At 39.2% G+C, this 576716-nt stretch overlaps 6 protein-coding genes and 1 long non-coding RNA gene across 15 annotated transcripts; 3 read left to right on the top strand and 4 right to left on the bottom strand.

The window, feature by feature from the left end:
• Window positions 1–25140: 25140 nt before the first annotated feature.
• On the bottom strand, window positions 25141–42176 carry LOC105010532 (TBC1 domain family member 12). 3 transcript variants are annotated; one of them, XM_020047666.2, is made up of 13 exons: window positions 40575–42176; window positions 37109–37241; window positions 33809–33930; window positions 33427–33509; window positions 33204–33321; window positions 32867–32973; window positions 32286–32366; window positions 32069–32163; window positions 31579–31650; window positions 29124–29252; window positions 28936–29045; window positions 28529–28787; window positions 25141–28152 (listed from the first exon to the last, which is right to left on the bottom strand). In XM_020047666.2, exons 1-13 carry the CDS (start codon window positions 41888–41890, stop codon window positions 28084–28086), a joined length of 2694 nt encoding a protein of 897 aa, XP_019903225.1. In that variant the 5' UTR covers window positions 41891–42176; the 3' UTR covers window positions 25141–28083. The 3 variants fall into 3 exon arrangements, with proteins under 3 accessions (XP_019903225.1, XP_019903226.1, XP_028976352.1); XM_029120519.2 differs by lacking the exons at window positions 25141–28152; window positions 28529–28787; window positions 28936–29045; window positions 29124–29252 and adding exons at window positions 30664–30978; window positions 31239–31337; XM_020047667.2 differs by lacking the exons at window positions 25141–28152; window positions 28529–28787; window positions 28936–29045; window positions 29124–29252 and adding an exon at window positions 30662–31341.
• Window positions 42177–45283: 3107 nt separating this feature from the next.
• LOC105010531 (D(5)-like dopamine receptor) lies at window positions 45284–46624 on the top strand. The gene has a single exon (XM_010869864.1). It carries the CDS (start codon window positions 45284–45286, stop codon window positions 46622–46624), a length of 1341 nt encoding a protein of 446 aa, XP_010868166.1.
• An 11134-nt stretch (window positions 46625–57758) lies between these two features.
• On the top strand, window positions 57759–60982 carry fgfbp3 (fibroblast growth factor binding protein 3). Of its 2 annotated transcripts, none has more exons than XM_020047206.3 (2): window positions 57759–57891; window positions 59752–60982. In XM_020047206.3, exon 2 carries the CDS (start codon window positions 59786–59788, stop codon window positions 60341–60343), a length of 558 nt encoding a protein of 185 aa, XP_019902765.2. In that variant the 5' UTR covers window positions 57759–57891; window positions 59752–59785; the 3' UTR covers window positions 60344–60982. The 2 variants fall into 2 exon arrangements, with proteins under 2 accessions (XP_019902765.2, XP_034148792.1); XM_034292901.1 differs by having other exon boundaries at window positions 57760–57893; window positions 59634–60980.
• A 4929-nt stretch (window positions 60983–65911) lies between these two features.
• tspan14 (tetraspanin 14) lies at window positions 65912–82200 on the top strand. 2 transcript variants are annotated; one of them, XM_010869861.3, is made up of 9 exons: window positions 65912–66415; window positions 67108–67196; window positions 70193–70243; window positions 70789–70935; window positions 72322–72492; window positions 73149–73274; window positions 73458–73508; window positions 77007–77120; window positions 77209–82200. In XM_010869861.3, exons 2-9 carry the CDS (start codon window positions 67116–67118, stop codon window positions 77275–77277), a joined length of 810 nt encoding a protein of 269 aa, XP_010868163.1. In that variant the 5' UTR covers window positions 65912–66415; window positions 67108–67115; the 3' UTR covers window positions 77278–82200. The 2 variants fall into 2 exon arrangements, with proteins under 2 accessions (XP_010868163.1, XP_010868164.1); XM_010869862.4 differs by having other exon boundaries at window positions 65912–66428.
• A 2542-nt stretch (window positions 82201–84742) lies between these two features.
• sh2d4ba (SH2 domain containing 4Ba) lies at window positions 84743–94876 on the bottom strand. The gene is given in 9 exon segments (XM_034292709.1): window positions 84743–84978; window positions 88142–88362; window positions 90485–90612; window positions 90928–91150; window positions 91331–91469; window positions 92889–93036; window positions 93306–93465; window positions 94709–94778; window positions 94781–94876. Coding segments are annotated over 9 exon segments (1278 nt in total). The 3' UTR covers window positions 84743–84885.
• A 4117-nt stretch (window positions 94877–98993) lies between these two features.
• Window positions 98994–100614, bottom strand: LOC114829925. Its single transcript, XR_004575799.1, has 2 exons — window positions 100004–100614; window positions 98994–99450 (listed from the first exon to the last, which is right to left on the bottom strand). It is a non-coding gene; the product is annotated as an uncharacterized LOC114829925 (long non-coding RNA).
• An 80018-nt stretch (window positions 100615–180632) lies between these two features.
• Window positions 180633–555223, bottom strand: LOC105010528 (pro-neuregulin-3, membrane-bound isoform). Of its 5 annotated transcripts, XM_020047032.3 has the most exons (10): window positions 553120–555223; window positions 326605–326737; window positions 254800–254873; window positions 223684–223710; window positions 210569–210671; window positions 209228–209354; window positions 207662–207771; window positions 204231–204407; window positions 194070–194153; window positions 190254–190995 (listed from the first exon to the last, which is right to left on the bottom strand). In XM_020047032.3, exons 1-10 carry the CDS (start codon window positions 553835–553837, stop codon window positions 190986–190988), a joined length of 1563 nt encoding a protein of 520 aa, XP_019902591.2. In that variant the 5' UTR covers window positions 553838–555223; the 3' UTR covers window positions 190254–190985. The 5 variants fall into 5 exon arrangements, with proteins under 5 accessions (XP_010868161.2, XP_019902590.2, XP_019902589.2 ...); XM_010869859.4 differs by lacking the exons at window positions 190254–190995; window positions 194070–194153 and adding an exon at window positions 180633–184837; XM_020047031.3 differs by lacking the exons at window positions 190254–190995; window positions 194070–194153 and adding an exon at window positions 180633–184837 and having other exon boundaries at window positions 223684–223707.
• Between the last annotated feature and the right edge of the window lie 21493 nt (window positions 555224–576716).

Below are 576716 nucleotides of genomic sequence, written 5' to 3'. Positions count from 1 at the left end.
GTCGCGGGGGCAGCAGTCTAAGCAGGGATGCCCAGACTTCCCTCTCCCCAGACACTTCCTCTAGCTCATGACCATAGGTGAGAGTAGGAACGTAGATTGACTGGTAAATCGAGAGCTTCGCCTTGCGGCTCAGCTCTTTCTTCACCACGACAGACTGATACATCGACTGCATTACTGCAGAAGAAGTAACCCAATTTAACATATTTTTTTAAACTGTTAAACCATGACAGCTTTGCACAATAATGGCATTCTCTCAACCAGCTTCATGAGGTAGTCACCTGGTATGCATTTCAATTAACAGCACACCTTGTTAAACGTTTATTGGTGGAATTTCTTCTTAATATGTTTGATCCAAATATGTTTGATCCAAACTGTGTTTTGACAAGGTAAGGTTGGTACACAGAAGACCATCATCATGTCTGTACTGTAGTAGTCCCTACAACAGCAAGGATAGCTCAGAAAGAACCAATAGTCCATCTTTATTTTTAGACATGAAGGTCAGTCAATCTGAAAATGTCAAGAACCAACAGGCACTCTGTTGAAAGTGTCTCTCATGAGGACAACCTCATGAAAGGAAGACGCAGAGTTACCTCTGCTGCAGATTATAAGTTCATTACCAGCCTCAGAAATCAGCAACTGCTCCTCAGTTTGCAGCCCAAATAAATGCTTCAAAGAGTCCAAGTAATAGACATCTCAAAATCAACTGTTCAGAGGAGTCCTTTATGGTTGAATTGCTTCAAAGAAAGAAGGCAAAACTTGCTTCAAAGAAGAAGACAAAACTTGCTTGGGCCAAGAAAGACGAGAGATGGACATTAGACTGGTGGAAATCTGTCATTTGGTCTGATGAGTCCAAATTTGAGATTTGTGGTTTCATCTGCCGTGTCTCAGTGAGACGCAAAGTGGGGTAATGAATGATCTCTGCCTGTGTGGTTCCCATTGATTTATTAGAATTCAAGACACACTCAACCAGCATGGCTACCACAGCATTCTGCAGCGATTCGCCATCCCATCTGGTTTGTGCTTGGTGGAATCATTTGGTTTTCAACAGGACAATCTCCCAAACCACACCTCCAGGCTGTGTAAAGTCTGACCAAGGAGAGGGATGCTGCTGCATCTGATGGCTTGGCTTACACCATCACCTGACCTCAATCCAGTTGAGATGGTTTGGGATGTGTTGGGCTGCAGAGTGAAGGAAAAGCAACAAGTGCTCAGCAAATGTGGGAACTCCTTCAAGATTGTTGGAAAAACTTTTCAGATGGCAACCTCATGTTGCTGGTTGAGAGAATGCCAAGACTGTGCAAAGCTGTCATCAAGACAAAGGGTGACTACTTTGAAGAATAAAAAATTCACAAACATACTTGTATTTTGATTTGTTTCACACTTTTTCTGGTTGCTGCATAACATAAAAATAAAAACCTGCTGCCCCCAAAAAAAAGCTTTAGAAAAGGTGATGCCACCTTTGAATTCGATTAAGTGTGCGAACTTGGTAGAAATTTAGAAGACTTCAGTATTCTCTTTGCAGGAGATTGATGGCACAAGCATGGAGCGCTACTTTACATGTGATAAGTGCCTCATGGTAATTGTTTGATTTTAAATCACTACTTTGAGTATATAAACAAACAAAGAAGAAATCCTTTGCTGTCCCAATAATTACAGTGGGCACTGTTTGAAGTACTCACTGTAGTGTTTTGCAGATGTATACTTTAAAATGTCCTAGGCTTACCTTGGGCAGACAATGATTTGATTTAAAGCCTGGGGAAGAAAACTATTTATCTGAAGCATAGAGTTTATAAACTAGATATTGTTTGATAGAACTTATAATTTAATTACACTTGATATGTACTTTCAGATAGAGAACCAATGAAGATAAAGCTTCTAAAGTTGGTGTCTCTACCATTATGAACAACCTGGCATTACAGCATGAGCTGGTGTTTGTGGTTTTCATGCTGGAGCTGCATTGTAGTCAGCACTTTTTCAAAGGTTAGACAAAATTTAAGCCTGTGCCTAACTAGTCACTCAACAGATCCTTCCAATCCCCTGGATTACGGAATGGAAACCCACTGATGAAGGATTTTACCTCCCACTGCCCCCCACTCCTCTTTCCTCCTCTCCTCAGGGAACAGACTGCTGCTGTGTCATGTCTTGTGTCGTGTCTCTGTGTCTCCATCTCTCTTCTCCTCTGTGTAAAACACAAACACACGTCCATTTCCTGTCACTCTGCTGGGTATTATGCAACGATGGAGTGCCTCAGTTCAGGTCAAACGATTATCTCGTGCTGATAGGTGCACAACAACTGCCTTCAGTCTGACGAAACAAACACCAGCCTCACAGATTCCAACATGAAAGATCCCTAGCCACAAGCCAGGTCCATGCACATGAAAGGCTATAATTTGATTGTCGTAGAGTGCAGCTTGAGTTCAGCACATTTCCACAGCACACCTTCCCTCCCTTTAAGTCCTTTTTAAAACCTTATATAGTTCACTCAGGGGGTTTGATCTGCGGATGAAAACTAGCCAGTAAACCTGAGTCCTTGCAGTTGAGGCCCCCAAACATTAAGTGTGTGATAGGTCAAGTCCCACGCAGTGTGTCCTAATAAGAAAGGCCCCATGAGCGGAGCAGACTGCAGAGAGAGAAAATCCTGCCTGTCAATTAGAATCTCCCTTCGACTGTTACGCACCAGTAATCTCCTGCATTAATATAGAAAGTGGCTGGATTCTGGGGACACGTAACCGTAGAAACGGGGCCCAAGGACTGCTTAAGGCTCTGCTGGGGTGCTTTGTGTCAGGGGATGGTGTGATATGTCTAATGGGGTGGCTTGTGTGGTGTTTGGGACCTAATGTTCAAGGAGGAGGCCCCACTGCATGACTGGGCATATGCCCTATATACCTGGGTCATGAGGTGGAATTAAAACTGGGGAAATGGGGAATACCATAGAAGAAGGCTGACATCAAATAGACCACATCTTAAGGAGAGTGTGTGGAGGGTTATGATTCATTCCAAGAGTTTCCAAATGAAACTATAATTACACAAAAATTGGATTCATAAAAAATTTGCCAAGATAATTGTATATCCTTCCGTCACATTTTGTTAGAGCTGTTATTATGTTATTGTTTTATTAGAGCTGTTATTATTTTATTAGAGCTGTTATTATTATGTAACGGTTTATTTTATTTTAGAAGTGATTAATCTGACAGCATTAATACAAAAATACTTCTCAGACTGAATACTCAGAACACATTTACTGAACTTTTGGCATGGGGCTCGCCTATCATCCCGAGAAAATGAATCAGGGACCTCAAAAGAGTAGCTATCCTCAGTGATAATTTTTCAAACTTTCAAATATTTTTTCATGAAAACCTAAATAAAAACAACAATATGTCTTACTTACTTACTTACACAATTAAAAGTAAGGTATGCATTGGAACACCCACTTTGGATTAAATGAAAAGAGTTGATAAACAATGATGCAATCCAATAAAACTGAAAGGGCTATTTTACATGTTTTGTCTACTGGGCCTATATAATTTGTTTTTATTGTGTGCCAAATGATCATTATCTGTCTAATAATGGGGCCCCAAGAACAAACAGGCCAGTATGGAGGCCCTGGGGGAAAACATTTCCCATTGTGGGGGCCTCAAGGAAAAAGATGGGCAAGTGTATTAGAAATGCCGGAGCCAATATCTGGTCCCAGTCTGCCCCTTTGTCAGACAACACCCTATGAAAGCGTCCCTTTACCACAGAAGTGTCTGTGGGTTGATTTGCGACTGTAATGCCTGTGTGTGTTTGTCTTGTTAAACATTGACACCCAGACCTTCCTGCTGCCCCCCACACCCTTCCCCGGGAGGTAGACAGTGTGGGAGAGTGTGTAAATCACTGGGCTGAATAGGGAAAGGTCTGGCGGTGACATGTTGCAGCAGCTCTGAGCGTAGGTCTCCCCACTGACTGGAATCACTCACACTGTTAGTCCACATGCTGAGAGAGAGTCCTAAGTATTAAACTGACAGTGTAGACTAGACTGGTATTCCCAATTCTGGAATTTGATTAGGATTGGCAATGGGAAAGAGGGTATTTTGTGAGTTTATTTTGTGACAATAATTTTTGAAAAGCAAATGAAGCCTTACTTTCTGATGAGGCTGGTCTCACAAAGAATGACCCTTGTCAAACCCTTAGAAAACACAAAACTTAACTGTGTATGTTGTTGTGCTGTGTTCTGTTTGTCTGTCCTCTGTTTTACTTGTGTGTGCTAGGTGTTTTTTAATATATTTAAATGCTAATAACACACTAAATTAAATTCATGACATGCATTTAAAAAAAACATATATAAATAATTGTAAGTAGATAATGTATTACAAAGATCTAGCTTGGGCTGTGCCAGCAGAAATCATTTGCTGTATAGAACAGTCCAAATCATGACAATAAGCTCTGTCACTTCAGGCTAGCAAATGACTATGGTAAACTATACCAATCCCTCAGATCCACAACCAGACCACTATGTTCAGGTTACAGCAAAAGGCTACAGCAATAGGCTACGTCTGTCCATCTAAGGTACTCCATACTGTATAAGACTGTATAAGTTTGAACTATGTGCATGTCTTCCTTGCTTGAGAAAAATCATAGATGTTAGGTTGGCAAGGAGTTTTGTGTTCAATGAATATTAGATGTTTACATTTTTGGCCTGTATTTGGTCCCAAAATGGAACGATCACTATGGATCATGACTGCATTGCATTTTACAGTTTTCTCCTGTCTAAATGTATAAAATGCCAGTGGACCAAGGACAATGCTCATTTTAGGCAATGTTTTAATTAACTAAAAATGCTCAATGAAGTGTTTTTGACTTTGTTTTCATGAGGACCAAAGGTTTTGCTGATTGGAACTTGTTTGGAGTTGCTGAGCATGATCTTGTTCCCATTGAGTTTGAGGATGGGTGTACTGGGTGTCTTGAATTAGGGGGAAGAATGGGGTGATGGGTTTGATTTAAAAGTAGAGATAGGTGTCATCAACATAGCAATGAAAGTTTACTTGGTGATGTCCCATATTTTATTTTATAATTTGACAGATGCTGTTATCCAGAGAAATGTTCAGGACCAATCAGGACTTTGCTCAAGGGGCACAATGACAGATGTATTTTACCATATCAGCTGTGGATTTGTACCCGTGTCCTTCTTTTATTTTCCCAACGTGGTTGACCACTCATTTGCAGCTCCTTACAGGGGGGTAGGAGGTATATGATGAAGAGGAAAGGACCCATCGCTGACCCCTGGGGGACAACTTGTGGAATGCCCTGATCTGTGGTTTTTCAGTTGCCCAAACTGTTGCCAGTCACAGGACGGAAGTTGTTCAGGTCACTGGGATCTGCATTTGGCTTTTTGAGGGACGGAATAATGGTAGAAATCTTGAGAGTGGAGGGTACAGTTGAGAGAGTAAAACACAGTCAAGTAAACATAGTCATTGTAGTGGGTGATTAGTTCAGTGGGGGACAGTGTATCTGGACTGTGATGTGTTTTAATCAGGTTTATGAAATCAGTGACATATATGTTCTAAAAAGTAACATAAAAACCATCCACTAGTGAAAAGTTGTAGTGGCATTTCTTTGGATATTAAAATTATCTACAAGCAGTTCATGACATCAACAAACTCTTGTCCTTTGAGATTCTTTGCCTAGCCTTTACAACACCCAATTTTAGTTCCAGAATGGTGTCAACCATTGCAATTGCTACTGTGATTGGTTGATTCTACAGTATTCCAAAATACTGTTCTAATCGAGTTGAATGGCAGTTGTATTGATTTGAACAGGTGTCTTCTGCCCAAATCCGAATGTGTTAAGTTATACTTAACACAAATGGCCATATAGCTAAAATCTTTTTGAGTATGTATTGTTTTGTATTTTTACGATTTCAAAAATGTTGTATGCTTTAAACGACAGAATGTCACAACCTCTACTTTTTCTAGAAAAAATAGCTCTATGATATTGAGGCATCAAAATATGCATGTGTTTGACAACAGTTGATAATAAGCTGGCAATCAGCTGTGTTTTTGACATAAAAGCCAATTGAACTAGTTATTCAGCCTTTGGTCATGTCCCATCTGTTCCTGTTTGAACTGGCAAAGCTACAACTATCTCAAGGCAAAGCAGCTCATATTGCCCTTAAAAGCAAACACATAACTAGATGTAATAGAAGTTTGATTCTCTTTTATGGTTGAGGATTAAGTATAGTTTTCATAACAAACAAACACACACAATCTACAGTAACACACACTCTCACGTTAAAAACCACAGACACAATCTACACACAATGTATTTTATTGTTTTTACATTCAGTTTTCAGTCTATCAATGTTTTAGTGTCTTATTATATGTTTGGGGTTTTCCGTGGAGCCCAAAAAAACTGCTACAGTGAGGGGATTTTGGTTTGCATTTTAATTAGTGAAATAAGTATTTGATACCCTCTCAGTCAGAAAGATTTCTGGCTCCCATGTGTCTTTTATACAGGTAATGAGCTGAGATTAAAAGGGAGTGCTCCGAATCTCATCTTGTTACGTGTATAAAAGACACCTGTCCACAGAAGCAATTGATCAATCAGATACCAAACTCTCCACCATGGCCAAGACCAAAGAGCTGTCCAAGGATGTCAGGGACAAGATTGTAGACCTACACAAGGCTGGAATAGGCCATCGCCAAGCAGCTTGGTGAGAAGGTGACAAAAGTTGGTGTGATTATTCGCAAATGGAAGAAACACAAAAGAACTGTCAATCTCCCTTGGTCTGGGGCTCTATGCAAGATCTCACCTCGTGGAGTTGCAATGATCATGAGAACGGTGAGAAATCAGCCCAGAACTACACGGGAGGATCTTGTCAATGATCTCAAGGCAGCTGGGACCATAGTCACCAAGAAAACAATTGGTGACACACTATGCCATGAAGGACTGAAATCTTGCAGCGCCCGCAAGGTCCCCCTGTTCAAGAAAGCACATGTACAGGCCCACCTGAAGTTTGCCAATGAACATCTGAATGATTCAGAGGAAAACTGGGTGAAAGTGTTGTGGTCAGATGAGACCAAAATCGACCCCTTTGAATCAACTCAATGCTGCCTATGATCCCAAGAACACCATCCCCACCGTCAAACATGGACGTGGAAAAATTATGCTTTGGGGGTGTTTTTCTGCTAAGGGGACAGGATAACTTCACTGCATCAAAGCATGGACTGGGCCATGTACAGTCAAATCTTGGGTAAGAACCTCCTTCCCTCAGCCAGGGCATTGAAATGGTATTCAATGACCCAAAACACACGGCCAAGGCAACAAAGGAGTGGCTCAAAAAGAAGCACATTAAGGTCCTGGAGTAGTCTAGCCAGTCTCCAGACCTTAATCCCATAGAAAATCTGTGGATGGAGCTGAAGGTTTGAGATCTGCAAAGAGTGGGACAAAATCCCTCCTGAGATGTGTGCAAACCTGGTGGCCAACTACAAGAAATGTCTGACCTCTATGATTGTCAACAAGGGTTTTGCCACCAGGTACTAAGTCATGTTTTGCAGAGGGGTCGAATACTTATTTCACTAATTAAAATGCAATTTCTAACATTTTTCTGGATTTTTTTGTTGTTATTCTGTCTCTCACTGTTCAAATAAACCTACCATGATAATTTCTTTGTCAGCGGGCAAACGTACAAAATCAGCAGGGGATCAAATACTTCTTTCCCTCACTGTATTACTTAGGCAGAAGATAATACGGTTGCAAATATACGCTCACCTAAAGGATTATTAGGAACACCTGTTCAATTTCTCATTAATGCAATTATCTAATCAACCAATCACATGGCAGTTGCTTCAATGCATTTAGGGGTGTGGTCCTGGTCAAGACAATCTCCTGAACTCCAAACTGAATGTTAGAATGGGAAAGAAAGGTGATTTAAGCAATTTTGAGTGTGGCATGGTTGTTGGTGCCAGACGGGCCGGTCTGAGTATTTCACAATCTGCTCAGTTACTGGGATTTTCATGCACAACCATTTCTAGGGTTTACAAAGAATGGTGTGAAAAGGGAAAAACATCCAGTATGCAGCAGTCCTGTGGGCGAAAATGCCTTGTTGATGCTAGAGGTTAGAGGAGAATGGGCCGACTGATTCAAGCTGGTAGAAGAGCAACTTTGACTGAAATAACCACTCGTTACAACCGAGGTATGCAGCAAAGCATTTGTGAAGCCACAACACGCACAACCTTGAGGCGGATGGGCTACAACAGCAGAAGACCTCACCGGGTACCACTCATCTCCACTACAAATATGAAAAAGAGGATACAATTTGCACGAGCTCACCAAAATTGGACAGTTGAAGACTGGAAGAATGTTGCCTGGTCTGATGAGTCTTGATTTCTGTTGAGACATTCAGATGGTAGAGTCAGAATTTGGCGTAAACAGAATGAGAACATGGATCCATCATGCCTTGTTACCACTGTGCAGGCTGGTGGTGGTGGTGTAATGGTGTGGGGGATGTTTTCTTGGCACACTTTAGGCCCCTTAGTGCCAATTGGGCATCGTTTAAATGCCACGGCCTACCTGAGCTTTGTTTCTGACCATGTCCGTCCCTTTATGACCACCATGTACCCATCCTCTGATGGCTACTTCCAGCGGGATAATGCACCATGTCACAAAGCTCGAATCATTTCAAATTGGTTTCTTGAACATGACAATGAGTTCACTGTACTGAAATGGCCCCCACAGTCACCAGATCTCATCCCAATAGAGCATCTTTGGGATGTGGTGGAACGGGAGCTTCGTGCCCTGGATATGCCTGCCACAAATCTCCATCAACTGCAAGATGCTATCCTATCAATATGGCCCAACATTTCTAAAGAATGCTTTCAGCACCTTGTTGAATCAATGCCGCGTAGAATTAAGGCAGTTCTGAAGGCGAAAGGGGGTCAAACACAGTATTAGTATGGTGTTCCTAATAATCCTTTAGGTGAGTGTACAAACCAATGATATACCAAAATGAAATCATGGTGGAAATGTGTTATTAAATAATAACCTGTTCCATTAAGTCACTAATGTTTTGTGACATGTGAGGTCACCAGTAGTTAATGCCAAGGTGTGTCCTGTAGTGTATATACCAGGTCCTAATCTATTATGATCCAGAAAATCAAGATTATATTATCACCACTGGGAATACCTAGGTTTTCATTTAATTGGCTCAGTGTAGTTACGTAACATTTCGATTTGAATTGTTTACTATTATTACTATTATTATTATAAAACACAATTTACAGGTTTATCTCAATTATGGGGTTTTCACAGGTAATTACAAACCATCAGTTGAATAGTGGTACAATAAAATACATATTACCATTTGTAATTGAATATGTGAAGATCTTCAACAATTGGATGAGTAATTAAATTCCAAATGTGGAACTAATAACTGATACCTCTTAACTCTATTACCACCTAATTAGATAACAGTACTAATGTCACTACTTTGTTACCACACTTTCTTACCACATCAATTTAATGTTTGTCTATTCATTTGTGTGTTTATTTGTTTGTCTGTCCGTCTGCCTGTGTTTGAAAGGGCAGGCCCGTCTCAGTCTTTTTTTCCAGGTGTTGAACAGTTATACTGTGTGCGGTGGTGGCCATAAAAAGGGGAAACTCAGATCCCATCCAAAATAAGCAACATCTGGTACATTGAATTAGGGGTAATAAAATATGATTTGCTGTAGAACAACCTTCTGAGAGTGTTGAACTTCCAATAGGTAAGAGTTAGCTCATTTCCAAAGTGTGATTACTCTGTGTGCGTGCGTGTGGTGTGCATTCGTGCATGCCTGCCTGTGCGAGTACAAAAAGTTCCAAACATTCAGAAAACAGTTTGAGTCAACAATTTATATATATATATGTATTTTTAAATATGTTTTGGGTGGAGAACGTTGCATTAATTAACTAGATTGCTTTTTCTGACTGTCCCAGTGCATGAGAAAGTGGGTCTGTGGCAGAGCATACAGTAATTGTGAAACTGCTATGTAAAAAAAAAAAGAAGTTTAATAATTCAGTGACATTAAGTAATATTCAAGTGATAAGATCCATAATCTTCACTTTATTAACACGCAAACACCCAAACATTCTGAAAAACTAAATTCTCACTGTCTCGCTCACCAGCCAAATCAGACTTTAAGTCACTAGTTATATCAGTGACTATAGGTCACCATGCTACTCTAGCTTGGTGGTGTTTCTGCTACCATGATGTGCAATTTTTGTAAAGAGAAAACGGTCTATTTATCTATTGCTGATAGCAAAAACATAATATGTCTTAGCTATTAAGCAGCAAATGGAGCTGGATTTGGTGAGGAAGACAGGCCTTTCCTCTTCCTGCTGAGTTTTATTTTTCCATAAATCTAATATTAAATCAATATTTGCCGGTTTGGGGTGAAAAGTTCTCAGACCTTGTTTGGCTTTAAAAGGGCCAGCTAATCGACAGGAAGTTTCACTTTCTACCGTAGACAGTGAGCGAGAGGGAGAGACAGAGAAAGAGAAAAGGACTGGAGAGAAAGAGAGAGACGAGAGGGTCAGAAGTTGACATCTGTCAGAGGTGGCTGAAATATAAAACCCAGTGAAGGACCACACCACACAGACTTATAGGAAAGTCGTGAGGCCTCAGTCAGGTCATGATGTCTCTGACAGATGTCTGGAGCTCTATGTCTACCTTCAGGAGCCCTTTTAACCCTCAGCCATCAACAGAGTGAAGAAAGACACACAGAAATGAGGCCTTAAAGTTACATTTCACCTCGATAGGAATGTATTTTCCCTCTTGCAGAAATCCTTTGTACTGCAGAGTTCAAGCATACTCACATGAAAAGACCCAACCTTGCCCAGCAGGCGACAGTGAAGGGTTATTATTAGTATTATTCAATGCATACCAAAACAACAGCCGTAATAAACTGGTGGCATGCTCATATCCATTACCTCATGGTTAATTTAACTAGATTATGAGAACAAAAATAGAAAAAACCTAAGTGCTCAAATATTGGCGATAAAACACAGCCACACAGATCAGTGTACGAAGTAGGATTCTGAAAATACTAAAACAGAAGTTTAAAGCCTGCTTTTGGTAAGTTCATACCTGCCGTAGCTATTTGGGGAACAACATGCTTATAAAATGCCACTTGCCACGTTTTAAATGCATGTCAAATATTTTTCTGGTTGGTTTGAACATCGTAGTTTATGCAGTTCATAACTCTCAGTAGAGGTTTTGGAGTGGCTTGTAGTGGTTAAAATCAAATAGTTAACTTTGACCATCGATGTACTTCATAAGGCAGGTAAAAAAACAAAAAAATTTATTTCTCTAGATGCAGGGAGGGGGTTTTATGTGTAGTATAGAGCAGCTATTTCATTTGCAGCTAACAGTTCTGAGGTGTCATCATGTGGTCAGAATAGACTGTTGTCTTGTCTGCTATGATAAATGTGCTGGTTGTGGTTCATCACTGCAATATTGACATTGAAAACACCCCCTAATGGCTATTTCATTTCAGTGCCAAGCTATTCCAACCAAAAATAAAATATAAAGGCAATGAGTAACAAACATGATGCACACAGCATCAGAGAAAAGAGTGAAAAATGCTTCAGTAAACTACACGCATCATCAGGGAACATAGTAGAAAAGCTTTTAACCTACCACATGTTGTTTTGATAGCTAAACATTAGCCTGTCTATCAAAAGGCTCATGACCAATATCTTTAGATTTAGGATGTAGAATTTAGTGGCATCAATGTTTCTAGAAGAAACTGATACTTAACAAGCCAGGCATTAGGACATGTTAACCATTACAATGGCTACATGACATGCTCTATAATACTTAGTCACATTCAATATATACTTTGAGCTGTATACACCACTGCTAATAGGTTATATGCTTCAAAACAATGTATCTAGTGAATCTTGTGAATCTACTCTCTAAATTGAGCTCAGAAGAGAGGTGGCAACAGAGGTAGCTACCCTTACCAGTTGTTTAAAAAAATCACCAGAGGTTTGTTGTTGGTTTTCAGCATGGAAATGCTACCTACGTGCTGATGTAGATGAAATTACGTTTGTTCTTTGGCATAAACTCTGACTTGCTTGCTACTCATTTTAAAGTCTGATGCAGTTTGTGGCTGCAGTTTGTGGGTGCAGTTTGTGGGTGCTAAGTTAAACAGCTGTCAGTCAGTTGACTGATAGCTAACGTTAGCTAATGTTAGCCAAGGGCTCATTTTGAAAGTTGGATCTGTAGATGTCAGAATTTCTGTATCCTTGGATTATGACATTCAGACAAAATAACTAACTGGGATTGGTTAGAAAACATGTTTCTCTACAGAATTCTGTGTCAGACTCACAAATTTGCAACAAGCGGCTGATTTTGATAGAGCAAGTAACATATCAGTTATCAGTGTGAACGTATTGAGGATGGACTCTACTAATTCATTCATAGAGTTCTATTTGAAGAGCTCGGTCATGATGGACTGGGTTATTTAGAGTTTTGGGCTACATCAACTGGTGTCTTCTTGGTGATGATGGTGATATTTTCCTCCCACCCGGCTGTGATTAGTATCAGTTGTCTTTGTGATGGTGTCCGAGATGCAGACCTGCGCCTGTGTTTAATAACGGTAACACTGAATCCCACCTGGCCACAGGTAGTGTTTATGGATTGTGGTGTACTTTTAATGTTTTCACCTGATTCGAAAAACCCTGCCATCCCATACCTTCCTCCCTCTGGCTCTCAAGAATTCCACTTCTAAATCGGTAGTCTCATTTTCATTGCCAGGGACATTGATTCTTGCACTGTTTCATGGTTCCTTATTACACTGATCTGTGATATCTCCAGTCTGACTTCCTTCTACTTTCAATTCAAACAGTTTTATCACACCCTAGTCAAGCCACTTATGAACCTTCTTTCATGTGCCCACCATTCTATTTGCAGAGTTTACGGTCTTGATTGTTGGTTATAAAATTCTTATTTTATAGTTACTGCCTAGTAAAATGCTAAAAGCATTTATTTTTACTTCTGTAAGCACAAAAGCTTTTATGCCTTTGAACATCCAGTCTTCAGGAACCTTAATCAGTCTATCCAAGTCCCAATAAAATCTCATACTAATCTCATACTGTCTCAATTCGGCAAAAAAATAACAAACATTTAATAAGATCTGGGAACACTTCTACCTAGCATTCTACAATGTATCCCATTTCTGATTGTGTAATCAGGTAATACTTCTTTGTGTTTTTCTGGGCTCTGTAGCGACCCCTTTGAAGAAGAGAGAGTCGTTTTTGGGGGTGATGAGGTACGGAGGAATGCTTGTTTGGAGGTGAGGGCTCTTCTTCTAAGAGTGCCACTGCCTTTTCTTCCCTTAAGTGTGCTTGTCCCTTCTTATCTGTTCCTCAAACTCAGGGGGGCACCACATTATCAATGATATGCTTGGGTCATCTTGGTCCATCTCCACATCAGCCATAATGTCTAAGCTGCCCTGCTTAAAGAATGGAAGCTCTGAAGTGGAAAGTTATTTTTGGCCAAATTAGTTTATGCAATGAGCCAGAGTGTTTGTGAAATAACTGGCATGACACAAGATTGAAACATTTACACAAAAAATCACAGAAAAACAAAAACTGTAAACACAAATCAAATTCCCAGCCCTATAACACATCAGTAATCCAAATGCAATCAAAAGAAACAGTGAGGTCCAAATATATTCATATAAATAATATTGATTGGTATGTGAGACCAGGACAGTTACCCAATATTGTTTTGGCTCCGTACAATAATTAATTTTAAATATTACAATTACATAGTTAATATTACAGTTTTTTACTAAGTCCCCACAATTCAAAGAGATACACAACCGTTTTAATTTGTTGGTTTCTCTATATTGGTTTCACTAACCACTATAGACAGTTTCAGTAATCCATGCCTCTGTTTATTTCCCAAAAACTAATAGTTTAGAATGTATGGCACAAATCTAATTAAGACCTGGGACTCAGATTAGCATTTGTTGCATATTAGTATTATCATAGTATCTTAAATTATCTGTTAAGCACAAAGTCACATTTAGATTATTTTAGCAAGATAATGTACCCAATGGTTTGCAGCTGCATCTGAGAAGTCTTTGTAGTGTGTTCAGTGCGGTGAGTTCTTTTTGGCAACTAGCCTGAGCATGTGTGAAAGTACAGGCTACGAGTCGACAATGTCAAACATGTATTATTCATTCGTTATTCACTGCTCACAGGATACTCAGACAAATGGCGGGAAAAAAACCCAATTTATAGTAAACTGTCAGTGACAAGAGTTGAAAACACATGCAGTCTTTTGGCTCAGTAGACTAACCCCAAAAAATTTAAAATGCCAAAAGTCCATTAGGGGCTCTAACAGCACATGGGGCTAACTTGCACTGCAGGCAGGCCATGACACTGAACTATGTGCTGCCCTGGACTGAATGTGCTGGATGCTGTGAGAGCGGTATGCTTGGCCTCTCTCTAAGCCAGCCAGAGATGGTTGTGAACTCTAGGGGACCGCAAGACTGATTAGGCCATGTCCCAGCGCTGTCATTAGCGCACAGTGGAGACACTCAGCTTAATGGAGAGACACATAGTTGCTAATTGCCTCAATTTGGATGAAGCCTTGTGACAGCTCTATGGTGAAGAAGGTCAATTGTCTTGCATTTGAATAGTGAACTCATTTCTGATGTGTTATGATTGACTAAGATGACGCAAATGAAGTTCGGAGTGATCTTCACAACAGATACCTCTTTCCCCCTCAATGAATCATTTCAATTGATGTAATCATATCATTTTAACTTTCGCAATCTTGACCTCACACCTTTTCAATTGAAAAATTACTATAAAGTGTTATAAATGATATTGGGATGTATAAGCATGCTTAAGTATTCTTAAAAATACTACAAATGCAAATAATGTACTTTCAAATATGAAATGTACTTTTCTAGAGTACCTTATGTATACTATATAATGTATACTATCATCACACTTTAACACAGTTTGAACATGTACTATTAGATGGAATAGGGTTAGGGTTTAGATGGGTATAGGGAAAGCCCTCAATGGCAATTACTGATTATCCCACAAAAGCTTCACAAAACCTTGACTGTTCGCAAAATAAATAAAATAAATATATGTCACCATTCTTTTCTGTAGCTGAATATTTTAATTATCATGTTTTTCAACATTTTGTTCACATTTCAAATTAATAATTTTGTACAAAAAAGTTATTTAACTAAAACAGAATATACCACTTGTGCATACTTGTTTTACGTGTAGTTTGCTGCTCCAATCACAATTGCTGTGTAAACATTAGGTAAGAAAATGCCTTGATCAAATACCTGTTCACAATACCCAATGATTATTCAGAAATGTATACTTGATACACAAAATAAATAATCCTAATTAAATTTAACTGATCATTCTAGTTCACTGAATTTGAATATACACGAATGAACTTAGATGAAATTAAGTATATTTGTTTATATTGATATATATATTGTTTATATTTTTGCAATATACTGAAATACTAATAAAACACAAAATAAGTTGACTTAAAATATATTTAAATGTTTTGCATTTAGATAATTTTAAGTATATTTATTGCAGACATACCGAAATATATATTTTTGCACTTGAATATTATGAATATGGAAATCATATTATGAATATGGAAGATTTGGACAGTAAAAATCACCTATTGTGACATGGCTATGCAGTAATGTTGCAGAGCTCATATAGTGCTGTGTCTGTTTGACCGATGGCAGTTAAGAGAAATGTATTGTCTGAGTGAGGGAAAAGCAGTAAATAAAGAGAAATATGTATATTTTGAAAGATAAGACACTGAGTATTATTATAAACACACCATTGGTGTAATAAAGGCAAGCAAAACAAGTGATTCCTTCACACTTCCAAATCATAGTAAACTTTTATGATCACTTTGTTTGATGGACAGTTAAAAGATGACTTGGCATCACACCCTGGCTTGTGCTGAACAGAATCCAACATTTTTGGTTACTGTGAAGAAAAGTTGTCAAACATGCAAAAAACACTACTTTCTAGGAACACTCACTCACTACAATCTGGTTCTCTGAATTGCTTGGGAAAGTAAGAAATCATTTTATAACTTAAATAATAATGTAATTACTTATATCCTTACAGAATAACAATCACTTGGCTATTTAGACTAATAGTCAACTGTTCACTTATAGGCCTTTCATAAAAAATGCAGATATTAGTAAACAAAAACAAGGTATATCAATACCTCAATAATACTTTAATAAGCATAACAATGTGCAAAATGATCAGAACAACAAATTCTTGGCTATTTACAGAGACTACCAGTACAGAGTTTGTGGTTACAAGGTCATTTAAATTCACAAATGTACATATAGGAGTTTTGAATATATAATACATTGTAATAGCAGCAATGTACAGTACATGAGTGTGAAATGTGTGCAGTAGGTTTGAGTATTTGAGTTATGCATGTTATGTGTGTGTGTGTGTGTGTGTGTGTGTGTGTGGAAATAATCAATACTAAAGGCAGACAAATCCAGTTAGCCAGGTAGCCATTTGAAAATAATTTGGCAGTCTGGTTTAACAGCATTATAGGTTGTGAGTAAAAACTGTGTTGGTTCCTGTCCATGGCACTCTTGAGGCCCTTGTACCTTGCTCGACCAGTAGTGGTATTAAAGAAAGTAGTTTATGACTGGGGTCATTTACACATTTTGGGCCCATGTGATGAACTTGATTTGTGCAAGACTGTGTTCCAAACTAAACAATTATGCTTGTACTGTACAAAAGGTACCGAACATTGTTATGTTTGAATTCACTCTTGAGTAAGTGAACTATTTGGTCTAATAATTTCCCCAGTTCCCTTTCAATTGCTCTCATGTTAAACATAAGGAAATCATAATTCTTACAGTTACGTAAAATAAAATGTTCAAAACGGGGCAGTACTAGTTTTACAGATTCTCAGCAGCTTGCTATTCTTATAACGATTTTAATGGCACATTATATGATATGTTAATAAAATGTTAATTGATATACTCTATATAAGAAAATATATCCTCAGTGAAATTTCCCTCAAACTCGACTCTGGACTTGGAAGACAGTTCCATTACGTTTTTCCATTTCAACCCTCTAATCAGGGACTGATTAAGACCTGGGACACCAGGTGGATGCAATTAATGATGAGGTAGAAAACCAGCAGCACCTCATAGGGTAAGAGTTGATTACCCATGTTGTAGTATATTTAAAAATGCATTTCCTGCTTGGAATTTGAAAAGGTGAATGACAGCCATGTAAAAGGAGTTGTTGTGGACAGACTTCAGATGTGCCCACAGAAAACACAGCTAAACACAAAAAAAAGGCTGCACAATAAAAAAAAAAATATTTCTAATGTAAAAGCTCTCATTAAGCACTTTATTGATTCTACCCTATTTCTAATATATATTGTATATTAGAGTATATAATGTATACTGCAATTTAAATATTAACATTAAAGTGGTGATAGAAAATATTAGCAGTTTACCAGAAATGCAGTGGAAAGGACTAGGAACAAGCGTGAGGAGCGTAGAGGATCATGGAATAATTGAACCTGACAACAGAGAGAAGGGCTGTATGTTTTTTTTTCTTTCTGGAGACACCAGTGGTGGCACATTCACCCGCTAAACCTGCTGGCCAATCACCTCCTCCCGTTTGGCCTATCACCCTACATCAGAAAGGTCAGAGGGCTAGGTGCCTCACAATTAATGAGGCAGCACTGTCTCAGCTACATCACAAACTTCAAAAAAATTTACCAATTTAAAGTGTATTTAACCACACACTCTGCTCTTTAAGAAATAATACATATATTTATATCTGCAAATAAATGTGTTTATATATATATAACACTTTATTTGTAATGGTATCTGTAACACAGACTTAAAAAAATAAGTTCAGTTTTGTTAGACAAATAAGCATACAATTCCCCGTTGTAACTGTTCACCCTTGTAATCAGATCATGCTTCATGAGGAGTCAGGAACAAAGGGATGCAAATTTTAATTAAATCTGCAGCGGGGGATTTGACCGTTTGATCGCTGAGCCCTTTCATGCACTTTAATCACTTCTGACAGCCCTTTCCAACAGATTCTGTGACAAACTTCTCAATTTTACTTCGGATTTTTGAACTTTACTTGATCCTCCGGGTCTGTCAAACAATCCAAATCAATGACCCAATTGACCAGTGGGCCCCTTGTTGATAACCTCAATGAGCTCTATGTGCCATTCATTGTGTGGGGCAAAATGCTGATAGCATTTTCTGGTAATTAAACATTCATTTCCAGCTGAATACAAACACTGGGTGGCTGATTCACATCAAATATGGGGACCTCCACTGCACAGTAGCGGCGCGGAGCACAGCTCCAGGTGCAGGGGGACCGCACGACCACAGACTTTCCCACATACTGGACAACTCATTAGGTCATCATAATAAGGAAGCACATTTTGTTTTATCAAAAAATCTCATTATTTCTTCAACAAAGACGCCCAGTGACCTAATTGATGCGTAGCTGCTCCCTTGTTATCTGAATATCCTTTATATAATGCCTGTCTAATTGCAACTTTGAGCTAACTGCTTCTGCGCCGTTTTGTGCACATATTCTCCCTGTGCAAGTGTAAGGGGAGCTAAAGAGAATTGGCCAGGACCTCACCCACTATTTTTCCCCATGACATGTTTACTATGCTGTGTGTTACAAGTCACTACATATTATGTTTAGCAGCTTGAGTGTATTCTGTCCTGTTGTTTCCAAATAAAATCTCTATAATAAAATGTTTTGTCATTTTATTCCACTGGACCATTCTCCACCACTACTGTTCTGTCTGTTGTTGTGCATGTCAGGGTGATTTCAGTAGGACCCCCCCCTCTTCTCTCTACAATGAAGGCTAATCCATCTGCATTGACTGGCTGAACCCATCCTGGAGCAGGAGCTGAGGGATCAAGTGAGACCTGAGGATGGCGAGGAATCGTAACACCTCAGTGGTGGGGAAGTCTATGGTAGGTTCTGGACATGAAAGCAGAAGGGATTAGGGAGGTTAGTATTATAAAGAAGTGTCACAAACCACCATACAAATGCTCATAGAAAATGTTTATTTTAAGTAATTATTTTTTTTAAAGATAGTGCTGTCCACAATTATTTATCCCCATGTAAAAGATAAGCAAAAATGGCTATGCCAAAGAACATCAGGTCAGAAACCAAAAATGAAATGAAACAAAATGGCGTTAACCTTTGTCAATTAAACAATGGCTACATAAAACATGCTGCAGATCTGGCAATAATGATTCCCACTACATGCAATAACAAGGATGTTTCCATTAATTTCAGTTGGTGAATTGCGGAAGTTGGTTGAACACCAAGGCTCAGAAACCAGGATTAGACCCCACCTTCATGCTAACATGGTGCTTGGATGTATTGCCAGGAAAAAGCCTCAGCTTTCATTCAGACATAGAAATCAACACCTAGTGTTTACTAAACGTCATTGAAACTTGGAACCAGAATCCAGTGATTATGGTCAGATGAGAGTACAGGCTTTCTTCTGGCAAAACAGATTGGTTTGGTTTGTTGGGTTGAAAAAGTCTGATACTATGTTGATTTTAATTACATTAGAGAAACATTTTGATCTATTGTAAATAATACAAACTAATAGGGCTACTTTGTAAAGTGTAATTGTGTCTATGTAACCAAGCCTCCTGCACTAAACCCTAGAGAGGGTGCATGGCTGTGTACAATAAGTAAACATTCGGGCCACTTGAGGTGGGGGATGACAAAGCAGTTGCCTCCTCTCTTCCTGTTTCTCCTTGCATGCACAACCACTCCTTGCCCATTGCTATAGCAGACGTGGAATTGATAAATCAATGTTTAATGTTAATACTATAACACTTATTCACATGTGGATATTGGCTTTGGTATTATTGTATGGATTTGTTTTCTAGCTACCAAGCACAGGTATGAATTACATTACCCAGCCAGCCAGCCTATAGAACATTGCATTGTGGGTTTTGTAGTTGATTAGTCTTATTAGATGGACAAACTTAGTTTTCTAAAATACAGAAATGTGAAACACTGTAAAAATGTTTATATTCCAGCACTTAGGATTTGAAATTATAAATTGACTACAGTGTAAAGTAGACTGTATTTAGTACATATTGCCCTTATTTTGGCTATGAAAAGTATTTGGACAGAACATCATGTACTATTATCAGGTTTAGCACCTTGGTCGGATATAATTTGCATGCTTTGATTGTCTGTGAACATTTTGCTATCATCTTTCCTGGTGATGCTGTCAGGCCTGTACTGCAACAATCTTCAGTTAATGCCTTTTTTCTCCAAACTCCTCTTTCCATCCCTGTGTTACATGTTAATCTTTGTCTCATTTGTCCAATTCTACAGAACTCTAAAGGATAGTTTGGATATTTTTCAATAAACTATAAATCATTCTCTTCTTCAGGCTTACTAGTATTTTGCATCCTGTGTAATTGCATTAATAATGTGATTCATTCTGAAGTGTACTGAATCATCTTTGCTCAGATCCAACCAGATGCCTCAAAAGTCATCAGACGGCACTTCAAAGACCCAAAACATTCTGCTAAAGCAACCAAGGTGGTTTTTCAGAGCCATAAAGTAGAAAGTTCTTGACTGGCCAAATCAATGACCCAACCTGAATCCAGTTGAGCAAAAACAGGAACCGAAGATGGCTGTCAGGCAGGCATGGCAGAGCATCACCAGGGAAGAAGCCAAGAGTCTACTGGTTGCAGACTTTAGTCACTTATTGAACACAAAAGATTACAAAAGATAACTTTTGGTCCCCTTAATTTAGTAATTCCTACACAGTTCACAGATGTAAATACCCTCAAATTAAAGCTGAGAGTTCACTTTAACCTCTCACAGTCATTGTTCCTTATCAAATCCAGTGTGCTGGAGTACAAAGCCAAAACAACACAATTTGTCACTGTTCAAATACTTATGGAGTGCACTGTATATGATGCCAAAGAGGCCATTCATGTCATTATTGGGGCCTACATGACTGCCAGGACAGAAAAGAAGGGATGGGTAGTAGAGTAATGGTCAACATTCACCTTCCTGTCCTCAGGGGGTGGGAGGCCTAGGCTGAGTGGATCACTCATCTCCTGGATCTCCCCAGGGTAGAGCAGGCGGCTGTGTACCCTAATCTAGTCTGCCTCTGGAACCCTTCAAAGGAAAGACATCTCTCAAAGCTCAAATGGCTCTGTTACTGTAAGAAAATGAAACAGAGACTAAAGATAGACAGACAGCATATACAGGCTGTTGTATAAACAGTAATTTGAGTCCTTCTAGAGTACAGTTTTGCAAACTCCATTTACTCAAGTAAAAACCAACCACATACAATGTAGGAGACAGTGCTATGAGATAAGTGGGTGGGGGCCAGTAATTCCTACACAGTTCACAGATGTAAAAATAAAAAATACTATAAGCACATAATATGAGCTCAAATGACATCCTCATATGCAGACATCCCAATGAAGAGACAAAACAGGAGAACTGTATACAAGAGTACAAAACCGATGCTACTGAACAATGTTCACAAAGGAATGTTTTGTCATGTAGGGTGTTCAGCAAGCGACAGGCTGTTATGTTATACTCCCCCTGGTGGATGTAGCCACAACCTACATGAGATTTATTTAATACAGCATTATTTGCATATCATAATGGCAAATCCAAACCTGAATCAAATATATTTGTGAGTGATTATTAGAAATGGCTTGTGTACTGGGGGGAAGTACACAAGCGGCACTTTAATAGGATCCTCATTAGTGACAGTCAAAGCAACGATTTAACTTCCTCGGTTACGTTAACGAAACACATCAAAAACATTAAAGATATAACAGTATACATATTCACAATAGCAAAACAGTATAATAAAAACCACAATCCAAATACAATACATAATACCAACTGTTGGTGTCCCTCTTCACAATTCCAGTTTGGACACTAGATGTCGTTTTATTTCTGGTGTTATTGCTAGCCTGCGTTACTTGGGGTGGCAGAGAATTCCACGTAGTCATGGCTCTAGTTGACACTGTGCCTCCAAGTCTTTCTCCTCAACTCAGTGATGGTAAAGACACCACTAGTTGCATGTCTGATGTGGTACTGATGAATACCCAAATTGTGTGCTGGGTTTTAAACAAATTGTTAGGCATCTTCAACACACTTGACACAAGTACAAATAGTGAAGCAGTCAAGTTTGAGCCACAAAAGGCTGACATGCAAGTCATTGACATCACCCTAAATGCATGCATGTCACATTGTCCTGGACCAACTGCATTTCGCCTATGGCCTTCTTTGCCCGACCAGGCCACAGCAGGGCAGTAGATAAGACGCGACAAAACTAGTAAATGTTTTGACCATGCCACATTATTCAATAATATTTCTAGATAAGGCTTTGGGTTGAAAAATGTATATGCCTGAAAAACATTTGTCTTTTGAGATATAAAGGACAAATCGATTGCCAGTATCCTATTCTAAAATCGTTCCATAAGTGGGTGTCAGTTCATACATTCAGTGGTAGCAGACATTTACACTACTGAGCCAACGGAGTACAGACACACAGGCCTTTTCAAGGTATTGGAAGCTCATCTGAAGACTGAGAATAATAAACGGTCCAGGTTAATGGTCCATGCCAACTGCCCTACAGCACAGCCACAACTGAAATGCATTGCTGAGGCATTTAATGAAACCGCCTGTTTTCTATCAAACATAACTCAATCCATGATATGGCAGAGCATGTGAATCCATTTTTTTTTTCAGCAATCATTTATAATCAATACAATCAAAGGCTACACAGAAGACTAACAAAACAGCTCCCACAATCTGTTATATAAGTAAAACCCAGTACAACAATTGTTGTCCATATATTTATTTACACATTTAACTAGTGCCCAATAAGGCATATGAAAACTGTACAGATATACATTTGGAAAAAAAAAAGTTATTTTATGAAGTAATTATACAACTGAAATAGTATGCATACATACCTATATCTATTTTATATTTAGACAATGTGTAACTGTAAAATAATCAAAAGTCTTGAAAGATTTTCTGCATTACTATAAACATATTTAAAGCACTAGAAATTACTAGGCAAGACTAGAAGACACCACCAAGTGTGCCATAATAACTGCAGATACTAAAGTATTTTTTTAAACAATTTTATGCAGCCCAAACTAACTGTATTCTTCCTTAAAAAGCCATTACAATGTCTTGTTAACTTTAACCAGTGTAAACTGAACATGAATGGAACATTACCTTTGAAGGGACATTTTACCCCAAAACAATATTCAGGTTTTACTTTACAATCCATCAGGCATAGTCTCATATTTTAGCATGCAGGTGCATAAGCCATCAAAATGCCATATATGAAAAAAATCTGAATAAAATAAAGTTACATAACGTGAAATTGCCACCAGAATTTGTACTTTGACCATGCTCTTCAATACTACTAATTCCCAATTTTTAACACATGCTAGTGGACTCCACTATTCACTCTGTTTAAATGTGTATGTACATTTCCTATTAGCAGACATTGCTAGTTAATAATTAGAAACAACGCTAACATTAGCCAATGACAACATTTACATCTAAAGTATGTCAGTTGATGGAAAAGTTGTTTATGAAATATACCTACTTCAGGTTTCATATTTCAAAGCCTCTAGTACACTGAATAAACTGGTTTTAATTTCAGTCCTTGTGCAATCGCTTCTGTAGAACATTGATAATGCCATTGCCATATATATATATATATATATATATATATATATATATATATATATATATATATATATATATATATATACTATACATACATACATACACACACACACACACACACACACACACACACACCACACACACACTCACTTAAAGGATTATTAGGAACACCATACTAATACTGTGTTTGACCCCCTCTCGCATTCAGAACTGCCTTAATTCTACGTGGCATTGATTCAGACAAGGTGGCTGAAACCATTCTTTAGAAATGTTGGCCCATATTGATAGGATAGCATCTTGCAGTTGATGGAGATTTGTGGGATGCACATCCACGGCACAAAGCTCCCGTTCCACCACATCCCAAAGATGCTCTATTGGGTTGAGATCTGGTGACTGTGGGGGCCATTTCAGTACAGTGAACTCATTGTCATGTTCAAGAAACCAATTTGAAATGATTCGAGCTTTGAGACATGGTGCATTATCCTGCTGGAATTAGCCATCAGAGGATGGGTTCATGGTGGTCATAAAGGGATGGACATGGTCAGAAACAATGCTCAGGTAGGCCGTGGCATTTAAACGATGCCCAATTGGCATTAAGGGGCCTAAAGTGTGCCAAGAAAACATCCCCCACACCATTACACCACCACCAGCAATCATTTGTACCACCACCAGCCTGCACAGTGGTAACAAGGCATGATGGATCCATGTTCTCATTCTGTTTACGCCAAATTCTGACTCTACCATCTGAATGTCTCAACAGAAATCGAGACTCATCAGACCAGGCAATGTTCTTCCAGTCTTCAACTGTCCAATTTTGGTGAGCTCGTGCAAATTGTAGCCTCTTTTTCCTATTTGTAGTGGAGATGAGTGGTACCCGGTGGGGTCTTCTGCTGTTGTAGCCCATCCGCCTCAAGGTTGTGCGTGTTGTGGCTTCACAAATGCTTTGCTGCATACCTCGGTTGTAACAAGTGGTTATTTCAGTCAAAGTTGCTCTTCTATCAGCTTGAATCAGTCGGCCCATTCTCCTCTGACCTCTAGCATCAACAAGGCATTTTCGCCCACAGGACTGCCGCATACTGGATGTTTTTCCCTTTTCACACCATTCTTTGTAAACCCTAGAAATGGTTGTGCATGAAAATCCCAGTAACTGAGCAGATTGTGAAATACTCAGACCGGCCCGTCTGGCACCAACAACCATGCCACGCTCAAAATTGCTTAAATCACCTTTCTTTCCCATTCTGACATTCAGTTTGGAGTTCAGGAGATTGTCTTGACCAGGACCACACCCCTAAATGCATTGAAGCAACTGCCATGTGATTGGTTGATTAGATAATTGCATGAATGAGAAATTGAACAGGTGTTCCTAATAATCATTTAGATGAATGTGTATATATATTATTAATTTTTTTTAAATATTTTTTTTAAATCACATGCCCCCATTTCATTTACGGCTAAAGTTAGCTGAAGTTTGTAATGGCCGTTTACAGGAATCTGAACCATGAATTACATTTTTTCATTGTCCATGGACTAATTTAACACTGAGAACCTAAGTGGTAAAATAGTAGAATTCACCTTTCAATCAACAGTAATTAGTCATTCAAACACATTTCACTAAAAACACCATATGCCCCTTGAAATTCATATTGCACTATTAAGTCTGTTTTCTCATACGCTTTAGGGGATGCAATAATCAATCGTGTATGCACAAATGTGCATCAATGTCTTTGTAAATTTATGCAAACCAAGTGCTAGAACACAAGAACTGCTTTCCAAATAAAGACTGGCAAATTTGGGGAAATATTTTAAATGCGTGGGGCAATATTTTAAATGTGTGAATGAAGTTGAGAATAATTTTGAATTAATTTTTTTATAATTCATGAAGGAATGCAATGTTCTTATAATTTGTACACATTTGTTAATTACCTATGATAACAATCCATGATGTTGCTTCAATTTCTCTGGTGAAAATCTGCCACACTGTGCTTTGTATAGTGCTTTTTTATTTATTTTCATAAGCCTTTTGGGGTTTATTAGCTTGAATTGGATTGCTAAAAATTATTAGTGGAATAGCTAGCATCCAGACTGCCATCAAAGCTCCATCCCAAGGCGTTCAACTGATCTGTGTGATAAAAGCAGCTTTGCATTCACACTGTTAATGTGGTTGTGAGGCGACAGGTTGAATACACAACTTGTTTATACCAATGATGGCATGTAGACCAAAGCTACATGATGCAACTGTTAAGGATGGCTGGACTATGGGTGGTTGTTGACAAATTCAAGGTACAGTACATGTGCTAAATGAACTTGACTTGTCCTAATTGGACTCACTTTAGCACTAACTCTCGCAAATAATAACAATGCTTCCATATTGTTTGGTTCTGTGTGAGCTCATTTTCCTTTTTTGTGACTCAGAACAATCCAGAGCTTGACTTGAGCCAGAGCTTTCCGAAGCACGCTACCAATGCAAATTTGTCTTTTGCAACCACATACAGGTATCCTAACCTTTGGGTGCTCGACTAGTGCCGGAGCTGTCCGGAGTGCTTCATCGATATATATATTTTTAATAGCAATGTAGGCATTAATGTAGTGAATAATGATTTCACTTTCTACCTGCCACTTGTCCATGAATTCTGTTTATCAAAGTGTTAGTAAACATCTGTAAGTAAAGAAAATGCGCTGTTCCGTTTGAATTCTTTGGGTCTCCTATCCCCGTATCCCTACAAAAACGCAGTGACTGAGAAGGCCATAGGCGCCTCCTCTCTGACCCTCGTCTCCAACGGGTCTCGAGAAGCTGTGCATGCAAATTCTCTTGCGTATTGTGTGCCAGTACGCAAATCAGATGTTGCTCGAGGTGAGCGAATGGCATGACTTAGCCTACAAAATAATGACAGACAACAAACTAACTAGATACCATTTTAACAACTGACTAAGTTATCATTATTTCAATTTTTTTTTTAGCTAAGCATTAAATGTCATCAGCAGTAGTCACACCTCCACCAAAATACAGTTAATTAGCAGAATCAACAAACATGCTGGGCCTATATAACAGATCACTTCTGATTAATGTTTGTAGAAAAACATATCTAGTCACCATGGCTACCCTATACATATTCAAGTAGCCTAGCTTATGCATTTGGTCCACGATTCAAGTTGGGGAATCATTTAATAAAAGACCAGTCTTTTTTTTCCCCTTTCTTACATATCCATTGAACCCATCCATTTGGAGAACTATTGTGCGCAGGCCCCCACCCAATCCCCACTAACTACATTGTAGCCTAACCATAAATTACAAGACAATACCTTGAAAAGCTTAGATGCGATTCAGGGTTGGATCTAGTGTCGGTACACCAAGCAGCTCTTCAGACAGAGGGGCTGATGGGTGTTTTATACAGCAGCCTAACATAGTCGTTATTTTACTTGGTGCACTGATCAAGAGCACAATGGTAGAAGATGATAGAAGTATTGGATCAGGGTCCAGATCCGTTTGTAACTGCACATTTATTGTAGTTACTGTTCAGTATTGATAATTGAGCCACTCAGGGTTCAATTATTTGGATATTTTACACTTAAGACAGGAAAGTAGGAAAACAAATTGCAGATTGGACAGTGGGTTCAAATTGAACCCATGGTGCAGAAGTACATGGGAACAGGAGGCCACTGCTATATTTATGACATTAGTGTCTCACTTTAGTTTACCAATGGTATTTCTTATTTCAGAACCACTGTATGCCAAGGGTCCTCTTTAATTAGTGTATCTGGAAAAAAAATACCATATATCAATACTTATAAACATATACTACATGTATACAAGTAAATATCCTCAAGTTCACATTTAAAATATGGAGAAATGTTGTTTAACCCAGGGGTGGACAAACATTTCTGATCAAATAACAGATCAGGATTTTGAAATTCATGTTTAAGAGTTTTTTACCCAAACCTACAGAGGGCTGGATTGCATTGGCCTGCAGGCCATATCTGGCCCCTGGGCCTTAGTTTGTCGACTCTTACCTTATAAACACATATTTTCACACAAAAATAATTGAGCTTTACAGGCTTACTAAAACATACACGTCGGATTTCAAGCTTCACAGCTGTTATTGGTTCTCTGATGCACTCTGGGTGACAATGCCGGTGCCATCTTTGAGTATTGCTACTTTCTCATTAGTCCTAGCATTTATCCATTTGGTATCCATTTCATAACCAGTCAAAGCAATCCTGTTCTAAGCAATACTACACAGAGGAAATTGAATGAGTCCATGTCATACATTCAGAAAAACATTAGGTACCGGGTTAATCTGTAAACTGTTAGCTTCTTAGAGCAGGACTGTGGTTGGCTATTTCCTTATTACCATCCTTCGTCAATGCAGAGAAGACCTAAAGGAAAGATGTAAATGTAAAATTAAACCATATGAGTTCTACACACGTCCAGTGGAAAACACTGTTTACCAGAACATACAAGCTTTTCACTGTTTTTGCCAAAAAAAAAATCTATACAGTACATACATTTTTATTCACTCCCAAAATAGGAACGTGAAACTAGAAAAGTACATTTCCCACAGAAAATGTGCTTGCTAACTTGTCTTGACCTATACATAGTTGGTGACAGATGTTATTGTAGTGGTAGTGACTACAGTAGTAAAGATAAATGGAATATGATAGGGTAGCCTAATCACTGCTTGACTTGGTGGATCTAGCTTGAACAGCTGATGGTAGACATACTGATGCGACCAATTAATGGGCTCCAACTGACCTGGCCCCACTTGCGGTTGTTGCTGATCATGTGTGTGGCAGCGATGCAGCTGAACAGGCTGTCAGGGGCCATGCCTTCAGGCAGACGGGTGAGGAACTGGGCAATGTGGATGAAGTCCATCTGCAGTAAGACATCCTGGTACAGGCGCAGGATGCCCAGGGCTGTTCGGAACAGAAACTCCTCCCCGTCCCGACAGAACACATCCCACACACGACAAGCCACGTCCAATGGCAAGGACTTACTGTACAGGGTGAAGATCCTGCCGGGTTGTGACGAGAGACACAGTGACGTGATTCATTGTTCATCTAGAGCAACTTAAAAGGCATGTGAACAGGATCACAAGAGAAGGTCACTTTGACAATGGAAAATTGTCCATTACATTTTATTTCAAGTAGTTCTGCACTCACCAGTCTATGAGATAGAGATCTGGGGTAAGGTTGTTGATCTGAAAGTGACTGAATAGCCGAGGGAGGTTTTCTTCAAAGAACACCTCAAAAGCAGCAAAGTATTTCAACATCTGAAAAGGGGAAAAGGTTTAAAACTATAACACGTATAACATGTGTGCATGTGTGTGGGTGTTTGTGTGTCTTAGTACCAACTCATGGTCCACTCTAAAGAAGGCCATCTGACAGGGCTTGTTGAGCAGGTTAGCGAAGGCAATGAAAGCATCAGCTTCCTCCAAATTTAAGATAAGAACTGCAGCGATGAATGACATTCCCTGGACCTGGAGAACAGAGGTCTCCCATTATTTATATATAAAAATCAACACTTTTTTACTTGGGACAATGGAATTAAATTCCATTTTGGGAGAAATATGTTAAATGAAATATACGTATATTCAACAAGGATTGAGAAAAGAAAAAAATGCAATTTAATATGACAATTAATTACAATTTCAGTGACATTGTTCCCCTTAATAAAAAACATGCAGGTGCTGGTAATAACATTAGAATATCATCAAAAAGTTGATTTATATCAGTAATTCAGTAATATATATATATACTTTTTATGTTGGCCAACTGAAAAGTATGAACATGAAAAATATGAGCATGTACAGCACTCAATACTTAGTTGGGGCTCCTTTTGCCTGAATTACTGCAGCAATGCGGCGTGGCACTGCTCAGGTGTTATGAGAGCCCAGGTTGCTCTGATAGTGGCCATCAGCTCTTCTGCATTGTTGGGTCTGGCATATCGCATCTTCCTCTTCACAATACCCCATAGATTTTCTATAGGGTTAAGGTCAGGCGAGTTTGCTGGCCAATTAAGAACAGGGATACCATGGTCCTTAAACCAGGTACTGGTAGCTTTGGCACTGTGTGCAGGTGCCAAGTCCTGTTGGAAAATGAAATCTGCATCTCCATAAAGTTGGTCAGCAGCAGGAAGCATGAAGTGCTCTAAAACTTCCTGGTAGATGGCTGCGTTGACCTTGGACCTCAGAAAACACAGTGGACCAACACCAGCAGATGACATGGCACCCCAAACCATCACTGACTGTGGAAACTTTACACTCGACTTCAAGCAACGTGGATTCTGTGCCTCTCCTCTCTTCCTCCAGACTCTGGGACCTTGATTTCCAAAAGAAATGCTAAATGTACTTTCATCAGAAAAAATTACTCAGCAGCAGTCCAGTCCACTCTTTGTGAATCTCCCCCACATTTTTGAATGGGTTTTGTTTCACAATCCTCTCCAGGGTGCGGTTATCCCTATTGCTTGTACACTTTCCTACCACATATTTTCCTTCCCTTTGCCTCTCTATTAATGTGCTTGGACACAGAGCTCTGTGAACAGCCAGCCTCTTTAGCTATAACCTTTTGTGTCTTATCCTCCTTGTGCAAGGTGTCAATGGATGTCTTTTGGACAGCTGTCAAGTCAGCAGTCTTCCCCAAGTTTGTGTTGCCAACAGAACTACATTGAGAGACTATTTAAAGGCCTTTGCAGGTGTTTTGGGTTAATTAGCTGATTAGAGTGTGGCACCAGGTGTCTTCAATATTGAGCCTTTTCACAATATTCAAATTTTCTGAGATACTGAATTTGGGATTTTCATTAGTTGTCAGTTATAATTGCCAAAATTAAAAGAAATAAACACTCGAAATATATCAGTCTGTGTGGAATGAATGTATACATTATACAAGTTTCACTTTTTGAATGGAATTACTGAAATAAATCAACTTTTTTATGATATTCTAATTTTATGACCTGTATATGTATGAACAATTTCACAAAGCAAACTTGAGATGGCGTGGGCCTACCTCAACAGCAGCATATGATATAATAGTTTATAGGACATGTCTCTGGGCTTTGAAAGGATTTCTGGCACTATGGATCCAAAAGTCTCGATGCATGAATGCTCTTTCAATTGTCTACATGCTCTTTGGTTAGCTGTTGCTTGCAGTCCCCTTTCAGCTTTGTGACACATCTGTTGCTGAACCGGCCCGGTCTCTCTCCTTTGACTGAGCAGATTTTGACAAGTTTCAACAGATGATTGTTGTAGCCTGAAACACGTTAAAGACCAGTAGAGTGGGCCACGCCTCTCCTACTTCTCTTACTACAATACAGCCTTAAGGGTTCAAAATAGAAAATATTGTTGCCTACGTTTTTCCGTTCTGGAATGTTCTTCAACTCTCACCCTACGAGGTTCAGAGTCTACTGATTTTCTGTTCTACCTCATCATTAATTGCACCAACCTTGTGTCCCAGCTCTAAATAAGTACCTGATTAGAGGGTTGCAATGAAAAGACGCAGTGGAATTGGCTTCCAGATCTGGATTTGAGTTTCAGGGAGCAATTGGGTAATTTCAACACAGTCGGACCCTGGCTGAGCAGTTACATAAAAAAAGAAAAAAGGGAAAGGAATAAACAATGTGATCCCCACATGTGCGGAGACGTCTGGATCCATAGCTCCAGGAAGTCAGAGCTAAACCGTCCGTTTAAGCAAATGTTTTACCTAAAATGTTTTCAACACCGTTTGGTCCGAACATGAATTCAAAGTAAGGTTTTCACAACGAACAGAGAATGATTTAGTATTGGGATTAATTAAATGCTTGCCACTTACATAGCCCACATCTGGTCTATAACACGTGTACGCCCCCAAAACACTGTGCAAGAGGTCATGATAGGGCCCACCCTATAAGAGTAGAAAAGCAAAATTCACATGTAAACTTTTACAAAGTTCAAGTAAATATTTCCAAATACTCCTTCCTGGTGAAGGAGCTTCAGCATGGAACCAACTTAGTTCTCACATTATACCAGCCCTAGCGGCCTTACATCTGTAGGCTATCCAAACAACTTGCAGAGATTACATTTAAATTCATTGTTTGTTTGAGCCATGAATGAACCGATAAAAGCTTAATCTGTAGCATAAAGTCATATTCATAGCATTTAGAATGTAATGAGATGGGAATATTGGCAACAACAAAATTATTAACAGCCACAGCAATTTGGTCCTAGGACCAACCAAAAACTACAAAATAACCTCCAGGGGTCCAAGGAAAAACATCATCATAACTTATTTGGGTGTCCTGGTGATGACAGGAGAGACCTACCTTCTGAAATATAAACAGAGAGGGAAATGTCCTGGAGATGTCCAGCTTTATCAGGTCGAGACTCGACTCTCTATCGGCTTGCAATGATCCCAAGTCTATTTTGTGAAAATGTTGGCTTTTTTAGTGCAATGCAAACATACATTTTCAGAGGGGAATGGTAAAGTACAGAAATGTGTTGAAATGAAGGACTGGACTTCTGTTTCTCTGAGGTACTTACCCTGCACGTCATTATCCAAGATGGTCTCATTAAAGCACCTCCACCTCTCCTTAGCCCGAGACAGAAATATCTCATAGAGCTCTGAAGCAGGTAGACACAATCAAAAAGAAATAGTGGGTAAAACATCGAAATAATTAAAATGAAATACCAAGAAAAGTATGGACAATCACACAATTTAACATCAATGTATGTTAGCTGCATTAAAATAAGACGATGTAGATGGTAATGAGCTATACCTAAATATGCACTGTGGTTCGATGAGAACACTAAACGTGTGTGACAGGGCTGGAGACCCACTGGTTAAGATGGGCAAAACTCAACCAAAAAAAAGTTAGTCGTTTATCAGCTTACTTTTACACTCTCAGTATGTGAAAGATTGCCTTTAAATATAAACATTTGACTGGCGGTTTATACTTTAATGGCCAGGAAAGTGGTGAAAGACTGAGAAAGATGGTTTGCTGAAAGAGCACTATGTCAGATTTGAACCCATGCTGCAGCAGTACATGTTCGCCAGAGGCCGTGGCTTTTTGGCACGGCCATTTCACATGGCAACAGTGTTAAGCAATGTGCCGAGTGGTTACCAGGGGTGATATTGAGCTCGTTGCCGATGGCCAGGCTCCAGACTCGTCCTCTGATGCTGGGCGGGAGGCCTTGCCACCAGAGCTCTCTGACCCGGCGCGTGTTACGCCTGCCAGGGGACACGACAGCACGAGCCTATTAACGTTGATCCTGAACAACCGGCGGTGTTAAAGCATCTGAAAAGTCTACGTGTACATTTGTACATTTGACAGACAACCTCTTTCAGCCTCGGGTAGTTTGTCTCAAAGACAACGTTCAGTAAGATTATTCCTGATAGAACATGTTTGTGCTAGAAAACCAAAAGCTTCTCAGCTTTACTCAAGGTCTCAGGGTACTGACATGCAGTTCCAGTTGGGTAGGATGTCATTATTCCAGATGATCATGGCGTTGGCAATGCTGTCCTCCTGTTTAAACCTCTCCTTCATCTGACGTTTCTTCCTCTGGGCCTCCTTCATCTCTGACCGGACACAGACAGAAAAGGGTTTGTGTGTAACTGGGTGTGTGTAAGTGTGTGTGCATGTTGGTCTGCGTGAGTGTAGTTAAAATAGCGGTTCGGGCAAACCTCTTCTCTTGGCTCCTGCCACCATCTCATCATACTCCTGTTTGTGGCGCAACGCCTCCTCAACCGACTTAGCAGGAAGGTTCCTAAAAAGAGGAGCCGGCACCGATGCTTACAGGAAGACGAGCATAGACTGGCATACCAACTAACACACGGTTCACCTACAGAATGGGTAAGAATTAGCATTTGCACTGACATGGTACATTCCTGGAAACTGGCCATTCTCCTGCATGTCAGCAGTACACAAGCGCGCACACACACAGATTTGGGATGTCAATGTTTTCCCTCTGTTCAGAGTCAACTCAGAATATCACGGCCAGTCGGGTTCTTCTCACATTGTACAGACATACGGAGCGTTTCCACATGTATTTTTGGAAACACTCACGGTGGCCTATCCTCTAGAATTAGAGCTGTGGTGGAGAGGGGCTCAAACTCCAGGTTTTTCCTCCGTGTTACAGAGACCTGGGCCTGTGGGCGTGTGGACGATCGCTCCTTCAGTGAACACTCCTTTACAAAAGAGAACACAGGAAACAAGGGACAGTATTAAAGGACAAAAATATATGTTTACAACGAGTTAAGTATACAATAATAGTATACAATTTGTATATGACGAGACTGCTTAAGAATGGTTATTGTCAAAGTAAAGTTTTACTCGGAATGCATCGACTCTGTTGCACAGTCTCTGCTGACATTTACAAGAGCCAAAGTTAAAGTTTTGAAAACATTCAACCACCAAAGCATACAAAGTGGAATAGGCCACAATGAACTCCAAATGTATTTGGCCAATAAGACATTTGGTTATAGCTCTGGATTCATGATACAACTTAGGAGTAAAATGGCTGATTCACCATATCTGAGTAGGTGTGTTAAATCGTATGTCCATTCATATCAAATGAACCATTTAGAAATTAAAGCCTATTTTGTACATAGTGCTCCCATATTAGGGTGCTACAAGTATTCAAAAACATTGACAGGTGTGTTTTTGCAGCATTCGTGCATACACATAACAGCTGTCAATGTCAAGTCCATTTCTGTCTTGATAACTGTTGACAGATCAGGAGCCTCCCTGGAGGTATGCTTAAATGTCAAAGCCTTAACAGATTTATCGTGTCAAGCATATGAATCCAAAAAGGTTCCCTTTGGCACAGCTTTTTGTTGATTAACATATCATGAATTTAACCACAGCATTGGCAAAGTTATTTAAAAAATGCACATTAAAACCTGATACATCGGACACCTTATTTCATAATATAACGATGACAGAACTTGCGACAAAGTAAAAAATAGCTAAAGTTTGCTGCTAAACCAACAAACCCAATTGTATGTTGTAATTGCACATCCAATAAAGAACTTAGCTGGCATTGCTTTGCTTTTTTGCAGAGACAAAACAAATATTTTCCAATGCACAATTGCTACGATAATTAACAGAATGTTGGCATTTTTCCATGTAATAATTTCTTTCTATTGAATCATAGATTTAGATGGGTAAACATGAGGGTAAGAATCTGTGATGGTTTTGATTTTCTCATGCCTAATAACCTCTTCAACCTTTACAGCTTTTGAGGACTCATGGTGCCAGGCACAAACCTTGATTAGGCTGTTGCAAAACAGTAAATATGTTGCTTTTCAGCAATTCTGATGTAGACTGTAGTTTTTGATCAGTCTTTCTGCATGACCCAGGTGAGCTTTAGATTTAGCTTATGGAAAAATGGCCTGCCGATAGAATGTCGAGTTGCTATACCGACACTGGTCAGATGTGTAGCACTGTGGTGTAGTGGTTGAGGACACAGCCACTCATGTGGGACACCTGGGTTCGACTCCAGTGAGGGCTACAACATTTATAAATGTTTATTGCGGCCGGGTGAACTAGGCTTCTCTTGTCCCTTTTCTGTTTTTTTACTCATAGGACATACTGTACATACCTTCACAGAACATACTGTACATACTTTTAACAAATTGATAGGAGTCTCAATTTGCATTTCTGGCTTGCCCTTTTAACTTTCAATCTCATTTCCCCCCAGTCGACTTGGGGGTTCAAGGCATCAACCTTTCAGTTACTGCCATGTTTTGACTGCATGTTTTGAGCGTCTTTTGCTCACAGGATCTTGGGCTAAATTTGGTGGAACGACTTGTCCAATTTGGATTGCAAGCAGTCTGAAACGTGTTTTGGTGCACCAGATTCGAATTTTTGCCATTTTATGTGATTTTAAAGGTAGGGGTGTACAGAAATTGAATTTCTGTTATTTAATTGCATAAACCAGGGTTCGACAGTAACGATGGCCTGGTGGCCCCAGGCCAGCAAAAAGTAAAGTTGGGACTAATAAAATGACCAAGGCATTGCAAAAAAATCTGAGATTGAAAAATAATAATCGCATTACAAACTTGACATTCTCCAGTTGTTTCATAATCTGGCACACACACAAATACCTTGCAGCTCTTTGGGCGTGCTGTTGGCCAGTCAAGAGTTGAGCAGTGATGTGACACCTGGCCATTTAAAAACATGTGCGAGTCACTCAAGTGAAGAAGGCAAACGAAGGACAACTACGAGCTCAAACAAAAGCGATAATTTTTATCGTGCAATAAATAATATACCGCTTCTACTTCGATGGAACTCTGACGTAAGTTCCGGTTAGAGCAGCCAAATGTGGGTCTTTTTACAAAGGCACTAACAACAGTCCCTGACCAGCCATGCCAACAGCAAACAGCGCCTGGTCAGCATGACAGCCAAGCTGGTGATAAATTACAACTTTTGGAAGGAGGGACAGTAAAAAGTTGAATATTGTGTCATTTGTTAAATTGGGTTACTTTTATCAATGTGGCTGATATTTAACTCAAATATCCATGTGCCCAAATAAGTAAAAACCAAAGATGACTTTCCAGGGAGTGTACTTGCACTATATGGCCAAAGTTTGTGGACACTCTTACTTATTATTGAGTTTCAGCCACACAGGTGCATAAAATCCAGTACATAGCCATGAAATTGCCATTGACAAACACTGGCAGTACAATGGGTCAGATTGAAAAGCTCAGTGAATTTAAACTTTGCATTGTAATAGGATGCCACCTTCGCCAAAAGTAAGTTCATGAAATTTCTGCCCTACTAGATCTGCCTGGTCAACTGTAATTGTGAAGTGGAAGCATCGAAGAGCAACAGCCCAGACACGAAGTGGTAGACAATGCAAACTCACAGAGCGGAGCTGCCAAGTAGCGAATCATGGAAAAATCGCCTATTGTAATAGAATAGAGTAAAACAACAGATTTTTTTTGAAAAACAAGTCAATTAAAAATGGCCTTACATTGCAGTCATTTGGTTAGAACATTTTACATCTGCATTGCTGTTGTATGAGTAGATTCATTATAATAAAATTAAATGTGGGGAGGGAATGAAGGAAAGAAAGGAAGGAAAATGTGGGTCCGCAAACTTAAGCGGAGACCAATGACCATTTTTGGGATATAATGAATTATACCCCGCACTTCCATCCAGACTCCTGTCTCTTGCTTCAATTCCCAAATATTGTAGCATAACCAAAAAAAGACCTTCAACTGGTTATTGTTCCTGGCATTTCTTATGCAATATGGTTACAGTGTTTACACACCATATGAAATAGAAATGTCTTTATCTTTATTTCTAGTGATTACTACTTGCATGTCGTGATGGAGTCCGATATACAGGAGTGTAACAAACCTGCTGGATGGTGAAGTTGTCTTTAGTCTCTATATCAGTCTTCTCTCTTACAGAGACCTTTCCAAACAATTTCCACCCTGGACCAACCTGGGAAGGTGACTTGGGCTCTTTGGGCTTCCTAGAAAACAGGCTCCTGGAGGTGAGAGAAAGTGATGAACACTGAATGAGATAATTAACAGTTAAGGGAGAAAGAAAAGGAGAACAAAATTAAGAAAAAGTCATGGAAATGCACTCGATAATGACGCACAGCAATTTTTTACTTTGTATATATACACTCACCTAAAGGATTATTAGGAACACCATACTAATACTGTGTTTGTCCCCCTTTCGCCTTCAGAACTGCCTTAATTCTACGAGGCATTGATTCAACAAGGTGCTGAAAGCATTTTTTAAACTGAACTCATTGTCATGTTCAAGAAACCAATTTGAAATGATTCGAGCTTTGTGACATGGTGCATTATCCTGCTGGAATTAGCCATCAGAGGATGGGTACATGGTGGTCATAAAGGGATGGACATGGTCAGAAACAATGCTCAGGTAGGCCGTGGCATTTAAACAATGCCCAATTGGCACTAAGGGGCCTAAAGTGTGCCAAGAAAACATCCCCCACACCATTACACCACCACCACCAGCCTGCACAGTGGTAACAAGGCATGATGGATCCATGTTCTCATTCTGTTTACGCCAAATTCTGACTCTACCATCTGAATGTCTCAACAGAAATCGAGACTCATCAGACCAGGCAACATTCTTCCAGTCTTCAACTGTCCAATTTTGGTGAGCTTGTGCAAATTGTAGCCTCTTTTTCCTATTTGTAGTGGAGATGAGTAGTACCCGGTGGGGTCTTCTGCTGTTGTAGCCCATCCGCCTCAAGGTTGTGCGTGTTGTGGCTTCACAAATGCTTTGCTGCATACCTCGGTTGTAACGAGTGGTTATTTCAGTCAAAGTTGCTCTTCTATCAGCTTGAATCAGTCAGCCCATTCTCCTCTGACCTCTAGGATCAACAAGGCATTGTCGCCCACAGGACTGCCACATACTGGATGTTTTTCCGTTTTCACAACAATCTTTGTAAACCCTAGAAATGGTTGTGCGTGAAAATCCCAGTAACTGAGCAGATTGTGAAATACTCAGACCGGCCCGTCTGGCACCAACAACCATGCCACGCTCAAAATGGCTTAAATCACCTTTCTTTCCCATTCTGACATTCAGTTTGGAGTTCAGGAGATTGTCTTGACCAGGACCACACCCCTAAATGCATTGAAGCAACTGCCATGTGATTGGTTGATTAGATAATTGCATTAATGAGAAATTGAACAGGTGTTCCTAATAATCCTTTAGTTGGGTGTATTTTAGCTGCATTTAATTTTGTTTTATTTAGAGGAACCTATACATCAAATTTTGAAACATACCCTCTGAAAAGTATTTTTTACTTGTATAATGATTTTGTTTTTTTACAGTCGTTTCTCAGCAGATTGTCATTTGTCACTATCAAAATCACCTGAGGAGCCACAATGTTAGGCAGGTGTTTATTATTTTGCCCAATGCCACTGCACCTACTCAGCTGTTTTGTTATATCTTAAATAGTAGAATCAGAGGTGGTTGTACTGGCATAACTCAGCATATCTCTAAAGCTCAGGTGTAGGCAACCCAAGACTCAGAATGCAACAGGCGGTTTTTTTCCAAAATACAATTTGGAATACCTGGTGATGTTTCATACTTTGGCAAGCAACAGGGTTGCCTATTCCTGCTGTAGCTTGTTTTGAGAAATTGCGGAAATCCCTGATTAGCAAGCAAAACGTTTACTACACAATATGCGTTTGGCAGAACATTTACTATTCTGTGAAAAATACTTTTTGTTTACAGGTAATGTGGTGCTAGTACACTGTAGGACACTTCAGTGAAGTGTAAAGTGCATTTTCATTAGTTTTTCCACATAGTTTTTTCTTTCAACTTTTACGTCAAAGGTTGGATTGACATTTAGCGTGAGATAATACTAAAACAACAATAACATTTCTTAGCCTTTTTTAATTCACAAAGAGGGACAATCATTCTGGAGGGCACTATATTTGAGGCGCTAACTTATGCTTCCTCAGCATGACTAAACAACAACTGTCAATGAGGGTACTGCATGCAGTACTCCAAAGAACCTTTGAGCTCAGTTTCAGATAATTGAAAAATGAGCTGTGATGATACACAGCCTGTAACCCATCTGAGGGTTCATTTTTACTTTAGTTAGCCTGTCCCTGCTTCTCTTCAAATGACAGGTTCCAGGTTTGTCCATGAACAAAAGATCAAAGCACTCATGGCTCAACAATGACCAGGACATTCGTCACAGCATCTTTCACCAGCAGCTCTCCATAACAACTCACCTGCGGTGACAACACCAACTTCTCTCACAGGGATGAGAATCTACTTAGGATATTTGACTTTAGAAGGACTATGCTATGTGTATGATGAGCTATAATGGACAACTGCTATGAAGGCCTATCGGTTTGGCCTTTACATTATGAGACTGTCACCTGCATTGAAAGCAACTCAAAATCAATACTCTGCAATGAGCATAGAACTGATTCAATTTGAATTGTGAAAAGTAACTATATGGACCAAAGTGGGGTAGGCAGAAAATTGTCTGCAGTATAAGGGCCTGGTGTATTATGAAATCAAGGCCATAAGAGACTGAACAATGTCATTTTCACCACATTACCCTTTGCTGCAGGAAAAACTGGAAGCCTCCAAATCTTATTTAGTCAGTCCAGCGAGGGACATGGGAATAGTTTAACATGTAGACTGTTGTACAGGAGGTCTTAAAAGCCAGCTTGGTGTATGAAAAAATAATCTAACTTCACCTTTTTCTCAATTTGAACTGACAGCTGGGATTTAACTAACTTAATTTAATTGTTGTACCCAATCAGAGACTATCCAATCTACTAGTTTTACTCCAATGTTTATTTTAGTTGTTGTACCCAATCAGAAACAATCAAATCTACTAGTTTCACTCAATGTTTGTAAACAGAAAGGATAAGAAACACTTAAACATGGTTAAGGCACTGACTACACCGCAACAAACTTTTTTCAGTAAGTTTGAGGAAAATACTAATTACTAAAGCATTTCATTCATGTATTATTTGATTTCCTATTAGGTTCAAAACATTAAAACATTGTGGCATTCATTTCGAGCCCGCACACAATCCAAGCTTTATCACAATAACACAATTGTTATCAAAATTAATTAATGTGTTTAATCCCCAAGGCAGAACTGCACAGGGCAAGTTATATTCTATAGGACAAAAACTATATTTTGGTCATTCTGAGCAATGTGGATGAACACTAATGAATATGGGTAACCAATAAATCTCTGATTTCTGGTAAATTGAAACGCTAGGTAAATGGTAAAATGCCATTTGCAACAATTTCCTGAAGGAAACCCTGGTGCATGCTTATGCAGGGATATGCATATTAGGCCTACCTGGTGAAAAATTCTGAGATTCCAAACTTCTTTGAAGAGGAGGGCAGAGATGTCAACCCATCTGGGAGTTTCTCTGGGGCACTTTGACGACGACAGTCGATGCACCCCTCATCCCTGAAAAACATGTCTCCATCTTCAGGGCTGAGAGGGGTGGCATCGCAGCTAAGAGTGACGGTGATGTGTGGGTCCGTCCTGAGGTTAAGAGGCCTAGTTGGGAGACTGCACTCACTCAAGTCCTCTCTAGTGCTGGGCTCAGTGATGCTGATGTGTTCAGAAAGTGTTGACAGGCAGGGAGACTGGAGTTTGGCACTAGATTCTGAGGGTACATCCTCAGGGTTCAGAACATCGCTCCCAGCATTAAGGGTCTTGGCAGCAGCTAGTACTTCCTCTGTATCTCCATGCCTCAACCCCCCACTATTCCTCTTACATGATGGAGGTGACTCGATGTTTTGGAGCTGCGGATTAAAAGCAACCTCATTTAAAGGAACGTTTGAGGAAACAGCAACACAAGCACTTGTTGCTTCAGCATTTGCAATATGTAGGCCATCATTTGCTACATTTACTTCCTTGACAGAAAAGTAAAGCTGGTCTATGTCTTGGCATAGCAGTTTGTGGGTGTCTACCTGGCTACAATAATCTGTATCTACATCTGTAGACCAATCGTCACTGGATAAATAATCCGTTTCGCTATTGGAAATCTTCATGTCTGAATCACCAGGGGTTGTGCAAGTGCAACTCTGTTCAAGGTTGTCTGAACATGACAGAGATGGAATCAGTGGTCCTGGATTAGAATCCCCCATGTTCAGTTTGTCCGAATTTAAATCTCGAGTATCCCCCACGCAATCCCTAAATTCACCTCGCTCTGAAACATGACCCAGCTGCAGTAACATCCTGTTACCCTCTTGTCTGTATGCGCTTGTAGCGGTGTCTGGGGAGGAAAGGGCCCTTCTGTCAGCGTCAATAAATCCATTACATCTGTGGTCGTTGCACAGGTCTGAAATTACACAACTTTCATGACTCTGACTAGGAAGAAATTCTGTAACCAAATCCAACATTATTGTATTCCCAACTCGGACTTCATGCGAGGGCAAAACGACGCAGTCTACGATAGTATTCTTCCCCTTACTGGCTATATAAACATAACCCGCTTGACCATTCTCGACAGTGCATGGCCGGCTTCTGTTGTCGTTGAAAGGGTGAGACTTCGCTATTATATTGCAGTCGACGTGTGAACCGTAAGATGTAACTGCCTCTTCATTTTCGTTGACATCGATTGGAAAATCAAGAACCCCATCTCCTAGTTCTGCTGTTTCCATTTTATTTACCGTCCGCGAAGCTAGTCAGCTGCAGCTTCGGACAAAAATCCTGCAGCGTCCCCACCTCGGACGGCTCAGCTCCCACTTTGTCGTTGTTCTTTGACAGAGTTAACATTATGTCTGTTGCTTTCACTCCAGCAGGCCCACAGACATAGCCTATTGTTTGGACTAACGTTAAGCGAAATATTATTTAAATGACGATAGGGCTGCAGACCTGACAAAGTAACTACATATCTTAGTAGCACTCAGCAACACCTCCACAGCCATTTTTAAATATTCATGACGTCATCGTTATCTTCACGTTCATCCCAAACCAGCCCCCCCGCCCTACGTAGGTCTTTGGAGTGCGGTCCATTGTTTCGTGGTAAACTCCTAGGGTAACTTCAACAGCCGTAGGAGATCAATGAACCCATCTTTGGGACACCTGACTTGAATGATGCAATAATAATTACAAGTATGAAATACAACAAGTGTGAAATTAAAATGCACAATTAACTTTTTTTTTTTACACTAAAAAGTATTTACAGACTAAATGCTGAAAATCAGACCTAAACAAATGCACGTGTCATATAATTAAGTACACCTAGCCCTTATTAAAGTTGTGCAACCTCAAAAATACCAAAGCCTTGCTTGTGGAGGGTGCATTATTGCAAACTCCCTGGAAGGGGCCTCTGGAGGATCAAATTAGCCTTTGTACCCTTTGATAATTTTCACTGCCTCAGTTTTGGGACGCTGGTGTAAATGAAGTATTCAGGATGGAGAGGAGGGAAGAGGGGTCAATTGGGGATTTAGCATTTGTCTTTTTCATTGTCTTCTTCTCTATCCATCAATTACATGTACTGCTGCCCCCTGCTGTGTGTGTATATTTATATATACTGTGTGTACACACACACATATCTATATATATATAAATATATTTGTGTACATATATATAAGGAAGGTTTTGAGTGAGGAACAGATGTGTTCAATTTACAGTGGTCTCTTTATTTTAAACCTTCTGTTCCTCACTCAAAACCTTCCGTTTTCAACGTTTTTGGAAAGGAAAGAAAAAGGTGCAGTAGTCTCTTCATTATTTCTGGATCTGTATCATAGACTGTGATCTGTATATATGCCAGTGTTCTTTGTTGCCAGCCTCACAGGCTGCTGGCGGCCCCTGGTGGCCTTCAAGTGTAACCCTTGATGTGACCCCACATATTGAATGAAGTATTGCATTTTTTTGTCTGCCAGCCCTCAAACTGGTGCCTTATCAACCAGAGTGCCCCCTATTGGGAAATTAGGGAAGAACACTGTGCATTGTCGGACTTAAAGTTTTCTCTCTTAACACATTGGTTCAAATGCCATTCAAAGTTGTTTTCCTGGAGGTAGCTAAGACTATTATTTGTATTGACCAGGGACCACAATACTTTAGCAAAACATGTTCACTGTAAAATGTAGATAAGGCGCAATAGTTATTCAGTAAAGTGGAATTGCACCCGAATACACTATGGGAAGAAGACAAGCCAGCTGAGGCAGTGTGACGCTTTGGGCAATGTTCTGCTGGGAAACCTTGGGTCCTGCCATTCATCTGGATGTTACTTTGACACGTACCACCTACCTGAGCGTTGTTGCAGACCCTGTGCACCCTTTCAAGTATTCCCTGATGGCACTGGCCTCTTTCAGCAGGATAATGTGCCCTGCCACAAAGCAAAAATGGTTCAGGAATGGTTTGAGGAATACAAAAACATGTTCAACGTGTTGACTTCTCAATCCAATTGAGCATCTGTGGGATGTGCTGGACAAACAAGTCCGATCCATGGAGGCCCCACTTCACAACTTACAGGACTTAAAGGATCTGCTGCTAATGTCTTGGTGCCAGATACCACAGCACACCTTCAAAGGTCTAGTGGAATCCATGCCTTGACGGTTCAGGGCTGTTTTGGCGGCAAAAGGGGGACCTACACAATATTAGGCGGTCATAATTTTATGGCCAATCGGTGTATATTTTGAAGGCAAAACACAAATTAAATGTTTGGATTAAGCTCTGCCCCTTCTTTCCAATTCTTTATCAGGAAGTAGGACTACCCTCCACTCATTTATCCCAAAGACATTATGACAACATTGGTGGATATAGCACTTTATTTAGTGATCCATTATTTTAAAAAACTAGCAGTCGCTTTGATGAACAATGCATTGCAAAATGATTCAATTCCTGGACCAATTCATCTCATATTAATGAATGTACTGCGAAATTAGTGTATATTAAACACTATTACAATTGTCCTCAACCATTCAGTTCTGGATAAAAAAGTACAATTTAAGATTGGTCAGGCTTTGAATGAAGACCAAAGTGCCTTCTCCTGAGGTCAACACATCAATCGTAGAGTGAAACCATCCTCAATGGCTCCATCACAGTCGGGTTTGGGTTTGTGTCTGCCCACTTTAGAGGTAAACTGCAACGTGTTGTAAGATTCTGCCAGTTGTGTGATTTAACTCAGTGGTATTAAAAACTGGCCCTTGAAGGCAGTTCCACTCCATTTTCCATTGCAACCCCCTAACCAGGGATGTCTGTTCTACCTCATCATTAATTGCACCCACCTGTTGTCCCTGGTCTAAATGAGTCCCTGATTTAATACTGATTTAAGGGCTTGAAAGCGTGCTGCCAAATTGTTGCTGAAAAATCCTGACCTCGTCAACCACTGTTCTAAACATACTCCTTTGGCAGTCAGAGGACATGGGCGGAGTATACAAGTTAATCAGGACCAAAAAAAACATTCCCACCGAGCAATTGATCTTTGCTGTGGTCCTTAGCAACCGGAAATACACCTGCAAAAGATTGACAGGACTATGCTAACCAAATCAGGACACCTTACTGTTAACTACAAATATGTAACTGCACTATGGAAAATTAGAAAATTGTCATTTGCACAGGTGGCCAAAAATAACTAGTCATTAATATATAAATTATGACGAAGAATTGACTTATTACAGTTTTGCTGTAAATTGAATGCAGTTGTTGCCTACTGTGTTAATATTTTCTTTCTCTGGTATTACATTCAAATTTCAATTAGCCTACTGCAATATTAAATTCAATAACTCAACCAAAGCTGCCTGTAAGGTACGCTACCACTGCAAACCCTTTACAGTGTATTCTACATACGAGTGGATGAGGGACAACTGGTGCTGATATTAAAGTGGACCTCTCACTAAGATGTCTAGCCTGTTCATATTTGTCTCACCTGTTATGAGTCATACCATATCGCGACAGAGAGAAGCATTGGACAATTTTTGAAATTGTTTTTTTTCCTGAGGCTAGACGAATTGCTAGGGTTTTGGAACCTGTCAGCAAGGACCATAAATAAATAAGTGGTTTAATGTGAAATCAAAGCGTTTTTACCAAAACATAGAAACGTGAAAATGGAAAATTATACTGAAAATCCAACGCAAGTTCGGTCGGAGTCAGACAGCACAGGCGATGAGACCGGTGGGAATGGTGTGCGAGCGCTAATTGGATGCATTTTATTTCTCCTCATCGTGTCTACGCTGTTGGGAAACACGCTCGTTTGCGCGGCCGTCATTAAATTCAGGCACCTCAGGTCTAAGGTAACAAACTTTTTTGTGATTTCTCTGGCGGTATCTGACCTCTTCGTTGCAGTCCTGGTGATGCCATGGGAGGCAATATCTGAGGTTACGGGCACTTGGTTGTTTGGTAGATTTTGTGGCATCTGGATTGCTTTTGACATAATGTGTTCGACTGCATCTATTCTTAATCTGTGTATCATAAGCGTGGACAGATACTGGGCTATAGCTAGTCCTTTTAAATATGAACGGAAAATGACACACCGATTGGCATTCATCATGATTGGAGTTGCATGGATGCTATCAATTATCATATCCTTTATACCTGTTCAACTGAACTGGCACATGGCCGGGGAGGAAACGTCACCAGAAAATGTTAGCAACCACTCTGATAACTGCATAGCAAACTTGAACAAGACCTATGCTATTTCCTCATCACTGATTAGTTTTTACATCCCAGTGGTCATCATGGTTGCCACTTACACGAAAATTTACCGTATTGCGCAAACACAGATACGGAGGATATCCTCATTGGAGAGAGCCGCGGAGCAAGCGCAAAATAACCAACACCCGAACGTTTGCGCACACGAAAATGCATTGAAAACTGCTTTTAAAAAGGAAACAAAAGTTTTAAAGACACTCTCCATTATAATGGGTGTGTTTGTGTTTTGCTGGCTACCCTTTTTTGTCCTAAACTGCATGGTACCTTTTTGTGATCCTCCGTGCGTAAGTGACACCACATTTACCATTTTCGTTTGGTTTGGTTGGGCAAACTCTTCTTTAAACCCTGTCATTTACGCATTTAACGCGGATTTCAGGAAAGCATTTGCAACTATTCTAGGCTGCAATAAAATGTGCTCAAGCAATACAGTGGAGGCTGTTAATTTCAGCAATGAACTGGTGTCCTACCACCACGACACAACGCTCCAAAAAGACGCGCAAGTATTAATGGCTGCGCAACATCCTCCAGCAATCCAAAACCTTGGTGAGGACACAACAACCCCGCAGTTCGACAAAGTTTCTCTTCTCTCAAACACATCCCGCAATCACAAGAACCTGTTGCTGCCAAACGTCTTCCAAATCCAGTGTGACGGAGACATTTCCTTGGATACCATAACGCCGTTTACTTCAGCCGGAGCGATTGAGTGCAGCACAATCCCTGGTCAAATCCAAAATTAAATTCGGTCACAAATATTTGTATTTATTATTTTAGATTACTTACTTTATACTATGTACGTGCATGCAACATGTTTTAATTTAGTTGATTTTCTCACTTTTTAAAAATATCTGTATATTGTTTAAATAAAAGTAATTATGTAAATAATCTGCTGGACAAAACGAAACAATATAACAATATGTAATTATGTATTGTAAAATCAGAAAATGCATTACATTTTGTTTCCGATTTTTTTTAATTAATGTCAAAGTATTTATTATTGATATACTTATTAATACTTATTAATATTTAATTAAATTAAAATTGTGTTAGTATTTCTGTTGCCCAGAAGCTATCAAATAGAATGGAAGTAACATATATATATATATATATATATATATATATATATATATATATATATATATATATATATATATATATATATATATATAAATACTAGTTAGATATCCTGTATAATAATAAAAGCATATCTTCACATTATTCTATGTGAAAGTAACCAGAATTCAGGCTTAACATCAAGTCACATTATATTAAAAATATATTATCAAACACCTGTGTAAATAGAAATAAATATTTCCAAATTAGTATATTCTATCCCATGCATTACTTTAATTTTATGATTCAATTGTCATCTGTATAATCCCATGACAACAGAATGTAACCGTCTTATTCTCTGACAATTGCATCTCTTTTTTTTTTATTTTAGGATTATTTCATTGTCTAAAGCAGCTTTTCATGATAGGTTACCATAAATGGGATGACTCTTTATTTTGAGTTCCAAAAGTGTTTCTGTAGATGCTTTTAAGATTGTTTACTGACTATCAGAGTCTTGTTGTGATCAAAATATATTCCCATTAACAGTCCTATTTTCCCTAACCTAACATCAATCTTTCAACAAACTATCTATTGAACAATCTAAACATTCTCTTATGTATATAATGAGTTCATTGGAAGTGTGTTGATCTTTTATTAGCATTTATCCTACTGTTTTAGAACTAATACATTTCATTTCACATAAACAAGGACTCCAGATTCCTAACAAGAGTGCACCAAATTACAATACTGCCCCTTTCATCTTCAAAGAACAGAGTGTTGACAAATTGGGCAGTCTTCAGTACACTGAGTTGTCTGACCTGGTGAACCACAATGCAGGTGGGTGGAATAGAGTGGCCTGACAGGTGTGTTTCAAAGATACACAAGTCAGCCAGTGTTGTAGTGGTGATGACTGGATAGCCAAGGGGGGGGGGGGGTAGTCTCTGAAATTTGGAGCATTGACTACGCTAGACTTCCGGAGGGAAGTCTCTGAGTTTGTTTGTATTTTGGCCAAAAAGTTTTTAAGGTCAAGTTTGACATTAGGAAATGGGACTGTTAATGGGAATATATTTTGATCACAACAAGATTCCTAGTGTAGTGAAACAAGCATGGGTGTGTGTGTGTGTGTGTGTGTGTGTGTGTGGGTATATTGTGTCTATTGTGTGCATAAAGTCTGTTCTGAAGGAATAGTGCAGAACGTGAGAAAGGTGCGGATAGCTGGATGGCCATTTAATAATCATTTGTCAGCCTTGTTTAAAAGAACAATGTAGGAAAGTGTACATGCTTTGTAATAAGGAATATACCTTTTCATCCTCTTGTTCTAGGCCAGGGGTCATCTGCAGGTTTTCTGTTCTACCTCATCATTAATTGAACTCACCAGGTGTCCCAGGTCAAGATTAGTCCCTGTTTAGAGCATTGCAATAACAAAAATGGAGTGGAACTGGCTTTGAGGTCCACAGTTGAGATTGAGAGTTCTAGCTTAAAACATGCATCCACTCACCTAGACCTATAGATTATTAATGGTTTCAGCATATAGTCATTTTATAGATCTCAGTCTCCGTTTGTCAGTGTCAAACTAACCAGTCTCATAGAAAATGTGTGTTGTATTTAAAGTCTCCAGCCATGTAAAACGGCATAACATCAAATGGCTTTACAAAAGGTTGACCGCTCCTCTATGCTATACTGTTATGCAGATGTAGCCAATTAAATACATAGACATTTAATACTGGTATTATTAAAATAAGCCAGTTCCACTCCATTTGTCCATAGCCTTCTGAACTCATCATTAATGGCATCCACCTGGTGTCCCAGGTCTGAATAAGTCCCTGATTAGTGGGTTGCAATGGAAAAAATGAATGGAACTGTCTTCAAGGGCCAGATTTGAATTCCACTGTCTCCAGGTGTGGTATTTAGTGACCCCAGAGAATCAGAAAACCCATTTAATTAATTAGCCGAAAGACAGATATATATGGAAATCTCCACACGTCCCATTAATGGACGTAAACACATTAAGTTAGCTAATACTTTATTTGAATAGTCAATCTGTGGATGCTTTAAGGACTATCAAACTAGTTTACTGAAATCATCTACTGACCCTAACCTTAAACATTATCCTATCCTTAACCTAAACACTTAAACCCTTTCCAAAACTTTTAACCTAAAATGTATTCTAAACCTAACCTTAACGTGTTTGTTTTCAAGGGGTGTTTATAGTATGAATATCTGTAGAGCATCTTCAAATTGTAATCTTGACTATCCAAATAAATTGCAACGCGAATTGTTTGTTTAATTTCACCTTTAGGGAACTGCCCATTTACTTCTGAGCAAAAGAGATGCAGAGAAGTCCATGTAAAAAAAAAAAAAAAAAAAATGTCACAGGAGCTCTCTATGCATCTATGTGCTCTGAACACCCCTGTAACCAATTATTTTAAATATCTGATTTCCTATGTGTTAGTTCAGATAAAAATAATCAGTTTTTAACCTCCAGCATTTATTTTATTTCCTTTATTTGTTCCTATTCCTTTAACAAATTTAGTTATCCCATGTAATTCACCTTTTCCTTTCATGCATGTAAATGTATGTGTGTTTACTGTACATCTGTGTATAATTAAGATGTATACACTTATAAGGATTAATGTACCTTCTAAATGTTTTGGAGGATATTATGGCATAACTTCAGACAGTTCAATAATGGGTTGATTGAATTATGGTTTGACTATTCTAAGATATTTATTGTGTGCTCATGATTTAATATGACAGTGTGGATTCCTTATATGAAATAACCTGAAGCAATGTTTTTCCCTTTTAATCATTTTTAACACAAAAACAAATGGAAAATGGAAATAAATGGAATAAATGGGAGATGGACCTCCACCTCCATCCTCTTCACGTTTGACCTCCTTCACCCTGTGCTTTCTTAAAACACACAAACAGACACACGTGTGTTTGTTTTTCTATCCTTGTGTGTCTTTGAAACCCAGAAATCCATGTTCCCATGTATCCTGTAGCCCATGTATCCTATAGACCTAAACCTAATCCTAAACCTAACCTCAATTACATAACCTTTATGTTTAGATTTTACTTAACCCTAACGCCCAACACTAATCCATAACACTACACTTAAAAGTTACCTTAATTTTAACACTGTTTTTCCCTAAACATAATCCCTAAGTGGGAAATGTAGATGTTTACTGGGAAGGAACTCCCAACAGATGTGTCAGGTTTTACTTCATGGGGACATTGGATCTCCATATGGATATGTGAGCCTAGAACACATTCACTCACTCTCTTGGAATTAATAGAAGAGAATGGAACTACACCAGGGCAAACGCCAGACTGTCAATAGGTCTGTGTGCCTCCTTATGCAATTTAATGAAGCACTGATTATATGTTGTCACCATGGAAACTTGTCCTGAAGGCAATCTTCACTATATTTACATACACTATGGTAACTTTTGTGCAGAGCACTTTGCTTCTCCTTTGCTTCACAATTAGATTCCCTCTGTCATTTCTCTCCAAGGGGTAAGGATAGCAACCCCACTTCACACCCCAATCAGTGTCTAATCACAGTCTCTGGAATTTTAAAGGCAGTTGGCTAGCTTTGCATTGATTGCGAAAATCTCTTGACAATGGAGATTGTTTTTCTCAAAACCTACCCTCTGAAAGTCTCTCTGTGTGATCATAATAATGAATCAAAATATTATATCTTGACAAATCTAATGTAATTTTTGGGCCAACAGTATACCATGTTAAATCTTTTGACTACAACGTGAATGAAACAAAACTGTATTCAAATTCAGTCTAAACCTACACATATAGGCCTAGCTTCATGCTTTTAAAGTATGTTTTGATGAGTGGTGGATATTTTTGCAGATTAAGTGTGGTGTGCTCATTAGGAATATTAAGACTGAATCCAGTTTTGTTGGAACTTAATGTAAATCAAGGCCAACACATCACACCCCTAGAGGGGGCTAGTGTTGCTGCCTTCAGCTCCCTTCTCATACTGCTGTCTTATCCCTTTATATACAATACCGATTATTGGATGTTGATGAGGTCAGGAAAAGGGTTTGAGGAAAAGTTAATAGCAGCATTTTTTATATATGAATGCCTTCAATAGACGGCAAAGACAAAGGTATTTGATAGATTGAATGATCTGTAAATGTGTTCATGAGAAGCCAGAGAGGAAGGAACAGCCACAAACCATGGTACAATGTTAATGTTATTTTTGTGTACATTTGGTGCCCTAGAAAAATGACTGTGCAGCTTGACCTATTAACACGCTAGCATGCGCAAAATAACTACTATTCTATTTTCTCTGTGCCAATTTAACTCCACCTCCCTCCCCCAGACTCAACCGGCTGGCCTCTGGCAATGGATTGGAACACATTATCACTTAGTGTGAAATTGTAAGCCTTTGGTCATTCATTTCCACAAGATACTTTTTCACACCATGTTAATCTGTATGCACACTGATGAACATAGATGGAACTTCTTCTCAAATGAATTGGAATTAAATCAAGGCTATAACACCCACTTAACTAACTAAAGCATAATAAATTATTGTACAATAATAAAATGCTTTAAAATTGAAGTACAAAATGATTAACATATTCAAATGCTTTATCTACTTTCTGTACTCTCAGCCCATTCAAATCAGATTTCCCATGTATTGTTATGTTTTTAATTATGACCAATTTCAGTGTGTTTTTGTGGGATTGTACTTTTAGCCTAGAAAAATCTGACTACAATAGATATACTATGAAGCAACATAGAGGAGTTGTCAAAGTAACATTTATCAACTTTAAGTTCAAACTTGGGCTAAAAGGTCACACAATTGTCTCACCCAATGATCCCCATACTTTTCTGAGCAGGGACACTGAGTCAAAATGCAGAGATCTACTGCTAAAACTATGCCTATGCTATTATATTATACCTATTAAGAAGCATTATTTAGTTATGACATTTGTGCACTAGGACATAGGCCCAAAATATTTTCACAGCATATTAGCAATACATGATTTGCCCCGCCAACCTTTTTTTTTTTACTTTTTAAGTGTGTCGTGAGCAGTTGGAGGGTACTGTCACATACACAGGACAAGCCCACAGCCCCCGCGTGTCCACAAGGTCTGGACCCCCCCACTCCAGGCAACTCAACCATGTCCAGTCTAGAGGGATTTACGGGCCAACATTAACGCAGCTGGGATGGTGTGAATTAGACGTGCGCAACATGAGGTGACTGCCCTTCGTTTAAACAGTCAGCATAATTTCAATCGTGCAGGGTAGCATGAAATACTTTTCACCTTTTGCTTCACCTTCTTCTGCTTTACCTTCTTCAGATTTTATATGGTGTTTGGCAACCATACTTTAAGGTGCATTACTGCCACCAACTGGATTGGATTATGGACCAGAGACAGAAAGGTCTAAACAACAGGTGTCGAACCGGTTCCACAAAGGGCCGAGTGTCTGCAGGTTTTTGGTTTTTCCTATAAATTGGTTCCTAGTTCATACCTACACAACCAGGTGAGGGTAGAAACTAACCAATCAGTGACCTAATTAACCAATCAAGTACAAGGAGAGAGCAAAAACCTGCAGACACTCGGCCCTCCGTGGAACCGGTTTGACACCTCTGGACTAACCGTCATTGGCTTTTGTCATCTTAAGAAAACAGATTATCTAAGTAAATACACTGCTCAAAAAAATTAAGGGAACACGGAATCATCACAGTGTAACACCAAATCAGTTAAACTTCAGGGATATCAGTCTGTCCAGTTAGGAAACCAACCCCCAAAAGGAAATGAATTTGCACTGAATTGAATGAATCTGACTGATTCTTCTGTAGTTTTGCATTTTGCTAGTGACCTTGTCACTACTGGTAGCGGTAGTAGGAGGCGGTACCTGCAGCCCATTCAGGTTGCACAGGCAGTCCAGCTCCTCCAGGATGGCACAGCAATACGTGCCATCGCAAGAAGGTTTGCTGTGTCTCGAGCATGGAGGAGATACCAGGAGATGGGCTGTTACACATGGAGAGCTGGACAGGGGCATAGAAGGAAATCAACCCAGGAGCAGGACCCGTATCTGCTCCTTTGTGTGAGGAGGAACAGGAGAAGCACTGCCAGAGCCTTACAAAATAATCTCCAGCGGGCTACTGCTGTCCGTGTTTCTGACCAAACTGTCAGAAACAGACTCCATGAGGGCCCGACATCCTGTAGTGAGACCTGTGCTCACAGCCCAGCACTGTGCAGCTTGATTGGCATTGGCATCACCAGAGAACACCAGAATTGGCAGGTCCTCCATTGGTGCCCCGTTCTCTTCACACTGAGCACATGTAACAGACGTGAAAGAGTCTGGAGACGCAGTGTTGAATGTAATGCTGTTTGCAACATCACCTAGTATAACTGTTTTGGCGGTATGCATTGGTGCATCCAACGCAGCCAAGTAGCGCCACAGACTGTGGAAGAGCTCACTGATGCCCTGATCCAAGTCTAGAAGGAGAACCCCCAGGACACCATCAACCATCTCATCAGGAGCATGCCCAGATGGTGTCGGGAGTACATACAGGCAGGTGGGGGCCATACGCACTACTAAGTCACATTATGAGTCGCCGTGTTGAAATTCATGCAAGTTTGAACAGCCTGTGATTTCAGTTGTTTACTATGATTTTCTGTGTGAGTTTGAATCCAGCCCTCAGTCAGGCGAATTTGGTTTCCATTGACCGTTGTTACATCATTTTGTTCTCAACAAATTACACATTGTACAGTAAAGATTTTGATCTTTAATATATTTCCTTCATCAAGACTTGATGTGTGATTTAAGTGGTTCCTTCCCTTTGAGCAGTGTACTACTACATCCCCTGAGAACCCACTTAACAGTTCACCTTAAACTCGGTTCTTCAAAACCATTATTCCTTAATTCCTCCACTTTCTCCATCTCCTCCTGGTAATTGTCACACCACAAATTCTGATGTTTTCCTACCATTTTCAATGTACTATTACGCCATGTGTGTCACAGCCTAATCCTAGTAATTACATTTTCCTCTGTTCTCAAACACCCTGAGGTTCTTCCTGCCCCCACCTTTTCCTAGAATTTACGCAGGTGTCATCCCTTGGCCTTCCAGTCCCAACATCTGCCTTCTCATAAGCATTTGCTCCTATGACGTCTTCCAACTGACTTCGAAACCCAAGTTTTAAAAAAGAGCTTCTGCCTCATGCCCTCATTCATGTTGTAACCCCTCTGATGAGAGGAAGTGAAATATTACAAATGCATCAATATTAACAAAGCAAGCCTACTGATAAAACGATCTGCTTAAAAAGCTGTAGTGCTGTTTGCAGCGTAAGTAGATAAGGGTGTTATATGGCTTATAAAATGGTTTAAAATGTGTTGAATGTGCTGATTAAAACAAAAATATAATTTGTTGCTGTATTATATACTCGCTCCTTATGGTCTTGGTCTTTAGACATTTTGAAATCTCACAGTATAACTGATTGATCGGCCAACTGGGAACTTCAAAAGAAAAACACAAGAACTGTTGAAAAATAACAGGCTCCATTTTGGAAAACCTACAGTATCAGTCAAATGTTTGGACACACTGGCAGGCTCGAGTGGAAATGAAGAGCAGGAAGACGAAATCATACTTGTTAACTGTTATTTAATAGTTAATATAACACACAAAGACAGGGGAAGCAGAGGGAACATATTTACTGGGGGGAATGATGAGAATGAGGACCAGGTGCGCTAAACAAGACAACAGATGAAATTATTGAATGAGATGGGCGGTCGTGTTAGAAGATCGGATGAGGTCGACCGCTGGAGCCTGCCTGCTGCAGGGGGAGGACAGGCAGCAGAGGGCGCAGTCATCACAGTACACCCCCTCTGCCGCCTGACAACACCGGCCCGGGGCCGACCCGGGGGACGTGGAGTAGGGCGATCTGGGCGACGGCGATGGAAGTCGCGCAGGAGGGCGGGAGCCAGGACGTCCTTCACCGGGACCCAGCTCCACTCCTCCGGGCTGTACCCCACCCACTCCACGAGGTACTGGAGGCCCCCCGCCCGACGCCTCGAGTCGATGACGGAGCGGACGGAGTACGCCGGGGCCCCCTCGATGTCCAGAGGGGGGGGAGGGACCTCCCGCACCTTACACCTCTGAAGGGGACCAGCCACCACCGGCCTGAGGAGTGACATGTGAAACGAGGGGTTAGTATGGTAGTCAGGGGGATGGCGTAATCAATATGTCACCTCGTTGACTCTCTTCAGGACTTTAAAAGGCCCCACAAACCGCGGGCCCAGCTTCCGGCAGGGCAGGTGGAGGGGCAGGTCCTTGGTTGAGAGCCAGACCCGGTCGCCCGGACGATACACCGGGGCCTCCATGCGGTGGCGGTCACGTACAGGTGATGCTCCAACAGTCTAACAAGCACTCTGCGCACCAACAAGACATGCTCAGCGCAGGTAGCCGTGTATATCAAGATGTCATCAATATACACTACCACGCCTTTGCATAACATGTCCCTGAACACATCGTTGATGAAGGATTGAAAGACTGATGGGGCATTTATCAAACCGTAAGGCATCACTAAATACTCATAGTGTGCGGAGGTGGTGCTAAAGGCTGTCCTCCACTCATCCCCCTCCTGGATACGTACTGGATACGCTCCTGAGGTCTAATTTGGTGAAAAAGCTGGCCCTGTGCATCTTCTCCACCTCCACAGAGATCAGAGGAAGAGGGTAGCGGAACGGGATGGTGATCTTGTTCAGCGCCCTGTAATCGATGCACGGGCGCAAACCACCGTCCTTCTTTTTCACAAAAAAGAAACTCGAGGAGACTTGTGACTTGGAGGGCCTAATGTACCCATGTTCCAGTGCCTCCTCAACGTACGCGGCCATCGCCGCCTTTTCGGTAGGGGACAGTGGATATATGCGACCCTTAGGGAGTGTGGCTCTGTCAATGAGGTTTATCGTGCAATCCCCCAGTCTGTGCGGTGGTAATACAGTGGCCTTAGCCTTGGAAAAACCGGGAATTGGCACGGCGGGAGCACTGTCTGGACTTTCCACCGTGGTCGAGCCAATGGAAACACCTAAACACCTACCTTGACACTTCCGCAACCACCCGAAAGACCCTGACTAGACTAAGAAATGACGGGGTCATGGAGAGACAACCAGGGGAAACCCAACGTGGGAGAGTCGATGACGTGGAAGGAGAGGGTTTCACTATGCCAGCCGCCAGTGACCATGAGGAGAGGGATAGTGCATTGGGTGACCAAACCCAACCCTAGTGGCCAGTTGTCCAAAGTTCTCACGGGTAGGGGGGTGGTAAGGACCTGAAGGGTGTGAGCGTAGAGCCAAGGACTTATTAATGAAATTCCAAGCCCGAGTCTACCAGCGCCTTACACTGGGCAAGCAACGGAAAACCAGAGAACTCAACAGGGACAGTGCACAGAGAGAGGAGAGGCAAGTGGTGAATGGGCATGAGCTACCTGGGGTGATGCGGAAGTGCCATGCCTGTCGCCTCTCGACTTGGGGAAGGAGGTGTGGTGTGGTGCGGCGGAATGGCCTCGTCTCCTTTTGGAGGCACTCCACACCTGTCCTCCCCGACCTCTGCCCGGGAGCGCCCCCAGGTCCATGGGGAACGGCCTGGCCTCTTCCGGGACGTCCTCGGGCAGCCAGCAGATTGTCAAGACCGATAGACAGGTCCACCAGCTGGTCGAAGGAGAGGGTCGTGTCCCGACATGCTAAGTCCCTCCGGACATCCTCGCGAAGGCTGCACCGGTAGTGGTCGATGAGAGCCCGATCGTTCCACCCAGACCAAACTGCCAGGGTCCGGAACTCCAGTGCGAACTCCTGCGCTGATCTCGTCCCATGCCGTAGATGGAAAAGCCGTTCACCTGCCTCTCTCCCCTCGTGTGGATGGACGAACACAGCTCGGAAGCAACGGATAAATTTGGCGTAGCTGCCCTGGGTGGAACCCTCAATGTTCCATCACTCAATGGAGGTCATTCATGCCACAGCATCGCAATTGTCCAGGTCTTGAGGCAGCAAAGCAGCCCCAAACCATGATGCTCCCTCAACCATACTTTATAGTTGGAATAAGATTTTAATGTTGGTGTGCAGTGCCTTTTCTCCACACATAGTCTTGTGTATACCTTTCAAACAATATTTGCCTTTATTTTCCTGCTTTCTTTGCTATTATGTGATCCCCACAACCTTTGTCACATTAGCATGGCCAATTAATTAATAGAATGCATGATTAAATATCTATCAATTTTTGAGAACACTCAGACACCCCAAAGCAACACATTACATCAGAATATTATTCTGGATATTGTCTCTGCTATCATTATTTTTCCAGTGTTCCAGTGTTTTTTCTTTAAACATTGATCCGTGCTGAGAAATTATCTTGAATGGGATTGTGATGTACTGTTACGTGTTTTGGAAATTTTTGTATTGTAGCATATTATTAAATGCTTAGACATTTTCAGATTAGATTTAATCAATTGCAAGGGATGATAAAATATTACAACCAATTCTAATTTTAATGAAACAAAATATTTGTTTTAATTACAAGCACAAAAAGAGTGAAATTTAAGTCACACAAAAGAAAATCTGATAAACTTCCCCTTTAAGAAGACTGTGTTGCGAGGAAGCATTAACCAGTGTGTACATTGTCTTTTTATCCATGAATAGGCAGTGTGTTGGGTGTACAAGGCAACACGTCATGACCCAAACCACAACTCCCACCTCACCCCCACACATACAGATTATACAGTCTCTAGGCTGGAGGTCTTGAGGCGTATTGTTAGAAGGGGCCCTAAGGGAGGTCTCTGGGTAGACCCATTTATTCTTCAAACACTCCCCTCTCTTCCCCTCCCAATTCTCCTTTATCCCTGTGTAACCCCCTTTTATGCTAGAGTCCCAGGACCGCATATTCTCAAATAGCAGTAGATACTAGGGTTTCTGTTTGCAAATGGTAAGTGCAACATATTTCTTTTTGAAAAACTTAATCTAAATATATGCAATTAAGTGTACTGCATGTCTGCATATGTATGCATATATTGTTACTTTAATTGAAGAAATTCTGGGCCATCTTGGGGATGTTTGTTTTGGTGCATGTCTTTGTTATATATACTGGACCACTCAAGTGTGATATCTTTCATATTGGCAGGATCACTGAGTAAGGATATGTCCTGTGTAGAAAACATGCTTATTCATACTCTAACATTTTTGTAGTGGTGATTTTCATACAGATTATTCACATGTTGTTGCATTATTTCTCCATCTCCCCCTTTTTTGGCTTGCTCCTATTCCATTGGTAAGAATTATATGTACAAGGGGTAGACAAAATAACAGAAACACCTAACAATACATTAATGTCAAATACCTAATGAAGAGTAAGGCCGCTGTTTGCCTTCAGAACAGCTCCAATCCTTCCTCGAATGCTATCATTTACAGTGGGGAGAACAAGTATTTTATACACTGCCGATTTTGCAGTTTTTCCCACTTACAAAGCATGAAGAAGTCTGTAATTTTGGTCATAGGTACTCTTCAACTGTGAGTGACGGAATCAAAAAAAAATATCCAGAAAATCAAATTGTGGGAGCACCAACTTAAGCTCTGACGATTGGTCTTAGGATTTCATCCCGGTTTATAATCGCAGTCAGGGTACCGTTCGCTAGCATGTGGAGGTCTATGCGACCCACCAAGGATGTGCCTTTCCAAACCATCACTGACCCACCGCGAAACTGGTTATGCTGGATGATGTTGAGACGTTATGATGGATGATGTGCAGGCAGCATAACGTTCACCATGGCGTCTCCAGACTCTTTCATGTCTGTCACATGTGCTCAGTGTGAAGCTGCTCTCATCTGTGCAGAGAACGGGGCGCCAATGGCGTTCCTGCCAATTCTAGTGTTCTCAGGCGTATGCCAATCGAGCTACACAGTGCTGGGCTATGAGCACTAGAGGACTTTGGGCCAGTTTGGTTAGAAAGATGTACACAAGTAGCCTGCTGGAGGTCATTTTGTAGGGCTCTGGCAGTGCTCCTCCTTTTCCTTCTCCCACAAAGGAGTAAATATCGGTCCAGCTGCTGAGTTGATGCCCACTACTGCCCTGTCCAGCTCTCCTTGTGTAACAGCCCATTTCCTGGTATCTCCTCCATGTTCTTGTCTCTTGTACTGGGAGACACAAACCTTCCTGCTATGGCACATATGGATCTGCCATCTTGGAGGAGCTGGACTACCTGAGCAACCTGAATGAGCTGCAGGTACCGCCTCATGCTACCAGTAGTGACAAGGACACTAGCATAATGCAAAACTAGAGAAGAATCAGGCAGGAAGAATAAGGAGAAAGCAATTGTCTCTGGTCACCACCTGCAAAACCATTCCCTTTTAGGGGTTGTCTTGATGTTGTCTCTCCAGTGTACCGGTTTTCATTTAGATTTGCATCAAAACAGGTGACATTGATTCACAATTGTTTATGCCTCCTAACTGGACAGAATGATAAGTTTAATTGACTTGGTGTCATACTGTGATGTTTACATGTTCCCTTAATTTTTTTGAGCAGTTTATTTAAAAACAATTATGTTTCACTTAAAAAAAAAGCTGTGAAAACAACATCAAACATTGCAGGTTTCCATGCATTCTGTGCATAAAGAAGTTTTTAATTCACTCATGTTTCACTCTGTTTTTCTTCTTTTGCCCCCATCCGTGCAGGTTTTTTGATCTTATGGTTGGCTTTGTTTGAAAGAGGAACATTTGAAATAGCAGTAATCACCCCAAGCCATGTTCTTGTGTCCTCTGTTTTTCCTCCTGTGCCTCCCTGTCCTGCCCAGCACCAACCCCAGAAACCACAATTCTGATGACGTAATGTCACAACCCCCATCATCACCACCGGCAGGCAAGTCCAAGAACTCTGTCCCCATCACAGGAGGTTTCAGCACAAAGGTTGGCCACGACTGTACCTGGGATACATCTGGTGATGTTGTGGTGAACCTGCTGGTTAGCTGTAGGTCTGGGGAACAGACCTACTGGTGCCGCTATGCTGGACAGCCAAATTTGTGCCAAGCCTACCATAACAGAAAGGCAAAGGTTGGGCACTGGAAACAACTAATAGGCAAGTTGAAGAAGAGGAGGAATGCATGTGACGGGAAGAAGGTGCTGAAGACCCGCAACTGCAAGGCCCCCCTTAAATCACACATGAAGCTCAAAGAGAAGGGGAAAAGCACAGGAAATAAGGATACCGTGATCAAGGTTCCTGAAAGGGTACAGAAGGAGGGGAGGAAAGAGAAAAATGAAAAAAGGACACAGTTGTCAGAGGAGAGGGAAGGCATTCGGGAGTTGAATGATACTGAGCTTGTGGGAAGTTACTGTGCAGAGGGATGGCATTCTGTTTGCTCTTTCTTTGTAAGGTTTTTGCTTGGTTAAATCTCTTGTTTTTCAAATGTTAGAAAAGGGACACAGCTGATCAACTCAGTTGGATAAGTTCAAAAACTAAAGATCAGGTCTTAATTCTTTGCAAGATAGCAATACATGTGTATAAAGCATAGAGCCTAAACAAGAGAGAATTTTACTTTCAGCAACTCTGACACAATGTAAACCAAATTCATATTTGGTCCAAGAAAAGTCTGGAGGGTGCTTCTGTGTATTTTATTGTGAAACTAATCTTATTATCTACAGATGTTGGGTAGACAATATTTAGCAAATTTGCAGTCACTACACTTATGTATTTTGTAACTTTACCCCAGCATATAAAATTTTACCTGTGAATAAATATCCTATATCAAATATGAACAGTTATCTGTTAGTTGGGAATAAAACAATAGCATTTTAAATATTCATATGCCAATAATTATTAGTTTATTTGGATCCCAGTTTGCTCAAGCCAGTACAGCAGCTTATCATTCTGAGGTGCAGAGAAAAAACATAATAAATAAAAAAAACACTAACTATGACCGCTGATGAAAATGACAATGTATAAGTCATTTCAGAATGTCTGAATATAAAAAAGACATTTGATTTGGTGTCCCTTCCTAAATTGGATCAATATTTGGTGTTAGTTCATTTATATGCAATGATTGGAACTTTAGGGTTAGCTGTCGTGGAAAACACTTCAGATTTCCAGACAAAAAAAGATGCAAAGACTCAGGAGCCTTCGAATCCAAAAGTAGACTTCATTGACGTCATAAAGCCGTGCTGATCTGCAGAACAACCGACTTCCAAACATTAAAGACACATTTATATACAGTATGGTTATACAATGATATTAGGTCCTCCCATTATGCTAATTTCTGGATGGATCCTTCTCGAATCTTCCATCAATGTTTTTCACAACCCTCTGGGATTCGCTCCCCCAGCCACTACTCATCATGACTCAGCATATTCTCTGAAATGGAAAGATATCCTTATCTATGGGCTCACTCATCCTCCCAAGATTTTGCAAAGACAGTCAAGGACAAGCTACAGGTTCTTCTATCCTCAATATGAGATAACAACAACCACTCATTGCACTGACCATGGGAACAATAGTTCATCACTCTCTCTTAACAATTAAACTGTTTGGGAAAATAATATGAGCCCTGGTTAAATGTTTTATCAATTAACACTCAATTAATATACAAGTGATCACATGAGACATTCTGTCTACTCTTCATCAGGTTAATGTGAAAAAACATTTTATGAAAATATCCCTACAGGAGCTCAACTGGTAGAGCATGGTGCTTGCAATGCCAAGGTTGGGGTTTGAGTCCCATTCTGGACCAGCAGTACAAAAAAGCAAGAAAAGAAGCTGAACAAAATACAGTGGCTCATGGAAGTATTCCACCCCCCTGAACTATTCAACAATTTGTGTTACAACATGAAATAAAAAATTATTTAATTAGTTTTTGCCACTGGTCAACACAACATAAATTAAATCTCAAGAAAATCTACATTTATTCAAAATGTAAATTGTATTGATTGATTGCATCAGTTCAGTTAATTGATTGCATAAGTTTTCACCCCCTTCAGTCAATTTTTAGGCACCTTTGGCAGCAAGTATTAACATAATTATTACCATAATTGATGCTCTTTCCACATTTACTTAACTGGATTGCAGTCCAGGCCCATTTAGTCCATTTTGTGAAGTACGCAGCCTTTTTTTACAGTATGTGCAGTCTCTTCCTGCTCAGACTGTAATTCCTTGACATAGGCCTCAGTGTGGCCTCCCTAATTAGTGCTTTTCTTGCCCAGATTCTCAGTTTTTGAGAATGTCCTTTTCTAGATAGATTCACTGTTCCATTTTCTCGAAATGTTTTAAAAATGCCTACCCTATTCCAAATTTGCTATGAATGTTCCTTCGTCCTTATGATTGTTTTTTTGGGGGGGGGTTGCTTTAACCAACTGTGTGATCATCCACAGACAGTTGTATTTAACCTTAAATCATGCATAATTCCTTAATTGCAAACAGGTGGACTCAATTCAAATAATTGAGTGCATGCAGCGCATGCAGGTTTGTCAAATCAACAGAGGTGATCATTTATTAAATTAAATACAGTGCATTTAGATAGTAATCAGACCCCTGCAGCCTTATTCTAAAATGGACTCAAATTATTTTTGTACCCATTAATCTTCACACAAAACATCATAATGACCAGGCAAAATCATTATATATATATTTTTTTCACAAATATATTTATTTTAAAGGCATTTGAAACCAATCTAGCTGTATGTTATTTAACTTTGGCCAAAAGCTTTGCTAATAGTTAGCAAAGCTTTGCAAAGTATTCCTGGAGTGTGCAGCCACACAGACATGCTTTCTAGTAATGACTATATTTTTCCAGGTTATGAGCATATTACATATTCCTATGTCTTTGGTAATTTGATGCTGTAGCTTCTTTTATACTTTTTTATCTTGTCCAATGTGTCTATTTGTATCCCTGTGTTTTTTTCCATAATGACAGTTAATGAGTGACTATATTGTTCGCTCTTTGGCACCTGATATAGAAGAGCTACATGAATGAATACAAAGTGTTCCATTAACACTGTGCAGCAAATGTCATGTGATGATAGGTCACTGAGTGAGGTAACAGAATAGCTTGTTTTGATGTATTCTTTTTTGAAACAGTCTAATGTAAACACCAGTTTTGTAACATAATCCATAATAAGAAAAAAAATCGATATATTTTCTTACAATCACAAGTGGGGATCTGCCCGTGAAAACCTAACATGCACACCGCCACTGGAGGGTGTGGAGGTTCAAACCCTCTTTTGTGAAACCACAAAAATAACAAAAATTGGACAAAAGCATAAAATTGAGAAAAGTCTGTTACTGGTACTGTACTTTCATTTCTCGAGGACATTAATGACAGATTTCATCAGATATATGAACAAATGCTAATCCTTTAAAAAAGATTATCTTAATATAAATGTATATCCCTGACACAGATTTATTTTAAATTTGTAAAATCTCTGTCTAACAGACTCCTTCATTGGTAGGCAAACTAATTAATTTGAATCCTACTGGCATCTTCAGCCACTCGGTTGAAGATGCCAGTAGCCACTTGGCCTCAGCCACTCGGTTTTAGGTGTTGTTTTAGACATTAACTAATGTGGACCTCTTGATTCAGACCTACCTACACTGCAATTTATTTTAATAATGAACACATAATCATCACCGTTTAACACCAAATCAATTAAACTTTAGGGATATCAATCTGTCCAGTTAGGAAGCATAAGCGATTGCGAAACAATGTCACCTGTTTTGGTGCAAATGAATGTGACAACAGGTGCACTGGAGAGGCAACAGCAAGATAACCCCCAAAAAGGGAATGGTTTTGCAGGTGGTGGCCACAGACAATTGCTCTCTCCTTATCCTTCCTGACTGGTTCTTCTCTAATGTTGCATTTAGCTAGTGTCCTTGTCACTGCTGGTAGCATGAGGCGGTACCTGCAGCCAATTCAGGTTGAATGGCCAGCTCCTCAAGGATGGCACATCCATACATGCTGTCGCAAGAAGGTTTGCTGTTTCTCCCAGTACAGTCTCAAGAGCATGGTGGAGATACCAGGAGACGGACCGGTGCACAACGAGAGCTGGACAGGGCCGTAGAAGGGCATCAACCCAGCAGCAGAACCGATATCTACTCCTTTGTGTGAGGAGGATCAGGAGCACTGCCAAAGCCCTAAAAAATGACCTTCAGCGAGCTAGTTGTGTGCATGTTTCTAACCAAACTGTCAAAAACATACTCCCTGAGGGTGGCATGAGGGCCTGACATCCTGTAGGGGGACCTGTGCTCCCAGCCCAGTACCATGCACCTTGATTGGTATTTGCCAGAGAATACCAGACTTGGCATGTCTGCCACTGGTGCCCCGTTCTCTTCACAGATGAGAGTGGTGGGAAAATGTTGGTCTGGGGAGGCTTATCGTTGGATGGTCACACAGACCTCAACGTGCTAGCCAACAGTACCCTGACTGCTATTAGGTACCGAGTTGAAATCCTCAGGCTCATTGTCAGAACTTACGTTGGGTTCATCCTGGTGCAGGACCATGCCAAGTCTCATGTGGCCAGAGTTTGACTGGCCCTCACATTCCCCAGACCTGAATCCAATTGAGATCCAATAGATGTTATGTATCGGTGCATCCAACGCAGCCAAGTAGTGCCACACACTGTCCAGGAGCACACTGATTGGAAAAACCTGTGATTTCAATTGTTTACTTTAATTTTCGGTGTGAGTTTGAATCCAGCCCTCAATCAGTTGGTGATTTTGGTTTCCATTGACTGGTGTTACGTCATTTTGTTCTCAATGAATTACACAATAGCCAGCAAGGAGTTTGATTGTGTGATTTAAGTGTTCCCATAATTTTTTGAGCAATGTATATACAGTGAAACACCATAATTCATTGAAGAGTGACCATGTTTTTGTTATTTTGGTTCTGTAATCTAGCCCTTTGAGTTTGAAAGGATACAATGACAATATGAAGTGCAGGCGGTCAGCATTAATTTGAATGTATTTCCGTACATATCAGAAGCATTTAGAAATGATAACCTTTTGTACACAATCCCCCCCCCCATTTTTGTGCATCAAAAAACAATGGACAGTTTAACATAATTTAGAATAATGTAATCATTGTTCATATTTGGTTGCATATCCTTTGCATGTAATGACTGCTTGAAGTCTGCGATGAATTGACATCACCAGGTGCTGGGTATCTTCCCCGGTCATGCCTTAACAGGCCTGTATGGCAGCAGCCATCTTCAGTTCCTGCTTGTTTCAGGGACTTATTGCATTCAGTCTCCTCTTCAGCATGTGAAATGCATGTTCACTTGGATTCAGATCCGGTTTTGGCCAGTCAAGGATTGACCATCAAAAAACCCTTTGTTGCTTTAGCAGTATGTTTAGGGTCATTGTCTTGTAGCATGATGAAGTGCCATCCAATGAGTTTGGAAGTATTTGGTCTTATCTGAGCAGATAAAATATTTCTGTAGACTTCAGACTTCATTGTTCTACCTCTGTCTGCAGTCACATCATCAGTGAAGACAAGTGACCTGTTTCGCTGGCAGCCATACAGGCCCAAGCCATAACTCCCCCTCCACCATTTTTCACAGATGAGGTGGTATGCTTTGGATTATGGGCATTTCTTGTTTTACCATCACACTTTCTTTTTTCCATCACTCTGGTACATGTTAATCTTTGTCTCATCTGTCCACAATACTTTTTAGTTCAGAAATCTTGGGGCTCTTTTAGGTGCTTCTTAGCTAACAGTAATCTTGCCTTTCTGTTCTTCAGGCTTATCAGTGGTTTGCATCTTGTAATGTACCCTCTGTAGTGCTGCTGGTATAGTCTTATCACCATAGAGAGTATTCTCAGGTCATCCACTACAGTGGTCTTCCTTGGTTAACCTGGTATTTTGACATAATTGAGTTCACCTGCCTAACGAAATACACCTGTGAAGCCAATTAAAAAAATACTTGTACTGCCTCAAAATGAAACCTTGTACAAGAGGTGCTGTCATTTCTAAACGGCTTATCCGAGATATATGACAATACCCTCAAATTAAAGTTGACAGTCTGCACTTCAACCCCATTGTATCCCTTAAAACTCAATGTGCTAGAGTACAGAACCAAAATAACAAAACATTTTGGTTCTGCACTCTAGCCTCCGCACCCGTGGGAGAGAAAGCTAAGCTCCGCCCCTGGTGCTCAATGTGTTTGTTCACAATGTTAAAAAACGCCCGGCCTGATTTTCCACTGAAAACCCGAATTTCCTTTTGTCGAGCATGCTCTGAAGGGTGTAACCGCGTAACTGTATTTTGTGTGGCCATGTTATTTAGTGTGACTTCGCATCGATCTAATACAACGCAAATATAAAACTACTCGGGGAAAATCATTTTATAAACAAATATTACATTTCGCGTCGCCGCCACTGCAGTCCATACGGAAAGTGGAGTAAAAAGTCGCAAGAGTTCAACTCTAGCCTTGACGAGTTGAGTCAAGGAAGCCGTAGAGCCGGAGCGAAACAAAGCGGTGAGTGTTAATGGTACGATAGTTGATAGTTTTCAACGAACAGTATGCATGTAACAAATTGACTTAATGTTGTTAAATGTTTTTCTGAAAATTGTGTATATTTTTGTAGATAAATGTATACAACTAACAAACATGTTGCTGGTTATTACGCCAGTATAAGTTAGCTAGCTAGCAGAAATGAACCTGACGAGTGACGTTAGCTAGAGTCCTTACGTCGTAAAGTATCCCTTGCTTTGTCAACAACAATGGCTAGCTAACATATTTAACATAATTAACCATCTACAGTAACTAGGTAATGTAACTAAATGTCTATCGTCATGTTCGCTAACGTTATCTAACTAACCTTGCCTAGCTAGTTGCGTACATTTGATAAGCTAACCAAATTGCTAAATAGTGTGACGTTCTCCAGGTAACGTTTGTCTAACGTCGTTAGTTAGCTAGCTACAGTTGGATCAAATATGGTCTGTTTTGTAAGTGACAATCTAGCTGTCTATCCGTGAGTGTTTCCGTTGAGTTGGCTGCCTGGAGGCTTCAGTAATGTTCTTAAACGTAGTAGGCATTCAATCTAACTGGGTAAACTGAATACATAACGTTACATAGCTGGGCGGGCTTGCTAGCTAACTGCTTAACTTTTCAAATTATGTGGTATATACTATGTAACTACGTGTAATTGTCTTCTGTCTCAATACAAGGAAAAACGATGCACTACTATCGTTACGAAAATGCAGAGGTCAGCTGCTGCTATAAGTACCTCATGTTCAGCTACAACATTATATTTTGGGTAAGTATAGTTAGCAGGAGCCCTCTAAATCATGATCAACTCAGACAATTGCTAGTATATGAGTCCCGTGGGTAATTTGCTAAACTATGAATGTACCTATGAAGTTGCCATATGAGGTAAATGTCATGTAATTGTCTATACTCGTGTTTCATCACAAAAGAAAAAAAAAACACAATATGGAACCTTGTTTGATTCTGTGTTATTAGTGAGATACAAGTTCAGAGGTTCACAGTGATGTTAATGTCAATTATGCTGCATGGGAATTGGTGGCAACAGAAGCTAAGATTTAATTTATAACTAAAATGTTGTCTAATTTAGCTTTTTCACATTTATTGAAAGCAGATACCCCTCAGTCAGGGCTTCCATTAAGACATTTTGTCTCCAGGCAATTTGTCTGGCAGCATTTTATTTTCCCTGACCTTTGAGAATTGTACTGGATACATGTCGCCTACAGTGCTATTAACACATTAAAATTCTATGACTTTTATGTAATTGTTTTAAAATGTTTGCCAAGATGTTCATCCGATAAAGTAGAAAGCCATGTTCTTATAACCAAACAGGTTGTACTGGTAAGCAAAACATTTCCCAATGCGTATGCTTTACTGCTAAATCAAAAATGCTTTAATGGAGAAATACACCTATAGTCTGACTGTTTTAAACCAGCATAATAGATAACAAAACAAAGCTATTTGTGTAGGCCAATGTAATTACTTTAGTCTTGAAATGCAGAGGCAGTCGTTTTGCCCATTTGAAAATTAACCCAACAATTGCCTCAGCCAGGCCCGGTGCCAGACCTGGCTTTTAGGTATTGGGATCTTTTTTTTTTTAGCGAGTTGGACATTATTGCAACTGGTGTTATGAAACACAGACTTCTCAAGAAATTCACTTGTTTGGCATATCCAGAGCATTTTGGGGTTGCGACTGATCTTGGCATGCACAAATTTCTATCAGCCTTCAATGGGCATTTCCCTGCTAACGCTTTCCTCCTGTAGACAGGATCTTGAGGCCATCTTTATTTGGTTTTTCCTTTTACTCTGGGCACACTGTAAATCGAGATTATTAAGGTAATATTTGACAGTTTTGCCCAGTTATGGTACACTTCTTTGAAGTCTGTTATGAAGACTCTGCGATCAATTTGGAAGTTTTGGAAACTTCACAATTCTATCCTGACAATTTGGCCTGCATCCAATAATTTTACCGGCTTCAATATTCAAAGTGTACTTGTTGCTATCCCATAAACACATTGCTTAAAGCTACTTATTAACCCTTTTCTGTAAATGTTTATCTACATTTATTTTTATATACAGCTCTGTAAAGAAACGACGCAAGTTGGAGAACTCTAATGCATGCAACATATTAAACATACTGTTACCTAGTCCTGCAGATGAGTTGCGGCAGTATAGATTGCATACCAATAACATTTTCTGCTCAAACTCAGTTTGACCAGTTTGCATGTGGCGACAGCGTTGTGCAGGAGTAATCATAGCTATTTTTTGCCCTTATCTTTCAAATAAAAGTGCAGTCAGTGTAAGATTGGCACAGATCTGTGGCCTCTATGGTGTAGGTGATCTGTGGCATGATTTAGTTTACTAAAGGTTTCCTCTCTTAGCCGTGAAAAGAATGACCTATTTCTGGGAAAAGTTTGCCAATAGCAAAGGCAAATCAATGTCAGGTGTCAAATAAAATTTGTTTTATTAATTTGAACTGGACTTTTGTCAACGTGCCCAATTTAGAGTGGAGAGCGCCAAGTGCTGTCCAAAATGTAATAAATGGTGTAACCCCCCCCCCCCTTCATGATTTCCAATCCAATTAATCTATTCTAATCTCATTCAATTTCATAAAGTTGTTTGTGAAGTTAAAAAATATGAGCAAAAGCAGGCTACATAATCCATTTGATGAAATTGTTTGAGGGTTTAGAGGACGAGTAAAGACAAACTAGAATGTGTGTAATTGCTGTATGATTCAGGACAAATTTATAGAACAGTGTTTCCTCAGGGAGGGTGCCACTCTGGATTCGTAGCCTCTGCCTTCCTTTATATGTAGGAAACACATTGATTCACTTAATGTTCCCCGTCCTGCTGGCTGACCTGGTGTTCCCTGCCCCAGTCTTTCCATGCAGAGCACTTTTTCTGTAACCGCTCCCTGTGATATATCTTAAGATGTTATATCGCAGCGTCTGTGTGTTTCTCAATTAACTGTAAATCGCTCTGGATTTAGAGCTTCTGCTAAATGACGTAAATGTAATAATTGCTTCAACAATTTGTTTTGCTTTAGCCTACATCTCTAATAATGCTGTACCAGCACCAAGAGTTAACAGTAAACCTTCAGAGCCCCTACTTCCTCTTTTAGAAAAGACACTAGGCTTCCTCTTCATCTGTTTCAACAGGATATTGAGAAACATGTTTTTTAAATACTAACTAAAAGCATTTCATTCCAACTGAGATTGCAATAAGTAGCTGATACTAGAGAATTATCAATTTGAAATGGAATGTAGGTGTAATACGTGAGGTGATGTTACTATGGATGTAGAGGACGTTACATTGTCAAATGAAAACAACACTCGTTCTGCCATGACCCTTTGACTGGAAGGTGATAAGGGAAATTGTTGGTATTCTTTAGAATCTTTCAGAAGGTTGACTAAAGTAGCCAGGCCTCCATTATGGGCTTGCTGGACTGACAGAGGCTATATTGTGCAAATATGATGTGTGTGCAACTGTTTAGCAAAATGGTGCTTGTGGGTGTTTAACAAGCAGTTCTTTTGATAGAGCAGGGTGTGTAGTCATGAGTCCTAGGATCCATTATAACCACTTCCGGTGTCTGACTATTTCTGTGAAGTCTTTGCTGAGTTCCCCCCAGTCATTTACAGTGTTATCAGTGTTTACATTTGTATACCTTATCCTTGGTTTGCTTAATAACCTTGTGACAATATTGAATATTAAGGTAAACTATTACTATTAAAATATTCAAAGACTAAAGGCTGTCTGCCTTTTTCTCAGCTGGCTGGAGCAGCATTCATTGCCATTGGTTTCTGGGCCTGGAGTGAGAAGGTGAGTGATCAACTTTCCCCTGGCTATGTGCATGAGTCACCATCATAGTCATCTGAATGCTACCCTGTGACTATTCTTTTGTGGTTAATGTGTTTGAATCAGAGTAGCTCAAACTGATATGCAGTGAATAATTGAACAGGATTGTCAGTTCTCCTTATAAGCTTTTGAGATGTTTACAATCATTAGTCGACAAATGTAATTTCCCCCCCATGATACACACCCCTTGTAGCTTAATTTCATAAGAGATTTCTGTAATTTTGGTTGCGTATGGTGTAACTGCTCTTTAGGACAGTTTGGGTTTTACAGTGTATACTGAACCTATAGACTTAATGTTACAAGATCACATTCCAAATTGATTCACAGATTATAAAATGTGAGAATTATTTCCTGTGATGACGGGATCTGGGTCTGCCTGCATGTTACAGTCCAGCTGTGTTCGAAATAAAAGGCCTGGATTTCATCCTTGTCTGAAAGAAGATTTCACTTGCCATATGCTATAGCCTAACACGGTCTCTTAGTTCACCTTACTGTTTTGTCTCCTGTAGGGGGTGCTGTTGGACCTGACCCAGGTGACACGGCAGCATGGCTTTGACCCTGTGTGGCTGGTGCTGGCTGTGGGAGCCATTACTTTCATTCTGGGCTTTGCCGGATGTGTAGGGGCACTCAGGGAGAACATTTGCCTCCTCAAATTTGTGAGTACCACACTGCCTCAACGTTCAGTTTTTCTGGCTTCCTCTCTGTCTTTCCCATGGTTCTCTCGTAGCACACAGATGGCATGCTGATGTGCATTTTATCTGCTATTACAAGCACCTATCTGTTTGCCCAGCTTGTGCTCCATGAGTCAGACATTCTCCTCTGTTGACACTTCAGGCTAATCGCACATGGCATGTCTGTCTTAATGGGTTTAACTCCAGGGTGGGAAGTTAAACAAGACCCACATGTTTAACTTAATTGAATGTACAGTAAATGGCATTAAAGCATAGTTTTGTATGTGTTCCTTGGGCCTGTTACTTTTGTTTTCTCATATGCTATGTTGTTTTTCTTTGTACATTGGTGGTTGCTGCATAAGGCTGTCCTTATGCTCAACTGTTGGGGCAGTAAAATAAATGTTGCTGGTTCTAATCCCCAACCTAACAATATGAAGAATCCTAAGCAAGTTAAACTTCATTTCCCCCAGGTTGTTGCTGTGAATAAGAATGTGTTCTTTGCATCCTTAAATGGGCTGTTGGGTGTGTCAGTTTCAATTGCATATGCAACTAAAAATGGATGAGTGATCTTATGAAAATAATAGTGTCGATTTCTACCCAACACAATCTGGCCAATAAATTCACAATTTTGCTAATGCCTCCCTTGTTGGATCATCAACTGATAAGTGCTCTCTGGCCGGTCTGCGCGCCATCCGTAAACGCTATGTCAGTGCAGCAATTGAACAGTACCTGCAACGCTACAAACAGAACGTAACTTAGATCTGTTATTGGTACAAAATAACAGCTACCGTTGGCTTCCTTTATCAAAGACCACACACTCCTCTTTTGCTGGAAGCACAGTGAAAGGGCCAGCATTGCTATTAATGGACCGATGCGATGAAAGAAATCTGAATTTTTCCAGACCTATGTTAATTTATTCTGATGTTACTGAATCATTGAAATGGTCTCCCAAATGTTATATGCCCCTCCTTAGTACTTTATTAATCCTTATATGACTGGGTATGTTGACAAAATGTAGGGCAGTCATTTCTCTTGTACAGTAAAGACCTGGGGAAAGGTTGCAGGGGAGATAAGTGTGTGGCTCACTCTCCATGTTTAAGTAACTCTCATTCCAGAAAATGTTGGAGACATCTCTCTTAAAACTCTAACATGACAATTTGCACTCCTGAATTTTTCAACGTGTTCCTAGCAAGAAGAAAAAATCCACCATTGCACACTGGTTAACCTGTTTAAACAATAATGAAAATACAATGATAATGTCTGGCTGCTACTTACATACTAACACAGGATGTCTTTTAAATCACCACATATCTCAAATAACATTCCACCTGTCTTAATTATTTTAAAGAATTTTGTTTTCCCCCTCTTCAGTTCTCAGGGATAATCGGATTCATCTTCTTCCTGGAATTGACAGCAGCTGTGCTGGCGTTCGTTTTCCAGGACAATGTCAGGGATTGGATCAATGAGTTCTTCCTGGCCAACATCAAGGCCTACAGAGAGGACATCGACCTACAGAACCTTATTGACTCCCTGCAAAAGCTGGTGAGGAGGGAAAGGGGAGGGACAAAATTGCCAGTGAGAATTTGAGTTCATAGGTGTCTTACTAATCAGCTACTCCTCCCTTTGATAACTAGTAACAGCTGTTTTGTCATTTCTGGATCTGTTACCTGATGTCCCTTGTCGCAAAGTGTTTTTCCCCCCTTCACTACTCAAGATTGTTCATACAATAGTGTTTGTGTGGTTGTGTTTTTGCTTGCAACAATACCCTGTTCTCTGGGGAGTAGGGCTTAATGATATAGGCAAAAGATTATAACGCCATCTATTCAAGTCTTTTCCATATGGAAGGTACATTTTTTAAAATATGGTACATTCTGTGGAAATTCAGCTTAATTTGGGGACTGAGCGTTTTTCCCCCTTTTCGCTACTTTTACATTTGGGCTTATAAACATTACATATTGTTTATGGATCATCATGAATCTGGCCTCCAAAATAACACTGACTGTATTCTCTGCTGTGGAAATATAAACAATGTATATAAAGATCATGAAATTGGTATGGTTTAAACATACGGGTATGGGCCAAGATCAGAGAGATTCAGATTCAAAGCCCTCAAAAGGTTTATTGTATGCTCAGAAGGGAAACACCTCTGGGGTTGGAGTTTCCCTCAAACCCAACCTCCACACTTTTGCCTGTCTTAGAACCACTGCTGCGGAGCCAAGGACCCTGATGACTGGGACTTAAATGTCTACTTTAACTGCACCGACAACAATCCCAGCCGAGAGAGGTGTGGGGTGCCCTTCTCCTGCTGCCTCAGTGACCCTGCAGTGAGTAATCTGCATGCATCTCTGCATCTTTGTTTCATTGTTCTTTCAGGATCCATCTCTCCTCTGAATAAGTTACTTTTGTCCTTGTTATAATCCTTAGATATATTTGTTTTCAAGTATGCCCCTTATTAATCCTTGACAATGACGTGACTAAAATGCCTTTTCTGTAACTCTGCCCCCCAGGACACAGTTTTGAACACCCAGTGTGGCTATGATGTCCGTAAAGTTGGGAAGGTATGACACTGTCTATTGAGCTCATTAAACAAGTTGACTGGGTTCTGAAATGTATGTACTTGATCAATATGATAAAAAATGACTACTGTGTGTAAAGTCACTGCCTCACAGTTACTTGCGTCATTGCAAGTCCAGCTTTTGGATCCTGCATGCAGGTTAGTATAGAGGTTTGGCCAGGTTGGGGGAGGTTTCTAATCGAATATGGTTGCCTTGCCTTGTGCTGGCTTTGGTGCCTGTGAGCTAAGTTGCGGTATAAGGCTGATAAGTGCGTTCCTCCCGGCACATAAGGATTCCAGTGTGGACTTCCTTGAGCTAGCAACTTGGTGAGGAACCGAATATCATTGGGTGTGTTTCAGAAGGCACAAGTGTATACATTGAGTCTGCTGGGACTTGAAGCAGTGCCTTAATCACAATTTGGTTGTAATGAAAGTGGGGACAAAAACGGGATGCCTTATCCCAGCAGTTTCCTTTTTAAATGTTGATCCTTTGGCAATTTATGACTGACAAACAAAATTACCATTGTGCAGCATTTGTTGATAACTGTTGATAAGTACCTTTATTAGTACCTAAAACAAAATGGTAATTTACTAACACATTCACATGGGTGTGCTTTTACACACATGCATATAAGTACTGTAAGCCAATGCTTATCTTGTTGAAACAAGCAGATTACAGACACTATAAATACTTGTATTCTAGAACATTCATATCATCCATGATGGTGTTAACAGACATGTATTTATATACATTCAAATGACAAATGTTGGTGCACATGCTCAGGAAAATTAGTCTTGCTAACCCACACTATCTCAGACACTACTGCCAATTCATTTGTGTTGATTTCTGAGACCATATGTGTCCATAGTATAATAAAACAAGCAATGTGTTAAGTCATTTGTTGATAGGGGGATCCCAAGCTTTGACCCGGTTTAAACACTGCCATGGACTTAGAACATCCATCTCTCCTTTTCAGTCTGTGAACTATCATCTGAAATACAATGAACTCAAAGCGCCTCCTAAATGGCACCGTGGTCAAGCTCACTGCATTGCAATTAAGTATTCAAATCATGTTTGCCAATCTGGTCTTACACTCGTTCTTCAGATCTCGGGCGGAATTGTCTGGTAGCTACTAGCTAGCGGCATTATTTGTGTACTGACGGTGAAACGGTTAAAATATTTGAAGCGAGAGCAATCTCCTAGACTGAAGGCTCTACCGTTTTCAGCTTCGTTTTCTATACTTTAGATGTTAGCTATGGTAATGCTGCTGCCTGTGTTTTAGTTTTGGGGATAATAAAACAGTGGGTTTCTTATTTTGCCTGTCAAACCATGGAAAAGGGCAAAATAGCATAATTCTTTCTCTAAGAATAAGGGCCCACAAATGGAAACTACATCAGCAAGATGACCACAAAGCCTAAACATTTCACTGACAAAACTTTTTAATGAAATGTTATAAAGTAATATTGCCTTCATTTCAATACTTCATTTCAACAATTCTGTCCCAAGTTTGTCTTATCAATGTAGGTAAATATTTGTATTATTCTATTCACATTCAGAAATAACCCTAATATCCAACAATGGAAACTCATTAATCAGTAGGTCTCTAGTGCAAATCTTCCCTTACAAAATCTCATACTGTTACCTGCTAAATAGAATTGTTTATGTACTGGAATGCATCAGAGCTTGACTTTCAATAAAAAAAAACTTTTAAAACCCAGTGGGGGAGGATAATAGGACTACATTGCTGCCCTGCAGTGTCCCTTACATAGGTAAGCACCAAGCTGTTGGACACTCCACTATCACTCATGAGCTAGTTGGACATCCCATTCCAAAACCATGGGCATTGATAGAGTTGCCACCCTCTTTGTATTTATAACCGTTGCCACTCTTCTTGGAAGGCTTTCCGCAAGAGTTTGGAGTGTCTCTGGGAATTTATGCCCATTCAGCCAAATGTACATTTGTGGCATCAAGCACTGATGTTGGAAGAGAAGGCCAGGCTTGCAATTACCATTCCAATTCATCCCAAAGGGCTCTGTGCAGGCCACTCGTTCATCCACACCAACCCCATCAAACCATGTCTTTAAGGACTGCAGAGACAATGTTTGCACTGCTCCAGAGTCCCGTGGCAGCGTGCGCTGCACCACTCCTGCTGTCGCTTGGCATTGCGCATGTTGATGTGAGGCTTGCGTACAGCTGCTCGGCCATGGAAACACATTTCCTGGAGCTCCCGCTGAACTGTTGCGCTGTTGTTGTTTCCAGAGGAAATTTGGAACATTGTGGGGAGTGATGAAACAGGTGATTTTTTTCTTTCCAAGCTTCAGCACTCTGCGACCTTCTGTAAATTTATGCGTCTCCTGGACGCTTCCACATCACAATTATAGCATTTACAGTTGACCGGGGCAGATCTAGTAGGGGCAGAAATTAAATGAACTGACTAATGGCAGAGATGGCATCCTATGACAGTGCCACAATTAAAGTCACTGAGTTCTACAGTACAACCCATTGTACAGCCAATGTTTGTCTATAGAGATTTTATGGCTATGTTTCTGGATTACATGCACCTGTGAGCAGTGGGTGTGGCTGAAACACCTAAACTCCGCTATTAGTACGGGTGTCCACATTTTCGCTGTTTCCTCAGGAACAGTAAGAAGTGTATGTTTTGGAGAATGCGACATAGCCCTTGTGCTATACTTAATTTTTTCTTATGTAAGTGCACACATCTGGAAAAGGAAAATGAATCCGTGCCTCTGCAACATGACAAACTGTCTGGAGTACTTCTGTTGAGGAGAGAGAATGCTTAACGCAGTCTATTCCCAGTATGTCACAAGGTCTTTGTGTTGCACAATCAGTGCTAAGTAATGACTTGCTCCCTGTTGTCTGCTATTACACTCAACTAATGGACATGCTGAGAGAGACCCCCCCCCCCCACCCGCCCCCACAAATAAATAAATAAAATGTGTACATTGTTACACTATGTAACATAGCATGATTGCTTGCTTTCAGATAATTCCCTTATTTTTGCAGACACATTCGTTAATTATAGTGATCCTCTAATCACTGTGAATGTATGCAAAGGAAAGACCATGTAAGCTTGTTATCCGGCTAGTTGTTTCAATCTACTGAAAAGATCAGGCCTGTTACCGGCTAAAGTGTTTGGACGATGCATTCCATGTGACATGAACTAGTCGGTAGACAAGACTGTGGGCTAGCTAATGTTAATTAGGAGCACATCTTCATAGCCAACAACTAGCTAGATATCTATTTTTGTACGTATATAACCGTTACTAATAGAACATGGAGCATACTGCATCATGAAAAATAATGCGATGTAGTCATTTGAGTTGTCACTGAAAATGCATGCCCATTTATTGCAAGGCATTTCAAAGTATATTTGCATTTTAAATTGAGTTCTTAGTCAAAGCTTTGTACTCCATGGAAGGTAATCTGAGGCAATCGGTGTATCTGAAGGTTTGGGATAGAAATTCTAATTTCCTGTTGCAGGGAGACTGGAGCAACTTTATTTACGTCAAGGGCTGCATCCCAGCCTTGGAGGAGTGGCTGCCTCGGAATATCTACATAGTGGCTGGAGTGTTCATTGTAATATCTCTACTTCAGGTAAATATATGTACATAAACTAGAGAATACATGTTTATGTTGAGTCATATATTGTAAGCTAATACTGTGAATTCATCCCTCTTATTAGATGGTGGGCATCTTCTTGGCTCGGACACTTATTGGTGATATTGAAAAGGTCAAGTTTAACTACTATTGAGGAGTGTGTATTGCGTAGGAGATGGTACAGAGAGAAAGTTCCCACCAACTTTTCCTTCAGTTTGATCTCCCTTTTCTGAGGTCTTCTGGGAAGGGAAAAGAGAAGAAGACAAGAATACTTCTACCACATCCAAGGCTTGTTATCTTCGAACTCTTCTTTCAGTCTCTGGAGAACGATACCGCTGCCTAGTCTGCACAGTGGACATGAAGCTGCCTTATTCAACTAGAGACTCTGATGTGCCTTTTACAGATTATTGCAGTCTGACTTTAAGGAATCTCTTAAATTAGCCCCTGGGTTTCCCTTTAACTATGTTTTTGTACGTAGATACTTCGTGTTTTTTTGCCTCAAACACTGAACGATTTTCGTTTTCCTCAGCACAGCTTCTTAACCAATAAATCCAGGCAGAATCCTGGGTGTATACATCATACCTCAACAGTGATCCCAAAACAATAATGAAGGTGTTGCATCTTATTGAATGGGCTGTTCTGTGCAGCCTTCCATTAATCCGCTGTTGTAAAGTAAGATAGGGCTAACAGTCTACCGTTTCATTGCAGCTGTAATAACTAGGATGAGATTTAATTCTAGATCTCAAACTGAACCAACAGATCCCTGCACTGTGTTGTAACAGACTGGAACCGTCATTGTGTTTTACAGCTCAGTGAAACGTAAAAAATTTAGTTTGATGTTTAAACCACTAGAATCTGGAAAGTCTCCAGCCAATGAAGCGCATGTGCATAGCTGAACCGTAAACATATGGGTTTGTCTTGTCTCACGTAACTTAAAAGTTCATTCCACAATGTGTTGTGCATCATATGTTACTGAGCATATGTTGAGTATTGATCATTTGGATGCATACAACTTGCATTAAGGGAAACAGAACTGTGGATGGTGTCTGTAGGTTATTTAAATATTTTGTTAGAAGATCCCCTGAATGAATTAAGTTGTAAGCTAATTCCCTTAGAGTAGCTAAGTTTGATTATTTTGTTGTGATGACAACAGAAAAGGAAGTTTTGCCAGGTGCAGGTAGGGGAGACAGCCAGAGCCGAGTTTCAAACCCCCCCAACAGATAGCTAGAGCAGCAAGGGCATTTCGAGGTACAGGTGAGTTCTGATCATATCCCTTCAAGCTGGTGTCTGTGATGTGGTCACCTCACTAGAACCATCTTTATTTGTCGTTATGGTGAATGTGCAAATTTTGCTTTTATCATCTTGATGATGACCTATTTTCTTCACACAAACCCACCCACCACTACAGCCGTTGTTCTCCATGAAAGTGTTATCGGATGTGGCTGCTCAATGATCGTTACAGGAGAATGGATACAATTAGGATTGTATGGGATGGGAAGTCTAAACGCCTAACACACCAGCAGTGTCTGTTTTCTCCATCTAGCCTACACATTTCAACATACCTGGCCCCCAACCAAGTGACCTCTCACTGTAGAATGAGCACATACATCCTGTAACATTGCTCAAAGAGGGGTTTGTCGGCTGTTAAGTGCAAGTGTCTACTTACATTGAGCTTTCTTGAACTCGATCCTAATGAAAGATACCCTGCTTATCTTTGTTATGGGTATTCAGCTGATGAATGCTTTTGTTATTATGGGTATACAGCTTATGAATGCTAGAGTTGAGCTACATATCATACATGATCAAATAAGCAAATACATGCAATTACCTAGTTTCCATCCGCAGTTTTTATGCAAGTAATAACAAAACAGAGGTGTGATGGAAAAGGGACATTTCTGTAAAATATGATTATTATCAAAAGGTTTTTAATTAACATGGTGAGGTTTTTTGATGTATAAAATTATAAAAATGCCTCTGGGTATGCCTTTCATGCACAACTATGTATAGAATAGCTATCTTAATCATGCAGTGATTGTTTTTAGGTTCTCCACCATTTAACAGGGAAGGTCCTATCTTCATTGGGTGCTGAAAGTGCACAGGGATGAGCTTGATGCTTATTTACTTTAATTATCTTGAGTCTCATCAGGACATGCATCACTGCCTTTTGACAAGTACAAATATTCATGCTCTTATCTTTAATAGTCTCATAAAGCCTAGTGCAGTCCACCCACATCATATTTGTATACTTGTGGCTTGTCTGCACTTCATAACACACAATTTGTGAACAGTAGAAGTGAAAATGCAATGAAATTACTCAGACGTTAGGATTTTAATTTGGTACATGAAAACACGCAAAAGGAGCTTATGACATGATGTACTGCATTTTAGCTGCAAAAAGTGAGCTTGGTGGAAACCCCACTGGTGGGTAAATAAGCGTATTTGTCTGCAGATTTTCAGATACTGGCATGAGTATGCAAGCCTTCAACTTCATATTTGAATGTCATGTAGTTTGACTTCCATTTTGTGTGTTGTATTTGTGTTACTGATTTGTGATCATTTTTAACAAAAGGGACTTACATATGTAGATCTGTTTTAATTACATTTTGTAAATGTGAATTTTCTTACTTCTGGGTAGGTTTTTATATGCAATAAAGTATGTATGTCCATTTGTTAAAATTCTGTGTTATTGGTGATCACAGATGACAATGTAATTTAGTAATGCTTGCTTCACAAGGTGGTCCTTTTGGTATTTTGTTTGTGTAGTTTCTCTGATGTAGTATAATGTAGTGTAATAAAAATTCCCTTTTATTTGCTAAGTAAATTTACATATATTCAGAATTGTACTTGTTACACAGTAGCGGAAGCTGTGTTGTCTGTGTATCTACCCTAGAAAGTGAAAAGGACCATCCATGGGCATATTGAAATGTTTTAATTTAATGGGACTGAAAGATTCATGCCAAATGTAATGTCTTATGTTTTTGCCAAAATGATCGCAAACTGAAAGCTTTCAGACATTTTGTGAACATATTAAGATATAGCTAGCAATCTATATACCAACTCATTTGATTTCTTAATGTGGTACTGTGTGCGCAACCATAGCATAAAAGTGCCTGTTAATGCCTGTCAATGCATGTGTTGTGAAAAACTGTCAAATGTTGCTCTGTACACTTATATTTTGTAAGAAATATAGCTGCAAGCAGCAATATGCGGGTTCCAGCCTTTGCAGCATAAAACAGGAAAGCTTGAAAAAAACTACATACATAACACAGGACCGTGTGGCAAGACAGGGGCAAAAGTATCAAATGTGGCAGCTTTCAACAGGCTGTTGCTAGGCAGCCATGCAACGGACGTATCCCATCATGACATTTGTGGAAATCTGCATGTATACACGGTTTGGTTGTCTCGAAGCAGAACGAGTTCAAATCTATTCTGTTCAAATCTAGAAGATTAATAACAAGCTGTTGCTAGGCAATAATGCAATGGATCCATCCCATGACGTGTGTGGAAATTGTTCCCATTATCTAAAGGTGCACATGTTTTAGAGAGATTTCACCTAACAACAACAACAGATATAACCATCCAAAATCGGGAAGAATAACATAATGCCACTAACAGGCCAAATGATTTGGCACATGGCCTGACATCTTCAGGAAGGGGATGGTTGGGTGTGTGTGACTTTGCATGGCAGTAGGAAATTGTTTTCATGATGTTGGTGTATCAGAAGCCACAAAAGATAAAAATGATAGTATTTGATAGGCCTGCCTATTGTTGCTTCACAAATGATCTAGAGGACAGTATAAAGTACACGCATACAAACCTACAAGTGAGTTTGACCAACGGTTCATGAGAAGTTTTAAGGTTTTTCACAAATTTCTAAATGATGGCAACTTATGGATCCTTGAGGCAAAATTGTTCTTGAGCAACTGGACCTCCCAATTGCTCATGAAGAAGTTTCAACATTCCGGGTGTTATACGGTGATGGGGCAGAATTTCGAAATGTGTCAGTGTTTGACAAGCTGTTGCTAGGCAACCGTGCCACAGATCCATCCTACAGTTTTATATATGGAAATTGTTCCCATTATCTAAATGTGTACAACGTTTGGTGAGTTTTCACCAGAGCAATAGTTATGGGTTCAAAATCTGGAATAATAGTAAAAATATAAACCAGCACAAATACAATAGCTTTCCTGCAGCTTCGCCGCCGCAACCCCAAATATATTTTGTTGCTGAACAAAGGGATACAACGACTACCGCTTTTTGAGGTGTACGGAGGATTCCGTTAATGAATAGTATTTAGCAGCTTTACAATACAAATTAGTTATAAAAAAGAGTAATGACACAGGGAAATATAACAAATATTGGGCTACTGTCGATTTGGCTCTTAAATCAAACTTTTGCTGCCATAATTACAATGTATAATGTATGACAATGATATTCCCAAATCACCTTTGACAAGGATAGCCTTGATCATGTGGTGTTGAAGTGGTCTACAATTTTGCCTGTTAAGTATCATTGGACACATTGACTGTTCGTTGACTGATTCATGTATTACAGGTAAAAATGACTTAATTTCAATTTTCTGAAGAACTGAAATGTGATACCATAATTTAGTAACATCTCTGTGTTTACACAGCCATCTGACCAGCTCCCTTTGCTGCCATCGTGATGGCCCCCTGCAACCATCCCTAAAATATGTATTATAATCTAATCCTTTTCTATACTTCATGTGTCAATGTTACATTGTACTTATAGTGTATGCCATTTGTATGTAATTTGTAATGTGTTTCTTTTTCATTTTCTGTATAAGGTAAGGCAAGTCATTGCTATGTTGTGGAATTAATGCTGGGGAATTGCTCCACCCACCTGGTGAAGCAGCTGTGAGAGAACCACAGTGAGGACTGGCTACAATGTCTGTCTAGATACCTGGTAGAGTGTTTAGACCAGCTGTCCAAGCCCTGACAGAGAAGTGTCCTCACAGCTTGATTCTGCCACCACCACGCTTCATGGTGGGGATGCTGTTCTTAGGATGATGTGCAAAAAAACAATAAAACTCACAACACATCTCAGTTTGCCAGAAGGTATGTGGAAGCCTCTCTTTTGTGAAGTGTACTGCTGTTTTTGCTACATGCAGTGTCTCTCAGTTCAGCTGTGGAAGACTGTAACTCCTTATGAGTTGTCATAGTCCTCTTGGTGGCCTCCCTGTGCCCTTTTCATCCGGCCACTCAGTTTTTGAGGTGCTCTATTTCAAAAATATTCACTGCTGTGCCACATTCTCTCTATTTCTGAATATTGGACTTAACTGTGCTCCCGGGTATACTTTTGCTTTCGCAATTGCCTCAGGATTGTTATATCCTACCCCTAATTGGTTCTTTAGAAGAACCTTTGTTCGGATTTGCTTTGAATGTTCCTTCAACAATTTTGTTTTATATTGTACTAACTTACTGTGGGGTCTCACAGAGGCAGGTGTATTTAATCTGAAATCATATGAAACACCTTAATAGCACAGGTGAACTCCATTCCACCTGCACAACCTCCGCAGCTCATTCAGGTGTGTCATAGCAAAGGGGTTGAATACTTATGCAATTAATTGTGTACTGTTTCATATTTGTTGTTAACTTAGAACATTATGCAGATTCTCTTCACTTTGACACATCTATTTTAATTTCATGTTGTTACACAATAAAATGTTGAATGGTCCTATGGGGATGAATACTTTTGATAGCCAAATCAGTAAGGCATGTATACAGAGTGGAAGCAAAGAATAAACCCAGGATCTCCCTGTCTGAGCTCAAACCTGCAGATGTCCTTGAGACACTAAAACTAATATATAGTTTACCCAGTTATGTGAATACCTAATTCACAGATTACGAGCATAGAAAACACAGAGCAAGCCATGACCACTAAGATATGACCTAGATCTATAGGAGATCTGAGCTGTGAGAAATGTTGTCTGAAGTTTTCAAATGCTATCAGAAGGAAATGTGGTCCTAAGGTTCACTGGGAATTTTACTTTAAGAAACACAGAAAATGTCTTCACAACTGCTCATGTGGAGGTCTGGACTTTGGTTCACTTTTCATGTTTTATCATTTCATCAGAGGGCCTCTGTCATTTTCATGTTATAATGTGGGTGCTTGAACTTCCCTACATCCAACTCATCAGTCCAGTGTTTATTGCTCCAATCTCGGTCATCAGGAGGAATCAGTCAATGAAGCTGAATGTTCCACTTAGTTGACTACATTAAATCTGTGGATGACTTCAATGGTTAAGCCCATGCTGAAACCTTTCGGCTTTGTATTTGTAATGTAAAAACTCATTATCCTTTCAAATATTGTAGCCTATGCACAACGTGTGAACTGTTGGTACTTCAGTTTCTTGAAATCTGTTGCTTAAATATAAATGATTTACTGGCTCATTTCGTTTTTGTAATTATTTTTATTAACAATTTCATACATTTTAATTTCAATCCTTTTAAACCAATGTTTCAATTCTGAACCAATGTTTCATTTCTGTTTGAAACTATTATTTTTATGTATACGACTTCATTTTTCACTTTTACAGTATATATGTATATACATACTAATGTGAAATTGACTCCATAGGCATTGGGCAGACATTCAAGGCACCCCAAGAAGCTATGTTATTCTAAAACTCTGAGCAATATTGGAATTAATCAATAACAAATGTCATGACCCACAGATGTTTTTGTGGCCTAAATTCCGTATTGTTTGGACATTCCCTAACCCTTTTTCAGTCCCCTCTGTGTCTTCTGTGTCTTCGCTAGATTGCTTACCCCTTCCAGGTCTCAGTTTTCTCCAACCTCACTCCTACACAGAAGGTCATGCACCATCACTGTCTTTGTTCTCTCTCTCTTTGTTACTCTCTTCCGCTTTGTTCTATCATCTATCCCATTTCCCTAAATACTTTCTTTGGTGATTCTGCCTCATCGACCATACTCTTTTCCCCATCCACATCCTGTTACTCTTACTGTCCCCTTTCCTTCCTGCCAACTTGACCCTCCCCTCCCGTTCTGTGGCTAAATGGCTCACTGTGGGCAGCTGAGCAAACATTTAGGACTTAAAAGATTACTAAAATTAAGCACAATTTGTTTTATCACATTAACATTATAAAACCAAATTGCAAACTGCTAAACAAAATTGTAGCAATTCTGCTTTTACATCATAATTTGATCAAAATGTACTAATACAATTTGACACTTGCAACAACAGAACAAAATAACTTGCAATAAAATATAACCACACATCAGAACATTAATTTAGTATAAGACCTGCCATGTACAACATTAAGCAATTGTAGTTTTGCACACAGTGCCACCCATAGAGAGATGTGAGTCATCCTGTAGGGAACAAAGTCTCTTGTGGAGGTAGAGTTTATAGTTAGAATTAAGCTTGGCTGTACTCTGGTTCCTTTCGCCACAGCTGGGATCTTAAAATCCACACATTCATGGACACAACAATTAGTTAGGCAATCATTTATTTCACAAGCATCTCAAAGCAAACTCTGTTCTTCTTACTGCACAATTTGAATAGAGGTCTTGAGTTTCTAGATTTCCCAAGTTCACAACATTTTACCCATCTGGGCTGGTGAGATCTACACCGTGTTTACTCAGCCTCAATGATGTTAGTGTACCATTATGAGGTGCTATAATTATTATTAGCCTCAGTGTCATCTAGAATCCTGGGTTTTGTAACTGATGGAATTGAGTCTCGATTTCCTGTAGTTCACAAAGGGTTTTTGAGATGGTCAATGAAAGAGAACCTCACAGTCCTTAGGTAAGACTGTCCATCTGCATGCCTCCTGAAGAAGCTCTCCTCCTGATGTAGTGATTACCTCCTCCTAGATTCAGACAGAGTAACATATTATCATAAGAAAACCCTGAAGTCATTTTTTTTTTTTTACATGAGGTAATGTTGAGCTTTTCATTAGTCATCAACAGCTGTTCTTTTATTGGTGTGGTTGATCAACATTTGTTTCTCTTGGTTATCCAGGATGTTTCGCCTCTACAGGTATGTGGACATTTAGAGCTGCACACAGTGCTTCAGTTCGAAGGAGAAACCCAAGAGAGCCTTTGTTGTGGTGTATAATTTAGAGATCAAGACTTTGTTGTATTTCAAAAGTAAGTGATTTATTCCCTGTAATCCAATTCTTCAACTGAGCAAATTTTTTTGTCACTATACTGTATGCAATTAACGTTATAAAAACAACCATATTGTAAATTGCCTAGCAAAACTTCAATAATAATGTGTTTCATAAAATGATTTTGTAGTTTATATTTCTTCCTCCAGCACTGTATACAATTAAACAATCTGGAGGTGGATCAGTAAATCAAATCCAAATCAGTGGCATTTGTCTCTTCCTGCTGATACGCAAAATAATTTGTGATGCCTCAAAGATCCCTGCCACAGGTGTGTGGTAATAGAACTGGATTTTTACCTGTTTTAGATTAATTCCAAATAGTCAACAAATTAATGTAACAAATTTAATGTATAAATAGAGTATTACAATTACAATACAAGTATCAAAGATAAAAGTTCCCCAGAGATTTGAAATGTTGGAAGAGCAAAGATGCAGGCAGAGGTGAGGAAAATGCAGATGAGCCCTTTCCCAAACCCCACTCTGGTTTATATCCAAACTGAAGTTGTTTCGGGTTGGTCAGATAACATAAAAAAACAAAGACTAGTCCTACAGAATAGTCCCCTTATCAACTAGGGACACATTCCAATCTGTTCCTGGGGCCATCTCATATGGCAGAGTTGTGTTATCTTGAGGATCAAGTAAGCTAGGCAGTTAAAGTAAACCTTTTGGTCCTGCATTCACACCTCACAGAAACATCTGTTAACCATTAACATTCCAATGATAGCCGACTAGGAAAAAAATGAATAACATTATTACATGTTAATACTAAATAATGAAGAATCATTTTATATGTAAATAAACATAGAATTGCCATTTCTTGGTTCCTTTAGTGGCATCTTATAAAGGGCCTGTTGGGGGCTGGCCAACTGCAGTAGCGCTGTCCTCTAACAGGTGGTGCTTAAACAGATACTAAAAGTGCAATGTAAAGGCCACAGTAGTGGCTTCAGACTGTCCAAAGAGAGAGCAACAACCTTCAGCTGTGTATACTTTAGGTTGCTCTTGTCTACTTTGTTTTGCTCTATTTTTTATTTTGACTCCCTTTGACCTTGGTGTGGGTATTTATTTGTTTGCTTTGTTTTGGCCAAATTTAGTGGGTATTTATGCTACATATCTATCCATGGTGCATATCTTAGCATATTTATTGGTTGTCAAATGTATTTGGATGAACCTGTGCATGCTTTTCCAAAACTTTTTGTTTCCATTTCAGATTTGGTTAACAATATTTTTGGTTCTTTTGTAGAAAATGTGTTAACTGCTATATTACTTAGCAATTTCTTTCTGATGGTTTGATTTTGTGCCTTTTAAGATTTGATGTGATGATCTGTGGAGAATTGTATTTACACTGTTTATAAATATTTCACTGCCGATTCCAGTTCCTCTTATCTATTGTCATGTTATAATGAATGTGTAATGACAGACAGACATGGTCCTTGTTGAATTACAGTGGTGGTTGGAAATGGCATTTGAGGAAAGGTTAACAGAACTTATATATTGTATTGGATATATCTGTTAATGGTAGTAATGTGCTAGCTGACTTAAAACATATGTTAATATAATAATCATAATAATAACATTAGAAAACCAGTAGGATTTGTAACACTAATTATGCATTGGTAATTAAAGGTGACAACAGCTAAATACATCATAAAAGTATCTGCAATAAGATTTTGGTCAGAGTAGGATTTGTATCTTTGATATAACACTTGCAAGGCCTAACAACCAGTCAATATGTTTAGGGAATTAAGGATTGTATGAAAATTCCATAATTTGAAAAGTTTTATGTTACTTGATTTAAGTACACAGAAGACTGACATGCCAGAAATGTTTGCTTTTGAGAACACAATCAGAAAACCTTTACATTTTCCAGTTGATTACATCTATTCCAGTGAGAAAAGAATACAATGCTGTTATAAAATGCAGTATATATGTCACGTTGTTTGTGCCACACAGGTAGGGCCGCCTTCATCAGTGGTCAATCCGATTTAAGCAGCAGATTACACCTGTTGCTGCTAATTCTGCATCGGACTGACAAAACAGTGTGAAAGTTTGTACAAGGAGGGAGCTTCGCCAGACTGAGGATAAGAGAAATTGGACTCTGGAAAGTAACATCCGCCCCTTTACCTAGCTATTAGCTGCTGTGCTGTATAGTGCCTTCGTTTTGCACCTGTTATTCAATGTTTTTCCTGGTACAAGCTCCTAGACTTTATTCAGTAAGCTCTGTTATTTGCTGGTTTCAGATTTTGCCAGAATCTTGTTTCCTTTGATTCTGCCGTTATGCCTGTTTTGTTGTATTTTTGGATTTTGTGTTGTGCTGAACAAAGATTGCTTTGTTGACATTCAAGAACTGAGGGTCATAAAGGTCTGTATCTGTTTCGTTTGGAGCCTGCATCATTTGGTTAGAGGGCAAATTGGTTTCCATCATCAACTTTCTATTTAGTGTGTGTTGAGGTATGGGCACTGCTAGGTGGATGGTAAAGTAACTGTGTCTTTCATATGTATACACTTGGAACTTCCGCAGGACAGGGGTTGGATACATATGCAAGCCACATGTTTTAGTTTATTTATATTTCCCATCATAAAACCAAAGTCACCTTAGAATAATAGATTGAGTGTCAGTGTTGATGATATGATATGAAAATAAAATAGATGTATTGGAGCTTTGTGATAATGGTTACTCACAGACCTTTGCTGGCTGTCACTTTGATTGTAATTTACTAAGTAACCTGATTTGCACGTTATAAGTTACCATCTTGACCAACAGCACTGAAATTATTTAATTTGTGATCTGACTACAGCTTAACACGGTTTTACCCAGCCCTCAGTGTATTGTGTGAGACCTTGCACTTACTGTAAACTAGCTCACCTTGTGGAAGTTTATAAGGTCAGCCAGGGTGGCATGGCGGTTCTGGTCCACACCCAGGAAGCTGTAGTAGTCCCCTGACGCGTCAATCAGAAAGTGTTTAAAGCCGTCGACTGTGCGATAGGACAGCGTGTAGCCCCAGATCCTATCACTTACCCTTACCAGGAATGAGCCCTCTGCTGTGTTCATCAGCAGGGTTTCAGACTCCTGTCTGGAAATCAGACCTAGGGAGGCAGTTTCAAGGTTTTTTGGTCCCAGACATGTTATAGCATAAAATGCACAGTGTCCTTCATGACTATTGGCACCCATGGTAAAGATGAGCAGAACACACTAGTAAAAAAGTATTGTTGTTCATCATCTTGATCTTACACTTAGAAAAGATTGCAGAAATTGACCCTTTAATTGAGATAAAACTGATTCGTAATCAAACACTACGCCTGTTGTGGTTATTGGCACCCCGGGAAATTAACATTGCATAGAGAATGGGTCAGTCGTCTGAATCGTTTTTCAAGGTACTGCATATTTTCAAGTTCATCTGAGGCATTAGGAACTCTTAAGTGGTCCTCCATGACTTCCTGTTTCACTGGGGTATTATTATGGAGGAGGTACATGTGCATAACTCCCAATGTCATCTATCAACATGGAGGAAGATCAGAGAACACACAAATTGCGTGAAATTAGGCAAAAGGTTGTTGAACTTTTCATCAATGGTTTTAAAACAATAGCTACATCGCCACTGTTAGGACAATAATAAGGATGTTTAAATAAATTTGTCCTGGGTACAGTGAAAATGATGGATCACAGTTGGAGGACTGCAAAAGTCGGTTGAATTCTGGAGTAGTCTCAAAAACCTGTTGAGTGAGCTAAAGATGTGAGTCCATAAAAGAGGATTATGGACTGAGTTGGAGAGATTCTGCATGGTTGAATGGTCTCAGATCCCATTATAGGAGAAGACTCAATGCTGTTATCTTGGCATGGGAAGAATGGGCAAATATCTATAATGCAAAGTTGCCAATACATTTTTGTTTTTGTGAGACATTTTTTGAGAACAAAATGCTTAAGAATGCCTTTTTTACCTTAACTATTGGTTAGATTTCTTACAGTGTATGTATGCATGCATGTGGGTTCATTTGTGTTTATTTGTTAGTTAATGTAAAACTTAGGAACTACCTCCCTCTAGAAACTACTAGTGAAATAGCGGAAACAATGTATATAAACTATGTTGTATATGGTCTAATGATAACCAAGCCAACTAATTATTTTATGTTCCACTATAGTTGTGCAGGACGGACAGAGCTTCCTATGTTCATACTGTACTACTACGTAGCAAGCTTGCTATTTAGATGGAAGAGAAATATGGCCACCATGTCACTTAAGATCCATTTCCGCCTGTGTATTCCTCCATCGCTTCAAAGCAATGCCTATGTTTATTAGAGTTCACTCTGTTGGTTTATCCCAATTGCTTTGCAACAGGAAATGCTACTCAACGACTCCACCAAGAGCTTTTTGTGTAATAAATGAGAGAAATTAATCGAAGGCAGCGAATCTTTGAACACTGAAATAAACAAATTATTTGTGTAGTACTTTCAAATACCATATTATAATTTGGAATTTCTTTGCGTGGAAATCTTAAAAATGGCGTCTTTAAGAGTTGGAGTGAAGAGGGACTGTGGGTGTTAGGGTAGAGTGTACAGTTGAGTGTGTACATGAACGGGAGTGTGAATTTGTGTGATTCAAATCAGGGTGCAGGGTAGATAGACAATTTAACAATCTTGTGGCCTGGGGGTACATTTCTTATAAAGTCTCTGGTGATGATTTTCCTGTATTGTCTATCTGCTAAACGGTCACAGTGTGAACCACTGGGGTCAGTGGTTGAATCCAAAAGAAAGTGAAAGCAAAGGTCCTTGCGCCAAAATCTTGAATAAAATCTGAACATTTCCCCTCTCGTTCAGGATTTTAAAAAAATCTTTGTTGTTTAACACTGTTATTGGCTAAAGTTAACCAGAGCAATCTGGTTTATGCCAATGGAAATATGGACAGTGGCATGAACGCAGGACTTTGATAAAACTGTCAAACAGGCATCTCTTAAGATTTAAGATTTGTACCACATAACTAGGAGCTGCAGTCTGTGACCTATTATAGAATAAGGAATGGCTCAGTGCCACTTGCCATAGAGTTTAGTGGGGTCTATGGATTATCGAAGAGCTCCATTCCACCATCCACCAAGCCAACCACTTTTAACTTCCATAGTTTGTGTGACAAAATTTGTGAAGAAAAGTAGTTTGTTTCATGGAGGGAAGCTAGGAGAGATCCATGTTTGGTCAAGAATACCATCCCAGTACTGACCGTGGAACCAGGGGGCGAAGGTGGTGCTGTTTCGCTCAAAGCCAGCCTGTTTGGGCCTCTGCTCCTCTTTGAACCACAGCAGAACACACTCTCTGGATCCGGGCCTAGGGGCTCTCACCCAGGCAGGACTAGAGAAAATTGGGGAAACGGAAGGAGTGCAACAATGCATATACAAGTGATTTATAATAATACGAAATTAAGAAATGCACAGCCTTTAAATGCCGTCATGACATATCTTATGCTTAAGATGAGTTAAAGGCCCCAAAACAGCCTTGCAGGCCTATGGGGTCTGCTTCTGTGCATCTGTCAATATAAACTCAAGTGCTGCACCTGTCCTGTACCTGTCCATCAGTGGCTGTGTAACGATGGTGCTGTGTCTTTTGCTTTGCTTTCTGCGGTGCAGTGGAGCAGCAGCAGGCTGGAGTCCAGAGCGCTGGGGACACTCTGCGCTATATGTGACGGACGAGGACGACTGGAGCATGGTGCTCTGTCTCCTGAGGGGGGCTGCTGTTGGTAGGTTCCCCACTACCACGCCCTCCTGGAACAGCTCACTGAGCCCAGCCACACGTCCCTTCTCTATGGCTCGCAGGGACTGGTGCTTGTACTCATCCCGCGCTTGCCTTGCCTTCCTCTGCATCTCCTGGTCGGCCATCTTAGAGCGCCTCACTTGAAGTGGGAGATGGAGGGGGGTTTGGTGATTAAGTAACTTTGCTGTTATCTAGTACCATGCAGGAGCCTGGTTTGGAGTTGATATTAGAGAGATATTGAATGAAAGTAGAAATAAAAAGGTGACCAAATGAATGGAAAAAGGGTGTAGTTGGAAAAGGCAGGCTAGCCTTGACTTACATTGCTCCTTCCATTCCTTGTCATCCCTTTCACTCTTTCTGTGCTCCCGCTCTAGGGAGATATACAGCTCTCTGGCTCTCTTTTCCTCTGCATGTTTTATCTCCTTCTCACCTTGCTGTCTCTCCTCCTCCTCTTGTTTCTTTCAGAACAGAAATATGAGGAATAGGAAACGCATAAAAAGGGGTAATGCATAGCCCTGCAAAGGTTTAACATACGACACATGATTGTGATTTTTGTATAAACCCTACTTGTGATGAACACACATTTAGCTAATCATCTGTACTGAGGTGGAAATAATGTACTAAATAATTTATTCCTGACGACATCCATGTGGCATTGTGGAAATTTGAACCACTTAAGCCCTGTAATTAATTGCATGAAGTAACTATTATCTAGGTATGGAATGAAAAAAGCCAGCTTTTGATCATTGGGGCCATAGTTAGTTGATATGTTTTGTAGTGGATAAAAGGATTTTTTCCTTCCGTAAATTGGTGAATGATTTTTCTGACAGTTTTGACAGAGAGAGTTAACTTGTGTTTGCTGCTGTGGACATAGCATTCAGTGTATACAACTCTTGTAAACATCTTCACTTGGGTCACACAGTGTTCTGCTTTGGCATGGCAAGCATTCCAGGTCAACCCAGTGACTGTTTCTCTAAGTGACTGTGTTTCTCTAAGAGGTCAAAGGCTAGGCTACTCTGCTGTAAATGTTCAAACCAGTGTTACAAGCTCAGTAGATTCATCAAATAAGACAGTCAAATTGTATTTGTAGACACTGCTGAGAAAGCCGGGACTGAATTAATTGAAAACTGAATTCCTGGGAGCACAATGGCCAAACTTATACCACCTCTATATTATTATTATTTTTACAGTTTTTCAAGAGGTAAGTGGTTAATGATTTAGACTAGGTCATCATAAACAAGTTCTGTAATATTTGAAACGTTTGTTAAGGTTTAATACATCCAGGTTTTACATCAGCCAAAATGCAAGGCTTCAACCGGGTATACTGTAACATGATTACGTTTGATGGAAATCAAACTCTATTATATGATCCCTCCTAATATAAATATATGGTATTTCTAAACATGCATGTACGTTTAAACACGCATGCACGCGCACACACACACGTCGGGTTTGTGATGTATTCCCTAGGAAATCCTTTGCCTGTGCCTGATAGATCCCTTTAATAAGGCGGATTCACTCTCTGCTATTATGCTTTCCAGTTCCCAGATTGGGTATCGATTGTCTGATCTCTCTTTCATATTTCTCCCTCTCCTGTAGAGCTGGGATGCAGGCTAAAGGGAGGTCCTCTAACAGCAATGTGGCATTTCACATTGCTGCTTAAAGGCTTAAATATTTAATGGGATTTTTTCTGGTGAGCAAGACCAGCAAATAAATAATATGCCCTCAAGGTGGTCTTTAACACAATTCCTGGAGAAGACATTGATCACTTGAATTCTTATAGCTAATGTAATCAGACCCGCAAATGTAAGATCCAAATTGCAACCAAACCATTGTTTAAAATAAATACAACCAAATACACACCACCTTTGCCTTACCTTGAGCTCCCCCTGGATGCGTTCCTCTTCCTGCTTGGCAGCCTTCCTGTCCTCTGTATCTTCTTTCCACTTCCCAGCCACAAAACGGGCCTTCTCCTTTGCCATAGCATCCCGGAACTTCTTCTCAATCTCAGCTTCTTTGGCGCGCCTGGGCAGGTTTTTGAAAGACAAATCTCTGAGTTGGAAACCTACCTACAGCCCTATTTCAGATGGTTCTCTTGTTGCATCGAGTTGCATGCTGTTATGTATCACGTCTTCAGAGAGATTTTGTCTAGTTCTGGCTCTGTAACACATAGGACACATCTCCTTATCTCTCTCTGGCACATTGTCCATTCGTTCCATAGCACTTTCACAAATCAATGGTTTACCTTTGGCATTTCAATCTCTACACTGGGTTATGTGGGCGGACTCACTCACCAGAGCTCCTGTGCCTCCTGCTGAGCTTGTCGTCTGGCTTTCTCCGCCATCAGCTCCTTGATGATGTCCTCATAGGACTTATCTCCAGGAGTGTCACCCATCACCCAAACCCACACATCCCCATCTCTGCCCTTCAGCCACTGGATACTTCTTCTGCTGTCTGAGTGGGCCCAGTGGGGGCCTGTTAGCATCCACATTTTCTGTGTCTGATACATAAAACCATACCAAACACAACCTCTACAACAGGGGTCGGCAAGTAAATTTGGCCTCGGGACAATTGTTTTAAGCCCCTAGATGGCGGCCCATGAACATAGTCAAAGGATCATTAAGAAATTGATGAAAAACAGGCAACTCGAATTGCCTGTTACAGTGTATTTTGTAACTGCTTAGTCAACTGGGGTTACATTTTGTAGGCCAGTCAGAAACATAATGCCACAGTTGTGTAACGGTGTCCGGGTTTTGTGTTGGATTAATTAATACAGTACTACTGACACGTGGGCCAAACCCGGCAAGTGTCTTCATTCACCAACTTGCAACACAGACCGCCTTTCTAAGACACCGTGGGAAATGCGTAATGTATACATTTTGTTAAAAAAACAAGAAATAAAAACTTGAATAAGCCCATAAGCCGGTTCAGTCATGCTTTTAACGTGCTTTTTTTCATATTGTGAATAATAAATGTGTATCATTTAATTTGCTTGTTTATACACATCGGAGCTAACCTATTGTAATAATTATTTGACGAGGACTACATCGTACAGACCTAATGTACTACATAGCATTTTTTAATTGTTTGCGTGCTGGAGGTAGGGTACGCTATTACGTTGTGTGCAGATCTTAACATTTTAAGCTAACTATACACAAAATGGCGTTATCAAGAGTCCTAAAGTAGAAAGTTGAAAGCGAAAATAGGGCATTCAACATGAATGGAAAGACAAACTATGCCTTCATCCTACCTATTCGTGAATGCAAACCCGGTGTGTCTTATTTACACTGACGTTGTCGTTGTTAGCAGAGCATTTCAGACGTGCAAGACACAATTGAATGCACTTCAGATGTTTTCAAAGTAAAAACTCTTAATTGAACTCAAAATAAAGCATCGTTGCAAAAAGCTTTCTCGCAATTTTATTTTGTAGGCAAAATCACTAAAGAAGAAGTGTTTATGTGAGTTAATGTTGCTGTCATGACTGAGATCTATTTCAGCACCAGCCGCGGTCAAAATAATCATGACGCGGGCCAGATATTATTGCTGACGGGCAGTTTTTTGTCCCGCTGGCAGTTTTTTTGCCGAACCCTGCTCTACAATCTCATCAATTTCTTTATGGTATATTCTAAATATTATTAGGAAATCATAATTTAAACACAGCTAGCTAAAACCAAAAAACATTACACCCACACTTAACCCTTCTTTCTTATGACCTGGTCCTGGTTCTCCTGTTTCTCCCTTTCATGCCAGCGTCTTACCTGACTCTTGGTCGGATCTTATAGAACAGGATCTGCTTCTGCTCCTCATTGAGCTCCGCCAAAATGGCTGGATCAATGTACATGTCTCTCAGAATCTGTTTCATCATCTTGGCAACCCACTGATTCCAAACACCCAAAATATCTTAGGTTGAACCTGAGATTACACTTAGTGTTATGAAGCCATGAAAAACTTTTAAGAGTTCACTTAATTGTTTGGAGAAGTACTATCTTCAGTATCCTCTTTTGACTCATCACCTAATGTCTAGTTAGGGTGATTCCAGAATTTAACCTTGGAATGTAACTAATTCTGACTGGTAGCTCTTCAACCTTGCTCCTTTTTACATTCCCTCCATCTACACTGTGTTCATTAGGCCCTCCTCATTGTTCCTCTTCTCTATTTTCTCATGCTCCCAAACAAACATAGGTGGCATCTTCTTTCCCTCTGCCCCATGTGCATAGAAGCAAGGCGTTTTAACCTGATCTCTGGTGCGTGTGTGCATGCATGTGTGGGAGCACCTACTTGTGTGAGCACAGATCCCTTTACATGATGTGTAACACGATATGTCTTAACTGCAACAGCGGGAAAGAATTTAACTCATAACCATTTTCCATACAGAAACCAATGGTCATTTTAAACCATCCTATTAGTATTACATGAGTGTCACTTTCTGTCCCTTTTTCGTGTTATCTTTTGATAAAGCGTGTATTCACTGTATATGTTTAATTCATGTTTTCAGAGCAGGTTATTCAGTGTTATATAATGAAATTACATAAGCTGCCTAAATCCAGTGAAATGCCTTATTCATGAAAGTCAATATACAATATATAGCAAATAGATATGCCCTGTAATCTGCTTATATTCAGAACAATCTCTCTGGCATGGCTTAGTAACAAAATCTTGTGTCTCCCTACAGCTAAATAAAACCATCCCACAGTACACAAAATAGGGCAGACACAAAGTGTCCCTCTCCCCCCTTGCTCGACTCTATTTCACAGGGTTGTCGATATAAGAATGACTTCCCCTTCCTCTACCCTTTCCTGTGCTGTTATCAAGCTCCCTGACTGTTCCATAGTCATTTTAGACAACACACACGCACACACACAAAGTGGATAGGCACCCTGTTCAGGGGCGGACAGGGGCGGTTTTACCTTCACAGGTCGACACTGAAAACTGATACTGCAGCAAACCCAGGTGGCCATGACTGTCTGCTCTGTGTGTGTGCGAGCTTTTGTGTCGGTGTGTGTGAGTGTGTCTGCCTGCCTGCTTGCCTGTCTCACAGCGTGTTAGTATTCAGTAAGCATACAGCCCAACATAATGTGCTGTGCTGGGGACTGTCATCCACAAACTGCTACGAAGCACATTTTTCCCTCTTCATATATTTTCTCTCACTGTCTCTCTCTCTCTCTGTCTCTTAAGGAAGGGGTGTAGATTGCCAACCTGATTAAGTGTTCTACTCAAGGCTGGAAACTCCGGGAGGACTGACTGATATGTGAAAGTTCTTAATGCTTAGCTGCCATGTGAAGAATTAGACTCAAGCTTAACTTCATTTATATTATCCTCGGTTACAGTCACTGTCTACTGACAAATGTGCAATGTCATTGATTTCTCTTTGCTTGTCCCTACAGTACATACTTTCAGGAATTTAAGGTGCCATCAACTGGGCTTTGTATTTAATTTCTGTCTATTTGGTCAAGCCAACCACAACGCTAATTGCTTACATATAATGAGACTTGAGATATATAATGACATTGTCGTAGAAATTGTTGGAAATATGGCCACAAAGGGTATGACAGCAATTCGAGTAACCAAAATATTTGATTTTAACTTGCTGGTTTTGGTTTGCTTATACAATGGGCTACTCCCCTCTAACTTTACATACATTTCCTTATATGGTAAAAACATATCTTCCTCCATATCGAATGACTAACTAACTTAAATGATGTAAACAATTTGAGTATTCAGAGTATTTTGCTCATCTTTTCTGAGGGGGCCAATAATTCTGGAGGGCACTGTATACGAATATGTGTATTTGTGTCCACCCCTAAATGCCTTACACTCTACACAGTTTGATTCATGCAGTGTAATTGGTCATCTGGGCCATTACTATCCACATGAACCTGAGTTCTTAACACAACAAACAATGAGTTGAAGCTGCTCATTCTCAGGAAAATTTCTCAAGCAGGTCTATATTTCAACTCTGTATTTCTCCTTTTCATCCTCCCCCTGAAGCACATGACACACAGAACATTAAGCAGCTTGATTAATGAAGGCATCTAGGGTTGTGAATATGTAGCCATGTCCCCAAATGGAAGGCATCTGTAACATAATTCCACAGCGGTATAATGAATCAAACTTCGGATTTCACCTTCCATTTAGTGCAGAAGAAGGCTGGTATGCATCCATAAACATTTGAATATGTGAAAACACAATGAGAAATACAGTACATGGGCTCATAATACAAGCCTATGCATACGTCACCGTTAGTAAGGCATGCATACACAACATTTATTATGAAATATTTTCACTAAATGTTACCGTTAAAGGGGAATAACAACAAGTTCATAAATCGCTTGCATTTGTAAGACTCTCTCCATGCATACAACTCCCTCGGAGAGCAGATTCGAGCTAACGTGAGTGCAGTGTCATCAGTTCCTGTTGGTCTCCCCCACTAATGTAATTTGATAGAACTTTGTAAAATAAAAAAATTCTATGTGAAAAGGGATGTTCTGTCACAGTGAAAACACGATATTGAGGAACCTCAAAATATTGTGGTACAGTTGAAAGTATGTGAACCCCTTATGCAATTATAGCTTTTGTTAGTATTCACCATGAAACCATTATTAAATCAGAACCAGTCAATTTTTATCTGACATAACATGTTCATACTGTATTTACCAATTCCATACGTTGGTTTAGAGAAACCATGCATGTAGTAGAAAAACTAAATTAAAAAGGAATTAGTGCAGGTGTAAAAATAAGTGAACCCCAATCTTCATTGATTAAATCAAATAGATAAGTAGAATCAGCTGGGTAAAAAAATTGAGTACTAAATGAAGCAATCAAATAATCTTTTAAGATTGAGTTTGGATGGGACCCTGATAGAGACAAGAAACTTGGCCAGTTTGGTGTTAACCTGTTATCTTAGGTGCAAATAAAGTCAATTTCCGCCTAAAATGATGTACCCAAATCTAAATGCTTGTAGCTCATGACCTGAGTATAGTAGAAACATTTATTTGGTACCATTTGAAAGGAGACACTCTGTAGTTTGCAGGAATTATAAATTAATGCAGGAAAGTATAACACAATAGATTTGGCAGAAGATAAAACAAACCAAAAACATACGTTTTTTATTTTTTTTATTTTTATCATCATGTTTGAAATGCAGTGGGAAGGCCATGCATTGAGATAGGAGGCTGGAGACACTTCAAGTAGTGTCCCTTAGAAGGCAGGAGACTGTAGGTAAAGTTTTAGGCAGCTACATTGAATGACCATAGAGCTGCAGAATATTCTGTAAGAGGACTCCCAAGTGTCCTTCCCGAGTGTCCCCAAATCTACCCAAGTGGCCAAATTGGATAAATGATTAAATTCCAAGCATATGACAACAGAGATTATTCAAAAATACAAGTGTAATAACAAATAAGGTTTACACACTCCCAGAAATGTCATACATGGTGGATCATTGGTTTCTCTTCATAAAGGTACTGACAGGAGGCCCAACGAGAACGCTGATCCAATGCCCCCCAAAATAAGTGAACGATTTACAATAAGGGCTAAGTTAGAAGCCAACACTGATCTAATGTCAAAAGTGCAAACAGCAAACCACAGCAAACAAAAAGTGAAAAAAAAAACTTTGTACACATTGAGGGTCCAGATCACCCAAGTCAACCCTCTACATAATGTTATGCTGCTGATGCCAAGTACCATAAAAGTATCTTTCTGTTGTAAAGCACAGGGTGACACCACAAGTTGTGCAGGTAATAGGTGACTTTTTATGGCACAGGGTACAACGGCGCCTTCCAACTGTACCCTTTTGGCCTTGAGGCACATTCAGGTCTGCAACCAGATACTTTGGTATGTGCGCACCACTGGAGGCAGGTCCTGGGGCAGGAGTGCTAGAGGAGGCAGGAATGCTAGAGGAGCACAATCCCCATGTAAATGACCAGTGATATGTAGGAGTACATGTCATTGATGGAAATGGTCTTCCATGCCTCTTTTTTTCAAGCTTGCTTTTTAGTCCCATACTTGTTGGTGTTCGACACCAGCGTCGCAAGAACAGAGGTAGTAATAAACAGCTGGAACAGATGGAGGGGGCTGTATGTCCCAGTCATGTCCAGCTGAGGTCCAGGCTGCCTTTTAGGCCTGAATGTGGGTGGACGTGGCTCCACATCCTCCTCCAGTACTGTGTGCCAACGGTCCTCTCCCTCAGTGGGGGTGTCAGCTGGTGCACTGGCCCGTCTTTGTCTCTGGGCTGGTCTCTTCACACCTCTGGATGGCCGGACGGGGGTAGGTGTGGATGACATCGGACCTGGAGTGATTTTGGAGACAAAAGGTGTGCTTGTTGTAGACCCAGAAACAATGGCAGATGTAGATGCTCCTGAAGTAGTGAGGGCAGGACTGCTTGATTGTGGTTGTCTCTTTGCAGCCGGCTCCCAGAGATCATCCGAGTCTGAGTCGCTTCCACTGTTAAAAAAATAAAATTTAGATTTGACTAGAATTACATATGGGGACAAATACTACAATTATATATTGGGACAACAACATGTTATAGCCATATAACAAATGTGTGTGTGTGTGTGTGTGTGTGTATATATATATATATATATACTATATATATATATATATATATATATATATATATATATATATATATATATATATATATTCTAATTTAAACTTTATTTCAACAAGGCATGCAGACTGAGACTAAGATCTCTTTTACAACTGGGCCCAAAACAGGACGGAAAAAACCCCAGACAAAACAAGACGCTCACATATAGCACAGGACAAAGAACAGTTCTTTCAATCTGTATTTATATAACTTTTTATATGAAAGTTTAGCTGAAATATATATTTGTGTATGTGTTTATTTGTACTGTAATTGTATATTTGTAATATATACATATTACTACACTTACTACCCAAATAAAAATATTTTTCAGGTGTACACAAGCATATACACGTACACACATACATATGAACATACATATAAAGAACAATAATTTATTTTACTCACCAATCTAAAACGGGATCCTTTCCTTCCAAGAACAATTCTTCCTCGCCAGAATCAAAACTTAGTTCACTAAGAGAGTCCTTGTCTAGCTCTCGGTCACTCTCTCGCTGAATCTCCTCAAAAATCTCCTCCAAGTATGTGTACTTGGTCTTGGATTTCGCTTTCCACTTTTAGGAGCCATGTTCAAATTCGAAATGTTTAAAATGATCGAAATAACAAGAAGAAGTAACTACTAAGTACTAGCAACAATGTGCGTAACGAAAATACTAGCGCGCTCTGATGCTCTCTCAATTCGAAATGATGCAGGGGTGTCTGGTTGAGCACACCTCTAGATTCCAGCCCATTCTTCCCACAGTGCACATTCCCACATCACAAGAAAGGCCAGCTCATTGGCTATCTAGCTAGCTATGTTTCAAATTAATTGGTCGTCATTGGAGGAAGATATTGTCCTTCAAGTTTGTCTTGGTCCATCTTATTGGTGCGTAACGTGAGGCGCGCTACTAGGGTTTACTGAGGTATTGCGCAGCCAATTCGCTGTGTAGAATCTCGGAATAAGGCTAGTTATCTTCCTGAGTGTCTAATCATTACAGACATACCAAATGTCACGGGGAAAATACTTGGTTACGGTCTGGATAGCATGAATAGTTTGGTTGCATGTTGATCGAGTCATTTTTCATTCTGTGACGCATGGATACTATGAAAATTAAAACGGATTTTACCAAGCAAAATATGCTTCCCGTCCTCTCTGGGAACAGAGGTATAAGAAATCTGCGGAGGTTCAGTAATGTAAGTACAAAATTTTCCGTGATACATGAAAAATGAAACCGAGTGCCTACAGTAAAGTATTTTGTTTTTGTTGACTGTCCTGAAACAATTGCACCGTGTTTGGTCGTCGTAATAGCTTTTTTAAATTGCATATTATAATTAGTTTAACGAGATTCCAAGCTTTCTGGCGATATAAGACATGCCTATGACAAAAAAAAATATATTTTACGAATCGTCGCAGTTTTTACCACATGCCGCAAATGAGTATGAACCGTCCCGTAGACGGGACGCCGGTATGGTTCAGGTTAAACATACAGGTGATTGCAAAACAAACTATGCTGTGAGGAAAGCAGATCTCATATTACATCAGCAAGATGGTAGTGAGAGCATTTTTCAAATGGCAAGCAGCTTGCCCTAGAAGTGGATACCCTTCAAAAATATCCCAAAGAGCCACAAGAAAAAGTAGGTATGCTCCATCAGGTAAATGCCAATCCGAACATAACATCTGGAGATTTGAAGACCTCCCTTGCTGCATCTCAGGTTGCTGTGCAATGTGTGCATGCTTAAACAATAATAATAACAAAACTTCCTGTTTTAACTTTGCAAGAGACCACCTGGACAAATCTGAAGGTTTCTGGAAGTCCTTTCTTTGGACAGATGAGTCCCAAATTGACCTGTTTGGTCATAATCAAAACCGCTATGTTTGGCAAAAACCAATCCATTGCCTACCCCTGAAAGAACGTCAAACGTGGTGGTGAGAATGTCAAGATATGGGGTGGCTTTTCATCTGGACCTGGTTCACTGCACATCATCAAAGGAACCATTAATTCTGTATACCAGGAAATTATTGAACAAAAAATCAGGCCATCAGTCAAGGCGCTAACACTGGACCGAAAATTGGTCTTTCATCAAGAAAACTAGCCATTCAAGCAAATCTACTAAAGAATGGCTCAGGAGAAAGGAAATTTGTTTTTTATATTGGCCAAGTCAAAGTCCTGAGGGTGCTGTGGGAGGACCTGATGCAGGCCTTACATGCCAGACACCCCTCAAACCCCACTCAATTGGCTGGGTTCTCTAAGGAGGAGTGGGCAAAAATCCCCCAAAAGACGATGACTGATTACCGGCTATAGGAGACATTTACTCAGAGTTATAGTGGCTAATAGAGGTGCAACAAGTTATTCAATTAAAGGGTTTACATATTTTTGGACACATGAAAGCTTTTGTTGAATAAACCACCTTTGGAAAATAAATGATGAAAATATATCATGTGTTTTTTGTTTGTGTCCTTAATTTTTAATGTCTTCATTATGAGTTTAGATAAGGATATTATGTTATTATTTTTTTTTAAGTTTGGATGCTCCATAAAATGCAAATAAAAACAGAATGCAATGATGTGCAAATCATTTATCCCTACATTTAATTGAAAATAGTACAAAGACAACATATCATTGTTTTTGGAAACATTTAGAATTTGATACCCATTTGATGCCAGCAACAAAAAAAGATAGGGGCATCTTTACCACTGTGTTGCATCACCTTTTCTTTTAACAACACTCTGTAAACTATAGGGAACTAAGGAGACCAATTGCTATAGTTTTGATAGAGGAATGTTGTCCCAAACTTGCTTGATATAGGATTGTAGCTGAAGAAGATGTTGTCTGGATGGCAGCATATGTTGCTCCAAAACCTGTGTATATTGTTCAGCAATATGGTGCCTTTACAAATGTGCAAATCACCCATACCATGTGCACTAATGCACCCCCATACCATAACGGATGATGGTTTTTGAATTGTGCACTGATAACAAGATGGATGGTCCTTCTCTTCTTTACCCCAGGGGTTGTGGTGTCCATGATTCCCGTAAATAATCTCACATTTTGATTTGTCAGACCACAGAACTGTTTTCCACTTTACCTCAATCCATCTAAAATGGATGTTGTTTATATATGTTTTCTGGTAGAGGTTTAACTTGCATTTGTGGATGCTGCTACATTCTGTGTTCATAAACATTAGTTTTCGGAACTGTTCCTGAGCCCATGCACTGATGTCCGGTGCTGCCTGAGGGCCCGAAGATCACCGGTTTTAAATTTGACCTTTTCTAACATGTCCTCCATAAATGGCTCATGGGCTTACTGCACATCACATGGAGGCCGATCTGCCCTGATTACAGAAATTAATATGATTGATTGACTCAATGGAAAGAACGGTTGCTTTTGAAAACAGAACTTGTGGGCTGAATGCTCCAAGTAGATATTTGACCCAGGTTAATGCTTGTCCCTACCCTGAACCTTAATGTTAACACTTAACCTGAATGCAATCCCTTTTCCTGTTGGCAAAGAGTTTTAGAATTAAACTCAGTGATTTCAGAGTTGGAACATATAAGTTCTGCCATCTCCATTAAGTTAACCAATCACATTAAGTTATGCCTTCTGGGCAAATCTGCCTTCAGGACATATTTGCGTAAGTAAACTCCTGACACCTAAGAGATTTCTGTAAACATCAGAATTCATCCTGTTGCTGCCATCAGCAGTCGCATCACCTATAAAGACAATTGAGCTCCACAGCCAGCCACACACGCCCTATCCACAGAGTTGGGGAGTAACGGATTACATTTAAAAAGTAACCTACCCAACCCTGCCTATCCATAACACTACAGAATGTCCACCACGCCTGGATCATGAGCAGTTCCTTTTTTTCTCCACTCTTTTCCCTTTCCATCACTCTAGTACAAGATAATCCTTATTCATCTATACATTAGACTTTACTCTTGAACTCAACAGGTTTTTGTAGCCTGGATGGTTTTTTCTTGAGGATTAACCAACAGTGTACATCTTGTGGTAAACCCTCTGCGGTTATGCTGGTGTACTCTTCTCTTTACTGTACTCTTTAACACATCTACTTCTTACACTCTGGAGAGTGTTCAATTTAAAACACTCTGATTATCCACACAGTGGTCTTCTTTGTGTTACCAGGTTGTTTGCTATTGCTGAGCATTCCAGTATGCTATTGTTTCCTAAAAATGGATCCAGCAGTTGCTTTTGACACACCAAATGTTTTGGCTACGTATCAGATACATTTGTTGCATTTTTTTCAGTCTCATGATGGCCTGCTTTATTGGCAGCAACAGACTGCAAAAGCAAAAGCCACAATCAAAATAATCTCTAAACCTTTTGTTAGCTCGCTTTTGCATGAACTAATGATACAATGACACACACCTGGCAATGAAACCACTGAAAAGCCAATTGTCCTATAACTTTTATCCTGTAAAATGGGAAAATGTATAAAAACTCTGTAAATCTTACTGTGACTGTCCAAATATGTATGTCCTCTACTGTATGTGTCAATGGGAAGTGTTTCTATCATATGTGGTTCATAAGAACTTTTGCCAATATTCGTGATGCAGGCTTTTGTAAAATAATTCTTGAGATCAAGCTAATATACAACAATACCATTTTATCAAATAGCCTTTGTGCTCATCTTTAACTAGGCTGCACATAATTGTGACGTGCGCTAATTCCTTAATGTTTTTAAGCTGGTAGACCGCAAGCATAAGTAAAACCCTCTGTAAAGTTAATGCTGCAATTTACTTTTCTCTCTTGAATCTATATTTTTCCTACTTCAGAAGCAGAATTGTGCAGGAAGAGAGAGAGAGATCTGGATTCAAGAGAAAAAAAACAGAAACACACAGTAAGACAAGATTGAAGGATGAAGAAAAAATTGAGTGGCAATTGGGAAGCAATGAAAAAGGGTTTAGGGAATGTGATAGCAACAGAGTGAAGGAAGCACATGGAGATAGAGCTGTAAGATTAAACGAGTGAAGGTAAAGAACAGATGGTAAGAGAATAAGTCTTTCATTTAGTAAGAGGCTCCCTCCATCTTCATGACCTTTCCATCTTTCTCCGAGCCAGATTAAAAAGAGCCTTTGGTATGATACCACATTCTTATTAACGTGTCTGAATATGGCCCCTGTACAGGAAGAGAGGTCATTAAGACTGAGGTGCATTAACTAAGCTGTGTCAAAGATGATTCAGTCTGCAAAAGACAAGGCCTTTGAAATACTATATTCTAAGTGTTTAAAGTTTTCTGATAGGGGTGTGCCGAGTACTTTGACAAAATGAGTATCGTTAAGGATATGAGCAATTTGCCTGATACGGATATGATCCGATTATTAAATGTCATTATCCGTGATCGGACTGTTACTGAAAACCAGACCTTCTCACGTCCCTCACACAACGTGACATGGTAAGCGCTTAATTGGAATGATTCTGGTGTCAGTGAAGACAGGTTAGAGTTTTTGTTGAGCCTGCTGCTACGATTGGATTCTCAGAAAAGGTCTCCAACACACACCACATACATGCGTAACTGCACCTGCTTTCACTTTAAACCATTCATCAAGTGCTGAACTTTCTCCATTTCAAGTTTTGTCTAGATTAATCAAGGTTGACCCAGATCTAAAATTCTACATTATTTGGTCAGCTGTGTGAAGGTGTTTTTTTCGATGAAGTTTTGAACATCAGTAAAATCAGCCAACATGGGATAGCAGTTAATAAATAGCCCTTATTTCACACAAACCTCTGAAGGATGTATCAGAGTACAGTTGTAACTGACAGCACATAACAACAAATCTTGAGCTCTTTCTGTATTTCACAGATTGAGGGAACCTACTGAATCTCTGACAGTGGTTGGATATCTAACTATGTCTCGTAAAAAGGAGAACAGCCACTACAGGATGGACCCTCCAGGCTTTTATGTAGTGATAAGGCCTTGGCATTGAACATGGACATCCAGCGCTTTGCCGAAAACACACTTCAAACTCTTATCTGAAACTACAGAGGAGAGGAGGATTTTAGTGAGCAGGTGCAGAGAAGTGTCTGACTAAAGGGGTCACTAAGAAATGTGATCCCTCTTTAAGAATTTGGGATATTTTTATGATGCCATGATGTGTACTGTAATCAGTCAAAGTCATGAAGTATCATAATACTGTAAGTGTTAGCTCAGGGGAATGTATGGCGAAGCGACAGTGCAGCTGAAAGTACTGCATTTATCTAGTTGGTAATATCCATAATATTACCTACAGAAGAACTTTGGTTCATTGACAGGTTTGTGGTTGTTAAGATATTCATAATAATAATGCATCCTCGTTTCCTAGCTACTAACAATGACAGTTTTAGATGTCATTTGCAAACTACTATGATCCTCTGTGATGATGGTCAACTGAAAATAATCTTACACATGAATGGCACTCCCATAATATTGGGTTGGTTGAAAATAACTACGTTTTAGGATTAAATACAATGTATAAGTATTTGGATAAGTGACACATTTGGTTTTGTTTTGACACTGTACACCAACACATTGCATTTTAAATTAAAGCATAACTAAGAGTTTAAAGTGCAGAATGTCAGCTTTAATTTGAGGGTATTATCAGGTCCTGACTATAGAGATGAAACTAGTTATCTCTATGGGTGTCTAGTGTGATAGTCAGGGTCTGACAGCGGGGATACCTCTAGGCATCTCTGTGTTTTGTTTCGGTTGTCCCCAATTAGAGGCAGCTGCCCTGCGTTGCCTCTAATTAGAGATCCTATTTACACCGATCAACCATTACATTATGACCACTGACAGGTGAAGTGAATAACACTGATAATCTTATTATCATGGCACCTGTCAGTGGGTGGGATATATTAGGCAGCAAGTGAACATTCTGTCCTCAAAGTTGATGTGTTAGAAGTAAGAAAAATGGGCAAGTGTAAGGATCTGAGCGACTTTGACAAGGGACAAATTGTGATGGCTAGAAGACTGGGTCAGAGCATCTCCAAAACTGCGGCCCTTGTAGGGTGTTCCCGGTCTGCAGTGGTCAGTACCTATCAAAAGTGGTCCAAGGAAGGAAAAGCGGTGAACCGGTGACAGGTTCATGGGCGACCAAGGCCCACTGATGCAGGTGGGGAGCGAAGGCTGGCCCGTGTGGTCCAATCCAACAGGTGAGATACTGTAGCTCAAATTGCTGAAAAATGTAATGTTGGTAATGATAGAAAGGTGTCAGAACACACAGTGGATCGCAGTTTGTTGTTTATGGGGCTGTGTTGCCGCACACCAGTCAGGTTGCCCATGCTGACCCCTGTCCACGGCCGAAAGTGCCTACAATGGGCATGTGAGCATCAGAACTGGACCACGGAGCAATTGAAGAAGGTGGCCTGGTCTGATGAATCACGTTTTCTTTTACATCAAATGGATGGCCGGGTGCGTATGCCTCGTTTCCTGGAGAACACATGGCACCAGGATGCACTATGGGAAAAAGGCAAGCCTGCCGAGGCAGCTATAATGGTATTCCCTGATGGCATTGGCATCCTTCAGCAGGATAATGCGCCTTGCCACAAAGCAAAAATGGTTCAGGAATGGTTTGAGGAACGAAACAAAGAGTTCAAGGTGTTGACTTGGCCTCCAAATTCACTAGATCTCAATCCAATCGAGCATCTGTGGGATGTGCTGGACATACAGATCAGATCCATGGAGGCTCCACCTCACAACTGCACACAGGACTTCTACCTGTATGCAATGCTTCACTAGAAACCGCCAAAGCTTTCTTAGCTTTTCTAAGGGGATGTCAGACTCATCGCACACAGTCACAAAGTCCTGAATAAATTCTTGTTTTGGATCTGCTGATGCGCTTGCTCTAGTAATGGTTGTTTGAAGAGGCATGCTCTAGTAATGGTTGTTTGAAGAGGTGTGCTCTGGCTAACACAGTGCTTTCCTTTGTCCTTCAGATGGGCTTTTGACTTTAAGTGGTCATTGGTATTATTACGTGTCCAATCAATAATTGACTGAATTTGTAAAACAGCTTATCGCCTGACCCAAAACTCCTTTGGGTATTGCTCAGCTCTGAAATTAGTGGTTAGGGATGACATTTTTGTTTTCTTTGATGACTCTTCAATATTTTTTCAAAGTGACAGCCAAGTTGTGAGGTGACGTACAGGTCCGACACACACGACCAAATACTACTTAATTACAAACCCCTTGTATTTAATGACATGACTACCTGAAGTTTGCGTCCCCTAGAAATCACCAGAAGCTGGGTGCCTTTCCTGCAACGTAAAGTGCCGTCCAACTAGTTTTAAAGCATTAAAGCATTTGGTTGTAGATTGTAGAATTCATCCTACAACTGCAGTTAGCATTTACACAATCAATGAAGACGAGGGCCAGTTCCACTAACAGCCATACATGCCCAAAATATAGCACCCCCTCCACCTTATTTCACAGATAACTTGGTATGCCAATTCCTATTTCTTCTCCACACTTTTCTAATGCCCTCACTACAGTATGTTCGTATTTTCCCAATTTGTCTACAATACCTATTTCCAGAACTATCCTCTTTTGGAGGTTATTATTTTTCACCTTGCAGTCGAATCTCAGTAGTTTAGCTATTGAAGTCTTCTGCAAATTATAGTGACTGACATAAATGGATTCATCAGATAGTTCTCTGTTGTTTTTTTCTTAATTATGCAGACAATTTTCTGGTCATCTACTGTAGACGTCTAGCATGGTCACCATGTCATTTGGTACTTCGTATCTAACCTGTGCTTTCTTTCTTGCTCCTAATGTATCATTTGATATTGGCATGCCTATTGTTTTAGCTATGTCTCTGATTGTTTCATTCAGATGTATCTGCACCAAGATGGCCAGCTTTGACTTGTACTGGCACTTCTTTGGTCCTTGTATTGTCAGACACCATTAACTGACTCAATAAGCCAACACAAAACCATGTATTAAAACAAGACATTGACAGCTCTCTTGTGCATTCACAAATGATGCCAATAAACATCAATGCCTAGAACAGTGCTTCCCAATCCTGGTCCTGGGGACCCCAAGTGGTGCACGTTTTGGTTTTGCCCTAACACTCACCCACCTGATTCAAATGAAAGACATGATGTTAGGTTGACTACGTTGATCTAGTGTGTAACTGGTAGGGCAACATTTGAATCAGGTGTGTGAGTGCTAGTGGAAAAAACTAAAATGTGCACCCCTTGAGGTTCCCAGGACAAGAATTGGGACACTGTGGGCAAATAAAAGACAACCGTGAAGCCAATTGTTCAAATGCTTTTAAGGAGGACTATGTACAAAACCATTGTATATTACTTGGAATGCATAAAGGAGAGTCAAAAACGAAAGTAACAAAACAACAGCGACACAAAGACTGACGTTTCTTGACTTTATAGGAAAAGGCTTACGGCACCACACGGTCTCAGACAAACATGGACACAATAACCCGTGAGGTGCGGGTGACAACGAGGAACCTAAACAGACATCATAATGGCTAACTGAAAACAGGTGTGTCCGTGGGGGGCGCTGCTGCCATCTGCTCCAGCCGGCCGTTAGTACACCGGTGAGGTGGAGCGCCGGAGAGGGAGAGAGCAGGCGGCGCCACGCGGGGCCCCCATCACATTCCTAAATGGTTGGTCTGATATGGATGAAAATACCCTCCAATTAAAGCTGACAGTCTACTCAACCTCATTGTCATTGTATCTTACAAATCCATTGTGCTGGGATACCGAGCCAAAATGAAAAAACTTGTATGACTGTCCAAACACTTTTGGACAGCACAGTATCAGGAGCAGTGTCTGTACTTTCTGGTAAGGTCACATGAAATAAATTCTTAAACAAAAGAAATCTAAATATCCATCCATCCATCTTCTTCCGCTTATCCGGGGCCGGGTCGCGGGGGCAGCAGTCTAAGCAGGGATGCCCAGACTTCCCTCTCCCCAGACACTTCCTCTAGCTCTTCCGGGGGGACACCGAGGCGTTCCCAGGCCAGCCGGGAGACATAGTCCCTCCAGCGTGTCCTAGGTCTTCCCCGGGGTCTCTTCCCGGTGGGACGGGACCGGAACACCTTCCCAGGAAGGCGTTCCGGAGGCATCCGAAAAAGATGCCCAAGCCACCTCAGCTGACCCCTCTCGATGTGGAGGAGCAGCGGCTCTACTCTGAGCTCCTCCCGGGTGACCGAGCTTCTCACCCTATCTCTAAGGGATCGCCCGGCCACCCTGCGGAGAAAGCTCATTTCGGCCGCCTGTATCCGGGATCTTGTCCTTTCGGTCATGACCCAAAGCTCATGACCATAGGTGAGAGTAGGAACGTAGATTGACTGGTAAATCGAGAGCTTCGCCTTGCGGCTCAGCTCTTTCTTCACCACGACAGACCGATACATCGACTGCATTACTGCAGAAGCTGCACCGATCCGTCTGTCAATCTCCCGTTCCATCCTTCCCTCACTCGTGAACAAGACCCCTAGATACTTAAACTCCTCCACTTGAGGCAGGCACTCTCCACCAACCTGAAGTGGGCAAGCCACCCTTTTCCGACTGAGGACCATGGCCTCGGATTTGGAGGTACTGATTTTCATCCCCACCGCTTCACACTCGGCTGCAAACCGTCCCAGTGCATGCTGAAGGTCCTGGTTAGAAGGGGCCAACACGACAACATCATCTGCAAAGAGCAGAGACGAAATTGTGTGGTCCCCAAACCTGACACCCTCCGGCCCCTGGCTGCGCCTAGAAATTCTGTCCATAAAAATTACGAACAGAACCGGTGACAAAGGGCAGCCCTGCCGGAGTCCAACATGCACTGTGAACAAGTCTGACTTACTGCCGGCAATGCAGACCAAGCTCCTGCTTCGGTTGTACAGGGACCTGACAGCCCTTAGCAAAGGACCCAGGACCCCATATTCCCCAAGCACCCTCCACAAGATGCCGCGAGGGACACAGTCGAATGCTTTCTCCAAATCCACAAAACACATGTGGATTGGTTGGGCAAACTCCCATGAACCCTCCAACACCCCGTAGAGAGTATAGAGCTGGTCCAGTGTTCCACGGCCCGGACGAAATCTAAATAGTTAAAGTTAAAAGCTTGAGTGGACATGGTATGCCTGTGGTCCATTTAAACACTGCTTTTATATTCCCATTCCCTACCACAGTCAACACAGTAAATATTTTCCATTAGACAAAAAATACTGGTAGACAGTGTGTAATGAAAAATACATATATTTTTATGCATTTCTTCATCAGCAACAACAAAAACAAGTTTCTTGATAGTTGTTTGTTTCTTCCACTCTTGTTCCCTCTGCTCCATTTCAAAAGGTTACAGTTGTCCATATGGATGTGTTGAATGATCATTGCATATTGCAAATAAAATTAAACAGTCTTTCAATTTGTTTGGATTGTCCCAATGCATATGCAACAAGTGTGAAATGGCTAGTCAGTAAGTTCCATCGTCAACACAGATAGCATTTCAGCCAAGTAATGTAATTTGCTCTGAGACCTTGAAGTAGTTGTTTCCTTTGGGCAGTAAGGGCCGCAGCTTTTGTGAAGAGATGATAATGACGTTTTGTGGGTTTGCTGGTTTGAAGTAAAAGTGGGCAGTGGTGCAGTGACCCGGATGCCTCATTTCGGGTCTTCCCAGCAGCTGGGGTTGCTCTGGAGAAGACGGAAGTTAATTGGTGGTGAATGTAATAGGTGTGAAATGACCATTTAGTAAATGTCGTGTTTGGTTTTGATGGCATTTCATATAGGTACTAGAACAGCAAATAATTTAGTTGATCAGATGCAACTGATAGAAAATTGAGATGCTGCTGATAGTCTCCTGCTTGTTGATGATCTATTGAATGGTTTGGCATTTGTGCAAGTGTGATGATATTCTGTTGAGGTATTATTGACAGTCTTCAGATATGCTGTTAAAATGCTCCTGATAGTTTGTAGAACATGTGGACAATCTGTAGATTAACTCACATGTTGTTGATAATCTGTAGATTTTAGTGAATCTACAGAGGGTCTATGAAAATAAATTGTTACTGGACAGGGAAATAAAATCAACTGACTAGCTTAGCATCTGGCTTATTACGAAGCTGAAAGTCAAGGTGACAGCTATCCCAATAGTGTGTGCATCAGTGTCTCTCTCTCATCCACACAACTCTGTTATGAAGCATCCTGCATGCTGAGCAGCCCACAATTCCCATCCGCATCATATTACCTGACATAGAATGGAAATTATTCAAATGAATTTCAATCCATTCCAATGAGCAGAGATCACAACTTAACTTTGAACAATTACCCTACTAATAGCCTCAGTGTACCAAATTGCTTTTGAGGGGGGGAAATGTAATTAGGCTAGAAGGTGAAAAAAAAGATTAAGAATGAAAAGGATGCTCAAGGTACTCTTCCAGAGATTGCTCACTCTATAACAGTTGATATCATGTTGTGATTTTTTTCAAGGTGCAGTTATTTTAGAATATACATTATTTGATTGGTGGCTGTTGGTAGGCCTACGCAGATTGACTGGCTTGTTAGATCTAGTATTAAGAGCATCTTTTCCACTACAAGCCAGATTCAAATTATCATTAAATTTCACTTGATGACCACTTGTCTAAAAATCTCCATATTTAAAAAATAATCTTCAACACTTAGCCTAGGCTTCCACTCCTTTGACTGTAAAACACAAAACACGCTTAAAATGTAGGCCCAAAATATACATTATTTATGATTTAACCAAAAAAAAAAAGGAACTTCCCTGGTAGGCCTATTTTATTTGATTGAAAGTGAGCTACTGTAATTTCATAGTCATATGCTAGAATACCATCGTGTTTGCTTATTTGACATGAACAAGATTCATACTATACTCTGCAGTGAAATTAGGCTACATTATATAATTTTAACACCTGTCTTGCCAAGGCCTACCTTGGCAAGACAGGTGGATATGTTTGCTGTTTGAAACAAGTGTATTTGTGTCGTGCACTGTGAGCTTTTGATCTTTTTTCATCTTTGTGGATGTGCAATATGCTGTTGAGCATATTCCAGCACTGAGCTTGTGTCTTGCAGCTAGGGCTAATGTGCTGTACATCTGCTGTGAGTGTGAATAGTTAATCTGATTGATGTTGATTGTTTCATAAGGTTGGACTTTCTGAGTGAAAACACTTAATTTGTTATCCATCTTGTGTGACAGTATACGAGTCTGCTGCTGTAATCTCTCTCCCTTTCTCCAATTGTGTGGCATGGGTTTTGTCAACAGTATGTTCTGAGCAGTTGTGTAGTTGGAATGCCTACTTGGTTGGCAATGATAATGAGCTGTTTGTCAAGGATATTTTTTTCTGTTGGTGATTGTATGGACTTTCTGTATAAATGTCAAAGTGTTTGTGGTGCATTTTTACTGGAACATTTAATTGAATGTTCCAGTAAAAACACAGGCACATTTAATTGAATGTTTGCCTACACCCCCGGGGGGCAGTAGCCTGACTCAGAACAACACACTGAAAGTGGTCTGGCCCTCTATTATCTTCATCAGTGGAATCTTCAGAACGTCCCAATTCATCAGTGTCTCCCTCTGCACCCTCACAATGTATCTGAAACGAAAAGCAAGAAAGAGAAAGTTAGCAAGAAAGAGAAAGACAGCACGAAAGAGAATTTTCAATCTTAACATGTCACAGTAGCCACTACTGGAGACAGAGATGTATTGGTTTGATTACTGGACTAGAAATTACATGATGGGTGGGTGATGGGCAGCAGTTTTTAAATCTTTCAAGGAGCAGCAGTCATTGTATGTATTTATACAGCTCTGGAAAAAATTAAAATTTCCTTTCCAAAAAAGTAGAGAAGGAAAGTTTTGAGTGAGGAACAGAAAGGTTCAATTTGCAGGTCTCTTAATTTTTTCCGGAGCTGTATATGATATATTTCTATATTCAAGAGCTAGCACACAGTAATTCACAAATTAACAATTAACATTACATTTGTGAAAGTTAAACAAATAATTATTACAAATTCCTAGCTTTGGTATAGTATTTTAAGTTGTGTTATACACAACAGTGGATATGCATTGAGATGTTTGGTCTTAGTAAAACCTTTGTAACAGTAGAAGGATAAATACTGTATTTCTTAAAGCGCTAATCCACACCCTAGAAACAAAAATCATTAAACTATTAATTTGGTTGAAGCCTGTGTTCTGTTTGTACCTAATATTAGGAAATAAAAATGGGGGACATTATCAGCATAATTATATATTTTTCCTGTGCTATGGATCCCTAAAACAGCTGGTAAATGTTAAGAGTATACTTGTGTAGAACGCATCCATATACAGCTCCCGGAGACAATGAAGAGACCACTGCAACTTTTTCTTTCCTTTCCAAAAAAGTTGAAAAGGAAAGTTTTGAGTGAGGAACAAAAGGGTTCAATTTGCAGTGGTCTCTTAATTTTAACCCTTCTGTTCCTCATTAGAAACCTTCCTTTTCAACTTTTTTGGAATGGAATGAAAAAGGTGCAGTTGTCTTTTAATCTTTTTCTGGAGCTGTATATGTTGTTACATTTTTCTCCAAGTAGATACTGCATAATACGATTAATATACTGTCTACCATGAAGCAAAGCAGACTTTGATTTACTCTGTCTCCCTGCTTCAGTGTTGCCATGTCCACTCTATTCCCGGCAAGGAATTGGGTAACTTTTGCAGGCCTTTGGGAAGTGTTGCGTGGATCATTGGGCTGGAAATGACAGCTGAATCATTTCACCTGCTTTCAGACTTGTGTTGTGCGTTGCTGTGGCTACCAGTTAAACTGAGATTTCAGCTGAACCTTCCCAATATTTCTGCTGAAGAACTAACACAATTAAATGGGTTAGCTTCCAGCAATGACATTGGTTTTGCCAGAATGTCAACACATTTATACAAAAATGATTTTACCAAACTATATTCACTCATCAACCCATTCATCTGGGATTATAAAACACACAGGATAGGCAAAAAAACACCTATGTGAATCCAAGATGGAGGGAGGATTGCTTTCCCAAACACTACGTCTGGGCTGCTATCATATGCAGTGTCATGTTTTCTTTTTCCAGTTGCCTTAGGATGAAGTGCGAAGATTGCAATGCATTTGCTACTGAAGCTTTTTTAAATCTGGACAGATCAATTTATAATCACAATCCCATCACAGATATCCCTCTGTGTAACTGAAACCAAATCAAAGGACATTTCAGCATTAGACTAATAGGATTTTTTCCCTTAACCTCTTCCCTCCCTCTTCCCTTTTAACTTTGACAAAAAAAATTATAATGGAGAAACCTGGGTATTCATAGTGTAGGAGATATAAAAGGCCACTTCTCCTCTTTTGAACCACAGAGGAAGACCTATGGCCTTTCCCGGAAATTACTTGTTTAGATATCAATAGATTAGAGACTTTGTTAGTAAACATCTTTCTGCATTTGAAAATTACCTTCTTTATGAAAATAGGCATTCTCTGTTTGATGGGTGCTTCAAAATGTGTATAATCTGAATTAGTGACATATACTTAGGCCCTCTAGAGGACCTTGAGGTGTCATATAATTGTCCCACCTATTACAAGACAATTGGTGATTGGTTGAGTCTACTGTCATTCCAAAATGCTGCTCTAATAAAAGTCAGTGTCAATGATGTTGGCTGATTTCAAAGCCTGAGGGCCTAGCCAATAAGCGTTGAGATCAGATAGATTATGGCTGAATCTCAAATTGCATACTTGCATTCTACATAGTATGCTAGATTAGTTTGCGAGAAAATTAATATGTCCCAAACCATAGCATGCTGAAAATAGTATGCCATAAGTTCCCTGATGGTATACTATTTCTGGTGGATTTTCGAATTATGCATCCATGCATGCTTTTTGGGGTAATATAGACCACAACCCCTTGCCCAGTAAAAGAGGGGTTTCCACGACTCTCGTCATTCAACTTGAAGAAGAAGTCAGTTATCGTCACCTATATTGATACTTATTGTGTCACTGTCATTCAAGTATGAAAGAAAAACAAATATTGTTGTGCCATGAAATTAAATATTTTTTGGCTGTGTAAAGTTTGACTTCAATCTCGCTAGCAATTACTCAATTCTTATGACTATTCCAAGTAGTAAGTTACTAGTATTACTGGCTTGTAAACTATTAAAACGACCAGTGGCATAGATGATATTTGTGGTGGAGGTAAATTTCATAACAATGCTTAATGATGTCTAGCTAAATATTCAAACTGGTGTGATGTTTATACGCAACAAACTGATCTAACGTTGAGACGCAATTTTATGATGAGTTAGTATGTCACAATTGGTAAGTATTTCACCATCACCTGCAAAATACGTACTTGTAGTACGTAGTGTGTAGTATGTGATTTGAGATTCACGTATTTCTACCAAAAGACTACCAAATAAAAATTCTGATTAGATATTTTTTTCTCTTGGATATTAACCCTTCTTTTTTCAACACAAACTGAAGAAATTCAATAGGAAGATCATTACAATTAAGGGGAAAAAAATGACAATGAATTAATGGTAAAATTCAGAATTCCAAATTATAATATATAAAAATATATACAGATTCTATTTATCCTTAGGTCCTCTCTGAGGGCGTAGCGGGCCCTGACGGTTCCCTACTGACATGGACTGTTCTCTACATTCGGTGGCAGCAACTCCTCCAACATGCGATTCGTTCCATTCTCTTTTATCCCCAACAGAACATCTCCCTTTGACTCTGAAAGTCCATTGAAATTTTCAGAGAATTTTCAGCGAACTGAGACCGCAATGAAACTCTTAAATTCTTGAGTAGAGAACTTAGTTCACGATTGCGTACCTTCTGTAACTCTACGACACCACAGCAATATTTTTTTTCCAAGCATTTATTCCACTATGTATTGCATTATATCCACGATCTGGATCCACCAAGCACCAAGCACAGGGACTGATGGAAATAATGTATGTTCCCTAATCATATACGTAAATGTAAAATTCCAATCTCCCCCTAACCAAAAAAGTGTTAAACAGATCCAAATACATTTTATATTGTAGATTCTTCAAAGTAGCCCCCCTTTGCCTTGATGCCAGCTTTGCACACTCTTGGCATTCTCTTAACCAGCTTAATGACGTAGTCACCTAGAATGCTTTTCCAAGAGTCTTAAAGTAGTTCTCAATTATGCTGAGCACTTGTTGTCTGCTTTTCCTTCACTATGCAGTCCAGCTCATCCCAAACCATCTCAATTGGGCTGAGGTTGTTTACTGTCTTCATTATAACATAATCAATGCATATTATTGTCATAAAAGAGTTTACAGAGCTGAGGACGTCTCCTCACACGGGTAATAGGTTCAAGTGAAGTCATACAGGCATGACTCATTAGAAGGAAAATAATTCCAAAATCATTACTGCGTTAACAAATGCAGACAATGTAGTGCTTGTGTTTGCATGAGTAGTTTTTTGTGTGAGAGAGAGGCGAAGTGGAAGGCAAAGCTCTCGATATACCGGTCAATTTTCCTTCCTACCCTCACCTCACCTATGGTCATGAAGGCTGGATCATGACTGAAAGAACAAGATCGCGAGTACAAGCGGCTGAAATGGGTTTTCTCAGAAGGGTGGCAGGCTTCTCGCTTAGGGATAGGGTGAGAAGCTCAGCCATCCATGAGGAACTCAGAGTAGAGGCGCTGCTCCTTTGCGTCGAAAGGAGCCAGTTGAGGTGGTTTGGGCATCTGGTAAGGATGCCCCCAGGACGTCTCCCTAGGGAGATGTTCCAGGCGCGTCCAGCTGGGAGGAAACCTCGGGGTAGGCCCAGGACTAGGTGGAGAGATTATATTTCGACACTGGCATGGGAACGCCGCGGGATCCCCCAGTCAGAGCTGGCAAATGTGGCTCGGGAAAGGGAAGTTTGGGGTCCCCTGCTGGAGCTGCTGCCCCCGTGACCCGATACCGGATAAGCGGATGAAGATGATGATGATGACGAGAGAGGCGAAGCAACTGAAAAGACATACTGTACGACCATAGCTTCACTGGCCTCTTCAGGACAGGACAATGTGTGCTCTGTCTGTGGCATGGCATCATCTACCGCTTATCCGGGGCCGGGTCGCGGGGGCAGCAGTCTAAGCAGGGATGCCCAGACCTCCCTCTCCCCAGACACTTCCTCCAGCTCTTCCAGGGGGGACACCGAGGCGTTCCCAGGCCAGCTGGGAGACATAGTCCCTCCAGCGTGTCCTAGGTCTTCCCCGGGGTCTCCTCCCGGTGGGACGGGACCGGAACACCTTCCCAGGAAGGCGTTCCGGAGGCATCCGAAACAGATGCCCAAGCCACCTCAGCTGACCCCTCTCGATGTGGCATCTTTTGTAAATCAGTGTTTTAACAGTGCTGGAAACCCTGGCATTCCCTTCAGGAATTAAGATACAAGGGATAAGGTCAGCACTCTGACTGTCATCAGCGAACCCAAAAGCAGTCATAATAAGAGGTGATGGACTACCTTAACCACTATGTGTTTGTGTGTGTGCATGTGTATGCATCTATATACAGATCTTTTAAATGTTTGTTTGCATATATTGACAGTGGTAAACAGTATGCAGTAAGTGGCTGTCACAATAAGTCTTTTGATAAACTGTTGTTAAATGTCCCAGAAAATGTGTTTACTTAGCATCTGCCTTCTCTACGAGATAAAATATGAAAACATGCATAAAGGCTGTCATGTCCTTTCTCTTTCATGTATCCACTGACTGAAGGGTTTTAGCAATTTGTGATCTAAAAAACAAATCGCAACTTGGTCATCACTTTGAGTTAGCACTGGGAGCCAAAGCTCCAGCTTGTATTTTACGGTTATTGATGCATCTCTCTTGATGGTTTCTTATTAGAGAAATTCTGTTATTAATTAAACCAACATTAACAGCCATTATATCATGGTGTTATCATTTCATCTCATTGAACTTTCACTAAAGTCACAGACATGCCTACTGTAGGAAAACCAATGTTGAATATTCATAAAGATTAGATTCCAGAAAGCTTGCCTCCCACGGTATGGCTGTGTTTTTCAATCGTCTTTGGTCTGTACGTTTTTTCTGGTTTGGCAGTGGAGAATAGGGGTTGAAATATGCATGGAACAAATTGGTTCATCACAATGGAGTGTGTAACTGTCATCAAAGCTGCATCCCAAACATGCTTGCTATGATAATAGAGAGGAAAGTTTGTGACGTGTCTGTATGTGGCCAAAAAGATTATTCAACTCCATTAAACTGTCCATCTACTACAGACATCTAAGCCCTGGAGAAAACCAATACCTGTGAGGGGAAAAATTACAACTCAATTAAAATATACTGTCTGTAAGCCTGCCCTGCTCTTGTGCAGCCTTATCTAAATGATGTCAAGGTCTGAGTAAATTAACATCTCTTGTGTGTAGTTGGGCTGTGCTCTGCTGTGCTCTGTAGTGTATGGTTTTGGCCACTGGGGGCTGCTGTTTTAAAGCCCATAGATGCCAGTTGTGCAGCCAATCCCTTTCCAAGGAGTGTTTAAAGAAACTGTGTGAACTCTTTATACTCTCTCCCTCTCTGTCCTTCCAAAGCACAGCATCCTCTGGGTGTGATTATAATATTTACATAATGTGTCCCAATAGCCACAGTATTTATACTTCTGAAGCAGCATGACTTGTATTTAAGCAGGAAGTATAGAGGAATGGCACAAGGCAGTCAGAAAACCACCATAGTTTGTCATGCTCACCCAAAAGAAAATATTGATACTTCGAACCACAGTGTTGAATGTGGGAAATAACCATTAAACACCTGCGAGCAGATGAAAAAGAGAGATGGATAGAAAATAGCTGAGACTAGGAAAGTTGGGAAAAGACAAATGCTGGTCTTCCCTATGCTTCTCCTCTGACTCTCTCTTCTTCCCCTTTCTTCTGTCTATTCCTCCAACAGTACATTAATTATTCAAAATGCCTCATTAGCAGTATAGCACAAGGACCACTGTGGTGAAAGAATAATCTTATACTGCCAACCTCCTACAGACCTGAACAATTGTCTTCTCATTATTCCAAATGTAATCCGATGAGAGTCAATTGTCATTGGTATTGAAGTAATAAAGACAAGAGAAGTGAAGAAAAGCATACAACTGATTGATCGACTACACATTCTAAATTCAGATGTTCATCACAAAACCACAATATTTCAATGGGTGTTTTCTATGTTTTAGCTTAAATAAGCTCAATAAGCTAGCAATGTGGCACACAGTACAAATGTAATGCCTCTAGTCATTTGGCTGAGGTGAGGGATACTCTTCTGGGTTGCCTCTGTTTCCTCTGTGCTCTTTCCATCTCTTCTGGGGTTTGATGGCTTAAGCTAGCACCAGCAGGTACAGATACTGTGTGATGAAGGCCACACAGGAACGTAAATCATACACGCTTGTGTATGGCCTAAAGCCTGGGAATACCCTGAGTGCAACTCAATTGGACTGGCTAGACACTGGGGACTGGTGAGTGTGGAAGATATTGCAGAGAGATTTTACCAGCCCAACCAGTGACAAATATAGGTAGCCATGTTTCACATGGAGAGGGACCTTGACTGTCTCCCTTTCAAATTTGATGTACTTCAAAATCTCTGGTTTCGTTACCTTTATACTATTATATATTTTTGGCTTCATTATCTTTTTGGATCAGGAAATGTTCTTGCAACAATATGTTCCTCCTAGGGTACCTCCTAGGGTACCATAACTATTTGGAGCTGTAACAAAGTAAATTATAGTAATTTGTATTTTTTATGTGAATACATGAAGGTACGTATTTTTCATTGGCTCTGTATTCCAGCACTGTGTATGTGAAATCCTACACTGACTTTGTGGTTAAGGTAATTACTGTCAACTTTAGATTGAAGTTCAAAAATTGGAAGTTACAACACATTTTGTAAAACATTCCCCTCATTTAAGGGTACCAAAACTATTTGGACAATTGGCTTCACAACAGTTTCTTAAGAGGTCAGTGTTTGTTTGCATTGTTGATTGATGAAAACAAGCTTTTAATGTTTAGTCTGAATTCTAGGCTTTTTCTTTGCATTTGGAGTTTGTTGCAGGTGTCAAAAAAAATTTGGACCAAAGAAAGGTCAGTGCAAGTCAACATGTCCATTACAAGGCAGCTGATTCAGAATAAATTGATTATAAAGACATTGCCAAACTATTTGCCTTCACAAAATCAAATGTTTGGTACGTTCAGAAGAAGAAAGCAAGCAATGGTGAGCTCAGAGACGTCAAACAACCTAGTAGACCATGGAGGTCCCCTTGGCAGAATGAATGTGGAAAAGAATACCATAAAAGCACACAAGCTGAAGCAAACCACTAGTAAGCCTCAAGCATTCCACAAGGTTACAGTCTGCTGAAAAGTACCTAAAATATCAAAACAAAAAACATTCTAAAATGTCAAAATCTAATTGTTTTAAATTAATTACAAAGGTAAAACAGAAAGAAATTGATTGCATATGTGTTCACAACCTTTGCTTTTACACACCTGATTAAGCTGTGGTGCAACCAAAGAATCACCCCCCTTTAAAATAATCACATTTTGTTGTTTTGCAGCCTGAAATGAGGACAGACACAGTTTTTGTTTCATTCAGCTGTATTTACTCAGTGCAACTTATAAAATCCAATTTTCGGAGATACTGAATTTGGGATTTTCATTAGTTGTCAGTTATAATCATCCCAATTAAATGAAATTAACATTTGAAATATATCAATATGTGTATAATGAATTAATATAATATACAAGTTTCACTTTTTGAATGGAATTACTGAAATAAATCAACTTTTTGATGATTTTCTAATTATATGACCAGCACCTGTAAAGTGGCAGGTGAAATTACTTACTTGTTTGTTCCCTCATGACAGTGCAGCAATAATACAATAATGAAAAAAAATGTAAGAAATGAAGGTAGACAGGTTTGTGTCACCAATGACGTGAGGTCTATTGTACTCCTCAGCAATGACCATGAAGCGTAAAGAAAGCTTCAGAATGTTGGATTTTTTGCAGTTAAAAATATAAATTGTATTATTAATTGCTCTATAATAGTTAATTTGCTATAGAACAATGATTATCCTCCCTCAAAATTAAGAATATACATTTACTAGAAATGTTTAGCTAGCTAGCAACATAGGTACTTATTGGTTCAGCTGATTGGGTGGGCAGCTAACAGGTTGGATCTGGCCGATTAGATAAACAAAACAAGGCAAGACTTATTGGACTATGAAATAAACGCCTATGGAAAGACCGGATTGCTGAATTTTGCTTGAAAGCAAGCTAACATTACATAACAGTACAACGAAAGCTTGAATATGCATTTCTGTTGTCCAGTTTGTCTCTAGCGTAAAACAAATACATGTTCAGATTACGTCAGACTAATCACTGGCTCAGTTGGGTATTTTAATTGAAAGTGTGGATGTTGTTTTTATTACTATTTGAAATATTAAGCTGCTGAAGTGTAAGAATATTTTCTCTTTGGCTCAGGCTAACTGAAAAATGTGTAATGCCACCTCTCACAAACCATAAATAAGATGAAAATAGTGGCCTTGTCAATGTTTGCAACTATTAGTAGCAGAGCCGCCGGCAAACGTGTGGCGAGCTGACATTTGCCCCAAAACCTTTCAAAGTGGTGTTTTGCCGCCCCACCACCTCCACAGTGGAGTATCGAGTGCCTTCAATGTATCTACTGTTACAGTTGATAAAATACTTTAATTTCAGCCTGTTTACTCTGTTGAATATAACTCACTACCTCAAATGCTTGCTGCACAAATTATTGCTTAGTAACACTAGTATTCATCAGAATCGAGTCAGTGTTACTAATGATTTTCTTTGCTCACATTCCCCTATTGCCTGCCTTCTTGTCAGGTTAAAATGCAAAGTCTGTGGACATTTTATTATTAAAAAAAAGTTGTCAAAGTCTTCAACTTATCCCCATCACAAATGAATGAACATATCCATAAATGACAAGCTGCTATTATTACATTTAGTAGCAAGAATTTGTAACTACTACAGTTCCAGGTCCAGAAATATTTGGACAATGACACAATTTTCATAATTTTGGCTCTGTATGCCACCACAATGAATTTGAAATGAAATAACAGAGATGCAATTGAGGTGCAGACTTTCATCTTTAATTCTTGGGATTGAAACATTTAGGAGTTGCAACCATTTCATTACACAGTCCCCTTATTTCAGGGACAAATAAACACATTTATGAATAAAATGTTCATATTTAATACTTCATTGAGAATCCTTTGCAGGCAATGACTGCTTGAAGTCTGGAACACATGGACATCACCAAACGTTGGGTTTCCTCTGTTGTGATGATTTGCCAGGCCTTTACTGCAGCTGTCTTCAATTGTTGTTTGTGTGTGGGTCTTTCTGCCTTAAGTTTTTTCTTCAGCAAGGGAAATACATGCTCAATTGGGTTGAGATCGGGTGATTTACTTGGCCATTGCAGAATATTCCACTTCTTTGCCTTAAAAAACTCCTGGGTTGCTTTCGCAGTATGTTTTGGGTCATTGTCCATCTATAAAGTGAAGCACCGTCCAATCAATTTTGCTGAATTTGTCTGAATCTGAGCAGACAATATATCCCAATATACATTAGAATTCATCTGGCTGCTTCTGTCTTCTGTCACATCATCAATATACCCTAGTGACCTAGTGCCTTTGGAAGCCATGCATGCCCATGCCTTCACACTGCCTCCACTGTGTTTTACTGATGATGTGATGTGCTTCGGATTATCAGCCTTTCCAAGGCTTCTCCATACTTTTTTCTTCCCATCATTCTGCTACAGGTTGATCTTAGTTTCATCTGTCCAACGAATACTGTTACAGAACTGGGCTGGCTTTTTTAGATGTTTTTGGCAAAGTTTAATCTGGCCTTTATATTCTTGAGGCTTTTAAATGGTTTGCACCTTGTGGTGAACCCTCTGTATTTGCTCTCGTGAAGTCTTCTCTTTATGGTAGACTTGGATAATGATATGCCTACCTCCTGGACAGTGTTCTTCACTTTACCCTCACATTAAAGATGAGAGACTGCACTTTAAGCCCATATTCATTATTTAACTGTAACTTGAATATATTTTGGTAAACAGCCAAAATAACAAAACTTGGGTCAGTGTCCAATTATTTCCGGACCTAACTGTACGTGTTGACTAGGGAGCTAGCTTACATTACATTATTAGCTAGCTATGTAGTATTATTTTAAGCTCACTGATTACATTTGTTTGCTACAGGAAAAAGATGAGTACAGATGACATGATCTGCTGCTAGTGGTCCCCAAGAAAGGCCCCTGATGTGTCCCAAATATTGACCCTCCACTTTTGGACTTGTGGTTCCTCCTATAATTACTAGTAAAAAAAGAGCCAATTAAATCCATTCAATTAAGTGATAAACGGGAACAAAAAAAGTTTTATTTGAACTTATTTGCATGCATGTCACATCTCTTTAGGTGAAGATATTACTTTCAATATTACAGTCTGGCATGTGCAATTTATTAGCTGTGTTCTGTCCATCTTATTTTTTATGTCTGTATCTGGCCTGGATCCTCTCTAGCGATTGCATGACATTTTGTTTTAGTTATTAAGTATTTTAACAAATTCTCACATTACCGCAACAACCCGGTGGGGTGGGTTACCCACGTGGAGTTACACACATGGATTACACACATGAAAATCAGTTTTCACTATGCATGATCGAAGACCGAAGAGACTATTCAAATTGAAATCTTGCAGGATACCTATTTTTGGTTTCCATGATTTCCTGGTCACACTGCCTATGCTTGTTATATTAACACTCCTCCCAGAAAGTTTCGGTTAAGTTTTTTGGGAGGATGAGAAGAATCTTCAAAAACTCCAGATCACGATGGGTCTTGCAAGCGATAAAGTGTAGAGTAATTTGACCTCTTGGCCAACCCCACATTTACCAACACCACCCTCTGTTTGGGGGACACGCACATTTCCCCATTTTACCTATTGGCCCACATTGAAAAATGGAGAAAAAAGGAGTTCCGGCAACTATTTATTATTTTGATTCATACCTTGTATTAGTCACAAGCTGTCCGTAAACTATTTGCCTTTGTCTTTCTGCTGCAGAGAGATGTAGATATTTCAATATACTGGATACTGAGGGGCTTCCCTGCCACCCCCTTCTTAACCGTGTCGGAGAATATCTCGACAAACAACCCCACCATATGCAGTGGCCAGTGATGTCAAATCCAGACATGTATTCGTGCCGTATTGAATCTCCAGGTAATTTATTGAATCTCCAGGTAATTTATTGAATCTCCAGGTAATTTATTGAATCTCCAGGTGAGTGTTTACAACACACATTTGTTTTTGACAAAGCTGGGTTCCACAGGTTACCTGAGACATAATCATGTCTGATGATCCGGAGCCACAGCACTCACCACTGGGACTCTGTTTTTTAATTTGGTAGCGCAAAAAACCAAGGTCTGGGTATTTGCACCCATTAGAGTTACATTACGCGACAGTCAGTTAAATTTGGCAGGCAGTCAGATCGGGCGCTGACAATCTCAAAAATGAAAGAAAGTTTATTTATTTTGGTTAGACTGGTGTAATACACAAGACCTGCTGCGCTCAACCTTTCTGAGTTTAGCAAATACTGTTCTGGAAAACAGTTGGGCTGAAACCATAGCAGCTACCTCAGGGTTCCAGCACACTACATCACTGACAATTGGATTCAATGAAACAGAAGAAAGGCACTACACTGAAACATGTGCTGAACATTTAATGGAACATTGAACATGAATTGCTTTGTGTGTGAGACATTGATCAGTGGAAGTATGCCTACCTTAACCGTGGAAGCAAGATAAGCTTTAAATTACAGTGAATTTAAATCCTGCAGCACCCGCAATGTCCCCCTGCTCAAGCACATGTATGTATGTACAGGCCCGTCTGAAGTTTGCCAATGAAAATCTGAATGATTCAGAGAAGAACTAGGTGAAAGTGTTATGGTCCAGTTATGGTCTTTGGCATCAACTCAACTCGCCGTGTTGGGAGGAGGAGGAAGGCTGCCTATGATCCCAAGAACACCATCCCTACCATCAAACATGGAGGTGGAAACATTATGCTTTGGGGTTGTTTTTCTGCTAAGGAGACAGGACAACTTCACCGCTTCAAAGGGACGATGAACGGGGATATGTACCGTGAAATCTTGGATGAGAACCTCCTTCCCTCAGGCAGGGCATTGAAAATGGGTCGTGGATGGGTATTCCAGAATGACAATGACCCAAAACACACGGCCAAGGCAACAAAGGAGTGGCTCAAGAAATAGCACATTAAGGTCCTGGAGTGGCCTAGCCAGTATCCAGACCTTGATCGAATAGAAAATCTGAGCTGAAGGTTCAAGTTGCCAAACGTCAGCCTCGAAACCTTCTGCAAAGAGGAATGGGACAAAATCCCTGAAATGTGTGCAAACCTGGTGGCCAACTACAAGAAACGTCTGACCTCTGTGATTGCCAACAAGGGTTTTGCCCAGTACTAAGTCATGTTTTGCAGAGGGGTCGAATACTTATTTCACTAATTATAATGCAAATCATTTAATAAAATATTTGACATGACATTATTTTTTTGTTGTTATTTTGTCTCTCACTGTTCAAATAAACCTACCATTAAAATTATATACTGATCATTTTTTTGTCAGTGGGCAAAATCAGCAGGGGATCAAATTATTTTTTCCTCACTGTATATGCAAGGGACAAGGGCCGAAAGCCAATATTGGATGGCCGTGATCTGTGGTCCCTAAGGCGGCACTGCATTAAAAACATACACAGTTCTGGAGTGGAAATCACTGCATGGGCTCAGGAACATTTCTGAAAACCATTGTCTGTAAACACAGCACGTTGCTGCATCCACAAATGCAAGCTAAAACTCTACCATGCAAAGAAGAAACCATATATAAACAAGATCCAGAACCGCCACCGCCTTCACTGGGCTCAAGCTTGTTTTAAATGAACTGAGGCAAAGTGCAAAACTGTCCAGTGGTCGGAAATTATGAATTATTTTTGGGAATAATGGACACTGCATCCTCCGGGGTAAAGAGGCGAGGGACCATCCATCTTTTTTACTTTTTAAAACTACAACAATTGATCTCCTCAGTTCCCAAAAACGTACAGAGTATTGTTAAAAGAAGAGGTGCAACACAGTGGTAAACATGTTTCTAAAACATCAAATTGGCATGTATTTTTCCAAAAACAATTATATTTCAATGTTTCAACATTTGATAAGTTGTCTTTGTACTATTTTCAATTAAATATATGGATATATTATTTGCACATAATTGCATTCTGTTTTCATCTGCATTTTACGCAGTGTTCCAACTTTTTTGGAAACTGGGTTTTATGTTATATGGTGTTTTTACATGCAATTAAACACTTACTGCCTAGATACTTTTAAAACATTCTTAGCCCAAGCCCAGCCCAATACCTTTTCACAATATTGTATGCCTGAATGTGTCTGTGCAAGCCCATTAGAGTTAAAAAGGAGTGTTAGTATATGGCTCTGGGTGTTTGTGTGTGTGAGAGAGAAATAGAGATTAGTCAAAACACATTTTTCATTGTCTGTGGTGTACATTCTCTCTCTCGCACACATACGCACTCACTTCATAAAAATACAGTCCCATCTATTTCTTCATCTCGTAATATACTGATTCTAGAACATTTCCAACACAAGCAATTACTTCAAAACAGTAACCTTTACAGAGTCTTTACAGTTAATCGTGCCAACTGGGGTCTCTAAGATGTTCACACACACACACACACACACACACAAACACAACAGTGGTGGATCATGATTAGCTGTTTAGCTGGGCGGTTAAAAATGGTGACTGAATTTTTATATACATACATTGCAGTCCCTTCAAACAATACATTATTACTAAAAAAACCCAGCTTATACTAATCATTGGCTCTTTTAACATGCATGGCAAAAAAATATATACTGTGCAAAAGTGGCAAGCACAGGAATACCTAGCGACATAACAACAGATACGTCGACAATGGAATATCAATCAGAAAGCTAAAACACTGCATACTACAGTATACTGTACAGAGGGGAAAAAAACAAGTGAGAGGCTTCCTTGCTAGCTAGCTACACTGTAATATTTCTAATAATAGTTTCAGAAGCCAAATGCCGATGCAAAACATGAGCAAGCTGGTTAATGTAAATAAATTACACATTTGAAAATAACTCATGGCTAGTTGTTTTAAAAACATTCAGGTCAAGGCTATAGCTATGCTAAATCCCCCGACAAGTGGTCAGACAAGAAACATGAAAATACAGTTAGTGTGCTATGACTGCACTATAACAAAAGCATGTGACTCAATATTTTACGTATACAATGTAATATACAATATATTTCTCAACATTTTTGAAAATGATCTGTTGATTTATTACCCTTTGTGAATACTTTCCAGCATGCACTTTTTCTGCATAGTTTTTCATTGATTTCTGAAGTGTTCCCGAAGTGTATAGACTCAAAGCCATGTTTTCTCTCCCTTTCCAGAAACTACTACATATTTCCAAGTTATTAGTCTATTGCTTTCCTCTGTAGTTTGATGCTGTAGCCTGTTTCATGCAGATGTACTGTCATCTGGTTCAATCACCCTTTTACTAGTCCTGTGGTATCTCCATGATGAGTGACTGGGTGACTATATTGGTTCCATCGAGGCAATACCTGCCATAGAGAACTAAGTTTAAAAGTACACAGAGACCTGGTGGTTCATTTCAATGCCCCAAAGTGGTCCATTAACACTGTGTTGTAAATGTTATGTGATTAAATTCCTAGTATCTCTTTGGTGCAGCCCTCCCCAACAGGCAAACAATTAATATGCAATCTACGCTGCAGATGACAGTATATTAGGTAACTGAAAGGCTTGTTTTTAACAATATATTTTTGAAACAGTGAAATGTAAACACTTTTACCACACTCATGAGAATTTTTAACATAATCCAAAATATTTATAGTCAAAAGTGGGCAACGCCCCTAACGCTCTAATGGGTGTGCTGCAACTGACACACACACACACAAACAGCATTGCACAATACGGCCCAGACTGTACCAAAGCAACTGTTGGAGTACTGTAGGTTACAGGTTATTCAATCAAACAGTTTAATGTTGTTGTTAGGAAATGGTAAGCGGCTGGTTATCTTCAATCAAACGTTCTTCTCGGCCCCTATGATTGGCCGGCGTGGTTGCCGCATGCCCATCGCACTCATTAAAGCCCCACCTCTGATTAGAATATCCCACTGCGTCGAGACGACAGCTGTCACCTTTCCACAACACACTTTCATTCCCCTACATCTTTGTGAGTGCACTCTTTACTAAAAACATTCAGTGTTTCATCAAATCTAGCAGTAACATTACATATTTGAGGGGTGTAAAACAATGTAAAACAATCATGTTATATGTCAATATCAGCAAACACCAGTACACATGAACTTCATTTAAAATGCAATCTTTGAGTGAAAGTGCAAAAACAGTTTTCTTTACTATAATTTGAAGTACATTCAACACGCAAATGTGAAAATAGTGGTTTAAGCTCTTTATTTATTACTGTTATTCTATGTACATTCAATATGCTCACTTAGTACAGTCAAAATATATATTTTCTCAAATATAACCTAGTGTAAGGTCCTATAACAGTGGGCAAACCTTTTGGCTCAATGCGTCACATTGTGATTATTTAATTCAAGGAGCACCAAATAAATTTCTTCTTTACCTGATTTGTTTGTAAAAAATAGTTGAGTTAGTTTAATAGTTTAAAAATATATTGGTCAATAGTTATTTCTTCCTATTTTTGTTCTAGTTTTGAAATGCAAAATGTTAAGTGTTGCACCCACAGTTCAGGTTGCTCAGACGCCTATTTTACAAGTGTGACATTTCACTCCTTATTTACCTACATTCATACTGAGAAGTCAACTGAGGCCAAGGACTCTTTTACAGCGGAGCCCTCTTACAACAATAAAAACACACACATTTTGCCCAGTTCTGAAGAGGTCCACGGATGTATTTTCATGACCCCCCCTTATATAAAAATGTTCAGTGTCTGGCCATTCATTATGTCAGTGACTCCCAGCCAACAGAAGCATATAGCATTGATAAGTGCGATACAGATACAAGAGATAACACTGTCTGCCCTTCGTTGACAGGCCTTAATTACCAACCACCCGAGTAGACAAGTTTACTCAGTCTCCCATAACAAAGTAGTGTAAATCACCTCTAGAAAAATGAAAGTCATCCATCCCGTCTTTGTCTCTAAGTTACAGAATGAAAAGCTACAAGATGGACTAGACCTATTGACCATGTTTAGCACATTCATTGACTGTAGCCGCAATCAACTCTGGGAACAACTCATAACTTGAAGTCATGACATCCCAAGGCCTACATGCATCTCTGTTGTAGAATACTTTTCTTGACAGGTTCTGTGCCTACTTACTTCACTGAATTCGTCCTCATCCATTTTATATCAAAGCTCCAATTGTGGCCTGCATTCCTCATTACACGGCAAGGCCAGGCTGTGCACTGGTAGTGAACGGTCGGTAGCCAGCAGCGTCTCTCTAACTCACACCGATGATTAATAAAGGAGGTGCCCAGCAGCTATATGTTTCATACCTCCTTGTGTCCTTCTCCCTCCTCCATGGAGTCGTTCCTGCTGCAGCTGTAGGCGTCCTAATAAGCCTCTCTGTGAAGGTGCGTCTGGTTCCGCTTTGAAAAAGAATGAATTGTAGTTCAAAATGCATGGTGCACAATTATTTTACCAGTCTGAGACAGTGGCAGTTGTTCAATAGATGCAACGTTCAGATCAATAGGACAGAAGAAAAAAAGGCAAGATCAGATGCTTTTCTATCAGAATACTGCATCCATTGAAATACTGTGACTTATTGTGCGGGCACGCACTGGGACCAGGTTTCCTTTCAGTTGTCAGTGTCAGCCATCTGATTGTGGAGTTATATATTCATGGCTAAGGAATATGGCAGTGTCCCTGTCCTCAACCTTTACATGTCAACACATGTCACAAAGCAATCAACTGTTGCAACAACTCTATGTTTTTTGGAGAATTTATTTTCCAAACAGCACAGTTAAGGCTTTCTTTAAACACATCAGACATTGCATCAATTAATGTGCCTATTTCCGGGGTTGACAAAGAAAACAGAAGCTTGAGAAATGCCAACTGTTTGTAAGGAATGAAGATATAGAGTGAGAGACTTACATTGGCTCTCAAAAATATTTACCCTCCTTGGATGCTATTGTTGGAGCTTTGAATCAAAAAAGAATTTGCACTTTTTATCTGTCTATCAGTGTAAAATTCCCCTGTTTAATTCCATATATTTCATATTGTAACACAATAAAATGTGGAACAATCTAGGGTGGGTGAATACTTTTGAGAGCCACTGTACCATACACTAGGCTTAAGATGTGGCTACTTGACTGGCTCATTACAATCTCTTTTCATAGGAACGGGTGGGCATTCCAACATGCAGATCTGTAGAAGAAGATGCTAATGGTAATAAACCCGCCAAAGCTGCTACAAGATCATCATTCATCTTTCATTTGGGAACCGACCTCATCTGTTAGGTCGGTGTCCTGGGGTAGAAAGAAAGTGACACGGAGTGCGAGTTACAGAAAGAGAAAGAGGATTATGGGAGATGTTCAATTAAGTTTCCCTCGCCACCCAGTGGCTCGTTAATCAAGTGGAGATAAATATTACACCACATTAGCTCCATTCATTCTGAAAAAAAAATCAATTCTTTCCCAGGCACATTTCCCAATTCTTCCCCCCCAGCTAAGGGGAGAAAATAAATTGCAGCCTTTTTAATAAGTGTCCCTAATACAGATGAATGGTGATGGCTAGCTGTGCACAAACCCGCTGCTATCCACCATCTAAGTAAACAGACATTTAAGCATAGAGAGAGTCCCTCAGTCCTGATGTCAGTCAACTGCTTATACCTTCCATGACTTACACCTTTGTTAATTTAGACATTCTCTGCTTCCACCCGCACAACACCCACGTAAGGCAGTCTCTCCTTTCACCAAGCATAAGAGTAATAGCTCCTGCTATATCCAATACACTGAGCTCAAGGTGATTGAAAGGATACAAGTTTTGAGGGGAACTCATTCTCAATTCCCTACATCTGTATGAGAATTAGAGGAATGCAGCAGACAACCAGCTGGTATTGACCCATGGGGGTCAGAGAGCTCAATGTCAGACGTGTGCTGTTTTCTGGAAGACAGAGCCTCATGAGTCTCAAGGTTAATGATAAAGATGGATGGGAATAGAAATGGCTATAGCCATGGTTGCAGCCGGTATACCTACATCTCTCATCAAATTCCTCCACAGACCTTGAGAAGGACAGCCCCACTGTAAGGACACGGTGGCATAGCAACCAGAGAATACATTAGGAGATTTATCCTGCATAATATATTAGTGATGAAGATTGCAGAGCTTTCTGTACATATTCATGAATGCAAAATATACATGTATTTTTAGGAAGTACAAGTGACTTCTGAAGATGAATGCTAGCCGTAGGGTGATTATAGGAATTTTATTCCACTCTAAGCAGCCGCTTCAATTGAGAATATGGCACAAGCAATAGAAATACAATCATTTCTCCTGTAAAATGAGCTGTTATTGTGAGGCATGAGTAACAAGAGAAAGAATGTTTACTTATTCAGTCATTTATTCAAATTAATCTAGAACTTCTTTGAGCTATAATATAGTATATACAGTCGCAACCGAAAGATATTCACACATATTTCAGTAATTCCCCAGTTCATTGAAAATAAGTTGAAAGTAGAGAAAACAGTTATATGTACATGTTCTTTAATTTGTGCCACAACTAAAGTCTATCAGATTCTAGTCTTCTCTGTAGGAGCTAGGTAGGCTGCAGAACCGAGAAAATTGTATCATAACTAATTCTATGCAATTTTGAATGAAATAAATCCAGTTAAAGATTGTCCACCATTCTGGAGAATTCTAAATTGTGTTAAAGGCAGGTGATTGTTGTTTTACTGTAGCTTATCACCTCTGATAAGCTACAGGTGCCTACATCGTATAAATTGACACTCAACAGAACATCTGCTCTCTTTACCACTGTGAAACGATGAAAACCAGAAACAAAATAATCCTCAAACATAGACATTCCCAAGGTTCCACGTCCATCTCCTGGGACCTTGGTATTCCTGTTACCACAGTCCACATTATTTTCAATTTTCAATCCCATGGAACCATGGAAAGTACATTTGCACAAACTCACAATGTTCATGAATCTTCCACCACCTCTAGGGTTTTTGTGTGCCATCATTTTGACCAAATGAGACAATGTGACCAGAGTGTTATAATCTGCAAACTTGAGCAGCTTGACAGCTGTTTTGATTGAGTTATAGTTATGGATATAGTGTAAATACAGGTGTGTGAGAACATGCATCCTTGCCATGCTTCAGTGCTAAGGAATAGTCTGAAATGTTCACACCTGTATTTACACTATGGGTTTTTGTAACGGTGACAGAAACAGGAAATAGTAGGTCCTGGTGGGTATTTTATTAACAAAAATGTTAGAGGGAAGAGTAAAACAAAACTGGATAAATGAAACACTAGGTGGGAAAGGCACCACACGTTCGCCTTCTACCATTGTTGCCTGAGGCTGCTTTTCTGTGGCCCTTTTATTCTCCCCGTGACCTGGCCTGATTGGAGGCAGGTGTGCATCATCCAATGGAGGCAGCCAAGCTGCTATCAAGGGCCCTGTTTTGCTTAAATCCCCCCTAAACGTCGGACCACACCCCACTGAACGTCTCGTCTGACATTTGCAAGTGCTCTAGACAGCTCGCCTGGGCGGCCCCACATGTGCTGTGGTCATTTGTGTAACAGTCCGACAGGGACTGGTGTCAGTGGCGCTGAGGTTTTCCAGTCCTGCCACCACTGCCTCACAGGCACGTCCCAGCCAGACAGTGACCTCCGCCTGTCAGTTATGGTTTTGCGCGGGACAAGACTGGGGAGAGAAAGGGCGAAGCGAAGGAAATTCCTGCCCTCCTTACAGGAAAAGCTATGTCTGTTGTTTAGCAATTATGGTACAGATCAATTGTTGTGGGTTAAATGTCAGTACAAAAACTGCACTTACTAAAGTTGCTCTGGATAAGAATGGCGTCTGCTAAATTACTAAATGGTAAAAAGTCCAGCTACTGCCTTTATGAGGTAGAAATAAATATTGTCTGGGCCAACATAATTTTAGAATGTTATATTATTCCATGAGCCTACAAAGATGAAACATTCCCACAATTGCTGACATGTTGTGGTTTAGGGCTGTTTGTTTAAATGTTCAAGTTTCCCTTAGAATTTGTATTTTAAAGTTTAGCCTACTGGTGATGTTATCCTAATTATTATTAAAAGGATGAAAATGATGATAGTATGATCAACCAGATGAGGAAATAGATTAAAAGAGATGAAAGTGAGAATTGCTTGACCCATGTACAGCATGTATAGGTAGGCCTATTATTAAATATATAATAGCTGGAGCTTTTAATTAAAAAAAAATGCTAATTACAATAAGCATGGCTGTTGCAGAACTATGTTCAGTGTCTTCATGTTCTGTGTGGTCTGTTTTTATGTTCTGTTTGAATCCCGTGTTCATTGATTTCACCTGGGTCTAGTTTAGTCTTGCCACTTTAGTCTTTTTTTTCAGTAAGTACTACTGGAGGTTTAGCTAATTTGTACATGTAATGCTGTCCGTAGTCAACACAGTATATATGAAAGTGAACTTCACTCATTTGTGTTGTAATAAATATGGTGCATTCTCTAGTTTTGACCTTTCATCTACCTTAGAAGGTTTAATATAAACAGCAGTGTCCACTAGGCCTGGCTGTACATCCTGTTTAATAGATCTCCAGCAGGCCTGCTCCAGCCCTGACCCACACCAACCCTCTGTCTATCACCTGCCAAGGTGAGCTCCAGCTGGGGTGAGCAGTAATGGAGGACCCTGGGATGTCTGCAAAGCACCACAGGAAAGATTAGATAAACATGTCTGAGTCTGGCACCTCACTGACCCTGTTGTAGTTGTGTGGAGAAAGTGATAAACATAATATGGACAAACAAACTTGTTTGAGAATCAGTTGGGCTGGGGTGGTGAGATAGGAGAATAACTATTTCAGATACTTTGGTCAAATTCATCCTACATATCATTATTCATATTTTATACAGAGATGTTAAGGTGAGACAGTTGAGCCATGTATTACACGAATAATAAAAACATATACAAGCATGAAATAAACATTAAAATGTGTAACACAGGAATGTAGTTTACCATTACATTTTACTTGCTTTAAAGGCATCAAAATGGCTACCAAAAGGTTACTTTGCAAGACATTACATGAATGGAGGTCATATCAGCAACAGCAATTTTACCTAACTCTAAATAAATATATCTAGCACTAACTTAGTGTAGATACAGCATTGGTGGTATTGCGATAAGACAGGAGGTTTCTGCAATACAGCCTTATATACACACATCAACAAATATATATCACTTAGAAATGTCCTTGTTTTTGAAAGATTATAATTTTTTGTCCTCAGTCGGAAAAGGGTGGCTTGCCCACTTCAGGTTGGTGGAGAGTGCCTGCCTCAAGTGGAGGAGTTTAAGTATCTAGGGGTCTTGTTCACGAGTGAGGGGAAGGATGGAACGGGAGATTGACAGACGGATCGGTGCAGCTTCTGCAGTAATGCGGTCGATGTATCGGTCTGTCGTGGTGAAGAAAGAGCTGAGCTGCAAGGCGAAGCTCTCGATTTACCGGTCAATCTACGTTCCTACTCTCACCTATGGTCATGAGCTTTGGGTCATGACCGAAAGGACAAGATCCCGGATACAGGCGGCCGAAATGAGCTTTCTCCACAGGGTGGCTGGGCAATCCTTAGAGATAGGGTGAGAAGCTCGGTCACCCGGGAGGAGCTCAGAGTAGAGCCGCTGCTCCTCCACATCGAGAGGGGTCAGCTGAGGTGGCTTGGGCATCTGTTTCAGATGCCTCCGGAACGCCTTCCTGGGAAGGTGTTCCGGTCCCGTCCCACCGGGAGGAGACCCCGGGGAAGACCCTAGGACACGCTGGAGGGACTATGTCTCCCGGCTGGCCTGGGAACGCCTCGGTGTCCCCCCGGAAGAGCTGGAGGAAGTGTCTGGGGAGAGGGAGGTCTGGGCATCCCTGCTTAGACTGCTGCCCCTGCGACCCGGCCCCGGATAAGCGGTAGATGATGCCATAATTTTTTGTCCATTAAAGTCATATCAAATTGATCAGAAATACAGTATAGATATTGTTAATGTTATAAGTGACTTTTGTAGCTGGAATTTTAATGGAATATCTACATAGGCGTACACAGGCCCATTATCAGCAACCATCAGTCCTGTGTTCAAATGGCACATTGTGTTTGCTAATCCAAGTTTTTCAAAAGGCTCATTACAAAACCCTTTTGATCAGCACCGCTGTGCTGATTAAAGAAGCAATAAAACTGGCTTTCTTTAGACTAGTTGAGAATCTGGAGCATCAGCAATTTTGAGTTCAGTTACAGGCTCAAAATGGCCAGAAACAAATAGCTTTCTTCTAAAACTTGTCGGCCTAGTCTGGTTCTTAGAAATTAAGGCTATTCTTTGCTAGAAACTGGAGATCTTGTACAACACTGTGCACTACTCCCTTTACAGAACAGCGTAAATAAAAAGATAGTTCTCAGACAGGTCAATATACTGTACAGTGTAAGATTATAAAAGAAAAATATGGACAGAAAAGTTTGAGTTGTTTGGATCACAAAGAAGAACATTCGTCAGACACAGAGCAAACAAAAATACGCTAGAGAAGTGCTTGTCGCCATCTGTTAAAAAATGTTGAGGCACTGGGATGGTCTGCGTGTGCTTTGGTGGTGGTAAAGTGGGAGATTTGTACAGGGTGAAAGGGATGTTGAAGAAGGAAGACTATCACTCTAATTTGCTTGATGTGCTTGATTGGAGCAAATTTCCTCATAAAACATGACAGTGACCCAAAGCACAGCTCCAAACTATGCAAGAACTATTAAGTGAAGAAGCAGCCAGCAGGTATTCTGTCTATAACGGAGTGGCCAGCACAGTCACTGGCTCTCAACCCTATTGAGCTGTTGTGGGAGCACCTTGACTGTATAGTTTGTGCCCTTGGAGCCAATCCTACTTGTGGGAGCTGCTTCAGGAAGCATGTGGTGAAATATCTTCAACAAACCTCAACAAATTGACAACTAGAATCAATCAATCAATCAAATGTATTTATAAAGCCCTTTTTACAACAGCAGTTGTCACAAAGTGCTTTACAGAGACACCCGGCCTTAAACCCCAAGGAGCAAACAACAGTAGTGTTGAATTTCAAATGTACAAATGTACAAAGGTCTGCAAGGCTGTAATTGCTGGAAATGGAGGATTCTTTGATAAAAGCAAAGTTTGCAGGAAACAAATATTACTTCAACTAAAAATCCTTATTTCTAACCTCGTCACTGACTATACAGTATACTATTCATTTAGCAATATTTCCTATTTAAACTCATTTTCATGGAAAACATGGACATTTCTAAGTGACCCCAAACTAACTGAACGGTAGTGTATTTATTACAATTTATTTGAAAATTCAATTAATGTAGTCCTTACTGCTATGATACACAGGAACGTATTGTAAAATGTATATACATTATTGGTTTTGAAGTGTATTCCCTATATAGGCATTGTTTGAATTTTATTCAGATTTTTTTTTCTTTCATTTAGACCAATTGTTGGCAACTTTTACTGATCCACATGCACCAACCAAGCTCAAAGTCATTGAGGTCACTTGTTTTGCCCATTTTAACATTTAATCAAACAGTCTCCCACTCTTCCCGTTGATGTCAGTTAATGGATACCATAACAGAGTATTCATTGTTGTGACAATAATGCACAGCAGTCAGACATTTTCCAGAGGTATTTCAGTTCAAAATGTCATTACTGTTTCTTTACTTCACCACTTGGGGGCATTGTATTCTATATTGTTTTTACTTTGCAAGTGTGACCATATTTGACTCAATAACTTGTTTAGACATAACTTGAATGCTCTTTTTTTACATTAGAATTTCTCAGACTGAAAATGGTATCATACACCATTTAACTAGAAGTCACACAATGGCCTGAAGTAGTGAAGAGAAAAGTAATGATGTAGTATTCCTTCACAGTAGACAGCAAACGTACATAATACCTTGCTTACAGAACGTCAGAAGTTTAAGGCACCCTAGACAAGAACATAGATTCATTCTTCAAGTATCATCTTGACTTTTATTTAGCTTGGTCAACTTCTCACATTAGCTATACCCCTCATTCCAAATGATTCCAAAACTCTGTCAAATTTCTCCAAGACTTTCACTGTATATGATCTTTAATACCTGTGGTAGTACTATATCTACACACATTGACAAGGGAAGCCCTGTTGGCAGAGACCTGGCACAGATATCCTGGCACACAAACCAGAACAAATGTTTTGGCTTGTCAAACCCCCCACAGTACTATGCCTGGTGCAAAGATCTCTGTATTTGAAAAAACGCTGTCCTGCTGCGTCATGGCTTGGTATGAGAACTGTTCAGTATGCCTTGTGTCTTCTACTCATAAGACCATTTACACTTGAAACCTTTCAGTGGCTAAACGAGGGATCATTATTAAAAAATATATATTTACAAATAAAGCACAGGTTTGTTATTATGTTCATGCAAAAACATTCAATGCTTACTGTAAAAAATGGGTGTCGTACACCCAGGTTCAACAATCTCTATTGATAGTGGAAAGTGCTTGTCACCAGCCATCCCAAATGGTTGAAGACAAATGCTAACTTTTTGACAAGCAAAAACAACAGGGTAGAACGTGACAACCTAAAGTTGAAAGCAGTTGTTTTTAAAGAAAATCATGATGTGTCAGTATTAGGACTTGATGTTGGCCCAATACTCATTAACTGCGGAGGACACCGTGCCATCAAAGTAGCACAAAACTCTGAAGTTTTTATTGTTTTTATTTTTTTAAATCCTCAAGTGATACATGTATCGCATTTGGGCTTCTGAAATGAGGTTAAATTGTGGTTCAATTTAACTGTTAAATGAGGTTAAATTGAATTAACACAAAAACAAACTGAATGATGACATGAGAAAGATCCAGAATCTTGTCAATGAGGTGTAAATAACCATCAAAACCAAGTGAGTGTTTGGTTGGTGACCCAATGATGGTTGTGTCTGAAATCACTTGTGCAGGTGAATTTAATGCATATTGATTACAGACGGGTTGAGATTGAGATCAGCTGAAAATATTTGTTATTAGGATTCAGGTTGACTATTGCTAAATCACAAATTGTGTTTGGTGGGTTGGTAATAGAATATGGTTGCCTTCCCAGGAAGAATAAGGAAAGAGCAATTGTCTGTGGCCACCACCTGCAAAGCCATTCCTTTTTTGGGGCTTGTCTTGCTGTTGCTTCACCAGTGCATCTGTCGTCACTGTAATTTGCACCAAAACAGGTGAAGGTGACCTATGCTTCCAAAGTGGACAGACTGATATAAGTTTAATTGACTCATCACATACTGTGATGATTACCTGTTCCCTTTATTTTGAGCAGTGAATTTGAGGGTCAGGGGCATGACACATTGTGAAAACTGGTTGAGAACACTTGTTATAGCGAGTCAAGCAAGTCATAACAGCTTAACGGGAGCTCAAAATCATTGCCCCTCCCAGCCCTTCTCACCACTGAGTGCAGTTGCTATAGCAACTTTGTATTCTTAAACCTAACTTGGTAACTCACACTGTCAAACAGTATCATTAGTCATAGGTGACAGTGAAAAAAGGTTGCACAATCTGTGGGGTTCAGACAAAAATCTGATTTGAATGGATTACGGGATGTGTATGACGAGGACGTTTTCTGGATGTGTATTACAGGAGCAATTTCGTTGGACTTGTTGATGTGAGAACTGACTGCCTTTTGTCTGTTAAACTCAAGGCTCTACCCATCAATCGTCTCATTCTTTCAAGGTGAGAAAGACTCTCATGGTTGAAGTCGGCTCTGCCAAATGAGGCAGATACTATTAGACTCTCAAGGTATCTGTCAAGTGCCGGGAAGAAGGATGACAGGAAGTAAGATAGAATGACAGTGTTGAAAAATGTTCTCAAGTTGATATGTTCGTTTCTTTTGTTAATGTAATCTTATGGGTGATGTAATCATGATATTGGTTATTTGATCATATTTTATACTGTGTTTAATTAAGTTTTCTTAACATTACCGTATCTTTCAACCTTTAAGGTCTCAAATCCAATTTCACCAGGTCAGTGATTGTCAGTAAAGTAACCATGTTCTCAGATTGTTCGTGTGTACATGCTTTTAATTGTGTACATCTGTATTCTACCCTGTACTAGTTCATGAGTGTACTTCTGTGAGTGCAAAGCTAGAATTATATACAGCACAAATAACTTTATTTTATATGAACAGAATTTCTTATGCAGAAGCACAAATGAAAAAACTAAAATATAACTACTGATGTTTATATAGGGCCAAATGCCTTAATATTAAACAATTAAATGATTAAATAAAAAGACAATTTTATAATAATAGGGTGTAATTAGAAAAGCCGATCTGACTTTTTTTTACAATAATCACAGATGGCAGGTCAATCAATGCAAGTGGTTGATACCTCCCAGAATCGATTGTGCGATTTCATTAGTCATTTATTTTGTCACAACTCAACCATGGCTGAGCTTAAAGCCACAAGGTCATTATTCCTACCATTTGCAAAGGAATTAGACTCAAATTATGTAGCCTGGACATCTTTTGAACTAGATTGGGAAAATGATCCATGTTGAGCAGCGAGTGTTGGAGAATATGGTGATGGTGAGGCTTGTTGGACCTTGAGGCTTGTTGAATGCAATAGGAGAAATGTCACCATGGACCATTTCTTCATTGTCATTGGTGAACCCATTGCTTGCAAAGACAACAAGCCTACAGTAGCTGGAAATATGAACAAACTAAGAGCTCCCCTCTCTGTGGGAAATATGGCACCTACACTCCAATTGCTATACAACATACAGTACCAGTCAGAAGTTTGAACACACCCATATTGTGTATAGTTGAACATATTCAAGCAACCGTTTTTCTTTCTATCACAAGTTGCTTTTCTAAACCAGTTTTTCAGTAATAATCCTAACCCTTCCAACCTACTTTATTCCACAGGTTTATGTGAATTATTTGTTACAGTTGGCATGGCTGTATTTGATGACAGGAGGAACTGGCCATTGGCAAGTGGGTGTGGTCTAGAACATTCTTGACTGCTGTAAATGCTCACAAATTGTTCAAGTAGTGCATGAATAGCACCTTAAGTAGAAGAGGCTTCATCGTGAGTCCGGCATTAGGACTGTGAGAGACTGTGAGAGGCATATAAGGGCTAAGACAGCAGCAAATATTCCATCTACGCTGGAGCCAAGTTGTGCATATCTCCCTGGGAGCAGAAACTGCCAGATGGCAAGATGCACTTGGAACAAAACCTATGACACAGCTGTAAGCATGAGCAAGGTCATAAATACTGTGCCTAAAAATTGACTGCCTTTATATTTCCACTTCTTCATCACTACATTATTGCTTTTGTGCAGATTTTCACAATTAATCAGGGACACTTGGGACTTATATTCCACAGATATTTTACTAATTTGACAGTGTTTTTTGCTGATACTGCAAGACAGACAGTGCATCCGGGTGGCATTTTAATTAGGCTTTCTTCATCTTGAAAATAGGCTTTTGTGTTTAAACTTAGTTTCATAGTTGCAACAAATGTATAAAAACAATTGATTTCACTACAGAGATTCATTTTTGGATGTTCTTTCATTATTCCATATACCCTACAGCAGGATAAACCAAATACAATGATGAAAAGTATTTTAATATTCTATTGCTCAAAATGACCTACATAAACACAACCAAATGATTCTTCTTCTTCTAATAGTATATCATTTAATTAGACTGTTACAATGCTGACAACAAAAAGATGTGTCATTAGCCTGAATGGGTTGGGCCTGTTAATTCTAGTACAGGTGCTGGTCATAAAATTAGAATATCATCAAAAAGTTGATTTATATCAGTAATTCCATTTAAAAAGTGAAACTTGTATAATGTATACATTCATTCCACACAGACTGATATATTTCGAGTGTTTATTTCTTTAAATGTTGATGATTATAACTGACAACTAATGAAAACCCCAAATTCAGTATCTCAGAAAGTTTGAATATTGTGAAAAGGTTCAATATTGAAGACACCTGGTGCCACACTCTAATCAGCTAATTAACCCAAAACACCTGTAAAGGCCTTTAAATGGTCTCTCAGTCTAGTTCTGTAGGCTACACAATCATGGGGAAGAGTGCTGACTTGACAACTGTCCAAAAGACGACCATTGACACCTTGCACAAGGAGGGCAAGACACAAAAGGTCATAGCTAAAGAGGCTGGCTGTTCACAGAGCTCTGTGTCCAAGCACATTAATAGAGGTGAAGGGAAGGAAAAGATGTGGTAGAAAAAAGTGTACAAGCAATAGGGATAACTGCACCCTAGAGAGGATTGTGAAACAAAACCCATTCAAAAATGTGGGGAAGATTCACAAAGAGTGGACTGCAGCTGGAGTCAGTGCTTCAAGAAACACCATGCACAGATGTATGCAAGACATGGGTCACTCTTGAACAAGACACAGCGTCAGAAGCGCCTCGTCTGGGCTAAAGACAAAAAGAACTGGACTGCTGCTGAGTGGTCCAAAGTTAAGTTCTCTGATGAAAGAAATTGTTGCATTTCCTTTGGAAATCAAGGTCCCAGAGTCTGGAGGAAGAGAGGAGAGGCACAGAATCCACGTTGCTTGAAGTCCAGTGTAAAGTTTCCACAGTCAGTGATGGTTTGGGGTGCCATGTCATCTGCTGGTGTTGGTCCACTGTGTTTTCTGAGGTCCAAGGTCAACGCAGCCATCTACCAGGAAGTTTTAGAGCACTTCATGCTTCCTGCTGCTGACCAACTTTATGGAGATGCAGATTTCATTTTCCATCAGGACTTGGCACCTGCACTCAGTGCCACAGCTACCTATACCTGGTTTAAGGACCATGGTATCCTTGTTCTTAATTGGCCAGCAAACTCACCTGACCTTAACACTATAGAAAATCTATGGGGTATTGTGAAGAGGAAGATGCGATACGCCAGACTCAACAATGCAGAAGAGCTGAAGGACACTATCAGAGCAACCTGGGCTCTCATAACTCCTGAGCAGTGCCACAGACTGATCAACTCCATGCCACGCCGCATTGCTGCAGTAATTCAGGCAAAAGGAGCTCCAACTAAGCATTGAGTGCTGTACATGCTCATACTTTTCATGTTCATACTTTTCAGTTGTCCCAAAAAACATTTTGGTGTATTGGACTTAAGTAATATTCAGATTTTCTGAGATACTGAATTTGGGATTTTCATTAGTTTTCAGTTATAATCATCACAATTAAAATAAATTAACATTTGAAATATATTAGTCTGTGTGCAATGAATGAATATAATATACAAGTTTCACTTTTTGAATGGAATTACTGATATAAATCAACTTTTTTGACCAGCACCTGTATGTACTATTATTATTGTTATATATTACTGCACCTGCTCTACAGCTTAAACAATTAAGTTATTGACGCAAAATTAACCTGCAAATGAAACTACATGGTTTAAGTTATTTTCAAAAGATGATCCCTAAAGACAAATTCCACAAAAAGATTAAGTTATCAATTCCCAAAAAACTTTGAGATGTTTTGACTGGGCCGATTAAGGATGTTTGTATTCAGCCTATTCACAGATTTTTTATTAAGCAATTGCCAATTGCATAACATTAAATTAGTTTAAATTAATAACTTTTGAAAATAATAAGCAACAATACAATCTCCAATGCTTTAAGGCATCTTATATTGACAATCTATGAAATGTTTATATAAACTATTAGAAACTATTACAAAGCATTAGCTTTGTAACGGTCCCATCTGATCAGGACATTTACGGTTCATGTTTTCTGTGTCTCCTGGGGTTTGTCATGTCCTTGTTTGGTCTTTCCTATTCCCGGTTCAGTTAATCATTTCATTCTGTTCACCTGTGTTGAGCCCTCTCCTGTTTCTGTTCTCCTCATTAGTCTTTGTATAAGTTCAGTCCTTGTCAATCATTGTGATGTGGTAACGTTCCTGTTTGTCTTATATTGACTATCGTGCTTCAGTATCGTTGTATTTCCAGCGCATGGTCATTCAGTTTTGTTTTGAGTGCAATAAAAAACTCCTTTGTTCATGTGTTTGCTTTCCGCCTCAATCCCGTAAATGTTACATGCTTGAATTTGCCTACATTTAGCTACTACAATAACTCTTGAAACATTTGAGCTAGACACACCAAACTTTTCATTTTGCTATTCCAATTAAAAATAATTTAGAACTAGTGTTGTGTGTGGTTTATTACATAATCTCCTGTAGTTAATCAAAGTTTTGCACTGCTGTGGGTTGACAGACCAATGTGAGAATGCAGTTGTTTGAGTTGTTTTTGGGACTCACAAACGTTTTTGGGCTTAATGTCGAGACATTTCACATTACATAAATTTACAATTAGAGCTTCCAAATTATGTATCATACATCACAAATGGATGAAAGATGGTAAATAATGATGTCTTGAATTTTTAACCCAACTTCTAATAAATGGTTGCAATATACTGAGTTTGAGATGTCCAGATCCAGTGAGGGCGGAGTGAAGGATCTGATGGTTCCCTGTGTCAAAGGCAGCAGATACAGGTCATGTACGTTCAACATCTTACCTAGCACAGGCCGAAAAGGACTGGCTTCACTCAGAATATAGCTCTTCTCTAGGTTTCCTTCTAAGTTTTGACCTTACTAGGTTTTTTTCATAGCAACTATGCATGAACTCTTTTTGCTTGCTCTTTTGGGTTTCTGCACTGGGTATCCATAGAAGGACTTTGTAACAAGTACTGATGTAAAGGGCTTTATAAAATACATTTGATTGATTAAGAAATCCTTTCAGACCTTTTACTAACCTTACCCCTTGATAGTCCATTGGATTTAAAATGGGTCTCAATACATACAGTTATCGAAGCACAGATATTCAACAACTGAATAATACCTCAGAATATTACAGTTGCCCAGTTTAATTATTTATTTATTTTTTGCTAAAATGTAAACAGTGTTGAATGACACAGCTCACAGTGGTGAAATTGCTAAACTACTTTGGCCAGGCAGGATATACTGTCTTCCAGAGTGAAGCGGATGTTGTGCCTTGACAAAGTCCTAGTTCGCTCTGTTCTGGTGACACTAGGATTGTCATTGTTTGATGAGGCTCTGCTAATGGATTCCTTTGATGTATAAATAAGACAAATGACTTTGTCTTTAACAGCCTTACCACAGCTAATTACACATCAGCCAATATTAGCTCTGGTTTGGCGGTCCCCATTCCGCACTAGTCACATCTTATTAATTATGAGCTCTTTAAGACAAGCTTAAGCTATTTGTGTGTGTGTGTGCATATGTGTGTTGTAGTTGCATGTAAAAGTATATGTGTCTCTCCTCTATACCTGTTGGATAGTTGTCTGTGACTGTAAAATAGTACATTTGATTTATACAGCTCCATTCTGCCAACTGAGGGACTCAAATTGATTAACAGGGGAAACCCAACTCCTGCATCACCACCTGGGTTCTCCACAGCGTTATAGGGTTCAAGAGGTTTTCAGAAAATGACCATGCACACTTCTGAAAATAGATTTGCTTAAAAAGCTTGAAGAGTCAGGTCTCCTTGCTGTTCTGAAGGCAAGCACCCTAGTCTTGTAGTGGACCTGTAACCAAGAACACTACTGTTCACACCCCTACTATAAGTGCCAATGAATTATTGTGTGCCCACAGATATTAAGGACACCCATTTAGCATTCCATCACAGGGAAAAATTTGGCAAGCCAGAAGGTGCTGTGCTGCTGGCAAAGTATTTCAATGTCTGGCCACATGTCATGGGTAATTCCGGGGTAGATTACTAAACAATCAATTGACTTCTGTCCTTAAATTATGCCAGAATTGAATCAACCTTTTCAGACTTCAGTGATAACTGCTTTTAGGCTCGGACTACATGTTCATATTGTAAGAGTCTTGATCTAAATAATCAGCATCTTGACTATAACCGTTTCCAAAGAAATTGGGACACTATGCAAAATGCAAATAAAAACAGACTGCAATGATGTTCAAATCATTTCATCCCTATATTTAATAGAAAATAGTACAAAAGCAACATATCAAATGTTGAACCAGAGAAATTTTATTATTTTTGGAAGAATACATGCACCTTTTGAATTTGATTCCAGCAACACATTTCAAAATAATTGGGACAGGGGCATGTTTACCACTGTGTTGCATCTCCTCTTCCTTTACAGAAGAGGGGAACTGAGGAGACCAACTGCTGTAATCTTTAAGGTGAAATGTTTTCCCATTCTTGCTTGATGTAGGAGTTCAGCTGCTCAACAGTTTGGGGTCTCCTTTGTTGTATTTTTCATTTCATATTGAGCCAAATGTTTTGGTGAAAGGTTTGGACTTCATGCAGGCCAGTTTAGCACCCAGACTCTATTACTACAAAACCATGCTGTTGAAATAAATGCAGAATGTTGTTTGGCATTGTCTTGCTGAAATAAGCAAGGCCTTCCCTGAGGAATACATTATCTGGTTGGCAGCATATGTTGCTCCAAAACCTGTATATATTGTTCAGCATTAATGGTGCCTTAACAGATGTGCAAGTCACCTATGCCATGTGCACTCTTTTAATGATATTACGTACCGTAGATTATGAGATCGCCAAAATCGTTGCAATTTTACGTTGGGAAACATTATTCTTAAATTGTTGCACTATTTGCCAGCACAGTCTTTCACAGAATTGTCCTCTCTGGGATGATCTTTTAATACCCAATCATTTTACTGACCTATTGCCAGTTAACCTAATTAGTTGTGAGATGTTTCTTTTTTTATATTATATGTTGTCTTTCTACGATTTTTGTAATAATATAGAGTTTAAATGATTTGCACATCTTTGCATTGTATTTTTATTTCCATTTTACACATTGTCCCAACTTTTTTGGAAAGAGGGTTGTATGAAAGTACAAACCCGATTCCAAAAAAGTTGGGACACTACAATTGTGAAGAAAAACAGAATGCAATGATGCAAGATAGATGACATATCAAATGTTTAAACTGAGAAAATGTATCACTTTAAGGAAAGAATAAGTTGATTTTAAATTTCATGGCATCAACACATCTCAAAAAAGTTGGGACAAGGCCATGTTTACCACTGTGTGGCATCCCCTCTTCTTTTTATATCAGACTGCAAACGTCTGGGGACTGAGGAGACAAGTTGCTCAAGTTTATGAATAGGAATGTTGTCCAATTCTTGTCTAATACAGGCTTCTAGTTGCTCAGCTGTCTTGGGTCTTCTTTGTCACACCTTCCTCTTTATGATGCGCCAAATGTTTTCTATGGGTGAAAGATCTGGACTGCAGGCTGGCCATTTCAGTACTCGGATCCTTCTTCTATGCAGCCATGACATTGTAATTGATGCAGTATGTGGTCTGGCATTTTCATGTTGGAAAATGCAAGGTCTTTCCTGATAGAGACGACGTCTGGATGGGAGGATATGTTGTTCTAGAACTTGGATATAACTGTCAGCATTGATGGTGCCTTTCCAGATGTGTAGGCTGCCCATGCCACACGCACTCATGCAACCCCATACCATCAGAGATGCAGGCTTCTGAACTGAGCGCTGATAACAACTTGGGTTGTCCTTGTCCTCTTTAGTCCGGATGACATGGCGTCCCAGTTTTCCAAAATTAACTTCACATTTTTATTTGTCTGACCACAGAACACTTTTCCACTTTGCCACAGTCCATTTTAAATGTTCCTTGGCCCAGAGAAAACACCTGCGCTTCTGGATCCTGTTTAGATACGGCTTATTTTTTTACCTATAGAGTTTTAGCCGGCAACGGCGAATGGCACGGTGGACTGTGTTCACCGACAATGTTTTCTGGAAGTATTCCTGAGCCCATGTTGTGATTTCCATTAAAGTGTCATTCCTGTATGTGATGCAGTGCCGTCTGAGGCCCCGAAGATCACGGGCATCAAGTATGGTTTTCCGCCCTTGACCCTTACGCACAGAGATTGTTCCAGATTCTCTGAATCTTTGGATGATATTATGCACTGTAGATGATGATAACTTCAAACTCTTTGCAATTTTTCTCTGAGAAACTCCTTTCTGATATTGCTCCACTATTTTTCGCCGCAGCATTGGAGGAATTGGTGATCCTCTGCCCATCTTGACTTCTGAGAGACACTGCCACTCTGAGAGGCTCTTGTTATACCAAATCATGTTGCCAATTGACATAATAAGTTGCAAATTGGTCCTCCAGCTGTTCCTTATCTGTACATTTTACTTTTCCGGCCTCTTATTGCTACCTATCCTAACTTTTTTGGAATGTGTAGCTCTCATGAAATCCTAAATGAGCCATTATTTGGCGTAACATTACAAAATGTCTCACTTTCAACATTCAATATGTTATCTATATTCTATTGTGAATTAAATATAAGTTAATGAGATTTGTAAATTAATCCACTCCTTTTTTACTCACAATTTGTACCGTGTCCCAACTTTTTTTTAATCGGGTTTGTACATTCTTACAAACAATATGGAGTCAGATTATAAATATCAAATTATTACAAAAGTTATATTTTTCTGCACTAGCTTCCTACCATTCTCCTCAACCTTCTAATGCACATGTAGTCACATGTAGTCACAGCTCCTCCAGGTGGGGTGATGAGATGTGATTAACTGTCATCACTTCAAAGTCATGCTCATCATTAACATGTTGAGGAGTGGACATCCTGGGAGAACGAGTGTCAGCCAAGTATATGTTGGTTGGGGGTACCCTGCGTTTCCCAGAATTACCCTAAAGGCATCGCTTTGCTGTTGACAATATACATGTAATGGCAATTCCGTGAGGTTTCTCATCATGGTTTTGTTTGTCGTAATACATTTCAACTTGACACGGGGGGCTACCTTCCTGTTATTGGTCCAAAAAAAGTACGAAGACATTATGAAGTGTCCAGTTTGCTTATTGTCAGAGCTGTGACAAAAAGGATGGTAATGGCAGAAAGACATATTCTTTATACAGGGAGATTTTGCGGAAGACAACACTACTCCATGCCTTTGCTCTGTGATAGATTGATGGGTGATTGAGGTAGAGCAAGACCTAGAAAATACCAATTGACCTACTAGTGTTATTCAGCTAAATACAATACGTTCGGAAAGTATTCAGACCCCTTCGCCATGCTTCTCCAGACAGAGCTCCGATGAATCCTGTATCATTTGATCATTATTGGGATGTCTCTAGAAATGGATTGGAGTTCACCTGTGGCAAAATTCAATTGATTGGAAATAATTTACATAGGCACACACCTGTTTGTTTCATTGTTAATCAAGAACCCAATGGCCAATCGTTCAGACCTTTAGAGATTTTCTGTAGTGATCGGAGAACATACCATAAGTAAAACGTCATACAACCACCACCATTAGGGTAGAGTGGTTTGACGGAAACCATTCCTGAGTAAAAGGCATATGACATGCCTTCTGAAGAACTCTGAGAGCGTGAAAAATATAATTTGAGCCATTAGGTCTGAATTCCAAAAGCTACATCTGGCAAAAACAAGGTACCACTCAACACCTGGCTAATACCATCGCAAAGGCGAAGCACGGTGATGGGAGCATCATGCTAGAGCATCACAGTTCGCTGACGCTCTCCATTCAATCTGACAGAGTTTACTAGGTTCTACATGGAAGAATGACAAAAACTGGCCAAATTCAGGTGTGCAAAGGGGAATACCCAAGAAAACTCATAGCTGGGATCCTTTGACAATCTCCTGTTAACCGCTCTGTCAGAAGTGGGCTGGTCACTCACCCAGTATGGGGACTTATAAGTATCAGTACGCCAGCTTGGGGCTGATAAGAAATACGAATATGGTGGACTATTTCTCTCGACTCAAATCCTTAACACCAATCTAAGATTATCAAAAAATAGAAGACAAATCTAACATTCACACACCCCGATAACATTGTTGTAGATGTGGACTTGCTAACTAGCTATAGGATTTCTGTAATCTCATTTGTTTTGTACTGAACGGCTTTCTCGTCACGACGGTGATACTGTAGCTAGGTATTGTTAATATATGCAGCCAGAGTCTAGAGCAAATGCTAACGTACAGGATGAGCTGGCTCATAACCTGAAACTTGAATTTAGGTTTTAAGAAACACCTTTGAGGGTAACACTTACACAGGATTTGATTATAAAGGAAATCAAGATCAATTTATAAGAATAATATTAATAAACATAAAATATTCCATTACACAATTTACTACTGATCCGTGATGTGTGTGACTTTCTCATTCCAAAACGTTTACCCAACTCCCTCTTACAGATTACATCCCAAACGCAATTGGGGATATGATCACAATGGTACTCTCACTACAAAGCTAAGCAACGGTTTCCTTGGCAAGCAGAAAACACTTGACAACTAGATTACGGCATCTAGTTAAATCTAAGTGCTTACATGAAATTAAATATCATCATGAGTGGACTGAAAACATTAGACACTCTCTGGTGATAAGTAGCATAGAACTTACTTGCATTTTTGATCTATTTGAGTGAGAGTAGGGTTTGATTGTTTTGCAAAAGCTCTTTAGTGAAAAAACACCCAACTAAACAACTGAAACAAGTATATCAACATCTATTTAGAAATGTTTCAAGAATGGAAGTGGCAGTGTAGAAATACCCATACTGGTGTCCAAAACGGTAGTCTGAGTATTTAAAAAAGCTGAATAAACTCTAGTTGTATAATATCTGACTATATCTGCCCAATATCATACACATTCCAGCTTTTCATCCATTATTTTGTTTCCATTTAGATATACAAGTTATTCAGAACAGGTAATTTCTTTTTACAATAACAGCCTGAACACAAAGTACACATGATAAAGCCACACATTAATGTATACATAAATATAGCAGAAATACAAATAGAATGTCTCAAACCAACAAACAAAAAACTACTAATCACAAGTAGCCACATATTTCTTCAAGTGAGACCTTTTGCAGTATTCTAAATTCTTCCAAGGGCACATGGCATTCAAGACTGAGCTCATTTTGCGGCTTATTCCACTTCTATTGAGAAAGAAACGTGAAGGCAGTTTTATCTAGCTCAGCAGCCATCCTTGGCATATCAAGTACTAATCAATACTGTGTTCTATGCTATAATTCAGTGTTTTAACTTTGATAAGTGATGTGAGATATGTGGAAAGATAGTGATTATCTTGTGTTATAAACAGAGAGGCCCATCCCTCCTTTTGATAAAAAAAGAGAAAAGGATTCTTCAATCTGTTACTAGAGATAAATTTAAGGGATTAGTGAAAGACAGTATTTAATGGTTTGAGTGTAGAAGAGGCTGCTTGCATAGTGTAGTGATTATATCCCCATAATACAAAAACAGACTTAAAACTTACATGGTCATCAGCAAAATACTCAGGCACAGACATACTGTATATATATGTATGTGTATATATATACACACAGATCAGCCGTAACATTATGACCACCTCCCGAATATTGTCCAGGTCCCCCTTTTGCCGACAAAACAGCCCTGACCCATTGTGGCATGGACTCCACTAGACCTCTGAAAGTGTGCTGTGGTATCTGGCACCAAGACGTTAACACCAGATACTTTAAGTCCTATAAGTTGCGAGGTGGGGACTCCATGGATCGGACCTGTTTGTCCAGCACATCCCACAGATGCTCGATTGGATTGAGATCTGGGAATTTGGAGGCCAAATCAACACCGTGAACTCGTTGTTGTGTTCCTCAAACCATCCCGGAAACATTTTAGCTTTGTGGCAGGGAGCATTACCCTTCTGAAAGAGGCCAATGCCATCACAAAATACCATTGCCATGAAAGGGTGCACATGGTCTGCAGCAATGCTTAGGTAGGTGGTACGTGTCAAAGTAACATCCAATGCTCTGTGGTCCAGTTCTGATGCTCATGTGCCCATTGTAGGCACTTTCGGCAGTGAACAGGGGTCAGCATGGGCACTCTGACTGATCTGCAGCTACGCTGCCCGATATGCAACAAACTGTGATGCACTGTGTTTTCTGACACCTTTCTGTCAGTACCAGTGTTAAACTTTTCAGCAACTTGAGCTACAGTAGCCCTACGGGCCAGCCTTCACACCCCACATGCATTAATGAGCCATGGCCACCCATGATCCTGTCGCCGGTTCACCGCTTTTTCCAAACTTTTGACAGGTTCTGTATATATGAAGAAATGTGTTCTGTCCATGATCTGCCCAAAGTAAACATTTCAACATTACTTACATTTGAGTTATGAGACCTACAGAATATAATGTATTCATTTTTCTGTAATGCTGGGACTGTAAATGGGCAAAGGCTGGTTTAATAGAAGTTTCAGTGGAATACATTACTGTATCATAAACATAAAAATGAATGTTAAAAGTTCCCAGTACCATTAACATATATTATACAGCGTGAACCACAATGCACTTTGAATGGATCCCTGGGGTACCCCTTAATGCACTTTAAGAAATTTAGATTTTAATCCTTCAGTCAAAATAGCCTGAGTTCTATCACAAATATAGTCCTGAAACCACAAGCAATCATCAGGATTTATGCCTCATGACATCAACTTGATAATTACACATGAATATAAGTATCAACAACTGACATGTCTTATAACAAGCCAGCATAATAAAGCTTAACATCCAAGGATCTGGCAGTGTAATTTACAACCTGTGTGGTTGCAGTCACAGAGGTGCCACCACAGTCACTGTGGTCTCAACAATACATGATGCATGATTTAAATAACATTTCAGTTAACGAGGAGCTCATCTATGTATTCACCAAGGATTATAAAATCTTTCCAAGACAAGATCATTTACACTATCATTCAAAAGTCTGCAGTCACTTAGAAATGTCCTTTGTTTTTCGAAAGAAAAGCAAAAAATTGTGTCCATTAAAATTAACATGAAATTGATCAGAAAAACAGTGTGTTGTTAATTTAGTGAATTACTATTGTAGCTGGAAATGGTTGATATTTAATGGAATATTCGGCATATACAGGCCCATTATCAGCAACAACCACACACTATGTACCAATTGCAAATCCAAGTATTTCATTTTAAAAGGCTATGTGATCATTAGAAAATCTTTTTGCAATTATTTTAGCACAGCTGAAAACTGTTGGGCTGATTAAAGAAGCAATTAACAGACATTCTTTAGACTAGTTGAGTGTCTTCAGCATCAGCGTTTGTGGGTTCGATTACAGGCTCATAGTGACCAGAAACAAAGAACTTTCTTCTTCTGAAACTCATCAGTATATTCTTGTGCGAGAAATTGCCAAGAAACTGAAGATCTTGTTCAACTGTACTAATCCCATCACAGAACAGCGCAAACTGGTTCTAACCCGAATAGAAAGAGGAGTGTAAGGCCCTGATGCACAACTGTGTCTAATTTGAGAAATTTGTCCTCAACTGGCAGCTTCATTAAATAGTACCCGAAAAACACTAGTTTCAGCATCAACAGTGAATAGGCTACTCAGACATGCTGGCCTTTTTTTTCAGTATTACTCTGTCCATTGTCTGTGCTCTCTTGCCCATCTTAATCTTGTCTTTTTAATGGCCAGTCTGAGATCTGGCCTTTTCTTTGCAACTCTGCCCAGAAGACCAGTATCCCAGAGTCGCCTCTTCACTGTAATGGGGTTTTTGGTGATCAAAAAGCAAACCTTGTCCTTTCTGGCCAATTATGTGTGAAACAAATCTCACTGCCCCAAATATCTTTTAGACATAATACACCACCTAAAGTCCCCTCAGGGTGTAGTGCTCATTTAAGGATTGCCAGATTAAATACATTAATCTTAATTAATACATTAATAGATTAATTAAATAAATAATAACATCTTTATAAGTAATGGGGCCAGAGAATACATTCCCTGGTTGTAACAGAGATGAAGTACTGTTTATGTCCAAATATTCCAACAGGTAAATCACCAATGACCCATTGATTTAAAATAATTTTCACTCTGTCTTGATAAGGACATACTTCTCTCTAATTGCACTAAAAACTTTTGAGAAGTTGCTTAAAGGTAATCTACAACAATTGTCACTTATATCCAGAGAAGAAACACAATGGGCACCATATCTCTTTGTTATAGCTGGCTTTGGTGTAAACTGGGTCAAATTTAGTTTAAAACAGAAATCCATGTTACTGTCCTGTGTCCCCTTAACCAAATACAAATCTCAGAGGATTATCAGCTCTGGTGTAATGTATGCTATTCAGTCTGTAAATTAAATGAGTTCACCTCTCTTGGCAGACAGTTGACGATATACATCCAGAATTGTTACTAGAGACTAATTTCCAACAAGAAGACTTTGCTTCATGTTGCTTGGTCACCTTAGATGTCACATTATGGATTCAATTTTTTCTTAATAAGTCTCAACACAATAAATTCAGAAAGTAACCTACACAACCCTGAATAACATTACATCCCATTCCATCATTGTGCTATATGTTATCCTTGAGGTGATATTATTTGTCAAACAATACATAAAACAAACTGTCTGAAAATAGATGAACTTGCTTTTTCCTCTCAGTTAATGTAAAAGGCACATGGGTCAAATACATTTGTAAAACGATTTAAGTAGTTCAATGAAATCAGTAAGACAGTGTCAAGGATCAAGGTGTTTGTGTGTGTGTTTTACTCAAGGCAAATGCACTGAGGGACATTTTGCCTTCCCAAATTAGGTATTCATAGATGTGCACTTGTTTTCCTCCTTTGAATATCCTATTTCAAAACAAAAAAACAGAAACCACTAAAGCTAAACCAAAAGTAAACTGTATTCATATTATGTATAGAAATTTGACAAATAGAAATATCTAAAACTAGCTAAAACAGTTTAGAAACTAAACCAAAGGTTTTAATTAATATTAAAAAGCACTTATAAAATGAATGGAAATAAAACTAATGCAAAACCCTAAAACAATAATAACACTGTAGCCCATGTCTCTCCAAATCTATATATGGAATATTGATGTACTGTATATTCATTGCACTTGAGAAACTTTGTGTCACTCTTGTGGAGGCTTTCTACATGTTATTGGGCTAAATTATACTGTTTGAGCATTGCCTAAAGATAGGGAGGTGTAGTTACTCTTGCTGCTCCATTGGCTAGCACCTCTGTTCTTTTAGCTGATGCAAACTTCAACTGGATGCCAGTGGAGACTGCTAAGGAGTTCTTTCATCTTTCATTTAGCCCATCCGGGTTAGGAGGACATTTTGTTAAAATGCACAAGGTGATATGGCCCAAAACATTTTTAAAATAATTAAAGGATATTTACACTGTTTATAACAAATCTCTACCTCATCTCTTAGAATGATGATTACATTACATTATGTACATCATGATCCAATCGTAAGTGCTTTAGATATTTGATAAATTAGGCCTACAGCCTTCAGGTAATATAATTCAGTTAATGGACTGTGATAATTTGCTTACAGTCAACTATGTTTTTAATGTTTTCAATATTTCAACTGCCACCACCCCTCTTTAGAGGCTACATTTTCATTATCATTGTTATGCATTAATCCCTTATAACACAAAAAGTACACAGCCTTGTTTTACTGTTTTATCTCTTCACATACATTATTACAAACTGTTCCAACAACAAAAAAGGACAAAGCCTGCTAAGAAATGTGCTACTTTTTACTGATTCTTTTGGTAAAACCTAAAAAAATAAAAAAAGCAATACAGTGGGGGAGACAAAATAACGGAAACACCACATGGAAAATGGCTGTTATTTTTAGTTACAAAATTTCAATTACAAACGCAGCTGCAGAGGTCACATTATGTTGATTGTCAATTACCATTACATGTCAGCAGTACAAGAGGCCTGACAATTAGCACTTTGATATTTGAGTTTTCAAAGCAACATGAGCCAACTAATAGAAATCCAAAGAGGCCAAATAATCGGTGCCTAAATTGCAGGTGCATCGGTCACAAAAACTGCAAAATCATTCAATGTGTCGAAGAGAGCAGTATCAAAAGTCATGACAGCATGTCCTGAACGTGGAAAAAATGCTTTGTCAAAGAGGAACAGGGAGAGGCAGTGTTTAAATGGACATGAAGAAATCAAATTCAAGGACTTTCAAGTACTTTTAGGCAGCATTTCTGAGGAGCTAAGTAATATCACACTATATTTTTTATTACATTTAAGCATTTCAAATAAACAGCATACTATTTATCTTAAGAAGTACCAAGAAGGTAAACAAAGTTTAACAAATCATAAAAAAGTTTTTTCTTTCAAAGGAATTATGCAATTAAAATAATAACTAACCTATATTTAATATCACATACATTTGCTAAAATTGCAATCCAAACAAAACAGATGCAAATGATCAGAATAACTTGGGACTGTCCAGTCATCCATAAAGATTAGAAACCTGGTCTGGTTTGGTCTTGGCAACACATCATGCCAAGATCTGAGGTGCTCAGAAAAAAGATTATTGATGCCCATGTGTCTGGGAGGGGTTACAAAGCAATTTTCAAACCAATTTGAAGTAAATCATTCCACTGTCCGACCAACTAAGATGGGTGTGTCTGGGTAATGTAATACACATATATTCTCTGGAATTTGTCTTCTAAATCAGTTTTTGATATTAACACTGTTATACATACGGCCTCATGTGAAGATATGGCTGGGTCTGGGGTGTGAACAATTAAATGGGCGTAGACAAAGGCCACTTAGGGGTTTGACCATTGAACTAAAACTTTGAAGGTCAATTTCTCAGCAGTTGACTAACAAGTTTATAAAATGTCAATGTATTATTACAATTACTTTTTCGTAAATAAGAGTATTTCCATTTTGTTTATGTTAAGCCTGAAGATATTTCAAATGTTTTTCTTTCAGTAAAACAAGAAACTCAAAGTAAAGCTCTGAAAAAGTTGACGTGAACGAGTGTGGAATACAGAGACAAAACAGATCTGGCATTTAAACTAGATGTTATAATACAAACATATATATAGTTAAATGCAGTTCAAATATTAGGCCAAAAATATTTGGTATATGTCCACTTTTAACAAAAGTGGACATATACCAAAACCAAAACCCCTCTCTGACTTTTTGATCAGAATCCTGAATGTTGATACTGCTTATTCTTCATTAAACGTGGGCTGTGACAAAATTAGTCGATCTAGAAGATTCAGGGTAACAATTATCGATCTTGGCATTCATTTGAATGTAAATGAAGTGCAAACATCAATAGGTGACAGAGCGTCATACCCCAAAATGCCTCAGTGGCTAGATGCTTGCCCATACTGGTGTGAACTAATCACCAAAAACTGAAAAAGCCCTATACTAAGTGTCATTGTAATATTAGGGTGTCTGCCGAGAGACAAGTATCTGCATTAGCTACCCAGTATTAGCCAGAGGCACAGAACTAATTTGGAGGTAATACACACACACAGGATGCCATCCCTCAGGCTTGATTACGTTAATGTTCTAGGGAATTCTGATTGGCTGTTAAGACAGAGACAACCATATGGAGCCAAATTGAGCTAAAATGTATTGACTGTAAGAAAAGAAAAACGTAAAGGAAATATTTTCTTAAAAAAACAAATCATGTAAACAAATAATATTTCCCCTTATGAAAAAATAGATTATAACGTGGTAAAAGAGTATGCTTAACTCAATAAATGGATTTTGTGTCCATTCTCAACATTTCTTCGTTCAAATACGTCTTCCCACTTTCGTTCGAGTCATCTTTTCTTAAAAACACGTTTTGATCCTCTGTTGGCATAGATCTGAGCATTGAATTATCGATTTTAGCCTTTCCATGCACTGTTTTGCCAATGCAACCAGTGGAGAGTTTTAAGAATTGTATAAGCTAGGATAAATGTGAAAATGTAAACAGAATAAACAATTGTTAGTCCCAGGTTGCACCTACATCACTGTTGCCATGGTCGCAGACACAAACATTGATGAGTTTAATGTGTTCCATTTATTATTATTTCCAAAAATATTTCAGTTAAGTCATTTTTTTTCTTACGTTCAATACATTTGAGCTTAATGAGACTCCATTGAGCCAACATTCTCTTCCTAGTCACTACCAATGGGGGCTACATCCCTCAGATCGACGCGGACGTCCACTACGGTCACATGGACGTCCTCACTAGTGGGAGCCCTCGAGTGGATGTTTAGCAGGACGGACAAGCGACGAGTTACGCTGAGAGAGATGTTGAGCCGGACGGATGGGAGAGGCAACTAGATATGGGGGGTGGAGTCTGCGGCGTAAGGAATGTTGAGCAATTCTTCACGTGTACACCTCGTCACTACGCCGCCTACATGACATCTTAAAACCCGTGTAAAATTGCATGGAGAAACAGACGTTGGGTAGGCGTTCACTAGCTTGGTTATCCATATAAGTATGGGGGGTGGATTCTGCCACGGAGTGGCTAGCATCTCTGTGTATTTGGCAGAATCCACCCCCCATAGCGGTGTAGCGACGGCGTTATAGACGTTGTCAACATTTCTTACGCCGCCGTGAGTGATTAACAATGTGGTACGTCGCCGTGATTTATTAACAATGTGCAACGTCTGAACGTTGTCGTGAGTGTCGCCAAGAGTAAAAGAATGTAGCAAAATAAATATTTAACATTTCAATCGTGGGTTTAACAACAGTTTTGTAAAATACTAGTGTAGTCAGTGAAAATAATTGACACACAAATAGTTTATAACAACATGATATTACAACATAAAAAATTCTACTCATATTAACATATTTTTGCTTGGTTAACTGTCTGAATAGCTAGTAACATAAAATGACAACACAAGCCTAGGTCAAAATATCACGGAGCCCAATCATACACTCTCAATTCATGAAAATACTAAAGAGTAAATGTTACAGAATACAATGAAATGTACAGTGATCACTGCATATTTACAGCTAAATCCAAAATCTAAATGTACAGCTGTAATCAGTCAGTGTGTAGTTCACATGTTTAGCCACATGGTGGTATCAGGCAAACGTCCTATGGCACAAGTAGTAAGACAATTATAAAACATTAACAAACATAACATAAAATAGAAATTAAAAAGATCAAATAAAAAATAATTCACCACAAATTATGTGGTTTTACTATGGATCAAAATACACTGTTGTTAATATCTAACCTCCATTACTGTTTATTAAAGATATATTTTCACTCATGGTTATTCAGAATATATGCTGCTAAACGTGCATTTGTATATAGATATGTACACACCCAGAAAAGTGGTTTTTTGCTCAGATGTGTACACATTAACATGAATCTCTTCAGATACCGTTTTTATTCTTATCTGCACTGTTGCAGAGTACGGAAACTAAGCATTTCATAACAAATACAAACACTTCGAACTTGAACAGATAAAGGTAACTTAATTCAACAACTGACACAGAAACATTAATACTTGGCAATCACTTACTTTCCAAAAATAATGCAATTTCAGTCAGGACCAAATAAGTACACCAATAGCTTCAGTAATGTTACAATAATAAATAAATAAGTATATGTTAAATCCATGATTGACTCCATGATGGCAGGTTATTTTCACTCTTATAAACCAGTTACCAATCTAGTTAGATCTGGATGGCTCTGTCCATGTCTGGCTGACTTTGGCAGTATATGTTTGTAGAACTGGTCAGCTTAATAAACCTCTGCATCATACCTATTTCAGATTTGGTTGATATTGCTAAACCTGTTCGGGCCCTTGGGAGTTGATTTTGTGTTTATTTACAATTTTGCATGTTTTTAAATTACCTGTTTTGTATATGAATTTCTGTGTTTTTCAATGTAATTTCTCATCTAAAAATTGGATTGGAGTGCAATGATTCCTTGAATGTATTATTATTTACAAACTAATTTGAGTGCTATGTTCAGAACGCATTTTGTTAATATTTGAGCAATGGTGCATTTTGGAATGCTGTATTGAAAATGTGCAAGGATTCATTGAATCTCCTAAACAGTTTTTCGAGTTGAGCACAACATTATAGACTACAAAAGATATCTGTGTTGGATGACAGAATAATTATTTCCCAGGTCAATAAAAACCCCTCCTTGGCCGGATCAATATACCCTCAGTGATTTAAAAGAAAGATGGCAAGGGAGGAGTAATGAGAAGGTGAGCAACTGCTTATGATCCAAAGTATACCACCTCTTCTGTGAAACATGGTGGAGGAAGTGTTATGGCACCTCTTAACGACTCTACTTCATTTTGGATTTTGGTACTCTGTGTAACTGTATGTTGTCCTGCACGTTTGCGCTTTGTCTTGGCCAGGTCGCCGTTGCAAATGAGAATCTGTCTCAATCGGCCTACCTGGTTAAATAAAGGTTAAATAAAAAATACAAATAAACTGTTCTGTGAAGCATGGTGGAGGAAGTGTTATGGCACGGGCATGTATGGCTGCCAATGATGTAACAGTTGAAAAAAGCACCTGTCAATCATCTGACCTGCATGGATGTTTTTGCTGGAGACAAACCTGAAGGCAAAAGGCACCAAAAACAAGCAGAAACTGTAGGAGGTTGTTTCCACATATTGGGAGGGGGGACTATCCAGTGATATACTGTCAAACAGACTGACTATGAAAAGTGTCTAGGCTCCAAGAGATATTTGGGACATAAAGTGTTATCACAGGAACACTCTCTCCTCCAACTGGTAGTTATTCTAGTAGATGGGTGGTAGGAAGAACCACCCATCTACTAGAATATTCTATTTTTTATTAGATGCACCTGTATACAATGCTTAAAAAGGACATGTAAATTACACCTGCCCAATAATGGCTGACCGGTCCACAGGGATGTCTGGGCTGTGGTAGATGGGCCATACATTGGAGTTATACCTGGGTTTACTGTCTTGATATTCTTCCAATATATATTGAAAGTTCAAACGTTCTAATTTACAGTGCTCTATATAGGAACTGTAGAAAAGGGTATGTTATTCTTAGAGGAATTACAGAATTTGAATGTTGATGTAGCCCAACCTTCAATTTGTGTAGATTACAAGTGCAGTATGCAATGAACAACCAACATTTGTAATCTACTAAAGCCAAAGAAATTCACTCACGGCGACGTTAAACCCAAAGAGATTCACTCACGGCAACGCAAAGCATAGGAGATTCACTTACGGCGACGTTAAGCCAAAGAGATTCACTCACGGCGACGTAAAACATAGGACATTCACTCACTGCGGCGTTAAATGAGAGCAAGCAGTGTTGCCAACTCCTCAGTAAGGAAAGTTGCTATTGGCTGTCCTAAAAGTCGCTAGAAGTCGCTAAATGACGTCATCGCCTAATTTGCCTAATTTCCCATCAGCATCATGAATGGATTATTCTTTTTTAACATACAAAACTCTCGTTGGGGAAAATAATATAAATGCGTATTTACTAATGTTGTCCATGTACAAGAAATAATCACCTGAGCAAAAAAACTAAGAACAAATCAAAAAAGGGAGCGCTATTTAAGTCAAAATCAAAAGGCTAGAAAAAAATAAGAATTTAGAGTGACACACAAGGGGAGATATCATCATGGTCATGGATTAATAGAACTGCAGCAACTGCACGTGATGTGAGTGGAATCATGCAGAGTGCTTTCAGATGGGGGAGGGGCCAACGGCGGCACCCGCTGCTTGTTGAGAAGAGTAAGAACAAGTCTCCAATAACACCACAAAAAGTCGCTAGATTTGTAGCTAGTCGCTTTTTTGAAAAAAAGTCGCTAAAGCTAGCAACAAAGTCGCTAAATTGGCAACACTGAGAGCAAGTTGACGGTAGGTCGCTTATCTAGATCTTTATGGCATACTCAACCCCTCATAGGACTCCACCCCTCATACTCCCGACCGTCCGGCTTAACATCCCTCTCAACGTCACTCGTCGCTCGTCTGTCCTGCTAAACCATTTACCCGAGGGCTCCCCCTAACGAGGACGTCCATGTGACAGTGCTGGACGTCCACGTCGCTCAGAGGGATGTAGCTGCCTCTCCAGTACATTCACAGCATCAGCACTCACCTCGCCAGATCACCTGGAAAAATGAAGAAAAACATTTTCACAGCTAGGCTGCATAAAAGTTAAGTGAAATGAGAACAGATTATTGATGTCCCAATACCATGGCATTGGGTCTATTACCTGATGTATTAAACCTGATGTATAAAACAAGGCGTGTTCACACTGTACCTTAGACTGTATTTCTGTTTCGGTCCTTTCTATCTGCAAAATGTAGTTGTTTCCGTAGACTGGCTTTATCCTAGCGTAGTAGTTGCTGCTGCTTGCTTTTGAATTAAATCTAGCAAATATGTCAAAAGAATAAAGGTTGACTAGTTACAATATGTTCTTATGTTCATATTTTAATTTCATTTCATGTTAATTTTTCTCTTTGTGTAGTTGTAACAATGTTGTCAAAGCATAATTTGCATGCCAGTGAGAACGAATAATTTGTAGATTGCCATAGATATAATGTAAAATAGTCTCATGTCCTTGTTTGTCCGTTAGCCCAGGGCTTGTGAATCCTTAGCTTAGGCTTAAACCTTAGCCCAAGGTTAACAAACACTTGTGTGAACACAGGCTAAGCTAACACTGGGCCAGTCTTTGACATGGCAGTAGGGGCCAACATTGTATGACCAGAACAGTTACCATTATTAAGTTATAACTCCCAAGATATAGATGTAGACGGGTCAAGTGTTTCACTGATAAAGATGGGATTCCCCTTCTAACATTAATTAATATTTCTGATAGAGAACATTTCTGTTTGACTGTTGTAGGAGAGATCTATTAAACCTCTATTACGATGGTAATATGTGGGCCAATTATAATCTTTATTTTTCTAAAAACCTAGCCCTGATACCAGATATCCCTTGGACTATTGTGGTCTGAGTAGATCATAAGTGTGTGCAGAGCTCTCCCAATGAGATTGTTGAGGCTAAGTTGTTGTTGAGGATCAGTACTTATCTCCACACTTTTCAGTGAAACAAATGATAACCTCCTTTGTTATTCTGTTGTATGGGAGTCCGTTCTGAGAGGAGGTGTTATATAATTTTAGACATCCAGAAAGAAATGTAGCAGGGCAGAACGTCCTCAATAGGAAAGACAAAGACAATTACTGGAAAGGGAGAACTATTGTCATCTTACTATAGAGAAACAAACAACGACTGCCTTAAAACGAGGATGGAATTGGATTAAAAAATAATTTTGGCAACTAAAAGGTAGAGAATCACTGTTCACCTTGTATGTGAGTAGTAGTAGACCTAAAGTAAGGAAAGATGGGAGAGTATTGACTCCTGAAAAACCCAGACAGTTGAAACACTTCCCTTAGCTCCTTGAGCTTTGCTCCGGTGCATAAACAATATAATAATATTCCTATTTGAATGCTAGAAATTATTGTTTAACTTGAAACATGGTTAGGGTTTTTATTTTTTGATCAGCTTTTAATGCTAGAAAATGTTGGATACCACTGATCTACTGTTTGTTTGTGATACTAGTTATGTGCCCATTTTCAAGATCCTGCTAGTTTCTTGGCATTATGATCTGCTCACTCTGGTCTCTGTGTTTCCACAGATGTCTGGACACCTATTGACTGACCCAGGTGCACACTGAACCTCATAGGCTGTCACATCCCATCTTGTCATTAGCTGGCTGCTCCATATGGTTTTTAGCGGGGGTTCTAATGTTCTCTTTCTATTCTGCTCAAACAGGCCAACATACAGTAAATTCAGCCAGAATAGATAAAATACTATTTTATGGCCATTTATTGTTTTTTGTGTGTTTTGGGCTGGCATTTTTCAAGCCTGACTACTTTAGAAATCCATCAAAGGGAATAAGCTCAACATTTCCAATTGATCTCCCAAAAAACGTTAGTAATTCCAGTCAGTGCAACAATTGTATGTCATTCCTGGTAAATTTTGACATCCAGTGACAGGTCCGACCAAACATTTCAAATGAAGCCTTCAAATAAAAGGTATATACTGTATTTTACGTACTGACATCCGGTAGGACAAGTTTAAAAGTGACAGCTCTTTCATTGCTGGCTGTGATTGATAGAATGATATCAGGTGCAACACCCACAGAATAAATATACAATATCCTGAACCCAGGCAGGAAACTAAGATTTTGTAAAGTATAAACAAAAGTATCTAATTAAATGAATCATTTTTTCATGACCTTAGCTAAGTTATCTCTGATAATGAAACCCTGTCATGTCAGGGGACATCTTAAGACATTTCTGCCTGAGGATCTTGTCAGGGGAAGTAACAGCTACACAATATGCAACACTGCCATGTTTATGCCACAGAAGCAGTAGGTTTTGTTTCCTTCTTGTGTTATTACTGGCTAATGATAAGCAATAAAATATTCAGAGGTAGAAATGCAATGCCCATTTCCGCTCTAACACACACACACACACACACACACACACACACACACACACACACACACACACACACATACATATACACACACTGCGATTTGCTTGCATGAGCGCACAATATTCCCACATTGATTTGTCAAAACTTTGCAATAAACAAGTTTGGTGGATATTAATAAGTCCTGGTGCATCATTTGTAAATTAACCTTTTTGTCATATCGATGAAAGGTGCATTATTTGGTTAAGAATTTTTTAGCTTGAAACCATGATTAGAAGTTATAATTATTTTTGTGAAGCTGGTAAAAACTTATTGCAGAAACAATAAACAGTAAGGAGAGTGTTTCATTATGCAGTAGTTTGCATACATATTTGTATTGCTTAATAAATACCTTTATATGAACATATGAACCGATTTGACATGCAGGTAGACTCATTTTTGGGCATAGAAATGATTCCATGGATGACTTATTGATTTCTCCCCACTCGCACTTTTGTCATATTCTTGGTTAAATTCCATTGTATATGTTAACTTTCCTCAGTGTGCCATTATTTGACTAATGACAAATGCACATAATGGGGCTGGGATTCACTTAAACAAATCATTGCAATATTTATGCAGTATCTTGTTTTATTCTTCCAGTGCCCACACACCTCTTTGACCAGGAACTGAGCAACTGCAAGGTGAACAATCTGTCATTTTGTCCCTGAGCAATGCAGTTAACCCTAGGTTATTTTTCCCCTGGGTCTCATCCGGGAAAGTGCACTGCTCTAATTCAGAGGGGTTGGATTAAATGCGGAAGCCAAATCTCAATTGAAGCATGTGTTCAAACTGACAAATATCCTCTTTCCCCTTACCCTAGTATTCACCCTGAGCTTTTATGGTTGGGATCCCTGCAAGAGTCAAGACCATGCCAAAAAGTGTAAATAATGGCATCAGATATGTCTGTGCTTGGCTCTCAGAATACAGTATTCTGTCTGTAAGTATGCAAGAAATTAGCAGTTTCCAGTGAGCATGCTCATACATCAAATTGCTTCATAGTACAGAAACAGGAAATAGAGACTGCTTTGAGGCATTCTGGCTGGTCTACTACTACTACTACTACCACTACAGTTAGATAAGCTACTCCAATTCATTACAATTCAGAATCTAATAACCACAGATTTAGTAATTTCAGTGAAATTGTGAATGTTCACTCCTGTCTCCTTAAAAATCAGTCGATCACACAGAAAGATACTCATCATCACATTAATCAATATTAAGATGTGGCATCTTTTACTATCCCCTTTTATGGATTTCTACATCTGAAGAAAAAAAAAATACCTTCATGCTGATGCACCTGAAGTTGAAACACAAACCCACTCACAATGATTGTGAGAAGAAAAAAAAACAGAAACAAAATGGTATTGATTAAAAACGAGTGAGTTATTGTCTTTTTGAGGACAGATTTAGTTGGTTGAATAAATAAGAACTTTGTCCCACAAAAAATTCTAAAGCTTTTGCTCATGGTCAAAGCCTCCCTGTGGGTGTCTACTAATGTACCTTGACCGAAATGGCATTAAAAAACATAGATTTTTGTACACCTTAACACCAAGTCAATTGTATGAGTATGTAATCCTTTGGGATGTTTAAAGAACATATTTTTCAGTGTTCCAGTAATTTTTAAATGCTTGATGAGAACTGTATTCTTATCCATGAATTCCATCTCTGTCACTCAATTGTGTCATTGTTATCTTTAACATTCCACAGGCGCTGCAGTCATATGGAGGAATACAGGTTTGAGATATCAATGACATGGTGACCATTATTTACCTTAGCAACAGACACCTTTCCTGTTGATTTGCCCGTCCGTCTGCATGACATGCGTCAGGTACTCTTTGTTACAAAGTTTCTCAAACTCTGTCAAGGTGAATGAGGACCTATGGTGAATATTATTTTCAACTCTATCCAGTTATTCTAAATTGTATTCAGGTTTGGACTTTTACTCGGCCACTCCAGGACATGGCCTTTTTGTTTTCAAGCCACTATAGTCTGGCTTTGGCTGTATGTTTGGGATCATTGTCATGCTGGAATATTAATGTTCTCCTAAGTCCCAGGTCTCTCGAATACGTCAGCAGGTTTTCTTTCAGAATTTCTCTGCACTTAGCTGCATTTATTTTGCACTCTATTTTCACATGTTTTCCATGCCTTTTGGCTTGTGCCAAACATAACATTTAGCATTGAGGCCAAAAAGTTTGTTTCATCAGACCATAGAATCTTCTTCCACTATGTCACAAATCTCCCATATGCCTTCTTGCAAACTCTATGTTTTGATATGAGTTCTTTTCAACAATGGCTTTCTTTTGGCCTCCTTTCCATGAAGGCCACTTTGGTGAATCACCCAGGCTATTGCTGAATTATCCACAGCGTTCCCCAGCTATGCTATGGAAGACTGTTGCCATATGCCTCTTGGTGTCCTCCCTGACTAGTTGTCTACTCTGTTTTAGATAGATTCACAGTTGTATCATTCTATCAATTTCTTTATAATGGACTTTACTGTGCTGCAGGGGATGTTCTCATATCCTACCTCTAAGAGGTGCATTTAAGACAATTGTTTGCACCACATCTCATTTAGGTGTGTCAGGTGTGGCAAAGATTGTGTAATCAACAATTTTCTAATTTCATTTTTTTCTGTGTTGATCAATGGCAATTTATATTGCCATATTAAATCCATTTTGATTTCATGTTGTAACAATAAATAGTCCAAAGGGGGGTGATTACTTTTTAGAGCAACTGTATGTTATTGGTTTTGCCAAAAGAAAGAGAATACGCTGCTGTGAGACAGTTGTAACTTTTTGCCGGACCGCGAAAGCGGAGCTGACCAAGAAGAGCGAATGTCTCTCAGCAGCGTATTCTCTTTTCTACACATCCGTGCATGCGTTTTGGGTCAGGATAGACAATCACATTTGCTGGCTACAACATACATTAGTTATGTTATAGTAAGACTCAACTAAAACTGTATATGGTTATATTGTGACTGTTTCTGGCATGGAAAAGTGAATCTTCAGTCTTGCTAGAAATTACTCAATTCTTATGATTATTCCTAGGAAGTTAGTTGATATTAGTAAGCCTATTACTGGCTAATGAGCAGTTAAAAGCCATACCGTTCATAGACTCTATGGTGGAGGTAAACTTTGTAAGAAACGTTAGTCAGTGTAACTGTATCAATGTCATTCACGAAAAGCCAATTAACTGTCATAACGGCCAAAAGATAACTTGTTCAGGATAGATACAAGAGGCTATACTGACACCAGGTAAATGTACGGCTCTGTGGTGTAATGGTTAATGATGTAGCCTTTCACATGGGCGACATTTTCTACTCTGGGGTCGCTGAACTAGGCTTGTCTTGTTTCAGTAGGCTTTAGAGTTTCAATGCAAATGTTGCATAAATGGCTGAGGGCGAATCACAAAATGTGATAAAAAATGAAATAACTATGTGTAAATGTTGTCAGGGCCAGTCGTTATCTGAATAATGTTTTGTCTAAATTACACTACAGAGGCTTGGAAAAAAGGTGATATTGCTGAAGTGGGCACATTTTTTAGAAAACAATCTGGCCTTAATATTGCCATTAGCTAGCAATGCTAACGTTAGCTAGCAAAAATTTGGAGGACTCCTCTCAATCTTAGTTAGCTAGTGAATGTTATACTGCATCAAAAATGTATTTGTTGGCAGGAACCTGACAACAATGTGTTCAGCTACTAATTATTAGCTTTCTTTACTTAGTGTTTTTAAGCCTTATAAAGACATAATTCATTTTGCGCCGACCTTTCCTCAATACTAACAGGGATACAGTGAGTAGAAAGCTCAAACAAACATTCTGAAGAAGTACTGTGATGAAATGTTTCTGATCGTTATATTGATTACCTAATTCAGCTGTCTCCTTGATGCCATCCTTGGCCAGGAACACAATGTATCTGTAAAATTGTAATTGCTTATGTTGACTGTACTGTTACCTGGGCCACTTGCACTCTTGACAGAACTCTGATTGATAGAACAGCAACCTCTTGGTCATGCCTGTAATATCAGTTGTCACCAAAAATGTATATAACAGATGGTCATCCCCCAGTTAAGCAAAAAGTTATATAACCTAGCAGTTAATAACCAAATGCCCTAGGGCTGTTTACAGTAAACAGAACGAAAGAGATTCCTGATTAACCATTTCACTTAAAGTTGTAAACGAGCAGGATGCAATTGTTGTAGCTGTTGGGTTGTTTTGCTTTTGAAACTAGCCCTTTGGTATTCATGGACTGGGAGTATTCTGTCAACTTTTATTATATTGCATTTTACCTGATTGTATTAGCTAGCATGTGCTTTCAAATTCAAAGCCTGTTCTGTCACTTGAGAAGGGGCACTAGAAATAAAACAAAATCAAAGTTGCTAGTGAATCCCACAGGATGGAGGCACATTTCCCAGTCCGTCTGACTGCCAGGAGACAAAGACCCGAAGAGAAATAGAAAAGAAGGTTATGTGTTGTATGTGGGAAAATTGTATTACATAATCACTATTCAAATATGCTCTTAGTACCCTGTGATTGGTTAAAGTAAAAGGAAACACTCCAGGGAATTTCTGCGGTGAAATGCTGATTTGCTCCAGTTAAAACTGTAAGACGTCCCCAATCATGGGATATCTTTGCTTTATCAATAAAAGAAGTGAACGCCTCCAGGAATGTATATGGAATAAATATTATTTTAGATGAAACCGGTTTCTGAAAATAATACGTCTTTAAAAGGACCACATCACATTTTCTCCGTCATATCAAATCCCACTCGAGCCTGACCTCGTTACTCAGTTGCAGTAAGCGTGCGGAATGGAGGAGGTGGAGCGAGGAGGTGGGATGGAAAAACATATGAAAGAGCAAAGGGGGGTTTATCTGTAAACCTGAACCACTGGCTTCCCTCCCTGATCTGCCCATCATCCTGGAGCATGTCAGACTCCAGACAGGAGGCCTGTTGTCTCGTTGGAGATAGGCCCAGCCTAATAGGAGAACACAGGCGATCATCCGAAATCGCCCCTTCATGGCTGCTTCAGTAACTGGTCTGACATGGAATGACAGGGATGCCACACCCGGAGGCATGAGAGACAGAGATGCAGGGTGTTTTGAGGTGGATGTGGATACAGAGGACAGCAGAGGATAGGCAACAGGGAGCGATAGAGACAAAGACAAATGTCACACCTGCAGCAGGCTCCCTGTAGTGAGACTGATAATGTCTGCTAGCATAGCCATCCCTTGGACCCTGATCTAAGGTGTATTAACTGAACTAGAGCCAAGGCTGAAATAAATCCAGAATCCCACACAAAACTGTGTACTGTGGCCAATACCTATTAGGATGTTTACCTAAACAAATCATCTGGGCCCAGTGGATGACAACGAGCCCACAGGACTGTTGATTAAGAGATGTTACTGAACAGCAGCAAATGAAAACAGCTGAGAGACTGGCATTTGTTTTTAAAACAATTATAAGAAATGGTGCAATAATATTATTATTGATTTTCGTCTTGAGTTACGGGCTATTGAATGCACCAACTTATTTTTCTATAGCTAACAACAGGACTGGGAGCTATCGCTTAGGAGTAATGACATAATTTGTAAGGAGCCTCTTTTTGTGTGTACCATTAATGTATTTTGGAAAGGAGATTAATCAAATAAATTTTATAAAGCCCTTTTTACATAAGCAGTTGTCACAAAGTGCTTATACAAATACCCAGCCTAAAATCCCAAAGAGCCAGCAACAACAAGATATTGATGGACATGAGTAGGAAAAACCCTAGTAGAGCCGAAAACCTAGGTGGAAACCTAAGAGAGGACCTGGACTCTCAGGGGTGGCCGGTGGTCTTTTGGCTATGCCGTGAAGATTATAGGAGTACATGGTCTTATAAGCCCACATTAGTATTGTTGCTTGTTACAATGACCAGCAGCTCATTAAATGTAGGTGGACTGTATCCAAAGTATTTTAGGCAGAATCAAGATCAGCTACACTACCAAGTCGAATTTAGACAGGGACGGCCAGCAGTCATCTGGACAGGTGGTCCTAAGGTGTAGTACAAACCCATTTCCCAAAAAGTTAGAATGCTGCGTAAAATGCAAATAAAAACAGGATGCAGTGATTTGCATATCATTTATCCCTATATTTAAATGGAAATAGTATGAAGACAACATATCAAATGTTGAAATTTTATTTGTTTTTGGACATTTTGAATTGGATGCCAGCAACACGTTTCAAAATTTTTTTGGACAAGGACATGTTAACCATTGTGTTGCACCACCTCTTCTTTTAACAATAGTCTGTAAGTGTTTGGGAACTGAGGAGACCAACTGCTGTAGTTTTGAAAGTGAAAAGTTTTCCCATTCTTGTTTGATTTAGGAGTTCAGCGGCTCAACAGTTTTGGGTCTCCTTTGTCATATTTTTTGTTTCATAATGTGCCAAAATGTTTTCAACGAGTGACAGGTCTGGACTGCAGGCAGGCCATGCTGTTGTAATACATGCAGAATGCAGTTTGGCGTTTTCTCGCTGAAATAAGCAAGGCCTTCCCTGAAAAAGACGTTGTCTGGATGGCAGCATTTGTTGCTCCAAAATCTGTAAATATTTTTCTGCATTAATGGTGCCTTCACAGAAGTGCAAGTCACCCATGCATGTGCACTTATGTACCGCGATACCATCACATATGCTGGCTTTAAACTGTGTGCTGATAAGAAGCAGGATGGTCCCTCTCCTCTTTACCTCACTTTGCCTCAGTCCATCTTAAATGAGCCATGGTCCAGAAAAGTCAGTGGCTGTTCTGGATCTTGTTTATGTAGTCTCATATTTGTAACTCGAGTATGACTTGAGTCCAAGTCTTCTGACTTGAGTCCAAGTCTTCTGACTTGAGTCCAAGTCTTCTGACTTGAGTCCACACCTCTAGCTTGAGGTACTACTAAGATTCAACAGGACACTAGCGAGGGAAAATTAGTCCTCTTGACCCAAATGAATACCTCAGCAGATTATTCAGACTCCAGTCCCAGGTCAAAAAATCTATGCAGTTTGATAAATCTGGACTGAGACAGGACACACTGACCTTAGTCCCCTGTGCAGCATTAAAATCTAGACAAGGGATACAGGGAGGGTCTGGAGACATTGTGGCCCCATCTAAAGACAACCTCAGGCCGGGCCAACCAAGCTGGAAATAACTCAACAAATGTAAAATTTCTACAAATGTAAATGTAGAGAGGAACATTCCCCATACCATCCACTGCAGCTGTCTACCTACATGCTGCATTGCAGTTGGCAAAATGAATAAAAACAATCATTGGTTAAGGAAAAATATGACATTTCTTTATCCAGTCATAAGAATGTAATTAAGAAAATATTAAGCTATGTGTCGGTCACATCAATTAATTTTAACATAAAACACAAGGGAAATATTCACCACATGGTCAAACAACAGTAGTTCCCTGTATATTTGCACAAGTGCACATTTTGTCAGTGACTACCGCTGCTAGGGACATTAGTACATGCATGTAGCATTACATTAAGTCATATTTTGTCAGTAACTACCGCTGCTAGGGACATTAGTACATGCATGTAGCATTACATTAAGTCATATTTTGTCAGTAACTACCGCTGCTAGGGACATTAGTACATGCATGTAGCATTACATTAAGTCATATTTTGTCAGTAACTACTGCTGCTAGGGACATTAGTACATGCATGTAGCATTACATTAAGTGATGTTTTGCTCAGGAAACGACAGGTGTTTTTGCCACAGTCTAGAATCTGAATGCTTATGATTTTGTCACAAGATGTACAGTTGTGCTCGTAAGTTTGCTTGCCCTGGCAGAAATGGTGAAATATTGGCATTGATTTTGAAAATATGACTGATCATGCAAAAATACTGTCTCTTATTTAAGGATAGTGATCATATGAATCCATTTAATATCACATACAGTGGGGAGAACAAGTATTTGATACACTGCTGATTTTGCAGGTTTTCCCACTTACAAAGCATGTAGAAGTCTCTAATTTTTATCACAGGTACTCTTCAACTGTGAGTGACGGAATCTAAAACAAAAGTCCAGAAAATCACATTGTATGATTTTTATGTAATTAATTAGCATTTTATTGCATGACATAAGTATTTTAATATATCAGAAAAGCAGAACCTATTTGGTACATAAACCTTTGTTTGCAATTACAGAGATCTTAAGTTTCCTGTAGTTCTTGACCAGGTTTGCACACACTGCAGCAGGGGTTTTGGCCCACTCCTCCATATAGACCTTCTCCAGATACTTCAGGTTTCGGGGCTGTCGCTGGGCAATACAGACTTTCAGCTCCCTCCAAAGATTTTCTATTGGGTTCTGGTCTGGAGACTGGCTAGGCCTCTCCAGGACCTTGAGATGCTTCTTACGGAGCCACTCCTTAGTTGCCCTGTCTGTGTGTTTCGGGTTGTTGTCATGCTGGAAGACCCAGCCACGACCCATCTTCAATGCTCTTACTGAGGGAAGGAGGTGGTTGGCCAAGATCTGGCGATACATGGCCCCATCCATACTCCCCTCAATACGGTGCAGTCGTCCTGTTCCCTTTGCAGAAAAGCATCCCCAAAGAATGATATTTTCCACCTCCATGCTTCACGGTTGGGATGGTGTTCTTGGGGTTGTACTCATCCTTCTTCTTCCTCCGAACACGGCGAGTGGAGTTTAGACCAAAAAGCTCTATTTTTGTCTCATCAGACCACATGACTTTCTCACATTCCTCCTTTGGATCATCCAGATGGTCATTAGCAAACTTTAGATGGGCCTGGACATGTGCTGGCTTGAGCAGGGGGACCTTGCGTGCACTGCAGGATTTTAATCCATGACGGCGTAGTGTGTAACTAATGGTTTTCTTTGAGCCTGTGGTCCCAGCTCTTTTCAGGTCATTGACCTGGTCCTGCCGTGTAGTTCTGGGCTGATCCCTCACCTTCCTCATGATCATTGATGCCCCACGAGCTGAGATCTTGCATGGAGCCCCAGACTGAGGGAGATTGACCGTCATCTTGAACTTCATCCATTTTCTAATATCGCGCCAACAGTTGTTGCCTTCTCACCAAGCTGCTTGCCTATTGTCCTGTAGCCCATCCCAGCCTTGTGCAGGTCTACAATTTTATCCCTGATGTCCTTACACAGCTCTCTGGGCTTGGCCATTGTGGAGAGGTTGGAGTCTGTTTGACTGAGTGTGTTGACAGGTGTCTTTTATACAGGTAACAAGTTCAAACAGGTGCAGTTAATACAAGTAATGAGTGGAGAGCAGGAGGGCTTCTTAAAGAAAAACTAAGAGGTCTGTGAGAGCCGGAATTCTTACTGGTTGGTAGGTGATCAAATACTTATGTCATGCAATAAAATGATAATAAATTATTTAAAAATCATACAATGTGATTTTCTGGATTTTTGTTTTAGATGCCATCTCTCACAGTTGAAGTGTACCTATGATAGAAATTACAGACCTCTACATGCTTTGTAAGTAGGAAAACCTGCAAAATCGCCAGTGTATCAAATACTTGTTCTCCCCACTGTTGTTGTTTGGCTCCTTCTTAAATCATAATGATTACAGAAATCACCCAAATTGCCCTTATCCAAAGTTTACATACCCTTGAATGTTTGGCCTTGTTACATGTACTCAAGGTGACACACGCAGGGGAAAATGGCAAATAAATTTGAAATTCCCACACCTGTGACTTTTTAAATAGTAATTAGTGTCTGTGTATAAATAGTCAATTCGTTTTTTAGCTCTCACGTGGATGCATTGAGCAGGCTAGATACTGAGCCATGGGGAGCAGAAAATAACTGTCAAAAGACCTGCGTAAAAAGGTAATGGAACTTTATAAAGATGGAAAACGACATAAAAAGATATCCAAAACCTTGTACTGTTCAATCACTTATTAAGAAGTGGAAAATTCTGTTTTTTTTTTTATACCAAGCCAAGGTCAGGTAGACTAAGAAAGATTTTTACCAAAACTGCCAGAGAAATTGTTCGGGATACAAAGAAAAACCCATGGGTAACCTCAGGATAAATACAGGCTGCTCTGGAAAAAGACTGTGTGGTTTCAAGGAGCACAATACAACGATACTTGAACAAAAACAAGCTGCATGGTCGAGTTGCCAGAAAGAAGCCTTTACTGCGCCAATGCCACAAAGAAAAACTTTTACAATATGCCCGCACAGCCTCTGGCACACTGTACTTTGGAGTGACGAGACCAAAATAGAGCTTTATGGTCACAACCATAAGCACTATGTTTAGAGAGGGGTCAACAATTCCTATAGTGAACAGATTACCATCCCTACTGTGAAGCATGGTGGTGGCTCACTGATGTTTTGCGGGTATGTGAGGAATGGGGAATGTCCATTGTTGTCTAGCTAGCCAAGAGAGTTAGCTAGATAACAAAAGCTGCATGAGCCTGTGTGTCAGTTTGTGTGGATAAAACTTCAGTCTTTGCACTCCAAGCTAAAATCTGAATTTTTTGCTTCCAGGGTCAGGTGTGTGGGAACGGAAAAGACATGGAGTCAGAACAGAAGTCAATGTCACCATCAATGATGAATATACTTAAACCACCACAGATTCTACGCTTAGATAGTGAGATCTCAGAAAACTGGAGACAGTGGATAACAAAACCAAGGAAACTACAATTCTCAGTAAATTTTCAACACATTTGTCTTAGAGAATTAAGATAGGGACAGAACAGTTCAAATTTTCAAACATTTTAGGACTACTGGACACCGAAGAAAAAGCAAACATATGAACATCAGGTTTTTAACAACAGAACACAGAAACCAGGCAAGACATTTGATCATTTTGTTACAGACTAACACTACTATATCGCATCATATGACCTTCTATTATCGAACGCATAAGAGATAATGACACATGAAGAAATCTTATAAGAAAAGAGAAACTACCTGTGGTCAGATGTATTGATACATGCCTTGCAGCTGAACTCACACAACGCCAGATGGAACATAACTATGAGTGAGGCAAGTGAAGAAAACAACATACATGCTGTAATACAGAGAATTCTCAGAAACTCACAAAACCAGTGCATTGCCAATTTCTACCGAGCTGGACGCACAACACATTATAGAGCGGATCAGACAATGTGAAATTAAGAAAGTGAAAACAGATAGTGGTACTGACCAGAAAAATATGCTACTATTTTGTGTCACTATTTTGGCAAAATGCACAATGCACAACAGACAGATGTGCCACACCCATGGGAAAACGTGTGCTAACTGAAGAAGCCTTAAAGAAGGATGCAGAATCACAATTGTGAATGAAGTATTGACAAACAGTAAGGACAAAGAAGAGGTTGATTTCATAATTGATGCGGTCAGCAGTCACACAAATGCAAACACATAGCTTGTAAACATAGACTTAAGCAGTACTTCTAAATTCAATGTGGACACAGACACAAGCAGATATTGCCACAAAGCAGCTTGCAAGTATGTTTATTAGACATATCTTGTTATATTAGGCAGACTAGGAGTTGAGGGCAAGAAGCTACCTGGAAATGTGTTCTAACATGCACACCCAAGGCAAATTGTAAATGTTTGAGTTTTACATTGTGAATGTACAGTGAATCAGCCATAACATTATGACCACCTGCCTAATATTGTGTAGGTCCCCCTTTTGCCCTGACCCGTTGAGGCATGGACTCCGCTAGACCACTGAAGGTGTGCTGTGGTATTTGGCACCAAAACATTAGCAGCAGATCCTTTAAGTCCTGTAAGTTGCGAGGTGGGGACTCCATGAATTGGACTTGTTTGTCCAGCACATCCCACAGTTGCTCAATTGGATTGAGATCTAGGGAGCCAACACCAACTCGTTGTTGTGTTCCTCAAACAATTCTGGAACTATTTTTGCTTTGTGGCAGGGAGCATTATCCTGCTGAAAGAGGCCAATGCCATCAGGGAATACCGTTGCAATGAAAGGGTGCACATGGCCTGCAACAATGCTCAGGTAGGTGCATGAATGGCAGGACCCAAGGTTTCTTAGCAGAACATTGCCCAAAGCGATCCACTGTGTGTTCTGACACCTTTCTATCAGTACCAGCATTCACTTTTTCAGCAATTTGAGCTACAGTAGCTCACCTGTTGGATCAGACCACATGGGCCAGCCTTCGTTCCCCATGTGCATCAATGAGCCTTGGTCACTGTTATGGAAATTCTTGAATGAGTTCATGTATTTACGGCAGAGATTCTTCAGAGGATTATTCTGTAAGCTTTTGACGAGTCTCTCTATTTGCAAATAAACTGCTAACTATGCAAAAAAAATATTCTCTGTATTTACTCCTTTAAGAGTTCCTATAGATGGAATTACCATCACACCCTGTCGCCGGTACACCCCTTTTCCTCCTTTGGACCACTTTTGATAGATACTGACCACTGCAGACCGGGAATACACCACACCTGAAATGCTCTGACCCAGTCGTCTAGCCATCATAATCTGGCCCTTGTCAAAGTCACTCAGACCCTTACGCTTGCCTAATTTTCCTGCTTGTAACCCAACAACTTTGAGGACAGAATGTTCACTTGCTGCCTAATATATCCCACCTACTGACAGGTGCCTTGATAACGAGATTATTCACTTCACAAGCCAATCCTTGCACTTCAAGAATATGTAAACATGGACAAAGGGCTTCATTATGCTGCATTTTTTGATACGAACTGAAGAAGACTCAAGATGCTTGATTATTTTGTTGTGTTAACTTGCAGATATCGATAGCTCAAGACACTACCTTCTGAGGTAGCGCGCATACATTCAAACGCAATGGACATTATTACGCAAACAAAGACAAGTCTAACCAGCATTTTATTCTCTCTCTCATAATGTAAAAAAGCCCTTAGTCATGCTCATTAAGAGTGTGGAGTAAACAACAAACAATCTCACTGGAATAGAAAATGAACTGCCAGGAAGTTTTCAGGGGCTTAGGTCGTCTTGAGGAACCAAATCAGATTCAACCAAATCAGCATGGCACCATTGTTGTTCAAGGACCATGGAAAACATTAATATTCCTTAATACTCTGAAAATGTGAATTACCATTTTGTTTAATGTTAGTCAAACACTACTCACCTAGTCACAAAAGTATAATTTCATTTGGTGAGGAGATGTAATACGAGGTTATACATCCACTAGATGGAGTGAGGGAATGTAAAAGACAGTTGATTAAAGATGGCTGTCTGATAGCGTGAATGCTTCAGAATATTACCATATTGTGTAAGGCAGCGCTCAAGGTGAAGGACTGGCCTCCGTTGGAAGAGCCTGGACAAGGTATTGATTCTGCCTTTTCTTCCTCGACGAAGAGTTTTGACTGCACAGACCCTCAGAAGGACAATCTGGTCATGTTTTCTACTTGCTGCCAATGCACTGTAGTTCATGGGCTGGATGTTGTATACAAAGAAAATGATATTTTCCACTTTTAAGGCATGTACGTTTTTCACAGTAAAAATAAACACACATACTAGACAATTGTTATTTCACCAAGTGTTATCAAATCCCTTTGGTGAAGGGAGGAGAGCAATGGAACCCCTGTGACTCTGCAGCAATGTAACCCCTCTGACGCTGCACTCATGCTAGCTTGACCCTGCCCCTGAGTGGGAGACTTGCCTGCATAAAAAAACAGTCTCTTGGGATTTATGAACTCAGAGTTTTATATGTTGGTAATTATTCCCCTTTTTAATGAGGACATACAATATCTTGGGCCCTGCTTGTTGATGCAGACCATGCCCATGCTATCAGAACCATCCACTGAGTAAGGACACTGTTTAACCTGCTGCTATAAACCAGCAAAGTTATAGCGTCTAAATTACCATGGGTTGTTAACTATTATACATCCAGACACAGAATCCGGTATTTTGTCTCAAAATAATTCAAGAGTGTACAGAAACATCTTATCTGTTCAGACACAAGCAAATGTCTAATTTGACAGCGCCTTATTACGCAGAAGGACATGCCCCAAGGACACTTATCCTGTAGCTACCATGGAGGTTTCCAAGGCCAAAAAGTGGAAACATCCTGAAGTGAATCACCTGTTCTGAATGCATTTGTATGTGGATTTCACATTCTGAACAAAAGTCTGAAGGCGAAAAGGCTAAACAAGCACACACTGAAGTATAGCCCTGGCAGAGCATCACTTAGGAAGACAATGTCTATGGGTCGCAGACTTACATTACATACATTTTACATAATGTTAATCTATCCAAATACTTGAATGGCACTCTAGAACTATATGTACAATATACAGTATGTAAGAATTTAATGGTTACGTATAGTGATTAAATAATAGAGAAACTGCACAAAGCAAGGGAGAAAATACATTCAGTATTTATTGAAATAATGCAGCAGAGTTGTCCTTTTCAATAAATGTTCCAAAATGTTCTTACTGTAAAGATGGTTGCTAGCGGTTATATACGTTGAAGGGTGCCAGATTGTCAACGTAAACTTTTGACATTCCTTAGGTTCAGAGCGTGACCCTACTGAAATGGAGAATCTAAACACAGATGTTTCTATTGTCCTCATTATCTGGGTGCATGAAACATACCTTCATAATACATTTAGAATACTACATTATTACACAGATTCCACAAGTACCTTGCAATAGCATTCAACCCTGAACATTTCTCCCATACTGCTGAATTACAAATGCTGCGGTTAAATGTGGTGCTGTTTGATATTTCATTTAAAAACTTTGACACTCAAAATCTCTTATGTTACGAAAGCACTTGAACCATTAAAGTTCCTGCCCTGTCTTGATAAAAAAAAAGTTTAAAGTGTATTGGTCAAATCTGAAGAAATCTGAAGATCAAACAGCATTCTATGGAAGATGATGTAAGACAAATACATCAATTAGAAGAGGTGTTTGGATATCCCACTGAGGATTGTTAGATCAATAGCCAGGAAGTTGAAGCTGCATCCCACTACCCATGCATCAAGAAAAGGCCATCCCTCAGAAACTCAATGCTGAAACATGGAGACTTGTGAGATAAGCCATGGGGATGCCAACAAACACGAAAATGCTGCAAGAGAATCTGCTTCAGTCTGCTAAAAACTGAATACTGGGAGAAAATTCACATTTCATCAGGACAATGATCCCAAGCACTAGGCGAAAGCAACATTTTGTCGCTCAAGGAAAAAACAAGTGAATGTCCTGCTGTGTCCCAATCAAAGTGCTGATCTCAATTCCACAGAAAAGCTTTGTCACTGAAAAAAAATAGTAGTCCACCAACCAACCCCTACCACCTACTGTACAGAAAATATGGAAAGAACAATGGGCCAACGTCTCCCTTAAACTGTGTGCAATGCTGGTACAGTACATACAGTTTCTTTTTACGAGGGGTTGGAATCTTGTTTACCGGATATCTCAGCCTCTAACAGATTTGAACCAAGTAAATTGCACAGCTGAACAAAATACATATGGTTTTACCTCTGTTTCAGAGATTAGTGTGTTATTAACTTTTGAATGCATAAAGTAGGTTTGCCAAACATTTTTGGTCTTTAATCCATTGGTTGACCTACATTTTATAAAATCCTTCTGTAACTCTCTCTCATAGCCAATAACTAGTCTCTTTTGTTTTTATGAATCAACCCACATACTCCCACACACCCTCCCAACTTCAGGATGACTTCACCATGAATCTTCTAATATTATGGTTATACTTTATACCGTATGGATACTTTACCTTTACTTGACAGGATTTCATGACATTAGTTCTCAATCACTCATGTTAAAGTTATAATGAATGATAAGACATTCTAAGGCATGGCAAGACATTCTGTAGTGGTTACTGTGGATCTAGCTAGCTGGATGTAACTAAATATATATTTTTAAATAATTCTTACTTTTACCAGGCAAGATTGGCTGAGAATGAATTCTTACTTGCAGCAAAATGACCTGTAAAGATTAACAACAACAATCATGTAATATATAAATAATGGTCAATTCAATAATAGAATATGACAGTACTTGAAGGGAGCGTGTTTATCAGTGATCACATTGAACACACCTGAGAAGAGGTTAAGGCAGGGGTATTCAAGTCTTACCCTTTAAGGGCCGGAACCGGTTGGTTTTCTGTGCTACCTCATCACTAATAGCACACATCTGGTGTCCCAGGTTTAAATAAGTCCCTTATTAAGAGGTTGCAATAACTTGCTTTGAGGGACAGATTTGAATACCCCTGGGTTAAAGGATAGAAGCACTAAAGGTAACTGATACTTGCAAGAAGGCTTGCCCATTGAAACTTTTACAGTTTCTCTAAGAGATCAAATTAGGTTGGGATACTCTGATCCTTGCATGTCTCACAAACAATGGGGCAAAGATCTCTGACATCCATGGCAAATACCCCACTGGCAGTAATAATACCTTACATTATGAATTTTCTATACTCTCCATAGTATATTAAATATCACAGATATTTCTTTCATTTTCATTGTATGTACACACTACAATAAATAAGGAGTGCAACACTGAAGACTCATCTTTATTGAAAAAAAAAGATAAAAAAATAAAATGAACAGAAAAAATCCACTATATAATTTTTTGAGGGGTATCAGTGAAATAAGCTTCCTTACTGGCATGAATAAAAAATGACATTGTAATTCATCACAACTGGATTTCTTTTTTTACCTTTTTTTGTTGCAAGGATTCTATGGGAAAACTATGAGTAAACACACATACTGGCATTGAACAGCTCTAGAGTTCATAAATTGGATTCCAAGACCCATTTCAGACCCATTCTTACATCAAACATTAACATGTTCTGTGGCATGATACAGTATGAAGCTGTATCATATAATGTATTACCTAACCATGTACACTAGCAGACTGATGAGCATATGAATGAGTGACTGGATAATTCACACATTTTGAGGCAGCAGGGTGTCAAAACAACCACAGTTACCACTTCATATCAGGATGCTATTGCAGCATCTATTTGCACATCAGTTATCTTTGTTATAAGTTCAATTATCTATATTGTCTGTATTGTAGTAATATTTTGCTGATTCAAAGGGATATCAGACCTGGTCTGACATTTGAAGTCCATACTGTTTCTAAAATTCCATGTCTATTGCTAATATCTCTCCCATAAATATTTTTACATGTAACACAAGTTTGTTAATTGGTTCATTGTAATAGTGAAATTTTTAACGCCTTCATATCTTCATATTTGATTGCAATAGTCAAATCAATTCAAAGTGTAACTAGATATCTCTGTCTCTGTGTAAGTTCTTGAATAATCAGAACATTTGTGATAGAAGATGAATAACAACACCAGTATCTATACTAGTGCCTGTACCTGCTGAACATCGCTATTGTTTTTCACACATATAAGCGTACACATGTATTCTTTATGAAATGAACTGTAAGCGCTTACACATACACCAGCACACACACAACAAGTTAAAGTAAAAGCAGGACTAAAAGTGGATTGTTTCTTTCCATGCACTGTTGCTTCTTTCCTTGCACTGTCACTTTGAAGGCAGATCAACTTTAAAGAGGGGTTTACCTGTCCACTGGTTTAGAACTTTCACCAGGGATTAACTTTTCCTTCTGCCTCACTGCTCAGAACTGAATAAACTTTAGAAAAAGAAACACAGACCTTTTCAAATGGAAATAAGCAATGATGAATACTTTTTTCTGCTATGAGAATGCATCTTGGATTTGCTCAAACCGAAACCTGGATTTGTCTCAGAAGACAAATTATATAAAAAAAAATGATGCCCACATTTTTAACATGGTAGGCCATATATGATTCTGAAGCTGTGTGGCTCTAAGCAAGTGTTGGCTCTAAACTGCTCAAGTAATATATTTGGCCTACCATTCTCTGATCTGCTGATCAACATCTCCTGCACAGACATATGGGCCCATGTATAGACTGCATGACTTTATATTACCATATGCTCGCTCCCACGCACACACACACACCAATAAGCAAATTATTTTGACATAAACGGAGAGACTGCAGCGCTCTATATACGTATCTAATATAGATACCCTATGATCAACTTAGTCTTGAAACATTTGCCGAAAAGGACAATACATTTAGCAATTATTAGTTGTGGTCATAAATTATGACATGTGGTCATATGTCTTTTTTTTTTTTTTTTTTTACTGCTGCTTCTCTCATAAAGTTAACCAAAAGTGGAATATAGCAGACAAGAGAAAATGAATACTTGAAAATGAATTTTTATAATTGCAACAACCAGCGTGGTAGATATATAGGAATCATGACTGCCAAAGACACAATGTTGAAAATGGATTGCAAATGTTGCAGGTAGAGTAATATGTTTTAGAGGTTTACAGATAATGGCTCATTTCCACTTGATGACTGACAATGCTTTTATAAAACTGGTGCTTTGTACATTGAGCAAAAAAATTTACATTTTGTTTGAAGGGCACGCTGATATGTCCTAAAAGAAATTGATTGCTTTTATCTGTAAACCTTGAGACTTTATTACTGCGACATCTGGCTTGACCTCTTTGAGGAGATCAACAGCAAATATAACGTATAAAAATAACATACAACAAAAGCTTTGTTGGCAGTATGGAAAACAACCTTCTGTACCTTCCCATGCCCTTGCCACCTAAGGCCTGTCTGAAAATCTCTTTGACAAGGGCTGATTTTATATGGAAAAGGACTGTAGTAAATATTGGACAATTCCAGGCATTGTGAGCGAAATCAGCAACTCACTATAGAATGGTGTTAATCTGAAAAACAATCATTATCTGCATGCACATTTTAATGGGTTAGGGAGGGTATGTGTGTGTAGAGGTGGGTATGGGGTCGGGATTGGCATAACCATTGAAAGCAATCAAACAGCTTCAGCAAAATATTTTTTTTTCAACATTTGGTTGGAAATTCAAACAGAAATATAAGTCCCCATTCCATAAGTACCGCACTTCTCATGAAAATCCCTGACCCATGTCCCCCCCCCTCCACAGAAAGCAGCTGATTGTTCATTAAGAACAAATTGAAAAAGAAAACACAAACTCCTCCACTTACTTCAGCCTGTTGTCCTTGGTCTCTCCATTCCTGCCACATACCCCAACACACCTGTACACATCGTTGTGTAGTGAGGGAATGTGTGCGTGTACCAGAATTGTGTGGGGTTAGACAGTTAGTATGAAAAAGTATGAAAATGTATATGCACTAACTCCTGTAAATTGCTCTGGATTAGAGCGTCTGCTAGATGACTAAAATGTAAATACAGAGGAAAAAAACACCCATGCTCAACATAAGACTTAGTCAGCACAGGAGGAATTCCACTCACGTACAAAAAGGTATAAGACACCAAACAATCCAACCACATTAGCATCAGGTCGGTCTTATCTACCTGCTGTCCCAAGCCAGTGACTTATCACTAGGTTAGACTGGAGTAGCTAATCCGCAAAGTCTCTTTTATACCGCTCGGTAATGATTCCTCAGCGTACTGCTGTCGTACTGCTGAGGGGAACCGTTAAAATCCTTGGCTGGGTAGACTCACAATCATAGTTGAGAGATTGTTTTAGAGTAGACATTCTTGCTTTATTGTTCCTCTGGCAGCCATGTTTTTCTGTATCGTCGATTCACAACATGTAGCAAAATGGAGGGGTAAGGGTGCATGGGGTCCATACAACCATGCTCCAAGCCTGAAAAATGTGGAGGAGTTGTTACAAAAAAAAGAAAGAAGGTACATCATTCCTGTATTTCTCAACTGAACTTGGTCACCTTTTTAATTCCATAAATGTATATCCATATATATTTATATATATTTTTTTTACAATTAAAAACACCATGAAGATGACAGACTATTTGGTTTATTTCGTCTAAGAAGCTTCTCATTTAAATAAATGCATATACATAATTTCTGTCTTCACAACTTCATAGACCATCCCTCTGTTCATCCTTCAATACAATATGCACATTGTTTGTTTTTTCCATGATATTTTTTTCTCTATTCAGTATCTTCTCATCCCTTTTATGCAGAACTCTGCAATCTTGACAAGACACCAGGGTTATTTTATTGTAGATCCAGACACGAAATTATGGCCTAAACACTGTTGTATTATTGGCAGGGTTGGGCTGAGTCTCTGTTCGGTTCTCTAAGGCTCAGTAATTGGGTTTCAGTGGGTCCATTAGCGCTCAACCCCCCCGCTGCTCCACCATTGAGTGTCAGGAAGCACACAGTGTCTCTGGGCGGTGGAGGGGCGAAGCCGCCACTGTCTTCTTGCTTCCTGTGGGCCAGAGCCCTAAGATGCTCCTGAGCCTTCACCAGAAGAAGGGCCACCTCATCCTGCTGCTGGTCTCTCACAGAGGAGGAGCAGGGTGTGGAGGTGTGGTGAAGCGTGACGAAGGAGTGCTTTTCTTCTAGTTGTCTACTGTTTGTGGTGCTGCAGGTAGAAGGGCCAGCGGTCTTTTGCAAGCATGAAGCCTCTTCATGGTGGCCCTGGACCGAGGGGATGATGGGGATAGAGCAGGTCCGGAACGGAGGAGGGGATGAGCAGCTGGGACGACTGGGGGGCCTGAGGCTCATGGTGGAGGTGGAGTTGTCATGGTCCCGGTTGGGTTCCAGAGGACTGCAGGTCTCCTCCAGCCTTCTCTCCCACGACTGTTCTAGCAACAAGGGGGGTTGCATATTTTGAAAGGAATCCTGTCGTCGGTCACTCCTCACCCCTACAGTCTGACACCTGAAGAAGAAAAGAGAGAATAACAGAGAGAGAGAGAGAGAGAGAGAGAGAGAAGCGAAAGATCATGAGGAAGAAAGGGAAGAAAAAAAATCCCACACAAAAAAGTTGTTTTGCGTTTCCTTAAAACATCTGCCGAAACAAAACAAGGGTACTCCAGTAGACCAAATTTACCTTGTAATCTCATAGGTATGAAGAGTAAATAAATTATAAACTTCACATTTCTCTTTCATTTCTTTATCTAACCAAATACTCACAAAGTCTGAACTGGATTATGAGTTGTGAGAGGTAAGAGAGCGTTAAAAACTAAATTATTGATCTGACAGCTTGAAATAGGGATACTTCATCACATGGAGCATACCATGAATACTTAGTCCAACATTTTTTTTTTTACATATTTATTTAAATATTAGGATGAAAGCAATGATTAACAACGTCCCCATGTGTTTTTAAACATGAGATTCTCCATTTGTTCCTGACCAAGGAAATACTTCTGGTCTTTATGAAACACTTTCAGATTTAATGTATATATATTGTGTTTTCTTTTCTTCCTCAAACGGGTGTGGCATAAGCTACTATACATTAGAGCAACATGTAATATAATTGTCTCAATTGGAAAAGGTGGGTCTTGTTGAAGGCTTAGCACGGTTTCACTATTTCTTTGAACTGGATAGAACACATTTCCTGAAAGTTTTAAGTTCCTACCACGGTTGCAGAAAATGGCAGTAACATGTTGTACTGTTTTGGAAGAACTGTGCTCTACTCAAAACACTGAGTCAGTAAAGCCATTACAGCTTCTCTGCTCAAATGCTGTTCTGAAAAAAAGAGATGTTTTGGCTTGACTTCCTACAGGCAATTGTTCGTTAGGCAAACATCTTTTGGTACATATGGGGGTTGAGACTGCTACATCACCTCTTTCTACCTCATCCACTCTTCTTTTATATTTCAGTAGAAGATTGCGACATTGCGACAGGAGCCACATACCGCATCAGAAACCCATCATTCAGGCTGAATGATTCAGCGTTACTGGTCCTATTATATCTCCTAAAGCTAAAGTGCAGTCCGGTCGCAATTACGACGATTTACCTAGTAACATTTTATGTTTGTTTCTCCATGACTGATATGGTTCAGCACAAATGCGACATAAATCCACAGATTTCGATTGGGTTTTATTTGGCTATTTAGCTGCCATCTTCACTTAGCTAGCTACTGTTGCACTAAAGGCATTATTCTCATGAGCATCTGTATAAGACCCTCCCAAGCAGTCAATTTGATTGGGATAATTAGTTTTGAGGCATTAGCCCAAGCAATTAATTTGATTGGCAGCGGAATATGGACCATATGCTAAGTGACGCGGAGATGCTAAGGAAATTTGCAGTTCGACGCGGAGATGCTTGACTGCTTCTGCAGCATAACAACCCCTGACTACATCACAGACAACCTGGGTGGCCCCTCTTCCCTGCTGAGACTTTGCCTTAGCTTTAATAGATCAAATACGTAATAGCAAATATTTTTTTATGCTGCTAGATTGTATAGGTTATTGGAATAAAAGATATACATGGTACTTGTCAAATGTTGAAAAACTGTTAATCATATGTAATATCTATATCAAATAAGCTACTCAGATGAAACGTGTCCAAGTGAAGTAGTATGAATCCAATCCGATAAACAAATGTAAATGCTTATATTATGTCTCTCCATAGGATTGTGACATACTATGTAATCCAACATAGTCCGATATATTTTTTTCTTAGTGGTTCCTCTGATATTACATAACAGCCTTCAGAGCTTTAAAAGTATTAATTACCTTTTTGCCAGGTTACTTAGTTCGATCGGACGACCATCTCTAGAAAGAGTGTTTCCACACTTCTTCCATTTCACAAGCCTACTGTCCTAGGAACTTTCAGTGCTATAGCAACTTTTTATAACCCAGATCTACGACAGGACTCAATTCCACTAATAGTTCCTTGGACTTCATTGCTTGGTCTTCGCTCAGTCATGCACTGTGATGTGTCCCTTCCAGACATCAGAAGTTGTTGACAAGTACACAATGTTTAAAGCATACAGAGTACAAGATAATGTCTAATAGAATAATGAATAAGGATGCAATGATAAATTAAATGTCCACATTAAACAGACAGTTGTGTGCCTTTCCAAATTACTGTATGTCTAATCAATTTGCCCCAGATGCACTCCAATTAAGTTTTAGAGACATCTCAAGTATGATCAAAGAACAAATTGTGTTCAATACGTGCACAGGATAGAGCTTTTAATCATACAGTCAGATTCTTACTTGCAAGCTCTTCATTAACAGTGAAGTCTCCATATCATGTGAATGTCATAGAGGCAGTGCAAGCTTTTATTATTTACCTTTATTTAAACAGGCATATCAGATTTTTCACTGGCTGTTCACAATAAAGATTATTAAACAACAAATTGGAATGTATAAAATAAAATAAAAAATTAGAACATATTTATTAAAATACAAATATATAATCTAATAATATTATTTCACAATCAGAATGTTTTCTTCAAGCAAAATATTAGCAGTGCCTACTTCCAAAACTATCCTTGGTATTTCATGTACTAACCAATCCTGTGTCCTGGTTCAACAATTATTTGAAATTATATGTGAGGTCAGATCTAGCTGACTTTGCGCAAAGCTTTAAAGGGAAAAACATTGTCAGAATTTGGCACATGTTGTTTGCATTAGTGCCTTGTAAATAAATATAGTTAGAGTGCATCTCCTTCCTCACATACACAGGCTTAAAATTATCCTAAAGTATAAATTGAAATGCACAGTGAAAGACAGCGTCTAATGATTTGAATATAGACGCTGCTGCTTGCATATAGATTATAACACATAATCCAAAACAGACATAAAATTGTCATTGAATATTACAAGCCTGGACCCCAATGACCCGAATGACTGATAACTCGCCCCTTAGTGAGGGACTGGGTCATCCGCATCAAACATGAACAAAAGAATCTCGGCAGTTTTACACCACTGTACCACACAGGGCATTCACATTTATATCTTGACTTTGGTAGAGGATTTGTAAGGTTCTTGGCCTTATCTATGAATAACTGACTCAAATCAATCAAATCAAGAAGTATTGGCACCTTTCATGAAATTGAAAAAAAAAAAAAAACACTAAACAATTAATCATACTTGGGCATTTAGGCACTAACCTAAAGGGGAGCCATATATTTTTATAAGAAGGGCAATAATCAAAGAGTTTCAGAAGTCTGGCAAATTTGACAACAACAGGACGGCCCCACACACAGTGAGGAAGATAGTGAGGGAGGCAAAGAAGACTCCCAAGGATCATAGCTTCAGAACTGCAATTTCTAATGGAATCTTGGGGTTATCTAGTCTCAAAATCAACCGTTATATACCACCTCCATGTCAACATGCGTTAGAAGTGTTGCATGAAAGATTTTTTGGACATGCACAGCATTGACGTATTTGGCGGCAAAAAGGAACTACATACAAGGAGAGGAAGCTGCTACTGACAGTAGAATATGGAAATAGATCTTGTTAAGATTAGTGGCATAATGAATTCCACAAGAACTAAGATATTGTGCCCAAAACCTGATTACCTCTACCAGGAGATTGAGAGTTGGCCATGGATGGACCTTTCAACAAGACAGTGACACCAAAAATACATCAAATTCAACAATTGATGGACAACAAAATATTTTTTTTACAATGGCCTCAATCTCTGGACTTGAATCCAATTGAAAACCTTTTGCCTGAATTGAAAAGGGCAGCCCACAAGTACAAACCTAAGACTATATAAGAATCTTTACATGCTACATAGAGGAGCTGTCCTCCAAAAAAAGATTCCTCCAAAACTGTGTCTACCAGACTTCACAGAAAGAGGCTCAGTGCAGTTATCCTCTCCAAGGGGGGCATCCAGAAACATGGATTGTAGTGATGGCAATATTTCTGAACCCTATGTTTTGCAGGGAAAAAATCATACACAATACAATGTTTTATGTTTGAGAAATGTTGGGCTCCCCCATATGTATTAGCCCAAAATATGACTGAGTTATTCTTTTTTGCATTCACTTTTGCTCCTGGGGGGTGTGAATACTTCTTAAGTTGAATGTACACATTTGTTATTTTATCTCAGGCAGATCATCTCTAGGAAGGACAGCAGCATTGTGCAGTCAAAGCTGAAAAACAGGAAAATAGAAATAAATACATTAAAATAAAACCTTGCGTACCAACTTCAATATAAATCAGTCGATACATGCAGTTAATATACAGTACAAAGGTAATACAATAAAATAAAAATGATATTTACCTTAATTGCTGGTACTGCTTGATATGTCAGTGTCCTAGAGTATGGTGTTGTTGCCAGCTAAAACTGTTCACTCCTGCTCAATGAGGAGCAGTTATCATCCTTGCCTAGCAGTTATCAACCAGTTATCAACCTTGTTTCAAGCACACTTTTCAAGTATAGAAAATAAAAACAATAAGTCTCCTTTTCTGAGTGAGATGCTTGCATATAGAATCCAGACTCAAGTCTTCAATTTCCTGTTCACCGGTAGAGGGTCCTGTTACTATATAATGTAAGATTACTACAGCTAAATCAACCCAACAATAATGTCAATTTATGTACAATTACTCTATTAGGTCTAGCCATTATTACATTCTTAATAAAAAACATGGGGCCCCTCATCGCAATCCTGTTAACTGAATACATTTTCATGTAAAATAAATAGTTAAAATCTTTTAAATCTTGCTGGTTCCACCTAGTGAGAGATTCAGTGAAAGTTCGTCCGGAGCACTGATCCTTGTTGTTATGTTTGGGTTAAACCTTTTCTGCAGTGAGCTGTCTTTAGCTATTCTTAAATACGGTTTTAAGCAAAACTATACACCTAACACACTTAAGCATAAAATGTACAATGTCAAATAAAGAGTGGAAATGTATGAAAGTATGAGCTTGACTCCCCATGTATAACTTTATATACAAAAGACAAGTAAACAACAAAATTGCTAATCAATTAAGCTGTACACTGACATCACTATTCAGAGATGCTCAACAAGTCAATATTTCCCTTGAATAATTCCCCAGCATCTTAAAAACTTTGATCCATAACAAGGCTTCCCCTTGTGGATTACTCTGCAAGTTTTGATGTATGTCCTACGGACAGCTGGTCATTTATGAATCTGTGACAGAGGGGAGAGAGACTGATAAAGATCTCCTGCGCAAAAGTTTGAGCGTACATGTGAAATGTGTCATTTCTGTGAAGTAAGTGTTTATTTGCTTGTACAAATATTATAAAACATTAATATGAATACATATATAATCCAATAAACGTAATAATAAGAAATTGGTATTTTAAGATGGCATCATTAAAACATTAACTGGTTAAGTTATCTGCATCTGAATAAACAGCACTTAAAGGTCCTTGAGGAACAGATGCAAATCCTGTCTTTGTAAAGCTTCTAACAAGATGTCAGGTTTCATCTGGTACCAAAGTACACACTTCAACTGTAAGAAGAAGTCTTACAAGAAATGGTATTTTAGGTATTGAAACCATTCTTGCAATCTCTTCTGACAATTGCCTTTCCGCAACAATGGTCAATTTGAAGGGACACGCCTTTCTAGTAGTAGTTCTAGTTGTTTTTATTATTATTCGTTTTATTTTAGGTTTCTGTGATGTATTTAGAGTGCAATATTGGAATTCTATCTTAAAATAATGCAACTCATTGTCTGACATTGTTCAAGTGTGTTCATTCTTTCAAGCATATATTCACATTTGTGAGTTTTAAACCTTTTCACATTTATTTTATGAAGCCCTTTTTACATCAGCAGTTGTCACAAAGTGCTTTTACAGATAACCAGCCTGAAACCCCCAAAGAGCAAGCAACAACAATAACTTGATGCACAGCACCCGGGTTAAAAATAATCTAGAGAAGATCCGGACTCTATGGTGGGTCCCAGTCTTCGGGCTTTGCATGTTCAGATAACCAGCGGGTCAATAAATACAAATGTCCGGAGTCTTTCGGGCAGAGTCCAGATCAGCTGCACAACCAGGTGGACAAGGACAGCAACAGGGACGACCAGTTGGGCTGTGTGCAGTGACAGCAGGAATCATCAGGCAGAAGCTAGATCCTAAGGCGTGGTCCAAGGACTCAGGTCCTCCTAAGATTCAACAGGACACCAGAAAAATTAGATGGAGCATCCCTGAGATCCAAAAGGATACCTCAGCATAGAATTCAGACTGACCCTTTCCTTTGGCGCATAAACATATGACAATATGACAATAAAAAACGGATATTGAGATGGGGGTTTGGTCTGGATACACTGTGACCCCGTCCAAAAGAGTGGAGGGTGTCTTTCCCTGGAATTCCAGACTGAGGGCAGTCCTCCCAGAGAAATGCATAAACCTGCACTACACTTACTCAAAGATGATAGCATAAACAATTGGGACTGAGACGGTGGATGGTCTAGAGACACTATGGCCCCATCCCAAAGGATGTTGTAATAGTTAGGAGGCATCATCCCTCGGGTCTAAACCCTGAGACTACACTTAATCATAGATCCTACGGAAGACATGGGCAAATGCTTAAAGTTATCAATCTCTCACAGGGATTGGCAGATTATTCCACAATAATAGTGCTATATGGGAGAAAGCCCTGCCTCCAGCTGTTTGTTTAGAAATTCTATGTACAGGTATGTACAGCAGGACCAATTCAGATAAATAATTTGGAGCAATTCCATACGCATTGTAGGTTAATCTTCAGGCAGTCGGTGTAGAAAGGCTAGTACTGGAGTAATGTGATCCATATCCTTGGTTCGAAAACACAGGGTTTCAGGGTAGTCAATTTTGGGGATTTTCTATGTTTTATTGAAATGTATAACTGTGTATCATCTGCAGAATAGTGAAAATGTACATTGTTTTTCCTGATAACATCACAGAGAGGCAGCATAAAGTGAAAACAAAGTGGCCCAGTATCAAGCCATGAGGAACAAAAAATACTACCTTTGATTAATTGATTCCGATTGATAGCTTCCTGATTTATATGATCTAAACCAGGCAGGAATTTGTCAGTGAAAACCAATATGATTTTCAAATCTTTCCAAAAGAAGGGAGTGATGAGTGTTTTTGAAAGCAGAATTATGGTCAAGAAGCACAATGACAATCATGGAGCCTTGGTATGATGCCATTAAAAAGTGATTTAACAGATTCACCATTTCAAGAGTGACGTTTTAATACAATGATGGGTTCTAAAACCAGACTGCAGTGTTTTATAAATATTATTTGTCTTCAGGAAAGAAAGCGAGTTACTGAGAAAGAGCTATTTCCATTTTAAAGGAACAGGAGTTTGGATATTTGCCTTCACTCATTTAATTTCTCCAAAGAAGTTCTTGAATTCATCACTGCCGATGAAAAGGCCACTTCTAGTGGAATGCTGCTTTTTAGTTAGCTTTGCAAATGTATCTGAAACACATTTTGGATTGTTTTTTCTCTCCTAATTAAGTTAGGAAAATCAGGCTGATCGAACAGATGTAAGCCTCTTTGATATTGAACTGTACAGTCTTTACAGGCTAGTATAAATACAATGGGGAGAACAAGTATTTGATACACTGCTGATTTTGCAGGTTTTCCTACTTACAAAGCATGTAGAGGTCTGTAATTTTTATCATAGGTACACTTCAACTGTGAAAGACGGAATCTAAAATAAAAATCCAGAAAATCACATTGTATGATTTTTAAATAATTAATTTGCATTTTATTGCATGACATATGTATTTGATCACCTACCAAACAGTAAGAATTCCGGCTCTCACAGACTTCTTAGTTTTTCTTTAAGAAGCCCTCCTGTTCTCCACTCATTACCTGTATTAACTGCACCTATTTGAACTCGTTACCTGTATAAAAGACACCTGTCCACAAAAGTTCAAGATGATGGTCAATCTCCCTCGGTCTGGGGCTCCATGCAAGATCACACCTCGTGGGGCATCAATGATCATGAGGAAGGTGAGGAATCAGCCCAGAACTACACAGCAGGATCAGGTCAATGACCTGAAGAGAGCTGGGACCACATTCTCAAAGAAAACCATTAGTAACACACTACACCGTCATGGATTAAAATCCTGCAGCGCACGCAAGGTTCCCCTGCTCAAGCCAGCGCATGCCCAGGCCCGTCTTAAGTTTGCCAATGACCATCTGGATGATCCAGAGGAGGAATGGGAGAAGGTTATGTTGTCTGATGAGACAATAATAAACTCCACTCGCCGTGTTCGGAGGAAGAAGAAGGATGAGTACAACTCCAAGAACACCATCCCAACCGTGAAGAAGGGAGGTGGAAACATCATTCTTTGGGGATGCTTTTCTGCAAAGGGGACAGGATGACTGCACCGTATTGAGGGGAGGATGGATGGGGCCATGTATCACCAGATCTTGGCCAACAACCTATTTCCCTCGGTAAGAGCATGGAAGATGGGTCGTGGCTGGGTCTTCCAGCATGACAACGACCTGAAACACACAGCCTGGGCAACTAAGGAGTGGCTCCGTAAGAAGCATCTCAAGGTCCTGGAGAGGCCTAGCCAGTCTCCAGACCTGAACCCAATAGAAAATCTTTGGAGGGAGCTGAAAGTCCGTATTGCCCAGTGACAGACCCAAAACCCAAAAGGATCTGGAGAAGGTCTGAATGGAGGAGTGGGCCAAAATCCCTGCTGCAGTGTGTGCAAACCTGGTCAAGAACTACAGGAAACATATGATCTCTGTAATTGTAAACAAAGGTTTCGGTACCAAATATTAAGTTCTGCTTTTCTGATGTATCAAATACTTATGTCATGCAATAAAATGCAAATTAATTACTTAAAAATCATACAATGTGATTTTCTGGATTTTTGTTTTAGATTCCGTCACTCACAGTTGAAGAGTACCTATGATAAAGATTACACACTTCTACATGCTTTGGAAGTGGGAAAACCTGCAAAATAGGCAGTGTTTCAAATACTTGCTCTCCCCACTGTATGTGCATAATTTCTGTTCCAATTTTCTGGAGGCTTGTTTTTCGGGTTATTAATGGCGGTACCGCATCTAAGATATTATGCGGGGTTAAGTCTACATTCTTGGTTAGACTCTTAACAGATGTACCAATCTAAATGTGTTCTGTGTTTGTTTTTGGATTTAGAGGCAGACAGAGAAGTCTAGTAGACGGTTATAGATCTGTGATGTGTAGACCAGTGATGAGTGAGGGACTTACCACCGACGGGGGTAGAACAGCCAAGGTCGACCATTGCTTATAGAAGCAACCTTGTCAGTGGAATCAATTACATTGATGGGTGACCTTGAAGAAAAGAGCCGTTACAGCTAAAGCAGGTAATTTGATGTCTGATTCGTGCTGAAGTATCTCCAGATTCTGTCAACAACAATTTCACAGCAATGACAGGCAGGTATCTGCATATTTCAATTATGCCTGTGTGTATTTTTTACCTGGGGGATTTAAAGAAAGCCCTTGGAAATCTGACAATTTTACCTAAAAGTATGAGTAAAAGTAGAACCTAAGGGATGCTATGTGTCAGTGTAAGACTTTCTGGAAAGATGGCAGATGTATGAAATAAGCACTTGCCACTAGGCACAAACACATTGAATAAACATTGTTACAACATCATTTGTGCCGTTATATCTAAGTGGAAAATACATTGGATTCTGAAAAAAAAGTAGTCTAACAAAATTATTATTTTCAAGGTGAAATCACAGCATTGTGTAATTATGTTAAACAAAGATCAATATAAAAAAAAATTCTGATCTTAAATGTTATAGCCATGTTATATACATCATTCGGCCCTCCCTGACCATTTGAAAAAAGTGTTATAGGCCCTACCAAAATAATACTTTTATTTGGCACGAAATGCCAGAAAATGTGGCCTTTTGTAAATGCATTTCATGCAATGTTACATAATATTACATGGCGGGAGAATTATCATTTTAATACTATACAAATGATTGAAATGTCAGGATACTCTGACAAATGGAAAATGTAAGATATTTGTTGTATTGATGTACTACTCTTTTCAATATACTATGCAAATGTTATGTCCTTTATTGTGGGCTGATTGCCTAGCACAACAAAAAACATTATATTCACACTCCCGGTCCAGTTTTGGATAAATATTCGCAGAAAACCAAATGGAAATTAGACACAAGTGATGTGCCCTGCTGACTGGGACTGTTGGAGATCAAAATCTGCAACCAGCTAAAGGCTATTTGGTGCTGTCCTCTGTAGCTGCCCAAAATTATTTATTTTGAGTAAATTTCTCACCCAGCACCTATGCTAATAAATATCCAAATATTAACTATTTGTCCAGGCATCCCTAAACTTTTAAGGCCGAACAACACAGATGAGATTGCGTTGGTCACTGTAGTAACAACGCTGTGGCGTTGCTAGGTTTGGTTAATTTCATCTAAACAGAAGTAATACATTGGTGTTTTGTACATTAAATAAAAGTTGCAGACAAACAAAGGATGATAATGATTACCATCAATAAACAATATAGTTATGTCTACATGGACAAAGCCATCCAGTCAGACCACTATGAAGGCTATTATACAAGCTGATGAACCCACAACCACACCAACATTCCTCTGAGCTGCAATTGTTTTGTTTAGGTCACTGTGGAAAATAGAATTCAGCAAATATCCAAAACAGCCAGGATTAATTTATCTTGTGTTGAATGTTGACTGAGTGTCAATAAATGAATGTTTGATTGACAAAATGAACTCTGTTCATTGGTAAACATGAGCGTCGGATGCTCAAGAGTTAAAAAACTGAACATTTTGGATCCGTGAGCCAGTGCACACAGAAAGCGGCACCACTCATGGGATAAAGCATGACGTACCGTGCCACTTGCAAAACTTCTTGTGTTATGCCACCTAAGCCCTACTTTCATTGAAAGTCTATGAGACCTTCACCGCTAGGGGGCCCCGTCTGAATATCCAAATAAGCCTATCCAAAATAAACAATATTTGGGCTTAGAGACTGACCACATAAGCCTTGTCAGTAAGGATATAAAAGCTCAAACAAGCATACCTTTCGTAGCATGTAAACTCTACTGTCGGCCAGGTTTAACTATCATCATATTAGTCAATGTTAACGGTCACTCAAATCTTCCTCTGGTCCACAGGTCTTCTAACTTCACCGAACCCCTTGAACGCTTTCTCTGACCTACCTCGATTGAGCTATCAGGTGCCCAAGCCACCATTAAAGTTGCTAGAGTTCAACAAGGCCAGGCAACCATATTTGATTACTAACCCCCCCCCCCCCCCAAACCCAGAGGGTGCCTGCCAATTCCAAAGCCCTCCATGTCACCCCAAGGCTAATCCGCAAATAGCATTCAAACCCTGGTCTCCCAGTGACATTTTCTACCATTACACCAAATATTTGTACTTTTAAAAAATCATTTAAATGTTATTATGAGACTACAAAAAAAGAAGAAGCAAAAACTTTCCCCTCAGGCTGAAAAGGAGTAGAAAGAGTAGATACAGTGAGGATTATTGTTTTTTTGATCCCCTGCTGATTTTGTACGTTTGCTCACTGACAAAGATAAAGTTTATTTGAACAGTGAGAGACAGAAAAAAAAGAAAATCCAGAAAAACATGTCAAAAATGTAATAAATTGATTGCCATTTTAATTAGTTAAATAAGTATTCGACCCCTCTGCAAAACATGACTTAGTACTTGGTGGCAAAACCCTTGTTGGCCATCACAGAGGTCAGATGTTTCTTGTAGTTGGCCACCAGGTTTGCACACATCTCAGGGATTTTGTCCCACTCCTCTTTGCAGATCTTCTCCAAGTCATTAAGGTTTCGAGGCTGACGTTTGCTCAAACATTCAGCTCCCTCTACAGATTTTCTATGGGATTAAGGTCTGAAGACTGGCAAGGTCACTCCAGGACCTTAATGTGCTTCTTCTTGAGCCACTCCTTTGTTGCCTTGGCCGTGTGTTTTGGGTCATTGTCATGCTGGAATACCCATCCACAACCCATTTTCAATGCCCTGGCTGAGGGAAGGAGGTTCTCACCCAAGATTTGACGGTACATAGCCCGGTCCATCGTCCCTACCTCCATGTTTGACAGGGGGGATGGTGTTTTTCGGGGTCATAGGCAGAATTCCTCCTCCTCCAAACACAGCGAGTTGAACAGATGCCAAATAGCTAGATTTTGGTCAGATTTTGGTTTCATATGACCACAACACTTTCACCCATCATTCAGATGTTCATTGGCAAACTTCAGACGGGCCTGTACATGTGCTTTCTTGAACAGGGGGACCTTGCGGGCGCTGCAGGATTTCAGTCCTTGATGGCGTAGTGTGTTACCAATAGTTTTCTTGGTGACTATGGTCCCAGCTGCCTTGAGCTCATTGACAAGATCCTCCCGTTTAGTTCTGGGCTGATTCTCATGATCATTGCAACTCCACTAGGTAAGATCTTGGATGGAGCCCCAGACTGAGGGAGATTGACAGTTCTTTTGTGTTTCTTCCATTTGGTCTTTGGCCATGGTGGAGAGTTTGGAATCTGATTGATTGCTTCTGTGGACAGGTGTTTTTTATATAGATAACAAACTGAGATTAGGAGCACTCCCTTTAAGAGTGTGCCCCTAATCTCAGCTCGTTACCAGTATAAAAGATACCTGGGAGTCAGAAATCTTTTTGATTGAGAATGGATCAAATACTTATTTCACTCATTAAAATGCAAGTCAATTTATAAAAATGTTGACATGCATTTTTCTGGATTTATTCTGTCTCTCACTGTTCAAATAAACCTACCATTAAAATAACTGACTGATCATTTCTTTGTCAGTGGGCAAACGTAAAACATCAGCAGGGGTTCTAATAATTGTTTCCCTCACTGTATCCAATTACCAATAAAACAACAAGGTCCACTCCACACAAAGCACGCACAACCAGAAACATGTGAAAGCATGTCATTAATTTATTTGGGCGTTAGCAATCAGATCCTCTAAAAAATCTACAGCTGGACACTGAGCATCTTGACAGATTGCATCACCACTTAGTATAGCAACTGCACCACCCTAGGTCTCAGATGGTCAAGTTTATCTCAGATTGGGACCAAGCTTCCTGTCTACCAAAACCTTTATACTTGGCTGTGTCAGAGGTACTGGACTGTTCTGTCACAAAACGTGTTCCTTCCAACAAATACGTTGGGATTTGTTTAGGTGATAATATTAAGAAACTGACAATTAAATGTGTTATTTTATGAAAAAAAAACAAGTCTGTCATCTCAGGATAGCAAATACATTGTGCAAGCCACTACTATGTCGATACTAGGTCAGGGTGATGCACTATATTTTCATGCTTCAGCATCATCATTGAAATATCTGAATATGTATATTATTACTGGTGCAAACCTTTATACACATTGTTGTCTTTTAAACAATTTGGTTGGTTGGGACTCACTGACTTCTAGACGGGCCTGACATTGGTTAATGTTTGTATATAAGGCTGTCCTGCAGAAAAATCTAAACCATTTCACTTAATTGGAAAAACAGCAGTTATCAAACATGCTAACAAGACTGGATAGTTGTAGAGATACTTTGGGCTTATTTGGAGTCAGATAAAAAGGATTTTGACTACTATTTAATACAAATGACTGATTTAATACAAGGCTCTAAAGGAAACATAGGTCTCTGTTCAATTATCATTTTAATTAAGTCAAATAAAAATAAAAGTATCCCACAGAAAGACTAAATACTGGTGCTCCATGTAAATAGCTAAGTTACGGTTATTATAAAACTGCATATTCCTTTAATTTGTTATTGTAGCACTGTGTGTATTGTGTGTGTGTAAGTTATATTGTCATTGATCAATGTCTCAACCAATTATCCAACCAATTACCTAAGTTGGCACGACATGCTGGTTGTCTGTAAATCTCTAAATACTGTTGGTCAGTATTTCCACCTAATCGTGTTATCCTGCCTTCTGGGCCAGCTGGAGTCCATGGCTACCACCTTGTACTATATGTCAACTGAGGTAGACAGTTCATCTGTAATTGTGTATTCTATAAAGGCCCTAACAGTGGTCTGCACTGCATCAACAGTTTTCAGGAAATGCCAACAATTTTAGCCAATTTGTTGACCTGAATAGTCCCTGTAATGTGAAGACCTCATCCACATTTGTAAAGCAATCCTGCTGTTTTTGTCAAAATTCCTGCTCGGCTGTTACAGCATTTAAAGAATATAATGATAACACTACCCATTCCATCTGCGATTATACTGAAATTAATATTGCCTGCCTGTCTGTTTCAGTGAGTCATGCCGGAGGTCAAGGACTCAATGTTCTGCCAACTGAATCAATCCCTCCATCATGTACTGACTAACAAATACACCTTTCAAACCATAATGAAAATGACTTTTCTTTAAGGCAGCATCTACAAAAGTTGTTACTCTTTTCCCCTTCAACCAACATGGTCGTGATTGTGGCAATAGTTTCGAAATAATTGTTTGTTTTGTGATATAATAGGCCTATTATTTTGACAAAAAAGCCAGTTATTGTTAAATGCTGTCCAAACATTGTGGGTAGAAATGGTACCATTGTAATATTCTGCAATGGGGAAGACGCAAGATGACGGATTCTAATTATACATTGGAAGTCATACACTGGTCAAGAACTTGTTAAAAAAGGACACACATTGTATACAAATATTTTATTCAATTTGTATACATTTATATTGGCAATAATAAACAAAGTATTAAACCTATTTTGTGTTGTCAAGTCTTGTTATCCAGATTGAATTTTGTAGGGTATAGAGAGCTACACATTATTTTACAGCCTACACAGAAATAATGACATATTATGCTTAACTTTTAAAAACATAGATTTATTGAGTAGCCTTAACATGGATTTTATTATTTCATATTCATCAATCTACAGTATTGAACAATCTATCCATTTGGCAAATGTTGATGTACAACAAACTATCTTTATGAATGCAATATTGTGAATCAATAGTCTAATTATATTAGGAAATAAGAACATCTGATTGTGTAGTTGTTGAATAATATTATAAATCCAATCCAATTTAGCCTACCAACAGTGTATGCCCCTCTCCCACTACAGGTGCAGTAAACAAGCCTATTGAAAGCTACAGTATCTCAAAAGTGTATATCACACTCAGCAAAGTATCATTTCGTCAGTGTTGTCACATGAAAAGATGATAAACAAATGTTTAAAAAAATGTAGGGGTGTACTCACTTTTGTGAGATACTGTATGTAATAAACCACAGGTGTCAAACCGATTCCACCGAGGGCCTAATCTATGCTGATTTTTAGTTTTTCCCTTTAAATTGGTTCCCAGTTCAGCCCTAAACAACCAGGTGAGGGTAGAACCTAACCAATTAGTGACCTAATTAATCAATCAAGTACAAGGTGAGAGCAAAAACCTGCAGACACTTGGCTCTCCGTGGAACTGGTTTGGTACCTGTGAACTAAACCATACCATTTTACCTGCCACAACATGTGTGATGCTGAGGTGAGGGTTGCAGTAGAATGTCAGTCCCTTTAAAATGCGCTCTTTATACCTGCAACATTTTTTGCACTCACATAAACTATGTGGGCATCCGATTCTGAACTGTGTCATGTACTCACAACATGATAAAATGAAAGAGATGAGTCTTTGGCAAAATATGTAATATTTTGTCATTAAAGACTATACACTATAGGCCAACACAAATAGCTGTATTTTTCTATAAGCCTGGTGGGTTTTAGATTTGTAATATAAGTTTTGATTCATGAAAAAGCAGTTGTATTTTGAGTAAATAATGTAAAAATGAACACAACGAATTTCAACAAGAAAAAAATAATATAGTATTATACTGCCACATGCTCAACCTACTTAGCATGGCCATATTGTGTTCAATTTATCATAGTTTGTTCATTATCCACTTGTTATAATAGGGTGTTAAAGGTATATAAATCGGATGATTGACCTGCAAAGCTTGAGTGTGTGTGTATGTGTAAGAGCCAAGATTATTTGGAGTAGTCCCAAGTGTTCCTCGTCTGTTACCATGCTGAAAACAAGGGCATAATTACAACCTGTTACAATGATGCCAACATTTTCTGGCAGATCTTAGAGCAGGGGAGTGGGTGAATGCTTCTAACGCCTGACTGGGTCTAACACCACACAGTATGCGTCAATGTAATGTTGTGTGGGTTTTTCTGAACCGTGGAAAATGCAACTACTTTCCAAAAGAACACATTTCCGGATGTTGGGGGCCATAATCAAGGTAGGAGTTTTTTATGCTAACATTACTTCACTTTAAAGTGTGTGGGATCCTGCAGCAGAACATGTCACTCTTTATAAAGTGCAATTTTACACATTCATCTATTTCACACAGTGGGTTATGTCACCTGGCATACAGTAGGTGAGTATGTCACAAACGTTATGGCACTTTCTTTTCGCTTACCGTTTAAACAAATGGAATTTCATGGCCCAATTAAACAAAAAAAAACGTATTATGACGTTGCACAAAATTGTCCCTTAAAGTCCTCAGGATGTTTTGTCATTGTCCCCTGATATTTTTGTTTGCTCACTCTTTAATCGCTGGAGAATCCCAAAAGATGTTTTAAGGCCATTATCATAAGGTTTTTTTCATAGTTCCCTGAAAGCCCTTTTCCTATTCCTCTTTGTTCTTGGTGAAGTTGCCAAAACATTTTAGGGCATTTTGTGGATATTAAGTTGTGGTACTCTGAAAGGTTTGTTTGGCACAGTCTCAGAGTTACTTGTTGAACTTGACATGTAATGAATGTGTAGCAAACCAATAAGGGACCATTTTGTGCCATCCAAAGGTCCTAAAATTGTTTTATTTTTGGGTAATAAAATGGAAGTCCTTAAATATTCTCCATTGAGTTACTGAAAGTAGGGAACCACCTAAATGTCCCTGAGGGGAAGTCAATTTGGGATCTTCACATATCGTCACCTCAATCAAAAAAACTCCTCTGGAGAATGTTGTTCCAAAACCAAATAAGTTACCGATGGGGTAGTGACCGAATGTCCTTAAGAATATCCCTTGTTTGTGGGATGCGGATTGTAAGATAACACAAACATAAAGATGTTTGCTCAGCATATTTAAGACAACGGCACGAGGAACATAACTTTAGTGCAGTGAGTCCCATTTCTCAGTTAAAAAAGCTGCCTCTTACGTTTCCCCAGCTGAAATGAAATCTAAAGCTTTGTCAGCGCAGACGCAGCAGCGTGCCACATTCTGAGGCTTTATTTAGAATGACTGGGGGAAGAGGGAGCAAAGGGAGACAGAGAGAGATGCAGGAATGGAGCAAGGGAGACAGAGAGTGGGATGAAGAGAGACGGTGATAGAGGGTAACTTGAAAAGGAGAGAGAAAGAGAGGTGACGTGGGTAGTAAAGAGCTAGAAAGGAAACCAGATGGAGAAAGGGAGTGACAAATAGAGAGAAGTAGAGAGAAGTAGAGAGAGAGAGAGAGAGAGAGCAAGTGGAAAAGAGCAAGCAGCCATAGCCCTGAGGGATTTGGAGACAGGGACTCTTGTTTAAAGATTACAGGTGGATTCATAAATCAAAGATGAAAGCTGTCAGAGGTGTGATGACAGAAGCAGACAAAAGGGCTGCACAGCCTGGTGTAGGAGACTGTGATAGGCTGGGTTCCTTATGCACCATTTCTTCTCTCCAAAACAACCACAGTGGTGCTTGCTCTCTCTTTCTGCTGTTGAATAATGACTCTGACACTCCTCCAGCTAACAGAAACAGTCTATGGACAAGTTCCCAAGCCCCGGAAGCCATACTTGCATACATTAGCACATGTTTAAAGTCAGGATGGCTGATCCATCCTGTAATCCTTGTCAAACTATTGAAATTGTGAAAGTCATTGCTAAAATGCTACATTTCAGCTGCTCCAATCTGATAACTTGTCACACTAAGCCCTATGCTACAATACACAGCAGAGATTAATAATTTACATGGACAAATCCTGAATCAGACAATCTGATATTTTAGACTATAGACATCAGTAGACAACATCATTTCAGGCTCTAAACAGTGTAAAAACCTTAGTCTATGAAGAAAATGTCCGGATAAATGTTCTTCCCATTGTGCATTTTCACACAGGACCTGGGTTTCTGTAGACCAGTGCCATTTGGCACATAGAAAGTACTTGTCTACCTTTTGAATGGTTTAAGCTGTCAACTACCCCTTAAATTCAAGATACAATCCTCATGAACACAGTCATAACTTCTCTCCTCTATGATGCTCCCAAGCTTTGTAGCATCAACAGTTACTGTGTCAAAATTGCATTTGAAAGCATTTCATTTCTTCTTTTTTACACTCAGTGGTTATGGGATCTTCCTTAAAATGTTCTTACCAGTACCTTTTAGATGCATTTCAGTAACTACAAACAATAGATCTAAATCATTCAATCAATTCAACGTACCTACTTTAAAAAGAGTTGGTGTTATTTAGGTTTTCATAAATTATAGATTTTGACCCCAAAACTGTATTAATAAGATTATTTATTTTACACATAGCTTATTTGTTTGAATAACAATTCATGTTCTGTTTTTTTGTTTTTTGTTTGTTCCTCCCTCTGTACCATGGACTGATGTTCACATAACAGGTTTGGAGAATTAACATAGAAGGTTAAGACAATGAATGTAGGAGGTTAGGAAAATGAAGACCCAATGAAGTTAAAACATGATTTCCCTATTTTCTGAATGACATGGCCACACTATGAGGTTTAAATAACACTGAAATGTATAAAATCATGACAATTCTTTAGTTGTACAAGAGCTGTTTGAATCCTGGAATTGAAGCCTGTCCAGGTGAGACAGACATTTTGGACTACATGGTTAGTGATGGTCAAACGAGGCTTCATTTGCGTTATTTTAGCAGGCAGGATATTATGCTGGCAGCACTCAGATTTTCTTTATCACAATAAAAGCCTTAATTGAAATTAATACGGTAATATGGTTAACAATATAGTCTGTAAAAAGAACAGACACAAACAATATTGGCACAGAGATTAAACACAAAATGTACAGACTAGATTGCTAACTATATTCGCTTATATATTTCAATGATGGCTTTTATTTTGAAAATTAAAATCTGTGTTAGCGATGCTAGCATAATATCTTGCTGCTAGAAAGAAGGTAAGGTAATGAAGACTCATATGGCCATCACTACACATAGTTACTTCCCCAGACTACAGGTTTAAGGTAAGACAGTGCTTGGCTAACTTATAGACAAATGTCTCAAAAACAGTAATCAGAGGTATGGTTCGCAGAAGTAGTATTCAAGTTGAAGGATATGATGTATGACAATAAGTAGAATGACAATAAGATTTCATCAGTACTAAATATGTTTGATAAACCGGCAAATAAAACATACCCTTCGACCTCCTTCTGAGACGACTCCAACTCTTGAAGATGTTGGTAAGAAGGGCCAGAATACTTGGATCCTCCAATTGGATTAATCATTCCTCTGGGTATTGGCGGAGTTCTACGAGGTACTGCCCAGTGATTGGCTCTACTTCTCTGGTCCGAACAGTGAGCAAGGGAGCTACATCTGAAAAAATCCACAGGAAAAGCAAAAAAAGTTAAATTTAATCCATAAAAGTGGATTTTTATATGTGTCACTCACTATTTGATACACCACATTTAGGGTAGCTCCCCATAGCAATGGATCCCTGAATACCTAGTTAAAATCCTGTGACTTTCCAGAGGAACAATATCACTAAAGATATCCCTACAGTGGATATAAAAAGTCTACACACCCCACAGGTTCTTGTGATGTAAAAGAATGAGACAAAGATAAATCATGTCAGAACTTTTTCCACCTTTAATGTGACCTATAATGTAAACAATTCAATTGACATACAAATTGAAATCTTTGAGGGGAAAAATACAATAAACTCACAATAACCTGGTTGCATAAGTGTGCACACCCTCTTATAGCTGGGGATGTGGCTGTGTTGAAGGAACTTGCCATCATTTCTTTATAGCTAATCAATGCCGATACCAAAAGTTAATCTGACTCTGGGGAAGTAGATAAAGAGCTTAAATACCAGAAAACCTAAATTCCCTCTTTAAATACAATTTGCATTCTGTCCTTTAAACATATCTTAATTTGCTTAAAACTGTATCCAAATTATACTTAACCTGAATGCAATCAAACTGAAAAGGAACCAGACAAGCCTAGTTTTGCTGGCCTGCCATTAGAAGGGATGAATGTTGTTGCCCAAGCTGGATTTGACCCTCGCTTTACTATGTGACAGACTGCGTCTTTAACCACTACACTATTTAAACAGCAGGTGTGGGTGCACGTTATACGTGTGTTGAGATGTGGTGCCTGTTCACTTGCATTGTCAATTCAATTATTTGAAACTCCACTGTTCCCTACATTAGGTCAAAAAACAACCAAACCAACAACAAGTATAACAGGATCGCTACACTACATTCAACACGTTAAAGAGATTACTGTAGATGGCTAGCAAATAGCTATGCAGTACCTATAATGAAAACAATGACTCCAATCATTCCATGGTTGGTTAGTTTCTTTAGAAAACAAATAGACAGTTAAATAGCTAAAAGCTATGCAAGTGAACTACGCTATGTAAATTGAAAACGAGAGCAATATGAACAAATCCTAATGCCAAATTTGTTTGGTGTGTTATGAGGATCGGACCCCGGTCACCAACGTGACAGTCCATGTCTCTATGCTATGTTGTGGATGGCTACCTGGTAGCTATACAGTACCTACAATGAAAACAATGACTCAAATCACTCTATGGTTGGTTAGTTTCTTTATAAAACAAAGAGCAATATGTGCGTTGTGCTGTAGTTCTTCCATTGCAATATAAGTCCTAGTCTGTCCAGAACAAATCCTAACACCTAATTTGTTTGGCACATGGCAAGGATAAAACCCTGGTAGTCTCCATGACAGTCTCTAACTGCTACGCTATCTAACAAAGGGGAGTCAGTCGGTCAGTCAGTCAGAGACATTTGCTCTTCTTAAAAGCCTTCGTTGCCATCGCACATCGATGAACCTTGGGCGCCCAACACCCTGTCGCCGGATTGAGGTTTGTCCCTCCTCGGACCACTGCCAGTAGGTACTCACCACTGTTTACTGGGAGCACCAGACTAACCTTGTAATTTCAGAGATGCTCTGACCCAGTCGGCCATAACAATTTACCCGTCGTCAAAGTCGGTCAGGTCTTCTGCCCATTCCTGCATCCAAAATGTTTACTACTGAGAACTGATTGTTTGCTTACCATCTAATCTAACAAGACCTTGACATGTGCGCTAGTTAAGAGAAAATCAACATTATTCGCTTCACCTGTGAGTGGTCTTAATATTTTGGTAGTACAGTGTAGTATAACATAGTAGCCTCCTAGCCCAGGCCACCGTAGGCTTGGTGCAATCAGGTTGAAAAAAAAAGAGTTTAAGGGGTGAAACGAAGGGGTGGAACCTTGTTTTAATTAGTAATGCCTCACAACACATAAACCCAATCAAATGCCTTGCATGAGCGGTGCTTCAGATGATGTTTGCTTGACGGTGGGCATACGGCTCAATGCCTAGAGCTGCTACTGAAAGCTTAGTAGGTGACTGAAAAGCTTGTTTTTAGAAATATATTTTTTGAACAGTAAAATCTAAACACATTTACCCTGTATATGTTTTTTACAAACCCCAAGTGGAGAACCACTACCCTGACTGACGAGACTTATGTTCCTGGCAGCTCTGGGAGAGCTGGACAGGAGCCTATTGTAATCTCAATATTCACTCAGCATTTTGGTTCTTATTTAGTAGCTATTTGCATGAACAACGCTGCGAGCTTCCTCATCTATTCACTACGCCATATACTTTGGATTGAAATGTAACATCCAATAGAAATCTTAGCTCTGGTACAATTCAGTTTTTCATATAAATGTTTTCTGGACATTCAAGGAGATGTGAAGAGATTGAGGTGTGGCCTTGCAAGACTATTGGCATGGTAACATACCCTGTTTACAGTCCGTACAACCTATTGCTTTTCAAACTCTAACAAAGATGTACAATTCTAAACCTAATATTCTACAAATGTGTTCATTTTGACATGGGAAGGGGAGAACATTTAGCACTTCTACATATTTTATATTTCTTATATACCAGGGGACAATAAACAAGCTCGCAGCACTTTATTATAATAAGCATTATTATTGGTTGACTTCAAGATATTGTAACCGATCACATGAAAACAGCCATCATTCATCACTGAGTGTAAAAATTGGCAATAGCTAAAAATAAAGCAGCTAATATCAATGTAATGTAAAAGTAAGAAACACTCTCACCAAGGTTTAAAATTTGTCTGCCAAAGTTGGAAGTTGGGAGAGTATTCAGAATCATGGAGTTTTCATTTTTCTTAAACTGTTTTACATTAATGCTGTAGTTGTACATTTTCACATGAATTTAACATTATTAAGTTTATGAAAGTGCTTTAGCGGTCACCCTGATTTCTACACCAGCTTTCGTTAGCAACTCACTTCATGTTACTGTGGGACAGCAGTGCTCAGAAAGTGGAGGAAAGAAACAAGCGCCAATCTTCCAATCAGGTAGGATTTTCCATGTTGACATATGGTTACCAGTAAGATACTAATATAATTCAATTATATAAGCATTTTCCTAAGTCTACATTAATGCTACAAGAGGTATGAAAGGAAATGTTGGCTACCTTAGCTACAGCTGCATTGGTATATCATTGTGAAATCCAGGTGGTAACCATTACTTTCCGTTATTTTCACAAGTTACAACCCTTCTAGTTACACCCCTTCATGAATGTCCTACCTGTAATGTTTTTCTGGACCTCTGGAGTTGTTGGTAGGGGTTTCGTTGCACTGGGCAAAACTGGACTCACTGACAGCTCCCTCGATTGGCTGGGAGGACCTCTTGAAAATCTGCAAATCATCCAGAATGTACAGTGAAAATTAAGTACTTTGGATGTCAAATGTACAAGAGGGTCGATGTTTGATTAAGGAGTTGTACTGTGTAGAGTCAATGTAATTGGATATTAACCCCAGAAAGCCGATTAACCCAAGGACGTTCCCTTACAGTAAGTGCAAGGAACACACCAGGAATCGTACATGCATTAATCCAAGATAAGATTATTAAATAATTATTTTAGATATTTTGATTATTGTCACATAGAGCCTGAAGCACAAGTGTGATTTAGTAGGAATTGTGCACAAAGAGTCTGATAATGGATATCCGTAATGAATTCACTGACACAATGGAAATATTACATGTTTAAGTATAAATGGTGCCATATAAGGTTGTAAGAATCCAGGTCAAATACACGGACACATACAGTGGTTAGCCATCCAACCAGGTAAACTTGTTGGTTGTCAGTTAATGGTGCATACAGAGGAGGATAATCCGGAATTCCAGAGTTAACAACTGGAATTGTTTCAGCAGAGAACTAGACAACTCCATAATGTTATGAAAAGATATGTCTCAAAAACCACATTAAGAAATTACAACATTTTAATAAAATACTTTACTATGTCTAAATATCATTGTTGTAAAATTTTGTAGCCAAACTGATGTCAGAAGTGAAAAGCAGACAATAATGTTGCATTTAATTGGAAATACTACCACTGTTGATGTTAATTATTAGGCACATTTCTTTTCAAACATGTTATTTATCAACTATATATACAGTAAGAAAAAATTCTAAACACCCCTCAACACCTACTCCCAGTGGGCTCTGGAGAGTTGTAGATTGGGTCATGTCCTCTGAATCATGTCACACCAAATGTTCTGCTTCTTATCACACTGATTGAGCCCACAATTAGCTTGCAGGTGTCCCCACCACGAGATAATGTGACAAGGCAACCCTAGCTAGCCATCCAGAACAAAGGGTTCTACATGGAACCTGGAACCATAAAGGGTTCTTTGTTTAGGAAACACCCCACAAAAAAACGTTTGGAAGCCTTTTTTAGCGTACTCTGACATCACCATCTTTCTCCGGTGCATTGGCACCAACTCTGACTGTCATTCAAATGAATGTCGTGTTTTTGCCATGCAAACAAATTAGATTGGCATATCTGTTGACAGAAGCTATTGAGCAGATGATGAATGGTAACATCACCCAGTCCAATGTCCCAAATGACTGAGCACTGTTCTCTGAAATTCATTAGTGCTAACAGTGCTAACTCCAAAGAGTATGGTTTGGGTGTAACAGGGTGGAATAGTCAGTTATAGGCAGTTGTTCAACATGTCAATAGGCAGTTGTTCAACATGCCAATAGGCAGTTGTTCAACATGTCAATCTCCAAAATGATCTGTCACCCTGAATACAAGTCTTCAGCATGAAGGATGTGAAGGAAGGGCAGAATACCCGCAGTATACTCACATTTTGTAGCTGCAGGCTTGTGTTAGGCTTCCTGCTGGATTTTGACACCAAGGCAGAGGCATTGGCGCTGTAGTTCTTCAAGCTGCGACTCTCTTTCAAGTGAGCCTGGAGTTTTTCCCTGCGTCTCCTTAGAGGACGAGAGCATGTACATTTCAGGATAACTATTCTTTCCTTGGCCTTTAAACCTCAGACATCACTATGTAGCTCTCAATCCCTGATCTGTGTTGTGAAAAGTGTAGATTGAAGGGCTCTGATGGAGCTGATATGTTCCTGTGCTTTAACATTATAGATTAAATCCGAATAGCACTAGATCATGGTTTGATCCGATTGTCTGGTTGTCAGGCTGCTCACTCACTCACATCATTATATTACAGACCGTATGAAATTACAATGCAATTTATCACTGGGATTTTTGTGCCTTATACCCTGAATGACAGTTTGCCTTTACAGGTTTGATGTTTGACCCCAGTACTTGATGAATATATAAAGGATATTCTAGAGAGGTGCTTTCAGGCATAAACAGGATGTAAAGCCTGCAAAGACATTTAAAGGGCTGCTGAACCTCCTGATTTGATCTTGTATATTTTTATTTGATTCATTACGAAATGTTAGTGACCTTGACTGAATTCAATCATGAGTTGGTTTCGGGGTATGGTTTAATGTGGGTGTCTATAGTGTGAATTCCCAGGTGGATGAGCAAGCCAAATTATTTTGTCAATTTGCTTCAGGCTGGCTGGTGTGCGAGCGTGGTAAATTTGGTTGACTTTGGATGGCCAGTGTGTTTAATTTACTGATCGTCACCATCTAACAGGCTCGATAGGACAAGCCAAAGAGAACCCAAATTTCGCACCCGGCATTACTTATCGGTCATGTGCAGCTGCGCTTCAAATGGATGAGTACTTGAGTGTTGCCAGCTGTAAGAATGTGGGCAAATATCATTCCGATCATCTTGCAAATCACTGTTTTGGACAAAACCGCTTTTATGACTAAAATTATCTTATCTTGTTGTCAATTTTGACATGATTTTTCTGACTCATGTCGAGTCCACATAGGCCTTAAGAATGTAAGTTGTTTTTAGTTTTCTTTAATGTGTGCACAGCCCATACTGATAAACTACAAATAACATTCTGACCATGTCAGTGGCAAACTGGAAAGTTGGTACTCTACATGTATAATTAGTAGAAGTAATACCACAGTGAATCCAGAATCTAATAGTAGGCTATTTGACTGTTTGCTGAAACTGCAGTAGATCTAAATCCTGTAGTGTGTTCTGTGGGTTTAAGCATGAACTGTACTGAGATCAGATCCTCTGGTTAGATCAGATTCCTCATGGCTACTAACTTGTTCCGACAGTAGAGAGCCATACAGAGTGTGCCCAGAATACTGATCCCCACAGCGATGCAGGTGATTGACAACACCTGTCTCTTATACACCTCCTTACTCTCTGTAAATAAAGAGAAGAGAAAACCTGACATTGACGGAGGAACAAAAAGCAAAAATAACTAAATCCTTTGACTGAAAGTTATGCAACAAAAAACTGCACAATCTCCTAAAACCAAAACAAGGACCCTTTCATGTATTTTATTCCAATTTAAAAACCTAAACAATCCCACAGTTTATCTTAATATCATTGTTATCAACCCCACTTGATGCACAGTGGCTAGTTGTAATCCTTGTCTGAATACAGAATGATCCAGCTTTAATGGTCACCACAAAAGGTTACAAATGTCAGTCGTCTCTTTTCATATGAAAAAGTGAATTATAGTTGCCTTCAAAATGCTTAACAGGCAATCAATCAGATATTAGGGATATTTAGCACAGCAGACCTTGAGGAGAAACACCACACATTTTACACATTTGGGGAATATTGTATGAATGCATTGATTAGCTGTAATGTATACATTAACAGAATAATTACATAATTTTCACAAAAACGGAACATGGATTGAAGGACACGTTTGATTAGGACGCAAGGCAATTAGGAATGACAACGTTCATTTCCTCAGATTACACCATTTAAAAAAGAAACACTTGAAAGATCTCACACATGATTTTCGCACAATACGGACACATGTATTTTTCACTTGATTCAGACACATTTGGTGTACGTTGTAAGTTGTACATGGGAGCTTTCTTTAAACATGTTTGAAGTACATTGTCTTTTATCTCATTGGACTGGTGAAGTAAGAATTAGTCTAATCCTGGATAAAACAACATCACGATCAATGGATATTTCCAATGAGCTTGATTGTTTTAGTGCAGGACGAGGCTTAATCTATGTCCACAGAACCGACCCATTGCCATTTTTTGTTTCTAATTTGTAGTTTGTAAGTGTGTAGATTATGTATGTTGAATACTTTTAGACCATGCAGTTGATACAAATACAATATTGGAACTAAAATGACAAAAAGTCAAATAAAAAAAGTTGCCAAGGCTTTTGGAAGCAAAATATCCAAACAATCTCACTTACCCATTACCATACGTCACATCGGGAAGCAGTTCTTTTTCTGCATGACTATCCCTTTTTAAACGTCACATCTCGTGTTTGTAGCAAAAAGTCTGTATTTCTGTCTCATCTGACCATAGAACCTGGTTCCAATAAAATGTATACAGTATGTTTTGAATATAGGAGAGGCTTTCTTTTGTCAACTTTCCCAGTAACGTTTAAGTAAACACAAAGCAAAATGAATACAATGAAAATAACAATAATCCAACACATCTTAAATGATGGTGGGGCTGGGTCTCTGAAATGCCAAATCTAATACTTTGTGTTCCATCTGCAAACATATGCACCAAGTAGGTCTTAGAAATCTCTGCAAAGTGTTTGGAGTCATTACCGTGCTGGGAGACTTGTGAGACCTTTTCTCATCGTTGAAGCATAAACTCTTGAACACAAAACCATTATTGTTATTATTTGTATTCATGTTTATTTATATTTAGTCCAATGTTATATTGTGTATTTTTACAAGGAAACAAACACTAATTGCTCAGATTGCAACTTCCTCAAGTGGCTTTATACCTTTGCACATTACTGCCTATCAATGGGAAGATATAGTGGATACAAAGACTACAACCAAAAAATATATTTTTCACCTTTAATAAGACCTTGTAACCAACAATATTTAATTGAAATTCAACTGCATAATTTCTTAGATAATTAATTATAAATGAAAAACTGTCATTGCCTTGGTTGCATGGCTTGGAGTACACACTCCTGAATTTGTTCTTGGAAACAGATTTTACATAAGTTTAGTTCTCGGTGAACATAGCACACCTGGATTTTGCAATTTTATTTCCACTTCTCTTTGTAGAAGAGTTGTAGCTCAATCAAACTGCTAAGGGATATTTTGTGCACAGCCCTCTTTAAATCAGCACATAGGATTGAGGTCCAGGTTCTGCTTCCTTTATGCATACCATTTCTTGTTGACTTGGCTGTGTGATTGGGATCCTTGTTTTGTTGAAAAGTAAAATTTGTTAACTTCAGCTTTTTGTAAGAGGGCAGCACGATTTGCACCAAAATACCTTGAAATTTGTATTCAATTTCCCCTCTATCCTGACAAGATCCCCTGTCCCTACTGAAGAGAAGCAGCCCCATACATGATGCTGCCACCATCATACTTTGGGTGAGTAACTGTTTTAGCTTTTTGTCAATATATATCTTCTGGAATTTAAACCAAGATATTATCATCAGAAATAACATTTCCCCTCATATTTTTGGGAGAAGAAATATGTCTACTTGCAAAATGTATACATGCCTGGATGTTTTTTTGTTGTTGTAAGAAATGGCTTCCATCTGCCCTACTATACACTTCTGCATCAGAATCCTTATACACCAGAAGGAACAATCTCTTCACTTTCTACATCAACTTAGCTCACAAGCAACCAAGCCATCACAAGGAGTCGCTAGAGTGCAAGAGACAAGACAACAAAATTTTATTACTTAACTCCCAAACCCGGACAGTGCTGGCCAAGTGTGGTGCCCACCGCAGGAACCCTGGGACCAAATATATATTGACAGCAAGATATTATGAGCTGGGCTAATTAACAGCTCCCTCCCTCTCTCTTACCAGTTGTTTTCATGGGAAGTAGTGTAGTGTTGTTTTGATGACTTATCAGACACTTTTGTTTTGATGTCTCTAATGAGTCATTACATAACCTTGTTTACTGTAATTACTGGTATAAGAAGAAGAACTCTGTGGGAGACATAGGAAAGTTGCACCTGCAATCCATGACAGCTACTCCTACATGTCATTCCAAGCCATGCCTCTCATGCTACCAAACAGCAGTACTGTTAAAACATGGACTACTTTCTTTCATACAGTGGTCCTTAAACTTTCTGCACAGTACAATACACCAAAAAGGAAATGATTTACTATGTTCCTCAAATTCCCATTGTAAGTTATTGGAAGTAATTCATTATGAGAGTTTGGTCAAGAAAGGTCTACAGGATAAAAATATATTTTAGTTTACTGGTTGTCTGACTAGTAACAAAAGGTTTTTGTCATCAAACTCCAAGTTAAAAACCTGTCCTTGTCTATGTTTATCACTCTGGATAAGAGTATCTGACTAAAAGAATAAAATGTACACATAGCCCTGTGCTCTCATTAACTAATTCAGAATCTGTTGTGGATTTAAATTAATCCTGCCCTACTGTATAGTGCCCTCCACTAATATTGGATCTTTGGTAAAATGAGCAAAATGGTTGTGATTATTTTCTCTTTATTATTAATCCTCTTTATTTTATATGTATTATTTATTGATCTTTCATTCAAAATATTAAGAAAATTCTAACCATTAAACTAAAAGAAAATCAATTCTTATCATAAAAATAAATATTTTTCTCAAATATATGTGTGCCACAATATTTGCACCCCTTCATTTAATGCTTTGTGCAACCTCAATTCGCCAAGATAACAGCTCCTATAATGCGTAATGAGGTTGGAGAACACATGGCAAGGGATCTGTGACCATACAGAATCTCCCACGCTTGTGGACTCTCCACTTCAGCTCAACCCAAAGGTTAACTATGGGGTTTAAGTGAGGGGACTGAAATGGCCATGGACATAGTTGATTCTGTGTTCAGTAAACCATTTTTGTGTTGATTTTGAAGTGTGCATTGGGTCATTGTCCTGCGGGAAGATCCAACCACAGTCAAATTTAAGCTTCCTGGCAGAGGCAGTCAAGTTGTGATTAAATATCTGCTTGGTACTTTATGGAATCCATGATACCGTGTATCCTAACAAGTTGTCTAGAGCATTTGGAAGAAAAACAGCCCCACAACATCAAAGGTCCACCACCAACATTGGAAATGAGGTACTTTTCGTCATGGCCATCTTTCTGTCTATGCTAAACCCACCTCTGGTGTTTATTTCCAAAATACTTTGTTGGTCTCATCTGACCATAAAAACCAGTCCCATTGAAAGTTCCAATAACATCTGCTATTCTCCATCTGTGATTCCTGTAGATTATTTGGTCACTCGCACCATCCTACTCATTGTGCGTGGGGTCAGTATAGACAAGTCCCCTTCCAGGACACTTTGAACTTGTAGATTATTGCCCTGATAGTAGAAATTGATATTTTCAGCAATTAAGCTATTTTCCTATAGCCATTTCCTGATTTGGTAGCTCAACTACCTTTGGTTGCTCATCATTACTGTATTCTCAGGCCTTTGCCACAGCGATGGATGTATTTGGGAATTTGGAATGTGTGTCACTTCATTTATACCCCAGTGAACAGACAGTCATGGCTCACCACTTGAGTGTTCCTTATCACTCAAGGGGTGGGATGATATGAGAATTGCATTTTTTTTTTATTTCACAATTATCCTGGTCAAAATTATCCCGATTTACTATTTTATCCTGTTTAATGTGAGGCTTGACGGGGGACTCCTAAAAGCCAGAGAGGCTGTCAGCCCAGTAAGAATTCTCCATTACATAACTTTTGTTATTGTGCATATAAAAAGCCATTACAATAAAATACCAAACGTTTTTATTGCATTAATACAATGTAAATCTCTAAATGTATATGGTTGCCCACTAGCAGAGCCATTTAGCTTCATTGACAATACATTGCAGAGGACGTTTAGTGGCATAGTACAACATGGGATGAGATTTGCGCACCACTTGTAAAATAAAACACCTAGTCAGGGTCACTTCAGCGACTCATGTGAGGATTATTCTGATATACAATTATATGATTCCATCCCGATATACAATGTCATGATTGTGAGTACTTTCCATCGTGATTAGTACTGACATCGTCTATCGTCCCATCCCGACACACAAACCATAAAATAGGAATATACTAAGTCACACTAATGTGTTTTCAGATGGTTCCAAGGGCCTTTCTCTCTTTTCTGAGGTGGGTCTGTTTTGCAACAAAGTGCAAATGTGAAAATAGGTCAGCCAAACACATATCTGAAGTCATGCCGTAGGGCTGTTTTTCATCTGTCTGGAAAGGTATCAGACGGATTACAAACTACTAACAAAAGGCGCCTCTTGTTGCAGGCGAAGTCAGTTCGACTACAGATTTTACTCACAGGCCCCTTAATCACCGGAGCCCTTCACTACCTCGCCTTTTCCACATTTGTCACTAAAGTAATGCAATTTTCCTGCCAGTTTCAAATCTTACACATTGTTCCAGTGCCGAAATAATGTGAGGTGTCCTGACATTTGGCCGCCAACTTCTGTCCCTTCACAAAACCACCGACACCTCCCTTAATGCACTGCAGTTTGCCTCCCAGAGCCAACAGGTCAACATTGGCTTTTACTGTACCCTCCAACACCTCAACAACCCAAAGGCATGTACAAGAATGTATTTGTGAACTCTAGCTCTGTGTTCAATACAATCATCCTAAATATACTACATGACAAATCACCAAGCTGAATGTGTGCAGCTCCATTTGTCAGTGGATCAACACTTAACATTGGTAAGCATATTTTTTACTCTTTATTCCACGGCACCAGAACATGGCAAGAATGCATAATCTCATCCCTCAGACTTCTGCAGTACGAACATGAGTCGCCTACAGAGATGTTAGAAAAGGTAAAATGTAACAACCGCCACTGACATTTATCACGTGTATACATGCGTAACCTACAATCAATTGAGGTTCCCCGATTTTGCTGTGACTGAACATTTGTTTTACATAGATAATTGTTACAAATCTGTTACAAATCAAACAAATCTGAGGACGCACTTGTGCTAGTTCACCCTGCTCTCACTGAGAGTTGCATGCGAAGAGAGACAGTCCAACGTTAACTTTAAGCAATGTATAAAGTATTTTATGGATATGGACTTGGGCACCACAAAACGGTTATGACTTAGTTATATATCTTTAAAGTCACACTACTAAAGATGTACATTATGATTTATTAATCCTTTCCATCCGGAGCGCTCTAATTTCAGAATCCTAATTCCGAGGGTTTTACTCTTAATATCTCTGTGGTCCAATCACATATTTTAAATCAGAAAACTGCCATAAATACTAAACGACATAAGCTACAAACTGATGTAATTGGTTAGTGCATTATAGGCGGAAACCTTTTTTATTCAGCCCATAAATATGACAGAGCAAAATCCCCATTTTCCTGAGGCAATTTTAGACCACGGTCAGAAGAGTGGATCTGGAGTTTTACTTTTGCAGATTTGATGTGCAAACGAAGTCAATCATTTCAGGTAATATACAATTGCTCATTACAATTTCTTACTAATACTGTCACTGGATAGATTCAATATATATTTATTTTTTTCAGTGCTGAATGACTACCAGTTTGACATTTGCTAAATTAGCTTGACGGAAGGTGGTTGGCCTGCTCTTAGATACCCACTTAAACAGATTCTGAATGAATATGTGGCTATTTCTCGATATATGATGATGTAAATGAACAAAAATAGTTTGTGCACAGCAATGGGTTGATAACAAAGCTAAGTTAGTCACTAGTTTGAGCAAGTAAACTTACCAAGCTAAAAACCGAGCCAGAATGGGAGATAATTCACTGTTTCAGTGCTGGCTTGCTAGTAAATCGTCCTTCTAACGTTTTGCATATCTAATTCATGAGGTGTGTATCATGTGATTTTGTCAGTATGATGTAAATATTGTTGTAGAAAAAGCATGTCTGATTGGACATAACTAGCTGCCATCAATGTAAAATATATCTGCAAACCAGGCAACAAGTGCTGTCATCAGTCTGACGTGGTATTCCATCCTAGTCATTATATTTCTACTACAGTATGGCACTGTTACCGTACTTAGTTTTCTATTACTTACTATTACATTACTAAATCTAAATAGTTTTTATAAAAATGTCATTCTGTTTTTGGGCACTACTATCACTTTCCCTGGTGTTTGTATCCATATGATAATGATATGAGCCTAGTTAGACACACAGAACATGATATGAGCCTAGTAAGACACACAGCACATGATATGAGCCTAGTTAGACACACAGAACATGATATGAGCCTAGTTAGACACACAGAACATGAAAGTCCTTTGTTTTATAGTATGTGTTATGGATTTATGAAACAATTATACTAAAGTGTAATGTTGGATTGTGTATATGTAGGTAAAGATGGATGGAGATGAAGGTGTTGATGCTTGCTTACTAGTGTGTGCAGAGGAAGAGATCACTGACATCCAACTGATGGCTGCCCACCTGTCTTCCTCCACTCCCTAGGTCTGCCAGCCACCCAGCATCTCTCCCTGGCCTCCCATTGCCCCCTTAAAAGACCAAATCCACCCTCGCCTCGCCTCATCTTCCTCAACTCCTTCTGGTCTTTTCTTTTAGCTCCCCATTGGCCCTGCTTCCTACTGCTGGCCAACCAGCCATCGACATTGTCACAACTACTTCATACACAGTTTTGAGAATTGTAACTCCAGTTTGTTCCTCACACTTGTATGTTTTCCTTTACTTATTACATGCATTCTGCATGACAACCTGTCAGATTCATAAGAAAGTTGGAAAATACAATACATTTCCTTTAATATAACTATATATGATACATTTGTGACTTTGTTTTTAGATAATGTATTCTATTTTAATATGGTTATGATAATAATATTTTAGCTTTTTTAAATCTATGCTTATTATGGTAGACTAAATGCTATTTGTAAGAGATTTTGGTGAAGGTAAGTTGTAATATAATATTTATATAAGAAGGTACTGGGCAGCGAACATTCCATAGAATAAAAAATAACCACTAAAATGGCTGTAACTTGTTAAAAGTAACAGGTATTTATATTCTGATGTTCAAACCTTACAAAACAAGGAAGATTCAGTATACTATAACTTTTTATCTATCTTCATTAGAAAGTTGTGTAAATGACAGTTGTTAGGGGAAAATAAATATAGATTTTGTCTGAAATATATATTTCGCAGGTATTATTTCTTAACTGATCACCAGTTCCTTGACTGGGTTCCTATAGTGTTTCATATAATTTGAAAGGGCTGTTTCTAAGCTTTCTTTAGATGTGTGATTGTTTTCAAATAGGGTGTCCCCAAACCAAATTACTTATTAATACAACAACAACTCTTGTGCAATAAATAAATGGAACATTCTGCTCAGGCTTGAAAGGGTTAATACCTATTATTATTTTTAATGCCATTTTCATTGAAGATGGTCGTATTTGGACCTGGTCTGTTAAAGACTAGCTGCTATGTTATGTTTTGCTTTGGGGCATTGGGGCACAGTAGTTTTATTTAAATAGAACAAAAGTACTGACTAGTTTAATGGATTACGAAATCCTTAACAAATATAATCTTTTGTGGCCATTATGTACAGGCTGATTGTATTGGTTCCTGCATTCATTTGCCTCCAAGATGTTCCACATTCCTCCTGGACTTCAGTGTAATGTCAACTGCAAAACCTTTACTGTTCATGTCTTAGTTACATATGGTACAGATGCTTTTAATTTGCCACAATTCTGCCACAGTTCTCTAATAACTGGCTACCAGTTGCTACTATCAACATGTTATTATAGTGGTGTTCTATGTCTGACAAGGGTGCATGTGTAAATATTGAAGTAATAGTTATTACATTACACATGGAAACATTATTATGTCATTTGTTTATAATTATACATATAAGAATATGTATTAATTAGATTATCTGCATTTATTACAGCATTCATTATATAATTTATATTATAAATGTTATCATATTATTAGAAAATATGACATTATTGGCAATTATTCAATCAATCAATCAATCAAAATTTATTTATAAAGCGCTTTTTACAACAGCAGTTGTCACAAAGTGCTTTACAGAGACACCCGGCCTTAAACCCCAAGGAGCAAACAACAGTAGTGTTGAATTTCAGTGGCTAGGAAAAACTCCCTAAGAAGGTCGAATTTTAGGAAGAAACCTAGAGAGGACCCAGGCTCAGAGGGGTGACCAGTCCTCTTCTGGCTGTGCCGGGTGAGATATTAAGAGTCCAATTGGAATAATAAATAAATTTCTCTTGGCTAAATCCAGAGTATATTTGATTTTAGACTAGGTCAGAAGTATGACCAGTATGAATTATTACATTTTCAATTGCTACACACCTACAGCGTTAATAAAAATGAGACTCATTCAAAATGTCTCACAGTACAGCATCATTATGTACAGCTTTTTTGCCCATGATTTACACCTTTGCCATGTACCAAACGGAGACAGGCTGAAAGGAAGATGAGAGAATTTCCCACAGACGAACAGTGTGTGCATTGATGCTGTTAGTAACTGAGTAACTGTGCCAACAGTATTACATTTCCCTCACTGTCTCCTGTCTCTCTGTTCTTTGCTGTTTCCAAGGAGACTGAAGAACATTATTATTCTGTGTGTGTGTGTGTGCGTGTGTGTAGGGGGTGGGACAAAAAACTGTTAGAGAAAAAAGTGGGAGATAAAGAGATGAAAGGGCATTATCGTATCCCTTAGTGAAAAGAACTTTGAGGAAGTAAATACATTTAGCTCTGGAAATAATTGGACACTGACATCAGTTTTGTAATTTGTGCTGTTTACCAAAATATATTGAAGTTACAGTTAAATAATGAATATGGGCTGAAAGTGCAGTCTCAGCTTTAATTTGAGGGTATTCCCTTCCAAATTGGTAGAAGGGTTTAGAAATTACAGTCCTTTAATATGTATTCCCCTCTTTTTCAAGGGACCAAAAGTAATTGGACAACTGACTCAAAAGCAGTTTCATGGCCAGGTGTGGGCTATTCCTTTGTTATGTCTTCATCAATTAAGCAGGTAAAAGGTCTGGAGTTGATTCCAGGTGTAGCATTCGCATTTGGAAGCAATTGCTGTGAACCCACAACATGCAGTCAAAGGAGCTTTCAGTGCAAGTGAAACAGGCTATCCTTAGGCTGCAAATATAAAAAATCCATTAGAGACATAGCAGGAACATTAGGAGTGACCAAATCAACAGCTTGGTAGATTCTGAGAAAAGAAAGGACGCACTGGTGTGCTCTGCAACACAAAAAGGCCTGGACGTCCATGGAAGACAACTGGTGGATGATCGTAGGATTTTTTCCATGGTAAAGACAAACCCCTACACAACATCCAGCCAAGTCAAGAACACTCTCCAGGAGATAGACATATCATCACATAAGTCTGCCATGAAAATACTTCACAAGAGCAAATACAGAAGGTTCACTACAAGGTGCAAACCATTCATAAGCCTCAAGAATAAAAAGGCCAGATTTTGCCAAAGAAACATCTAAAAAAGCCAGCCCAGTTCTGGAACAGAGTTCTTTGGACAGATGAAACTAAGATCAACCTGTACCAGAATGATGGAAGAAAAAAGTATGGAGAAGGCTTGGAAAGGCTCATGATCCGAAGCATACCACATCATCTGTAAAACATGATGGAGGCAGGGTGATGGCACGGACATGCATGGCTTCCAATGTCACTGGGTCACTAGTGTTTATTGATGATGTGACGGAAGATAGAAGCAGCTGGATTAATTCTGAAGTGTATAGGGATATATTGTCTTGTCAGATTCAGCCAAGTTCAGTGAAGTTGATTGGACAGCATTTCAGTTTACAGATGGACAATGACCCAAAACATAATGTGAAAGCAACCCAGGAGTATTTTAAGGCAAAGGCTGCAATGGCGAAGTCAATCACCTGATCTCAACCCGATCGAGCATGCATTTCACTTGCTGAAGACAAAACTTTAGGCCCACGAACCAACAACAACTGAAGACATCTGCAGTAAAGGCCTGGCAAAGGCCTGGCATAAGGGAGGAAACCCAGCATTTGGTGATGTCTATGCTTTCCAGACTTCAAGCAATCATTGCCTATAAAGGATTCTCGACAAAGAATAAATAAAATTACATTTACTTATGATTGTGTTGATTTGTCAAGTTACATTAAGAACATTAAAAAATGTGTTGCTTGGATAAGTATTCAACACTTGAGCTGTGGAAGCTTCCAGTTAACACATATAAGAAATTGTCCTAACGAGGACACTCTTTCCTTACCGATGGCCTCCACTTTTGAACCACAAAAGTTGCTGTCACATTTTTCATGAAAAAACATTTATTGGTAAGAGAGACAGCCCAAAACACCCAGAACTGAAACAAGAAGTACAATTGTGAGAGAAGTCACAGTGAGTCCAACAATAATTTTGAAGGAGCTACAGATTTCAGTGGCTGGGAGTGGAGTAATGGTGGACTGATCAATCTTATCAAAAGCTCTGCATAAATCTGGGCTGTACTGGAGGTAGAGGTCTACACGGATCCATCAGGACCGTAATTCCAAGATCTGACCAAGGACCAAAGTCAGTCTCGGTTCAAATTGTTATAGTTCTGTGAGATATAGCCAATCGGAGCTAAAATATACCTATAGGCCAATAAGCCATGAGGCGGCATTAGTGTGACTGCGGGAGTATGTGGTGAGGAGGTCCCTTCTGAGGGCTATGCAATCACTGTACGTCCAAAGTGAGAGCTGTGTTTGGGTTCTTGGTAGTAAATTGGACTCTTTCCAGGTGGGGGTTGGCCTCCGCCAGGGCTGTGCTTTGTCACCAATCCTGTTTGTAACTTTTATGGACAGGACATCGAGACGTAGTCGGGGTGGGGAGGGGTTGCAGTTCAGTGGGCTGGGGATCTCATCACTGCTTTTTGCAGATGATGTGGTCCTGATGGCATCATCGGTCTGGGACCTTCAGCACTCACTGGACCGGTTCACAGCCGAGTGCGAAGCGGTTGGGATGAGGATTAGCACCTCTAAATCTGAGGCCATGGTTCTCAGCAGGGAACCAATGTAGTGCCTCCTCCGGGTAGGGAATGAGGTGTTACCCCAAGTAAAGGAGTTCAAGTATCTCTGGGTCTTGTTCGCAAGTGAGGGGACAATGGAGCGGGAGATTGGCCGGAGAATCGGAGCAGCAGGGGCGGTATTGCATTCGCTTTACCGCACCGTTGTGACGAAAAGAGAGCTGAGCCGGAAGGCAAAGCGTTCCTACCCTCACCTATGGTCATGAAGGCTGGGTCATGACCGAAAGAACAAGATCGCGAGTACAAGCGGCTGAAATGGGTTTTCTCAGAAGGGTGGCTGGCTTCTCCCTTAGGGATAGGGTGAGAAGCTCAGCCATCCGTGAGGAACTCGGAGTAGAGCCGCTGCTCCTTTGCATTGAAAGGAGCCAGTTGAGGTGGTTCGGGCATCTGGCAAGGATGCCCCCAGGACGTCTCCCTAGGGAGGTGTTCCAGGCACGTCCAGCTGGGAGGAGACCTCGGGTTAGGCCCAGGACTAGGTGGAGAGATTATATTTCGACACTGGCCTGGGTACGCCTCAGGATCCCCCAGTCAGAGCTGGCAAATGTGGCACGGGAAAGGGATGTTTGGGGTCCCTTGCTGGAACTGCTTCCACCACAACCCGATACCGGATAAGCGGATGAAGATGAGATGAGTTCCAGTTTATCTTTTGTATTAGTGGGGGCTTTCATTAACGTTGGGGGTGAGGCAGGCAGATGAGACGGTCAACAAATTTTGAGGTTAAGAAATGTTATCATCCACTTTAGTGGGGTTTGAAATCATATTATAAGATTCTTCCAAGCACGAATATAGTAAATATATAGTAATATGTACTATTACAAAATCAATTCAAATTCTCGCTATATTTCAAAATTCACAGTCCACAATTGTCGTTCAAATAACCTGAAAAAATGGTTGCAAATCTCCCAAGAAGAATGAGACAAAATCCCTGGTACATACCAAAATACTTAAAACTGTTATTGCAGCACAAGGTCACTTATGCTAGCAACATTTCCAATGTTTTTTTTTTTTACACAAATATTTCATAAAATAAAACCAATAAAAAAAAACATATAGAGTATTTCTTAATAAAAAAAATATATTTAAATTACATATAACCAGCAAACATGAGTGAATGCATGAACATTACAAACATGCAGTAGTTAAACAACTGACATAAGTAAACATGATAGCAATGCAAAAAAGGACAAGCTTTCTTACCCATAAACTCAATGCCCAAATGATCTGCTGTTCCGGTGTAGAGAGAAGACAGGGTCACCAGGGGAGGGAGCGAGAGAGAAACAAAGCCATTAGAAACAATCTATGTAAGCATCCTGTCACAAAATCTAATACATTGCATTGTCAAGGACTTATTGTTTTAGTTAAGGAAGCTCCATAACCTTCTGTATCCATGTCATATAGTGTCAGCAGACAAATGCCCTTTTGGCGTAATCCAAGTTGACACTTAGACTGTAGCTTAGTTTCCATGCTCTATGTGAGAGATGGATTGTCGTTAATGTTTTAATTTGGAAACATTTTAATCCGTGCTTGATGAGATTTCGTGGTGTGTGACATTTGTCTATTATTGTTTACTGAAAGAAGAAGGTTGAAAGAATAATAGTTTTTTTAGTTTTGACTCTCAAGGGTAGAAACTCAAACATGTTTTTCTAAACCTTTTATTTATGATCCTCTACCTGTCTTTTGCTCTGATTTTGGAGATGTTCAAGGTAGACCGGTGAAAAGAAAGGACGTAGGGGTGCAGCAGATACAGTGAAGAACAATAATGGCTGCATCTGTCAACATTATGTTCAGAGTTTTTCAAATCATGACTCTTTTCACAAAATGAGAGTAGGATAATCAACGCAGATGTTCGTTACTCCCTATGATCGATTGCCTTTGACAGTTTTGGTTGGTGGTTAAATCAAGCTTTTAAAAATGCCATTTGATTAGTCTTTTGTCAACTTCATCTGCTAAATATATTAATTAGGTTAAGCTCAGCCATTGTTGAGTCCTGACAAAAAAGCATTACTAAAAATAACACTATTAACATTTACATAATCACTAACCTAAAGGCAAAAAGCAATTGTTTGCTGGAAACGACCAACTGAATTGATTTGACGTGCTCTCTGGGAGTATTGTGAAAACAGTCATGAATGTAAAAAGTTGCACTAAAACATTAAAAGAATATATATAAAAATAAACACTTTGGAAATATAAATGAATACAATTATCGTAAAATTATTGTGCAAACTGCAACTATTAAAATTATTGTGCAAACTGCTAAATATTGTAAATGCTATATTTACATTTTTAATTACTTAATTTATGTTGGCCCATAACTGTATAGCTGGTTCATGTGAATCACTGCCCTCACCTATTCAGATTTTTTAAAACACTTTGTACATCTTTTTGTAATGCATAGAAGAGTCTTTCCAAATGTTACAGAGTTTAGAACTATGATGGGAAAAAAACAATAATGCTTTAGGTCAGGACAGTCAGGAGTAGCCTCTGGAAAAACATATTGGTATACATGAGTAAGTGTCTGAAACACCCCTAACACCAATGGCTTTCCCACAGTGGAGATGTTGTCTCCTGAGCGAACTGTCAGAGGTAAGATTAATTGAGCTGTATGGAAGAGCGCCAAGGGATCTGGGAAATCTGAGCTTAATCTCATCACTGTAAAGAGCGATGTCATAGCATCATTTCTCAAGCAGCAATCCTGAGACCAAATCATCCATTCAAGATATCTCTTTTCAATACACAGTAACTGAACACAACAGAATGAGAATTATTTTAAAATGCTGTTAATGTATATTATTTGTATTTGTAAGTAAAGAGAAATGTTACTGATGTCCTCCCTGGATTTGCTGTATTGTTAGTTATTCAAAAACAAGAATTATTCTTATTCTATGGTTATTCAGTCATTGCATGTTGACTGCCTTTCACCTCAAGTTGAATTTAGAAAAAAATAAACATTACATCTAGCTAGCTCCAGAAAAAACATCAGTAAAGCAATGTTTAGATCCTTTCAAGATCTGTTAGATTGGATGGGGAGCATCGTTGAACTGCCACCGTCTGGTCGCCTCACACATGTTCAATGGGATTCGAGTCTGGGGTTTGGCTGGTCCACTCAAGGACTTTCACAGACTTGTCCAGAATCCCCTTCAGCCTTGTCTTTGCTGTGTTCTTCGTAACATTGTCATGCTAAAAGATGAATCTTCACTTCAGTCTGAAGTCCTATCCTGTGTTTTTGCTTTATCATTCTGGACTACTGTGTTTAAATTGATGGCCCAAAAAAATGTAATCAATTACAAGTTAAGTCTATAACAAAATACGATTTATCGAAAGTGGAGGGGTCTGAATACTTTCAAAAGGTACTAGAAAGTTATATTATGAATGCTGCATGACACCGGAGTGTCTTTAGCAGATGAACGGTTCACATTGTTATTCACCTGGAAGTGACATTTGTGAATGCCTTCTTCCTGGCGCAAAGCCCCAGGTAGAACAATATGGCAGTGTATGTAAAGGTGAGTGCTCCCTGATGTCCCTGTGTGATTGTGGCCAGACGGAGAGGCAGGTGCAGACAGTGGGGTACTGGTGACGTCCGCTCATCATACTTCCTTTCCAATCCACGTCTCCCTGAAGAACACTCAACATGCCAACATAGCTCTTCTACCTGTCTGCAGGTAAAACGGAATGACAAAACTCCCCGCTTACTTTATAATATCTACACTCACAGAATTTATGCTTACTGATAAGTAAGCAAAACTTTAGCTAATATATATTCTAAAACGGAATATTGATATATACAGTACAGTACTTTGTATGTATGCCAAGAATAGAAGTAGGTGGGAATGTATCAGCAACTAACACTTGCAAAATACTTTTTTAGAAAAAGATATAGTGGACAGATGGGAAAGATCATGTACCTATTCTACCAGTGATGGCAAGAGGAGAGTGTGGGGAAAAAAGACTTCCTCAGCACACCACCTCAACTATGAAAAATGATGAAACGGGTGTTATGGCTTGGGTATGTATGGTTATGACTGTAGCCTAATTGTCTAACTTTTCTTAATTAATTAAAGGTACAGTATTCTCCTCATGGCAACCCCCCCCCCCCAAAAAAAAATCTTAGACTAGATAAAAGATACCCTGACTTATACTCTGAAACAAGGTTTCTATCTATCAGAGTTTCTGGACAGACGGCTATTGTGCTGTACTGGCTATTGAGACTAGCTGTTATTCAGTGCTGTGATACCTGGAGGCTAGTATGTCCTTGGCTACGTCCCTCTCTTTCTCGTCTGGCTCTATTGCTGGAGGTTTTGCTACAGTGTGTGTTTGGGGAGTAATTTGTTGTGGTGTGGTGCAGCAGTTTGGGGCCAGTCCCTAGTGGGTCAGGCCTAATAGTGACAACTGTTAATTAATGTTTGAACCTGATGAGGCAGCCACAGTATTTTGGATTCTGTTTATGTGTTTCCATGTTTGTTAGTTAAACTTCGAAAGGCAACAAAAATGTAGATTTATTAAACACAGAATGCACTATTGAATATTAGAGGCTCATTACCAGCTAGCTCTTGACCTGAATATCTATCATCACTCGAGGATATATGATGCACGACTCCACTGTCAACAACTCAACAACTCAAATTTCAAGCTGCATCCATGCAACTGAAAAACAGGGACGTAGATTCAAGCATCCCAGAGCTCGGGTTAGCATGACAGTTTTCCCAGGTTTATTTCTTTCAAAGGTTTACACAATTAGCAACAAAATGAATGAGTTACAACTACTGATGTTTTAAAAAAAAATACCTCTTTCACATATATGCGTGGAATCTGTTCCAGACAAAGTGTTGGAATGAACCAGATTTCTGCAGTACCACACTGATCATGACACAGATTTAAATAATAAAACCAAGGATGGCGGAATGTATTTTAAGGGTCAATCAGGGTGTGTGCTGGATGTCACTATAATGCCTCAGTTCTGCTCTCCTTACCTAGAATCTATCGAAATTCACAACACACCTTACAATTGATCTCTGCTTAGTCATTTTAGCAGGAGTATACATTGCTGCAAGTATATAAACTATTGCCTGACCAGATAACTAGGAAGAAACCAAACCCAAATTCTACATTTACTATTATGGTGGATTTTAACCACCAAGCCTTAACAAACACCTTTCCAGATAAATGCAACTGTTTTAATGACTAAGACATAATAAAATACTGAACCAGGTTTACAAACCTTTTAAAGGGGCATACAATACTGCCACCCACAACCTGGAAACCTCTGCCCAGGTATTGCTATAACTCATTCCTGCATAGAGACAGCAACTTAAAACTGCAAGGCCATTCAAGAGCTGATGGGTTTCTTAACGCTACAGTTTGCGACATTCAAACATTCAAAGCAATGCTAAAATACACAAACACACTGACAGGTTCACTGAGTCAAAAAGCAACCGAGATTAGAAGTCATAGCAACAAGAAAAAACAAGCCCTTAGGGCTCTCTACTCTGCGACAGACGAGGAGCCCACGATCAGGTATAGATCCCTCTTCAGAGAGGCTATGAAAATGCTTGAGTCAGAAATTGTGTCTCTAAAACCTAAGAATGGAGTCAGGCCGGAAAGGCATTTATCTTCGCTGTATCCTTCAGCACTGGAGCACTGCAAAGATGCGTGCTCTCACCCCTCCTCTATTGATTTTACACCAACAACTACCTTCAACAGCGTATCTGTCAATCTACTCAAGTTTGCATATTAAACCATTCTTATCAAACTCATCACTGATGGAAAGTTTATGTATACTGGAAAGGTTAACTGACTTGTGGCCTGACGCAGTAAAAAGAACTTGGCAGTTCACAAAGGAAAAAAAACATCAGAGGCGTGTTTGGACTTCAGAAATGGCCAGGCTTACATATAAATTGTAGAGTTCATCCTCTTCTCCATCACTGTCTGTTATGAATAATGTGTCTGCTTGCTTGAGCGGTAAACTATACCGTATCTTATGGTTGGCAGAAAGAGCCACCTGCCCTCTATCAACGCCCCAGTCATCTACTATGCAAAAAGCAGCATCTGGCTGGCGGATAGCCAGGCAGTACAAATGAAGTCACCTGAACAGTTTCTTTCATCTTGCTGTGGCACCTACCGCAAAAAAAACAGTACCAAGCTAGCCCCATCAGGATAGGTAACTACCAACTGCAAATTAAATAGCTTTCCTAACATCTACATGGATTATTTTACTATCTGGTTAGGACTGCAAATCTGTACAGTCTGTTAACACTGTCTTCATCCCACATGGTCGACTCTTAACATATTGTACACAGATGTACAGTATCTCACAAAAGTGAGTACACCCCTCACATTATTGTAAATACTTGATTATATCTTTTCATGTGACAACAATGAAGAAATGACACTTTGCTACAATGTACAGCTTGTATGATAGTGTAAATTTGCCAAGCCCTCAAAATAATACAACACACAGCGATTAATGTTTAAACCGCTGGCAACAGAAGTGAGTATGCCCCTAAGTGAAAATGTTGGTCCCTCCTTTCCTGCTATTACAGTGTCCAGTCTTCTGGGAAGCTTTGCCACTGGAACACTGATTGCAGGGATTTTTAACAGTATTACTGAGGTTGGGCGCTGATGTCGGGTGATTAGGTCTGGCTCGCAGTCAGTGTTCCAACTCATCAAACAAATGTTTGATGGGGTTAAGGTCAGGGCTCTATGCAAGCCAGTCAATTTCTTTCCATGACAATCTTGAAAAAACATTTCTGTTTGAACCTCACTTTGTGTATGGGAACATTATCATGCACGAAAGGTCCTTCCCCAAACTTTTGCTACAAAGTTGGAAATACAGTATGTTCTAGAATATCCTTTTGCTTCAGCTTTAAGATATTCCTTCACTGGAACTAAGGTGCTTCTTCTGAACCAAGAAAAACACCCCCAGACCTATATTCCGGTTCCCTCAAACTTTAGAGTTGGCACTATAGATTCAGGCAGTTAGCCTTCTCCTCGCATCTGCCAAACCCAGATTTGTCGGTTGGACTGCCAGATGGTAAAGCGTGATTCATCACACCAGAGAACACGTTTTCACTGCCGATGATGGCAAGCTTTACACCACTACAGCTGACACTTGCATATGATGATCTTAGGCAAGTGTACGGGCTCCTTTCGAAAAGTTATTGTGCTGATGGTTTGGAACTTAGTAGTGAGTGTTGCAACCCAGGACAGGGAAGTTTTATGCGCTACTCACTTGAGCACTTAGTGGCCCATTACTGTGAGCTTGTTTGGCCTACTACTTCATGGGGTCATGATCTGTGTTGCTCAGAGGCATTTCCACTTAACAATAACAGCACTTACAGTTCACTGGGGCTACTTGAGCAGGGCAGACATTTTGTCAAACAGACTTGTAGGAAAGGTGGCATCCTATGGCCGTGCCATGTTGAATGTCTTCAGTACAGGCCATTCTACTGTCAGTGTTAGTCAACGAAGATTGCATGGCTGAGTGCCCAATTTAATTGACCTGTCAGGAATGGATGTTGTTTGGCCATGTTATGTATTTGAGTGGAGGAGAATAGAGGAAAAAATACACAAGCAAAGAAGTAAGACTAATTCAATATGGAAAATAATTTAGATTCACAATGAATTACAAGTTCAAAGTATCTTATCTATCACCCTTATTTTTCATTTACTCTTTTTACTAACTATTCTGTTTGCTATATATTCTGTTAACATTTTCCTGTCAGGACTCTCTTCTCAGGATCAGCATTTAGCCTCTCCCTGTATCTCTGTGTTTTCTCTCCACTTGATATCTTTCCCCCTACCCCAGAGCTGCCTTCTTGGGGCCACTTTCCTACCCCTGATGAATTCTGATTGGAGGCAGGTGTGCCTTGCCAAGGTGTGGAAGCTGAGCTGCAAGGATAGCAGTTGGGCTGTGTTCAAGGGCCCAATTTCGCAGGCCCGGGTCAAGTGACTCTTTGGGGCACTGGCCTGATGCTGATGCAGGACGTGGATTGTTTGCCAACAATATAAAATCAAAAACTCACTCTCTGATAATGCCATTTGCACCATAGATGCCTTTGGCACTTCCTGTTTGAGTAAGGACCCTCCAAATTCAATGGTGTCCAGATAATAGTCTGTTTAAAAGCAGCATTTTCTCAGAAAATGTTTCTAGATGGATTGGGAAACATTTCTCTCAAAAATAGACTGTGTATCTGTGTCAACATTGAACTATCTTTCTTATATTTGTATATAAGTACATTTGAAATTTCTGATACTTGCCTGGGGCAATCAGACTGTAAGACGTTTTACAAGTTTAGCTGAAAAATGCATTATCAGTCTACAGATGATCCAGATTTTTTCTCTTTGTCATAAAGTTAAGCATTTTCCCAAAAGTAATTCACTTGTGCTTGCTATTGACACACAATAATCAAAAAAAGCAGTGGCACATCAACCACCCATATTTCCCAATGTAAAAGTAAACATTGTCAATTGTTGAGCCCAGTGTCTTACGCTAGAGACTTCCTGTGTTCATTGCATAGGCTTTGTTAGAGTTTACAGATAGAACCTGTTCACTTTTTCCAATTCTATAGCCTGGGGCTAGTGAATGTATTGTTTTTAAGACATGAGAGGATGAGGGGAAATACATTTTGCTGGGGATTTTCCACTGATCTTGCCTACTATACCCTGACTACGCCCAGTGTAGTCAGGGTATAGTGTAGTCATTGCATAATGTATGCAATGGGATAATGTAGGTAGTGAAATAAATAAAAAAACACATTTACATTATCAAGTACGGAAATAGGCTGTTTGAGAGGTTTGAATCCTTATCAACCCATGCAATGTGTGTACATTTGTTGTTGAAGTGAAGTAGATCAAAACAATTACAGTACATCAGCAAGTGTTAAAAAGCATGTCAAAACGCCTAATTAATGCATTAGACAAACTGTCTCAAGTTTTTTTTCAGTTGTAGACAACATAAATCTTAAAAACAAATGTAATATGCATGTAGTCAAGTATCATTTTAATTTGCATAGCACAATTTACCATTATGATCTGGATTAAAATACCCCCCCACACACACAGCCTAAGTGCTGGCAATTTGACCATGTTGTGAATTATATGCAGTTTTTTTATGTATGAAAGGTAAGCCAGAACTGGCTCCAGGACAAAATGACTAGGGGGGCATTTTTTGTTAATGAGGGGGCATTAATCCATCGTAGTGCCGGGTCTGATGTAAGCGAAAGGAGCCAATACATTGATTTCCTGCAATGGACCTAGTGATTTTTACCAAATGCAAAAATAGTGATACATGCTTTGTTCACAACACCAAATGTGAAGAAAAACAGAATGCAAAATTAATTTTTCAGAAGTAACAATGGGGAGGTGTTCATCACTCTGTGAACGACTGCATGGGCAAATAGTGCAACAATTTAGGAAAATTGTTTATCAAAGTAAAATTGTGTTTCGGGATCTCATCATCTACGGTACATAAAATCATTAAAAGAATCAGAGAATCTGAAGAAATCTCTATGCAAGGGACATGGCCGAAAACCAACATTGAGTGGCCGTGATCTTCGGTTCCTCAGGCGGCACTGCATTAAAAACAGACAGGATTCTGTAGTGGAAATCATTGCATGAGCTCAGGAACATGAAAACCATTGTCTGTGAACACAGTATTTTATTTGCATTTTACAGAGCGTCCCAACTTTTTTGGGTACAGGGTTGTAAGACCAGAAGCGGAAAGACGAATGACAGCCCAAACTACGAGGTTGATTCAGGCACCAGCACAACTCCGGGACAGTAACATTATATTCATTGTTTTCTATCAAAAGTAACTTACAAAGTTATCACAAAACTGTGTAATAACAGTTTAATTCATGCACAGAATATATTTTAGATATTTGGTCAGTGCTTTTTTGCAACTATAGTAGAATGTTTGCCAAAATAAGCCAAAGTTTTGGAAATGGATTTTGACCCACTTTAGTCAACAGATTAATGTAACAACTGAATTGAATATGTAAAGAAATAATTACAATTACTGTACAAATGTTAAAGTTCTCTGGAGATTTAAGGCATTGCAAGAGCAAAGATAAATGCAAAAGTGAGGAAAATGCAAGCGAGGCAACCTGCTTTTCTCCTAAAAACTAAAGTTGTGTGGGGTTGGATAGCTAAACAAAAGATAAAAAGACTAGTCCTGAAGAATAAACCCCTTATCAATTAGGGAAACATTCCAATCTATGCTTCCTGTCACCATATTGTAAAACTGAGTTATCTACTCATGGGTCAAGTTAGGGTGACTAAGGCATGACCTTACTGTAGGTCCTGTAGTCAGACCTGAGATTTTTTTTAGCACACTCTAATAAAAGCACATGACCAGACACACATGGTGTAGGCTAGGGCATAAATTGAGTACATTTTGAAGAATCAATGAAGAATCAGCCAAATGTTCTAAATGTAACGTTTAAGGTTTCTGCACTTGCAAAAGATGATAATTTGTTGTTGCATAGCTAGCTAGTGAAATTAAAACTGAATGGTATGAAAACAATACTATTAGGCCAATGAATGATAGGCCACACTATGAGGCTGTCACTTTTTCTGAGTCTACCATGCACGAGCACAACTCTGGCACAATAATGTTATATATTGATTGTTTGTTTTCAAAAAACAAACTTCAAAGGTTGACATAAAACTGCTACACACACACACACACACACACACACACAAAGCCCACTGTGTCTTTATAATTTCGCATTATATAGCTAGTTTATCTATTGAGGTCTCTTTCCACTGAGAACCCACTGTAATTTGTCTTAGCATTAGATAAGGCTACATGCAGGCAGCCATTTTGAAGGCTGTCCCACTTGGTGACTGGCTGAGGTGAAAAGTGGTGCAGGAGTAAATTAAACCCACTGAGTGAGCAATGTGTCTATCCTTTTCATCGAACGCTGATCTGAACCCAGCTAGAACCATACAGTACACCACGTTTCTGCTATCACTGCTACCACTGACCACCAGCCGTGTCATCCCCACTGGCACACTCAGATTGTCTCTCTGTGCAGTTTATGTGGTGATGTAAGCAATGCATCCACCTTGAATTCTCAACACTCGTTTATTTTTCTGTAGCACTTTACATCAAGTTGCCCCTGATCCGATGTAACTACATCATACTAACTGTCCTAAAAAGACAATAGGTGTAGAATTACTTATAACAGGTTTAAGCAGTGTCAGTTATTACACATGTGGAACAATGTGTAATTACACATCCAATTGCTAAAGGCTTAACCTTGCACATTTTTGCATATAAAATGAATGTAATATAAGGAGTGTTAGATATGTAGGCGGTTTTAACGCAAAGAAAACAGGAAAGGGTCATGATTTTATCATTTCAGTTAGAGGGAGGTTTTGGATTTTTCATTTACAACCATTTCCATAAAAGTTGGGACATTGTGTAAAATTGTAATAAAAATGTGCAAATCATTTAAACAATATATTCAAAAGAAAACATATTTAGCTTTGCAACCGAAAGTAACATTTTCTTGAGGAAAATTAATGCATAAATATTTTGGGAGCAATCCTACCACAGATGAACATGGAGCCAAAATGCTCACCATATGCAGTATAAATCCGAAGCCTCAGGTTGTCATTTCTACTCCCCATGAGGAGAGGAAGCCCAGTGGTCCAGCAGTGGAAGCCCTTGGAGTGAGAGGGCGTTGGGCTGACAGTCTGCATCTGATCTCAATACAGTTTTCTGTTCCAAAAATGTCCATATGTTTTGAACAGAAGTTTTTTGTCTTTACCCTAAGTAAAAGTTAATAAAGTGCAGGATAAATCTAGATATTACACCCAGAGTACACGGTTCCTAATAGTTCCCAGGCACCATGGGGATCACATTTAGCTCAGTCTGCAGAGTATGGCGTCTGCCACACCAGGCTTATGGTTTTAATTCCCACAGGTGGCCACTGCAAAAATGTTGAAAATGTATGCACTCATTAATTTCACTCAGGATTACAGGGTCTGCTAAAGGAGGACCGCAATGTAAACATGTCTTAGACTTTATTGTGATTTCATCCTCGATAGTTTGAGGTATGAGTATCTGTTGATTGGTGTAAAATGTTTCCAGTATTTTTGACAATGGGGTTGCACAATGGGATGTCAGATCACAATAGCAGCTTCTGGTCACCTCTTTTACAATGTTCTGTCCACTCTTGAATAGCCTTCCTTCGGCAATGACATCATCTGAGATAGATTGGTTCAGTTATACAAACCTTTCACCAGCCCTATAGTCCACAAGCCTCAAATGGTCCCTTCTCTCACTCCTATTTCTTCTCAGGCCATACAAACCAGGGCAGCCCAGAAACACAGTAGACGTTCCAAGCTGTGCTTGTTTCTATCGACATGCAGATATATTTCCATAGCAATGTGTTTGTTGCGTCCTGTATGTTGTGCATGCAATTGATATGAGCGGATTTGGTGAACTGTCTTTAGTCCTAGGTATTTTCATTAATAAAACTTGAAATGCAGGTGGATGCTAACATTTAAATAAAACCTAACCCAGAAAAAAAATCTAGGCTGACTATGTTTCGCAACATCGTGTCAAATCATGAATGGAATTTCATAGTTTTCTCTCTGTTATATTTTATTAACATTGCATTCAGTTGAATCAGTCACATGCATTTCAATTCTATATCAATCAATGGAACAGTGACACTTAACTACAGCTTCCTTATGTGACAAACCACGACTTGAACATACTACATGCTGTTTCCCTGACCATTGAATAAAGTCTATTACTCTCACTAATATTAATCAACTAATCTCTTTGCCTGAAAATATTGACCAATAAGAAAAAGGAAATTTCTCTCCACAAGTATGTGCTGAATAGTGAAGGGGGTTGGCTTTCATTTCAGTGATACAGAGGATTGGCTCTGCAACTGGTGTATTTGCTTGCGGGCAGTGGCTTGAATAAAAAAGTAAAAAAAAATCTTGACATTTTTGTTTGAAATGTCATAACAGTAATGTTGTGTTGTCTTGAGGTAGACAGACGTGTATGACAAATTGAAACGGTACCGGAAAAAAATATATTAATCTGTTTATAAATTTTACATTTTGTGTACATTATGATGACTGTAAATCTTTGTCATCAATCTTATATACAAAATACATGCATTTAATGTATTTGGTGTGTTGTTGTTTTAATAATTAAATATGTCAACCGTTTATATTTTCACATCTTTAAAAAAAAAAACTCCCAAGTCAATCTCAACGTTTTACTAAAGAGGCTAGGGTCTTAAATCTAGGATTTCTGCTGGAGGCTCAACCAAAAAAAGGCAGTGGACATACTGTAGGCTTGTAGCACTCTCATAAAAACAGCTAACTCCAGACAAGTATAGTTGGAGTGGGAAGAGATCTTGATACTGCAGTCTCAAGCAGAATTTCCCAACCCTCTCATCGTGGACCACTAGACATTTCCCATATTTGTTGTAAAGTAGTCCTAAACTATCTCTATTTTACATTAACTTACACTTTACATAACTTGCCCTACTTAGTAACAATACACAGTAATAACGGTTGTAACAACATACTAGTTACATAGTAAAATGAAGACAACTGGAAAGTAAAATAACAGCCTGGATCTGTCAATGCATGACTCATATATGCGTTATAAAACCTCGGCAGCCCTCTGTTTGTGTGCAACATATGAACTTTTTTTTTTTTTACCTGCCATCATTTAGTGCATGATATAAATACTTCTTCAAGCATTGTAGTGTCAGCACTGAAGCAAGGATTTCCTGTATGTTTTAACCATTCATTATTCTGATAACAGCAAAAATACCATAAATAGTTGTGACAAAATTCACGCATCAAAAGGTTTTTAACATGCATAAATCATGATACAGAACATCATTTTTTCTTTTCATTATTTAGACATCCAACATCCAGCCAAATAAAATAATTGTATGTCATTTGACCATATTATTGCAAGATGATAATAATGCAACACTATAATTGATTGCCACCACACAAATGCTATATATGATAATTTTTCAACTTTCCAAGAGTCACCGCTGTATCTGTCCAAACCTTGAGGTACAATGTTGATTGGCAGGTGGAAACATATTGGCAAAGCACAGCTGTAGATGCTCAAGAGCAATTACATAATGACACAACTTTCTGGGACCTTATTTAGCTCTTCAAGGCTGCGTACAGAACTACCGACTAAGAAATATAAAAAAGTTATGGAGAGTGCCTTTTATATCAAAGTTCGCCACCATTTCTACAACAATGACTCAAAGGTACAGTAGATTGAAATATATTAATCAGTAAAAATGAAGTACACCTGACCTTGGAGGTCCCCTGAAGCTAGTTCAGTTATGTTGGTTAGGAAGGAGGTTTTGTCCTCTTCTGGATTAAATTAAATGTACTGCCTTTATTATTAAATCTATACACATTTATATCTGCACATGCACAAAGCTCACAAAAAGGGTAGTAAAACAAAGAAGTGTGGAGGTATGCTTTACTAGCATCTAATTCCTCTGATATTTTGTCTTTCTCTGGAGGTGCAGTATTACAAAAACTGGGCGGATATCTCCGACCCTGCCACACTCTTCTTGGTTACATTCACACTGGCAAATGTGTGTTCTAAGCTCAATGTGCAACCTGGTCTTCATAAAACATGACTATTTACAGTGCCTTTTACAACCTTGTTTAGTTTTTCCAAATAAAAAACATAACTATGGAAATACCATTAAATACTTTAACATCATATCCAATAAAATGTATTTTATTAATGTTTTAGGCCAGAAACCTGCTCATAAAGCTCTCTGAGGCCCAGGCTGTAAATGCTCATTATCTTGCTCCCAGCTGGAGGCCTTTCTCAGAACAAATCTCTGCCACCCTCACAGCACCGATCAACCCATGCCAAAAAAATAACTATATTGCCCATCATTTATTCGTTGTCCATGCAGCCTAACACACTTGTGTTTATCCATTTAGGGCTTATAGGGTGGTTTTTATTTTGGTGCTCCTTTCCTGTCAGCTCACATCCATCAGGATGGGCAGTGAACTGGGGTTATAAGGATGCCTCACTGACAAGGACTGGAATGTAAATGCCAGAGATGCTCTCAGATTTGAACGCAGAGTGATGATGTAAGCTTGTTCACCACTTCTATAAACCCATGGCCTTAATAAGGGCCTGGATTCTTCCCTGTCTCACTTCTCGCTCGCCCCACCACCTCATGGTCTGGTGATAAAGACTAGAACATCCGTGCAATTGTTCTGCACTTTCTCCTTGGACACAGCTGGGCACTGTCAAGCCACTTCTACTGGCACCACTTCTGTAAATCACATATTAACTTTTCGAATGTTTTGCTCACATTGCACATGTTACCAACCTGCCAAATATCATTAATGTCCTCAACCTGCTAAAAAACAATCAACTGAAATGCCATAACTAAAGCAAATGTATAAGGACATCACTCTTCAGTTAGGGTTCTTTTTTCTAGAGCAGGCTCGCATGATTGATATTTAAATTTGATTGACTCATCAGGAAGTATTGGCAGACTTGGTTAAACATGAATGGAGTTGCATGGGGCAGCCCTTTTGGGGCAAAAAAAAAAACATTAGGGAATGTGTTTTGGCTCATTGTCCTGCTGCTTGATAAATCACTGTACAATGAGTTTAAAAGCATTTGGTTGTAACTGATCAGACAAGATGTTTCACAATAATCATGGTACACTGCATTCAGCAGTAACATCATCAACAAAGACAAGTGAGCCTGTTCCAGCGGCAGCTATACGTGCCGAAAAATAACACATAACAGTTTGCTAGCTCCTTTTTTCTGTTTTATCCGTCCACTATATCATTTCGCAGACCACTGCAACCACTTTTACATGCTTCTTGGGTAACTTGTTTTGAAGCTAACAATTTATTTTGCACCTTGCAGTCCAAATGCTGTCGTTTGTCTGGTGAAGATTTCAGCCTTTTTTATTTATCTTCCTAATTGATTGCTTGACTTGCACTGACACCTTTTTGGTCGTCATGTGCTCAGTCATGAGGAACAGCCACCAAATGCAAAACTTAGGCATTGACATTGCATACAAACACACATACTTCATAAGTAACAGCTATGAAGGCACCTGTTCAAAAACATTTGGTGCCATAACCGGGGGTATGATGTACAAAATGTGCTGCAATTTCTAAATGTAATTTACTAGAATGCAAGTTTGGAGATCACCATGTTTACACCTTACCTCTTACTCCTTACATATTTTTTTCCCCAAGTTAAGCAAAATGTTACTTTTTCAGGTAGAAATATCATATCTTTCCGTAAATGGAGGAGCATGACCTCTTCAGCTCTTCTTTTAATCGGAAATTGTGACTCAATCTCAGAGGCTTGAGTCAGATATCAATCATTGACAGAGCAATTTCTCAACAGACCAGCCCTCCTATTGTATCCCTCCTATACACCCTGATAGGTCTTGTGTGAGGCACCATAGAGTCAGCAAAGCACAATAGTTACATAAAGATGTTTAAAGACACAACCATTCATGAGATACAACAATCAAATGGATAAGGTCAAAAATGTTCTACTCCTTGGGGAAAAACAGTCATATGATCGCTCACTTGGCCAAGCTTTTCCAAAAACACACTGTTCTTAAAAAGTGATTTCAAATTTTCTCAGACATATCACCAACAGTCACAATAGCAATGATTTTCAGATGTGCAGTCGGTAAGCAGAGGATGGGGATTACTGGCAGAGTCTATTTCAATACACTAACCTGGAAGCTCCACTGAAGTGTCCTACGTTGTATACAGCCAGTAACGAGTGCCACCACTAAACCATATCTTCTATACTAACTGCTTTACGTCATGTCCAACTGCATTGTCCAAGGTTAATGAAATGCGACAGTTTGATTATCGATTGCAGGTTTCTTGTGTTGTGAACACAAATATGGAAGAACAAAAGGTTTATTTTGGTGGGTTTTAAGTGAAGCTGTTGTCACATTGACAAGATGCTGATGGCAAGGCAAAGCACGCTTGTAGTGCATCTAAGCGTTAAACTGATATTCTTTGTGTGTATGTTGTTCCCCTTTAATGTGGAGATAAGATATAATATTGCCTGTGGATATTCTCCCTTTGAAGACATCTTAATAACATTTAAAGAGCAATCTAAAATTAATACCATTAGATGTGAATATCAAGTAACATTTACATTTGAGCCATTTAGCAGACATTCCTATCCAGATCAACATACAGTTTCGGCTACCATGATCTTCACATTTCTAAAAATGGTACTGCATGTTTGGTGTTAAGATAACTCTCTAATGACTTGTACAAATTGCTAGAAACTTAATTGAGCATGGACAAAAGCTATTTGGTATAAACTTCACTGAGCATGGACACTAGCTATTTGGTAGAAAATTCACTGAGCATGGACACAAGCTATTTGGTAGAAACTTCATTGAGCATGGACACTAGCTATTTGGTAGAAATTTCATTGAGCATGGACACTAGCTATTTGATAGAATCTTCATTGAGCATGGACACAAGCTATTTGGTAGAAACTTAATTGAGCATGGACACTAGCTATTTGGTAGAAACTTAATTGAGCATGGACACTAGCTATTTGGTAGAAACTTCACTTAGCATGGACACAAGCTATTTGGGAGAAACTTCATTGAGCATGGACACTAGATATTTGGTAGAAACTTCATTGAGCATGGACACTAGCTATTTAGTATAAACATAATTGAGCATGGACACTAGCTATTTGGTAGAAACTTCATTGAGCATGGACACTAGCTATTTGGTATTACTTCATTGAGCATGGACACTAGCTATTTGGACTGTTTCTTGTTTAGAATACAAACAGACTGAGAGGATCCTTGAATAACACTATGGTGTTTGCTTCTAGCGAACTGACTTTCTAGCAAACACTCAGTTGGTGCTATAAAGAGAGTGAGAGACATCTATTTGGCAAAATATCATCTACATGATGCATGCAGCTTGTAAAAAGTACAATCTGACACTCAGGCATTTCAGCACTCTCTGACTCCTGTCACTATCTGACACCATTTCACCGGTAAAAACACAAATGGAGGTTATATTGTGTAGATAGTTGTTGGCAACACTAAACTCCATCCTTCCGAAATATATAACTTGTAATTCATTAACATTTTGCTAGAAATGTAACTCACACATTCTTTAAATATATTTTCCACATTAAGTAAGTAGACTATGTTCTTGAAGCAGTGCACACCCATGGTCATGGTTGTGTGTACATTTCCGAACATTGTCATGCAAACGTTCATACCGATGAATACCACCCCTTGTGTAGAAATTATCACATGCATGGTTTACACACAGATTTCTGCATACACACATTTGATAAATGAACCCCCAGATGCTGATGATTGTCTTGATAACTATATAGGCATTCTTCCAATACTGTATTCCCATACTGTATTTTGAATGCAAGATATATATATATACAAACTATAATTTATTTCATAGCCATTTATTGCTCATCTTTACCAAGGGGTCCAACAATTATGGAGTGCACTATAATGAAATACTGCATTTTATCAAATGTTTTCCCCCATTACTAATTGGCAGTTTTTTTTAAGGAGGCACAAGTCTAATTGTGGATGGTCTATCTATTCATCACACATTCCTCATAAACAGATCATAACAGTTAAGCTAGTGAAGAGTTATCAAAGTAGATACTTCCTGCCTTTGTCATAAAGTGATAAAATGCCCAATAGATTATAACAAAGTATGTTTCTTCTCAATAGTTGTCTACTTCCTTTCATTAGTGCCTAGTCTGTGTGTGTTTGTACTGTACAATATGTGAAAGTAAGAAAATTGGAAAGAGTGGAAATTGCTGTTATTACTATTGCTTTTAGTACACACATTGGTGACGAATTGGGAGTATGAGTCAAAATAAGAGAGTGTGTTTGTACACGTACAAAATAATGGCTGGTCACCCTTGGAAGACTGTCTCTTCTTCAGAGACGCCCTGACTAGTGCCCTTCATGTGTGAACATTCCCTTTTTGAGGACGCCCTGTTCTAGACAAAATAAGAGTTGTGTCATATACTATCCATTTCATAAAAAATACAAAATTCATTTTATTTGTAGTTTACAACCCTGTTTCCAAAAGGTTGGGACGCTGCGTAAAAGGCAAATAAAACAATGCAATGATGTGTGAATCATTTTAGGAAATACTGTACAAAGACAATATATTGAATGCTGAAACTAAGACCTTTTATTTTGTCTTGAAAAATACATGCCCACTTTGAATTTGATGCCAGTAACATGTTTTAAAATGTTGGGAGAAGGGAGAAAAAAAGACTGGAAAAGTTGTTGTGTAATGCCAAAAAAATGTACATGGTGGAATATCACACAAATAATTAGGTCAATTGGCCACAGGTCAGTACCATGATTGGGTTAAAAGATCATTCCAGAGAAGATGGGTCTGTCAGAAGTGAGGATGGGGATGTTTTTCAATGTATAAATGCAAAGAGTTTGGGGATTTCATCATCTGCAGTACATAATATAATTAGATATATTTTCAGAATGTCCAAAGTAGCCATGACGAGGCATTGGCAACAAGAGCACAGGTTGTGGCGAGTGGCTAGATGTTAGCTAGCTCAAACAAGCATTGCTCTTCCCAGTGGGTCCTCTGAAGCTGAGAGTAGTGCACTTTGGGTAGTTCCAAAGATATATGAAAATCAGTTGATACATTTTCAAACCTCCAAAACTTTATTGCTTTTGGAGTTATCCAAAACCAGATTGTGACAATGACTACATTACAATGTGTTGGACCAAACTGCATTGCTATTGAGGTGAGTACAAATGATGCTACCTACCCTTTAAACACAATCATTTCTTCCACTTCTGCTTCTCACAGTACCAGACCAATTAAGTCTTGGCTCTTCCACTCAATGAGTCAGCCTAATATCAACATCACTGACTGGCCATGGTTCAGTAAATATGTTGGATTAATGGCTTGTTTTAGAGAGAAAGAAAGAATGCTTCACAACCTACTGACAACCTGCCATTTGAAGATAAATGTAATTTGATATATCATGTCCATTTCAGTACTGATCCTGATGTTGAGGATGTATCTTTTTCTGTTTCTGTTAACTGTTAACACATTGTGGAATCCAATGTGAGGGACAGATTGTGCTGATTACAGATCTCAGCCACTAGAATGTCCCGAAAAGTCTTGTTTAACCCTATAACATCTTTAGCCACAGATTAAACTTGAATCAATGTGTAGCTTTTATTTCTCATTCTTTTAAACACAAGGTTAATTAAAGTTCAAATTAACATCTGGTGAGAAATCTTTTGGACAATATGTTTGCTATTTTGTAGTACTCATTACAAAAAAAGATTAGTTCAAGACCTGCTCATGCAGTGTGAACAGTTCTATTTGTCTGTTAACACATATACAGCTTTCTTCCAACTAAAAATTAATTAGGATTCCTCTAACCTGATAGCGTCTGACAGCGCAAACTGTCCCAGTCTCTCCCATTCTCCTCCTCCATGCCCTCCACATTGTACCCCAGAACACTATTACTGAATGCAAGGCCTGCAAGGAGTGCAAGGAGTTTGCCACCATTGGAATGCCAGGCTGATCCTGGCAAGGTCTTTGTCAAAAATGGCACAGTGGGTTTTAGGGAAATCTTTGAAAAGCCGCAGTAGGACTGCCATCATTCTCAAAAGTTCCACTGAGACCCCACTCATGACATAATCTCTCCATCGAAACAGGAGAAACTCAAAATGTACATAGTAGCAATTGCCTCCTGCTAGCATACTGGGATCCTGGGATAAATGCCTGTCAGGACAAATCTTACACAAAGCTCAAGGATCCTTCTATTGATGAAACTGATCATCATAGATTGGCTCAAGTTTGTTTCCCAGTGCAGTCTTATATTGAGCTAGAGTTGGGGTTCAATCAGTAAGGGACTAGTATACAGTTGATATAGTCATCATAAGCATTTTTGTTAGTGAAAAGTCTAGCTTTTGTTAGTGAAAAGTCTAGCTTTTGTTAGTGAAAAGTCTAGCATCTGTGCAAACCGATACAATCACAACACTGACAATTAAAAAAAAATAAAAATACAAAGAAACTATCCGTTTGTTGCTCACTTAAATATTGTTGATTACAAGATCTTACTAAGGCGAAAAAAAGCTGCATTATCAATTAGAGTTTTTAGACTTCTCATATCCACAATATCAGACACTCCGATACTCATTCACACTTAAATAAAAATCTAATTGAACACTGAACATTGCATTCTAACTGCACTGAGAATTGCCTATGCAACCCATTAACTGTATATATGTCTTATTTGACCTAGATGGTTATGTCACATTTAACACTGGCATTTAGAACAAAATATGGTTTTAGGTGCTTTGTAACGCATGTATGTAGTGCTTATGGAGGAATTCAGACATTATGAAACATTTATAAGCTCAACAATGTTTAAAGCTTCATTCCAATGTCTTTGTGACTGGCAGTGCTACAACACAGCCCAACCAAAATGAAAAAGAGAAAATCATTGGGAAGACATAACGAATATGCAGACCAACCTTTTGGGAAGTACATTATTTCAAATAACCTTTTTCTCAATACACCTTATTAGATATTTCACTTTTTTACTGTTTTGATAGTGGTGGAAATCTTACAATGCAAATGGCTTCTTTACATCAGACTTCTTCCCAATATGATATTTTTTGTTACCATTTTGGTAATGAAAAGGACACAACTTATCTGAAATCTTTTTTTTTTCACAGGAACTTGAAAATATTTTTGTAATGAGATGTAGTGTACAATGTTATTTATGGAAGAACTACAGAAACATACAGTTACATTCTTCAAATAAAATATTAAAAGACCCAAAAATATAATTAAATTAAATCAGTATGCATTTCAGTAATGTAAATTTGTGTTGAAAATGTATATGTTAACTGTATAACTGATAACTGCACAACTATATCAAGTCAGTTAATACTTAAAAAATTGCGTTGTTTCACATCAAACACATGGTCTAAACAAAACTCCAACAGAACTCTTCTCTATCCATTTAATTCCTTCTCTTCATCCAAGAGTCAGCGGTCTGCATTTCTGTAGACTCCTTAAAGCATAGTCTTGCCTCTCTTAAGCAGGTTTAAAAAGTAAAGTCTGATATCCTTTACACTAGGCATGAAAGGAAAGAGATAGTTTAGCAGCACTCAGCACCAATCCGCTCCGTCAAAATATAAGGAAGACATTCTGTATGTGTTGACTCTCCATGAACCAAGGCGGGTGTATACCTTACAATGAGAGGATGTGGAATAAAGTACAGTGGGTAAAATAACCTTCCCCTGTTGTATTCCTACATTCAAACAGTTGTGCCTCATCTCTTCTGACAAATGAGCACTTTTCTAGATGTTCTGCTTGTAGAGGCAAGTACCAGTGAGAAAAATTACACAGATTGCTTAATAATAGGCCATTGAAAATGAATAAATTACAGAGCAAAACTCCCAGTAATTGCTATCAAAACGAAAAGGTGTATTGATAAATAGTATCAAACACATACACTGTAGTATTAAAAATGTGCCACAAACTTGGAATAATGTTGAAGCGAGGAATAAGCCTTAAAGAAATGCATTTTATATCATTCAACGTCCATCACAATTAAAATATTAAGCAATGCAAAAAACAGGGCAGGGTTAGTCACCTGAATCATTCCTCCGGAGACACTTTCCACAAGAATGGACTTAGTGTTGGATAATAGCTTAGTGTCCCTGAGGTTTCTGTGTGGCTGCAGATGAAATCCATTATACCAGTTCAGAATCAGATTTTAAAAAGCAGTCAAAAACAACAGTGTGTCGATTGTCCCACAAATCACATTCCTCCCACAGCGGGTGAACTTGGTTGCAAATGCAGAACGGACGATGCAATCGATGTAATGGAAAGTGATTGCTAAAGCCAATTTACCTACTCTGCGTGGGAAAAGAAAAACAGAAGCGCAAAAGGAAATGCAAATTGATTGCGGCAATTCATCTGGCAAGGCCTTGTGCATTCACTTTGTTCACACATGTATAATATTTATACAAGTCCATGGTAATGGTTTTGGATGGCACATTTACAGTGAGATATGGATCTTGTCAGCTGGACTGTAATGAAGAATATGAGAGTTTTATGCAGATTTTCGTAGTGCATTGTAATGGCCTGCTACATGGGGATTATGCTCTCACTCGCAATGGGCCATTAACGCTGGTTTGAGTGAAGATGGGAGGTTGTTCCATCCCTCCCTCTCACTCTCTGATAGTGGAGAGCTAACCAGTGGAGTAAGGACAAAATTTCAATGTACCATTTTTATTATTTAATATCAGAGAATTGGTAATGGGACGGAATATTTTTGCAAAGCAGTATTTATGAATTTCTTTTGTCAATTCATTGTAGTCAATGGGAAAATGAATTACTCAGTAACATACACTGAATTAATGGTGAAATATTGTAGTCACATTAAGGTTTTCTCAGTACAATTATTTGGTGGAGAAAGATTACAATCTCAAAATATTGCATTCATGGGAATAGACGATTGTCAAAAAGTGGATTTGTTTTGTCAATAAGCACCGAACAACACAGCGTCATCCTGTACAATGAAATTCTTATGACATGGCACCCGACAAATATGTAGTGAGAGTTAAGGAGAAGAATATTTAAGCAAAAATATAACTAAACAAAAATATAGCAAGAAGATAAAGCAATATTATGCATAACACTGTGCATAGTAGCAGTTTAAAAAGAGTACTGTAAACAAGCACCAATATTGGTAGTGGTATTGAGAATTACAGATATGGCAAGTATGGCAGTAATACACACGTAAGCTAGCATACATTTTTGAAAGAGTAGGATGGAAGTATGGTAGACGTATTGAGTATAGATACATTTGAGTGTAATATGCTTATGTATGGTACATGCAAGGGAATATACAAGCATCGGGAAAGCACATGTGTGATAGGTATGATCATGGATCAATGTTGCTTCTGGATGTATGAAGTTAAAGCTCTGCAGCCATTTGTAATGATCTTTACTAACCATTCTTTACCATTCTTGTGATCAGCCTATACTTAATATGCCAAAAGGGAATGTTTCCACACTTTTGACTGGTCCTGTGTGCTTGTGACTTTTGCATCCATATGTAATATTTGGTAAGCTGAAGAAGCCATCTTTGAAGGTGAAGTTTTTTCAGATTGAGGAAAACACGTCCTGTTGTGTGAGGGCTTTCTTATTTTTTTCCAAAAGACTAGATATATGTAAAATTTTATTCATTGCATTGCATTAACCAAAAACATTCGTTAAAAGTGATCTCAATCTAAGTGATCTCTATCTATAATCTCTTGCACTTGGGAGACTTCTACTGACCCCACATCTGCTTCTCACAAATGACTGTGCAGACTCTATCTAGGAAAGCTATCTGAAGCAGTGTCTTGATGCCCCTAGCATTAACAAGGACCAAACACAACCCAGCCATGGATGAAGGAACTGAAAAAGAGAGACGTAGTAAAGACACTAACGACTATTAGGGGTGAAACGGTACGTGTTTTCTTGCTGAACCATTGGATACAGGGTCCACGGTGCACGGTTCGCTAAGCACTGTGAACCCAACAATACATGAATCATAGCTAGGAACATATATATTATATTGTAAAAAAATATTGCATAATCCAATGGTGTATTAATGAACAGGGGGAAAATATCCACATGGTAATAAAGTTGTCTTAAAAAAAAAGAATGTTGTTTCATCTCGCAGCTCCGCTCATTGGTAATTTCACTCAGGCAAGAACGGAGCTGAGCCGTGGTCACAGCTATTGTTTTATGAAGGAATTTGCAGTTAGCTAAATGCAAAAGAGCTACATGGTCAGCATTGGCAAGCCAGAACTAAGACACCCCAAATATTATTAAGGGCTGCCTTCTGGGAACATTTCTGTTTCCCTGTAAACTATAACTGCGATTGCCAATGAGTGGTAGGTAAAACTTCTACAACATTGAGTCTATGTTCATTGGCGATAGCCTATTTGAGGGGCAATTAGAGTAACATGACTACTCTTTTATCGTAATCCCCTGTTTATATCCCCCACTGTGTATAAACCGCACCAATCATTTTATAGCTTTGTGTGTATACAAACCCGAGTATTAACCACACCCATATATAAATCATATGTGCCCAGAGTATTAAGATTCGTACATATACTGTACATTTATATAAATAATCTGTCAGAGGCCACTACCAAAATGTATTTGCTGAAGAATAAAATATATTTTGGAAAACCCTGTAACGCCATCTTTGCTAGGTGAGTTTCTGAGACCTCAATGTCATCAAGCAATCATCTGTGAAAAGGTCTGTAGGTGGAAACGGTTTTAAACTCCTGTATTAGCCACACCCATGTACCAACCCATGTTGAATTTTTTTTCAAAATCTGTTATAAGCCGCGGTTTCTAAATGGGAAATTACAGCATTTCGTGTTATACATTGAAAATAGAAAATACATTTTCTCAAGTACAAATAATACTTGTTTCTTCTTTGCAAGAAACGTGTTTGAAGTGGTCCTATTTTGTGGCACTGCCATCTGACTTCAGTTTGAAATATGCTGTTGGATGATGCACTCTTGTTGAAGTTCTGATTTCAATTTTTTAAAAATCATGTTATAAGAAAGACACTCCTGTTTCTTTTTGTCTCTTTATTTCCATATGCTCCTGGGAATTTAAGCTACCCATGTTTACTATTATTATAAACGGATCAGCTAAATACAAATTACACGTGTCGGTTTTTTCACCTCCACATGCCTTTGCAGACATCTCAAATCTCCAGAGAACTTTTAACTGTGATGCTTGTACTGCAATTGTAATACTCCCTTTATATATTAAATTCATTTGTTAAATTAATTCATTGACTATTTGGAATTAATCTAAATTGGGTCAAAATCAATTTCCTTCATGGTCTATTCATCTGCATATCTTTGGACTGATCGAGGTCTGTATCAAAGCACGAGATCCCATACCGCCTCATGCAGGCTCAGAAGGCTGGAACTGGAATGAATGTACACAAGCACACTTCCTAACTGCTACTAGCAGAATCCTTTTAAATGTAAGTGTTATGTTTGCTCATACTTTCATGTTATAATCTTTTACTATCTGTCTTTTTATTGTTGCATTGTCATGAGGGATTCGGCAAATACACATTTTCACTTGACACTGAACTGTTTGAACCATATCTTTAATCACATTACTGTCTTCACTCTTCAGTGTTGCATCCTTGCTACATTGTATTATTTACTTTTTATAACAGATACAGTATACTTCTTTTTTATATACTTTTTATTTGCATGGGTGGGTGTAAATGTGTGACCAGTCGAGGTGGTCAGACAGGTCAATGGTTCAGCAGTCTGACAGCTTACAGAAAGAACGTCTCCAAGCCTCTTAAATATCAGATCCTATGCTTCAGTACAGCCTCTTTCTGACCGATGGTAGGTGAAAAAACAGCATGTGGCTGGGGTGTTAGAGTCCTTCATAGTCTGACAGACCTTTTTCAGGTATTGTTCTGGATAGATGTCTGTATGCTGACCTGTGGTTACCAGCCATGTGCAGGGCAGTTCCCATAAAAGGCCGTCACGCATATGGTCAGGATTCGCTTGATGGTGCAGTGATACAATGTGGAGGGGCCCCAGGGTGGAATGTCAAATTTCATTACCCGCCTTAGGGAGTTCAGTCTATGTCATGCCTTCTTGACAACTTTCTTGCCATTGATGGTCCATGACAAGTCCTCATGTGGATGCAGGGGAATGTAAAACTGCTAACGCGCTCTACTGCAGCCTGGTTGACGTGGATATGTGATGGGCATGTTCCCTCCCCTGCAACCAACATCTTTATTCCGCTGACACTGAAGGAAAGGTTGTTGTCCTACCATCAGAATGCCAGTTGCTTAACGTGTCCCTGTAGGCTGATTTAGGATTAACAATAGGTTTAGCTTTAGGGCACTATAGTAACAGCTCCTTTTTGATCGCGGATGGTGTGCTGTGTTATTACTGGTCCAGTGTTAAGTCAGGTGTAGAGTCCAGTGTCCCTAGTTGCCACAGCAGTCAGAACTTGCGAAGTGATAATGACAGGCTGCTATGTCTATGTGGAAACAGGTATAATTGTCTGGTTGTGTGATTTGCATGGATGAGATATGTATATGTGCATGGATGCTATGAATTATGACATCCTTGTAGATCATAATGGGATACACATGCATACGCTGACACTCAATTTTAATTTTCTTGTAAATGACTGGGGGGTGTGATTAACATCAAAGAGTATCGTTGCAGGTACATGTCAGCCAGGCGAAGAGCAATAATAAATTAAACAACTTTGCAATATTCTGCAACAATCTGATATTCCAGTGCTAAGGCACAACATGGCTGTCCCTAGTAGAAATGACACTACTAGGTTGGTATGCAGGAGGTACATCTTTTGTACTTGCATAAGAGGGAAAAGCAGTCTATCAGCAGTAATATTCTAGGTGTGTCTCATGACTGAGTAAGAGTTTGGAGTTGAAGAGAGTCAATGGAGGATAGAAAGCAGCTGTCTGGCGTTGAAACAAATTAAACTTGAGAGGGAAAGTTGGATTACATCCTTAAAGTACTCAGGGATGAGTTTCTATGCACCATGAATTCTTGACATTTTAACCTTAAATATATATATATATATATATATATATATATATATATATATATATATATATATATAGCTCCAGAGCTGTATATATATTTAATATCATATTGAAACACAAGCCTTCACCCGTTTCAAAAGAAAAACATTGGTGATACAGGATTTGCTCATCTACACTGCAATTAAATGCTATAAATCCACAAAACATCCCACACCCACACAACAATCTGAACAGGACTTTTTCCAGGTCAATCCAATCCTCTATGTACTGTGTCGATATCTGGCAAAAGTTTTGTCAAATATCGGAGTGTGACTAGGCCATTGGACCCTTGTGTGTACCAAGCCAATGGTATGGCATATATTGCGCAACCCATTTTGTTCTAGCACTGACTTCACTGAGTAAAGAAATGTACATTTACTGTATTGGATTGCTGTCCCACCTAGCTATCTTAAGTTGATGGTAGTAGACACACTCTGGTGTCTGCTAAATGATTAAATGTTTAAAAACAAAGTCAATGAAAACACACAGATTTTTTTATACTGTAGCTAAACTGTCATACCCATTTCTGTACCTTGCTCATGTTGGAATGGTTTCTCATGGCACAATCAGCACAATCCATTGCATTCTATCCATTGGGTCTATTAATACCCTCCATGAACCCTGGTTTTCAAGGGGAGCCCCTTTTGAAGTTGCTGGCTTGACCAGCCGAGGGGAGGGGGGGGGGGGTAAATGTGTGACCAGTCGAGCTGCGTTACCGTAGGTGGTCAGACAGGTCAATGGTTCAGCAGCCTGACAGATTACAGACAGAACGTCTCCAAGCCTCTTAAATATCAGATCCTATGCCTCAGTACAGCCTCTTTCTGACCGATGGTAGGTGAAAAAACAGCATGTGGCTGGGGTGTTAGAGTCCTTCATAGTCTGACAGACCTTTTTCAGGTATTGTTCTGGATAGATGTCTGTATGCTGACCTGTGGTTACCAGCCATGTGCAGGGCAGTTCCCATAAAAGGCCGTCACGCATATGGTCAGGATTCGCATGATGGTGCAGTGGTCCCAGCTCTCTTCAGGTCATTGACCAGGTCCTGCAGTGTAGTTCTGGGCTGATCCCTCACCTTCCTCATAATCACTGATGCCCCACGAGGTGAAATTTTGCATGGAGCCCCAGACCGAGGGAGATTGACTGTCATCTTGAACTTCTTCCATTTTCTAATAATTGCACCAACAGTTGTTGCCTTCTCACCAAGCTGCTTGCCTATTGTCCTGTAGCCCATCCCAGCCTTGTGCAGGTCTACAATGTCCTTACACAGCTCTCTGGTCTTGGCCATTGTGGAGAGGTTGGAGTCTGTTTGATTGAGTGTGTGGAGAGGTGTCTTTTATACAGGTTACGAGTTCAAACAGGTGCAGTTAATACAAGTAATGAGTGGAGAACAGGAGGGCTTCTTAAAGAAATTCGGAATTCTGGTTGGTAGGTGATCAAATACTTATGTCATGCAATAAAATGCAAATTAATTATTTAAAAATCATACAATGTGATTTTCTGGATTTTTTCTGTCTCTCACAATTGAAGTGTACCTATGATAAAAATGACAGATCTCTACATGGGAAAACCTGCAAAATCGGCAGTGTATCAAATACTTCTTAGTTCTCCCCACTGTATATACAGCTCCAGAGCTGTAAGGCACCCTGCATGACTAAACTAGCTTTAAATAGTCTCTTTTGAAGTGCTAGGTTTGAACAGCTGGGCCAAACTATGGCACCTGTCAGCCTTTTATCTTCCTGCAAAATGTCAGTGTACTTTTCTTTGTCCAATAATAGAGTAGTGCCCTGATTTATAGCATATACATACAGTGGATATAAAAAGTTTACACACCCCTGTTAAGATGCCAGGTTCTTGTGATAAAGAATGAGACAAAGATAAATCATTTCAGAACTTTTTCCACCTTTAATGTGACCTATAACGTGAAACATTCAATTGAAAAACAAACTGAAATCTTTGAGGGGTAAAAATAAATTTAAAACTCACAATAACCTGGTTGCATAAGTTTGCACACCCTTAAACTTATTTTTATGTTTTCCCCCTTGAAGATTTCAGTTTGTATTTCAATTGAATGGTTCACATTATAGGTCATATTAAAAGTGGAATACGTTCTGACATGATTTATCTTTGTCTCATTCTTTTACATCACAAATACCTTCCATTTTCACAGGGGTGTGTAGACTTTTAATATCCACTGTACATCCTCATAGATTTTTTTTTTTACTGAAAACTAATACACCCTAATAACAGAATCTGATATTAAACATGCATCTTGAAACCAACTTGAATTAAATAATTCTCTTTGCCAGTGCTCTGCTTCCAAGTCTCTGTCTCTTTTTTCTCAGGCTGAACTTGGCTTTCAGCAAAGCGTTCTCAGCTCTCTTTGACCATTCCCATCAGACAGACTGGTGTCTAACTGAATTAAGAGAAGCTACTTTAATAGTCAACCTTGACTCTCTCCAGGTCCCACTGCCTGCAGGCACCGGCAAACAGTCTCACAGTCTTGGCGGGCAGTCACTTCCCAAACTCACTGTTCCATCACCCTCCCTCTCACCTTTCATTGCGCTACTGGTGAGGCAAGTTGGTTTATCATTATCACTCTCATGGGCCAAACAGACCCACCTGGATCAAGGAAGTTGAGGATGTGACTATAGGGCTGCATACCATTCCAAAAATCCATCCATTCATTTATGTCAATGCACACACCAGTTCATGGATTTTGAACAACTGGCTTGGCTCCAGCCTACAAAATATCTTGTGGCAATTACATTTTCTGTAGTCATATAATTACACACAAGGTCCTTGCTTCAGCAAAGACTCACAGATTTGTTTTACACTATCTGTGCCAAGATTTGATGTAGCAAACCTTTAGTTTCGGGCCCTAGCGTACTAACCTCTAGGCTATCTATTGGTTGGAGCTAGAAACAGTTAGACTTATTTGTGTTTGCAGTACAACATGTATGTAAAGTCCATCCATCTAAAGGTAAGCAAGGTACTGTATCTAACCTTGCTTATTGAAAGACACTTATAACATTCATATCTCACATCTTCCAGATTTGGAAAAAATCTACTTTAAAAAATGTTGGTCACAGGTTGTGGTAAAAGCGGTGCTGTCGAGCCAAAACGGGTCCCGAAAAGGACATACTAAAGTATTTCATGTTTGTGCCAAAATCCCTTGCTTTGAAACCTAATAACTGATGGCTAGCTGAAGTATGATAGTGATTCTACTTTATTTTGCACAAATAAACAACATACGACCGAACCAGACCACAATGTGAGGTTTCAAAATAGGTTGTTCGTGAAAGTCCCATGGTTTATTCATACTTTTTTTGATATGTTACAGCATTTTACACACACAATATGGCCAAAAGTATGTGGACACCCCTACTAATTATTATGTTCAGGTGATTGAGCCACACCCATTGCTCACAGGTGCATAAAATCCAGCACATTAAAACTCTACATAGGATTCCACCGCTTTTAAGTCAGTCCATGAAATGTCTGCCCTGTTAGATCTGCACGGATGCCCTGCAACTGCAAGTGCTATAATTGTGAAGTGGAAGAATCTGGGAGCAACAACAGCCCAGCCATGAAGTGGTAGACCATGCAAACTCACAGAGTGGGGCCGGCAAGTGATAAAGCACGTAGAGCATAGAAATCACCTATTATCTGTTACATCACTCACCACAGAGTTCCAAACTGTCTCTGGAAGCAACATCAGCACAAGGACTGTGTGTCAGGAGCTTCACGAAATGGGTTTCCATGGCTGAGCAGTTGTACAGAAGCTTCACATCAATATGCGCGATGCCAAGCATTGGCTGGAGTGGTGTAAAGCATGGTGCCACTGGTCTCTGGAGCAGTGAAAATGTGTTCTCTGGAGTGATGAATCACGCTTCACTATCTGGCCGTCTGATGGATGAATCTGGGTGTGATGGATGGCAGTGGAACACTTCCTACCCTAACGCATAGTGCCTAGTGTAAAGTTGTGTGGAGGAGGGATAATGGTCTGGGGCTGTGTTTCAGGGTTTGCGGTAGGCCCCTTAGCTCCAATGAAGGGTCATCTTAATGCTATAGGATACAAAGACATGTTAGACTATTGGGGGCTTCCAACATTGTGGCTGCAGTTTGTGGAGGGCCCTTTCCTGTTGCAGCCAGACTGTGCCCCTGTGCACAAAGCAGGGTGCAGAAAGACATGGTTCGACAAGGCTGGTGTAGATGAACTGGAGTGTCCTGCACAGAGCCCTGACCTCAAGCGCACTGAACATCTTTGGGATGAATTGGAATAAGCCAGAATCAGTACCTCATAAATGCTTTATTGGGTGAATGGGCCCAAATTCCCATAGAGACACTCTAAAATCTTGTGGAAAACCTTGAACAGAACAGTGGCAGCTGTTATAGCTGCAAAGGTGAGGCCGGCTTCATATTAATGCCCATGGTTTTGGAATGTCCACATACATTTAGCCATAATGTATTTTATGATGCATTTCTATGCACCATAGCAGGAAACCCCAATTTAATTGAAAATGTAGATAATGGTCCTAAAAGGAAGATCACAAAATCACAAAGGGCAAAGATGATAAAGGGAAAGTTCTTACTTGGATCAGATAGGATGGAGTCTGTCTTTGGCAGGAATTGGTCACAGCGTATACCCTGGTAGCCTTCTCTACACCTGTAAATAAAAATACAAGCCAGTCAACACAGTAGGAACTTGAGATAAATTCATTTTAGTATTAGTTGTTTAGGTATAATTTTGATAGCTGCTTGATTATATGGCATAAACAGCTAATTTAACTGGCAACCTATCATATATATACTATATATATATACACACACACATATATACGCATATATACATATACACATAGATATTTCAAAATGACCTCAGATATATTTAAATAATTTTCTTTTGCAGCTTCATGTGTAGATTTACAAAAAACAATAGATGCATAAAATGAGACTGTAATTCCACCTATAGTAACAACAAAACCGGCTTCTGGTGATAATAATTTGTTGTCATGTCTAATAGCCAGGCGTGTTGCTGCTGTAGTCAAATGTGTGAGTTTAACAAAGCAAAACACTCAAGAGAGAAAATGGTCAACAACAGTATATCTATTTTTTATAGTTATATAATAATAATATACTATAACAAAAAAAAGGGGGTTCTCTCAGGAAGACAGTGACAGTAATAATAATAATAATAAACCATGAAATGTATCATTACTTTTCACACAGACAAATGCTTGCTACCACTGTCTTTGCATCCACATCTTGTTTCCCTTTGAAAGAGCATTGGAACCTAGGGGGAAGAACCTTCACTCCTCTCCACAATGTGCTTTGAGAGGGAAAAGAGGAATGGATGAAACAAGTTGAGAATCTCAATAGCTTTTCCTTGATTTCTCAAATCCCAACGCTGACCTCACAACCCATTAAATGTTTACAAAGTTGTGCCAATTTAAAGAACATTTCCAGAACATCGTGCCATGGAGCATTCCCACCAGTAGTATCCCACCAGAGTAGCATTCCCACCAGTAGCATTCCCACCAGAGTAGCATTCCCACCAGAGTAGCATTCCCACCAGTAGCATTCCCACCAGTCAACTTGAAAATAACAGTCAAAATGTAAAGTGACCATAATCTTAACTGAAGATTCCTCCAGTCTTAACCAGACCTAAGCTCTCCAACATTTGGCAAGTATTGAGCCCAGCACAGAAATTTGTATCACAAGCCAGGTAATATGTTTGCTTGTGCCTGAGCTGAGTCACCGACCGATCTACACCTGCTTTGGGCACTTTGCTAGGCAATTAAGGTACAATCAAGATAACAGGTGTGGAGTGAGTAGGCTAGCCAGGCTGACGAGACCAACGTGAATCACAGCACTGAGAGCTGATGCGACTCATTGGTCTGGACTGCAGCCAATTGTATCTACAAAAATCTCTCCGAAAATGTGTCAGCATTTTGATTGGTTCTTATTTACTAGCTTTTTGCATGTGCAACGCCGCAAGCTTCTTCGTCAATTCACTAAGGCAGAGATTTGAAGTAGAAAAAATGAAGTAACAAACATGTCAGTTTACTTTTATAGGTGCTTTATTAACATATTTGTTATGATTCGGTCAACTTAAAATTGAGATATCCAACCAGCGGTGCACATCCGCTTTATTATTTACACCTTTTGACAAAAACATCAAAACTCCCCTTTCAGAATCCTAAGTCAAGAGGACTTCTACTCTGATGTCAGCCAGCCTATCAGTGTGCAGCATATTGGATCATTACAGAAGGACTGTGATTTCACTATTTATTAAGGCTATAATGGGTGGGCATTAATAAAAGCAATCACAATTGATAATAAAATTGACATTTATCAACCATTTGAACTGCCCTAAAGGAAAACTTCAACAATTCTCTGGTGTTTCTGGTAGTCAGGGAGTCCAAACCAAAGTTTTTAAAAGACTATGACGTATGTAATAAAATGGAAAATGTAATTTCTGTATAATATCTGATTTGTTTCTAAGATAAAGACAAACTAGGCAATGTGTATTTCAAAAGCCAGATCATTATCTAACCAAATCCCAAGGAATGTCAATGAATAAACACATCCTATGACAGAATTTTCCAGGGTAGTAATTTTAAAATCATCCTTGAATAGATTTTGTAACCTAGAGAAAATCATATTGTTTTCATTTACATTTTGCTCTAAATTAGTGTAGCCATTGGAGTGGTAATTGGCCAGCAAAGCATAAGCTGATGTTTGATTGCTCCTATCACAATATCAGATTGTTTCCCAGTCCATTTAATCATCATGTTACTCACTCTGTCTGATGTGCTGATGCATGTGGGTGTAATTCCAACCACCACCCCAGTATCCACCTGTATGATTCTGTGTTTCCTTTGTGGGGGGATCAGCCTATGATTTGCCTAAAGGGATTGCTATTAATAATATTATGGTGATGTTCTTGTTGGTAGTCTCATATACAAGATCACGTCATGGCATTAAGTTACCCCAGTTGAGCAGAACCTAATGCCAAAACATTACATGAACTACTATGTCCTGTTTTCTGTCTGAACCAAAAATCCTCAGCCCGTAGTGTGTACTAAAAATATACATACCATCTCAACTGTGAAGAATATTGGAAGGGTTATTTATTTTGGACATGTATGGCTGCCACTGGAACTGGCTCAGTTGTCAACATTGACAATTTAACTGCTGACTGCAGCAACATAAAGTATTGAAACAAATCTTGTCTTCTCAGATACAATGAAATACCTCTGAACTCATTTGATGGTGCATCATCTTGCAGCAGGACAATGACCTCAAACACACTGCTGTAACTACCAAAGAAGTTTTCAGAGACAAAAAGTGGAAAGAGTTTGACTGACAAGTCAATCAACCATCAGAATCCAATTGAACATGCCTTTCACATGATGAAGACAAGACTAAAAAGCATTATATAATAGAGCACTATGTATGAAGATGGCTGCAATTCAAGCCTGGCAGAACGTCACCAAAGAAGGTACAAGTGAATTGTGATGTCTACGGCTCGCGTACTCCAGGGAACAATTGCATGAAGGATCTGACCAAACACTAGACATGGCTCCTATGTCGAACATAATGTTAATCTCTACAAATACTTTTGGCACACTAAAATGTGGGGATTACAGTATGCACAAAATGTGCTATTATTTCTAAATAGTTGAAAATATTCTAATTTTTTCAAAACAAAATCTCACGATTAGCAATTTTGTATGAGACAAATCTATGAACGGTACGTTTTGAATCTGTGTCATTACAAAGCCCTAAGAGGTCATCAAAAACGTCTTCCTTCAATGGGGTATACACCGATCATTCATAACATTATGACCACCTGCCTAATATTGTGTAGGTCCCCCTTCTGCCACCAAAACAGGCCCATCGAGGCATGGACTCCACTAGACCTCTGAACTTGTGCTGTGGTATCTGGCACCATGCGCGGTGGGGCCTCCATGGATCGGACTTGTTTGTCCAGCACATCCCACAGATGTTCGATTGGATTGAGATCTAGGGAATCTGGAGGCAAAGCCAACACCTTAAACTCATTATTGTGTTCCTCAAACCATTTTTTGCTTTGTGGCAGGGCACATGGTCTGCAACAACGCTCAGATATCTGGTACGTGTCAAAATAACATCCACATGAATGGCAGGCCCCAAGGTTTCCCAACAGAACATTGCCCAAAGCATTACACTGCCTCGGCCGGCTTGCCTTCTTCCCATAGTGCATCCTGGTGCCATGTGTTCTCCAGGTAAGCTACGCACAAGCACCCCATTAGACCAGGCCACCTTCTTCCATTGCTCTGGGGCCCAGTCCTGATACTCATGTGCCCATTGTAGGTGCTTCCGGCAATGAACAGGGGTCAGCATGGGCACCCTGACTGGTATGCGACTACTCTGCCCGATACACAACAAACTGCGATGCACTGTGTGTTCTGAGACATTTCTATGAGTACCAGCAATTTGAGCTACATCTGTTGTATCAAACCACACGGGCCAGCCTTTGTTCCCCACGTGCATCAGTGAGACTTGGCCACCCACGACCCTGTTGCCAGTTCGCCGCTTTTCCTTCCTTAGACCGCTTTTGATAGTTACTGACCACTGCAGACCAGGAACACCCCACAAGGGCTGCAGTTTTGGAGATTCTGTGACCCAGTCGTCTAGCCATCACAAGTTGGCCCTTGTCAAAGTCGCCCGGATCCTTACACTTTGCCAATATTTCCTGATTCTAACACATCAACTTTGAGGACAGAATGTTCACTTGCTGATTAATATATCCCACCCACTGACTGGTGCCATGATAACAAGATGATCAATGTTATTCACTGTTCATAATTTTATGGCTGATCGGTGTAAATATGAGGTAAAAGGGGGCCAAACTGCTTTGTTCATCTATTAACTTTGAAAGGTCAGAAAACACACATAAGTAAACTAAACAAAATTAGACAAAATGACGTTGACCTTCATAAATTAGGCAATGGCTCTAAAACATAGCTACATGCATAAATAAATAATATTAAGGCAATAACTAAAAGATTCCAATCAACTGGAGCTATGATTTAAAGGAGGCACCAATGAATTTAGGCCTGAAAGAAGGCCCCATTGTATTTACACCTCTCACCCAATTACGAGGATGGATTGAGAGTTCAAAATTAGCCATGCATTACAGTTGCAGAATTGCAATGGCATCAATGCCTTTGTCATCCAGGAACTGCTTGCACACAGTGGCCACATGAGGCCGGGCGTTGTCCTGCACCAGGAAGAACCCAGGGCCCGCTGCACCAGCGTAAGGTGACGATGGGTCTGAGAATTTCATCCCGGTACCTAACAGCAGTCAGGGTAATGTTGGCTAGGATGTGGAGATCTGTGTGACCCTCCAAGGATATGCCTCCCCTGATCATCACTGACCCACCACCAAACCAGTCATACTGGCAACATAACATTCACCACGAAATCTCCAGACTGTTTCACATCTGTCACATGTGTTAAGTGTAAACCTGCTCTCATCTGTGAAGAGAACAGGGCGCCAATGACAGACCTGCCAATTCTGGTGATATTTAGCGAATGCCATTCAAGCTGCATGGTGCTGGGCTGTGCATACAGGTCCCAGTAGAGGACGTTGGGCCCACCCTCATGGAGTCTGTTTCTGACAGTTTGGTCAGAACAATGCACACCAGTAGCCCGCTGAAGGTCACTTTGTAGGGCTCTGGCAGTGTTCCTTCTGTTCCTCCTTGCACAAAGGCACAGATACCAGTCCAGCTGCTGGGTTAATGTGCTTCTACGGCCCGCCCAGCTCTCATCATGTAACGACACAGTAAACATGGAATGGCATGGATCCTGGAGGACTACCTGTGCAACCTGAATCGGCTGCAGGTACCACCTCATGTTACCAGTAGTGACAAGGACACAAGCAAAACACAAAGCTAGAGAAGAATAAGTCAGGAAGGATAAGGAGAGAGCAATTTTCTGTGGCCACCACCTGCAAAACCATTGCCTTTTTGGGGGTTGTCTTGCTGTTGCCTCTCCACTTCACAATCGCTTATGCTTCCTGACTGGACAGATTGATTTCTCTGAAGTTTAATGGTGTTATACTGAGATGATTACATTTTCACTTCATTATTTAGACCAGTGTATTTGGATTGCATGCCAGAAGAAAGTCTTTAGTCACATTAAGGCATAAATGTCAGTACCTGAATTTTTTTTAAAGTAATTCGATCTTTGATTGGAAATTATTCTTTGGTCAGATGAGACATTAAAATAAATAAATATCTTTGTTGCCACAACAAACACCAGAGGTGGGTTTGGGGTAAATTAAGGTATAATTAAGGCAAAAAATAGTGTTATACCCACAGTGAAGTATGGTGGAGGATATGTGATTTTGTGGGGCTGTTTTGCATCCAAAGGCCCTGAAACCTTGTTAGGACACACAGCATAATACACACTTTCAAGTATCAGAGGAGTTTAGAGCACAATCTGGCTGCCTCTTTTTTTAAAGAAAGCTAAAACTAGGTCATTGTTTGAGCTTCCAGCAGGACAATGAACTAAAACAAATCCTGCAGTTTTAGACAGAAATGTGTCACTGACCACAGAATTCTTTTTTTGGCACTGCCATTCTTGTCGCCTCTCCTAAACCCCATTGAAAATGTGGTGTAAGCTGAGGGTCCACAAGTGAGGAACAAGGCACGGGCGCCTGCAGTGAATCCAATGCCCTCTTTCATCACAGACACCTGTTTTTGTTAATTATTGCCTGCACCTGTTTTCCCTCATCTCAGTCCCTATTTAAGTTCCAGCTTCCCCAGTGTTCTTGTTGGTCTTTCTCTTGGTTTTACCACATTGTTCCGTGTTTTATTTTGTTCCTATCAATCCTAGTTCTTTTATCCAGTATTTTGTTTTGTTCCTGTCAGTTTTGTTTCATTTATTAAATGTGCTCCGTTCTCCCAGCGCCTGTGTACTGCTTCCGTGCACAGGATTACAGACTGAAGGATCTGGAGAGATTCTGTAGGATGAATGAGTGAAAACTCAGTGGTGTTATTCTGCATGAATTACTAATTGCAATGGTGCTAATAATCGTGCCACACGATTATATATACAATTTTTTGTTGAGAAAAATATGTATATTCTTGAACAATTTGACCTCAAATGTTACATTTCTCTCATTTTGAGTACAAAATCAAGCTTATAAACAACAACTACATTTTTCATAGCCTTTTTTGCTAATCTTTATCAAATGTACCAATTTTGGAGTGTACTGTGTCCTTTTATAATAGCTAGCATATCTAATGACTGCTTTGAAAATGTTATTAGTAGTAGCCTACATCAGGGATGGTGGTGGGGGTTATGTACAGTTATGTACTGGTCATCAGGGAGCCGCAGATTAACTTGGAACACACACACACATGTCCATGTATTGTATGTAATTATTAACAAATGCATTAAAAGTACACTAGGTGCTAGTTAATGTATATCTGGAAAAAAAAAAAATATTGATCAACGTGCCCCACTTACAAAGCAGACAAGCCTACATGCATTTGCGACCCCTCGTTTCGGGAATCTGCTGCATTATTGTCTTGGACAAATAAATGGTGCATATATCACTAAAAGAGGCAGAAGGTATTTGAGAGCTGTTCTTGTTTTAATTATCACCAGAGTTATTAATTAGAAACTACAAACAGGGAAGGGTGTTGTAGAACGAGGTGTAGATCTCACTTACCATTGGAGCCTGATGCACAAATCTCTGTAGACAAGAAATAAATATAAATATAAGGCATCAAGCTGTCGGGTTTTGCTGAGGAACACACCACCGCATGTGCAGCACATCATAAGATTCAAGTAACATCGCTAGTCACATTGTATGGGAAAACATGATTGGGATCATTCCCCCGCGGTGTGAGATTTTTCCATTTCCACGTTTCCCTGAGAGAGTTTGTAAATGTACGCGCAGCCATGACCATGCATACACACAGGGCAAAATTTTGCATCAGCTGCTTGTCAGACATAGCGTAGTTAATGGAATACACATCTATACTGATGAGCCAGAACATGACCATACACAGGTTAGGCAAATTATGTTGATCATCTCCTAACAAGGTCACATTCCAAGGTCTGGGTAGATTAGATGGTAAGCGAACAATCGGTTCTCGTAGTCAACATGTTGGATGCAGGAGAAATGGGCAGGAGTAATGACCTGAGCAACTGTGACAAGGGCCAAATTGTTATGGCCGGACAACTGGGTCAGAGCATCTCAGGAATGGCAAGGCTTGTAGGGTGCTACCGGTCAGCGGTGGTGAGTACCTACCGACAGTGGTCCGAGGAGGGACAAACCACATAGCAGCAACAGGGTGTTGGGCGCCCAAGACACATCGATGCGTGATGGGAACAAAGGCTATTCTGGTCAGAACATACTGTGGCACAAATCACAGAAAATGTAAATACAGGAGGAATGTGTCACAACACACCCTGCTGCTTATGGTCAAAGTGGCCATGATGACCCTTGTACACCCCTTCATGGCAATGGTATTCCCTGATAGTAGTGCCCACTCTCATCAGGATAATGCACCCTGTCATTTTGAGTATAAAATCACTGCACAGATTTGTTTGGGAATGGTTTGAGGAACATGACAAAGACTTCAAGGTGTTGCCCTGGCCTCCAAATTCCCATGATCTCAATCAGATTGAACATCTGTGGGATGTGCTTGACAAACAAGTCCGATCCACGGCGGTTTTACAGCACTTGAAGGATCTGCTCCTAATGTCTTGGTGCCAGATACCACAGGACACCTTCAGGAGTCTTGTAGAGTCCATGCCTCGGTGGGTCGGCACAGTTTTGGCGGCATGCAAAGGACCAACTGCATATTAGGCAGATGGTCATAATGTTTGGGCTCATCAATCTGTGTGTGTGTGTATATATATATATATATATATATATATTTATATATATATAGAACGCAATGATGCAAATCATTTAAACACCATATTCAATAGAAAATAGTAAAATGGTGGATGCTCACAAAATTGTTTTGTGGAAAAAAAAACATTTAGCATGGATAGCATTGAAGCGCTTTGTGCAGTGAGCCTTTTATTAGGCTGAGGTGGACTAATCCCAGGGGTCTGACAGGAATTAGCTTTTAACGCTGACTTAAGCAGATAATCCTATTAGAGGCAGTTAGCTATAGATACAGGTGCAGAAAAAGGGTAAAACATTATATGGATAGTCTACCTGTAGATGCTCCACAAATGACATGTCAGGCACCTTCCTGCTAGAAAGTGACTTCCGTAGTAAATCGATAAATGATCAAATACATTTATATTCTATCAATAGCATTTAAATATGATCTCCTTTATTAACTGATATTGCAAATCCTTTTCTCTGCAATTTCAAGATATCAAATGTGTGGTAATAAACCTTACTGCAGCATCTAACAACACCCTCTGGTACATCTCCTGTGAAGCTGCTATGCGTCTTTTCACGACACACAAGCTACCAGGACGTAGGCAGAATCAATGCATTTGTGGTAATGCTCTATGAACTTACAACCTCAGTTATGCTACAGCATGGTCTTAAAAGGAAATCCCTGACTGGTTTCTCTCTCACCACTCTGGGCATGCTCCTAAGGGAATTCCAGCTTAGCTGATGGTAACCTAGACTATAGTACTGAATTGCACTGCAATGCATTTGCTTAGAACAGGGTCTGTAAAGTATTAGTTGAACATCTACAGATGGACTATCCAAATGAAGCATTACCAAGATAAGTGCTATAGGCCCCTAAACAGTGGATTAAATGAAACCTGCATTAATAATGTTTGAACACTGTGTTTGTGTATGTGTGTGTGTGAGAGGGACTGTGCTTCCATGCATGAGAGCGCAAGCATACCATGTGTGGCTAACAGAAATCTCTTGCCTTTCACTGGGTCAAGCTTATTTGACTACGTGCTATGAGATTATACACAAGTGAAATGGCCAAGAGGGAAGGGTCAAGACGATTTAATCATCACCAACCTTTTCTGAGAATCCAATGTTATGCTAGAGAAGGAATAGCTTCATCTTTATACACCTTCACGCTTGACTCAGGGCCATTGCTAAACATTTGACTGCAGACCAAATGGCCAGACAGTAACATCAGGGAACTTGTTCTGATCCATAAACATACTTCTATGGCTTGCTCAGCTTAGAAGACCTGCTGAAACAAATGTATCCAATGGACTTTCAAAGACCCATTTTCTCAGCCGTGAGGGCAGCCATCATGCTCAATGGGGCAGCTTGACACAAACACAGGAATGACTAGAGCAATGGCCGCTCACAAGTGGCTTGGCCCTCATGCTCCCATACGCTCTGGAGTATCCATCTAGCCGTGGCCCTGACAGCATTACTCACTTCAAAACTACTACAGTTTCTCCTTCACTCTGAATGGTGAACCTAAGCAGCTAAGTACAGCACTCTTTAAAGGAGGTAAATATGTGGCTTTTACTGTACGTGGTATCCTTTGTGTTAATAATCAGATGAGGGTTTGCTGGACCTCACATAAGTGTAATTTCTAGCTGATACTCTCCTTTCATAATTGGAAAAGCATTCGTTGAAGAGACAGCTGAGCAATTGGGAGGATTGGAGACACAGTGAAAAGGGTTCTCACAGGAATTGAACCCGGTATCAGACGGGGAACAGGCAACATTTTTCCAATACTTGGTCAAACTAACAGACAGAAGATAATTGAAATGGGGGGGTAAATGATCCAACAAGTTTCTCTCAATTCCCCTTAATGTTTCTTTGTTAACTACACTCTTAGAGAATTCATTGTTGATAATAACATTGTATTACTTAGATCCACATTTTGGGATCCACATTTCTAGTTCCTGATGTTAAAATGTGTTGAAACATTAAAATCAATACTGCACAACCTGAAGAGTGTATCTACCCCACACTGTGATCTAAGCCACACAGCCCAACTGCGTCACTGGCCGGGTTTTCAAACCCTGATCATGGCATGCTGGTAATGCCTGAGGGTCCAGCATGGGGAGGTGCAGCATGGGGAGGTGCAATGTGACTCAGTACTGCCCACGGTTGGATGTCGGACAGGGCTGCCAGTGGCACCGTGCAGTAAGTTGCCCGCCTGCAAACCCAATCGTGGGGGTTGGCTAGGGAATGTGAGCTACAGGGAATATGTATCAGCAGAAACATCTTAGACACTTTCCTTTGAATAATAAAGGAACCTAATTTGTCTTTAATTACTGATGACCAGAAGCATTGGAGAGTTTATTCATATTTCCCAGATGATGTGATCGGAATGCATCTAGGATGCAATGTTTCAGTAACAACAGGGTGGGAGCCAGACAGGACAGGCATGAGGAGGAGTATAGAAGACGACAAGGTGAGTCACCCATTGCCTTTGGCTTTGCTAGGTGAGAGGTTACCCCGAAAAAGGTTCCATAGCCACACCAGCCAATACTTTAAAGGGCCCGTCATCTCACAGCTCTTTAGACTAGAAAGGACCATAAAATGTTTAAAACACTCAGATTTTTTTCCCATGCCCTTGGGATTTCATAAATATATTTTAATCAAAGGTATGTAGGAATTGTATTTAATTAACATAATTTGTTATTTCTTCCTTCCTCTGAAAAGAATATGTTGCAATACGCTAACTACAAACCCAAATCTGTAACCTCATAAATGGGTCATTTTTACACTACATTGCTTGGATCTTTTGGCATTCATACACTCTAGATACTGAGAAACCTGTGCATGCCCTGGTAAAACCTCAACTTATATACTGCAGTGCACTGCTGACAAGAATATCAGTTAAGCTTGTGTCTCATGTCTCAACTCCAAATAATCCAGAAAGCAGCGGAAAGGAAAATCTCACAAACCTCACAAAAAAGTCACATCACCTGTGTTTTATTCAGCCTCCACAGGGGGTGCCTGTTCAGCATAGGATTACATCAATATTCTGCTGCTCACTTGTAAGGCCCTGAAGTGTGATGCACCTAAGTGCATACGTTAACTTCTTGAGAACTACCACAGCATGCATTCTACGTTCATCAGACTCAAACCTTCTAGTCATAACAGCCACAACCCTGTGGTTTCTTACATCTAGAGCATTACACTTACATTTTAAGGAAACTTTAATTTCTTAATTTGAAAACCAACTGCCTATACCTATCCAAATTAGATTCTAATGTTTTGTCACTTAATTTACTCTGTATTCTTATAAGTATGAAATGTTTGTATGTACTACAATCAATGATGATTATTTTTCTTCTACTTTGGGTGCACTGATGATGGAATTGGTCTCAACAAATTTATTTTATAAATATTTTTGAGTAAGAGACAAAAAATAAACGTTTCACTCACAGTTTGTCCCTGCTTTCTGTTTGCTGTGTCCATGTGGTTTAAATAAAAATATGTATGCCATTGAGATTTGTATACTCTGCATGGAAAACTAGTGGTGAACCTTCTCTCACTCTCAGCTTCCGTTTTTCTGTATCGCTCCACCTCGATAGCCTTTCAACTAAAAGGACATGTCCTCAATAATTCACCAGTCACTGGCAGCAGGCCTGAAAATAAAAGACAGCATGACTTTGCTGATGTTTCCAGTACCTACAGATGACCCAGGAATCTCCATCTATAACCCATAGGGCTCAGCATGAAAAAAGACTGGCTCCTGCCTCTACATACATTTAAAGAAAAAGTGGGATGCCGGCATTATTACAAAGGTGTATCCCTTCAGAGAGACTTTTGCTTTTCCAGTTGTGCAAGGAAATGTCTAGTTTTTTTAGAGCTGTATTTATACAGACCAGGGACTCATTCCCAATGGTGCCCTGTGAACAACGAATCACAGCCTACTTAAAAAAACAAGTTAACCATTCACATTTACAAATGTATAGAATATAAAATGTTACAAAACAACAACACCACCCAGTAAGCATCAAGCAGGTACTGTACAATTACCACCTTCCTCACTAAAGTCTTAATCTGACCAAGACAGACACAGAGTCTAGTCAATACATTTAATAATCGCTAGATTTTCAACTTCATTGTGAGGCGAGGTAGAACAATAACCTGTCAGACCATCTGCATTGATTCAAATAGGAACCCGTGCACTATCTCACTATATCATGTTTTGTCTTGAGCATCCTGTGCATAGACCATTAAAAAACATAAACATTAAAACTGTCTTTTTTCAATATAACAGTAGAAACAACGAGTCGCTGGAGCTACAGAGGTAGTGGAAGTTTTCACGTGAGAATCCAGTGCTCAGCTGCTGGTACTGGTGTCCAAGATAGAAAGGTGTCAATGTCCTTGGTTCCTCACCTTACTAAAATATGACCCCATATAATAAAGCAGGACATCCCAAACAGGAAGTGACACCTAAAGGACACCTAAAAAAGCAACAACAGCAGCACCTGTGTTAAAACGTTCATTTTTATGATGACGGGACACCCACGGCCTCAGAGAGTGAAGAACAACTGTGTCCGAGTAGAACAGGAAAATAATCCTTATCCCCCAATATGATTTCCCCAAACACCTTCCCTTGCCTCTTCCCATTGCTACTTAACTGAACTCTGGAATGGGGTAGTGCAATGATACCGGCAGCAAGCCTAGAATCCAGCCCTTTATCAGGCATCCCCAGACCCGACTTGCTAATCACAACCATTGGCCCTTGGTTGATTCGGAAAATTAATTTTAAAGTTTTCAGCCCAGGCTGCCTTAATATTTGAGCTATTCCAGTGTAGTGTATTCTCGAAGGTAGCAACAACTTTACTGGACTATCACTTTTTAGTGAAAAAGGCGACCATATTTTGTCTTTCAGCTCAATATTTTGAATTCACTTTGGACACACACAGAATAGGAAACAGGCTTCCTCTATGACCACATCATCAATTGCCATAGTTTACCTGTCATGGCTTTATAATATAACTGTCCAGCCACTGAGATTGGAGAAGCCATAGAGATTGAGAGCGCTCAAATGTAAATGTGTAGATTAGAAGCCAGCATAAAGTTCAGGAATATGATAAATACTGTTTATGATGTAGTAGTAAAATATAGACTATACTCTATTTTCTAAGTGAAAGTGATTCAAAAAGTGATGTGAAATTCAAATTTACAATCCTGTGGTGAAATCCAGCAAATCCAGCAAACAGGAAGCAATAAAGTAACAGATTATATGTTCATCCCTTCTCTTCTTCACTCGCTTCCAGTTGCATTATAACATTATATCACTAGACAATATCATTACACATAATATTTGTTCATCCTTCCTAACTTATTTTGTGATGATTTTCACAGTTTTTTTCATCTATTCTGTGATTCATGAAATATTGCATTATCGAGTTATTTGTGGAATAAAGCAACACCATCTGCCTGAATAAATATAGTCTCATACCTTTGGAGGTCTCGTGCAAAACACGTAGTGCTTGTATAGATACACTAGACCCTGTAGTTTAACTGCGGTATTTTACACTCAATTCCATCAGTATGCAGGTACATGCACTTGTACTTTAGTATGTCTGTAGCATTCAGTTTTCAGTTTATGCACAAATACATGTGATATAAAAGTAATGTCTTGTTTAAATACAGGTAATTCAAAGGATTGACAGTAATACTATATATTTTTTCATACATGTTACAAATCAACCTCTTGGCTTAATGTAAAAAGAACACAGCTTTTCCATTGCATAAAAAGACAGACGTAGAACTTCAAAGTGGTATATAATATACAGCAATTGAGGAACAAAGGGAATTAAATCAGGCTTTCACTGTCTGTAAACTCAACTTCTGAGACATTTTCCTACAAATGTTTTGGTTGGATTTTCACAGTTCTAATAGAGGACATCTTCCTTTACACCTCTTTTGAATCATTCACAAAGTCTTAGCCCTACTCATATTTTCATTAATCTGTGGAAAATGTGCTGAAACAGAGTATTAGATTAGATTCAACGTTATTGTCATTGAACAGTACAAGTACAGTACAATGAAATGCAGTTAGCTTCCAACCAGAAGTGCCAATAGAAGAGGGCAGGAAATGTACAGGTTTTAAGTGAAGTGTACAGTATGCTACAAGTGGAATGTATAGATGTGCATTGAAGGCAAACACAGTGCAACATGGCAATTCTCAATGAGCAACTGGGGAGGGCAGAACATTTACAAATTTACTAATATTCAGTATATGTATGTGCAAGTGGGAATGAATAGTTGTGCGATGAGGCAAATGCAAGTACAAATGGCAATTCTGACTGTGCAATCGAGCAAGATTGGAGGTGTAAGTGAGTCTGTGCAACTGAAATGCAACTTGGCAGCAATGAGTGATAGCAGCAATGAGGTTCCCAAGGTAGACATGTTCATGTAACATCTGAAAAAAAGAAATGCAAGTACAATGGCAGTGCAGGCAAAATGTGCAGTGCAGGCAAATTGAAGGTGCTAGGTGGTATGTGCAACTGAAATGCAGGTATAGCAGCAATGAGGTTCCTGAGGTAGACAAGCAGTACAAGGGTAGTGCAACAAGGTCCCTGAGGAGCAGTACTAAGCAGTGGGTGGGTGGGTATGGTTAGTGATTGGATGAGTCACAGAATTCAGCAGGGTTACACTAGATGGAAAGAAGCTGTTCCTGAGCCTTCTGGGGCAGGAACGAAGAGACCTGTACCGCCTGCCTGATGGTAGGATGGCAAACAGTTTGTGGCATGGATGTGAAGGGTCTCTGCTGTTGCCACATGCTGTGCCTAGACACTGGTTGCGCTGAAGGTGACAAGTAACCAAAGAACTGGATGTGGCTTGTATTAAATATGTCTTACCTAGACAAACCTGCTTATGTTGATGGGTCATAACATTATGTAACAAATAGAAAATGTTGTCCTTTTTTTTTTTTACATTTACCGTTGCCAGGGATGGGCAGTGTTTATGATACATGCATTTAAAATACGTATTTCAAATACAAAATAGTATTTTGGAATTTGTATTTGATAGGGTTGATGAAAATGGCATCGAATTGTGTATCAAAATACTTGAGTGTTTTGTATTTTGTAGTTTAAAAATACTGTAAAATACTTTGTGAGAAGTGTACATGATGACATCATAAAACTGCTGCCTCTGATTGGTGCCTACTCAGTAATTTGCCCAGACTTGTTGAGATTAGAACAGAAAATGTAACCACACCCGAAGAAGGTCAAGGTGAGAAACGTGTAGGTTGCCAGCTTGCCATCGATTTTAGCATAAATTGCTAAAAAAAAAATCTGTTTATTTTAAGTTTTGGTGATTGTATTATTAGCCTGGGCTGAATCATTTATCATTTTACATAATGTTCTAACTAACTATTTGATCCAGCTAGAAGCCCTCACAGTTAACGTTAGCTTGCTACTTAAGCCTATGTTATGTTTCTGTCAGTTGTGTACGAAAGAAATAATAATAAAGCGTTTCAGTGTTGTACAACATTACATTTTAATGCCACGATATGGTGGAACTTGTTAAATGCACAGACGTGTGCCTTATGGTCATTAACACTCACTCAGTCACACGCTTTCTCTCTCCCCCACACAGTTTGACTGTTTTTGGTAGATCTTTTCAACTGACTATTAATGTGTTTGTGTCCTCTATACCTATATTCTGAGGCTCTCAATAGATTCAGTGGTTGGAGTTAGGTTACTACTCACTGTTCTGTTCTGTTGCTACTTTCTGATCATGTTTCTGGCTACATTCAAAATCAAAACATATTGATCATTTACAAACCTGATTCCAAAAAAGTTGGTACACCGTACAAAAAATAAGTTGATTTTAAATTTCATGGCATCAACACATCTCAAAAAAGTTGGGACAAGGCCATGTTTACCACTGTGTGGCATCCCCTCTTCGTTTTATAACAGACTGCAAACGTCTAGGGACTGAGGAGACAAGTTGCTCAAGTTTATGAATAGGAATGTCACATTCTTGTCTAATACAGGCTTCTAGTTGTTCAACTGTCTTAGGTCTTCTTTGTGGCACCTTCCTCTTTATGATGCGCCAAATGTTTTCTATGGGTGAAAGATCTGGACTGCAGGCTGGCCATTTTAGTACCTGGATCCTTCTTCTATGCAGCCATGACATTGTAATTGATGCAGTATGTGGTCTGGCATTGTCATGTTGGAAAATGCAAGTTCTTCCCTGAAAGAGACGACGTCTGGATGGGAGCATATGTTGTTCTAGAACTTGGATATAACTGTCAGCATTGATGGTGCCTTTCCAGATGTGTAGGCTGCCCATGCCACACACACTCATGCAACCCCATACCATCAGAGATGCAGGCGTCCCTGTTTTCCAAAATGAACTTCAAATTTTGATTTGTCTGACCACAGAACACTTTTCCACTTTGCCACAGTCCATTTTAAATTATCCTTGGCCCAGAGAAAACACCTGCACTTCTGGATCCTGTTTAGATACGGCTTCTTTTTTGACCTATAGAGTTTTAGCCGGCAACGGCGAATGGCACGGTGGATTGTGTTCACAGACAATGTTTTCTGGAAGTATTCCTGAGCTCATGTTGTGATTTCCATTACAGTATCATTCCTGTATGTGATGCAGTGCCGTCTGAGGGCCCGAAGATCACGGGCATCCAGTATGGTTATCCGGCCTTGACCATTACGCACAGAGATTGTTCCAGATTCTCTGAATCTTTGGATGATATTATGCACTGTAGATGATGATAATTTCAAACTATTGCAATTTTTCTCTGAGAAACTCCTTTCTGGTATTGCTCCACAATTTTTCGCTGCAGCATTGGGGGAATTGGTGATCCTCTGCCCATCTAGACTTCTGAGAGACACTGCCACTCTGAGAGGCTCTTTTTATACCCAATCATGTTGCCAATTGACATAATAAGTTGCAAACTGGTCGTCCAGCTGTTCCTTATCTGTACATTTAACTTTTCCGGCCTCTTATTGCTACCTGTCCCAACTTTTTTGGAATGGGTAGCTCTCATGAAATCCTAAATGAGCCAATATTACAAAATGTCTCACTTTCAACATTTGATGTGTTATCTATATTCTATTGTGAATTAAATATAAGTTTATGAGAGTTGTAAATTATTCCATTCCTTTTTTACTCACAATTTGTACAGTGTCCCAACTTTTTTGGAATCGGGTTTGTAATAATTGTTGAAAAAGTGCTAACATGTTTGTTTTCAACTACCAAATAGGTGTCCAGTGATTAATAAATAAATAATTGATTAATAAAAAGTCCCTGAGAGGCAGGGACCTTGATGAAATGAATGCAAGTTGGAACAGCCTGTGATTTCAATTGTTTACTTTGTTTGAATCCAGCCCTCAATCGGTTGGTGGTTTTGGTTTCCATTGACCATCGTTTACAAGTCAAGTACAAGTTCAGTTCACTTTGTTCTCAACGAATTACACAATATCCAGTAATGATTTTGATCTTTAATAAATATCCTTCTACAAGACTCAATGTGTTCCCTTAATTTTTTTGAGCAGTTTATTTATGATTAACAATCAAATGATTAATTACTTAGAAACTAGTTGCTATGAATAAAGGTGCCATCAGTTGTCTTCTTATGAATGACTTTTTAGTCATTGAGTCAGTGTTGCTGATGCAAAGTAGGCCCTTCATTACCAAACACCAATAACTAAATTATGATACAATTATGAGTCATTAGTGATCTGTTAGTTAAACATTAAACTGTTGGTTACTTTAAAACTAACCTTCATCTGGGTGATCACAGGGAGGTGAGAATATTCAATATTTTAACTGGTTGCATATGTCAGTTAGGCAGAGAAAAGCTGTTGCTATGAAACATTTTCTATTTAATCAACTGAGTCAGTGTACTGGTGAAGGGACAGATCAAAGAAGGCCGATTGATGGAAGGTTAGCGAAGTGATTTCATGCTCCCTTAAAATACAAAAATACAGTAGTTTAATTTGATACATGGTGTGGCTGCTGAATTTTGTAGTTTATTTTGATACATTTAATATATTAGGTATTTGGTATTTTATTTTAAAATACATCTTGATGTATCTTTGCCCATCTCTGACTGTCGCTAGGCAGTTACCTAAACAATGAACCACCTCCATTTTCTCACCCAATAATGGAAGTGCTCAGTTTTTTCTGTGGTTTCAGTGGTTTCATTTCTACAAGGCTTGAGATTTCACACTCTAATTAATATTTACAGACTACACAGTCCTTTTATGAAATTCACATGTTCTAGTTGCCATTTATGTAAGAAATGTTTGTTCTCGTACAATTGCTTCCACTGAAACAGAGGTGGAAGAGAAGTTAATTGTTTTTTGTGATATCATACAATTTTGTAAATTGGGATTTTGTTTCCCCAACATAAGACTGAAATATGAAAAGGGAAAAACATCCAGTATGCGGCAGTCCTGTGGGCGAAAATACCTTGTTGATGCTAGAGGTCAGAGGAGAATGGGCCGACTGATTCAAGCTGATAGAAGAGCAACTTCGAAATAACCACTTTGAAATAACCACTTGTTACAACCAAGGTATGCAGCAAAGCATTTGTGAAGCCACAACACGCACAACCTTGAGGCAGATGGGCTACAACAGTAGAAGACCCCACCGGGTACCAGTCATCTCCACTACAAATAGGAAAAAGAGGCTACAATTTGCAAGAGCTCACCAAAATTGGACATTTGAAAACTGGAAGAATGTTGCCTGGTCTGATGAGTCTCGATTTCTGTTGAGACATTCAGATGGTAGAGTCAGAATTTGGCGTGAACAGAATGAGAACATGGATCCATCATGCCTTGTTACCAATGTGAAGGCTGGTGGTGGTGGTGTAATGGTGTGGGGGATGTGTTCTTGGAACACTTTAGGCCCCTTAGTGCCAATTGGGCATTGTTTAAATGCCAAAGCCTACTTGACCATTGTTTCTGACCATGTCCATCCCTTTATGACCACCATGTACCCATCCTCTGATGGCTACTTCCAGCAGGATAATGCACCATGTCACAAAGCTCGAATCATTTCAAATTGGTTTCTTGAACATGACAATGAGTTCACTGTACTGAAAGGGCCCCCACAGTCACCAGATCTCAACCCAATAGAGCATCTTTGGGATGTGGTGGAATGGGAGCTTTGTGCCCTGGTTGTGCATCCCACAAATCTCCATCAACTGCAAGATGCTGTCCAATCAATATGGGCCAACATTTCTAAAGAATGCTTTCAGCACCTTGTTGAATCAATGCCACGTAGAATTAAGGCAGTTCTGAAGGCGAAAGGGGGTCAAACACAGTATTAGTATGGTGTTCCTAATAATCCTTTAGGTGAGTGTAGTTTACAACTGCCCCAAATGAGAAGGGTCTGTCTGCAGCCTGCGGCAGGGAACATCCACCCAGGGAAACTCCACCCATATAGAACCCGCCCCCCCCCCCCTTCCGATTGGTTCCTCAAAGCTTGCGGCGCCTGTCTTTTTTCTTACATCCTTGAAGATGAAGAACGCTGTCCGTATCTAATGATTTTATCGCATCTAAAATAGTGTAAATCCCATCATGTCTTGCTTTTTTAAAATCTAAAAACATGGATATAGATTGAGGGCGATTTGAGGAAATATGTTAAAAAATAACAATGTGTTTATTATGATAAACTTGAATAATCTTAACAAGATTTTTTGCAATTCTAGTAGCGCACAATCGATATAATGAAAAGTCCTTTTGAGTTTGCAAACTTTTCTCTTGACTTCGGTAGGATTTTATGACTTGAGGAAGGTAAAATTGGAAAGGTGCACCGTCACGGGAAGTGTGAGATTAACCCTTATTGAAACAAAGGTGTTGGAATACAAGGAGAGACATTCAGAACAAATACCGCAATTAATAACAAAACAAACCAGATACAAAAAATAGACAACCTTCTGGGGTGTAATGGTACACATCTCCGTACCGTTCTGTACAGGACGTTCATTTCGGTATGTGTTGTGATGCAAATGAATATGGTCTAGTTTAACGCTGCACATATTTCTTTTTTTTAAGAACTAAAATTCTAAACTCTGAGTTTCCCCCGGAGATGGATCTTGGAGCCGTAACTTAGCTACTGAAGAAGCCAAACCTTTATGTGCCTTCTTTTGTTCAGGGAATTACTTCCAATTAATCACTGTGTACAAGTTTATAACTTCATAATAAATTAAAAGAAATGTATTATGAAGTTATGTTTTGCCTGTCTTTTTTCCATTGCACCCCCAATAACCATTGTTTTATAAGCCTCCCTAACCATTCAAAGGGAAGCGAATTTCAGTAGTATACCCTACTAATATTATTTTAGGGAAAATCACTGATATAGGCCAATATAGCCCATTGGATATGCAATCTGTGCTGTCGATAAACAATCTAAGCTGGCAATGTAAATTGGACATGTAAATAAACACATTTCTTTGACTTGGTCATTTTGGCTGTTATAGTGACGGAGCATCCACTGACATGGTCATTTTGGCTGCAGAGGAACTAATTGGAAGAGGGGGAGGGTGTTCAATATGGGCAGAGCTTCCATTTGGAGGTCACGTGCCCCCAGGTGGTTGCACTCCCATCTATGGCTGAATTTCAAATTGCATACTACTGTACAAGTATGTACATCCCAGATGAGAGTGAAGTATGCTCTGTTTAGTATATAGTAAGTAGTATGTCAGTACTGGGACATACTACAGTACTTCGTCATAAGATTGCTTCTCAACATTAGATAATTTTGTCATACCTTTACATCATGCCAAGTATGAATATTTAGCTAAACACCATTAAGCATAGTGTTAAACTGACTAATGTTTCTTATGAAGTTTACCTCCAACACAAATAGCATCAATGAACTGTATGGCTTTCGCCACTGGCCATTTTAATAGCTTACAAGCCAATAATTCTAGTACTGCTTGGAATAGTCATAAGAATTGAGCAATTTCTAGCGAGACTGAACTCAAACTTTACACTGCCAAAGCTAGTTAATTTCATGGCACAACGTTTGTTTTCCTTTCATACCTGTTGATGCAACAACTATCAATATTGGTAACGATAACTGACTATTTATGTGAAAAGATGAGAGAATCATGGAAACCCCTCCTCTTTTATTGCACAAGGGGTTGCAAGGATGCATACTTCAAACACCACCAGAAATTGTAGACCATGGAACGTTTGGCATACTATTTTCTAGTGATGGCCATTTGAGGCTGTTCTTCTAGCAGCAGGACTTCATGCTAGCAGTGCTAACTCAGATTTTAATTTTACAAAATAAAAGCCATCATTGAAATACATAAGGAAATATAACAGATTTTTAGACATCCTGAAGGCGAACGAGCTGGATTCCGTGCGGCACGGGTACGGACGCCCAGCAGCGTTCGATGGGAAGACACGAGCCTTCCACGCCCATCGATCTGATTGTGGCGGGTACTGCGTCTTATCCCTGAATGAGTGCATGTCCTTGTATAATGTTTGTTTTCGATGGAGGTGCTTCTCGACTGCTGCAGGTCTGACACTGACATTTCGTCGTTGTTTTCGGTGTCTTTGCTTCCAGGACATAAACAATAGTATACTACTGTTCCCACTGCTAAGCGCAATTGCTGGGTTTATCAGGTTATGTTTCTGTCCGCGTCATTCCTCTCGGTATTTCGCTCATTCGGCTATAGGCACTATTAGATTGTATGGTTGTGGCACACTTGGAGAAATTGATAACATGCTGTGTCATCCGATGCTATGCTACTCGTTTTGCTTATGTCATTGCTATTGCCTACGGTAGCTTCAGGTGGTTGGCCAGGGTATTTTATTTGAACTTCATGATGGATTATCAAGATGGCTGGTTCATCTTGTTCGGCGATGCGCTGGATGGGTTTATGTGTCTCATACTTGGTCTGTCTGCGCTTCCTCTGGTGTTATTAGGGGACCGGCATCGGGTTGGTCGGGCATTGCATCGTTTTACTTTACTAGGACGGCTGATTGATCATTCTGGTTTGGGGGTTTACCAGGCAAGGTTTAGATTAGAATAATGCTTGGTATGTGGTGCACTGGATTAATAGCCTACGCTGGTCGGGCTGCAGCTACGAGTTAGTGGCCGACCCAGGTACGATAACGCCAGGTTCAATTTACTCCCATTTAGCAAGATGGCTGGGTCACATTGCCTCAATGAGGCACAGGGTGGTACATATGGGATTAGATACTTGGTTTTAGTGTGTGGTAAGGCAGGGCTGGCAGGCTGTCTGGATCACTAACGTAGTTGCATCTCTTGCATCAATAGGCATAAATGTTATGGCACACTTCCATACACATGGAAGTGTCTGTCAGTGGTTTTGGCGGATTGGCACTGCATTATCTTGCGTCACAAGTTGCACTTTCAAGCATGCTTGATATTGCAGAGTGATAAAATATTTTACAAAGGTCCCTATGTCTGTTATGTATCAAGGGTATTCTTGTAAATGCAGAACTGGTCTGCTTTGACTATGCTGTACGTGACCGTGTCATGAATTACAAAAAGTCTGCGTTTTTCTACACTTTAACCAGCATTAATTGTGATTAAATTGCATATTTGATCATTTGATTAAAGCAGAGTTATTTAATGTTTTTCTCATTGCACTGACAATTTCACATCTTGAAAGGAGAATTACTTCTCATTTCAAAGTATTCATGTGATAATTAATTTGCAATGTTTCAGATCAGTGGCTTTTAACAGAGCCACATAATGCTTTACATTTGGCTTGGTGTTGGATCCAGCAACAGCTTGTGAGAAACAGAAAAGGGAAAAATAATTGCATTAACCTGAAGAAATTAATTCAGTGAACATGTCTTTTTGATGAAGAAGCATGTGCTGATGTGATGACTCTTTGCTGGACTTCTGCCCAGTTGTGTGGTCAAGTGCAGCAAAGAAGTACATTGGCAAATTGCACCTGGCCCAGAACTGAGCAGTGCTTTAAAGGACTTGGGTGTACTGTAAGTGGAGGACAAATCCCATGCATGCCAGTTTCTGCTGTTTCAGATTATAGACTGCATCATTGTTGGTCTTTGTGCTGAATTTGAATCTATGGGTGTCTGACTTGTTTGTCAGTAAGTTGAAACACAGTTTAGAAACACATACACCTTTTCACAGCTCCCAACTCAGAAAGGATGCTGGAAAGTGTATAATTCCAAATAGAGCCATGACTACATGGAGGTCTCTGTCACATCACTCAAGCTAGCAATAAAACCAAATAAAAAAATATGAAAAAACCCCTTTCAGCAAAATGGGTTGTATTATTTGGTGTTATGAATAGTATATATATTATGTCTTATTGATACTTGTTTGCATCCTAGACAGAGCAACCCCTGCAAAGACAACAACTGATAGTGATCTTAATAAAATCAGTCTGTGTACAGTATGTGCTCAGTAGTTCATTACTAGCATCTACAGTATGTCATATCTGAATCGACCTAGAAGCATACATGAATAGACATGGGTATGGAAGATTTCCAAAATAAAAACACTGAAACATTTCTGTTGTTTACAATCTTCCTTATTAGGTCAGGGTTGATGATGGAGAGAGAAAATTCAGTATGACAACAAAATAGAGAAAATGATATATTACATAACAAGAAAAGATGTAGACAGGACTTCTTCCTTGCCTCAGGAAGAGGGATTTAGTGCTTGGATTTAATTTTCCCAAAAATATCTTTGCAGCTGGAATGAAATATCGCCTGCAAACCCATCCTTTTGGAAAAGACAACGCCAGTATGACATAGCCAAGTCTTTATTCAACCCTGTCGACAGAGCTTTTTCTTTTTCACAGGGCAGCTCTGTAAGATTTGCCCGCTGTTGTTTGTTAGACATTTTTAATCTCTGTGACACACTGTGGAATGTTACAGTGTAAGCACCCAATTAACATTCACACAGAGACAAAAAAAGAGAGGAAAATCCTCATGGCTCTGAATGTGTAGGTCCACATAGTATATCACTTCAATTTGACAAGGACATGTTTTACATTAGTAGAGGGAGGGGGGATTACAGAATGTAAGATATGAAGGAATATGAAGAAGAGAGATAAAAGGGTGGAATAAAGAGAGGGAGAGTAATTTAGTGGTTGAAGTTTTAATAACACAGGTAAGATAACTCAACTCTGCAGCGTCATAAATGTGTTAATTAGGCCACTGTATTTTGCCAGTGACCGTCAGCATGTATTTGTCACCATGATGAGGAGACAATGTGAGAGGAAGAGGGAGAAATAGACAGTGAGAGGCTGATCGAAAGTGGGAGACAGCCATGAGAGAGAATGGGCAGACAGAAAAAGCTTTCTGATAAAAGAATGAAGGATTTGTGATCTTTGTATTATGAAAGAACTGCCAATAGAACTGTTCTTCCTAATTCAACTTAAATTAAAAAAAAGAATGAAATACACAAAAGTTACAGTACATGAATTCAGCCAGTGTAAAATGATCATAAATCTCTGACAAAGGAAAACTGCTTACTAGGAAAGTAATTTTAGCAGACATTCTTTTCCAGAGCTACTTTACAGGAGCAATTAGGATTAAGTGCCTTGCTTAAGTTTAATTGCGATCAATCCAAGTATTTGAATGGTTTACAACAAAAGGTTAATGAAATACGGTATGAATGGACATGTAGGCTTAAGACAGGACATAACCTTTAGACTGAATAAACAAACAGACCTGATACTTTAAAGGAGGCATGTGCTAAAGACACCAGTGCATCTCAATCATGGAACAGCACAATAACTTTCTTTAAAAACTAAATAAATTAAAATGCAAAAATGTTACTGAACTGAAAAAGAAATGTGTTCATAGAACTAGGAATTTGGAATAAAGCCTTCTGTCTCTATATGTTACGTAATAGTTGGCATACATTTACAATAACAACATTGGAAACAAAGCACAAGCTGTCCATAACCCAATGGTCAGCCATTGATACATTCTTGTGAAAAATCTGTATGGAAATGTCAGCGAAACATCTGAATGGAGAAACGTTAGTCATTTTAATGCTGTAGGATATGCATGTAAGCCTACAGTAAAAATGTTTTAATGAAGTGGGAAAATATTTTTAATTCATGAAATGCAATTCAAAGTAATTTACGTGACTCAGGGTCATATTTTTATAGATCAGGAAATGTCTGAAATGTGTGTATATTTTGACACTGGTTATTTGACAGAAATTATTTAATCTTGAATGCACCCCAGGAAAATCAAAACACATGATAGGCTACAGTATTAGTAGAAGTGGAAACCTTGCACTTGGATGCTCTGGATACTTCTGGCATCCTCTGAGAACAGTGAAAAAAGCCAAACAATGCATGCAGAGTGGAATTAGAGCAACTACATTCTACAACCATTTAAAAGTGCAAACACTGCAATACATGAATGACCTATACAGGCAGATTCACAAGAGCATGAGATGGCTGTGGAGACCTTTTCCCATTCCTCATCTGGACTACTTCAAGTCACCTTTGGTAGGCTTGCTACTTTTGGCATCAAACCCCAGCAACGTATTCAGAATGCAGCAGCCAGGCTGGTGTTCAACCTTCCCGCATTTATGTCACCCAGTTCCTCTGCACACTATACTAGCTTCCAAATTAAGTTGGAATCAACTACAAGACCATGGTGCTTACCTATGGAGAAGCATGGGGAGCTTTCCATCTCTACCTTCAGGCATTGCTCAAACTCTTTATACCGAGCTCTTCACAACCTCTGGTCTCTTGGCTATGCAACTCTCCCCCCAGGCATTTCCCGCTCACCCTAGGGATTGTTTGTCATGGACCCAAATGGTGGAACCAGCTTTTCCTTGAAGCGGAGACAGCAGAGTCCCTCTAGATTTACAGAAAACGTCTGAATTCATATCTAAGCATCTAAATTAACTCCCTAAGCAGTTACTTGGTTGATGGGTCACTCTGGCCTGGGCAATTTAGCCATTGGGCAGAGAGAACATTTTGCAATTTTATGTTAAATGTTATGACATTATACTGACAGCTGCAGTCAGCAACTCGGGCCTGCCTCTTGTCTCAATAGGTTCCTCCCCTAATAACCACCCAAGCCATCTGCACAGACAGAAAGCTATTTCCCCTGGTCCAGCGTTAAGACAGAGTCCGTCATCATTTCACTGAGGATGTCCACAATGCCACAAAGCACATGGAGCCACTTACATCTAAACCAGAGCATTAAAGAGATAAAAGCGACAAGTAGCTGCACAATTCTGAAATGCCAACCCCCTCTGTAGTGCAGTGCAGACAACGTTAATGTGATAGAGCTGTCCTGTTATGATGTGTGTGCCGGCACTCACTCCCCTTACTCAGCAGCACCGCAGCATCTGTCACATTGTCCTAAAGGGCGTCAGACGTCGACAACATCTCTTGGACACAGTGCACCGTGACCTTCCATTGCTTCACTGAACCATGCTTGTCATACATTGGCAAATAGGGGATAACAATGACACTAATGATGGTGGCTTGGTCACGCAATGAACTTCCTCTGTCTTCTTTGCTTACGCCAGTTTAATCTGTCAACAAAACATGAGGCATATGGGACTGTCGTGGCCCGTGTGCCAGTCATTTTTTTATGTTTAGGGATTTGGAAGCGCTGTGTTTCTGGCTTTATTGCCATCCTCTTCCTTGATAACAGCCCTATTAACAGGCCCATACCAGATGGGAGCACACAACCCCAGAAGCCCAACAGAACTTGGATGTGACACCCATGAACAATTGTCTCCATTATTCCTATTAAAGTCTGACTGTGGTGCAGGAATCACACATGACACTGTGTTCATTAAGGCAACTGTAAAACCTACACCAAACATCTGGTAGCGGTAATGCAATCAGACAAGCAATGCCGACCGGTGGCGCTTCCCGAGGTTTGATAGCCATCAAATCAGCATAACGTCAGGTTCATGGCAACGATGATGTCCATTTCCACTGCCTTTAAAATCAACCTACACACAATTATTCACTTGTTCTCTAACATTGCTAGAACAGAAAGTACCTGTCACTCACCACATTTGGATAGCTCAAGTAGCCCATGTTTTGCTTAAAAACTGAAATAATTAGTCAGGAAGTGGCAAGGTTGGGTTCATCTATATTGAGCACATAGAGTGCATAAAGCATTCTGAGGCACTGAAAGCACATGCACCACAAACCTGCAGACTACAACACAAATAAATAATGTGTTTGGGATTTTGCAAATCTCAGTTAATATGCATCAGTAATTGTTGTCATGCAAACAATGTTTATATTTCTTATAAAATGCTACTAAGAATAATAACATACATGCTTATGTCTGTGTGGAGTTGAACAATTACAAATTCATTTCTAGAAGAGGCACCAGAAGAATAAAAGTAATCAAGGCTTTATTTCTTTCACCAGATTTATTCACCCCAACTGGGCTGTTTCTTTTGGTCTTCAGTCTATACCTCTCTGTAGATATCTAACCTCTTGTAGAGCCTTTGAAACAACCTTCTACTTAATGATCCACCGTGACCTTAGCTGGCCTTAATTGAATAATAAATGACCAGATCGTATAGACGTCTCTGCTTGAGGAGCCTTGCCTTGAACAGGCATAGACTGGACATGCAGGTAGACACAAGAAGGTGCGGCAGTGCACTCTCTGTGACTGCTTATGCGGTTGACTAACTCACAGAGCACCTACATCATATATTAATGTCACTGAAAGTGTTATTAATGTCACTGAAAGAGTCTTAATGTTACCAGAAAATGTTTCCCCGTTTCGAAGCTGCGTAAAATGCAAATAAAAACAGAATGCAATTATGTGCAAATCATTTATCCCAATATTTAACTGAAAATAGTACAAAGACAAAATTGTTGAACCAGAGAAATTTTATTGTTTTTGGAAAAATACATGCCCATTTTGAATTTCATGCCAGCAACACATTTAAAAAAAAGTTGGGACAAGGGCATGTTTACCACTGTGTTGCATCATCTCTTCTTTTAACAATACTCTGTAAGTGTTTGGGAACTTAGGAGACCAACTGCTGCAGTTATGAAAGTGAAATGTATTCCCATTCTTCATTGATATAGGATTTCAGCTGCTCAATTGTTTGGGGTCTCTTTTGTTGCGTTATTCGTTTCATAATGTTGTTCACATTAATACAGAATGTGGTTTTGCATTGTCTTGCTGAAATAAGCAAGGCCTTACTTGTAAAAGACATCGTCTGGATGGCAGAATAAGTTGCTCCAAAACCTGTATATATTGCTCAGCATTAATGATGCCTTCACAGATGTGCAAATCACCCATGCCATGGGCAATAATGCACCCCCATACCATCACGGATTCCTCCCCCCTGTAGCCCGGAGGAGGGCAACATGCATGATTCCTGATTCATTTCAAATTTTGATTAGTAAGATTTTCCACTTTGCCTAAGTCCATCTTAAATGAACTTGGGCCCAGAGAAGGCATTGGCGTTTCTGGATGTTTTTTGTGTATGGTTTCTTCTTTGCAAGGTAGAAATGTAACTTTCATTTGTGGATGCAGCGATGTACTATGTTCACAGACAGTGTTTTTCAGAAGTGTTCCTGAGCCCATGCAGTGATGTCCACTACAGAACCATGTCTATTTTTAATTTTTAATGCAGTGCCACCTGTGGGCCCGAACATCCAATATTGGTTTTTGATCTTGTCCCTTGCATACAGAAATGACTCCATATTCTCTAAATCATTTAATGATATTGTGTACCATAGATGATCAGATCCCAAACTCTTTTTTTACGTTCTGAGACATTCTTGAATTGTGGCACTATTTGCCCATGCAGTGTTTCAGAGTGGTGAACCCTTCCCCATTCTCACTTCTGACGGGCCCATCCTCTCTGGAATGATCTTTTAATAATAATGTTACTGACATGTTGCCAGGTGACTTAATAAGGTGTGTGATATTCCAAAATGTTTAGCTTTTTAGCATTACACAATGTTTCCATTGTTTTGGTGCCTCTGTCTCAGCTTTTTTGAGATGTGTTGCTGGCATCAAATTCACAGTGAGAATGTATTTTCCAAGAAACAACAAAATGCCTTTGTTTCAACATTTGATACATTGTCTTGATATTATTTTTGAATGAATATAGGGTTTAATTGATTCGCACATCATTGCATTCTGTTTTGCTTTACATTTTACGCCGCGTACCAACTTGTTTGGACATGGGGTTGTACTTACAGTGAAATATTATGGCTGTGATGATAACAGTATTCCATCTATACAATTATGAAGTAAGGTGGAAGCACTGTCCTACTAGATACAATGCAAAGAAAAAAGCCAGGAAATATTTATTTGCTCCTCTGCAGCAAAGCAACAATATAGATTATAGTGAGCAATCAACATCGACTTATTCAGCAATATACAGTACAATTACATGTACAATTGTATGTCACTTAAAAAAAACTTTTCAAAATGCTTATTTGGCAATGTATAATATTGTATTTATACTGAAACAAAATTTAAAATAAATCTCAAACCAAGCTGACGACACAGCAGACTGTATGTAAGAGCTGCTAGGGAAGTACATTGAAAAATGTCCGGGCCAAGCAGTTGGAGGAAATGAGTTTACCCAGGGAAAGGATTCCGAAATAGATACTTGTGTGAGGATAAGAATGTGAATGAGAGATGGCCAGCTAGCACTTAAAGGAGGGGAATTTCAGGGATCCAGTTTTATCTGAGCAGCTCAGAGCCTTATTACAGCCCCATAACCGGATTTCCAGTCCCAGCTCAACTTAATGGATGGATAAGGGCTTTCGTCCCCGTGCCATACTTCCCTACACATTTCTTGCCGTCAGCTGACTGGGCACAACACAAATGCACCATTCAGGGACACAAACAGAACCTGATGTGGGGAGAAACAATGCATTTTGAAAAATGAAAGGGAACCAAACCGTCAAGTGTTTTAAGAAGAGTTTCAAGAACCCACAGCACAAACGCTGCTTCTGTTTCTAGCCATGGGGTGTCTGATCACATGTATAAGGCAGACACAATGTCCTGAGGCACACACTCAAGAATCCTTGTGACGCACTTCTGAAATTGTACCTTTTTATGGTGCTGCACTGTTAGCAGGGATGTCCTCGCACAAATGCCCAGTGTCCACAGAAAAAATTTACGCAAAAGCAGCTTAGTGGAACTGATTTAGACCACTTGTTGTGTCCCAGCCCACTTTGCCAAGAACGCTAACCAATAACCCTCTGATGCACCCTTAGAGACCCAGTCACAGCAAAAGAGCTTTGGACCAGCTTCTATTTGAATACATTACGGGATAAAACTAGTTAAAGCTGCAACTGGATTAGATTAGAAACTGGTTTTGAGTGACTTCTGCAAAGGTGATGAGCACTTATTGTAGTCTGCGAAGTGCATTGCAAAATCTCTGTGAACAGTATGTTATGATTTATGAGCCCAGGACCATGTCAGAATCCTGCTGGTGATTATGTGGTCAGAGGATTAAACCAACAAAATTGAACAAGTAATTTAAATTGAATCATGACTCTCAAGTTGAATCGTTTGCAAACCATACATCACTACTTGTTGAATCTATCCCACTGATGAACCTAAACAAGTTAGCTGCAATTACATTTAAACCACCTACCTGCTCTTTCTTCTGGAATCTAATGGCTTTTCTATTCATTCAATTTTCATAGGCAGTGGGCCTTGAAATAAATTACTATTCACAGTAGCCTACAAATTAAACGCATTGACTCGGAGTGCTGGAGAAAACTCTTCAGAGAGTAATCTGCCCCTCTCCTTTTGGCACAGTTTATCTCCCACATAGTTACCATAGCAACCACATTCCCAGTGAGATATTGGCAATGTGTCTGCAGGCTTGTCTACACCTTGTCTACACCTTGTCTACACCTTGTTCCACCCAGTCTTATCTGAGGAGTGTCTTAATGTCCTGCTAATTTGAGCAGTTGTAGGACACTGTGACAGTGATCCACTCTCAGTCAGCTAATACAGTGGACTAGAGTTATAGTCTTCGGCAGTGTTAGCCAGCCACTGATATTTCTAACAATGATCAGAGGCTTTAAACTAAATCCTTGTGAGTTTTCAGTAAGCCCAGTCAAAAGCATCACAGCTTGATCTGCATTGTCACATGTTGAATTTACAAACGTTGGTAAACAAATCTTACAAACAAACCTTACAATGCACAACCCTTTTCTATAATGGCTGTGCTAAGAACACAGTCGTCAAATCAAGGGAATCTAGCAAATTAGTGTACAGCTGGAAAACCTCAACAGACTGGTATTTTCAGGTAGAGCATTCAGTTCCAGTTTTTCAATACAGGTTAGGTCAAGACATGGTCCCATAGCATCTTAGTTGCTACAGCATAGCTCTTGCATCACCAAGGTTGTGGGTTCAATTCCCACATGGATCCGACATAAAAACGTAGAGAGACCTGTGGTAACAAGACAACACTTTCCCTTATCGTCAGCAAAACAAATGAGCAGATTGTGGACTACAGCAAAGGCACAGCAGGAAATTCCCCCATCCACATCAACATTGTAGAAGTGGAGTGGGTAGAGACCCTCACGTTTATTGATGTCCACATCACTAAAAAACAAACAAGCTCAACACACACCCAGAGAGTTGTGAAGAAACATGTCAGCACCTCTTCCTCCTAAGACAACAAAGATTAGGGTTTGGTGGGCCCCCAGGTCCCAGAAAAGTTTCACAGCTGCAACATTCAGAAACGCAGTCTGACAGATTGCTTAGTATGGCAGCTATTCTGCTCACAATTGCAATGCACATCAGAGAGTGGTACAAACGGCTGGGTTCATCACTGAGGCCAAGCTCCCTGTCATCTAAGACCTCTACACAAAGCAATGTCAATGTACAATCACTTGAAAGGCGATACCCTTGTCATAGGCACTTAACCAAACTGCCAAATGATTATCAAAGGGCTATCTTTTTATCCACCTTTGCCCCCCTATTTGCAATTTTTATGTCTATAATATGGACTATTTGCACATTGACTATTTCCACACACAAACTCATGTATATCTACATAATGTACATAATCTTACATTACCTTGCACCCTCACACGTTGACACGATACTTGCAACCTCTGTAAATAGTCAAGATATTGTTCTTCATATCATTTTTTATTCAGTACTTGTTATTGTTATTCATATCATTTTGTATGCAGTACTATGCAAAAGACTTGCACCACTTGAGATTTGGTTTTTTAAGTCATTTATCAGAGCAGTAAGTGCTTATTTGTTCAAAAAACACAATATAAATTATGTAAGCACAAATAAACATTAATACAATGAAAAGTATGAGAAATGTATTTGTTTGAATGCAGTCATGTGGTAAATGGTTCAAAACATTTTGCAGGATTTTCCATTATGTTTCTTTTGACTCACTGCATTTTGTTCTTTTCCCTGTTCAAGTGATTTCACGGAGCAGTCAGTCAAAGATGGCCTTTTCCTTAAAGACTATTTCTATTGGTCGAATTTGGGTACTTTGGTATCAAATACTCTACAAGATCCTGAGCAAGAACTTCACTGAATTCCCTTGTGTCCCTCAAGGAAGTGACTTTTAAATATGGTTCATTAAATATAGAGTCTTACATCGGGTTGGGTACTCAAGGTTCCCGTGGGTGAACTGCAAAAAAAAATCTGCTACTGGGTGGAATGAAAACTTGGCATTTTCAAAATGTCACTACTTGAATGTTTTACTTGTGTAGCATTGTTCTATTCTGTAGAAGATATTAGTTCATATCATAGCTTATCAGCTACGATGCTATGACAGAGTACAGAGTAAAAAAAAACATTGTCCAACCATTATGTCCATTGGCTCCGTGTGAGAATGATTGGCAAAAACTGCTTTGCCTGGTCACACAAAAAAGGGTAACTTAAGGAGAACTGTACAAAATAACATGAACGTTTATAATGGGGGAATATACTTTTGGGCAACTTGTAAGAGCAAAATCCACCATTTTATATTATTTTGGGGTAATGGTGGTTGACGACATCCAACGCAAACAGGTAGGAATGTAGACATTTCAACCATGATAAAATAGCGACACGAGAGGATCAAGGCATATCACATTTTTTTACTTTTTCAGTAAAAAAAAAGGGGGACCTTAAGCCACCGAGCCAGGATAACAAGGATATAATTTGAAAACTGGCTGTAAATATGGTTAGCATGGAGGTGAGGTCATGTGAGTATGTAAGCTGCACTGGGTTTGGGCCAAGACTGTATTTTCCAGGGAGCACGCGCGGATGGATAAATGCTTTGCAGCTTCTTCCTGATCCACCAACTGTATCCAGAATATTCGAATGTGCAGATGATTATGGAAACCCTTGCCTTTCGTCAGGACAGAAATTGGGTAAATACAACGGTGCAATTAAACTTGACATGTGGACAGACTGTTATTGTAAAACAGGATACTTACAGCCCATTACAAAAACAAAAAGTGGATACTCTTGGAGAGGGCGCTCTCTACCATTCAGTGGGACAGTTCTCAGCACAAAACTGCAGATAACATGAGGCAGGAGAGGAAGAATTTCAACCTGGACACGTACTACGAGAAACTAGGTATATCACCGACTGGTATTCAAACATGGTGGCAGCTCTACATAATATTACTAGACTGAGTTATGCTGCCCAAATCCTGAACACACCCCACAAAAGACAAATTACTAAGGGGGATATGTTTGGCCTGGAGGTCCCATACCTGATTGACACAGCTGCAGCTTTAGTCACGTACTTCAAGTACAGCGCCCTCCAATGCAGGCTAACAAATCAAGCCGCAAATGTAAAGATTTACTCTGGACGAAAGGGAAGAAGAACACTGCCTGGATGACCAACCAGAATAATAGTTGTAGACCTTGTTGATTTCCTCCATTGTTTCAATAAGAACACACTCAAAATGGATGCAAGTTAATAACCCACTTTTCACCTAATAGTTGCATGGTTTTAACAGATAAAAAAAAATTGCTGGATGCAAACTATGATAGCAAAGCACTCATTTTACTAAAAAGGAAAACCAAGATTATCCTTCATGAGAAATGTGAAATCCACATGTGGCACAAGTTGTCCATGTTTTTTCACCCCAAACTGAAGTGTCCTAAACCTCTAGAGAAACAGGGCCAGGAACGTCCTAAAATCCACCCAACATGTAATGTCTTGTTCAGGCACACACCCAGAGCACACAGCCAGCTACTGGCACACGTGCACACTAAGGACCAGACTGCTGTGGCGAGTATGACACAAAAACCCAAGAAACACAGAACTGAGAGGTTGTTAGATGTGGAGGACTCTGACCATGAAGACCTGTCAGAGGTAGATGAAGTGGGGAGATTTATTGACTATAAGCCAAAACCAAGTGAGAGGACTTTGATGTTTTGCACTGTTGGAAGGATCATGCCCAGATGTTCCCCTGCCTGGCCAACGTAGCCAATCAATACAGGACTCTAGGTATTTGACTTTTTGCGGCCAGTGAGCGAGACTTTTTTTGATAACTGGATCTGTGGTGTCCAAGAGAAGCCAGCTGCCACAACCGGGTAGAGCAGATTATATCCTTGTTGTGCATCGCAATTTAAATAAATATGTGTAATTAATAGACAATTGTTTTACTTATTATTTTAGCATTGGATGGTTGACTGACTTCTGTCCAAGTTTTGAATAGAATATTATGTCTTGCAAAAGTAATCAGACCCCTGACCACTCTTCTTATTGCACTGAATTACAAATGATTATGGAAAGTTAGGGGCAAAATATATATATATATATATATATATATATATATATATATATATATATATTTGATACGAAAACACTGATTTTAAAATGAGAAATTAACAGTTACTGTTTCTAGCAAGTGGGAGTAAGTCAGAGCAATTTGGCTCCAGACCTGGAGAGCTGAAACTTCTGCATTTTCTTTTGACCTGGTAGGCAACTGCACTTACCTGGTGTCCTAGGTCTGAATAAGTCCCTTGTTAGAATTGGTGGATGAAAACCTGAGTTAAATAGAACTGAACTAAGATAACAGCGTGATCCTGGAACAACCAAAGCAGGGCAACGACTTCAGAGAGAACCAGCAAGTCTTCTGGTTGTTGATGGGACAACGCTCTATCCCTTTACAGATGGATAATCTAACATTGAATTTATTAATTGACCTCAACCGTAATACAACCATATTCTTAACACTTTCCCATAAACTGCAACTGGAGACAGCTATAGATGATAATCCAAAGCAGCTCTCTCCCTAACCATATCCACTCATATAAAACCTCCCAGCCAATCATTCCTCGGATGTCACTGACACATGCACACTGGTCCTATGACCCATAACATACAAGACTACAATAAATACGAGCACAGCCTGCCCTAAGACACCTGTGATGATATCATGGAATGCAGAAAGAGATCATGTTACGGATCGTGCTAACAAAAATCACCTCTGCAGCAGGAGATTACGGAGCACCACAGGCAACATGCAAAAGTAACTACAGTATCGGCATGCAAAAGGAAAGGCCCCTTCTCCTTATCTCTGTTTACTTGGTTTAGCTTCTACTGTTTTGGGGCAAAGAGAAGAGCGGGCAGAGCTTGTCTTCCCACAGCTTATTCAAATGAGATGCACTTCTGCACGAGACACAGCAAGCAGATACATTTTGGTAACAAAAGCCTAAAGAAGTAAGGCCTCTGGGGTTGCAACAGACTTATATTCATGACATCACTGGGTTCATGGCGTAATACTGGGACTTTATTGTCCCGGTGGTTGGTGTTGAGTTTTCATAGGGGATTAGCTGCAGCAAATGGATGGTCTCTAGTCGTAGTGTGCAGTAGCCATCGCTGCAGTGTTTGGGTCACCATAGTTTCTAGGTGAGAGTGCTAAAACCTTCTGAACTGGGTTGAATACTCGACCAGAGGAGGGCTGTGAATCAAATCAAGATGTGAGTTATGACTTCTCTCCGAACCATGTCTTTTTGTCAACGTTATTTAATCTGGCTGGTCACTTGACTACCAGGCCAAAGGCATTCAAATGCAACACAATATAGTACACAGAACAACAATAACAGGGAGAGAACAGATTCCAGTAAGCCGTTAGCCAGGACAGAGACACTGATACATACAGTAGGCCTACATGTAATGAATCTGTTGGCTAGATATCCTTTTAATCTGAAACACACTAACTTAAATACTGCTATTTGAAGTATATCCATAAATGTTTCTTATTGATTAAACAGCTTTTATTGTAATTGTGAGAATGCTAAAATATATAAAACCAGGCCATAAACCACAGGTTCAGTCAGAGCTGAGGTTCGGCTGTAATGACAGCTTTATACAGTAGAGGTATTCATTGTGGCGTGACAGAGCTGACAGATCCCACCCCTTCTTTCTGAAAAGCATTTAACCAGAAACAATAAAATAAAATGTAAAATTGTGTGAACTGGGGTTTGGAAGCCCACAGAGAACAGCAAGAGACTTTGGATCTATACCATCATGCTACCTGTGCACATCTGTACACATCAAATGACAGCATAGACAGTCAGTCCGACAATTCTCCAGGCCTGGCAGAAGACATAGTTCCAGTGGGGCAATGGCTACAATGGTGAAAGACATGAATGGCATTTGTGGCCAGATTTCCATTTGATATACATTTATTTATGGTATGCACAGGTGTAAATCTTAATTGTTGAGTGTTACCTTCCCGAGGTTATGTGGTAGCCTTTCCTGATATACACTGAACAAAATTATAAATGCAACACTTTTGTTTTTGCCCCATTTATCATGAGCTGAACTCAAAGATCTTCCTCTATGTACACAAAAGGCCTATTTCTCTCAAATATTGTTCACAAATCTGTCTAAATCTGTGTTAGTGAGCACTTCTCCTTTGCTGAAATAATCCATCCACCTCACAGGTTTGGAATATCAAGATGCTGATTAGACAGCATGATTATAGCACAGGTGTGCCTTAGGCTGGCCACAATAAAAGGCCAGTCTAAAATGTGATCCATCACAGAGCACAATGCCACAGATGTCACAAGTTTTGAGGGAGAGTACAATTGGCATGCTGACTGCAGGAATGTCCACCAGAGCTGCAGTCAACCGATTGTTGCAGCAGCAGTCCTAGTGGCTGGTCTCAGACAATCTTGCAGGTGAAGATGCTGGATGTGGAGGTTCCTGGCTGGTGTGGTTACACATGGTCTGCAGTTGTGAGGCCAGTTGGATGTACTGCCAAGTTCAGTTTAGGGGTGTTTGGACTATATTATTTAATTTCTTGGGTCCAGCTCAGCCCCTTTTCCCTAACCTCTTTGCCGTGTTTTTATATTAACGTTTTATGTTTGATGGTAGCTTTGGTTTTCTGTGTCGCTTGTTCCCAATGTTCATGTACACTACATCACTTTGCATGAGTTTTATGTTACGGGTCTCTGTACCATCCACCCTAGACTGCTAGAGCCGCAGGGTTCGTAACAGCCATCATGTCTTGAAAGTGGATTACTGTAGTGTAAGCAGCCAGGCCAGTATTCATCTGCTAACATATACTGCTATAATAGGAGTAATGGTGGTTCTAAGACATAGCTGGAAAAATACAGTACACTTGCATGAAGAAGCACATTATCCTCTTAAAATCTATTGAGAATACTTCGCAAAGCTAATCTAACTATTTGCAAAGTTGTTAGCCAAAGCTAGGAACATTGTTCAAACAAACTGACTATCAAGTTCAACTTTTTAGTTTCCAGTTTTCGCACAGAAACCCAAGAATTAGAACCCATGGTGGTTGAAAACTGCATTTTATCATCCTGTCATCGTCCTTAGGTTTTGTCTAGTACCTACAGGTTTACTCTGTAGCCTAAACTTTGTTAATTGTTTAATCTGAATCTAAAAAGTAATATTATATAAAATACAAACTTTCTTTTCAGTCCTTCATTTTGTCATGCTCTTACTCTTGCACATCTGAACTCACTATACAATGCCACCCTTCAAGGCAATAGCCTACATGTTTTGTGTCCTCTCTTCTGCTCTCTCCCTAACTTGCACCTTTTTGTGGTTAAGGGAACTCAAAGGGAGCCAATAAGGTGCAGGAGGCTCAGTGTGTTAGCCCATCTGTACGATTGCCTGGTAGTGGAGTCACAGAAATAGGCTGTGATGCACACCTCAATACTCCTTTTCTCATGTTGTTCAATGTCTAAGTTTCAGAGGGAACCAAGAGAAAAGCAGTACAACTCGTCTCAGGGCATTCTGATCCTGGGGCTTGAACTGGTCTCAGTGGGGTACAGCATGTACGTAACCATGCACGAGGCAGACAAGTCGCATTTCTGCTTAGTCCCTTTGCGGCTTGTGGATACAGCCGGTTATACAGCCTGGATACAGCCATATGCGTCAGCCTACTGGGTTCACAGTGTCTTTCAGCTTGTCAACTGGGTATTGATTGGGAAACCCCAAGAGGCCTTCCCGGGTGAGGTTTTTTGTGCTTCCTCAGGCTGGTTTCTAAACCGCGCTCACTATCTAGACAAAAAATATACAAATACAAAGGGTTAAGGCCAGTTCTTTTCATTACAGTTTTCATCTGTAAGCGTCAGTTATACATTAATTTCAGTAATTGCGCCAGCCCTAGTTCAGAGTCGGCAATGTTGTTTTTGCCATGAGTTAAGTCCTTCTGATCAGTACAATATGAATTGCTTGTCACACCTCTACTATCTCAATCACACAAATCTGACCATCCATGTGAATATTATGTACATATAATTGTTTCACTTTTCTCAACCAGATGTTTCTCTCCAATCCTATAATTGATCTTTATAGCCCACGTCAAGAAATGAAAGAAGACATTTTTTGTGTAATCACCTCTTGAACATCTGTTGGTGGCTGCATGGCTGGGCACCAACAAGCTTAAAAACACAGGGATGATCAGCTCTTCTTGGGAACACAGAAAAAAAGGAGCTAGAGATTGCCTGTCTATGAAACCCTGCAACCTTGAAGCTTCAAAAAGATGACTGACCTATATCCTGAGCATTTCTGCCATTCCCAATGGTGTTGATGGACACAGTTTATTAATTTAAAATTGATCATAGAGAAAATGTGATAAAGAGTGAACACACCAACACTAGCTTTCCTGAATAACAATCTCTCACTCAGCTGGTGGAGGGCTTGTGGTTCCATATAAAGAAAATGAAATCTGTTTCAAATATTTATATTACATGCACATGCGAAAACAGACAAGGAATTTAATGAGGTGTGGGCTTTTTTAACACATTAACCACATTTAAACACAAATACCCTCCCTCCAAACATGTACAGGAAAATCATAAAGGCATTGAAAATCACAAAAAAACAAACATGAAGTGAAGCCCCTTCCCGCAAAACAACTTATTTAGTCTGTGTTATCTTCTCCTAGCCAACTGGTTTTGGGTGACGACAACGAACTGGCCCCTTAGGAAGTTGGTGCTCACAACAACAGCCGGACTAACTGAAAAACCACAACGCACACAACAGAAATGTGAATAGTATAAAATAGTATAAAAATGTTGTGTCGCAGGCACTATACACTTACTATCTGTTTTCATCTATCACCTCAGACCATAATCAAACGCCTGCTGTAGATATAGGACCACTATATCTACATCAGGCATACAGTGGGGAGAACAAGTATTTGATACAATGCCTATTTTTCAGGTTTTCCTACTTACAAAGCATGTAAAGGTCTGTCATTTTGATCATTGGTTCACTTCAACTGTGAGAGACGGAATCGTAAACCACATAAATCACATTGCATGATTTTTTTATAATACATTTGCATTTTAGTGCATGACATAAGTATTTGATCACCTACCAACCAGTATGAATTCCGGCTTTCACAGACCTGTTAGTTTTTCTTTAAGAAGCCCTCCTGTTCTCCACTCATTACTTGTATTAACTGCACCTGTTTGAACTCGTTACCTGTATAAAAGACACCTGTCCACACACTCAATCAAACAGACTCCAACCTCTCCACAATGGCCAAAACCAGAGAGCTGTGTAAGGACATCAGGGATAAAATTGTAGACCTGCACAAGGCTGGGATGGGCTACAGGACAATAGGCATGCAGCTTGGTGAGAAGGCAACAACTGTTGGCACAATTATTAGAAAATGGGAGAAGTTTAAGATGACGGTCAATCTCCCTCGATCTGGGGCTCAATGCAAGATCTCCCCTCGTGGGGCATCAGTGATCATGAGCAAGGTGAGGGATCAGCCCAGAACTACACGGCAGGACCTTGTCAATGACGTGAAGAGAGCTGAGACCACAGTCTCAAAGAAAACCATTAGTAACACATTACGCCGTCATGGATTAAAATCCTGCAGCACACGCAAGGTCCCCCTGCTCAAGCCAGCGCATGTCCAGGCCCATCTAAAGTTTGCCAATGACCATCTGGATGATCCAGAGGAGGAATGGGAGAAGGTCATGTGGTCTGATGAGACAAAAATAGAGCTTTTTAGTCTACACTCCAATCGCCGTGTTTGGAAGAAGAAGAAGGATGAGTACAACCCCAAGAACACCATCCCAACCGTGAAGCATGGAGGTAGAAACATCATTCTTTGGGGATGCTTTTCTGCAAAGGGGACAGGACGACGGCAACGTATTGAGGGGAGGATGGATGGGGCCATGTATTGCCAGATCTTGGCCAACCACCTCCTTCCCTCAGTAAGAGCATTGAAGATGGGTCGTGGCTGGGTCTTCCAGCATGACAACGACCCGAAACACACAGCCTGGGCAACTAAGGAGTGGCTCCGTAAGAAGCATCTCAAGGTCCTGGAGTGGCCTAGCCAGTCTCCAGACCTGAACCCAATAGAAAATCTTTGGAGGGAGCTGAAAGTCCATATTGCCCAGTGATAGCCCCGAAACCTGAAGGATCTGGATAAGGTCTGTATGGAGGATTGGGCCAAAATCCATGCTGCAGTGTGTGCAAACCTGGTCAAGAACTACAGGAAACTTAAGATCTCTGTAATTGCAAACAAAGGTTTCTGTAACAAATATTAAGTTCTTCCTTTCTTATGTATAAAATACTTATGTCATGCAATAAAATGCAAATTAATTAATTAAAAATCATACAATGTGATTTTCGGGATTTTTGTTTTTGATTCTGTCACTCACAGTTGAAGAGTACCTATGATAAAAATGACATACTTCTACATGCTTTGTAAGTGGGGAAAACCTGCAAAATCGGCAGTGTATCAAATACTTGTTCTCCCCACTATATGCACAGATCCCAGGTGCCTTCCAATTCTGTCCTTTTGCTACAAAATGTCACAACTATGTCCACTCCCCGGGATTTTGGATCTTAATGCTATGTGAGATTCTCACTTGCCAATCAAAACGATTATTCAGCCTATATTCCAGATTTTTTTTCATATTATATCCTATGTCTGTGCCTTACCTGCTGGCAGTCTGCAGCATGTAAGTGAAATTCCAGAAACTAGGCAAATAAAGGGGCATTCTGATTCTGCGTAATCAATGACACTAATTAGCCAGCTCTACGTGTGTGTGTGTGTGTGTGTGTGTGTGTAGGGGGGTATACAGCCATTAATGAACACAATATATGGGCAGAAGTTATAAGTACTCTAACAGACAGCTAAGATCAGGAAACGTACTTTACTCCTCCAAAAAAGAATACGTGATAACAAATTGTCATTGACAGCTTTTGATCTACAGATCCCACTTGCATAGCTGTATTCACAGACCTAGAGCTGATCAATCTTATCAAGCAGCCACACAATTCTTTGATTTCCAGGGATCCCCTGTCAAGAACAATAAGCCTGGTCAAGAATAGGAAGGGGTCTGCGTATGTGCAGGACTATTTCTTTCCCCCCAGATGTCATGAACAGGGACCACTGGAGGAGCATGTAGTACCCTTGACAAGTCTCGTCCTATCCCATCTTTCAATCTGCTTTCCCTTCCATACTGCCAGACTGGCCAAGCTAAATTATTCAAACTATGGACAATTCTCATGGATTAAAAAAAAAACACATTAGAATAGAAAGCAGAAAAAGGGGAAGTTGCTGAATTCTTGAAAAACATATGAACATTTAAAGGGGGCACAAACTTAACTCTGCCTGGGTTCAATGTATTTATTTGATTTGCTCCAGCAAGGGCTGACATGATGACGAAAATAGGCTGCACTCTCATGCAAATTTTGCATTAACTCTCTCTGCAGCCTTCCTCGTACCATCTGAATGTATTATCATTTCTGTGGCCAGCAGTTCAAAGTCACCAGTCAAGCTTGACAATGTGGTCGGCATATTCAAAACACTCTGCCAGGGGATTACATTTCCATCACAGAGCCAGTGCTCATTGCAAAAGCAGTTAGAGGACTCTAGGGCAGCAACATCACAGCACACTCACACCCTCTCCACAAAGCCATTCGATGTTTAGATTCAGGGGTGGCATTATGGTAAAAGTCTTTGTTATAAAATGTCACGTCTTTCTTTTAAACTTAAACCTTTAAACTGAGGCAAACACTATCAAAAAATGGGACAGAGAGGCGCACCCAGCTGAAGCTCCCAGCGCTCTCATTTTTGTACTATATCTTTACAATGATTGCATGCCCAGTACACTCTGCCAGGGTTGAGTGCTGGTGATGGCCAGATACAGGATGAAACATTAAAAGGAGTTTTAAAAGATTCAGACCAGATCAGATTTGGAAAGCTTAGAGCAGCAGATTCACTACAGGTACCCACCATATAGCTTTTTGGTGGATCAAAAGATTGACAGATAACACACACTGCAAAATAACTGGTGTAAAGCTTGACCATTCTCATCCAGTGATAAGACTGGAGTTCTAATTGCAAGCATACCCTTTTAGAGCAGTTAACACTTCATTTACACAACTCCGATATCTGTTGTAAACTTGAAATCCATTAAAGCTATATACTTAGAGCTATTTTGACTTTCTAAACAGCTGCAACAAAACATTCCTAAAATTCACCATGGGCAATGTCAAAAATGAACAGTAGATTCACACTGAGCACCTCAATGTCCATAAGGAAAGGAGGGGACATTTATAGACGGTTGAAAAGACAATCCTATTGAAAAGGACTTAATGTTCCATTTACCATTTCCTCTGAATGACATTTAAGTAGATAAAGTGCCACTTTTCACTGCAATAACATATTTTAGTCTTTTGGAAAGTTTTTGGTAATTATCTGTATGATTTTTGGCCCATTCTCCTGGTCAGATTTGCTTCAGGTTGTTCAGCTTGGTTCAGATTGTTCAGCTTGGCGATTTTAAACCCAACCACGATACATCTTCAGTGCTCTTACTGAGGGAAGGAGGTTGTTGGCCAAGATCTTGCGATATATGGCCCCATCCATCCTCCCCTCAATACGGTGCAGTCGTTCTGTCCCCTTTGCAGAAAAGCATCCCCAAAGAATGACGTTTCCACCTCCATGCTTCACGGTTGGGATGGTGTTTTTGGGGTTGTACTCATCCTATCTTCTTCCTCCAAACACCGCGAGTGGAGTTTAGACCAGAAAGCTCTAATTATTTAAAAATCATACAATGTGATTTTCTGGATTTTTGTTTTAGATTCCGTCTCTCCCAGTTGAAGTGTACCTATGATAACAATGTAAGTAGGAAAACCTGCAAAATCGGCAGTGTATCAAATACTTGTTCTCCCCACTGTATGACCTGATAAAGATCCCTACAAGATTGAAACAATGGCCCTCATTCATGAAACATGTACGATCAAATTTGTTCTTAAAATGATTGTACGATCATTTCACCGACAGAGCTGGTATTTATTAATATTATCTATGTCGTATCCTTTCGATCAAACTCACGCCTGGTCGGAGACCGTGTAGGCCAACGTCAAAGAATTTGCAATGAGACCATCATTAACATGAGAAAACAACAATCAATACAGCCTCAGTAACAACAACCACAATTATAATAATAATTAAAGCTGCAAGCAGCATTGACTGTGTTTCAGCATTCAGCTACTTTTGTCCTTTTTGCACCACTTGTGCGATGAGATCCACATGCTCCATTTATTCATAGATTCAACAAATTACATTAGCTAGATTTATAACCCTGATTACAGTATACACCAAATGTAAATCATACTCACTGATATAGATAAAGCGATAACGCCATGTAACCCTTATGGTGCCCCTGCGTGATCGAACTGAATTTACTTGCATATATCACTTTATAATACTGTTGTGGACATTAACATCAATTGATTTTATCATATGATCAAACGTGTCTGATTTATATGCATACAAGTGCAAAACCACACACGCATAATGACGTATTGGTTAATATGCATGTTTTTGTTTTCGTACTGTTCTGAGGTATGCATTGATGATGGATCTTGGTCCATAGACGCCAAATATCAAGTCAAGTGAATATCTGACAGATCGGGTACTACTGAAGTAGCATTTCAAGCATTATTCACATAATCAAAATGTTAGAAAATCCATCAAGGCGGAGCTAATGGGTCCCAGTAGCAAATATGTTCCCTGTGAAGACAAGAAGTTATCCCCCATTTTTCCCGTCTCTACGTCCAATGGAGTGAGTGGCATGAGCGTGCAAATATTACTGCCTCAAAATTGCCTCAATGTGGTCAGTCAAAAAATGGCCGCACACAGTATGTCCTATCAAGGTTCTGAATAAGTGTACCAAGTTGTTTTATAATGCGATCAACGGTGTCTCATTAATATGCTTATATGTACAAAACTACAGCTACTTGAATGTTTATTGGTCAGTAGTAGCTTCATTTCTGACATATTCATTTGGCTTACCATAGTTGGCTGATCCATAGATCCCAAATATGTAAGTATGTGAAAATCAGACATTCGGTGCTATAGGCGTATCATTTTAAGCGTTTTTCACAAAATCCAAAGTGGCAGAAAATCTAATAGGATATACTTTATAAGTCCCATTGGCAAAACATTTCCTTGTGAGGAGATGAACACATAGAACAAGTCTCATGGAGTGGGCGTGGTGGGACACATGGCATGGGCATGGTGAGCTGTCAACCTTGGCAACTGGAGGTTTATTACACGCGCCACCATGAGTCCGATTTGCATGCCATTGCACCAAAGGTTGTGGCCCTTTTTGGCCCATTCTATCTCAAAAGGAATCTGCAAAAAATACATTATAATGCTGGGAGAATAATAATAATAACCAGTGGTAACAATAACAATAGTGTTTCACCAGTGAAAGGCTGAAAAACTAATAATAGGTAATATAAAATAAGATGTCAAGGAATATAGCACATACAAACGTACCACAATGTTAATATAGCACTACCTTATTAATGTATTATTTATCTCTTCCACATTATGCTGCCTTTTTCATCTCTTATTTCTGTGGTTCATGCATTTGTTAGGTTTGAATTGCCTTGGTGTGTGTATTGTGCTAGACAAAAAAAACTTGCTTTGACTTGCTTTTCCATTCATGCCTATAGTAGCGACATACTTGGGCAACAAACAGGCGAAAACAATCCAAAAAAAAGAACAGGCTACATTCAAAAACAATGGAAAAAAAACAAACAGAACAGATTATATTCAAGAACAAACGCAAAAACAACCTCACAGTTACCCTAATAATGGCTTACTTACTGTTCTAAGGGACTTAGGCTCTGGGCTGAGACACGCACAAAAGGTTGTTCCATGACCACTGTGATTTTTTCATGGAGAATGATCAATGGCTAATATGTGGTTTAAGACTATAGTTTATGCTGAAAGCTGTCAATTTATAGGATGAGAATCGCAACACCGGCATAAATTACAGGTATGTCATACGTAAATGGGGGCAGGTGTAGCACTTTCTCATGTCCATCGATGTATCCGATTTATCAATTTGAATGATGACGCCTACGCTCATTTGGAAGAGGTGCAACAGTTTCGTAAATCACACATTTAAATGATCATACGTCTCTCCCCACACTTGGATCTGTGATCTTTTCTGAAAAGGTTTCATGAATGAGCGCCATTGTCTGTTTGTGAATAAAGGTAGGTGTTAAAAATGGAATGGGCAGACCCTATTTCTTTTAGAGCCTAAGCATACATCAAGACAGAAGAAGATCCAATCCATGGCCCCTTAACTGTGATACACAGCAGGGCCAAATCTCTTTAACATAACCATTGCAATTATCATACCCATTATCGTAAAGGGTGTTTCCAAAACAAGCATGTATGAAAGAGATTTTTCTCCAAGTGCATTGCTAGACCATGTGTCAATACTCATAGGATTGAAATAAAAGCACCGATGCTCTCAGATAAACTTACTCCATTTATATTCTACGTTAACAGTGGAGTCTTTCTACAACACGATTACGGATCAGCTCCAAGAGATAGTTTACCACCTGTGGCTGCAAATAGGCTAATGAGGCACAGTGATGTGCCAAATCTGCAATAAATGTATTCATTATTGATCAAACATGCAATAATAAGCTGCCACATAATATGCAGTGATACAAAAAAAATTGGTGGTTAATACTGTCAAATATTTCAAATGTTTGGGTACATTTTGATGGGCAAAAGCTGGTCCTAGAGCCATACATTTGTTTTCCTTCTGATCCTCCTGGGCAAATGTTGTCTGCGGAGCGTTTGGGGAAATGCATGTCTAAAAATTGGCCCCTTGGACTGGAGCCGCAATATGTCATATCACCCCCCATGAACAGAGGTAAACTCAATTGACAGGGTATGCAGGGACAGTTAGCACTGTGACCCTACACACTTACCAATCATCCACATTCGGGTTCCATGTTCCATGTGTAGCACCATCAAATGTAATTCTGATGTAAAAGCAATGAATCATAGTAATTTAGCAAAGGACAAAATTAATAGATATGTAGAGACAAAAATAGATATTATTGGAGGAAAGAGGGAGAGAGGGATCTTTTTTATGGCAACACATTGATAAAGGTTGAGGTAGCCCTGTGAATAAACAAGTATGTTTACATGACAGAGAGCGAGGAAAGAAGGAATTGCTAAGAGAGGGAGAATATAATTGCCAATGTATTTAAAGGGGATTAAGAGAATATAAAATGTGCCCCAGCCTATTGATCACTCTAGTGCGGCTGAAAGGGACTTCATATCTGGGAGATTCAATTACAGTCCAATAATCAGCTCAGATTCCCAGGATACTGAGCCGGAGATGACTAGCTGGGCCATGCTTGTACTGCAATCTAGCTTCTGCCTCAGCTATATGGTGATCCACTCTGTGTTCTCTCTGCAAAGCTATTCATCACCTTCTCTCTCTCCATCTCCCTATCTCTTTCAATTCTGTGTCCCCTCTCTTCTATTTATGTCTATTCCCTGCTGTTCGCTCTCCTTCTGCAGAGTGGTGTATTATGGTACCTTGTTCTTATTCTCTCTATCCTTGTTTTCATCTGCACAATACTCCTCTTCCTTCTCCAATTGCAATGTGTGCTTGTCTTTCCATTCATCTCCACCTCTCAACTCTTCAATAATTTCCCCACTTTTTCCTTATTTTCCTCTCAATGATTTACAGTCACGACTGAATAAATGTAATGATCTTCTCCTAAGATTGTTCTCTATTCCACGCATTTCTAGTCACCCTAAAGAAAAAGGTTAATTATTCTAGGTTTAGCTCAGACTCCAACATGAATAACCTTTAAACTGTTATAGCCCATGTCTAGCATGCAGCAATGGTGAAACAGGGACTGTGATGTATATGCTCCTTCGTTGTTTAATGTTATCCAGTTGATCCCGTGTATTTGACGAAACGTTTTGCAACTAAACCCAGTAAACAGTAAAACACCCCAGTAAACAGTGTGGGGTATCAATTTCCATTGCAGTGGAAAGCACCACACCCAATATATAGGAAGGTAACAACGTAAAAATGTGTCCATAAAAGCAGTTTATTTGGGGCTTGTATACATTATGCTACATTTTCTGGGACATTTCGGAGATGTCTCAAGACGCTAGATTATATTATTGTGTAAACTTGCAGATATCGACAGTTCAAGAAGCCATTTTCCGAGGTAACTTGCACAAAGAGTTTTGTATGTGTGAAGACAATTGTGCTGGAATCAAGTTTCTGTCAACTATCCCATAAGCCTGCATGGTACATCTCGAACATCTCAGTGTCAATTCAAACGCTATGGAAATGATAACGCAAACTAAGGTAAGTCTCTCTAGTGTTTTATTCTCTCCCTCGTAGTGTAAACAAGCCCTTTAGCTAATTCCAGATTGATATTCATGTCTAGTGCTATGGAACATGATACAACTTAGCTGGATAGAGGAGCAGGAGTTTCACTCCACATTGATAAGCTACAGTATCCTTTCAGCAGCACCCTTTCCAACATTTCCAACATAACAGATAAATATTAGTAGACTCATCTCCCTGCATAGGCAAACATCCCACTGTTCAGATATGTCATCTAACCTTTTAATTGTGTTGTGTATGAATCTATATTGCCGGTGAATCACAGGATAAACGTATATATTATATAAATAAGCTAGTTATTTAAAGGGGTGTACAGTATGTGTGGATATGAGTCACTAGTATGAGGCTACAGTTATGAAGGTCACCTAAAAGACCTTAGGCTTAATGCATATACGTTTCTTTATTTGGCTTCCATGGTCACAACCAGTGTGCACCTCGTATGGCTTCCCTTTCTCTATCAATGCAAGATCAACTTCGGTACCAAATACATCAGAATTAAACTCATAATCAGAACTGTTTGGCTGTCCAGGACCGGATTAGAAAAACACAGTTTTTTCTAGTCTTTAATGTTTGGTTGTTTTACTCATGGGTGAAAGTCAATAGTTACTGATATGGAATCTACTGTACCACGCGTTGAAATGTGTTGGATAGGTATAACCATATAGTCACCTAGATTCCGTACTGTAGTCTTATCCTTATTCATTCAGTAGCCTAAGAACTCTGTTGGCCTAGGCCTATTTGTCATATAACATTAATAATTTATTAGCTTGTGGGGCATAAACACAACCCTTCCAACTTCTTTTTTATTTTGTTCCAGAATTCTGTCATCATCCAACAGTACATGAGCTGGATTTCAAGCTGTGTCTATGCGACTGCAAAGCTGAGGCAGCAGGGGAAGGAAGCCGAGGTTTTCAGGTGATGGCCGGGCATTCTGCTTTCCAAGCTTAAAGGGACAGCTGGTTCCACAACATCCAATTGTTGATTAATGCCCTGCTTTATCAGTAACTCCCAGCGGACTCTGTAAAGTTGATGTTGAGATATCTGTCTTCCAAAGCACATCCGATTCCATTCGGGTTCTTATCACGCTGCTTGCTCAACCAAGAAGTCCAGACCGGAACCATAATGTGTTGAATGGAGTGTATTACTCTCAACCCCTTTAACTTCCAAGGCACCCAAGCCGGCACCCTTCGTGAAACCCCTTTGCTAATCCATGAACAAGATTTGAAAGCTGCTCTTACAATAGCGTAGAGCTTGTACTGGGCTGAACAAGAGCTGGGGATGTCCACAAAAGGAAGCACAATTTAAATGTAATTATAAACATGCTATGCTTGAAATTAAGTTTCTTAATACGTTTTTTTATAATAACTTTCTTTAATAAAAAAATAATAATAATTGTAAGATTGGGGGGCTATTGGTAGGGTCTACTCAGTTATAGAACATTTTAAATAAAACATACAAAATGTAAATATAAAGTATTTAGTGAATAAAGATGATTCTGAGTCTGTCTCCATTCTCTCACACCCCCGATGAACCAGAACCCTAGGTCTCAAGACTACCTGGCCTTTCCTTTCCACAGTTCACCAGGTTGCATTGCCATTTCCTATGAGAAGAAAACAAAGTCTTTGACATTTTGTTTCTTCCATCCCTGTTTCTGCCCATGCCCTTTTCTCCCAGCATTTTTGCATTATTTTTGATTCAGTAGAATCAATGAACATTGTTATTATTACAGCACCAGGAAGTAGTTAGGATTATTAAGGGCTAACTCTCTAAAAGTGATATATATTCCATTATTAACTATGCTAATACACTACGCCAAAAAGTATAAAGACATTTGCTGCCTACTGATGTATTGGACTCAGAATGAAGCTAAAATCATAGAAAGAAGGAATCCTGAAGGTCTTACTCTTGAGATCCGACTAAAAGACTATAATTACACAAATGTTTTATGTCCCTTTATCTTAAATCGGCTGCTAAGACTCAATGCCACAGCACCTTTTCTGATGTGTCTGTTCAGGGTTTTTTTCCTCTCTTTCTTTCTGTCTTTTCATCAAGCTACAAAACCAGGATTCAATTACTACTATATAATCACATTTCATCCCCAAGGCTTGATGTGTCTCTTGGTCTGGAAAGAGAAAAGAACGTGGGTTACCGTCTGACCTTGACTCTCACACGCTCTCTCTTTCCCCCACATATGCACACATGCACAAACATAAAAAGGTATTTTCATAATTTACTCCAACTTAATACCACCACTGTTGTGTATCAGTGAATGTGAAAACAAAAAAAGTTGCTTCTGAAGCGTTATAGAGGAACAATTTTATTTACATTCCATACAAAACTCGTAATCCAATTCAGAGATTTCTTTTATATTTTATAATTTCAGTTCACGCCTTGCAGGACTGAGTGCCATGCTTGGGACATTCAAGTAATAACTTTACTTCAGCGCCTGAGTTTTCATTCATGCATCTCAGTACTCATCTTCAGTGTTTAACTGAAGATCTGCAGAGGACAGAATAGCCATACTGAATTGTAGGTGCTTACATACCCTAACTACAATATTGGTTTACTTTACTGGTTTTACAGCAAGACAAAAGGCATGCGTACAAAAGGCACAGCCATGTTCACATTATTTTCTACTGAGACTATCGGCCTACAGTGTTCAAGAATGACGATCTGCTATCTTCTTGTCTCAATTAAGATTGTAGTTTATTAAGATGGCAACATGCATGAAATCTCAGTAATAATCAAGAAAGCAGCCAATTCTTTTTTTAAATTCAAAGCAACGCCTGCTCATTTTGAGAAAAAAAAAATTATACAAGGCACTGGAAAAAAGTTTGCAAAGGCAAAAGGTGACCAAGGCTGACGTGTTCAGAATGCCACTGTGCTGCCATTCAAGTGGGTCTCCAAAGACTCATAAATAAAGATAACACGCCACAGACGTGTCTGGGTCAGGGGATCTACAGAACCTCAGGCCATGTGTGGGCTTCTTTTTAAACAGGGAAAACATCTGAAATCCTCTTGAAATATGAGCATAGACAGAGAAGCTAGTCTGGGAGATATCACACACACCACAGAGGGGCCTTCGTCTGTGTAGGCACTCCACTGTGAGAGATCCAAGGGACAGTTAGGATGAAAGAACAGTTTGTTCTTTGGTCCTTTTTTAAAAGCACCTTCCCAATGGTCATTATCTGAAGAGAGAGATTGTAGAACGTGGTGCACTGTATGGTGTGTTATTTATATTTATACATTCTATACTAAAGGTCTAAACTGTAATACTCCCATGTATGGGTGGCCTTTTTGAACATCCTCTGGAGAATCTTAAAAAATTAAGTGTATATATCAACTACATGCAATTTTCTCTTTTCCTGTTTGTGCATTCCTGATCTAGTCTTTGATTTCTCTTCAGAAAACCTGACCTTGATCTTCTGATTTTCTCTCCCTCTATTTTCCTTCTAATTCACTCAGAAAGATCCAAAGAATCCTGCTTCCATCTTTTCAGAGAGCCATTTTGTCATGGTTGACCTATAGGAGCAAACTCATCTCCATCGTTTCCACCTCTTCTCTTCCAGGCTTTACTTTCAAAGCCTGTGCTCTGAACACTCCAGTCAGTACATGTCTGTGTGGGTGTATAAGAGAGAGACACAGAGAGAGTAAGAGAAAGCATTTGCGTATGACCTTGCTACCAGGCAGTTACAATACAACACCTCATAAAAGGTGAAAAGAAATCACCGAATGAGATAGTGAGGGAGATACAGTGCCCTCCATTAGTATTGGCACCCTTGGTAAATATGAGCAAAACAAGCTATGAAGAAATTGTCTTTGCTGTTTATCCTCTTGGTCTTTCATTCCCATAAATATGAGGTGATACACAGGCCAAATCCCTATATTCATCCATCACTTTGGGAAAAACGTGAGAATACATTAAGGATGATCAATAAAAGTTTTTTGACCTGCAAAAATCTGAAAATGGCTATAAGAAAATAGCTCAACAGAGGAAAACACCTTTTCCACTATCAGGCCGAAAAATAAGAAGTTTAAAGTAACTGGAGATGTTAACAATTGGCCCTGGAAGAGGATGACAGAAAGAGCTCTGAACCCCAAGAGACATGCTTGTAGTTCAGGAGTGACCCGGACATTCACAATCCTCCCTGAAAATAGTCACACGTCCTGCACAATTTGATACACAGTCCAGATATGGTGTTAACATGCATCTCCAAAAATAGTTTTGTCACAAATCGTGATTATTGAGTTGTGACACCACAAAAGCTGTACGTCTAATAAAAAAATGGCCTAGAAAATGCTTTGTACACATTGTCTCAAAAATAACAGCAGTCGTATATATCAGCATATGGCATATGAATAATAAGGTAAAACAAACAAAATGCCTGGTCCTAGGTATATTAGAATAATATCCCCAATAAATACAGTATTGTGCAAAGTATTAGGCCACAGGAGGATGTTATTTAAAGCTACTTATATAAGAAATAAACACTAATACAATCAAAGATAAGAAGAATATGTTGTCCAAAAGGAATTTATATATTGTGAGATCTCTAGAAGTAGGGGCATAGCATTTAGTTTGATATGGGGTGGGAACATTTGATTGTTTTCGCAGTTTACAAGTGTTGTCCTTATTTGGGGGGGGTACCTGCTTCTAACATGGGGGACAGATCCCCCCACCCACCCTGCTTCTACACACTGGGCTAGGCACTTTGAAATTTGCTCTTTGCACAATACAGAAAGCATCTAGTCAGTGAGGTGTCTTATAAAAAAAATGCCATTTTTAAATTCTCAGCTTTATCTATTAACATGATAATGTTTGCGTCAAGTACATCTTAAACCATTTTGCAAAGATGATTAAGACCTACTTGATGCAAAAGTCTGCAGTTAGAAGACAATATTGTACTGGCCACTGGAAGAGGGAAAAGACGCAAAAAAAGAAATAGGTGGCTGTTAGACCCCTGGAAGTATTGAGCACTATTTCAGTATAAGTATTACAAAACAGTCTAACAAAGCAATTACCTCACATTGTGTGTTTACTTCAATGTTATTTAGTGTTTTTTTTTTTTTAACAATAAACCCTTTCTACTCAGATAAATATATATATATTTTTTAATTCAGGTGACCTAAAACCTACTGTCTGTGCCGTACTGTTTGACAAATTACTTAGGAATTTAGAGGCTTTTATATACCACTGACATCCTTATTACTGTGAAGTGATTCATAATTCATGCATTGACTGGTACAATGAATAATCTTAAAATGTGTTTTATCTTAAGTGGAAGCTTTATAACCCCTGAAGAGAGAGGGAAAGATGTGAAAACAGTATAATAAAGGTTGAAGCGAGACATTCTATATCTAGTGCAAATATCTGTTTGTTTGATTTTCTTGAGAATATATTTTATTCAGATAAACACATGAAGTGCATGAGCTATGCTGTATTTATCTCCGATTGTACAGTATGTACATATTATAAAAGTGCATGTAAATCTCCATTAATGATAGGGTAGAACCTATTTTCCACAGCCAGAATCATGCATCATAATAATCTATGTAAACATTCCAAAATTACAAACTAAAATATTTGTAAAATATAGTCATGTTTTTCTAATGGTTGGGATACATTTTCAGCCCTGACTTCAGAAACAGTCCTGCAACTGAATTAATCCAACAAATGTTGAAGCTATTTTTAGAGCAGGTAATAAGGTGGAATTTTCTGGATTGTGTTACACTCACAACTAGGTATGATTTTAGCTTCTATTATAACAATAGTAATTGTTATAGACAGACACGTTTAGATGTGACAACATAACAAGACCCAAGAATAGCATAACATTCAGTCTGATAGCCATACAGTAGCAACATAATATGCTAATTGGTATAATCATAGTCATAGTTATAGTTACACTTTTACAAAATGTAGGTTTTGATCTGCTAAACATGTGAAAAAGATTTGGTTTAGTTTTTGTTGCTTGTTGAATTCAGGGAATACTATTTAATGGTTGATTCAGGCAAATTACACTAATGAATACACAACCTTGATCGTGTAAGAATTTGAAGTTGTGATAGCCTAAACATATTTAATTTGGTGTGTCTAGCATAACATTACAAGATGATGGATTAATTTGTGTGAATTATGTGAATAAAGTAAATTAAGACTGTAATAGATGATTAACATTTAAGAGTTTGAATTTGGGATAGCCTAAACGTGATAAAAGTTAGTTTGGTCTCTACATTAAAATTAGCATTTTTGTCACTACATTTGAGTGACTTAAAGTGCATGCATTTTAAGAAAACTAGACAAAACAACCACACAGCTGTTTCCAGAGTAAAGCTGTTTCCAGCTTGAGAAGCTGCTTCCAGCTTGAGATGCCAGAACAAAAATGACTGCCTATCAGAAAGGATGGGATGGCCAAGAGCCTGGAAGTGGCAGAACAAAGAGCTTGCTTAGGGATGTAGGATTTCAGCATTCCTTCAAGGTAGGAAGGAGAATCACCCTGACGTTGTAGCAGATACAAGCTGAACAAAGAGATGGGGTGATATGGGACAACTTGGGAAGGTTAGCCCACCTTGGTGGCACATTCTGGGAGCTAAACCAAAAATGTGTTCCAGTAATCCAGACAGTGAGATGTAAAATGGCTCAATAAGCAGATGTGCTACTTCTTGTGTGTGGTAAGGCGGTACTCTATGAATGTGGTAGAGCATGATCCTGCAGGAACAAGTCACTGCCTTGATGTTAGTAGACAATGACAGCATGTTGTCTAGGGACACGCCAAGGTTCTTTGCACTCTGGGACGGGGACACTGTGCAGTTGTCAACCATGATGGACATATCCTGGAAAGAAGAGCAGCTCATTCTTGTCAAGGTTAAGTTTGAGGTGTTGAGCTGACATCCAAGCACAGATGTCAGCCATGTACCCATGAGATACATATTGTCACATAGGTGTCTGAAGGGGAGAAGGAGGAAAAAAAAAGCTTGAGTGTCATTTGCATAGCAATTATAAGGAAAAACACATGGGAATTTCACAGAACCAAAGGACTTGGACCGAGCCTTGAACCTAGCCACGAGGAACACCAGTAGTAAGAGGCTATGTGGCAGACACTATTCCTCTCCACGTAACCTGGTAGGAGTGGCCTCCCAGGAAGGATCTCTCTAGCATGAATGGTTCAAGAAGTTAATTATGCAAATTATGTTCATACATTTATTCGGGATAGCCTAAATGTGGAAAAAAATATACATATTGTGTTAACATTTAGAATCATATAAATACAAAAGTAAACCATCAAAACTCAGAATACAAGCAACTGAAGTGGGGCCAGTTTCGAATTTTTGGTTTTGTTCCAATTTAAGTCTATGGTACCCTTTGTCCAATTGAAAAAATAATAACCATTTCTTAAGCAAGTTGGACCAAATGGACATTTGAAAGTAGTTTTTTGTCTTAATTACTGATATCGTTTAAGCTCTAAAGTAAAAAATCTAATAATAGTAGTAAGACAATGACATTTAGAGCTATTTTTGTAGCCCTGGTTGTCCTGACAAGAATGTGGGCTGTGCGCGCAGGTAATGGAAAATAGGGCAACCTCTCCAGACTGAAATGTGGGAATGATAGAGTTAATACAGCACCAACTGCATACATGACTGGTAGGGTCCATTATCTGCCACCTGAACCTACACATTTTCTGTTTATTTTGTAGGTGGTCTTATGTGTGTGGATCTTTATGATAGCCAGGTCTGGGGATACATAAGCAGGTGCCCTCCAATAGCGACAGTCTTTCAGTCACAAGTTGATTTACAGTGCATCATGAAAGCCAAGTTCCATTCCAACTGTACAAAATATCGATTGTCTCCTTACAGTACATCACCATAAGCCACACTGCTATTAACTAATAGTAGGATATAAAGTAACTTTGTGACAGTAATAAAACCTTCAGCTCTGGATCTGGACTGCCCACCATGCCTAATCCAGGCCCACTGGCACCTCCACACAAACATAAACGAAAAAGCCTATTTATCTTTATTGATAATAACATTTTGAAGTGGGTTATCCTATAACTTTTATCATGTTCTAAATCCACAGTCCCATGGAATTGCTGACTTTCTACTTTCAACTTTTTAATAAATAAAAAGATAGAATCTCAGTGAGACTGGAAGGATTGTGAACTCAGAGTATATGGTGTAGTGACTCACTAAAATACAAAAATGAAAATAAAACAATCAAACTATTTAACTAATAACATATCAACCTATTCTGGATGAGAGATCTCTTCAAAGCTCATATTGATTCATAAAGGAGTACCCCATCTGCAGGTTTTAAATTTGACAGTTAGGGAACGCGCCTGACCCTGGACATGGTGAATGGTGCCTTCCATGAGACCTTGGTCAAGTCTAAGCCAAAGCCTAGAGAAAGTACAACATGATGTCTGCATTACAGCAGCCACCAACATGGTTTTCCATGCCACACAATTACCCTGCCTTTGTTTCCCCAGTGTACCTTTACTACACCACACCAGCAATTACTGTCACACACACTAGTCAGGCCCTAGCACCTCACTAACAGGCAATGTCCTCTAGGCACTAGGGGGACCAGTCACGTGTGTGTGTGTGTGTGTGTGTAGAAGCCAATCATGACTGAACGTTTCTTTCCCCATGCTGTGGCCCCTCAGCAATCTGCCATCTGTTCCATAGAGATTAATAGGACCATACTCACCACATCCCCACTGTAAACTAAATAGTGGCGCTACACTGCACTCAAACTCTATACACATATTTACCATACTGATACTGTAAATGCATTCATAAACTGTAAATCCATGTATATTATACAGTGTATGCACCACACTTATCTTATTAGCTCACCACCGCCCATTTGTATGTAACTGTATGTCAACTTTGAAATGTTGTGCATTTTGTCTCTGTTGTCTACCACTAGAAAGACCACTACAAAAAGCACAATACTAGAGTATTACTAGATAAACCAATGAAATAGAGGCGATTCTGATTCTATGTAACATTCTTATACTGTATGCATTTGTGCAAAGTAAGCAAGTAAGTATATGTGTGTGTGTGTGTGTGTGTGTCTTGTTTGTTGGCACTTTACTGTGGGATGTGTTTTATTTTTTTTCAATTCTCTGCGAAGCCTAGTTAAAAATAATACTAACATGCAAGACCTTAACCACAATACTGCTGGGGTTTCACTTGGCAACACAGCCTTGTCAGGTTAGCTAATAATTAATCGTGTTGTACATTATGTTCCCCGGGCTATTTTTGACAGACTAAAGAGTAAGGGGAAAAAATGCAATTAACACATTTTTGGGCTTCTCATTTCCTCTTTTGTTCAACTTATACTGCAATAGGAAACAATTTCAGAGAGGGGATATTGTTTCACTTCATTCTCATGAGCCCCTTTGGTTTCACTACCACCCTCTGTTCCTCCACTTGTTTAAAAGTAAAGAATATCTAAGTTGAATTGAGAAAATAAGTAATGTCTCTACTAATAGTATATGCTTGTAACATCCATGAAACATTTTATTTGAAGACAGTTTTGTCATTATTAAGTAAGTTATGGAAGTGCTACTTCATTCTATTGGTCAATTCACAAGTTAAAGACAATGTTTGGTATTTAGAACAATTAAAGAGTAAATAGCTTAGTGTACTGCAAAAACATGCTAGAAGTCAAGCAAAGGTAAGTCACATTTTCCAATACATTCTGTCATATTTTACTTTAAAATGTAACTTACATTTGAACAAACTGATAATTTTTTTAGAAATGTTATTTTTATATCAGGTGGGCTTAAAGGGTACATGTGTATTAAAATCACATCTCCCGAAAAAATAAAATATGAATATATCATTTTCATCATGCTCAATAAACAGTACAAGTTATTATGCTGTTGTAGTTTCCAGTGTATATTTTTTACTAATTTATAATGTTGAAGAAGAACAATTTACAAATGGGATTATAAATTAATATCAAAAACAGTTGAAAGATGGCAGAAGCTAGAGTGATTGAAAATGTTGTAGAATTCTTGACAAAGTTGTCCAAAGTATGGGACAAAAATTAAATAAAGACTTTTTCTCATTGCATGGAAGCATGACTGTGATGCATGTTGTACCTGAAGAGAAAACACATTAGAGCCATTATGACAGAGGAAGGAGAATAATAACAATAATTTTAATATGAAACAAATGTGTCATTGTCTGCATTATCAGAGATCTTATTTGAGTTGAAATTCAGAAGTGGAAAATCATTCATCTCAAGTTAAACGTTAGCTACACCAATCTGTTGAGCTACTTGTGCGTGTAGAGTTTGATACAGCAAAGCAGTGTCTGTTAGCCAAACATTCTAGATGTTACTGATGGACCATATATTTAGTGTCAAAGTTGACAGATCACATGTTTCCATTAAACCATTAAGGTTAACCTTTAAACCAATTTGTTCTTATTAATATCTTAACATATGTGTATTTATGACTATGACAATGTTATACACACACCTGTCAATGATCATTTGTTTAAAGAACAAGTTTGTGTGTCCACAATTTCACATATATTGCTCTGTAATTATAAACAAGACTGAATTGTACATTGCCCTAGACTTATTTATCCATCTTATCCAATCAGTAAAATTATATTTTTCTTTGTTGTTTACCTTTATTTATACATAGAAATCTAGCCGAGATCTAGGTCTCTTTTAAAGTTGAGACCTGTATTTAATTTTAATAAAATTGAATAAAAATACACACATAACATATTTAGAAATGCATGTTGAAAAATAAAAAGGAAATGTATCAAACATTTCAGGTGTCTTATTCGAACCAGAATATGTACCCTAAGGTGACTTTGCAAGACACGCCAAGAATCAGAGGTGAGGTAATCAAAAGCAATTTGGCCAGCACAATAGTATTTCTATGCTAAGATGACAGACAGCATTTGTTTCTATCAAATAAACACATTTCTATCAAAAAGGTTTCAGTAATCTATTTAACAAGAACATAAAAATCTACCACAGAGTTAATGAATGCCAAATTATTTGGAAACCTATGATAGAGTATGGCAACTAAGTACAAATGTTTTATTCCTTTACCATAGAAGTTGTGAATCCCTATTGCTTGGACTTCCTCTTGTCCAGTGGAATACTCGTGGTTATCCCTGACCCTGGGTAGGTAATTATATCTTACTTAGGGGCCAAATCGTAGAATATCTCATGTACCAGAAGGTGTGAAAAGTAGCAAAGAGAAAGGATTACTGGCATCCACCAGATGTAAACCAGAGGTGTCACAAGCCTGCAACAACCAGACTTGATCTCTGACGAGCAATCAAACATAAAAAAGAACAATATAGGATTAAGATGGAATCCCCCTACACTGTCTCTGACACTTGTCAGATGTGGCAGGGCTTGCAAACTATTAAGGATTAGAAAAAGGAAACCCAGCTGTGTTGCCCAGCGATGCTGACTCCCAGAAGAGCTAAATGCCTTCCATGCTCACTTTGAAGTAAACAATACTAAACCAAGCATGCGAGCCCCTGCTGTCCCGGAAGACTGTGCTATCTTACTCTCTGTGGCCAATGTGGTTAAGACTTTTAGACAAGTTAACAATTGCATTGCCTCGGGGGCAGACGGAATACCAGGACATGCTCCCCGGAGCATGCGCAGATCACGTGGTGCCTCCACAGATATTATCAACCTTCCCTTTCCCTGTCTGTAATCCCAACAGGTTTCAGGGCAGACCACCAATTCCCTGTACCCAAGGACTCCATGGTAACCTGCCAAAGTAGTACTATAGCGCTCACATACGTAACAATAAAATGACTTGAAAGCCTGGTCGTGGAATGCATCACTGACATTATTACATAACATCCTGGACTCATTGGAATTGGAATAAAACAAGCCGAACAGAAGCAACCTCCATCGTACATTACACTTCTCCCACCTGAAGAATAGAAATGTACATGAGGAGGCTGCAGATCACCTCCCTCTGCGACTAAATCTTGGGCATCCTGAAATGCCGGCACCTCAGGGGGTGAGGGTAGGCCAAAACACCCCCACCCTGATCCTCAGGGGTGTGTGTCCCCCTTCCTTTACTCCCGTTTTACCCACTACTGCCATGCACAACTTCAACACCATTACACAATGGTGGTAGGTCTGATCACTGACAACACTCACAGCTTACAGGGAGGAGATCAGTGCAGAGCCACCTCAGCAACCTCTCCCTCATCATCTGCAACAACAAAGTACCTGATTGTGGACAACAGGAAATGAAGAGTTGTACATAAATGGAATTGTTTGACCGTTTCAAGTTCCTCTGTGTCCACATAACCAAGGACGTTACGTGTTTCAGGCATGCTCACAGTGTTTTTACTTGTCATCATTAGAAAGGGCTTGTATCTAAGCACTCCATGGGAATGCCTGCACCAGATCGGTTAGAAAAAATATATTTGGTGAACAATGCTGATCGGTTGTGTTGATTAGAAGGTAAGATGTTGGAACACCTCTTTTGCTATCACTCTCTCATTCATGCACACCTACACACACTACAGAAATAGATTTCATGGCAAGTGGTCAGATAATAGAGCAGATAACCACGTCAAACCGAATCAGATGAATAACGTGACATTTTTATTCAGTTATTTATCGGTTTTCCAATTAAGTCTACGAGCAACTTAGATCATTATATACTTTTCATATTCACTATGCCCTTCACTGGATGTCTGACGGCACCATACCCACAGCACAACTTCTAGGTCAGCTGTCAAATTACCCTGCAGTCTTTCCTTCTCTTTCTCTCTAACTGGTGAGAAGGGTTAGAAAGCACAAGCAATTGTTTAGTATGGGACTAAAAGCACCTTTACATCCAAGCACATAAACAACTGGTGTCAAAAAGCTCCTCCAAAGGTTATAAATAAGCCCAACATCCCAAACAAACTGGAAAATAATGACTCAATTATGCCTGTTTCTGTAGAAGATGCCAGGAGTGATTTTGCTCCTGTTTGATCATTGCCCCAGCTCCAGTTGAGGTTATTCAGCTTTCATTAATCACACACCAACACCTGCATAATTGCAGCAATCAGTGACAAGACGTAGAAAGTCATTAAATTGAATACCCATCAGCTTTCAATGATGACATATCTTCCTTGATTTAAAACCACACAAAATGATCTTTTAGATTCACAAGACTTTATTTTCATAAAAGGACAATGTCTGAAATTTCTGAACATTTTAATAGCAGTTTTAACATTGGAAAATGAGAATAACACATTTTCCTCTTTGAGGTCCTTTGATTTGGGGTCTCCTTTTAACCCCTTTGTTGTTATCTCTGAACCTTAGTGTCTCTATATTATTGTGCTTTTTATTATCCACTTATTACATAGGTCAGACCAGCAACTGATTCAAATGAATGGAGAAGTAATACCCTATGAATTGTAAAAAAATAAGATGATGTAAGGATGACGATAGACATGTTTGATCTACAGAGAGAAACAATTGCGGAACATTAATTTGAGATGGGTATTGAAAATTAATAACTCTAAAAACAAATTAAAAAAGCCCCCAAGGCTCAGATTGCCACAGTGTTCCTTTATTCATAAAGCATGGTCATATCTCTTCATTATTTTGGCAGGCAAACAATCACAAAGAAGTATACAATGGAAAACATACTGAAACCACCACAAGGGAAGACACCAAACTGTCCAGTGTCCCTAAAATAAATGAATACAGAGTAGTAAATGAACACTGTGAAACAATCAGCATGATGGATTTATCAATCAATGAAGCCCAAACAAAACAGTATGGAAGGGGTTAGGAGAGAGAATAAATCACAAAGTGACACATATTCCAAAATATAAATGTTTTATGCAAGGGACACTGTCACTTTCCCCTACTAATACATTATATCCTTGACCTTGATTTGGGTGTTACGCAGGTTAAACCCTGCTTAAAGTCCTTTTTATGACATTATTGTCTAGAGGGCTAGCAGTCCGCAACAGGAGACATTAGATAGAACTAGGGACGGACATCTGTCCCCTCCAGCTTGTCTTTCAAACAACTTCTACAACTCTCACATCTACTGCAGAAAAAACAGGCACAAAACACTATCAAACGACCTCCACAAATTGCATAATAAGGATGCATCCGCTGTTTGTTTGAGCCTAAAAATTATAAATGAACGTACTGAAACTCTCCTCTCCCTCTTTCAACCATAGATGTAATTGACACAAATTAAATCATACCTTTGCCCAAAGCTCCACCTCACTCCAAGGTAGCGGTAAAACTGGTTAAACAAAAAATCTGAATCTGCTCTCTTCATTTCCTATCATTTGTGTAGATAGTACCCTAGCTTGTAATCAGATTGCAGGCCTATTTCACCTCCTCTACCATTGGTTACACAGCACCTTGACTACTTCTGGCACAACATTTCCCAATGTTTTAAAGAAAATCACGTCTTAGTTTAGTGAACATTTACCAGGATTTTTTCCCAACTGTTTATTTATAGTAAAAGTACTCAGTCTTGCAGAGGGGCTATATAAACTCAATAAGTGTTTGGGCAAAAGGAGGGATAATTTGCATACAGTACATTTGCATGTCATTAGCACATCAAACCTGCTGACTTGAAAGGGATTCCTTGATTAGAAACACCACAAAATGATGTTTCCCTCCTCACTCTGTCTCGGACTCGCTATCTCACTCTGTCTCGGACTAGCTATCTCACTCTGTCTCGGACTCGCTATCTCACTCTGTCTCACTCTTTGTTACTTATATCACTGTGTGTGCAGGGATGTATGGTGGAATGTTTTCCATGTCTGACTGAGATTGCGGTATAGTTAGCAGCTTGAAGTAATTACCTCATTTCTAAAACAATCTCTGTATACCAACCCATAACCCCCTCCTCCTTTGAACTGCAGTGTTATTTGCCATTTACTTGTTTGAAGGATAACTACCAGTTGTCAGAGAAAGGTTAAACTAGACAAGCATCAGCATGGCTCTCATATTGAAGAATGTTTCTAAAGGGATAAGGAAGGATTAGAGACGCAGGGCCTGCTCAAGCATGAGTGTTTGCTACTTCTAAGTATAGGAGTATGAATGTGTTTATCAGGATTTGGATGTGAGCTTGCATACATACATCCCTCCTTGTGTTTGTACTTAACAAAGCATAAACTAGATTTCCAATGAGGGCAGATTGGGTAGGGCATTCAAAGTCGTAGAATAATTATTTTAGTGAGCCTGATGGCTCTCGTCAGCTTTAGGACCTTAGATTTTAAATCGCCTCCGCTGTGAGTGTTAATTGGAAAACCCTTGCTATTTATCAAACCCAAAGTGTTAACACAATTGGGCAGTTATCTTGTTAAATCATATTAATTAGAAATAGCAATGATGTCAACACTAATCAAGTGAAACTTCAAGAGGAGTCCGAACATGAACCAGGCTTGAATTACTACAGTGATCTTAGTCTCTAAACAGGTATGATAAATGATTAGCCAAAAATTGATTTGTTGTGGAAGGTCCAGATCTTTTAGTACCAAAACATTCCCTCCAGGTTATTAGTCAAAGTGGCTGCCTGTGGTCTGAATTCACTGCTTTTGCAAGTATGTACAGTGGGGAGAACAAGTATTTGATAAAATGCCGATGTTACAGATTTTCCCACTTACAAAGCATGTAGAGGTCTGTAATTTTATCATAGGTACTCTTCAACTGTGAGTGACGGAATCTAAAACAAAAATCCAGAAAATTACATGATATGTATGATTTTTAAGTAATTAATTTGCATTTTATTGCATGACATAAGTATTTGATACATCAGAAAAGAAGAATGTCAGGGTTTTGGACATATCTTTGGCCACTAGGGGCCCCATTGTATCTCTTTTTGGTTTTCAGTCTTTGTCATTATGTCCTATTGTTGTCACCTGTGCCTTGTTGCATGTTTGTCTATGTAAGTCACCCTTCTCCTGAGCAATTTGCTCAGTGTTTCCAGTGCCATGACCAAGTCTAGGTCTATCCTTTGCTGTGCCTCATCTGGATTCTATAGCTACCTTGTGAAACTGGTATGGTTCTTTTGTTTTTTCTTGACTTTGAGCTTTGACATTTTTGAACATTTTTGGAGTTTGGACATTCCTTTTCATCCAATAAAATATTTGCAGACATTGCACAGAACTGTCATCTGGTTTTCTGCATTTGGGTTCACCATTTTGATCTGTTCCAGTTCTCACACTGGTTCTAACCCTGTGTTTCTGACAAAGAACTAATTTATTTGGTACAGAAACCTTTGTTTGCAATTACAGAGATCATACGTTCCCTCAAGTACTTGACCAGGTTTGCACACACTGCAGCAGGGATTTTGGCCCACTCCTCCATACAGACCTTCTCCAGATCCTTCAGGTTTTGAGGCTGTCGCTGGGCAATGCAGACTTTCAGCTCCCTCCAAAGATTTTCTGTTGGGTTCAGGTCTGGAGACTGGCTAGGCCACTCAAGGACCTTGAGATGCTTCTTACGGAGCCACTCCTTAGTTGCCCAGGCTGTGTGTTTCGGGTCGTTGTCATGCTGGAAGACCCAGCCACGACCCATCTTCAATGCTCTTACTGAGGGAAGGAGGTTGTTGGCCAAGAACTCACAATACATTGCCCCATCCATCTTCCCCTCAATACGGTGCAGTCGTCCAGTCCCCTTTGCAGAAAAGTATCCCCATAGAATGATGTTTTCCACCTCCATGCTTCACGGTTGGGATGGTGTTCTTGGGGTTGTACTCATCCTTCTTCTTCCTCCAAAGTGGAGTATAGACCAAAAAGCTCTATTTTTGTCTCATCAGACCACATGACCTTCTCCCATTCCTCCTCTGGACCATCCAGATGGTCACTAGCAAACCTCCGACAGGCATGGATTGCCAGTGTATCAAATACTTGTCCTCCCCACTGTACATACTGAATTTATGTAAAGTGTGAGCTAAGTAATATTTTGGTTTAAAGCTTCAGCATGCATGCAAGACCACTGACCATCATTGCGACCTACACAATCTGGTGAATTGGCTCTGCCAGTAGATTTAAGTATGGGTACATGTTTTTGAGCAAGGCAGTGCTGAGGGTGCTCACTATATAACTTTTCTCACAACTATTTTTGTTTTTTCCAAAGCCTCCGATCTCACTCTGTGCTCTCCTTCACGGTTTCAAGGGCAAGGTTTGAAATGCGGAAACAATCTTTCTCCTCTAGTGTTCATTGGTCATGGAGAGAACTAAAAAATAACTTAAAACTGGAGGAGTGTAATATTGTTATATTTTAAAGATCTGATGGAACATAATGTCACTGACACAGTAATACTTTTTCATATATTACATTGTTTGTTCTATGCAAATGCTCCTTATAGCTTGCCATGTCCCCTTAGCAAAAGAGGTTTCTAACCATATTACTTTCCTGGTAAAAGGAAGATTCAATGAAACAATACTTGTAAATGAATGGTCCAGTGCAGAGAAGATGTTCACTTCAAATAAATATTGGTAATGAAAAAGAGAAATGACTCTCACACGCACGTGTTGATCTAACCTTGAACAAAAAGCTGATTAAAACTGGCAAATGAACATCAGGTCTTTAATTACCAATAATTGCTATGCTTTAATCAGTGCCTCTGATATACAAGACTATGAGCATGTGCTCTGCAAACATTTACATACTTAACACAAAATGCAGAGATACTGATCCTCTCATCTCTCCCCTCCTCTATCTGAATATTCCCATCCAGGTCGTCTCTCCCTTGCATACTGAGTTTATTTAACTAGGGTTCAGTTAAAGACACTCTCTGTCTAGCCACAATATTGCGACTCTTATTCTTCTAATTTCTCCCATCTCGAAAACATGCAACTGCATCTGAAGCAGTCATTACTCACAGAGTAGACTCAGGCGAGCTCCCACTGATACACAATCAATTTCACACGCCAATGGCATCAAGAACAGGCTGGAAAAATTGATTTTCATTTTTTTTACTCAAACAGATGTGTTTGTCAGAGAGCCAAAATACAAACAGGGAGTGGAATTGATCTGCTGTTTGTTTACTGTACATAGCAAACACAGAGACATGCATACATACACACACACACACACACCTGAGATCAGTCTACACACCACAAACACACCTTTACCCTCAAGGCTTAATCTGTCAAATCTGACTATAAGAAATTACAGGCTGTCAAAAACAATATACCACCTACTGCAATTGTCCCTGTCCACATACCTGACACATGTTTGCGCTTAAGCACATTGTAGGTACTCAGGATCTGGTTGGGCAATGATCTCAAGGCAGGGAAATTGCATTATATATTTAGAGCAAGCAGCTTCACGTAACATCCTCTGGGCTGGTGTCAATCCAATGACTGTCTGCCTGTCTGAATTTACTTTTCAGGAAAATTCCAAGGAACTGGACAGTACCTGAGACTTGTTTGTGAGTTAATCTGATCGTAAGAAGTGTAAATCCTGATTGAAATGCACTAGTCAACAAACCATCAGGAAAGACAATCTAAGCACAAATGCATTCCTTCCCTCCTCCTCTCTTCCCTTGTGTTTTCTAATCTTTGGTTGAGTGTCAGAAAACCACTTTTCTGGAACAGCAGTTGACTGCAAGAGTTAGATTTCTATGTACCATAAATGTATATTAAGATGAATAAACAAATGCAGTCACACATGACTGAAAGGCACCCAAATGCTTCTGAAATAAAACAATGTCTGGAAAGGATTTCTGTTTTTTAGCCAATGGCTGTACAACATTCAGTGTCAGCAAGGGACTTGTCCTTTGGAGTGAAATAGTCAAAGTGCACCAATTAATTGACTTAAACCAAGCATCACATGGCATGGGAAATGTGTTTTCTCAGCCCTAAAATTATGGACACTTTTCGGCACCTCTGTACTTTGAGCTCCTCAGTCTAACATAAGTATAATGTTAACTCAGAGTAGTAATAGGCTTAGTTACTTTGTGTAAGCCCAAGACCCCCAATTAAAGTCAAGACTACTGCTATCTCCAACCGGTTTGAATGTTATCATTGGATTGAATAGGCGTTATCAGTGGTTATCAACCTCATAGATATGGGTCAGAAGGGGCCTGCTACGCCTACTGGTAGGCTCAGAAGGCTGTTATCATCCATTCGCATGGTTAATCACGGATAAATACACAAGAAGACTCCAGATCCAATCCCAGATGAATTCAAGTCGCTGCTACAAGTAAGACCATTAAAATGGGTTAAGGTTAGGGTTAGGGTAAGTCCACAGGTAAGACCATTAAAATGGGTTAAGGTTAGGGTAAGTCTACAGGTAAGACCATTAAAATTGGTTAAGGTTAGGGTAAGTCTACAGGTAAGACCATTAAAATGGGTTAAGGTTAGGGTTAGGGTAAGTCTACAGGTAAGACCATTAAAATGAGAGCCTTTAAACTGTGATGATTTCGTCAATACTAAATTATCTAAATACTAAATTAACCATGTGAATGGATGATAACAGCCTTCTGAGCCTACCAGTAGGCGTAGCAGGACCCTTCTGCCCCATATCTATGAGGCTGATAACCACTGATAACGCCCATTCAATCCAATGATAACATTCGAACCGCCTGCTATCTCTCAAAGCAGCATATCAATCCATTACAAATGGCATTATGAAGCTATAGAAATTGCAGGCATCTGTTTATATTTTGTATAAATTGATCTAATTTCATAGCTTCATCCATGATCTCTTTGCTCTTTTATCTAATTCAGTCCGGCTACAGATATTTACGAAAAAAATAGATGTATTACTTTAATATTTAAAAAGGATGAGTGAGCAAAGTAATAATCAAGGCTGTGTTCAAACAAAATCCTACTGTACAGCAATTGTATTGAACAAAGATTAAAAACAAGAAATGCAGTTGTAAATAGCAGTTTGTTTTAGCTTCTTACAAGTTGAAAATCCATTGTGGATAATCCTATTACTCCCAGGCTACATTTGTCCACTGAATATGTTTGTGAGTGCCTGTGCCCATTGTCATGTTTGATGGAGGTCATGTTCATGCACAGGGGGCTTGAAAGGAAAAACCTTTAAGAACCACTAGTGGAGCCCAGTGGAGGGATGATAAGCTATGTATAATCACATTGCCTATTATACATACAGCTCCGGAAAAAATGAAGAGACCACAGCACCTTTTTCTTTCCTTTCCAAAAAAGTCGAAAAGGAATGTTTTGAGTGAGGAACAGAAGGGTTAAAATTAAGAGACCACTGCAAATTGAACGCTTCTCTTCCTCACTCAAAACTTTCCTTTTCAACTTTTTTGGAAAGGAATGAAAAAGGTGCAGTGGTCTCTTATTTTCAAGGATGTATATGATGGAAATCACAGTGCTGTCTTACAATCATGCATGTCTTATGGCAGTTATGAATGCTTCACAAATGTCTGGATTTATCATTTATTGGATTTATTATTTGCTCATGCAACCATTTGTATCCCAAAGACACTTCAAGATCAGACAATCAGTTGAAATCAAGAGCTGAAATTATTGAGATTGGGATCGCTCAAGATATGCTATTCCATATTTGTTATTCAAAATAGTTTTGAAGCAATTAATTAACCACGAGAAGTAAACCATGAAGAAAGGCTAATAGCATGATTCCTTGGTTTTTTTGTTTATGTTCAAGTGAAACTTTTTTTCTTTTTCAAATCAATATTTCCAAGTCATGTACTTGAAGATCAAAGGGAATTTAATCAATTGGAACAAATTAAAATCTAAAATACTTTTAGTTATTAATGTGCAGATATAGCCAAATAATATTATAATCTTGAAGCAGAAAGTAGTGGGTCGGAAACGTACCAAACCCATAAGTAAAACAAATGATTATATTTTTGTTGTTGTCTTAAAATCTCTTAATAGGAAAGGATTTAAAAAGTATCCAAGTTACACTACTGAGTTTGCATAATCCTAAATTTGCATCACTGATTAAAATTTTCAACAAGTAGTACAATTAAATTTAGAAAGTAGCCTTCCCAAACCTGTATGTGTGTGTGTGTGTGTGTGTGTGTGTGTGTGTGCATGTGTATGTGTGTGTGTGTGTGTGTGTGTTTGAGAGAGAGAGAGACAGAGACAGAGAGAGAGAGAGAGAGAGAGAAACAAAAGTCAGAAGCACACATATCTAAAATGCTCTCTCAAGATCCTACAAAATCTATCCAAAATGTGAACAATGTCAGCAATATATGTTGGAACAAATATGCCACTGCAGCCAAATTATGCTGAAGGTTGATCATTAGCTCCAGATAAGACCCTTATTCGACAATGGAGAGGCAAACAGGCCCAGCTGCCTGGTGTCTCAGCCTCAGTAATATTGGCAGGGGCTTTGTGGGGATCTCAGCTCTTGTTTCCAACATGTACTGCTGCACAGTGACAGATGGAATTGCCTTGCTCTGTTGCCACAATGGCTAGGAAAGGCTTAACGTCCCCTTGTTACTAACTAGACAGAGGCCCTTACAGTTGGTTTCAGGGGAAATGAAATCGAATTCCCATCTCAAAGATAGAATAAATAAACATGGTAGTGTGTTCAAGCCCTGGGTCTCCCTGGGAAGACCAGGTCGGGCCTGGCTGATACAATTAGGTCCTGTTTTTTATTCAAGTAAGAAATAGGAAAAAGACAGATAGGGAGAACTGGGCGGATAAACTGCTAACGCAAAAAAAATAAAATAAAACATTCTATGAAATTGCATTACAAAATTACAGTTGCAGTACTTCACTCAAATCAGAAAGATAATTTGAAGCCAAGTCATGTACTATAATTACCATAATCAACAATGACTACTAAACTCCAAATTGCCATGGTTAAGTGTATGTTCTCTTGTGATTATTTAGGGTGGGTGCAATTCATAAATGTTTATTACTGTATCGACTATTTACTATTTATAGTCAGATCAACTCAAATTATTTGAAGGATTGCTACTCTATGCTGCCCAAAAACCAAGGTATGCTTGTATGTTAATTTTGGCGAACAGTCCTCCGTGATTTAAAGAGAGTCCATCCCTTCAGGCACAAAGAAACCACATAATTCTTCACTAACAGTAGTAACATTTGATAAACTCAAATAACAGTTTCTGAGTTTTCAGCTAAGTGGATTGGTTTTGACATCACAACTGATGTACAATATTTCAAACACCACATATCACTACTGCTAGAAACACAAACCGATCTGGGTACTACAAAGAGATACCAATTTTAGTTTGATTTGTTCATTTGCATAAACTCTAAATTGTGCTTAAGCCTAATTCTATATTGTTCATAGTACTAACAAATACAGTTTGGGTGTTTTGTGGAGGCAATTAGCCCTTAATCTAGAAATCTCCAAATTCCATGTGACGCACGAAATATGGATTTTACAGTCTTTTCTGTTGTAATTTAATTTGTTGAAGGCAAAGCCGCCAATTCGGCGACCTCAGCCTCCCAATGCATCAACTCCTGCAGTTCTTTAAGATAGTGTTGCCATGGCAACAGGTGGCAATGAAGAACACCTGATATGTCTTGAAAATAAACATAGTTTCAGCTCTCTGACTTGTAGAGATCTGGGCCATACCTGAGGTTAGTCGACCACAGTCACATTAATATACAGTAGAATTCCCCTAAAAAAAATCCAGGGCTTTTTGAAATTCTCTCTGATGTGTACTCTTGGCAGCATTTATCCTGTGTGTGACATACTTTCACAGTTGTTCCATGGCTGGCACAGGAACCACTCTTCAGCATTAAAACATCAGGACTTCAGTGACCTGGTCCCTTCAGAACAAAAACCTAATGCTTTGAACAGCCAGCCGACTGGAAGTCCTCAGGTTATGATTTTAAAGGCGTTTGTTCTGAGACTCAATTAACGAGGCTCAGCATTTCAACAGGACACGTAAGTGCCTTCAAGCACGAGTGAAATAAGAAGGAAAACTAAAACTGCTTCACCAATTACCAACACTGAAACGAGGACATTTTGTATCTTGTTTCCTTGGCTCATTGATTTAAAATATTTATTTCTTTATTTTTCCACTGCGCTGATAACTAGGAGGTGGGGAAAGATCCAGTGGCATTGATCACTTGAACTCAGAAATAGCTGTACTGCACAGTCGGGAGATTTTAAGCTGTGACTCCAAATAGCCACACAAAATTATAGTAATGTTCAGTCAGACCAGCCTGTGGGGACTAACTGTAAAATGGCCACTTTAGATCTGAAAGTACTCTATACAGTAAGTCAATTTAAAGACCTTTTATCAAACTGACCACCTGACTGACATAATCCCAAATTATTGTTTCTTGGCACAAGGATGTTGAATACCTACGAATCTAGTAGAGAAATTATTTCCTTTAGCCTATTTCAGCCACACAGCATGTGTTTGTCTTACCTGCAATGTTTGTGTGGACCACTCAGCGTCTCAATGACAAAGCATTCTCCATCGTTCAAGCAGTAGGCCAAGTCCTTCTCGTGACATTGCTTGAAATGTTCGGATCGCAGTGGAGGAATGGTTGGTGATGCTGCTGGAAAAATAGACAGAAACAGAGAGAGGGAAACAGAGAATGAGACAAAAAGATACAAAATTATATAAACGACTAAAAACGAGGAATACACCACCAATTCCAATTAAATTAAAACCAATAAGACATACTGTATATAATATGTAATAATATATGACATCCCTGAAAATGCATTAAAGCTGGCCATCGTCGGTGAACACACATTTCTACAAATTATCTGCCAAATCTTGCCATCTTAAGTCTTTGACTGGTGTAATCATATGACACAATGTTCTTTATTGTGAACTGATTATTAGTTTCTTGCAATTTCCATATGCGCCTACTCTACGTCAGTAGCCAAGCAACAGAGGACAAGTTGCTGGTCACATTGTATTACACGAAAGCTGAGATCAGACAGGACACTTCTGTCATGTCAAAACATCAATCGGATGTATGAGGCAGAAAAGAGGGACCACATTGCACACAATGGCTTTTACCCAAATCACGTTATGTCAACCTACAATGTTATGGCCAGAGCTTACAGCACTGGGATTTACCTGGGATCACTGAAACTTGCCTTGGATCCCAAATAATGGCCAAACAATAATTTAAAATATTTTATTATATAGCCAGCATGGACAAATCCTATTACCATCCTATTATTCCTATTACTCTTATGTTCAGGCTTAATTTGAGTTTACAGAGGACATGCTGTAATAAACTATATCAAGTTAATACAAAGCTTATATAGCGTTTGCTTAGTTCCTGGTATAAGTCATTAAAAGCAGATGAATGAGTGCTGCTGATAATTTGGCATCTTGTGATTAATACTAGAATGTCTGCATTGTTTGGGAACTTGACTCGTCTTTATGATTAATAACCACAGGCCTGGTTTACACAGAGCTGACTGTACTCTGTGGGAAAACTTTGCCTAAATGATCCTTGGCCCATCATGCCTCCAAGGTTCTTCATATGTGCAGAAGTAGTCAAAATTAACCAGGTTTGAGCCATGCTATAGTATTTTAAGAGCAGGTTATTTTAAATGAACATGACTATTGCTATAGATGACAAAGTTTTAATCAAAAATAGTTATTTTATCATCATCAAAAGATTTTAAGGTTGCCTCCCAAATGGTGTTTCCAGATCCCTCCACAGGTTTTCAGTAGTTAGATCTGCACCCACTGCTGGCCACTTCAGGTGTATAGACATTTTATTGGTACTGTACATATTAAGTGGATAGCAAAAGTATATACTCCCTTGTTGCAAATAAAGAAACCAACAGGAGTTATAAAAAAAAACAATCTGGGGAACAATACAATGCATCATTGCAGGAGTTACGAGCATATGTAAATATCTTGAAAAAACAAGACCACATTCCGACCACATAACCAATGATGGAATCAACCAACTGATGGAAGGAAATGACAAAAGGCTGAATAAGCCTTTTTATCATATAGAAAATAAGTATTGCATTCTCCATGGACCAATCCAAGGGCCTGATTTTGTAATATATATTTAGAAAATGCAGTATCGGTGAACAACTTATACTTAAATATCTAAAGGAAGCACTATTTTCCGGGCTGTAAATCATGAGAAACTAAGGGTAATGTTCTGTTTTTTGTTCTGTAGAAGTTCAAGTGAAAATTCTACACCTTTCAATAGCTCTCATCAAAAGGCTAATAAGACAGACAGCCAACAGAATTTTGCCTGTCCACTCTATTGTCATTTTAACCGGCAATGTTTTGGCTCTAACTTCATGCTAGTACATTGTAATATGTCCCTTGGGTCTGAGAGTTTCTCCCATTGGCTCTGGTAGGGTTACACTTTGATTCCCTGGTATAAAAAGCAATTTCAGTAGGAATGAGAGCACTTCCGTTTCTTTGCCAGCCATAGAGAGACACTTTTACTGGAGGGATATCTTCTCTGTGCCACAACACACCTATTAAATGAGCGGCAGTTTCTCTGGATGACATTACATTTTGCATGCAGAGGGACTCTGAACCAGAGATTAATATTATTAAGTAGCCAACATCATTTAAGCACTTTGAAAAGCCTCTATTGTTTTAAGCGACAAAACTGATTTAAAACTTCCCTTTTGGGTATTCAGCATCACAAACTACCAAGCATAATGGAAGTACTGCAAATCTTTTTTCCTCTTCATAATGAATTATGGAGATATTCCAACTCTTTGAAATGAAGTTGGGCATTCAAGGACATAATTTCATAAGGAGACTGTTGCCTGTCAATCTCAGAGGAAATCATATGACTGAGTGACAAATGTGAGAAGTCCCTCCCACCAGATCAATGTAGAACTACTAGGTCATGGCTAACACATTTCCACTCTTGCCTCATCATTTGTTTTTCTTGCTAGCGAAAGGCAATTTTCTTGCTCTGAAGTTATTCTACTATGTGGCAACTGTGCTAATGATTGAAGCAAAGTCACCCAGGGGTAACGCCATACAAAGCTTCACTTCAGGGAGTTTCTCTGAGCACTCCAAACTGCAAAGATTGCAAATGTCATTCTGTTTTGTCGGTCTGTCAGCTCAGAGTTCGAGTGTTTGGTCTGAGATGGGTGTTACACCACTCACGTAGAGAAGAGATGCAGTGATGCCAAGGTGGGGTAAGGCAGGGAAGACACGTTAGGACACTGTGCTTTCTAAGGTGAGAAACGGATCCAATGCTTTCTGTTTAGTCTCAGTTTCTCTTCTTTTGGGAGTTTGTTTTTGTTGTGCCAGGATGTGTTGGGGGAGTTTAAGGGATGGGATTCCCGTGGGCACCGTGGTAATAGCGTCTTTCAAAAGTGACATTCCCCCAGAGTGCATTGCCTGGCAGGCTGACTGATAGTGAGGATCGCTAAGTATCGATCGCTCTGAGGAACACAGAGTGGAATGACAACACAGAACCAACTGGGACAGAAAAACTAAATGCAGTGAAATCATTTTGATCCCACTTTATACTCCACCAGGTTAACTATTGTGTAGTAAGATGGTAACTATTATGGCTTTAATAGATATTTATCTCTTAGTTACTATTAGTTATTACAATATCATGGAGAGGGGTGGAACTCTTGGTTCTTAACACATACAGCATGGACTCAAAACTGGGTCAAACACTGATCTAATATGGTAAGAATAAGCAATATGACACAATTCATCAGAAATAGTTATATATTTTTGATATATACTGATATTTTTGAGCATAGATATTGTTATTACATTGAAATAACCTGGGCTGGTTGGGAGGCAAGGACAGGATTTGGGAAAACAACATAGTAATAACTGTGGGTAACTAATGGGAATTGCTAGCAAATTGGCTAGTAAATACATGTTATTAAAATGTCATTTCCTAGTTATTACTAGGCTGGAATTAAAGTGGGAGCATATGTTTAACAGCAGGAATGCCATGGACTGTGCTCACTGCTCACAAAATGTTATTACTTTTCTGTGACATATAAGTCAGTTATGTGGAGTTTATGAGGGGATTATGTCTAACATTGCTTCGATTGATTACTCTACATCTAGATAATACCAGCAAACCCAAATGCATGCATGAAATATCTGATTTTATATTTTTGAAGCCAGTTTTCAAATAAAAAGGAATAGTTAAATGAACATCCCCTGAGGTTAGAGGAACAACCTTTATTGCTTCTCTTTCCTGTTTGGGTTAGGCACAAAACTTAATGGTTATGGTCTAAATCCCTTTCCACGATGAACCATAAAGCTCGGTCTATGAAATATTTATTTATTTTTATCTCAAAAGACACCAATAGCTGAATATGGTTTTCAGGTTGATTCTGTTATTATGGTAAATCAGTCATAACCAATATTTTCCTTTATTCTGTTTATTAAATTAATGACTGGTAATTCCAACTATGTTAGCTGTTGATCCAAATAACCAAGGTAAGACTGTGTATTGCAAACGTGGGCCCAATGAATAAGGACTTTCGGTGCTGTAACTTCTTTCTTGCTCACGATAAAACAAATGTTATAAAGGGGAATAATGACATCATGACATTGTAAAGTTCAGATTGCAGCCTCTGATCCACTGGTGACACTTTGTCACTGCCCTTGCCAACTCCGACATCATGTCAATAACGGATGTCACACAGAAGCAATCACTCAGGAAGTCAGAACATTCCCAGCACTGGGGGGAAAGTTGTTTGCTTGTTATGTGCTCTCTGTGCTTTTCTTTTCACACTCAATCCTCCTGCCATCATCCCTTTTTCTACCAATCATGCCATCCTGTTCACCTCCCTCCGGGTCACCGGCAATTTCCTGGCACAAAAGGAAGGGCATCTCTCATCCTCTCTCTCCCCAGGCCACACACAGCCTACTCTCTATAGATTGGCTCCGCTCTGTTTATGCAGCCAATGATGGACAAAAGAACAACAATCTCTCCAGGACAATGGCCAGGCTATAGGTACCCAAAGGTAAGTAGGTAAGTAACGTTTGTGTGTGTGTGTGTGTGTGTGTGTGTGTGTGTCAGAACAGCTAGAACAATTCAGTTCCCATATTTTATTTTATTTTTTACATTTGGGCTGAATTTGTTTTTCTAGAAGCAGAAATGAAATGGTGCATACTAAGCCAGATCAGATTTAACCAAGAACCTAGAGTACCTTCACTAGTACAAGCTGGTAAAACAAAATAAAATAAATAATGTGTAAAGTGAGAAGGATGGATTGGGCTGAAACATTACCAGAATGACAATACCTAATCCACAAATTCTCAAATTTTCGAGCACACAGCTTTGGTCTCTATGTTTGTCTATTGTATGTCAAACAATGTGTAAGCATGTTGCTTAGAATCCAAACCTTTAATTTGTAGTGTTAGAGAACGCACTCCTCTAATAATGTGATTTGTACTGTATACAAGATGAAATGCTGGATAGTTTACTCAACATTAATACATTATCCATTTTCAAGCTAACCATTTTAAATGAGCAAGCTTTCATTCTTATATTTATGATTGTGGGCCTTTTATTAAGCCATTTAAGCAATACAATACATAGAGGGAAAAATACATTTTGTCAGTAGGTAACCAACATAATAAAAAGTCTGTTGTGCTTGCATTCCTGATTTATGTAACTGTTGCTGTAAAATATACATGAGACCATACAGTTGAAATTACAGTGAGATCGGCCTTGACATCTATTTAGCATTATAAAACAAAAATAACTGTAAAATAAATAACTTTCTAAACAGTTAGTTTAACTTTTGTTTAAGTTTCCCAGAGTATCTCTTACCTATACCATATAAGGAAACAAACAAATACTTTTAATATACTCCTGATTGTCTCATTAATGAATTACAAATGAAAAATTGAAATGTAATTCTGTTTGACATATTACTTAAAAACACATAAACATCAATTATTTAAGGGGTTTTGATGCTGGGAAATATTTCTAAGAAAAATACTGCACTACTATTCCACTCCAAGCCATTATTCTGTAACCCTTTTAAAGTGATTGTAAGATACTCTGGGGCTTTTCTCACAAGTCTCATTCTTTGAGGGCAGCGTTTTGAGAGCCATCTTATTCCTGAGTCTCTATTGAGTTTCAAAATTGTTTTTTATGAGTTTGTTAATGTCATTCTGTTAATGAGACTTTGAACACATTGGTATAAGGCTTCAGCTGGGAAGTTCTTAGACAGAGAAACTTGCATGTCAGAGCAATAATGATTCATTGAATGAAAACGGTTGTACCTACAAATGTCATTGGGACAATTTATAAGTTAATTTACCGCGTGGGCACTGAGGTCTTGTAATCCAGCATCTAGAATTGGAGCTAGGATTAGGCATTAATTTGTCTGATAAACCAATTGCTAAAAACCCTGTCAAAAATCTGGTATAGTGGTTCTCATTAATGGCCAGACAATGGGTCATGACAAGAGGTGTTTGTTGATTACCTCCAATCATGTTTATTTGTGCATTTCCATCTACACTGGTTTTATACAATGGTAGGGAGATTAAATTTAACATTGAATTTCACCCAATGACTAATAACACTAAATGCATGCATTTGACTAATGCATTCTACAGAGATAAAGACCATAGGGGCAACTTAAATAGAGACATTAGTGCATTGGTGAGGGGGTTCAGTATAACATTATTACTGCACAGTATGATCCAATAAAGATAACACTGCACCATCCTTGACTCTAGCTCAGAACATTACATATATATGGCTGATATATTTCCGCTGATTCAACTTCAGAGATATTGTGGCTGCTCAGACAAGCAGACTGCTCTGGACGGGTCTCTTTCTATATTCTGAAACCCAGTATGCTCTGAAAACCTAGCTTTCAGCCTGCAGGCACACAGAGGAGCGTACTCCTCAAGTCCACTTTCTATTCAGATCAATGCGAGCCAGGCAGCGTGGTAAAGCGGGTCGATAGAAGGGAGTGAGAGAAAGGGCCAGAGAAAGGCTGAGAGGTAAAAGTCTGCAGAGTCACAGTGAAAACAGATGGAAAAAGAGGACCTTGACAGAAATGGAATCAGGCTCCATGCTGAAGCAGGATGCTGTATACTTTCTGGAAGTGTGTGTGTGTGTGTGTTTGGGTGCGCGCACATGTTTCTGTGTATATGTGCGGCGTATGTGTGTGATACTGCTCAGCAGAGTCGGGGAATTACATTATAGAGCAGCAGTGTAAAGCCATGACTGCTACTGCATTGCAGATGTCTGGCCAATTGCACGAAGTGTGTGCAAGAGCATGCCCGGTCTATACTGCCCTGTGGCAAAGGTGCTCTTGACAATACAACCGAATGTGAGGATATACAGTTATCTCAAAATAATTGTCACTTTTGATGAAGATGTGCAATAAAGATTGTACACCCTAACACAAGTAAGGTGCTGGGAAAATGGATGACTTTCAATACCAAGTACTAAGACCTAACAAGACAAGAAAAGAACAATGTCACTATAGGAAGGGTTTTCAAACAATGACCCACAAGATACACTGAGGAAGGAGAAACTGAAATTGGGACTGTGATCAGAAACACAGTTTAGGACAATAATAACAAACAGGTGTCCGTGCTCCAAATGAGGGTAAGAGGCAGGCCATCCGTGCCAGGATGTGACAGACACCCCCGTGGAGACACAATCACATGCACTCACTTTGAGAGACTCCGTTCCAAGCTTGCTTTGAGAACATCTGGCAGGTGGTGAAAGGCTGACAAACTGCTTTATCTGTCTCTGGATGTCTGTCCAGTCTCTTTTTGCTTCTTCTTCACCACAGCCTACTGATATAACATCCACCTGCATGGCCACAGCAATGTGTAAGCTGCCAGCAAGCGTAGAACACAGTTAGTTACCTTATGGCCTGATTTTCTAGATTCTGCTAGAAATGGCGTTGGGCTGCCTGCAGGGGGCACTCTTCTCTCTGGTTTACAGACCAAAATATCAAGGGAAGTGAAGCGTACATTTGAAGGCATCTTGAGACATCTTTAGGATTTTTAACAACTACCCCGAAACACTGTGGTCACTAAAAATCCCATGACACTTATCATCATAAGAGTAGTGGTTTTAATCCTGGCATCACTGCAGAATATTTCATGTGGCCCTCATACCAACATGGCCACCTAATCATGCCCAGCATCCAGTTGGCTCATTCAAACTTCTCCCCATGTAACTATTCCCCAGGTCACTGTGGTAAAGCAGAATGTGTTCTCATCTAGTGTACATTCATATCCTAGGACTTCCTCCGCCAATATCACATGTCAACATTGCATTAGACACAGCACTCGTAAATATGCCAAGCACTCGATAATGCCACTATCTATATGCTGGTGCCATCCACCTATGTTCTCCTTTTATCTATCAGCTTACTCACACCTGGCTCATGGCATTAGGCCAAGGATTAGAGGAAAGAGGGATAACTCATGGCTGACTTCGGTCGACCACTGATGCCTGTCTCAGTGATACTGGCCTTCAGCCTCAGAATCACTGTTTGGTTTCTCTGGAATAGTTGTCAGTGTTGGAGATGGGATTTACGTAATGGCTTCAATTTGTAGTCTTGTTCAAAGATCTTGTTTAGGCAGAGTGCAAAATAAATCCCTTTAAGCTAGATACAGGGGTGTAAACAAAAAGACGATGAAACCAAGAGAAGATAAAACCCACAAGTCAATGGGGTCATATAACGTTAGGAAAGTTGTCTTCATTAGGCAAGAGCACCATTTCACACCAATAGTAGGAAATACAGTTCTATGTGAAACTTACCGGAAAAGGCACCGGAAAGTAAAGCCATTTATTTGTGCAGTAAATCAACACCATATTTGGTTAGTAAGTCTTTGTTTCTTTTCAAAATTGATTACATTTTTAGCATTAAAATGTAGATTTAAAAATGATTGTCATTAGAGTTATTTCATCGGGAGTTTGGATGCCACATGTAATGTAACAACTCTTATTAAGCCATCCATCTCCAGTTTAACAATAATGCTAATTTAACTATTTGGAATTGACATCAGTGATGTTGACCTTGTACTGGGGATGCTGTTTATTAAAGACACATTACAAAAAGCATCTATAGTCTTTTCATTTTTATTAGCATAATAATTGCTACAGGAAGTTTGAGTCAGCAGTCTGTCAGTCTAGTGCCTCAGTAGCTTAAAACGGTTGCCCAAGAGATTTTGAATGAATTCAGCCAATAGTTCTGAAAGCATTGCTTACTGGGCAAAAAGCATGCACAACTGTGTAGTATGTCATTCTTTTCATTTATGGTATTTCCTGGAATAAATGCAATAATATATTGTCAAGTAATAACATAGATAATTTTGACATCAATATACACACAATACCCCATAATGACAAATAAGGGGGGGGGGGGGGGGGAATTGTGAGCAATTTTACAATACACCTGCATTCACAACCTTTGTTCAGTACTTTGTAGAAATGCCTTTGGCAGCGATTGCAGCTTTGAGTCTTCCTGGGCAAGAGCCTTGGGGGTTCTAAACTTCCATTTCACAATGATGGAACCCACTTTTCTCCTGGTAACTTTCAATAATACTATTGCAATTTTTTTAAACCGTACCCAGATTGACTTCTCAACACAATTCTGTATTGAAGGTCTAAAGAGAGTTCTTTGGTCTCCATGGCTTATTTTGTTCCTCGGGCATGCACTTTGAAGTGTGAGACGTTATATTAACAGCTGTGTGCCTTTCAATCTTTCAATCACATATATTTTATAAACCCTTTTTTACATCAATCAATTTAACTTGCCACAGGTGGTCCAATCAAGGTCTAGAGAAAATCTAAAGGGGCACTTCACCCTGGGAGGACCCTCCTTAGTGTGTATCATGTTTGAGAGATTTCTAGTGCAGTGAAATGTGTTTCACACATAATTGGCTAGGAGCGAGGTTTATGTTTTTGATGAACAAAAAGCACATTATATTACAACACTGTGTATTGAAGGTTGAGCGAGATCTGAAAATGTAATGTTGTTATATTTTGTTTCATTTTGCTAAGACTCCATTTCGTACCGATTGCGATACAAGTCAATTGTATATGCAGTTGTGATTGTCTTTGATTGATAGAGCCATCAAATGTCTTGGAATTCATCCCAGGGACTACCCCACCATCTCCAGGAATCTAAATGACAATTGTAAATGATCCTTTCAAGAGAGATGAGCTATATATTTACAGAACAAAGGACAGATACAAAGCAATCCTCAAGTCAAACCAAGATCTCTTTAACAGATAGAAAGAGAGCACTATGATCTGTTAATTTCACATATTAGAGCCATAAACAAAGGCCTGTTCATAATATTCATGCCTATTTTTTTATAGAACAAAGTTTCCACGGCAGTTTAACAAGATTACTATATCAAATAACTACGTTAATTCTATTGATTTGTGTGTTGCATCTTGCTAAACAAGAAATGTGTTGCTGCTTATTTCAGCTATTTTATTCACACAAAAGTACAGTGGGGAGAACAAGTATTTGATACACTGCCGATTCTGCAGGTTTTCCCACTTATAAAGCATGTAGAAGTCTGTCATTTTTATCATCGGTACTCTTCAAATGTGAGTGACAGAATCTAAAACAAAAATCCAGAAAATCACATTGTATGATTTTTAAGTAATTAATTTGCATTTTATTGCATGACATAAGTATTTGAAACATCAGAAAAGTAGATCTTAATATTTGGTACAGAAACCTTTGTTTGCAATTACAGAGATCATACATTTCCTGTAGTTCTTGACCAGGTTTGCACACACTGCAGTAGGGGTTTTGGCCCACTCCTCCATACAGACCTTCTCCAGATCCTTCAGGTTTCGGGGCAGTCTCTGGGCAATACGGACTTTCAGCTCCCTCCAAAGATTTTCAATTGGGTTCAGGTCTGGAGACTGGGTAGGCCACTCCAGGACCTTGAGATGATACTTACGGAGCCACTCCTTAGTTGCCTTGGCTGTGTGTTTCGGTTCATTGTCATGCTGGAAGACCCAGCCACAACCCATCTTCAATGTTCTTACTGAGGGAAGGAGGTGGTTGGCCAAGATCTTGCGATACATGGCCCCATCCATCCTCCCCTCAATACGGTCCAGTTGTCATTAATTAGTTGTGCAGCGGTGAAATGCACCTTTAAGGATGATATATATATATATATATATATATATATATATATATATCAGTGTCCAAATACTCATGTAAAAGAAGTAGGCTATATCAATTACATTATATTAACCTTGCAGAAATTATAGACAAATTTGTAGTATTGAGCCCAAAGCCCAAATGTGTGGAAATAACCAATAAAACCTTCAATCTGTTCACACTGCCGTGAAGATGGAGACCATGAAAAAATTGAGATAGAGCATCAAGTCTCAATTAAGGCTGCCAAAATGCTAAAGCACTAATAACAACCAAAATAAATCCAACACGCTCTGGCACAACTGGAAACACCAATCAGTTGGTTCAGAGTCACAGTTACCCAAAGAAAAGACCTTCAATATCCCTGGGAAAAATGGTCAAGCCAATTATTAAGGTGAAAGGCACTACCAGAAAAAGCTGTCCCTCCAAACTGGATAAGAGACTGATCAGAGAAGGAACCAAAAGGCAAATGAAAACTTTAATAGAGCTACAGGATTTTATGGCCAAGACATTTCAAAGCGTGCATGTGACACTTATCCCAAGCACACCACAAATTTGACCTGTATGGTAGGTTGGCAATAAGGAAGCCAATAACAAAACCCACGTTGAATCCCATTTGAAATGTGCAATAAAACACTCAGTTGATTATGTAGCTATGATGCACAAGGTTTTGTGGTCTGACCAAACTAAAACAGAACTTGTTGGGCTAAGATTCACATGTGACGGAAACCCAACATGGCACATAACGCAAAAAGCCCCATCCCTGTTAAGTATGGTAGTTGCAGACATTGTTTGGGTCTGTTTTTCATTTTCAGAGACTAGGGCACTTAACAGGATAGAAGGATCGAGCAATGTACAGAAAAGTCCTTGATGAAAACCTGCAGCACTCTATATGAAAGCTGAAACTGGGACGGAAGTTAATCTTTCAGAACCACGCAGAGCACACAGCCAAAGCTACAATGGAGGGGCTAAGGAATAAAAGGCAAATGTCCTTGAGTGGCCCAGACAGCTCCGCAACCAAAACCAATCGAAACTTGTGGCATGACTTGAATATGGCTATACATCAATACTCCCAAAGGAACTTGACAGAGCTTGAACAGTGCTATAAAGAAGAATGGTCAAATATTGCCAAATCTAGCTGTGCAAATTTGGTTAAGACGTATGTCAACAAATTCCCAGTTGTAAATATTGCCAAAGGAGGTTCTACTATGCATTAAATCAGAAGAGTGGAGACTTTCACTTTTGTATTTTGAATAGAGGAATGCATGAAACTCTGAGAGACTGACACAACAAAATGTGAAAAAGTTCAAGTAAATTTTCTGTAGGCACTTTCACTGTATGTGTTTAAGAATGTGTGTGTTTGGAGTTGTAGAAATGTGTGAGCTCTGCTAGATCCGGTCTTGCACTCTGGATTAAACTAAAAAGTGCAAGAGAGGAAATATGATTTTCCATTAGGGCTGTATTATAATATATAATATGAAAATAATGTGGGAAAATGTGTTTGTGAGGCTCAAAGAAATCTATGTAACAAAGAAACACAAGTCTCCATCATTATTGCCACTATTGTCAATGATGTAAAACAGTATAGTTAGTCCTTACACCCTCACCCAAGCGCTTTGTTATGCAACATCTGTAAGGTCTGTCTCCAGTGCATGCTCTTGACCGCGGCACAACTTTTCTGAACGCAGCTCACTCCCCAGATCACAATCACAGGAATTCTAATCACCTGTTTCTCATCAGAGCCCACAATTTAGTTCAGTTCAGTGCACTTTTTTCTTTGTGAGGAATTGTTTGTACGTTACGACATTACTAAGCCTGTTTATCTGTTAATCTTTTAGCTAGCCTTTAGGTGAATCAAGTTCTCTAGCCTCTTTTCTTTGACAACATTTGTCTCTACCCAGCCTGTATTTTCGCTCTAGACACATGATTTTAACTACCTGCCTTTTTTTGGATATACAACTTCTGCCAGCCATCCTGCACTTTTGCCTGATCTACTTACCTATTATCGACTTTCGCCTGTTTCTGATGAGTTTTGCTTGCCCCTGGTTCTGTTAATAAACCTGCATACTCGGCAGTTAGAACCACATCACCTGCCTGTCTGAGTTGTATTCATAGAATGTTTAGTCTCTCTGCTCTCCAACCATCACTCCCAGTCCATGTTCTTAGCTGTCCTGGCAGCTGATTCATCTAAGTTCAAGTCTGTGACATGTCATGTGACAAAGCTAACATTGAACATAATTGAAAATAAGACAATTGACCACTGCCTGACTCCTTCTGAATCTGAATTCCCTGATCAATTTGTCAGATTTGTTTCCCTCCACATAAGAATACAAACTGGCTTTCTTAATTAAGCTCAGGAGGAAGGCATTACTTCTGGGACAGGAAAATTGTCTTCCCACAGTAGAGTCAGTGACTCTGGGATTATAATTACATTAACGAGAGAGAAAAAGACGTGAGAGCAGGGAAGAGATGAAGTGAATAGAGTGAATGTGCCTGTCTGTCTCTGAATGATGAACATGTATTGTATAAGGACTTAATTGTAGAAGATATCATGTTAAAATACCTTTATAATTCCATTCAAATTGGCTTTTGTCAGTCCATACAAGAATGGCATATCTGTTCATTGAGGGCATGCATTCTCATGTACGGTCTCCAAACTGTTGATTGCGTGTAAGGCCACTTATGAGTGGCTTGACGAAAGAATTGAAGCAATTTTCAGATATTATACTTCAAATGATTTAAAACAAAACTCAATATTAGACATTGCAATCTCCTAGCTACTATAATCAATGTATCTTGAGTTTTTTTACCCCTAATATGTCACTAAATCTGGTAAGTTATTCATAACAATATTGATCCTGTCTGGCTGTGTGTTTTTGCATTCATCTACTACACCATGTACAGCCAAGATACTAATGACAGAATCCTGTGGGGGAAAAATACTTTTAATGTACCCCAAAATCATATGTAATATTTTTTATTATAGCCAACTTGTCATAAAATAAACAGAAGCAATATAATATTACACCATGTGCCATGTCAAAATATGTATAGATTGTTTAGTGTTCTCCATTTTTATATGTTAATACTTATATCTGACAGCTGATGTATAGTTACCAATTACATATTTGGGTTTAGAGGAAATCATGCAAATACTAAAAAAATAAATGAGTTCAGGTGCAAACATAAGTGAACCCCAAGTGGCATTGGTTAAATCAGGTTGGTAAGTGCAAACCCGATTCCAAAAAAAGTTGTGACACTGTACATTTGTGAATAAAAACAGAATGCAATTATGTGGAAGTTTCAAATTTCAATATTTTACTCAGAATACAACACAGACTGAGAAAATCTATCACTTTAAGGGAAAAATAAGTTGATTTTAAATTTCATGGCATCAACACATCTCAAAAAAGTTGGGACAAGGCCATGTTTACCACTGTGTGGCATCCCCTCTTCGTTTTATAACAGACTGCAAACGTCTGGGGACTGAGGAGACAAGTTGCTCAAGTTTATGAATAGGAATGTTGTCTCATTCTTCTTTGTTGCACCTTCCTCTTTATGATGCGCCAAATGTTTTCTATGGGTGAAAGATCTGGACTGCAGGCTGGCCATTTCAGTACCCGGATCCTTCTTCTATGCAGCCATGATATTGTAACTGATGCATTATGTGGTCTGGCATTTTCATGTTGGAAAATGCAAGGGCTTCCCTGAAAGAGATGATGTCTGGTTGGGAGCATATGTTGTTCTAGAACTTGGATATAACTGTCAGCCTTGATGGTGCCTTTCCAGATGTGTAGGCTGCCCATGCAACCCTATACCATCAGAGATGCAGGCTTCTGAAATGAGCGCTGATAACAACTTGGGTTGTCCTTGTCCTCTTTAGTCGGGATGACATGGCATCCCTGTTTTCCAAAATGAACTTCAAATTTTGATTTGTCTGACCACAGAACACTTTTCCAGTTTGCCACAGTCCATTTTAAATTATCCTTGGCCCAGAAAAAACACCTGCGCTTCTGGATCCTGTTTAGATACAGCTTCTTTTTTGACCTATAGAGTTTTAGCCGGCAACGGCGAATGGCACAGTGGATTGTGTTCACCGACAGTGTTTTCTGGAAGTATTCCTGAGCCCATGTTGTGATTTCTATTAAAGTATCATTCCTGTATGTGATGCAGTGCCGTCTGAGGGCCAGAAGATCACGGGCATCCAGTATGGTTTTCCGGCCTTGACCCTTACGCACAGAGATTGTTCCAGATTCTCTGAATCTTTGGATGATATTATGCACCGTAGATGATGATAACTTCAAACTCTTTTCAATTTTTCTCTAAAAACTCCTTTCTGGTATTGCTCCACTATTTTTCGCCGCAGCATTGGGGGAATTGGTGATCCTCTGCCCATCTTGACTTCTGAGAGACACTGCCACTCTGAGAGGCTCTTTTTATACCCAATCATGTTGCCAATTGACATAATAAGTTGCAAATTGGTCCTCCAGCTGTTCCTTATCTGTACATTTAACTTTTCCGGCCTCCTATTGCTACCTGTCCCAACTTTTTTGGAATGTGTAGCTCTCATGAAATCCTAAATGAGCCAATATTTGGCATGACATTACAAAATGTCTCACTTTCAACATTCAATATGTTATCTATATTCTATTGTGAATTAAATATAAGTTTATGACATTTGTAATTTATTCCATTCCTTTTTTACTCACAATTTGTACAGTGTCACAACTTTTTTAGAATCAGGTTTGTAGAATAAAACCAAACTCATGCTGAAACAGATTGTTCGATCCTCTGCCAGGTCAATCTTTTCAAAGAAATATACTATTGAGAACTGTCTGTGTGCTGTTTCTCTGTTGCTACTCAAATATAAAACCATAACCATTTTCATGTGTCATATTAATCTCTGTGTGAAAAGATGTCCCAGCTACAGTGCTCGCCAGAATTATTAGTCCCACTGGTGGAGCAAGAAAAAAATGAAAGAAAAGGAAGGCTTGATCTTGCATTCAAAATATGATCAAAATGTAACCTTTAATTGAGTTAATCTGGGTCATTTGGGAATTTTGAAGTGTTGCGACTTCCTTTTTCACTTGGGTATAAATAAGGTGAGGCAACATGTCATAATCCCTTAGTCATCTATCAACATGGGGAAAGTAAAAAAACAAACAAATAAAAAGAGATAAAAGTTGATACAAAACTACATCTTGATGTAACCTTTATCAGCGGTTGCAATCAATGTACTAGTGACAATTTAGCAAACTCTTGGTGGTGACATTTAATTATTGACGAGTGTAGGCTTTCTTCTGGCAAGATGTCCAAGGACCTAATGCTAAAGGGCAGATGCAGTCGACTGTGTCGCCCCTTTCATCACATTCTATTATGTATCTTTCCAAACAGACTTCCTGTTTTTTTTTTTTACTTGCCCATCAAGTTTTGCTGTCTGGACACACACAAACTTTAGAATCCATCTAAATGTAAATCAAGTACTGTTGTGGTAACAATTGCGAACACGCATATAGGATGAAAATAAATGTAGGAAAATATGGGTATTTCTTTTTTTACATGCAGTGCCTTTGGTACTGCATACTAAAGTATATAAACCCCATCACTTTCCACATGTTGTTGGGTTAAAGACTACAATTAAATATATATTTTTGCCTTCAATCTTCAAACAGTACCCCATAAAGTGAAAGCAAAAACATATATTTTGAAATATATGCCAATAAAATTGAAAAACTGATATATTTTACGTATTCAGACCCTTTGTAAAGACACTTTACGTTGAGCACAGATGCTTCTTGGGTCCTTTGGTCATCCTTAAGATGTTTGTGGAACTTGGAGTCCACCTCTGGCCAATTAATTTGATTGGACATGATTGAGAAAGGTAGACATCCGTCAATATAAGGTTGCCTACTTTGCAGTTTATATCAGAGCAAAAAAAAAAAACAGGAAGTCCAAGGAATTCTCTGTAGACCACTGAATTGAATCAAGGAATAGATCTGGGGAAGTTTGTAAATAATAATGGTAAAGAATTTAAAGTTCCCAGGAGCACAGATGGCTCCCTCATTTTGAAACTGAAGAAATTTGGAAACAAAAAGACTCATCCTAGGATTTGCTGAATGGCAAAACTAAGTAACCGGGCAAGAAAGGCCTTGGTCAGGAACCCAGGGGCCACTCTAACAGTGCTTCAGTTTCTCTACAGTTATGGGATAACCTGTCAGAAGGCCAGCCATCTCCATCCATCGGCCAGATGACTCTTGAGTGCACTGAGAAAATGATTCTCCTGTTTGAAGAAACAAACATCATTGTGGTCATCGCAAGATTCTGGATACTTTCATTGGCAGCTGGAAGTGCCAGCCCCACCACTCATTTTCATTTCAGACTGTAAGGCAAAAAAAGGGGCAGTGATTTTCTACACCCACTGTATATGTGTTTTCTCACATGACTTAGCGGAGAGAGCCACACTGTGCGCAGATTATAGGTCCCATGAACCCTTGAATGTATTTCAGTTATAGGGCACATCTCAAGTTCTGGTTTCCTTTTCTTTTCTGACTTTTAAGTCTTTGGTTTGTATGTCAGGCTTTGTATGTTCCTTCCATCTTGCATCCTTGCTTTGCCCTGGTGCACATTACAAAATGTGTTTGCTAAATTATAAAATGGTTTCATTTGAACTGGGCAGTCCATAAGTGCAAATGTTCTTCCAAAACTTGTTAGCATACTGGCTTGGAAAACACCAGCTTTCAAAAATGATATTATGGAAATATACATCATTTAGATGCTAATGACCAATGTTAGCTAGACCGTATACACCAGCTGTGGTACCCACTAGCTAGCTAGGCACTTATCCAAATCACTTCAATAGAATTCCGATGGTGGGTAGCACATAACCATTACACCATTTCATGTTCCAAAGGTTACTAGAGTTAGCAACCATCTACCGTCAAGATGCAAAATAGTGAAGGGCTCTTTTAAGTAATATATATTAAAACCAGATAAGGAACCAGGCAAGCCTAGTTCAGTGATAAATGTTGTTGCCTTCACTGGATTCAAACCCACATTTGCCACGTGAGTGGCTGTCTTTAACCACTACACTAAAGTGCTATACAGTGTCAGTATAGCATCTCGACATTAGATTATTTTGTCACATGTTAACGTCCCACCAAGTATGGATATTTAGCTAGACACCCTTAAACATTGTGTTAAACTTCTTATTAAGTTTAATTCCACCACAAATAGCATCTATGAAATGTATGGCTTTTGCCACTGGCTGTTTAAACAGCTTATTATCCAGTAATAGGCTTACTAGTATCTTAACTTACTACTAGGAATTGTCATAAGATTTGAGCAATTTCTAGCTGGACTGAATATAAACTTAACACTGCCATAGCTAATTCATGGAACAAAAATGTTTTGTTCTTTCATTCGTGAATGACATTGATACAATAACTATCAATCAAGGTGACGATAACTGACTTTTTCATCAAGTGAAAATATGAGAGAATCGTGGAAACCCCTACTCTTTTACTGCTCAAGGGGTTGTTATCTAGCGTATATTACCCAGAAATCTGCCACAGATGTGTACTTTGAAAATCCAACCGACATATATACAATATAACCGTGAACCGTTTCATTTTAGGCTTACTATTGAAGGCTTTTAGCTATTGAAGGTTGTAGCCAGTGAAGATTTTACAAATCCTAATGCATAATTTGCTTTGACTGTGACAAGATTCAAACACCTATTGGTTGCAGGGCCGTAGTCACTCACTCACTTCACTTACACGGTGCGGCAAAAAAGCAATATGTAAGATCTCCATATCATCAGAAGTAATATACTTTCAAAGTTGTATTGGAATTTAAGCTATTGAATTGAGGGTAGCATTTATTTTTTTTTATTAATGATTATAAAAACATAATTAATCAAAATAATTAAATCAGACATTGTGTCTAGGAAAGAACTTAAAAAAACTAGGAAGGAACTAAAAACCTACAGGAAATGTGTTCTATCCAGTTATAAAGAAATAGTGAAACCACGCTAAGCCCACTAGCCAGCATGTGGAGGTTTGGAAAACTAACATCCAATAGAAATCTTGCTGCTGAGATTCAGTGGCAAACATTTTTAATAGGTAAGTTTCCAGACCTCCAAGGAGGCCAGATGAGAATGGAGGTGTGGCCTCGCGAGACTTAAAGGTAAGTGACTCATTTTGCTATGGTCTACTTAAGGAGGTGATCTTGTCTATGTAGCTCATTGACTTCAATTGAAACAGGAAATATGGGGAGCTGTATGTCTCGCATCACTGCTCTACACTTTACTAACAGTTGCCACTGAAGGAACCCCTTCCAGGAGAAGATGAGGGAGCAGTATTCCGTGTCTTGTCAAATCAATGTGTCCCCCAAAAAATTTAGTAAATAATGATGATGAAAGAAAGCCTAAATATGAAGTTCAGTTATTTATTTCACATCAGAGTGTTTTAAAACTGAATAAATCGAATGGGGCACATGTGTGGTTCTCTATATACATGACACTTCTGACTTGAACTTATGGAAACTCTCATGCAAATATATGTGAATAAACCACCTTTGTGCAATGCAGTGTAGGCCTAGGTCATAGATAGATATCATATTTCGGTATAAGTCCCAATGTACTATCTGTGATGGTATGGGCGGTGCATTTTGGCCGACTCCATGATGTAGTCAGTAGTAGGCATTTCACTATGGCATTGGATGATCTCTTGATGACCTTGGTTGGAGTCATTGATTAAATGACCCGATGAGTCATGATCAAATGGATCATCAGAGTACAGCAAGTCTTTACTTGCCTTTCCCTGACATTGTCAACTTGTTTCTTTCTGACAATTCATCCCAAATATCTTTGGCTAACAAATTTGTGATGTTAATTATACATGAAAGCTTTGACATCGCCTTTTGTTTCATATGAAGTTTGACTGTCTTCGTCAGTTATGTTAGCTAGTTTAGCTGACATTAGCCTAAATATAAATAACATTGGCCCTTACCATCAGATTTGTCCCATAACACAAGATCTGCACACAGGTTCCAAAACCACATCATGCCACAATCAATATAAATTCCTGAACACTTTAAACAGTTGTTGATGCATTTGTCTGGAAAGGTTAACAAAGCCATTTTCAAGCCACAGAGCAAACCACAATCAGAGCCATTTCTCCAAATGGAGAAAGCTTGGTAACCAAGGTGCTTAGTGGAAATTACAACCTATGTCATTACAATGTGCCTCTTATTCACGCACTCTCTTTCCGTTACTGGTTAGACACATTTACAGATGGTTATTGTTTCAGAACATAATAAAACATGTTTTGTTAGTTTACTTTTTCATTAACTAGTTTCTGTAAGTTTTTAGCAAGTCAAGCTAGCCAAGAAAGAAACTGGGCTGCTAACTTCCTGTTATGTTGATGAACTCTAGCTGAGCTGAAATCACATAGAGTTGGAACATTTTGGCATGCAGTGTCCGTTTTCTTCTACCACAAGTTGGCCTTCCAATAAAACAACATAACGGAATGCAGAAATTTAATTTAACATGGCATAAGATGGTAGTGTCACTCAGGAGCCCACAGCAAGGGCAATATTGATTAGTAATCTCTATAATATGGTTGTTACTGTGTAATAAAAATCACATGAAATATGATCATGTGCCAGAATTATGCTTTAGTACACCTATTTAAAATATGTATTTAATTTTCCCATATAAATACAAGATAGTCACCAAATTTCACTAGAATTATCTCCAATATTTTTCTGACAGTATTGTCTTCACTAATCGAGATGCTTTTCATGCCAGATCTCATCTATCACTCCTCAGGTTACTTTCAGACAAGGAAATGTAATCTCTCTCTCTTTCACTCCACCCCACACACACCTGCTTTCCTCTCGCCTCCCAGTGATACTTAGGACTGACTCGCTTGACCTTCCCAATAACCTCTACTCCCCATCTCACACTGTTGCAAGAATGCAAAAATATACCAAGCTAGATTTTTTTCCATCACACCCTCACACAGACAGGACTGTTTAATGTTAAATGTGTTAAATGTGCCATTCTTTAATGCGCCATTCTTTAAGGCCATCTTTGTGGCCACAATTTAGAACTACTATAAACACATCCGGATGGGTCTGAATGTAACATGTTTTTGTGTATGATACAAACAGACCAAGAAGGACCATTCCTCCCATAATGGCTGTTCTCATCCTGTCCTCTTTGCAGAAGCTCACATCAAAGACTGCCTCCCCTCGGGAGCACTGGCTTTGCTTCCCATAATGCATCAGTCAGAGAACACACACCACAGTTTGTTTTAGAGCCTTGCTGTTTCAGAGAGAATTCGACACCGCTGTAAATATATGGACATAGCATTGACATAGCAATACAACTGACATTTGTAAAAAAAAACAACAAAAAAACTAATAACTCTTAAATGTAAGCTACAGTAGGTCCAGGAATGTAATCTGACTTCTATCCATATTTCACCACACACATTAGCAGTTTACAAAAATAACAGATACATCATGACAAATATTTATTTCTTGTAGGATTTCACCTTTTCAATTCTCCTTCTAAATGTTCTTCTTTTAATTGGAGCATAGAAAAGACTCACAAACTGTTTGTTTTCTTCCTCGGGCCATAAGGCTCCTCAACCAGCAACACTGAGCCATGATCATACTGATCACACACAAACATTCCAAATGCTCTGATGTCCTTTCAGGTACTTTTAATGGGCATTAGAACAGTCCATAAGAATATTACACTCAAATGTATCTATAATATTCAATGCTGCTATCATACTGCTCATAATCCCCATCCTACTCTGCCAAAAACTGCTGATAGTTAACATTGTTATGTATAACATTGACAGACTTGCATTGCTATAATTTCAATACTACTACCAATATTGCTGCTAGTTTACAGTACTCTTTTTAAACTGTTGCTAGTGTATAACATTGCTTTATCTCCTTGCTATATTTTTGCTGTGTATATATATATTTTTTAATTCTCACTATGTAGTTGTTGTGTGCTATGCCACCATTCATAAGCTTATTACTCTCATATGTATCTAAAATATTCAATAATTCTACCAAATTGCTGCAAGTTTACATTGTTGTGTATATTACTGCCATACTTGCCATATCTATAATGTACAATTATACTACCAGATTGCTGCTAGTTTACAGTACTATTTTTTAAACTGCTGCTAGTGTACAGTGTTATGTATACTGTTGCTTTATTTATTTTTTGTATGGCTATATTTTTGCATATATATATATATTAACTCTCACAACACCTCACTACAACTCTCACTACGTATTTGTCGGGTGCCATGTCATAAGAATTTAATTGTGCAGGATGACGCTGTGTTGTTCGGTGCATTTGACAAATAAACTTTTAAACTGGCAGCATCAACCAGGAAATCTATTACTTCCATGCCAACACATGGTTAACTATGGCAGACAAGAGATTGGGATTGGCTAAGCAAGGTCCAGGACCAAGTTTTAAGTTTATATTGTGCACAGGCTACACAAAGCATACCACACAAGGGTACACTATTGTTATTAATGAATACTACTGATAATGACCAACAACAGATCCTCATATGCAGCAACAACCTGCACAATATATGTTAAAGCCAATTTAACACACTGCACAAATGATAAACTTTCAACAATACAAAAGCCAAAAACAATCACAAAAAACAGACAAAATCCATAGATAAAAAGTGTCGCAGCAATATTCCGAAGCGCTGTAATGGCACCAATTCCTCCATCTTAAAAGTGCATTCCAACTCATTTCACTTACAATAATGAGTACTAAACCTGCCGCTGGAAGTAAAACATAACGCCCTAACTTGTGAAAATGCACTTCATTGAGAAGACAGGAGTGGCTACTCACAAGAGCGGCCAGTGGGTCACAAATCTTCAAATCTGAATGTCTTCATTGGAGCATATCAGCAACAGAAGTAAATATACTTGACAACTGTTCAAGGGCACGTTTGACCTCTGAGATATTATTAAAACTTGGTAGATTGGTTTTGCTGGCAGAAGTCTGATTCCCTGTGCTCGAGTCCTGGTCCAAGCCTGAGGCACTAGGCCCACATTAACTCAAAATAATGCAATTGGTCTGGTAAAATATAGTGAATTGGCAGGAATGTTTTCTATCCATTTTCTACCCCTTATCATTAAATGGTTTTCTATCCCGTTTCCTTTTTTTGTGTTTATGCACTACTGTTCAATTGTTTGGGGTCACTTAGAAATGTCCTTGGTTTCAAGGCAAAGTTGCAAAGAAAAAGCCATATCTCAGACTGGCCAACACTGGACAGAGGAAGAACTCTGCCATGGCCAGCATCCCGGAGTTGCCTCTTCACTGTTGACGTTGAGACTGGTGTTCTGCGGGTACTATTTAATATAGCTGCCAGTTGAGGATCTGTGTGGCATCTCTGTTTCTCAAACTAGATGCAATTGTCCTCGTTCTCAGTTGTGCACTCCTGTTTCTATTCTGGTTAGAGACAATTTGCGCTTGCCTGGGAAGGGAGTAGTACACAACATTGTATGAGATCTTCAGTTTCTTGGCAAATGATTGCAAGTAATAGCCTTCATATTTCAGAACAAAAATAGACTGACACGTTTCTGAAGAAAGTTCTTTGTTTCTGGCCATTTTGAGCCCACAAACACTGATGCTGAAGATAGGGAACTAATCTAAAGAAGGCCAGTTTTATTGCTTCTTTAATCAGCACAACATTATTCAGCAGTGCTAAAATAATCAGGTTTTCTTATGACAAATTTGCCTTTTAAAATTATAAACTTGGATTAGCGAACACAATGTGCCATTGGAACGCAAAGGAGTGACAGTTGCTAATAATGAGCCTGTGTACGCTTATGTAGATATTCCATTGTAAATCAGCCATTTCCAGCTACAATAGAAATTTACAAAATTAACCATGTGTACACTATTTCTGATCAATTTGATGTTGTTTTAATGGACACATATTTTGCCTTTCTTTCAAAAACATTTCTAAGTGACTCCAAACTTTTGAAAAGTAATGTACAGTATGAAGGGTCAGGTGCTAAGATATTTTGTCTCCTTTTGTAAGAATCTCAGCCTCAGACGGTATGACACGGTTTCATTTTTTCCCCTTCTAATTAAGTTCTTAATTGGCGCATTTGCTCTATTCTATTGTATTTGACAATTCTGTCAAATTTGCTTGTATTTCTTTTCCAAACGATCAAGTCTAAATTACCTCTCCTCTTTCTAAAGACTTAGGAAAACATATAAAACGATATGCTGAAATAAATTCAATATTTTCCTGACATTAGTGTATATGGCATCTACATTTGCAGTGAGCCTGTAATTTTTATGCCGAGGTACACCATTTCAATTGGAATCACTATAAATTCACCAGAAAATTACCTGATTACCTTCTGGTGAAATTAACCATTGCAGCCGTCCTCTATGTCAACATATACCTCATTATATTTTATAGACTTACAACTACTCCAGTCTATTCCTGTTTTACATGTATGCCAGACTATTTCACTTTGAAGTAGTTTTAAAAGACCTGTAACTGTCATTGTCTTTACAGTGGTATTAGGGTAATACTCTTCTTTGTGTATTACTGTATGTTATCAAAGCATGTTGATGTTTATGCAACATTATACATTTACTTTCATGTGTCATTCAAAACACAACCAAGCAAAACAGATGAAAGTTTCTGGAAGCAAGTGTTTTGATCATACATTATACTTTTTATACGACAGAATATTGTAGAAATGTGAAGAAACTTAAAATAAACATCACATAACCAAGCAGTGACAAACCTTCCAATGCATATGTGCACACATACACACACATCATTGGTTAATGTGAATGGTTTATGATTTTCCTTCGAGCACATCCAAGTACAACGCTGATTAGGATTATGTGTAATTTTACTTAGCAATTAAATGTGATTCCATTTCCAACACAGTCTCCTAAATATGAAGGTGCAACTATAAACAATAGTATGAACTGCCAATGATGTGTTCTGGTTCACTTATATAAGTTATGTATGGAGAGTCCGTCTGTGTTGGTGACATCAACTCGCAAATACTGAGGGAAGTGCTGCACTACAAACCATAGTTAATGCTTCAAGTTTGATAACACATCTAGTGGGGTTAAGATTAGGATTAAGGTTAGGGGAAAGGCTAGACAACAAAAAAGGTTAAGGTTATGTAATACTCCAGTGTGGTTAAGTTTAGAAAAAAAATCCCTTGTGCTAAATTACAAGAATTGGGGTCCAAGTCGTTAGAGTTTATGCCCAGCCTCCACCCCCAACCATGACTCCCTAACAAAACTTTACTTGATTTAAAGCTACATGGGTGTACTACTGCCCCTAACAGTGGTACTTACTGTCAAAATTATTGTATTATTCCATCATTTAAAAACAATGTATATATTTTTTCTCAATTTCTTTGGACAGGAAACTACACCACGACCAGATCAAAATAAAGAATAGTATCATCGGGAGGACGCATCATTTGCACTAATTTTGACTACAGTCACAAAACTAACTATATTTGGAAAGTACTACATTTCAAGTAATATCTTCACCCTGTTGCATTTATTATATAATTCAACATATTCTGCTTTTGTTTGGTGACAATCTGACAAAAGGCTCCTTTAATTCTCAATTTGGCTACTTTGATTAAATGAAATGTTTCCAGCCTATAAATAGCAAAGTCATTAAAAGTAGGCTACAACAACATTTATGTCTTACCGTTTCCAGTGCCATTTTAAGTAAATTAATCAAATCCCTTGTGACTTATGTTCACTCAATATGGAGCACAATAAACTACCCCTTTGAAATATGAAAACAATACATACATACTATAGTTGGTCTTAATAAATAAGTAATGGATGTGTTAGTTGCTCTCTCCAAACATAGAATAGGGAAACCACAGCTATACCCCTTAAGCCAGTGAAACCAATTCCACATTATTCACATACAAATCAAGATGTATGAATAGGTCCTAAGATAATCTGTGGCTGTTTAGCATCGCTGCATGTAAGTCCAACCAAAGGTAACACAGTACCCTTACATCATATAAATGGATTAGGAACCAGAAAATATAATTATTATGTGTTAGTATGATAGAATCCCTAGAGCTTGGTTGCTGAGAAGGCACACACACCTACTATATAACACATGGCAGATTGAAATGAATTACATGAGAATGTAAAAGGCATAATGATAGAGAGAAGAGTCGTGTTCATAATCCTAGCAACAACATTTCACTAAGATGCCTAACATATGTTTTTATTGTATAGCAATTATTCTAAAGTAGGCTGGTAAATTATTAATGAAGTGATGTAGAGCTCCTGAATATGCAGGTTATGATAGATCAACACCTGACTGATCATAATTACAATCCTACAGCAATTACTGATTATTTTCCACATGATGAAGGACTACATCGTCTGATATGGACCTGGAAAGTAAGCTGTTGACCTTTTTTTTTACAGGAAATCTAAGTAAAAAGCAAGGAACCTAGTAAGACTAAGCTACCCATAAATCTATGTCCGATGCAACCTGCCTGGGACAAGTAAACAAAATGTATTTGCTTGCTATAGGGAATTCTTAATCACACATTGCATGGAGTAGGCCTACTATAGCTAAAATGCCATGTTAGCTTGCTATTACAGTATGTAGTTAGCTCCTATTAGTGGTGTGCAGTTTGAGAACGATATGTTCGTTTTGAACACATTTTTGTAGTGACTCGGGATTCACAAGTACTTTTTTCTAGTGACTCGTTCAATTGTAACAATTATTTGAACGTTTGACAGAAGATTTCTACAACATAATCACTTGCTTCATTCCCGGTCCTCCAACTCAGTTCTCCAATCAACGTCTACGTACATTCGCCGAGAAAAACAGGCAGGACCATCATAAAGACGTTTATAAATTCAATGTCGACTTTCATAATTAATATAGTTAGTACAATACTTATCTTGAAAAACACAGATGAAAAAAAGGAAAGAGCTTTTGCCTAAGTAAAAAAAAAGTTTACATACCTCACAATTTAGGTTTACATGGCTTGTTACAACAGACAAGGTGACACACACAGGTGAATTTGGCAATTCAAGGTGAATTTCCCTCACCTGTGGCTTTTAAAATTGCAATTAGCGTCTGTGTATAAATAGTCAATGAGTTTGTTAGCTCTCACATGGATGCACTGAGCAGGCTAGATACTGAGCCATGGGGAGCAGAAAATAACTGTCAAAAGATAATGGAACTTTATAAAGATGGAAAGGGATTTAAAAAGATATCCAAAGCCTGGCAAATTCCAGTCAGTACTGTTCAGTCACTTATTAAAAAGTGAAAAATCTCTTGATACCACGCCAGGGTCAGGTAGATCAAGAAAGATTTCAGCCAAAATTGCATGGTCAAGTTGCCAGAAAGAAGCCTTTACTGCGCCAATGCCACAACCTGGTTACAATATGTCCGACAATACCTTTACACACCCCACAGCTTCTGGGACACTGTAATTTGGTTGGCGAGACCAAAATAGAGCTTTATGGTCACAACAATGAGCACTATATTTGGAGAGGGGTCAACAAGGCCTATTGTGAACAGAATACCATCTCCATTGTATAGCATGGTGGTGGCTCACTGGTGTTTTGGAGGTGTGTGAGGTCTAAAGGCAAGGGGAATTTAGTGAAAATTGGTGGCAAGATGAATGCAGCATGTTATCAGAAAATATTGGCAGACAACTTGCATTATTCTGCACGAAAGCTGCGCATGGTATGCTCTTGGACTTTCCAGCACGACAATGACCCTAAGCACAAGGCCAAGTTGACTCTCCAGTGATTACAACAGAAAAAGGTGAAGGTTCTGGAGTGGCCATCACAGTCTCCTGACCTTAATATCATCGAGCCACTCTGGGGAGATCTCAAACGTGCGGTTCATGCAAGACGACCAAAGATTTTGCATGACCTGGAAGCACTTTGCCAAGACGAATTGGCAGCTATACCACCTGCAAAAATATGGGGCCTCATAGACAACTATTACAAAAGACAGCACACTGTCAATGATGATAAAGCAGGTAATACACAGTATTAAGAACTACGTTTATGAAGACTTTTGAACAGGGGTCAGTTGATTTTTGCTTTGTTGCCATGTTTTGTTTTATGATTGTGGCATTTTGTAATGATCTATAGTTGAATGTGAATCCCATAAGAAATAAAAGACGATGTGTTTTGCCTGCTCACTCATATTTTCTTAACATATATTACCAATTCTCCAAGGGTATGCAAACTTTTGAGCACAACCGTATATTACAAGTGGAATGTATAGATATGCAATGAAGGCAAATGCAGTACAAATTGCAATATTAAATGTGCAATAAGGCAAATGGAGGTGCAACAAGTTGAATCAAAAGATTCAAACTTTAAACTTAATGACTCGGCAAGATACGAGTCAGTAGCAAGAGTCGAACTTCCCATCACTAGCTCTTATATTGTGAAACATATGAAGCTCTGTCTGTCCTGCACCACTACAATGAGACATAGAAAAAAGTGTTTGTTAGTTCAGTAATCATTATATCAGAAGCAGAGTAAGCTATGAAAACGATAAAATCAAACTAAACGTTCTAGCTAGATCGTTCTTAGCTAATTTGCTGCTAAGGCTATCTGGATTTTTTAATACAATGTTCCTGCAGACGCTAGAGGGAAATTTTTGCCAATTTCTCTTTTAATCCATACCATTCCAGACCTATCTGTTTCAGAGAAAAGAACAACCTGATGCCGCTTCACACCTCCATCTTCTCCCCCCTTCGCACACTTGCAGATGACAGCCTTATCAAACATGTATGTTGCTGAGATGCAGTTTGCCATGGATGAACCTTTCCCTGTGAGCCCACTTACACCTCAAGGCTTCTTCTGCTGGCATGTATAAGAAAAAAGGGATTTGTAAATTGAATAAAAACAAATCCGTTATTGTCAACTGAAGTAAGTGGAACTGATTCTCAGTAGAAAGCCTGCTGGTTAAAAGTAGAGCTACTGAGTAAAGATACGTTTGTTGACTGACAGGAAGGTTGAGTGGAGGATCAATGGGTGTTAGAAAGGCCTACAAAAGCATAGTCATGTTTTTAAAAACTTGTTCCAAAAAAATGTGACTAACAAAATGGCTAGAAAAAGGTCTTAATCCAGAAAACAGCGTCATTATTGTATAAAAAGGAATGGCTAAAACGCAAGTACAGCCTGTCAGATGAATTCTGAAGGTAACTGATTTTGAGCAGACAATATGTCACCTTGCTGCTTCCATTAGTAGTTATCATCAAGAATTGTAGATGTGAATGTAATTGAATCCAATTGTCAATGAAGGATAAAGAAAATCGTACATAAAACAAGATAATTAAGAAATTAAGAAGTTAAGATTCCCAGTTAACCAGTCATGTGTTAATTGCGATGTGACTTTTTGGCTAAATTTCATATTGCATACTTGCATACTATATAGTATGCTGAAAACAGTATGCCAAAAGTTCCCGGATGATCTACTATTTCTGGTGGATTTTCACAGTATGCGGCCGTGCATGCTTTTTGGTGTAATATAGACCACAACCCCTTGCGCTGAGTAGAAGTGGAGGGGTTTCCACGATTCTCATTTATCTATTGATAGGCTAGTTATAGTATCAATGTCATTCATTAATGAAAGAAAAACTAACGTTGTGCCATGAAACTGAAAACGTTTTGTCAGTGTAAATCTAATTTTCAATTAATATGAATATTAAGACACTAGGCCTATACTGGCTAATAAGCTATTAAAATGTCTAGAGGCAAAAGCCATACAGTTAATATATACTATTGTGGTGGAAGTAAACTTCATAAGAAACGTCAGTCTGTTTAACACAGGGTTTAATGGTGTCTAGCTAAATATTCAAATTTGGTGTGATATTAATGGGTCTCAAAATCATCTAATGATAGAAGCAACTTTAAGACAAGTAAATATCCCAATCGGTCCCAATACTGGCATACTAGCTCACTATCTACTAAACACTACGTACTCTAGCATCATCCGGGAAGTAGGTACTTGTAGTACGTAGTATGTGATTTGAGATTCAGAAGAGTGCATCGTAAGTGTGACGTTACACCCGTTTGGAATGGAATTAGACCATGTCTGGGGTTTGGAATGGAATTAGGCTATGAATATGTTTTAAAATATAGCCTATTGCATTTCGATAGAGCTTGATTACTGATCAGAAGCATTTAATATCGCTGGTGATGTATCTACTACAAAAAAAATTTAAACTCTAAGAAGAAGTGAAATTTAGGGTGGACGAAACATATACCGATCAGCCAATCAAAATCCTATCCGTGGAAATCGATCACGTGACAAATTATCAGTTCCTCTGGTACCTACACATGTTTTTAGGGACGAAACCTTAGTTTTTGTTTTGTTTTTTTAATTTATTTTGCAAATAAAATCCTTTAATCCTGTTCAAATGTTAGTGCAACCCATTCATTGAGTAAATGAAAGGTACACACCTTATATCTATAAGATATAATTTGTTTTTTATGCACTGTATATGTAAAAAAAAAATAATAATTGTTGAAATTACATGCCACACTCGGAATGCCCACTAGTATTTGACAGCAATGTAAGAAAGTGTTTTTTCCGGGAAAATGATTTGTCCACAGAGGGAAAGGTTTTATAATGTACTGAATTCGATGCTGTGCACGGTCTGTCTCATGGGCTTGTGTGACGTTCTGACTGAGCGGAGTGTGCGCATGTGTGGCCATGATATTTTCACTAAGCATGCTGAAAGTTATACTGTTAGATTTAAAGGAGCCTAGTTCACGTTCTGATTTCAGTCAAAACTCACAATGTTAACAAATTGTGTAACCACTGGTCTGTCTAAACACCCCTACTAATGGAGGTGACACCAATTCCTCATTATCTTTTTTTAAGTATTTCTGTGATCGGAACTACGGCACATTTGCTGTGACTGTGACTGTGATCTTATTTTGGAAGTCTGAGTCATAACATTTGAAAGTATTACCTAGATTGCATAATACTCATTGACACAAAGTGATCTTTTAACCCTAAAATGTGTCTATAACGTTTGTTTTTTTGTTAAGGAAGTCCATTTTACGTATCACAAAAGAGTTTTGTGCTTCAGCAAAGACCACAATTACAGTGTGCTCAAAACCCAGCTTAACTTGTCACACTTCATATAAAATGTTATGTTGATTCGTCCAAAAAAGCTACTTAGCTACTGAAATACATTGATAACACTATTCAGAGTTTTCATCTAATGATAGCCTTGGACTTATGGTTTTACATTGTTGACATGAAGTAGATCTGCAACAGAATTTACAATAGTTGAGTAAAATTCTGCTCCCGTACCTACAAGAAAAACTAAATGTGTGTACTGAGAGTAATTTTTTTTACAAGTCACAAGTAAGTCTGAAGCATTACCATTCAAGTCCCAAGTAAAGTCCCAAGTCAAGACAGGCCAGTCTGACTCCAGTCTCAAATCAAGACCAACAAGTCCCAATTTAAGTCCTAAACAAGTCCTAAACATTGATTTTCAAGTCATAATGGGCTTGACATCAAATATAATATTAATTTCATATTTTTAACAAAAATAATGTTAGTATATTACATTGACGCAAATCATGAATGGTTTTAAAAATACATACTTATTACTTTTCAAATAAACGTTATATTTCCATGGAAATACGTTGGCAGTCTTGAGAAAGATATATCGATAAGATAACCAAACAAACTAAAAAACTCTCCAGATATGCTCTAGACACTTTTGTGTCACAACGGTGCCATTAAGTTATCATCAATTATTAAAAGATAGATCAAAAGAAGTGCTACTGAACTTCAAGTAGGTCTACAATTTGGACAACAATCAAGGATCACTATGGGGCACAATTGGGCGATGTAGGCTTGTACACAATCGCCAATCTTGACCCCCACACACACACACACACACACACTCTCTGTGTGTGTTTACAGCAGGCTACATACAGTATCTCACAAAAGTGAGTACACCCCTCACATTTTTGCAAATATCTGATTATATCTTTTCATGTGACAACACTGAAGAAATGACACTTTGCTACAATGTGAAGTAGTGAGTGTACAGCTTGTATAACAGTGTACATTTTCTGTCAAAATAACTCAACACACAGCCATTAATGTCTAAACCGCTAGCAACAAAAGTGAGTACACCCCTAAGTGAAAATGTCCAAATTGGGCCCAAATAGCCATTTTCCCTCCCCAGGTGTCATGTGACTCATTAGTGTTACAAGGTCTCGGGTGTGAATGGGGAGCAGGTGTGTTAAATTTGGTGTTATCACTCTCACATTCCCTCATACTGGTCACTGGAAGTTCAACATGGCACCTCAAGGCCAATAACTCTCTGAGGATCAGAAAAAAAGAATTGTTGCTTTAGATAAAGATGGCCTAGGCTATAAGAAGATTGCCAAGACCCTGAAAATGAGCTGCAGCACGGTGGCCAAGACCATACAGCAGTTTAACAGGACAGGTTCCATTCAGAACAGGCCTTGCTATGGTCGAACAAAGAAGTTGAGTACAGGTGCTCAGCGTCATATCCAGAGGTTGTCTTTGGGAAATAGACGTATGAGTGCTGCCAGCATTGCTGCAGAGGTTGAAGGAGTGGGGGGTCAGCCTGTCAGTGCTCAGACAATACGCCGCACACTGCATCAAATTGGTCTGCATGGCTGTCATCCCAGAAGGAAGCCTCTTCTTAAGATGATGCACAAGAAAGCCTGCAAACAGTTTGCTGAAGAAAAGCAGACTAAGGACATGGATAACTGGAACCATGTCATGTTGTCTGATGAGATCAAGATAAACTTATTTGGTTCAGATGGTGTCCAGCGTGTGTGGCGGCAACCAGTTGAGGAGTACAAAGACAAGTGTGTCTTGCCTACAGTCAAGTATGGTGGTGGGAGTGTCATGGTCTGGAGCAGCATGAATGCTGCAGGCACTGGGGAGCTATAGTTCACTGAGGGAACCATGAATTCCAACATGTACAGTGACATACTGAAAGGGAGCATGATCCCCCTCCCTTCAAAGACTGGGCCGTAGGGCAGTATTCCAACATGAAAATGACCTGTGAAACTCTGGTGAACTCCATGCCCAAGAGGGTTAAGGCAGTGCTGAAAAATAATGATGGCCACACAAAATATTGTCACTTTGAGCCCAATTTCGACATTTTCACTTAGGGGTGTACTCAATTTTGTTGCCAGCGGTTTAGACATTAATGGCTGTGTGTTGAGTTATTTTGAGGGGACAGCACATTTACACAGTTATACAAGCTGTACATTAACTATTTTACATTGTAGCAAAGTGTCATTTCTTCAGTGCTGTCACATAAAAAGGAAAACGGAATTTGCATTTTACCTTATGGGTTTTGTACAGCGCCTTTGGAAAGGGTTTATAAACCATTGCTTTCTACTGCTATATGATTGGGCTACATTTCTACATTAGACACTAAAGGTCTGTAAGATATTCAGTCATTCCAATTAATCCAATAAATCTCATAACCCTTGATCTTGCAGAATCTGACTGTTTATCTGAACATAACCCAAAATCGAAGGATTTGTTAGCCTTTTCTGTAATTTTTTTTATTTATGTTTTTATAGCTTCAAAACATTGTTGAAAAATAAATGGCAGTTTCTCAGGGTATTGACTTTGTTGTATATAAAAATCAGATATCCGTAGCTTTTCACGCCTACACTAAATCTGCAGAAGTTTGAAGTTTTGCTCCAAAACCACCAATATTGTCAAAATATTGCTGAAACCCCAGGCCTGCAAATGCACGTTTGCAATCGTGAACATCCGCACACAAATACGTTTTACCCGTGGTCGCGTCAAATGCAAATAATCCTTCGGCAGAGTGCTTCCCAACTCACCTTTTTCCTTAAATATTATGATTTATTCCATGTTACAGCTGTCTAACAAATAGTTGCCTAATTTTCAAAAACATTTCCTGTTAATTGTTCAGTGCAACTCTTCTTGGCTGTTTTGTTCGGTGCATTTGACAAATAAACCTTGAAACTTGAAATATATATAACACGAGGTAGGCCTATCGCCTATTATTGTTCTGAGAAAGATGCTTTGAATAGATAACTAAATCATATTTAAATAGGTTGGCTAATATTATGGTAGATACACTCTGTTTTTACCAATTAAACAAGCGCTTCATCAGTCACTAAACTGGTTAATTCGTGTCCACCTTTGAGCGTATGACAATCACATACACAACAACTGAGGCGCTAAATTTGTATTTTTTTTCAAATAACGATATTTTAAAAACATTAAATAAAAAAATCAGGCATGCACTGTGTAATAATGATTTTAAAATTTTTCAATTGAAGTAATCCAAAAATATCTGTAATCCGTTTTCTTTGTAATCAGTTACATGTAATCCTTGACTGTTTCTTTGTAATCCGGATTACTTATATTCCGTTACTCCTCAACTCTGCTAGAGATTTACCTACGGAATGGCAAATTAAGAAATCACTTTCACTACTCGTGCGGTAATTTGCTTGGCCCTCTATTCAGCCTATTCCTAATGAACACATGAGAGAGAGCAGCATTGTTATCATCTTAAATGACAGAACTAGGTTTTCATTTTTTATGGCGGATGCTTAATATCACAATTTTTATTTGACTTCTATGTCTTACAAAACAGATTGGTTAATGGACAAGTGTTGCGGAGGAGTAATGCCATCTGATGTAAGACAAAGATTGGCCCTGTCTGTGAGTGAGTATCCAGAGCAACAAACATAGCAGCATACATTAGAGGGCTAAGTGTTAGCCATCAGCTGCTGTCACATTTGAATGGTAAAATATATCTTATTTCAAATTAATTAATCATCATAATAATAATAATAATAATAATAAAAGAAAGAAGAAAAAGTACTGTACATCTAAGATTGAAACTGGGGACTTGCCAGTAACTATATTCAAATATTTACACTACTTTCACACATTCCACAAAAAAGTAGGCCATAGAAAAAGACAGAGGAAGATAGATGGGAGAGAAAATGTGGAGAAGTAACTGGAGTAGAATTCATGTTTTATTGCTGATTGTCAGGCTCACTTCTAATTATTGTGGTGGGATTAAAGTGACAGAAATAGGATATGCATTTGGATAACTGTCCTCTGTTCAATGCTCTATTTTTAGAGGTTCTTTAATGACAGATGCAGTACATGCTGGCATATTGGAGCCACAACCATCTGTGGTGATCCTTATTCACAGTGGTGAGTCAACTGACCGCAGAGGTAAGAAATATAGTTTTTTACTATATTACTGCATCAATCTAGCAAGAGGGCAATCTTTTTAGTAATGAGTGGTATTTCCCCTCCTCATTTATTTAATTATTTCCCCTCCAGGTGAAGGCTTCCTAAGGCCTTCTCCTGGAGTTAATAAAATAAACATTGGTTTCAAAGTTTTGCAGAGAGTTCAGAGTTCTTGTGGACTACAACATATGCAGTCACTTTACTGCTGCCACATGTCTTTCCTTTGATACTAACTATGCTAGCCAGCCAGTGATTAGTGACTCTTCGTACTGTAGCTAGTTGGCACAATGTGGACGTTGGCTCTACTAATCATTACTTTACCATAGCCAGTTCCACCTGGAAACCCTAGTGGTTATTGGCCAGTGTTGCAATAACTGATATCTGCTATCCCAATATCAGATTCCATAGCGGTCTATTTAATCGGTCAGGTCACTAACCCAGTCTGATATGCTGATGGTCATAATAGCATTCCAGTGCAAATCGACACACCACCCAAACCTCCAACAGTTTGGATTCCTTTAGGGGGGGGGCATGCTGACTCCTATATAATTTATATTAAACCATAATACATAGTCAATTCACCGCACAAAAGATAGGATTTTTGGATTTTAAAACATCTTTAATTAATTAACTCTGAAACAGTATCTCTTTACCAGTTTTATAGAGACCAATGCAATGCTGTTTGACATGTTTAGGCTAACCCACTTTAAAACAATCGACAATTACTATATTAAGTAACCTAACTTACATAGTTATAATTTAGTCTGTGACTAATTTGCATAATTTGCATTAAGTAACCCTAAATCAGTCTCACTTCAACCGTTCAAGCTATAGAGACCAAGTGTATCAAAACTTAAAATTCCTAAATGTTTATCAACAATAACTACATAAATAATAAATAAATAAACTCATATAATTAGCTTAAACAAATACTGTAATGGTATTTTTAAACTGTTCCACGTTGAGCGAGCACACCAACTTTGTTTCACAGGTTTACATCATCCCAATGTGAAATTCTTTAATGTGTATCGAGTATGACTGTACTAATTAGTGTACTTCATCATCAATTCTCCTCAATTATTTTCCAGTACTTTTTTTCCCGTAAACAACCTGGCAATCACACCACATTTACTTCTGTAAAAGTATTTATGAGTGGTAGTTTTTTTTTTTACAAATATGACATTACCAACATATCTCAATAAAAATGCAAGGAAAACCTTTTAGATTCTGGAGGAGAGATATTTATTGGAACCGGGATACATAAACTAGGAGCATGGTCAGGAAAATATAATCTCTAGTTACAAAAAATGGATTACAAAAGTGGAGAAAATGTTTTCAATGACCCAATTTACATATGCAGACCTCCAAAATTGTAGAATTACCTATTTGTGTGTTTTTACAACCTTTGTTCATGTTGTTAGATGCTCTGAGTAGCCTCAATGAAGCACAGAATAACAAGGTAAGTTACTTTAAACCTACCTTTAAAAAACATGGTGTTTATATAAAACTATAAACAGTATTCGTAAACACTGAAATTGATCTTGAAGGGGTGAAATCATCTGCAATTCCAGACTGTAAATGCTACCTCAGTTTTTGAGCAGCACTATGTATGCAGGTATGTGATACACGTTTAACACACTCATCCAGAACTCTAGGCAAGCAAAATACAAATGGCTAAAGTAACTCTACTCTAGTCCACACTCAGTACCTATGATTCACAATGCTTAAAGACACACTTATTTCTGAAACCAATTAGCTGACATTTAACTGGAGAGCAGAGAAAAAATGCTGGATGACAAGTAAGTAAAATAATTAAAAGATTAAGAAAATAGAGAAGAGATTTGGAATGAAAAAGACAGTCTTGACTTAAGTATTTGTAAGCAGTTTTTTTTTGTATGTTTTAGGAATATGACATTGAGATTTTTTATTGTGACACCAACATTGTCTTGGAGAAAAGAACAGTCAACTTTTGAACAGACAACCACAAAAAAGGTGAAGGTAAGTTATTACAAGTACCTCCTACTGAGCAAATAGAATGTATTTTTGAGAATGACAGCATTTTCCCCCCTATTTACTCTCACACAGCTCAAAGAAATTAAACAAGCTCTATTTCTAAAACCACAAAGAACAAAACCACTGGGATGAAAAGTATAATCTTCAGTGACAATCAACACTGGCACACAGCTAGAGTGTTTCTTGTGAGGGTTAAATATAAGGCATTTGTATGAGACCATGTAAGAAATTCCAGTGTAAATATCAAACATTGACACATCCAAGGAAAATACTTGGCAGAAGTATATAAGGTCATGTCCAGTGATCTTGTCACTGATCTTATATTGGGAGTCCCCTGGCCATCAAGCCTGTCTATTCTGTTTAGCCTGCTGTGACCCGGACAGCCTCACATATCACAGGCTGCTGTCACTGTTGAACCCTGATAGGGCTTGGGATCGGAGATCCCAATGTAGCGCTCAGTCACTCACACACCCAACCAGACCATACACAATCACAGAAAAATACAAATGGATACATTAAAAATTGAAGGCACTGTGAGGCATACAATTTAAAAAACGGCATACTATTGAGGGTTTTATGAACATACATGCTTTTGTAGAGAAAAAGGATAGAATGTCTACTCACAATCATCCAATGTTCTATAAATATTTTGGAAACACGCAGACTACCTTCACATTAAAAAAGTTGCTTTGCGTGCACACTGTTATGGAACTATATTATTGGTTTTTGCAGGTAAAACAAGAAAAATAATTTAGCATATACTGAATTTGCGGTATCTTGTCACCTGGAGGGCACCACTGCAACCAGCCTGAACTCAGTTACCAGAAACGGCATTAATTTTTTATATTCTTAGCAATGATGTGGTAATCCTTGTGACTAGTCGTCACTTGTTGTTCTAGTGAATGCATTTTTGGCTCATGAAAAACAGATTTGTCATTTAATTGATGGACAGTGTAAACACATGGAGGCGGGTTTTACAGACAGCCAAAACCGGATCTGGCATATTTTTCCGGATCTGGCATATAGCCTACATAAATAAGGGATGTCTGCTCACTGTGGATCTTTAAATATAGCTTTGTCGATTAAGATTTATTTCCAAATGGATGCAGAAAACCAAACCCTGTCAACGGTCAAGACAATTGCATTGGGCATATTTTGAGTAAAATGCATTCTTGGTTTATATTATAATAACACAAAAAATGGAAACAAAATATATTTTTTTAGGTCTCTAAAGTGTTTACAAACACCAACGTGTTTATGGTTTCATTCTGAAATAAACACTTTACATCACACATTTTAAGTAAATATTTCAAACATTTCCACCCGTCCCATTGAAGTCCAGCCAAGTTGATATAGTAGTACACAGGTCCATGCTCAGCAGTTACAAATTAGTAGAGCACTCGCTTTTACAGGTCAATGCACCGACAAAGACATTTTAGACACTAATGTTGCGTTAACACCCAATGAAAATAAAGACCAATGAGTCAATCAATGGTTGTTTCAACCCCAACTATCAACTATTTTTGTTATGCACATACTGTACACAAGCAAATCACACTTCTGTCATACAAATACTGGACATCCCATCATGTCTCTATATTGTTTTTCCCAGGATTAGGTATTATTATGAGATCCTACGAGATGAATACATCTTAGTGTGGCAGGTCAGATGCGTATGAGTGGGTTGGGGGGAGTGTACCCAGAACAGGGCCACAGCACACTGATACAAAACACTTCCTGACTGCTCTATTAGCCTTTAATGTCAGACTCTTCACAGCAAAAGAAGAAAGAATGGCCCCTGTTTTCTGTGCACTGGACCACAACATCTGGGGACTGATAGGAGTGCCTTTTTTCTTATCTCTTTTTTCTTTTCTCGTTTACCTACATCAATCTCTCTCTCTCTCAAAGTATTGTAGGGCCTCTAGGTTACCATCTCTCTCTTCTTGAATAAATATTTCAATTTTATCTGTTTTTATAAATTAACACACTGTCCTCTTCCATTTTCAATGCTACAAACAATAATTTTTGTTATAATCTGTAAACTGTTACATTTAATTACAAAAACACTGGAGACAGCCTAGAGGCTAGAGACAGGTAGCCTAGAGGCTTTTAGGTATTATAGCAATACCTAAAAAAAGAGAGAATTATTGGTTTTTTTCAGTCTTTGAGTGATCATAACTAGGTAGCTGGTAAGAAGATTGTTCTCTCTAATTTCTCTCCATGGTAATTTGTTTTTGTCTCAAATGGTGGGAAATAATCTAGGTAGATTGCATGATTGTACATCCATCTGATGTTCGAAGACAATTTGCAAAGGTGGATAAGAAATGTTCATGACCTGATGCTGTCAGACACTTCTAACTTTGCCAGCATGTTCCTTAGAACTCTCCTGTTAGTTGCATGCAGTTTTACAATGTTATGTCATTTATTTGGGGATTTACGATCATTTCAAACTATAAGTTTTAGGTAGCACAGAGGCCCTATCAGATGGACCAAAAATACAGATAGTTTTATTACAACACTTCATCTGTTGTGGGAATTGATAAACTTATTATAGGAAATGAATAGATACAATCCATATTCATTCCAAACAACTGTAGATATGTGTTATATTATGAAAAATATAGTGAAAATAACTAAATTTAGGAAAATAGGAAATCTTGGAGACCATATCCTTAATGCTGTTTTACAAAATGAACGTTTGGTGTAGAATTTGTCATTATACACAATGTAAAATGTGAATGAAAGTTCCCTTTTTAGTTTTTGCTAATCATCCGTTTACATCGCAATAGGGCCTCTTTTAGACCTCTCTAAATTCTAACCCTAACTCTATTTCACAAAATGATCTAAAACAATATCTTAACTCTATTTTTCCAGCTTTATAGTGATAGATGATTTAGAACATGATATGACATAGCATGAGAAGTGTAAATGTAAACAACATCATTTTACTGTTCTCAGATAATCATACCTTTACAACCCAATAGGGCCTCTAGGAGACCTCTCTTAACCCACACCAAAAACAACAATAGGTAACATTTCCAACCTGGTAACCTATTTAATAGACACTTGTATCTACAAGATATTACAGTATGAGTCAATATTACTGTGGAATTTTGATGTTATTGATCCTGCAAATTACCCTTGAAATTGTTCAATTGATTCATATTGAACAACCCCTGACCTCTGTGAAAAATATGAAAACTTAGCAGTTGAGACTGGTGCTTTGGATATGTCAACAGTGGGCTATTTCTGAAGAAATGGGTGAAGTGGCTAAGCTAAAATTTCATTAAATAGTTATCAAGATGTATATACAATGTTGACTAGCTGAGACCGCACTAAACATGCAATCATACCAAAATAACAATAGGTAACAGTTTGGAACTTTTAAATTTGCAACTACACAGTTGTATCTATAGGTTGTAACAAGATGAGACAATTTTACAGTGGAATTGTTCAGTTATTGATCCTACAATTTACCCTTTTAAATGCACAATTTACCCTTATGGAACGACCCCTGACCTCTGAAAGCCTAACAGTTGAGACTGGTGCTTTGGATATGTCAACTGGGGGCTAAGTCTGAAGGAGTAGCTGAAGTAGCTTGCCTGTATCTTTATCTAAGGCCAAGATAAGGCCAAAAATCTATAAAGTTATTGTCAAAATCGCCATGCAATTTTGATTGTTTGTGACAATACATTTGTAGATTTTTGGCCATATCTTGACCTTAGATAAAGATACAGGCAAGCTATTTCAGCAACTCCTTCAAGACTAGTTTCAAGGTGACATATTCTAAGCAATAGTCTCAACTCCCAAGCATTCATATTTTACACAGGGGTCATTCCATGAGGATGAATTGAATGCTTTGCGGGTTACTTTTCAGGATCAATAACTAAAGAATTCCACAGTAGAATTGTCTGATCTGGTTCCAACCTACAGATAACAGTGTGGAGTTGCTAGATTTAATCCTCCCAAAATGTTACCTATTGTTATTTTGGTATAGTTGCATGTTTAGTGCAGTCACAGTCAAAAATGCATGGCGATTTTGACAATAATTGTATCGATTTTTGATGATATTAATGTGATGTTGCTGGATTTTATACTCCCATATAACGAATTTGAAGATTTGTTGCATTCCAATTGTTGTTTTTGCAGCATTGCCTGTTTTTTCTAGTTTTTCTAGATTTCTAGTTTTAATGGTTTGTAGTTTACAGGGCATCATTACAAATAAACAGGAGAGATATGTAATCTTACAAGGAAGAACTTTTGGTCATATGTGTATTTTTTCATATAAAGCTGTAATGGCCCACTGACATGAATGAGAAACAAGTATCCAGAGTGCATAGATATCCAAACAATATCCAAACAATATTCAATACTAAACAATTGTAGATACCAAAATGGTACCATGCAAAGTAAAAATAAAAGCTTTTTTACGTTTCAGCTATAATACAATTAATTTTTTGTACAGATGAACAATATAATAGGTTATGAGTAAAGATTTTGAGTTTCTATGTAGTAACCCTTAATTTAATTGCACATCCACTTGCAAGCAGTGCAATTCACATTTCATTCATTTAGCTGACGTCCTTATCTGGAACAACAATAACGCATATGGGAACAGGACCCAGAATGCTGGCGTTGCATGTGTCATGCTCTACCAACCGATCTGTAGTCTGGTTTGCAAGGTTTATTATGGAGTTTGCATAACCCGTTTTTGGTTGTTCTTGTTTTTACATCACACCACACATGGGCATATGTGTCTGTAGTAAGTTGCAGGGAATTCTAGTAAGTTGCAGACAATTTTGTTCATCATTTTGGAAAAGGACATCTTGGTCTACTGCACATTCAACACTAGACTCTGCTTTGCTATCTCTTTCTCTCGTTTCCACTCTTTGCTCCCTTTCCTACTTGCAGCATTTTACTGTTCTGTGGAGGACTCAATACCTCTCTCTTATGTTGACAGCAGACCAGACCAGTAGAATACAGATGAGGTGAGATGGGAGGTCACATTGCAGATTCTGGCCCCTGGACCTTTTATCATGCCAAGATGGGAATTAGGGAATTAACAACAGAGCTTAACTTGACTGTTAGTGCACAGTTAAATCACTGTTACAGTTTCTACCAGGTGTTATGGTCGATAAAGAGACTTAAAGGCTATCTCCACAGTGTTAATGATTTTCCACTTTATATTATTTTCCAGAATGCTGGGGCATTTATTAATATGACAACATAAATAAAGTATTGTGAAGTATTATAATTCAAATCATTTTAGAATGTGTAAAACAACTGTATTCTCCAAAAAATGTATTAGTTAAGTGAGTGCAGGGTGTAAAAATTGAATGCAACTGGACAGATTTTGCTAGCAACACCTTGTTGCATAATGCTGTATGTGCGCTTGAAAAGAAAACCTTAGTGAGGAATGGAGAGGCGGCACTGATGCAGGCATTGAAGCAGTATCTCACTTTCAGCCATCTGTGGGATGCCGTGCCCCATTTAATCTAGAAATCAATGTCTGCTAGGCAGATATATTTTTGTTGTTGTTGTTGGACTGTGCTGGGAAATGCATTTAGAATGTTCAAAATTAGCTTCCTCGAGAGCAGAGGTATTGTTGAGAAAGTACTTCATATGGGAACATATACTGTATGGATCGATGTTCCATGTTCCACAGTTCCACAGTATTAAATGGGCCTGCAGGAGTAAAAATATTTTCAAAATTTTGTATTGTAGAGTAATTAGTGATAATTCATTTTACGTTTGTCATGTCTTTGTTGTTAAATGGTGTCAATGACAATGCCATGATTTTTTTGGTGGCAAAATGGAGGCGCCTTCGTAGAAAGCATTACTGAGATTGATTGGCCATTACAGGAAATGGGAAAAAGATACAGACAGGCTGGAAGTTTGGGTGTTCAAGCATCTCTTTAAGCAATAGTGTCACTTATTGCTACCGGAGAGTGATATCCATAGCTGTTTGAATTCTTCCTTGACACAGCCTCAGTCCCCCGACGAGATTCTGGTAGTCCGTTTGTCTGTAGGCGAGACACTCGGGACTTTGGCCAAAGGGCATGTGTCTCTTGTGCGTTCTATATCCATTTAAATCCACAGCACCCCCTGCTCGAAACATCGCCTCGCAGCCATGGTGATATCCCGAGAGTAGTCAATTTTAAGTGGTGTAATTATTAAACAATTCATTTGTGTTAGATGTGTAATGTATATAACATTATGCGTAAAATTATTTAATCAAAATTTAAAATAATCATTGTCTTTCAATATTTACAAAGTTTAATTTCCTCTTTTTATTGCCACTCTCCATCTCTGTGCAATGCTCTTCTTGCTCCATTCTCTGATCCACTTTATTTTCATACATCTATGAGGATGGACTATAACTTAATTAGCCATGAACGCCTATAAAGAACATAAGGCAAAGGCAGCTCCCCAAAGGGCAGTTGTCAAATTACCTCCATCAAACAGAGGCTTAATCAAATGGAATAGCCCTCTTTTCTCACATATTAATTTGTTTTATTACTGTACCCATGCACCACTCTCTTATATATCACTTTCAGCCACATTATTTACCTGTTTAGTTTGTCATGCCTGTAAGCTATCATGTCAAATTTTATGCTAGGCTGAGAGGAAAAAAAAGAATCGGTTGGCCAATCAAGGACCTCTGTAAACAAACAAGGCAGCAAAAGGGCTTTTCGGGAGCTGTGGCCTTTACATCAACCATGACCATAACCCACTTTTCCATCATCCGTTCCCACCAAAATGCCCACCTCTATCCCCCTACACCAGCGATTTACAGCTAGGTTCGGTCTTACCCTAACTTTTTCAGACATAATTTTCTGCAAGCCAGAATGTAAATGTCCTGGTATGTTCTGTGTTATAAAATGTCAGATTTGTGTTTTGGCTACCGCAACTCATTCTACCAAAAAAGGGGCATCTTACATTGTCATCACAGTTTAATGTTCAACCCGGTTCAACAGGGAGTTATTTCCTTAATAAAGGGAGCTGAGACATGCAGGTACTGTAGCAGCCTTAGTCAGGGCAAAATACCCCCTTTTTTAAATACGTTTTATTTTTGTCCGTGCTTGATTTGTGAGCTTCGTTAAACAAGAAATTCCTTATTTATTGCCTTTTTCAATCAGGCAACTGCCTTCAGTGAGGATTGTAGCATATTTTAAATGGCTCACTATTGCCATAGCAGTTTACAAAGCCTATTATAGACATAACATGATAATGCATTTATTATTCCAAAACTGGAGCTCATGACTGGAAACTATATTTTCCAACTTTAATCAAGCAGCGGTTTTGCAATAAAGTCATGACTTGGCTAATAGATTAATCTTGTCAACACATTTGTTTATTTATCCCATCAGTTAGATACTTAATTTTAATAGACAGTAGTTTATTTTTATATATATATATCCCATTATCGACATGTTCTTTTGGTTGAACCCAAAGCTACCCAAAGCGACTACTATTACGGCATTTTACAATATGCTTAGGCTACTCGTCACACAGGAGGCATACTGAGTTGTATTATTTGCTTGTAACTGCTTAATATGTATTTTTCCTGTCAGTGGAGAGCAGTGACCAGAGTATGTGAGCATAGCTGAGCATCAGAAAGTCATTTTTTTTCCTACTCCACAAAGAATAGCTCCATTCTCACTGAAAAAATAAATACCTCATCATATTGTTTTGTTTAAAATCAGAATTTAACAACTTCCCATAATGCATGATTATATAGGCTACTATTAGTTTTCAATTAGACTATCGAAGAAGCACTCAACATTGAACAATTACGCAGCCTAGCGTGAACATAAATCTTAAGAAGGGTGACTGCACATAATTGTTGGCTATGCTTACACACCTAGTGCAGAAACTGGCTTAATATTGCAACTTTCTTCTATAAGTGGCTGAAGCACTGTCATGATAATGAATGCTTTTGTTCTGGGCATGAATCAATATAAAGTATTATATTGATTTTTGTGATCTTTTTGAAACCAAACAATGAATATACACAGTATCAAATACATAGTATGTATGAATATACAACCACATTTTTACAGGGTTGTGCACTCAGCTATAATACTGACAGGTTCAGAGTGAAGGCTAAACAAGAAAAGAAAACTAGGTCAGCCTAGTTTGGTCGGGCCGCAAGTAGAAGCGATTGTGGTGAACAAGGTAGGGGGTTTAAAGAGCAGCAATCCATGGGCCAATGCCAGCTTTGTTGTGAGAAGTGGCCAATACACTGTTCCTGTGCTAATCCAAAACCTAGTATATGGAATGCCATTTGTGTATCAAAAATTTACATCTAACGCGTTAAATTAAAAATTGATTACTTTAGATGGCTAGCTAAAAGCCATACACACAATGAAAACAATGACCGTCAACCAGTTAAATTCATGATTTGGTTTCAGGTAACAATATTCACTTGTTCTATTAAAACAGTTATAAACAGTATACAACTCCAAGAAAATTGTGGTGGGAAAAATACAGCTCCGGAAAACATTTTGACCACAGCACCTTTTTCTTTCCTTTCCAAAAAAGTCAAAAAAAGGTTTTGAGTGAGGAACAAAAGGGTTAAAATTAAGAGACCACTGCAAATTGAACGCTTCTGTTCCTCACTCAAAACCTTCCTTTTCAACTTTTTTGGAAAGGAAAGAAAAAGGTGCAATGGTCACTTAATTTTTTTCCCGAGCTGTATATATATATATGTATATATATATATATATATATGTATATAAAAATGTCCTTGTTTTCCGTGAAGGGAGGTAGGTCACAGCGTTGTATGAGATCTTCAGTTTCTTGACAATTCTCAGAGGGAATAGCCTTCATTCCTCAAAACAAGAATAGACTGATGAGTTTCAGAAGAAAGTTATTGGTTTCACACCATTTTCAGCCTGTAATCAAACCCAAAATTGCTGATGATCCAGATACTCAACTGATCTAAAGAAGGCCAGTTTTATTGCTTCTTTAATTAGCACAACAGTTTTCCAGTTTGTCCCAAGGTTTGTCCTGAGATTTTGCCATCACATGACAAAACCTCTAGCAAACCATGACACAACATCCTAAGAATGTCCTCTGGAATGTACTCCAAACAGATGAGGAACCTGACAAATCTTCCAGGGGACCATGAGAAACTCCCTGTGACCAACTGAGAACAAAATAAGTTAATTAATTCACTGATGGGCCTGTTTCCAAAACTCAAATCGATCCATTCATGTTAGCTGGACTCTACCACTTGCTAATGTGTCTGTCTTTATGGTTACAGTTGACTTCACTGTAAGGAAAAGCTTTTTCATTCCCATTATCATCCTCATCATTATGTTTGTTATCACCATGGTAACCTTTGGGGGTGGCGTGGAGGATGGTTGTGGTTTATGTGTTTAATTGCATCCACTGGGATTTTGGTGCTGGCAAAATTCTCTTAATAATCACACACCCTAAAGCTCCACTCATATAGACCTCAGAAACCACCCGCACACACACACACACACACACACACACACACACACACTCTCTTATCCCATATTTGTGTGTGATAGAACAGAGGTATTCAACACTTACCCTACGAGGTCCGCAACCTGCTGGTTTTCAGTTCTACCTCATCATTAATTGCACCCACCTGGTGTCAGACGTCTAAATAGGTCCCTGATTAGAGGTTTGCAATAAAATAAAAAAATGGAGTGTAGCTGGCTTTGAGGACCTGAGTTGAATACCCATGGGATAGAATATGCTGACTACAAGTATACAGCCTACTAATTTTACTGTCATAGAATGCGTATTGACTATTAGTATATATCTAGTCTTGAGAGGCCATGTCTCCAAACGGAAACGTTTGTAATTCAACCTGTTTATTTTAACCGGAAAGTTAAAGGAGAACAAATTCAACATTGAATTATGCATGAATACAGTCAAAACACTATGCACAAGGGAGTAGGCAAGAGGTAAGTAAATGTAACTATATGAATTAATATATGGCTCGACATAAACATCTGTTCGAAACAAGTAAAAAAGAATCTAGTCAGACAAGGAGGATGTAGACTATGCTCTTTCAAATTGACAATTGAAAGAAACCCTATTTTAAAAAAGTACTGAGATTGGGCTAAACAAATTCAGCTGGAATTCTGCAGATTATGTGCATAGAAACAACAAACTGCACATCCAGTCCAAAATAGCTGTCCAAACATATTTTGGCTGGTAAGAAAATTTTATATTTCTTGTAATGCTGCCAGTGTCTGGTAAACCAAAAGGTTAGTTTGAGGTGTAGTTATGTGATGGTGCTTTTAGTAATGTTATTTACAACTTACATACATAACCAACACTTGGTATTTTTATTATGATATACACCATATTGCCAAAAGTATATGGACACCCTACCATCACACCTATATGAGCTTGTTGGACATCCCATTTTAAAATCATAGGCATTAATATGTAGTTTGCCCCCCTTTGCAGCTATGACAACCACCACTCTTCTGGGAATCTGTGCCCATTCAGACAAAAGCGCAATTGTGAAATCAGGCATTAATGTTGGACAACAAGGCCTGGCTTGCAAGACAGTTCCAATTCATCCCAAAAGGTGTTCAGTAGGGTGGAGGTCAGGGCTCTTTGCAGGCCACGGAAGGTTTCCACACCAACCTCGTCGAACCATTTGTCTTGATGGACCACACTTTGTGCACAGAGTCACAGTCATGCTGGAACAGACAAGGGCCTCGCCCAAACTGTTGCCACAAAGTTGGAAGCACCTAACTCTCTAAAATGATTTTGTATCCTGTAGCATTAAGATGACCTTCACTGGATATAAGGGACTAAGCTGAAACACAGCCCCAGACCCTTATGCCTCCTCCACCAACCTTAACAGTAGGCACTATGCATTCCAGTATGCATTCTCCTGGCCACACCCATATTTGTCCATCAGTAGGGCCCTGTAATTTCCATGTAGCTACAATCGGCTAGAAATTATTATCATCATGCAGGCAACATTACAGATTCGTCAGCAACAATGAGACCTCCGGTCTTCGTATTTTGCCTTCCAAATAATAGTCTGTGGTGAAACATTGTATACATTCGGCAGTAACAATAGAACTTCAAATTATTTTATTGTGCCTTCATAATAAAAGTATGAGGTGTATATACACTGACCTAAAGGATTATTAGGAACACCTATTCTATTTCTCATTAATGCAATTATCTAATCAACCAATCACATGGCAGTTGCTTCAATGCATTTAGGGTTGTGGTCCTGGTCAAGAAGTCTCCTGAACTCCAAACTGAATGTCAGAATGGGAAAGAAAGGTGATTTAAGCAATTTTGAGCGTGGCATGGTTGTTGGTGCCAGACGGTCCTGTCTGAGTATTTCACAATCTGCTCAGTTACTGGGATTTTCACGCAGAACCATTTCTAGGGTTTACAAAGAATGGTGTGAAAAGGGAAAAACATCCAGTATGCGGCAGTCCTGTGGGTGAAAATGCCTTGTTGATGCTAGAGGTCAGAGGAGAATGGGCCGACTGATTCAAGCTGATAGAAGAGCAACTTTGACTGAAATAACCACTCGTTACAACCGAGGTATGCAGCAAAGCATTTGAGAAGCCACAACACGCACAACCTTGAGGCGGAGGGGCTACAACAGCAGAAGACCCCACCGGGTACCACTCATCTCCACTACAAATTGGAAAAAGAGGCTACAATTTGCACAAGCTCACCAAAATTGGACAGTTGAAGACTGGAAGAATGTTGCCTGGTCTGATGAGTCTCGATTTCTGTTGAGACATTCAGATGGTAGAGTCAGAATTTGACGTAAACAGAATGAGAACATGGGCCCATCATGCCTTGTTACCACTGTGCAGGCTGCTGGTGGTGGTGTAATGGTGTGGGGGATGTTTTCTTGGCACACTTTAGGCCCCTTAGTGCCAATTGGGCATTGTTTAAATGCCACGGCCTACCTGAGCATTGTTTCTGACCATGTCCATCCCTTTATGACCACCATGTACCCATCCTCTGATGGCTACTTCCAGCAGGATAATGCACCATGTCACAAAGCTCGAATCATTTCAAATTGGTTTCTTGAACATGACAATGAGTTCACTGTACTGAAATGGCCCCCACAGTCACCAGATATCAATCCAATAGAGCATCTTTGGGATGTGGTGGAACTGGAGCTTCGTGCCCTGGATGTGCATCCCACAAATCTCCATCAACTGCAAGATGCTATCCTATCAATATGGGCCAAAATTTCTAAAGAATGCTTTCAGCACCTTGTTGAATCAATGCCACGTCGAATTAAGGCAGTTCTCAAGGCGAAAGGGGGTCAAACACAGTATTAGTATGGTGTTCCTAACAATCCTTTAGGTGAGTGTATTGTGTGTATTCACTACATTTTCAAAGGAAAAACAATGTGGGAAAATATAAACAAAACTAAATTACTTTTTCAATAATACTTTACATCAGGTAAAGAATATAAGGTGAAGCACACTGAGAAATGGTTAGAGCATAAGCAAGTTAATATTGGACTCATGGATATTACTAGTGGACACAAGGATATTACTAATGTAAAAAAAAAATCCTATTTCAATGTTTTTACTGTTGTTAATCTGTTTGTGTGCATTATGTTTGGAGAGGGATTGTGTTATAAATCCAAGCACATTATATTGCCCCTCGCCACTGTAATGTACAAGTGATGCTTTTGTTGCGGAAAAACTGTATTTGTACGAAAAACTTAGGAGAGATTGAATTGCTTGAAAATAAGAGCTCAGTCTGCCAAAAATGAAATTTTATTTAAGTTAAGTAGTTGCATTGTATTGTACTAGTACCATTTCTGAAAGCACACACTAAAATACACTTTAGAATGTCTGGGAATCACACAACTATAAAACGGAAAAAATAGAGCCCTAATTCAGACTGCCAGATAGTAATGCATGATTCATCACCCCAGGGAACGTTTCCACTGCCCCAGAGTCCTGTGGCAGCGTGCTTTGCACCACTTCAGCCAACGCTTGGCATTGCACATGCTTGCTTACAGCTGCTTGGCTATGGAAACCCATTTCGCGAAGGTCCCGACGAACAGTTCTTGTGCTGATGTTCCTTCGAGAGGCAGGTGGAACTATGTGGTGAGTGATGCAACAGATGGAAGAATTTCTTTACACGCTATGTGTTTCAGGACATGGCAGCCCCGCTCAGTGAGTTGGCATGGGTTGTTGTTGCTCCTAGATGCTTCGACTTCACAATTATAGCACTTACAATTGACCGGGGCAGATATTTCATGAACTGACTTATTGCAAAGGTGGCGTCTTATGACAGTGACACGTGTAATGTCACTGAGCTCTTTAGTATCACCCATTGTACTGCCAATGTTTGTCTATGGAGATTTCACGGCTGTGTGCTGTATTTTATGCACCTGTGAGAAATGGGTGTGGCTGAAACACCTGAACTCAATAATGTGTAGGGGTGTCCACATAGTTTTGGCCAAATAGTGTAGCTGAGGAGGGTAAGGCAAGCACAGAATAGACTGCCATGTATGAACCGCATATTCCTAGCCACAAGTTTGTCACAAGTTACTAAATGTTGTTCCCAATGGCCTTTGTACCTAATTTGATAAAACTCTTATTTGTGATTTCCTAATGGATTTCTACTAATAAAATGTCATAAAGCAATCCAATAGGATTATTTTTGGGCTTATAGGAACCAGTCCTATAAGATTTCAACTAGACCTTTCCTACAGGATGTTCATAGGAAAGAATAATCCCATATGATTGTTCGAAATCTTGATAAAAAATCCTAAAGGTTTGTTTGCCTACGTACTTTAGGCCCAAGTAGGTTGGTTGTGACACAGAGATGTACTGCTCCTTATTGCAGACATGCAAGGTAATCAAAATACTTTTTTGCTATTAGATAGGTAAAAAATCCAACCCATCCAAAGAAGTTAAATTGAAACCCTGTAATACATACTGATAAGGCGCTTAGCAGGTGCAGTCATCAGATAGTAGCTCATACAATTTGTTTTTGAAGAAGTAAGGAATGATGACAGTGTCAAGCTTGAGAGGATTGCAAAGTTCCACCCAGTCATTGGCGACAGAGAACTGAAAGGAATTAAGTGCCAAAAGAAGTGTTGTATTAGGAATGACAAGTTTGAGGCATCTACCAGAGCACAGCTTTTTATTGGGTTGGCAGATATTTAGAAGTTGAGGTATAAGGGATTTGACTAAGAGGGACTTGTCAAAAAGCTGGTACCAGTGAGTCTGGTGACAGGTGACTGTGGGTCTGGAACGAGCGTGATTGGTTGAATAAAATACCAAGTTATGGGGCGGTAATATCCATATTGTACAAGTTTCAATTTAAAAGTAAATATCATACCAACCATTTCATACTACATTTATCCAAAATTCTTAACGTGGGCACATCTCTATCATGTCCACTCAATCATCACCATCATTCCTGTGACTGTGTGTGAGACTGTGTGACTGTGTGTGAGACTGTGTTTGAGACTGTGTGACTGTGTTTGAGACAGTGTGACTGTGTTTGAGACTGTGTGAATGTATTTGAGACAGTGTGACTGTGTTTGAGACAGTGTTACTGTGTTTGAGACAGTGTGACTGTGTTTGAGACTGTGTTTGAGACAGTGTGACTGTGTGTGAGACTGTGTGACTGTGTGTGAGACTGTGTTTGAGACTGTGAATGTGTTTGAGACAGTGTGACTGTGTTTGAGACTCTATGACTGTGTTTGAGACTGTGTGACTGTGTTTGAGACTGTGTGACTGTGTGTGAGACTGTGTTTGAGACTGAATGTGTTTGAGACTGTGTGACTGTGTTTGAGACAGTGTGACTGTGTGTGAGACTGTGTGACTGTGTGTGAGACTGTGTGACTGTGTGCAAGACTTTGTGACTGTGTTTGAGACTGTGTGACTGTGTGCGAGACTGTGTGACTGTGTGCGAGACTGTGTGACTGTGTGTGAGACTGTGTGACTTCGAAACAGGGTGCTGTAAAGTGCTTCGGGTGCCTATAAAACACATGAGTCCAATTAATTATTATTATACAAATGTTTGTACTCCAGAGACGTTTTGCTCTGTCTGTATTTAGATCAGGTTGGTTTTAGCCTTATTGCTTATTTGACCTATTTTATTTTGCTTTATTTGAATGCATTATTTGAAAGGATTGAGTGTTCATTTATGAAGGGCCGAATGTCATCATTTGCTGCATGATGCAAAATTACTTGCTATTGTACGCATAATTGCCATAGTAATTTCGAATGTCCAGTCAATGAGCATTATGGGTTATGGCCTTGTCATTCTAAACATAATTGTCCACTTACATCAAATGATTTATGACACCATCATTTCTTATTGGGTAAAAGTGCTGTTCCAGACACAAGAAAAGGGAAAAATAACAAGCAATCTAAAAATAAAAATAGAAAATATTTAATTTATTTAAAAATATTCAAATTACTAAAGTAATTAGCCGTGATTAATCACATAATCTTCTGTAGTTAATCGTGATTAATCATATCTTTAGAATGTGTTCAAATTCTGCCCTTAATATATACTTTTCTGTTTAAAGCCAGTGCATTATGTTAAATACATATTGTTTTACTGCAAAGAATGGACTTGACTTGGAATTATATAAATTAAAGTTGTTACAGCCCTTTGTTTAGTTTAATATACATACTCTATAATGTCAGTCCATAAGTCACCACAATAACTGTCTGCATCTAAATATAGCCCATATAAACCCCAATAGAAGGTTGCAGATCTACGATCCTATAGTTCTACCATCTCATATTGTTCTCAGGATAAACACACAAAGGAGAATAACTGCTTATGTTGTAAAAAGAAAATATCAGCCCCTCTTATCTGGGGATTGTCATGGTTGATGAGGCATGGACACATGTGCAGGGAGAACAGGTGACGTTAAATAACAGAACCTCAAATTATAACAAAAGAAGCACTACACAACTGGACAGCACAGAACAACCGATAAAAAAGCCAAAAGGCATGCGCCAAACAAAACTGACAAGATACACTGGGAAAGGAGGAACTTAAATAGGCACAGTGGTTAGGCAAACAGGTGAGGGTGAGAAAACAACAAAACAAGAGTTTGTGTTCCAAACAAGGGAGAGTGCTGGAGTGCACTGGATCTCACTGGCACGGCAAGCCTGCAGTACCAGGACGTGACAGGGAGCTGTAGGGTGTGCAGGCATTTAACTTAGGGTGTGCTGTAGGGTGTGCAGGAATCACACTTAAGATTCTCCTTTGATGTTAGGCTGAAATGTGGTTAGAATGGGGTTCAGGTGGGGGCCTGTAAACATTACAATAGATCTCCTGAAAGATGGTAAGTCGCAACCTAATGCTTGTGCCTCTATTAAAAGATTCAAAAATGCAACCAAATGCATGAGGTGGGCTACTTGAATAGGCAATGGCATAAGGTAGTCATGGTGGCTAGAGATGTTATCTACTTTAATCCGGAGACATCTGTAATTAATTCAGAGCACATACGTTGTTTGTCAATTCTACTATTAGAATATGCTTTGGTGGAAACATTAATGCTTAGGTTAGATTAGCAAAACATTAAATAATGACAACTTACAATAATACAAGCTAGGTGTTAGCAGGTGGATTCATGTAGCACAGCCCCTCGGGACCAGTTGAAGAGTTAGGAAAGATACGGCTAGCATTTTAGTTTGACAGGTTTTTGGAGTGAGACTGAGGTGCAGGTGCAGGACACAAGGAGAGATATTCAGATTTCCTCACATCTATTGTACTAATGTGTAGCCTACTAACATGTTGTTAAACTAGTTCAGATAAGTTGAACTTAAACCAAGTTACAGTATCTCACAAAAGTGAGTACACCCCTCACATGTTTGCAAATATTTGATTACATCTTTTCATGTGACACTGAAGAAATGAAACTTTGCAAACATTTTAAGTAGTGAGTGTAAATTTGCTGGCCCCTCAAAATAACTCAACACACAGCCACAAAAGTGAGTATACCCCTAAGTGAAAATGTCCAAAATGGGCCCAATGTGTCAATATTTTGTGTGGCCACCATTATTTTTCAGCACTACCTTAACCCTCTTGGGCTTGGAGTTCACCAGAGCTTCATAGGTTGCCACTGGGCAGTATTCCAACAGGGCAGTATTCCAACATGATAACGACCCCAAACACACCTCCAAGACGAACACAGCCTAAAGAAGCTGAGGGTAAAGGTGATGGACTGGCCAAGCATGTCTCCAGACCTAAACCCTATTGAGCATCTGTGGGGCATCCTCAAAGGAAGGTGGAGGAGTGCAAGGTCTCTAACATCCACCAGCTCTGTGATGTCGTCATGGAGGAGTGGAAGAGGACTCAAGTGGCAACCTGTGAAGCTCTGGTGAACTCCATGCCCAAAAGGATTAAGGCAGTGCTGGAAAAAAATGATGGCTACACATAATATTGACACGTTGGGCCCAATTTCGACATTTTCACTTAGGGGTGTACTCACTTTTGTTGCCAGCGGTTTAGACATTAATGACTGTGTGTTGAGTTATTTTGAGGGGACAGCAAATTTACACTGTTATACAAGCTGTACACTAACTATTTTACATTGTAGCAAAGTGTGCTTTCTTTAGTGTTGTCACATGAAAAGATATAATCAAATATTTACAAAAATGTGAGGGGTGTACTCACTTTTGTGAGATACTGTGTGTTAGCCAGCTTGAACAATCCACAAGCACACCTGACCAAGGGCCAAAACATTTCAGTTCTAATTTAAATTCTACTGTTAATGTGCCAGCATGACAATTCATGTGAGTATTGCTGTCTGGAACATGCATAAGAGTGAATACTTTAGAGGCCGGAAACACATTTTCGATTTCTATGCTATATCACAGATTATTTATAAGTGTTACAAAACCTCTTAGGAATTACCTACAATTCTAAAAGCAAAAACTCTTAAGCAGAAATTGGCCATTAACTCATGAATTAATAGTGGTAGAGAGGGGGAGGGATGAAGAGAGAGAGAGAGAGAGAGATAAAGATAGAGTAGATAGAAAAGGGAGTGAGGTGAGTCAATGCACATCAACATCGTATTACACATCGTTAAAGAACAGAACACTAAATAATTTGTAACTATACAGTCCAATAAAATGAACTACTTGGATAGAAGGCCTGTGGTACATCACAACACTCTGGTTTGAAGAGGCCCACCCCGGACTTCATGTCCATCACTCCACGGTCCAGTGTCAGGGACACCAGCCTGAAGCCCACAGAAGTGGGTCGAAAGAAGATCAGAGGGGATATTAACTGAGCAACAGCGGAGCTGTGTCATGAGAAATTGTGTCACTCAGAACAACTGGAGTTAAATCAGAAGTAGATGCTTGCTGTCAGCCTCATAGGACAGCAAAGAGTCGAAGTAGCAAAGTGTGGGAAGAAGCTGAGTCTTTTCCTCAAAAGCCTGTAAGGAATCCTTTGAGGCAGCTAACTCACATTAGGTTAATGCTACATTAAGCACAAGCTGTATTTTCCCATGTGAATACTACATTATGTGAGCTCTACCATGTAGTCTACGAGAGACAGAGTTTGCGTCACTGTACTGTAGGCACATGTACTGAATATGATGATCTGAAAGAGCCCTTCAGGCCAAACCATTTAACAAATTAGTTAGAAGTGTTCAACAACTTTGAAACAACTTACAAAAAGACAAATGCAGTTGATGGAGAAGATCGGAAATGGCCTGCACCTTGGTGGGAAAACTGATTTATAGAACTGCACACACAGTTTACTAGTCAGCCTAGAGAACACAATACTATTGGGCTTGATAACTTACTAGTGAAGAATAATGATTACATCAAAATGTAATAAATATACAACCCTGTTTCCAAAAAAAGCTGGGATGCTGCTTAAAATCGAAAGAAAGACAGAATGCAATGATGTGGAAATCATTCAAACACTATATTCCCTAGAAAATGGTACAAAGAAAACATATCAAAAGTTGAAACGGAGAGATTGTATTTGATACCAGCAACACATTTAAAAAAAGTTGGGTATCTGTACCTTTTTTTGTTGTTCTATTTCCTGAATGTTTTTCAAATGGATCGGACTGGCTACTACTATACAGACAGAGAAAGTAATATAAAGAGATATGAAATTGATGATTCTGTTTATCTATTGATTAATTAGCAATCACTGTTGTTGTTGTTGTTGTCTGTTATATGTCTCTGTGAGGCAAAGATTTCCTCATGGAAGGATAAATACAGTGTTTTCTCTTGGGAACACATAATAAAATACAGTGTTTATAGAGATAAAATACAGTGTTTATAGATTGCCATGCAATGCACAACTCCAAATAAAATTCTCTCATAACACTGGCAACACAATTATATCCCAATCCTAACCTTGCTAATAAAAGTGCTTCAATAAAAACACGGCATAGGGGAGATTTTTATGAACCGATCGATTTTAAGATATATCACCAAAAACAGGCAGGAGAAAGACTGAACCAGATGATCAAAAGAGGACTGTTCCATGTAAGAGAATGAGATGGATGCAAGCACACTTTTTTAGGGGGGGGGGATTAACTGTCATAATCAAGGGGACTTTGGATGGGGCTACGTTGTCCCCTGACCCACTCTGTCTCAGTCCCTAGTATCTTTGCTGCAATAATCTATGTGACAGAGGGCTTGAGGGAGTGTCCTGTCCGATGTAATTTCTTCTGTCCTAGCTGGTGTTCTGTTGGATCTTATGCTTTCTCTAATACTCCTGAGTCTATCTTCCTGTGTCTGTCTGTCGGTCTCTCTGACTCAGTCTGCCAGTCACTCACTCAAGGAGGACCTAAACCCTTGGATCATGCCCCAAGACGACCTGGCCTGGTGACTTCATGCTGTTCCTGACCCTCTGCCTGATGACTGTTTCTGTCATTGTCCAAACTGTCCACTGCTAACTAGTTGTATGAATTTTTGACTGACTTAACAATATGGCCTTAAAAGGTGTAAAGGATAATGCCAAACTCTGTATGCTGGGAATATACTGGGAAGGACTTAATAAAAACACATCAATGGACTAAAGTTCTGGACTTTTGACTTCTTCAACCCAGGAGAGCTATTGCACTTAGAGAATGTGGAAGAGAAAGGACGCTCCATCATTGGAAATGTGGAAAAAGGAACCTGTTTGGGTCTGGATAGAATAACGTACATTGCTAAGGGAAAACTGAAAGACTGTACCATTTGGAAACTGTAAATGGACTTTCTGAATGCAGGGAATGATGGTACTGCCTGAAGGGAAACTGTATACAATTCATGATGATTTTTTTTACATTTAAATGTATTGTACGTGGGTACATATATAAATATAGCTTAGGGGCAGATGTTTGCAAGATGATTTTGACAGCATACATGTTCTTTGGAGTATGTGTGATATCGCTAGCTCTCGTTCTAGCTTTCTCACTCTCTCCTAAAACAATGTTCAGTCTCGATTGGTCAAGTGGAATGCCCTTTTAAATTAGGTAGAGCACAGCCACAAGGGAGTAACATTTTATACATCCCAAAAGCAGGATAAAAACAGTACATCCAGGGCTTAGGGATACTTTGTGCATTGCCAAGGCGTTGGTGAAAAGGACAAAAAAAAGAATTCAACCACTGACTTTACATTTGTGTTATGTAAGTGTGTTCTTGCATTATCATTATTTTTATCCAAGTGGGCCCTCAACCAGTTCTGGGTAATGCGTCATTTTTTATATTTTCATCGTATCTGCCTGTCTTCAACACCACAGCGTAAACACATTCATTTGCTACTGGAACAATGCTTTCAGCTTCTGTCTAATTTCTGCCACCACCGGGAGGTCACCTGCAGATTATGCTGTCTAAGAGCCCTGGGGAGCTTTCTGCTGGGGAAAGAGGCGGCAGTGGAAGGGGAGTTGGTATAGAGACAGAGTGGCAAAGGAAAGAGATGGAGCAAAAGAGAAGGGAGACTTTCATCTGAAGGAGTTAAGATTAATGTTGCCGTCAGAGTGGGGTGGGACTGGGAGTCCCAATGTTTCAATCCATATTTGGCGGTGACTGGTCCGTTGACTGCTCCGTTTGGCCCCAGCCAGCGCCACTGAGCGGGACAGGGAATGGGAAACTCGAGGATGCCCTGTGAAGCAGCTCAGAGAGAACCTAATCACACAGACCTGATCAACTTGTCTCTGCTCAGGGGGACTTGGCTCCTATCGTTCCCTCTGGCCCCCACCAGCCTAACCACACAGAGTAATTTATACTGTAGTGTTGCTGCTTTCACTCGCTTCTTCCCTCTCTTTTTTCTGTAGTCCGTCTCTGCTTTTTCTCTTTTATTTCCCAGCCATAGAAAAGTTTCCTGTCTCACACTTGCTTGATTCTCTTCCCCTTTGTAAGGTTCTGTTCCTTCCAGGTTTGTTTCTTTTTTGTCCATATTGAAAAATTGGAACAATCTAGTTTATTGTATATCTTTGTTCTACTTTCTATGTTCCTGTATTTCTATGCAGAGGTTGGTTTTTCATTTGGTTTGATAACTTTCACCTGCTGCTCGTTAGTGCACCCTATTTATTCCGTTTGTTTCATTGTGAGGTATTGTTTGGTGTCTACACAACATACTAAGCTGTTGAGTTCCAGTATCGTGAGAGCCTGTCTGTGGTTCAACCGTCTAGCCTGTTTATAACTAGTATTAGATATTTCTTGACCTAGTCCCTGCCTGCTCTCTTTCTTGAGTATATTTTGGCATAGATTACCAGCCTGACCATGATCATGATTTTTGCCTTAGACTTTGGCCTTTTGATATCCTGGTTCTGGCCTCTGCTTGTCTGACATCCGAGTTTGCCATCAATCCTCTGCTAAATAAAGAAAGCACTCGGTGTAAGGATCCGTTCTCCTGCCTACCCATGTTGTTTTCTGACACCCTTAACTGATCTCTATCCCCTCCTTTCAATAATCATAGGATTTAGTTTTTGGTCATCTTATGCTAGTATGTCACACTGCATATTCTCATACTTAACTTGGGCCTGGTGTGATACAAAGACCACTAGAAGACAGTCCTCTAACTATTGCATTCCTGTTCTGAGGATACTACCAGACACCAGAACAACATTGTAGGTAAGGCAGAAAAAATATGAACAAATTGTTTCCCGTGTACTGGGTTGTATAGTATGAAAAGATCCCAACCCACAATGTCACACATACATAAATGTCAAAGGTCATGTGATGCCCTCACAGTTGATCCATTGTAAATGCAATCTCTAAAACAGGAATACATGCAGGGACATCCAAAGTACTCTTTGCCGTAGCCTTCCAAGTGCTCAATTTTGGCTTTGGCCTCTTAGTACTAGTAGTTGTTGCATGACTGGGCTTAGTCTGAATGACAATACCGGTGTTATGATCCCTATTTATGGACCTATTAATGGTCAGCAAGTAGCACATGGGTTTACATTAACGTGTTATCAGCTCCTTAACCTTTGCCTGTCTCATTTATATTACCAGGCCGTGTGCACACGGCTCACTAAACCAGCATTGTTGCAGATTAATTAGAAAGCCACTGATGATTCCCCCATGGACAAAACAAGGAAGGAGGCTCCAAATTAGTTTCACAATGCTGGAAACTGAAGTTCAAATGGATGATGAGAGAAATAGGGAGAGCAAGTGAGTGAGAACAAGATAAGAGAGGGGGAGGCAGTAGTTCATACAGTAAGTAAGTAGAGGCTGTATTGCCTTTAAATGGCACCATTGTGGAGATGAGTGTGTTTCTGCTGTCTGGGACTGAGCACAGGTTAGCACTGTTTGAAATTTGTTCAGGTCCTCATTAGCTATTGCTACCTTATTCTTCTTGGGCCAAACTATTATAGAAAGAAGTTAAAAACAATATGGTCAGATTGATATTTTGTGTCAATCCATAAATCTTGTTTATTTGCATCACAAAATCTATACAGCACCCTCCAGATTTGTCTTGTGGATTCTCCTCTTCAGCTAACCCTATTGGTTTGCAATGAGGTTTAGATCATGTGATGGTCTTTGCAAATGTTGATTCTGTTGTCTGTATAATCTATGTACTAGCCCTGTGCCTGGTCATGCTGTATCATCTATTTACTAGCCCTGTGTCTGGTCATGCTGTATCATCTATGTACTAGCCCTGTGTCTGGTCATGCTGTATCATCTATGTACTAGCCCTGTGTCTGGTCATGCTGTATCATCTATGTGCTAGCCCTGTGTCTGGTCATGCTGTATCATCTATGTACTAGCCCTGTGCCTGGTCATGCTGTATCATCTTCTTACTAGCTCTGTGTCTGGTCATGCTGTATCATCTAGGTACTAGTTCTTTGTTTGGTCATGCTTTATCATCTATGTACTAGCTCTGTGTCTGGTCTGGTCATGTATAATTGGAATGTTTATTTGTATCAGGTTTCTCTCTCGGCGGTCTGGATGCAGGTCTGGATGTCTTAATTACCCTAGTTTGACCTGACTTAGACCACTCTGTTTTATGATATGGCGCCAGGAAGCATAGATTGAAATGTGTCCCTGGTTGATGAGGGGAGTATTCTCCAGGAATAGTCCTGTGATTCATCCTTAGGTTAGCCAACCTCCATGACTTTAGTTTTGCAGATGTAAACCCGAGCGGTTTTAAGAAATGGTATCCCTTGCTTTTTCCCCAGCCTCTCTGTTTGCATCTTTGGTCCCAAATCTCCAGAGAACTGTTATCTTTGATACTTGTAATGCAATTGTTTACTCTCTTTACTTTTTAAATGAATATATTACATACATTTGTTGACTCCTTGGAATCATCTATAAAACAGGTCAAAATCCAGTTCCACCAATATACAGCTCTGGAAAAAATGTAGAGACCACTGCACCTTTTTCTTTCCTTTCCAAACATTTTTAAAATGTAGGTTTTGAGGAACAGAAGGGTTATAATTAATTGAACACTTCCTCACTCAAAACTTTCCTTTTCAACTATTATGGAAAGGAAAGAAAAAGGTGCAATGGTCTCTTAACTTTTGGGAAGATAGTTTTACTAGATTTAAAACAATTATTACAATTTCTAGAGGTGCCAATAATCATGTTTCTGAGGAAAGTTTTTACCTCAATTAAAGGAAAAATTCCTCTTATATTTTGAGTTTAAGATTAAGCTGAACAAAATGTACATTTATTTAAATCTTATCTTTATCAATGGGTCTAATGATTGCGGAGGGCACTGTATCAGTCTCTACCACATTATTTTTATTTTGTTTCTCCATCCTTCTAACGATTAACTTAAAGGACATTTTTTAATAAGAGAGTTTAGGTTTGAATATCTATATTGTGTTCAGAAGGAAAGAATCCGAAAGAACTTGGAAACTGGAGGAAACTCTGACATGTCGAGGTCCGTCAGACCCAAAGCCAAAACAGAATCAGAAGACGTGGCTTACAGAACAAAAGCTTCAACATCATAACACTGGTCAAAGTAAACAAGTCTCAGTTTCAACTGTTAAGAGAAGACTTTGAGCTGCATGTTTGATGGAGTGGCAGTAAGAAGGCCATTGCTAAGATGGCATAATAAGAAAGATGTTTGCCTGAGTCTGGGGACTACAGCAGACTGGAAGGAGACCAATGAATCAAAATCTTGGAATTTTCGGTTCAACACGCTGCGGATCCAGGGTTGACAACTTTCATAGAATGAGTGGCACCCTAAACAAAAATGGCTACCACATAATTTCGGAGCACCGTGCAATAACTGGTGTACACCTAGTTGGTCAGGAGTTCATCCCACAGCAAGATAATACCTCCAGGCTATGTCAGAATTAGCTTAGAAGAAAAGAACAAGACAGTAGGCTTCAAATCAATGAATGGCCAGCAGTCTCCAGACTTAAAACCCATCAAGCTGGTTTGGGATGAACTAGGCATAACCGTGAAAGCAAAGCAACCTACAAGTGCAACACATTGGGGGTAACTTCTGCAATAGTATTGGGAAGCCCTTCCCGAACAATATTTGATTTCCAATGTAAAAAGAATGTCACAAGTTTGTTTTGCTGTTATGTCTGCAAAAAGGTGGCTACTTTTGGGTCAAAAATTTAGATTACATTTTGTTAAACAAAACAATTCCATAACTGTGTACATTTGAATAAAAACAGAAAAAATGTAGTCCTTCTAAAACCTACTGTATGACTGGTTGTGTTTGTGAATTTAGACTGCTTATTGCAGTAGTAACTTTAAGAGAGCTTCAGAAGTTTTTCAAGAAATTCTCTAGGTTTTTAAAAGTACAAGCTGAAAAACCTAAAAGAGAGAGAAAAAAAGCAAATTTTTCCACAAATAACAGATTAGTTGAATGCTAAATGGATTTGAGAATCCAGGGCATCCTTTCTGAAGACAGTGCTCGGTTTGAGCAGGGTAGCCTCCTACCTTATCATACACCAGCAGTTGTCACACACCATGAGCTAGACACCTGTCTTGTCTATTATTTAATTTCATTATTTATTACGGTTTACTGCACCTTGGCATTCAAACCACAAAACAAGCTCTCATGACAGTTTTGTTGCTATTATCTGACATTTTCTTACCACTGGTGTATGTATTCACAAAACAATGACAGGAAAATGATTCACCCATGTTTAGTCAAAATTGTGCCTGTGGTGTCTGATATATTGTATTTGTTAACTAGACTCATATCCCTAAGCATGTGTGCAAAATGTCATCACTGATTTAAACAAGGTAAACAAGTAAAAAATATGAATAGGCGAACGTTTTTTGCACCACGGTAAATAAGAATGTTGAGTCTTGACTGATTTAGTTCTGCGCCTTTATGTCCCAGACGACACCCACATCAAAGGTCTCTGACACGGCCTAACAACACTATGGGTGCAGTGAAATAATGACACTTGTCAATGTTCAATTCATTTTGACCAAATGCATCAACATAATGGGGTAATTAGGTCACAAACGGTCCTGCCTCTATGATAACCAACAGCTAAAACTAACTCTACCCAACAGTACCCTGAACTTCCTACACTCTTATATGCATGACTGAATACAACACACGGCAGACCTATTTTAATTTAGTCTATAATAAATGAATCTAGAAATGTGACTGCAATGTGTATACACCGACCTAAAGAATGCAAGCGAAGGTTGGGTTCACACCACAATGGAAGGCACAGCCTGAGAGAATTGCACCAGAAAACAAAAGGCATAAAAGAAAGACAAAAAGGCGGTTATGCAGAGTTAACACCTGATGATGAATAATTGAAAGGTTTCATAAAAAAGGCACAAAATAGTTCTTAAAAATTCATTTCAGGGAGATATTGGAATGAAAGAAACACATCCGGATGAATAATTAAGACTGATGTTCGTTGGTGAGGTGAGGTGGGTTAGGGTAACGGGTGCCTAGACCGCTTTGATTGATAGGGTTCATATGTAGGGGAACGTTGTATATGCAGGATTCAAAAGCTATTTTCTCACTGCATTACATCTCAATGCAAATATGCATTCAAATATCGCTGACATGACCCCAGGAGAATGGAGGATGATTATGGAATGCTACAAACGTTATAATAGAAACCAAACACAAATATTTTACTTCCTGCTCCTAAAGACTTTTTTAATTGTTTTAAATACCTTGAAAGCAACTGCCCATTGTTTGCAGATTTAAAAATAAATTACCTGTAATCAGTGAAGCATCACCAACAACTACAGAATACTGATCAAATGATTTGATTATCCTGAGCATTTTCCTAAAATGAACTAACAGGATGAACTAACAGCATATGTAAATGATAAAACATAAACAAAATCGCAAATTAATCACAGAGTGATTAATCAGACATATTTATGATTTTAAAAATAAATAAAAAGGGAAGGCTTTAATCTCGCAAAGAATTAGTGGTGTAAAGAATGTGTACCACACCTGACACAAATAGTGGTATATGATCATGAAAACAGATACAGATCATAACCTCGTAAAACTGGAGGTATCAAGGTTGAAGTCTTCCCAGTATGGCCCACTTCAGATTCAGAAGTCTGTGTCTGCTGAATTTAAGCAGGCACATTCTGGGCAACTATCCAGGGTCCTGATCAATAAATAAGTAGGCCCAGTCTGGCTGCTTTGGGAAAAACAGACTAATTGAGAAGTTGGAGCGTAACCAGACCCAGAATTGTGCACAGTGATGAGATATTCTCTGCCGTGATTTATAAATTGCTATAGGCGGTTGAGCAGCAACATTGAATGATATTGACTAATGAACACGGCACGCTTTTGTGTATTGTCCAGTCTTGTCTCCTTTTTGTGCACCAGAAGAAGTTCTTCTATACACTTTTTAAAAACATTGCACAGACCAATTGATTATTCATGTGTCTAAAGTTAGTTAATTCAGTCAAATTTTTTACTTTCAAGGGTGAAAGTCAGAGAGAGACAGAGAACGAAAGAATGAAAGAGAGAGCAAGGGGGTGACAGCGGTGTAGATGCAATCATAGTCTGGATGTTGGCCAATAAACAGCTCACAGAATAAACAGATTGTATCACCGATGACAACGGCACACAGATATATCTACACGCCAGCAAATGTTTATCCTCGTCAGGTACAATACGTTGGAAGCCCACTGAGAACATAATGCATTACTTTCCATCTATCTGAATTTCAAAAGCCAGAGAGAATCTGGTGGGATAAAACAGCATTTAAAATATGCTGTTTATATATTTTCACTCTTGGCACACAGATACAGACAGAGAGATTTAGAGAGAGAAAAAGATAGGGAATGTAAGTAGGGAGGAAGGGAGGTTACCTCTCATTTTCTGTCTTTGCTCATAATCTTAACACAGTAATTGCCTATAAAACATTCATTTAATTATTTCAGCAGTATGGCTGTGAGCAACCCATCTGAGGGGGGTAAGATAAAATGCAGGGCAGATCTCTCTGCCTCTCAAAACCAAATACAAGCATGAATGCACACATGCAAATACACAATAAAGCAGATGTACACAAGCGCACCTGCGAGAATGCACGCGCACGCAACTTCAAACAAAACATTATTGCAATTTGAAAATGCTGTAAATGTGCAGTAAAGAGAGACCCTGAATGGTGCAGCAGTGAAGTCACTGCCTCAAGGTCAGCTGTGACATTTGGAGACCAGGGCTCGTAGACAAGACCAGAGTTCCCATGGAGGGCTGTGCTTTTGGCCAGCGCTGTCAGGGTTTCCAGTGTTACCAAGCGAATGTGACCCTCTAGCGACTGCTTCTGGAGTCTGGGCTCCTGTAAACTTAAGTGGTGGCCTGGAGAGTTCATTGCATCCTGCACGCAAAGATTTTGGTCTCAACTTCATGGTGGTAAAAGCAACGTGATAAGAACCATAGACAGGGTGTAATTTGGAAGTCCACTGGGAGTAGCTGCTATTAAGCAGGGCCTTAATCATGAACTGAATAACACAGAATTGTGGAGAAAAATGGGGTGAAATTATATATATATATATATATATACATATACAGCTACGGAAGAAATGAAGAGACCACTGCAGCTTTTGCTTTCCTTTCCAAAAAAGTCGAAAAGGAAGGTTTTGAGTGAGGAACAGAAGGGTTCAAATTAAGATTAAGTTCTCCTTCTCCACTATAATTCTTTGTTGATATGAGAAATGCATTTTCTGAATGTTCCCAGTCTCCTCCCGTTTTAAACTTTAGGAGGACATGAGGTCCTGGTCCACACCTGTGGAGTACCTGGTTTGGGGGGCCCGTTGCTGTCCCTGTTCTTATCCATCTTGTCATACTTCTGACCTAGTCTACATTTAAATAGACTCAGGATGTAACCAACATGCATTTATACATTATTCCAATTGGACTCTTAATATCTCACCCGGCATAGCCAGAAGAGGACCGGTCACCCCTCTAGAGCCTGGGTCCTCTCTAGGTTTCTTCCAAAATGTTCAGCCTTCTTAAGGAGTTTTTCCTAGCCACTGAAATTCAACACTACTGTTGTTTGCTCTTTGGGGTTTAAGGCAGAGTGTTTCTGTAAAAGCAGTGTGACAACTGCTGTTGTAAAAAGGGCAATATAAATACATTTGATTGATTGATTGAATGCCAGTATTGTGGGTTGGATAAAAAAAAAAATCTATACTTTTTGGGATGCACTCATTTTAGAATTACTGTATACTACACTTACACTCCAGTCTTTTTTGTAGGAGACAAAAATGCTCTAATTCCTTGCCAAACATGACAAATGTCTTTACCTTTGATTAACAATTTCACAATTTGTTATATAGAGACAATTTGAGTTGTATTTAAAATGTGCATGAAAAAGATGACAGAGACCCCAAGGGGAAAGAGGCAAGGGAATATAATAAGTACATTCCTAGCTCCTCTCTCACTAAAGCCTTGTGAAATCAGCCATCCATTCAGGCTCACTGAGTTGTTGTTTTGTGAATAATTGTGCATTTTGAAGGTGCAGCCCATCATCCTAATTGTGTTAGTGTTTTAATTAGCACTGGTCAGATAAGCCCTTGCTCTGCAGCACCAAGGAATTACACACTTAAACAAAAGCTTTCCCATTTGGGCAAGTGCATTTGACCCAAGACACCAATCATTACAACACATTTCCAACAGACCAATATAGCAAGAAATGCCGTACAACACCTCTTGGTGTCCATAAAGCCACAGATATTGGGAGTCATTACAAATTCCTGTCCCACCTTGAACTCAGAGGATTTTGGCTAATAGTGAATGGTCAGGCCAAATCTTCACTCAGAGATTGAATGGTTTACTCGAGGAAGTCTGGATATCCTTAACGTATGTCACTGTCCTTAATGTATTGGCCGACTACATTCCCACTAGTCAGCCAAGAAACCAATGAACCTCTGGTTCATATTTTCAACTTCAGTGAGTTTGCAATGCAAATTGGCAAAGCATTGCTTTGGGTTCAGGGAAGTACTTCCAACAGGAGTCCCTGGTCTCATCACGCTCTATTGACTCCCTCAGGGGGCTTGGGCATCTGCAAAGCTAACTGAGGTCTTTAGGTGAATGGTGAATGTGCTCTCAAACACTTTGACTGCGGCCTATGAGGAAGACTTGCTACAATGTTCCTGCCTCCAGAATCTGTTAGGGGTTTTTGTGATCAGACAGTGCCATAAATACAGGATATTATGTGGAAGGGGAGAAATGTGTAGTAAAAAATAGACACATTTATTCTCTACGCTGTTTACAGTGCAGTGTAGCTGCAGTTGGTCGTCCTTTCCTTTGTTATTTCATACTGAATTCCACCATATTTTCATGTTTCTTGCACCCTTCTCTGATATGATGTTTGTTTGCGTTGGACAACTCAGATTACATACAAACCATGCTCTAGGTGAAGAGAACTAATGGAATGGCAATTCAGTGTACCAGGCCTAGCAGAACAAATGGGCCCACTGTCAGACTCCCATAACCAGACTGCCTAAAAGTGGAACTCCAGTGTGTTCCAATCATGTAGATTGTCAATGTTTGACTTTATTGTAAATTAGCCTACAAAACACAGGCTAAATAGTTTAGCAGCAGATAAGTAAGACAAGTAAGGTGGGATGATTTTTGACTAGCCAACTACAAACTCGATTCTTAAAGAATACATAGAGAAGAAAGGAAAATGTGCAAAATGCATTCTGCAAATGCTCAGAAGCATCTAGAACTTCACTAAAAGTGACACTGTTCAGGTCAGATAAAAGATGGCAAAAGAGCCACTGCCCAAAGAGTAACCCCTACTATTACAAAACACCTTTTTCACCGGGATTCATAGAAGACCCGTGTCAGAGGAGTTAAATCCGACCAATCTTTCTGAAAGATAGGGGTTTTGTTGTTGTGGCAACCCAAAAGGTTCTTCCAGGCACCTTCACTTAAAAAATGTAGGTATCTTGGTCAACAGGCAGTCAGTTATCTCAATTCAACAGAGATCGCTCTAACATGGTTGAACCCTGGAAACCCACCATCTTCATGTTAAGCTATGCCTTTCACACCTGCAACTGCAGAGGACATTAGATCAACACTAGCGGGGTGATGGGCACTGGGCAGCATTCGGTGCATCCAGCTTACACAGATTGGAGATTAGCATTAGATCTCTGGTCTTTAGCTCCTCTTACCCAGCGGGACCCCTGCACTGCGCAAAACTAATTAGATCTCACATAGCCTGTGTGAGAAATGTTCACTCACTGCACAGACTCAATATGCTCTGCAGATGATCATGCGCTTGTGATCATCTGCACTGAGGCATGTGATAGCCCCCTAGCCAAGCTTTTCTTTTAAAGCACATAAAGTTGCTACAAATCAATAAATGTCATACTTTTTTTTTTAAATTTTTCTGCTACCCAAGAAATGTTGGTGGTCCAAACCATGGTCCTGGTCTCAATGTTCCACACCATTTAACCTGTAACTAGACTGCATCATTATGAGCAAATTATGTTATCGATGCCCCTGGCTTTCACACTACTTTCCACTGCTACCAGGGCAGATTAACGCATTAAAATATGCATAATCAAAAGAGCACAAATAAATGTTGTCAACTATACTATGAGATGTATGTGTGTGTATCTCTCTCTCTCTCTCTCTCTGTCTGTCTTTATATATATATATACACTCACCTAAAGGATTATTAGGAACACCATACTAATACTGTGTTTGACCCCCTTTCGCCTTCAGAACTGCCTTAATTCTACGTGGCATTGATTCAACAAGGTGCTGAAAGCATTCTTTAGAAATGTTGGCCCATATTGATAGGATAGCATCTTGCAGTTGATGGAGATTTGTGGGATGCACATCCAGGGCACGAAGCTCCCGTTCCAACCCATCCCAAAGATGCTCTATTGGGTTGAGATCTGGTGACTGTGGGGGCCATTTCAGTACAGTGAACTCATTGTCATGTTCAAGAAACCAATTTGAAATGATTCGAGCTTTGTGACATGGTGCATTATCCTGCTGGAAGTAGCCATCAGAGGATGGGTACATGGTGGTCATAAAGGGATAGACATGGTCAGAAACAATGCTCAGGTAGGCCGTGGCATTTAAACGATGCCCAATTGGCACTAAGGGGCCTAAAGTGTGCCAAGAAAACATCCCCCACACCATTACACCACCACCCCCAGCCTGCACAGTGGTGACAAGGCATGATGGATCCATGTTCTCATTCTGTTTATGCCAAATTCTGACTCTACCATATGAATGTCTCAACAAAAATCGAGACTCATCAGACCAGGAAACATTCTTCCAGTCTTCAAATGTCCAATTTTGGTGAGCTCATGCAAATTGTAGCCTCTTTTTCCTATTTTTAGTGGAGATGAGTGGTACCCGGTAGGGTCTTCCGCTGTTGTAGCCCACCCGCCTCAAGGTTGTGTGTGTTGTGGCTTCACAAATGCTTTGATGCATACCTCGGTTGTAACAAGTGGTTATTTCAGTCAAAGTTGCTCTTCTATCAGCTTGAATCAGTCGGCCCATTCTCCTCTGACCTCTAGCATCAACCAGGCATTTTCGCCCACAGGACTGCCGCATAATGGATGTTTTTCCCTTTTCACACCATTCTTTGTTAACCCTAGAATTGGTTGTGCGTGAAAATCCCAGTAACTGAGCAGATTGTGAAATACTCAGACCGGCCCGCCTGGCACCAACAACCATGCCACGCTCAAAATTGAGTAATTCAACTTTCTTTCCCATTCTGACATTCAGTTTGGAGTTCAGGAGATTATCTTGACCAGGACAACACCCCTAAATGCATTGAAGCAACCACCATGTGATTGGTTGATTAGATAATTGCATTAATGAGAAATTGAACAGGTGTTCCTAATAATCCTTTAGGTGAGTGTGTATATATATATATATATATATATATATATATATATATATATATATATATATATATATATATACACACACCCAGTTGTACTCACAAGTTTCCAAACACTGACAGAAATTGTGAAATTTTGGCAAATAAACTGTCTTTTATTTAAGGATAGTGATCATATGAAGACATTTACTATCACATAGTTGTTTGGCTCCTTTTTAAATCATAATGATAACAGAAATCACCCAAACGGCCCTGATCAAAAGTTTACATACCCTTGAATGTTTGACCTTCTTACAGACAGAAAATGTGACACACACAGGTGAAAATGGCAATTAAAGGGGTGTATTTCCCACACCTGTGGCTTTTTAAATTACGATTAGTGACTGTGTATAAATAGTCAATGAGTTTCTTAGATCGCATGTGGATACACTGAGCAGACTAGATACAGAGCCATGGGGAGCAGAAAAAAACTGTCAATAGACCTGCATAAACAAGTTAATGGACCTGCATAAAGATGGAAAGGGATTTAAAAGATATCAAAAGCCTTGCAAATGCCAGTCAGTACTGTTGAACCACTTATTAAGAAATGGAAATTTCGGGGATCTCTTCATACCAAGCCAAAGTCAGGATTGTTCAGGATACAAAGAAAAACCCACAAGTAACCTCAGGAGAAACACATATTGTGCTGCTCTGGAAAAATACTTCTGTGGTTGTTTCAAGGTGCACATAATGACAATACTTGAACAAAAATGAGCTGTATGGTCGAGTTGCCAGAAAGTAGAATTTACTGCGCAAATGCCACAAAAAAGCCCAGTTACAATATGCCCAACAACACCTTGACATGCCTCACAACTTCTGGCACACTGTAATTTGGATTGACGAGACCAAAATAGAGCTTTATGGTCACAACCAAAAGCGCTACGTTTGGAGAGGAGTCAACAATTCCTATAATGAACAGAATACCATCTCCAGTGTGAAGCATGGGGGGGAGGTGTGTTTTGGAGGTGTGTGAGGTCTAAAGGCAAGGGGAATTTAGTAAAAATTGGTGGCAAGATGAATGCAGCATGTTATCAGAAAATACTGGCAGACAACTTGCATTATTCTGCACAAAAGCTGCGCATGGTATGCTCTTGGATTTTCCAGCACAACAATGACCCTAAGCACAAGGCCAAGTTGACCCTCCAGTGGTTACAGCAGAAAAAGTTGAAGGTTCTGGAGTGGCCATCACAGTCTCCTGATCTTAATATCATCGACCCACTCTGGGGAGATCTCAAACATGCAGTTCATCCAAGATGACTAAAGACATGGAGGCATTTGGCCAAGACAAATGGGCAGCCTGCAAGCATTCGGGAGAATTCTCTAGACAACTAGTACAAAAGACTGCACGCTGTCATTGATGCTAAAGGGGGCAATACACAGTATTAAGAACTAAGGGTATGCAGACTATTGAACAGGGGTTAGTTAATTATTTTCTTTGTTGCCTTGTTTTGTTTTATGATTGTGCCATGCTGTTATGACCTACAGTTGAAAGTGAATCCCATAAGAAAAGAAAGACATGTGTTTTGCCTGCTCACTCGTGTTTTCTTTACAAATGGAACATATATTACCAATTCTCCAAGGGTATACAAACATTTGAGCACAATTGTATATCTATATATGTACACCGATCAGACATAACATTATGACCACTGACAGGTGAAGTGAATAACACTGATAATCTCGTTATCATGGCACCTGTCAGTGTGTGGGATATATTAGGCAGCAAGTTAATATTTTAATGTGTTAGAAGCAGGAAAAATGGGCAAGCGTAAGGATTTAAGCGACTTGTGGGGCCAAATTGTGATGGTTAGACAACTGTGTCACAGCATCTCCAAAACTGCAGCCCTTGTGGTGTATTCCCGGTCTGCAGTAGTCAGTACCTATCAAAAGTGGTCCAAGGAATGAAAAGCAGTGAACCGGCAACAGGGTCATGGTCAGCCAAGGTTTATTGATGCACGTAGGGAGCGAAGACTGGTCCTGTGTGGTCTGATCCAAGAGACAAGCTACTGTAGCTCAAATTGCTAAAAAAGTTAATGCTGGTACTGATAGAAAGGTGTCAGAACACAAAGTGCATCTCAGTTTGTGGCGTATGGGGCTGCGTAGCTGCAGGCCAGCCAGGGTACCCATGTTGACCCCTGTGACCACTGCCGAAAGCACCTACAATGGGCCAGTGAGGATCAGAACTGGACCACAGAGCAATGGAAGAAGATGGCCTGGTCTGGTGAATCATGTTTTATTTTACATCACTTGGATGGCCGGGTGCATGTGCGTCCCTTACCTGGAGAACACATGGCACCAGGATGCACTATGGTAAGGAGGCAGTGTGATGCTTTGGGCAATGTTCTGCTGGGAAACCATGGGTCCTGCCATTCATGTGGATGTTACTTTGACACATACCACCTACCTGAGCATTGATGACCATGAGCACCATTGATGATCTGGCACCAAGACGTTAGGAAAGAAAAAGGTGCAGTGGTCTCTTAATTTTTTCCAGAGCTCTATATGTGTGTGTATGTCATTCACCATATACTAGTTGTGCATTATAAATACTGTTTATAACTGAGAGAGGAAAACAACTTTATCCTTTAAAGAATTTAACTCTCTGAGCAATATTCACTGTCCCTCAGTGGAGAACTGATAAAATCCAGGTTATGCCATCCAGAGGAGTGGGATATCTGCAACCACATGTTATCAAACAGATAATACAGACAACCCATTCCCCTCCTCTGGTTTTAGGCTCCCAGAGCTGTGTCTGTTGTTTGAATGTTCTTTGTCTCTCTAACACAAACACACACACTGATATCAAGTTATCTAATCCCAGCATTATACCCCAGTGGTTGCTGGTTTCTTTTTGCACCCAGTTCGTATTTCACCATCACACAACAAGGCTTGAAGTATGCCGCAGACCCGCTTTTGAAAAAAAATATTATGACCCCAGAGAACTTTTTAAAGCAGGAAGAGTAATATCCCTTTGCCACTCACTCTTGAAAAGCAAATAGCATACATATATGCATGTGCCTGTGTGTGTGTCAGTGTGTTTGTTAGCGGATGTTAAAGAGATATATATATATATTATTTTTTTTTAGCATGTTAGACCTCTTTTTTAACTTGCTTTTGGTGTTAAAGCATCATTCAGACAGTTGTATTGGTTGTATAAGTTCAATTCTGGAAATGTGTTTGTCTGTCTAGTTGCTTCGCACGAGCAACATACTGCAGTGGTCAGACACACCCCAACTCCTCATACATATCTAAAGACTAAAATATTTTCAGGGGCTAATAGCCTTGAGAACTGGCTGGGCTTCGTGGATATTTGAAGGTTTGGCTTGACAAGTCCAGCCGTGTGCAGATTTAGAAATTGGTTCTGAGCCGAGCGCAAACATGAAGTAAACACAGTTTGAGTTGTCCACATTTTAAATTGTAATTAGATTTTTGTGTAGTTTATTGTGAGGACATTTTGAAATATTTATTTTAGTATGTCTGGCCACTGCAGTATATGGCTCCCGCACACAAATAGACAGCTAAATAAATCTCAGAGAACTTAGACCACAACAACTGTCTGGTTCATTCTTCAACACCAAAAGCAAGAGAAAAGAAAATCTCTCATGCTAAAAAACTATTCTCTAATATATTTGAGTGTGGGCCTGCCTGCCTTTTGTGATTATTTAGAATATTTTTGGATATGGTGGAGCTGGAATGGGCAGGAAAACAAAACATTACTGACAATTAACTTGTTCAATTTGTCTACTGTACTGGTTTTCATTCTCTATCTTAAAAATATATCATATATATATATATATACTTTATTTTGCAATACACTGTACGCAATACACTATATGACACCCATACATACTACATGTAAATTCACATTTTTTCTTGTATCATTACATCAAATAATATATAAAAAAGTGATTATCTGTGTGTCTCTGGAGCTTGATGTAGACATGGTGACAGATTGAAATCATTAGTCTGTAGATATGATGGAGGAGGTGTGAGTTCAGACAAATAAGAGTAGACAGGCGCAGATGGACGAGTCGATAAAGAGGAATTTGGCAAAGAAGCAAAGAGTAGGCCTATAGGAGGACCAATAATTCCAGTCATGTACTGTAGGGCCTTCCTTAGAGTTGGAAGCATTTATAAAGAGCTCAGGAATGAGTCACCAAAATGCCTTCCAACAATGGCCATCACTGCTGACAATTTATTAAGATTATTTGCTACAGTCTTCTGGTACCTGTGCCATCACATTCCCCCCTTCGAGTCACAGTGGAGAACCTGAAAGGTTAATTAGCCTCCGTGGGGTGGGCTTCCAGGGCTTTATCATTTTTGTTTGTACATACCTTCATCTCTATCTTTTCCACCCTCCTTCCCAGTCAGCTCTTAAAAAAGATTGAAATTAAAGAAGACAATAACCTGGAGTCATCTATTTTCAAAAGAGTGGCTATGAGCCCACAAGCAGACTGCTGGTGGGCAAATTGATTGTTACGGCAACACTCTGAAGGCCCACCCTAAAAGAGTTGGATTGGATCTGTGGTGCATGGCTTTTCTCTCCACTCTTTTTGTGTCTGCCCAACGTAGCAACACACACATGCACGTGGGCACATCCACCCATACACATACACACACCCCTAGAGAACCATATGCAAAAACCCTGCGTGTTAATGAGAGATGTTACAGTCTCCAAGCCAAGCAGAGGAGGAGACAGCAGTCAGTGATCTCCCTTCATCTCAGACATGTCTCATTTAGACAGCTGTCGCCTGTCGCTGCTGGATCTCCATGCTGTAGGTCTCTCAAAACCTCTGACTGGCTGCACTCACCTCTCTCTCACCTGACAGCATGACACCACTCTCAGTTTACCCATCATATAAAAAAAAAACGGGTGTCACTCCACTACCTCGCTTGTCCTACCCTACCACGGAATTCTAAACATAGATGGTTTGACACCCATATAGTTTATCTGTGTTCTGGTAGTGATGACTGTCATCCATGACACAGTGTTTGAACACAATGTTAGTCTAATCACCATGTTGTTGGCTTGATTCGTCAATCAGTTGCCTCGTTAAGGAATGGTCAAACATTTCACTTAGTTGCTTCATAAAGAAATGCTTTTAATGTATCCATGTACTCAATACTGTTTTGCAATTGCCCCGGATTTACATTAGTATCTTGACCATCTTACTATGTTAATAAAGTACATTCTCAGGGAGATAATGATAGGAAATTGTTTTGATCTGTTGTGTCTATTTCACTTGCAAATATTTTTCACCAGACTTCTAACAGCATAAAAACAGCATATCTTTTTTCCCTAAGCAACTTTTCTACCAACATTTTATTTTGTCTTGGCTATTCTGTCTAGTTGAAATATACTTTCCAGAATTGATCAACATTGTACATTTTGTTTTTGCAAAATAAAATAATGAAGTAAATCCATCTGTTTAATTGAGTCTGTAGACTTTTCCAGATACAGAGCTAGTGTTTGTGGTCGGTCATCCCTTTTAGAAATGGACATAGAGACAGGGAGACATAGGGACACCAAGCACAGCAGGGAATACTCATTCGAAAAAAATAATATCTGTCAGGCTCTGGCTGAAGGGCCATTTATCTCTTCTCAGACTGTGTTTCAGGGCTGAGAGAATCAGCAGACTGACCCTTCGCTTTATGGCCTGTCCACACTACATGGCCCTCTGCTTGGCCTGATGGTGGAACTTTAAATAAGAGGCTATTTAGACTACATCAAATGTTGTGTACACAATTTAGTTCATATTACAGTGGATATAAAAAGTCTACACACCCGTGTTAAAATGGTTCTTGTGATGTAAAATAATGAGACAAAGATAAATCATGTCAGAACTTTTTCCAACTTTAATGTGACCTATAACATGAACAATTCAATTGAAAAACAAACTGAAATATTTGAGGGGAAACATTTAAAACTCACAATAACCTGGTTGCATAAGTAGGCACACCCTTAAACTAATTCTTTGTTGAAGCACATTTTGATTTTATTACAGCACTGGGTAGGAGTCTATTAGCATGGACTCCTACCCAGTGCTCAAAAAAAGCCCTCAAAATCTGTCAGATTGCGAAGACATCTGCTGTGCACAGCCCTCTTCAGATCACCCCACAGATGTTCAATTGGATTCAGGTCTGGGTTCTGGCTGGGCCATTCCAAAATTTTGATCTTCTTCTGGTGAAGCCATGCTTTTGTGGATTTGGATGAGTGCTTTGGGTCGTTGTCGTGCTGAATGGTGAACTTCCTTTTTATCTTCAGTTTTCTAACGGACACCTGAAGGTTTTGTGCCAGAATTGCATGGTATTTGGAATTGTTCATAATTCCCTCCACCCTGACTAAGGCCCAGGTTCCAGCTGAAGAAAAAGAGCCCCAAAGCATGATGCTGCCACCACCATTCTTCACTGTGGGTATGGTGTTCTTTGGGATATGTGCAGTGTTGTTTTTGTGCCGAAAAATACCTTTTGGATTTATGGCCAAAAAGTTCAACCTTGGTTTCATCAGACCATAACACATTTTCCTACATGCTTTTGTAAGAAAAGCAGGGCTTGGATGTTTTTCTTTGTAAGAAAAGGCCGTCTTGCCACCTAACCCCATAGCCCATTCATATGAAGAATACAGGAGATTGTTGTCACATTTACACACAGCCAGAACTTGCCAGAAATTCCTGCAGTTCCTTTAATGTTGCCGTAGGCCTCTTGGAAACCAGTTTTCTTCTCGTCTTTTTATCAATTTTGGAGGGCCGTCCATTTCTTGGTAATGTCTCTGTTGTGCCATATTTTCTCCATTCGATGATGACTGGCTTCACTGTGTTCCATGGTATATCAAATGCTTTGGAAATTCTTTTGTACCCTTCTCCTGACTGATATCTTTCAACAATGAGATCCCTCTGATGCTTTGGAAACTCTCTGCGGACCATGGCTTTTGATCTGAGATGCAACTGAGAAAATCAGGAAAGTCAGGAAAATCATACTAGAACAGCTGAACTTTATTTGTGATTAATCAGAGTCACATTAAATTATGGCAGGTGTGTAATTACATCTATTTAACATGAGTTTGAATGTGATTGGTTAATTCTGAACACAGCCAAATCCCCAGTTATAAGATGCACAGTTATGCAACTAGGTTATTGTGAGATTTTTGTTTTTCATTTTCCCCCCTCGAAGATTTCTGTTTGTTTTTCAATTGAATTGTTCACATGATGGGTCACATTAAAAGTGGAAAAAAGTTCTGACTTGATTTCTCTTTGTCTTATTCTTTTACATCACAAGACCCTGCCATTTTAACAGGGGTGTGTAGACTTTTTGTATCCACTGTATATTAACATAACATGTAAGTACAATTGACAATCAATTCACACTAGCTTCGAGAAACGAATGCATGGTCAAACCGCTGACCTGGAGGTGTATAGACAATATTTTAACAAACATGGAGCTCTCAGTTGAACATTGGCTGTGCCTCATGTTAGCAGAATTCTATTGGTGCCAGCGTGAGATTTCTTTTTCTGATTATTTTTATGGAGTTGGAAGGAACCCTAGGAAGGTGAGAGGGACAATTGCCATTTTCACCTCTTTAAACCACTATTTTAGTGTAAACATGTCCTAAAAAAAAGTGTCCAGGCCTAGAGATCACACACAGGCAAGTACGCATTTATACAAACTTGCACAGACACCACCCGTGTTTTCTGAATGCGAAAACAAATTGTAGGCAGAGGATGGACTCCAAACCATTTCTCCATTAAACACACCTCCGTATCAAGCCTTACAAGCCTTTTCCAAAGAAAGAATGTGTACACAAATCTTATGGATTTGTCTTTGTGGTAGGAGCAGATGAAATGTGTTGTGTGTGACTGATTCCTACTTTTACAGTATGGTTACTAGAGGGAGGTTTGGTGGAAGGGTAAAAAAAAGAATCAGATAAACATCTCTGTCCTCCACGACCAAACAAGCCCAACATAGTCTCACACAGACAGAACAAGAAAGTGTCATGTGAAGACACTACTAACTAAAACACTGAATAGAGTAGAAGCTTCAGTTAAAACGATAAAGCCCTGAAAAACTAGCCTACAGAACAAACATTATTAATCATTTTGCTAAAACAATTTAGCAAGGCCTATTTACTTGAGGTGAGCTGCATTTAGAATAATTTACAGTGGCATAAACATGTACTATGTGTGACTCCTTGGCTAGGGTGACTATCTTGGTTAGGGTGTATAGTCTCACTGTCCCTCTATTCTCCATCATTCACAATCTTCCTCTATTATCTCCTGACTGTCCCCCCAGATGCTCCGTGTTCCCACTGTTTGCAGTGCCACCTCCCTCTGGACAGGTTAGATTCAAGAAAAGGCTCCATTGGTATGACAAGATTATTCCGTACTTTTCTGCAGTCTCTAGAAACCTCTGACAGAGCCTCAGGGTCAAAGCAATTACAGAGTACAAAGCACAGGGAGGGAGTAAGGACGGCTAGGGAGGGAGGAGAGAAGGCTAGGGAGGGAGGAGGGAAGGAATTAGGAAAGGGAGGGAATCTGTCTTGATTCTGAATGATCTGTTACCCACTCTATTGCTACCACTACTGAGATGATTTTAAAACGTTATTTAATATATATCTACATATATTTTACTTTAGACTGCTGGCCCACAGCTTCGTAGTCTTGCGGTCGCCGGAGACTAAAACAGCTGAGAGGTTTAACTTAACGTATTGAAATGTTCCCCTACTTTGTGCATCTACATTGTATCGCTGACACTACAACGAAAATAGTCACCCTCATTGGGAATATGACCAGATTACCCTAGTGCCTCCAAATCCAGTAAATGGCTGAGATGTAATTGCAGGCAAAATGGTTGCTTTCACAGCTGAAGAACTAAACACTATTTGCAAAACAAAAACACAATTTACAGAAGGTAATGCTGAGGTGCCATTTCTTTATCACAGTGGATGTGTTTATCTTTTGCTATATTCTGGACCAGGTCTTGTTGACTGCATGCTCTCTGTTCTGCCTTAGTGTCCTCCTTCAGTTTACAGCTGCATAGCTGGAACAAAAGGGCAGATGCTGACACAACAGGCACTGTGAGCCTTAACACAACTGATTAACGTCCCACACACCCTGGCGCCTAATCCATAAAGCACAGCATCTTCATTGTGACTGGGGTGGAGACTTTGAGGAGTGACGATAGATGGAAATGGAGAGAGAGAAGAAGGAGAACTGAGGGAAAGAGTGAGGGGCAGACAAATGCTGCTTCCCCCGCACCTCCTGCTGTCTGATATCTTTCTACCACACCTCCTCTCTCCTCCTCTCTCTTCCTCTCTCTAACGCTGTAAACAAGTGCACATGCAGTGTAATATTCACAACAGTAAGACTCCAACTGAAATGGCTGCTAACCTGCCCATATCTGAAACCTATCTATCAAACCTGCATGTGTCTTTTTACACATGCATCCGTCTGTCAGTCTCTCCGTCGGTCAATCTCTCTCCCCTTTACCATAAAGTAATAAGGCAACGTGAGTAAAGTTTCACAGTCGTGGTTGTGTGTAAAGGCAGATAAACAGTCACAGCTTCGTTTAATACAGTTCTAAATTTAGCTTGCGCTGCAATGCAGCTGACATGTGACAGGCTTCCCATACTCAAGCACATCACAAGTGAGGCGAGACTCAGCTGTTTTCCTTTTTTCTGCGGAGCTGCAGCCATACGTTTGCTCAATTCTAAATACCTAGTTTGGTGTTGCAGTTCATTAGCAATGTTTTGGGTTTATTGTGCATATTGCTCTTATTCTCATTATATTCATTTGTCTGGTTCACTTGTCAGTGGGTCACATACAGACATGTATGGAATAAGCTACGCCTGTGGGTCACTGATAAAATAATGGAAATAGTATGAATCCATTTCCATCCTAGAGAGTCTTGATACTACATTAATATGCCAGACCTGTACCCAGCATCTCAAAGGCAGCTCTGCCTGCCTGCTCTCTAGACTCTGCTGATTGAAAATGTCAATTTCTGTGTGGTCACAAATACCAAATCTTGATAGCTTATATCTTGATAGATAAATGACAATTTCCTGGAATGCATAAAAAAATTAAGAATATATCGGTAACATGTTCTATTTTGTTACTACGTAACTATTGTAACAATACATGTACTGTATTAATAACATAGTAGTTACATAGGACCTATTTGATAGTATTAGTTGCAGAATAATTTATAATCTTTTATAATTTCATTATAAAAAGTTACAAAATTACCATATGATTTACATAAATATATATATATATATATATATAAATATATTTTTTTAAAGTACACTAATGGCCTGTACATAATACACATGAACTGTGTCAAGATTTGTGCAGTGTGCATGCATACCACTAAATTCTCTAGCGATTGATAGCCACAATCCTGTGGGGTACGTCTCGTGACAGTGCAAATTCAAAAGCTATACTATGGAAATGATGATGCAAACTCGGAAGTCTGTTTATGCAAACTCAGAAGCATTTTATTCTCTAATAATGTAAACAAGCCTGTAGTCACAGTGAAATTCTCATTCTCAAAAGGAAACACTTGCAGCTACAGTGACAACCATTCCAATATGGGGAAGGTATTTGTTGAAAACTGAAGCCTAAAAGATTTGCCTGAGACTGTGAAAAAGATTACCTTTCAAAGAGAGCACCAAATTGGAGAGCACATAATAACGCCACCAAGGTGCCATGGCAGATCATGGCAAAGACTGAGCATTACAAACAAAAATAATTGGTCAAAAGTAAAGGAAAAATCTCAAATGGACAACGTTTGCACTCAGTGCTAGATTTCCCTAACATATTATGAAAGCAAAATACATTTTCCCATTAAAAAAGGAAAGAGCAAAGGAAATGCCATTCATCATCTTTTGTATAGACGGGAAGCATAAAAAAAGAAGAAAAAAAATGCTACACCTCGGCTCTTTAATAACAGATATGTGTATAAAATATTTCTAAATAAGAAATTACAGCAAGAATAAGCAATATGGAGAGACAATATTTTAAAAATTAGGGAGGTTGTGTAAAATGCAAATGAAAACAGAATACAATGATGTGCAAGTCATGTATCCCTATATTTACTTGAAAATAGTACATAGAAAATAAATCAAATGTTAGAAACTGAGAAATATTGTTTTTAGAGAAATACATGCCCATTTTGAATTTGTTGCCACTAAGACATTTCAAAAATATTTGGGACAGGGGCATGTTTACCACTGTGTTGCATCATCTCATTAACAATGCTCTGTAAGTGTTTGGGAACTGAGACCAATTGTTGTAGTTTGCTAAGTGAAATGTTTTCCTATTCTTGCTTGATATATAATTTGCAGCTGCTCAATAGTTTGGGTTTCATTTGTCGTATTTTTTGTTTCATAATGCGCCAAATGTTTTCAATAGGTGGTAGGTCTGGACTGCAGGCAGGCTAGTTTAGCACCTGGACTCATGTACTATGGAGCCATGCTGCTGTAATATGTGCACAATCTGGTTTGGCATTGTCTTGCTGAAATAAGCAAGGCCTTCCCTGAAAAAGACGCCACCTGGAAGGCAGCATATATTGCTCCAAAACCTGTATTGTTCAGCATTAATGGTGCCTTCACAGATGTGCAAGTCACCTACAGTATGCCATGTGCATTAATGCACCCCAATACCATAATGGAAGCTGGCTTTTGAACTGTGCGCTGATGACAAGCCGGATGGTCCCACTCCTCTTTAGCCTGGAGGATGTGACGCCCATAATAAATGTTTTCTTCGTCAGACCACAGGACAGTTTTCCACTTCGCCTCAGTCCATCTTAATTTAGCTCAGGCTCAGAGGTGGTGGCAGCGCTTCTGGGTGTTGTTTATATATGGCTTCAAATTTGCATGGTAGAGATTTAACTCAGTAGTAGTGTTCAGCGACAATGGTTTTCAGAAGAGTTCCTAAGCCAATTAAGTGATTTCCAATACAAAATCTTTGCCTGTTTTTAATGCAGTGCCGCCTGAGGGCCCGAAGATCACGACCATCTAATATTGGTTTTCGGCCTTGTCCCTTGCATACAGATTTCTCTAGTTGCACTCGTTGCACTTCACGTTGAGAAAGGTTATTCTTAAATTGTTGCATTATAAGCCTGCACAGTCTTTTACATAGTGGTGAACCCCTCTCCTTCTTTTCTTCCGAAAGGCTCCTCTCTGGGAGGCTCTTTTAATACCCAATCATGTTATTGACCTGTTGCCAATTAACCTAATTAGTTTTGAGATGTTCCATCAGGTTTGTTTTTATTGCATTACACAACTTTTCCAGTCTTTTGTTGCCCCTGTCCCAGCTTCTTCAGAACGTGTTGCTGGCTTTAATTTCAAAATGGACAATTATATTTTAACATTTTACATGTTGTCTTTGTACTATTTTCTATTGAATGTAGGGTTTAAATGATTTGCACATCATTGCATTCTGTCTTTATTTACAGTATATTTTACACAGTGTCCCAACGTTTTTGGAAACAGGGTTGTACATAAATGTACTTCATATCTATATGGTGAGCTGTGACATTAATACTTACTTGGTCCTTGGGGTTTCAGCTGGGTGTTTTAGTAAAAGCACTTTGTGACAACTGCTGATGTTAGAAGGGCTTTATAAATACATTTTATTTATTGATTGATGGCTTAGCTGATTATAAAAAAAGACCTGAATTCCCATGGTTAAAAGCAAAGGAATATAATATTTATTGTTTACAGGAAAATCATTCTACAGTGTCTGATGAAGCTGGTGGAAAGAGGAATGGGGAGACATGCACCTTTGTGATGCAGAGAAATCATTCAAAATGGGTGATGATATTGATAAACCCAAATGTTGACCTGCAGAACGTCTTTCTATAGCATGGGTAGAGCCAATCCACATTTGGTATAGGACTCTTTGAAATCTACACAATACAATACTTAGCTATATTAATAGCAGATATAGTTAGTAATAAATATAGTAAGAAATTCAAAATAGGTTTGAAGAGAAGCAAAAATAGAGGAACTTCTTCAAGAACACATCAAATCTATTACAATAACAAGCCTAATTGGATGGAAAATTGGAAAAAGTGCTCCAAATACTTGGCAAATTTGCAACATAGGAATGCAACAAAAAATGTAAGAAACTAGCACAGAAGGCGGACTCCTCCATGACTTATGTCATTACATTAAAAAGGATTAAGCAAAATATTTAGTGAAAATGTTCGCCCTACTAACTTCACATTATCCACAGAAATAAGTGAACTGTAAGAATGTTCTGGAAAAGGCCTAATAACCATAGAAGAACATTTTGAATCTCAATTGCATGCCATCAGACATGTATCTAACTATTTTGATATACTGAGGGAACATTCATTAGCATGTTTTATTTACTCTAATGAAAAAGTTACTGTAGGTTATCCAAAACCCTGCAAGATAGTTTAAGCTCTATTACTAAAACAGGAACCAAATGTGATGATAATGTACAAAATGTTTTCAGAGGATTAAACAGAAATCTGTTCCTGTGTATATTTTGGAAATTAAATCCAAAAAAAAGGAATTGTGTTTTGTAGTTATGAGGTAAACAGCGACAGTCGTCAAATACGATTAATTAAATGGTTGACAAAAAGAACCAAGAACCCATTTGTATTGAAACTCTTTATAACTGTTAAAAAGAGAGAGGAGGGGAAAACAGAGACAGAGAAAGAGAGAGTTAAAGAGATAGACAGGGAGTGAATGAGAGATAGACAGGGAGTGAATGAGAGATAGACAGGGAGAGAGTGAATGAGAGATAGACAGGGAGAGAGTGAATGAGAGATAGACAGGGAGACAGTGAATGAGAGATAGACAGGGAGAGAGTGAATGAGAGCTAGACAGGGAGTGAATGAGAGATAGACAGGGAGAGAGTGAATGAGAGATAGACAGGGAGAGAGTGAATGAGAGAAATGAATCACCTCTAAAGTTAAATGCATACGTAGACAATCTTCTTACAACTGCGAGGCCACCTTTAAACATTTTGGGGGATTAACAAGCTGATCTGGAAAACACAGGAAACAGATGGTTCTCTAATGGCTGGATGGTCCTGAACCCCCAGAAAGGAACATCCTCAGCACTCATGTTTGTTTTTGCTACAGACATGTGTCACTTGTCTTCAGTACACATTTAGCCTGAGTGGTGTTATCATCTAGTTACTGCATTTGGGGTAGATTTTATTTTTTTTACTTAGCCAGCCTGTCAGCTGTTTATTGTGTGCATACAGCTGTTAGACTGACACAGCACACAGCTCAATAACACTGAGTCGTGGAGAGTTGGTGTCAGTTTGTGTGTAACAAGGGATATCCTCTTACGCCCGTGAGCTGAGAACCTGGAGCACAAATGGAATCGACACTATAACCCCCCTCTCTGGCATTGCTCCAAGCCTACAAATGCCCAACTGCCCCCGCAGGCGGACATATACATACGTCACCAGCCCTTAGCCTGACAGTCCAAATGTTTCCATCAAACGCCCGATGTGTGAGTGAGGCCCTCAAGAGCTGATCTAGCAACCTATGCGGTTTGTTGTTTTTCTGCCAGTCCAAGCATTACATTCAAGCTCAGCCCAAAGAACACACGGTCAATACTATGCTTGCTGGTCCATATCCCATGAGCCCGGCAAGAACACTTCTCTGTAACACATCTTTATTGACTTCATTGCAACAAAAGCTATTGGTTTACACGCGCCTTGTATCTTCAGAGAATTATCAAATTCCAAAGAAACACACCCATAAGTCAAGGTCTTCAAAACAAAAAAAAACACCATTTAGTGGTATGACCTTGTCTTATCTCAGCAAGGGGCGCAAAATCACACACACACAAATGTGCAAGCACTTGACAGCCTCTCACAGAGTTTGGAAGCTAATTTAGCCTTAGGTTAGGTTTAGGGACATGGCTTTGTTAGCACGAACATTCATTATCAAAGAGAATACAATTCCAAAATTATCACTAAAATGAATGTAATATCAAGCAATCATATTGATTGCTTTTGGACAGGTGACACTGTTATTATGCAATCACCAGCTGACTTGTTTAACCATCTGTTTTTCTAGCTTGTTAGCTAAATACACTGAGTATGTCCAGCACATTTAGGAGTATGGGGTAGCCTTAGATAAAGTGCGGTAAGGGTGGATTATTGCTGGCTGGCTAGTCATTTAAAGGGGAACGTTTTTACACGATGATCATTTTACAGAACGCAATTTAATTTAATAACATTAACTTCACCATAAGGCAAAACACATTCACAACACATTGGTCAGACCACTGACTTGTAAACCATATATACTAACAATGGCACTGACACTGACACTGTTGTTTACCTGGTAACTGAAATGGAACTCTACGTGGGGTGCTTTTACTGCTGATTGTAGAATTGTTTCTGATCCAATGAGATATTTTAGTTGGCTCCCAACAACAATTCATTTTTAGTGTCATTCTGTTTCTGGAGCTCAAAGAACTTACTGAACCAGCCTTCCTAAGCCACCACTCATTACACACCAATACACATTGAGCAAGAAGTCATCTTTAGACCTTAGAAACCGTGGGGACTATGGGTCGGAAATGTGTCACATTACCCACAGTAGGAAAGGTGGCCTTGACCAATTAAAATGTGAACCTGTTTACACAATATATATTTTTTGGATCCGATTCAAATCTGGCCAGACGTCTTGTTCATCAACATAAACCTAAGAGTAGAATCTCTGTTATTTGTAGTCCAAAGGACTGTCCAAACAGCGAATGCTAGTGAAGCTAGCTGCACATACACTCGGCCCTGGAAACTCAATATCTGCTAAATTAAATACCAGATGGAGTCGCTAGAATTACTAAGGAATGAGTTGCCGATCTCCTAGGAAAATAATAGACATACAACGTCCCTCCAGGATACCTGGATTCTGCCATCATCTCTCCCTCCTGGATTTCACGATGCTTCACATAATTATTTGCAAAAAACAATTATCGTATTGTCCATGTGACAAACCACGGCGGAGATTCCAAACAAAACTCATGTTGCATATTGCCATGCTATTATCATAATAGCAAAAGCAAAAAAGATGTCTTAGCAAAAGATTTCACTTCAACCGACACCACGATGTAGTGCCTTAGTGCCGTGCCACTCGGGAGGCCCACACATAACTATCCTGATCCAGTGAAAAAACAGGGAATTACACAAAGAGGTCGATGAAAACAGAATCAATGTTGTAATCTCTCTCACTCGCTGTATCTCGTCAGAACAAATAACATACAGGGTGGCTAATGGTCAGTGTAAAGGTGGATCAATGCTGTGTGATGGAGGGATGGCGTCTCCACCTGGGGAGAGCGAGGGGAAAACACGCCCGTGCCTCTCCTTGTACCAGTGAGATTGTCAATAATAGCGGTTACTCATGTAGAACTTTGTTTTGTAAGATACTTACAAAGTGAACTTAAGGTCTTAAAAATGATAAACATTAATACCGACTGTTTTTGCACAGTTATCAGAAAGACAAGTTCCCATGTAATTGGGAGAGAAGGTTGCTTGATAAGGTTGCATGATAAGGACTGGTATGTTCACAAATGTGAGAGGAATTCCATGACACTAAACATATTATAAGGAATATATTCAGGTGTATTTTGTGGCTTTTATGAATGCTATAAAATGATCTAAAGTAACACTTTTGGTACCTGTTAACACTACTGTGTTCAAAGTGAAGGATAAGGACTGTAGTGAAATGTACTTATTTGTATATAGTCCTATGATTGCCTATGGCTATTGTCATTATGGTCAGGCTCGGCGCCATGGGGGGGGGGTCAAAAGGGGGCAATGCCATGTACGTTCAAGTCATTACGATCATCACAGATCAACACGTCACGATCAGCTTTTTATGCGCTTCTAAAATGTCTGTCTGAGGAGGCACGTGAAGTAATTAGACATGCCCCCTCATTTATATAATTATGTCACCTTGACGCCAGGCCTGCTTTGTTAGCAGAGTTTATGAAAACGTGAAAATTATTACAGGTAGCTACGTGCTACTAGTCAGAAAGTAAAAATCACAAAGATTCTGCCAGTTCCACTTGTAACTTGTATGATTTAACATTCAGACACTACAATTAATGGAGTTATATGATGTTTTTTAATTGCAGCTTTTTGTTTCCTCCAGACAACGAGCACCGACCCAAAGGCAGATCACTTTCCTGCTTGTTCACAGAACCAACGACTGAGTTTGGAAGAGCAGATGCTGTGTGCTCACCTCCTCACCTTTGCCACCATACTGTAATTCTGTACTTAGACGGACAGACTGAATGGAAAAAACAGTTATTGTAGGTTACAGCTTCTATGGGAACAGTGATGGACAGGGTGTAATTGTCATCTTAAGACATGCTTTCCCAAGACAAAAGGTGGTCGAAGTGAAACCAAATAGATGCAAGGATTACAGCAACTTGTGCATGTCGATGTGGTTAATCATGTATCCAAAGAGGGCACAGCACCCTCTTGTGGACACGGAAGGGGGGGGGGACGTTTGTCTCTGTGGACAATGGACCAGCACATACGTGTCATGCTGGCGGTGTATGATTTGATTTAGCATGTGTGGAAGATCATTTTATTGAACTCATGTTTTTGAATACAACACTCATGGACACCAAGTAACCAATTTAACAAAGTGGTTTGTGTCAAAAGTTCCCTAAATCAAACAATGGACCCAGCTCGGACTTGCTACTTCGAGAAACTGTCACAGATTGTCTGAGATCCAAAATATTTGTCATGCCCCTCATTGCTGTAGGTCCATTTGGTATTCATCCACAGCTCCAAAGAGGAGACCTGAGTTCACACCCCTCCAACACAACGGTGGAGATCCACCAGTAGTTTTTACAACACTGACTGGGCAGTTCTGTGACCATGCACTAACCCAGTGGTTCCCAACTACGGTCCTCAAGTACCCCCAACAGTACACATTTCCATTGTAGCCCCAGCCAAGCACAGCTGATTCTTGTCAACTAATTATCGGGCTCTCATTGAGTTGAATTGGGTGTGCTTGTCCAGGGCTACAACAAAAATGTGTGCTGTTGGGGGACCGGAGTGAGGAACCACTGCACTAGGCAACCCAACATGAAGACTGTGACGGGGGCACCAAACCATACAAGCAGGGCTCGAAATTAACGGCGTCTGGGACAGTTCAACACAGATTGCGGGATAGGCCAGATAGGGATAGGCCAGAAAAATACAAAATGCATTCACCAGTGGTTCCATACAAACATGTTTAAACACAAGGCCAAAGAAATAATCATATTTAGCTAAATCTTAATTGACTATGAATAACTAAGTCACATTACAAGCACTGCACGGTAAGGCAAATTCCTGTGTTTTTGTTGTTCACTGAAGACATTTGGGTTTAAGATTAAAAGATGAGTATGAGAATTCAGAATGTCAGCTTTTATTTCCTGGTACACACATCTAGATGTGTTATGTGTTTTATTAACTTAGGTCTTAAGTTATTGGTAATCTTAGGGAAGTATAATGTAAACTTTATCTTTCATATGTCACCACGATGTATTCAATATTGATTATTTATTCAATGAGTGACGTATATGTGATGTGAGACCCTATTGGTCCACTTGAGGTAATTTTACCTATTTAAGATGGCCTCTTGTGATTTGGTATGATAACCTGATGAATGCCCTCGGGCCTAAACGTTCTCATTAATGTTTTTTGATATTGCAAGTTATATGGACAGTCTTACTATAGGATAAAAGTGTGGTTGGAGAAAGTAAAGTCTGGGGAACACACAAGCTTTTTAGTAGGCTATATTGTGGAGTTATGTTGTTTAACCAGCTAGTGGTGGAATAGAATATCTCAACATCATCTTCATGGAATATTATGTTGTTTAAGTTCAATTAATACATTTAATAAGTAATAACTAAATCAAATTTGCTTTATGTAATATCAACTGTTTGTGTCAGAAATAAACAAATTACTTAAAAAGTGTTGCAAATGGCCTAAACCCATGTTGGTATTTCAAAATGTAAGAAAATCTAGTATTATAATTTTGGGACAGGTCAAGTTCAGTTTGGGATGGTTAAAATGCCACTTCGGGACGGTGGTGGGACAGTGAGGCAAAAAAGTCAATTGCGAGCCCTGCATATGAGGCAACCAAACCTCAAAAAAACCTCTGGAAACACATCAACACTCACTGGCACCCATTCAAATTCTGCATTACCTGTAAAATCGTTTTCCTCGCCTACAAAGTCCTCAACATTCTTGCTGACCTCATACCTCTCTGACCTCCATCACACATTGATTCATAGCAGTCTCCTCTCCTCACTCTGGATCCGAATACAAGAGTATCCACCAAGGGGGACAGAGAGTTCAGTGCTGCTGCCCAAAAAGCCAACAGGTATATTTCAATAGAATGCTCTCTAGAGCCCTGAATACCTTAAAGGAAAGTATCCCATAATCCCACTGCTCAAAATTGTCCTGTATATATTAGATAATAAGTCAAACAGTCAGAGAGTGTACAAGGACTTATCCACTCTCTGACCATTGAAAGGCTGTCACATGATGAACTTCTGTTGAATCTCCACAGATTCTCCACAGAATCTCCATACAACAGAGAAGCGGTGAAGACAGTATTTTCCTATAGGGGAGGTACTTAGGCCCGATTGTCACAAATCAGGACAATAAAGCTTATGTCAATACGAGAAGCAGTAAAGTTGGCATCCATCTCTTACCAGGTTCACATTCATTTCTATGTGTCATTGGAGGGTACACAGCAATGTCCCTGTCTCGACCCACGCGTGACACTGTGGTGCTTGAGCTTTTCCAGATAGGAGAATACTGCAGTGTGTCTTATTATATTGGCTTAGTGGTGCGAGGGGATAATGTACAGTTCAGTATGTGGCTGGCCTTGCCAGCTCCCTATAACTCCTGTTTGTGGTTTGAAAGAAGGTGGAGGCCAGCAATATAATGCTTTAATATGGTGATGAGCCTCGGCAGGCAGTCTCTGTTCCTCACCCTCATTCCCTCACCCCCAGATAGACACAGCCTCTAAGTGCATTACTAAACCCCAGTTACACTAGGACTGGGTATGGTGAATGAATTCCGACAGCATGACGCAGATGAATCAGACTGATTTGGATGACTAAGGACTGTCTTCTGTGTCATTCACTAACACTACTGGGTATATGCAGAAGCGCACGTGAATAGACAGATGAAGATTACACATGCCCACACCGACAAAGGTAAACGCGCACATGCACATGCACATGCACAAACATACACGCACTTCCGTGTCGGACAGAAAGATGAGGGCTGAAGTCGATCTTGATCCCTTGAGACAGAACAGATACACATATGTAAAGTGTGTGGATGTGTGTTAGTAAAATTCTGCATGGGGTTTCTCTGGCCACAGAGCATAATGACCATTCCACTGCTTCCCACTTTAGACATGTCTGTACATCATACATCTTTCAGACGGCATCCCAGACGCACTGTGCTATTAGCAGTCAGCACAGCATCCATGCAAGGCTCCAGGTTGAGACTGTAAATTCCTCCATGCTCAATAATCTCATCTCCCTCCTCATTCCCCAAGCCATGCTTTCCAGCGACTCAGCAATCTCACTCTGACCATGTGTGACCCACCTGCCATTGCCTGGACTCTACCGGGAGGCCCCTATCCTCAAAGCAATTTTCTATCCCCATATTTTCAGATTGAGGGAGAATGCAGCCAATGCCATGTCATCCCAGATGTAGCCCATGGTGTATGACTGAAAAGATTTGAGAGCAACAGCTTTTCCGTGTGTGATGTCACTCAACGTTGACTCTGGGCTGGCTGTTCATTCCCAAGAGCCGAAGTGGAATGGCAAAAAGTAAAGGTTCGGGTGTAGGTTCTTGATTTGTTAGGGTATCCACGTAATGCTCTGGACCGTATTCTGTATCACTAATTTGGGCTGTGTTGGGACCAGAGTTTGTCATATAGTTGTGCTCTAAATAAAAAAATATTGTGCCGAATAATATTTTTTGTAATTATTGAACAAGACGTTATTAATGAATTAATGAAAAATGGCTGAAAAATTATCTTGCGTGTTTTCTCTGAATCGACTAAAAACGTGACAAACATGTCTGGAGATCCAGCCACTGCAGTACGATGAGAGGTACAGAGAATTGCTGCAGGTTTTGCCAAATCATGAGTTAAATAATAATTTTACATATTGAAACTTAATTTGCCAGTCGGTATTTGATAAACAGCCTTTCATTACTCTAAGCTAGGCCTGTAGTTAGTCTGAGGCTAGATTTGCACCGTCACCCATGCTCCACACAGATAATGCTGGGTGCTGATGGGAGATGAGCATTGAACCGAAGATCTGGCATCCCACAGTAGGAATTTCCCCAAATCAATTTCCCGGCAGAGTAGGTGTGTGTGACTGAGCTGAGCTGAGAGTGACTATTACTGCAGGACAGGGAATCTATCCAGGCATCCACCGGGTGTGCAGAGTGCTCGTCGAAACCACTTTCACGCCTGGGGACGGGCCTAGAGGCAAATTAGTTCTGTTAGAATGGTAGTGAGGCCAATCACAGCGGGGTGCTCCAGGAGTCTTCCCTTCACTGACGTGGGCCAAGAAGCGGTGTTCCAATTTCAAGAGCAAGGGGACAATAATGAACTGTAGCTCACCAACCTGGGTCAGGTGTAGCGGGAGAGAAGACTTCTCCTCTCACAATCTAGTGGGCCAAATTAATGTAGGGTCATCGTCGAGCTGACCCACTTAGGCCGAAATCCGTAGGGGGCTAAAAAGCCCAATCAAATTAAATATACATACAGTGCCTTGCAAAGGTATTCAACTGACTGACTAATTCTCTAATTTTACTAAATTACAAATGGCACACTGACATGTTCTTGCCAAAAGTGCTGAAAAGCATTCCAGGTGACTACCTCATGAAGCTGGTTGAGAGAAAGCCAAGATTGTGCAAAGCTGTCATCAAGGCAAAGGTTGGCCTCTTTGAAGAATCTGAAAAATTGATGTATAAAGAAAGTGCAGCTATCCTATTGAAGCATAAAACCTGCAAGGAAACATTCACTGCAAACAAGCAGGAGAGATATGCATCACTCCTGCATGCAATGCATGGTAAATGCTCACATCACTTTTAGGCATTGTAGAAATTTGGAATATGAAACTGCTTTAATGTGACCTTCAAGTGGAGCTGGCTCATTTACAGACCTGCTTTGCTTGCAGAACATATGAAAATGGTGACTCCTACAGTTCTGTCTCTCTTAATGAACATACCTTTTCAAAGGTTAGGGCTCATGCTTAGAAGCTGCTTGTGCTCTTTAGATTAGGTTAGATTCGAACAGACTTTTACCTTGAGGAAATTAAACAAATCAAAGTGCAGAACCAGCCTCAATGAGAAGTAGCGCTGCAGATTGGATTTACAGAAGTGACACCAGAGTTCATGTATGTCAACACCCATCAGTGACTCTCCGGTTCACATTGAGTGAGTAGCCTGCCCTAACAACAGCTAACAGTATCCTACAGTACTACATTTAATAGATAGCAATTGCAAATATATATAGCTGACCGAGTATATCCTACAATACATTACCTAAAGTTGAAATATATAGAATTGTCTGTATACACTATATTAATGAACAGACAATTCATAAAAAACCTGTTATAATGCTGCTATTGAATACATGTGAAACCCCCTGAGAGACAATAATGTATTCTGAGATTCAGTGTTTTAAAATAAAGTATCAAACACAAGGAAATGATAGTGTACCCATTGATCATGCAGGAATATCCCAATAAATATTGCAAGTGGTCCAAATACCTTTGCAAGGCATTTTATATTAATATTTTATCCAGTGAAAAGTTTGGGTTAAGGAGATGCTCTTTAAATCAGGGGGCACAGAAACCCTCTGTGAGTTGCAACATCAAGAGAATATATAGGGTTGTAAAAACATTGGGTGGATTCTCTCTTAAACGACAATACATTGATAGACCATAAAACAAGAACAAAGACAATTTGTGAAACTGCAGTAGAAAGCAAGACAAGTCTTCATGTTCCATTAATAGATCGAGGAGTCAACCGCACTTAACTGATAAATCGCTACCTTGTTGTGGGTCGGTGATATATGTTACCCATGCTGGAGATGTGGTTGGACATATGTGAAGACAGTAGCTCAGCAACATATTTCTCCAATACGATCGCTGCTTTCGGGTTTCAGAGAATTTTCCTTTTGAACAAGCTTGTCAACTACATGACAGAGGGTCAACCAAACATATTACAAGACATACAGTACCGTTTATGAGCTATGGAACAAAGTCAAATGCACTGATCTGGTCCGGCTTGCATACTGGCATTGTGTACATTGCTGTGGAACAGGTTTATTTTTTTCTGATATGTGGTGTGGTGTGTCTTACCATGAATAAGGGGTTGATAGGAAACACTGTTAGTCTCCAGTACATCTGTTGGTATGTCAATGTTTTCCCAATCACACTTTTGTAGCTCCGCAATAAAGAATTCTCACAATTACCTCAGAGCCTATTTAGATTCAGATTTTATTAGTATCCTCATTAGCATATGCAGATACTGTACATCAGCTACACATTCTTGGGTCCACACATAACATAAAAACATGACAATGTTGTTTACCTGGTAACTAACATGGCACACTTGTCCAACTAACATGGAATAAGTGCTGTTGCTGGTGACAATAGAATTGTCTTGGTACGAGCATGAGATGGGCTTCCCGACAACTAAATTATGTCTGTAAGGACCTACAGAAACCGGCACATTGAGCGAAGCATAGATTTTATGACTTAGTATCAGCAGGGAATATCTGTCAGAAATTTCTCTCACATTCCCTCTTGAAGGTGACGCGTGACAGTTGACATTTTCATTCTTTACATTATAAAAATGTATCTCTCGCAACAAGCCTCATTCATCTAAATGAAACTATTGTAGTGTAAAAATGCTCATAGAAACTCTTTGAAAGCAAGAGAGAATGCTTAGGGGTAGATTTGCAGGAAGATATGGAACACAGAGAGAATCTGAACAACAGAGGGTCAGCGCTAGCAACATCAAGTCATGTCAGCTAATAACCACGCTGACTTTCTTTCACCCTCCATTTCTCACCTATTTTCTTTCTCAGTCTTTCTCACACTCGCATAGCTATGAATTCAATGCTAATAAGCACAGAGGGGTTGTCAGTCACGAAGCAACAATTCCACTCAAACCTCACACCTTTTCTTTCTGGGCTTCTAGCCTTGCTAAAAAGAGTACTATCAGTCCCAAAAATGTCTAGTGAATTGTTGTCATGATGACACTGTCTGGCTGATATTTCACAGGCAGACCGACTGAGGTGCCAGAGAAATTATTCAAGATGCTACGTGGCGTTGAGAAGTGAGGCAGATTACTACAGAATCAGACACAGAATCTCTGACCTTGTCTTGGATTAGTCTTATTTGATATGTTTGCATGAAAGCACATGTAAATGACCTTTACACCTTCATTTTCTAACAGCTTACCATGCTTATCTAACAGCTTATGTGAGCCCTAGAGCAAAACCAAAAGCACCTCCTTTGTTTGTTTGTGAGCGCAAGCCAAATGTCCTCACTCTTCTTCAAAGGGTCACTATCTTTGTGAGGACGTTTGTCAATCAAGTTTAGTAAGAGAAGATAACTAGGTGTATTTGACTATTTAAATCACAATACACATAATGAATACTCCATTTTGAATTACTGAGGATGATACAAAAAAGCTTGAAAACACAAGTCCTGAAATAAATGTTGTAGGACCCAGAAATGTTTTTGCTTTACAGCAGGATAGTGTCTACTAGCCGTACTTGGGTTATGCAACAAACATCTGCTGCTGCAGTAAATTGTTATATTGTTTAGGAAGACAAGTTAGCTAGTTCCATTGGTAGCCATAGATGCCCATTGCCTTGCTTACACCTGACGCAAAGTCCTCCTGACATAAGAGTGTGGAAAGGATATTTTGATGCTGTCTGTAAGAAGACTTGACAATAATGGGAATGTGCATAAGTGGTTCAATATCCAGATTTCAAATTGAATGAATCACAAACATAAAATAATATTGCATCGCCCCACAAATCAAAATTATTCTGTTAATCCCTTATATATTTTCTGATCAATTATTATGGTTAAAATAGGCAACTGTCCAGACCAGTGAGTCTCAGATTTTCTTGAGCGGTGAATCACATGGGTTGCATCTGCCAGGCTGAACTGCCCAAGCCATATCACTCATTTCACCAGATGAATGTATTGTAATGGAATCCTGTACCTCATAACCAAAGGGCTTGTTCAACATACTCCCCAGACTATAGTGACATCCTACAGAGAGTAACATATGATATTTCTTGCTATGTGACTAAGTATGGCTGAGCCCATCATGAGACAAAGCCTTAGGCTTAGAGATGCAATTTCGGGAAACGTGCTCCCCATTGCCTTGTAGTCTCCCGAAACAAATTGGGAATGTGTTTGTAGTAATTCTGTATTGATTGAGAGTCCACTCTTTTTCAAAATTCATCAGGGGCCTTGCATTTAAATATAGAGAGTCTATTGTCAATGATGGATTTCGGTATCTCAGACACAGTGGTGTATATTCATGGAAGCTAAGGGAAGCCAGGCTTCCCCCCGAACATTTACTATTAAAAATAAAATTATAATTAAGAAATTATCTTTGATTTCTGTTTTCTTCATTTTCCATCAATTTCCATCAAGTAGCTGAATCTCTACCACAGATTAAACTGATGGCATGAAACATAGCCCCGTTGTCTCAGAATGTGGAGGCCATGTATTTTATGCTGCCTGGCTAAAAAGACTACACCCACTATGCGTCTTGATTGAAGGACGCCACTTAGGGTATCACATCCATTTATATATAAAAAAAATAGAATTAGCTGATCAACTTTGACCTGAGTTGGGTAGGCCTTCCCCCAAGGGAAGTTTGTTTGGATCTGGATTCATACCAATCTACACATGTTGACAGAATAAAATGTATAGCTCCTTCAGTGGCTAGCTAGCAAAAAGTAGCTCTTTCCTTATTAGCCATGGACTTGTTGTTTTAACCTAATTATCTAGAAGGGCCAGTGATTTACTAACATCCTACTCTGCTCTAGACCTGAGAAAATGGGAGTTCAAGTTAAACTCTGCTAAATGTTAACTAGTGGTCAAATGGAAGGGATAAGGTTAGATTAGCCACAGCATGTAGCCAGGTACTGTAACGTTTTGCTAAATCTATTACAGCAGTGTGTACTGTCAGTTGTGTAAAGTCAAGCCGTTTGCAACATGAAGAGAAAAATTGTGCAAGCCTTCTTCCCGGAGGGTGAATTCAAGTGTTTCTAATTGTGCATAACACAAATCGAAGCCTACCTGATAACGGTGTAAAAAGGTAGTAATGGTACATTGAACAATAGACTATGAATAATGGCTTATAGAAGTTGTAAGTGCCACGAATAATGGCATGCAGAGGTGATAGTATGTAGACTCTATGAATAACGGCTTGTAAAATGTGTAATATGGATTATTCATGTTTTTAATTGGCTCCCCCAGTAATTGTAACCATACCCGCCACTGCTCAGTCAAATACAGGGTGGACATTTATCAAGCTGGCATTCGCACAGAGGTTTTAAATATTTAACCTTGCATTCAGAAACAACTGTTGTGTTACAATTATAGAGTGGGTATATATAATCCACCCTCCGCAAAGAAATGTTGTCACAACCAGCTAACCGATTTATATATGTGTGTTGTATTACTGTATATATGAAATGTATTGTGTATCATTTATATACAAAATGTGGTGTATATTCCATTAGATTAGTGACCATTGCACTGTCTGCACTATGGCAAAAAAAAAAAAATCTAAATTTTAATGAACAAGCTTTCTAATGAGAACCAAATAATTTTCACCTGATTCTGACATATCTAATGCTATTCATAATAGTGTGGCTTAGAAAAACAGCTTCAATTTCTGACAATCTGAAAAACTGTAAAAACATTGAAGAATAATGCAGCCTTTTCACGATAATGATTATGTTCCAACTGATAATGTTGGAATCTGGGTATATTACTTATAAACATATTGTTGTTAATTATTTTATTCATGACTTTGTTGCAGCAGGCTATATCTATGAGAAAAACTCAGACTATAACCTCTTGTTGTTAATCTTTTTTTTAAAGTAAGCTTTCTTCAATAATTTTTACTGAGTTATTTTACAGAAAGAGATACATGTCTGACGCCTTTTTAGTTATTGTCACTTAGAAAACCACAGGGGCCATCAAACTTGACCAAGGTCGGATGGTTACTGCTGTTTCTTTGGAGCTCTAACATATATTTTAATCTAACATTCCTTTCTGGGGTTATTACAAAACTATGAAAAAATGCCCATGAGCTGCCATTACATAAGGTGGGAATAGTAGCGATCTAGACAATTATCATTTAAATCTTTTGTCTTCCTTTACTAAAACTCTGGAGCTAGGTTATTGTTTTATCTGACAACTGTCTTAACTAACATCAATCCAGTTATACATCGGGGAACAGTGGTATTACAGCAACCATGTTTCTAACTAGTGCTAGTGCAATTGCAAACTATTTTAGCAAAAGATCTTCTAGCATGCTTACGATAGACAAACAGCAATTGAATTAACGTCAGTTTAATGTTCACGCTTTCCTCATACTGGATGCTGACTCATTGAAATAGTACCACTACTCTGTGCAGTTCATTTAGACAGCCTAATCTTGGCTTTCCTGCAATGGTAAACACTCCAATAACCATTGAATATGTTATGTTATGTTTCAACTGTTTCTTTAATGATGTTGAGGATTATCTACATAATTATTTCATCCATCGGTGACTGGACATCCAAGTTCTTATTTCTCCTGCTTATTGTTCTCATAGTGCAACTACTGTACAAAGTAATAACACATTTCATTATTTAATTTTCATTGAAAGCAGACTTTGGTCATAAGCTGCAACAATTTGTAACATATTAATGAACACTCATAACATGCATTTACAGTTGACAACTCACTTCCAGAGTGCAAAGAAAACATTGTTGCGATCCTGGACAACCCCATGTTGTTCTCTACATGTTCATGCTCTAAATCATTTGTAGAGTAGAACCTTACCTAACACAGGAAGCAGTGCATGTACCAATCCAGACACTTTTCATCTCACATTTAAACTACTGCTACTCACTGTTGGTAGGGCTCCCTGCTCCTGCCATCAAACCCCTGAAATGTATAAAGAAACGCCAAACCTGTCTGGTGTTCAAACCTGATAGGTTTTTCCATGTCACTCTACACCTTCAAACACTTTACAGCTACAGAGCAGCAACGAGAATTCTCTTACCACATGTTGCTTGAATCTATACCCCAACTCATCGAAATAAACAATTGTAGTGTAATAAAATGTTATTTTATTGTACAGTACCAGTCACATGTTCGGATACAGGTGGCTACTTTGGGTGGCAAAGTAGGTGGCTACTTTGAACAGTTTACAATATTAAATTTATTTTGATCTGTTTAACACTGCCTACATGGTTTCTATGTGTTACGTCATGACCTCTGACAGGTGAAGTGAATAACACTGATAATCTCGTTATCATTGCAACTGTCAAAAGGAAATATGAGCAAGCATAAGGATCTGAGCGACTTTAACAAGGGACAAATTGTGATGGCTAGACGACTGGGTCAGAGAATCTCCAAAACTGCAGCCCTTGTGGGGTGTTCCCGGTCTGCAGTGGTCAGTACCTATCAAAAGTGGTCCAAGGAAGGAAAAGCAGTGAACCGGCGACAGGGTCATGGGCGGCCAAGGCTCACTGATGCAAGTGGGGAGTGAAGGCTAGCCCGTGTGGTCCGATCCAACAGACAAACTACTGTAGCTCAAATTGCTGAAAAAGTTAATGCTGGTACTGATAGAAAGGTGTCAGAACACACAGTGAATTGCAGTTTGTTGCGTATCGGGCAGCGTAGCTGCAGACCAGTCAGGGTGCCCATGCTGACCCCTATACTGCCGAAAGTGCCTACAACGGGCATGTGAGCATCAGAACTGGACCACCGACCAATGGGAGAAGGTGACCTGGTCTGATGAATCACGTTTCATTTTACATCATGTGGATGACCGGGTGGGTGTGCGTCGCTTACATGGAGAACACATGGCACCAGGAGGGACTTTGGGAAGGAAGCAAGCCAGCCGAGGCAGTGTGATGCTGTGGGCAATGTTCTGCTGGGTAACCTTGAGTCCTGCCATTCATGTGGATGTTACTTTGACACGTACCAACTACCTAAGTATTGTTGCAGACCATGTGTACCATTTTATGGTATTACCTGATGGCATTGGCCTCTTTCAGCAGAATAATGCGCCCTGCCACAAGGCAAAAATGGTTAAGAAATGGTTTGAGGAACACAATGACGAGTTCAAGGTGTTGACTTGGCCTCCAAATTCTCCAGATATCAATCCAATCCAACCGCCTGTGGGATGTGCTGGACAAACAAGTCCGATCCATGGAAGCCCCACCTCTCAACTTACAGGACTTAAAGGATCTGCTGCCAACGTCTTGGTGCCAGATACCACAGCACACCATCAGAGGTCTAGTGGAATCCATGCCTCAATGGGTCAGGGCTGTTTTATATATATACTGATCGGTGTATATATACACACATTTATATAGATAATATTACATAAAATATGTAACTACTGTAATTGAAATAACTTCCACAAGGTTGGAGCTAATTAGAACATATTTCCTTTGACATGATAATTAATAAGTTGCTTTTTAAATTACAAAAACTTTATATGATGACTTGTAAGAATTCCTTGGTAAAGTTGTAATGAAACGACACCCACTTTACCTTGTAGTTACATAGTAAGACCTATAAAACTACTAGGTTGTTAGTAAAGTTATTGCTATGTTACATTCACAGTAAAAAGGGAAACTTTAAATAAAATGTTTCCATTTCTTTGTTTTCTAAAAACAAGTTCTACACATTTATTTTACATGGTGACCATTTAGTCATCTCAAAATCATAAATTGAAACTGCAGATATTCCCAGTGCATATAATGGCTGTGAGTAAAATTGCTCTTGTTTGTTTGTGAGCATTAAGCACAGTGCATAGAGACACCAAACTGATTTGGAAATCAGGAGTGTGTCTGTGCGTGTACTGAAATGTCCCTTGACAGCAAATAAGTCTCTAGAGAGGCTTGTCTTCATTGCTATATCTTGCTCTTGCGGTATAATCATGTTTCAGCTCGTCATCACCCGCCTCTCAATTCCACCACCCCCCACCCCCCCACACACACACACGTTGGGACACTGCATAAAATGCAAATAAAAAAAAGAATGCAATGATGTGGAAATCTTTTGTCCCTATATATAATTGAACATATTGCAAAGACATCAAATCAAATGTTGAAACTGAGAAATTTTATTGTTTTTGGAAAAATGCATGCCCATTTTGAAATTTGATTCAAAAGCTGGGACAGGGGCATGTTTACCACGGTGTTGCATCAACTCTTGTTTTAACAATACACTGTAAGCGTTTGGGTACTGTGGAGACCAATTGCTGTAGGTTTGAAAGTGAAATGTTTTCCCATTCTTGTTTGATATAGGATTTCAGCTGCTCAACAGTTTAGGGTCTCCTTTGTCATATTTTCTGTTTCATAATGCACCAAATGTTTTCAATGGGTGACAGGTCAGTTTAGCATCCAGACTCTTTTACTACAGAGCCATGCTGTTGTAATACATGCAGAATATGGTTTGGCATTGTCTTTCTGAAATAAGCAAGGACTTTGATGAAAAAGACATCGGTCTGGATGGCAGCATATGTTGCTCCTTAATGGTGCCTTCACAGATGTGCCTTCATGCCATGTGCAATAATGCACCCCCATACCATCATGCATGGTGGTGTTTGAACTGTGTGCTGATATCAAGCTAGATGGTACCTCTCCTCTTTAACTTGTAGGACGTGGCGTCTATGATTCCCCAAAAAAATCACATTTTGATTTGTCAGACCACAGGACAGTTCGACTTCACCAACGGCGTTTTGGATCTTGTTTATATACAGTATGGTTTCTTCTTTAAATGGTAGAGTTTTAACTTGCATTTGTGGATGCACGGACGTGCTTTGCTCACAGACCATGGTGTTCCTGAGCCTATGCAGTGATTTTCACTACAGAATCGTGTCTATAATGCAGTGCCGCCTGAGGGCCCAGAGATCATGGCCATCCAATATTGGTTTTCGGCCTTGCCTCTTGCATACAGAGATTTCTCCGGATTCTCTGAATCTTTTAATGATGTTATGTAGCGTATATGATGAGATCCCAAAACCCTTTGCAACTTTACGTTTAGAACATTTATTCTAAAACTGTTGCACTATTTGCCTGAGCAGTCTTTCAGAGTGGTGAACATCTCTTCATCCTTACTTTTGAAAGACTCATCCTTTCTGGGACTCTCTATTTATACTCAGTCATGTTACTGACCTGTTGTCAATTAACTTTGACAACACAAATACTTAACTCGTTTTTTAGCATTACACTACTTTTAGATTTTTTTCTGAAATGTGTTGCTGGCATCAATTTGAGTGGCCATATATTTTTCAAGAAACAATAAAATGTCTCAGTTTCAACATTTAATATGTTGTCTTTGTATTATTTTCTATTAAATATAGGGTTTAAATGATTTGCACATTATTGCATTCTCTTTTTATTTACATTTAACACATTTTTCCCAACTTTTTTGGAAATGCAGTTGTACATACTCACCCTTCATACTCACATGCAAAGTAAATAAATACAGAAAGGATTCAGTCTCTACTTCTTTCTCTCTCTCTCTCTCTCTCTCTCTCTCTCAGTGTACATCTCCATTTCTCTCTATCCCTAACTCACCCCTCCATTTATCCCCTTGTTTCTCACTTTATTTCTCCATCTCTTTCACTCTGCTAAGGGAGCTCATAAATAAAACAGTGCTGGATGGCAGAGCCCGCAGCAATAAAGGATGCTAGCTCTGGAGGAGCAGTTGGGCCACCTCAGCCTCACAGTGAGATGACACAGGTAGCGAATGGAGAGAGAAAGAGTGAGAGAAATAGAGAGAGAGAAAGGGTAGAGGGAGAGTTTGGATTTTGATGAAATCCTGATCTATTCACCTAAGATATAAACCATGAACAACTCCATAGTAGTCTATTGAACGGCAGGCAGCTCATTTTCTACCCTTGAGTAATACGATCTCACTAAAGGTTGTATAAGAAGATCTACTGTTTTCATGCCATGCTGTTTCTGGTGACATCTTTGCAAACTGGGATCTTCTATTTTACACCTCGAAGATTGTATTTGTCTTTGAGGAAACAAGGATATAATATTGCTGATCAAATATCTATCTAAATAATATATATATATATATATATAACTATATATATATATATAAATATTTATAAACAAAAAAATGTATAAAGCATGTGTGTATATATATATATATATATATATATATATATATATATATACACATGCTTTATAAATTTTTTTGTCACATATTTGTCTGTGCCTATATTTAGCTGTGCATCTGTCTTTTGACTACAGTGCAGCCAGTAGAAAGACGTGGCATGGTATGTCACTATGGAAGAATGCCAATGAATAGAGAGCCTGTTATAGAACCCCACTTAACCAAGACCACGGAGTACATAATATACGAACATGCAAGAAGTAACACGTTTCTTCTGGCCAATTTATTTTGGAGCTCTTTTTAAAATAATTTTTCGAAAGTACATCTTACATTTTCCAAAATCACAAATTGGATACAGTATCGCAGTATCTGTGTATATCCACGCTGATAGTTGCCTCAGTTGGCTCAGCCATTACCACAGCTGTCCTACCACAGTACCGTGAACCACGTTACACTGAAGCAAATGATTGGTTTTGGGTCATATGGGATCAAGAGGATTGGATGTACATTTTAAAAACATACCCCTCTACACTGGAGTGGCGCAGACAACAGTTTTCTCTTCTGACTTGATTCAAAGGTGAAAACAGCAGCACCGTTTTCTTGTATGCTACAGTGACGTAAAGAAAGTCGCTACTGCACCCATTACTATAACATTACTATGCTGCCCTTTGAGAACATCTACTGAAGTCCATATGGTAGACATTTTAGACTGGCCAACTCATTTGTAGGCTAAACTGGGGGAACTGTGGCAACAAAAAGACAGCAGAAGACATGAATCAGCAGGGACATCGGACAGTGAGACTGGATATTAAAATTGTTTTGTTAATAAAGAGACTTTGAACTGTTTCATTCTATACCGAGGACAATAAAGTAGAACATGCTTAAGATGAAGTTTCAACTGCAGCTCAGTGCGTAGAGCACAGTGCTTGTGACAGCAGATTCCTATGGGGGCAATGTGAATATTGCTGGTGTCATGGCTGTCTTACCATCCCCGTTTCAATGGTTCTCGGTCAACTGGCCTGGCACAAAAAATGTCATTCTTTGTTTCCGTTGGTTTAAATATAGGAAAAATGGGTGTGCCTATGAGCAATGCTCAGCCTACTGTTATTCCACAGCTTGTATAGAAAATGCGTGTCTCCATATCAAATGCAATATTTTCAGGACTCTAAATCGTGGTAATAATGGTTGATGCTGACGAGCTCTCGGGGTTGGTGGTTGGGCTCCCTCCACAGTGGGCTGCTCCAGTTTGCATGGCTGCGGGCGCACAGGAGATTAGTCTCTCCCTGCACAGTTTCTTCTGGAGCCAGGCCCAAGAGACAAAAAACCATGACGGAGCAAACGAAATCCCCTGACGGGAGGCGAACTTCCTCTACCCCCAACCTCCCTCTGCAGGGACACCAACTTTGAATCTGAGCCCACTATAGTCCAAAACAGATCACATAACACTCCACAGTATTCAATGCTGGTCTTAATTCTCTTATTATGACATAAATCAATTATGAATGAAAAACAAATGAATATGCAGAGGTGCTTTCATGTTGAACAGCACTGTCTGCTTCACATACAAAGAGAGAAGGGAGACGAAGAGGCTGTAGGGTTTGTGTTTTTTTCCCCCAGCTCTCTTTCCTTCCTCTCATCCCATCTTCTTTTCCTCTTGTTTGTCCTTTCACGGGCCCCTCTATCTCCCAGCACTGGGGATCTGATTACGGGTGAGGGCAGGGCAACCAAGGTGAACTTCACAGGGTTTGGCAGGCAGGCGAGCAGACAGATGGGCATGCATCCCATCTCACATTGGTTTTATGTTTTATACAGTGACGTCATTAGGAGTGAAACTAAAGCTTTTTACTAGCATGTTAAGTACACTGGATTTTTTTTGCACTTCACTCACACAGGATGTGATAATGAACCAATGGAATTTACCAGATTCTATATGGTTTGCCTGTATATGGTTATTTATATCTGACTAGGCAAATAAGTGCAGAAGAAGCATTGTTTGATCATCTGTAACTTATTAAAAAATTGTGTGTGCTAATTTTGTTGTTTATTGATTGTTTATTTGGATGTCCACTAGTTTCTGCCAAAGAAACAGCCACTTTACTGGGGATCCACAAAAAACAGGACAATTAACAAAATACTGAAACATACCTTCGCCTGGACACTCAGAAATTTAGAATACACATATAACAAGAATCAATATAAGTTAGATCCTTGTTTTACCTTGTGATGTTGATAATTATTCTTTAATGTTATTTTTCTGTTTTCTTGAAATATTGAGGAGAGAAGGGAGTTCTATTTGATAATGGGTCTACAATACTACAATACTGGCATTGATTCAACAAGGTGCTGAAAGCATTCTTTAGAAATGTTGGCCCATATTGATAGGATAGCATCTTGCAGTTGATGGAGATTTGTGGGATGTACATCCAGGGCACGAAGCTCCCGTTCCACCACATCCCAAAGATGCTCTATTGGGTTGAGATCTGTTGACTGTGGGGGCCATTTCAGTACAGTGAACTCATTGTCATGTTCAAGAAACCAATTTGAAATGATTCGAGCTTTGTGACATGGTGCATTATCCTGCTGGAAGTAGCCATCAGAGGATGGGTACATGGTGGTCATAAAGGGATGGACATGGTCAGAAAAAATGTTCAGGTAGGCCGTGGCATTTAAACGATGCCCAATTGGCACTAAGGGGCCTAAAGTGTGCCAATAAAACATCCCCCACACCATTACACCACCACCACCAGCCTGCACAGTGGTAACAAGGCATGATGGATCCATGTTCTCATTCTGTTTACGCCAAATTATGACTCTACCATCTGAATGTCTCAACAGAAATCGAGACTCATCAGACCAGGCAACATTCTTCCAGTCTTCAACTGTCCAATTTTGGTGAGCTTGTGCAAATTGTAGCCTCTTTTTCCTATTTGTAGTGGAGATGAGTGGTACCCGGTGGGGTCTTCTGCTGTTGTAGCCCATCCGCCTCAAGGTTGTGCGTGTTGTGGCTTCACAAATGCTTTGCTGCATACCTCGGTTGTAACAAGTGGTTATTTCAGTCAAAGTTACTCTTCTATCAGTTTGAATCAGTCGGCCCATTCTCCTCTGACCTCTAGCATCAACAGGGCATTTTTGCCCACAGGACTGCCGCATACTGGATGTTTTTCCCTTTTCACACCATTCTTTGTAAACCCTAGAAATGGTTGTGCGTGAAAATCCCAGGAACTGAGCAGATTGTGAAATACTCAGACCGGCCCGTCTGACACCAACAACCATGCCAAGCTCAAAATTGCTTAAATCACCTTTCTTTCCCATTCTGACATTCAGTTTGGAGTTCAGGAGATTGTCTTGACCAGGACCACACCCCTAAATGCATTGAAGCAACTGCCATTTGATTGGTTGATTAGATAATTGCATTAATGAGAAATTGAACAGATGTTCCTAATAATCCTTTAAGTGAGTGTATGTTTGTGTTAAAACTCAGAACATCTTTCACAGACCTACTCTGTTATAATGTCAATAAGACTTGACCATGACAACTGACCATCCAGCATTTGTCTTAAAAGTTAGTCTCAACTTGCTCATAAAGCCACACCATTTACGCATTTACTCCTAAGTTACATTTTAAGTGAACCTTTTAAATCATATACTTTGCTCTTCATTTCAAATGTATTCAGGAGTTGTTTATTGTCAATCACATGATGTTAAACCCCAAGTATGGAAGAAAACACAGACGCAAAATCCTGAATTAACATGTTATAAAAGTAACTGCAATACAAATAATTTGCCAACCTATATAATTGCTGTAGTCTGTACATGAATATATTAAAGCATTGAAAATGGCTGCTCATTTAGCAACAGATGATCAATGGCATCTTTAAAATAAAGAAATATCACACTGGTGATGGTAAACCAAATAGCAGTTAAAAGGTCTAAAAGAAGGGGTTCCCACCCTAGAGTGCACACCCACAAAACACCTGAGGTTCCTGAGGGGTAACACAACAGAACATCACTGTCAGTCAACTGTTTGGACGACTCACTGCCACTGTAAATGTGGAGGGCTTTATTCTTTTTAGAGGAAAATCTAGCTCTTACTTTTTCAATGTCCTATTGCTTTCATTGATTTCAGCAGCGTATAGGATAGCCTATGTCAGAGTGACCTTTCATTTATTGGAATGTACGCAGTCTGAAACTCTAGTGGCATTCCTGCGCTAGTTTTACACCAATCTCACATTAACACACTGCCTGCCTATCCTAAAATAAGGGTGAATCCAGGGTTTTAGTATTTTATTGTATGGATAACAAATTACACATGAACATAGAGGGAGGTCAGCCTCCTCAGGACATTTCCTCCGTAAAGCCGAATATATAAATATATATAAATCTCCATTCTCCCCTTCCACTCCAAACACAATAGAACCAGTGTCTTTTCCCGGCAACAAAGCAGCAACAACCAGGCCTGCATCCCTATTTGAATAGATGTCTGTGTAGCTCTGAGAACACAGGTGTGATTGAAGGTGTAGCAAAATAAATGGTAGAAAGGGAGGGGTTAAGGCCAGGCTCGGTGACAGGCACAACACTGCCCGTGATGGTGATCAGTGACATACACACTCCAGGGTAACGTAGCAATTCCAGCCAACCAAAATGATCGTGCTCTAACAGAATACTGAAATAAGCTGAAGTCCGAATTTTTGTTATGGAGACCAGTTGGATGATATGAGGTTTACATGATCAAAAATATGTTTTTGCAATGTTTTGTTTGTGATTATTTCATGTAAATATACATGGCATTTCGGCAACTTTGAGAAGAACGTGTCTGTTGTTCACATGCATATCTGCTCTCATCTGCTGTCATTGGCCAGAATGGTCAGACCTGATCACACTTCCTCCAATATACCTGACAACTTTGATGACATGCGATTCCACTGTTTGAGAGGCCACTTGACTATCTTTTCAATATATTAGATCATCTTTTATAATGACTCGGATAATGATATATCATGTCAGGCTCCAAATAATAGTAGAATAATGGCAGAACTTACCTGCGTGAAGCCAGTGCAGAGATTGGTACAACACAGGACCGGAAAGGAAGACAGAGAGAAAAATTAGGATAAATCTAACACAGTAGCCATGTCACTAATACATGTGAGATGCATATGCATAATGAGATTTAGCTCATTTAAGCAAATTCTTGAGTCACGGTCATATTTACAGTACACAATAATGATTGTGTTACAAACGCAGGAACAATGTCTGAAGAGGATGTTTAGAAAACATATCCTAACTGCCTAAATGTATTGCAACAGAACCTTTTCATAGTCCATATCACTCAAACCACATCTGTGAGCATCCAGGCAGACAGAGCCACTAGCTCCCAGGCACCCTGATCCTGTCAGATGTCAAAGGTTCTAAATGACGTGTTGGAACTGTAGAGGTGCAGGCAGCAAAGAGAAAGGCAATTTTCCTGTGGAGAAAGTACTTGATAAGTAAACCGATGGAGGACTCTAAGTATGGGCAAGGTTGTAAGCGTGGGGAAGGCTGACTCCCATTTCATATTTTTAGGTTGGTAGAGGAAAGGAAATGGATTGAAAGCTAATGGAGTAACACCAATTTCATGACGACCTCAGCAGGACATTGTTTTTCGCATAGTAACCCTTGCCCTCTCCAGCCTACAACCGTAGTATCCCTCAGTAGACACCATACAAGGATATAATCGGCAACCACTTTGGAAACAAGTGGTTTTATTGCAGTAAGTGCTATGCTATGGGAACAGTGGACATTTTATGGTGTATATTTTATACGAAGTAAAATTCTGTTCAAGTCAAAGTACAGACAGACAGGGAATATTGGGTTTAGCGGCGGTCCAAGATAAACAACAAACCTCAGAGACAAACACACACACACACACACACAACAGCTGCATCCCCTGTGGAGCATCAGCAGGGAGGCTAGCGTCTTACCGTGAACAGGAAACAGAATGGATTAAACCTGCGTGCCAATACGCATTGCCACGGCATGCCAATAAAAGAGAAATAAGAAGTTCCCTTCACGCTGCCTCTCAATTGCTCTGACAAATCTGATAATCACACATCCCCCCACATCCAGGAAATAATGAAGTCTGCTCATTTCCTCCTTTAAACGCATAACAAACATACATCAATCAGCCCCTCAGGAACACACACACACAAACATACAGATACACACACACACACACTGTATTTATAAACTGAGTTCCAGAAGGGGTGTATGAAAGAAATGGAAAGCTAGGGAGAGCACACCCACAGCAGGCAAACACGGAAGACATGATAACGTATATTGAACATTTCCTGTGTTTGTAGATGCTTCCTGGGGGTATAATACACAGTTGTGCTGTAACACAGTTGTACTGCCTTTTCATGTTTTTTTTGTTTTTTTGTATTCAATACTCTCCTACACATGCAGGATTCTAGCTTCTTTTTGCGATGGTCTACTTGCAAAGGTCTACTCTACGGTACTGTATTAGCATTGGCCGGGTTTCTTATGGAAAATACATATTCTGGATAATTATAGGTTAAAGAAATGAATTGTCTCAGATCAGGGAGTGTGATTGATCACTGAACTATCCACCTCTACGGTATCCTTGTATTGACACATACAGGTGAAAGGTCAATTCCTATCATAATACCACATAGTGTAGATGAAGACATTGTATTGATTTGATCTGTTTCCTAAAGCTTACAATATCTACTGTAAGTCCTACACACTATGTATGTGACGTTTGACTATACAGCCATAGCTACAACTGTATAATGTCTATTTTATGGTGGATTATGGCTAAGCCATCATCAAAGATTATTTCTATCTTCCCAAGATGGCAACCAATAGCAATCATCCCAATTGGTCAAAATGGATAATGGTGTAAGTTTCCACTGGAAGGTGATTGACATTTGTAGCTTTCATATTCTCTTTGATTACATTTTAATCTTGCTCTAATCGTCCAACATCATTTCGACAGCATGGGAACAAGTGTGATTGTAATTTGCACTGCTGCAGTTGTAATGTTTTAATGACGATCAAGGCTGGCCTGGTTTCCAACTGGGCCCGTTGCATTTCTACATTTTACCCCCTCAAGCTCCCATGTCTGTGTAGATGCTGCAATCCCTTGAAATCCTTCACAGAGGAGGAAGCAGTGACCACTGCATGGATGCTCACCCCGTTTTCATTTACAGATCGATTCACTTCCTGTGCTCGCCATGTTACGTCTGAAGATCACACACATGCGCACGCACAAAGACACGCATTGACGTACCAGCACAGGAGTGTCTGTCCTATTTGATCAGATTAGCAGGGGGATGTCTCCGTTATCATGTCCACAGAGATGACTAGACCCATATTGCTGATAAGAGCTTTGATGTCAGGCATGAGGTGGATAACACAACGCCTAGCCTACCGATTTTCTGTGTCTGTGTGAGTCTCCCTTTGTAATGAGTCTCACTGTTGAAAAGCGAGTGTAACAATGTGTTTAATTTGCTAGAGAGTTTAGAATGAAGGTACTGGGATGGGGTCTGAGTGAGATAATTCCGGGCTGCAGTAATTGCCCAGGACTCCTGTGTTCAAGCATTAATCCCTCTCACAGGGGATGGCCTTGCCCAGTGATAAATAACACTGGCCCTGAAAACAGTACACTCACACAGTTAACACACACATTACACAGAAACATACACACACACACACACACCCACACATATACTCACACACAGGTGCTCCATCAAAAACAAGGTCAGTCACTCTGCTTCAATCCCACGGAGGACAAGAAAACGTGAATGGGTTTCTATGTGCGTAAGTGTTAGCGTTAGTCAGTTTGTGATCAGTTGTCCAAGTGTTTTTGTGTTTTGTGCCAGTGTGTGTGTGCATGCCTGTGTGTTTAAAGATTAGCTATCATAACAAAATAGTTTATACAATCAGGTTTACTAACAGGGAAACACAACACTATTGGTATTCATTTTACAATTTGCTGCAAAAGTGATATTTTGATGTTGCCAATTCTCTTTTTACCCCCTAATGGTTCAACTCGGGCGTAGCAATTATAATAAAATACATTTCCTTTATCAAAATTGTCAGATGTACCACCTCAATCCTCAAAGAGTTTAAGTGCTGGACACAGAGGAATTAATTTTTTAAGAACGTTATCTTTATATATCAGCTATATCGAATTTCCAAAGAGTTTCAACAGTTGTATAGTACCCAAACATATGCATGTAATTTCCCGTCTGTAACGAGGACGCGCGTGGAGGACGCGCACCACCCTCCCGACGTGATGTTCGGCGCACGTCATCACCGGCCTTCTAGCCACGCCGCTCCTCCTCACACGGCACTGTCATGTCTTGTTATTGCACACACCTGGTGTCCATTCCCTCGTTAGGTGACCTATATTAGTTCCTGTGTTTCTGGGTGTCTTTGTGTGGTATTGTTCTATGTCTTACATTACTGGAGATAGGCACGTTTGTTTTAGTGCTTGTGCGCAGTTTTACAGCGTGCCTTTGATTTTGTATATTGAAAATACAAGTTACGTTTATCGGCTCCCTGCGTTTGACTCGAGTTTCTCTTCTACACACTCCACTACACCTGCATCGTGACACCATCACAGAAAAATAGCATTTATGATATTGATCGTTAAATTCAATCTTTGCTCAGAAGTGTCATGGGTGAACATTTTAAAAGGATCCACTCTTTAGATCAACATTGTGACAGTGAGAGTGTTAACCTTCCAAGAGCTTTATGATTTGGGAACACCATTCCAGTAACTCTAAGGGACGCTGTTAACTTTAGAGGGTAGAGGTCATTAACCCAAGAGGGTGGGAGTCTGAGCATACAGTATATCCCATGAAACACCATACATTTTCGTAGCTGTACAGAGTTTGAGATAAAAAACTAAGTTGAGACTGGGATAGAATAAGAGTCCTTCAGATCTTGAAAGGATCGAAGACGCTGTTGTTTGAAACTATAATGTATTATCCATATGCCTTGCTTAACCCATCGTGGGAAGATAAATGTCATGGAACCAGACAGTAGATGGTTATTATTCCAAATAGGTGACAGTGGATGGAACTTACATGATACAGACTGTTGTTTGTTCAGTTGATGGGCAGTGGGGACAGATACTGACGGTTAATGTTCTGTTTTGACCATAGTGTTTAAAGACATGAGAGTACATTTAGACCAATTATATTTGTAAACTGAAAAAGAGCCAAATACTTCAAAGAGCCCTAGTACTGAGGGAGCAATATCAAATAGGTACAACAAGATATTGTCTGCATAAAGGGATAAGCAGTCAAAGGCATTTGCATTCAGCTTAAGTTCAGAATTGAAAAGAAGTAGTAGGTAGAACATTCCAAAGGATTCTTACCACTTTTTAAAATAGGTATTTTGATGTGAGTAAAAAGTGCAGCCTCCTCTAAGGCAACACAGAGCCAATGAATGGTCAAATGAATGCACTGGTAATAAAGCTGCATGGGTGGTACATAAAAAAATATTTCTTGAACAATAAGTTCAAGAAATTCAAGTAATGTTTGGACTCAAGGCTTACTGTAACAGCAGGTTGTAGAATGTGTAGTATTAATCAATTTCCAAGTCATGAAATAGCTAGGGAATGTGACAGCTAGCTCAAGACAGGTAGCAAATCGTTTTTAATTTCAGAAAATAAAGGGCACCTGATCCTGTATAATTTGGTTGAATTGGCAGAACAGTCCTGCCTCTGTTGTGTGAAAGTAAGCCATTTTAAAATCTACTTACACATTTTATTTGTTTCATGTAGGTTTGTTGGTCATGCTTTGTGAAATTGATGATTAGTCTGTTTAGATTGCTTATGGGTATGGTTTTACCAGTTACTGTAAAGATTTAGTATTTCTATTTACAATTTTAGGAAGCAGTTGAAAATGAAATTGTGCTAATGAGACCAAATTGTTCAGTCAGCAAATGTGCTATATCACACATTTTGGAATATACATTGCAATTTGTGTGTTATGAATAAAATTTGTAACATACCGTATGTTTGGAATTTCTTGTGCTTAAGATCCCAGGATAAATGTTCTACTCATAGTACTGTATGATGAGGTAGTGTTGTGGCTGTAGCAACTTGGACATTTAAACAGTGATGTTCTCACCCCAAACCTGTCTCTGCTTGTTTCAATTTTAATGACAGAATGCACTACACAAGTAAAGAAATGTACTATTCTTTATACATGCAAAACGTCATCAGGATTGTCACCATGCCCCAGTCAGCAAAATCACAATATTAAATGGAAATGTTGTATTATCACTGCACTTTCTACAATATTGAAACAAAATTGTTCAAATAGAAATATAATTTGAGATATTGTCTATTCATACAACAACTTTTATTGCAGTATCAATTACATTAAATCTAAGTGATCAATACTCTCTTATTTGTGTGCAGATTATTGAATAAGTGTGAAAATCACCATTAACTTGTGACCTTTGAATGCTATTTTGAATATGAATGCTGTCACTGATAACCTTATACAGTTTAATATCAAAAGTGGCCATTTGATTTACTGTTAGGCCATTTGATTTATTTTCCTAGTATTTCCAACCATTTAGTTATTTGTTGACAGATTTGAATTCACAATATTCAATGCAAACATTTAAAGCTGTAGCCAAAAAAGAGTCAGTGGACAGATTGCAATGACAACCAAAAATTAAGAATTATTGATCGTTTTTGGATTCACATCTCCATCTCAATCAAAACCTGAATATAAATATGGGCAAAACTAAACGCTAAACGGTCTCAATGAGGGAGGTGCAATTCTCCAGCACAGTCCGGGTTTGGAAAGGCTGTTGGTAATCAAATTGTGTTGCCATGCATCATCTTGCACCAAAGATTCCTTAGGGTGGCTTGTCTGAGTGAGCAGCATGATAAGAACCAGATTGGCATTGAAGGTGCTCAAGAAGACATATCCTGAGATCAACTAAGAGTTGCTGTTATGTGTATTATGTATTTATAGTTGAACTCCGTTAACTCTTCATGACACACCACATATGAGTACATTGTATTGTGGATTATATTGCATAATGGATAGGTTCCTGGTTTTAGGGTAAACCGGAGTGACTTCCATTCATCTGTCTAATCCCCTGCAAGGACAAAGAAAGGCATCAATAAAATGCAATACTTTAATTTAATAGAATATTGCAATAATTTAATTGAATCAGTTCCTGTTTGATGTGTATTTATAAACATGTACAGTATATTTTATCTCATCCAGTGATTGTTCTATGTTCAATATATTCAGCCTATGCTCGCTTAGGCCTTTTCATCTACAGTACAGTAGTTAGAGTCATAGCACTCAGTAATCACTATCATTTAATATGCACTGGGGTGATAGTCATGTGAATTTATGCATGCCAACTCATTAGTAAAAAAAAAAAATATATACTTTCAGCCTACTGCTATCCAGCCTCACAATTAAGTGTCTACCCTAATGCAGCCTACTCATTCCAATAAAATAAAATAAAGTAACGGCCCTAATTCTGGCTCTCAAGTAATCATGGCTACTCTAATGCAATAACTAGCTTTACAGTGAAACACAATTTTTGTCTAGTAATCAATAAACAGCATAAAGCATCATTTTTGTTCCTTAAAGGCGTTGTAGTCGGTGTCATACAGTAGCATGCAAGCTTACATGTCCTTATGAACACATCAGCGGAACACCAGACAAGCAATATGTGATGAGAGCTCAGTTGCTGGCCGATTTGCTAGCACTAACCTTAGCTACTACAGTAGCTTAGTTAAAACATCCCATTCTTTCCCTCTACCCAGGTCTTCCAGAACATGTAATCTGGCCATGGATCAGTGGCTGAGATAATGCAGCCTGAGGATGCAGACGTAAGCAGGTTCAGAACGTACTCACTGAATCTCAAACAAACCAGGGTCATTTTTGGGACATACTGTAGATCCAAGAGAACAGAGAGACTGTGATCAATAGTATAAATGACTCCTTCCGAGATTGCATCAATCCTCATGGTTGAAAGTGTTTGCGTGACAGTGGTAATATATAAAGTTATATAAGGGAGGCATTTTATGAAATGCATATGACCCACTGATAGCTCAGCATTTCCACATCTCTGTGTAAATTAATAGCGTTTATGTGCTCCCTGTGATTGTTGAAGCTGAATAGTGTGCGTTTGTGTGTGTGTGTGTGTGTGTGTGTGTGTTCAAGGTTGAGAAAGTGAAAGTAAATGATTGTAAGTGGATATGAGAAAAAAAACTGATCAACATTTTCTGTTCTGAATTGCCTCAAGCATGTTGATGATGGAAACCCGCCCCCCCCCCCCCCCAAATATCACATTCATCCAGTTAACCTACTGCTGTTAGCCTCTAGTAGTAGAGCATTCCCTAAAGCCAACAAAGCTCCCAATGTATCATTAATATTTACTGCATTGGAGAATGCCAATCAGTGTTCCTAATTAGTCCACAGAAAATGGTATGAAAATACATGTTATTACCAAGCCAACAAATCCCAACCTAAGCTTGACTATACTTAAAATCGTGTTTGTCACAAAGTCTGTATAAAACCTAAATGTTGCAAACATTGGTGTAAACATTACCCAAATAATTTCAAAAATAATATGGAAACAAGGACCGCAGTTTCTATCTAAATGGGATAGCTGAGCTAGTTATTTACTTAGTCTAGAAAGTCTGTCACACAGATTTGTGGGACATTTCTGGGTGACCTTGGATGCATTTGGATCTCATGAAGCCCGTGAAAGTCACATCAAAAACTGTTTTGTTACCGGTTTCCATGATTTCTTTTTGTTTTTAAGAGATTTTCTTACTAAATTGTAAGCTTTGAAATGGCTCAATTTGTCCCATGTCAACTGAAGGGATAGGACAGACAACAGAAGAATGTTGTCAGCCTGCATATTGATTGAATAAACAACTGACTAGCGTCCATAAATATTATATAAATTGGAGCAAATTATTAGGTGGCAGGTGGCAGGATGGATCAACTCAGCTAATATAATGACAGTCTCACAGCGCTGGCTAACATTAACTGGATTACTAATAACATAGATTAATATGTCTGTTTAATATCATATGAATAATATGTTTAATATCGTATGAATAATATGAATGTTCTAGGCTTGAATTGACTTGAATGAAGTATGCATTATTACAGTTTGACCTATTCTTTTTGGAAGCAGGAACAAGGAACATGACCATAAGTTTTAGCCAGTAAACAGCCTGACCACAAATATAGCACAGTGTGTAAAAATGCCTCTGCCGTTATGGTAAAGATCTCTAGTCCTGAAATGTACTGGAGAAAAAGGGTATTGTTTTGAATGTTCAGTTTTAGGTCTAGAGAAGAACAGTTTCCTTTATTTTATCCTTGATCCATTTTTTATTTCCATTTTGTCAAAATACTGAACTGAAGTCTCAACTCTCCTCGGAATAGCCATAAAAAAATTGTTCAGATGTTGGCCTCCACCTGTTTCAATTGTTGTGATTTACGTCAGAGTAAATTCAGCAGTTTCAGTAGGTTAACTCTTTTGGATGAATAGCAAATTAAATGCTCACAGAAGAGCATAAAAAGCATCCAACTTAAAAAAAACTGAAGTGACAAACAATTCAGAGGATTTTTATAAATAACCCTGAGAGCTAATATTTTGTACTAAATTAAAATATATAGAATTGTTTTACACTGTTCATAATAAGTATGTTTTGCTATTTTAATTGGTAGATGAAAAGTTTCTAGCATCAACACAGAGGGAGGTATGCCAGTTAGAAATTAAGGACATGCCAACGGTTTGAAATCTAGATAATTAACAAAGAGTGTAAGGAAAATGGCCCCACAAAGACCCTGCCTAGATCAGCCCGTCCTTCCAAGAATCAATGACTGCAAGAAGGAGACCTATCAGAAAGGCTATCAAACAGTTAATGACAACATTGACAGAGCAATAAATATTTACAGTTATAACTGGTCAAAGTGTGCATGGCATAAAAAGCACCCCAGCTTGTGTCTGTATACCTTCAAGACAAACGATCACACAGTACAGCCCAAAGACATTATCCAGAAACAAAACAGGACACAGACACACAAAACTGAAGGACGCACCAACACCCGGCATGATAAATGGCATCTATGATGAGAATTTACTGGTTGATGTTCATTGCTTTTAATGAGCGTGTAAATGGGGTTGTATTATTGCCTGCATGTTTTGTACATGCACATAGCTGGTGGCTCCACAGCATTACCCAGTAACAGGCCAGATCCAGGCATGGGTCAAGGATTTAGCAGTCATTCCTCATGACCCACTGATTCCCTGTCTCCCTACAGTAGCCCTCCAGCCCTCTACCTGCCCTCTCACTCGTTCTCTCAGTCCCCCTCTTCCGCCCCTCCATCCCATTTCCATTACCTCTCACCCATACAGTACATACAGACATACATTAAATGCTCTCATCCATAAAACTATTCACTATCTCTCCTTGACCCCTTGCTGCCTCATATATTGTTCATGTGCTTCTCTTTTGCTCCTGCAGGTTTCATCAATACTCTAGAGACAAGCAGTCAGATAGGTGTATGGTCTGACACTGATTCCAGGTGGAGTGTGTTCCTTTGATCAGGCTTCAAACAGATAGCACTCGCTGACTGACACACACTCACGCACGCACGGACTCTCCAAAGGAAGCCGGGAAGTATGTGAGTGATTGGAAAAAAGTCCTCATCAAGAATGGATGGCCCAAAAAAGAAATTGATTACACATGTATTCTACCGAGAACAATTCCTGATGAAAGGGATTGGGCTGTAGATCAAGGTGTAAGGTTTAGGGGATAGAGGGCCTACACACTCCAGTAGCCAGCTAGTCATCTCCATCCCTCTACATCTCCCTTCTTCTACCTCATCTTTTCTTCTGTCCAGCATTAGTTTAGTTTCAAACTCAAGTCGGCTCTCTCATCTGTGAGAAAAATGTGCATTATGTCTGGAAAAGGAGGGGGAATAATCCTGTGGAGTAATTTTAGATACTCTTTGAAAAGGTAGGGTTTCAGAAGTATCCTGAACATTGGCAGGCACTCTGCTGTCCCTGCTTCAAGTGGAAGCAGGTTCCAAAATTAAGGTGCAAGAACGGAGAAGAGTTTTGACATAGCAGTGGGGTGGCCAAGATACCAGAGGTGGCAAAGCTTGGATAGTGATGTAGGGTTTGAGCAATGTCTAGAGGTAGGCAGGAAAAGTTATCTTCCTCTTCCATAGGTAAGCACCATGGTTTTGAAGTGGGCAAAGGCTCCAGTGGAAGCCAGTGGAGTAAGCCAAGGAGCACAGGAGAACATGGGAAGGTTAAACACTAAGCAGTCTGCTGCATTCTGGATAAGTTGAAGACGTTTCATTGCGGGGCATCCTAGAAACTCTAATACGTAAGTACGTTGTAGTCAACATGTGAGATAACAAGTACAAGTACCTGCGTCTCGTCTATAGTTTGTTCATAAGATAGAGTCACCATATTGACATTTGTTCTCAACTGAAGACATTGATTTGATATTGGACCATTCAGACACCTCAACATGGTTTTATTTCCCCCTCTCTTTCTATTCACCACACAACTATTAGCCTTTAAAAAGTGTTAGGGTCTCTATGATAAATATTTGAAATGTACTGATTCATTCTACAGATCATTTCTGATGAATATAAGTTTGTTTTCTGACATTGTCAGAATAGTGTACATTTAAGGAACAACATTACTGTAACAGTACAGTTACGCAATGAATGCCTTCTGGCCATGGCAATGGGTGTCATTGGTTAGCCGACAAAGCATCACAGATCGAACTTGGCCATACAGTAGAATATCAGTGGAACAAGGCTATTTGAGTACAGAAATGAAAAAAACTGTACAGGTAATTCTGATTAGATACCATATTTAAAAGGCATTTGTTTTACTTGGGAAGATCCGGTAATGTAATTATGTGCACATGCAGACATCACCATATTGGTCAATTTAAACCTGTCTAAATTTCTTGAATTTCTACTTAGCTGGAGAGTAATACGGCCCTGTGATTTTTCGTGGTTTGAGAAAGAAAATGGTAAAAGATTTGGAAATGAATGCATACAATTTTAAGCAAAGTGAATGCTTTTTCCTATTGCATACGTTTTGTGCCAGTGAAAACTCTTTTGCACTTGGTGACATCTGTGCTTTCCAGTCTACAGCCTAAAAACACATCACAAATGCAAGTGTATTGCTTACTATTAGCATGATGAGGGCATTTAGTGTAGCCTAGTGTACTTCATTATAGTGGAAATCTGAAATAATTATGATCACAGTTCCTTAATATTAAACAATACAATGGCGCACACTGAAACTACTTCAGCAGTCCCTCATAATATATTGGCTACAGAAACTGTACAGTGAGAAACAACTGACTGTCAGTAGGCACATTAATACCACACTGTCATTCACTTTGGTCATTCACTTTGGGCATTCCCATCGGTGTGTCTTATGAATCCTAAGGGACGAGAGTTGAATCCTAATGGGTATGTCAGAAAAGTTATGTTATTAAAAAATGTTAAAGCTACATGGAAATCTTTGCTACAGGCTTTATAATTAGCCAGAAGCAGGTGTTGCAAGAGAGACTGCACAACTATTAAACTGCCCAAACAATGCCTTTGATTGGGATTTCCTGTTGTGAGGTGTTACAAATTTAAAAACTTTGTTCAGACCCTTTCAAAAAAACTAACTTGAGTGTAATTTTGCCAGGCCTAGAGCAGCATGGCACGGTCTAAATGGCTACCTCAAACAGAACATGGCTGAAGTCACTCATTTATTTTGTTGGTAAAATACATTGAAAACCAATAATGGAATGGTGGATGTAGCCCTTTATTCTATTGGGACACCAAACACCTCCACATGTGAGAGCAGTAATGGGCACTCTGAGTCTTTTCAGTCATTTGGCTCCCTTGGCTCTGTTCACTTAAAAAAGAGCTTGCACATTTTGTTCCCAAAATTCTCAGTTAAAAATCCACGAGGAACCATGACAAAATATAAAATTTCTAAATAAATTCCATAATGTAAGACTGTGAAATGTATGTTTGAATGGGCTACATCTTTCCCATCCTTTGAGGTTGAGGAAGAAATTAGGATTGTGTAGATAAATATTTTTGATATAGGCTACCTGATGTAGGAAAAGTGGAAAGTGAAATGAAAAGTGATATGGAGTTAGACAAGTTGGCGCACACTCATATTCCTCAATTCCAGCCCACAAACCTCTTTCGTCTTATTTGTCAGTTGCCAATGAAAACTGAAACATCATGTAAATAATTATCTAAAATAATGGTTTACTCTTTATATTGTAAAAGTGCAAAAAGTTCAAGCAGAGTTCTGAGTTCTTTGAACACCACGACTTATTCCTTCAATGGTTTAAGCAGTTGACTGAAAACACTTTTAGACACATCTGTAAACTTTATGACACAAGTTATTATATGCAGTGTTAATTGCTTTCTGAGTCATGCAGCTAAAGTGAGAATTGAGATTGAGAGCTATATATTTTTCAACCTGAACCAGGCAACAGCACAGCAGACTTCAATTGATAATGTCACACTGTGCTCTTTCAGAATGACATGCGTGGGAGTGTATCCAGGGGAGGTGACTTGACCCTATAGTATTTGTTGTGATTTCACAGACATCAGTGTGAAGCAAAATGGTCCATTTGTATACATTTTGGCAGAGATGATATTTGCATGTCTATTGTGTGTATATGTGCGTGTCTGTGTACTTGAGAGAAAGAGAGAAGGTTCTTGTTTTAACTTCTGAAGACCACAAATCTATACAAGGGCAAAATAGTCTATTTTCATGTCATTTCAAATCTATAGTGTCTACAAGATGCGGCACTGGATTGCCTTAGCAGCTAACTAGAAAACAATATCGTGCAATGTATGTTTTTGAATACCCACCTATGTATGATAGGCTAGTGGCATAGGACAAAGATATTTTCCAAGGTTTGGCCTAAAGAGCGGACTAAATAGCATGACAATTTCCAAGAGTGTAAAAACTTTTGGCAGATGTGGATCATCTCAGTTGACACCTGTTATAGGTTAACTAAAGTAAGAGTTACAGCGCCTATGAGCGGAGTGTGAACATTTCAACTCAACATTAAGGTTCTATGTATACTATTGACTCGATCACACAGCGTCAGTCCAAAAGCTTCAATGCATGCATCATCTGGCTATGTGTATAAAATAAATTAAAATGTCACCCTTCACTACCACTTCTGACAGACCAACTCCTGTGTACGTGCGTATGTTGATACCTATGTTGGATAAACGCTCTGCAACTGCCTCTGTGCGTTACTCTGGAAATAAATACATGTTTAGTGTACAGTGACAATGTGCAAGTGTAAGAAAGGATTTTACAGAAATCATCACAAGCCAATTGCCGAAGACAAATGCTGTTGCCTTCATGCCTATCAGATACCTTTTAAAATAAGGTTATAAACAAATTCTCAAATTGGCTGCCTCTAGGCTTGGTATAAATGGGGTATTACAATGCAGCGTGGTGTATTTATGTGATCATTCTACATACATGCATGTGTAAATACCCATTACGTTGGATGTGTGTGGATCAGTCTGCATGTATATATTGTGGTGACCTTCCCTGACAATCTCCTTGTGTCTTTTTCGGTGCCCTGGGAACAGGCCTGCATGTGTTTCAAATAGCAAGCTCACTAAACAGCCTGTAAAAGAAACGGAAAAAACACCCTCCCTCTCCTTGTTTCTCTGTGCAGGAGGAGGTGACCATGCTAATTCCTTCACTGTCTGATGACTTACAAAGGAGCACTGAAGCATCCCTTTCTCATAAATCAATACAAGCTGAAAATGCACACTGCCTCACAGCTACCCCCTTCCGCCCCTCCATGGGAGCCTGAACGGAGATCAGTACAAGGCCACACTGTGTTCAAATACAGACACTATGGCCCTCTTGGCTGGATTGGCATTCACTGTCACTGCTAGGACAATGCCAAGTCACTGTTATCACAACAGGAAAAATATAGAGGAGGATCTGCCATCTGGGTTGAAGTGTTAAGCTCTTGCTTTGGGTTGTTTCAGATGAGTGGCTCTGTTGAAAATCAGAAATCAGATATAGATGTAATTCACTCAGTTATCTGATTACTGTCAAACAAGCTGTTAAGCAAAACTCTGTGAAACACATTGGCAGAAATGCATACCCTACGGATAAGTTGTCATTCATAGAATGCCCAGTGTAACCAAACAAACAAAAAAGTAGCAGTGAATTCATAAGCATGGACAGCCATGCCTAGTTGGGAGGTACGGAAGAAAAAAAGATAATGCCATGATAAAGTATTTCATGGATATCTTTGCTTTTACATTGTTACATAGAGAAGCTTATCAAGTAGCAAAGGAAACGACAAAGCATTGAATCCATCAATAGCCTAGGCCTTGGTGTGGGGGCATACATATTGTACCATATCAGGTGGACATTATAGTTCTAAAGAAGCTTTCAGTTTCACTGTTTTGCTTATTGACCATCAATGACCAAAACACCAGCATTGCCGATGCACTTGTGCCAAAACCTTCTCTCTTCTTTTCGAACAGGTTCCTATTTGCTCAGCGGACATAAGTTCTTCAAATATGTTGGTACCCTACAAACAGATTAGTGTCTTCTCGTTTCAGCTTTGCTTTCCAACATTATATAGGTAATATATTTTATTCAGGTCATCTTCGCATTGTTCCACACCAATGAAATTGGAGGAGAGACATGTAACCAGTTCTGTTAGTTTGTTCATGAGTCAGAGGTGATTTCTCTGGCCCTAATATCCATTTTGTCATTATATTACTGTAAATTAGTGTAGCCAGCTCAGCAAGGAAACCTGAGTGGTAATTTGTCAGCGATGCATCAGCTAATGCAGATCACTCCTATCACAATGTCAACCATAACATTATGACCACTGACAGGTGAAGTGAATAACACTGATAATCTTGTTATCATGGCACTTGTCAGTGGATGGGGTATATTAAGCAGCAAGTGAACATACTGTCCTCAAAGTTGATGTGTTAGAAGCAGGTAAAATGGGCAAGCATAAGGATCTGAGCCACTTTGACAAGGGACAAGGGACAATTGTGATGGCTAGACGACTGGGTCAGAGCATCTCCAAAACTGCAGCCCTTGTGAGGTGTTCCCGGTCTGCAGTGGTCAGTACCTATCAAAAGTGGTCCAAGGAAGGAAAAGCTGTGAACCGGCGACAGGGTCATGGGCGGCCAAGGCTAACTGATGCACATGGGGATTATTATTGGGGATTATTTGAGGAAATGAAACACTGGAAAATATATAGAAGAGATACAGCTCATGGCAAAGTGGCATCACACATGCGTGAGCATGTCTAGTTATGTATTGTGACTTTGATGAGAGGTAAGAATCAATAACATGTAAATGTTAACAGCCTTGTTTCAGTGAAAAACACAATAATGTATAGAAGTTTTGCAGTCACCCTGATTTTGGCTACACCAACGTTAGTAGCTTTGGCATGCGTGTTTGCTAGAGTGAAGTTTTTGGTCTTTCCTCTGTAAGGTTATTTTCTTCTTGCTATGCTACAGTCTTTGAAGTTCAAATCAAGGGCTTCTGCGGTAAACACACTGTGTTGGTAAAGTGTGTTGAATGGTTCATGCTGATGAAAGACATTCATTTTAAATGCATATGGGAGAGAGTTGTGACAAATCTGCAACTACACTTTGCTTGGATGTGATTGCAGTGCCCAGTACAGTACATGCATGTGTAATGAAGTGTGTGTGTGTTACCTAGGTGCCATCGAAAACAATAACATTCAATGACCTTTATGCAAACAGCTTCCAATCGAGATTGCTACTTAGGAAGTTAAACGCTTACCAAAGAATGTTCAACAAACCAGGAATCTCCATTTTCGTTTTCTACAAAAGAGTATGTTCTAAATATTCGTGCCTACTTGCAGGTGTACTTGTTTTTGGTTTTCCTCCGTTAATAATTCCTCCCATGTTCACCATGCCACCATCTTGTCTCATTTAAACTTACAGTTTGTGATGAAATAGGTGTCCACCCAAAAGTGCATCATGTCATGATGACATTCACCTCTCTAAATCCATGAGAGAAGGTTTTAAAGAATTAAAATGGCCACATATACACTGTCTGAATAATTAATAAAGGAAATCATAATAATGCATTTTCAGCAACATTATAAAAATTATAACACGGCACAGATTTTAGAAGGTGCATATTTGACTGAATTGAAGAAAGAAACAGTATTGCCAATTCCAAGGAAATTAAAAATGTTTCCCTTAGTAGCAGTCGTAACATATCGAGACTCAGGAAAGGTCTGGCAGATTCAATCGGAAGTGAGACCAACTGTTCAGCTTTTTTATTTCTCAAGGAAGGAAAAAACTTGCTTTCAAATGGATATGGAGGCGTCTCTATTCATCAGCTGCTGTAAATGGAGATTGAGGACTTGATCTTGAAGAGAAAATACTTACAGCCACTCCAGACTCCTGTGTAAACCGGGTTAGGGGTGTATCATTACACATGTTGGCAAGACAGAAATGCACAGTTTGCCCACTATTATGCCTCAAGAATATGAATAAATATTAAATATATATAAAAAATAAATATAAAAAATTATATAAAGGTTCAAATAGAACCTAGAAAAAATCATGAACTGTGTACATTGTATAAACTTTTGAGGGATAAACTTATTATAACCTATAGCAGGGCCAACAATGGCTAATGTAATACCCACCGAGTTTCAATGAATAAGGAGAAGCTGGCATTGGAGCTCTATTCATGTCACTGTTTAGTCCTAGCGCTGCTCACACAGTGTAATTCAACCACGCCACAATCAGAGAACACTTACATCAATGCCGTAAAGGCACAGTCAGATGTCGACACCACAGCGGAACACAGTCAGATGTCGACACCACAGCGGAACACAGTCAGATGTCGACACCACAGCGGAACACAGTCAGATGTCGACACCACAGCGGAACACAGTCAGATGTTGACACCACAGCGGAACACAGTCAGATGTCGACTCCACAGCGGAACACAGTCAGATGTCGACACCACAGCGGAACACAGTCAGATGTCGACACCACAGCGGAACACAGTCAGATGTCGACACCACAGCGGAACACAGTCAGATGTCGACACCACAGCGGAAAACAGTCAGATGTCGACACCACAGCGGAACACAGTCAGATGTCGACACCACAGCGGAACACAGTCAGATGTCGACACCACAGCGGAACACAGTCAGATGTCGACACCACAGCGGAAAACAGTCAGATGTCGACACCACAGCGGAACACAGTCAGATGTCGACACCACAGCGGAACACAGTCAGATGTCGACATCAGAGTGAAACACAGTCAGATGTCGACACCACAGCGGAACACAGTCAGATGTCGACACCACAGCGGAACACAGTCAGATGTCGACACCACAGCGGAACACAGTCAGATGTCGACATCACAGTGAAACACAGTCAGATGTCGACACCACAGCGGAACACAGTCAGATGTCGACACCACAGCGGAACACAGTCAGATGTCGACACCACAGCGGAACACAGTCAGATGTCGACATCACAGCGGAACACAGTCAGATGTCGACATCACAGCGGAACTTTCAAAAGTCACTCCTTCAAAACTCCCTAACATATGATATGTAGGTGTCATATTACATTTTTACCACTCTGTAACACAACGCATGTTACAAGTATTAAAAAATAGCATAAAATAAAGTATTAATATATATTAATAAATTTATAAACTAGAATATAAAAAAAGCAGTTTTCACTTGGCAGGTTTGTCAATTTGTTGTTCAACATGACATAGTCATGAACATATCAAATGACAGGCATGAGCATATAAAAGTTCCAGATGGATCAAGTGTCCAAATACTGATCCATTTTCTACCAATATATATTTTTTTTGATCTGTACTGTTAAAAATCACCCGAGGTGATTGTGCTTGTAACTCCTCAACTAGCAGATATCCTAATTAGTTTGCTGGCAAATTTATTAGAGGGTCTCTTTTTAAAATGTGGCATTACTATAGAATTTTTCTATAGTGGTTGTTTTAGCTGGTCAAAAATTTTACATTTTGAAAGATAATTTGTAGATTGCACTGATGTGACCACATCCAAGTATGGAAGTGCAATTTTAACTTGCCAGTATATCTACCAGCCAGTGGGTAACTTAATTAATTGCAAGCAGAATTTTTTAATGGCAGAAGAATTTACCATCTCACTGTAAAGACTTTTGGTGTTGGTGATGGTGTAAGGTTACCATAGGTTGGTGTGTGTGCAGTGTGATTTATCTTGCTCATGGCATTATTCTGTGGTGGTACAGTGGTCTCTGCTACTGGCTGCCCAAAGCTCAGACCTGTTTGATTAATTTATGTCATAAAAAAACATGAATTCTTTCACATTTGAGCAAGATGTGACGTTGGGCTCAGAGAATGAATGCATGGCCTAAATTAGTGATGCTATGGTTCAGTTATTTTTCTTTATTATTCAGTTTGATCAAACATTTTGGAGGACTTTTCCCTGGAGAATGCCTAGGTCTAATACTCACAGTTTGCCAATACTACCAGATCACAGTTTTTAGCCTAGAACAAATAAGCCTTTTTATATCTTGCTTTGTTTGAAATAATTAATTCAAAGCCTATGAGGGTTTGTTTAAGTTGGTTTTACAGTCAAAAGCAGTTGGAAATGTTTACATGGGCCTGTCATTTGTGCAGCAGTATAGTGGATGCTGTGTGTCCTACAAAATGTATTTGACTATTGTAATGCGTAAGTGCCATGATAATTGAAATTGTACTAATATGCCTTCTAAGTAATTGGTCAATTTTGTAAACATTGTTAACGGACAGTAAAAGGCAAGTTTGGTTTCTAAAATTACAAAACCATCAAGTTTGTTTGAATGAGCTGTTTTTTATTTGTAATAATTTTTTCAGCTTCAGGCAACTGCACATTTCTCTCTTTAAACAAATGTTTTGATAGATAAGCTTATATATATCTATTTGATAGATAAGTATATATCTATATATATGTGATAGATAAGTATATATATATATCTATATATATCTATCTATCTATATATAGATATATATTTAAATCTGAGCTATTATCTTTGGTCTGAAGAAAAATATGGCAAATTCTAATAGTTATTGGACACATGCCCTGAAAAGGCATTTCAGCATATGCCGCTTGAAATCTGTTAGAGTATTGTTACTGAATTGATCTACTGTACTTCAATGTACTGTACTCACATTAGATTAGGTTAATTTGGGTTCAAACATTCTCTCAAACATTGCAATACAGAGGTTTCCCCAATAATGTATTTGGTAATGTAATGTAAACCCTTTTTTTTAATCATAAAAACATTTGAAAACAAAAGAGGACTGCTTGAAAGAGGCCCACATGAACCACGATTTCCAATACACAGAGATGTATTTTCTTTACAAAATGGTTTTTGAGCAAATGGAGTATGATAATAGCTTGAGGCAGGGATTAAAAACTGAATGCAAATCGTCCACACGCTTAGGGTCCACATCTGCCAGGGCTTATGTAAAGCACAAACTGAAAAACACACAGATGATTGTTGAACTCAACAGGACTCCCCTGTATCAATGAGAACCATGGATGCTCATAGATTACTAACAGGTTATTGGTAGTGTCACCCATAATTATAATGAATCTGTGCAGATGTCAACTCAGTTAACAAAATGTATATTGCGAAGCCACACGGGCTAGGAACATTTCTTTAGATTAATGGTCTGTACAGGACAATCTAAGGTACAATATGTTGCCTGATCTCAAGTCCAGTAGCAAGGGCATTTACTAAATTATACTTTCTTAAGGCCAAAAGAGCAAGTCTTGCAAAAAGAGATTTAACCTGCCAGGGTTTTAATTATAAGTCAACGCCCCTGGCCATTATACACTTGTGAAAGAAATGTACATACACCCTGGCTCATATATGGATACAGACACAAGTATATATTCACAGAAAACATGCATGAACGTGAATGCTTACACAAACATACAACTTAAATAAACAGTTTAAGGTTAAGAAAGCAACCAACCAACCACAAGCTGCTTGAGTTCTCACTGATTTGTTAATGTATGTATTCCCTGGGCTTTGGTTTCTCCATGATCAAGGTCACAACAATGTGACTGCTCCACTTCATTGGGCTAGGGGCTGAAGTGTGGGCTGACTGTGTGATGATAGTTGTTGAAGTGGGCGGAGGGAGTGGGTGGGAGGAGGCATGAAGCAGAACATCACATAAAACACCTGTGAAGGGAGGGGAAAGAGAGTGGGCTCTTTGTCTGAATGCTGCTATGACTAAGTGACTGGAGATGGTGAGGTCTACTAAATAACCGGGATGTGGTACCACTGAGAGAGGGAGCTCCACGCCAGCCCGGTGGCACAGCTGGCCGTTGGTTCCCTCCTAACCTCTAGTTCCTCTGTGGGTCTGTGTACACAGCAGTCTCTTGTTTACTGAAACACAGTCGGTGCATTTGAGGGAAAGGGAAAATGGACTGGGCACAATCTGCATTTACCGTGACTGTCAGACAAGTAGTGAGAGTGTTGCAGGATAAGGAGACTAAGAGCATGGTAGGCTGTGCTTATGGTCAGATCTAGAGCCAGATAATGTGTAGTCAGTTAATAGACTTTCTCTCAATGAGACTGGAAAAGAACTGAGCGGATAGCAAAAACTGGCAGCAGATGGAGTATAGAGGGAAATATTCAGGACAGAGCAGAAAAGCAACACAGCAGTTACTCAGTATGAATACATTCACCTTTTTCTCAAACTTTTTTCAAACTGAAGTACTATATATTAAATAATACATTTTACTGCATAGACTAGCCATACGGCAACACGTAACTTGAATCCATAAATCAAATTATAAACAAAATATAATGCCACATGTATCTACTCCATGTGGTTTCTTTCACAGACACAGTTAGCTAGTTAAGAGCTATCTACTGTAACAATCATCTGCATATTTCTCCTTCATTGTTTTTTGAACCTTTTCTAACCTAGTATTTATAAGTAATTTTTCTCTAACAAAGGCTTACTATCTGTTTCATATGATTAAAAGTGACTTACTCTTAGGCAACGACTTGTTAAACAGCAATGTGTAGTTTCGGACTGTTTCTATTAGGCCTAGCATTAGGTATGGATTTAGTCATCAAAACTCAGGCAATGTTTGTTATCCTGTACACGGATATTGAAACGATTTTAAATATGTATAATATTACAAAATTGAAGTTAAACCCTAGAGATCCCCAAGGAACCGATGGAGTTCCATAGCAAACCAGTTCCAGTCAATGGTTTATATTTGCTTAGTTAGTGGGTTTTTAGTTGAACCTTTAATGTTTCAATTTAACAGTTGTTTCCTGGATGAACCCTGGAGTGGCAGCATGGCTTAGTAGGAGCTTAGCTTTACGACTGATGTCATTTGATAGTAATTCCTGTTTATCTTTTCTGTTATATTGCTGGCACTTATTAAGGAACACCACAGACATTTTTGTAACTTCAATGGCTATCAGAGGTCTTGAGTTCCTTAAGAGCATAAGCAAATTGTTTTAAAAAGTTACCAATGTATTAATATATACAGTCATCACTGCTATCATTATCTGAGTACCATGCAATATCGATATGCATGCACAATTAAATTTCATTTTAATTTGTAGTTTACAACCTTAACAGATGAACACGAATTACATTACCACTAATGGGAGGAACCAAATACCAAAAAATAAAATCTTCTATCTGATGCTGAAATCTCTACAATATATTATTAGGGAGTACTTTTAACTAGCCTGGGATCCCAAATAGATGTGTTCAGGTACTGGGTAAAAGTTGATTACATTAGTTTTGGTAACAGACTGCCTCACAGCCTTGAGCCAGTGGTTCAGTTTACAACCGCTTAACAAGTCATGTAACGATTACGTAGGATTACAGAGGATTCGAAATTTTTTCATGTTAGAGTGATTGCTTTTGATAGAAAAGCTCTATCAGCTTCTCAGTGAAAATGTGATTGACAATAGCAACATATTTTATGGAAAAGTAGGTATATGTTTCTGGACAAAGCACTAAGCATCTTTTTGACAATATAATCGAGCCATGCGGGATCCATATGTCTGAGAAGGGTGTGTCTTCCTCCTCACATTCACACGTGAAATGACAAGACGGTCCCCTTAAATGGAGGGACAATATATATACATAAAGGGCTGGGATTCCCAAATGAAAGCTGACTGCACTAAGTCCTTGTTTCATTTCAAATCGAATGTGCCAGAGTACAGAGTCAAATCAACAAAATGTGTGTCACTGTCCACATGCATTTGCACTGCACTGTATATGTGATGTGTACATATAAATACATATTTATACATATACTGTAAGCATACTGTACATTCATATGTACAGTATATATACATATATTTAAATAAAACTTACAGTAGCCAGACCTTTAATTGCACAAATACCCCACAAAGCACTTCCATTTCCTGCTAGCTCAATTGAAACTTGCACAGTGGTCGAATGGCGTGTTCTCCTAACCCAGGGCCATTGACACATGCTCTGGCTCCATCTGCAGAGCAGGGGACATCTCATTACAGGGACCGCCGTTGACACTTCCCACCACTGCTGGCGTTGTCATCCCTCCTCAATCCTAACGAGGGCCCACATCATACAGTGCCTTTCTGACTTAATTACTCTAATAGGAGAAATGGTTGCTAGGCAGCAAGCCTACATGGTTTTGACCAGATATGGTCTTGTTTTTCTGCCGTCGGTCGTTGCCAATGAATGGCATTTCTGAGGCTGTCATAATTCCCTGAATAAAGTTGATACCAAGTGTTTTTACCAAGTGTTCCACCAGCCTGTTTATAAAACACTCTCCCAACTTCCTTCCCACAATGGAGACACCAGAAGGCTAAGGAGTCTGGGAGTTTGTAATAAATCCACTGAAACAAGAGCCATTTACCCTTCCCGCCATTAATGTTTATTTTCACTCCTGCTGCTTTCTCCATAGGCTTCTGATCATTGGGTTTCCCCTTCCTTGACACAAATGACTCAATTAGAACAATACAAACCTTCCTTAGGAAAGGAATCTTAGGCATTCATTATACTAAATGTTTATCTACTTGTATTTTGAACGCTGGATGTTAAAACAGCATTCCAGTTGTGGGAATGTCAAACCGCATACCGTTGTTATGAAGTTTAGTGTTTTCACCTTCATATCACTGGATAACATCAAAGGAAATGACAACAGCAGACATTACTTCAACAACAGGCTGACATGCTAATGTGACTGTTTTGATCAACATGACAAAGAAAATAAATAAAGAGAACAGTGTGAAGCAAACTAAGTTGGCACTAACTTGCTTAATTGACTGGCTAACAAAAAACTTATACATTTTGAGTGTAGGAATATAAACAAAACTGAGATGAATGACATCCCATCTGAGTGTTATGGTTTGGTGAAAAACATGGCAAAGAATATGACATGAATAGCTATGCCGGCCTCAGGTCTGGCTAGAAGGGTTGACTGCCTGCCACACAAAGCAACGGATAACAACATACAGTACAGGTCATCAAACACCCCAAGGTTCTTGGACTTAAGCACCCAAGGGTTTGCTGAACTAAGTGTGGTTTGACATTTAATATAATTTGCCAAGAGGCAAGGATGAAAACCATATCATGTTTGTTTATTTGTTTCTTAGGATCCCCATTAGCTAACGGCGTAACGACAGCTAGTCTTCCTGGGGTCCGGTCTCATTTAAAATATTTACAGTCAGTAATGGCATTCAGTACGCAACTAATTTAACGAGCAACCAAAAAACACAAGGACCAGCTGGAGAAGAACAGGGAGAGTTCTATTTGCCAGGTGATTCCCTCTGCCAAAGCATCCTCTCTCAATAAGTACATGTCCCGGGAATACACGTGCCAGGGGGAGATTGCTTTCTCCGGCCAATAACTATGATTGATGCAGGCACCGGCATTATCCACAAGGAGTCGCTACTACATGAAAAGACAAGGCTGTTTTACAAACAGCAAAATTCAAACCCAGGTTCAACCCATTCCAAATGCTGTACAGTAACCGTAACAAAGTTCCCCATTAGTCCTTTATTCCACCACAGTCTCGACAGACATTATGATACCATTTCAGTTGCATATGCCTGTCCACGAGATCAAGGAGAAGTGCAGCGTAGAAGTAAGTGACAACTCTCCTCACACTGAAATGAAAACTCCCAATGACAGCATCAAACACTAAGATGAAAGGAGCCTAAAAGACAGAGAATCAAAAAATTGATTGTTCTGGCAATTGATTTTCTTATTTCTTTACAGTACAGACAAGATCGTAGCAAATGCCATGCACTCTGTCTCTATCATTATCTCCAGCCTCCAGTCTACAAGCATTCCATTCCAAGACCTCCACTTACATTCCAACTTTTCTCCCTCTCAAAACTAGACTATGACTGAAAAATACATTCCTGAACTTAGTTCACGGATTCAAATAGCAATAAAGCCTTAGTCATGCTACAGGGACCATAGTGTAAATGTTTCATTGAATTGTATGTCAGATCTGGGAACAGAGCAGTGTTCCCAGTAACTGACCTTATTCCTGGCCAACGATGGACACCTGTCTCTCAATATTGGCAGGTAGGCTGGCTGGGTTAACAGGAACATAGTGTACAATTCTCCTAATACCAACTGTGCTCCTGTTCACTCCGGCCAAATTGGCCCATAGGGATAACACTGGCTTGCTCTGTTGCTTCAGTGAATCAAAGACACAGCATCACAACGGCCTAGTCGAAAAGTAGAACATGCCATACACTCTAGAATAATTGGACTGAAGTAGAGCGGATATACGTACAGTATGTGCCTGGCTCTCCTCTCCACAGAACTGACACAATTTAGCAAATGAAATCAATGGTTATTTGTCACAAGCAGACTTGTGCAATTCTTCAGTCAATAAACCTCTCTCCTCACATCAATATGGTTTAGAACCAAACATTATACGTCCATGGCACTCATACAATACAATTATTAGATACGATCTCAAATGCTCTTGACAACAATGGAATTTCCACAAGTTTTTATTGACCTTATAAAAACTTTTCATACAGATGACTATAAAATACTTCTGTAGATACTGAACACTCTTAAAGGCTCCGAAATCCTAACTAAAAAGGTTTAGGAGTTAGCCTTCCAATTACATCTTGTTGCATGGAATTCCTTGACTACAAAACATTACACTAATCCATAACTTTTCTTAATCAAGGTTAAATACCCTCAACAGCTGAAATTCACCATTTAGTCCTAAAAAGTGATAGCCTGAGCCTTCTTAAGACGCGTGTCAATAGAAGGGACGAAAATCAGAAATCAGCTTTGGAAGGGACAATAACATTACATTTCCTTAAAGAGCAATTCTTGAGGGGGACAACAAAAATAGCGCTGTAATTCACTACTGTTTCAGTTTGGGCCATCGGTGTGCCTGCTAATATAGCTCTGCAAATTCAGCTGTTGTATGTGAACCCTTCCAACACAAATCCAACTTAGTTGGCCACATGCATTGAGCGCCTTTTAGATGGTAGACACGAACACTGCCGCCGTGCCAGCTAAAGAACACTAAATTCATTGGGTTGTAAGCTTGTCTCATTGAATCAAATTCAAACAGCTGCAAACGCTGGTTGAAGTTATTGTAGCTTGCTAGCAAAAGTCAACTAATAGCTAGTTAATATAAAGTGTGACCTGTAATTCAATGCATAGAAAATGAAGGCTGGTGACAGTTAAAAACGTGTTTTATTGCACTGAGTGGTACAAGTAAAGAAATGTCTAACATATCCTTTGTTTGAACTACTTACTGAAGTCAGCCACCAACGTCACACTGTCAGATTCCCACACATGCACTGTACCTGCATGATGCGCCACTGTTGAGGGCTGGGGGGGCAGTGGAGGAAAAGGGCGGGGGATCGCAATTTTGATCAACTTAAAAACGTGATATGAAGTGTCTAATATCAGCACAAGTGCGTTCATTGCGTCTTATCAATACTATTGAAATTACATAGTTATGTTTACAGTGATATATTGGGGGGGACAAATCATAGTTTTCCCCAGGATTGGGGGGGTCGTGATCCCCCCACTTCCCCATACTTGCATCGACATGGGGAAAACGGATATGTCTATTAAAATAAATTATAAATTATGATGACGCAAAATTCTTGCAATCTATTGATGTACTTACCAAATGAAGGCAATTCTGATTGTTAAAGCTTAAGGCATTCTAAATGTTCACCAATTTCATCCATTAATTATGTTAATTTCAAAGAATCCATCCATTGATGTTATGAATTCCACAGACAAAAATAGGAATTAATTACAAAATTAGACTTGGAATAATTTGCTGAAAGCTATTTACCTAAGAACTACATGCAAATTGCTAAATGGAATGGATGTCCTGTTCTGATTAAAACCATTGTGAGAAGTTAAAACAAGGGGCATTGAGGAATTACATTATACACACTATTTATTTATTAATATACACATATGTTTGGTCAGCTAGCTAGCTACCTACTAAAATAACTTGTGTATACATACATATGTTCCATGACATATCTAATTCTTAGGAAATTCTTTTATACCCTTTTCCTGACTTATGCATTTCAACAATGAGATCCCTCTGATGCTTTGGAAGCTCTCTGTGGACCAGGGCTTTTGCTCTGAGATGCAACTAAGAAAATGTCAGGAAAACCTACTAGAACAGCTGAATTTTATTTGTCATTAATCAGAGTCAATTTAAATGATGGCAGGTGTGTAATGGCTTCTATTTAACATGAGTTTGAATGTGATTGGTTAATTTTGAACACAGCCACATCCCTAGTTATAAGAGGGTATGCACACTTATGCAACCAGTTTATTGTATTGTAGGTTTTTATAATACATTTTTCCCCCTTGAAGATTTCAGTTTGTTTTTCAATTGTATTGTTCACATTATAGGTCACATTAAAAGTGGAAAAAGTTCTGACATGATTTATCTTTGTCTCATTCTTTTACATCACAAAAACCTGGCATTTTAACAGGGGTGTTTAGACTTTTTATATCCAAATATTTCGATAAAGTAGAATTTTACTTTGTTCGGAAAATCCAAAATGCACATTACTGATTATAATATAGGAAAGGCGAATAGTAAGTGAAATAGGGTACATTTAGAAAATAACCTACTCAGTCCTGCCTACAGGTAGAAAAAGATTGCAGATCGAAAACAATGTACTATAGTGAACTAAAGGCCACAATTACATCTGCAAAAACACTTTCCCGTTTCTAACAATACAGCTGTAGAGAAGATAATTCAGACTGCAGTGTTTGGATGAGAGAAAGTGAGAGGAAGCAGTCTAGAGGATGCCAGCATTGCTTGCCTATATCATCACTGTATCTATCTCAGAGTCAGTTAGATCAGCATTGATTGGCATGCATCTCCATGCCTATATCATCACTGTATCTATCTCAGAGTCAGTTAGATCAGCATTGCTTGGCATGCATCTCCATGCCTATATCATCACTGTATCTGTCTCAGAGTGAGTTAGATCAGCCATGTGAAAACAACTGTTCGTTAAGATCACACGCTAAATGCCTCCAATGTTTGTGAGTTCTAGCAGGAAAAATCCACATTCAGTCCGGTTCAATGATCTAAGATGAAAAACAATGAACAGGACAAAAATGTTAGATTCTTTTGAAGTCAACAGAAACACGGTAACGCTCTCACAAGCCCTGTCCCTGGAGCATATTGTAGGCTGCCTGGCTATCAACTAGAAGACAAAACATTCCATCTGTCCTACATTTCAAGCCTGGCCGGAGGCTGGCATGGACATAGCAACTTAAATATGCCAGTACATTCCCTTTGGTCAAAGTGAATTGACAGTTACAATTTTCAATCAGTAGTAATAGAGGAGTAATATAATAGAGGGGTAATAAATGCCTGGAAACTAGTTTTGGAATATTGTGGACCACTGTTTGACTGACTTGGTTTAATGAGTTTAGTGACTAGGATGCAGTGCTGCCAGTCATTTATCAGACGTTTTTGTGGTTAGATTTCATGGATTACATAAAATCCTTACTGAGAAACTTCCAAAGTGTTCTGTAATCCCTCAGCAACAGTCTTGCATTCAATTCAGAATTGTCAGAGTTTAATGCAGAACAACTAAAGAATTTAAATATAAATATGAATTCCCCACCCAAGCAGAAGGCACAATTTCAATTGAAAAGAAATAGAATTTCATTTGCCCAAATCAGTGCATTCTAAGTTATATTTCTCAAATTAAATTACCTTAAATTTTAACTTTTTAGAAAAGAATTTAGGATGAGTGATGACATGTTTTAGGCATTGAACATACTATTGGAAACAATAAATTATGTTGAAATGTTTGTGTGTAATAAGCTATTACCTACATATTATCTATAGGTCATTTTCTGCTTCCTGTGATGTTTTTTCCATGCCTCGTTGCACTCCAGAGACTCTTTTAGGCAGCTTGTGTGCCTGTGAGGATGGAGAGCATGTTCCTTCTGGAGCGTAAAGATCCCCATATAGAATCTGGTTGAGTGAGTAATGTGATAAAAACCAGTACAGCGTATGATGTGCTTTAGAAGACATGTCTTGACATTGACTCAAGTCTGTTGGTATTGCTATGATGAAACGCATTCTTAATCAGGAAGTGGATATCACAAAATTAGGGAGAAAAAAAATGGGTGGAAGTAAATGGGAACACATTTAAAAATGTCACGCTGCATTCATCTTTGAGACAGAAAATGATAGCTGGTCTTGTGTTAGGCGCAAGCTTCAACTGGAAGCGAGTGAAATGCGTGAAGGGGTGACATGAGAGAACATACATAATTTGTACCTCAGAGGCCGGGAGAGGTTGAGGCAGTTTAACGGCACAAGCAGGGAGCCTAGCCAACAGGTTGCTGCAGTTCTTTTAGAAAAGCAATGAGTGCATGGAGTAGGAGCGGCATACATTTTTCAAGGTCTCCATGTAGGACACCACACAGTTTTTTCCCAATGGACCATCACTATACAGTATATTTTATTGAACAAAATCTATCAAATAAAATGAAATACACTGTTTGCAGCTGTTTCGAAACCTGCATGGTTTGAATAAGGAGAGGCCATACACAGACAAGGTGTTTGGTCTAGTTAGCTTTTTAATGTTCAAACCATTATTATTTCTAACATTAGTTCTAACACCAAGGCATATGGGAATATCATGTATCCCTACATCTGTTAAGTCATTTTAATGCAGTTTAGTTTGTGCTTTGTATGTGTGTAACATTCCCTGGGGAATAACATTCACATTTACAGACTGTGCTTGTTGAAAAATCAACATGCACTATCAGTATCAGATTTTCCTTTATCATAGAATGAATGGTAGTTAAACCCCACAGAACAATTTTGTGTTTGTGTATGCTTGCATGCGTGTGTATGCATGCATACATTTTTATGGGCTAAGGACTAAAAAAGCCTTCCTTTCAAGATACCTAGAAGTAATGTTTTATGCTTTTAGAAATAATCGGCGATCTAAACGGCGACTCGTGTCCGTATTCGACAGCTTATCACAACCTAGAGGCTAATACTGTGAAAAATGCTTTGAGTTTTGTCTCTGTAGGGAAAGACACGGATAAAAGTGATGGAATAAAACTGTACCACACTGCAACCTGGGGTCCTATAGAACAAAGACAATACTGGGTCACCCAGATCTATCCACAGTGAGTAGCAGACTAGCTTACAGGGTTAGCTAAGGTCATGTTATAAGTGAAGGTCACAGTTAGTAGGTTGAACAAAATAGTATAGACATTTTTGACAGTGCTTCCTTTTGCAACATGCAGCCTTCTTCAATAGGCCACATCCAGGACCTGATAGACCGTTCCCTACCACTGCTGCGGATGTGAAGGGACAGTGCCGGCTACATTCAGAAATTACAGAGGGCAAATGACCTCATTACCCATTAAATGTTACCCATTAAATTACACAACATTATATATGCACAGATATGCACACAGGTACACACTGACCTGAGGAAAGTGAAAGAAGACATTTGTTGGTGTCAGCTACATCCCACTTTTATGATCAGTTATTAGGATTAAATTGTAATTCCTAACAAAGGTGTTGGTGGGCCAAGGACAGCCAAGCGACTGGCCCTTTTTCTTCCTTCTCTCTCATCCATTCTCTCCTTATTCGACTCCTGAGGTGTAATTATCAACGTCTCTGCCAAGGGAGCAAGGGCTTAAGAGCATCAACGACAGGTGGCAAGGACTCGCAGCGCATTAGACTGTCACTGACAGTAATTGCCCTTCTAAAGGGGAACATGCAGGAGAACATTTGTATCTGTGGAGCCCTACTCAACATGGCATACTGTGGAGGTCTTGTGTTCCCACGGAGACAGGAGGACAGTTTGTACTACATGGCGTTGTCTGGTCTGGGACTGTCCACATCTTGTTCTAAGGTTGAATTAGGAGTCTATGTTTGCAGGTGAAACTGTCAATGGTCAAGCTTGTGTGTGCATGTGTTAGCATACGAGAGCGCTTGTGTGTCTGTCTCAGCATGTCTGTGTGTGTGTGTGTGTGTGTATTCTTGTTTTGTGTATAGACAACCCGGGTTGCATTCCCCATATCAGCACTTCACAAGGGGCCATCCCCACACTATAGATTAGTGTGCTGTCAGCCAAATGGAAATGAGAACTGAGTTCCAGATGAGAGATGCATTTTCCTGTGTTAGATTAGACCCAGCGCTCTGAGCGCAGACAATAAGGTAGAATGCATAAAAAGCAGCACACCATATCATTTGCAACCACCCATGGGGGTGGGGGCACAATACTGTTTTGTTTGGGAATAAACATTTTAATATTGCATCGGTCAATATAGGGAAACATTTTCTTTTAAAATACTTATCAAATATACTAATCATTCCTAGTGTTTCTCCATCTTACAATATGTATTGGTCTGCCATTGTAATTATGTATGTCTCACAGTGATGAAAATGTCTATGTGGGTATAGAATTATAGTAAATATTGAGCTCTTGGATAGACAAATGGATTCTTCACTGTCTGTTTCTACACACCTGCATCTACAATGAATTATCTGAATGGAACAAAGCACTGGTTCTGCACAACACATCACCATATTCCACATTTAAATGAAAGCTGCACTTCACATACACCCTTTCACACAGGAATCACACAAGAATAAACACGAGTCAATACACACCAACATTTAACACTAAGCGACTATTTATTACTACTGCTCTTATTGTCTTGATAAATAGAACAGTCATTGAAATGGGTGTGCACAATGAAGAAACAAAAACATCTGTATTCATATTTGTCAATAGTGAAATGTAATGTATTGTACATTGGCACAAAACAAATGCATTATAATGTTAACAAGAGTCATTATAATGTCTAGTTCCAATACAATAAAGTGTAAAAACCTGCACTGTCAGATTCACAAAGCCACTCCCAAAACAAGCGGATGACAATGCAAATACACAAGGAGATGAGAGTAGAAATCCAACAAAATGACAATGAAGGCAGAAGAAGTCGAGTGAGGAATCCTCATCGGGGCGAAAAATGATGGGTGTTGAGACTGAGTCACACCATGCAAGATAAACAGCAATATTAACTGATCAATAAGTGGAGACAACGACTAAATATTGTCGTAACGAGAGCGGGAGAGAGAGAAAGAGATTAAGGCTGAGGGATGAGGATCTGCTCGGGAACAGGGACGGTAAAGAGACGCTCATCAGCTGAATCACCCACAGTCTCTAAGCACACAGAAATATCACGCGGCACAGAGCATATCGTGCTACCGAAGCCTCCATTTCAACCACAGTGATCACACATACAGTATGTTCTATCCAGAATAGTATAAGTGTAAAAAAGCAGAATCCCCCGCAGCCCCAGCAAACGGCGGCCATGCACAACCATGTCTGTGTGTGGGCGTTTGCTTGTATTTGAAATTAGATGTGGCCTGAGAGTGACACTGGCAAGCACATTTGTTATTGATCTTGTCTCTGCCAGTGAAACAGTGGCTGTCAGCATTGAATCCCTCTGGTTGTCACTTTGACCCACGACCTAGCAGAATTCCCACAGAGTTGCTTGAGGCCTGGAATATTCATGAAGCCTGTACAGGCATGCAGAATGACAACGACTCCAGGAAACCACTCAATCAACACAGAGGAGTGAAGAGTCCTCACAGACACCTTGAGGTCAATTCCTGCATTGACATTCTAAAGACAAAGATTTAATATGTCAAGTAGTTTGTTTATTACATTAGTAGAGGCTTTTTTGTGTGAATACATCAGTGGCCAGCTGAAGTAATTTACTGTAGGATTTATTATCGTATTCTAGGCATGTGCTAAAATCTATCTAAGGTATAAACCAGAAAGCTACACAAGAAAACACAAAGTAATTTCAGGATTTTTGTAAACCGAAAAATGTTTGCTACGAGTGACCTTCTCCTAAATTTGCGGCCTTTTACAAACCCCCCTCCCCCCCCTGTGAATAATGTTTAAAACACAAGGTGTTCTGCCTTGATCAATAAAAGTACACAGCTGTCAATTTTCCATGCCACAACCACATTCCTGACATAACGATAAAAAATAAAATAAAAAATTGGTCATTCAACCAATCGGCCCCCAGCAATTGTATGCGAAAGGTCACATCAAAAACACCTACTTCTCCCTCTCTACCGCATGTATATTCCCTCCCTCACATTCTTGTCTAAATCCCCAAGCTTCCTGTGCTGATGCTGGCCCGCCGAATAAAACCAGCGCAGTGTGTCCCCGCCCCGACCAATTCCTTAACCCTACACTCTCCCAAAGTCCTTCGGGTTAAGCAGAACCCAGATGGGTACAGGGTACAGGGCTTGGGGAGGAGTCTGTTTGGAGAGATGCCAAGCTGGCGCCGTGGCACGGGAACACACAGGTGAGGAGGACAGTAAGGACGGAATGGTTCAGAGTCTACCACTGTGATGTCCACACACCGGAAGACCGCCGGCGGTGACGGCAGATGTCGGGGCAGAGGCAGAGGCGAGGGACGCAGCCTGGCGTACGGGGCGGGGATAAGGCGATGTGGTGGAGAGGTGACAGGTGTTGCACATAGGGCAGCTGCTCGTTGAGGGGAGATGAGGCGACCTTATCTCTGCAGGGAGATTTGTTATACCGGAATATGCTGGTAGTACCATTAGATGTAGATTTTGCATGACAGGAATGTTATACGCAATAGTGAGGGATTACATCACGTCAGATTGCAAATGGTTGAAATTCCCTTGTTCACGCCTTCTTTTTTTTTTTATTACAAAGGATGAGCTCATAGTAATGGCTGGAACGGAGTAAATGGAAAACACAACCCACACAGGATACCATTCCATTCACCCCATTCCAGCCATCATCGTGAGGAGCCTTCCTCTCACCAGCCTCCTGGGTAACAGAAAACTGCTGTCAGACATAATGTGATGCTATTGTAAATACCGTTGGCAGACATTTATGCAGGCAATATCTCTGAGGTCATCCACTCCAGATCAGCTGCGTTTGTTTCCCCCCCCCCGCCCATGTGTGTTCCTTTGTGTGCCACATTTAACAACAGATCCTATCTGGCTCCTTGCTCCCATTAGATGTCTTCTATTAAATTACACTGAGAGAAAATGTCCGCTACTAAAACGAAACAGACAGGATTTTGTGTGAATGTTTGACTGACTTGCTCACCTACACACTTTCAGCAGCTTTTCATAAATGTTGGAATTGGGAAGTCAAAAATGCTTTGGTTCCATCTCATGTCGTCCTCTATTTGGCAGAAGGATAAGGCCAATACCAGGTCTTTTCATCTGTCAGGTCAGTGTTCATAGAAAAGCCCTGACATGCAGTTAGTCACCATGACCGTGAAAGGTTAGGTCCCTGGTTCTTCAATGCCAAGAAAGAGAGAGTGGGATTGAGAAATGAAAAGATACAGGGAGCACCAGAGGAGATAGGGTGAGGAGGGAAGCCAGGGAGAGAAAGAGAGGAGAGATAGAGACACCCATGAGCTCAGTCACCCTGCGTAAAAACCAAATACCGTGCAAACCAATCCCCATGCGCCCCTCAGCTCTTGCCACCTTGGCTGGAGGAAATGCCATCGCAAATTGAGATCGCTAACAGTTAGTACGCTGCTGACATTCCCATCATCCTTCACAAAGGTCAAGCTCATACCTGAAGGCTAGGCTAAAGAAGGAGATTAAAGGTTACCAGGTTACCACAATGGGCTCCTTCGAGGGTAGTCCTCAAATGAAAGATGGGAAGTTTAAAGCAGAGTTTCATCTTCACAAGCAACAAGTGGGTTAATGGTTATGGACAGAGTGTACCTCTGATTTAAGGTTCGTATCAACCTGAACACAGTAAACACCCAGCTCATGTACAATACGGTTCCTCTGCATTGTAAAGAAAATGAATGGATGACACCCAGCGCATTGGACTAAAACAGTATTAGATTGAAGGTAAATGACCCCTATAAATGTGTTCTATTTCATGTGCCCAGAGAGCATTGACAGTTGGGGCTGAGTTCATTTTGTCATGCATGTTACAGCCATCACCCGGTCACGACCCATAACAAACGGATCCAGGCATGCACAAGCACACACACTCGCACAAACACACACACTCACACAAGCACACACACTCGCACAAACACACACGTTGACATGGGATGAACAAGGAGCTGCATGTTTTTCCATTTCATCCATTATCCATTAGACCAGGGTCACTCCCACTCAAAAAAGGAACAAGTTTGCCGTTCCTCAAAAATTGGAAGTTCCAGTATGGTGCTATAGGTGCCTGTATGTGCTCACACACAAAAAATAATTTGCACCTTGTGATCAACCTTACAATTGATAGCAATCTGTTTCAAGGGCATTATCTGATGCTGAGAATAAGCTGTGCTAGCTATTAAATAGATCATAGAGGGAACTGTCATTTTGTCTCTGTGACAGGAACAAGCCTTTCCAACAAAGTAATGAGAAATGTACCTGAGCAGAGGAGTTCACACAACATACATCTATTGTATTTAAGAAGGGATAGAGCATGAGTGAGAATAAAAACGAAATAGGAAAAAATGAGAAAAAACTGTGAAATATGTAGTATAATAAGAGACAGGAGTAAAATAAAATGGAGGAGTGAAGGGGCAATAGCAAGGGAGACAGACAGGGTAAGAATTAAAGTAGCTCTCCCTGTCGGAACTCAGTCACGCAAAGGGTTCACATTTGTTGTTTCAGGGGTAGACTGAAACCACGTGAACTGGCCTACAGAAGGATGCCTATCGAAAGATGTCTCGCAACTTGACATGGCTCAGGTATTGATCCTGATTGGCCTTGCTGATATTCTCTAGCCACTGTTGACAGCTGCTGCGCTGGGCATGACACAGTCTTCCCCCTGTTCCATCCTTCTGTTAGATGTGACAGGAACCCAGGAAGGCCAATAAGGTGGCTTACAGAATTCCTGTGCTTAAAATAGACCCTGGCTGAACTAAGATACTGGATATCGCCATGCCCTTACAGGGTATAAAGCACACACATATGCATCAGTGTACAATATTCTGTATTGTGAACTGGGATAAACGGACATACCACTTCTTATAGCCCAAGCGAGGCACAGGGCAACATTATTTCCTCATGCCACGGGCTAAGGAGTAAGGGGATATTACATTAATTCTGTTGTCAGCAACTAAGCTGCTCCATTTTACACTAGAGAGGGGGAATGATTCAGCACAAAGTGATACCGTCTCCCTCCTATTGTTCACATCAGTATTCACAATGAAGCCGCGGCAGCTCGTGCATGGCTGTGCACGATACGGATGAACCATATGTAGGCTGAGATAGCCTGCAGCACGTCTTGAGGGTGGATTTATGGAAGCATATAGGTTGTTGTACATGTGTGGTTGATAGTGTTGAGTGGGCAGGGTGGTTGTTGAGAGACCAAGTGTTATAGATTCATATTAGACATATTTCCACATTGTGACATGGGAGTCCTATGCACGCCTGGCCGTCACAGAGCAAGGGCACGCCGGTCACGGAGGTTCAGGACCATGGAGAGAGCCCGTCGGGAGGCGCGGATGGCTGCCTTCTGGGAACATGGAGAGGGAACTAGGAGGGACGCCCTCCACCCCTCCACACCTGCCTCTCATCAAGGATAATCTGCTGAGGCGCTGGACGCCCAACTCACCCCTCGCCTGCCAGACCCTCGCAAGCAGCTGTTCTCTGCCGCATTCCATTTTCATTTTCAGTTATCCGTTTTAAGTTTACGGGCCTTTCTTGGCTTTAGGGGGATTACGCCGCGTCGACTATTTCAGTCTAATTGTGATATTATAATGCAACCTTTCTCCGTGCAGCCCTGTAATGCACAGCAGTGAGGCAAACCTTGAAGTGATCAAAGATAAGAAACACTTCTCCCCAAAATCAACTCACCTGTATTCAATTCAGGCCCAATGTGAGGAGGATTACAGGGTGTCAATCATATTACGAGAGAGACCTATTCCAATCTGTTAACTGAATTAAGGCCTCAGGGCTGTCACATCAACATCAGGAGCGCCCAGGCCAAGCCAAGGACATCAGCTCACCAGCCCCTCTGTTGTATGTGACAAATGGATCAACTTATAAAAGAAATGTCCAGAATAATACCATACATCTTTGGGTTCTGTCAAAAGCAATACAAATGGGTTTGTGTGCCGGTATTTTGGTGTGACTAATATATAATGTTTGTACAGTATATGTTTTTAGAGAGACCAAGTACACAATTCTATGTCAAGGCAGTAAACTCTTTTTACTTTCAATTAACAATAAAATGGAAGTTGCAAACACATATAACAGCTTCACCAAAAATGATTTCCTTTTAATAATTGAATTTAGTTATACATTTGGGGGTTATACTAGGGAGAAGAGCACTACGTGAAAAATATTTTTGTTCTGCTCATTACCTGTATACTATTTGTTCTGTTCTGCCTTTACATTTGTACAAATGGCCAAGAGAATATAGCAGTAATTTCATCTGTGTTTGATGCAACATTAGTGTGTGGGAATACCATGCTTGAGAGAACATTAAGCAGTGTTTTCCTAGTGTCCCCAAGGTGACTGAGTGTACTGTATGTGTGAACAGGTTTTTACTATATGAACAGGGTCAGAAACTGTCCCCAACCTGGGCTGAAAACACTAAAATAACATGGACAACAGAACGTTTATTAACAGATCTAAAGTGTACTCTTGTACAAAGATTACAGTAGATGGCTAGCTAACAGCTATACAGTACCTATAATGAAAACAATGACTCCAATCACTGCATGGCTGGTTCATTTCATTAGAAAACAATAACAATATAAAAGGGTCACGTAACACAATTATTATTATAAATGTATGAGATTCATGGTATTACAGAGTGGATATATATTATTGTGCGATGGCTGAAAAGTACAGAGTGGATAAATATTTCAGAGAGACAAAAATGTGAATGTCTGAGAGAGGAATCGAACCGGGGTCAAAATACTGAAAGTTGGGGACCAAAGGGCTTGTTGGTAGACAGTCTATCTCTGTATAGTCTCCAAATGCAACTTTTATCCCAGCCATTACATTTTTGCTGAAATAACGTGGGCAAAAGAACGTCCATTAACGGAACTGAGTTGTACTTTTGTACAAAGATTACTGTAGATGGTTGTCCATACAATATTAGTTGAATAGCAAACCACTATGGTATGTAAACTACAAGGAAATCGAAAGCATTGGCTGAATCTCAAATCGCTTACAACATACTGCGTACTTCAAGTACTTCGCGGATGATGTTGAAGTACGTACTGTTTTGTATGTAGTAAGCTATGCTCGTATTGAGACCAATTGGGACATACTACCTCATCAGAAAATAGCGTCTCGAGATTAGATCATTTTGTCACGCATTAACAAGTTTGAATATTTAGCTAGACACCATTAATCATTGTGTTAAACTGACTAACGTTTCTTATTAAGTTTACTTCCACCAGAAACAGCATCCTCTATGTGAACTGTATGGCTTTTATTAGCCATTAATAGGCCTACTAGCATCTACTTACTACTTGCAATAGTCATTAGAATTTAGCAATTGCTAGCAAGACTGAGATTAACGTTAAACTAGAGATGTACCGATCGATCCGCATGAGATCGGAATCGGACAATTTCCACTCAAAATACGAGATCGGTGATAGTCAGATTTTCTAATCCTTTCTAATGGCCGATACAGAAGACCGATCAATGACGTAATATACATGAGCCAAGAGTTTTCGTGGTGTGTCAGTAGAGCTATCAAAATGTCTGCGGTTTGGTAATTTTACAAAATGTCAGAGACAGATGTAGCACATGCAATTTGCAATGTGTGTAAAACTAGTGTATCTCGAGGTGGAAGCAAGGCAAAACATTTTAATACCGGAAACTTAATAAGGCACTTGAAAGTACATCACATCGATAAGCAGTACGCGAAGCTCGTCCCGAGAGCCAATACAGCAGTCCCAATGGATGCCACAAAGGTTGAGCAAACAATACAGGCAACTATACAGAAAACCCAAATTTACCCCCACAACAGTCAAAAAGTCAAAGCGATCACAACAATAATAATGTAGTCGAGGACCTGGGATTCCGCCGGCTAATTTCACATGGAGCCCCGCTACAAACCGAGTCGTAGATACTTCCCGGACGTAGTTAAGGTACAAGTACGGCAAAAGCTTACAAGTGTCCTGGCAGCGATAGACCTTAGCCAACGTGATGAACAGAAGCTGTGTCATGTTAGTTTTTCTTTCATTCGCGAATGACATGCTAAAATAACTATCAATATAGGTGACAATAACTGACTTTTTCGTAAAGTAAAAGGATGAGAGAATCGTGGAAACCTCTCCTCTTTTTCTGCACAAGAGGTTGTGGTCTATATTACCCCAAAAAGCATGCATGGATGCGTACTTCAAAAATCCACCAGAAATAGTTGCAATACAACTGCAAACAGTTTTATTTTAGGCTATTTTAGACTATAACATAGCTACTGAAGCTTGTAGCCAGTTAAGGTTTTGTCTATCCTGAACAAATCCTAATGCATACTTTGTTCTGCCCATAGCGAGGATCAAATACCGGTCCCCCACATGGTCTGCATCTCTAACCACTACACTATTTAACAAGTCAGTCAGTCACTCACTAAGAGACATTCACTCTGCTTATGCGGTCTGGCAATATGTAATGTTCAAAACAATAAGTAATGTTTGACACAATACAATGTTTTCATACGAGCAGATCTAAAGAAAATAATTTTTAAGAAATTTGTACTGACGTAAAGATTTCTGAGATATGCTGATGGAAGTTTATTTAGGTATCTCCCCTCAGATTAAATTAGAGCATATTCCTCATATTTCCAGAAATTCTTTAAGACAAAAGTCTAAAACATACTTTAGAGCTTCCAAATGTCAGTAGCTGATTTGACATCCAGTCTGAGTTTCCGTAGGCATCAAGACAGAGTGAGAGAATTCCATGATTGCCAGCCAGGTTTCCAGACAATGCAACATTTGGATTGTTACAGGAATTATGTGATATGTAGTATTATAAAATTGCTTAGGCCACTATTGGGCCAGTTCGTCTAGATTTTGAAATATAAAAATCTGATGTAAAAGTTAAATAGCAGCTTTTTAGTTATATGCTCGATTAAACATGCATCAGACTGTGAAATGAATGTCAGTATGGCAGAGTGTATGAAAACCTGGGCGACAAGTTGTGCTGTGGCGAACATCTTCTGCTACATGATTGAGAACATTTCACTCTCAAAATACTTCACATTTGCACAAATGTGGACTACTCCCCAAAATCCACTCTTGACACCAATCTCCTTTCTTTCAGCACTCCTGGAGCACATTTACTTGCAAAATGCTAAAATAACCCATCTGGGTTGCAAAACGCCGTTGCAAACACAATGTTCTAACAACTGAGCTACATGAGACATACACAGAAATCCTTTTAACAGAAATCTCTACATAGAAGTCAGTTCCGACACCATTCAGACATAATATGATTGACCAGTAATGATTGAAACTCGATTACATTAATGGCCAGTGTGATGTTAGAGGTTAATCCACATAGTCACATTCCATTTCTGTAATGACGGACAAACAAGCAAACAAACATCCCATATGTCACAGCTTATTGCCATGGGATGGTTATGTGGGTGAGATGCAGAGTAACCCAAAATGTGGATGTAGATTGTATTTCTAAAATGTTTACAGATTTTCCTTATAAACAGAACTCTCAATGCATGTGTTTCTATTCTGAAATTGTTGGACAATGTGTAATTCCAAAGACTCAAATAAAATGATGTTCAATATAGATTACTTATCATTATTGACCCAATGCACTACAATGTCTGAACAGGTTATGAAAAGTATTCACGACGACCCGTCAAACCCTGGTGCTTGAGGGTGTGAAAAGATGCGGGTTATGAGTGGCTATTAGCTATGTTAACATGTATAGATGTATTAGGTAAATACGCTTGGATTCATGTGCAAAGAAATAAAAGCGCTATCGAGGTGAAGCATACATTTGAAGAAGTATTAAAACAAGGAAAACCCCCCAAAAAAGTCCAAACGGACAAGGGGAAAGAATGTTTTAATTCGCATTTTGAATTGTTAATAAAGAAGTACGACATCATTTTGCTACAAGAAATGAGGCGAATGCGGCGGAATCTCACAGCTGCCAACACATATTATTATGTCGAAGTGATTTGATTCATGGTTAAAATCATAGAAAGAAGCCAGTTGACATTCTAGAAGAAAATATTAGAATATTGGTACAACGGTAATGGGAAATCAAAATCAAGTTTGGAGTTGGAGATACTGTTAGACTCTCAAAGTTGAGAGGGGCGTTTACCAAGGACTATGAAAAGGGTTGTATATTGAGTTGAATATTTTACAGTAACAGAATGCACTCTGTTTAATAGAATTAAAGATTACAATGGTGACATGATCAGTGGGACCTTTTATGAACAGGAATAACTGAAAAAATTACCCGATAGCCACCCTAACAGTATGCAAATTAATTACTTAAAAATCATACAATGTGATAATACAGACTTCTACATGCTTTTTTAAGTGGGAAAACCTGCAAAATTGGCAGTGTATCAAATACTTGTTCTCCCCACTGTACCCCTACAGAGCCGTTATAGAGAGCATTCTGAATTATGGATGTGATACATTAAAGACAATATTTTCAGCTGGTTTGTTTATTAAGGACACATGGATGTTACAGACCCTGCCGGAGATAATGATGGACTGACAAAAAGGGGTGCCTATTCAGAGAATAGTACAACATTTCAAATGATCGGCCAGATTCATAGTGATATTTTCTTTCAAGAAAAACTCATTTAAAAAGGCGTGAACATAAAGATTAGGATGGTACGCTCTAAAGGCAAGGTCTGTCTTATGGGTACAGGGGATGTGTGTTTTGGTCTGCGTAACATCTACGTCACTCTTTGTCAAAAAAGTGACTGTATCACCAGCCATGAAACTAGGACACGCTTAAGCGCTACTCACAACCACTGCAAAGTACCCAATGGAAAGGGTGTGTATGGAGACATTACATTTACCTAAGTCCTGTTTCCTGTTAAAATAATATGAGCTGAATCTCCAAAAGGTCCTGACTCTTTCTTTATATCTTACACAATAAGCAAGATTTGGCAAATGCTCTCACATCAGAAATTCTACACTTGTTATGAGTTAAACAACGCACCACTCCTTGTTACACAAACACCCTATTGTGCACAAACCCTGTAAAATACGAAACTTGGTTAATCACTGGCATCAAATACAAAGTTTGCATGTATTTTCCAAGAAACAATGGCATTTCTCAGTTTCAACATTGTATATGTTTTCTTGGTACTATTTTTTTATTGAATGTAGGGTTTAATTATTGGCACATCATTGCATTCTATTTTTCTTTACATTTTACATACCGTCCCAACATTTTTGGAAACAGGGTTGTAGTACAAATACACACACCTGTAATCACAACACTGAAGCTGAAACAGGGGCGGCAGGGTAGCATAATGGTCAAGAGTGTTGATGCAGTAAACTAAAGTGTATTGGTTTTAATCCCAGAGCCAACAAAATAATGATAAAAATAAATAAAAACCTGCACTCCGCCATCGATCTAAGTACTGTATGTTTGTACATGAAATAGAGTGTGTAAGTACACATGGAGTATAAAAAATATTCCGATACAATTTGCCAGTAAAACATACACAGCTTTGGTTTAGTGTATTTAACTGCTTAAATTATTGCACATCCTGTTTCATCAATATGCATGACATGCATGAAATTCCTTTCAAAACTGAGTATGCATTAATAAGAAAATGCCTGAATTTATTCAGGTTCATATATGTCTGTGCCTCAGTGAGCTCCCAAAAGTAACGATTTGTATTCCAAAAATAGATTTTTCACAGTTTGTTCTAAATCGGTTTAATTTCAGCAGTACGGTCATGTCTGTATTTAGCATAACTGATAGGTCTCCATAGGGAGTGACATGTTGGCAGAGTGCACATTTTAAGGGGGTCATGGGGCCTCCTATGTCTACATGAACTAGAGAAATCGTCTTGAACTGGTGATCCTACTTCGCAACCCATGTGAACGCCTTCCTTGACAACATTACAATGGGTTGAACCACCTAAAATATCCTATTGGATGGTGCCATCTGTGACACCGTATGCAAGCTGTGGACTTGGTTTTTTAAACTTTGTCACACTAACTCATTACACAATTTACGAGCTGAGGCCTACTGCGACCAGGTCAGGACAACAGTATCATTGACTGCCCCACAAAGGGCACAAACCAGAATGACTGCCCTGCAACCAGAATGACTGCCCTCTTCGGCAATGTTAAGTGGTTTGAGTGACCTAAAATGTACGTCTTGGGTGTCCCCATGTTTGACATTAAGCTGGCTTCTAAGGCTATCAAATTCTTTAATAGACTTAACATTAACACTGTCATTTATTTGTTAAAATATATTACCTTATAATATGTCATGAGGACAAATAGTTATGGTGTTTAAGTCAGATTTTCAAAAACATTAGCAAATTGAAAGGCTTTTTCTAAGCATGATCAAGATAAAAGTAATAATGCTCTCTAACAGTCCCATTATTTTGAGAGCACCTAGCAAATTTCACAACATTAAACAAACCAGCCAAATGCTTTATAACTGCTTGTCAATATTCATAAAATAATGCAACAGCTTTAAGCTCTGGAAGGAAAGATCAGTGTTAGAGCAGAGGAAAAATGGCTTATCTGCCTCTGGAGTACTGCTTTCCAGAATAAGAGGCTCAAACTTGGAGCCCTGGTCTCACTCTCTATGGCACAGTGCAGACCACTCCACATTACATTTGGACAACAGCCGACATTCATAATAAAACAGTATAGAATTACTAGGTCCTAACTGTCTAGAAACCCAACCAACAGCACCATCAGCATCAGTAATGTAAATTAAAAGAGATCACAATGAGAAAAATAATATTTAAGCAAATTAATTAAGCAAATATACTTTTAGCTATTTAGTAAGGAACAGTACCATTGAGCCAGCATGTTGCTGTAAAAGCCCAAAGATACAACTCTCATTCTCCCACCTCATTGGCTTCGGACTACTCCCATTGATGGGCATGACCTTGTGTCAAACCTGCTGGAAGTACAAAGCCGTTGTACATTATTTACGACATTGAGGTTTGGCAAACAATGGAGGAGTAATGGTCTGTTGCAGAGAGACAAGCATTGCTCCTCTTATTCACAGGAGTGGAAACACCACCACTTAGTCCTCATAAAAATGGCTTTCACCTGCTGGCACAGGCAAAGACTCGAGATAAACACAGAGATTAGAAATCTTTGGTCAACCAAAATGTGTCTGGATTCATCAATAGCTCTTTGTTCACTTTAGTGACAGCTGTTTAGTGACAGCTTTTCATTTTAATTGGTAAACCAACATTTGTCATTCGCATTTTTATTCAAAAGTTGGAAAATTTACTCTTAGGCTAGCACCTCCAGCTCTGCAGTTTGCATGATTTCTTTTTTATCAGCTAGATGTTCCCAGAATGTTTTTACCACAGAGGAACTGCAAAGAAAAGAAAACATCAGATGCAAAAGGTTTTCAGCTTATGTCTCTCAAAGACAAGAAACACTAAAACTACAATTTCCAAAAAGATTGTTAGGTAAAACTGTGCTGGGAAAACCTGGAAAGTTAAAAAAATTTCTAACAATTCGCTGCAAAGATTTGCATCATCCTCCCTTTGAGAATCGTGTGTTTTTAGACACAAAGCATTTTCAACTGATATTTTAAAGGGAAAGCATGTCCACGTTTGTCTGTGAGGAGTCCTAAGCAGTACAGAGAAACATCAAGGACTAAAAGCGTAGAGAAATAATATTGATCCTGTGGTGTCTTTTGTGTTATTGGTGGGGCTTGGGTACTGTTGATGGGTTGTTTTATTTTGGAGGTTGTCAATGGGTAATAGAAATACCATTGAAAACTGCAGTCCAATTGGTCTCTGTGTAGGCTACAAATTTACCAACTTGTCTACAACATTTATGATAATAAAGGATAGATGTCAAATATTTTCCATTTCATATATAGCTCCCGGAAAGAATAAAGAGACCACTGCACCTTTTTCTTTCCTTTCCAAAAAAGTTGAAAAGGAAACTTTTGAGAGAGGAAGAGGTGTGTCCAATTTGCAGTGGTCTCTTAATTTTTACCCTTCTGTTCCTCACTCAAAACCATCCTTTTCAACATTTTTGCAGTGGTCTCCTCATTTTTTCCGGAGCAGTATGTTTTAAATGTATAACTACTCTTACAAATATGTATATAACTGCAATATTCAGTTACCTGTTTGGAACATATAGACTGTCATGGTTACGTATTGTGATTTATGAATTTATGTGCTAGCCTGATTGTTAGAGCATTTTACTATTAGCTATAAGACTGCTGGATCGAATCCCAGAAGCAGCATGCAGAAAAATCTGTCATCTGTCCCTGAACAAGGCAGTTAATCCTAATTGCTCCTGTAAGTCACTCGAGACAAGAGCATCTGCTAAATGACTTAAATGCATTATGTTCTTTTAACATATAGGCTCTCTAGCCTTCATAATTCTATTTTGTGAAATGGAAGTACATTTGAATTCCAATGAAAAGAATACAGATGACAAATGTTTCCAACGTATAACTCTCAAACAAACCCAAACACTACAATAAATATGTCCTGAGAGAATTTTCTTTTTAATATGTAATAGTAACGGGACATTGTGTGTTTGCTAAGATCAATAGGTATAGTCCTTTACGCCACTTGATACCAGTTTTCTATTTTATATCCCCTCAATTTGTGATCTCTAATTTATGATTACGGATTTGCCGTGTCACATCACATTCCAGATTGGGAAATATACTCAGATACAAATCCCGCCAAGCTGTTCTGCTCACTGTTTGCTCAACCAGGATAAAACTCACTAGGCCAGTGAATACAGCATGTGTTAACCCTTTCAGATACTGCCAGGTTTGACCATATGCCACAAACTAGGATAAAAACCAGATTTCAATGATGCAATTGCGCCACTCGAGTTCTCAAATTATTTTTGTTTTATTTAAACTGACTACTACAGTCTAGGTTTGAGAAGGTCTGGGAAGCTGAATGGGTGACTCAAACTGACCAGCACTGCCCTAGGGATACTCGACAGCAGGGATTTCCTGACTCCCTTGGGCACCTGCATGCTAATTGAGATCTTCAGGTGAGTGAGCATGCCCAGGCAGTGTTGAAACACCCAACTTCCTGTTTGGAAGAGAAGTGTGGGGAAAAAACTATGGAATGAAGAAATCTTGCCGCAATCTTCAACTCTCCCAAATCTGTTTGGAGTTGTTCTTATGAGACTGTACATACATTGAAAGGAAACAATTGGGGAAGGGAAGAAGATAAAGTACAACTCAGTTTCCAAAAACATTGGGATGCTGCGTAAAATGCAAATAAAAACAGAATGCAATGATGTGCAAATGATTTATCCCATTTAACTCAAATGTTGAAATGGAGAATTGTTATTGTTGATGGAAAAATACATTTTGAATTTGATGCCAGCAAAACGTTTCAAAAAGTGGGGCATGACCTCTTCTTTTAACAACACTGTAAGTGTTTGGGAACTAAGAGACCAATTGCTGTAGTTCTGAATGTGAAATGTTCACCCATTCTAGCATGATATAGGATTTCAGCTTCTCAACATTTCAGGGTATCCTTTGTTGAATTTTTCCATTTCATAATGCGCCAAATGTTTTCAATGGTCTCAGGCAGGCCAGTTTAGCACCTGAACTCTTCCTACAGAGCCATGCTGTTGCAATACATGCAGAATGTGGTTTGGCATTGTCTTGGTAAAACAAGCAAGGCCTTCCGTGAAAAATATGTTGTCTGGATGGCAGCCTATGTTGCTCCAAAAACTGTTTATATTGTTCGGCATTAATGGTGCCTTCACAGATGTGCAAGTCACCCAGGCCATGGGCACTAATGCACCCCCATACCATCACGGATTCTGGCTTTTGAACTGTACGGTGATAACAAGCCAGATAGTCCCTCTCCTCTTTAGCCCGGAGGACACAGAATTCATGATACCCAAAAAATTACTTCAATTTTTGATTTGTCAGATCCCAGGACAGTTTTCCACTTCGCCTCAGTCCAGCTTAATTGAGCTCGTGCCCAGAGAAGGAAGCAATGTTTCTGGATGTTGTTTATATATGGCTTCTTCTTTGCATGGTAGAGTTTTAACTAGCGTTTGTGGATGCAGCGACAAACTGTGTTAACAGACAATAGTTTTGGAAGTGTTCCTGAGCCCATGCAGTGATGTCCACTACAGAATCGTGTCTGTTTTTAATGCAGTGCCACCTGAGGGCCCGAAGGTCACTGCCATCCAATATTGGTTTTCAGCTTTGTCCCTTGTGTACAGAGATTTATATGGATTCTCTGAATATTTTTATGATATTATGTACCATTGATGATGAGATCCCCAAACATGTTGCAATTTTATATTGAGAAACATAATTCTTAAATTGTTTCACTATAAGCCTGCGCAGTTTCTCACAGAGTGGTGAACCCTTCCCCATCTTTACCTCTGAAAGACTCATCCTCTTTGGGATGCTCTTTCAATACCCAATCATGTTATTGACCTGTTGCCAATTAACAAAATAATTTTTGAGATTGAGTATTTTTTTATTGCATTACACAACTCTTCCAGTCTTTTGTTGCCCCTGTCCCAGCTTTACATATTTATATTATATTTTTCAAGAAACAATAAAATTTCTCATTTTCAAACATTTACTATTTTCTATTGAATATAGGGTTTAAATCATTTGCACATCACTGCATTCTGATTTTCTTTACATTTTGCAGAGCGTCCCAACATCAAATGATCATATTATGTCTAAAGCATTAGACAATCTGAAAATGCAGGACTACAAAAACATAGAAGAATTTGAAGAGTTGATTATTAGTAATGCTTCAATAGGAGGGAATGGGAGTATATATGACTGCTACTAACAATGAATGTTCCTAATTTGCTTAATTTGTAAGTGTCCTATTCTCTACATTACCTACACATGCCAGTAGAAATACCCTTACATTTTAATGTACATACAGTGGGGAGAACAAGTATTTGATACACTGCTGATTTTGCAGGTTTTCCTACTTACAAAGCATGTAGACGGTCTATCATTTTTATCATAGGTACACTTCAACTGTGAAAGATCCAGAAAATCACATTGTATGATTTTTAAATAATGAATTTGAATTTTATTGCATGACCTAAGTATTGGAGCTATGTTCTAAGCCAAAGACCATCCTGTTCCAGTCACCTACTATTTAACTGATCAAAACAGGGCTGTTGTTATTGCATCAGAATCTACGGCTAATATTCCTTCCCTGATGTGGATTCATCACTTAGTTTTGAATGTTGTTCTTATTGCAAGCAAAACACATATAAGGTTGCAATATCAAATGTGGAGAACCATACGGTATTTTTCAGCAAGTTCATTTGTTTGATTTCAGTGGGAAATGGGTCAGTGGGTAGGTGGTTTTCACAATTTCTCTGTAGCTTTCAGTAGTTATTATTCAATTCATTATTATCTAACGCTGATTTTACGGTGACTAAGAACCCATTCTCATCTAAAGGAAATACCTGAAAAATACCTTCACATAGGAGAAGAAAATTAACAGCTTAATATTTGGCAATAAACATTTGATGGCTCAGTTTGTGAAGCAACATAAACTGACAGGGTTTCATTGCTGTGCAATTTGTTCAAGTAAAGGGAATGTCCAGCTTCAACTGGGTAAGAGAATTGTCAGTATATCAGTTTTTGACAAATGGGTTGAGGTTGATGTGCCCTTCTTTGGCCCAGCTGTGGAGACCTCAGGCTAACTGCAAACAGGCAATCTTGGACTGGGTAAGATCGATGTATAAACATATTATTGATTTCATTTCTAATGGAGAGGCATTGGTTTTCCCTCCTCTTGTGGTAGGAACCATTAGGGCCGGGCCTTGCAGGCTCGTTCCTCATCCAGAAGCAATGGCCTATAATCAGCCATATCTCTTTAAGTGATGGCTCCTTTTCCAAGGCTTTGACAATTTTCTCTCTATTTTTCTCACTGTCTTGCTCTCGCTCCATCTAAGAATTCAAGTACTGTAAGCTTATAAAACTGTCTACTAGGAAACATTTCTCCTCGACAGGTAATACACAACCTTTTGTTAGCTTGGTTATCGTTATTTCACAGATGGAACAGGCAATTCTTTTTTAAATTAATGTTAGCTAGATTGTCAACTAGCTACTTGTTATCTAGTTATCTGCTAAGCTGCCCATCTGACACACTGTCCAGAAAAAATACACTAGCCTAGTACAGAAAAAACATTTAAGTTATAACACAGGCGTGATAGGCTATAAAATGGGAATATTAAACCAGATTATTTTATTATTATTATTACATTAGCTATAACGAAATGATGTAATTTAGTTAGCTGCCAAGGATGAACCATGTTACTGTAAACCAGCGTTTCTTAACCAGTGGGCTGCTGGAGGTTTTTAGGAGTTTGCCAGCTGAAATAACCAAAATCTAAAACAATATCTACATAAATAATGAATTAATTCAGTTGATCCTAATTAAATAAAACATTTCTACTTATTGTTATTCCCATTCACTGTCTTAACTGCCCTTACGCTAAGGATTATAATGTGTCCACCAATTAATTAGGTACATGATTGTTTTTATTGTAATTATTCTATTAATAGTTGATTGGCCAATTTTGTTAACTTCTTGGCACTGAAATATAGTCCATTAACGCCTAAATATCTTCATATATTTTGAGAAAAACATAAGTACTGTAGCTGAGTATTTTAAATTTCACTTTTTTTTTTACCAGAAAAAAAGCCTAATGAGACACTGTTTTACAAGAGAAAACTGTCTCATACAATTTGGAGTTGTGACTGCATTATTGTTGTAAAATGATGGTCCCAGATGAGAACCACTGCTGTAAGCTACCCATTTATATCTTATAGTTATAGATATAGTATATTCAGGATAGGCAATTTAATATTATATCATATTTACCTTATTTACCAACACACACTTTAAACCCAAACACACTTATACATGTTTTAAACCATGTAAGCAAATACAGTAAAGGCCCACATGCATTCCAATATTCATGTAGGAGAAGACTCAGCATAACTTTGTTTGACAGAAAAGTAATTAAAATCAACCAAGCACACGTTGAATACCAAACCACCAGACACAGCAGCACAACACATGGTTCAACCTAAAATTAAATAAATTAAAAGTGAATTTGTTTTGGGAGCAATGCTCTCAGGCAAGCCCTTCATGCATCAATAATTTGATGCAATGGATGCATACATATTTATATGAATACATGTAATGAAGTTAAGAATGTATCGTGAGCTCACTCTACAGCTAGCTTGAAATGTAACTGATGGGGCAATCCAATTGGTATCTTTTGTATAGCTCAAACGGTTGGTACGTTTTCAAGAAGGGCGGTCACTTGTGTTGCAAAGCAGAGGACTTCAAGTTCAGGTGAACTGTTAATGGAGGGAGGTAAACTCTTAGCAATAGCACGTTGAATTAATTTTAATACACACACAAATATATTGTATATATGAGATGAGCACAACCAAATGAAGCAGGCATTTAGCATTTCCACTCACTGGAGTTAAGTTGCCTGACAGTGGCAAATGCATACAGCTGTAGTTATTGAGCTGTAGGTCTCTTTCTGTAAAAGTTCCTTCCAAAAACAACTTTACCCTCATTGACCCAGAAACCAGGATATGATTGGAGAATTCGTTAGTAATGGGAAAACCTCCTCTCCTCAACTGCAAAATTTCAGGATAATCATGTGTATCCTACTGCAAAAGTGTTTTCCAATCAAACACACCCCCTTTGAATCAGCTTTTGACATGAAAGAAGAGAAGATTATGCAGCTGTTTAAAACAATATGCCACTTATTGTGTAAAGAAGTTAGGAGAAGGATTTATTTGTCTATTCATTCTCCTTGCCTCTTCTCTTTGATTAGCTTTGATTTAAAAAAAAATACAGGGCAGGGAGGATGGAGTTTTTTTTTCCCACATGGAATTTCAGAACACCTTGAAGTCTGTGTTTTGTGTAGGCTCATCCAGATTTTTTTCTATTTATTTGAAATTGAAAAAAATATTTACCCAAAACATATATTTACCCTAAAACATATATTTACCCTAAACATGTCAGTGCTAATTAACTAAATATGTCTGTCACAAAGAACTAAACATCTCCTTTAAAATAACTTTTCTAGGGCTATGATGATCAGAATGAGACTGCCAAACCGTGGCAAACATTGGTCCTCTGGATTGATTATTTTACCATTAGGTACATATCATAAAGAATGAAGTGTTTACATTTATTGAATTTGACAATACAAAGATCTGTCTTTGGCACTTATATCGACAACACACACAATATGTTGTCGAGCTAGCTAGTCAAAAGTTAGCAACATAAGTCTGGCTTTAGCAACATTCAAAACTAATAATTGGTATGTTATGTTGCTTTATGAGACAGATGTACACAAAGTAAAATATTTCTAAAAATGCAATTGCTGTACATGTGTTTTCCATGATTCATTGGTGACTACTTTAGGTGTGCTCATGAAAAGAAAATATACTTACTCATGCATGTAGTGAACACATTCTACTTTGAATTTGAACAATTTAGGATATTTTATTAATTGCTTTAAAACAACTGGGCATTCAGAGAACATGACTTAAAAAGTAAAGGTACGTTGGCAACATCATATAGGGAACTAGCCAGCAAAAAAACAATCCTATTCATAAAACCATGTAAATATCTGACTTCTACTGTGACATTATTCCATAGAACAGACCGGATCAATTGCACTGATAATCAAAGAAGTCATTTTAATAAAAACATTCAACATTAAACTAAGAGTTAAATATTGTTCACTGTGGATCAAAGCAGTGGTGAGACTAATGCTGACTTTGTAAATTATTTTATGCTGGCACAGTTAACTGCTGTTCAGCAACCAGAGAATGTTGTATGAGCTAAGGGGTAAATTATGTGGATCATCACCCAGTAGAGTAAGTCCCTGTGCTGTGGTTCAATCTAAAACCAAGTGCAAAGTGGTGCTATGCATCAGTGTATTATTGTCATTCAGCCTGGCTTATAGAATGTTTTCTGTATGATTCATAACATATTAGTGGTGTTGGAAACATGGAACAATGAAAGGTAGTTCACATTCAGGGGAATTCTGAGCCATGCATTATTCAAGCTAACCCACTCACTCTCTGTCTGTCTCACAGTTTGGAGAGAAAAAATCTTTTTTTTTTATCTCTATTTCTTTCCCTCCTCATTCAGTCTCTTGTGGGATAGAGGGAGCAGATATGACGTGCATAGCACATCTGGGTAACTCATGTGGCACAGAGATAGTGTTGCCGTGGGGCCTTGGTTGCCAAGCCACCCACTCAGTTTTGTCTAAAAGCTTAACCTGCGGCTCTCAAAAGCTTATTGTTCCATTAACGCTCTTAACAGTGTTTTTTTGTATTTATGCATACATGTGTGTAATGTATTCATGCTCATGTGTTTGTCTGTGTATGCATGCATGTGTCTCTGTGTGTGTCTGTGTGTTAGTCTTTTGGCAGTGAGGGGGCGTTGTCTGGGGATAGGTGGAGGTGGTTTTACAGTGGATATAAAAAATTAAAAACTCAATATAGCCTGGTTGCATAAGTGTGCACACCCTAAAACTAATAGTTTGTTGAAGCACCTTTTGATTTTATTACAGCACTCAGTCTTTTTGGGTAGGAGTCTATTAGCATGGCACATCTTGACGTGGCAATATTTGCCCACTCTTACTTGCAAAAGTGCTACAAATCTGTCAGATTGCGAGGACATCTCCTCTGCACAGCCCTCTTCAGATCACCCGGCAGATGTTCAATTGGATTCAGGTCTGGGCTCTGGCTAGGTCATTCCAAAACGTTAATCTTCTTCTGGTGAAGCCATGCTTTTGTGGATTTGGATGTGTGCTTTGGGTCGTTGTTGTGCTGAAACGTGAACTTCCTCTTTATCGTCATTGCCTGGTATTTGGAACTGTTCATAATTCACTCCACCCTGACTAAGGCCCCGGTTCCAGGTGAAGAAAAACAGCCCCAAAACATGATGCTGCCACCACCATGCTTCACTGTGGGTATGGTGTTTTTTGGGCGATGTGCTGTGTTGTTTTTGCGCCAAACAAAACAACACAGCCAAAAGTTCAACCTTGGTTTCATCAGACCATATGACATTTTCCCTTGTGCTTTTGGGGGAAGTGATGTTTGTTTTTGCAAACTTTAGCCGGGCTTGGATATTTTTCTTTGTAAGAAAAGGCTTCCATCTTGCCACCTTACCCCATACCCCATTCATATGAAGAATATGGGAGATTGTATCACACAGCCAGTACTTGCCAGAAATTCCTGCAGTTCCTTTAATGTTGCTGTAGGCCTCTTGGTAGCCTCCCTGAGCAGTTTTATTCTCGTCTTTTCATTAATTTTGGAGGGATGTCCAGTTCTTGGTTATGTCTCTGTTGTGCCATATTTTCTGCACTTGATGATGACTGTCTTCACTGTGATCCATGGTAAGGTTGACTGCAAAGGTTGACTGGTCTAAGTCGATGATTGGGACGATTTCTACGGCAAGCTATTGTAGGCCATTGATTAGGCTTGAATACACATAATAATTAAATAATAATAATCACGATATTAAAATGGCAAAGATTCAATCAGAAGGAGCTGTTCTCGAAAATGTATTGTTTGTTTCCAACAGCTGGAGACAAAAGTCGGCAGAGTTCCTACAATGCTTTTATGTTTTGTTCCTTTAGTACTGATATTTTTTTAATCTTCTCTGTCATACCTTTTTTTTTTTTACCTTTACTTTCCTTTACCATCTGTTTGAAAATGTGGTACAGTTCTGCACATCAGGTTAGAAAACAGTAGTCTAGTGCAGTGATTCCCAATTCTGGTCCTGGGCATTTTGGCCCAAGCACACACACCCCTGATAAAAATTAATGACTTAATGATAGCTTGATTACGTCAATCAAGTGTGTAAGGGGTAGGGAAACATTTGAAACAGGTGTGTGAGTGCTAGGGCAATAGAAAAAACGTGCACCCCTTGGGGTCTCAAGGACACAATTTTGCTTGTCCGTATCAAAAACATCCAAGTGTATTTACTGAATGAAGGTCTATAACAACCTTATTGAGCATTGTAATAATACAGACTAAAAGATTGTTATAATCTTGTCAAATAGCTGCACCAATGTTGTTACAGCTGCCAGATACATATTGGCCATGTATTTTCATGAAACAGCGTTGCTTACAGAAAAAAACATGTTGTACTAGACTGATGCTGTTCCATATTGATTGACTTTGTTTAGAATTTTGTATTTAGAATCCCTGACTCCAGACAGAGCTAAATTACACATAGAACAGCAAACTTAAAGAACTGAATTGCATGCAATTACTTTTGCAACAACTTTTGATGCAGATTTTAGGACAGATGTTTGTGAATGTTTGAAAGTGTGCCTCCAGTGCAGTTAAAACTGTACAGGGTTGTTTTTATTTGACTGTATTAAATTCCATTTACACAGTCAAATAAAGTAGAACAGCCATGGGAGGGGCCTGATATTTTTCAGGGTACTTTTTGTGTTTAACATAACTAAGCATTTTCTAATCAAATCCAATCTGTCAGGAGTTGGACTGTCGCACCCATTACACACACAATCTGTGTGTGCATGTGAGATGGTTGTTCCAGGTTAGACGGTTTAGGTAACCTTGTTAAGTTATTCACTCAAGCATTCATTATGTTGGTGATACAATATTGCAATTATTGAATAAACTTCCACCAGATAGATTCCGATTGGAATGACCAATCCATTCCTGATTTGCTGTGCACTGAGTCAACACTATTTTCCTCCAACAATATAAGTAATATACGCACACTCTCTATAGACGAGGTTGACACAGATTACAGATTGTGTGTGTGTGTGTGTGTGCGTATTGGGTGTGCATCAGTAGTAATGGAGATTCAGAGTTTTTCTGGTGAGCCGGGTCATTTGGCTCCCAAAAAGCTATTTGTTTAAAGGCCTAAACAATACCCCAAAACAATAACAAAAGTGCAAGTCCACAATATAAAAGTGAAAAAGTAGGCTAGAACTATGTTAGAGCGTTTAATACATGTTCAAATAGGTTACATCTTACCTGTTCTAATGATTAGATGTTTTTAAAACATTTTTTTTCATTTAACATAGCCCAGGTGTTAAATGAAGAAAATATCAGGCATTGTCATTAACACTTGCCTGCAACAAAGTACAAAAAATAGTTCAACAAGGTGAATAGAGACTTGAAACTCCGGCTTCAGATTTAAAAAAAAAAAAAAATATTGGACAAGGAAAAAAAGAAGAACAAGTGTCAAAAGTGCCTGTTTGAAATAACAGAATGAAATAATGAAGGCATAAAAAATTATGGGAGTCTCTATAATAACATAAGTCTGTTTGACTTTTAACATACCAAATACATATGTGCTGCATAGTGCCAGTGTATTGATCTGTGTCTGAGCTGTTACCTTTATAATTTGGGAGCTTGTTAGTCATAAAGTTTGTACTGGAAGGGGTTAGCAAAGCATGCTGAAATGATGTGAGATGATGAATCGTCTAATTTGCGCTTGGTGCCATGCTGTGCAGAGTTGGTAGTTGGTACAGGAAGTGAAGCAGAGGGATTCCCTAGTGTGTCAGCAGGAGGACTTGAGACTTGTATCCACTGTTCTACTGCCGTTAGAATCAGTCCTACAGTCTTGTCCTATAATGAGTAGGGGACACTGGGGATGGTTGTCACACGTTTTACTAATTAATGCATTTCTCAGCAGCAGTATATTACAGGTCTACCAACATTGAGTTATATGGTTTCCTTTGTCTACTGTACTTGTAACCACAACATTTACAAAGTATTAGAAACACTGCGTTTGTGTATATGATTTAGTTCTTGACTGAGAACACATTCCCATGTCCAGCAATTACCTGAGAGCAGTTTGTGACTGAATTCCATAGACAGTCGCTCCATATTTTAATGTCAAAAACATTAAGCTGAAACAAGTAAGCTGTTCATATGAGACGATGGAGAGTTAGACAGCTAATCTTGCCCAGTAACTAGCATTAATAGCCATAGCTAGCTAGATAGGGAGGGATCTTGTACTGATTTCATTTACCTGAAAAGCTGGCTAAGAGACAATGCAGTATTCACAATGAAGCATTTCAATTATGTCAATATTTATTTGTTCATCTGCAGCAGCCTAGATCACAATTAGAGCATAGCTGCCTTTACACTTAAGGATATAGTGAGTTTGATAATGCTCGTTTTTTGACCCAAGAAACAAGGAGCTTTGTTGGCAGATCACTGTGGTCACTGTGAACCTTGACGGCTGCATGGTCGTATCCCAAAAAACTGTAAGTAACCTCAGCGTTACCCTTTACCCTGACCTCTCCTTTGGTGAACATATAAAATATGACTCAAGAGTTGCTTATTTTCATCTTCGAAACATTGCAGAAATCAGAAACTTTCTATCAAAAACTGATGCAGAAAAACTAATCCATGCTTTTGTTACTTTGATTACTGCAATGCTCTTCTTTCCGGTTACCCTGATCTGTTACGCACTTGTGCAATAAATAAACTTAAATTAGTGCTGCACACGGCTGCTAGAATCCTAACTAGAACAAAGAAAATTGAACACATTACTCCAGTACTAGCCTTTTTACACTGGCTGCCTGTTAAGGTTAGGGCTGATTTTAAGGTTTTATTGTTAACCTATAAATCAATACATGGACTTGCTCCTACTTAGCTCGCTGAAATGATCCAGCCATACATACCTACACGGAACCTTAGATCGCAAGATGCAGGCCATTTAATTATACCTAGAATTTCTAAACAAACAGCCAGAGGCAGGGCCTTCTCTAATAGAGCTCCACTACTGTGGAATGATTTGCCAATTAAGGTTATAAATGCAAACTCAGTGCAAACTTTCAAGTGTCTACTAAAGACTCATCTCTACAGCATTGTCTATGATTAAGTGTAGCCTGGCCCAGGGGCATGAAGGTGACCAGAAATGCTTGTTACTGTCCATTGGGCCCTGTTCCTGGGCCTCCCCCGGATAGGGCCACAGTGTCACTGGACCCCCCGTCTCAGCCCCAAGGTCTTACGCTGCTATATTATTGTGCTGGGTGAGTAGGGTCAGTTTCCTTTCTCCACAATAAATCCTTGTAGATCTAAGGAGTCCTGGTTGTGTTGCAGGTCAAGACGATACCTGACGATTTCAGCTGCCACTGTGCTGACACCTCCCCCTCCCCCTCCCCAGTATTGTCCCTGTCCTTTTCAGTCAGGTCATGCTTCCGACCTGGACTTAAATAGACTCTAGACTCAGCCCACACCTATTTATTAATTATTATAATTGTAATCTTAATGTTTTATACTTTGTGACAACTGCTGATCTAAAAAGGGCTTTATAAATATATTTGATTGATTGATTGATTTGACAATTCATTAGGTACACGGTTATGTTTATGTAGCCTATTTATGTAAATTTTACCCATTCAAACAATTTTTTTTTTTTTAAGAAAAACACCTGTCAAATGAGGAACAGTCAGCAAAACATGTAAAAATTTAAATTCCAATACATTCCAGAACATGCAACATGGGGTTGCAAATTATTGTTATTGTCAAATTTGGGACCTGAAGAGAAATCTGTTGAAAACCAGTGAAGCAACCCCAACATCAATTTGACAACCATTTCTTACTACCCCTCCAATGCTAACTGAAGTGGCCATTTGTAAGATGTTTACTCTACTACTGCTACTACTGTATACATGATCCAAAAATATCTGCAGGTATTGTTTTAAGTTAATGTTTCAAATATTTGTTCCTTCTAAACTCTTTCAAGATGCTGATCTTAGACATTACACATTGAAACTTTCTTGCCGGTCCGTCTATCAGTTTGCATTGAATTTTCATACTGGCTTTTCATATTGACACTTGCAGTATTATTCTCCCCAGCCTAAACTCACTCCTTTTCCATGTGGACTAGCTAATGCTTTTCTGGTCTCATTCGCTAAGCAAAGGGGAGGAGGAGACAAGACATGTCATTGTTTAAAACTGTGTCTTGTAAACGTTAGAGGCAGGATGCCACACAGGGCTCCTTTTAGATGGTAGTTACTAGCTGGCTTGACCTAGAAACTCACAAATAGGCTTGCATTAAAGCGCTCTCTTTAACATGTTAAACAAAAGTAATTATTTATGGATACAACCATCACACAACTGTTCATTAAAGAAATAAGAAGACCATGAATATATATTTTCACCAATGAAAAATGCACATCTCTCTCTCACCTCAATGTTTTTAACAGACTCACAAAATGCCTTCATCTTGAAAACCTCCCAATGGACAGTCTGTGTGTATCTTCCGGAGCATATTCAATGCCGTTGTAGTTGTGGTTATGCTGCTTGCTCAAACAGGAAGTCTAGTTCGGAATCCTAACACATCACAAGGAAACCATGCTCTATTACTGACCTCCCAAAGCCAGACACTACTGGTCAATATCACAGCACTCAGTGGGACCCAATTAATTTTGTAAATATGTGTTTTCTTCAGAATGGGTTTCCAGTCTAACCCTATTTTAGCACAGTCTCTTCTGTCTTTCCCACTTTTCCTCTGTAAAATGAATCAAATACATATTTCCAAATTAAATAAAGGTATCACACTTGACGTGGGCCATAGCTTGACATGTGCTGTAGCTGTCTGAAGCGCCTCACCGATTCTTCTTATTTCTGAGGAACAGCATAGCTGTTCCTTCTTTAGTGCTTGAACAATAAATCTAATCCACACCCTCACATTTTTCTCAGTAATATACTGCTCCGAAACAATTTAAGAGACAACTGAACCTTTTTCTTTCCTTTCCAAAAAAGTTGAAAAGGAAGGTTTTGAGTGAGAAAAAGAAGGGTTAAAATTAAGAGACCACTGCAAATTGAATGCTTCTGTTCCTCACTCAAAAGTTTCCTTTTCAACTTTTTTGGAAAGGAAAAAGGTGCAGTGGTCTCTTTATTTTTTCCGGAGCTCTATTTTCCTGTGTGAATTCAGTCAGCAAGTCCATAATGTCAGATTAAAAAAAGATTGTAAAAAAATTACTGATAAAATGAATTTACTGTATGAGTTTTCACCACCTTTGCTCTGTCACAACTGACCTGTGGTGCAACCAGCTGTCTTTGGAATTCATGTACATTACTGTTCAAAGGTTTGGGGTCACTTAGAAATGTTCTTGTTCTTGAAAGAAAGCATTTTTTTGTCCATTAAAATAACATCAAACTGAAGGGAAATAAAGTGTTGACCAGTGGTGTCGTTAAGCTTGGGCATCTGGGACTGAAGTTGTCAGTTTAGGACCTGTGAGGCATCTGTTCCTCACACCAGACACTCTCAGAACAAGAATAGACTGATAAGTTTCAGAAGAAAGTTCTTTGTTTCACGACATTTTGTGCCTGTAATCAAACCCACAAACACTGACGCTGAAGGTACTAAACTCATCTAAAGAAGGCCAGTTTTATTGCTTCTTTAATCAGCTCAACATAATCGCAAAAGGGTTTTCTAATGATCAATTGGCCTTTTAAAAGGATGAACTTGGATAAGCAAACACCACATGCTACTGGAACACAGGAGTACTGGTTGCTGATAATGGGCCTCGATACCCCTGCATGCCAGCTACAGTACACTAGTTATTTACAACATTTACAAAGTCTATACAGTATATTCTTTTCTTTTCTATTAAAAACAAAGACATTTCTAAATGACCCAAAGTTAGTGTAGTAAGTTGAAAGGACTGCACCTGTGAGCAATTAAAAGCACAGTGAAGTCCATTATTAAGACATTGAGAAAATATGTCCAAACTGTAAATCTGTCTTGAAAAGGCTATGGTCATGAACTGAGAATCCAGGGCGAGAAGGGCACTAGGCAGGGAGGCCACCAAGAGGCCAAATGTAATTTTATGCCAACACCCCCACACATACTCATCTCACACAGAGGGACACCTGCAAACAAACCCAAAACTATAATGGAGAGCGCAGAGCACAGCACCACGATCCGTAGAGACTTATCCAAACAGACTCATGGCAGTAATTGCTGCCAAAGGTTCCTCGAACAAATATTTACTAATGGGGATGAATACTTATGCAGTAATTTGCATTTAGCATTTTTAATTGCTTTAGAACAATTTGTCGATTTAAATTTTCACATCATGGATTTTTATCTGTTGATCAGTGACAAAAACTCCAAATGAAATCTATTTTCATTTCATGTTGTAAAAAAATATAAATGGAAAAGTCACAGCGAGGTGAATACATTTGAGAACCACTGTAGTCATTCCACCTAGTGGACTAGACAAATAAAGTTATCCAGTTAAAAATAAAAAGTTTGTCTGGGGGCTGCAAGGAGTGGTTTGGGACACCCTGGTCAAATGGACTGACTTGGGAACAGACAGCTCATGTTTTATCCAAAGTCAAGCATTATAAATCCCCCACATGGAGTTGGAGTTATAAGCACTGTAACAACCAGTCCTCCCCATTAAAGAGTTGACAAAGAAATGTACACATACTTAGGACTGATTAAGCTTAGTCTACCTCTAAAAAACTCATGGTGGAGAACTTCACTGACCTTGATTTTTTTAGTCCTAGATTAGGCTTAATCTATGTCTGTGAAATTGTCACTTAGAGAATTAAAATGTGCCCATGTGCATAAGCACACACCAAAGTTAATTAATGCAGAGACACAAACTCCAAACTCCGTCAACTACTACCCACAGCTGACCTGGCCTTCAACCTCCTCCTTCTTATCATCCTTTTACTCTAGTAGACCCAGGTGGCCTGACACTGCACCCTGTCTGAGTAATGGCCCCAGCGAAGCAGTAGCATAGTGCATTCATCACAATCTGGTGTCTTCACATTACACATACTATATGGAAACACAAACACAAAAGAGCCCACAAAAAATCTAACTCCAAAGGTAGGAATAATTGCCTGTTCCTTTCACTTACAAGCTACAGTAGGATTTTATGTAAAAAGTAAGACAATGCTTTGACCATCTTTTCAAATATGCATGTATATCTTTGTGCTATCCATTATTTTATTAAATGTATGCTTGCAACATAGTGTCCCATAATCAAGCTGTTTAAAATGGCTACAGTTAAAACACATAAATGTTATCTTTTAGAAAGTATACAGAATTTGATTTGGATATATAGCTGACATACCTTAAAGATAAGCATAAATGCTCTTATCTAAAAGATGGATAAAATCTTTTGTTCAACATACAACCTACACACCCAATATGTGAGCTTTTAGTCTACTACATGTAAGCGTGGCATTGCTTGGCAACAGTCTCAGGAAACGTTACCCAAAATGATTGCATAATATGTATATTTATGTATATGTTGTTTTCATTGACATACTGTAGCTTGTGCCCTTGCTTTGCCTCGCTCTTCCTGAGTGAGAGAGGTGCACGTATTCACAGACATTCTGAACCCAAATCACCGAGTTTTAGGTACAGACAATTCCAAAATGTACCATCGTTCCCTTTAACTAATGATCCATGCAAAGGTGTCAAAAAGAGTGTTGATTGAAAATAACATCCAATGAAGGCTATGTGTTGATTAACAAACAATGCAAGTCAAACTACATGTTGATTAATTAACAATACATAATGTTAACAACTATTCCAGTGTAACTTTAGCAACAAACTGGCTAGAGATTAAAAACACCAATTGCCACTCACTGTGACTAAACCTCAACTGGGGTAAACTATGTGGATGTTAACAGTGTCTGGTTCTTTCCTGGAGGCAGCTGGGCTAGGTGCCGGGCGGGTGAATATCTGTGGACGTGCTGTCAGACTACCTGCTCTGTGTATATTTATCTGTTTGAGTGGTGTATTTATGGCCCTTTGCTCGTTCATCAGGTGGCGCTGAGGCCATTTATTACCGTTTGCGTTGTCAGTCAAGTCCCAAATCCCTGCCATCCATTTCCTTACCAATGACAGTGGATCCCTATCTCTCTGCATTGCTGTATGTTTAGCATACCAATCAGCACAGAGATGAGAGGCGCCCTACTCTGTATTCAGCAGACCCAGCTACAAGGCAAGGTAGAGATGGGTAGGAAGAAAGACAGATACACAGAGAGGGGGAGAGAGATAGACAGATACAGAGAGAGGGAGAGGGAGACAGACATGGAGAGATAAGATACATACAGAGGGAGAGAGAAATGAGAAGGAGAAAGATAAAGTGGAGTGGGAGGGGCAAACTGAGATGGATAGATCAGGCATTGTCAAAAATGGACGGTAAATAAAGAGAGCAACTTGTTTTTTAGGTGTAGCTCAAACATGATGTGTATAAACCCCAGATAACTGATAGAGGGCACTGTGTGTATTGAAGCCAACACAGCCATCTTGGCATTCCTCAATTTAAAAACACATTTTAAAAGATGTTTAGAAACATCAAGTCTAGATTTGATTTTGCCAAGGGTATTTGTAATACCCACACCATTATGTATTTCTTTTAAATTATATTATGAGTTTAGCATAAGCACAAAAATAAATACAGTACATGCCATGTACCAGTCAAAGGTCTGCACACATACTAATTCAAGAGTATTTCTTAATTTTAACTATTTTCTACAGTGCACAATCATAGTGAAAACATCACCACTGTTAAATAACATATTTGGAATGAAAAAAACAACCAAAAAAGTGTTAAACATTTTTTTTTTTATAATAAAAAAGAGATGCAGAGTGAGTGAAGGGATGATATCCTCATGTTTGGTTCCCACAATGAAGCATGGTGGAGGAGGTGTGATTTGTTTTCTACTTAGTGGGACTAACATTTCTTTTTCAACAGGACAATAATCCAAAACACGCCTCAAGTCTGTGTAATGTCAATTTGACCAAGATAGAGAGTGATGGTTATGCATCAGATGACCTGGCACACGTGCCTTCAACCCAACTGAGATGGTCTCGGATGAGCTGGACCGAAGAGTGAAAGAAAAGCAGCCAACAAGTGCTCAGCATACATTACACACACACACACACACACATATATATATATATACAGTGGATATAAAAGTCTACACACCCCTGTTTAAATGCCAGGTTTTTGTGATGTAAAAGAATGAGACCAAGATAAATCATGTCAGAACTTTTTACACTGTTTGTGACCTATAATGTGAACAATTCAATTGAAAAGAAGCTGCAATCATCCAGGGGGAAAAATGAAAAATAAAAACCTTACAATAACCTGGTTGCATAAGTGTGCACACCCTCTTATAACTGCGGATGTGGCGGTGTTCAGAATTAACCAATCACATTCAAACTCACGTTAAATAGAAGTCATTGCACACCTGCCATCATTTAAAGTGAATCTGATTAATCACAAATAAAGTTCAGCTATTCTAGTAGGACTTTCCTGACATTCCTGACAAAGAACACCATACCCACAGTGAAGCATGGTGGAGGCAGCATTATGCTTTGAGGCTGTTTTTCTTTAGCTGGAACAGGGGCCTTAGTCAGGGTGGAGGGAATTATGAACAGTTCCAAATACCAGGCAATTTTGCCACAAAACCTTCAGGTGTCCGTTAGAAAGCTGAAGAGGAAGTTCACCTTTCAGCACAACAATGACCCAAAGCACACATCCAAATCCACAAAAGCATGGCTTCACCAGAAGAAGATTAACGTTTTGGAATGGCCCAGCCAGAGCCCAGACCTGAATCCAATTGAACATCTGTGGGGTGATCTGAAGAGGGCTGTGCACAGGAGATGTCCTCGCAATTTGACAGATTTGTAAAGCTTTGGCAAGGAAGAGTGGGCAAATATTGCCACGTCAAGATGTGCCATGCTAATAGACTCCTAACCAAAAAGAGTGCTGTAATAAAATCAAAAGGTGCTTCAACAAAGTATTAGTTTAAGGGTGTGCACACTTATGCAACCAGGTTATTTTGAGGGTTTTTTCTCTCTCAAAGATTTCTGTTTGTTTTTCAATTGAATTGCTCACGTTATAGGTCACATTAAAGGTGTAAAAAGTTCTCACATGATTTATCTTTGTCTCATTCTTTTACATCACAAGAACCTGGCATTTTAACAGGGGTATGTAGACTTTTTATAGCCACTGAATACATACATACTGAGTATATATATATATATATATATGTGTGTGTGTGTGTGTGTGTGTGTGTAAGAGTAAACAAAAACAGCTAAGTAAGCAGATGTCAAAAAAGCACAAACATGGTCAGACAGAATCAATGTTGCATAACCTGAGTTGCTGGAGTCAAACACTCAAAGAACCCCTTCAATAGTACGTTTATTTATCTGTTTCTGCCACAAAACGTTCTGTCCATGAAAATTCATCAATACGTTGAGGGAAGAAATTATAGATTTTTTTGAAGCTCCAATAACAGGGATAAAGTGTATAGCAAATAGAGAGCTGATCAAAGATCACATATATGGTTCCCTTCTGCAGACCAGGGTTCAAAACCCGTCTCCACCCTTCTCTGTGTCCACTTCTCTTGTCTCCTTTTCATTCCTACTGTCAATACATTTCCACTCACCCTAAAGGTTTTTAGGGTTGTAGTAGATGAAATGGGTAGAAAGCTCCTTTGCCATTTTGGGCATGGTAGATCAGGAGGAGAATTTCAAAAAAAATTTGATGAGGGACAGGAAGCCAATGGAGTTCAGCAAAGATAGGATGTCGGGAGCATACATATTTGTTTGTGTCAGTATCCTTGCAGCCCTGTTGGAACGAGCTGTAACATATTCAATTTAAATAATACAGGAAATAGACAATAGAGAAATGAATAACCTTCTGAGAGGTAAGGAAATGTTCTTTACAGTAGCTCTGCTTTTCAGATAAGTAATTAGAAGTAAGAACCTTAGGCTATTCATCCCAATAGAGATGAAAGAAAAACAGTGCTCAGTGCGGTCATAAAAATAGCAGACAAGCCTCTCCTGTCCAAGAAAAGATTGAATGATTAATGATCCTAGGTTTTATACTTGACTCCAACTCTGACTCCTTTGGTTAGAGTTGAGCATGTCCACACTTGCATGACAAATGTGAAAGGATTTGTGTATAATGCAAAGCATTTCAGAAATATGTGATATATATATATATATATATATATAAATATATATATAAATATGAGCCATAATATAATGACCACTGACAGGTGAAGTGAATAACACAAAAAATCTTGTTACTAAAAATCAGAGATGATGGCACCTGTCAGTGGGTGGGATATATTAGGCAGCAAGTGAACATTCTGTCCTCAAAGTTGATGTGTGAGAAGCAAGAAAAATGGGCAAGCATAAGGTATGGTGTGTTCCCGGTCTGCAGTGGAGAGTAACTTTCAAAACTGGTCCCAGTAAGGAAAAGCAGTACTGATAGAAAGGTGTCAGAACACATAGTGCATCATAGTTTGTTGCGTATGGGGCTGCATAGCCCCAGACCAGTCAGGGTGCCCATGCTGACCCCTGTCCACTGACGACAGCGCCTACAATGGGCACATGAGCATCCGACCTGGACCACGGAGCAATGGAAGAAGGTGGCCTGGTCTGATCAATCACGTTTTGTTTTACATCACATGGATGGCCGGGTGTGTGTGCGTCACTTACCTGGAGAACACATGGCACCAGGATGCACTATGGGAAGCCGGCGGAGGCAGTGTGATGCTTTGGGCAATGTTCTGCTGGGAAACCTTGGGTCCTGGCATTCACCGGGATGCTACTTTTACACATACAGACCATTTGCACCCTTTCATGGCAACGGTATTCCCTGATGGCATTGGCCTCTTTCAGCAGGATAATGTGCCCTGCCACAAAGCCAAAAAGGTTCAGGAATGGTTTGAGGAATCCAATCCAATCGAGCATCTGTGGGATGTGCTGAACAAACAGGTCCGATCCATGGAGGCCCCACCTAGCAACTTAGAAAGACTTAAAGGATCTGGTGTTAACGTCTTGGTGTCAGATACCACAGCACACTTTCAGAGGTCTAGTGGAGTCCACACTTTGATGGGTCAGGGCTGTTTTGGCGGCAAAAGGGGGATCTACACAATATTAGGCAGGTGGTCATAATGTTATGGCTGATCAGTGTATATATATATAGTTGTGGCCAAAAGTAATGGCATCCATGCTATTTATTCTAATAATACACCTCTTCCTATAGAACACTGTTGAAATTCAGATATCTTTTGGTATCCTACATTTATATCCATATGTATTTATTTTGTTTGCAGGTGAAGAAAACCAAATTAATCATAATAATTGAGTTTTCGTTTTACAGAAAACATACTAAAATGGCCTAGACAATATAACTGGAACCTGCTAGAAGTAGTAAGAAATAATTTGATTTCAAGCAGGCGATTCTCCTTTACTTTGTAATTGTGTGAGTTGCTAATCTAACCCTTTTGAATAGAGAAATGGGGTCATTCTTCTGTTTTGTGTCAGTTTGTGAATTGCAATGAGCATACAGAAAAGGCAGAAAACCAGAGAATTGTCAGACAAGATTGTGGACAATTTCAAGGCTACAGGTTCATCTCCAGAGACCTTGATGTTACCATTTCCAACGTATATAATGTTTTTGGTAAAGCATACCCTCTTTATGTTTACAGACATTACTTAACTATTACTAAACTTTTTAGAGACAATATGATTAATTTGAAGGAAACACAAGGGTACCAGTAATGTCAAGTATACAGTGCTCTCCAAAATAATTGCCATCGTTAATAAAGATGAGCACAAAAAGCTTGATTTTACAATCAAAATATGGGAGAAATCGAACCTTTCCTGTTGACCTAATTGAGGTTGACAGAACATGAAGGAGTGGATCAAGAAGACCATGGTTCAAAACCCATGTCCACCCTTCACCTCTGTCTTCACTTCAGAAATAGCCTTTGGAAAACGGCTACAAATACTCTAAAGAGTTATTTATGAGTCAAGGAGCAGACTCCTGATGCCAATTCCCATTCCCATTCCATTCAAGGAGATGACTCCTGGTGTCGACTCCCATTCCTTGCGGAATTGACTCTTGACACTCAGGAATGGAAGTCGACAATGGGAATCAACTTGCAAGGAGTTAATTAATTTGGAATCCACACTGTACGTCTACTTCACTTACAGTAGGCCAACTGTATGAAGACACCATACAGAGGCACCACATACATCCTGATGGATAATTAAAGGGTGTAGGGGTCAGTAAATCCTTTAACCACAGCTTACTCTGTCCAGAAGCAGCAAGAAGGTTGAAAAGAAGGGGAGTATTTGTTTTAAATGTCTTCTCTCAACAAAATTTGTATTCTTTTCAATTCACCAACACATGACCTTCCACAAATGTCAATACATTAGCCAAACTGGAAAACAGTTTGTTTTAATTTGTATGTCATTATCTCGCCCAATTCAGGTAATCACTACAAAAACACTGTGAAGCCCATCAAACACAAATGTGTACACACACATTGCTCCAAGAATATATCGTAATGCCTTCTAACATGTTCCGATCACAAACCTTGGAAACAAATGGACTGTGCCTTGCAAAGGAGCATCTGCTGGGAGGTAATTATTAAATTATTGAACCAGTCAGGTATTTAAAGTTTCATGGCCAGCCATTAGCATCATAGACTGTACATTGGCTAGAAGGGGAAGAGGGATATGGGGTGAACACCAACACATGGAGTATCTGACCTATATAGACGCCAAGCACAGGTTTCACTCCAACCAGCCTACGGAGAAGCAAATTCAAGGCCACTCAGGATTTGGAGAATAGAATATTACGTTAGCCTAGGAGGACATTAGCCACAACAGTTTCCACATGGCAGCCTGATCAAAATGCAACAACAATACCAATAGAAGGGAGATAATATTGTGTTGAGGGCTGTTGATGATGAACATCTATGCATGTGCATGTATAGGGGATTTTACATAAGCTGTGGGGAAGACAGTAGCGCTGTTTCCTCATGCTGTGATTTAGAGGTCAGTAGATGCCATCCAACCAGTGAGGGTTGATGCTATAGAGTACACAGCGTCTACTGCAGAGGAGGCCAGTGAACCTTAATTGAGGATAATGGGCTCATATTAAGATTTGGACTGAAGTAAATGGAACCCACTGTTAAACCCAGTGTGAGATACCATTCCATTTCTTCCTTTTCAACCAATAATTTGAGCCAGTTCTCCTCAATTAAGTTAAATCAGCCTCCCATGATATAATGTATTTACACAATAAATGCAGTGATGTAAAGTAGGTACAGGTTGTGTTGCACACCTGTCAGTGCATCTCCATAATTTAATTTGGTTGTGGCTAGGAGGAAATAAGGCTACCATCCCTTTCCTCAAGCTAGCTAGCAATACTGGCCAGAAATAGAGCAAAAAAAAAAAGCTAAGTAGCTGATTGCGGAAAACAATGTTCTCCACTAAAAAACTATGATACAACATAATATGTTTAGCTGGGACAGCTTGTCAGAAACAAAACAAATCAAAATGACATAATTGGTTTCAGGCAAATGGCAAGGTTTAATCATTTCAGTACTCATAATTAGTAAGAACATTTTCGTTGTTTGGACCTGATCCATTTTTGTAGCGCACTGGTATAAGGTATATATATATATAAGTAAGCTTCTGTAATGACATTAGTTTGTTTTACCTTTGGATAACAGGGCTAGTAAACTAGCTTGGTTGGTTCAACATCGCTGAAGGAAAAGCAACATTGTAAATGCACAAGCTTAACATGATAAACAAAAATGACATTTGCTCTCATGGGTGGATAATGGGATCAATAAATGGGCCATAGCCGGCCCTGACCCCTGAAAATAATTGATGGATTATATTAAATAGATCCAGTAGATAGGTCATTTCAGGAAATTGTTTAAGAAAACAATTCATCAATAAATACACCCATGTTTGGTTAATCGAATCTACCCAACATGTTGGGTTATTCATGCAACCCAAATGATTGGATTAAAATAACCACTAGGTCAACCACTAGAAGGTAAGTTTGTAAGCATTTAGAAACTGAGCAGACCAACTGCTGTAGTTTTGAAAGTGGAATGTATTCCCATTCTTGATTGATGTAGGACTTCATCTGCTGAACTGCAACCCAAATGATTGGATTAAAATAACCACTAGGTCAACCACTAGGGAGAGGAGAACACTACCAAAAGCCCATCAGCTGAGAGGAGTCCAACATTTCTGTCCTGCTGCTTCACGTGTGTATGCTCTCTTGGCTGCATGCTCCAGCATCTACCCTAAGGTTATTTCCCATGATGCACTACTGCTGACCACAATCCCTTAGGATACACACATACACAACCAAAATGTTGTAGGGTTTCTTTTGATCTTAAGCTGGATCGATTAGCCTCCAGCCACTTTCAAATCAGCTCAACTCAGTGAATGAGAAAAAATTATACCTGCAACACTGGGCAAATTAAACCATAATTTGCTTCTAGAGTAAGGTTGGGCCTAGCAGCAAAGCAACAACTCTAAATCCGCTCGCCCTCAACGCAAGCAATCCATTCTCACTTTCTCTTTTGTTAGCATTCACTCCCGAGAGATAGATAAAAACCCACACTAACACTGTGTCTCCCATGCCTGGACTCAGGGGAATTGGGGATAAAGTCTGTCAATCCCTTCTAATTAGTCACACTGGCACTGAGGACATGGCAGGTATTGAGAGGTAAAAGGAACTTTAACTGTCTCATTTTATAAATTGCTTTATTATTTAATTAATGGTTGGCAGGGACAGTCTTGGCTTCTTGCTGAGGATGACACATCAGCCAGTCACCCTAGTAGCTTGATCATGGTATTCAAGCAGCTATAATCTTTGGCACGCCTGATACAGCTGGGAGGAAGTGTTGATACTAGTCCTTTGAACATGCAGTTGGAATTGGATGGATAATGAGCCACCAATAATGGACTTGTTGTCCCCAACTGAACATAAAAAATTATTGAAAGGTCTACCAGATAGCAATAAGCACTCGGAAATTTAGTGGGCTAAATGAAAACCATGGTTCTAAAATAATAGCTAACAATGCAGTCTACATAATAGCATTTTTTATTTGATGCCAGCAACACCTGTCAAAAAAGTTGGGACAGGGGCATGTTTACCACTGTGTTGCATCACCTCTTCTTTAACAATAAGCTAAGTTTGTAAGCATTTGGAAACTGAGCAGACCAACTGCTGTAGTTTTGAAAGTGGAATGTATTCCCATTCTTGATTGATGTAGGATTTCATCTGCTCAACTGTTTGGGGTCTACTTTGCTGTAATTGTCATTGAATAATGCGCCAAATGTTTTCAATAGGTGACAGTTCTGGACTGCAGGCAGGATAGTTTAGTTTCAACATCTGATATGTTGTCTTTGTACTATTTTCTATTGAATAGAGGGTTTAAATTATTTGCATTCATGCCATTCTGTTTTTGTTTTACATTTTACACAGCATCCCAACTTTTTTGGAAACGGGGTTGTACAGTGGACAGCTTCTGAGGCTGAGTACAATACAGTGTATTCAATGTCAGTACAATGACTCAAACCAACATACAAACAAATGGCAAAACAAACACATAGGTACTAGCTACCCCAATAAACCACAAACAAAAAAACATACACATAAAACATTTTGGGAATGGGCAAGTGGCCATCAAACTCTGCCCATAGGACCTGTAAGCAGTAGCATCCATAAGGAGAGAAATGTTCAGTCAAGGAGGAAAAAAAAAAATGCAAAAAGCGAGGAGAGGGGGAAGAACAAACACATTAAGAGACAAACAACAGCGTCTCGAACACCCTAAGAGGGCAGTGAGTTTACAGCAAGGCAGGTTATGCAAACACGCCTCCAGAAACAACAGCCAATGTGTGTGAGGTGAAAGAGATTTGGTGGTGAGCTTTAGAAGTATTTAACATTAGATGCTGAGCCTCTATCGTTACAGAAAATAATAAAAAAAAAAAAAAAACAATGAGAGGGAAGTGGATAGATATAATGGGAAAGAGGAAGCACAGAGAGAAAGAGAGCAAGGAGGCACGACGAAAGAGATGGAGAAAAGTGTCAAGATGACAGAATAGGCAGTGAGAGATGGAGAAGATAAAGAGCAGAAAGATACATTTCCACTGGGAGTGAGGGAGAGTGGGAGAGGGAAAGAGAGAGAAAGAGAGTGGCACGTAGTTCAGGGACATGACCCTGAGAACATGGCAAATGGAGTAGGGAGCACCAGAGATGAGATGGGAGGCTATTTAATCCACAATTGAAACAAGGGTTTCTCACCCTCTTGGCACCATCTACCACACCAAAACATCCAGAGGAACCCCAGCATGCCTAGAGCTCCCTTTCTCTCTCATAATTGTATTTAATGTATCTACATGATACATACTCCGAAAGTATAGATTTGAAATAGAAAAATGACTATGAGGTAGTAGTATGAATTCAAGTGCATTCTACACAAATTATTTCACCATTTAGAAATTTTTCAGGTCACCAAAAGGACATGGACAGATTCATATATTCAAAACATACGTCCAAATTAAGCACACATTTTGTATTTTGTCCTAGAGTATATTCATAGCATGCACCAAGCTTGTGAATGTACAAAATTGTTGGATGCAGTTGCTAAAATATTGTGTGGCTAAAATAATTGAATGGTAACACAACAAAATAACAAATAAAGGGAATTAAGTTAAATAACAATACATACACAAATAAATAAGTGGATGCTACCATCATTACGGAGTATCTTAGATGAATTGTGAATAATGATTTGTGAGATGTATGCGTTTGTATCTTCTCAGTATAGAACTCTCTGTGTCCCAAAGCCATTGACCAGATTTACATTTTGACAGACAGAGCTGCAGTCTGTGACAGAGCAGCAGTCAACAGAAATCAGTATAGATTAGATTAGGCAACAATATTGCATAGTGCATGCACAAATCTAAGTCAATAGATTCCAAATAATGCTATTAGATATTGACAGTTGACAGGCACAGATATAATAGTGAATGTGAAGTCAACGTCAAATTTAACCCTCATTTAGCCTATAAAACTTAGAGGGACTTAAACTCACATGCACTCAGTTGTTAGAGCAAAACACACAGTTTGAATTTAAAATACATCAGACAATTTCATCCTATGACTACAATATTTAGCATCTTTTGTACTGTAGGTGGCCCGTTGTCAAAGCCAAACAGCATAGTATTTAATGAATGTAAATGACCTCCAGTAAATGACCTTAAATGGTACAAAGGTAAGCTTTGAACTGTTAAAATGCCTTTTTTACAACAATGCAAGTAAATAAAGCTTTGAAACAAATCATGGAATGGCCAGCACATTTGCCAGACTCCACTGAGCTGGTTTGAGATGAACTGGGCAGAAGGGTGAAAGCAAATGCAACACATTTGTGGGAACTTCTACAACACTGTTGGGAAGAACAATATTTGATTTCCATTGTAGAATGAATTCCCAGAAGTGTGTTTGGCTGTTACAGTATATCTGCAAAAGGTGGCTACTTTCATGAGTCATTTATTAAACTAAATTATTCCATGATTTATTTTTTGTCTCCAATTGTTTACTTGTTTTATGCTTTAATTTCCGAGTGTATTAAGACATTCAACAGAGTGAATTTCAATTAAAAAGGGCAAAATGGGGGAATCCTACAACTTTTGACCTGTAGTGTATATCTTCTGTAATGTTTGTTGTTTACAGTAATTTACAGGAAGGTATTCAGACCCGTTCAATTTTCCCATATTATGTTGTGTTACAGCAGGGCTGCCCAACACTGTTCCTCAAGATCTACAGTACAGTACTGTCCTGTAGGTTCTCTCTTCAACCTGATGAGGCTTTTCATTAGGCTAATTATTAGAATTAGGTGTGCTAAATTATAGTTGGAGAGAAAACCAAATCAACAGGACAGTAGATCTCTAGTAACAGGGTCAAGCCATCCTGGGTTACAGCCTAAATTTATATTTGCCATCAATCTACACAATACCCCACAATGGAAAAAAAGAAAATAAATTTACATAACTATTCAGACTCTCTATTCAGTACTTTTTGGAAATGCCTTTGGTAGCGGTAACAGCTTTTCAATCTTCTTGGGTATGCCTCTACCAGCTTTGCACACCTGACTTTGGGCAGCTTTTCCCATTCTTTCTTGTAGTATCTCTTAAGTTGTGTAATATTGGATGGGGAACATCAGTGAACTGCAATCTTCAGGTCTCCCAACAGGTGTTTAATAAGGTTCAAGCCTGGGCTTTGGCAGGGCTACTCAAGGACATTCAAAGACTTTAGTGTTGTCTTGGAGGTGTACTTTGGGAGGTTGCCTTGCATCTTGACTTCATGGGTTGCTTTTGCTCTATCATGCACAGTGAAGATTTTGACCTTAAATCGACAGATGTGTGCGTTTCAAAATCATATACAATCAGTAGAATTTACAAAAGGTGGACAGGGGTTTTAGAGATATCTCAAGGATGATCAAAGGACACAGGCTGCATCTCTACTTACGCAGCTCAAAAAAATTAAGGGAACACGGAATGATCAAAGTATAACACCAAGTCAGTAAAACTTCAAGGGTATCAATCTATTCACTCAGGAAGCGATTGTGAATCGATGTCACCGGTTTTGGTGCAAATGAAAGTGACAACAGGTTCACTGGAGAGGTAACAGCAAGACAACTCCCAAAAAGGGAATGATTTTGCAGGTGGTGGCCACAGACAATTGCTCTCTACTTATCCTTCCTGACTGATTCTTCTCTAGTCCTTGTCACTACGGTACCTGTAGCACATTCAGATAGCACAGGCAGTCCAGCTCCTCCAAGATAGCACATCCATACGTGCTCTCGCAAGAAGGTTTGCAGTGTCTCCCAGTACAGTCTCAAGAGCATGGAGGAGATGCCAGGAGAGCTGGGCACAGGGCCATAGAAGGGCATCAACACAGCAGCAGGACAGGTATCTGCTCATTTGTGTGAAAAGGAACAGGAGGAGCACTGCCAGAGCCCTACTTAATGACCTCCAGCGGGCTTCTGGTGTGCATGCTTCTGACCAAACTGTCAGAAACAGACCCCATGAGGGTGGCATGAGGGCCTGACATCCTCTAGTGGGACCTGTGCTCACAGCCCAGCACCGTGCAGCATGATTGGCATTCGCCAGAGAACACCGGAATTGGCAGGTCCGCCATTGGCGGACTGTTCACTTCACAGATGAGAGCAGATTCACACTGAGCATATGTGAAAGATGTGATAGAGTCTGGAGAAGCTGTGGTAAATGTTATGCTGCCTGCAACATCATCCATCATGACCGGTTTTGTGATGGGTCAGTGATGGTCTGGGGAGGCATATCCTTGGAGGGTCGCACAGACCTCCACATGCTAGCCAACAGTACCTTGACTGCTGTCAGGTACCGGGTTGAAATCCTCAGACCCATTGTCAGACCTTAAGCTGGTGCAGTGGTTTCTGGGTTCTTCCTGGTGCAGGACAATGCCCGGCCTCATGTGGCCAGAGTGTGTAGGCAGTTCATGGATGACAAAGGCATTGATGCCATACACAATGCCCCACTTTCTCATAATGGGGTATTGTGTACAGATTGATGGCAGAAAAATACATACATTTCATTAATAATAAACTAAGTAACAATATTATATTGTTAGATTATTGTTATATTAAAACAATTTATATTAACAAAATGTGGAGAAAGTGAAGGTATCTGAATACTTTCCACTGGCAATGTATGTTCCAGTTTCTTCTTTCTCATTTCAGACAGAGAATATTTTTGCCTGAAGGAATTTGAACCAGTAGTTAATGATTGAAGCAAAGAGAGTGAAGAGGGATCCCATCTCACCCCGTCACCCACATCTCCTCTGCCTACAAGATGACATTTCACATGCTGGCTACCACGCCGCTTCACTCTTCACACCATGTAATCTCGAGTTCTGAGCAATACTTCCACTGTACAGTCTCTCTGATATTTTCTTTATCTAGTGCACTGACATGTAGCTTTAGTCAAGGGGAAACAGTTTACATTTTTGCAAATGACAGTTGGATGCTGTGTTATTTTGCTCATATTCTCAGGCATCCCTTTAGCAAGGTTGCCGTGATGCGTCAACAAACTAACGCATCGATAACAGAACAAACAAGGGATGGGTTCTGTGTATGTGTATCTAACTACCAATTAGATATACACATACAGATATACATAAACACACATTAATCAATGAAAAAGGGAGTCAATGCTTCTGGAATGTCATAGCAAGCTGCCACAGAAAGTAAGGCTCTGTCTCAAGCTAACTAATGTAGATATGTGTAGATAAACTTTTTCGCTCAAATAAAAAGGAATGCTAATTATTTGGCTATGTTGATACAAGGTATCTCCTATTAGATGTAAAGCAAGTTCAGGCCTTTTTTGTGCAGGGTAACACGGGTAACCGGTGGGCATTTTTCGCACCTTGGCATTGTGGCTTGAAATAAGAGGCAAACAGGATTTATTGTTTGTTAATCTGACTTATTTGCATGCAATTCTACGGTCAGACATCCATTTGCTTATAAGCAGGATACACTATTATATGTCATAATATTTTTCAAGCCATGTAGCGCAGCAATATATAGGCAGGGATGCAATGCTAGAATGTTTAAACTTGTGGCAAAGAGGTCAGTGGAACTCCACCAAAATAATGGAAATGTCATAGCAACACGTTGAGGAAAAATGCCATGTGGGAGAGCTGGTCTCTATATTGACCCAAACAAAATCCTAATTTCTATGTGTATTTCACACTTTGTTGATGTAGAAATATGAGTGTTGTGGTAGTTTGGAGGAGGATGGGATGTAAGGTTATCAGATGTAGAGTCACCTCCTCATGTACTTGTTTCTCTCCCTGTCCCCTACAATTACCAATACAACACCTCAGTTCAAGGAGGACAAATAAGAGTGTCAAGTTGATGGTTGCATGCTATATGGAGTGCCCAGACAAGACAGTGGGACTGCCTATCTGCAGTGCAACCGGAGTTGTCATTGTATCATTTGTGTGGCGCTAAGTGAAGAACATTCATCGTACAGCCCTTCTGTGGATATGTCCTCCCACAAAGTTTAGGAATAAACATAATTTGTAAATCTGTTTTTGTTTAAGCAACACACCCTTGTGGGGGAACAAGTGGAAATGCATCTGCTTAAGTATTTATTTTTTATCAATATGAAAAGGATACTGGTTTTGTAGCTGTGCAGTTTGTTTATGAGACATTAAATAAAAGACGGCTGAGGATCATTGTTTTTTTTCCTGATAAAATACACAAAACACTCAGCTATACAGTGTTGACCTTTTTATTAATTTATCCACCAGCCCCACAACTGAAAGGCAGTCACGACAACAAACATTTCCCAGTATGTTCATGTTATTGTCACAAATCCACCACATTAAAGCTAAAAACGACTTTTACTAGAGCCACCAATTTATATATGCTAGCTAGGCAACCAGCTAATTCAAATTAGAGGCATTGTCATTAACAGACTCTCGAAAAGGATCATTTCAAAATGTTAAGCAGGGAAAACAACCAAATATATCACAAATGGCACAGTCATAAACTCAGATTTCTCAGAGCATATATGACTGTGTGTCAATGACAGAGTCATTCAAGTCTAATGTTTTTCCCAAAGGGTGGCCTGGCCTTCAGAGTTCTATTGCCTTCCAACAGCATCTTAACACCATCTACTCATAGATAATAGTTATCTAAATGTCATAATAGCTAGCTAATTGCAAAAATTGCAATCTGTCGAAGTACATTTGATGATATGATAATGGCTAAATATTATTGTTTTATAATGGCTAAATAGTATATGTTGTGTTATTTTAAAGCTCATATACAATAATCTAGACAAAATGTAATTTGCAACTCTTGAAAGTTATGAGCCCCATTCAACTTCTGGTCATCAATACGACTGCAGTGTTTACAGGATGTTAGTGACCATAGCAACAACACTATGGAGTGACAGAGGTGCAATCCATGAAATGGAAATGCTCAGATTTGTTTGTGACATCACAGTATGCTAAAGGTTACACCCTGCGTCAACAGAAATGCAAGGAATTATTTTAAACAGCTACCATTTATTTTATCATAATATAAAACAAACTCTGTGTTACTCCAGCCTCACAGTGTGGAAGTATTGCTAAAATAGCTTTTTTCTTGTTTTCTTACAGAACCTCCACACATTATTCTAACACACTTTTTTCTACACTCCAAAAGTGTACATACCGTACATGCTCAATGATATCACACCACTAACCAAAAAATACCATAGTGCATATTTTAATTAAAACATATAAGACAGGGTATCCGTGAGTGAGAACTACAAGCTTTGTTATCTTGTTTCCACCCACTACCTATGGAGAACCATGTCTGGAGCACAACCATGGGTATGGGAGCAGCATGTATGTGTGACGAATACTCTTTCATCCCTGACAACATGTTGAAAAAGCACATTTTAAAACCTCAACCCTGAGATAGTGAGTAGAAGAAAGCCTGCACCCTGCTTTTAGCTCCAAACACCTCTGTGATTTTACGTTTCAGAACACCCAGCACTGTGAGGTGGGTAGAGTTCATTATCACTATGGTAACTAAAAGGCTATTTATGGTAAGATATACAAGGTTTGAACAAAGTAGTTTGTATCTTACATATACAGACCATTTGAATAACCACTATAGGGCACTATTCTTGTTAAAGATATGTGCTCATGGTGTGGTTAAATGGGAAAATGACCATCTTTGATTCATATTTTGAGTGCAATCCTATATACAGTAATTGCTCATGCATGCCAGATTTGGCAATGGATTGATTGTACGTATCCATGTAGTAGAGTGACAGTTTCTCAAATATGAGTTTAACTTATTGAAAGCCATGCAAGTCCATGCAAAATATATTCACAAGCCAATTCGTTATCTATCATAGCTACTAAAAAAGGAGTCTTGCAAGCAAACAACCTGAGTCAAAGCAAGAATGGTTGTCTACTTTTAATTTCTTAACTTAACATTGTAGATGGAGATAATGGTTATAACAAGATTATACTTAATGAACGAAGCATTTATCCAAACATGAATCAAAGAGGTAGACAGAAAACATTTGTATGGCCTGAAAGGCCCTAAAACCCAAAGTGTAACCATAAGCATATAAAGATTGAGGAAGAGAGAAGGAAAAGAGTAAGGAGAGAGTGAGCGAGAGTAAAGATACAACGTCCAAGTACAGAAATTACAAGCAGCATAAACAGTGATCCAGACTTACTCACTTTCTGGTAACGGTTTGATTTCAAACTGGGTTGACTGACCAATCAAGCTACTTTCAGATATTCAACCTATGCATGTCAAGGTCTCGGCAATAACGATGGCCCCGGGACAGTAAAAAGTCAATTCGGGATTAATCAAACTAGCAAGTCACTGTCCTGATCGGTCCTTAAAAAGAAATAGAGATTGAAAAATAATAATTATAAACTCGACATCCTCCAGTTGTTTCGTAATCTGGCACACGCACAAAACTACCTTGCAGCTCCTTTCGTGCGCTGCTGACCAGTCAAGAGTTGAGCAGTGATGTGACGCGTGGCTGTCTGGCATTGTTTTTCAATAAAACAAATATAAACATTCACGAGGCACTCAACTGAAGAAGGCAGCAAAGGATAACTATGAGCTCAAACAAAAGCGAAAATGTTTACCTCAGTGTAAAAAAGTATTTATCTGTTTCAAAATCAATGGAACTCAGATGTACTGTCGTCTGTCCTAAATCCTGGCTAGAGTGGACAAATGTGTGGGTCTTTTTACAAAGGCACTGACAACTTTCGCAAACAATCCTAGACCAGCCATGCCAATAGCAAACAGCACCTGGTCAGCAGGACAGCGGGGCTCTTGGCTGTATCAGGAATTTAAATGCAGATGCCCATCATGCAGCATACTGTATAACAACCAGATACCTAGTAACTGACAGACCAGCCCGTCGCCTTGTTCCCTGGGGTGAATGAGTTAGTGTTCTGTTTGAAAGTCAGTGTTTTGTTTGAAAGTCAAATGCTTTTTTGACTTATCTTTTTATTCATTTTTATTATTAGAAATGTAAAAATGAAATAGTTTCTTTTATATATCCAGAACGCATTTCTTAAATGATGAATCATGTTAAGTAACAAAAGTATTGGGTTATATGCTGTAACACGGATAAATTAGAACTTTTGGGCCAGTAAGTTTCAAACCCACTGGCCCCGTTGGCCCAGTGGCAAAAGTCGAGCCCTGCATGTGATGTCCCAAATCACTGCTTCATAGAGATGGAATGGGGGATGGCCAGATCCTATGCCACCACAAAAGCAATTCTTGGAAACAGTGTTGATATGATTAAGGAGGGTTCACTCCCACCTCTACACCTAACAGCATAGCTGATGACATGGCACACAAACACTGGTTGTCTAGGCAACATCTAGGCGAGGGGAATGAAAACTGTGTTTCATATATCTTTAAACCTTCAAATCTTCCCCAAAACACACACACACATACTCATCTACAACAGATAAACTCTGGAAGAAGGTGAAATAATTACACTTAAAGTAAGTGGAAATAAAACATGTGTAGCACAGCTGCAATGCACTTCCTGCAACTGATTTAATCAATCTGCAAATTCATTGAACATTGCTAGCATTACTAAACACATCATAACTGTGAGGTACAACTTAACTAGCACTTTTTAGTCAATATAAATTGATTCCAATCACACCTAATCTCTCGTAAACAGACTACAAAAATATATATTGTATCTCAGATCTGTCATGATATAATGGACTGCATTAAGTAACTATGGGTTCTAATGTTTTAAGTAACGAGTAACTATGAGTTCTAATGTTTCTGAGGGGGAAGGGGAGGTAGCAGAATTGGTTTATAGACTTGCCCATAACTTGTAGAGAATGGATCTCTTTGATCCGCTCCTGATCCTAGTTCTCTTTGGGTATGGACCCAAAACATAACTAATCATCTTAATCACAACCTTAATTAATAATCTTAATCATAACTTTATGTTAGGTGAGCTTTAAAAATGTAAGCTCACCTAACATTCTTGCAGACTAGATTTAAACAAGCCAAGACCTTGGGTCGAAAGGAACAAGCCATGGGACTTTGAACAAACCGAATGCAATATTAAATATTAGGAAATGAAATCAACGAGTGAGGATTTTGAGTGCAATAGCTGACTGCGGCTCCAAAGGGCTAGATGTTAATTAAACATTCAATTACGTTTACTTTACTGCATTAATTAACAGCATGTGGTTGTTTCAAGACCTATTTGTGTCCAGTTTGGATCAGTCCATTGTGGATTGATTATACAGTTTTAAGAATTTGATAAATGTAACTATTACACCTTACTATAGATTTTTCTTGTCCATTTGCCCAATCATTCCATCCAGTACTTCCTTATTGGGAAAATGGAACTTAAAATAACAAATTCTACGCAAGTATCTCTCGCCATCCATTGTTCACTGTCACAGTGTCTGCAGTTAACCTTATTAAGTCCAACCCTCCCATGTTCATTTAGGCCAGTATTTTCTAAATGCAACTTTTGCAAAACATTCCTCCATTCTACTATCTTAGAAGTCTTAGGAGAGTCTTTGATCTGTGAAGGGAACATTTGAACACAATAATGTTTGTTTTTGACTGATCATGGCGCTACTGTCCCTTAACAGTACAAACTACACATTCAATTGCAACTTGATAATTATAATTTCACAGAATTGTATCGACTTGGCTCCGGAAAGCAGACAGACAGTAGCCGTTATTTTGTTTCTCCGAGGCAGTCTGCACATTCCAGTCCGTTCAATGTCCCATAATGCTAAGGGTTGTTTTTGTATTCTATACAATATATCCAATTGAAGGCATTGAGAGATATGTCAGTTGTTGTTTTTGTGTCTCATATCGTGGAACCAATGCCATGGTATTGGTAAATTAATAGCCATTCCCAATTGACTTTAATTTGATAAGGTTCAACTACCTCCTCTATTCTTGCGGTAGGGCCCCAATGAGTTAATGACACTTTTTACAGTGAACATTTTATCATTCACACTTGTTCATTTCCTGCATAAAATTACTAGAACATACCTAAGTGGAATGCAATTCATAAACATTGTGCCTATGTTATATTTTCTTTTTAGATCAGCCTTTTTAAACTGATCATTACACAAACATTATAATTATTGTATTAGTTTTATAATCTCTTTTGCACCCACTGGTACATAATAGGAATTATATCCAACTCCTTCATTTAGAAAGGAAGGTACTGTACTTCAAACAGGAATACAATTTCAGTCCATTCTCAAAAGACCAGGCCTATATTTCTATAAAATCAAACCAACTTGTTCTTAGACAAGCATGTTCGCTTTATACTGAGCTATAGTCCATTGCTATGCTTTTACTGCTAATAGACAGTTCCATTAGGCTTGCAGAATTCCATTTTTAGGGTATCTTGTTTCAAATTAACCATATTTGACATCCCATTCCACCTAACCTCTAGCTAGCTTATCCCTGATTAGAACATTGACATGACAATGGCTGAGAGCTCTGTTCTGAAATGACATTGTGGGTCCTGGTTCAATAAGGGATTTGACTTTGCAGCAGAGTGATAGGATTTATTACAAACAAGGCTTTATTTGCACGCACACTAGTAGAGAAAGCCCACTTCCAACAAATGTCACATAAGCTACCATATATTCATTGTATATCCCAGGCAAAGATAATTTTAACATGAAAGCGAACAAATCTGTACAAATGTGGAATAGTAGCATCTTCTGGGGAAAATCTGCAAGTTAATTCTTTAATGGCAATGCTTTTCTGATCTCTGAATGAATCTCTGTAGAAATAACATTTAGTAGCATGTGTATGCAACAAGTGATATTCTGGGTTTATGATGGCGGATGTTATTTATGATTTTTTGTCATTAAATTTCTCCACTATTCATCCCCCAAGAAGAATTTGGCCAAACTAGTGAAGTAACCAGAACAATCACGATTTCAAAACACGGGAAGATAAGAAAACTGCAGTACGTTTGTATTAAAATCACAGAGAGGGACGGTATCAGAATGGGACTATAGAGAGAAGGTAAGTACAAAATGGATTGCAAGATCAGAAGCAAGTGGAGTGGAAAGCAGTGGTAACAGGAATCTGGCCTCAGTAGATATTCTGAGAAAAATTTGCTGTAACTCGCTTGATGCTTCTTTTTTTTTACACCACCACACCTAGGCTGTAATGGAGTGAACGCCATGCACATATTGATTACTGCTTCCTGTGCACCAGCTCTGCTATATATCACAGAGCAGGGGTTCACTGACACGCACCAAACCAAGAGACACTGCAGCCGCCGCAGGATCCGCCCCACCCAAAAACAAGCACACAAGCTACGCATGGGCACACACAGTCAGCTCAAACTCTCACGTGCACAGGCGCGAGAATGCACGTCCTGCCCCTTGGTCGCAATTCCATTAAGAAAGGCAATGGAGGGGCCAAGTCCAATGCACGCTGCCTCGGCAAAGAGCTCCAGCAATAGATCACCCATGTTAAAAGAACAGATGACCATAAGCATTCAAGATGGAATAGTCGATGATGCTTGTTTGAGGCATACTAAGAGGAACCCATCAAGCTGTGGCAATGCCAAACCAGAGGTGTTAGAGTGGGCATGCAGGCATGTGTTGTCACTGGCTAAATCATCACCATCAGTCATATACCTTGTATTTAAGTCCAATGGAGTTATATGCCTACCCATCCATTATCCATTATCACAGAATGTGTGGGCAGAGACAGGCAGAAATGCACCCCCCCCCTCTCTCTCTCACTCTATATTTCTCCCACTCCGTTATACTGCTTTCTAACGTTCATTTCCTCCCTGAATGAAAATGTGTTGCCACAGTCATTGAAGGGTGACATGTTCAATGACGATTTGCCTGGTGGTGGTAACTGTGGGGGAAAGTGTAACACATGCACTCCTAACACACTACACCAAACACCGCAGGCATCACTTAAAAGTCTGATGAGAACTATTTCTTGTGGCAGATTAAATTGATTGGACATGTTTTAGAAAAGCACACAAGTATCTGTTTAAGGTCTGACACTCCAGAGTGCATGTCAGAGCAAAAACCAGATTCAAGGAACTCACTGTAGACTTTCATTGAAGCTCACAATAATTTGCTAAAGCAATGACAGTTAGACTCCATCATTATGAAATGGAAGACATTTGGAACCACCAAGATTGGTGGCGAAACCACCAGGGTGGCATTAGGTGGCAGCTGCCACCCTAAAAAGATTCTGCTACAATATATTCATATTTAATTGTATTATATAGTATTATATTTTTTCTACTTTAGTTGTTAATCTCTAACCCAGTTCCAAAAATCTTTGAGTCCCCCCTTCCACGTAAAATGGTTGAGTCCCAGAAAACACAGTGCATGACTAGCCTAGCACTAATGAAAGAAGGCACTGCTGCACATCTTTACTGAATATATGATACAAAATTATATTATCTTGCATTAGCAGCAGACATTTATTTTTGTTAGATATGTCTGATATCTACTAGCTAATGTAATGCAATCATTGTTGGTATAGTTAGTTAGCTAGCTAGAAAATGTGCAGATGAAGTAGCTTATACTGTAGCTAGCTGCCATCAATCCCATATAATGCTTCTCCTGATAGCAAGCTAGAAAAGGGGTGTTGAATAATGTTGATGTAGCTTGCTATGGATAATGTGATGTGTGGTCATATGAGATTAAAAGTATATAAAATTGCTACTCTATTTATAACCTCAGTAGCCCATATTCGGTGTTTGTGTATTTCAAGCAATATAAGGCATACATTTTCAAGATGCATTGATTTATGCTTCTGCACTTGGCAGAATAATATAAACAGTGTCTCAAAGTAAAATACTGCATATCTTCCCTCAATTCATAAGTTGCATATATAATAGTCTACTTAGGGAATTTCCAACACTTTCTTGCACACTCGGAAGATTTGTATCAAACTTTGAACACAAACATCAAAGTGTAGAACATGTATGATATTTATTAGCAAAACATTACACTGTCCAATTTCAGTAGCTGTATTTGTATAAAGTGGACATTACCAACAATAGAATGATATGCCACCCTTCTGCCACCCCATGTAAATTCTTCTAGAAACGCCACTGTTCCAAGAACAGTTCCCTCCAGTGGGCAAGACAGGCCTTGGTCAGTGAGATGAGCAACTATTCATTTGCCACTCCAACAGGGCTTTAGATTTTTTCTGCAGACATGGGAGAACCTGCCAGAAGGACAATCATCTCTGCAGCACTCCATCAATCAAGACTTTATAGTAGTGGCTAGACAGAAGCCACTCCTGAGTAAAAGACATATTGACATGCAGTCTGGAGTTTGCCAAATGGCTCAGAAAGGAGGAGTGCCTAGGAACGTCCTGTATGTCCAGTGTGGCTCAGATGGTAAGTGCATGTCCAATTTCATATACATTTTGTCACTTAAGGAGTTTGAAATATATCTGTAATTCCATAATAACCGAGTAGGTGTGCTTGCTTGAAAAATTATTATTTTTCATTGTGCTGTACCGTTTTAGCACATGCTCTTAACCAGTGCAATTTATATTGGTAACAGCACACATTTTCATAAATCATACTCATAAAAACCAAATTCATTGGCAGTGAATCTTAAATATTTAGTGAAAAAAAGTTTTTAAAGTATTTAGTTTAGCCAACAGCTTTGCCTCCCTCCTGCAGCAATGGCACTCATTAATGTACACTCTGCAGATTACTGATTCAGTCTTGGCAACATTCTGTGATCTTGTTTGACAATGAGATGAAAACAAAATTACTGTTTGTGTTATGCCACACTACAAGGCAATACATGATAAAAAGTTATACGACCAATCTTGACTTGGACCACTTAAATCCCACAGAGACCATACTAAATTAATCAGACAAGGTTAATTGATGTTAAATCTCTGCACCAATCTCAAAAGCATAATGACGTGTGAAACTAAAAAGTGGAAGCCCACTTCTATCCGCAGGGTGTACTTGAGCAAATCAACTGGTAAAAATTGGCAAAAACAGCTATAGTATAGTAAACAAAAAAGGATGTGAATTCCTGGCAAAATGACAATGAGCAAAGCAATAAACAAAGCAAGCAGAAGGGGGCACTTTTCAATTCAGATCAAGTGATTTCCATTTCCTCTGCACTGAAAACCGATACACAAAACTGTAATTGTTGGCTGGATAAGAACGTTTTGGAGCTTGTCTGCCGCTTGTCTGGATGGTAAGAATTAAATTTAATTGTGAATTATTAGCCATTTTCAATCGCAATTTATTTCGGTTGAATAGGAAACAAATATAGGGCTGGACAATAACGATGGCCCGATGGCCCCAGGCCAGTTAAAAGTCAAGTCGGGATTAATCAAACTAGCATGTTACTGTCCCGATCGGGCTGAGAGAATGGGTCTGTCAAAAGTGAGGATGGGAAGGGGTTCACCACACTGAAAAACTGCGTAGGCATAGTGCAACAATTTAAGAATAACAATTCTCAACATAAATTACAGTTTGTGGATCCATCATCTACGGTATATAATGTCATTAAAAGATTTAGAGAACCCGGAGAAATCTCTGTATGCAAGGGACACGGCCGAAAACCAAGATTGGATGGCATCGATCTTCGGGCCCTCAGGCGGCACTGCATTAAAAACAGACATAATTCTGTAGTGGACATCACTCAGGAAAATTTCAGAAAACCATGGTCTATGAGCACAGTACATCAGTGCATCCACAAATGTAAATTAAAACTCTCCTATTTAAATAAGAAACCATATATAAACAACATCCAGAACTGCTGCCGCCTTCTCAGGGCCCGAGCTCATTTATGATGGACTGACGCAAAGTGTAAAACTGTACTGTGGTCTGTCAAATCTTGAAATTATTTTTGGGAATCATGGAGGCCATATCCTCTGGACTAAAGAGGAGAGGGACCATCCGCTTCTTATCCATGCACAGTTCGAAAGCCAGCATCCATGATGGTATGGGGGTGCATTAATGCACATGGCATGGGTGATTTGCACATCTGTGAAGGCACCATTAATGCTGAACAATATATACAGGTTTTGAAGCAACAAAAATGCTGCCATACAGATGATGTCCTTTTCAGGGAAGGCTTTGCATATTTCAGCAAGACAATGTCAAACAACATTCTGCACATATTACAGCAGCATGGCTCCATAGTAAAAGAGTCTGGGTGCTAAACTGGCCTGCCTGCAGTCCAGACCTGTCATCCACTGAAAACATTTGGTGCATTATGAAACAAAAAATATGACAAAGGAGACCCCGAACTGTTGAGCAGCTGAAATCCTAAATCAATTAGGAACAGGAATACATTTCACTTTCCAAATTACAGCAATTGGTCTCCTCAGCAATGCAGTAGTTAACATGCCCCTGTCCCAAATCTTTTAAATGTGTTGCTGGCATTAAATAAAAAATGGACATGTATTTCTCCAAAAACAATAACAATAATTAACATGAACTATTTTCAATAAAAAATAGGGATAAATTATTTGCACATCATTGCTTTCTGTTATTTTTTTTGCATTTCACACAGCATACCAACATATTTGGGAATGGGTTTGTAATACAACTCTGAACTTTCACTGATTAATGTTTCACTGATGTTAATGAAAAGTTAAAGAAAGGTTTTGCATCTGACAGTGACAATGGGACACATGGCAATTGCGTGAGGACAGATTTTATTGCTTCTATAGTGAATATTGGCCTATTCCTGTAGGCTTTTCCCTACATATGTGCGGTGGCTGAACCGTGGGCTGCCAGCGGGTTATTACTATTAGCCAGTGGGCCAGCAGCGGACATCGGATGGAAAGGTGGTGACTGCAACTCGTGGGCCGCTGGAAAAACCATGAGTAAAACGCCTGCAAGCAGCAGGCAACATGCTAAATGAGCATAGTCACTCAGTCAATGTCATCATGACAATACCACGGGGCTAGAAAAAGAGATATTGAACAAGAAACAGTAAATCGGCATCAAACAAGCTGCAGCATCAAATTACGGAGGAAAGAGGAAAGCAACATGCTTTACCAATTATTTTAAACTTGAAACATATACAAAACTAAAGTCAATGCATCCTTCTATGAAATCACATTTGAAAAGTCAAAGCCTTATTTTTATTCAGCCACAAGATTTTCCATGAAAATCCATTCATATTCTTTGTTAGTAGTAACTAATGCCATGTACTATGTAGTAACTTTGAGTTTCTAAAAGTAGTTCTGGTTCATTTCAGATGGTGAATGTGTAGTTGAATTATGGCTATTTAACAGTTGTTTTTTAATGTAAAGAAAAGTCAAGTCTCCTGAGTCATACAGTATTTACAGTTAGGTCCGGAAATAATTGGACACTGACAAAAGTTTTGTTATTTTGGCTGTTTACCAAGATATATTAATTCCACGGCAAAGAAAATCCCCTTCACAACATCCAGCCAAGTGAAGAACACTCTCCAGGAGGTAGGCATATCATTATCCAAGTCTACCATAAAGAGAAGACTTCACGAGAGCAATACAGAGTGTTCACCACAAGGCACAAACCATTCAAAAGCCTAAAGAATAGAAAGGCCAGATTCTGAATCAGCATTCTTCAGACGGATGAAACTTAGATCAACCTGTACCAGAATGATGGGAAGAAAAAAGTATGGATAAGGCTTTATCGGAACGGCTCATAATCTGAAGCATACCACATCATCTGTAAAACACGGTGGAGTCAGTGTGATGGCATGGGCATGCATGGCTTCCAATGGTACTGGGTCAATAGTCTTTATTGATGATGTGACAGAAGAAAGCAGCAACCAGGTGAATTCTAAAGTGTATAGGGATATATTGTCTGCTTAGATTCACCCAAATTCCACAAAGTTGATTGGACAGCACTTCACTTTACAGATGGACAATGACCCTAAAACATACTGCGAAAGCAATCCAGGAGTTTTTTAATGCAAAGAAGTGGAATATTCTGCAATGACCGAGTCAATCACCTGATCTCATCCTGATCGAGCATGCATTTCACTTGCTGAAGACAATACTTATGTCAGAAAGACCCACGAACAAACATTAACAGAAGACAGCTGCAGTAAAGGCCTGGCAAAGCATCACAAAGGAAGATATCCAGCGTTTGGTGATGTCCATGCGTTCCAGACCTCAAGCAGTCATTGCCTGCAAAGGATTCTCGACACAGTACTGAAAATGAAAATTTTATTTACGATGGTGTTAATTTGTCCAATTACATTTGAGCCCCTGAAATAAGGGGACTGTGTATGAAAATGGTTGCAAATCCTAAACGTTTCATGCAACATTTGTGTTCAGCCCCTTAAATTAAAGCCAAAATTAGGATAATTGGGTCAGTGTCCAACGTTTTCCAGACCTAACTGTATGTGTATTCAATGAGTCCTACTGTCATTAGAAACTATTACAGGAACTTAGATTGCTTTTCAAAAGATTGTTGATGCATGCATAACCACTGTCCAGTAGTAACACTCCTGGGTCCAAGAACATATTTGGAAATCAGAGTTCAATTCCCATCTGCTCTTCACCAGTATTAGTCCTTTTCATCTGTTTACATTTGATTTCCACTGTCATTAAAACCTGAAAAAACAATAACTAAGGAGTGCGACTGTGCTGTTGATGCTACTTGTACTTTGTGAAAAGTTGCAAACTTCACTATAAAATAAAGCACTAGTTCACTAGTTTAAATCTTGATGTTAGAATCTTCCTCACCCTGAAACCACTCATTGAGAAACTGCAATCTGTGGCTCACTTGTTTAAACAGCCGTGTAAATATATTTTGCAACTTTAGCCACAGCTAGAAAAACAATAACATCAACCTATTTTCCTTTACTCCGTGTGAAGTAATGGTGATTTGTGTCTGTTGTCTCCTTTTGTTATGTAGTGTTTCATTCCATTCCACTATAATACAAATAACCCAAAAATAGGTCACTATAACTACCCATAGAAAATGAAAACCCCTTAGCTAATATTACTAATGCTGTCACTAACACTACCACAATGAACAATAATTTAGTGCACAAATACTTCAACACTTGTACATGTATACACCTCTCATAATGTTATTTTCAAGTTACGATTAATTTATAATGATGATTTGAATGTCCTTCAATTCCTATTTCTCTACCAATTCTCTGCTCAAATCAACTCAACTGCCAACTAAATTATTTCAAATGCCTAAATGGATAGGCTAATATTAGTTTAATAGGAAGTTACCATAAGAATATTTCTTTGAAGTGCACTATGGCATATTTCTTATCTTCTCTGTAAAGTGCTTCCTTTGTGTCAAGCAGAGATTACTAATTTGCCCCAATATCCAACATGAACAAAAGACATGTCAGATATAACAATATACTTTATACAGTAGGCTATATACAGCGATCAGCCATAACATTATGACCACCTGCCTAATATTGTGTAGGTCCCTGTTTTGCCGCCAAAATAGCCCTGACCAGTGGAGGCATGGACTTCACTAAACCTCTGAAGGTGTGCTGTGGTATCTGGCACCAAGACGTTAGCAGCAGATCCTTTAAGTCCGGTAAGATGCGATGTTGGGCCTCCATAGATCAGACCTGTTAATCCAGCACATCCCACAGATGCTCAATTGGATTGAGATCGGGGGAATTTGGTTCTGATGCTCATTGTAGGGGCTTTCAGCAGTGGTCAACATGCTTCCCTGACTGGTCTGTGTCTAAGCAGCCCCATACGCAACAAACTGCGATTGCGTGTTCTGACCTTTCTATCAGTACCAGCATTCACTTTTTCTGCAATTTTAGCTACAGTAGCTCGTCTGTTGGATCGGACCACACAGGCAAGCCTTCACTCCCCACGAGCATCAATGGGCCTTGGCCCTGTCGCTGGTTTCCTTGGACCACTTTTGTCAGTGGTCATAATGTTGCGGCTGATCGGTATATATATATATATATATATATATATATATATATATATATATATATATATATATATATATATATATATATATATATATATATATGTATATATATATATATATATATATATATATATATATATATATATATATATACACACACACACAGCTCAGGAACATTTTTGAGACCACTGCACATTTTTCTTTCCTTTCCAAAAAAGTTGAAAAGGAAGGTTTGAGTGAGGAACCGAAGCATTCAATTTGCAGTGGTCTCTAAATTTTAACCCTTCTGTTCCTCACTCAAAACCTTCCTTTTGACTTTTTTGCAAAGGAAAGAAAAAGGTGCAGTGGTCTCCAACATTTTTCCAGACCTGTCTATATGTGTGTAACCTGGCAGAGAATGTAGTTTTTTGGGGTGGGTTTTTTTCCCTTTCATTTACAACCATAAGACTTGGCTTTGAAACTGAAAGGGAAAAAACACCCCCTAACACCCCCCAAAAAAACTACATTCTCTGCCAGGTTATACTACCTGGAACGAAACATCACGTTTATTTGAGAATAGGTTAAAGTGGAATAAGGGCAAATTTGTCAAGGTTCATAAATCCCCCTTGTGGTAATTCTAAGACTGTCTGTCTATGCCTAGAGCTCAATCACACCAGGAGATCAGGGGTAAAGCTAGCGCTTAAGCTGCGTCACGGGATCACAATGCCAACCACCCCCTGCACTCTAACACTTTATATACCTAATTGGAATACCACAAATTTACTGTAAAAATGTATGTTCTGTCACAGCTCAAATAAATAACAGTGGAACACTCAATCTATTGGCATACAAATACATTTGATGTGATACATTTCAGTTGCATTGTGACAATCTTACATTTTCTGAGGTCTCGTGTTGACAAAAGGAATGCCTTAGTGATGGGTGTAAACAGAACTGGCGGATGTGTTGTGTCACACTGCAATGTAATATATGATAAAAAGTTTCATGACACATCTTTACTGGACAGTCATATCCCATGGAGTCTTGGTAAATCAATAAGGATTCAGTGGCCAATTTCTCTGGTTAGACCCAAACAAATGAATACAGTACATGCACATGCTGGTCAGTCCCATAAAGATTTGAGTAAACAGTATATACGTATGTACTTTTTTCCCCATAAGTATATACATTCCCATGTTCTGTAGCCCTGGTGATGTTTAATTTTCCTATGCAATATGCATTTTTTGTCACAAAACACCCTGTGTTACAGAATGAGGGACAATGCTTAAATCCCCACTACACTCATCTACTGTACATAGCTCCCACTGGGTTGATGATGAATGAATTTCTGATTGATTATATACTTTTTTCAGAGTGACCATCACCCTCTTAAGAATCTACTGATATTACACATTTGCGCATTGCAATTATGTGGATATGAATCACAATTAAAATACCTAAAATGTTATCTAAACACAGGTCAGACTGTAGCCCTGAAATATAACATTTAAACATACAGTCTCGGCTGTGGGCCAAATCCTACTTTATTTATGCAAGAGCATGTGCATATTTTATGACATTATTTTAACTAGAGAGACATCATATATCGAGTTTTGAGTCCTACCTATTCCTTTTCCTCAGCTTTGATTGATGGGGAAGATCATGGGTTTATAACAAAGGACAGATCTTTGTGCAGTGGAATAGTAAAATAATGAATAGACAAAAATAATGAATATTTGGAATATATATAATTTAAACATATAATTTACAGAGTTTTTCTAAACTTCTTATGTCTGTCCGCAAATGTGTGTTTTTTACTGCAAATGGGAGTCCAAAAAAGTAGTTACTCCTGGTGAGTGGTATTATTATAACTTATTATGGATTTTTTTTTTTTATAAAATCAATCTCACAAGAGCCTTCAGAAAGAGCCTTCACTTAACAACAAAATATTGCTCTGCCTTAAAGGGCAGGTGTTGATAGAGAAGGTTGAACTCTGGAGATGAGAAAGTAATCCCACTGTAGACACTTTTGTTTTTGTCTTCAAGTACATCAAGGAATACAGAATGATAGCTCAGATGGCTAAACAGGAGAATGGTGAAGAACATCACTAATGGACAAAAAAAATTGATCATCTAAGCATTTTAGCAGTCGGAAGAGTATTTCATTAACCTCATCTCTGACCCTCTCAGAGCCTGTCTTGATCTAAAGTAACAGACAGTGCAACAGATTGGACAGAGAGACAGAGGGTAAGGCAGAAGATGTATCTACTGGGACCCAAGAGGCTCCATCTCCACTGTTCTCTGTGAGATAACTGAGCTTCCGGAACCTTTTAATTCATCTCAGAGAGACTGACTGAATACTAATGTGTTGTAAGACTGGAGTATGCTTGGAAATTGGGTTGTTCCTATGTCTGGATCATTATTAGATACACATTTCTAGATGTCCCACACTACATGCTTACACTCAAACTGTACATTGGGCCAATCCAACAATCTACACACGCACAAACATACACTCACAAAGTTGTCATGAATTTACAGGGATGTGTGTGTGAAGCGTCTTTGCACAATATTATGTTCCCCATCCCAAAGCTCCCTGCAGTGTGTTTTATTTGATGTGCGTTAGCAGGCTTCGTAATGAGACTATGGCCCGTCTTCTGTAGCTCTGCCCTCTGGTCTCAGAAATCAGTGTTTATCATAGATTCCTCTACTGGAGACTATGTCCTAAACAACCTCCACGGGTTTGTGTGTGCGTGTTTAAATGCATTACATTCATACACACCATGTGTGTCCTTGGTGGGGAAAGGTCACAATGCATGGGGGGGGGGGGGGGGGGGGCTTCCATAAGGGAAGCTAAACTGAAGGCAAGTGGCCACATACAATAAGCCTCTTAGCTTGGATTTACATGATACTAGGGCAAAGCCCACATGCGTCATGTGTATCTCGGCCACCTCTGCAGAGTGATCCCTAGCTGATCCGTCGATGTAGAGCAGGCATTAATAAACGGAGCATGATACACCATACAGTATACTGACTACATCCTCCAACACAACCACAGCTTAAACAACCACTATGACCAAGACGTGGAGGGAGGGATTGTGTCTTTGTTAGGTTGAGGCAGATAAGCTGTGTGAAATGAGACAAACGTTCGCTATACAATGAGCGTTTCTCTGTAGCCTGAACGGTAAATATATTATGGTCATTGATTAACCTTTAGAGCTTCTTGTCCCGACTGCAGTGCTTGTGGACCTGTGTTTGTGTATGTGATGAGACAAGCATCTTATTCTTGATTCGTCTGCATTGGTTTTTAGATGGTCAGTAACCAAAAATGTATGAAAATATATAACATATATAAACATTTTGACATGAGTTTTTCTGGATTCTTTTGTTGTTATTCTGTCTCTCACTGTTCAAATAAAACTACTACTAAAATTATAGACTGATAATTTCTTTGTCAGTGAGCAAACGTACAAAATCAGCAGGGGATCAAAAAAATGTTTCCCACACTGTAGGTGAGACAGAGATGATTTAGGTCCAGAATGCCTGTCTGCAAAAAAATATATTTATTGGAGAATGTGAGAACAAACTATCGGTCTCTCTCCTGATATTACAGTAGAAGATAAGAGCAACATTGACACTAACAACAGTTTTCATTTTGACAGAGTTATTGTATTAGGAATCATGGTGAAAATAACTGATTTGTTGCCCTGATACTCCAAATTCCCATTTTCCTTTCCACAAATTAGCCCATTGGAGGATACTGAACCAGACAGGAAGCTACATACATAGACATCTCCCTGTCATCTACGCCAATGCAACAAAAATAACTCAGACATTTGTTTTGTTGGTGCTCCCAGTAATTTGAGGATTGTGATGTGTCTGCATGCAGGTACGTACAAGGTGTCCATGGTGTCCATAGTCATCACTTTATAGAAATACAAACCATACCCTACAATCCTCTTTCTTCTACGTTAGAGTAAGTCATCAGTGATATGCTCTAGTATACGTAGAGTGCAGTTGTGTGGAAGGCTTTACACTGTACATGAAATATGATTACTGCTGATGAGATTATGAAATGCTGGGCGATGGTCTTTCATTCATCCTGCTGTTATCAAATTGGATAGACGGAATGAGATACATTACATATTATGTATTAGTCTGTCCGAACACAAACACAGACATGGCACCCATATAGAAAGGATGGAGACAACACAAAAGGGGCAGTTTGACTAAAAAAGAAAAAAATATACAACTAATCCCTACAGCCTTTCCTGTGTCTCTATGGGCTAATCACAAAAATACAAAAAGGTCACTTAACTCACAGGACAATACAACTGGCCGAGAATTGGTGGCTGCCTTGCACTGTAATACTGTGAAACCAAGAATGTTCTTCTTTATGAGAACAAAAGATGAGAAAAAAACACAAGGTACCTGGATATACTCCATGATTCTTTTTGCCCTCACTGCAAAATTGTAAATCACCTTCACATTTCAGAAAACCTCTGTGCTTTATTCTGTCATATTTGGGCTTTGTCTGAATAGCCTGGGCCTTCTTTTTTCCCATGCTTTCCTCAGGTTATACTCATACTGTATCATGTTGCAACACATTACCAGCAAAGCTGGGCCAGGGGGTGGAAAACAGGCATCCATCCTGCCATCCATCAACCCATGGCCCTTGGTCCTTTCACTACCACGCAGAAAAACACTTAAGGAGTAAGGAAGGCAAAGGCACGCCCCAGGTAGGGTCAACATAGTCTGACAACAGAGAGGCGGCATGGGGCTCTCCACTGAAGATATTTTAGTCCATTACAGCCCATGACAGTTCCATCTCCACAGCCTAAAAGAGAGTGGTCAAGGCATCTAAGGGAATAGTCATTTAACTACATCTCAGGAATTTGCTACTGGGAGTGGAATATAGGCGACAATTGCCTTATGTCAAAAATAGTTTGAAATTCTTTATGTCTCTTGTTGAAAGACACCATACACTGAGAAGTAAAAGTGTATTGAAATATGTTAATTAGCAGCTAGCCTCCAGACATTGGATAATGTATTGTTGTATCATACTTTTTTGTAGTTTAAATTGTCCTTTGAACATTTTCTCAGTATATATAGAACTGATTTAAAGAGGGATTCTCAATCAAGCCTGAGTTCAAATAACGCCAAAATCCATACGGTGAGAGTTGCATAGTTAGTCCATTCACATAATAAAATCTGCTCCTCACAATGTGGTTAAAACACATGCATTTTTATCCTTGATATGTCTCATGAACCTGATTGGAGTCCATTTCTAGGAAATTCGATTGATTGGAAATGGCATATGACATACAACTTGAAGGACTGAGAGCATGAGGAAAAGGTTTCTCTAATCTGAGGAGACCAAAATTAAACTATTAGGCCAGTATGCCAAGTACTACATCTATCAAAACAAAGTACTGCTCATGACCTGGCTAAGACAGTACCATCCCTAACACGAAGCATGGTGGCGGGAGCATCATGCTATGTGGCTGCTTTTTAGCGGCAAATCTTGGGAGACAGGTTATAATTGACCAGGGATTGTCAATGGCGCAAAATACGGAGGTCCTTGACTAAAAACCTGATACAAAGCCCCCAGGACCTCAGACTGGGGTGTACACTCATCGTTCAGTATGACAACAACCTGAAGCAAACAGCCAAGACAACGCCATATGGCTTTGGGAAAGTGCTTCTGTGAATGTCCTTGAGTGGTCCAGCCCAAACCCCATTGAACCCCATTGCAGCGTAGATTGCAGCTCACCAATCCTCCCCATCCAAACTCACAGATTTTGATAGGAGCCATGTGGTAGAATGGGAGGAACTTCCCAAAGCCAGCTTTGCAAAGCTGGTGGAGGCATACTCGAAACTCAACAAAAAAGATGCAAGTAAAGTGAAAATGGAAGTGATAAATGGAAGTGAAGGGGTCTGAATACTTTCCAAAGGAATTGTAAATAGAGATATTGATCTCCAATCAGTTAGAGAGGAAGAAAGGGGAAAATAAGCTATTTGAATGGTACAACCCAGTGTAATTTACAACATAGCAAAATAAATGCACAATCTTAAGATTTAAATAACCATTTGAATGGTTTACGATTGTGAACCCAGACAAAACTCCACATCTTAAACCCAATGAGAGCCTTCCCATTATGCACACATCTACGCCTATATATCATTGTTAACTCATTATTTATGAATGTGTTGGTCCTAATATATGGGCACACTCTGAGATTTTTTTCCCCCTCTGTCACAAAGGAGCAATAACTGCCACGGCTCGGGAATGTAGGGCCATACATCACGCGGCCTAAAAATCCCAAAATAATTCCATCTTGTGTTGAAATGGATGTGGAAAAGCGCAGCAAAATTAGAGGCTTGGAAGAAAGCATTTCGCTAAAGGTTAATATGTGTTTGGATCTGGACGCCTGAGGGTCCGGCCCCATTAATGAGGGTGAGAAGGTTCCAGAAGCGGATGGCATTTGCCCAGAATTTTAATGGCAGAAGAGAAAAGTCCCATACTCAGAGGGAGAGTGAAGAGAGAAGTCCATTACAATGTCCACTGCACAGTGAAAGATTAGGATAGAACAGTCCACTACTCAGACATGGTAAGTAAGATAAACACACTACGGAGACTGTGGAGGCCCATCTCACTGAATGACTGGTAGAAAGAGTACCACAATTCTGTAGAACGGGTATAACTGGTAAAAAGGGGGATAAAGTGATGTGTTTGAGAGATGTGTTATATAAGATAGTGTGTGTATAGACTAAGGAACTTCTAATGCTGTTTTGTGGATTCAGCTTCAAGAGAATGCATTTTAGGCATAACCATGTGTTGTCTAAGAGACAGTAAGAGAGAGAGAAAGAAAGAAATACTGTAATCATATTATATTACATATCATATTCATTCAAAATGGAGAAGGTTAATGGACTCTCACTCTAACTAAAGGTACACCTCATTCCTAGACAAAAGGTGTGACCAGGAGAAGCCTCCTGTAAGAATGACCTGATATCCCTTTCCCCTTTATCCTTCTCTAAGGATGGAACGTCTGCATATTAAAGAAGAGAAAGTACTACAGTATTCGGGTGTGCTACACACAACCCTGTCTCCAGAAAAGTCATGACGCTGCGTTAAATGCAAATAAAAACAGAATGCAATGATGCGCAAAACATTTATTCCTATATTTAATTGAAAACAGTACAAAGAAAACATATCAAATGTTGAAACTGAGGAATGTTATTGATTTGGGAAAAATAGCTACCCAGCAACAAAAAGTTGGGTCAGGGCATGTTTACCAGTGTGTTGCATCCCCTCTTCTTTTAGCAGCATTTGGGAACTGAGGAGACCAACTGCTATAGTTTTGGAAGTGAAAGGTTTTCCCATTCTTGATTGATATAGTTTGTTGATTTATACTTTGTTGTAATTTTTGTTTCATGATGCGCCAATTTTTTTCAATGGGTGACAGGTCTGGACTGCAGGCAGGCCAGTTTAGCACCCAGACTATTTTACTATGGAGCCATACTGTTGAAATACATGCAGAATGTGGTTTGGCATTGTCTTGCTGAAAAAAGCAAGGCCTTCCCTAAAAAGACATTGTCTGGATGGTAGCATATGTTGCTCCAAAACCTGTATATACTGTTCAGCATTAATTGTGCCTTCACAAATGTGCAAGAAACCTATGACGTGAAATAATGCACTCTCATACCATCATGGATGCAGCATCCATGATTCTCAAAAATAATTCAAAATTGTGTTTTCTACTTCATCTCAGTCCATCTTAAATAAGAAGGTAGCAGTGTTTTGGCATCTTTTTTTATACATGTTTACTTTGCATGGAGTTTTTTAATATTTGTGGACGCACCCGCGTACTGTGTTCACATACAATGGTTTTCGGCTCATGCAGTTCTTTCCACTAAAGAATCGTGTCTTTTTTTAATGCAGTGCCACCTGAGGGCCAAAAGTTATTGTTGCCATCCAATATTGTTTTCTGGCCTTGTCCCTTGCGTACAGACATTTCTCCAGATTCTCTGAATCTTTTAATGATATTATGTACTATATATGATTTGATCCCCAAACTTTTTGCAAATGTACATTACGAAACGTAATTCTTAAATTGTTGCACTATTTGCCAGCACAGTCTTTCACAGAGTGGTGAACCCCCCTTCATCTCACCTTCTGAAAGACTCATTCTCTCTGAGATATTGCATTCCCAGTCATGTTACTGACATGTTGCCAATTAACCTAATTAGTTGCGAGATGTTCCTTCAGTTTGTTCTTTTTGGGGTTCAAAGGGAATTTGTATTTGTGTTTACAAAACTCAGGATTACTGGTTTGAGCCCTGTGTGGGGCAGCCCGACAAAGGAGAAAGCGGTACTCGCTAAGCAAGCATTCTGACATCCATTACCAATGGCTTTTCATCTGTTGGGTTAATAATAGAATAGATTAGATAGGCCTTTAATCCTTTTCAATTTAGCAGCAAATGATCTTTGTGGCCCTAGGCATATTTGTCATCACCTCTGTCAATACCTTGTTGGGTGGCATAAACCACCAGTCTTGATGTTTTAATCTGATATAATCACAAAAAATGACACTCGTTGGCAACCTTGCACACTCTAAGGATAGAGCATCCCAAACAGTGCACCAGCAATATGTTCATTGGAAAAATATGTTCAACTAAAATGCATTGTTGAGGGAGTACCGCCTGTTTTTAAGTCATTTTGCTAATTTCCATGCAACTGACCTGCACTAATGTTGAATAATAGGGTAGCTTTCGTGAAACTGTTTTGTCATTTAATTTCATTAAGTTACGTTTACCAGTACTACAACTATTTATTTTGCCAGGACACCATACCAGACAGGTCATCTTTACTTTCACCTCTGAATCAATTGAAGATGCATCTCTCACAGCAGAGGTTAAACATTTTAAACAGAAAAACAATGTGTAACATGTAACCTTTTTGTGAGTTCTGATAGAAGTCAATATGTCATGATTTTCTAATAGTACATAGCAGCCGAGAGTGCCAGGGCTGTAATTTATATCCTTAGGATTGCTATTGCTCCATCACTTGCTGGAAATGCTCTCACTTAGTTTTATTATATTTTTCCTTTATTTAACTAAAGGTCACATTGAGATTCTCATATTTTTTCAAGTGAATCCTTGCCAAGAAAGCAGCACACATATTTAAAGTATAAAAACAACACAACATAAAAACACATTGTTAAAAGTAAAAACCAGGTGCTTAGCAGAGTTTAGCTGAGCGACTTCAACACTTAAAATGAGCGAGCAATCCAATATGTTGTTTAAAATAAACAATTAGAAAGAATTGATTCGTTACAGCTTCCTCTGCAATGTGTCCCAACATGAGGGGTCAGTAAATTTAGAAGATTTCCTACCAGACTAAATAAAATTCAGTCCTGAGATCATGCATAGCTGTCTTTAAGATCGTTCTCATTAATTATCTCAAACGACAGACAGTTCAGCAACACACTACCACACTTTGTAGGCATATTATACATTATTAACAAGGAGTTATCAAATGTGAATAAAGGCATTTGTCCAGGCGGTGCCCTTTTTGATATATAATTTAGACTGGCGTGCTACAGGCAGTGAGTCGAGGATGGGTCTCTCAGGGACCAGTGAGCTTCATCCTGCAATACATGGGAGTTATGCTATTACAGTATTACAGGGCTACAGGAAGGATTTTTAGCTCATTCAAGAAGGAAGAGGTTTATTTGCCTAGGGCAGAGTTGTCTTTTCACACATTCTCCAACAGCTTAGATCACACCACAATTAGCAAACAGCTACCATGAACTGACTTTTGAACATTGTCAGCCACATCTTACTTGGGAGTACATATGAAAAAGAATGCAATGTGAAATATGGGACTGTGAAGTGCAAATCTGGGAGGCACTGTATAGCCTTGAAATGATACAGCTCGACAATGGTCAAACATAGGGGTACAGTACTTCAGACTAAACTAGGGCCTTGACTCCTGGTCTCAGTGTCCTCTATTAGGTGTGCCTGTATGCCCACTCCAAGGCTGCAGACGCAGAGAGGCATCAATCCCACCTTGACAGGTGGTGGACAAGCCTGTGACAGCTTCGGCACTGACTTTTTCCATCATAGTCTAAACCAGGCATTTCAGCTACCACATACGGCTTTTAATGTGCTCTTTCTTCCACAGTGGCTGGCCCTGCTTCCTCACTACACCAGTTACCAAACAGCTGACCATGCTCCTTATCCTGCCCTAACAAACACACGTCCACTATTCATCACCCTCAATCTGAAGGCCTTCGGGTGGGGTTCCCGAAGCAGGCCCAATGTAAATGTAAATGTATTGAGTGGGCTGTGGAAGAGACGATTAAGGGATGGTGTACGGTTTAGATGGATGACTCCGCCTCTCCTCTAAGTGGCTGTGCGGAGTCACTCTCCCATAACCCCCGCTCTCAGCTCTGCCACGGAGCAGAGCCACACTGTTGAGGGCTGTCACAACCAGACATATCACACAGACAGGGCCGGATTAATGTAGGGGTTTACGGAGGATGAAGTGCTTGGGCCCAAGCAAGGGTGCCGAAATATAGTTGGGAAAGCCTCAATTTGCCAACAATTTGCACTGCACACAAACTGAACAGTTGTGACAATGAAGCAACAGTATGTTGCCTCGTGACGATACAAACCACATACTCTAAATCCAAATCTAGAATCGTTACCTTTAGAGAGTTTAGAAACAGACCTGATTGTAACTGTGATTTCTTGGCCAGTTTGCTTTCACAAATATTGAATTACAGGAAGGATGTACAGTTCGGAAAGTAAATTCTGCTGAACAGAGAAGATTAATATGTCTTAAGAAAAAATTAATCTGAAGAACTCAAGATGATGGAACAGCAGAACTGTTTTTCAAAGTGAAAAACTGTGAAAAGCTGTGCATACCAAAGCCCCTGGGCCTATGATCCAGCATCTCACACAGTCTGCCATCAGAACAAGCATGCAGAGGATAGAAAGTGAGAGAGAACAGAGGATGAAGACAACAGAAAGAGATGGAAGTGAAAGATAATTAGGAAGGCAGGGAAAGAAGTAGAGGCAGGCAGAGCGAGAAAGGTTGAAAGAGTGCTAACCGAGGAAGAGAAGTGTAGTTGTCCTAACAGTGCACTCTGTGAGTGCTCTTAGGGGTTTTTCCATGTCAGAAGTGGAGAGAAATGTAGTGTTACAGACTGCCCCTAGGGGCAGGGCCCCAAGCCCGGCTGTGTAGCAGAGCATCGCACTTAAGCATTTGGGACTGTTTCTCACTACATCAGGGGTGTTCCGTCAAGGTCACATTGCCTTCCTGTGAAATCTTACATCAGCCATTTCAATGACAACACGGACAGGGTCGGTGGGTTTTGGCACGGCATGCTCAGTGACATAACCGCCGTGTTACGTTTGAATCAGCTCAAAACACTGATATACCGTGGCAACGGAAATAACCATAAAATAATAATATGCACAATCAACCCCGTTTTCTCATCAGGACGGTCTTAATGGGTTTTGGCTGAGAGCTCTTTGCCAGTCAGAATAGGTGATGTGGGGCAGAGAGAAAGGAAAGGACCCCACAGCATCCACGGCAGGAATGGATCTCAAAAGCTAAAAATAACAGCAGCAAAAACAACGCTCTGCACCCAGATAATCATAGGTTTCGCATAAACACAGGGATGTGCTAAACTGCTAAGCGGCAGAAAGGCCAGAGGACAATCACACTGGAATCAATATATTATATGGGACAACATATAGCCCTCTTCCTCCGATGGCCCGCATAATGTACTTGATCTGAAGACACACTAAAACATGTGCTGCACCAAAAATCCAGACACACAAGGAATGGAATACATCCATCTGTATAGCAACACCAATTGAATCTGCATGATTAAAACTTGCTAGTGTAAATGATTGGAAGTAAACTTATTTTATGATTTTTATAATCTGCCGAAAGCTATTTTCACTTGCTTAGGTTGGGTTATTAAGATCCTGCGGTGTCCCAGGGAGACGCTAGTGATGATACAAAAACAGGAGGAATTGGAATTCAGAATTAAAATAGAAGAAAACATAAGAATGGATAGAGGAAATCTGAAGAGAGCAGAGGGAATCTGAAGAGAGCACCCAATAGAGCTATATTACTGGGGAGACACAAACACTAAAGGTACCGGCACACTCTCTCGTGCACCATGGCAAAGCATCCCATGCTCATACTGCGTATACATATACTTAACTGGATTGAAAACAAAGTATCTAACATGCTCAACACTGAAGCAAAATAATGTGAAATATTAAATACAGACTCATCATATATTAAGGAATGTACTGAATCCATGCATAGAATATATGGAGATTTCTTCTCCCTCTTAACAAAAGCAGCCCTGAAATGTTCTGTTGTATCGTTATCAGTACATACCATAATAAAATGAACGTGACTGCGTGTCTTGTTGCTTCACTGAATTTTTGGAAATGTCAAATATAAAATACATCTGTAAAATGTGTGTTCAGATTGCAGTCATTTGCTGATTGCTTTGCTACTAGTGTGTACAGTGGTGTAAGCTTACAGATGATGCAGGTTGTGCTTACTCTGGCTGCATTTACTGAGATCATTTTTCCACGGAATGGTCTTTTAAACAATCACATGAGGTATTGTCTAAAACAACTATTACATTACAGCTGTTTAAATGGAGCAATTCACTTCAAAAAGATAGCAACTCTTCATGCATTCAAAATGTCCCATCTTCTTTGAGTATTCAAAAGCATGCAGTACAATAGGCTTGTCACAACTGCCAACATGCTTGCTAGCTGTTTAGCTTATTAGCACAGTCTCTCATTTGGTTGAGAACAATTAACTATGTTAACTATGTTAGTTAGCACATGTTATTCTCCAACTGTCAACAAAATATAAAGTGGCAATTATGCCTTATAACTGTGAGTGAAAAAAAAGCTAGAGGGCAAAGTCAAATGGTCGGATATGTTATTTGTAGACTTTTAGCCATGACCAGACTGCTGGGCAAAAATAGGATTGGGATCACCTTAAACTGCCAGTGTGAACAAGGCTGAGCTGCTGATAAAGATCTGATACACATGTTGTAAGGCCTTCACTGTTTCTATTTTGCATCTATTTTAAGATGCAGAGATGGGTGGCTCAAGCAAATCACATTAACTACTGCAAATAAAATGCCGGCAATTCATTTTTCATGGCTACTGAAGACAATTAGGCAGCAACAACATCACCCCAAATTCCTGTTTAGGGAAAGTGAAAAATGTTTATTCTGATCAGCATTTTCCACTTGAGTTTAAAACAATGATTCTGCTGCACAAAAATAATACAAGGCAGATGACAGTATGGTTTCTCCAGGAATAGGCTACTTGCACAATGTTATGAAGTGATTTTCAGTTACGGAAGGTTCATAGTGATTGGTTTCTGGCGGACCAATTCCTGTTTTTTGTCAGTGGTTCGCTAACAGCATTTATATTTCTCCCAGTCACTCTCTTATTTGATTGTGTTTATAATGCTTTGTATAAAATAGTAGTATTACTAATCAGCTAACTTTAGCTTGTACGGTAATGTTAAAGCTAGTCATAAGCCAATGTCTCAAGGAAGGATGACTCTATTTTACACCCGCTGCCAAGAAGAAATCTCAGAATTAACTGTCAATGATGTTAATACTATATAATCACAAAATTGGCCTACAAGGCTCCAGAAAGTAAGCTACAGAATGGTTTTATAATGTAAACTTAATCCATCATTGCAAAATGTACTGGTAGGTTTATACGTTAACGGCATACTGCTTAAAATCTCAGATTTGTCTCATTAATTAAACACTGAAATTAACTGTAATGCAATGTGTAATAGTTCGATTTATGAGGGTGGCTAGCTATGTTGCATTCTAAAGGGTTTTTCAACTTTTTATTGTGTGTGTCAAACCGCATCATGCTCAGTGAAGAAGTCAGTGTGAGTCTGTTGCAACAGGTCAATGAATAAAGCCTCAAATTATATAATAGGACTGATCTCTTTTTAGTTTTTTTTATGCAGATGTGACTGTATATTTTTTTGGTTTATAGTGTACAATTATCTGGCAGACCCAAAGGTTCGGGACCAAAATGGATAAGTGGGGAACAGGAATTGGCCAAAAATGCTTTTCAAGCTATAGCAGCGTTCCTAACTTCAATTTTTCAAAAAAATATTTGAATATTTGGTGTAGTGGACAAAATGTAAAAAGGTCAGCAATATTTTTAAGAACATCTCTAATCATAAACCTTTTGCTCTGGGATGTGTTTTGATTGGACATGGTAATTCTGACCCTGTCGTCCTCACTCTTCTCCGCTGCATGTGCTGCAGGCACTTCCCTGGGCAGTGGTCATTTGCACAGCTCATCCAGACGTCACACTTCTCCCAGTGCAGTGTTTCAGTCCAAACAAGAAAGACATAACCCTATAACAACTGAAAATTGTCTATTAGTAATGTATATATTCTTTTGCAATATCTAAGCTGAGCCAAGGTAGTTAAAGTTTGAGGTACACATTTGAACCACATCTGTGTTTGGAGTTTTAAAGCCAGTTGAAGTAGAGAACACAACATTTAAAAATATTATGAAACATGTTAATCTGTAACTTAAACTAAAATGTGTGCTAAACTACAATGTGCAACTGGTTGATCAGGTAAGATAGCTCCAGTGTTACTCAAGAGAGTAAGAAATGGCAAATGAAAATATATAGAATTGTATTAAACACAAAATAAACATATTAAGTGGTGCAATAAACAGCCCAGGGAGGGAAAGATGGAATGCTGGCAATTACAGCAGGATTATATGCAGAATGTATTACAAAGAAATTAAAACATGGAAAACAACAGCAGCTAGACGCCGGACAGGTCTCCATCTCAAACCCTGGCAAATTTCTTGGCAAGAGCTCGACATTGGAACTGAGAAAGCAGACATGCTAGTTGATACTTCTGGCAATGGCTGGAGGAAGGCTGCTTTCGAACAAGTTGTTCTCCTTCACCCTCTGGATCACCAGCTCCAAATGGTTCCTCCGGCAAGCAATCTCTTGTGTCAGATGTACTGCAGCCTTTGTCAGGTTGCTCAGCCATTACTGCCATATCCTCTGTTAGAAGGTGTTAGGTGCTTGAATGTCGGTAGTTGGAAAACATCCCACTCAGCAGCAGAACCAATCTGACACATATGCTTGGTGCAGTCAACAATGAACTGTGCGTGTCTGGATAGATTAAATAAATGATTTGGGTATGTTGCCCTTCACTTCCTCCTGTAATATCCAGATACAGTCACTACTCAGCTGTGTATAGAGGAGGTTGGCCCAAGCAATGATGATACTACGGATCATTGAGGGATGGATATGTAAGTGTTCACCCAGGTTTCTGTCTTTCAACACTACAGCAAGATGCATGAGAAAAGAAGTAGTTCAGCCACTGGCTGCAAAACTATCTTTGTAAACACAGGCAACATACTGTATTTCGCTATGGCTAGTTTGATGTAGTTGCTGTACATTGTTAAGACAATATTTTTGTAAGAAACAGCATTAGATCATTTTAAGAGGTTGTACATGGACGAATCATGTGTCTTTATTTTATTTAACATTATATTTTGTATTTCATTGAAAATACAATCAATAACCTTCTCAGAAAATGTTATTGATAATATTGACATTAATTCTGGGCTTCATCCACGGAAAAAGTTTTTTGAAATTGTGGAGGTGCACTATTAACATTACAGAAATATTGGACAAATTGTTGCTTTCTGCAGCCATGCAAAGTGGCAAATGTTACTCTACTTAGGCTAAGTCATGAGACTGGGGAAACGCATCCACTTTTCTGAAGGTTACTATTAATAGAAGTCCTTATACTCTCATCAACAAGGAGTAAACACTTTTGAGTCATCCCTGTTCTGAAAGGCAATCCATCTCTAGAGAACAAGAGGAGCTGGGGTCTGCATTCCAATCCATAACATATTAATTGATCTCACGTCTCATCACGATAGTCATTGAGGGAGACTCATTTAATCAGACCTGCTTAAAGCAGAATTAATTATCAAAAGCACCTCTGATATACATCTCTAGACTTTGTACTACATCATCATTGGAAGCAGTGTGATTGCTAGACATGCAGGGCAGAGCGAGGTCATTTTTATGATCAGTTTTGGCTACCCTGCTCAGAAGAAGTAATGGACCATCTCCTGGAGAATAAATAATTACAACATATCTTGTCAACACTCAGACAGTTGAGAAGTTAGCTTATTGCTTCCTATATATTTAGCTTGTATCTATACAGCTTTGATATCTCATCTATCCAATTCATTAAGCAAAGCCATGTCTCACTCCTTAATTTATTCTTAATTTGTCATAGAGCATTGCATTTTACTCACCTTTTCCACTACATATTAAACATGTTTCCTATTTGCCACGTTAATATTCAATTGCTCATGCCTTCTCTGGAAATTTTTTCAGAATAAATCAAAGCTTTATTAAGCTATATTGAGATAGCTTCAGAGAGGAATTTAAATGTAATGGCTGCACGCAAGGATCCATATTTATGCTTTCTGTGAGAGTTTCAGAGGCATTCAAAATGAATGTAAATCCAAAACAGCTTCCTGCTAAGACTTGATGATAAATTATTTTAATAACAATTTGATTTGATCATCAATAATCAATCAATCATATGTATTTTATTAAGGCCTTTTCACATTAGCAGTTGTCACAAAGTGCTTTTACAAAACACCTAGCCTAAAACCCCAAGGTGTCTCAGGCTAATGTTACCGTTGACCTGCAGTCAAGAATTGGTGATTTGCCAAACAATTGCTAGATCCATATACCCCACTGTCTGGAAGGCTGCTCTTAATATATTCCCTCATCATAAAAATGTGCTAAAACATTACCTACTGTATAACCATCGTTATTGGAATTTTGATTATTCCCTGAATGTCAGGTTTTTAGCAAGTTGGACAGAGTGAACATTTTCTAGCAAGTTGGACAGACTGACAATAAATGTAGTCCAATTATCAAATTTTAACCGTTTGGATTTGGCTTTAAGTTCTTTCATTGTCAGTAGAAATTAGTTTTGTAATAAAGCCTGACACATGTGGTAGTCTAGGTGAATAACCAACTCAGTGATAGATACATCTGGAGCCATGTCTGATGGCCCAGCTTTGATTCAACATGTACTTTGATCTATTTCCAAAAATGTCTCTGTATGATAGAATTCAAAGCATCATATTTTGCAAAGCAGTCTGCGAGGAATGTCTGGATTCTGAATTTGGCATTGACTTTATCCAGCAAGTCTCATTTGAACATCTAAGCCATTGGTTTGACATAACAAAGTTCAAAATGTTTAGGGTAATGAGCCATGGAACATACTGATCACCATGATGATTTGAACACCAAAGCTCAGAAATCCTCTAAGACTTGTGGAGAAGGATGAGCCACAAATGTCAGCTGTCCCTTGTCTAGGTATCATAACCGTCACAACTAGGTCACCATACCGGGACAGACAATGACAGTTAACTGTTTTTCTGTCACCCTTTTGAGTCGGAGAAAAAATTAACCGTCCACTAGCGATTGTTTCTTGAGAATCTCAAGTCTCACCATTGATTCTAAGCGTCTATAAAATGGGGCATAAATGTAGGCATACCTTTAGAGCATTTGAGAATGGGAATTGGTAATCATTTGCATCTATAAACGACTATGATCCCCTTTCAGATGATTGAATAAACCAGCAAAAAGTTATCTTTGTGAAAAAAAGGTTAACAAGTTCGGATTTAACTTGGAAAAAACAGACGATGAATGAGTACTGCATGTGGAAAACTGTTTATAGAAGTTTTACCATTGAATTACAAATCTATTCAATTTTCAAATGTATGTCTTATAAAATTCAGCGCACTGCCTATCATTTCAATTGTAACCACTAGGATGCTCGTAACCACATCACAGGTGTCAGATAGGTGCGTCACTTTCTTGAGCCGCTCCTCCAAACGATGAGAAATTAATCTGGATTATTGAGTGAAAAGTAATCCAGCAGAGTGGTGGTGATGCCAGAGCATTGGCTGCTTCACACGGTGAAACAATATTCAGTGACAAAGTAACATCCTGTTCAAATTTCATTACTGCAGAAAGGCCACATGAACATATGCTCTCTCTATAGCCAAGGTCGTCCAGCAGACAGAGGAGAGAAGTAATCCTTAGCAAATACCCTCCAGATGGAGGAAAATACCCTTTCAGGGGGTAGCACACACTTATACAACTGGAAATGAACAAATTGAGAATAGGAATTACCCTTGATATAATCGATGATTATAAGTTTCGGTTCTTTCACTACTTATTTATGGAACAAACTGCAAGTCAAACTTCAATTCAAGTGTCCTTTGCCTATTTTACGGAGGATCAATATGGTGTTGTCTGAGACTGTTTCTACTGAATTGTATGTCTTAGTTTTGTATGTTTTGACATTGTAACAAATGCGTTGCAGGAGCAAGGAACCAGGTGCAAGCAGGAGTAGTCGGTGTGGTTCTTTAATGATAGAAACAAACAAACACCGAGCACAACAAAACACACAAAAGCAAATGGCTGGCTAAAGCAGCAAAACGGCAATACATAAAAGTTCTCAAGACTTACATTCAACAGCAACACAAGACAACAACAATGATCCACAATGTGGGGAGCAGAGGGGAAACATTTAAACACATACAAACGATATCAATTGGGACCTGGTGTGAATGATTGAAAACGTGACAGTCCGGGATGTGTTCGTATGTGTTGGAAACTGAGAATGTACGGCACGGTGGCGCTGCTTCTCACTGTACCATGACAGATATTGTCTTTCTCTAAATGTTTTGTTTGTGTGCCTAAAACTGTACATGTCAACATATTAACACATTGTTGTCTGTTTTGCCTGTTAAAATAAAGTATAGGATCAACACAAAAGGCTGTTACACTTTAGAATAATGTACCATTTGTTAATGGTCTAAAAAGGGTTTATAATGATGCTATGAATAATAATAATTCATTGGACTAATAGCACTTTTATAGGCATGAAGCAATTTAAATATCAAAAGGGGGCTGTCCTCATTGATCACCAATTTGTAGCACCCACTTCCATAAAAACACAGTCATACAGTCTCACACGAAGTCTCGCACACAATCACCTAGTCTTAAAACAATGATTGATCATGCCTGTGTGCATAGCCACAGGTACATCGTTTGATCAAGGGGCGCTGAGAAGAAATGGACAGACGATGTGTGCCCATTGGCCACAGTATAGACAGACATGGCTAACTTCAGCCCCTGCTAGCTAAAAAACAATGGATGTCATTTGGGGTATATCAGCAAAGTTGAAATAGTGTAAAATGCATTAACAAATGCTTAATTAGAACGAACTTGCACACACACATATCACATTCTCTCAGGTATTATTCGTTTCAGGAATCCTGAAAGTGTCCTTCTTTCTACACGCCCTGCAACATCAATATAACAGTTAATGGTTAAAGTTTGCTAGAGGAATACTAGAGTAGAGGCATAGCTTAGTAGGTGTATGTCTTCAAATGTATTTTTCTGGCCAGACAAAATTAGTCTAAATTAGTCATTTGTATGTATCTGTTCTTTTGTAATGATGTCACATGCTCAGGTTGAACACAGTTTTGTAGCTTCAATTGAGCTTACAGAGTTCACTGCATTTTCTGTCATTATACCTGGGAGCATGTGACTGATAAATATAACTAATGTGGCCCAACTAATCTTTACTCTCCCTCTACCAAGATCAGAATGTGCATGTTTACGAATGGATCAGTAGACTTTTGCTGCAGCTGACAATGAGGCCAATCACTGACCTCCACCTTCGTTGTCAACACCTACTTACCTGCTCTGCTGCCTGTATTCACTCAAACTATCAACAGCCCTTCATCACCGGCTGTGTCAGTCTTTAGCTTGAACTAGCCACAGGCACAGCAGACCTAAAAAAGCCTGAAACAGAACCCAAAACCCTCCAGATTTGCAGGCCTATCTGCAAACTGCCCTTCCTGAGCAGGCTCCATAAAAGTCTTGTTTCTTTCTACCCTTCCAGTCAGATCACTGAGCTAGACATGGGCAGAAGACTGGTAAGAGTCATAAATGCTGACTCTGGAGCTGAAGCATCCTCATGCTACTTGACCTTAGTGCAGCATTTAAACAGTTTGGAGCTATCAGCCCTAGTCAGGGGGTCCCCAAAGGCTTGGTCCTGGGGTCACTACTGATTTGTATTTATATGCAGCCACTGGGAAACATCTTGAGGAAAAACATGCTAGGCATTCACATTATGATGAAACTCAGCTGTGTGTCTCTACAAACATGAAGAGTGCCAAAGCACTCCTGATCAGTTGCCTGAATCTCATCAAAGCATAGAAGCGGATTAGGTCATCCAGTTTGGCACTCCATAATTAACTACATCATCAGCAGCTACTGCCTCAATAGTGATGGTGCCAAAGAATGAATAAAGTATTAGACAGTAAATTGTAATTTGAGGCCCAAATCAAAAGTGTGACCATAGCCTAATTTTCCAGCAACGCAATACTGCAATAAGTAACAACCTCTGTTGACACAACATGAATAACTCATCCACACCGTAATCTCTACCTGTCTGGACTATTGTGATATATTTGTATTGTATATGTATTTTTACTGGGTCATCATCCTTAGAAGGCAAAAATGTGTACAGAGCTGTGCTGTGTCATCACCTCAACTGGCTCCCCATATGCGTATGCATTCACTTTAAAATCTTGCCTTTCGCTTACAAGGCTATCTACAACGATGGAGACACATTTATGTCTGACCTCATCCTACCCTCCTGGCCCACACACCCTTCATTGCTCCAGGTCTATCTTCTTTCAGCAGCCCAACAGCAAACTTCAAAAAAAAAAAATGTTGACCGAGCTTTCAGTTTTGTGGCACCTACTATGTGGCACACACATTCAGGTCATGTCAGGGCTTCAAAGTCTATGGCCTGGTTTAATAAACAGCTTTCTGTTCATACATTTTTCAAAATCCTTGTTTTCGTTTTTTTATTTCATGGCAGCTATCTTTGCTCCTTCCTAACATCCCATGTAGTATATTCCTAACATCCCATGTAGTGTATATTCAAAATGCAACTGCCATTGTAAGAGTGAACCGTGGATTGGAATGATTCCGAATGGAAATTAATGGAAATGAAGAAGCTGTTAGCAAGCCTATATCCTGCTTTATGGTAATTGTAAAAAAATTCTTACTAAATGTTTTCTGCCTTCAGACATGATATACTGCATTTTAGGCATAGTAATGCACATTAGACTAAACCTTCATCTCTGATCATTGATTCCATGGCAGCAAGCTGGCCTAGTATTTAGGGCTTCGGACTACTGTCCAAAAGGCCCGTGGTTCTAATCCTCCAAAGTAAAGCTATGTTGTTATGTTCCTGATATGACAGTTAACTGTAATTACATTTCCCCCAGGTCATTGCTGAAAATAGAATTGGTTCTTAATCAACTTTCCTGGTAAAATATTGTAAATAAATATCAGCCAGGTCTAAGATCATGCACAGTTCAAGGCTATTTATTAATATTCTCCAACATGCAGTACAAGCTGCTACTAATAACTTAGAAATACGTAGAAATACAACCAAAACATCAGCTAAATTGAATAGGTCTCCTTTTCTAATTGAAATCATTGTAGGGAGTTATATTTCAATCAAGGGGCATTCAACCATGGTCTAACAAATTGATTTTTGGTAAATTTTGATAGAAATTGTGTTTTTGCAGTTATCTTAGGGAACTGCCTGGGAATGTGTCATGGTTGACATTTCTGTACCTTTTTTCACCAAAATACACAGTTCCCACAATGGGGTTCTGTGCTGCTCTTAACAAGGTTTACAGACACACTTTGTATATGCATTAAAGCATTGAAAAAATGAATTGCATTCAAATATATATATATATATATATATATATATTAACATGTTATTAATGGGTTCACTTAGACAGCCCTAGAAAATGCGTGGAAAAAAATCTAAATTTAATTGATAGTTAATGAAAATATGCCCTTTAAAAATTACGAACAATGTGTAGGAGGATGGAAGATTGGATTTGGGAGGAGGGGGATATTAAGAATAGTTTGTTGCTGCAGCATGCAAGAGAAGTGACATTTTCCATAGGATATCCATCACTGTGGGTTAATGGTTTTTGGGAACACTTGCTCACTAAAGGGCATTCTTAAAATGGTTAATTAATAAATTAATTTGTGATGAATAGCTCCTGTTATTTTCTTAGGTAATGTAATAAAATAAAAAAACACTGTCTAATTATAAAAAAATACTGAGTCTAATTATCAAAGACACACTTAATTCTAGTCTGTAAACAATACAACACCAACAGTAGACAGGAATGGGAATTGAACATGCCTGCATCAATAATTTTATATATGGCACAGCTTTGTTTAACTCAGCAATCATAAGAGACAACGTGATGGAAAAGTTATATACAGCATTGCACAAAAGGTTATCACTGCCTATTACAATAGAACGTTTGTCAGAAATGCTGTACCAACTGGGTCTCTTTAACGTCATGTCAACACTGACATACTGAATGACACCTGGTCTGCAGTCAAATGTTTAATGTACCGCCACATATAAAGTAAACATGGATCAGCATATAATGAGAATATGAAAAGTAGTGCAGCCAACCTGAGACCAAATGTATGGAGTGTGTTTTGTTGTAAGTGTAATGAGACATAGAAAGTGTTTTGACCATTAACTTAGTGTTGTCTATTAATTTCACATTTGTTCTAAGAGCACACTGTATGCATTGGTTTTAGAATGGACATAAGATGGATAATTTAGACATTTTGAATTTTAGGAATCTTGTAGGCATTTATAGTGAATTACTTTTATAGACCCAAATGTGTCCAGCTTCCTATGCTCATGCGTACAAACGTTATTGAACACATTAACTGAAATATTATGGGAAGTGCCTAACTTTAATCTACTCCTTTGATGCTTCTGTGTATTGCAGAGAGAAACAAATTTGGGTGGTTTTAGGAGGCTGCAGATATTTGCTTACATTTTTCAAACAATGCTCACGTTTTTTACCAGCAGATTCTTTACAGTGAGAGTGAAAATATACAACTGATAGAATTGAATAAAAGTTCTTTAAAAAAAGATTCACTTGACTGTAACCATGATTTTACATAATGTATATAAATCTAACGTAATATGTTGAAAAATCTTAGATTTGGATTAAAATATAGAGAACATTTCTGGAATGAACTAAAAGTTAGGTTTTAATCTCCTTACATTTCCCATCTTACCATGTGGCTTTTTAAGAGGATTGTTGGAAAATCAAGTTTAAATGTTATTATATTTTATAACATCCAACATCAATGTTGTTAGCATGTTACTATATTGATGTATGTTATCAAATTATCTTATTGATGTATGTTATCAAAATATCTTAGAATTAAGCAGCTTTTTGTATAATGAAGTATAATAGATTATGATGAACGGATATGAAATCTGTCAAGCAAAATATATTTAAACGATAAGTCAATACTTTAACACATCTCAAGATTTTGAGGAAACAACTTTTTGGTGCAGGAAAATATAGTTTCCTGTAATACTTGCTTTTGGAACCTGAAATTACTGCATGTGTTTTGAGCACTCAAATCAAAATAAAGACTGCCAAAATGGGTAAGACTGATTCCCATATTATCCAGGCTGGTGGCTTCATAAATCAATGTTAAAACCGCTGGGCAGCCCTAGGCCACAAGAGGATGGGTTTCAAGACAAGTGGATGTTTTCTTTCTTTTCAGTGTGTTGCTCCTTTTGGTGTTTCAAAGCCTTTTGTTTATGAGTGAAGCTGTGGTGTGTGAGAAATTATTTGAGGAGTATATGGAACATGATGGCAGAAAGGAGACTGTACATCAGAGGATGGAATTCAACACTTGACAACATTGCATGTACAGAAGGCCTGCAGTCATAGGTATGAAGTCAACGGATCAATAAAAGAAAACACCCCCTTTACAAATCAATATGATATGGCGAACCAACAACTGGAGTCAAGGACAATAAAGTTGATAGCACTGGGACAGCATAACTGTTGTTTTTTTTTTTTGATTTATTCAGTCTCAATGCATCAACCCCTAATTAACTGTGTTATAAGGAACCTGCATACTGGAGTTCAAGTTCATACTGGATTCTACATAACGTATATAGAACATGTGATAATTATTTTATTATTATTTTTACAACCCTCTGGGATTCTGTAGCCAATCCCAAAGTAATTCACAAAGTGTTTGTTTTTTCGTTTTAATTTAGTTGAATTTTAGATCGACGCAGTTAAATAGCCATTCTGGGTGCATGTACGATAGGCGCCGTCAGATTTTCTCTCATGTCTTTTGCATTTGAAATGTGTTTATGTTGATGTTATGTTTATATCATAACAGCAATTAATATTACCATTTAAATGTTTTTAGTAACTTTTGGACACAGAAATGTGTCAGAGAACTCCGGTGATTTGTTTAGATGATCACAGCTGCGCGGAAAACCATGGAGATTGAGGATGCAGTCATCAGATAGAGTTGTGAGAGCCTGCTGTGTAAGTATCACCAGCTCTTGATTGTATGCGCTTGTAATGTACAGCAAAGAGATCGAATGAGACCCCAGGGGCGAAGAGACCACAGAGGAGGAATGAGACAAACGGTTAAGAGACTTGCTGGTAGAAAGCTATGCCCACTGCTCACTCCTATACTTCTTGATTTGCAAACCTAACATCTCTTTCTAATAAAATGGATGAGCTGCAGGCAAACTTTACGTTCCAATGGCTAAACTGATCTGTTTTACTATAACATAGATGACACAATCACTGCCTCCAAACTAAGTTTGGATGGATTTGGAACACCACACAGGCTTGAAAGAATAAAGCCCGGGGTTAACTTTTATGTTAACAATGCATAGAGCAGATCTGCCAATGTTCTTCAGCCACATTGCTTATCAGATAAGCAGCTACTATTCCTCTCCTTCATACCAAAGTACCTGCCCTGTCAATTTTGTCCATTCTTTATCATTCTATATTCCACCCACCGCCGATATCCCTTGCACAGAAGACGTTATCGCATCATGTGTGCAGTGCATAGTGTCAAAATTACTGGACTCCACATTATTAATACTGGTTGATTCAAACAGCTGTACGCTCAAATAGACTATGGCTTCTTATCAGCAATATGTTACATGTGTGACAAGGTGAAATGAAACAATTGATCTTTGCTCCTGCAATATTAACCACGCATGCAAGACAATTCAGAGTGCTATGCAAAGCCCAGCAGATCATTATTTAGTCCATCTCATTCCATCCTACACAAAACTAGGGAGGGAATTGTCTATGAATCAGCCAAACAGTGGAATGACAGCTCCACTGCAGCGTTGCAATATGGTTTTGACAGTGCAGATTTGATTAAGACCAATTTGACAGAGCTGATTGCACTTCCTTTTCAAAGAATGGCACATTGGAGGAAACTTTAGATTGTATGCAATATCATACATTCTCTGTGAGGATACAGTGGTTCCTTCAAAGACATTGAAAGTAATTGTACTTTACTTACTGGTTTACAAACTGAAAACTGCATTGAACTATGAAAATAAATTGCATTGTCCTCTGGTAATAGTGAAGAATCCGAATGCTTTCTGAAGACAAATAAAATAAGCAAAAAAAGTGCTAAAACATTAGGGATGTTAAAGAGGATCTACCGACCCTTTTCAGTTGAACTATCTTTGGTGGAACCTGATTTGGTTATAGAGCAGGCAGATATTTATAGGGTATTACAACAAATATCAATCAAAAAAGCCATAAGCCCAGATAATATCAGAAACCATGTTCTGAAATCCTGTCACAAGGAATTATCAGGTGTGTTCTGTGAGCTGTTAAATCGTTCGCTGAAGGAGCACCCAGTACCAGCTCTTTGGAAATCATCAATCGTATGCCCAGTGTGCAAGAAGAACAGCCCTGGTGTCTTCAACGATTAATGTCATGTTGCATTAACAGCTGTCATAATGAGATGTTTTGAACACTTGACTCTCTAAGATGTACAAAACAGGGTACAATTTACAGGGGAGTGTGCTTACTAGACCTGGCTAAGCTTAAACCAAAGTGCCTGGATTGTGTTTATGGACATATGTACCGTGATTTTAATAAAATACAGCCACATATAATGGTTTAGATGAATTGATACCAAAGCACAGACTGTGGATTTTCAAATGTTTTGGCAACTAGGTGTCAATGGTTGAGATTCAACAGTGAGTGCAGCGTAAAGAAAATCATTGCAACATCAGGTCTTAATCACCTGTCCTGTCCTATTTACACTCTACCGATGACTGTAGCAGCACCTACCCTGAGATGAGATAAATAAAATACTGAAACAGTTATTCTTGACCAATTACTCAGATGACAAGGCTTTTCTTAAGATCTCACTCTAAATAACATTCAGCCAACAGTGGATAGGTTTGATTTCCTGATCTAAAATGCACCAATACCAAAGATGTAATCATAGACTAGCTACCAAAGGCAATCACCATCAGTGACCAGAGCAGGCGGAACAGTACAAGTACCTCACTCAGCACAATAGCGGATAATGAGCTGAACTTTGGAGCCAACCGTGGAAAAGTTAAATATGTATTAACACTGTACTTGCGTAAACATATAAGGCATAATGCCAATCAGAATGCAAATCAATATGTTTAAAGTGCTTTTTTATTCAGATTAATCCGTCTTAATTTTATTGACACATAGTGTTGTTTGTCTGGTTTGGCACAGCATCATGGGTAAATTGGAATAGCCAAGAGCAGAGCTATAAGTGTAATATTTCACCTAGAAGAGTTAAGTTCAGCAAAAAATAACGGAACATATTTACAGCACAGTTGATCTCAATCTCTTTAAAACAATTTCACATTTTCATTTTAAATACCTACTAGGAACATGTTGTCCTGGAGTGACAGGTAACTTAGCAGTTGTGATGAGTGACAAGTTGCCAGCTTGAATCTCCAAGCCGAAACAGGTGAAACACCTTATTTGGGCCCTCAGCAAGTTAGTTAAAATCCTTTCGATGCAAATGGAATAAATACGATCTCAGCTGGATGCCATAACAGTCCTTCCAACTCAACTGAACTTTACTGACTGTCAGTTAAACTGTTGCATGCAAGCCAGTTAAACTCCCCTCCTCCCTCCAAAAAACGAATATAATATGACAGAACTCTTAAACTACAACACACTGAATGAATATGGTTATAACTGTTGTTTTAGTTTTTCGGGAATGGGGGTGTATCCATTTGTAAAATATGCCTGTAGGCCTGGTGGCAAAAAAAAAGATCTACTATTTTAATGATTCAGAGGTATACGCACAATAACCCCAATTAATTATTTAATCGGTTATGTGTAATAACAAAATGGTACATTTCCATGGTAGTAAGTCACACCAAAGACTGGAAGGAACCACTGGAAAGGCAAGACTCTCAGCTTTCAGCAGACACCCTGCTTACCCAGATTGGGCATACCATTCTCATATCGGACTGAATTTAATTAACAGAGGTACTCCAGATATGGGGTGTTTATATCCAGCCCGAAATGCTCCAACGGTAAATATTTACATTGTTTCAGAATTTTTATTATTTTCTATGCTTTTTTTCTGACATAAGACATGTTTTTGTTGAAAAGTCAAAAGACAGTGTTGGAGGGGAGAAAGACTTCCGAACAAAATGATTCTCTTCTATGGGGAGATTAAACTTAGTGGACATTTTTTTAATTAAAACATTCAAAAACACACTAAAAATGGCAGTTATAAAGCCTGTTTAAAAAAAGGCAAACCATGATCAAAATCATTTCAATAACTATCAGACATTATAGAACTTCCCATTCCTTGGGAAAAAAGTTGTTTCCCAGACACTCACTGCCTACTAAAAAGGAAAATAATGTTTAATATCCGGTCCGGTTTTGGACCCCATCATAGTTCTAAAACTGCACTAATGAAGGTGTTAAATGAACTTTTATTGGCGTCAGACAAATTCTGTCCTCTTGCTTCTTGAACCCTTCTCAAATCCCATTTTTGAAGAGATTGAAAACCCATATTGGTCTGAGCAGACACTTTCTTGCCTAGTTTAGATCGAAGGATATCAGTTCATAACTGTGGATTGTCTGCTCTCTGACAAATCATAGCTACACTTCGGTGTTCCTCAAGGCTCTGTTTGGGACCACATTTGTTTAAACTATAAATGCTGCTTCTTGGTGATGTCATCAAGAAACACATTGATGTCAACAAGATACACAGATGTACATTTCAAAGAAACATGGCAAGGCCCCTAACTTGCCTACTCTGGAAACCTTTATTTTAGACATAAGGATGTGGATGGCAGAATTAGTTTTATTTTTATAAAACAAATTCTATTAAATGCTAATATTAGGTCATATTAATAGGACTTTAGGTCCTATTTTAGGTCCTATTCAATAGGATTTTAAGACCTATTAAATGCTAATTTTAGGTCCTGTCAAACAGAGTTAAGCTATAGGATCTCACAATGAACCTCAATGGTAATACAGTTATCTTCCAACAACCTGAAAGGCAGCATTGCTCTGGACTTCACTGGGAACGTTTTGTTGAAAGACACGCAGAAAAGCACATACGCACTTTTGTAGATTAGATCTTTTTAGAAAACAGATAATTAATGTAATTCCGTTGAATGTCCACGTACCATTCCCCCAGGTTATTGCAACCGGCACATTCCAATAGTAGATTATTAATCTGGGACATCACCCAGGATGAGTGAGACAAGAAATGCCCACAAAATGAACACTTTCATTTAGTTTCCATACGTTATCCTAAAAACGTTCTGACAGTTAGCATCCGGATTTACATAAAAGTAACACCTCAAAACCAGAATGGGAACAGATCTGCATCTGACAAGTGATGTGTAAAGGAAGTAGCTGATTTTGATGGCAAAGGATCAGATGAAACACAATGTTCATTCTGCAGAACCACAGTGAAGACGGGTACTGTAAGCAAAATAATGGATCTGTTGAGAATAGGATGCCTATCGTGATTGTTGAATATACTAATTTGAAGAACAAAATCCAATGTTAAAGACACTTATCCTCCCTTTCACTAAGTTCACATTTTTACTGGACAATCAGGCAACAAAGGAAAGAGTAAAATAAATCATTTTTGCATTCACTCAACATGTAACAGTATAAGCTATATCTCCAATATAATAATAAATATCTCAAATTTTCTTAGATTGTTGGGTTACGTCGTATTTTATATAAGGCATTTCCCACAGGCTTAAAGGGAAAATTGTAATTATATGTGGGTAATTTGGGGCATGTCAAAATTCAACTAGCCTAGGTCGTACACGTGCAATTTAATCAAAAGCACATCCATGACATCACCTGTGTTGAGTCTGAAGTCATAAATCACATTCTTACACTATACAACATTATCAGGAATAATCTGCCCCGACATAGGAATTTGATTAAGGAAATGCATGACCATAAACAACACAACCAAGGCTATTACAATTTACCAAACATAACCAACCAATGTCTGTGAAGGAATGATACCCATATCAAGGAGGAATTCAGGATAGGTGTAACTTACGTGTTTTTCGGTTAACATGGTGCCGTGTGGCTGCGGTGGCAGGCCTCCCTGTGGTGTGCTCGTGGGTCCACATTTGTGTAGAGTCATGAAGCACAGCGGGGTTGGAAGCAGAGGGGCTGGACAATGTGGAGGCGGTAAAAGTGGAGGTGGCGACCGGTGCGGCGGTGGTTGTGGTACCTAGGGGGCCTCGCGGTGCTCCGCCCCCAGAGTTTCCAGAGCGTTGTGTGGTGCTGCGAGGGGTAACCTGGCTGCCTGAGGCACCACCCCCCCTGCCTGTAGCGGTGGTGGTGCCACCGGGGTGGTGGGCAACACCAGTCTGAGTTCTGCCTCTTACCGCTGTGACGGTGGTTGAGGTTGGGATTGCCACAGTGGTGGTGGTAGCCGTGGTGTCTGAGTTCTTGGGTAAGGCGCTGGGTTTAGAGAAGAAAAGGGGATCCTGTCCAATGCCCTTGGCATCCACCAGGTCCGTGGGCACGTAGTCCCTAACAGAACCCACCACAATCCATTTGAGCAGCATAAGGCTTAGTCCCAGGCCAATGAAGCCTATGAGTAGCGGGACCACACATAGCCATGTCTGCTGGCGGGGCCACAGGGTGCATCCTCCACACCGCAGGGGCCCTGGCTCTTGGGCTTGGGCCTGCTGACGCTCCCCACTTCCCTCTGGACACTCCTCCAGGATCACCGCCCCTGAGGTGACTGCTCCAGAGCTCTCGCTCATGCTGAATGCGGGTTAGCAAGGGTTAACCTTGTGGCCAGGAGCGTGACAGGCATGGGCAGCACGAGGCAGAATGGCAGCCGACGACGCCGGACATCGAAAGAAACACACAAGATGCTCACAAACACATACACACATACATACACAGGCACAGAAAAAAAAAAGGAAACACACAGAAAACACACGACAGAGGTAGAAAAAGCAGATGGATTAGCAAATGGATGATTTTTGTCCAGTTTGAGTCCAAAGGCAACCCAAACGCTTAACTCCAAGGACAATCCAATCAGAATAGATGAGGAGGAGAACAGAAAGGAGATAGAGATGGACGCTATATATCCAGGGAAGCCTCTTAGCACCTGCACACTCCACTGTTGGCAACGAACAAGCCCAGCCTCCTTATTTCACACCCTCTCTCATATCCTCCGTCAATATTCCAAGATGCAGCGTTTTGGTTATGGATGCCAATGAGAAGAACTTGCAGGGGGCGGTTCTGAATCCCGCACCTCAGTAGGCAAGGCAGGTATCCTGGGTTTTCTGCAGATCTCTCCTTAGCTGAGTCAGCTACCCAGAAACAGAAACCTGTCCTTCCTGTCAGAGTAATCAGACCGGGTGCGTTGTCCTTCCCTGTTCAGACCACCTACTGTCTACAACATTCCCCCTAACAAGGGACTCATATTTCACGAGGCTTTTTTGTGTGCAGCCAAACCAAGCCCACTCCCAGCATTCAGTTGCTTGCTATTCTCCAGTGGAGATCCAAACAGAATCCATTGATGGCACCAAGAAGAAGAACAACACTGGAACTTCGAGATAAAGAAAGCAAGGGAGGGGTGGGTGGTGGCAGTAAAAGGGTGGATGAATCTGTCGTTTGCAATGTGTTATGCCGCTCCTCTTCTGCCGAAGCTCAATTTCCCCAAGCTGTCTGTTCAGCGCCCTGCTGTACTGCCTGTCAATGCAGCAGAAACCTGCCCTTATCTGCCTGTTACATTCCGGTACTCCAAAAGAGAAGGAAAAGAGCAAAGTGAATAAGAGATAGACAGAGGCAGGGAGCTTTTGAAATGCCCCAACAGAGCTCCTCTTCCTCAGGTCCCTCTATGAGGAAAGGCTGCCCCCCAGTCAACGGTCAGATTTGTTGCAGTGTTTGCTGGTTTCTGTCCCTCCAGGGACCAGTTCGAGATGATTAGAGATCTCCACCACAGACTCTCCGGCTTCACAGCCCGACCCTCTTGTGGTTTTAGCCGATGATGTTGATCCAGCCTACCGGTGGCTCTGGTATTCCAGTGAGGGAGACAGCTGTTTCTCTGTGCTGCCGATGCTGAGAGAGAGTGAGTGCAAACGAGTGAGAGAGAAAAAAAAAACAGGGACGCGGTGTGCACACTGGTAGAGTGAGAGGGAAAAAGAGACAGAGTGGGAGGAGTAGTGAGAGAGACAGACGAGGCTGCACCTGCTATCTCCACGAGCACTGGGAAGATTGCCCGGCTCCGTTAGGAGAGAGGATGAGGGGGAGAGAGAGAGAGAGAGAGAGAGAGAGAGAGAGAGAGAGAGAGAGAGAGAGAGAGAGAGCAATAAAGAATGCACACAGAAAATAGGGATTGGAAGAGTGCAGAGAGAAGGACAGTTTGAGAGAGAGCCTGATCATAGGCAAAGCTCTGCAGTATTAGCAAGGCAGTTAATAGAACATAATAGGCTGCATCTTAGCATTAGCAACACCGGCAGAACACAGTCACAATGCAGAAGCTGTCATTCACTCATAAAGCTCCTCCCAGTTATGTATCTGGAACAGAAAGGAGGGGTGGGATGAAGCTAGAGATGGGAATATAGAGGAATTAAAGGCATAAATTCGATGAGGAGGGAGGCATGAGGCTGAGAGCGTAAGACAGCAGGGAAAACAGAAAAATGCTGGGGTGAAAATCGTATATTGTCAAGCTATAAAAATGGTCTGTGCTCCCATCACTGTCATGCTTTTCTTTTTCAAGGTAAAGATAACAATCAGCCACAAGGCTTCCTCTATAAGATGGGTCTCCAGAGCTCTTACACCTCTCAGACATGCACATATACCATCATATTGTCTTACAAAGGCTGTTAAACACCACTGGAGAAGCAAATGTCAATACTGACACTGTCATACATAAACCAGACAATTCGTTGCACAAAGCAGACCATAAAAACTTGACTGATAAAGAACACGTAATTATTCAATAAAATATATGACTATATGGCGTTGCAAGAAATGCTGGTTGATGTAGCTAAGTCAATGTTGATTTGACATAGTGGGTTTTGATAAATTGTTGATGTCTCATTTTAGTCAATGATTCACTTTAACAGTACATTTTATACAATACACACTCCTCTACATTGTCCATCTCTTATTTGATATTCAGTTTGGAAATGTACAGTAAATTCTCAACCGTATGTAACTGTATGTTCCTGTTCCATTTCCAGTCACTACAAAAGCAATATTGAATTTGTTAGACAACCTACAGTAACAACCAAGTAACAACAACAATTAAGAGAACTAATAAGTGCATGCATTTCTTGGATATTATTTTGCTGCATAAAAATGATATATAGAGTTATAGTAGGAGTTAAGTGAACTACGAAGTGAGTGAATATTAAAGCTGTCTCATCACATTTTATAGTATCAAATTACAACTAATCAACTAAAGCCTCTTTAGGGGGAGGCTTTCCCAAAACAATACTTTTAGGGGGGAAAAGTGTGCAAAGGGCCTGATGAATACATTTACAAGGATAGTTCACACAAATTGCTAAATATTTGTGCACGAGGTTTAACAGCGCCATGAATTGAAGCACGAACTGATGTTATACCTTATCCACTGACCGCTTACAAGGCAAGGACACAAATGTGTAATTGTCTAATTAAGTGAACAGTCCCTTTAACTACAGGGTGGCAATGGATATACAATACCCTATTGTAGCTATTGTGGAAGCAGAAAACTGATGGGAGAAGCCAGGGGATAAGTTCAGCACATTCCTCATTCTAAACACGAGTATGTGCAAACCCTCCCAGTGTCTGTTTATTCATCAGTCATGTATCTAACCTAATGCTGCTCATTAAAGGATGACAGTACGTTCTGTATTTGTACCTGTCTGATTTAGGATCCATCAAGCTGCCAGTTTACATCAACTCAATAACTCTCACACACACACACACACACACACACATATATATATACACGAATACACATTCTAACCATGAACACACACACACACACCACACACACACACACACACACACACACAGGCTGAACCTTCATACAAACAAACACACACACACACAGGCTGAACCTTCATACAAACAAACACACACTTTTGCTACCCACGCTGTGACAGATGCAACATCCTTCCTCTCCCCTCACCCAATGTTCTTGAACTCTCTGACTAGCAGTCCAGCAGCAGACACACTAACAGGCATTTCACACAAAGTCCTGAGTTGCTGATGCCTGGATGTCTTTTAGCAGTGAACATAAACACATTTCTAGTGCTCTCAAGCAGAAACCTGCCCCGAATCAAAAGCCGACAAGGGAAATCTTCAACCGAGCAGAGAACTTAAGCAACCTTCGGCTCTGCAAAGGTCACATTGTTATTTGTCAAAAAAAATAATGCAATAATGCAGCTGTAGAGATGTTACAAAATGTGAAATAAACAGAGTGTGTGAAACATTTGAGTCTATTATTCTTTGTGTTTTTACAGCATTTTACAGCATGTAAACATGAAATAAATGAAGCTTGGGCAATGGTTTAAGCAACATTAACCTCATGAATTAACTGATACCTCAGTATTACATACATAATCAACATTGTGCCCCTTTAAGATGCCTCTTAGTGTCATGAAAGAAATGGCAGATAAAATATTATTTAACCAGAATTGCAAAGATAATGAATTAAGACAGAGCGGATGTGAAAATTACATTTCTCTGAAATAACCCTGAAAGTGAGAGATTAATTGTCAAGTTCCATTGGCACCTGACCTCTAACCAATTAACACTAATCTGGGAATAGCCTGGTTCCTTGTGGTGTTTGAAAAATGTCCCCAAAAGGTGGTCAAATTGTTCCACTTATAATAATTTAAACCAACTAGACCAAAAGTAGACAAAATCTTATGTAATTGGTCAAAAGATTAATTACTCAATAAGAAGCAAAACAAAAGGGTAGGTTATATTTTAACGCAGCTGTATTCTTAGACAAACCCCTGTATTGTGTTTGCATGTAGTGTATGTCTTCATGATGTCTCTGCTCATGTGTGTGGATTCAACCTTAGTCCTTGCTTTTGGCATATTGTAAACAGAATATAAAATAGCTCGTTTTTATCTGCTTATTTGTCCACAACAATGAAAGGGGAGAGGGGACTATTGATTGGTCTCAGTATCATGTACGTGTATTTGTACATATGAAAAATCACCCACAAAATCTCAGACACCACTGGCCCCATTTTGTTTTATAGCGCCTCTCAAAACCGTCCTGGATGGTTTTGTTTGTGTTATGTTTGATCGCACTGCATCTGAATGCTGAGAATGTCTGAAGCCACTATTCTTTAATCTGTAAATATACAGGTTTAGCAAGAAAATTTGGTCGATGGGATGGTTTCCTCTCTCTCTCTCTCTGAAACCCCTTCATTAGTTGTTTTTAAACTGTTTGAATGTACAGTCACACTAAACTATCGCCTTGGTTCAGGCAAACTGGCATTTACAAGCAATTCATATTAATCAGCTCTATTCACCCACTCTTTTTGTCAATCAACATCTCACACCGCACTGAAAAAAAATATGTGATCAGTGATCTTGGAAAAGTTGTGTGAGACCACTCATATGCAATCAGCAAATAGATGCCAAGTCATTTGGGGAAAAAAGGGCTTTCGCAGGGAAGAAAATACAGAGCATTCAATCTTACTACAAACAAATCTGCCCTTTTAAGATACATCTTTATTCAGTCCTGAATGACTAATCAGCAGTTCAATCAGATATTAATTAAGAACTTTGCAATCTTTACAGACTGATTAATGACTTAACAGTGATAGATACAGAAAAAAGCAAGATGGAAAAATATTAAGATAACATTGTATTTACAGATGAACAGAATGAAAAATGAAGGCATGTGGTAAAATGAAGAAAGAAAAGTTGAGGCGTTAAGGATGTACCAATGTTTTGCTAACACAGTAAGCAATATACCCACATTGACCTGCAGGGACTTATGGACCATATAATTAGACATCTATATGATATTGATTGTTAATGGGTAATAAATGAAAATACATTGGTAATAGAAGTTAGTTATATGGATACGGTTAGTATAGATACAATGTGCCCTAAATCCAAACACCAAGATACATTGATTAAAGCCCTTTAATTTGACAGTATCAGATTTAGGAGAAGGTTATTCCACTCGAAAAAGACAATTGAATTCCACACAGAGGAATTATTTCCAGGAACTGCAGGTTTTCAACGCTTAACAGAATTACTTACACCATTAAAGGGCTATCTGAAGTAGAAAGCTTTCTCAGTAACCAGGAGAAGATGACTCTAACAGCGTTCAGACATTCCTGCTTTCTATTCATACAGCAGCAAATATCTGAGAAATGCAATGGTACTGCAATAACAACAGGGGTCAGGCTTTCTCACCCAATCTGTAATTCATGTCAAAAAGCGCCACCTCAACATGTTTACGGTGGAGAATGATGCCGCTAAGCCTATGTGTGAATCCTTTAGGTTTTATTTACGTCAAAATGTTGTATATTAAAGTGAATTTTGACCACTGACTAACCGCACACCATATATTCAGATAATTTCTCTGGCTAAGTAAATACATTTCAATATTATGTCATATTTGGTCCATAATCGAACATAATTAATAAAATACATGTATGCTCAATGACCCAAAGCTATTTTTAGTAATGTGTGCATACATTTTGGGTAACCTTGGGAAACAAAACCACATGCTCTACCAAATAAGTTACCCGTTTCCCATTGTGTAAAATAAATAGTTAATATTTATGATGTCTTACTCATCATTAATATTAAACCCCACTCCTCTGTTCATTGGCTAAAGAAACATACTGTAAGTCTGAATAATAACTATACAAAATAGAGCCAGAGATGTGAGGATGAGGTTGGAATGTAATGAGAGTTGATGTACCCAGTAGTAGTTTAATTAACATCACAAACAGTACTGGACTTCAGTGATCACTGATTGCTGCAGTTGATCAATGGAAGAATTCTCAAAGGTAGTCAATTAAAAACTCTATCCTGTCTCATTCTCTCCCTCTTTTGCTCATGCGACACACTGACTCTAATGTGTTGCATTGGTTGCCATAGCAGCCCTAGTCAACATGTGGATAATGAGAGGCTGAAAGCAGCCGGGCTGTTTAATTTACATTGATAGCCCGCCCAACCCTTTAACAGAAATGGTTTTAATTTGGATGAGGACAGCATAAAATGTAAGGTGCTTTAATCCAAGATTATAGTAAATTCATCTACAGTATGTAACAAAGTTGAAGAAGACCGTTTTAGCAAAAATGTGCAGTAGAAAATAAAAGGATTTTGTCGGATTGTAAAGCCCACAAACATGTACAATGCATTCAGAAACTATTCAGACAGCTTCATTTTTTATACATTTTCAAACATGATTTTCTTTCTCATCAATCAACACACAATGCCCCATATTGACAAAGCAAAAACATATCTTTAGACATTTTTGACAAATATACTGGAAACCCCCCCAGAAACATCACATTTACCTAAGCATTCAGACCCTTTGCAATGACACTTTTTATTTTAAGTTTAGGTGTTTTCTGTTTCCATTGTACATATTTGAAATGTTTCTACAACTTAAATTGACTGGTCATGATTTTAAGGCACATAGTGTTGTAGTCAAGTCATTAAATATTGAGTAAATTAAAGTAGAGTCCCAAGTCCTCTTGTGCTTGAGTCTGAGTGAAGTCACGAGTCACTATAGCTACATCCAAATTGAATAAGAGTTCCCATTTATCAAGTCACAAGCCCAATAGCAGGTCTAGGCACTTCTGCTGTAAGACAGAGTGTTGCACAATGTGTAGCCCATGTGTAGTCTTTCAGAAACTGAGCCAAAGCAGATCAGATCCTGCCTACATGTCTGCCTGTTTGACAAGCAGTTGTTTTTTTCTACAGCTCACCAGCTGATGTAGGGGCCTTTAACACTGCTAAATAACATGGGCCTTACTGCCCTACACCAATTGCTGCTTATAGTTTGCTTATTCCAATCCAAGTTAAAGAACTACAACACTGGAGGCAAACCGAGAACTACAACACTGGAGGCAAACCGAGAACTACAACACTGGAGGCAAACCGAGAACTACAACACTGGAGGCAAACCGAGAACTACAACACTGGAGGCAAACCGAGAACTACAACACTGGAGGCAAACCGAGAACTACAACACTGGAGGCAAACTGAGAAATACAACACTGGAGGCAAACCGAGAACTACAACACTGGAGGCAAACTGAGAACTACAACACTGGAGGCAAACTGAGAACTACAACACTGGAGGCAAACCGAGAACTACTGAAGGCACACACCACCTGTATCAGCTGAAAGTCCCACAATGCATGTCAGAGCAAAAACCATGAGGTTCAAGGAAAGAGGTCTGAAACAGGATTGTGTTGAGGCAGAGATGTGGGGAAATGTAACAAAACATATCTGCAGCATTGAAGGTCCCCAAGAAAACAGTGGCCTCAATCATTCATAAATGGAAGAACTTTGGAACCACCAAATACTTTATCTTCTCAGAGCTGTCTGCCATCCAAACTGAGAAATCGGGGGAAAAGAGGCATGGTCAGGAAGGGGACAAAAAACGGAATGGTCACTCTGACTGAGCTAGAGAGTTCCTTTGTTGAGATGTGCAACCATATTGCATTACTCCACCAATCAGGCCTTTATGGCACAGTACAGTGGCCAGATAGAAGCCACACCCACGGAAGCTAAAGGACTCTCAAACCATTAAAAAGAAGATTCTCTGGCATAGTTAAACCAAGAGTTAAACCATTTGGCCTGAATGCCCAGCACGTCTGTAGGAAACCAATCATGGCTTTTCACCTGGCCAATACCATCCTCATAGTGAAGCATGGTGATAATGCTGGAGTGTTTTTCAATAGGAGGGACTGGGAGACTAGTCAAGATCGAGGGGAAAGGCGAGCACATCGTGAGTAGTGTCCCATTCCCTGCTGTATACAGGCTTGGGTGTTTTATAATTTTTTTTGCCTATGGCTTTGGTCATGCCACCCTACTCCACTGCTCAGACCAGTGGAGAATACACACAATAGTTGTAATATGCAGAGAGTGCCCAGATCCTGCCAAAAATCTGTTCTGTTTCTTTAAGGTTGCCGTTGGTGTCTTAGTAACCTCACTCTCCTTGCCCTGTCATAAACTGTTGAAGGACATCCTTATCTTAGTAATGTCCTGACGGTGCCAACTTGCCTCCCCTCCTAAATGATGGTCTTCACAGTGTTCCATGAATCATGTAACCCTGATGTAACTTTCAATCGTTAGCGCCATGAAGACCGTGGTTTTCTGAAGTATGAAACCAAAAAACGAAATCCTACTCGAACAGCTGATTATTTTAGGGCAAATCAGAATGACTTCAGCTGATGTAAGGTGTTGGCAAATTGTCTTCATACAAGATATGGAATGTGGTTACATCTGAACTCAGTTACAGCCCCTATAAATTAGGGTGTACGCACTTATGCAATTGACATAACACATTGACATATTACTTTTCATTCAAGTATTATTTTACAAGTTCTTATGAAAGGTCAGAAGAGATTTAACAATCATTTGTTATTATTTTAGCTTTGAAATCGACAGGAAGATGCATTTTCAGTTGAGGTGTGGACTTTTGATACCAAGTGTACCTGTAGCTTACTTCACACAGGAAATAGATACAATTAAAAGGTATCCACACTTTCATCTGTCTCTGGAGAAGTAAAGTCTAACTGCAAAATTGCAAACTTGCCCTTTACGAGTACACAAACACACACAAGCAATAACTCATATAGGCAATTGCTTGGGGACACACCTTGACACACATACCCTCTTTGATGTACGAAACCTTGGGGTAGTTCAGAAAAATTATTCTGCAAGTCTCCATTTGCGTTTACCGAAATAAAACATTCCCATACCTAAAAACTAAGGACACTTCGTTTCACCCTCCCCCTGCCACATTGATATATTTCTGAAAAATGTGTTAATATTTAATATCAATGCAGCTCCCTTTCTGCTCTGAGTAGAGCTCTTGACAATAATCTGAGGGGACAGTCTACACAGGCTGAAATGGGAGAACAGGCGTTCTGTGTAAAACTGTCCTTCAGATATTCATTGAGTCTTAATGAACAACCTAAAAGGAAACATCACTGTAACTGTCTAAGCTTTCAAGCTGTCCAATCGCGTAATCTATTTCAATGAGGCAATTGAGGTCATTACTAAGATTTGAGATTCCTCAAGAGTTAACCAGGAAACAATTAATAACTCCAGCGGCAGTAATGCTATAAGGTGGAAAGGGGTGTGGTAAAGTATACGATCAGCATACCAGGGCACAGAACTGATCTTCGGCATGACGCATCGGGGAGTCCCTTGTTTTTACCACTGGAAGTATTCAGTTGCATGTTAAACTGAGCATATATGAGAAAGTATTTTCTCTAGTCTTTTTAACACTTTGATAGGCACTTAGCCTCATCATCCCATGGCTCTGACAAAAAAGGACATCTTAGGAAAATAATAAACAAAATATACAAAAATAGTTCATACATAATATATATATATATATATATATATATATATATATATATATATATTAGTACACAATGCAACTTAAAACTGAAACCTAAAGCAAAGCCAGTTGCTACATCTGATGGTGTGCGTTTGAGCTTACTCAATGAGGTACTCAGTGGTCCCAGTGCCCCTGAACAGTGCTTCCCCCACTCCAGCACTTGACTCTAAACTATAATCAGGTTTAAAGGAACAGTGCATGGAACAATAATCCTATATCATCCTAAAAGTATTTGATATTTCTTAGCAAAAATAAGAAACAACACATTGTATGCAATGCAATGGCCAATGGTGGTAATACAGTGCATTTCAAAAGTATTAAGACCTTTTAACTTTTTCCACATTACAGCCTCATTGTAAAATTGATTGAATAGATTTTCCTCAGCAATCTACACACAATATGCCATAATGACAAAGCAAAAACGGGATTTCAGAAGTATTTGCAGTTATATTAATATTTTTTCAGATTTTTTACTATGACACTACATTGAGTTCAGGTGCATCCTATTTCCATGGATCATCCTTCAGATGTTTCTACAACTTGATTGGAGTCTGAACAGAATGGACATGATTTGAGCAAAAACCAGGCCAAAAGTAAAAAAACACTTTCCATAGAGATGCCTTTCTAGACAGAAGAGCATTCATTACAGAACATTGCTTTTCCAGCCCGATGTGCGTTTGACAAAAGGCTCAAGATAGTCAGAAACAAAAAACTGAAACTCATCAGTTAATTTTTGAAATTCCATGCAAGAAATGATCAAGAACCTAAAGATTTTGTAAAACACTCTAACCAGAATAGAAAGAGGAGTGGGAGGCCCCAGTGCACAGCTGAGCAAGAGGACAAATACAAACGACTCACAAGTCCTCAACTGGCAGCTTCATTAAATAGTCCCCACAAAACATCAGACTCAATGTCAACAGTGAACAGGCGAATCCGGGACGCAGGTTGAAAAAGTAAAAACCACATATCGGACTGGTCAATAAAAAGAAAAGATTAAGGTTTAAAGTGTTCAGATCACAAAGAAGAACATTCATGATATGCACACCAAATGAAAGGATGCTGGAGGGGTGCTTGACACCATCTGTCAAGCATGGTGGAGGCAATGTGATGGTCTCAGGTTGCTTTGGTGGTGTTAAAGTGAGAGATTTGTACAGGGTAAAAGGGATCTTGAAGAATGAAAGCTATCACTCCATTTTGCAACACAAAAAACATTACTTCCTACAACAGGTCAATGACTCAAAGCACAGGTCCAAACAATGCAAGAACTATTTAAGGAAAAAGCAGTCAGCTGGTATTCTGTCAATAATGGAGTGGCCAGCACAGTCACCGGATCTCAACCATATTGAGCTGTTGTGGGAGCCGATTCACCGTAAGAAGTGCCCATCAAGCCAGTCCAACATGTAGGAAGTGCTTCAGGAAGCATGGGGAGAAATCTCTTCAGATTACCTCAACAAATTCACAATTAGAATGCCAAAGGTCTGCAGGGCTGTTATTGATGCAAATGAATGACTTTGTGATGAAAGCAGTTTGAAGGACAATTATTATCACATTATGAAAAATAATTATTTCTAACCTTGTCAATGAATTCATTTCCTATTCATTTTGCCATATTTCTTATTCAAACTAATTTAGGTTTTCATGGAAAACAAAAACATTTCTATGTGACCTAGTGTATGAAATAATGGCTGTGAATAATTGCATTTACGTAGCTACCATAGGCCAATGGGTCTTGTCTCTCCTTGGATGAATTCAGCAGTGATGGGATGAACCCATGGTGTCATACTGAGCTGTTGACAAAAGGGAAAGTTCGAATATGTCTATAACATCTGTTGCCTGTAGGAGGAAAAAAGGTCTGACAATTGTTTCCCTGCACCGTCTGTAGGCGGTTCTGTATCGCAAGAGTGAAGGTCAATGTTTTTACTTTGCCTTTTCTAGGTCAGACTGAAGGAAGTTTTGTTTGTTTGAACGCCATACCTATAGTGTCACATTTTGTACCCGCCCTCAGGGAACAGGGGCTATAGGCATAACAAAGCACTTGTAATGCTCTGTTGATTTGAATGTGAAGGCGAGGTCTGGCAAACTTATCAAACAAGCACATTCTCTATTCTTTTGTGCTTCAAATGGTGATTCTTAGTTGTGATTTTTGAATTGTACTCAGGCGTATAGGCTAAGCTCCCATAGCTAGAGAATAATAAATGTGGATCAATGCAGATGAAATTGAAGGATATTTAAAGAATTCATGGCCCCGAGTGACAAATAAATAACAGGAATAATCAGAATGCCTTCAAAAGCCTTTAATCAGAGCTGAATCATTTTTTTATCAGACCTGAATGCCACTTATGGAGTATGGAACCATTGTCCATTACTTTTCTCAATCCATGACTGAGAAAATCTGAAAATCCAGAATGAACAAATGCAGACAAAAGGTTTACTGCATGGTATAAAGAGAGTTCTTCATTAACACCTCCATATAGTACCTGTACAGATTTCCCATGAAAGTTCAAAAACCCAAGTACCTTTGTTTGGTTGCTCTCTGCACCACATGAAATATATTGTGTGTTCCTTGCTTTATGCTTCATGACGTGTTATTGTTAGCCAGAAGGGTTATAAAATGCTTTAGTGTATGGATCTCAAATAAGAATGAGAATAACTGTACAAACACTGAAAAAAACAGAGAGGATCTCCTAAGAGTTCAGTAGTACAGACACTTGGGTTTCTCACAGACCATAAATAATTTTTTTAAAGGATACTCAATATGCTTGAACATAGCAAACTTCATACTGAGGATGACATTCTTGGTCTATATTGGTCTTCAGTTGGAATGCTGGGCTTTAAAACAGTGCAGCAATCATAGAACAGTACAGCTAACAGCACTTTGACCAGCTGTATATATTTTTTTCTTTCCTTGTAACTGCACCACTCTGTTCTTGTATGTACCAGCAAGGGCCCTGGAGAGGATATGTTCCCAAAATTGCTCTGCTATCCTGTACCTGCTTGATTGACAGGCCATTGTGAGACTGACATAGTCCACTGCACAAGCTCCTAATCTGGGCTATGGCCAGAGAACTCGGCACCGACATTACACTCTGCTGTGACTTTCTCAACAAGACAAATACATACAGCACCACACCAGGAGAAGCGTTGAGAAGCACCTGTAACCATACCCAGTTGGAAACAATAATACATGTTTCATTTGATTCCTGCTTTGATATTGACCATTTGTAATTGCATTGCATTAGACACATTTCTAAGAAATAAAATATTGTCACGCTTGGTGACTATTCTGTGTTCTCCTAAACCTCATTCTAGTTTTTGAACTCAGAAAGGTCTAATGGGAGATACAAGGAGATGCTTGTCAGGAGACAGAAGTGGGAGAATAGATTATAAAAAAGAGCAACAACGTACATTTATATACAGTTTTTTATTATTAGTTGGTAAATTGCATTCATTCACTGTTGAAGTATAGTAAGTGTGTTATCCTTACAGATTGATGTGCTGGAAATAGTGAGCCACATTAAGGTCAGCAGGATCATTACCATACCTTGAACTCCAATGCACACTAACAGAAATGGGAAGTTATCACTCTGTGCAGTTTTAAGTTTTACTTTGACTGCGGTTATCTGCATCATTGCGAGACTAGGGATCAAATACTGCTCAGCGTTGTCCCCCAGTGTGTCAGGAATTGACGAGTTAGTAATCAAATTTCAGACAGGCAATGCCTGGGTTAGTTGTAGTAGTTTTTCTATTAAACATTTAATAGAGAAACAGTGCACAGTGCTACTAATAACATTAACACTGTTATATTATGAACTAGCTGTGCTCATGTGGGTGCCTTGACTCAATGTGCTCTAGTCTTGGTTACATGTGAGCTCAATCAAGGCAGAAGACCAGAAAATGCATTCCCACCATCACGTAAGGATTTTGGTCTGGTTGACTGAACAGTGTGACAAGAACCAGAACGTTATAGGATGTACTTTGTGGGAGACACATTGTCACAGTGACGGATTCAAGTCGCTGGGAATTGCTGTAAAGAAGCAGGTCCTTAATCACTAATACCAATCTCATGAAATTGAGAAGAAAAGTTTGATAAATAGGTTAAAGTTGCATTGTGTGCAACATATTTTGTATGTTCTGAGTATCAGTCATGTGTTATGTGGTAATAAGACTTTTTTCGGGACAGTCAAGCATTTTATTTTGTTTTCGGTGAATGATACTGGTGTACAGGGGGAAAACATCAGGGCATAAGGTAGATAAAAGTTTTTTTTAAATTCATTTTATGATTTTCTATTTTTCAGTCGTTTTTATTGTACAGTTTCATTGATTGTGATGGTTTTCAGATTCAATAATTTTAGTTTGTGTTGAAAGAGGAGGTTCAATACTAAAAGCAACCCCAGTCAGTTGGTATTGGCTAGGGCTAGGCCTTCAGGATCTGGATAGATAGCGTATGTCATTCAACTGTATTAGAGCTGCATTTTGGAATGACAGTAGAATCAACCAATTACAAAATGATTTGCAATGGTGGAACTGTTTTGAAAGGATGACAAATGACACGTTTAGGCATTCCCAGATGTCCAACAGAGGCTGAAGAGTGTGGAGAGACAGTGAAAGACACAAATTGAGCATTTTTGGGTTTAGGGTATTGAAGGGTTAGAAGGACTATTCGAATGGCAAAGATAGTTTATGGAGGAGTTTCTGTAATGAACTAGGTCAGGGTACTTGAGTTGGAACGGGTTGGGGGATGATTAAAAAGATGAGTGGGGTGAAGAGACATGGGAGCTTCCTGTGCTGACTAACGGGGAACAGGTGGCAGTGAGGGATGAAGAGAAATGTGAGATGTTGGCTCAGGCTTTTGTTGATGTTCACAGCTCGAATAACTTAAAAGAGAAGGGGAGAGAGAGGGTCAGAGAGGAACATCAAAGAATATTGGAACACAGGACTGGTCTAGATACTGAGATTAAGAATTTGTTCTGACTTTCAGAGGTGAAAGAGGCAATTGATAAGGCAAAACTGATGTCTCCGGGAAAGGATGAAGTAGGTTATGCAACGCTGGGCCATTTAAATCATAATGCTTTTAAAGTGGTATTTGAACTGTATAATAGAGTGTGGAGTGAGGGGAAGCTTCCTGACTGGCGGAGGTTGGTGACCGTTTTTAAACTTGATAAGAACCCTTCTCATCCAGGTAGTAAAAGGAATCGTTAGACCTAAAATCATTTTTGGGTAATATTCCACAAACCTGGGGTTGTATGTGAAGGCACCTGGTGTCATATTCCACGATAACACATTATTTACTTCTCTCCCAGTCTGGAGTTAGCATCATTAGCTAAGTCAAAATTCATGAAATAATGCTAAGCTAACAAAAGCTGCATTGCAAGTGGAAATAAATAACTAATTTGAAAGCACTTGGTGGTGCCACTTACCTCAAAGAACATGTCAATGTTGTCTACCCTGAGAGATGTTTTAATTTCTACCATACGTTTCTTATTTCAACTGCCCTTACATTAACGGGTAGGTTTGGTTCATAATTTGTGTAATTTCTGTTATTATAGATGGAATGGAAAGCAGACAAAGAGGGTCGAGAGACATTGTTAATGGCAAAGTTCAAGCTGTCGAACAACATGACTGATGACCATATCATTATATTTTATAGCATAGGGTCACAATGAACTTCGATATTGATATATTTGGTATATTGATATATTTTCAAGATGAAAAAGGTAGTTGCTAAATACTTGCTAAACTGCATTAGCTGGTAGCATAGACAGAATAAAGAATTTCGTTTTTGCAGCTATAAAGCAGTGGAATTTTACACTAAAAGTATGCTACTTTTGTTGGGGTCTCTGAGGAGATTCATGATCTCATCCCAACAATTTCAAACTCCACTGAAGAAAATTGGCTAATTTAGCTACTGTCAAGAGGGGTGTTGGGTTGTGAACGTATTGAAGTTGAAGTTCCAGCAAGTAATGTTGAATCTAAAGGGATCAATTAGGAAATGAGCAAGAGGTGGCAGGAGAGAGAAATGGTTCAAAATGTTTTATTTGAGTGTAACTGTGCGTTATTGCGCCAGCATTCAGATTCCTTAGAAGTCCAATTTCAATGTTCCTTCACTCCATCACACATTGTTTATAGTTTGAAAAATGACAACTGAAATGGCTAATTCATTCCGCCCTTGTATTAACAAAACATTCAATTCAATTATGACTCGCTTTCGCCAGTCTACTAGCTGTCACCATCCCAATGGCCTTCATGATCCACATCAGCACTCATCATGTCCTCATCCTTCCCAACTACCCACACCTGGTTGCCTTTCTCATAAACACTGCCAATATATATCACAGTTTCCCTTGTTCATTGTTACGGATTGTCATTTCTTTGTATGCTTAGAGGCAATGTAACACCAAGTGTTAGTTGTAGTAGTTATTGTTTTGTATTACACATACCCTGTACCTGAGTCAATCGGACCGTTGCACTGTTGTACACAGAGTTTATGTATTGGTCCTTGACAACCATTAAAACTGACAACCATTAAAAGCTTTGTTTCCAGGCATCTGATTCCTGATTGCTTCTAACAACGTGACAGCATGGCTGCATGATACTTTTAGTTCACTCATCCTATACTCTGCTTGTTTCTCGTTTGAGAGGGTCAAAACAATAATCTACTTACACCTAGACAATGCCAAACCATTTGTATAATCAGCATTTACTGTTACATTTGTCATGAAATCTTCTAATAATTAATTACAGCATTTAAGTATTGGTTTAACTCACATGACTACTCAGCCAATTAAACAACGATAACTAGATGAAGAAACAATATTATGGTGAATTAAGATTTAGCTGACTAACCATGCAAATTCCTCATATCTGCAACAAACTTGTTTCGACAGAACACTAGTTAATAAGAACTCATGAGTTAAACTGTGCATTTGAATTTCTTAGGAATGAGGGATTTATGAACAGGATTTAGAGGTGGATTGTTAGATTAATAGTTTAAAAGTATATAGAAAAAAGTAATGCCCTTACAGAGGTATCAGGTGCACAGTAAATTTGGATTATAATTAGAAGATTTATAAGTGGATTAATGAGGGATTCTGGGAATTTCTATTGATCTATGGCCTACTGTACACTCCAGCACAGTGCCAGTAATGCACCTTTACAGTGGGCTGCCAACCGCATAAAAAACTCCACAGCAGAATGTTCACAGATATGCCACAGCCCCTAAGCACTTGCCCTAGCTTCTATCCCTCAGTGTAATACCTTTTAAAAAAGAAACAGTGGGATTGCCATCTTAAATACCAGAGCACTTAAAAAATCTGTCCCTCGGCCCTTGATTTAGCTTGAGGGACGAATGAACATCTTTGCTCACTAGCAGGGTTGATATAACTCACAGTTCAGTGCAAACTGTATTCAGGTGTCTAACGTTAGCGGCTGCAAAGTGCCAGATTTAGTCAGCATGACTGCATTTTTGTGTCAGCCTATAATCTCATTGGTCATACACCTTGTTTGGTAGGAAACTAGTTGGTGAGCGCTGTAGTTAGCTGTCTATAAAAGTAGTAGCAGAGTGACTGTGCAATATCCACAGAATATTATGTAAACTTTGTGTGTTGAACTTCATAAAAGATATTTGCAATGTGAAGTAGTTATTGTCCATTTCGATTTTGATATTTATTTTTGTGTTGTCATGATTGGGGTTCACTTTACATCCAATGTTTTATAAAATGTGCGTAGGGTTGATGTGTGTTGATGTGAGATGTGTATATGGTCACAAAAGCTGTCACCATTTAATGACCATGACAGTAAGTTGTGGTTATGTTGGCACATGTGAACCATAACTTGGTTGGTGCGCTGTGTTGGTGCTGCTACAGTATGTGAGCTACCATTTATTTTTCAAGTAGGATATCTTAGAAGCACTAAACATTTCACCCGCAAGTAGCTGGATATAGTGAAATATAGAAGCAAAGTGTTTAAACTGCTTTGCACATTAACTAAAATACGCACGCTCCTCTCCTGCTCCACTGAGCTCATACTTTAGCTCAAGCTGGTTTGATAAAGATAGAATGCCATGAGAAATGTTTAACCATTTTGCATTAAATGTAGATAATACAGTATGTCTGAAGCATTTATGAGTGATTCTGTGATTTTCTGTTGTTGTGATTATTTATTTCGATACAAGGTTTTAGAGGATCTTTTCCCCACAGGAGTCCTAGGTCCAGTAGCCTCAGTTCACTGCTGTTGTATTTTGCATGCTGATTAGCTGTAACAGAAAGAATTAAACACAAACAAATTTGTTGCCTTTTCTTCGATCACTCTTACAACTTAAGTGAATGCACAAAATGGAGGTTGACAAGATTTCGACGCAAAATGCTATTGTACTTTGTGATGTGTGTTTTGAGTAATAGACTAAACTTTTCACAATGACCATGAGTCATGTCATTTTCTGAGAGTGTTGGTGTGCAATCTACGGCTAGATGTCTCTGGTAAAAAGCGATGTATGAATCAATTATATTTCTGAGATGAAATATCAGAAGACTCAACTAAAATAAAACCAGATGTTGTAGGAACACTTGATGAGGTGGTTTTTCCCTTTTGTGCTTATAGCTACATACCTTTTATCTCCTGCTGAGAGAATATTTTCCTTTAACCTGCTGTCATTTGAGGAATAAAGGTAAGGCTGTTGCTGATATCAAAGTTCTGATAGGTCTGTACCCCGCCTTTGATCTAAGCACTGAGACAGTTAGTGCTACTAGCTCATTGGTAGAGAAATCTCACAGTATGCCTACTCATTGTAAGATAACTGCAAGCTACGCATGAGCTCATATGTGAAGCCCACTCCCAATGGAGAAGTGGAGTATGATGTCTGGGCTGAGCATGAATGGCAACGTGCTGATACTGTGAAGAAGCAGGGAATAGTTGAAAGTCTAAAGGGTGCTGCGGCTGACATAAAGTTTTTGAAGATCAAAAATTCCAAAGCTACTGCTATTGATTACATGAAAGCTTTTGAAATGGCATTGGGAACCACTGAGTGTGCATCTGATCTAATGGTAAGGTTCACAGACAGGTTCCAAAATCAGGTAGATTTTGGAACCTGTCTGCTGAGATTAAACAAACTGCTGCACAGTGTGTTTCACAAAGGAGGAGTAGAACTGTCTGAGATTAATCTCAAATTCAATGAGCAGGCTGTGAGAGGTGCCCTAGCACACGACACGGTTGCTCTTTGCATAGGGATGACATACAAGCGGTGTTATCCAGCAGATTTCTGAGTGGTTTAGCATTGTGGGAGAGGATTTGTGACAGGACAGTTCCCACAAGTGTTCTGCACTGTAAACCCTAATGTATTCTTAAATGTTTCTATGAAGTGTAACTCAAAGTTAGAGAAATGTTCATAATGACTTAAGATGTTCGTTATAATGACTTTTACTAAATTTTTATAGGTTTTAATTGAAAATGTTCCCAGCATGCTCTGCTTCAGGTTTATATCATGGAATTGTTTTATCCTTTTTTGCATGTACATTGACTGATTTATTCATCTTAGCTACAGACACAAACAAATACATTTGTCTAAAGTAATCCAATCATGTAGTAAAACAAATATTTTGCACCCACTACTGAAAAGATTGCAACAATTACACAAAAAAATATTCCTGTCAAAACCTCAGCTGGATTTCAATGGGAATTGTGCAGAGATTTCATTTTTGGAAATCAGTGAATGTCCTGAAAGTTAAGAATGTATTTTAACCCTGGTTTTCAGGCAACTGGGCTAATATTTTAGTCTGAGAGCTCAGTGTATTTTGAGGACATCTGAGTATTCCATGAGCGAGGTGGGTTGCAAGACCTCAAAATATGGATTAATGAGACACATTAAGTGTTCACAGTTGAATATCTTACAGCTCCGGAAAACTTAAAGAGACCACTGCACCTTTTTCTTTCCTTTCCAAAAAAGTTGAAAAGGAAAGTTTTGAGTGAGGAACTGAAGTGTTCAAATTGTAGTGGTCTCTTGATTTTAACCCTTCTGTTCCTCACTCAAAACCTTCCCTTTTGACTTTTTTGGAAAGGAAAGAAAAAGGTGCAGTGGCCTCTTATTTCTGGAGCTGTATAACAGTCAAAGAAGTGAAATTATAGAAAATTAATGTGTTCAATAACCATGTGTCTGTCAATAACAAATATATTCATGGGTGGTAACTCTAGAGTTCACTTGAAAGGGCAGTGCATATTGGGAAATGATATTGTAGGTGTGGCTTAATATATTTCTCAATTCCTTCAAGCAAACACAACTGAAATTTGAAACCCTGTTGAAGTTTTATCAACTGAAAATAATTGTGTGCTTTCTCAATAATTTCAGAAGTATGGAATGACGAAAAAGAAATTAGCACACCCAGTAAAATCGAATGGCCAGGTGCATGAAGAGAGGAATACGAGTCAAAAAATAAACTAGTAATAGTAGTATGGAATGAAAATATCAATGTTAACCTAACCCTAAACATATAAGTTCTGCAAACCTTTAGTAATTTAAAAATATTGTGGCAACTGATTTTTTGTTTTTTTTCTGGGAACTTATTGAGGTGTAAGTGAGTAGTATTCATTTGTTTTGAGGTGAACAGTTGCCACTAAACTATTAAGTGTAGAACCAAAAAGTTTTTAGTTATTTAAATTATAGCTTTTTAGGTTTGTATTGGTTTTCATTACTTCAATTATTAAATTTCCTTTAAATTATAGGATAAGTATTTTTTTAGTATTTTATCGCAAGGCTATGCGTCGTGTTCGACTACTTGTTTTGTTATTCGTTTTTTGTTGTTATTTGACTGGTATCAGGAATCTGTTTTCTATTATTTTTGATTTATTCTTTCTGTATCTTTGCACTTTGTTGATAGTTTTTTGCTGGGTCTATATTGTCCACTCCCATTCATTTTCCAATTAAGTTCCCATGTCTCCGATATACATTGTGCACCCTGAAGAATGCCTGCCAGCTGAAATGTATCTGGGGATTTTTCACCTCAGCCATGCCACTTTCACAAAGGCTTTTTATAGTTCCACAAGAGAGCGCCATGGAATCTTTGAAGATGTTATGTCTCCATACAGATGCCAATTATTGTAGTTCTAAAATAGACTTTATGTAGTTCTAAAGTTTCATAACGTTACATATTTGTTTGTTGTTTCGTTAGCTAGGTTACTTGTTTGAAACATAGCGTCAAACATAGTATTTCAAAGTATAACATTATGGCTTCAAAGTAATAAAAACCACAGAATCAATTATGTCTGAAACCTAGTCTGATAGCAGGTTTTTTAAACACTGTTTCGAAATACAAGCTCCCACAGTTCCCACAGAATGCTGTTTAAGTTGAGAAAAAAACTTTTCTTCTTTGAAACCTCACTATCCATTGTTGTTCAATGATTACTAACTGAATTGTGACTGTATTCATGTAACAGAAGCACATTATATAAATTTTTCTGACCAGTATATGTCACAACTGTGCACTGTTAAAAGCTTTGAGTAATGAAATGTTTTTTGACACCAGCTCCAAAATGTTCTGAAAGCCTTGGTTGCCCATCACTACTAACTATGCATTTAGCAGCTGATGCATGATGTAGAGAACTCACAGATCAAAAGGCATTCTTTACAGCAAAACAAGTAGTTAAGCAGTGTTCCCAAAACAACACAACAAGAGAGATCTGGTTTCTTCTTTTTGAAAGGCCAACCCCTTTATTATTTGTTGTCCCAGGCTTTCTGACACACATATATTTTATGGCCACATACCATTTTTAAAGGGCCTGCTACCCTTGCTACTACACAGTCAAATATATGTTTTTCCAATGGGTAAAATAATACATTATCTATTGTGATAATCTGAGAAGACAACCTATCATAATCTTTTCAAATGTTACTGGAGATATTTTTACTAGGGTGACTGAACCCATGGAGTCAGAAAACTATAACATAAATAAAACAATGCATCCCAAAAGCCTACTTAATGATATCCTAGGGCCTAATTCAAGTCAGACCATTAAAACTGTTGTTTGAAATGTGATCCAGCCAATGCTTCAGATTCCTAAATAACAAATAATAATGTGTTACACCAAGGAGTGTCTACGTTTACATCCCTAATGGAAATACATTTTAGTTTTGATATGTAATTCTTGTCCCTAGCATCCACTTACCCAAGCTGCCACACAGGCATATTCTGTAACACTCTGTCAACTGAACTCTACATATTATCACAAGATTTACAATACATTTTTGGGAGACCCCACTGAATGATTCAGAACATTAATACATAGTCTTACATAAGAAAGTGAAGCATAATCACCACAGCCCAATTTTCTACAGTGGGTAGACACCCAACAGTCGGGACAATATCTTTGCTGAATTAAATCCATATTTTCATGAATTTCTTTCAAACATGGCTTCATGGTACAGAGAGAAAAACTTTTCTCACTGTACACTAACATATTGGATACTATATGGGGTCATTTTCCTGCTGCAAAGTAAGGTTGGATCTGAGCAGGTAAGATATTACTGTACACTTCCTCCAACTGTGGTCAAGACAAGCGAGATAGTCCAGTTGCCTCCATATATTCCAAAACACTAGCTCCACCATGATTCCAAGACACCATGACGGAGAGATCTTACTACCTACTCCAGATGTGGTATGCTTTGGCTCATGAGTTAATCCTTTCTTTCTCCGCACTTTCGTCTTTAGATTACTCAGGTACAGGTTCATTCTGGTCTCTATCTATCCTTTTTCCAGGGCTCACCAGATTTTTCATGTCTTTTTTTAGCAAACTGTAACATTGGTTTCCATCTTGTGATAAACCCTCCGAGATTATGCTGAGGTATTCATGTCATTAAGGTTGTCTTCGACACATCTATACCTAAATCCTGGAGATTGTTCATTATCTGTTTGAATAATTGAAAGCATTCTTCAGATCTCCAATACCCCGGTCTTCCATGGTATACGAGGTTATTTAATATTGCTGAGCTCAGCAGTTAGTTAGTGCTTCTTAACAATTTACCAAACAGTTTATTTGGACAAACCCAATCTTTGATTACGTTTGTGATCAATTAATTTAGATTTGTTC

This window comes from Esox lucius, chromosome 6 (assembly GCF_011004845.1).
Source record: "Esox lucius isolate fEsoLuc1 chromosome 6, fEsoLuc1.pri, whole genome shotgun sequence".
NCBI lineage: Eukaryota > Metazoa > Chordata > Actinopteri > Esociformes > Esocidae > Esox > Esox lucius.
The sequence above is the reverse complement of the archived record's forward strand: the minus strand, read 5'-3'. Positions and strand labels throughout refer to the sequence as shown.

Bases quoted from the DNA above. Each gene is read 5' to 3' on its own strand.
- LOC105010532 (XM_020047666.2), bottom strand. From the start codon at position 41,890: ATGGAAACAGCAGAACTAGGAGATGGGGTTCTTGATTTTCCAATCGAT. The intron at 32,164-32,285 runs GTAAGTACCTCA...TTCACAAAATAG, and splicing joins CTTGGATAATGACGTGCAGG to ACTTGGGATCATTGCAAGCC. The intron at 29,046-29,123 runs GTACTAAGACAC...TCCCCTTTTCAG, and splicing joins TTAGAGTGGACCATGAGTTG to ATGTTGAAATACTTTGCTGC.
- LOC105010531 (XM_010869864.1), top strand. From the start codon at position 45,284: ATGGAAAATTATACTGAAAATCCAACGCAAGTTCGGTCGGAGTCAGAC.
- fgfbp3 (XM_034292901.1), top strand. From the start codon at position 59,702: ATGTTCTTGTGTCCTCTGTTTTTCCTCCTGTGCCTCCCTGTCCTGCCC.
- tspan14 (XM_010869861.3), top strand. From the start codon at position 67,116: ATGCACTACTATCGTTACGAAAATGCAGAGGTCAGCTGCTGCTATAAG. The intron at 70,244-70,788 runs GTGAGTGATCAA...TGTCTCCTGTAG, and splicing joins TCTGGGCCTGGAGTGAGAAG to GGGGTGCTGTTGGACCTGAC. The intron at 73,275-73,457 runs GTGAGTAATCTG...TCTGCCCCCCAG, and splicing joins GCTGCCTCAGTGACCCTGCA to GACACAGTTTTGAACACCCA.
- LOC105010528 (XM_010869859.4), bottom strand. From the start codon at position 553,837: ATGAGCGAGAGCTCTGGAGCAGTCACCTCAGGGGCGGTGATCCTGGAG. The intron at 209,355-210,568 runs GTTAGTAGCCAT...TCGTCCTCTAAG, and splicing joins GCTCTCTACTGTCGGAACAA to GAGACGCAGGGAAAAACTCC. The intron at 184,838-204,230 runs GTATGTTTTATT...TTTCTTCTTCAG, and splicing joins TCTCAGAAGGAGGTCGAAGG to GTGTCAGACTGTAGGGGTGA.